Here is a 493,699-nt window from a genome sequence, read left to right on the forward strand (position 1 = left end):
GACACAAGCATCTCACAAAAGAGCTCATTTCCAGCAAAAACACTGCTTTGCTGTACAGCACAATGAACAAGTCTTCCATGTAATGGTTTGTTTAATGAGCTGACTCCTTTCAATTTCTCCATCAAGGGTAACTCGGTAGAGCTTGTCTGTTTGAATGTGCTACATGAGCATGGGGGGCGGAGCTACTGTGTTAAAGCCCTTCATTAAAAACACAAGGCCTGGCACTCTAGTGTTCCTGTGTTTGTCCCTAGAGGATGCCTGACCACCCCCCCCACCCCCACCCCAAGCTCAACACGATCAATCCAACGAAGCAGCGTAAAGAAAGATGGATGGATGTGAAGAGTAGAAACTGGAGGATGGATGGCACAGGGATTGAAAGGGGGGAAGAGGAGGTGGGGAGGCAGCCGGGGACTGAAGCATGGCAAACAGGATTGATGACAGAGTACTGCGCAAGCAAAGAAATCCCTTCATACTGTCAACAAGCAAGCCTCCGGTCGGCCGCTGGGAGGAGTTTATCGGGGGAGGTGAACTGGCGAGAACACTCGACACGTATGGTGCAGAGGCAGCCATGTTGCGAGAATGACCCAAGTCACTCACGCTCGGCTGTTGGTACCCTCACCTCCGAATGAACCTCATTAAGTCCAAGGTTGCGCTAATAATTCATGCGCCACAGCGTAGGCGGAAAGCATGTTTTGTCTGAGCTCTTCATTGTCATTGGCGTTGGAATTAAAGAGCAATCACAGCAAATTCAAAACGCTCACATTTTTTTCTTCACATTCTGTACCTCAAATGTCTTTCCCAGTGAAATAAATAGAGATGCCAATTCTTTTTTCTTCTTTTTTGCAAGAATAAAGGCCTGTGAGTATTATGGTCATTAAGGTCATACCAGATTTGATTTTTCATTACACTTAGGTTTTGGGTTTTTTTTTTTGGTTTTGTTGGCTTTTTAAATGTAGTACCGGTAGTTTTAATTTGTTTGTAGACCAGGTTTGTTCGTTATGATGTATGGAGTATTTTTCAAAGGCAAGATTAAAAAAAAAAAGTGGTCACTATGGATTATGTCAAACAGTAAATTGCAATTCTCAAACTCCTGACCTTCTTCTGTACGGGCACACAGCAATAGAGAATTCAGTTTAATTGAAATGAAGACCAAAGGCTCTTGCATGTTAATTGACAAAGATGAAAATGAAGGCACGTTCATTCCTAATTATAGTTAGTTTTACTTTGTTTTAAAAATAAATTGTTAACATGATTATTAGTGATGAAATACTACTTAATTCATATGAGAAATAAAACAGAGTGCACTTATTGGATGCAGAGCAGAGAAGCTGTTGATTTCCTCCTCTACATTGGTGACCTCTCTCAGCTCCTCAGTACAGAATCAAAATTGTTTGTTTTTCATTCATTCATTCATTCATTCATTCATTCATCTTCCGAGCCGCTTGATCCTCACTAGGGTCGCGGGGGGTGCTGGAGCCTATCCCAGCTGTCTCCGGGCAGTAGGCGGGGGACACCCTGAATCGGTTGCCAGCCAATCACAGGGCACAAAGAGACGAACAACCATTCACGCTCACACTCACACCAAGGGACAATTTAGAGTGTTCAATCAGACTGCCATGCATATTTTTGGAATGTGGGAGGAAACCGGAGCACCCGGAGAAAACCCACGCAGACCTGGGGAGAACATGCAAACTCCACACAGGGAGGCCGGAGCTGGAATCGAACCCGGTACCTCTGCACTGTGAAGCCAACGTGCTAACCACTGGACTACCGGGCCGCCCTTGGTTGTTTTTCACAGAGGATAAAACATATATGAATGATAGTATTCTTATCTGGTGCGTATACTGCATCGTTTGCATTTATCTCTTTCTTTCTCTCTCAGTATGGTGATTAAAAAAAAAAGTTTAATAGGACAAGTACTTTGTGATTCAAGAGATTAAAAACAGGTGAAATACTGCAAGTTTTGTCCACTGAAGCTCTTGTGGCACATTAGTGTAACTCTCCTCATAAACACCCCGACACCATGTAACCGACAGAGGCCCATTAAGCACTCATTACATTGCCACTCATACAGCAGCAGCACATTGTGGCAGAATAAATTGGGCCCGAGCTGGCATGGCGGAGTGCTTGAGCAACCTAATGGAAACACGCTGAGAGGAAATGAACATTTTAATGTAGATGTCTCAACCCACACAGCAGAACCTACTTAATGGGGCAGAGTGGCCTTTCAGAGATAACGTAAGAGGGCGATCTGGATGTTTGTATACTGTATGTAGCTAGAGCACGTTGGAAACCACACTCCCCAAAACAACAAAAATGACAACAACAAAAAAAACCCAAAAAAGCCATCTTTGCCAGCTGGGATTTTGTTTTACATCATTTTTCATTTCAATGAGTGATGTCCTGAGGTGAGTCTGATGGAATGGATTTTGGCTCCACAGAACAATGGCTTTTCCTGGATTTCATGGAAGATACAGCTGGACTGAGAAAACTTATGATCCACATTAAGGTAAACTACACACAACAATGACACACTGAAAGAAGTCCCTCGTTCACATGCAGGATTTCCAGAAACAAAAGCTAAGTAACTCAGTGGTTTAGTGAATATGACACTCTAGAACTGCAAACCTTTCAATATACTGAGCACAAGACACAAGACATGGAGCACGATGTAGACCCGGAGAACAATTTTTTCAATCACCGAGGAACTACATTATCCAATTGATAAGAATGACAAACGATCAATGATACATATTAAGAGACCGTAGGTGTCTGTAATAGGTTATTATGGTTAATGAAATGGCATCCTGACGGAGCTACAGGTAGATCACTATTCTGATTTCTTGGATGTAGGATTTTAAATGTTCTGTATCGACTGCACGACTGTCCGTGTTTTATGTTATGTGTTGTGTTTATTATTTTACTTTATGTTAACTGTTTTGTAAAGCGCTTTGTTACAGCTGCCGCTGTTGTGAAAGCGCTATATAAATCAGCATGTATTGTATTGTGTTTTGGTACAGCTGCAGCTTTCGTGAAGGCTCAATATCAATAAAGCTGTATTGCATTGTATTCCCTTTCGCGTAGCTTCATCTTGTGGATGCATAACTTAACCGCAGCCATTATTCTTTTCTATGCGCCTTACAATGCAGTGCACCCTATACTGTATACGAAAACACTTTTGGCCATTCATTGAAGGTGCGCTTTATAATCCAAAGCATGCAGAAAATACAGTACCTAAAATATCTGATAGTATAACCACTTTTTAAGGAATGCAGTAAAGTCCAAACAATTAAAAATAACGACAAAACAGTAGAACTATAAACATTTCAGAGGTTGAGTTTTTGGAACACAAAATTATCAGCTTGTTCTGAACCAAGAGGAATACGTCGTGCATGGACCCTGTTTACATGTTGACCGATAGATGGCATGTTGGCTCTGTGTGCTTAGCTGAAAATTAAGTGAATGAAAAAGAAATCTTGATGAGCGCAAGCACCTAATTAAGCAATAATCGAGAATGCGGTTGAGATCAGAAAAGAGGGAAAACTTGGGCGTTTCAAGAGAGATTTCACGGTACGGTAATATGGATCATTTCCTGTACTTGCAGGTCAGAGCGTGAACATAGAAAGTAATTACAAAGATGTCATTACATTTGAAGGCAGGAGGAAGGAAGCAGGAAGGTAGGTCGGAAGACGGCAAAGACAGTACGCTCCAACTTGGCCGCATTGTAAATTTCCCCAGCGTGGGACAAATAATAATCTTATCTTATCTTATAGTTGGTATGTGTGACGGGAAGGGAAGGATATTTGTGAGACAATAGAGTTCTTAACTGGAAGTGAGTCAGCACTGTTGCCACGCTGTAGAAGAAAGTGTTGAGGATAGGCAGGCCGCCAGTCCGACACCATCAGCCATCAGACAAGGACGCAGGTAAGTGTCACCGGATCCCTTCTTTAAAGCACAAACAACTTTAAGAGCAGCTTTAGCTTTGAATAGTGGAGATGTGCTCTCTATGTATCTCCTTTCCATGACATGGATATCCATTAGCTTTAATTGACACGATTACGATTCTTCCTGGAGTCCATGTTCACCATTGATCGTTATGTAATGCATGACAGCTTGCGCTAAGTGTAAGTTCGTAAATATCTCACTCCTCGAAAGCTTTCAAAGAAGGTGTTGGCGCAGATTTGGCAGCTTGCGGTTTTAGCTCAGTGGTTAGCACCCTCGATTTCTGCGGCGCAGTTCTGCAGCAAGGTGTGGCTGAACGGCACAGGAATCGGTTAAGGTGGTGTCGTAACCCGGTTTGAGAGTGAGGTTTTCGTGGGGTGAACGGATACTAGCTTGTGGTGGGCAAGTGTACGTTATCAAAAATTCTCTACTTGAAGCTTTCAGAGAGTGTGCTAGCCTGTGAGTTGGCGACCCGAGCTTTTAGCGCAGCGGTCGTCATGCTTGAGTCCCAAGCGTGTGATGCAGTTAGATTTATATTTGCCTTTAAATAAATGCACAACGTGAATTTATTTAATGAGTGAAAACATTGCATTTCCAAAATCACCACTTGTCAGGAAATCAATAAAACTGCATGTTTGATGAGCCATTGTTAACATTGCATTGGCAAAGACAGCAAACCAGTCCTACATTTAATATTGGTCAACAATTTGGAAAAAAAAGGACCATTTGGACAAGTGAATAAGTGTTCCAAATTATATTTTTCTCCGATTGTCTGAACGTGTTGATGCACGCGACAAGCGCACAAGTTTCAACCCATCAACTATTCGAGAAGTGGTCACAAACTTTGAAATGATTGTGTGTCGTTCGCAGACCATTTGGGAAATCCACAGAAAAACAACAGTTGCAAAAACATTGGGAAAGCATCTTGCTTTGAATTTATGGCAAGATATGAAAATGAGCAAATTTTGACAATTGGGGGTGGGGTTGAGGGAGGGGCGGGGGGGTATCCTCGCGATCGAGCCTTAATTGTATTTTGTTTGTGATGCGTATGGTGCAAAGTGATAAAAATCTGTAAAAAGTGACAGAAATTAGCTGTGGTGGTGCTTCAAGATGCAAGTTTGATTTGAACCACTCTTCTCTCAAATCATTTGTTCCCATTAAATTGAATTGAACCTACTGGTGGAAAAGCATCTTTTTTTGTTGTTTGTTTTTTTGCCACTTCCCTGAGGAAAAGTGAAAAAGATTAGTAACCCATCACCAAGTGATCTGTTTCTGTCTGCAATTGCATCTCTCTTTGCCTGCGACAACACACTTTACTCTGTGACATCAAGTGTGACAACAGCGCTGACAGCCTTGCTGCCGGTTTAAGTGATTTCAAATGACGCTTTTCTTTCTCCTCGCTCGCAGAAGCGAACACCTAAAGCGATAGAGCCGCGTTCAAAGAAGAGTGACATTCTCGACAGCAGCAGACAACTGCTGCTGACAGCTGTTGTCATATGAAATTGTTTTTTTTTTTTTAATCTGCAGGGAATGAAAACCACAGTGTTCCTTTTTCTGCCCATTTGCTTTAATGTTTTAAAATGAGTGCAGAGTTTAAAAAATAAAAAATTACACACGCGGCAAGTATTCCGCTTGTTGAGAGATGTGAGGTTCGCTTCCTTATTGCAGAAATGGGCCGCACACGTTTGGTTCCTGAATTCGTGTCTGCGAACAATAGCTGGATGGATCTGTGGCAGCGCTGCCTTTATTGATGTTGGCATGCGGCTGCTTTTCCATTCGGGTCGTTTTACATTCAACACCGCCACTGTTCCTCAACTAGCCTTGTCCCAGTTGTTAAGCCCTCCCCTTCCCTCCAGCAAAGCTGTTGCTTGGAATCTTCCGATTTTAAGTCTTCCAGACAAAATACATTGAATACGGTGTTAGTGGCTGGTAAACCACAGTGGAATTTAGAAAAGATGAAGAAGAAAGTAGTTTAGTTTGCACACAAACAATTTTTCAGACGATTTCCATGAAAACGAGATCTGAAACCGCATAAATGTTGAGCAACTGGGTCAGACCTCTGCCAAGGCCAAACAGTAATGGCAGAGAGTGGTTGCATAGTGTTGTCATGCATAGAAATATCAGCAATGGTATATACAGTAATGGTTTCAAACACGCTCTTAGAAAATTACTTAACACCACTACATTTCTGTAGGTAGCACTAATGTGCTACCTAGAGAACATTCTCATAGAAAAATATATTTCAGTGGACCGGCATTAAACAGGTATTAAATACAATCCACATACAACCTTAAAATTATTCTCATAGTCTGAGACCCAGACCCAAGGGGACACATGAATTATTGCCTTGATGGTTGGCCTCAATTGGAGCCGCCACTCTCGTGCAGAGCGGTTGAGCCAGTTAACAGCTAGGCAACCCCACATTCTCATCGGCTCACTTTCACATCACTCAACAGACCAGACCCGCCTTTTGAAGTCACACACGCAATCAATGTCACGGTTACTACAGTGTCGAATGTGAGAATGGCAGCCCCAAGTGGACAAAAATAATACCTGCGTCATGTGTATAATTTGGTAGTGTATCCCTGAAGCATTAAAATAGATTTAAATCTCCGGGAATTAACCCCCGCGGTAAACGAGGGATGAATGCCGTCCGTTACACCGCAAGACTTTAAATCTGACACTTTCTCTGGCAGTATAATGTACAAGACCTTTGTGTACGGAGCTTAATATGTGTGTTTTGACATAGTGTTTATGTTAATGAGTCCACCTGACTAACCGAATACACAGTGCAACAATTGGTGAAACGTCCTTAGCACCATTAGGGCTGCATGGAGGCCACCCTGTTGTATAGTCCTTCAACTTGTGCGTTAGCCCGAACAGACAATGCTATCGGTTTTTATTTTTAATGGTTTAGCTATGACAGAGGCAACTGACTTTAGATAAATGTCGCTTGACGAGTAAATACAAAGATTCTATCTATATCGACACTAAATTGGCACAGGCACTTGAGATGTAAATCCCGTCCTCATTGAGGGGTTTTAACCTAAATATACAGTGATTGATGAGAAGCTACCGAGAAGTAAATATTGTCCAGAACATGGATTTTACCCCGAGTTCATTTACAAATGAAAATGTGTACACAGGGGAACTATTAGAAGGAAAGTACTTTCCTGTAGAACACAATCAATTCTCAATACAGAGAACAGGAAATGTGCTTCCTTGCCATTGTGTTGTAGGTTTTTTGCTGCCACCGGGCTGAACACCAGAGCCTATTTAGATGACCAGAATCCACATGTCAAGAGTATGAACTTGTACGCCAGCCAATGACTGTTATCCTCAAGTGTTACAAAGGATGTTATTGTCAATTTGCTGCGCTATGCAGTAGAACTGATTTACTGCAAACACATGGCAGATGAAGAAGCAATCATTTGTAAAAGCCTGATTAATAAAAATAACGCAACAAATGTGCTTCTCTGAATGCTACTAATTAGGACAATAACGTCTTTTACAATCAAACAAATGATCCCCTTGTTGAGGGTCTGGCAATGAAAATCTGCGAGCACTTGCTTGAAGTAGATGTCTGGACGGAGGCCATTTGAACCACTTTTAATCATCCGATCTTAAAGTAGCTTTTAGAACCTAGAATTTCATCTGGAGGTCCTGCCAAAAATAAAGATTTGGGTAGAGTAATGTAGCAAGAAGACAGGAGGCAGTTTGCAACGGGTGATTCAAAGATCACAAGGTTAGGGGAGCAGGTAAGTTTTGGGGCAAGGGTACAGATGATAAGGGGGCATTTGGTCGAGGAGGCAGTGTTGGGGCGTTCACATTTTAACATTCAAAAATCAGGCATGCAATCACACACACACACACACGCACACACACACACACACACACACGCACACGCACACGCACACACACATTGTAGCAACTTAGCTTTACAATGTGCATAGCAAAAACCTACGTCTCTCTCTTTGCGATTAAAAAATGACAAAGATATTATCTGATCACCTGTAATGTTTCCTAGCTTGAAAAAAAAAAGTTAACTCTTACGTAACAACTTAACAGGTGACTTAAGGTTAAATGCAGCAGAAATTAGGCCTGGTAATGATAATCACATGTTGATATGGAGAGGTAGAATTGAGGAAATCGGCCAGATATCCTTGTTTAAGTAAGGTCGGTGTGACAGGAAGACACGCTAGTGTGGCTCAGTCAACAAGAGGGAGTGGGTTGGATGGAACAAAATATTTTTGAGGCAAAAGTGGGAGTGCTGTTTCTTTTTTGGTTTGTTTCTACCAAGTACTGTTAACTTTGAACACACCCATAGCTTTACAAAAAGGACATACAGTAAATAATATTTGGGGGATGCTTGCATTAACTTGAGGGGTTGCTTCAGCACTTCCGAAAATGGGCTAGACGCGGCCTCTGGTGAACAAGAAAAACACAAAATGCTAGTGCGACAACAAAATACAAAGACAGTGAGGATGGACATTAGACTCCATCATTCACGATAGGTCATAGGTGTTAACCTCAAAGCCCGGGGGGCCTTATCTGGCCCGCCACATCATTTTATGTGGCCGGTGAAAGAAAATCAAAGGTGGCTACTTTCATGATGCTTCCTCAAATCTCTACCAAAATTTCAACGTCTCATTTGTAATAAATAAGAGTGATAGTGTAAGCATTTTCTTATAACCAAACCTCTCATGACAGTAACTTAAGCAATATGAGAATACTGTAACCGGTTATTCTCAACTTCTTTGTGGTTTCCCTCATAACGGCCCTCCAAGGAAAACAGTAACTAAAATGTGGCTCGCGACAAAAATGAGTTTGACACCACTGCTATCGGTGAAATTAAGTCCTTAAAGTTCCTCTCTGCCTCCAAGGGCGAGGCTCAAGGATTGAAAATTCAGCTGTCCTTTGTGAAGTTTGTATTTTCTCCTTATGCTTTAGGTTAGGGGTTTTTGTATTAGGTTCATTCAAGACTCCAATCGTCCATAGGTGTGAATGTTTAGGTAAATGCTTGTCTGTCTGTATGTGCCTTGCGATTGACGAGTGACCAGTTCAGGGTGCACTACGACTCTTGCACAACGTCAGCTGTAGTTGGCGCGTGTTCAATGGAGAACTCGAATGATGACAAGTGGCATAGAAAGTTGATGGACGGGAGAATGGCAGCACAAAACTCAAGTTATGTTGTAGTCAACGGGAGCCAAGCCAGCACGAAGTGTACCTGAACCTCCGGAATTTAGTATGAACCCAAACCCCCACCCACAGAGGATACGCTGTCATTGCAACTTGACTTGATGCTTGAAAATTGCCTCAATGAATTCCTTTGATTTGCATTTGACATGAACTTCCACCATAATTAAGCCGATCTCTCCATGACGACGACTTCCTCTGCCAAGACATTGCACACATATCAAGCGACTATCTCATTCTGATCCTTCCCTTCAAAGTCGCTGCCAGCTGTGACACAGCTGCTCTCTGATCACAATTATGTTGTTACATTCTTCGAAAAGCCCCAGCACATGCTGCGGATAAATGGTGCGATTGATGTGTGACAAAACCGCAGATGGAGATGCACAATGCCCTCCATGTTAACGTGGAAGCTGAGGGTCTAATTACTGATACAGTGAAGCTTTGTTTCTACCAACTCTATTGACCACTTGGAACACCCCTCTGAAGTCTCTTAATCCCTTAGTTTAAATCTAAAAACGGTGCGAGAGGGGCAGCTCATTTCAGATTTTGGTGGCTGCAACATTAAGAGCCAGTGGAGATACACCATTATAGGTGAGAAGTGCTCCAGATAAAAGTCAAGCAGCGGTGTTCTGGACTAATTATGGAGGGTGGGAAGCCTGGCTGCCACCTACAGATAGGACATTACACGATTCCATTCAAGTGGAGACGAAAGCTTTCAAAATCATGAAATGAAACAAAAGGCTCGACCTTCGATGAAATTGTCATTTGAAAAGAGATGGATTTCATCTCCAAAATGATCCATTTTAAAATCAGCGTCAGTTTTTACACGCAAATTAGTAACGGTGTTTTTGATATAGGGAGGTAGGGAACCTAAGTCAAGAGGGCCATCAGGGGTACCACTGAGTCCATATATTATTACCGTACTTTGGTTTTACTTGCACTGAAATAAAAAAAAAGGTTCAGAGCCATCCCAGCGTCAATGTCCTTCAGACACTCTAACAAGGCGCCACACAATGTAGGGACATTTGGTGACAGTTAGATTCATGTGTCATCTGCATAAAAGTGAAATTGGATTGGATAAACTTTATTGTCAAATGTACTGTATGTGTAACATATAGCACAGATGACATTTCTTCCCTCTCAACATAAAACAAGAGGAGCCGCTGCGGGTGTCCGCGCCGCTATCAAAGGAAGTCTTACTTATGGTCCCAAAGGGGAACAGATACAGAGAAAAGAGGAAAGGACCAAGTATGGAACCTTGGGGGTCTCCGTTTGCAGGCGGTGCAGCGGATGAATGATATTTACCAATACTCAAGGTATACGCAAGTATGGGAAAGTATGGCATTTGATTTAATAAATTTCCAAGCCTAAACAAGTATTGAAAATGGAAACTATTGTATGGAAAATATTCATGACCAGTCCATCTGACATTATTTTCTCATGTGCTTTTCCATAAAGTGAACATTTTTAAACTGGGTTGGAGTTTTTTAATACATATTCTCCCTTTTGAATTGTATTTATTAATCAAAATCTATTGAGAGTAAACGATAAAAGCAACATATGTACAATATACAACTCCAAATGCAGCAACATTGTTAGATTAATATATTTCTAATGGTGCAATAGAATCGAGCATCAAAATATTTGTATTGGATCTCGAGGACAGCCGCTGAAGCATTTTTTTTAATTCTCTCCAAATTAAAAAGAAGACTTAGCAAGGTCTGTGGCCAAGTCGTCAGGTCTTAGTGTGATCCTAAAATAAACGGCATATACTATTTCTGTTTGGCCTAAATCTGTGATTGACTTCCCTCCAATTCCAGCTCATGCTACATTAGCTATGGCGTTTTGGGGGATGGGTGGAGCCTGTTGTGTTTAGGACAGCCGCAAATCATCTGGGTCTGCTCCATGATACCAATATGATACCCGATTGTGCAGGGGTAACAATGCTAAGCTAGCATTGGCATTGTAAACAAGCCAATGTTAGTCACGGATGCTGAATTGGTATGACTCATGCCTAATAAGAGTCGTACTAAATGTTAGCGGGTTGAAGTTTTGTTTTTTTTTGGAATGTAAAATCAATTCAAAATCAAAAAAATATGATGAACCTATCAGTTGAGCAAAAATGATGCTAATTCTGCGTTGCTTGTGATTAATTTCGGCTGCTTAAGGTCTATTTCCCTCTGCTTCTGTTTGCTAGTATTGTCGGCAAATGAGGGTGAGGCATTTTTTAATTCTTTTAAAAGTGGATATTCCAAATTAGTCTGAATAAGCGCACAAGACCAAGCCAACAGGTCAGACTGGAAATGCGGGGGTATGCCGGTGACCAGAGTGGCCTTAAACTAAGATTAAAGAAATACTTTGAAATGAAGAGAATGGACTGCTGGGGCAAAATTAATCCAATATCAAGAAAAATATTAGAATTAAGGTTATGGATGTAGGTTTGTGATTCCCAAACTGAATACACTCTATAACTGGTTGCAGACGTATCTTTGTAGACCTCAAGGTCACAGCTTCTTTCGTTGTCCTGGAAGTTCATCTTCCTCTCATTCATTCATCTTCCGTACCGCTTGATCCTCACTAGGGTCGCGGGGGGTGCTGGAGCCCATCCCAGCCGTCTCCGGGCAGTAGGCGGGGGACACCCTGAATCGGTTGCCAGCCAATCGCAGGGCACACATAGACGAACAACCATCCACGCTCACACTCACACCTAGGGACAATTTAGTGTTCAATCAGCCTGCCACGCATATTTTTGGAATGTGGGAGGAAACCGGAGCACCCGGAGAAAACCCACGCAGGCCCGGGGAGAACATGCAAACTCCACACAGGGAGGCCGGAGCTGGAATCGAACCCGGTACCTCTGCACTGTGAAGCCGACGTGCTAACCACTGGACTACCGGTCCGCCTGTCCTGGAAGTCTGAAATGAAAATCCTTGGATGACACGAAGGTTTTCCACAAGCGTCTTGCTAACAATAAGCATGGGAAGAAAGGGAGTGGGCCTTCACATTATTAGTCAGTGTCATCCCTCACCGGGACCAACCGTGTCTCACCCGACCTCACCATTAAGAGGTGGGACTGTGACCGTAGGATTAGTGTCAACATTTATTTAACCGTTTTCAAACTTCAGCAGTTTAGCAGACCTGCAGTAAATCCCACTAAAGCCACAGATAATACTCAGCATTACGGGTAATCTGGTCCCCGAAGCAATTACATTTCCAGGATAAAAGTTGACATGCCCTGTAAACTTAACTGCAACACTGCAAGCCAAGTAAGGTGTGGGAAGTGACAATGTATTTGCACACTAGCGTGGAATGTGGAAGTGCACACATGGGTGGAATGTGGAAGTGCACACATGGTATTGGAAAAAAAAAAGTTTGGATTCACCTCTTGAGTTTGAACACAGGAAATAAAGAAAACGGGGTCAAACTGGAGCCATCTTAGAACGTTTGAGTGTACGAGCTATTTTGAACAGTCTCTCCATCCATCCATTGTCCGATCCGCTTTATCCTCATAAGGGTCGCGGGTAGTGCTGGAACCTATCCCAACTGTCTCTGGGCAGTAGGCGGGGGACACCCTGAACCAGTTGCCAGCCAATCGCAGGGCACAAAGAGACGAACAACCATCCGCGCTCATTCTCACACCTTGGGACAATTTGAAGTGTTCAATCAGCCTGCCATGCATGTTTTTGGAATGTGGGAGGAAACCGGAGTAGCCGGAGAAAACCCACGCATGCCCGGGAGAATATGCAAACTCCACACAGGGAGGCTAAAGCCGGAATTGTACCTCTGCACTGTGAGGTTGACGTGCTAACCACTGGACCACCGGGCCACCCACAAGATTATCAATACATGTCAATATTGTCAAAACGCACTTGTCATCGCCACGGATATACTGTTTCGCCCCACTCATTGAATCTCCTGAAGTAAATTGAGTTTGAAACTCCTGCAGAGGGAGCCCTTGACCAAGAATGACCTCCCACTGAACATTCGGCAAGCCTCCTCGCTGCCCAGCTTCAAAGCCCTCCTCAAAACTCACTGGTATTCTTTTGCATTCGACTCAGCATGACTTAGATTTGTTCTTGATTTTACTGTTTGGTGCTTTCTACCGCCTTTACTAGCGATTTGTCTTACTGTTTATTGTGCATGTTAAATTGCTCCATGTACAGCACTTTGTATGCAGCGATGGCTGTTTGAAAGTGCTCTATAAATACTCTTGACTTGACTTCACTTGACTTGTTGAATTTAACAATCAGCAGTCTTCATTGTAAACCGGCCGAAATGGACTATTGCAATGTATCCAAGGCTTTCACACAAAGTGCCTTTTGATTTTAACTGTTACTGCCCCATCAAAAATGATCTGAAAATGCTGACTTTCTCACACACATCCACCGCTTTCGCCACAGCGTTACTCATCATCCAGAACACTTAATGTGATAAACTCTGTTTGTGTTTCTTCAAGATTGATGAATCATTAACATGGTGAACTCCGGGAACTGTGTGCCGCAGCATTGATTTTAACTGTTACTGCCCCATCAAAAATGATCTGAAAATGCTGACTTTCTCACACACATCCACCACTTTCGCCACAGCGTTACTCATCGTCCAGAACACTTAATGTGATAAACTGTTTGTGTTTCTTCAAGATTGATGAATCATTAACATGGAGAACTCCGGGAACTCTGTGCCGCAGCATGAAGAAACTGAAAGCAAAAGGTCTCCGCCCCTCTGCCACCTTCTTAATATCAGTTCTATTCCCTGGTGCGGACAAAGGATGAAATTCACAAGCCTGCTCTTTGTGTGCTTTCTAACCGAATTGACTCTTGCAACACAAGGTAGGCATCTATCTTTGTCCTAATTGATTGTGATGCTGTCTCGAGCTAGCAGTTCACTCACAGGAGTTGTTTTGCGTGATAGGGATTAGCATTTGACGACCGGTAGGTACATTGCCTTGAGAGGCTATAAATGTGCTGTTATTGTTGAAATATATATAGTGTTACAATAATGAATAAACTACAATCGATGGGTGATAAAAGCTATTTTCCTGCCGGTGTTTTATGCTTTGCACATTAGCCCGCAGCTGACAAATGAGTTAGCCCAGGCATGTCCAAAGTCCGGCCCGGGGGCCAAATCCGGCCCGCGGTCGAATTTCATCCGGCCCTCGGCCTCTGTCATAAAATCAGTGCCGTCTGGCCCGCAGGTTGAGCGCAATGGAACACGTGTTGCATTGACTGAGGTCTCGTAGACTGGTGAGTGATGTTTCATAGAGTACTGCTTCCCTCTAGTGGCTAAAGGAGTAATAGCATTCACTAAATGAGTAATAGCATTTAGACACTAGAGGGCATCACTCACGAGTTAACAAGACATCACTCCGTGTTTATATTGACTGATACGTCATATTTCAAATGATCCTTGCAGTTGTGGATGTGTATTGCTTGTTCATTTCCCTGTTGTTCGAGTCAAAGGTTTTGTGATTATTGAAAAGTCATGGTGATACATTTTATGTTTCAAATCAATCAATTTGCACTCAGGAGACTTCTGTTTAAGAAAAAGTCAAGTGAATAAGCAGTTGCATGTGATATACCTGTTTCAAATGAACCAAAAGAAATTCTTAAGATTGTTGAAATTAAAATAAAAATGGAAATGTGAAACAGACTGGCTTAATAAAATTTGTTGAACAATATTGTTGTTCAATGTAAAGAATGTCAGCCAAGGTCGGCCTCCCGACATTTTACCACATAAAATCTGGCCCCCTTGGCAAAAAGTTTGGACACCCCTGAGTTAGCCGAATCATGCCGCTCTCGCTGGGCAATATCATCTGAAAATATTTTTTTTCAGATTTTAATCAAATTAAAATTCTACTACCCATGGGATCACCACCTGTGGGAGGGGACAAGAGGGTCGATGCCAAGAGGGCTGGGTGATCCCAAAAGGCAGTTAAAGCCGGTTATAGGGACTAAGATTGACACTGTAAGACAGAATTCGATGATCAAATTTATTGTCATCTCGTTGGACCTGGTGGTGTGTTGGCTCAGATGGTGCGGAAAGATGTCTCGTGAGGGTCTGCCAGGAACCTTGCGGCGGTCGACCGGAGCTGTGACCGTAAAATGTTGGTGTCTGTTGTGGTGCGACCTTCAAACCTGTTAGTGTGGACACCAGCAGTTGAGGGATGGTTTAAATAAGAGTTCTATCGGGCCGTTTTGGCCTGTAGGACTCTGAGGACAGATGATAGGTGGCGGCTAGCCAAACGCAACAAAGCTTTGTTGGTTACAGCGGCAAAATATCTATATAAAATTGCTAGAGCAGTGTCTGGTAATTTGACAATAGGCTCCCCTCTTTTTGTCAAAGGCCAGCAGCAAGTGTTATGATAAATGTATGAATTGTCAATGTATTGTCTGTGCATCTGTTTGCAGGGCTGGTGAGCGTCAGCAATGTTACAGCCGAGTGTGGCAAGTCGGTGGCAATACACTGCAACGTGTCAGAACAGAGGGACGGGCTCTCAGTCAAACACATGGAGTGGTTCCAAAACCGCAAGCTTTTATGTCAAGTGAACAGTGGGGGAGAATTGAAGCACAGCAAAAATACCAAAAGCGACTTCCGCTGCGAGTATCAAAAAGGCCAGCTGTCGCTCATCTTTGAAAAAGTGCTGCCGGAGGATAGCGGCGCTTCAAACCGCTACATGTGCAAACTGCGTTCCAACTGGGGAATTTCACATGCATACAGCTGGATAAAACTGCAAGGTCAGTCCATAAGAGCATCAGCAACACCAGCACGAGATTCTCTCGCCATTTAAAGCATTCAAAAAACAGAGCGTATTATTCACACTGAACTCACACAGAATGACCACCTTACTGCCTTGGTCTCCATCGTAATTACATGTTATGAGATTGGAAATCCAAATTGGCCAAGCTCCCATACTAAATATACATGCAAAGAGCAAAATACATACGTGAGCTTGTTGACAGGGTGGACAATTACTTTTTTAAAATTAAATTAACGTGATGATTGAAGGCTTAATTGGGTTAAAATTATCCCCTTTCGGTGTATTTTAGATGCAACAGAACAAACGGCTCGATGGATGTTTTTAGAGTGCATGTGTTAAAAAAAAATGTTTGGCTTCTTCTGAGATAGCCTCAGTCTCTTTATTCTGCTACATTTACATTATTCTGCAAAAGCGATTGAGAGTGATATTGACCCATTTGCCACCCTGGGATCCTTTTGAGAGAAAGTAGCTTCTTGAATCAATGCGTTGTTACAAGATTTGTCCAAGTGTAAACATCGTTTCCAACCTGATGGTGTGCTCTACAGAGTGTTGCGGGGCGGTCAAAGGCGTTTTGACGAAGGAGGGCCCTGTCTGCACGTTCAGCGGTGTCTACCCGGATGCAGAAGTGCTGTGGTCTCAAAGCCAACCGGAGACACCTGGAAGGCAGAGCACTTTTAAAAGTGTGGAGGAGGGCGGCTGGGTAACCATTCGTAGCCAGTGGGAAGGGAATTCCAACGGGGCCTTCAACTGTACCTTGAGGAGCATCGACTCTGGAAGACAAATTGTTTGCAATTCATCTGAGGATGCCCAAATCGTTGACGGGTATGGACTGAAACCTCAGGGGTTCACGAAGAGTACTGTGAATGGTTCCGAAGCTCTTGACCCTTTGATGAAAATTCTGTTGATATCAATCCTAGTTGTTGTCATGCAGAAATGAAGGTTTTGCTTCAAGAATTCCAGAGAACTGAGTGCGATTAGACTCTCTTCACGATTAATGTGCTCCCCCTGGTCTCAATCCTCCGCCACCATGGGATTCACTCACTGCCATGCAAATGACACACGACACACTGCCATGCAGAATCAGAATCAGAATCAGAATCATCTTTATTGGCCAAGTATGTAGAACACACAAGGAATTTGTCTCCGGTATAACACGCTGCACTGGTATCATCGTAAACAACAAAATCATTGAACCATTTTAGAGTATACCAGTAGTTTTGTTGTACCATTTTGTGGTGCAAGAAGAGTGACTATGTCAGTGACTGTTTAAGGAGTTAATGGCGAGAGGGAAGAAGGTCTTTAAGTGTCTACTGGATTTGGTGCGCATGGATCTGTAGCGTCTGCCTGAGGGGAGTGGCTGAAAAAGGTGGTGGGCAGGGTGCGGGGGATCCAGGAGGATTTTCCGTGCCCTTGTCTTGATTCTTGCTGTGTGCAAGTCCTCAAGAGTGGGTAGGGCGGTGCCAACGATTTTTTCTGCCGTCCTAACTGTCCATTGAAGTCGGATTTTGTCCTTTTTTGTGGCGGCCCCAAACCAAACCGTGATGGAAGAACACAGGATTGATTCGATGACTGCCGTGTAGAACTGTCGTAGCACCTCCTGTGGCAGGCCATGCTTCCTCACAGCCTCAGGAAGTACATCCGCTGCCGGGCCCTTTTCAGGATGGAGATGGTGTTGACTTCCCACTTCATGTCCTGGGAGACTGTGATTCCCAGGAACTTGAAGGTCTCGACGGTTGACACAGGGCAGTTGGATAGTGTGAGGGGCAACTGAGGAGAAGAATGTTTCCTGAAGTCCACGATCATCTCTACAGTCTTGAGCGTGTTCAGCCCGAGGTTGTGTCGGCTGCACCAGAGCTCCAGCTGCTCCACTTGTTGGCGGTACGCAGACTCGTCGCCGTCTTTGATGAGACCGATGACCGTGGTGTCGTCTGCGAACTTTATGAGTTTGACAGCTGGATCTGTTGAGGTGCAAATGACAACGTCTCCTCCAATCCCGCTCCTACCTTTTCCCTAACCATGAGCTGTGCTTTTGTTGACTTTCTTTCTTTCTTTGACTTTTTTTCTTGTGTGCCTTTGTTCAGGTTTTGCTCATGAGGTTTTAGTTTCCACCTTTTGTCGTCAGCCGGTGTCACGTTGCACCTGAAGCGACAGAATGATTGCTTCGTGCACAACAATAACTGGAAGTGGATCCCCGAAATAGCAGACAGAAAAAATGTTTGTCAGAGAAAAAAGGAGATTTAATACAAACACAAAATACCCGTCCAGGCTAACAACAGAAGGCGCTGGTCAAAATAAGGACCAGGACTAAATAAGGAGACAACAGAAAACACTTGCGGAAAAAATAGCAAGGAGAATATTATGGTGAACGATATAATCTCACACGAGAGGGTATAAAGGCGCGCAATAACAGCCACAAGGCTTTAAGGCAATGAATAAATCGAGAAGGAATGGGCGAGAGTATTGGCACGGCGTGGAATACTCCGGCAGTGAGTCGAATGCCAGAGCACCCAAATAAAGCCTGTGTAATTATCTACAAATGGTGGCAGGTGTGCAGGCGGCAAGCAGGAAGCCTGCCCCCTGCTGACAAACTCGGGACGTGACAGCCGGGTCTCTTGTGTCTCCCAATCAGCTCCCTCAGCTTACTTATGTCTTGTCCAGGTGTTCCTCGTTGTCTCATCAGTTTGCTTGGATTCATGTTGCATTCGAGGAAGGGGAGAAGTGACATTTATCCCGCTTGGATCATCCCGGTTCAGGCCTCAACGTGTTTGAGACGAATGTAAACAACAAAGAAGGCTGATTCAGAACAATTGTTTGTTGCTCTCGTTCATCACAACCCATTTTGAGCTCAAGCAAACCTTCATAATTTCATTCCAAGTAACTTCATGCAGGGTGAAATTGACGTATCATTGCGCAGTCAGTCTGAATCACATTGTGTTTTGTGAAGTTCTGTCAAATAATTGAAAGAATTTAAGAAAAATGTATAATGCTAACTCGGATCTCCCAGTTCAAAGGAGTTTTCTAGTGCACTTTTCCTGATCGGAAGTCATAAAATTCTGACTTGCCACCTTCCTTGAATGCACCATAAATTCCCACTTTTCTTTCCATCTTTGCTGGTTCACTTATTTGTTGCTGTCACATGTTAAATAATAATAATTAAAAATAATAATAAAGACTTTGTTAGTTTGGTGTTTTGTTTCATCCCAGTACCTTGTTTGAGTTTTTGTTTTTTGTCAAATAAATATTTTTTTTAGATTCCGGCTGCTCGCCGGTCTCGCCTTCCTGCTTCCCCGCACTTGGGTCCTCACAAATCCTAACATTATGATCTGAATGAATAAAAACGTGCTCACGCTAAATCGCAAAAAAAAAAAACGAGTCACTGTTCATCATCTCAAGATGCACCCTCTCCAAGTCAAACTCACTCCTGCTCCACCAATCATGGTGGGTACCCTTTTTCTGTTGTACTTTTTAACCCATATTTTGTCAGATGGCCTCGGGTGTCATGAAAGGTGCATCTAAATAAATTTATCTCTTGTGTGGTTTCGGAACAATGAAATACTGCCTCGTTAACAAAGTGCGACTGGCGCGGTCCAAAGGTTTATGATTGTGTTTTCACTTCCTGATTTGATGTGAACAAGGAATTCACACACGGTTGAGTGGTGATAACAAGGGAGCGGCTTACCATCATTGCCAAAACAAATGGCATATCTCCTGAAACTGGGTCAAATATAATATGGACAAAATACAGCTTGGCATAACTTTACTGCGTTGAAAAGGTCAGTATACCGAAGTCATAAGGCTTAAGTAACAAGTAAATGTCAGGAGTATAGTTGTGTTAGGGTTTGGATGTGACCCCAATAGCACAACAACAGGCAGGTATCGTGGAAGCCAACACTTGGCATAGTCTATTTAAGAGTCTTCACAAACTCACTCAGGGAGAAGCATGAGTAGTCCACAAGGAAATGTTCGCACAAGGAACAAGAAGCTCCAGGAGACGGCAACAGAGTCCACTGGTGTGGTGACGGCACGAACTTGCACTGGGGATTGGGGAATGGTCTGTGAGTCAATTTGTACCAGTCCAAACGAGCAGATAGGCAACAGGTGGGTGATGAGCTACTGAGTCTCAGGTGTGAGGTGCAGCGCACCCCGGCTGAGGAGGCTGCCTGGCTGGCCCCTCCCTAACAAGTCGATTATATAGATGGTACATTGAAAAGAGTTCCTCGGTCCAGTATGAGGAAGATCAACTATATCTTCAGACTATTTTTACCACATAATTTTAAAATATACTGTATGTTCCAATCTATATACACTGTATTCATCCACCATTATCAAACTGCTTATGCTCACGCACGTCTAATTTCTGTGTAATAATGCCAAATTTATATATATTAACGTACAGTATAATATTCCTGAAATGCACAGATCTCTCAAATGTACAGATAATGAACCAAACGTCATACGAGGGGAAATACTGTAATTTACAAGTTGGTTGTTGATGTACCTAATAGCTGTTTGAATGCATGGTGGACACCGGAAACGGAACAAAATGCTTTTTGTTCGAAAAAGTAAGCTTCCACAATAGTGTTGATAAGCTGTATAGAAGACGACTGGATAAAAGTCTCCAAGTCGACTTTAAAGTGAATTTTCAAAAGCTGAAAGCAGAAAAGTGTTTTATGGGCATATGCTGCTCCCTGTCGCACTACTCGGGAACTGCAGCCAGGCAGAACATAAACACGAAATTAGTTTGTTTTCATGTCGCGTATATTATCTCAATTTAACTTGATCATGAGCCTCAAAGGTCTGCACATTTCGACTGGTCCATTCCGATTATTTTCAGCTCCATGTTTGTGTCTTCTCGGGATTCAAAGCTTTCTCCTTTTTTTTTTTTTTTTTTTGCTTCAGTGCATCCAATTCATAAGAGTAGACAGGTGAGAGCATTTTCAAGTCACTGGCTTGACTCGAGAGAGAGAAGCGGAGCTTTTAGCATGACAGCGAATTTACCAGTGCCACTGTGTCACGTCGACCTGACAAGTGACAACACGCGCACGCGCATAACCCACGTTTGCTGAAATCCTCCAAGTGGCATCAAACATGTGATGCTGGGAGCGCGGTGATCTTCATGCTTCATGCCAGAGATGTGTTCCTCGAGCCGGTCCTCGGACACAATGAGGGATTACAGCCACGAATCCCTTGCATAAGGACCGCAAAAATCACGAAAGAATCGAATAAATTCCACCGAAGGAAACCCATACTGATGGATTGAGTGTCGCAACGTGTAAAGAGCGGCATCACAGTTAGTTTCAATCACGGTTTGTTGCGTTCGCGACCGGCAGTTTAAATAGCGTGTAAGCCTTTCTGTAACAGTGGTGTCTTTTATTTAGTTATTTTTGCACAGTCGTCACGTCTGTGCGGTCGCACTAGAATGTTTGTTTGAAGTGTCCGTGTTTTATGTTGTGTGTTGTGTTTATTATTTTACTTTATGTTAACTCTTTTGCTAAGCGCTTTGTAACAGCTGCCGCTGTTGTTGAAAGCGCTATATAAATCAGCATTTATTGTATTGTATTGTATTGCATTGTAACCAAGTAATTTGCGTTACAGCTGGAGTCAATAATGTCGGCACTTCACTTCTGGGTTTGGCCGTTGGGATTTGGAGTCCTTTTGCTCGATTCCAGTTATGTTTACTGAATGCTTTCTCACGTTTGGAATAATGAATATTGAAAATATATAGTTTAAAAATCATGGTTGATTTAAACATTCAGTCATCTTCCGAACCGCTTGATCCTCACTAGGGTCGCTCGGGGTGCTGGAGCCTATCCCAGCCGTCTTCGGGAAGTAGGCTGGGGACACCCTGAATCGGTTGCCAGCCAATCACAGGGCACACAGAGACGAACAACCATTCACGCTCACACTCACACATAGGGACAATTTTAGAGTGTTCAATCAGCCTGCCACGCATGTTTTTGGAATCTGGGAGGAAACCGGAGCACCCGTAGAAAACCCACGCAGGCCCGGGGAGAACATGCAATCTCCACACAGGTAGGCCGGAGCTGGAATCGAACCCGGTACCTCTGTGAAGCACTGTGAAGCCGACGTTCTAACACTGGACTACCGGGCCGCCATGGTTGACTTAATTATTATTATTATTATATAATTAATTATTATTATTGTGAAGTTGAAGGTATTAAATATGTGTTAAATTCTTTCGTCAAATTGATCGTAGATTACACATGCATCGTCTTGGGAAGAGGATGTCAAGCCACATCAATACTTACCTGTATTAATGATTATCAGTCAATCTTTGCAATGTGAGATTTCGAAAAAAAATACTCTGATGATGCCACATGAGTACACCAGTTTTTGATCCATTTATTTTTTGGAATAAACCTTATTTACTACATTATACTTTTGAGTTTGGGATTTCTTGATTATCAATATCAGTCAAAATAGAAAAATGGGTTCCCATGATGAACGTTTACGGAACCCAACATTTGTAATCGTGGTTTCCCATTGGGTAATCCGACGGAACCGAAAAACGGTTACCATGAATTTCCGAAATCCTCAGGCCTGCTCCTGAATTATTTAAATTTTTGCAGCATTTGTTTATCATTGTATGTATATGTTGTTGTTTGTGTTATTATCATATGCAATTGAATAAGTTGACCGTTTCAGAATTCGAAATTTGGGACTCTCTCAAATCCATAATGGCACTCGTACTTTTCTGATCAGCGAGTCCCAGGGACTCGCTGCCGGTAAACTGTAAAATTATCACTGAGAGATTACCGCTTTTTCTGCAGTCAGTGATTGACTTCTATGCAAAGTCATTTCTGAACTTGTGTTCCGTGCCACGTCATGCCTGTTGAGTGTTGATTTACTTCATATTAAGAAACTACTGCACTAAAACATTCATTCATAAATGTATACCATATGATTTTATTTTTCTCAGTATAAATAACACGTACCCTGACTGTTCTACTCTTTCAATAAAAAACACTTCATTCAAGCGTTAGGGAGTGCAAAGGGTTATGATGGAAGGGTGTTGCAAATCATGAAGACCTGCCAAGTGGTATGATAGCATTGTTGTATACATGTCCTCAGCTAGGATTAGTTTCAAAATCAGTCCTTGGTCCTTGGCCTTGGCCTCGGGTTGCCGGTCCTTGGACACAGCACTGCTTCACGGTCAGAAATATCAGGTGCAAAAAAATTATGAAACACATTTTCTCAAAATTCCTATTTTTGTGCAGAACTCGCCCACTTTAATGTTCACGATATCGGACAACTACTGTGTGATCCATGTCAACATGAAATGTTTAAACCATTGAGCATTTCACTCTGGATGTAGAGTTCTAAACTCTGAAGTAGTAGAATCAAATGTCACTTGACGAATTGAACGACTGAAATTAATTGTTTCCCCGCACACTATTTTAATTTACTGAGACGCACCGATACAAGTATCACCAGATGGAGGCGCAAGTGGCAAACAAATCGCCAGTCCGCTGGCGCATGTGAAACTGACTTCATTGTTTGGACAGAGGCGAAATAGTTTTAAATTGACTTGCTTATACACATGGGGGTGGGGGGGTCTTTGCTTCCTTTAAGACAATGGCCCTAAATATTCGCAGCTTAGCACCATTCGTGGATTTTTGTTTTCTTTTGTTTTTGTGGGGGTTTTAGCCTCCGTTGAAAATGTATGTTGAAGGGTTTTCAGTGTTTTTTTTAGACTTTTGGAGGGTAAAAAGCGGTGTTCCACTGTATAATTTTATCTTCAGGTATAATAATAATACATCACATTTGTAAGCACCTTTCATAACACTCAAGGACACTGTACAACCAGGAGCAATATCACCATTCATCAGTTAGATGGCACACATGGCTTGGTTGCACTCACACCGGATCTTGCAAATTGTGTTGGTCGAATATACTGTATACTGCTCAAAAAAATAAAGGGTACACTTTTTGTTGCAAAATCCGAATGCCATGTAACGTTGACATTTTTGAGCGAGTTGATTTTAGTGGGAAAAAAAAATCCACAAAAATTGAGTTCTTGCTCTTAATGTTGCTTTTGCTCTTCAGCAGTTTTGTGCCGTCCTTGAATTGTAATTTTGTATGCATGGAAGCCCTTTGACCTAGGGGGAAAAATATCACAGTATGGTTATTTAGTTGTTTGCATCAAAGCCTTTGTTGTTGAAAAGGAATCTTTTCCACATGCTTTGAGAAATGTTTTATGAAAACTGAAATATATTAAGAGCACGTATTTTATCAATCCTGTATTAAATATAACTTTTGTTACACATCTGATTAGGATGTGTGTGGTATAATGTGCCCCCTTCCCAGTAGCACTGATGAAAAATTGTGGCCCCCCTCATCATCATTTAAGTTGCCCATCCCTGAGTGAAAAGAGTATGCTGACGTGAACCCAGCTTACTCAGATAATGAACAGCAATTATTGAAAATTGTCTGTCACGTCAGTCACCTCCCAGTGACAACGCTCTCTCTTATAGACCTGCAATTTCAACTGGAATCAAAAAGATTATTCATTCATTCATTCATCTTCCGAACCGCTTGATCCTCACTAGGGTCGCGGGGGGTGCTGGAGCCGATCCCAGCTGTCTCCGGGCAGTAGGCGGGGGACACCCTGAATCGGTCGCCAGCCAATCGCAGGGCACACAGAGACGAACAACCATCCACGCTCACACCCACACCTAGGGACAATTTAGAGTGTTCAATCAGCCTGCCACGCATGTTTTTTTGGAATGTGGGAGGAAACCGGAGCACCCGGAGAAAACCCACGCAGACCCGGGGAGAACATGCAAACTCCACACAGGGAGGCCAGAGCTGGAATCGAACCCGGTACCTCAGCACTGTGAAGCCAACGTGCTAACCACTGGACTACCGGGCCGCCAAAAGATTATATGGATCCATTTTCGATTTTCTTCTTACATCACTTCTCCATGTTCAAACTGTCTCACCTGGTCAAAGTACACAATGGTAGTTTCTCATTCATTTAACCCCATGTGTGCGCGCGTGTGTGCGTGTTTGCTTCAGGTTAAAGTTCCCATGGCAACACAAGTGTCTCGCTGTGTGCCCCCGGCCTGGTGTGTTTGTATGCCTGGACAATTATCGGTGGGGGGTTGGAGGGTGGCTGTTATCTTCTCTCCGAGAGGGTTACATTATCTCCCCGGCAGCCTGGTGGTCGCGGGTCAGGTGAGCATCCTCTCTCAGGTTGTTACATCACACACACACACACACACACACACACACACACACACACACACACACACACACACACACACACACACACACACACACACACACACACACACACACACACACACACACACACACACACACACACACACACACACACACACACACACACACAAGTGAAAGTAGAAGAGGCCAGATAAGGCAAGAAAAGAAGGATGAACGGAGGAGATAATCGACACTTTCTATCAGCAAACACAGGCAGATTGATGTGAGACACCGATTGGCCGTTTCTCAGCATATACCGGTCTGGAAATAAATTATGCAAGCGGTTACAATGAAGTTCTCATGTAAGGCCACGGCAGTTTGTGTAGACTTGTCACTGACTCCTCACCTCTTGCCGCTCTGGTCTTTTAAAACAAGTGCTGCAAAAGGGACCACCGAAATCTAATTGAAAATGCAAAACGCACAAGTGTGACGGTTCGCTGAAAGGAGCAGCGCCGTAAATTCGGATGCTCAGACAACACAAACGCGCGTGCACCTGTGCAATGCACCCAGTCATGCGACAGCGCTTCGAGCTATAAAATAAATTTGCATATTCGCTGACAGACACATACGAGCCAAAGCTACATGACCTTTGCTAATATGTTGCTGCACGACGGTGCTTCATCACACAACACCCACGCATGACACACCTACACGTGATAATATCGGTATGTCAATGTATGATAATTAAACATACACGGTCCCGCACTTACAAATACATCTTAAGTCTCAGATCATATCAGTGTTGGACTAAATAACGGTGGATGGAGCTTAATGTTCAAACAGTGTGATAGAAGTGGTCAAAACTTCAATTTTATGTGAACAAAGGGCCGTAGAGCCACGGAAGCACATCCAGAATATTGAGGGGCCCTGAAAATGGCAATGTCGATGTTGGTTCTAAGGTTGCTAGGCTGAGTCATGCTGAGTCGAAGCCAAAGAATACAAGTGAGTTTTGAGGAGGGTTTTGAAGATGGGCAGCGAGGAGGCTTGCCGAATGTTCAGTGGGAGGTCGTTCTAGAAAGAGGGACCAGCAACAGAAACGGCTCGATCCCCTCTGAGCCTCAGTTTAGTTCTTGGTACGTCTAATAAAGTATAAGTATGGTCAGAGATTTGAAAACAAAGAAGAGGATCTTGAAAATAACTCTAAAATGAATGAGGAGCCAGTGAAGGGAAAGTAGGGAGTAGGGCGCCCCGGACCAAGATGGCGCCGGGTAATGGCGACATGGTGCTACGCTGTGCATTAATTTGGCTTTTATTTTCTGTTATCTGGACTAAATCGTGTCAGTGTTTTCACTATACTAGGGAGGATTTACTCAAGCATCGATACAGTTCTGGTGAGTTGCCTCACTTTGCCCTAGAAGCTCGTATTTTGATCGAGGAAATCCTGTCCGAGTCTCCAGAACCCAGCCAGTCTACTCGTAGAATACGACCCGTTAGCCGGCGAGGCGGGGATCGAGAGGGGGTGCGCTGGTGAAACTCAGGAAACGTAATTCCCGTGCCCCTCTACCGACCGAGCATCATGCTGGCAAACGTGCAATCGCTGCGGTACAAGATGGACGAGCTAATCAGCCTCATGGACTCGCGACAGGACTTCAGAACATGTAACGTTTTTTGTATCACCGAAACCTGGTTAGAGTCAAAGATACCCGACGCCGCTGTTACACCCCCCGGATTCGCCTTGTTCAGATTCGATCGTGAATTTGACCAGGTCAACAAAAGCAAGGCCGGTGGTGTGTGCTTTTTGATCAACGAGTCCTGGTGCACCGATACAAAGCTTATTTCTAGGTCGTGTACTCCGGAACTTGAATGCCTCACCATTCGCTGCCGTCCCTTCTATTTACCACGAGAGTTCCCTTCAATTCTACTGACAGTTGTCTACAGCGAACCCAAAGCCGACACCAAGAAGGCAATGAACCAGCTCGCTGACGTCATCGCGAACAATGAGACCGCGAATCCAGGGGCTATTTCTATCATTGCCGGCGACTTTAATCAAGGTAATCTCCGTAAAACTCTTCCAAAGTTCTACCAGCACGTGACTTGCCCAACTCGGGGGCCGAATACCCTCGATCACTGCTACACCACGATAAAGGACGCCTATCAGTCACTGCGACGTGCCCCCCTCGGTACCTCTGACCATGCCTGTGTCCACCTCATCCCGACGTACAAATCTCAATTCAAGCGTGAGAAACCATTCAAGAGGACAGTCCGGCAGTGGACGTCCGATGCCATTGATCGACTCCGTGGATGTTTTGAATGCACGGACTGGGATGTGTTCCTAGAAAATGCGACCCTGGATGAGTGTACCGAGGCGGTGACTGATTACGTCACATTCTGCGAGGATTTATGCGTCCCCATCAAGGAAGTGACCGCTTATCCGAATCAGAAACCCTGGTTTGGCGGTGCCCTCAGGCGCGAATCACGTGCTCGTCAAACAGCCTTTCAGTCTGGAGATGCGGCCGCGTACAAAGCATCAAACTATCGGTTCAAGTCCGCCGTCAAAACCGCCAAACGCGACTACGCCAGGAAACTCGAGGATTCCCTCGAGTCTACAAATAGTCGCGACCTCTGGCGGGGAGTGCGGAAAATAGCGCCGTACAAGTCTGGCGGCAACAAGAACTCTGATCCTGACGACCCAACTCTACCTGATGAGCTGAACAGGTTCTACAGCCGGTTTGAAAAGTCAATGCCAAAGCCTAATACCAGCGATGAACCCGAAGATCCTGATCGTCTGAAGATTTCTACTACTGACACCGTGAAGCAGTTTAAACGCGCAAACGTCCATAAAGCGACGGGTCCCGACAAAGTCTCGAACCGTCTCCTCAAGATGTGAGCACAGCAACTCGGTGGAATCTACACAGAAATCTTCAACTGGTCACTTCGTCTTTGCAAAGTTCCTGCACTTTTCGAAGCATCTGTCATCATTCCCGTACCAAAACGCTCGCCGATAACTACTCTAAACGACTTCCGCCCAGTGGCTCTGACTTCAAATGTCATGAAGTCTTTCGAACGCCTAGTGAAGGATGTTCTCCAGTCGTTACTACCTCGTTCTATGGACCCGTACCAGTTTGCCTACAAGGTGAACCGGTCAGTAGATGACGCTGTGTCTATAGCGGTTGAGAAAGTGTACCGACATCTTGACAAGAGTACTCTGACCTACTGCCGACTTCTTTTCATAGACTTTAGTTCCGCCTTCAACACAATTCTTCCGTCCAAGCTTTTTACAAAACTTCTAAATTTAGGACTTCCGCTGAACTTGTGTCACTGGATTTATGACTTTCTTTGTCTGAGACCGCAGGTTGTTAAAGTCGGCTCCTCAGTGTCCAGTGAACTAATTCTGAGTACAGGCGCTCCACAGGGATGCTGCCTGTCTCCCCTTCTGTATTCCCTGATGACACATGATTGCGTGGCCTCATTTACTGATTGTCACTTCTTTAAATTTGCCGACGACATCACCGTTGCTGGGTTCATTGTGGCCAGTGAGCGCGACTACCGCCGCCAGGTCGACGAACTGGTGATGTGGTGCACCGAGAACAATCTCGAGCTCAATGTCTCGAAGACGAAGGAAGTAATCGTCGACTTCCGTCAGGACAATCCGAAGAAACCCTTGGCTCCTCTGGAGCCGATGGTTATCAACGGCACGGACGTCGAAATCGTTGAAACCTTCAAGTTCCTGGGGATTCACATCTCTAGTGACTTGACCTGGTCGGCGCATGTCGGCCACTGTGTAGCAAAAGCTCAGCAACGCATGTTCTTTCTGCGACGCTTGAGGAGCTTCGGGGTCGGCCAGCGCATTCTGACCAAATTCTACCGGGCGGTGATCGAGAGCGTTTTATCGCTCTCGATCACGGTCTGGTTTGGTCGTGCAACGATCGACGACCGGCGCTTGCTCGAGCGAGTCGTTAAAACCGCTTCCAGAATTATCGGTCATGATGTAACGTCTTTGGACGAGATTTATGTTCAGCGCTCACTGCGGAGAGCTCATTCAATCACACAAGATGACTCTCATCCTGCTAACAATTTTTTTGAAGAACTTCCATCCGGTAGAAGATACAGATCGATACTTGGTAAAACTAGTCGCCATCGCGAAAGTTTTTTCCCTAATGCAGTCCGTCTTCTGAACAAAGATTTAAGCACAGAGTGTTTTAAGCATTTTAAGCATTGACTAGTCCAGTAATGTAATGTTTGATCCTAGCAATTTATGCATGCGTCCGCACCTGTTGAATTCTGTTATGTGTATACATATATAGCTAATAAATGATGATGATGATGATGATGAAGGGATGCCAGAGAAGGAGTTATATGCTCCCTATTACGAGTACCAGTCAAGAGGGGAGCAGCGGCATTCTGGACCAGCTGAAGGCGCTTAATGGAGGACCGGCTGACTCCAAAGTAAAGGGCATTGCAGTAATCGAGCCGGGATGTGACAAAGGCATGAATTACTGTCTCAAAGTGTTCATGTGAGAGGAGAGGTTTTATTTTGGCCAGCTGTCTAAGGTGAAAGAAGCTGGATTTAACAACGGCACCAATTTGCCGATCGAGTTTGAAATCACTGTCCAGTTTAAGGCCCAAGTTCGAGACTGTTGACTTAAGATAAGGAGACAGGGGGCCCAAGTCTACAGGATGGAATGTACAAGGGCCACTGGGACCAAACAATATCACCTCTGTCTTCTTTTCGTTGAATTTCCAGAAATTTGTGGTGGCAAAAACGGTGATCGGATAAGTCTGCATCGTATGAGACAAAAGCAACGCAAACACTGAGTGTCAACATTCTATTTGGAATGAAGATTGGCCAGAATGTGGAGCACGGCGGCAAAGGTAACATGAGGATAAATGGTTGTCTTTGGCTGGGGTTTGTATTCACACTTGTTGTTGTAGTTAAGCTAACAAACTGAAGCAAAGTCTGGCACATTTTGGTATCCGTATGATCATCACCATTTTCAGGATTATTATGCTTTTTCGAGGCAGCATGGTGACCGAGAGCGTTGCACATATACAATACAATACATGCTGATTCATATAGCGTTTCACAATAGCGGCAGCTGTAACAAAGCGCTTAACAAAACAGTTAACATAAAGTAAAATAATAAACACAACACATAACATAAAACACGGACAGTCGTATGCCTCAAATGGATGTTGGGTTTTTGAAGCGGAACTTCCTGCGTGGATTTTGCACGCTCTCCACACGCTTATGGGGGTTTTCCCCGGGTACTCTGACTTATATTCCAAAAAGAGGCATATTTGGTTCATTGAAGAAAAGAAATCATCCATAGAGATCCCTTTATCCCAGGTCTGCTGCTCTGGCATCGGGTAACCGACAGACCCTTTTTTTCTCAGTTTGGTTACACATTCCCAATCTTTATCTTGGTGTCATGTTGAACTTTTTTTTTAATGTAAACTCACCTTTTGTACATACAACTTCACGCACCTGGAAAACAAGTCACCTGCATTCCCCCCCACAACGACACAAACGCCCCCTTCGACCTGCGCCTGAGACCACAAGCCTCCCTCTGCGCTGACTTTCAAGGGAATGAGGGGAGCCCCTTCCATTGGATGACAAACAAGTCGGCTGTGTTCCCTCCCACAACATGCAGATCATGGATGTCCACTTGCAGCAATTAGACGGTTAAATCATACCGTAAACATATGAATTGTGCTTTTCTTCATCTAAGGTACTTGGACGACTTCATGGGAACATGCCCTGAGGGAACACCCATCGGGCAGCTGTATAGCATAAAGGCATCTCAAGTATGTGTCATACACCTCAACTTTGGCAGGTGTTCTGAAATTAAAAAAAAAAAAGGAGGAAATGAAAATGTCAATTAAACCTGCGAAGGCGCCTCCAGCATCATCATACGCAAATGTCATCGAGTGCATTTGGCATCAAGCTTATTATATTCTATGTGCACTGTAAAATTAATGTCCCTTTGCTCACTATAGACCGTCGCCACATCTTGCCTTACTGTTTTCAAAGTGATCTGATCCATGCCACTAAAACCAAGGTATGACCCCGAACTGTGATTTTTGTCAACCGCCAGTGGAGAGACTTCAATTGATCAAGATGGAGGAGCCTGCCAAACTGTTTAGAATGCCGATTGTAATTCGCAGACGAAAGCACTCTCGTCAATACGGCACACATACAAGAAAAAAAAAAGGCCTGTACAAAAACAAACAAACAAACAAAACCAAACAAAAAACCCACACAAGACACTTGCATATGGTGCTCAGCACATCGCGTATCTTCACACCTCATCATATTCTCACTAGGAGCAGCAGGAAATTTGCATGTGGCAATAATTTTTTTGTAATCTCATTTCATTCATACAGCATATTTTTGGGGAACTATTTGCAGTGTTGGGTGCGCACACACACACTACGCACACACACACAGATATAAAAGCAGTGACACACAGACGCAAAATGATAATAAAAGAGTCAAACAGCGTCTTTGGAACAATCAGTGTTTCCGACGTGCTGTGCCTGGAATGACAATGAGATAAAAGTACCCCCCCTTTGTCTTCTTGGAAAATAACATTTGCGCAAGTAGGTCATCAGGCTGAGGAATGCACTGAGAGCTCAGTCGCATCCCGTTGACAGATTGTGACTCACTGCTTTCAGCGCCACGACACACACACACAAAATAATTCACATTATTTTGGGGCTCAAAAAATGTTAAGCTGTACATCTTGTCAAGCAGCATTTGTGTGGCAAACCACTGGCGCGGATTCCTTTTCACATGCCGACTTGTCTTCATACTCAGTTCTATTCTTTGGCTTTTGACTCAGCAAGAGGCTTGGTTTTTAGTTTAACTGTTTTTTTTTGTCCTTTCTACCGTCTTTGTTGTTAGTGTATTGTTTAATTGTTTATTGTTGTATGAACTATTTTTGCTGAGCATGTATGCAGCGGTGTTTGTTTTAAAGTGCTCTCAAAGTACAGTTGAGTTGCATGGATTAAGGCTCTATCCTCAGGGGGAAAGTAGGCACAGAAAATGATTATTTAAAATAAAATTTTAAAAAGTGCAACGGGTTTCTCCGGAGTGCTGAAGAACCTAAATATCACACCCTGGTGTACACACACTCCAGAATACCACTCTTTGACATTTGATATTTACATTTGATTGATGTTTGAGGACGTGGATTGTCCCATTCTTCATGGTTTAGCTCAACTTGCTTTAGTCGCATTTGAAATTACAGGTGCATCTCAACAATTTAGAATGCGAGGGAAATATTCCTTTGAGTCAATATCGGTTCCTTTGGTGTCATCATAAGAATCACTTCATGTCATTGTGACACTGCTGCTCAACTCGAGTTACGGTGGATTTAGCATCTGGTAGCACGTATGAATCACTCCCTGGTGAACGAACAGAATAAAATGCTCTAAAAAAAACCCAAAAACTGGGGCATAGAATCAGGCGTCACCGTGTGACACAAAGTCGAAAGCAGCGCTCCGGGACAGCATGTGGTAGAGAGCTCAAATGATCCGTCAGTGAGAAGAAACAAAAGTGGTAAAGGAAGGAAAGGAAGGTGATCCAAAGTTGTCATTTTGTAAAAGGATATTTCTAACAGGAAAAGATTTCCTATCGACTGTTTATTTTTTCCTCCCTGTCTTTAAAACAGATCTGTGCTTTCTTCACCTTATTTAATTTAATTTTTTATGTACTTTTATTATGACTTCAAGAAGGCCCCGCGTGAGTGGCTGCCTTTACGGCAGCTCCTATACTTTTTGTTCTTCTGCTTTCTTCCTTTCATTACTTTGCTGATATAAATTGGGAATTTCTCTATTGTGAGACAAATACAGTTTTTTTTTATTCTTATTCTTTGTCAAAAATAGAATCATTACTTTAGAATACACAGCACACTTGGCTTCTGTAAAGTTAGCGGCACGCTTACAAACGCCAATAGTACAGATTATAATTTTGGGACTTGCTCAGAAGGCTCAAGTACAGGGCGGGGGGCACAGCCATGTGAATAATAAGATATCAAAGTGTGTTTTTTGTTTGGCTTGTTTAAGAGTTAAGGCCAATCTATTTTCTTAATATGCTCGTATTTTGTCAGCATTTGTGCCGCACTTGAAATGTGATGTGCATTTGTTGAAAGACGAATAATAGCATTAGCTGGGGGGGTTGGAACACAAACTAGACTGATAACTTTTGGTGTTTTTTTTGTCAAATAAAACCATCACAACATTGGAACGACTAAAATGTGCGTATAATATGTATTTTCAGCCAAATCATTGAAATTAAGACAGTTGCCAGAAACAACACCGATTATTAGCATATTGCTACCTCTCGTCATCGGGTTTGGAATACATTTTTTAAAAATTGACCGAGACAAATTTCACGATCATCTTGATTTTCTATTTTGATTTTTTTTTTGTCTTGCCTTTTCCCCCCCATGACAAAATCTGACAAATAAATAAATAAACAAATGTTCCCGGCAGCATCACCCTGTCCTACTTAAAATCCCATTTAACATGATGGCATAACTCACAGCGTAAACGTTTCATCCCCATGACAAGCATGTCGAAAGGTAAAGATGCAATTAACGTGGCAGCTTTAATTAGTCACTATCCGCTCACAGGGATTACCTTCATCCCCCCCCCCCCCCCCCCGAGACTCCCATTTCCATCATATAGCAAAGGGAGGTGTGTGGGGGGGGAGCAATTTTGTTGGGTGAGATCACACACATTCATCGTAAAAAGAGAAAGTGTCATCGACATTTTCCGAGTCGTCACACACACGTGGAAAGTTTTTGTTTTTATTTATTGGTGGTGGGTAGGGGGGCGGCTCACACCCGAGACAACATGGAGGATTGCTCCATCACAGTGTCAGATCAGGTGCTAGGACCAAGATAGCGTGGCGCTCCGTGGTCCCGGTGTTGTGAGTGTTTTTTTTTTTTTTTTGGCGGGGGCTCAGGGGAGTTTATTACTAATGTACTTGAGCATGACGGCAACAACCTTGGAGTTGAAATCCAGAAGACAGGGAAGGCCTCTACGCAAGCAGGTTTAGGAGATTTTGGGTGGGATCAAAGCCAAAGTGTGGACAACAGATAGAGAGAGAGAAAAAAAAAGGTAGGAGTGGAGGAAGTTAAGATCAACTTATTAGGTGGATAATAAACATCTTACACTTCCTGCAGGTGCACTTTCCATTCATCCTGTCTTGAGTTTTAATTTTTGGATGGGCAAAATTTACAGGTGACATTTTCTGGCAGAGTGACATTTTAATTGCTTTCTCGGGGGTCTCTACTCAACCAACATATGTGAAATTTGACCACCATTTTGTTGTTGTTGTTGTAAACTGAAATGTGTCCTTGGCGTTCATGTAAAATCGACCCATTTTGAAATTGGATTAAATGTACTCTGCTGGTGTCAGAGCTCCAGAATAATCCAGAGAAGACGGAGATACGGTTCTGACATCCATCCATCCTATTTTTTTTAATCCACGCTCACACCTGTGGGCAATTTAGAGTGTTCCATCAACCTGCCATGCATGTTTATGGAATGTGGGAGAATATTGCAGTGTGCAAATGTGCATTGCACATACAGTACTGAACATCCACCCCAGTTACAAAAAATAAAAATAAAAAAATCACGATTGTATTGCTATTCCATAAATGTTTGATTGCATGTATTTTGTGCATTTCGATGTGCGCGTGTGTGTGTGTCTGTTCCCAGGGAGTAATTACAGCATTTGTCACACATGTAGTACAGCAGCCAAAAAGAATTGCCAACGTTAACATTTTAAGCGGATTGCAAAACTGGTTCATCTTGAGGAGGCAATGGCTGTTTCCGTAGCCTAGAGATCAGAACATATCTCTGCAGTCCCGAATGCTTTACGCTGGCTCACAGTCCACCCACACGTGCACTGAATCATAGTATGGGTTATTGACCCAAAAATATATATATTTATATATATATATATATACTGTATATGACATTTACCAAATTGTTGCATGAGAGCTTTCGGGCCAACAAAAATCTTTATTTTGTTCTAAATGAGTCATGTTGACGAGATGTGTTGTGATGTTTTAAATAGAAAAGCCCCAAACTTTTGTTTTCTCATCTCAAACTCTGTGAGAGCATCGACAATATTTATGTAGACACATGTCCGATTAAATATGTCTGCTTTGGAACTTGATTGAATCGTTCACTCGGCCAAACCAACGTGCGTCAGCCACACTCGGAGAACAAAAAAGTGGCAAACACAAAGAATGTTGGCTGACTCAACTGTAACAGTCTCATCCTTTGACATCTCGTTCACACCCATTAATTTCATTAAGAAATTCTTAGAGTACTGTAAATGTTGCTCAACGTCCCCCCCGCATTTTGTCGGGGGGGATAACTTCAAATCATCACACAATCAACATGTCAAGCTTCTCGTGCTCTTCCGCGTCCTCGGGCGGACACGGATGCTTTTGGCTTGAGATGTTTGACAGTTTTTACGCAAGCAAACGTGACTCGCTCGCACATGGATGGCCACAAGGAAAGTTCACTCTGCTATTGCTTTCGCTGCCTTCCACAGCTCATGTGTGATCAGAGATACTTGTCCGTATTCATAAAAAAAAGCTAAAATAAATTGAATTCTTGACCCACAACACTCAACTGTGAAAGGATAAACTCAAATGAAACCATCTTGAGCTGACTCGCTACGCTTCTGTACGATATTTTTTGGTGTACCTGTAGAATTGTATTTATTCTTACATCCTTTTCGAATAAATCTCATTCACTGACAGCATTTTTTTTCTCCAAAACTTTTTCAACACAAAAAGGATGTTGAAAATCAGGAGTGGCTAACCTTTTTTGACATTTTGTCGATCAACCAACCTGAAAAGCAAATCACTGCCTACCTTAGTAGAGACCTGACGCGGAGGCATGGGGCGGCACTTTTTTGCAGCGTGTTCACGATCGTAGTTCACGTGACCCGTTTGAAATTGCTTCTCCCGGCACTCCATGATTTCCATTCTTTGTCCGTATCCTCGGTGAATGGTCCATGAAACAAACTCTGAATGAGAACAAAAATAACAATAAAAGAGCGCAACATCTCTGATCGCAAACTGCCATTGCAACTCACAACTTCCGGTGATGCAGGTCACGTGCCACCGCAGGTTAAAGATGACCTGCTTTTTTACTTTTTTTTTTTTAAATACTTTTTGTGAAAGTGGGAATGATACACAGACGCACAACTGTTTTGGTTTGGGTCCGCCCCACCCACTACCACTTTCGCGATCGACTTGGGACCAAGCCGCGAGCTACCAATCGATCGTGATCGACTTATTGGGCACCCCTGTTGTAGATCAATCGTTATATACTCCAAACTCCCTAATTAAAGACTAGACTCTCCTTACAAGAGGAAAAAAATGTCTGATCTGTCTTTTTCTGTTCTTTTATATTCAGCAGTACAATCAAGATAGGTTGCACAAAACGCAGCAGTTTCTCCCAAGTGGACTCACAAACTGTGCCGATGTGATGTCTAAAACGGGGCATCAATGCCATTTACTCGCGGATGTGCCTCAATGAAGCCGTTTCCAAGTTGGAAATAAGGTTTGGCCACAACATTAGGCTCTGTTATACAGATTTTTAAAACCCTATTTATTTATAACCCCTCCCTCACCGGACTAATATTTGACACTTTTCATTCCTGTTTTCCATTTTATGTTTATTTTTCTCACCAATTTTGCCCTTGTGCGATGTCATCATACAAAAAAAAAAGCCAAAGAGACAGCCATGCCACCAATTTGGGGTGGATCTAGTGATGATTATTGCAGTTTTGTTGACAGTTAAGCCTTGGCAGAGGACCCGGGCTTTTTGTTTGGTTATCGGCATCGCTCAATTCCATTATCCCGGCCAGAGGATTAGAACATCGGCCACAGACAATAATGTACACAAATCCGCTTCCCTGATGTGTTTGACAGGAACAGGAACAAGAAAGTGCTCCATTTATCTTCCAATCAGTACACACACACTGCCTTTCAGGACATGGCTGAGTATGTGCGTGTTGACCTCCAACACAATGACACACATCCCTTCCATCCGGAAGATGTTCACAGTGTTTGTACAGTGAGCTACTCCCCCAGAACAGGGAAATCACCCACCCCTGATTCAGGAATATGGTAATTGACTCCTCTCTAAAATTATAATTACCTATAATTATGTTTAATCGCATCAACATGTTCCGTGAACAGCACATTGTTTGTAATTTGCTAAAAAGTTTTGGGTTTTTTTTTTTCCGGCTGGTAACATTTTATTTTATGCGGGGAAATTTTTAAATAACCTAGAGAATAAGTTTCAGGATATTTTGATGTGCTTCAGTGCTAATGGACCGTCTTTAAATATGAGCTAAAGCCAATTTATGATTTTGAGTCAAAGAAATAAAATGAAACAAATCAATGATGTGAACGGAACTTCAAACTCATCACACAACATTATCCTTCAAAATAAATGGCTTATAGATGATTTGACCCCCCCCCCTCCTCAAATTACACCACAAAATATCAAAAGGACTACTTTCCTATCATCCAGTTTATTTTCCAAAACAAAAACTTCTTTCAGATTCCAAAATAAATAAAAAGGAAGTAATGTAAATTATTTATTCTTTCTGTGCGGCCCGGTACTAAATGACCCACGGACTATTACCGGTCCGCGGCCTGGCGGTTGGGGACCCCAGATCTATATAGTTGGGAGTCGCGATGAGGAACGGCAAGTATGAGTCGGCAGTTGTTGCACAAGATTAATTTCTTCAAGTATAAAGATGTCGTTTTCATGGCGGCGTATGATTTTCATTTAAAATTGCCGAATGACAACAACGCAAACCTTATTGACATGCGTAGCGTTTTTGTTTTTGAAACGACAATATGTTTTTGCTAACAACATTTGAAATAGTATCGACAATGATGAGGTTAGCGTGTTGTCTTGGCCCTCTGCACGCATTCCAGTTTCTCATGTGTCCCCTTTGCAAAAAGAATTGCACGACTTAGGAGCTACTTGGGGGTGGACAGCCCATTGTTTTGACTCACCATATCAAAACGAAGTTAGAGTGTTGTTGAATGCTAAGCTGAGTGCTCACAAAACATGATCAGCTCCTCTGCTGCCTTGCATCACTGTACTTGTATGCATGACAAAGGAAGAAAACACGTCTGTGCTCTTAAAAAAAAAAAAAGCGCAAGCACGGCTAGTCCACAAAAATGAACAAACCAGAAAAGTAGGAAATCTGGGGTTGGCGTGGCAACGGCATGGATTCTACTTTTCCTCTTACTACTCATTGGAGCATCCCTGATTTTGATGCTGCTACTCGGAGGCAAATGTGCGACTCGAATAAAGTCTTCTGAAGGACTGAACGCTCACGGCTGAGGACCACAGACAGTCAGGAGGTCAGAATGTACCGCGAGACGAAACAAAAACAAAAGCCAAATTAAATGTTCTAGTTCTCGGTGTGCTCACTTTTGCCCGAGTGCCCTTGCAGTGAATAGAGAGAAACAGATTGAATTCCTTGAGCCATGACGCTTGATTGCAACAGAGGGCAACATTTTCTATTTGGCATGTGTCACATTGGAACACCGTCATTTCGTGGCAGCGCCTTGATGTGACATGACAGCATGTTTGTGCGTGTCGGTACGTGCGCAGATGATCTGACCAGAAGGCAAAATAGCACATCCTCAAAGCCTTCCCTTCATAATAACAACCTCAGTGGTCCAAATTTCAATTTCATATTTTTTCACAAATTAATACTATTGGTCAGTACCCATGCGGGTCTGTTATTTTTCAAATTACTGACAAGTGTAAAGGGTTGAAAATGACTCGGTGAAATGGTTTTGGAAATGTGAAGATTCCACCCAACGCCAGCAATGTGCAACTTACGACACAGAGATGCCTTGTGATACAAATCTAATTTATACCCCGACCATGCTCGCAACTCAAATCACGGCTTTCTCTGAAATCATCTTTAAACGGGGATAAGCCTCTAGTTGGCTACCCAAAAATAAAAATGGAAAAAGGTTAATTGTGGGAAGGAAAAAAAGAAAAAGCCAAACGGTGAGTTTGGGTTCCACTGTAACCCGTTCTGGCCTTCCCCTTCAAAGTAAAAAAGAAAAACAACAATTGTTGTAACATGCATTTTAAAGAGGATTTTTAAATAGGATTCATCGTAACGTCTCAACTGCTCTCTGAGCTCATCAGTACAGCACTAATTAATGCCCAACATGCAGTTGCTGAACCATTTGTGATCAGACCACTGCAAAAAAAGGGTTAAATCACAGCAACATAGATGCTAATTAAGGATTAAGACACTGTCTTAATTAATTAAGGATTAAGACACTGTCTTAATCCTTAATTGGCCTTTCTTTAGAAAGTTATTTTAACAAGAGAAATATACAAGGTGTATTTCCTCTTTGTTTAAGATAAGATAAGATAAGATAAGAAAACCTTTATTAGTCTCGCAACAATATGTAGTTTGTCACTCGACCTTTACTGGGGTTGGCATTAAACAGTCTTTGTTGATAAATTGTTCAATATTTGCCAAACTGCCGCTTATGGTAAAGTCTGCTGAGTTGAATTCACTGGTAAATAAATATGGTAATTAAACAGATACAGTGCTTGTGTCTCAAGTCCGGGTTCAAGACAAAGAGGCAGGAAGCTGAAAGGTAATCACTGTAAGACCAAAAAGCAGCAACTTGCAACGGAAGGAACAGAACAGAGAGTCGTGCGCGCGCACACACACACACGCACACGCACACGCACACGCACACGCACACGCACACACAGACAAGCGAGAGTGTTATGACAGGTCAGTGAGACACAGCAACCTGTTGAACAGGCTTTGTAACCTGAAACGCAGACAGCATTAAAAGGTGTGACAAGGGTCCATCCCAATTGGCTGTCATGTAATATGGATTTATGAAGGCCTTAAATAAATCATCAAGCATCTATTTCATTAGCTCGCCGTCTTCTCTCGGGAATTAGGAATCACTCTTACTTTCTAGGTTCAAATTTCTCTTCCAGAGGCACTGGCACTGCGAAGAAAAGAGCAAACTAGACGTTTGCCGTATCAGCTCGAATAGTGGCCTCCACTCTCATGTACGCCGTGACTTAATAAATTGTCATCCATTTAATTTGTAAGTCATACTGCTGACCTTTACTATGATCAATAGCACTGTGCGAGGCATTAGATGTGTTTACGACACACAACGTGTGCACAGTCGGAAAGTTATCTCCAAAGTTGCAATTTATAATGGTCTATAAAGTGCTGCTGTGCTCCAGAACAAAAAATACTTTAGTGGCACCTAAAAAATATAAAACAAAACGGAAAAAATGAAAGGGATTTCCACACATATGACCAAAACTACCCAACTTTGCCATATCAAAGTCCATAAGCTTAATGCTAACACACGATACAAAACACCATGCACGGGCTAACGAGACTAGCATTAATGTTGCAGTAGCGCGAAGCCTTATAAAACTAAACAAATCAGAACGATAGCAACTCATGCATACAACAATACTAACACACAGGTATATCTTGTTCATCCTCTGCGAAAAAACAATATCACCGCAGCTTAGTTGCCACCTCAATGCCTGTACGTGAGATGCTAAACCCTGGTGGCTAAGGGATGCGCATCGGAAGCATGCCGAATTGAATTAAAACATGAAATGATCATACTCAAGCCGCAGTTATAGTGCTGTAGAAGGGGAAGTGCGGCATCTTCTACCTGCAGAGTTGGCGGAGTTGTTGTGGCAACTCATTTCATTGGATTTCGTGATTTGGAGTGACACTGATGGTTTGGTAAACTTGTTTGCATGTTTTGTTTTGTTTTGTTTTAAAAGCTGTAGTTATCTGAATAACTCTTAATATGTTACATGAACATACCAGGCATGTTCTCAACTCGTTTTCTTATGCGTCATGTAACGTTAGCATATCGTACACTTGTTCAGGTTGTTGTTCTCGATTTTTATTTTTATTTGCAATTGCCTTTCAAGATGACATGTTTGTTCTTGGTGTTAAATATTATCAAATAAATTTCCCTCAAAAATGTCTCTTATACTCCAGTGTGACTTATATGGTTTTTTTTTTCCTTTATTATGCATTTTATGGCTGGTGCGACTGCAACTCCGGAGTGACTTATAATCCAGAAAATATGGTAATAATAATGACATAATAATAATAATAATAATAATAATAATATAGAAAATGACTCATTTTACGTGAGCATTTGAAAAAGATTGATGGACCACCACCCCGAAATTGAATTTCAGCAAAGTAATCAAACATCTTTTGCTGGTTCATGTTGAGTACGACGGTGGAAGTATGCACACTGCTAACAAAATTAGTTTCAGTCCAGTACATGGGACCATCTGGCCATTATGCTGCCGGAACATCATAAAGCACAAAAGGATCTGGGAAATGAGACCTAGTGATACGTGGTTAGTACTCTACGAAGTGATACCCTCGATTCTGACCTCTCGATAATGTTCATTGTATTATTTTTGTCGGGAAAGGTATGCATGCTCCAAATAACATGAACAATAGAGAGTAGTAGTCTATTCTATCCACTTGTTCCAGTGAGTTATTACAAATGACAGTGTGGTCATGAGTCATCGCGCACTATGCAGGACACTCAAAACGGAAGCACTTTCAAGCATTTTTGTCATTGTTTGCCGTATTTTACACCTTGTACAATAGGCTGCTCTAAAAGGCCCGCTACTGATAGCCACTATGCATTACTGACACGGTCACGCTTATGCAAATTGTAAATAAATTGTCATTGAGAGCGAGCCGACGTTAAATTAAACCTGAAAGAATCAGGATTATTTAGAACAGTGTGGGATTTTTCGTGACAGTTACCCTAGTTTTTTTCTCCGCTCTGTTTTAGCTTAATTTTCAAGCAAGTTTGTTCGTTTTTTTTGTTTTGGGGAAAATGCTTCATTTCAGTTTCATTTTTATTATTTTTAGTATTAGTCTTATTTTTTTAAATACAACAAGATTATTAAAAAAAAGGTTGCCAAGTATTGTGCAAAAAAATAAACTAAAATCCACCAAAATCTCACCTCCCTTCTGTCGCTACATGGAAACAAGTTTTTGTTGAATTTGCTTGATTATTTTGGCAAGTGGTTGCACAGATTAAATGTATGTATAAATGTAAAAAAAATAATAATAATAAAAGTACGTGAAAAACTATTGTAAATCGCACAGCCACGTTATCTATATCTATATTTATATTGCACTTAATTGAACTGTCGACATTTATTTTTTGAATGCAAACACGTTGTTTTTCTTCTTCCTACCCCCCAACTTTGCCGCTGTAGACTGTAAATTTCCCCAGTGTGGGACAAATAAAGGATATTTTACTTCTTCGAATCCAGGAAATTTTTTTGAGTAGACTGTACATCTAGTACTGTATACATCTGGATGCAGATTATTTTATTGTGTGTCACCACTTGATGAAATAAAGTTGAGTCAATCCAACACCATGTTTTGTGTGTGTGCGCATGTATAATAAGAGAGAAATAAATACATTTCAAGTCATAGCTCGAACTCAATAGCTCAAGTATGATATTGACAAATATGAAAATGAAAGAAATTTTCCCAATAATTATTGCTATATTTTTTACAAACATAAGATGCATTATGCTTCGTTTTTGTTTTTTTCTGGTGTACTTTCATTTTTAATATTACTTTGCGAACAAAATTAGTTTTCTTTTCTCAATTTTACTTGAATTATTAATTCATTCATTACTTCTTTCATTTTCATTCACTATGACCACCTTGGAGACAATGTGCTGTGCTATTCCGGTAGTGCCAAACAGTTGAACCCCGCGAGTCGCGGTGCGCTTATTAGCCATAAAAGGCTCTCGGAAGCATGATTCTCTTCATTGATGAGAAAGATCATTGTAAGGCCAACTCCAGCATTACAGCACAATGTCATTATGATATGCAGGACAAGGCTGTCACCATTTTGCAGTGTTCTCATCAAGAAACCACTGCACGGTGGGATCATAAAAGCTAAATATAGCAAGCATTCACTGATAACGGTGATGATGGATTTGTGTGTGCGCTTGGCTTTTCTTTTTTCAAACTGGGCATTGACAATCCCAGTCATAGTTTACTGTTAAATGAAAAAAAGAGTGGCATGTGCATTGAGTTAAGCCACACCACTTTGCCTTGTGAAAGTCAGCTAGCTTAATGTTAGTATATGAAGTCATCCGAAACGACAGAGAAGGGCTAACAAAATTAGCGTAGTAGCTACAGTAGAACCAATGATTTTCAGTCAGACTTGAGGGTGAGATTTTTAGGGCGGTTCAGTCAGAGTTTTTTGGAGATTTTTTTTTTTTTGTTGAGTGTGAGTTTTACAGAAAGTGGAAGGTTCTTTTGCGAGAGGATTATTTTTCCATAAGGAGAGTTTTTTTAGGGGGTCAGGTGTTTAGTCAGAGTGAGTTTTGGGGTGCGTGTGAGTGTAGTTTGGTTTAGTTTTTTGTTTTTTTTTTTGAAGATTTGCGATGCATCTGAGAGGCTTTTAGATGCGAGTGAGAAGATTTTTGTGAGAGTGGGAGAAAACAGAGGTGTTTTGGTTCAATGAGTGTTTTTTTTTTGGGTGTTAAGACTTTTTTTTGTTGAATGCGAGTTTTGTGGTGACTACGTTTTTTTTCCTGTGAGAGCATTTTTGCAAAGGCCAGAATTTTTTAAAAATATTTTGTGGTGAGTGGATTTTTGGATTTGTGCGAATGTGAGAGTTTGCGATGCAAGTAAGATGTTTTTGATCATTTTGAGAGGGGGTTTCTTTCGGGGAAAGGTTTGTTGGTGAGTGTGGGAGAATTTATTGCAACTGAGAGATTGTTTGGGATGTCGGTGAAAGGGTTATGAGTGACCCTTAACAGGGTTTTTTTTTTGGTACAAGTTAGTATTTAGTTTTTGGGGGGGGGGGGTTGGGTGGCTTGTGAGCGTTGTTTTTTTTTTTTTTCCGGTATGAGAGGTAAATGCTGGTTTTGGCTTGTATGCAGCATGGAGTTTGAACTCCTCAGTACACCTTAGTAGGCATGTTTGTGTCAAGCAGTGGGAGGAAGAGGTCACCCTGTTGTTCACGGGACAGACACACAAAAACACTCGAGCGCTGATCACGAGGCACATCTGCCGTGAGTGTTTATGGGATGGGGCGAGGAGAGGGAGGAGGGGCTTAACGCGGCGTTCCCCTGGGCTTGTTTTGGTTCCACGTCATTGCGAAGCCCAGAACACGGCGGCGACAATGACTGTCTCCCAGGAAATCTGGAAGGTGCAAAGACGGGCTCGGTGCTCAGGAACAAAGTCGCTTTCATTACTGCGCCATTTAGAATCGATACATCAGAGCTAATGAAGCAGCAAAAAATCAGGGAGGTGACTGAAACGTAGCCACACCTGTGCTAAATGATCCATAATGTGCTGTGTACTAGGTTCATTTCACAATTTTGGGATGCACACTCATTAATGACAATGACAGAGGATAAATTGGTCGAATTAAGAGGAAGTTATTGGCACCAGCACACTTCGCAACATCCAACAACTATTCATTCACATTGGTTTCCTCGCGGTGGAAAGAAAATTAGTCGGTGGCAGTATCGCGCCGTGACGTTCGTTTGCAAGATGCCAACATAACCCACAGAAGCACGATGGGGAAGGACATATACATTCTGCAGTTATTCGGATTTGCCGTGGAGCATGGAGTTAGTTCAGTCTTACCATCTCTTGTCCATGCTCCTTGCGAGTGTTTCCATTTTGTGGTTTTCACTTCACGGTGGCAGTATGGCTGAATCCCTACCAGATCTTGAATCTTGGCTGCACTAAAAAAAAAAAAAAACATTTGGTTCCATTGGATCCACTTTATTCGGGGATGTACAAGTTAAGTTTTGTTTTCTTGAGTGTGGCAGGCAAAAAAACAACACCCCCCCCCAAAAAAAAACATATTGATCACTAGTTTTGTTCAGACCATGATGTCATCAACTCGTAGTTATGGGAGTTATCTGGGCTTGCGCAAAGACTCCACTGACCTGTTTTCCGGGCTTGGTCACGAGACGGTCGGTTTAACAAGTAAAGATGTGACATTATTTCGGCCGACATCAGTGAATGATATTGCCCAACATGGCCGCACCCAATCTCTGAAAATTGATGAATCATTCTGTCTAATTCTTATTTTGAACGCAGTAAAATTGTAAAAATACTGTGTTTTGACTAAGTGCACACGTACATGAAAAACCTTTTATGTGTGCATGTGTGGGGGTTGCGGCATAATCCCCTTTGAGAGTTTACTATTGTCAAATATGTATTGCATGCAGTGACTCCCAAACATGTGCGCAGCGGCACATGACTCTGCAGTTTCAAAATGATGAGGTGTGCTGCGGGAAATGTTCCATTTCAATTTAAGTGATCCCAAAATTATCAACTGACGACTTAAAAAAAAACAATGCGTCTTTGTTTTTTCCTATGCAAATGACGTGCAGTGACAGGCAGAACAAGAAAATGCTCTTTGACAAGATGGCAGATGATCAAATTAATCTGTTCTCACCCGTTGCCGTTCATGCCAGAGAATAATAGCTGTGTTCTGTAACTACAATCAACAGGCACAATTCACACTGGCAAAGAACATTCTGAGAGGATAATAGAACGAGATTTTCATGACTTTAGGTGAAGAAAAGCAAGTTTATTTGTCTTCATGCCTATGTAAATGGGGCGGGGGGCTGGACTCAAACAAAGAGTGAGACTCGGGTGCCCCAAAAAAAGCATGATCAGGACATCTCGAGTGTTTGTGTAAAATTAAAGGAATATTTTGTACCTCTAAGTGTTCTTGGGTAACTTCTTATGTTGTAGTTCACAAGATTTAGTCGATTTAGGCAATTGTTTTTGATTGTTTCCGAAATGTATGAATATTTAGGAAAATCGATAACCAGTTTGACGGTTTTAAAAAGTCAAGGTTTAAATCATCGTTAATACTGGTTATTAAGTAACGGAGCTTTTCCTTTCTTTTTTTAATGCACAACTAAACAGCTCAACTCAACTGTACTTATAGACCACTTTAAAACAAACACCGCTGCATACAAAGTGCTGTACATGGAGCAGATATCATACATACAACAATAAACAATAAAACAATACATTCACAGCAAAGACAGTAGAAAACACAAAAGCTGTGAAACTAAGAAATCAAGTCTGAGTCACGCTGAGTCAAACACGGTATACTGTAATATAATTGGCTGCTTGCAGAGTTGAGTACCGGTACATGAGCTGCTTCTTTGAACTTAATTACCTTACCGGTATGTTTTTTCTTCCTTCTTGGAGAGCAGATATACACGGAGGAAAGGAGGAAGGGAGCAAGACAAAACAAACACCGCAAAGATGGATACCCTTTTGCTCTGTTAACATGTATTGTCCTTAAAAAAAAATTAAGGGGGTACATGTTAGCCCCAAGGACAACATGAGAAGCCCACAAGTTGGTTATAAATTTAGCTCACCAGTGATGGGACATTGTAACTCATGAAGAAGAATTAAAACAGAAGAATTTTAAGTTAACATGCTACATGTTTCTTCTTCGTCAAGTATTCTATATTTTGTTTAAAAATATCTTGTGTTCAATGGAGAGCTTTCGATTGACCCAAATATTCTCCAAAATATTTTAAAGCTGTCATTTTAATACCATAATACAGCATTTAAGAACGTTTTCGGGATTGTTGGAGAACATGTAGGAGTATTAGATTACATTTAGGAGTACTTCAGCAGATTTAAGAGTGTTTAGGTAATTTAGTGGGAATATACCAGTCAACTTAAAGAAATATAAAGCAATATTGGAATGCATACAGAGGTGTTTGGGTCACATTGTACATGAACAGCGACTACGCCACTATAAACTGTAAGCTGATGCTTGTTGTGAAATGTCCTGCCAGTACAAAAAAAAAAAAAAAAAGAAAGTCGAGTCACTTGATACCATCCAGGTGCCACCAAGACTCAATTACAGTTTGCGAAACACTGAATCAGAGAGTCCTTTCCCCTTGTTGGACTTACCTCACTGCGCGAAACCTCTTCCACTCCTCTGCTTCTGAGCTGAGCCCTCATTTGCATGCCTTGCCTTCATTGGGCGCCTTCCAGCAGCCTTCCAAGTGCCCATTGGCTGCGAGTGCAGGGACGGCGTGCTCACTCTCCAAAACAAGCATAAAAAGGCGGGCGTACATCTTCACAGAGGCGACAGAACAGAGACACGAGCTGAGTAAAGTTAAGTTGACTTCCAGCGGACAAGTACAGGGAGCCATTGTCCGTCCAGTACCTTTTTAGTCAGGCGTCCAACATGTCACTGGAGGTGAAGGGGAAGACCCACGTGCGTCTCGTGTTCCTGGGGGCGGCCGGGGTGGGCAAGACGGCCCTGATCCGCCGCTTCCTGCAGGACACGTTTGAGGCGAAACACCGGCGCACGGTGGAGGAGCTCCACAGCCGGGAGTACGACGTAAGCGGCGTCAAGATCACCGTGGAGATCCTGGACACCAGCGGGAGCTACTCCTTCCCGGCCATGCGCAAGCTCTCCATCCAGAACAGCGACGCCTTCGCACTGGTCTACGCCGTGGATGACCCCGAGTCGCTGGAGACGGTCAAGAGATTGCGGGAAGAGATCCTGGAGATCAAGGAGGACAAGTACACCCCCATGGTGGTGGTGGGCAACAAGACGGACCGCGTGGGCGAGAGGCGGGTGTCCGGAGACGAGGTGCTGTCCACCGTGGAGATGGACTGGAACAGCAGTTACCTGGAGGCTTCGGCCAAGGACAACGACAACGTGGTGGAGGTGTTCAAGGAACTCCTGCAGCAGGCCAACCTGCCCAGCCGCCTCAGCCCGGCTCTTCGCCGACGCAGGGAGACCTTCCCCAAACACGCCCACTTCAGGCCCCCCATGAATAAGACCAACAGCTGCACCGTGTCCTAAGGGCAGGGACAAAAGAGGACATGTTCAAAAGTGGGCGGCAAGTGAAGAGCGGTCTCCTCCAGGCTTGGAGACCCTCAAGTGAAGGACACCAGAGAAGGGACTCATCATGATAGAAAAAAAAAAACCAAACAAATTAATTATTCCTCTCTTGATGTAGTGCGTACTTGCAGCTGTTAAGATCAATGTCAAACCTAAAAGGCTGTCTTAACTGTTATACTTACAAATGCATACATGTCGGAACTCATCAGTTACATTTTAGTACGGTACATCTTTTTGTAATTGTGCACAAGAGCCATTACTTTTTTGTTTGTTTGTTTGTTTATGAAAATGTGTAAATACACTGCTCTTTTTAAAAAAATTAAGTTTATTCATGATTATTGAAGTTGTTTTGTATTGATGTATTTTTTTATCATGTCACACTGTATTGTTGTACAATTTTGTTTATTGAAACAAATGTATTGTGGGGTTAAATATGCATCATAAAAAACAAAGATCCATACAAAATGTGGGTTGAGTCAACATGAATGTCAACTGGTCAACAAAGCTTCTTTCTTTGCATTTCAGATTTTTTAAAAATCTGAACATGTGAACTATATCTATATTAGCATTCATCCAATAAAACAGAATTCAGAAACTTCCTTTTTCATATTATACAATTGAATATCGCAATGCAAAAACTAGATATTTTTCAAACAGAAAATAAGTGCTTTTTATTATTCATTAAATGAATAAATCCTGATTTTTCTAACCCCAAAACAAAAGGCACTCAATATTTTCTTTGCATTGATAGATGCTTTTTCTAATATATATATATATATATATATATATATCACACACACACACAGTATATACGTACATAGTTTTTTTTTACTATAAAATTTCATTGAGAGGTTTGATCATATAATTCATCAAACATCAAGGTATGTTTGAATTTTAGCTATTGAATCCTACATTTCGTATATACACGCAAGAAACTATGATTAGTTAAATTAGTTTCGATTTATTGTCTTACTCATGCAGTGACAAACGAACTAAATGCTCAAGTGAACAAGTTAATTGGCAACATCAGTAAAAATGATGGCAAGCACAAAACAGACAAAGGATATACGAACTAAGGCTCATGAACAACTTGACGGTGCTTGTTTAGAAAGATTCCATTTGAGCGTCCATTTAACGGGCTGCCTAGTATTCAAAGTTCAAACTCAACATGTTTCGAAAGGAGATGTTCACACCAACTCACAACCCACTTGAGACAGGAAATCCATGACTGTCATGTCGCTTAAGCCTGAAATTGTCTAATACAACTAATGTTGAAAAATCCTTCAATGTGTACATGTTTCCACACGTGGTGTTAATCGAGAAGATATTTAGCGTTCAATCAAGCTGAAAGGCATTTGAGGGTTGAGGTTAAAAAATATGGCTGGGGCATCACCAGTGGCACACGGGCTCCCTCTGCTGTTAGATGAAAGAATGACTACCCGAGTACAGTTCTGTCGTTTATAACTTTTTAGTTTAATACGATGGCATGACATTTCAAAGAAGTGTTTGTCTTTAAACATTTATGAGGGCATATTTTTCATGGGATTTTTTAAATGCGCAATATATTTTACTTGCATCCAATTTAACAGTTACTCCCCACGCACACATTTTTTGACATTTAAGTGCGGCGTTACTGTTCCAACTGCATAACGAAGCGCACACATAATTATTGTTTTAGGTGTCGCTTGTCTGTACCCTGACTTGTTCATTCTAATTAAGCAAAACACGCTGTCAGGTCTTTCCGCGGCTTATCTTTGGCTGACATCTGTTGGTGAATAAGACGCATTACACGCAGTTAACTGGCCACAACGTTCGGTACAATATATTGAATGACTTCCTGTCGATGAAAAATCTCACTAAATGATACACACTTAGGTGTGTGGAGAGAGAGAGAGAGAGAGAGAGAGAGAGAGAGAGAGAGAGAGAGAGAGAGAGAAAGAAATGCTCCCGGTAGTTGACTGGAGAATTTTATTATTCAGTGAATTAAGGTCTCATTTTCCTGGCAAACGCAGCACAGGCAAATTTATACTCTTTATACACACACGCTTTTTTAAAAATTCAACTATACATTGTGAGTTTACCCACCGCCCTCTCTTTTGAAGTATTTAATAAAGGCTAAAATACAGTATAGACACCACTGAAATATAAAGCTTATAGCCAAACAATGAGGTGCATTTTCACCATCAAGAGCGACATTAATCCTTTCATGCACCCTGCAACCCGAGAACACGATAAACCAGGGGTGTCAAACCCATTTTTATTGCGGGCTATATTTTAGTTACCATTTCCCTAGGAAGGCCATTATGACTGAAATCATATCAAGAATATCGGTTTATTCAACTATTGTTTATGGTACTCTCATGGGGTGTTTGGCAACAAGAAAATGTTTACAATACCTCTCTTATTATTTCATATTACATATGAGAATTTGACATTTTGGTACATATTTTAGCAAGCATCACAAAAGTAGCCATGTTTGATTTGCTTTCGCGGTCCACGTAAAATGGTGTGGCGGGCCAGATCTGGCCCCTGGGGCCTTGACTTTGACACCTGTGAGATAACTGTAGTAACTGTTGTTCCTGAAAGGGTTAAAACATTGAGCTATGAATTATTTTTTTCTTGTCTGCAAGTGTTTTGTTGTGCTACATTTTTTTGGGGGGGGGGGGCGGCAAAAACTTGATTTGAAATCTTGTACGTATCCCCATGTACAATGATTCTTTGTACAGTACTTACTGTACACGAGAATTCGATGTAGATCGGCTCAGGGAGATCATGTGGCTGGGGAGTCCATTTTGACCTCAATGAGCAAATCGAGTTCCCCGTCTTCGAAAAAGTCTCCATTTGTATCATTTACACGGAAACAAGAAGAATGAAGCAACAAGTCAAAACAAAACCCGAGTTGGCCCTTGAGCATTGCGTCATTTGAATAAGAAACGACTCAGTGGTGGAACAGGTTTGAAAGTGGGACCGTTTGAGTGGTTCCTGAAGCAGATGTTCCCCTTTAACCATGACCCTGCTCAAGTTTAACTCACCCTACCGGCTCGCGCTATAGACCCAAACGAGTTTCCTGTTTTATTTTGAGGAAACGGACGGGTAAACGTTGATCTTGCAGTTCCTCTTTCGCTCCACTTTTAAAACGTTCTTCAGCGCGCAGCTTCACAGGTGTTTTGTCTTCTTCCCAGCCGGGGCCACCTCCACTTTTGGACCTCTGCCTGTTTTAGTAAGATGTTTTTCTTTTTCCCTCCATTTTGTTCTCGAGTGGCCCCGTGGTCAGATTGGGATTCGGTCTTCGCCCCTGGACTTGGTCAAAGCTCCTCAGCTGAGTAAAGAGGCTCTGAGGCGTTTGGAACAAGTTCAAGGTCCTGGAAGCAAAACTTCGCAATCATTGGAAATGTAATCATTGCATTTGCATAGACGCATCGAGTCTAAAGATGTCTGCGCACTCATTTTCTTCCTATTGCAGAATAAAAAAAGAATTTTTAAAAAAGGAGTAAAATGAGTGCATTTGCTTTGGAGTCAGATGTGACATATTGTGAGTAATTGACTCTCCTATGACTATCCCATTTAAAAGGTAATGAGATGCAGTTCTAAAGCCTGCAATAACGTTAAATATCTCAGTGACTCATTTCCCGTGCTAGAAACTCTCTTTTTGATGTTTAATGAGGCGCGGAAGCCAATTTCCCGTTTTGATCTCACACACACACACCACATGTCAAATAAGTAAATGTTGAATAGACAGTCGGTATCATAATCCTGGGTTTCATACACAAAAGCGGTGAGTGTCAAAGTAACTAGAGAAGCTAAAGAAACTAAACTATAAATTCTGTTCAAGTCTAAGATGTCTTTTCTTCCGTTAAAAAAAAAAAAGTACCAGGATGGATGTACCAAACCAGAGTTAAGGATTCTGCATATCCCAAAAAATCTGTGCGCTTCAACATATTAATTTTATAAATGCATTTACAAAACTAAACATTTCTAACTGCACTGGTCAACTTTTTTTCTTTTTCTGAGATGACTTACCTACAAATAACTGTGATGCAAATTTCAAATATCCCTTTACTTTAAAAAAAATTATAAATCTTTCACACATCTGGTTTTGGAGCTCTTTCGATTTTTTCACTTTGAAATTTGACCTATAAACGCTTGTGCAATACACAGATTTTGCTATACGTTGCAATTTGTAGCTGTGACGTTTCGGCAGAAAAACAAATTCCAGCTGTTGCTGAACCTAACTCTTAATTCATAAATATGACTATTATATTTTATGTTATTGTGATTATTATTATCTTTAAAAAATGATGTGCTATAAAAAAAACTAGGGCAGTTTTGGAATCAGTGCAAGAAAAATTATTATTAATTATTAAAAATATTTAAAATTATGTTTCATTAAAATTTTGTATAAAGAATGTGTTGAGCAGTGTAACAAACATTTATCTTATTTGTCTATTTCATTATTTTCAATTGTGAAATAAATATAGTAATACTAACGACTGAACTTATTTGAACATCCAAGATTTCCAGATTTTTACAGACCCCACAAAATGACATGAGCAAACCGCATATGGCATGTGTGCCTTAAGTTTGACATTAAGTCATAATTCAGTCTCCAAAATATTCAAACAAAGACAACTTTTGTCAATCGCATAATATGCTATCCACTAAAACTAAAATAAAACTACTCTTGAGAATTTTTGCAGGTATTACTGATCATACTCGATATTAATATTTTGCAGTGCAGCTGGACAATTTCAGGCCACATCAAATTCCATTCATGGTTTTATGGTTAGCATCACACTTTCCTCTGCCATTTTACGACACTTTTACATTTAATAGTCATGTACGTACACATACTTCACAGATTCAATTCCTCGTGCACACACGCACACACGCAACCACAGATGTTTCACGATGGGTAAAAGTTTGTTTCCCGTTAACTGTTTCAATCACGGTCCACAACAATGCTCGGCCCCAAAAGTATGCTTTTATTTGCCAGATGGCAAGAAGCCACATGCGATACATCACGTCTGTGTAAGAGCAAAACGCTCATCGTCAAATTTGGTTGCCACAATTTGGCACAAGACACGTTTCTGGGCGAGCAAGTGTCATTTGGTGTGTGTTGCCTCAGTCGTCCACGGCGATGTTCCGGAACAGGTAGGCCATGGACTCCCCGTTGTGGATGCGGCGGATGGCCTCGGCCAGGATCATGCTCACGTCTACCGTCTTGATTTTTGGGCACTGCAGCTTCTGCACCTCGTGGGGCACCGTGTTGGTCACCACCACCTAAATGGGGAGAGAGGACGCAAAGTAGCACACTTTTAGCTTCTCAAGAGCTTCAGTCCAGTGAGCCGCCACGGTTTTCGCTTTCAGTGTCACACCACATGACACGGCAACTCACCGAGCAGCGCTGAGCTCCAGTGGATGCAGCTGCAGCATAATTAAGTGCGGGGAGAAGAGGCTGAGGCAGCCCTCGTCTCAATTCGAGTCATGTGGGTAATGTTTGCTCTGTTTGGATGTGTGCATAAAAATAAGTTGCACTTATTTAAAGGCTTGAAATTTATAGAACTTGTATGCTAATTTCTGTTAGCCCGTTTATGGCGTTTCGCATAATCGGTTAGCATTAAGCTAGCAAGTATACATAATATGAAATTAAATGGTTTTCAGAAGTTCACCAACCTTTTTGAAGCTGATTAGTGGGAAGGGCGCCGGTTTTGACACACACTTCGGAAACAACAAATTTGATCATAATTATATATTATTTTTTAGGGTTAGGGGGGGGTCGTCGAACTAGGCAAAGCAAACAACAAAAATCGATCGACACGAACATTTCTGCTTCGAAAACAAAGCAGAGGCGGGGCAATTACCCCGGTAAAGTAGAATTCACTCTAAAAAGATTCACTGTCATTGATTAATGATCATGTTTCGGATTTCTTCGGATAATTACTAAATAACGACCAACATGCAACACTCCTTCCCCCCATAAATCTTTTCCATTGTTTACATTTTCAAACGATCACTTATGCAACAAGCCGAGAAAATGACAATACCCCATCATTGATGAGCTAATTTTTTGGAAACAAGCCCCTGGGCCTCTTATGTGGTCCTTGGGTACAACGTGGTGCCCGCTGCATGTTCGTGACCCCTGATTTAGTTGAAATTTTGTTGTTCAAATATACACCGTTTCACTTTCTTTACCCGCTGTATCTCTTAGCATGTGTCGCTCTTCCGTATGTTCAATGTTTATGATCACCTGTGCTAATTTGGTTAGTCCAACAATGGTGTTTTGCATACAAGTTAGCCTAAGCTTTAGGCTAACTTGTATGAAATGGAAAATACCGTGTGGTCATTGCATTGCTAATTACAGCTAATTTAAATGCCGATTCATGTCATGATTTGCATCTCTTTACATATGCATGCAAATACGTTTTTTTTACATATTTATTTTTTTACCTCGTCAATAGCAGATTCTTCAATGAGCCTGGGCGCCTCAGCAGACAGCAGGCCGTGCGTGGCCATGATGAAGATCTTGTAGGCGCCTCGCTCCTTCAGGATCTCTGCGGCAGCGACAAACTCCTCCACGTCGTCGATGATGTCATCCTAAGACACATTCAAGGTCGCCGTCATCCACTTTCGGAAAGGATTTTCAAGCTGGGACTAACTCAAAGCTTATTTAAAATTACCTCTTTTAACCTTGGTGTGGGTTTATTTCCACTTTTTTATCCAAAATGAAAGGGACAGTCAAAGATTCGCTAATCAGCTCTCCTAACATGATTGCAAAGGGGCTTTGTTTCATGATTCTTTCATGAATTAAACATCATAAGCTTGAATTGGCCATCACGATGCTCAAATGAGCTTGTCGAGAAAAATTGTCCTCTTGGGCGATTTTTACAAAATGTTACACTAAACGTCTTCTTTGTAGATAAAATTGAAATGCAGTGCGCAAAAGGCATTACATAATAGAGAAAATTGTATCATTTCGAAACGTCATAATAGATTACATGCTACTATTACACATTTATCCTAAGCTAGCTTTCCGAGTAGTGGTGACACAAGTCGGAGAAGCAAATCCGATGGCGGTTTTACGGTCTTACAACAATGATGGCGATTCTTCCTCCCACATCTCCGACAACAGTGATCGGTGGCTTCTCCTTTGCCATCATCACTTAAAAAGACACAAAAAGGCAAAGTTACGCAAAAAGCGAAGGCAGAGGCTTCCAAGTGCAATCGGGTGCAGATTCCTCCAGACAATGGAGATTTGATGAGAAGAAATTTGGTGGAGACCTGCAAAAGGCATGCAAGACTTGATTAGCCTAGCGGTTTGCACAGGGCATTTGCCGTATTTTCCGCACTATAAGGCACTCCAGAGTATAAGGCGCACTTTCAATGAATGGACTACTTTAAAAGTGTATTCTTATGTAAGGCGCACTGCATTATAAGGTGCATAGAATATCAGCTACAATAGTGGCTGCGGTTGTGTTACATATCCACTAGGTGGAGCTATGCTAAATGGAATATCATACAATACAGCTTGATTTATATAAAGCTTTAACAACCGTTTGCAGCTGTAATAAAACGCTTTACAGAACATTTAAAATACTACATCCAAGAAATCTGAATATTGATCTATATAATAGGTGCATCGGATTATAAGGGGTACTGTCGGCTTCTGAGAAAATGGAATTTTTTTAGCTGCACCTTATAGTGCGGAAAATACGACAATTGGACATGCGCTCATCTTTTGTCCATCGTAACATTGTGTCATGATTTAAATGCTTAGTGGGTCTCCTGAAACAGAGTCGATCATTACTTGGTTTCCAAAGCAGCATTTGTAGGATTTGTTCGGATGCAAACGTCACATCCCTGAAATTGAAGGGAATGATTCTGATTCAAGTCCATGAAGGAATACCAAATAATCACTGAGCCAAGATAGAACCCTCCACACCTGACTTGCAGTGCCTCCACCTGTACGCAGCAGCACTGACCACCAACCAGGCACCTTCGCAGACTTACTGTGCACTCACTTTGGGGATTAAACATGGTCAAAATGAAATCTCCTAAAAGGACCTGTGGTGAAAACCTTCTCTAAATATAATGGGCTGGTTTATTTGAATTAGTATTTAATGATTTTGCAGGACTAACAGGTCACCAACATTTCAACTAGCTTTCTTGCTAGACCTTTGCAGCGCCTCAGCCATTAAAATGAAACCAAACACTGAATTTAAGCCCAAAGGCAAGGAAGCAAGAAAACAAATTCCTCAGTAAAAATTCCATTCCATGCAGGGAAGCATCCCAAAACAAACGGAAGGGAGAAACTGAGTCATTCATTCACTGGGCTCATACTTGGAAGCTCAATCCCAGGGAACGCTGCACGAGATCTGCTGCTGCCTGCGTTGGCAAAAAAACACGTTGTGAACATATTTAGTGAGGCAAAAGCAGGATGAACCCCCTCCCTCCAAAAAACAAAAGAAATAGATAAACAGGATGTATTTCAGGTTTTATGAAGTCCTCCAAGGCAGCGGTCCCCAACCCCACGGCAGCGGACCGGTACCGGTCCGTGGGTCAATTGGTACCGGGCAGCAGAGAAACAATAAATAACTTTTTCCGTTACATTTCGGAATCTGAAAGATGTTTTATTTTGAAAAATTGCCGGATTCAATGTTATATCCGTCTACAGTACTGTATGTAACTCTTGACGCAGGTCAAGGCGCGCTACCCGGTTACGTGAGAGGTTACCGCTAAAATGAAACCAGGGAGCTAGCAAAATGAGTGAAAATCAAACATCTTTGGAAAGTTTCTTTGAGAAGGGGAAAAGGCCCAGCCAGGAGATAGAAGAGAAGCCAACGACTTTCAAGAAAAAGATGGCAACATTTAATAGACACTATTAGGAGTCCTACTTAAAATACAGATTTAACCCACTCCGTATAATATGCGGCAATGGTGAGTCGTATTTTTCATGCACTTTGTATTTGTGATGTATCTTATTTTGAAGGCACGTTTAAACGTTACCATAGTCAAGTCAAGTCAGCTTTTATTGTCAAATATGCTCCGTGTGTAACATGCAGCAGAGATGAAATTACTTTCCTCTCTCAACAACAGTGCAAACATGCAGTGCATTGAACACACATAGCTAAAATACGTTCAATACAAATAGCGACCAGAGAGTGTTGCGGCCAGATCGAATTTTCATTGCATCGTGATTCGTGTTGCCCATGCCCTGCGGTTGAGTTACAATTTGTCAAGTGCAGTCAGCAAACTTTTTTTCAGGTATGTATGAGCGGGGGCCGTCTTACAAGGTAACTCCAGGCCAGTGTGTCCCGCGCTGGTGCGGGTTGGCGGGGGTGAATACAGCCCGTCGGTCGCGTTGGACTCGAGATTGGGAGCAGTGCCGTGCAGGACGGCCAAACCGAGCCGCAGCCTCTCGGCGTAGGACTGAGCCCTGAGACACAATGACCCAAAAAAGAGAGACGTGTTTGCGCAAGAGAAATGGAAACATCCACAATGACGGCATGAGAAAAGGATGCAGAGACAAAGTTTGCAAAAAAGTGGATGACATGAGCATGGCAGATGGTCTCGTTACCTCTTGGCAGACGATGGAGACTTTGCAACAATGATCGCATTCCTGTAGTCTGGGATCTGAGAGGCGTGGGAAGAGACCAGAACATTATTAAGCTACGGCTAATCTTACATATTGGATCATATCACAGCCGTAGAAAAGCAACAGTCCTTGGAGCGTGTGAAGTTGAGGTGGGAATTGTGACATACTGTATAACAAGACAGCGATTGGCGTAATTGATGCACTCGCCAGCAGTGGTCCGCGACCCGGTAAAGTCACGTACTGCTCTAAAAAAATGGATGTGTGCTTTAATTTAAAAAAAAAAAAAAAAAAAACTTCAATACGCCATTGATATGTCATTGATGTCTCAGTTTGAGAGCGCGGTGTCATTTCGCGTCACCTCTTCTTGGATGTACTGGATAAGGAAAGGGGAAGCTCTCAAGTTGTCAACTGGGAAGCTGAAGAAACCTTGGATTTCCTTCTGATGAAGGTCCATGGTGATGATGTGAGTCAGTCCTGCCAAATCAACAGGATGAGATTCAGTGAACTCCAATAAGATTCAGTTCAGAGTCAGGCATCATGTTCATTTTTGTGTTTTTAATTTGCAGTGTCGCACCGAACTGAGTCCTGTTTTTTAATTAGGAGGTTACCGTCTATTGCAAAATGATAACGGAGTCTCTTTGGTGGAGAAAAAGTGGCAGAATTCTTGGGAGTGCACGTACCGGCTTTGGCCAACATGGCGGCCAGTAGTTTGCAAACGATGGAGCCCCTCTTCCTCATCTTGCATTGCTTGCTGTAAGGGAAGTAAGGGATGACTCCGATGATGTTCTTGGCGCAGGACGTTTTCAGAGCATACGCCATAATCAGCAGCTCCATAATGGCCGTGTTGACGTCCCTACACATCAACGCATAAAGTTACAACCAAAAACACAAATGTACAGTGGCTCGAAGAAGCCTACACGCCCATTCCTGTCGAAATAGAAACTCTTTTCAAGATGACAAGGCATGACCAAAATAAATCATTGGTCACAATGATTTTATTATGTGTAGGTGGCAGTCAGAGGATCGAGCAGTTACATTACCGCGCACCAGATCATTCCTGTCTTTTACGCGTGACTCAGCAATTTTTTTTAACCTAAATTCAAGCCCTCTTTTTTTCTGTTGAAAAGGATCAGAAAGACATCTCACCTGGGAATTGTCTGAATGATGAAGATGTCTTGTCCGCGGACAGACTCCTTTACCTCGACTCTGGTCTCTATGCACAAGTGAGATCAAGGTGGGCTCAAGCGAACAAAGACGATGGTTGAACATGGAAGGGAGCGCCCACGGAGCTCTTTTGTCACCTTACCCGCATTTCCCTCTTGGTATACCACCGACTTGCCCAACTCTACACCCAGGCGTCTAGGAAGAAAAAAAAAAGTACGGTCGGTTGAACATCACAACATCACAACATAAATCTAACAACAACAACGAGAAGGAAGCCAATTCATGTTGGATGCAGATCAAAAGCTTTTAAGCCCCTTCCGCACAAACTGTAAAAGCTCTGATGCACCAAATTGGTGTGAAATTTACAGATGGTGTGAAATTTACACGGGTAGGCAGTAGTATGAAGTGGACCAAACAAATACTGTACAGCCAGCATGTGTACTGTCTTTACTTTTTGAAGTAGTGACCTCTGTTCTGGGAGGTTGTTGCTGCCTTGCTTTTGTGGTGCAATGTTGGACTCACTTGACGGTAGAATTCTGATATTTCTTGCCTATGGCAACATTCAAATGCTCATCAAACGCTCACCATACATTTCTTTTGCTGCTGCTGCTGCTGAAGATGCAAATAAAACTGGTTAATATAGGCTGCCATCCAGAGTGAGCCCATAAATTTTAAGTTTCACCTCGGGATTTTTCAAATGACATTTGCATGAAGCACACAACATTCTGAGCAAGCCCAGACTTTATGGCGCACCTCGTGGTGCGTAATAAAAACACACTACTCATTAAAAGATGCAACCGTCACGTGATAATGAGCGTGCTGCAGATGAGGGAAGGCTTGGCCTACAACTGGAAACCTCGCCCAATTCAACTCACTCAACCGCAGTCTTGATCGAGTCGTCAATGCAAGGGATCAGCAAGGTGCTTTTCCTGTCATGGCACGACCGTGGAAAACACAATTCACTTCGCAGTCAAATGATCATGCCGTTTGTTTTGTTGTGACAAATTAAATCCTGACAAAATAAGGAATCCCTCAGGGGCCACTGACTGGTTGGCTCGTTGTGACTTTAAAGACTTTCTGCATGGATCTAGAAGACGTTTTGACAGTTTTCCACTGGGTAGCAAGGACAGGAGCAATCATCTAAAGTTTATCTTGAAGAGGGAAGGATAAGTAGTTTCAATGTGACACCAAAGGCAAACATAACATTGGACATTCATGCCAATACGTGGGCGAAGGGCCTCGAGAAAAAAAACTTGAATTTGAATTGAAAAAATGCTCTGTTATGTAAGCCTCATAAAAAATCCTATTCAAAGATACAGTTGATGAACCATGGTCTTGTTTTGGGGCACACCAACAACTTCCATTCGTGGTGCGCATGCGTACTTGTGACCGAGGGACGATTGGGAATCTTAAAACACACACATACACACACAGCCTCGTGCCAACTGCACTTTCGTGTCAACAACCAAGCTAGCAAAAAGCAACAAATAGCGGTGTCGTTTACTTACTCAGTAATCTTCTTGGCCAGCTCGGTACAGGCGCTGCTGGAGTTGGCTGAGAAAACACGGTATCCACTTTTTGACACGTTCATTTTCGAGAAACCATACGAGAGCTTGGGCGTTTCAAAGCGTTTGACCAGAGACCTGTGACCGCCGAAACGCCTTACCGGCATGTTGTTTAACACCCCAGAAACTTCAATTCCCCCTCCCTCTGTCTTTGAAAAACTTGAGAACGACAACAAACTTGCCTAAGATTAAGTGTAAAAAAATGAAACACACGGCAAAACTATGCGAACTTTTCGCGATTGGAGGTCTACCACACTTATGTTAAAAGCAACTCCAAATACTCAAGTGCTCCTCCTGTGCGAGTGAGCCACTAACTTTAACACACTTTGAATTTTCCACACAAACCGTACTATTTGTGTATAAAGTATCACAACTAAAATTCGACTGATGTTGAATATATGCAGCACCGACTGTCTAAGTGACTCGAGGGTGGTGGGGAACGGACACTCCGCCTAGCCAATCATAGGCCAAATAGAGCCGAGTGGGCCTGTAAAAAACGTTATTGCCCAATCCGAGTGTGACTTACCCTAGGCGTCATCTTAAAGCGCGAGTAACTAGTATCAGGCAAAAGTATGCTTTCGTTTTTTTTCTGAGTAATTCCAATCGTAGTGCAATCAGTGTTTACATTTTAACTCTCGTTATTAATTAACCCATACTGTGTCCTACTTTTTCTACATTTGATTATCGGGCGCAACCCTACCAGTGCAGTAAAAACTGCACAAGGACCTCACGTCTACATTAACTGCCACGCGTTTTGCGTAGCAATCAAACGTAGGAACGGAACTCCGTCGTAAACCGATGACCCCATGTAGCGTGCAGAGTACAGAACACAAATAAGATACACAAAGTCTACAAAAGATAATTGGGGAAACAATTGTAATTTTTTAACAAACATTCACAGATTGTACATAAAAACGGAGGGAGTCATTAAAAGTTTTAAATTGCACTTACTAAAATAAAATACATAATGCACATTAACAAACATCTTGAATATGCAAAGGTGCTTCATAAAATTTCACTGACAGTAATATGTCCTAGATAAATACATCCATCCATTTTCCAAACCGCTTAATCCTCACTAGGTTCGCGGTGGGTGCTGGAGCCTATCCCAGCCGTCTTCGGGCAGTAGGCAGGGGACACCCTGAACCGGTTGCCAGCCAATGGCAGGGCACACAGAGACGAACAACCATGCACACTCACACTCACACCTAGGGATAATTTTTAGCGTGTTCAATCAGCCTGCCGCGCACGTTTTTGGAACGTGGGAGGAAACCGGAGTACCCAGAAAAACCCACGCAGGCTTGGGGAGAACATGCAAACTCCACACAGGGAGGCCGGAGCTGGAATTGAACCCGGTACCTCTGCACTGTGAAGTCGACGTGCTAATCACTGGACTACCGGGCCGCCCTGATAAATACATTAAAAGGCATAACATAGCTTAATTAATTCTACGGCATCTTTACTGTTAATATAAGCAGTGTTCCGCTCATTTACATATTTCAGTCCAATATAAGGGCACAGATTACGGCACAATTGACAGTAGTAAAATCTACAGGATTTTGCAGCGAGGATCACCATGCCCTAAAGTCACTGCTCCTCACCCATTCTGCATTCTATTCATGTCATAAATGAGTCTTTGATTTGATCACTTAATCTCATGATGCCTTCTTTTGTGAAACACGGTAATGGCGAAGCCATTGTTGTCTCTATTTATTGAATTATTTATTTTTAATTTAGCTCAATAATTTCTCAGTTTCAGCTCCCTCCAGCTCAAATAGTCTTTCCCGTTCCTTTCTGTCCGCTTCCAAGCGCTCCCTTTCCAAAGTAATCCTACCTGAGAATAAAACCATCAGACAACTTATTATTATAACTTATATTAATTATTTTGTATAGTCTAATGTTGATGTGAAACCAAAAGGGAAAGTCAACTCAAAAATATTAGGGGGCAGCATGTCTCAGTGATGTAGTGGTCATTTCGCCACACGGATGTTGATGGTTCAATTCCCGGCCATCATGTTGACGTGCCCTTGAGCAAGATATTGAACCCCTCCCCAGGTACTCCTGATGCTGCGTCATTTGACAATAAAGTTGTATCCAATCCAATCAGCAGGTGACTGAGGTAACGGTGCAAAGCGCATTGAATACCCTGGCGAGAAAAGCGCTAAATAAGTGACAGCCCATTTACCATTCAATATGTTCGATGTGACCCCACTAATCTGAAATTTAAAATATTGACTCTGACTTGATGCTATACTAGAAAAAAATACTATTTGGGTTCTACAAAATAAGAAAAAACCCACTAAACAAACCATTATAAATTTAATAATCATTCTCGCTAAGTTCCATATCCACAAATACAGATGGAATAATTCAAAACCTCGTTTCTTAATTTTTGAAGCAGAAACAAAGCAGTACCTGAGCTCTATTATAGATTCCCAAAACAAAAAAGCTGTTAAGACTCTGGCTATATGCTCCTTATTTGAAATGTTTGTCTAAAAATACCCTGGCTTCCTTTTTCTTCTTCTTTTTTGTTTAAACGTGCTTAATATGTGTATGTATTGGTAGCACGTTCGTTTTGTTTTCTGTTTGCTGAGAATTGTATTCTGACTTGTTCAATAAAGATTAAAAAAAATCTCAATTTGGCCACAAGAGAGCGCAAAAGAAATGTTTATCCAGTCAAAGACTGAATTGAAAAGGCTGGGGCAAAAAAAAAAACAAAACAAAAAACAAAAAAAACCCGATGTCTGTACTGTGTATGCAAATTAGTTCATGGTAAAATTCAAGTAAAAGAAAAAGTCAATACATGCATATATACACATTGTACAGGTATATCATATAGAAGCAAGACATCACAATTTTTCCAAAGGCATAATTTTGGTTACAGCTCTTGTGTTGGCTGTTAACTCTATATTGCTTTTTGTGGATGGTGGATATTCAATAAAGACGTGTAATGAGGTAGGAAATAAATAATATTTAGTGATCCTACTTGAATATAAATATAAAATAAACTAGCCTCAGGATCTGTGGACAGATGCACATCCTCACTGATTTGTTTCTATTTTGGTAAGCAGAGACCCATTTTCATGATGTCGCAGGAAAAGCAAAACAGAGATAAGCGGCCTGGCAACCTGCTGCATTGCAAGCAGCTGATTACTTGCTTTCGTCTCCATGGAGCACAGAGTTACTTTTAGTTAAAGGAGGAAAACATCACCATGGTTATGCAGATGGTAAAAATGAAAAAAAAAGGGGCTTTCTGCATCAGTGCACATGCACTCCAATTCATGAAATTATCCAGTATTGGCAAAACATTATTTGTCCTTTCGTCCTTGCGGATGCACTTTATATGTTGTTATGCATAGCACTCTTTAGATCACCACACTAATATTCAATAGGATTTAGGTCTGGGCGCTGGCTCAACCCGGGGTGGACCAACTTGTGTGCGCAACAGCTGCATTTGATTTTTTACGGCCAAATGGGTCAGTGATTCTTAAGATTTGATATGAGTCCCAATAACGGTAGGTGAGCCTTCCCTAGTGGTATGCAAAAAAGAAAAAAAGGCTACATTAAATGTTCAAAGTGGGCATAATTTTGCAGTGGCTTAAATGTACTGACATTTAACCTGATGTAGTGACATTTAACCTGTCTTGAAAAAGCATTGAAACTTGGTGCTAACTTCAGGTCTTTTGGCAGCTTATTCAATTTGCATGCAGCACAACAGCTACCCGCCGATGCACCAAATAGTTTGGAATCCGGCCAGGCCATACTAATTGAACAGAGTCCATGCAAACTATGAACTGTATCATGTTGCAGTGGCTAACATTAAATGTACTTTTTGTATGTGCCCTGTCTCATTTTTTATGACCACTTGGGTTATAAAAAGCTACTACTATATTTTTACTCTGTTCTTTATGGTAGTACTTGGAGAGCCAAGTTTTTGATACAGTCAGTACTGTAGGACTTCAATTGAAAGTACTCAGTGGGCTGGATTAAAGAAGAGAGAAGGCCCACCATCTCTGGACCATTTAAAAACTTTCATTGTCCTCTGGTAAAGTCACTTTTTTAGGGTTTGGGTTTTTTTTGGTCTTGATCAGTTTTGATATGATTTATTAATAACATGTTGACTTTTTAGATCCAATAGTCCTCCTCTTGATTGCATCATCAATGTCCTAAAAATAACCCAATTAAACAAGTTAACCTCGATGTGATGGTCACCATAGAAAACCAAGCACCTCTCGTTGGCGACCTTGAGATGCAAGCCAAGGTGAACATGTTGCATGGAGGATGGCGTGCTTCGAATGGCAGCTCTGACCAGCCCCTTGTAGTGTTCTCTAGGAGATGTCCTGGTGGGCCAGATGACTCATAATAAGGACTCGAGCAAGCTTGCCGTCAGCCACTGCAACGTGTGGTGCGGCAAAGCCACGCCTACAAAAAGTAAAGCGATGGGTTCAAATTATTTTTTTTATTGTGGGGTGGCAGGAATTCTTCCATCATAGGTTACCTTATAAGGCAAAAAACAGACAAAACCCGATTAGTTAATGCCAAGTTAGATGAGGAGGGAATATACTGAACCTGAACAAAATCCTGGCTACATAAAATGATGCATACACAATGAATTTGCAATTGAAAATGCTCTTTACAACTCTTGATTTTGTTGTCATCGCGCATACATGATAACCTCACGGTCTCATTGTAAATGTATGAAGGGATGTATGCGGTTGCTATGGAGACTATTCTTCTCAGCAACACAGATGTGGTCAAGACTTTGATTGGTCAGATGATCCGAGAACCTTACGCAACCACCCGTTCATTCAAACCATAGACAGCAATCTATCATATTAACTCTGGATATTATTGCGAATGGATGTACGGTGTACTGATGTTGTACCATCTGTGTTACCATCCGGCTGTAGATACCCTGCCACTAAAAAGAAGAAACAAAAAAAAAAAAGAAAAAAGGAGGAGCGCAACATTTAAGTATGAACGTTCAGCTTTTTATTGAACAGTTCCAACACAGAAATACAAAATGAAAACACCCGCAAGGAGTATGGAGGAGACGCTGACACGGAACTAATCGTATGGTAAACAGCTAATCAGAGTCTGAGGTCCTGATGTAAATCACTTGGCCAAGTCTCTTAAAGGACAGTGTGTGAAACTTTTGGCTTAAACAGACTTCAGAAAACCACATTAAGTTTTTACATTTTGTTTTATAATGTTTTTATATTTATATATTTTACATTACAATGCTATTTTTCTGATTTAAAATGTAACCCCCCCAAAAAACAAAACTTTTTTTTTAGGGGTGGGGGGGGCGGTGCTATAAACTATTAATGGTATTTCAATGAGGAAAGTGATTGCATGTACAGTTGTACCTGACTTACCTGTGACCCTGCTTGCCCAAAAAACAAACAAACAAAAACAGGTGAGCGGTGACGGTCATTACCATCCATATTTTTATAAATATAAAAAAGAAAAACAATTAGTAATATATCATCTTGTCATATTTTAATTGTTTAATAAAAACTTGCCTCAGGTCCCTGCGATTAACCTGCAAACAAAGAGATCCACAAATTGGGAAAGTTTGTCCTCAAATTATGCCACTAATTCGCAAACCTGGAACAGATAAACAGCAGTTCCATTCATTCCAATGGGGAAATATGTTTTGAGTTGGTGATGAATGTCACTCTAGTTAATGTTGATGCTCCTTGAAAACTGAACAACCGAAATGCTGCATACTGTCTAAAGCGAGACGCTCGTAGCTCCATTTTAGTCTTGGTTCGATAATAAATGTGTGCTACACTTTTTCAAAACATGAGACAAATGGCAGATTTTAGTAATGACGGCGGGGGCGTGAGGCACATGGGTGAGATGAATTAGGAAATATCTTATCTGTGAGCGAGACTCGATCTTAAGCTACATAACGGAGCAAGTGCTGCCACAGCATTCCTTCAGCAGGGCGAAGCCCGTTTTGGTGAGAGGAGATGACTTCTGCTGAGCCCTGGTTGCTGGTCGCCTGCTCAGAACTACCGTAGAAAAAGACACACAGCATTTGCTCAAACAGTTTAGCAGAAAACTGGCAATTTCACATCCTGAGAAAGCCATACCTTTTTTCTGTCTCTGGAATTTGGACTTCAGGAAATCTGCCATTTCTTTATCTTCTTCTTTCTCCCTGCAGGTGAAAGCTCTTAAACACATGCTAAACCCCCCTTGAGTTATTATTAAAAGTCAGCTTGCCCAAAAGTAGTTGGTCTGTCTTTGCAATTGCTGTGTTTAGCCCTTTCAGGTACAGCGGTTACAGCTTCATCATAATATCAAGTTACAGTGTGCATGGAAGGGTTAATTTATCCGTAATGTACTGTACATTGATTATGAAACAGTACAGTTCCATCAATGGCAACGTGTTCACGTTAAAAGGTCAATAAAATGACTCCCGGAGCAAGATTCTGATTAACATAGACAAGATGGCCTTTCACCAAATCCACATTTTATAACGCTGTCATTCGTGGTGTTCTGCTTCCGACCTCTCACCTTTGCCGTGACTCGTACTGCAGGCAAACAATGCTCAACATTTGTCTCAGGACGCATTCAAAACACGTATTAGATTCCACATCATCTCCTCTCAGGCCCCTCGCTGCAGTTGAATGACGGCCCTGACCTTTTCTCAATGCGCAATAAAATGACTCACCCGGAATATTAGGCTCTCGCTCTCGCGCTCGCTTCCTCTCTCTCTGGCTCATCTATCTCTCGATTGATGTAAAAAGCTCACCTGAGTCTTTCGAACTCCACGTCATCCACCAGGAAGTCTCTGGTTTCCACCAGTTTATGGATTTGCTGTAGAAGTTCTTCCTCCCTTTGTCGATCCTCATCCGACTTGTCGTTGTCTACATTAGGAAGAGTATAGAAAAGAGCGACATTGTTTGTTTGCATTTGTTTAGGTTTTGTGTGGCTTCTTCATTTTCACATGGATGGTAAGATGCACTCATACAAGTCGTTCTTGGTAGACTGTAAAGAATCTATTCCTGTGAGAATTACTACATAGGCTGTCAATGTGTTTGCTCCACCGTTTGTGTTCAAACATCTATTGCTTAAAGAATTACAACACTGCAGCAATAATGCTCAGTGTTAACGCGTGTATGGCACTTGTTTGTCCGCATTAAGATGAGCAGTCTTTCATAAAGCAAAGCCATATACGTAGGTGTTTTAAAACCACATGTAGTTCTCTTTGTTTTATGTTCCAGTGGAGATCAGGTCTTTTCGCAGATTGTGGAAATATGTATATGATTGAAGACCAACGAAACACATTGAAAATATAATAATAATACATTCATTCATTCATCTTCCTAACCGCTTGATCCTCACTAGGGTCGCGGGGGGTGCTGGAGCCTATCCCAGCCGTCTCCGGGCAGTAGGCGGGGGACACCCTCCATCGGTTGCCAGCCAATCGCAGGGCACACAGAGACGAACAACCATCCACGCTCACACTCACACCTAGGGACAATTTAGAGCGTCCAATCAGCCTGCCATGCATATTTTTGGAATGTGGGAGGAAACCGGAGCACCCGGAGAAAACCCACGCAGGCCCGGGGAGAACATGCAAACTCCACACAGGGAGGCCGGAGCTGGAATCGAACCCGGTACCTCTGTACTGTGAAGCCGACGTGCTAACCACTGGACTACCGGGCCGCCCTAATAATAATACATTTTAAATGAAAACAAAACAAACTTCGCTGAGTACCATATGACGAGGGAATTTATCCAAATTAGCCCTAACCTGAAGCAGACAGCTAAATGGCTAAAGTTAAATTGTGACGTTTTCTTTTGCCCACGCCACCTTTTGTGCCAAAGCGTCAAAGTACTGTATGATCAATTTGAGGATTCATATTCAATTGAAAGTAAGCAAAATAAGATTAGATGATTTATATCACGTGTGGTCTGATCAATATCTCCTGTCAAGGTGACGCTTCTAACCTGGTAGTGACACAAATTTTTGCAGCTCCTTCTTCAGCCGAGTGATCTCCTTGCACAGCTGAATGTCATCCATCCTGCAAAAGACAGAGAAAAACTTACTATGTATTCGTGTCAAACCAGCTATCGCTTAGTAAATACAATGATAATAATAATAATAATAAAGCATTTCTATAACTGTACTTGGCCACCTTACATGTATCTGAGTTCTGACTCCCTCCGAACCAGAATGTCTCTGATGCGGTTGATTTTGAAGAGCTCACCCTCGATATCGTCCACGGTGATGCTGGAGTCCGCCATGGACACCACGTCGCCCTCTGGAATAAAATAGAGGACTATACATTTATACAAAAAAATTGACTCTCAGTTTGTTGTAACAAAAACAATTACTTTTGAGCCAAATAAAGTACAGAACGTTGTAATGTGCAAAACCAAATATTTGACGCTCGTTAGCGTGAGTTTTAAACTCACAACTCGGCAAAGCAAAAGAACACACAAATGCGGCCATAACACTCTCACTTTCGCCAACAGGTTAACTTTGGCTCCTTCACCAAATCAGATGCCTTCAAATAACGAAGACGGCACACTTGACATGGATAACATCTCACTTCAATATTTATGAACAAAATTCTGGAAGACATCTAATGTCTCCACAAGGAGGTGCAAATTCCCCATAATTATTTTTCTTTTCACCCAGCACAACCACACAAATTGCACATACCAGAAACATAATACGAGGGGTCAATGTTTGACATTTCATGACCGTGATGTGGGAAGTTTATGAGTCAATTTAATGTTTTTTTTTCTTCAAAAATCAATACGAATGGTCATTCCCTGAAGTGCTCTGTTGTAACGGTCTTAGAATTGTCACATAACGTAACTTCACTCCATAACTCTGCGGGAGCCTCGCTGTATTGTTACCTCAAAAATCAAGGCATATATGTCTTCAAGACAGTAGAGGGTATATACGCCTGTTTTGTTAAAAGTCGATAGCTGTCGATAGTTGGCTGCAGAAGGGAGCTCGTCAGCTTTGAAGGTAAGCTTCACTCATCAATATTGTTGTCTTTTCCTTAGTTAGGGGTTCTGTGCAAGCACAGACGCTGTTGGGCGTGGCTGGCAGTGCCGCCGTGTCTACCATTTTAATAAATTACAGCAGAAAATAATGTACATATATATATATTTTTGTGACTGCTGACTCCTCCCTCGAAAAGTAATAATTTTGGAGGACTAAAATTCTGCCAGACAGCAACTCTATGCATCAACCTGCCAACAAACACAAACACTTCATCACATACTCACACACTCACTGGAAGAAGAGACACCTGTGGAAGGCTGACATGAATGCAGTTGAGGTTGAAAAATAGTTCTTATGTGCTTTAAGACCAAAGGATCGACTGAACATTATACAACACAAGAAAACAAAAGACAAGAGGCCTGATCTGTCGGCACAACATTGACAGAGCGTGCATTTTAAATGAGAACACTGCAGTAGTACATTGGCTCACCTGCTTTGTGGCTGCCTGTGCTCCGCGGTGCACGCTCCAGCGATCCATATAGATGGAAAGACTCTCTCTTCTCCCCCATCATTCCAGCTTCTTCTCCTTTCTGCGGGATTCACATGCAGCATCAACCACAACAAAGGAAAAAAATGAAATCATGAAAAGTGTGTTGCTGTATTTTGCCCGTGACTCACTGTCTGCCCAAGTCACCGACCTGCAGAGGTACGAGATGCTCCCCACATGCTCGGTTAGACGAGTGCGCGCAGCGGATTGAGAACGCCCCGTCAATCAAGCTGGTCGCGACACAGGGGCCACAACGCCCCCTGGCGGTCTTCTTGTGACACACGGCAGGCAAACGAGCCAGTCAACTCCACCATGGCAATCATGAAGAGGGACTCGTAGAAAATCTTATTTATTTACATATTTACATTTTCGATTTACATGCCGTAGCATTGTCAACATTTACACGCACATACAAGAGACTGCATTCGTGTGGATAGCGCGTTGGGTTTCGGAGCTATACGAAGCGCAGGAGGCTTGTGAACAGATGCAATCACATTTTGCCATGAATAGCGAGTGTCAGCTCTTCAACAGGCCCTCGACAATGAATGACTCTGTGATGATGTGCAATCACAACACACACACACATATACGCAGCTGCTCTCTAATCCTGCCCGCAGTTTTGGCCTAAACACATTTAGCATGAACAAAAAAGTGACAACCAGACACTGAGGCTGCGATGGTTGCAGGTGTCCAATGGACAATTTCATTCCCTTTGGTCTTTTCATAAATAAAACTTGTACAACAGAATCTGGGCTAGACAGTGGAAACGCCGAAGTCAAACATCCCTAAAGGTGGTATTTTCCGGCTAAATTTTGGATCAAACGGCGACTTCAGTGTGTGGGCAACCTTTTCTTGAAATTTAAGATGACTGTTTCAGCTTTTCCATCCACGTGTTGCGCATGCGTCTTAATGCAGAGGTCAGTTGATGATGCCAGCAAACGTGTTGACGGGTAGAGAGAGTCCTTTGCTCATGTATTTGCTCAGTCCGCCGTCGTCGTCCTGGCCCAGGTTCAATTTGGACATCATGTTTCTTTGGACGCAGTAACCAGGGTCAAGGCAGGGGACGATTTCAATGCTGCGGCACATTAGGAGAAGAAACATTTGTACATGCATTGGCAATATGCCGGAAGAAAAAAACACACAAAAAAGGCTGAATGTAGATGTATCGCTGAAGCGATGTGAGTCCTTTCAATATTTCTTGAACAGGCCTAGTGGGCTTACGTCCACATTGAGGTACTGCAACCAAAATAGAGCCATTGGTTTCGGACGAAGATGTGGTCAAGTCGTTTATCGGCCAAAATTATAGTCTCTTTTGAATCTATAATTGGAGAGGGACAATCTTAGTGTGCTTTTTTGAAAAGCCATTGTGCTTTGTCAGCCGAGGCATAGAGACTATAACAAACCTTCCCCTGCCCTAGGAGAGGCCTGGTTACTTGAGACTTCTTTTTTTTGATTTTCGCTTTGTCTTGAGTCATATTCAGCTACATGAGTCAAGAACTCCTTTAAATCCAAAAAGCCGCAGCAGGTTATGTTTAACTCGGCTCCATGTGATCTGGCTGAAAGCAGCACTGGCACCCCACCAGGGGTGTGTCAATTAAAATTTTCTGCTGTTCACGGTGTAGACAACTTACTGTTTCAGTTCCGAGCCACACAAATAAAAAGCAAAATTTGATCAGTTCCACCCACAAATCCACAGGACCTTTTCAAGCAAATCACTATAAAACAGGAACCAGCCATTTTATTAGATAGTGCTCATGCGTTGAAATACTGTGTGTTCTTCTGAATTCGTAGATGAGATATACAGTAGGCGTCCCTACCTGTGGGCTGGCATTCATGAACGGATGAATGCATGTTTGTGAAACAGTGACAGGATGGGTTCAGGCTCGGGGAGTAACGGAATATGAGCGTTACATATTCAAAAAAAAAAAAAAAGAAACTATTCCGTAACATACGTTGTCTTTCAGATGTCCAGCTCGAAGGGCCGCCCCGACTAGGCCCCCGCCCCACCCACACACACACAGGGTGAGTTCGAAAGCAACATGGATATAATAGCTGATGATTTTGTCCCTATTTACATGTAACATAATCCGCGTTTTACCTCTCCACATCATTGTAGATCCTTTGACAGTCTCTGTCTAAAGTAACTCTGAGCGGGGACTGACTCTCCAGTGAACACATCTTGATGTTGTTGCTTCTGATTAGGAACTCCTAGAAATTTAAAACAACCAGTTACTAATATTAAATAGAAAATTCCAGTTGAAGAAAAAAAGTGCAAACAAAATAAAAAGACATACCGCGTTGCCGTTTTTAGCTTTGGTGGGCCATTCTTTCAGAGTGAGTGTCAAACAGTTGAGATCTAAAAGTTCAGAGACAGAACGAAACACAATTTTTCTGACATCAAGCCGGAACATTTAATCAGAAAAACGGAGAAAGGAGCAAACCTTCTTTTGCGCTTGAGGGAATAGCACTGATGTGAGCGCCTGTGGTCCTCATGGGGAAGCCTCTGTCAGTGTCACGGCCACTTGGTGTCACCTACACACACGTAATACACGCAACTGATGAAGCCAGTGGGTATTATATTAAATCGATGTTACATTTACAAAAATTAAGATTTTTTTTGGTGGTCATTTAAAAGAAAAAAAATGCATACTTTTTTGTAACTGATGCAGACAAGAGCTCCACATACATCTGCCACACTCTTCTTCTGTTTTTCTGTTTGAGGAATGGTTATTGCTGTCAATCATCGTTACCGTTTGTCAATATGTAGGAATAGTTCAGTGCGACGGCCGCCTTAAATCACCTCTCATTGGCGCTGGAGAGTGTCTGGAGTCAGGAATGGCCACCTCTAAATGTGTGAAGAAGACATCCTCCACTGGTTCCTTGGTCATGCTTGTAAACGTAATCTAATTTAAACAAAACACACACACATCAAGACCCAGCGATTATTGTATTCAGGAGCAATCTAAGCATCTGCCACACCCAAAGAAAGTGTAGAAACTTTGTTTCTAGATTTTTAAAAATTCTTTATGAATTAGCCAAAGATCATGGCGCATTAAAAAAAAACATTAAAAACTTAAAACATATTGTATGAACATTGTATATCGTTATCATACCTCACATTTCTAAATTGACCTGATAAACTTGTAACATCATGGAATATATGAGGGGGGGGGGGGGGGCTTGACATAAAATGAATGTTGGAGAATACCTTCACCAAGTAGATGTTGAAGTAGACGGGCTGTTGGCCCATTCGCACATAGTAGGCCATGACGTCACACACAAAGGGATCTTTTGGCCGGGATGGGCTTGTTCGTTGCTGCAAAATAACAAAAGTCCTCACTTGATCAAGTCAACCGTTATTTTTTGTATTTTTGAAACGTCCGCTCGCTGACAGTGTTTTTTTTAAAAGAGAAACGCATCATTTGGGATTTCACTTGATTTTGTACCCAATGTTGTCACTGGTGATTGCAAAAGTGTCCACACATGACGTTCCTTGAGGTAACTGCAGTGCTTTTTCTCCTTTTACATAGAAAAAGTTATTGAGTATGTTGTGCAAGTTTCTGCGGTGCCATGCCTACAGCGTGTGATGACATCTATAAGCCAATACATACACTGTGTACGCGTGACATGTGGCGATTGTATTTGACTTTTTTTTTTACCATTGTAGCTAGTTTGGGAATCATGCAGCCCAAACTGCTGATGTTGCAGTTGTACCACGGGTCCACTTTGCTCAAATAGGACCCAAGAGTGCATGGACTCTGCTTGGACTGATGGCTTTCCTATTAGAGAAGACAAATTAGTCCAACTGATGACGGTAATAGTTCAACTGTCCAAACACACACTACTGTTACAGTGGAGAATGTTTCGTCAGTCAGGCAGGCGGTGCGCTGACTAGGGGACGTTGCCTCACCTTGTTTGAGGAGGTTGTGGTTGGCGCTGGGCAAACAGGGACGTAGTAAAACTGCAAGTTTACTTTCATGGTAAGAAAAATTCGCCGTGCTTCCCTTTTCCTGTAATGGAGGGCAAGACGGATGAGAAACGGAACCAATGTCCATGCCAGATGATGACGCTCTTGACAGAGGCCATTAAACAGCATTTTTAGTGTTCTGATGACTTGTGGACAAAATTATCAACAGGCCACGACTGACATGTCAAGGTTGCAAAATAAAATGTTTTATTTTGCTTATTAATCTTGGTACATACAATAATGTCATCTACACAAAAGATTCTTTTTGTTTTTTGTTAAATTGGCACATTTTTTTTTTGATTTTTCACTTTTGTTGATATTATTTTGATTTGGTTACATTTACTTCCATTTGTTTATTAATATTATTATTTTTTCTGTCATTTTCTTGTCCCAAGTAAATTTAGAGTTAATTTCAATGACAACTCCAAGCAATTAGACATTGGTGGAAAATTGTATTCCGCTACCATTCTCATCGGATAAAACAAAAACAATACAATACAGTTCACTGAGCATGAGCACCTTTGTCAAAGCAGAATTTTTGATACATCTCTTGTATTGAACCAGTTGAGTCACTTTACTGCCCTTTGTCACACATCACAAGCGACTCTATGTGACCGCTCACCTTAAGCAGTAGTAGGCTTTAGCTAGGCGGCCCACGACGCTGTCACCACCCATGACGACAATCCTGGCGGTAAAGAGCCTCTGCTGTCTGGGGAAAGGGGTCCGTGCGGCATTGCTTCCTGCTCGCCTCTGCAACGTGACCTCTCTTCCTCCTCCCCTGCTCCCGAGTCCTCCCCCGTTCCCCTCCAAGGTGTCCTGCATCAACGCCAGGCTGTCCTTCACGGACGGTTTCACCTTCATGCCTCCACGACGGGACAACTTCACTGACTCTTGCTCGCTGTGTGTACTGGGGAAAAAAAAAAGTACAATCAGCCTTTTTCCTTTCCAAGCATTACGGTTCCGTTCAGTGACGTGCACTCCGCTCGGCCCTTTTCAAAATTTCATCAATTAAATTTAGGCAAATGCGCATCCCTAGTTTCCGGCCAGATTAGTGCATAGCGGTTTTCATGACTAGGGCGGTGCTTTAAACCTGCAGCTGTCTCATAATTGATTGACAGGACATGTAAAAACATTTGGACTGGAACAAGAGGTTCACGACGCGTTCAACAGTGACAACATATCTACACACCAGGGTCGTCACATTATCTAGTTCAAATTGATGTTTTGTCACTTTGACGGTTTATTTGGTAACGTGTCTTTTTCACGACATGGTGTCGGTTTGCATTGTCTTTCCCTGCCAAACAGTGAATTCTCCCACTGTGGGTCTCATCGATGGAATTCTTTCACCTCTTGCAGGGTTCCCATGATGCAGTCACACCGCCTGAATCGAGCAACGCCACCAGTGACGTATCCCCACCATGGGGCAGGTCTCTTTCGATGCCGCTGTCGTTGGACATGACAGAGAAGCGGCTCTTGTCGGGTGGCATCGGGTCACGAGGAGAGTCGCCCAGCTCAGGATCCTCATGTTCCGGGCTGAGGGAGATCTGCTCTGATGAAGAGCTGGATCGCAGCCACCTGGCCACCTCCCACCCTGTGGATTTTCATACAGTCACTAAAGAGTACGGAGAGGATGGTACGGGTTTCCTTTTTCTCAAAGGAGGACGCGCAGCACAGTGAACAATTTCATTCGCCCATCTGCATCACGCTTTTGAGGTCCTGAGTTCAAGTCTCTCAAATCTCCCGTTTCATATTGTTGAGTTGATTCAAGAATACACTAGGATAGAGAAAATGTAACGTGAATACAACTCATAACTAGAGTGGCTTTATGTGTAACATTCATCATCTCTGAGAGGAAATAAATATTCACTTTTAGGCAGTGGCTCCACATGTGACCCTCAGCCTCTGAATCTTGTTTGTCGTTTTACAATGTTTGATCACACAAATGATCATATGCACAACACATCATACCGGTGGCAATGTGATATAAAAAACAAAGCAAAACAAAACATGACCATCTTGGACCCGGTGCACTTCAGAAATTATGCCTGAGGGTTTAAAGATGACGTGTCATTTCAGTGTTGAAAACAGAACTGACTTTAGACGGCTAACTGTGCCTAACGTAGGGAAAACATGCCATGGGTTGTTGCTTCAACACTTTCAGTTCCATCAGTCCTCTCATAATGACAGGCAGAATGCATTTGGAGTGGACATGGATATGCGACACTATGGGGGGAAAAAAACAACAAGGCTGATAGAAGTCTTGAAATACAAGTACAAAACTAAATATATATCAATATTTATCATGATTATGACTTTCCTCCTCTGTGATTTTAACCTCTTAAGAGGGGCAAAATGTCAGTTTTTAATGAAAAAAATAAAATAAATATAAATAAATGATCAAAAACAGAGGGCAACCAGAGGAAATGTTGGAACCTATTTTGACCCTTGTTGAACTGTTTGTTAATTCCCATCAGCTGACTGGTCTGAACAACTTCCTGTAGACCACCCACAGTAAGTAGGGCCACTCACAGATATCCAGTTCCTCTGTCCACAGGTGGAAGCTCATCTCAGGGTTAGGAAGAGGGCAGTGAAAAAGCGGTCCAACGGACGCAGCCTCTACACAGAGAAACACACACATTCGGGGGAAGAGGAAGAGACCAAAAGTGTCACAATGACACTCAAAACAAAACATCCTCGTTTCCTCAGAGCCGAGACGAGACAGCAGTTTAATCAGATGGCTCAGCAGTGGAAATAGATTTCCGGGGAAACATTTTTAAAAAGTTTGATACATGAGGCCCATGGTCAAATGTTTGATGTCAGCAGGACTGCACATCAGAGATTTTGACAACAACTGAAAACATGTCAATCAACAACCGTTTCACAATATCCTGAACAACTGAAGCTACAATGGACATACTGTATTCACAGTGCAGCAATCACAGACTTGGGGATCGGGGGGTGGGGGTGGGGGGGAGACATCGCCGCCGTGATTAGCTGAAAATCTTGTTTATTTGCTGTTATTGTGGTCAGGCCAAAGCAATCAAATTACTATCCCTAGTTTGCAAGGGATAGTAAGATTTTGTGGAATCTTGGTTTTGATGTCAAGTTTAATTAAAGTGTTTTTCGACTACATTTGAGATGCCCTGTTTTGTTGTCGCTCCTTGAATGCCCCATGTGTGCGTGAAAATATGTGTCTACTTTGCTGTTACAATTTGAACGTATTTCGTAACGCTGCATGTTATTGAGGCTAGTATGCTGGCTAATTGATGAGCCTGTCATGAAAGGTGGTCTGTTTGAGTTGAAACATTTTATTAAATACGGTTGTCTAACATAGGCTCATGATTGGGTATACAAAACAAACTGTATTGAGCATATAACACCCACATCGGAGAGGGACTAGGAGCCCCTACGAACGTACAACTGAGTGTTTATCTCACTTGATCCATCATTTTTGCAGGCACAAATAAGTTCCCCAGAGCTCTTTTTTGGGTCCCTTCTTAATCATGTCCACAAAGTGAACTCAGTCTGAATTCCAAAATATATTACACTAATTATGCACAGGCAGAAAAATTGACCAATAATTTTTTTTGTGTGTGGAATTGACTGTGTATAAATGGTATCTTGAAGCAGAAGGTAAAATAGAAAGCACAGCTTCGCTGCAACTAGAATACCTGCTGATTCAATTTCAACTAATTGTCTAATGGTCTCCCATCCATTTAAAAATATACTGTATTCATTGTTGGTTAGTTTTCTTGAGCAAGGAAATCTGATTGAGTGCCCAACCTGAGCAAAGATCACACTTACAAGAGACCCCTGATTAAAACCCTATACCTCATGCCTGCGTGCACAGAATTTGTTGCAAACCCAGAGCGGACAAATTGCGCTGTTGTGCTCTTTTGTATTTCCAACCTGATTTCACGCCTGCGACAATGTCGCTGTGCAGTTGCTGAAAATGGCCCTTCAGTGCAGCTCCCGCCCTGCTGCAACCATCTTCCACACACCGCTGCGTGGTCGCCATCACATCCTGAAAATGAGGCTCAACGTCTATATCCTGTCCAAAACACAAAAACACACGCAGGTGAGCACACACAGGAAGATAAATATATCCAGGCTAGGTATTAATAGCAAAGAGGGTAAAGGTCTCAAGTGGGTGTGTATGTCTAAACCCTGCATGTTGTGTATGCGCGTGTTCTGATAAAGTGTTATATTAGGCCCAGCGCCAATGGAGAGCAGAGACCTTTCATTGAGGATGTTTTATTTGATACGTACTGTAGACACTAGAGAATTTCTATTTTTTTTTTCTCCATCTAGAAGTGAAACTTTTTACCCCAAATCTAGTAAGTACAATCATTGACTCCGGAGACAAATACATAAACGTAAGTCAGTAGAGGAGAATACACAAGTAAAGATTACAGTTGTTGCACTGACTTTTAAGGTCTTTGCCAAGACAGGTCCAAGACACTGTTCTCCTAAAGCAGCCTGGATGGAGTGTTGGACCACACTGCGCATGTGATCTACTGGGCTTGAAGCAGATCCTGCCTCAATGTCAGCCAACACCACTTGTGCCAGAGAGCCAGTAAAGATCTCTGGATCAGCCAGAACAAAAATCCTACAATAAATAAACCCAAAGATCTCGTGTTACATATCACGTCGCATGCAAGGAGTTATAATTTATACAATACCTCTCCTGAAAGGGATAATGCTCATTCTTTAGTCTCTGCTCCGCCACCACCATCCTCTGATACAGCAGACCTGCGTGATACATTCGAATTCATTTACAGTATCCAGAAGCGCAACTGCGTGGGATCTTAAGACTAAAAGCTTTGGCCGACTTCTGCGACTGGAAAAGTGATAAATACCTGGAACAGAGCGTTGGGTTTTTATTCTCTTGGTGTAGCTGAGGCCAACGGTGCAGTAGGGCTGAGGGTAGGTCAGCAGTCGCTTGCAGAAGTCATAAACACGCTTATATAACTCGTCTGGGATGTAGGCTGTCTGGGATATAGATGAACACATTGTTCTTGTTAATTGGCTGGGGGCAATCAACTTGTTCTCCTGCTGCATAGTTGTGTCCAAATCCAAGTTAGCGATCATCGTGTGGCCTGTCTCCCAAAGGGCGATGCAATGTGCCGTCAGTTCATTCGAACATATTTTTATCTCCTCTACAATTTATTTGGGTAAAGTATTAATATGGTAAATAAAGAGTAATTTGTAGGTTGCGTAAGTAGGTGGTCTCCAACCACCAAACTACAGTCCACTGGTTACCGGGCTGGACAGAGACAGTCTCCATACCCTAGTGATGAAGTGGAAAGCATGAAAATAAGAGTAGGGGTTTTGCACAGCCTGCCCACATAAACATTCGTAACTTAGAAGATAATAAATGGGTGGACAAAAGCGGCAATAAATCAACCGCGTCAACTTTTGATCAAGAGCATTTGCGAGTAGCACTGATGCTAATGCCGTATCACAACTTTAAAATGACCATATTTTCAGCATTATCAGGCGCTTCGGAGCGGAGTATCAGGCGCACCTTCAATGGATGGCCCATTTTAAAGCTGTCTTTCCATATAAGGCGCATAGCATAGAAGCTAAAGTAGTGGCTGCGGTTGCATTATGAATCCACTAGATGGAGCTATGCGAAAGGGAATACAATACAATGCAGCTTTATACACACACACACACACACACACACACACTCACAGTTAATATTCTCTAGTACGGACTCGTGTTTGCGCTGTCCAATTTGTCCGGATAACAGAAATTCCTCATTTGGGAAATGAGCATGGTACATGTCCTTTATGAACCTGCAAGTATGTTGACAAAATGCATGTGTAACAACACAGTCAATAAAATACAAAAATATACTGTCAAAAAATTGTTTATATAACAAAAACTGCAATGCAGGTGTATCCCCAAAAAATCGCAACAGTAAAATACATACAGTATTTTAATGTTTATTTTTTTTCTGTCTTGGGGGAAAAAAAGTGCATTTTGGATTGTTTTGTTTGATGCATTCTTTGGTTTATGACCATGTTTGCCTGCGTGTCATACAGTTTTCTTGCTAGTTGCAAGTAACTGTCCCGTTGATCACCAATGTCTGGTAATTCTTGTGCATACTGAAGGATTTTTGTTGCCATTTACATTGCTTCCTTGCTGGATGGTGGCTTGTCATCAGGAGTTGAATCGATGCCTTATTTTTTAAAGTTTCGTAAATTTGCGTCTTTACGACTCCAAGTGTCTGCTGGATCATTTTAACTTTGTTTCCAGCCTGCTCAAACGGATGCATTTCACTCGCTCCGCTCCAGTCGTTACAGTTCTTCTACGTTTCGATGCGATGATCTACACGACGTAAGTGAATAAAGTTAAAATCTTTCGCAATTACAGTAAAACGCACGGCAATAAAAACTCACTTACATGTCGTCGTTTAGAATCTGATGATCGAAAAACGCGAAGGGAAAACTTATTATTTACACCTTATAGTGCAGAAAATATGGTACTCTGTTTATTTATATTTTAAGGCGTATGCCTTATTCCTGAGGTGTCCGTTTTTAGTAGTTTACTGTTACTTTATATTGCGCTACGTGTTTAAAATGCATGACAAACAAAATGGAAGCTAATAAAATGTTGAATTACTCTATCATTATCTCTGTTGTTAGAACCAATGTTTTGAAACTGGCAATTTAGGAGCCATGTATGGTCGATTCTAATAGCCCGAACCGCCACCCCCGCGGTCGATGAATGGTTGACGGGCCACCAAAAGCATGTACTTGTCGAAACCAGTCCGTGACGCAAAAAAGGTTGGGGACCACTGGCCTAATTGACGGATAAGGAATATCCGAAGAATGAAAATGTGACTTTTTCATAAACGTCATACCTGAATGATGGCATACATGAGCGTGTGGAGCAAAGGGATGATGTATTCAAGATTGTCCAATTTCTCCGCCTGAAGAGAAACACACTCATCTTCAGAATCACAATCAGAATCATCTTTACCGGCTGACCGAGTTTGTTCAAAGCACCCATTTTAAAAGAAATCCAACGAGAGTTTTACATTGCAAAAAGTTTCGGGAGAGAGGAAAGCGTAGTCATCAATCACCTTCTCCAACTCTTTTATCAGAACCCAGAGCAGAGACAAGCTGTTGGCGGGATTGTTCTGAACCTTCTTGTGTAACGTCCATCTTAACATTCCTGCACAGACACATACAGTTAAACATAGTAACTTGTGAAATGCGTCATAATCGTTCGTGTATGGCTGTGTTAAGTTCTAATCAACTGGCTGACTCACAGCAGAACACGCTGCTGATGCTGAAGTGGCAGAAACCACGTCACCTGAATATCCAGCGTGAAGTTTGATTTCTCGACACATTGCGAAAGTCAGAATGAATAGTACCTTTGTTGAGACAGTCTGGGGACTGACGAATGTCTGTTTCTCTCGGCAACAAAGCATGGACGTTGCGGTACAGTTCTCGCTCCGGAACAGTTGGGAAGCAGCCGGCTGGTGATAAAATGCCGGGATTAGACGATTTGCAATTTATGACGATAAACTTTGCTCAAGCCCTCAGCATTCTTTGTTTGACTAAACGTGAGCCACAGTAGCCCGTTTCAACCAACTGTATTCAACCAACATGTAACTCTGAGCATTTGAATTCAAATTGGAATATCGTATCGCTACGTGGGCGCCGCTGTTAACAAAATACGCCTCAAAAATTGTACAATATCGAGTACGTCATCACATGTTGCAAGATCTCAGTGTGACAAATGAACATTAATGGCATGAAGTCAGTGCGCAATGCGATGCACATTCTAGTATGTGCGATCAGACATGACACGCATATCACACGACGAAAACATGGAACACCCGTCTAAGCCGCAATAATATCGTGCGTTTTTTGGCAGAAGGGAAAGAAGGGCCGTGAGTACGAATTTGTACATGCTCTGTCTAGTCTACCTGAGTTGCTATGATGTGCGTTCAAATAATCCGTACACCAGTGGTCCTCAACTAGAAATGCTGTCGGTCCACTTTTTTTTTTTTTTTTATAAGACCAAGGTCCCATGCACGGTGGTCACGGGGAGCAGGGCTATATGCCCATTTAGTATGGTCAAGCCAAGCTGATACAAATCCTCACTCCTCACAACCAACCAATAATGGGGTGCATGAAAATAACAATTATTCACTTTGCCAGTACACAGCACATAATGAGAGGTATTGTGTTGAGGCAGAGGAACTCTTTTATTTTGTTAAGTTGTGCCTGCTTAATAATAGAAATAGCCCTTTTAGGGAAATAAGACATTTTTTACTTTAACTTTGTTAAACAGTAGTTGTCTTTTTTCCCTTAATTTAACAAAAGCCAAATAAAATATTCATTTTACCAAATACTAAAAATGAAAACAAAAATATTATTTTCATTTGTACAATTCCCACTTTCACATCCCCTCTAAAATCATTGACAAATATATCAGAAGAGGAGTTAAGAACCATTTTAAATACTGACACAAGGGAGCACAGGAATGTGCAGTGCTGTTCTTCCACTGAAGGTGAATACAATGTCTGAGGCATGCAAATATTATTTGAGGACGCCATTGGGATGTTCATTTAACATGTTGCGGTGTTCTGCTGTTAAACAGCTGCAAAGATCCCCGAGTAGACGGGAGCAAAACTGCACACAATCGAAACCTCCCGCGATTCGTCTTGTCTAATTGTCTGTGTGCGGCTCTCCTGGGCTGAAGCTGTGACCACACCGTGGTGTCGCGCATGCGTCTGTTTCCTGACACAATCGTCCATTTTGAATGCGTGACGCTGATGTATGGGCACACCTTAAGTTCAGAGGAGCCAATCAGCGCATCGTTATCGCCGACATGCCCCTGTCTCCAGTTGGTCAAACATACACACACAGAGTCGCGCTGCTGCGTCCTCTGCAATACATCTGTTCGTGCACGCAAATAATACAACGGATAATTTTAACAAGCGATCGCGGTAATGCGCAGATTATAGTCCAAAAATAGAAAATGTATAACGTAAAAATCACTTTATAATTTATTATTTTATACAATTTGCAGAGGGCCCGGACAGAGGAGGTCGGCGGTCCGGACAGAGCAGGTCGGCGGTCCGGTCGTGGATCGCGGTCCGCCAGTTGAGGGAGAGGGCCGTACACTGTTTATAGTTTTTCTAACTACCGTGACATTAATCTTTGTTTTATTATCCCATCTATGGTGTTGTGTCGGTTGCGTGAGTATTAGGCTTGCAAAGGTAATGTCGTTAGTTATCGTAACGCAAAGGGAATGTGACATTTGTGTTTGTTTAGTTTGAAAAGAAAACTTGAAGCTAGCACTTATACATTTAGCATTCATAATCGCACATTTTTGCCTGCACGTGAAAGCTCCAAAACAAAACCAACCAAACAAACAAAAACACTGATGGCTGCTGTCTCGAGGTACCACAGGATTTACAAACTTTTTATCAAGTTCGTATTTGTTTCCCCACTTCCAAATCTGTGTGTGACTTACCTTTCGACTCCATGTTGAACACCCTGCCTGTGTTATCCCAAAGCGCCTGGCAGGTCATGGCTGACATTCATGATGTTTCTGGAAAGAACCATCACAAAGATGATACAGACAGGAAGTCCCACAAATATGGTGACAAATTCAATGTCAAACAGAAAGTGAACAAACAGAAACTTACAGCAGCTGACAGCGAGCGTGTGAAGGCGTGAAATCGTTTCAGTAATTTCTGGATGATGACCCATTTGTGACAGCGCTTCATAAACTTCATGTGTCCAGTATTGTCAACTTTGTTTATTTTTCCATACACTCCCAAAAAGCTACCAAATGTTTGTATGAACATAGATTAAAAAAAATATCTTATTGAGTTGATTACAGAGGCATTGTCAGTTAGGTTTTCAAAATTTATTCGTTGTTAAAATTATTAGCAAACTATATATATCGGTGATTTTTTTTTTTCCGGTTTGTTTATGACGCTCGCCTAAAATTCAGAGGAGCGATTCTGCTTCAAACATTTTTCCAGGATGGCATTTTCTGACAAATGCTCGGAGTATTTTTGAGAGACAAATGATTAACGCTAGATTAGACCATTGAAGAACAAGCACTGGCATCCCCCTTAATGAAAACATTATTGTAACGCTGTAATGGTGAGGCGTATATTTACAGTCATCATTTTTATTTGGCTGTCAATCAATCTCTCCTTTTGGTGTTTCTACGTTCATTCTCGGTTTTCGAGCTATGTCAGGAATTTGGATGGGAAAAGGCATAGATGAAGTGCGGGTGGCATGAGAAAGGACGTATGTGCGGACAGGAGAGGTAAAAATTACGCACTTACCACGCCGATGTCACGCGGCCCTGCAGGTCCACACACTCCCTCAGCATGAGAAAATGGTTCGAGTCAACTTGTGTATGACAGAGCTGGGGGGTGGAGTGGAGGGGGCGGTAGAGAGAGATGTGTTGAGGTCATCAGAGTTCACATACACACATGTGGAGGAGTTTGTCATGTTGGTATTGTCAACTCCAACCACTTTGTGTCTACTACCCAAATTGTGATTATTATTTTTTGTGTGCTTACTTTATAAGATGTAGTTTTAGTTCATATTTTGTCTAATTTTCCCGTGTCCTTTTTTCACGCCCATTCCTTGTGTTAGACAATCAGCTCCCTCCATCACTTGTGTGGTGTGCAGGCGTGACTTGTTGTCTCATGTTTTATTTCTTCCTTTTTTTTTCCGGTCTGTGTCAGGCCACGTCGCGTCACATCGCCCGTTTCCTTATCATAGTGCGTCTGTTCCGTGTGTTTCTTTCTATTTTGATTTTGTTGTGCCTATCTTCAAAGAAATATATGTTTGAGTATATCCTGCACTCCTGCGTTGCCCACCCTGCGCTTGGGGACTTCCACAAAAACCATCTGTGAAACAGTGATCAAACTGCCTCCCCCTCGTCAGGTTTCAGGAAAGGTCCGACAGTATTTCCAGTAATCGGGCACTACTCATAACACACTTTCCAGTGCCAATGCCCACAGGTCTTGTCAGTTCACGGCCATGGTATGAGCGTCGCAGGGGTTTAGTGTGCTAGATTTAGCCTTGATCCCAGGAAGAAAAGCAGCGGTGAATTGCCAACGCTGCCTCAGCACCTCAGCGCTGACCACAAGCTTCCGCCTGCATTCAAAGTCTCCCATTGTGACGCGTGTTCAGCCTCGCAGCGCGCTTTCTGTTCACGACTTCCTGCAATACACCTGATGTCGGCATTGCAAGTTTTGTCAAAATGCAAGAAGAAATCCTAATTTGTTTTTGAATACATAAAAAAAGCTGTGATTTCGATAACAAATTCGCAATTCGACATGAACAAAGTTGGGTTTTTTATAAAAAGTCAGTTTTACAAAAAATAAAAAAATAACCGAAGTCAGAGTAAAACAACGAAATGAATAATGGCCGAATTTTACAAGAATAGAGTTGCGAAATCGCTAGAAAAAAATGTAACTTCAGAAAAGTGAAGTCCTATTCTTATTCAGATAAAGTTGAAATTTAACAAGAATAAAGTTCGCACAGTCCGTGAAAAAAATGTGAAGAAATAAATCATAATATGCAGATGAAAATTCTATGAAAGGCGGTGTTGTTTTAACATTAATAAGTCCAACTCTTGTGATCATAAAGTCGTTTTAAGAGGTTCGTAAACTTAATCTACAAATAATACATTTGCAATTATGAGACTAAAGATGTAAAATCATGGTAATAAAGCTTAACTTCAACAAGATTAAAGTCAATATTGGACCAGGGTGGCGTAACATGAATCACAGAATAACATTTTTAAAGTGAGTAGTCAGTCATGAGACAATTTTGTTCTCCTACTGAATGTATTTATTTTCACGGTGTCCTAAATATTTTTTTCCATATTCTTTGAATGCAATAAATACGTAAGCAAAACATACGGCTGTAAAAACACGCCTTCCGGTGCACATTTTCACACAGGCTTCCAGTCTGTAAATTACAGGCATGTGAAGGAGGCGTGTGTGCGCACGGCTGCAGTCAAACCACTAACACAACGAGAAAACTCAACGGCATGCGCGGCGCCGAAGCTGACGCAAATACAACACTTCCTCTGTCTGAATGAGTGGGGAGATGACGAGTGGGATGAGGAGAAGGAGGAAAAATATCTATAAATAGATTTTCACAGAAGATGGTAAGCTCCACCAAATGAGCTAATACCGTGCTAAATAACTAAAGCAAGATGGCAAAGGCTACAAGGAAATATTAAACAACTCAGATTTTGCACCATGTTGAAAAGCAGCTGCAGATCTCTTTGTGGAGTGAAATCCTGGAATCGTTTATTACTGGACAGAAAGTAAAAGTGTTGGCCATTTACAAACACCGCTCAAGAACGAAAAATATGGATCGTTATTAAGTCTTGGGTTCTTTTTGTTTTTTTGGGTAAGATGCTTTTGGATTTAGATGTCTCTGTGTAACCTGCGATTGGCTGGCAACTAGTTCAGGGTGTCCCCCGCCTACTGCCCGAAGACGGCTGGCATAGGCTCCAGCAACCCCCGCGACCCTTGTGAGGATTCCATCCATCCATCATCTACCGCTTATCCGGGGCCGGGTCGTGGGGGCAACAGCTTTAGCAGGGAAGCCCAGACTTCTCTCTCCCTAGCTACTTCTTCCAGCTCTCCCCGGGGGATCCCGAGTCGTTCCCAGGCAAGCTGGGTGGCATAGTCTCTCCAGCGTGTCCTGGGTCTTCCTCGCGGTCTCCTCCCGGTGGGACATGACCTGAACACCTCACCGGGGAGGCGCTCAGGAGGCATCCGAATCAGATGCCCAAGCCACCTCATCTGGCTCCTCTCGATGTGGAGGAGAAGCGGCTCGACTCTGAGCCCCTCCTGGATGACTGAGCTTCTCACCTTATCTCTAAGGGAGAGCCCGGACACCCTGCGGAGAAAACTCATTTCAGCCGCTTGTATCCGGGATCTCGTTCTTTCGGTCATGACCCATAGCTCGTGACCATAGGTGAGGGTTGGGACGTAGATCGACCGGTAAATTGAGAGCTTCGCCTTTTGGCTCAGCTCCTTCTTCACCACGACAGACCGATACGACGTCCGCATCACAGCAGACGCTGCACCGATCCGCCTATCGATCTCCCGCTCCCTCCTACCCCCCTTGTGAGGATTGTTGTTTTATTTTTTGTGATAACATTTACAATATTAGAATGCTAGAGGGCAGTGTTGCCTTGAGGAAGGGGGTATATAGCACGGGTTTTGGGTAATGTGGAAGTTGTTCCTTCTGTGGGTGAAGGTGGACGGTCGCAAAAATAAAGAGTTCTACAACCATCATACAAGTGGAGTTATTATTCGGTTTAACAAGGGTAAGCAGATCAGAAAATGGATGGATGGATTTAGATGTTTGGGTCTGATTCGAATGTCTAATTAGCCTGTCCAGGTAAAAATACCAGCAATGTCATTTTTCGATTGAATTGGAGAGAATGTAGCTTTTCAATCAGCTACAAGTTGTCGATATGTTTTGAACTGTTTGATTTTAATTTCATGTTGATGGAAATAAAAGAAACCAAGAAAATAACCTACGATAGCAATTTGCCTAGGCGTTACCCTAAATATTTGGGGGTTCCCTGTCACAACCTTAAAGTATAACCAAAATCCATTAAGAAATGTTTCTTCTTCCAATTTGTTCATATTTTTGCCAATTGTAAATGACTGTGGTTCAGATAACAGACGGATGAATAGAAACAACACATTCAGGGTCCAACTTTAATGGTGACCCCATTAAGCTTTAAGTCTCCATGTGGCATATAGACACTGCCCCGACTGTGGCTAGGAGAAATAATTCGATGAAATCATGACATTCTTTCTTTTTTACATGCAAAATAACTAACAACACAGAAGTAATATCTTCACACAGTATAAAGACGGTAAAAATGAAATTATCATTGAAGGGGCGCAGATAATCAATCCCTCGTTTCTCATTCAAACATTCCAGGCTTGTGACCATTTAAAAAATGTATATGAACTCTGCCTAGCAACAGGCCAACACGCAACATCACCAGGGGAATGCCAATCGGTTCATATCAATTTCTGTTATTGACAAATGCTACAATTATTTGGCGTAAATATCAATATTAGGAGAACTCAAATACTTGAGTTCTCCTAATATTGAGTCGACTACAAGTTTGTGCCCCCGCTCATTTTCTTCTGTTACCGGACTATTTACATTTTAGTGATTCAGTTCCCGGTCCGTCTGTAATGGCGCTTGCCCGACGCCGCTGACCGTCGCCGTACGTGTGGCGACTGTCGAATAGGACCGGGAACAATGCGGGGCCCACCGCAAAACAGGAGCGCTCATTTCCTTTCTGGCGCGCTTAAGAGGCCTCGGAAAACAGGAAGGAACTGACAGCAATGCGTGGAAGTGCGCTCGCAGAGCAAAAGAGCGCATTTGCTTGAGTGGAAATCCCCAACCGAGGATTGCCTTGGAAAGGTTCCTCTTACTGTACATCAAAACCTGCACTGTACTGTCAAAATTAGATTTGGTGGGAAAAAAATGTTGTTTTTTTTAAACAGACGATTTTATGTTTTGTGTGGTATTTTTAGTGGTAAATTATTGACACAAATTACTGCAACCTTTTATAATATTTTTGTTTTCTGGAAAAACAAACAACCCAAAAAACAAACAAACCCCAAAACAACTTTTTTTGCAGCAGCAGCAGCAAAATGATTTACAGCTAAATGATGCTTTTATCTTCACAACCTTTTGTGGCAAAATCAAGATTTTGTGGCAAAACCAGAGCTCTTTGCAGCAAAAATATTTACTTGCTGTGGCAAATTTATTTTGAGGCACATGCATGTCCACCATGTTTGTTAGAGGTTATCTGTGTAATTTTCGATGTGCGTCAGCGGAGGGTGGCTGTGCAGGCACAGTGACGCTTATGCTGCTGGTAATTGAGCATAATAAACTTTTGGTATGATTTTCTGCTCAGTTCTTGCGTAAGGCAAATCAGAAAAGTGATAGAGTTGCCATGGTTACTCGTGATAAAGTACAGCTCGGGCCTGAGGTACAAATTTGTGGATAAGAAACTAAGTACGGTTTATTGGTACGATGCTTGTTCAAGACAAAAGGTCACAGATGGCGCCGACTCACACAAAATACATAAAAACAGTTTGTATGATAAGTAAATAAAAAGGCTGTAAACCAAGATGCTGAGAGTTACGGTTAACATTTAATGTTCGACATGAATGGATGGGGAGGGAGGGACGAATGTATGGACGGGTAATTGACGGGTAAAATAGTGGCTAGGGAGAGGGAAGTCTGGGCTTCCCTGCTAAAGGTGGTGCCCACGTGACCATAAGCGGTAGAAGATGGATGGATGGATGGATGGATGCGCATCCAAGACTGAGGACTCTTTTTAGAAAGGTCACAATCAGGATGTTATTCAAACAGAGTTGCGCCTTCACACCATTTGTCTTGGTCCTGTCAAATAAGCAAATAGTCATAGTAGTGCCAGTGCGGCCTAATGCTGTGCCACATGGGTACAATTTTGTACCCCTTACTCTCCAAGCGTGACCAATTAACCTTCGCTTGAGCAGAAATCTGAGGTTCACATCTTAACACCTTGTCCGTGTGAGTTACAGGTACCGTTGACGGCACTCTTCATATGGTTTCCCTTTCTGCCTTTGGTCAGTAAGGGAAATCAATGGTCAGATTTGTATCCAGATTTGAAAGACAGCTTCTAACAGCGAGAGTCTTTATTTAGCCAAGGGTTTCAGTGAAGGATCGTTGGCAAATAAACAACACCATGCCCCTTATAGCCAACAGGAAGCTGGACAATAAAACGAGGAAGCAAGAGGAAATACTGCTGTGGTTTTAGATTTTAAGAGACACAACAGAGCACAGAGGGTGTGGGGTCTCAATCACATCTGGCACTCTTATCAAAACGCCTTTATTATCTCAGAAGGGAAATGTACAAACAAGCATCGCTTGGGTCTTCCTGTATAATATCGGGTTGCGGATGCAGGACTTTCAAATCCTTTTTCACCCCCCACGACCAACATTGGAGATTTTGCTCCTCTCTGGAATGCATTTATATGAGCTGGAGCCTATCGCACCTGGCATCCAGTGAAAGGCTGACACCACCGTGGGCTGGTCCCCATTCAATCGAAGGTGCACAAAGAGCGACAGATTTCACACTCATATTCATACCATCACAAAATGGGAGTTGAATGAACCCACTCAAACTTGAATCAATTGATACACTAAAACCAAATGTACAGTTATACATTGTTTTTCTATATGAGTGTGCTTTTTTTAAAACTGCGACGCAGCAGAATTCTGACAAAGGTGATAAGTAGGTTTTGGATTTCTGCTGCTTTCGTTTGAACGTCAAAGAAAAAAATAATAAATCAGCCAAACAATGGCTTGTTTATCGAAAAACTATATCAAGACATCACTGTATTAATGTTAGTAGTACTTTAGTTGTTTTCAGGGGATTTATAAACCCCAACTTTTTCGACACCTATACTTTTTAGGCTACCTCTCCTCTAGCAAACACATTTAAAAAAAATGCAACTGTAAATACATGTACAGCATTGTGGGCCATGTCTATAATATGTCACAGGCTGTAAAAATGCAAGCAATATTGACTGGTTAATCAAAAAAATGTTCCACAACAGCTTTCTGTCAAAGGTGATAAGGCAAATTGTTCAGGGTTTCTTAACATTTTGGATTGTCCTATGGCCCCGTATCCCACTCGACTAGATCCATTCCTGCACTGAACAGCAGCTGAATTCCATCTCCACATTAAGAATCAAAAAGGATTATTAATGCGTTGTACCCTTTTTTATTGAACGAGCTCTGTGGGCCGTGTCAGATTTTTGTACATGCTGCGAGTCACTGAAAAATTGATGGTGGGCCACAAATGGTCCAGGGCCGTAGTTTAGACACCCATTTCTGAAGCCCCCCCCAAAAAACATCGTGTTAAGGTTCATTAATGTTTTTGATATGCCACAGTAGCATCATGACTTTTTGTTCGTATTTTTTTTCCCTTTATCCCCAGTTTAGGCCGCTCTAAAATACTCAGCAACGTCATAATATTAAGTTAATGACCATTAAAACTCAATAAAAAGATCACAGTCACACATAGAAATCTTTGAAATAATACAACTCATGACGGATATTCTTTGCATAAAACCTGTTTAAAAACGGAGACGTGGTTTCAAGTAGCAGTACTATAAAAATACTTGACTTGTGTTACACTCATGACACACTCAAGCCGACCGCGCATGGAGTGAGTGATTTACCACCTGCCACTCTGACTCATTCAAACTTTTCCAGAGTAGAAAGACCAAAATTAACACATACACATACAAACACACATGTCTCCAAACATGAAAAATGTACCCAATTTTAAATAAAACTTACCCTGACAGTAGCGCAGACGACGACGGTCACCAAATGTGACTTTGCGACTACATTTTCCTCAGCAGGAGTGTGGAAATTTTGCCACGCCGATCAGAACTGCCGACCAATGGAGAGGCCGATAGAAATCACAAACCACCGCCACCAATGAGATGGCTTGTCAAAGTCAAAGGGTGACTGTTGAACAATTCAAGATTAGAATTTTAATATTCAATACGTATTAAAAAAAACAATCCATAAAATGAATCGATAAACTTTTTTTTACATAGTTACAAAACATGTTCTCATCTTAAAAGTACCATACACACATCTATCGACAGATAGATAGATAAATACAATAGGAGCTGGACATTTTACTCTAACAGGAAGAAACAAGCCTAATATAGATACGTTTTCTGTCACATGGAAAGTGCAAATTCAAATAAACGTGTCAAAATTACTCAAATGCGCATTAAAAGTACGATTTTAAAAATGTTAAAAAGGACAAATTTATATTTACACAATAAAAAAAATAACTGTACAGTATCACCACTTCTGGACGATTGGCTCAACCAAAACCCAAATTTGTGACAACATTGCCCTCTGTTGCTCATTTTGATAAACAGTTTATGAATTCCTCGCTACCGGCTGGGAGAAATTCTGCCACCCAAGCCGACAGGAGATACTGTGATACAAAATATCGATGTGGCATTATCTTAATGGAACACCCAATTTATAAATTAATTTCCCAGCTTTATCTCTGCTGAGCTGTTACTTTAGAAGAAAATTCAGAACTCAGTCTTAAGATTTCATTTTGTGTTGATGTTGACTTTTTTTTTTCTTCCAAGCCTCTGAAAGCAGAGCTCATCAGGGTCAGGGTAGTACTCCGCTGAAAGTGACAATGGGCAGACAAAGGAGGGAGCAGAAAGTCGGGTGCAGCGGCTGAATTTGGGCCGACATCTCAGCGTGCCGCTGCCTCCAGTCTGAGGAGCCGTTGGGTTTGGAACACACGGAGGCCTCGCACCTTTAGAGCAGACAGGGCAGACAGACATGTTAGCGACTAGTAGAAACATTTTTGTCATTTTCAGTCAGATTTACCTGATTTTTCCTCAATATGTCTATATTTCAGTTCAGGTGTGTACGTCTTACCTGATGACACTCTGTAGTACTTTCTTCTCATCCTGGTCCAGGCATACTGCAAAGGTTGTGTCTGCAGCACCGCTGACCACTACTTTGTCCACCTTCACCTCGGTCAAGCTCAGGTGCTATTAAAAAAGACAAGACAGCCTTGCAATTCAATGACAGGAACTTATTCATATGCCCTCTGGAATGGACTGCCGATTAAATCGGTGTGCATGTGCCCCCGCCAAATTTAGCTAGGATAGGTTGCAGCTCAGGGATGCACCATAAAAAAACGGGACTAATCCACTTGTGTAAGAGGAGATGAAAAAGGAATATTTTTGAATTTTGCTCTAAAACACAGGCATGTCTATTCTTCAAGAATTTGACTATGTTCAACTCTCCGAGCGAACATCTCTGACACCAACAGACTCAGGAAGAGATTGTCTTTTCTGCCGGCAAGAGGCGCAGTTTTCTACGAAGCCAACTTCACTTCTTCTTAACTGACACCTGACCTCTGCAGTCTCTCCCGGCTTTTTATTGATTGTGTATGCAAATTACAAATGATACATCAGAAAAACACTCCCTTCGTGCATGCAAATTACAAGTGATATATCAGAAAAACACTCCCTTCTTCATTTACATGTCACGCCTCTCAGCCCAGCCCACCGATACGCCCCTCAGAGGCCAAAACATCTCTCGGTACAAACAATGGATACATTGTTAATTCAATGAGTATATTTTGCATGAACTGAGACACTGGAACAAACTCAAGGACATCTTAACGTGCTGCCCACCAGTTAACAAGGCCTCAGTTTCATTCATCCCAAATTGACCCTTTTTTCTGTGTGCTGTAAACACACACGTTTGAGGTCAATCTAGCATACAACAAAATAAAACTTTTAAACATGACAACTTTTGAGTTTGTCTATACTCTGTCACTCGGAAAAGCTTTGGTTATTGTGTCAAATGTTTGAAAGTGAATAAAATAAGATGCACTGTGATGAATTAACTAATGAATTAAGCTCACCATGTTGTAGCTCTTCTTGTTTTTCCCATTCTGTCTCTTTAAAACCTCTGTCAAGCTGAGCTGTAGGCACTCCAACTGTGAGTCTGACAGTGATAAAAACAAATTCAGGCATTTAGAAATTTTTGTTTAAATTTCCATGGTTGTCTTTAAAACGATCAAATAACTGTCTCAAGTATACCCAATTCTCACCAGAACCCACCTAGCTCTTCAGGATTCTTGCAGGCTTTGGTCAAGTTGACAGAAGTGCACATTTTTGATTCGCTTTTGCACTGGCTCCTTCCACTAATCACCACCTGAGTAGCAAAAAAAAAAAACAGCAATATATTAACTTTTGGAGTAAACCAATCATATTTAGTGATGATGAATGATGACACAGATAAGTTTTTAAGATCATGGGTGGGTTGATAGACAAGAGAGGCTTACCCTATTATACATGATGTCCAGCTGAAGGGGCACAGCTTCTCTGTCACCGTCGATGCCAAACCGTTTGCTTGCGGTGCCTACACGACATAAATAGAAATTACAAAGGAGTGTACATTATTATGAGTTGAATTTGTGTTTACAAATACTTGTATCTCAGATCATCTTTCCCCATTGATATGAATGGAAATGCCATTAATCTGTTCCACCGCCCCCCCCCCAAAAACAAAACACAAATGTGTTATAGTGAAGAAAAATAGCACCATAGTCTGTACTTAAAATAAAAACAGACAGCAATAGTAAATTAAAAACAATGAAGGGAAAGAATGAAACGCTTGGTGCATCCTGCTTCAATCCAATTCATTGTGCTGCTCCTTCTGTTATGTCCACTTTCGCAGTTTAACCCCAAGCAGACATAAATGATGCACAATAGTACTTTTTCTACTGCAAATACCAAGAGACTCCATAGATGATGTCATGTTAACAATTTTTTGTAGATGATAAAGAAAATATGCCTGAGTATTGTTTTATTATATGTCCACATGTCTTACTCCATTGTTTGCGTTCAAATATCCATTGTTCCCAAAAGCACCACTATCAATGCTAATCCTAGCATGTCGATGCCATTTTGTATGGTTTGTTAACTTAAGCGGACTTTCCTGATGCACAGCTAACTGGTTGTTTCAAATACAGTACACCAGGAATAATTTTCTTTGTTTTATGTTTGGTTTGACAACAAACCTCAAGTGAGAGTGGCATTAAACAGCTTAAAGCCTCTTTTTGAATGAAATGCTCGCTTTTCGTCAAGGCGCTGCTTGTTGTGACGCGAGTTGAATTGAGTTCACTGCCATCTGATGAGGATGACTCATGAAACAAACCAAAAACAAATTCCGTTTTAACATATCAACTCAAGCTAGTTTTACTTCTGCAAGGAAATCAGAAGCGGCAACTGTGGTTACAAACACAAGTAGAAAAATTGAACTAAATCATGATATCTTGTTAATATGTTTGATGTTCCTCTATTGTAAATGGAGTCACGTTTGCACAAGGGAACAAACAACCAGTCATGTATTACACAGCATGGAAACGATGGACTCTGTCATTGTCGTCTGCTCACCCATAGCCTTGATGGCTCTAGTGCCTGCAGTGTGTCCCAACTCGAGGGAATGGACGAACACCTCCCTCCGTCTCTCGCCACTAGCTAACGTCAACTACAACACAACATACAAACAACAAAATGAAGATGGTCGTTCAGATGCCAGAGCAGACACCTTCAAGTTGTTTCATTTTTCTCTTATGCTAATGTTTTAATTTAGGGTATTCTCAGTTAATATGTACTAAAGTGGAACATATTCTTCACAATAATGAATTCTATGCCTCCCTACTACTCTCAACATGGCATGCTGATCAATAATACGTTTGTGGAATATGAGTGAAGCAGTAAAATGCACCCGTTTTTGTCCATCTCACGGGTCGCCCACTTTGTCACTAGCTATCGACTAAAAATGACACTGCAGTTGCTCAGGTCTCAGGTAACAACCAATCATGTCTCAGTGTCAGAAAACAGGTGAGCTGTGATTGGTCATTACCTGAGCCCTGAGCAACTGTGATGTCATTTTTAGTTGACAGAAAGTATTTATCAAAATGCAGTGTTTGGATTCGTGGAGGCGAAGAGAACATGTTTCTGGAAAGAACATTTTTGGTCTGCCTTTCCCTTGAAGCAATAAATGAAGTGCTGTATGGATGATAAATAAATAAATAAAATGTAAATGAACAACAATACTAATAAAATATGAATAACACGTTGAATATTGTTTAAGGCTCCTTTGGCATTTGCATTTGGTCCATATGTGTTCTAATCAGTGGCATTTTTGAGGAGAATAGTACAGTACTGAGCTCCTTTCAGTTTATTAAATCTGCATGCGTGTGCGTGTGTGTGCATGTCAAACCTCAGCTTGATAGAGTTGGATCAGCGCAGGCCGTGCAGCATAACGACAATAGTAGAGAATAAGATCGGCTAGAATGGGGAGCCGCTGTTCATATGAACTGTCGTACGACTCTGACTCGGTCTTGGATGTTTGCTGGAGGACAAGAGAGTCGTTTTTTTTTCATGACTCAATCATTATAAAATAGAAAGACACCGGAATAGGTTAGTGGAATAGGAAGTGGTTTGTACCTGACAGATGATATTGGTGGGAAACTTCAGCAGGCTGAGAGTGTTTCTTTCGTACCAGGGATCCAGCATTCCAAGGAGATGTGCAATGTCATTTGTGCTGTCTTCTGCTCCATTAAGGACCCCCTGTTAGGTGGGGGAACATCCATAATCTGTCAGTATGCCATTTGTTGCAACTTTGCCCCCAAAAAGCAAAAATTGTCATTTGTATTTTAACTCATTCAGTACCAGCCAATTCTGGACCAAGTCTGAAAAGACGTTCAAAAACGTCTTTGGGAGTGAGTGAGTTAATGAGCAATGAGCGTCAATATATAAATAAAGCTGGATTTTATAAGGGGGTAGGTGAGCTGGTTGCCTCAAGCTATGGCCAATCTGCGTGTGAGTGTCTGGGTGTGAGCTGTAGAAGATAACAGCGATATTTGTTGGAAGCATTTTATACTCTTCTCCCAGCATTCCACAAGCCGCTGAAAAATGAAGAGTGACGGTGGTTCTGCTTTTCCACGTGCAAGGGCGTGACAGATTTCCATGATAAGTCAGTATTTGAACCGCGATAAAGCAGGGAAATGATCCAACCATACAGTGATGCATTGCAAGCAGTGTAAGAGAGTAGCTATACTTACATTAATTCCTTTAGAACCGGGGGAGCTGAGACAAGCTCGTCCCACTGCCGAGTCTCTCTTCACAGGCATAAAGTAGAACTGAATTTTGAAGGCCTGGCTGAGACGAGGACAAGCGCTCTCTTTTTGCCTCAGGTTGCTGTAGGCCCTCGCGACCTTGCCGGCGACCTGGTCGGCGCCAAACACCACCACTCTCAGCGTGGTGCTTTTCTCGTCCTCGTCGCTACTCAGGATGGGCCGCCTTCTGAAGCAAACCTGCCGAACGGTCTCATTCGGTGGAACCTGGAATGAGGAGGGCTCGGGACCGCGTAGTTGCACGTGGTGGGGCAGCGAGTTAGAACGGATCTCCCGCACCACCGACAAGTCTTTGGATTCTGTGTGTCCCAAACTTTTGGCGCGGTTTATCGTCCTCTTGGGCTTCCGAAGGAGGCGGTACAAGTGCTGGCTGAGCCGAGCCGAAGATTTGGCAGGCTTTGGTGAGCTGATGGAGTCGTCTGAGTCTTCGAAAAAGTCACTGTCTGCTCCAGAGTTGAACGAGGACGCGTAAGACTCCGACACGATGGACAAGGTGTCATGGCCCTCGTCGTCCTCTATGTCCACCTCGTCCTCGTCCTCCTTAGGATGCTCCTGAGTTGACAAGCTTTGTGGCTCGTCCTCCAGAAGGGTGTTAAGGACATCTGTGAATATCAAAAGAGTCTTGGTACAGGTACAGCCTGGACCAGATGCTAGCCAATCGCAGGGCACATGTAGACAAACAACCATTCACACCTCTGGACAATTTAAAACCGTCAGGGAAAAACCCATGTACAAAATTTACATCCAACAACATTGTAGCTCCGCCTAGTTTTTGGCTACATTTTCCGCTCTCAAAGAAATTCACTTTACCAAAGTTGTCTTTTTCCCAGTGGAACATGCGACACTTGGCTGTTGGGATTGGGAATGTCTGTAGCATTCCTGTTGGCGGGGAAAACGTAAATAACAGCCACATAAAAAAATAGACAGTAATATTGGCAATTTATTTTTGAATTGTTGTCGTTTTACCATCAGACTTGTTTCCATTGGATGCAGGAATGCTCAGCCTCTCCCTCAGTCCTTCCAGTTCCTGGATCACATGACCACGTCCCTCCAGGGGTTCACTCATGGCTGCAGCCGTCTCTAACACTCCACTGACCGTGGAGAATATCTCCCTCAATTCATCTGCTGGTTTTGCCTGCACAAGTTATTATCAATATTGCATAATTTACGTCTTTGGTGAAAACAATGACGCATAAAGAACACTCCAACAAATTCTTTTAATAGATAAAGAATGTGTATTCGCAGGATTATTGGTTTAGGATTGATCATTTTCTATTAACGTTACATTTACTATTACATGGGATCTAAATGTACATTTTTCTTTGCAAGAGGATGTTTTATGTGCCCCCACAAGTCTAAACACAGCACTCGAAATAATACTGCATTTAAGAAATAAGATTAAGTAGAAGAAGCGATCAGTTTTTGGGCAGCCATTTTGGCCAATACTGCCCAATGCTGTCAACTGAAGTTGATGTCACAACTGCCCTTGGCCAACATTACGTTAGCCCAGAAAAAAAGGTGAGCTGTGACATTCGCAATGCCAGTCTGAAGGCACTTTGACGTCAATTTCAGTCGATAGAGGGTGGTATTGACCATCTTTGTAAGAGGTTTCAAATTTATTTCACGTAACCCCAGCGAACATGCAAAGTATGACTAACATTTTGAATGAGTTTGCATTGCTTGTAAATTCTTAATAAACAGCATACACACAAGGAAGCAAAGCAGAGAGTGAGGATCTGCTTGAATTTCTTTAGTGTCTATTTCCATTTGTCCGTATGAAACATACTTGCAAGGTGGAATGGATGCCGCAGAGTGGATACTTGGTGCCAAGCGTTGACTGGAAGGCATGTTTGATGAGAGTGATGTAGGTGTCTTTCTCCGAGTGCTGAACACAACTGAGCTGCTCGGCCACAGACATGAAGTCAGCGGGCAACTCGCTCGGGTTCATCAGCAGCACCGTCCTGCAACCGTTAAGAAAGGTAACGTCAGTGAATAGACAGTACAGGGAAATAGAGAATAGGGAACATGACTGAGTCCAGGGGCAGGAGAGTATTGTCACGTGAACCGCCGGGAGGGGGGCTAGCGACTGACCCACCTAAAAGTGATTATATTTTCTATAGTGTTTTATTTTATAATTATAAATGTACCACAAACCATGATCCCCAAAAACTTGGCAAACAGCACAAAGATTTTGCCGTTTTTACTTGTACTGAATTGTGTGAATAGGTGAGATTATTTTTTTCATTTTTTGCAAATAACAGGGAAAGGTTTCCTCTTTAAAAAAAAAAAAAAAAACTTTGAGGAGGTTCATTTGCAGAAAGCTCAATGTAATCGAATGAAGAGTGCCATTGGTCAAAGAGTAATGTTTAAGTGAATTTAACTTACAAACCTACCTCAAACAGAAGACTAACAAAATCATGTTGGGAAAGGATGACACTGTGCGAGGGATATGAGTGTTCAAATAACAGTTTGATTAGAAATGAAATAATACTCAACCAAAAAAATAAATAAATAAAAACAAGAAAATTTCGAGAAAGATGTAAATAATGTGAGACAGTGTGACTGATCATATGCACTTGAAAAACATTAAGTACAAATAACAAAAAATATCATTGAATATCCAATTCAAATTTAAAATAAACATCAAACTACAGAACAATTTCAGTCTGCGAATACTCATGCAAATAACGTGCAAGGGAGAGATATGATTGGTCAGAGAGAAATTAGAATTAAATGTCTGATTCAAAACATAAACAAAATATGACCTAAAAATGTCCTTACATTTTTTTCATTGATAATCCATAATGTGCATCAATCAAAGGTCAAAGAAAATACAGAATGAATTCAACGGTCGTTTACGATCAGACATGCATCTCTCTCCCTGCTGTTTTTCTTCACCAAATTGGTGTCATTCATTCAAAAATGTGTCAATGACAGAGGCAACACAACATCGTCAATAAAGTCTTACGTACATGGTCTTGGAGAAGTGACAGCTGGTGTTCAGGTCCTGCTCTTCCCTCACTAGTCTCTGAAAGGAAATCCCTTTTGAGGAAGAGAAAGCAACATCAGCTGACAACATCTCAGGAATAGACCGGCTGACGACTGCAGCATTTAAAGCACAGAACAGACCCGGAGCCTTGATCTCCAGATGGAGGGTGGAGAGCAGGTTTCGACAGACGCTGTAGTACGGCTCGGGCCACGTGATGAAGGCACTGAACACCTCCATGGCGCTCTCGAGTAGCTCCATGTCGGGAGGGCAGTAGGGTGTCTGGAAAGAAGAAGGAAAAAAACATTTGGGGTGGAAGCGTATCTTATCCAGGGGAACCAAGACAACGAAAGTCTTTGTTACAACGATGAGATTGATTTCGGTCATGCATCATTTACAGATCTGTGACGGAGCGACCCCCCCCCCATGCAGCACATCTCTTATACCATTTTTTTTTCTTCTTGGAAGGGGTTAAAGTCTGACGCACAACCTTGCACAGCAATGAACTCACATAGTAACGCTTACAGATAGCGGGATGTGTGATAGAAGTTGTGGTGGTTCTTAACCTTGTCACAGGCACCGAACTCAACCGGCACATATGCACATTCACAAGTGAAAAATAAAAAGGATGATTACAAAATTCAAGACATAAAAAAATTGCATTGATTAAAAACAGAAAAAATGTAAACACAATTGGTATACCGGTAATTGTCAAATTTGGACTACAAGCACCCTGAACTTTTTCTTGCAATTTTAAATGAAAGATTTTTCAATGATTAAAATAATAATAATAATTGGAACATCTGAAACGTTGTTCAGTCAACATACGCTGAGAGTTAAGATTTGCAGTCGGTATTTTCCTTTTACTGAAAAGCGGCTCAAAATATCAGTTTTCGGCCTCCTTGACACCTAATCATCGCTAGCGGCCCTGAAAAAAAAAACACGAAAACATATCGGTCTATCTCAAGTCTAAATGTGCAATGAACAGTACATAAGGATGAAAAGGGGGATGATGTGGTGGAGGATTTATACCTGGAGAAGTGTAGAGGTGAACATGATGGCAAGCGGCGCCACCAGCTCATACTGACAATTCTCCTGTACCTGGACACAATGACATACAGCACGCTCACGATTCATCCACCTATTTGTGTGTGTGTGTGTGTGTGTGTGTTCCGTTTGACCTCACCTCTTTGGTCTTCCTCAGGATCTGCTGCAAGAGGATGATGAAGTTGTCGGGGTCCCTCTTGACCAGCTCCTCGAGGCTCCAGCGGTTCATTGACTGGCTCACAGAGCACATCAGTACTGGAACAAAAGACGAACTTCATTGGAGCCAGATTCATTTGCATCCGAAGCGTGGTTGAGGAGACCCGTTTCTTCAGAAGCGGCCTCGTATGAAATGTTAGCGTTTACGGATAAAATATGAATAGTGACCCAAGAAACGGTTGGTGACTCCTGAATGTTTATAAGACTAGGATTTGGTGCAAATTCAAATCCGTTGTATTGTAACGGACTGTTTAATAGGTGCCAAATTAAGTAATCCTTAAATATACCCCACAAGGAGAATTCAGTGATTTGTTTCTAAATGCATTCTAAAAGTGCCAATTTTCACTTTTTAAAAATCTTTATTCCTAAAAAAACAACAACACAATTTTATTATATTGTCTTCTTCATCTTAAACTTTTTATTTGACTGTCGTACAGTTCAACCCTTTCGCCTTTAATGTTATCGGGTTGCAGGTTCTCATTATTGGTGCATCAAAGTAATAAACTACATTTATTTATTCTACTTTTTTTAAGTGGCTACAGCATCATTACATAAATCTTTTAGCTGAATGCATAGGTCAGATTTTCACACAAAATCAATGGTTCCGCATCATGTTATAAGACAGACTTTTATAGTCTGGTGCAGTGAAGAAGAAAAAAAAACATCAAATCAAAACACTGCAGTTATTCCTTGCTGGTTACGTAAAAGATAAAATGATGTTATCTGTTATCTGCACACATCAACAAGAAAAAAAAATGGATGCAGTCAGCGGATTATCGGGGTAAGCAGAAGAGCTGGTAGTCACAACTGAAGAATTTGAGCTCGGTGACATACTAGATGCGACTATTACTAGAAAAATTCAGGTGACCTTGAAAGCCCAGTTGACACGCATCATATTTGACACTCGCTCACTCTCTCTCACACACACACACACACGCACACACACGCACACACACACACGCACACACACACACACACACACACACACACGCCCACGCCCACGCACAAATTTCTTGTCAGTGCCGCCACTTCCTCCCAGACGTCAAGCCACACAACTTCCTCCAACGCCCACTGACACATTTCAAGCTCAAGCGATAATGCTGTCACGCTTACAACCCATACACTAAATTCAGGCATGTCCGAAGTCCGGCCCGGGGGCCAAATCCGGCCCGCGGTCGAATTTCATCCGGCCCTCGGGCCCTGTCATAAAATCTGTGCCGTCCGGCCCGCAGGTTGGGCGCAATGGAACACGTGTTGCATTGACTGAGGTCTCGTAGACTGGTGAGTGATGTTTCATAGAGTACTGCTTCCCTCTAGTGGCTAAATGAGTAATAGCATTCACTAAATGAGTAATAGCATTTAGACACTAGAGGGCATCACTCACGAGTTAACAAGACATCACTCCGTGTTTATATTGACTGATATGTCATATTTCAAATGATCCTTGCAGTTGTGGATATGTGTATTGCTTGTTCATTTCCCTGTTGTTCGAGTCAAAGGTTTTGTGACTATTGAAAAGTCATGGTGATACATTTTATGTTTCAAATCAATCAATTTGCACTCAGGAGACTTCTGTTTAAGAAAAAGTCAAGTGAATAAGCAGTTGCATGTGATATACCTGTTTCAAATGAACCAAAAGAAATTCTTAAGATTGTTGAAATTAAAATAAATATGGAAATGTGAAACAGACTGGCTTACTAAAATGTGTTGAACAATATTGTTGTTGAATGTACAGAATGTCAGCCAAGGTCGGCCCCCCGACATTTTACCACACAAAATCTGGCCCCCTTGGCAAAAAGTTTGGACACCCCTGCACTAAATTGAATCCCAGAACCCCTAACAAGTGAGTAAATACTATTCTTGCTTGTTGCCTATCTGCGCAGAGCAATACGCCACTTACAGTGATCGACAGTCACTTAAAACGTATCATGAGCATTCCTCATTTTTATGGATTTAATCGGAGCTCGCAAACTATTTTTTCTAGTTAGGAAATGCTTCAGCCGGTTACAGACACCACCACAAACCTATTTTTGAATAAAGCCAAGGTCCTACGGACAGGCTAACTAAGTGGATTCCATTCACCACAAGGGGGAAAAAGGATGGATGGATGGATTTGAACTTCTTTTAGGATAGAGAGAAAGGGACGAGCAACGAGAAGAATTTGCATGTTTGTATTCAAAGCACAAAAGTCTTTTTTTTTGTTTATGTGTCTTAGAAGTGGCGCATTGCATTTCATATAAAAATCTCCAAAATAATTCCAAGGTTGGCTGGTTCAGTAAAAAAAAAAAAAAAGCAAATTGTCTTCCAGATGAATTAGTCGGGTTAAAATATATTTAATTTATCCGATCCAGTCCTCTTTTGCTGGAGCTTAACATCCGCCATCAGATTTTTAAGTTTAATCAGACGTTTCCAAAAAGTGTTATGCTAGTCTTGTATGTATAAGGGAATGAAATTGCGTTGCAGCCCAATCCTCTGATCCTGAGTCTAAACAGCGGCGGTGAGGCGGAAGTTCGAAACAGTGGCGTGGGATTGTCAAACGACATATCTTGCAGGGATTCACTTCTTTTTACACTTGTATTACATGTTAAAAGAAAATGGCACACGTGATGCAACCCACCTCCAGCTGCTGCTGAACCTAACTCTTAACATTTTTGTAAATACATTATTGTAATTCATGTATTATTATTATTAATATACAAATTTGACGTGCTGAAGAAAAAAAATCAGGGTAGATTCCGAATCAGTGAAAAAACAAAATGGTTTTATTTTGGCAAGTTTACTTGCATCAAATTGTTAAGCCGTGTAATTATCATCATCATCATTTTCTTATTCTTGAGCAGCACATGAAATTACACCATTAAGAATACCAAAAGTAACATGTTTATGTTTTGCATTTGAATTTTTAGGTGAATAAAATAACCAAACATATATTTTAAAATGCTACCCTATTTTAAATGTTCCATTTCAACATTTTAAGGAGCTGATTCATGAATGTCATTTCAAGTCTATAAATTATGAAATGCATTTTAAAATCACCTTTTTTTTTTTTAGTTGTGGGTATGCCCTTCTACAAAATTTGGTAGCATCCTAAACTTTGAGTCCATTGTGTAGATCAAACTATGAACTGCGTGTCCTTTTCCAATGCTGCTAAGCTACGGGCCCCTAAAAAGGACCCAGATTTTCTTATAATTTAACTTTTCAACACACATACAGGAACACACACCCCAATATTGCAACGTGATTCTCATTTGAAGATGTGGTGATGAGTGAGGTCTTACCATCCCAGCGGTGCGTGGCTGTGGGACTGTGTCTCAGCCCATCCAGACATCGGTCCAGAGCATGCTGGATCCTGTCCTCCGTGCAAGAGGTGTACTGCATGTTGCCTCACGTTCTGTTCACAAGGATGACCGTGATTAGGCGATATGATCAACATACTCTACCGAGCCATTCATCTCTTCTGTGGAAGACGTGCCACTTCCTCACATGACACGCAGCAAACAATTGGATTGCCTGTTAAAGACAGAAAAAGGGGATGTTTTCTTTTTGAATCACACGGTAGTGCGTCTGCTGCTGTTTTGTTGCTATAGTTCCTAAAAATAAATAAATTAATTAAAAACCCATGCACTTTGGTTCAGCAGTGTCAGAGATAGTTTGACAAAACAAACTTAATGGGGAAGTCAACAAAAAAAAAAAATCATCACGGCGATGTTCTATGCACCCCCATTTTTCTAAACGCAGCATTCTGATTAATATTGTGTTTGTTTAATATGAGTTAAGCAAGGTGCCATCTCCGGGGGGGGGGGGGGGGGGCATTTTGCCACTTTCCGTCAACCTGTTTCCGTCACCTGTTTTCTGAAGCTGAGCCAGGATTGGTTAATAGTTAGCCTGGAGCACTATGGAGTCATTTTCAGTCTACAGCCGGTCAATTTCATCAAGGCGTGTTTATTAGTTTGTAATCTTGGAGCCTTTGAGCACAAGGCTGCAGCATTCTGGACCAGCTGGAGACACTTAATGGAGGATCGGCTGACTCTAAAGCAGGGGTGTCAAACTCAGATCCTGGAGGGCCGCTGTCCCGCATGTTTTCCAAGTCTCCTTGTTGCAACACACCTGATTCAAATGATCAGATCATCAGCAAACTCTGTGGGAGCCTGACATTGAACCTGTTCACTTTACTTTAGACTCAATATTTTAGAGTCTAAGGTAGGGGTGTCCAAAGTCCGTCCTCAAGGGCCGCTGTCCTGCCTGTTTTCCAGCTCTCCCATGAGCAACACACCCGATTCAAATCATCAGGATTCTTCTAATGCTGCCTCAGAGCTGGCTGATGAGCTGATCATCTGAATCAGTTTCATCCAGGAGAGATGGAAAACAGGCAGGACAGTGGCCCTCTCCAGGCCCAGAGCTGGACATGCCTTGTCTAAAGTAAAGTGCATTGCAATAATCGAGCCGGGATGTGACGGAGGCATGAATTACTGTCTCAAGGTGTTGATGAGAAAGGAGAGGTTTTACTTTAGCCAGTTGTCTAAGATGAAAGAAGCTGGATTTAACAATGACACCAATTTGCCGGTCAAGTTTAAAATCACTGTCCAGTTTAAGACCCAAGTTTGAGACTGTTGACTTAAGGTAAGGAGACAGGGGGCCCAAGTCTAGAGGATTGGATGTACAAGGGCCACTGGGACGTGGTAGTAGTCGTGATAGTATAAAATGTGCACTTTTGGATTTTCCACCGAAATACAATACATGTACCATATGTACATTCAGTCTAATCGAAATTGAGAAGCACCAAGTACTTCCTTTGTAGCAAAGAGGATATTGCTTTTCTAAGATGTTCCATTTTAGAACCGATGAACAGCTGGGTACTTCTGAGGTTGCAACACAAGAAAATGACTGCCTTTTTTTCTCCATTTTAAAAAGACAGGTAGTGGGCACAAACTTGGCACATTTACTTTAAATGAAGTGAAACCTCCAACATGTAAGATGCTCTACTTGAACGTATTTCAAGAGATCTCCAACAGATTGGTTTCAGAATGAGGTCAGCCAACAGTTCACAGAGTGAGCGACTATATTGAGGTTTACATCTGGTTTTCGAATCTCCCTTGAGTGTAAACAAAACAAATCCCCAATGCAACATAGAAGAAAAAAAAAATAACGTGTTCCTGACGTACTAATTTTTATGAAAAAAGTCACAAAATCCAAGTGTCAGCCATTTTGATTAAATTTAAATTACAGTCTAGTCTAAAGAAACACACACACAGTTGCAAAAATTATCAAGTATATTATTATACTTGATGAATAATTATTGATGATTTATAATTATATTAATTATAGTGTAATACAATTACAAAGTATTCTTTCCAATTACATTTCAATTATGTCATCTTGAAGCCTGGACCTTTTTTATTATTTCACATTATATTGTTAAAATGAATGACTTTACTCAGCTGGATTTAAAATTTTTAATTTTTTAACACATTTGAACAAGAGACAAAGTGACATTCAAACACCACCTCCCAAAAAAATGCCTCAGATTTTCCTCTCTGTTTGAAAGTTAAACAAATACAACTACTAAAAGTTCAGCGTTAAAGGGGACAAAAAAGATGTGTTGTCATTCACTCCATTTTTAAAAAAATTAATCGGACAGTTGATTGTGATCGGAATTTTACGCTTCCAAATCTGGGAATTGTCATTCCCCTATAAATAAATAAATCCTTATTGTCCTGGCTACATATATTTTTTTCCCCACATAACACACACTTGCTAGTTTCTGACTGGGGAAAAATGACAAATGACATGACATGTGGAAGAACAAATAAAAATGTTGCTTTGTCCCAACCAACCCACTGAAACTAAGCCTAAAAACTTCCATACACCCTCCAAAATGTCATCACACTTGTTTTATTCTTTGTAGAATGTTGCAACTGTGCGATGACTGAGAGCATTTCATAAGAGGATGTTGTCCATCGGTGTCAACAGGGTCACTTCCACATTTTATTATTTTTCTTAAACAAATGATACGTATGATACATGTACATTTGCTAACAAAGCCACAAAACAGGGATTGCGCTCGTGGAAATTATATATTGTGCAAAACGTGTATGAAATATCTCAGATTGTAATTGTATTGACTAATCCATCCATGTATTCATTTTTTTTATTGCACTTCTTCATCTTAGTTTTTATTTGTATTTTATTTTGGGAAACGCCTGACTGTGGATGGTATGATAAACAATGACTTCTCCGCCACATTTATTGTTTACTAACATGTGACACGAAAGGTTTGGGTTAATACTCACTACAATAATATATTATTTCACTTTTATATGAAATTATTATTTTATATTCGGCAGCCCGTTAGTCCAGTGGTTAGCACGTCGGCTTCACAGTGCAGAGGCACCGGGTTCGATTCCAGCTCCGGCCTCCCTGTGTGGAGTTTGCATGTTCTCCCCGGGCCTGCGTGGGTTTTCTCCGGGTGCTCCGGTTTCCTCCCACATTCCAAAAACATGCGTGGCAGGCTGATTGAGCACTCTAAATTGTCCCTAGGTGTGAGTGTGAGTGCGAATGGTCGTTCGTTTCTGTGTGCCCTGCGATTGGCTGGCAACCGATTCAGGGTGTCCCCGCCTACTGCCCGAAGACAGCTGGGATAGGCTCCAGCACCCCCTGCGACCCTAGTGAGGATCAAGCGGCTCGGAAGATGAATGAATGAATGAATATTTTATATTCTTTGTGCAGATTAGTAGCATTAACTCTCATTTAGATTGCTGGTCAGTCTACATTAAATGCTTACTTAAACTTAAATGCTTGAGGGGCCACATTTTGTTATCAGTGCTACTGGAGTGCCACATAGGACTGCACACTTCCTAACCAGATGTATGACAAAAATTTAAATATAGACCAAATATTTTTTCATTTATTCATTCATTTTCCGAACCGCTTTATCCTCACTAGGGCCACGGGGGGTGCTGGAGCCTATCCCAGCTGTCTACGGGCAGTAGGCGGGGGACACCCTGAATCGGTTGCCAGCCAATCGCAGGGCACACAGAAACAAACAACCATTTGCACTCACACTCACACCTAGGGACAATTTAGAGTGTCCAATCAACCTGCCATGCATGTTTTTGGAGTGTGGGAGGAAACCGGAGGACCCGAAGAAAACACATGCAAGCACGGGGAGAACATGCAAACTCCATACGGGAAGGCCGGAGCTAAAATTGAACCCGGTACCTCTGCACTGTGAAGCCGACATTAAGTGCAAGGGCACATTCTGCACATTTTTGTTTCCTTCACAAAAACCAACTCCCTCAAAATTGTAACATTATTGAGATACTACGTTTGTCCTGCAAATCACTCCAAAGCAACAACAACAAATAAATATTAGGCCTACTCATATTGTAGTAAAGGGCAGTATAAGACCCAGTATGAGTGCAAAACGTGGGGGTGGTCAGTGGAGAGCAGCCCAGGGTGTTGAACTCATTTTTACCCTCTCATTGTATCACACCCACCTGGATGGCACCTTCACCTGGTTATCTTTCTCATGCCGCCCCCCTGCCCCCAAGGGCTTCCTCCTCCATCTCCTTACATCTGACGATCCCATTACCAACTGTTTCCTGATGGGAAGCGCCACTTCCCATGTTAAGGCGAGGAAGCAGGTGCCTCCCTATTGTTGTGGTGTGATCTGACTCTCAGGTTTACTCCCACAGACTAAAGGAGGAGAGGGAGGGAAGAACAGCCACACTCTGGATTTGTGAATGGGATTGTGGAAGTACAGTACATGTGCCCCCACCCTTCATCCATACGTCACATTGATTGATTGGGTCTGATAGCCATTCATTTTCTGCATTCCATTCATTGGAACTGATGCATGGGAGGAGGGTCTCTTGTGGCTCAGGGAGAAGTTCCCTGTGATTGAAAGACTTTAAGTTACATGTATGATGAATGGAGTCCAGTGAACAGTATCTCTCTGGGGCGACAATGGAAACTTTTTAACCGATTTATCCCTTTCAATGTCAAACTGTCAGCAACTGTGTTCATATTGCATTTAATTGAAAGATGTTTGTTGTTTTTTTTCTCTTTCTTCTTTCTTCTTTCTACATACATTCTTGCTGCTGGAGGCTGTAAATTTCCCCAGTGTGGGACGAATAAAGGATATCTTATCTTATCTTATCTTATCAAACTGTAGCAGGGTACAGTGATCCCTCGCTATTTCGCGGTTCGTTTATTGCGGCTTTGGTGCATTGCGGATTCTTTCAAACATTCATTCATTCAAACATTCATTAAAAAAATATACTGTATATCTCGTGGGTTACTTTTTGATCTTTTATCAGTTTCTACGTGGTGTTTACGATGCTGCTACTGTGTACGTGCCTGCGCGCGTATGTGTGTGTGTGTGTGTGTGTGTGTGTGTGTGTGTGCATGCACGCTTGTGTTACTGCCTCTGCTCAAGCGCAAAGGCCCACGTGGGGCATTTTTTTTAATGTATATGTTAATTGGTGGCTACTTCGCGGATTTCCGTTTATCGCGAGTGCTTTTGGTCCCCATTAACCGCGATAAACGAGGGATTACTGTATTTGTCTCTGTGTGAACCACAACATGACCAATCCACATAATGCTCCTATTCACCCTTTCGGGGACAGTGGTTACTATAGTGGACAGTTGATCAGGTCATCATTATTATTAGTGCATGAAAGGGTTAATGAATAAAAACCACAAAACAATGAATTCACCCCAAACGATGTGTATGTGAGGTGAGTCTCTTCACATTTAGCCTAATATCCTTCCTCACATTCCTTGTCTTACTTTGACCTCATTTGAAATATGAATATCAAGCAAAAATCGAAATGTCTTCAACGTTTATCCACACGTGTGCCCATTGCACAAACGTTGTCCTCTACTACTATCAGCCACTGATGTATGTCTCAACAACTTGTGTAGAAGATGGAGCAATTTCTACGAAAAATTGATGATTCCCTTCCTGCGGTCGGACGGGAAGAGTCTGTCGTCATGGGGCAACCACCGCCGTGCGCATGCGCCCGCCACCAAAGCCTTTAAAGGGCTGCTGACTGAGCAGTGATCCTCACTGCAGGATGACTGTCATTCGAACACCGAGAGGAGTTCTTATGTATAGAATGATCAATTGATGAAGTCATATTTCTTTGCAGGATGTCAGTCCTACTGTCGACTCATGTTATGAAAGTCAGTAATCAATAAAACCAATTGTATTGACCACAGGGAGGCATTCTAATACAGCGCAGTCATGCAGACCCAAAGAAAGACCAATAGTACTCCTCCTATTTAAGTGGCTCCAAAAAAAAAACCCTGCTAATTTGGAAACAATATCTCCCTGGGGCAACAATGGAAACTTTTTAACCGATTCATCCTTTTCAAGGTCAAACTGTCAACAAACTGTAACGGGGTATTTGTCTCTGTGTGAACCACAACATGACCAGTGCACTGAGAGGAGTTCTTATGTATAGATGATACTCCTCCTACTAAGTGGCTCAATGAAAGAAAAAAATTAAAAAAGTTAGTTTAGCATTTTTGAAGAAGATAAAGAATATATACCCATGAGTAGTGTTAAAATATCTGCCTACATGTGTTGCTCTACCTTGTGTGGTCAGATATTCATTGTTTCTAAAACTGTTTTTCGACAGGTAACCTCACACATTCCCAAAACACGGCTGTTACGTTTCTTGAAGATTCTAAATTGTCCACAGAAGAACAGATGCGATGGCGAATAACTGTTTTTCAATATGTGCCCTGTGATTGGCCGGCGACCAATCCATGGTGTATCCATGTGTACACATGTTTGCCTTTTTGGTCTTAAAGTTAATCATTCATGCTTCCAAGTTACCAAACAACAGACATCTATCTACACAGGTGCATGCAAGTCGGGGGCAACAGACCCAACCCCTTTCGGTAAATATATGGATTTTTGTGTTCAGTGTTTTTTGTTTGTTTCCAGGAATGCTTAAGAGATCATCAGAAAGAAATTTGATCCAACACCTAAATTGACAAAATAATAACAAACACATCAAGGAAAACATTAATACATAAATATCATTTTAAAAAGGGCATCAAAACTAGCTTTTCACCCCAGACATTAAGTGTGCTTCGCACACAACTGCATATATAGGAAGGTAGTTAACCAAGAAAGGGGTTGTTTTGCCTTGATAGAGGTTTGTGTTCTACCGTGTGCTCGCCGAATAGAGTTATTTAGCATTTAGCATTGAAGCTTATTAGATTGCGCAGGTGTATCTAATTTCACGCCTACAGGGAGCATTCTAAACCAGAATGAAAATGTTCCAAGTTGAAAATAAACTGTCCATAGTACACACAGGCTGGTGCCAATGGAAATAAAACACCCCATTCCTTTGTTCCAGCATCTTACCTGCAATCTAGTGTCCGGCATCCATCGCGTGCGAGTGTCTCAGAAGAGTGCCAAATCCTCCGAGTCGGGAAGGGTCTCCAGCTCAGTTCCATCCAGTGGCCTGAGTGACAGACGAACGCGCGCCCGACTGGCTGCTAGCTGCTTCACCAAGTACACTGAACTCACAAACAGGAAGCATATGAGCGAGGTGCATGTGAGTACAATGAGGAAGACTGCCTCTGTTGCGGCTGTGAGTGTGCGTGTGTGTTGCATGCGGATTTTGAAGGGATGTTGGTCCCTGACAGGAAGTCATCTGTTTGACATGTTTGTTTTCACGCTATTCCCACACACCTAATTGTTTGGCTCAGTTCACTATTTCACTAAAAGGCTGAATGAGAAGTTATTGTAACTTTTGTGGACAACACCGTAACACAATTGCATGGTAGGACAACGCGGTCACCCACCTGGAATGGGCAAATGACGCCTACACTCTGAATGGCCCCTTAAATAATAATAATTTATAATAAAAAAAAGTTTAAAAAAATAACTGTGTAAAAATGTACAATTAAACGATCATCTTTCAACATTAAGGTCAGTTCAAAATTTCAAATGACGTCACAACTTTAGAAAATCGTTTTTTGACATCTTCAGCACTGTTACTAACACACACAATGTACGAGATTGCAACAGGTGTGCCTAATAAAACGGCCCCTGGGCGGATTCCTCATTTGCTCGGTGCAGCTTCCTGCCTTCTCTCGGGAAACGACTGTGACCTTTACTTCCCCCTGCACCCCGGCCCCAGCATCCTCCTCCTTTGCAGCTCATTTGCATTTCCCACAGCATCGTGCGATTATGAATTCCCCTTCTTTGAAACACGCGCTCAACAATGACAACAGGCCGGGTAACAGTCATCCTGCTACTGAATGCATGAAACGTCTGTTCACAAAAATGCCGCATTATTAGTCACTATAAATAAAATGAAACGATTAGACACACAAGACGAATAGACGGATCGATAGCAGTCTCGTCCTGTTATTTGACCAATTGGCCACGAGATGTCGCTGCTGCTTCTCCTACAGCGATAAGCAAAAGGTCTCCGGCAAGCTACGCGGCACTTCACGCACAAGCCATCTTACCCCCGCACTAAGGCTGCTGACTTTGCATTTGCTGTATTTTATGTGCATGGTTTTTAATGTGTGATATATCCATCCATCCATTTTCTGACCCGCTTAATCCTCACAAGGGTCGCGGGGGGTTCTGGAGCCTATCCCAGCCGATTTTGGGCAGTAGGCGGGGGACACCCTGAACCGGTTGCCAGCCAATCGCAGGGCACACAGAGACGAACAACCATCTGCGCTCACACTCACACCTAGGGACAATTTTTGAGTGTTCAATCAGCCTGCCATGCATGTTTTTGGAATGTGGGAGGAAACCGGAGTACCCGTAGAAAACCCACGCGGGCCCGGGGAGAACATGCAAACTCCACACAGGGAGGCCGGAGCTGGAATTGAACCCGGAACCTCTGCACTGTGGGGTCGACGCGCTAACCACTGGCCGCCCGTGTGAGATACTCTCTGGAAATAAAATAAGAACTGTATCATCCCAAAAAGTGCCTCCATGACAAAAGAGCAAGATAAAATATTTTCCATCAGAGAAAAAGACGTTTATTTTGTAATGCCAACAGACAAAAAATATTAAATAAAACACAATTTTGATGACAAAAAAATCCGAATTATATACAATAAATTCATTTGAAATCTCTTCTTTACAAAGAAAATCATTTATGAATACTCATGACCAAAACTAATCACACGTTTTCACTCCATGACAAAACCAAAGAGCATTCGTTATTTTACAGTGTCTCATGACCAAAGACGAATCCGTCATTTTCTCGGTTGTACATTAAGAATAATTGTCTGAAGTAATCACAAATATAATGAAAGGAGGGAAAACTCACTGTTGGAATCAGCAGATCATCAATAAAGACTTGGTGCAAGTGCAGCCCTCTCCCAACAAACTTTCTCTCGTTGCCTCTCTCCTTGCGTTTCTCTCTCTCTCTCTCTCTCTCTCTCTCTCTCTCTCTCTCTCTCTCCCTCCCCCTCTCCCTCCCTCCTCCTGTCCTCCTCCTCCTCCTCCTCCTCCTCCAGCAGCAGCAGTACCGACACTTTCGGACCCGACACTCACCGAACATGTTCCGGGCTCTGGACGCTGCGCTCGCCGTGCTGCTGGCCGCCTCTCTGCGGAGCACCGCGGGCGGCTACGGCGCGGGCGGCGGGGGCTCGGCTCTCTTCTCCGCTCAAACCTCGGCCCCGGACCCGTGCTACGACGAGCACGGTACCCCGCGCCGCTGCATCCCGGACTTCGTCAACTCGGCGTTCGGCAAGGAGGTGAAGGTGTCCAGCACCTGCGGCCACCGGAGCGCGAGCCGCTACTGCGTGCTCAGCTCGGCGGACAAGGCGGACGAGAGGAGCCGAAGCTGCCACACGTGCGACGCGGCGGACCCCAAGCGGAACCGTCCCCCGGCGTACCTCACCGACCTAAACAACCCGCACAACCTGACGTGCTGGCAGTCGGAGAACTTCGTCCAGTACCCGCAGAACGTAACGCTCACGCTCTCCCTGGGCAAGAAGTTCGAGGTGACCTACGTCAGCCTCCAGTTCTGCTCGCCGAGACCCGAGTCCATGGTGATCTCCAAGTCCATGGACTACGGCAAGACGTGGGTGCCCTTCCAGTTCTACTCGAGCCAGTGCCGCAAGATGTACAACAAGCCCAATCGGGCCGCCATCACTAAGCAGAACGAGCAGGAGGCCATCTGCACCGACTCGCACACGGACATGTTCCCGCTGAACGGAGGTCTGATCGCCTTCAGCACGCTGGACGGCCGGCCCTCGGCGCACGACTTCGACAACTCGCCCGTGCTGCAGGACTGGGTGACGGCCACCGACATCCGCGTCACCTTCGGCCGGCTGCACACGTTCGGCGACGAGAACGAGGACGACTCGGAGCTGGCGCGGGACTCGTACTTCTACGCCGTGTCCGACCTGCAGGTGGGCGGCCGCTGCAAGTGCAACGGCCACGCGTCGCGCTGCGTCAAGGACCGCGACGGCGAGCTGGTGTGCGAGTGCAAGCACAACGCCGCCGGCCCGGAGTGTGACAGGTGCAAGCCCTTCCACTACGACCGGCCGTGGCAGAGGGCCACGGCCCGGGAGGCCAACGAGTGCGTCGGTGAGTGCGTGCCCTTTTTCTCCCCTCTGCCGCTCTTTCTCTCTGTAAATGGCAACTTGATTTCACTCGTTCGCCGGCCTCAACTCAACTCTAATTGATGATAACGATGAGGATGATGATTAGTTCCACTATAGATAAAGGGGTATAGTCATAGTCGTAATCGTTTATACATTCGACATAGTTCTACAGGTTTCCCATATTACATGAATGTTCATTGGGACGATGATGAAAAGGTCTCCATGCACCTTAAACATGCTGGTGAAAAGAATAGGTCGGACCCACTACTTGGGTCAATTTGACCCAACTTTGGACTGTTATGTAAGTTTGTTACATCTGCCTTCGTTTGAATCAGATGTGATGGAGGAGCGAAACATCGAAATCCAAGGACTGGATTTCGGCACTGCTGGTCTAGTATAGTCCAATGCATACCGTAATAGGACCATGAAAATCATGATTATTATTCCGTTCTGAAAAAAATACCACTGTATTAATATTTTAATGAGTGCAGTTTATTATTTTGCTGGTCTCCTCATCGCTCTATTTTTCATACCGTTAACACTTATGCTGTTTACGATTGTGAGGATCCCGGAGCCTGTGATTTTTGATATTATCATGAATATTGAACCTCGTTTTGAATCCGTAAAGCACGCAACACAAAAGCGTAATTGAATTGAATTTGATGCAGGCTAACTACGAAAGTGCTTTTGTAGTGATACTTCGTGATGGCTTGAGTACATTGACAATTACAAAACAAAGAGAATTCTATTCGTAATCAATCCTTTACAATAGAACCACATGCGGGTACAACAATAATAATCAAAAGAATAATTAGAAAAATTACATTCGTCTCCAGAATGTTCTAGAGGATTAAAATATTACTAACTTCAGCTTTGTATTTGATTGTTGAATGTTTTACCAGGGGAATGAAAAAAGGTCATTGCTAGCAATTATTGACAAGAGCTCACCATTCTCATATTCCAATGTCATTCATCTGCTTCATTTCTTACATCCATTCAATTGCAGTTCTTATATATGTGCAACTCAGCCTGATACATTTATAACAAAATAATAACAATAACGACTGTGGTTGTTTGTAATGAACCGCCTATTTCCCCCAAACCAACAACTGCTGTATTTAACTATTTGTGCTGCACTCTGCAGAAAAAAAAAAGTTGAAGTGAGTAAATATTGTTTGACAGTTGCCGGCCACGTTGACACATGGCAGGTGTTTCAGAGCTTTCCGTTTGTTGACTGTGGCCTTTGCGAAAGCTCACAGATATCCACCGTGAACATGCTGCTCCATCATCACAAAGTGTTTTAACTTAAACTCGACAATGGGTTTGACTCTCGAGGTCAGCGCATGCTTTTTCAAATACATAGTGATACATGTGCAAAGGTAAAAGTCAAATTTAATACAGTATCTATAGTCATTTGAAAGATAATAAATAGATAAATAGATAAAAAGATAAGATAATCATTTCATCCTCATGAGGACTGTTCGACGACATTAACACATATTTGTGCGTTTAGCAACTGCAGAAGTGATCTATTTTTAATTGGAAGTATGAAAAAAAAAAGTAATTTTACGCATTTCTGGATGTTTTCCGGCCTTACAAAAATCTCAGTGTCTAATCTACAGGAGACTCCCGGAACAGTTATAGATTCGCCAGTAATAAAAAGAACAGTTGCTTCATTTTGAAATGAAAATAAAACAAGATGCACATTGACTATTTTGGGGTTGAGAGTCTTGCTCAAGGGCACGCTGATACTGCACAAAGCACAAAATTGAACAAAATGTTTCCATATTTGGATTGATGGTGTACACCCTGCATTATTTTTTAATTTTCGGGGTAGCAGGAGAACGTGAAAACACCACACTTGAAGCCCAGACACAAATCCACAAACCTCTGACCTGTGAGGTGGACGTGCTAACCACTCTACCGTTGTGCCACTCGTCAAGTCATTCAGTTTTCTTTTCACGATACATTTCAAACTCTTCAAATTCTGTTCCTGTAATACACGAGGACACCATTCACCATCCCCCAAATAAACAAGCTACGAGGGGCGGGTGGAAGATGTGTCAGCGCCTCTTTATTTCGAGTGCACTTTACTGATTACATCCATAAGGATCATGAAGGACCCTCATGCACCAACCTCATCCCCCCCCCACGCAACCATCACCTCTCTTCTTTTTTTTTTTTTTTTACCATTTGGGTTATTGAATCTGTGAGCACACACACACACACACACACACACACACACACATATATATATATAAAACACACACACATTTGTTTTTAATGAATACTTACGCCTATCAACTACACTACTGCATTTTAATGTTCGTCGTGATGGTCGTACTTTGAAAGCCAAATCATTTTCAAATTGTTGTGGCACTTGATGTGTACAAAGTTTGAGAACCGCTGGGTTTAATCATTGATTAAAAGCGGTGTGTCAAGGCTTACTTGATTCACACAGTACGTCGGAGCTCCACGATGCCAACAGCTGCTTTCTTTGGCTCGACCGTTCTAATCATTTCCCCAGCAGAATTAGCAGAAAGCCGCATAACGGGCGTCTCTCAAATTGCCTCACGTTCATATAAATGCTAATGTTGACAGCGTAAAAAGCCTCCTGATCGTTCCTGTTGGTCTGTTTGTTTCGGTCTCTTTTTGCTACACCGCAGTTGATGCGATACCGCGCCAGCAACGTTGCTGGCTCACGGTTCGTCTTTCCGTCAGCTGCGGGGGGAGATAAAACAGACGCTGCAAAGGCCGAGCTGATCGTCTGAACGGAAAATAGCATCGGTTTATAAAAGGAGTCGTAAACACAGATAAGAGCGGACAGAGGAAGGATGTTTTCCCCTTGTTGGGAGCTGCAGTGGATTTAAAAAGTGTACACACCCCAATTCAAATGAAGCCAAGATAAATCATTTCAATTTGACCTCCAATATAAGCAGTAAAACTCAACTGGATATCAGTGATTTTTTTTTTCTGGGATAGTGGAAGTTCAAAATTAATCACTCAGAAACATATGACTGCGTTCACCAATCGAATTTGAACTCATGTGCAAAACTCAACACCTGCCATCTTTGAAAGAGCCTCTGATTGACCCCAAACAGAAAGTTTAGATCAGGGGTGCCCATTAGCTAGATCCTGATCTACCGGTAGATCTAAGGCAGGTCCCAAGTAGATCCGAGGAGTGTCGAGAAGAAAAAAAACAAACAACCATTTGTGTGTCTTTGTACATGTTTGTAATATATTTTTTGTGTTAATATACACTGCACACTAATCATCTTATCAGTCTCATTTTCACTAAAAAATATTTAAAAAATAAAATAAAGCAGGTAAATCTTAAATTTGTGTGTGTGTGCCTGCGCGCGCCAGTAAGGGTAGATCCCGTGAGGTTAGTTGATCGAAAAGTAGATCTTCGATCCAAAAAGTTTGGGCACCCCTGGTTTCGATAGTCTACTATGCCATGTTCCAACATGCAAATATGTCCGTTCGTAACTGGCAAATACGTTCAACTCGTATTTGACAGTGAAAAATGTTCACGCCACCTTGGCAGTTCCGTGCTTCTGTACTTGTATATGCTAATTTGAATCGACTTATTTAAAGCTTTCATGACGGGGAAAATTTGTTCGTGGAGTGGATAATATTAAACAATTTTTATGATTTCCTTCGGAAATAATTGCCTCAAAATCCAAGCAAATTGGTAGCTGACCAACGGCTCACAATGGCTTGCGTTTAACCTTAGAATTGTATGCGTATATTTTTCATCAGTTTCTCATTAAAACAAACAAAAAGAAAACAGACTGTATTTTGGCATTTGGCTAAAACAGCTTAAAAAAACGACTGATGATTGAGAACTGCAAAGTTGCGTGATCAAAATCATTTAGCATGAAATAAAAGCGATGCATGTTACAAATGGTTGCTTTTGTGGATGTCTGCAGAATCTTGAAGCAATTAATGTCAGCGTGTTGGCAGGCGCTCTCACCAGCAGGAATTTTGGAGCTGCTCTTCGCTTGTCAGGACGCTCGTTCCAGAAGCAATTGGGTTTTGATTCAATGGCAGTTTTGTACAGAGGATCAATCTGAGTGAGCAACGCTTTGAAGAGGAGGACTAAGTTAATGTTGTATACAGTGCAGAGAACAAAAGCTTTGAGCTTAATTTATGTTCATATATTATTACTCCATCTTTTTAAAGCTTCTCATCGCTATTGACAAATGTTAAAGATTGGTCCAAAAAGTCACCCCCGCCCAAAACAAAAAAAACACATTGAACTCCGCCAACTCGAACATCTATTCAATTCAATGTTGCCTTTGAGATGAAAGGAGACGTATTGTGAGTTTTCTTCACAATTTTAAACAGTTTCCTGGTGTCTTGGAAACGTGTCTTTGACAGGGTTTCATCAAAATACCCCAGGGATCAAAATCTGTATTACACTTTACACCCCCTATTTTTTGTGTTGCTGAAATTAACCTGTTTGAGAGGGACCTTTAAACTGCTGCGTCAATTGCAAGTACGGATGTCATTATCATGATGATCAGGGGTGCAGCTATGTCAGTCTTTGGCTGTTCTGTAAATTAGCCCCCCTTGTATAACACAAGTACAAAATGGCTCTCCCACAGGCCTTTTTAGAAACCAACATTTTTTTTTTCCGACCGGTAAAGAATTTTCTAGAGGTGTTTAATTTCACACTTCATTGGGCAGCCAAGCAACTGCTTGTATACAAACATTAAAAAGCCAGTTTTCCATTTTACATCCTCCTTAAAATTTTTTTTAAGTGTTTACCTATAACACACAATGCGGTGCAGAAGTCAAAGTGTGATTCTGTGTGTCCGCGTGTGTGTGTGTTTGTGTGTTTCAGCAATGGACCCTTGCTCTTGTTGTTGGGAAACAGTTTGGTCGGGAGCCATGCGGCCACTGAAGGAGGCATGTTCCGTGTCGGCTCTTGGCATGTTCCCACTTCCACTTGTCTCCTTGTGTCCGCGCTTGAACTCAACGTTTACGAAGGCCAGAGCAATGTTCTAACCCAAGTTTTGTTTTTGTAAAGACACGTTTTTACAATGAGGTCATTTCACCTTTGGAAGATGCCGAGGATAATTGCTCTCTTCTTTGGCTCTGTTTCCAGTCTTCTTGACATAAAACTGTTGCAATAGTCTGCATTTCGAAAGACATTAAGGTTCAAGCTTGATCGACATTGTCATTCATGAGACGCTTTGTTGACACATTGTGAAGAAGGAACAGGAAATGGCTCGTTGTCATGCTAGCCATTCGTCCTATGCTAGGCTATATTCCGCTACATGCCATTTCCGTTTTACATTAGCTTGGCAAAACTAATTTGTGTACGAAATTAGTAGAAAAGAAAGAACACATACGTGTGAATATTGGCAGATTGTTTTTCATTTGACATACTTATGTGGTTTGGCAAATAAGAGTTCCAAATTTTGTTTAACTTTGGAGGCATATTTGTGTGACGCATATAGTCCAAATTGTACCACATTTCATGCGTTTGAATTTAGAGGTTCCATGCAATGTTTGGGTTTTTCTACATTTTTAATAATTAAAAAAATACATTTTGTTCAGTATCTCAGCCAGTATCAATCACAAAAATGGCATCATGATCACTGTAGGGCGGATATTTTACATGCATCTTTTGTCATTACATATTTTTCTCATATAAGCTGTCTGTGTGTTATGACATTTCTGACGTGCACAAATACCCAAACAAGTAAACTAGCCTAATTGTTGCAAGCTGTGACATCCAAGGTGTTTCACGGACACAAGGCACATACACACATACACGCACACACTGCTCTTTTGAAATTATATCGTTAAACATGCGTCATGAATAAATTGGCTGAACGAGGTGGTTTGGCGGGTGATGCGCGCATCCTGTGATTTGGCACAAAATGACTGCGGGAGTGCCAAGCATTTGTGTGTAATCAATTCAAAGCGCCAGAAAACAAGTCGATGTGGTCACACTTAACACTCACAAGTAACTTTCACTCATTATCTCCATTAGGGACCTTGGCTGGCATGAATGGACAGAATGGCCACATTTAAAGCTAAAATAGAGGAGGGCTTTTTCCTCCAGAGTTAACTTCAAAGAAACCGTGATGAATACGAGGCTAATAATTGTGCTTGGTCACAAACACATGGTGAGTACCTCAAGAAGCCAATGAATGTACTTGTTCACCACTTACAAACCTTGTGTTATAACGCCTTGAATCGTTTCAATCTGAACAAGAATCTTAGCAGAGATATGAGTGCTAACATGACATGAGTGGTGTGCTAACAGTCCATTTTCGAAAGCACTCATACTCAGGCTTGTGGGTGAGATGAAGCGCATCCTTGCCTCAAAAGTGAAGCTGTTTATCTTCTGTCTTGTGTTATATATTTTTATTTTTCCATATTTTTTTAACTCTACCGCAGTCCCACATTGTTGTTGCTTGAAAAAGTAAAAATGCTGACTAATACTTTATCGCATTGAGATGCAGGACGGGGAGTTGCTTTAAACATATGGAAACATTGGTCACATAATAAGCGCGGCAATATCATGACGTCACTGTTGGGATTGAGTCTCTGAGGTGGTTAGCAACCATTACGTTGTCACATCTTGAAGCACAGTCTGAATGTGATACTAAACATGATGGCTGCATTACAATTAGGGATGGGCAAATTGGAATTGAAACAGTCTCCATCAAAAGCGCTTCAAAAAGAGAGACATATTGGTGGTGGTTAACTCATTCAGTACCAGCTAATTCTAGACCATGTCTGAAAAGACGTTTAAAAACGTCTTTGGGAGTGAATGAGTTAAGGGTGGAACGAAAACCGGTTTGCTTCGGAAAATCTTCATGAAACATATAGTACTGACAAAATTCAATCGCCAGATATAAAACGTTTTTGCCACATTGTGTGTTTCAATTCTATTGGACATTGTGCTGGTCTTTCTGGTGTGCAAGCCAAAGCCACTTGGGGGCAGTATAATACTGGAGACACACACTCAGAAGGGTTTGAAATCAGTCAGCTCATTTCATGCAGTGATAAAGAATATATGCCTGTCTCTGCCCTGGTACCAGTCCAAAATACCACATATATATATATATATATATATATATATATATATATATATATATATATATGTGTGTGTGTGTGTGTGTGTGTGTGTAAATAAATAAAGAATTTCATGCAAGGTCAGAGCTGCTGTCTAACATCTACCTGGCAACAGTCGCTGACAGGACCACCAAATGTGAGCGAAAGCTCATCAAGGCCCACAGGGCTGCTGCTGCACGTGGCGACGTGTGATTAATAGCCTGATGGAGTTACAGACGGTGTCGGCGGCGGCGGCGGGAGCACATATGAGCGACAGCTCACTGTTGCTTTAGCTTAACGCTCTTCTTGTCATTTTAAAAGACAGGCAAGAACACACGGAGACATGCTGGAAACGTTTTCTCTTTGGGTTCGTGTAACCATATCACACTCACATCAAATTAACGTGTCAAATGTTTTTAACGTGTGTTACGAAACGAAACAAAAAGAGTAACACTCTCTAATATTGTATTTAATAAAAACATAAATGAATGACATAATTCAATGGAATATAAAGAATGAAACTTTGACCCCATTTTTCGCTTGAATTCAATTGACAGTGCTCCCCCTCCTGGTGTGAACACCATAGGCAGCTGGGGGAAGTTTGATACAGACACAAGGTTATGCATGGAGACGAGAAATGTTAGAACTCCTTAGCAGCAATATTAGTCATTTGTTGCAGAGAATAACAAATATTTGCCCGTGAACATTGTTTTATCATCTGTCTACATGTGCTGCTCCATCTTTTGGGCTCAAATATCTCACTTAAAGCGTAACGGCATCATGGAACTGATGCTATTTCTTAGCCCATCTGTGTCTTTTTGCATTGTTAACATGAAGGTAAAATAACTTATCTAAAGGTAAATTGTTCGGTTTTTTAAATACACAATGTGTTATGGTTTGTTTTATGTTTAGTTAAACATAAAATAGCAGCGGCAAGAAAGAAAAAATGTTTACGAATTGCTAAACATCTGCTTGTTATTAATTGAGTTGATTTGAGTTCACTTCCACCATATAGCGTTCGTATGAAACATTTTTGCTCGCAAGTCGGAGCAAAACTTTGGCCAAATCACAGCTCGTATCTCGAAAAAACGCTTTGCTGACTGTGAGCATCAGAAATACAAGAACACACACATACACAAATAGAGCATAAAACAAATGTACCTGCGACATATCAAACTTTCATTTCGCGTCAAACAAGCTGACTGGAAAAAAAACAGTCACTGGAATTCCTTGTGTGTGATGGTGAATAGCTCAGGCTAATTTATGACCAATGCCTTTGTCTTTCCCATATAAGTCACGGCTTGGGTTGTGTACGTGTGTGGGTGCGTGCATGCGTGTGTGTGTGTGTGTGTCATCAGGTCATGAGGGGCTTTTTAACTCCACTCGTCATGGGTGCCTTCCAGTCTTGCTGGTGTTTGTGTGTCATCCATGGAATATGCTTTCACCTCGTTTGCTTTTCATTGTTGCCGTTGTTACGCTTGCACAAAGAGATCTCAGACAGCAGAGGTCAGCACCGGATGCACTGCAGTCATCTTCAGCGGTGCACACTATGCATGGATATGAACATTGTTGCATCAGTTTGGCTGAAGTGGAATGGAAGATTTTGTTTTTGTTTTTTTGGGGGGTTGGAGGCGAAAGTTTGCAAGGTCATTTCAATTTGCTAGGGGTGAGCACAGGTTAATCCATCACTCATTAGCTCGCACAGATAACACACATGGTGGGGGTGAAGGAGTGGGAGGTCCTCAGGGTTGCAAACCCCCTCCCACTCAGGCTGTCTTTGTCCCTCTCTTTCTTTGCTTTTTTTAGCTCGGTAATGAAGGCGCATGGCAAATGATGCGCAACCTACGGTCCGTGGGCTTGATACAGTCCAGGAATGCATTTGAGAGCGACCGCCATCCGATTCTAAAACCAAATAAAACCTCAGAGGATATCTTGCCCACAGGAGCTACACTTACAAAAGCAAACCGTTAATTTTGGATGGTAGCATCAGAACACTTAACTATGTGAAATCATCCTGCCTGGCACCGGCGAATAGGACGCAGCACGTACATGGAATCTGTGTGAAAGACGCTCTCGAGCATAGAAGGAAGGCGTCTTCCTTTTCCCAACTCTTTCCCTTTTCATTATCTCTCCCCGACCCAAAGCCTCCGCACGCCCCCCCCCCCCACCCCCCCTTCCACTTTCGGCACAAAAGAGACTATTAATTAGGCTCAGTGTCCAACAGAGAGCAACATAGGAGTTTACAAATTGCTGGCTTCAGCTGATTGAGCTTCTGCATAGGGCTGGTGGGGAGACGGGCCGAGAAGAGAGGGAAAGTGAGGCAGGGTGGGGGAGACGTAGCGACGAAAGAGAGGCACTTGACTCAGCGTGCTACCACCGAGCGTAATTTAAATAACTCGCCGTAGTGCTTCTGCGTGTGCGCGGGGTTATGTGTGATTTAAATTGAAATTTCCCAGATGAGTTCCCTCCCTGCTTGTAATAACAGGCTAATAGGGTCCACGGCGGAGGATGACAAAGCAAACAAAGGAAACCTAATTATATAGGGGGGCCGATAAGGAAATTATAAGGAAATTGAGTCATTCAAGGTAATATTTGTGTTATGAGATGATGGTGAAGATTCATTACCAAAATGGAGGGGGTGAGCAGGGAGTGTCGAAAACGAGGCAGAAACTTGGCTCTGGCTCTGTTGAATTGCCTGCGAGATGGATGTGGGGATGAGATCTCTGTCGTTCTCCAACAGAAATCTACCAGGTGGGCTTTCTGACATTCTGGCTTCTGTTATTGTTCTGATACCGCCCATGGTGGGATATTGCCCTCTTATTCCACCATGGTGGCTTAACAACCCACCAATGCTGATGCAATTGACACACACTCAAAGGTACGATGTCAAGCCAGTAGCTGGCCGTGCAACGCACACATTCAACAATCCGCAATTAACTTCAAGTAAAATGAGGCCAAACTGAATCATTTTGGCTGTACTTGTAAGAAAGTCTAGGTTATGGGTTTTTTGTTGAACAGTTGTAGTTTTAAACTAGACAGACAATATCAGGTTTCTGCGCAAGGTTTCCAATGCAGTGTGCGGGAAATGAAATGAACCCAGAGCGCCAATAACAAAGTCAGAAAGTCAGAAAAAAAATTGACTGGAGCGATGGCAAACAAAGAAAGAAGGAAAAGAATAACAGTGGCCAGTGGGCGATGCCCTCCTCGAAAATGACACCCCTTGCTGCAATATTCTCGATTTTCATATTTCACAGAGACAACAACGTGCAGCATGTCGGATAGAAATGTATGAAGCAATGGAGGTGAAAAATAAGTGTCAGTATGTCAATGCATTTTTTTTCTGATCATATGTTTCAGTGGCCTATTTAAGAAATGCTGAAAATGTTTTTGGCCACTATTGAAAATATGTGCAGGTTGATTTTACATAGTCACTTCCTATTCACTGCCTGATAACGCTGCTCACAGTTATTGAACGTATTTTCAACTTTTGACATTTTTATTAACCTATGGATACTATAAGCTGTTTTTAAAAAAAATGTAAAATTAAATTGGTTTTGTTTTTAATTCTAAGACAAATTCAATTGGAAGCGGCAATTATGGAATCACTGCTTTTAAGATGTCTACAGCTGTGTTTCGTGATACAGTATAAGTGACACACAAGCCAATATGGGTCTAAAACATGCGTTAAAAAAAAAACCTAATGTCCGACGAGTTGATTACTTTTTATAAACAAATGCATTAATTCAATTATACCGTGTGCATTCATTTCTTAACTGCTGATGGAGTGCGGGTGTTCTGGATGATAGAGAAAACCTTTAATTAGACAAATGTATGGATGTATCAACACTGGACACAAATCATTGTTAAAGAATGACATATCACATAATATAATTTTTTTTATACTGCGTAGGAACAGACAAGACCCCACACTTCCAAGTCCAAATATGCAGTTATTGCACAGTGCATGTTTGCATATCATGGCACAAATGGTACAAATTGAGGGAGTGACACTGCACGTGTGCTCCTTGATTGAAAGAAAGGAGGCTTCTACTTGAAGGACAGTACTGTTGTCAGTGCGCTATTTTAGGAAATACGGTATTTATTTTGTGGGTACCTCACATATTTAAAAATCAATTCGTCCATCCAGGTTCCTGGGTGAGGCTGGAACCTAGCCTGGCTTGCTTTAGGGGAAATTCATCATTCTATTTGGCAAAAAACAAAAAAAACCCAAAACAAAACCCAAAAACAATAAAAGTCGGTTAAAATAACATTTGGAATTTTGCCGCCACCAAAGTAAATATAGAAATGAAGCTATTTGAGCATTTACTGGCGTGACAAATCTACATTATTGCAAAACTCTACATTTCCTCCCTCGTGCTGAAGCCGTTTGTTGACTCTGGCAAAGAGCAGGCGCCCTTTCACTAATTGCCATCTTGCGATGACTAAATCACAATGAGGTTTTGGGTTTCCCCAAATCAGAGGGGTTTTCATTTTCCTTCCTCGACTGTATCCTTCCTGTGCGAGTTGCAAGTGTCACATCGCGTTATGGGGGACGGAAAATACGACAGTCTCCTACTATTTCGACGAAGGGCTACTGTTCCAACCTTGCGCAGTGAGCAGAGGTCGTACACTGTGTGCCTTGATTTTTGCTGGCAATTGTTAAAATGTTACTGGGCGAAGAGAAATGGACTAAGTATTATTGTGGAGCCAAAATCTCTCCGCTCCATCAGTGTCAGAAACAATCCATATGAAGGCAAACCAGCTGCGTCCTGCCAAGGAACCTAGAAGGGTTTCTCTCCTCTCGGACCGATGGCTTTTCTTTCGTAAAGCGATGAATGCTGAGGAATTCGGGGGGGAGGGGGGTTATAAGTCAGATTCGAGAACAATATGAAAGGGGGAAAAGTAAAAGCGATAAATGCGTCGCAGCAGAAAGTGTTTGAGATTTATGGCCCCTGTGGCAGCTTCCTGCTCACGCCTACCCATCTCTACATAAGCTTGACTTTGTGGCAAACATTCAACAATGTACAGCTCACACACACACACACCCTCAGATTAGCTCTTACTCCATGAAATAAGATTGTAAAATATGATTCATCATTGCGGGAACAGATTTGTCTTGGAGAACTGGGCAAAGCTCTTATCGCACCTGAGTGCAAGTAGAACTTTCTGTCCAGCCCGTTGAAATCAGCTGTCAGCTAAGGTCGCGGTGCGAGCCAGCTGGTGGAATTTCAAATCATTAGAACATTAATCAGTCGGATTTATTTCTCTTCCGTTCCATTTCAAAGAACGCCGCTTCACAAAGATTTACAGAGCGACTCGGCTCAGTTGCCAAGGTACCACTCTCAAGTGACATCTTCAGTGGGGAAGGCCCAACTGGCCCCTGGTGGAAATGAGAAAATATGATACAGTCAACTAAAACTTGAGTTTTGGTACCTTTTTTGGGGGGGGGGGGGGGGTAAGGGGGGTCTTTCCTGGTATCAAAATAACTGCTATCTCTTGCTCAAAGCGGGACAGGACTTTTGCATTTCATTTCAAAAAGCTGGATCAGAATTCAATGTTGTGACCTGAGTCCAACTGAATTGTACCACTGAGGGGAACTGTGCCCTAAGGTAGGTCCTGGGTTATTTCAGAAGCTGAGAAATATGATCTGAACGAAGAAGTCTCGGTTGTCTAAATGAATGAAGAGTGACAGGTTTACTCAATTTTGCATAAAATGTTGAAACTGGTGCCCAGTGGGCACTACTTAGTTTTAGGGAGTTAGGTTGGTGACCTTTAACCCTTTCAGGGACAGGGGTTACTACAGTGGACAGCTTCTCATGTTATCAGGTTACAGGGTGCATGAAAGAGTTGAAATACTTTCACTTTCATCTGGGTGCATACGATTCATTTTTATAGAAAAAAAAAAGGATTCCAAGAAGACCTTCCCACTCGCCCCAATGACGAACAAAGAAAGCAAGCAAAGCTAATGAAGAGATTTGGGTATCTTTCAGAAGTCCACATGTGTCGTAATATATCACGCGTACGAGATGCTTTGTCCAAAGTCTATTTTATCAGGGAGTGGAAACCTTGAATGCAGCAGACAGGAGTTTGTCCAATTCCCAGCTCATCCCTCATTCCAGACTCCTCTGTTTATCCTCAAGGATGCCTCAGCCCAACATGGAAGCATTTCCCAAAGTACAGTGGGGAGTGTCACCTTCCCTGAGGACACCCTCACTTCCTGTAGGTAAAGAATAAAAACAAAGAAGGTATTCTGACGACAATGAAGTGTCTTCCCTTTCCTTCTTTCCAAGGGATCTACATTAATCTGATCTCCATAGGTAGCAAAAAATGCGACTGTCAAACCTTGCTGGTGGCTTACGCTTTTTCTGAATCAATTCTGAATTCTGATATTAGGTAATGTGAGTTCTTAGGTTTTCAGGTGAGATGATATCACTTTGGGCTTAGCCTCCAGTAGGACAGAAAATCCTGGAGATTCTCATGCTGGGGAGTATCTTCATGCATCCAAGTCTTTTGGTTCTCGGCGCATTGAAGCGAGCGCAACTGTACCGTTCTGGTTGCCCTCAAAGATGCTGAACGGGTGCAGGAGTAAGCAAAGCCTTGTTGCATGAACTGATGAAGACTGCTCAGAGGAGAGGCGAAACGTCTTCTAAGACAATCAGAACAGTCCAGCTGAAGTATCGAGTCAATGCCCTGAGAATGAAATGAATGACCTGGACGAATAAGAAAATTCACAAGCATGTTTTCCATGTTAAACAACCAAGAATAAGTCTGCGTTATGGATGTGGGTGACTTGAATGATTTGGAAAATCTCCACAAAGTACCTCACTCTGGTTTTAAATCATACATTGCAGGTTATTTGAAGGGGGTTGGATTCCAAAGAAACTGTCCATAGGCGTCAATGTGAGCATGGATGGTTATTTGGTGACCGTGTCCAGTGGTTGGGTAGCAAACAGTCCAGGGTGTATCCAGCCTCCCGCTTCAAGTCAACTGGAATCGGCTCCAGGGATCGAAAAAAGATGGCGAAATTAATACGCCATTGGGAATGCGAGAAGGTTTCGAATATCGAAATTTCAAGCGAACACAGTCTGCAGTCTTGGACCAATTGTTTGCTGGGTTGGCATGCCAAAATACCAGCATCCATTCTACCCCGTCAAGTGTCAAGACTTCCAAAAATCTTTTGTCAAGGATCCGGGACCAGTGGCGGATTTGATTGGCCCGGCCTCTGGGATTAGCGTGAATCACCGTTAATGAAGTGTGTGAATGAGGCCATCTCACCGTCTCCCGGTGACAGCATCGGCCCATCCCCGACAAGCCCTCTGGGGCCAAGAGACGCATTTAGAGGACCTGCCAGGAGATATTTGAACCCACAACACTATGATCCGCTTGTGTCGTGGAAACCAAACCCAGAGCGTAAACAGACTGGAGGTGATTTAGAGATTTGGATCGATGTCTCGCTTGTCTGTTTTGCTCGTGCGTTTTGTAGAGGTGGAGCACAGAGGTGACAGGGTGAGCTAATGGCTGGATGTCAAACAATTAGAGTGGAGGAAGCGGCAGAAGTGACTACACTATTCCACAAGGAGGAAGCCTGCAATGATCCCCGCTGTGATTAGCAGATCAGGCACTCAATAAGCAGCCGAGTGCTCTCCTGTAAAGGAGCAGTGGTTCTTGCTCTCTCCTGCCACGGGAACGGCAAATCCACTTAGGAAGGATTCTCCGTGATGCGGCGACATCCGTTTTCTCACATCGGGTTCCTGAGCATCAAGGTGTCACGACGTCTGCCAAAGCACTCGCGGGCTCAGCCTCACGTGGAAACGTACACGACGCGTTCGCCGGCTGTCCGACCCGATTAGCTCGTATTATGTTATCACACAGCGGAGCGTTGTCTCCGGCTTCGGGTGCCGTCAAAGCTGTCAGTCCTCACGCTATTAAGACAGCTGCTCTCTGCAGGCCATTGTTCGCTGGGGGGACCCGATGGGTGCTGAAGAATCTTTATTCAGCCTCGAGGGGGCCGCCGTCCTGAATGGGAGCTGCCAGTGTCATCCTCCAGCCATGGCATTTTTATGGCATAGCCGCCATACGCGCAACGCCCTCCAGCCGAGCCTCCGCCGTATGGGGGTGGGGTGGGATGGTGGGGGGGGTTGTGCTTTCGCTGTCGCTTTCCCCTTCGACGCATTATAAATTACCTGAAAGGGGATACTTGAGTAAAAGTTCCTCAGAAAATAGAAAATAACTGTTGGGAGAAGTTAAAGACGCTTTGGTGAATATTCAGGTAGAAGACAAAGTATATGACTTTCACCGAAATAAGGTCAGTTAACTGAATTCAACGGGTTGCTCTGGAATTTTTGAATGCGGAGATTTCTGTCACTTAGTAGGAAGAGGAATGTTAAAGAATGTTGTAGGTTGTTTGAAGAATCTTTCACTTCAATGTGGGAGAACAATTGGTTCAAATCGGTAACATTCGACCACCTTGGAGGTGAGTGGCACAGACATCAGCTGCCACTTCCATCTTAAATTTGACTCATCTTAATATCACCCACTGAAGGCACCGAGGCAGATCCACCCCCCCGCATCCCCCTCCATTCCACTAAAGTACAGTGACAAAGTCCTTCTACTCCTTCCCATGATGAGGCCGCACACGCTTCATGGCGGAATTCATCACCCCCGGTGGACGAAAAAGCGGATGGGCAAGACAGAGACTCTTGGCCTGCTTTAACCTGTCACACCTTGACGCTATTGTACACAAAAAAGGTGCGATTAATCAGCAAGAGGTTGCACCGCTGATCACAGGCAGGACGATTATGCCACTCTGAGTGGGGTGGAAGTGGGCCCGAGGCTTTGTGGACGTGTGCGCGTGTATGTGTGTGCACGCTCCCATGCCGCGCCGCCTAACGAGAGGGCAGGTCAGCCATTAAATGGGCACTAATGCGGGAAATTGGGGGCCATTAGGCCCTCCTTTGTTGTGGTGCCTCTGTGTGGCTTTGGCTGGAGACAAGAAGACCTGATTAGCTCACCACATGGCGACAGAGCCCTTCAGGGAGAAATATGCGGACCATTTCATGCACGCTGTGCACGGCGTTGGCTTATTGTGGAGAGGGCATCAAAATAATGTGCCCGGCGTTAATAGTAGAGTTAATTCAGCTGGCATAGTCTCCTAATGATTGACATGATGATTTGCAGGTTGCCTTTGAATAATAAAGGCAAACAAGCCCAGAGTGACATTTTCCCACAAATGTGATGAGCTTGTGGCTTTGTGTCGAATAGGTGTGACAAAATATAGGTTTGAATTTTAGCACATGATAGGAAAATAAAACAAAACTGAACATAAAAATTACATTGTTATTTGTATTTTACATAAAAGTTGCACACAATTGAGCTGTACTTAAAAATATACTGTACTGGATTAAAAAACCCAGTACAGCTTGCTACAACCATCCATCGAATACATTCAATTATATTGTTAATGTCATCAATTGAATTTCAGTCATGTTTTCATGCACCACTAGAATATATTTTTATATATTTTGTAAAAGCTGATTTGTTGACGCTTGTGTAAATTGTAACTGTTTATGAATACTTTGTAACTGTGTTATAAGATAGCTATTTAAAAAACACAATGCAACTCATTTATGTGTGTATTTATTTATAATTAAAAATGATAATTGAACTGAAAATTAAAATAGGAAAAATAAAATCATTGTATGCGCTTGAAAAAGGCAATTATATAGTTGCCAAGTAAGCAAATCACACCATGAAGTGAATGTTGTATCATTTGAATTACATCCTAATTAGTGCAGAGCTCAGTGAAAATGGCATGTTGATTTGGAATGCTGAATATGAAGAAATGCCTCCAAGACGAGGTGCTTATCGTGAATTATGCGACTAATTATTCACAGCATAATGATGGTCATGTTTGCAGGGTTGTAACGACCCCACACAACAATGAGCTCCCGGAAAACCGCAATTCTTTGTTTGATGATTCGTGGCAATCTTTTTTACACGAGTCTTTATTTGCATGCCTCTCATCACCATCAGACTACTTTTTTTTTTTTTTAATCGCCCACTGACAAAATGATTGCTTCAACCTCAGTCAACATGAGGGCCTTCAATTATGAAATGAAAAATGAGAACAAAATAAACTTGTCGGCAAAGATGCTTTGCTAACAGGGCCAAGTTGATGAATATTTGTTGATGAGTTGATTAAATAATCTAGTTCCACCCCAAATTCTTATGACTATGAGGTCATATTTAAAATTAGGTATTTAAAAATGCATGTGAATGCGAGCTAAACAACAGAAAAGTGCATTGCTTTTTTTCCCAATGGTAATATAAATAAAAATTACACTCTATAATCTGTACACTATTTTCTTGTCTAAACTTGTGGTGCAAAAATCTGTGCTTCATGTTTGCCAAAAAAAAGGACCCGTACTACCTGCAGCAAAAAAAAAAAAGGTTTCAGTTGTGTAGAAAGTTCCAGCTGGGGTAAGAATGCACATGGTTGAACTATTTAAAGCAGGGGTGTTCAACTCATTTTTGTCGCGGGCCTGATTTTAATGAGAGTTTCCCTTGGAGGGCTGTTATGATTGAAACCATATAAAGAAGTTAAGAATAACAGTTTATTCACTTATTGTTTAAGTTACTGTAATGAGGAGTTTGGTAACAAGAACATGCTTACAGTGTCACTCTTACTAATTACAAATGAGAATTTGAAATTTTAGTCGAGATTTTCGCAAGCATCCTGAAAGTTGACATCTTTGATTTGCTTTCGCGGGCCACATAAAAAGGCGTGGCGCGCCAGATCAGGCCCCTGGACCTTGGGTTTAACACGTGATTTAAAGAAAAAAAAGAAAAACAGTGCGTTGCCATATCATACCTTCCTTCACTAATAAGATAAGAAAACCTTTATATCTCGCACAATGGAGGAATTCCCAATTTACAGCAGCACAATTATGAAAGGGAGAAAGTAGAACAAAAAGTATATAAATAAATGTAAATATAAAATATAAATTAAGCAATTAAAAATGGGTGAGTGGGGGTGAGTTCAGGTTTTCAGGTCCATCTATTCAATAATACGTGTATTGGGAAGTATACACGATCCAGTTACCATGTCAACCCAATTCAATGTCATTTACAATCAACAGGATGTGTTCATATGAATTCAAAATGCATTCAAAAAGGAAACATACTCCCGTCACATACAGGAAATATTGGAACAGCCAGCAAACCTCTCATGTTGCGTTAGCAGTCGCCTCTTCACTGACTTACTCTTTAAAATGCCTTTTTTCTTTCTTTTTTTTCTTTCTAAATCATCCCAAAGACAACAAATGGCCTGTTAGTTTACATATTTGAGTGAAGCCAGTTTGCGGACATGCAGTCAGAATGTCAATTTGTGTCTTTAGAACAATTTGCGGCTGCGACCAAAGTCGCTGAATTAGCGATGTTATCGCGGGTGTGATGAGCTTAACCTCAACCTCCGCTTCTGCGCCTTGAACGCGCCTCTAATTACCAGAGAGGCAAGGCCAATCCAAGGCTGAGGTCACTCCGCGGAGGCTGGGAAAGACACTCATTAGCCAGCTTTTTCCCGGCAAAAACATGTTTCCTGAGAACTCGCGGCAAAAAGAAACTACTCGATCAACATCTCGCTATCCCGTAAAATTTGCCACTTGGCAGCGAAAAATTGCACCGGGTTTTTGTTTGTTTGCTTTGTCTTTTGCAGTCCTTTCAATTAGTTGCAGAGTGCATTGAAGGAGCTGTTGAGCTCATTCAAATTTAAAGTCTGCTAACAGAATCGGAGCTGGCTGCATGTTGATCAGTGGTGCCCAACCACCGGGTCGCGGACCACCCTGGACCGGGCCGCCTCGAACCGCACAGATTAAGGAAAAAAAAAATAAAATAAAATAAAAGAGAAAAGGAAAAAAATATATTTTATTAATTTAGAGTGATTGAACACTCTAAATTGTCCCTAGGTGTGAGTGTGAGTGCGAATGGTTGTTCGTTTCTGTGTGCACTGCGATTGGCTGGCAACCGATTCAGGGTGTCCCCCGCCTACTGCCCGAAGACAGCTGGGATAGGCTCCAGCACCCCCCGCGACCCTAGTGAGGATCAAGCGGCTCGGAAGATGAATGAATGAATAATTTGTTTTTACATCCAAACATGCGATGCACATATTGCCAAGATGCTACATGTCACAGTCACGTAATGCAAATATTAAGAGGGAGAGAGAGGAAAAAACCCAGCACACATATTCTCATTTCCAAAATACAATTAAATCAAGTTCAACTAAATTACCTTGAATTCTAATCAAATACCACCTGACACAACATGACATGTATGAGAGGCTTTTTTTTTCAGGCAACCGAATAAGTGGATCTCCCGCCGTCCTACCGATGAAGACATAATTGAATGTATTTTATATGCTGCGTTGACGTAATGTCTCCAAGTGGTTGGAACACTTAATACACCTTTGTTCATGCCAAAGATAACAATGTCTCTGTGAAGACAACCTCTCTCTGAATGCCACCAATGGGTGGAGCTAGACACACACTCCAGCCTTTCGATTGGTCAACAGAAAATTGTCTCTTTTATGTAACAATGGAAAACATGACATGCAAGACAACTTGTAGTCCATCCCAGTGGACAAAAGGCAGACGAGACCCCTGACTGGTTGACAGTCAATTGCAGGACACATGGAGACAGACACGCATTAATAGTCACATCTGTGGTCACTTCGTGCACTCAGAATTTTTTTGCGGCCAATTCATGAAATGTATTTCGATTGCACAAAAAATTTGAATGACTTAAATTTGAACACAAACAGGCCAATTTTCCATGCTGTACATTTGCCTGTCAAGTGTAAATTAGCCGATCGAGTATAAAAAAATGATAACCGATCATGGATCCGATCACACGATGGACTAATCTATCCAACGTATACAACTTGATGAGAAACGTTCGATTATTAATGATGGCAGCATAGAAAGGCGCTGAGGTGGATAAGATTGTATTTGCTGTAATGTCTTATTCTTGCGGATCCGATCAGTAATGTACGTCATTGCTCGATCACTGATCACTAATTTTGCATAAAATTAGGTAAAGTCTAAAGGTAAATGAAACAAAGAGGTATTTCAAAATATTTAACATATCCGATGTTTTTTGAAGCATTAATGACATTCGTTCTGCATTGCACATATGTGACGTCGCAGCAAAAATTAACTCTGAACAAATGCAACTTGACATGCTGGGGAAAAAAAGTCCTTCTTGTTGTCATTTTCAAATAGTGTTAACAAACAGGTTGAATAAATGACTGGTCGCTATTGGAAATATTCCTGCAAAGCTAACGCAAAGCAATTTCACACCTTTTAACTAATGGGTCTTGGTAAATGCACAGCCTCTGACGTTTAAATGATATTCATACGTTTTAACCATTTAGTTTTGAAATTCACAGTTTGATGCCAATTTTGAGAAATCCCCCCTGAATTCTAAAATTGTGTGATTTAGATCAAATTAAATAGCTGAAAATAAACTTGGCCATCATCCATTTTGGCAATCACATCCACATCGACCGAGGGAAGGTCAGCAGTGAGGCCCTGTAAGGAATTGCCAAACAACCCAGGGCTGTCGTCCCGTGGTCAAAAACGAATAAATGAGCTACTGAAAGCCATCAGGCGGTTCTTCTTCACAAGAAGCAACACGTCTCCCAGGCCGAGCGTGTCATCCTCACCGATGATGTGATGGCGTGAAATAGTGTTGCAACAAAGGCATGTCTGTGGCTACGAGTCTGATCCTTGCACAGTGATCACCTGCAGACAGGTTTGGCGCTGATTTTGGCCAGCTGCGTCTTACAGAGGGAACGGGGGCCATCTTGGATGTTCAATTCTTTTCAACACTGTGTCACAGATTATCTCAAAGATGTCCAAACATGAGGCCTGTGTTGTCTCAGGGCCTGCGCGGATTAGGCTTGTCTTGTTCGAGTCCAAAAAGTGACTGAATGAAGGTCTTGTAGTTTCGTGTTGCAACACAAGCTATTGTCTCGTGTTTATATACCACAAATGCTGCTTATGGAAACATTTGTCGAAAAGGGGACATGTAATGGTAAATTTACCAATGGCATTTTGCGTTGTGGCTCAAAATTTGACTGACAAAAAAAAAATCCCGAAACTAACTCGGAAAACCCCCCGAAACAGTTCATTTTTGGAAAACCGCACAAGTCAGATTTTATGGCAAGTATGCAGCAACATGAGAAGTTCATTTAATATTCGAGAAGGTACAGTATGTTTTTTAGATGATGTTTTAACCAAGTAGGGTCTTTGAACACTGCATCGAGTGATGCAAATCGACTGAAGCGCCAATATCACTATTCTAAGTGTAGCTACATGAAGGCGGTGCTCATAATGAAATTTGTGTTCATTTCTTTTTTTTGTTTCTCAATCGGCTGGCAACCACTCCAGAGTTTTTGTTCATTTGTGTGTCTATTTCATCCTCTGTTCCGTTGCAGGTGTTTTGGTTGCCTTTTTAAAATGTTGATTGATATGGTTTGAACATGGGTTGCAAAAACTGTTAAATTAAGTGATTTCATGTTATGTTTATGGTTCAGCTGCAGAAAACAGTTGAGCTGCAATCGGTCGTGAGCACTCAGCAACAGCGATGTCATTTTCAGGCAACAAAAAGTGGCAAAATGGCCACTCCCTGAGAAAGCTACAAATGGCAAGATTTTGCTGCTTAACTCAAATTCCACAATCGCAATATGAATCAGAATGCGATGTTCAGACAAGTGAAGGTGCATAGAACATATTATTGTCAAGAACATTTAGGGGTTCACTTCCCCCTTTAAGCAACTGTACCTGTTAAGTTTCTTGACAGTCACAAATGGCTTTTTTTCTTTTGCTTCCGCAGCCTGTAACTGCAACCTGCACGCCCGCCGCTGCCGCTTCAACATGGAGCTGTACAAGCTGTCGGGGAGGAAGAGTGGAGGCGTGTGCCTTAACTGCCGCCACAACACGGCTGGACGCCATTGCCACTACTGCAAGGAGGGCTACTACCGGGACATGTCCAAACCCATCTCGCACAGGAAAGCCTGCAAGGGTACACCGTCCCACTTTATTGCCAAAACACAAGTTCTCAGAAAGCGTATTTTCACTCTGAACTCCACAGGAGTTTCCCCCCCCAACTATTGTTTAAACGAGGAAAAAAAAAAATCTGAAAGCACACCATAACACAAAAAAAGTCACAAAAATGGATATGGAGGTTAATTTTCCTCCCTGCCACGATCAATCACCTTGCATAGACTGCCGAACAAAGATACAGTGGTGTCGTTAGATACAAGTGTCCTGACTCACCTAACCACAAGTGGCAGCTTGGCAGCTATAATTAGTATTAATTCTTCAAAAATGAGGACTCAAGCTGCCACTATCAGCTGAAGGTTACTGTCAAACATAAAACCATGGGAATTAAAACGAGATTTAGAATAAGAGAATTGGATCTTTTGTATTTAAAGCGACCACATAATCTCTGTAACATAAACGTTAGCATACAGTGGGACATTCCAAAGACACATAGGCTAACAATGAGCATCTACGTGGCATAGAATTTAAGTAACGGATATCTGAACACAAATAGTGCAGCAACACATGTAGGCAAACCATATCACCATACTCACAGGCACACTGATTATTCTTTATTCTCTGTGAATAAATCCGATTACTGACGCAATGAGAAGCTCGAGAGAAGAGCTGAGCCTACAGTTCCGTATATCCGTATGCCGTCTTAGACTGCACTCTGATGGCAGCAGCACAGTGGCCATTCACTTGATAGAAAAAATGACTAATTCTTTTCTTTAATATTTCTTTATGTAATTACAATATGTTCGTAGGAAGTAAAATATCATTGAGTGCTATATTTCTCATTCAAAAACATATTTTGTTCCTGTTGGTTTGGGTTTTTTTTGGGGGGGGGGCCCGGTTGATTGGCATTTCCATTCATTTCAAATGCAAAAGTGACTTTCAAGCATGATCAAACAGCGAATTCAACTTCCTTTCAAAGGCAAGTAACTGGTAATATGAAATAAATTACATTTTGGAAGTAACTTGCCCAACACTGCTCTTTTGATCGAAATAAGTCATTGCGGAATTGTAGTTACTTACTTACGTTACTTATTGTGACCTTGGATTGCGATCTTGCACTCAACAAATACATCACACACAGTATTTTTGGGGAAAAAAACTAAAACCTAAAAACTAATAGAACTAAACCAAAATGAAGCATTAAAAAACCTAATACAAACTAATGAACTTGCTCTCAAAACTGCTTCAACTAAATGATTTTTTTTTATTTAGGAAAAACAAAATCAAAACAAAAATGAAAACTATATTGGAAAATTCCTAATTATGACAACCTGGCTCCATACCACATGTCTGACGGACCGGTCCTGGTCCGCGACCGGCCGTTTGGGGACCACTGCTCTGGAGTTGTAGATTAATGACAGGAAATGGGGGAGGAAGCGCGGCGTCGCAACATTCCTGAGCCTTGTCTCGCCCCCATCTTCCTCTGTCAGCGGAGATGAGTTGGAGGTCTGCGGGGATGGCGGAGCGAGGGCGGTGGAGTGGGTGTTCCCTTTTTTGACACTGAGTTATTTGGCTTAATTCGAGGGAAGGTGTGGGGATGACAGGACAACCAAAGCAAACAGAGGAGAGGTGTGAAGTGATCGGCATAGCAAGCGGGAGGTCAGTCGTGAGGGTGAAAGATAGGAAGGAATGGAAGGCGGCGGAGGTGGCGTGAACACGCCCCCGCGCAGGTGCGCTCGCCGCCTAATGCCTTCTAACCCTCAGCTGAGCTAATAAAGGTCAAAGTGAGTTTTCGCACCTTTCCTGTAGCTCCAGGTAAAAATAACAGCAGAATAATCCCTGCGCAAACAAGCCAAGCGCTCCAAAAACTGAGGCTCACGCACCCGAGGGACAGGCCCGCGTGGAAATATCAGCCGCGCACCGACAGCTTAAGCCCACGTTTTCCCATATCACTCGACAGGAAGCGAGTAAATAAAACAAGTCGACAGTGACAGACCTCAGACAGGCCTCTGTGGAAAGCTTGGCGTGAAAGTTCAGACTCAAGCCGCCGTTGACGCATGGAGATGTTTTGTGTTCTTTTGTGCTTCGATGTCAATTCCACACAACTATTCCGTGGCGTTGCGCAGTGTTCGGAATTTCTGCGAATAGTTTTCATGAGTTGCCATAGTTTGGCTGCGAGGTGATGGGTTCTATATTCGTTGACATTGATGTGTTGACACGAGCCTCCAAGCACTTGTTTGGGAATTCGGTTCTTCTCTCTTCATCATGCTGGGCATTTTGTTTTCCCAAGGGTGTTTAGTTTTACACGGCTCCAGGGCACCGGAGTATTTGGTGGCTGTAAGTAGACTAAAATATAGGTCAACTGAAATCATGTCGAGATATTCGCAAAGAGAGCGTAAAGCGATTTGAAAAAATAAAAATCACGGTAAGTACTGTGGTGTAAAACGTTCAAAAAACTGTTATTTTAAACAGACCTGAGACAAACGACATCGAAATCGTCTAAACTAAAAATAAGATGTTCTCGCTTTCCATCCCTTGTTTGCCAAGTTGTCAACTTCTCAAGTGTATTTGAATTCCTGTTGAGAAGTATGAATAAAAAAAAAAAAAAGTATACATTTAAAATTAACCACAAAGGCTCATGAATTAAATTAACGGCCAAAGACAAAAAACAAAACAAAAAAGAACATCCGCGCTTTACTTACACCGATTATTTGTTAGTTTTGCAAATATAAGATATAGTTTTTTTGCAGGGGGTGGGGAGGTAAGCATTTTCATTTATATTTATTTCATTAACACAAGATGTTCTTTTAATTTTAGTTTTATTTTGTTAATGTTTGTTAAGTAAAATAGCTAGCTAGCTAGCTAGCGAGATATTTGTATTCTTTTTCATCAGTTTGACAGCAACGGACAATAGAAATCGAGTACATGCCGTCCATTCTCGGGCGGCAAAGGTGAAAACTTTCAATGGTAATACATGGGACTGTTTCAAAATAAAGTGGATTTTTGGAAGCAAAATCACGTGTAAATTCATTAAAAAAATATACTTTTACATTCGGCGAATGACTGATTTTTATGAATGTATTATTGCTTGCCTGATCGATATGATTTTGGTTTGCCTTACTCTTTTTTTTTATAACTAGAGTCATAATATTCTAAAAGAACTTCAGTACAATTTGTTGTTACTCTACCCAACTCTATCGGTCAGTAGAATCACACAATTTCTCCCAGCTGATCAGTAAAGAAAGGTAATTAGAACCTTAACTTGGATGATAAATAATGAGGACAAATGCCCCAAATCCAACTGTTATTTTGAAATCCTTTTTCAATGTTCACTGGTCTAAGCATGCCTGAGGTCTATCAGGTGGATTTATTTGTAAATGTATTCAAAAAAGTGAGAAAAATGACTCTGCAAATTCTAAATTCCAGTCACTTTTTAAAATGTGACCGTTGATACAGTATTAGATGTCTGCAATGCATTTTCCCACCTCATACATATAAAGACAAAAAAAAGTCATGACACCAAGCTCGCCAAGATGTTTTCAGCTGTTACCCCTCCTTGTCGCTCCTAGTCTAGAGAGTGAAAGCTCGCCACGTTTTTATTTTTGTGTAATTTCTGGAGATCCTCTTGGAGGTTTCTCCCAATCAAGAACAGTGCTAATCATCTTAGCGTTCGAGTCTGATCGCTTTGCCTCTGTTAGGGAAGCTAGACAGGCCGCCGTTTTTGGCCTCATATCTGCCTAATCCAACTGGAGTGGCCATGAAGCTGAGCACACAGCCACTTAAGCGCTAAGTGGACACGCACTTAAAGCAGAAAGGCTCGCTCAACGTCCCCCAAGTATGTCGGTCGTTTGTCCAAGAAGTGCCTGCCAGAGAGTCATTCAATTTGTCATGCACCCGCAACACGTCCATCTGGGGAAGTGGACTTTGGCCTCAACCGGACCGAGGTTCTTTATTTCCTTGTCTTCGGCCTGACATTTGAATTTACGGGCCTGAAGGCATGCTGGAAGGCCATCCACGCTGCTTGCAAAATAAAGTGCGTGTGTGCGCGTGTTGTTCCTCCTCTTGCAAAGATGGACTCAATGATGGCAGTGACAGATTGGCCTGATAAAAACGCTAATAGGTGCAAAGCAGACTTAAGAAGTTGATAAGACGTGTGAACAGAACAAGTAGTCACACAGGGGTGGAGATAAGATTGGTTACAGGAGCTGAATCACAGGAAACACTCCAGATAAATGCACTACAGATAAAAGTGAGGGGCAGGGGTTGGGGGGGTCTGTTGGGTGAGATCTCTCTTTCCAACTGGTGGATTGTTTGCTTCATTTGTCAAACGAGCTTTAGCAACAGCAAATAACCATGTTGAATAGCAGCAAATGCGGCGAGATAGAACTGGGAAAGAATTGTGAGAAATTCTTTGGAAATGAACAAATGAAAATTACAGATGGGCAATTTTTCTGTGTGCCACATGCATGATAAGCCAAATGGATAAAATGTGCTTTCATGTAACTGCCTGGGAGACACAAATGGCACCAATTTGGTTGACTAGGCCACATAAGCATTACAAAATAATAAGTGATTCCTCTGTTTGATACATTTGATTTATCTAAGGGGAACCAATACATTTACTTTGTTATTTATAAGCTTATGCAGGCTAAAATGACAACCCAGAGCTATGTAGTTGTTGGGTACGTGCGTGACTTCTGTCATCTAAAAACGACAGTATTGATTTAAGACCTCGTAAACGCAACCAGTGGGGAACAGGCCTGCTTGTCACTAAATCATTTACACTCGTTAAACTTCTCTTTGAAGTGATGTCATTTGGACGTGTCACCGTTGCTCACCTGTCTGTCGCACTCTCGGCTTTCTCAACTCTATGACCATGTTGTTTAGCGAGGAGGCTTCTTCATGTCAGGCAAGGCAGACTTATTTTGGAGCATATTTCGGCTTGTTTCTTCCTCCAAACAAAGCGTGAAGACAAATCTACCGCTCTGTCTCTGCCTGCAAGATACATGTGCGCAGCAGAGGAGACATATCTGTGGGTGTGTGCATGTCCCATTAAGTGCATCACGACTACTTAAAAAATAAAAAAATGACATAGCTTTGTGATGCATAAAACAAAGCTACTATTGTTCTATTTGCCAAGATATTTGCACATTTGGATTGTTTGGTAGCTTCGTGGATTTTAAAAAAACATTTACCCACCCAAATAATGCAAAATGCAGCCAGTTACACAAAGAACCTTTCTCAGTCTCTCTCACTGTGACACACGACAAAAAAAAAAAAAAACTATCCATGCAACAGTCTACCAACTTGATTCAAATGAATCTTTGTGCCAGATTAGTGCAACATTCTGTCAGATAAATCTCATTGTATTATTTACATAACCCACACCTCCCTCCACTGACCAAAAACAAACAAACAATATTACACCTTTAGTCCAACACTTTTAATTGTCAAAATATATTATTTTTTTCATATAATATTTATAATAAAAAGAAGAAGAAGAAAAAAAGGAAGAAGTAGATTAGAAGAAGATTCTTACCTTACACGTGTGGCTGACTGTATGCTAATGCTAAAAGTTTGTTTTCTAGCATCGGCACTTGTAAGCAATATTCCTTCCAGTCGACTTATTCTTTGAAGGTAAACTTCATCATGTCAAGAATATTTGACATTTTCAAAGCTGTCTGACCCACGGTTGCTGATGTAAGCGAAAAGAGTTCCCGAACCATTTGCTATACTTTCAGGGATCATTATTATTATTCCTCACATCAGTGACACCATGTTGACAAAATGGCCGCGGTTCCGTTTTCCGCCATGTAGTTGAGTGCACTTTTCTGCTGCGTGCATCCCTCCACCTGTCCCACCGCCCACCCCCTCTCCCCATCAGCCAAGTTCACTTTCTCGTCATGTTATCTCTGTCGTGTGTGCGACCACTCACTGTGCCTCTCCTTTTCTTCCTGTGTTCCTCACAGCATGCGATTGCCATCCCGTGGGTGCCGCCGGCAAAACCTGTAACCAAACCACAGGACAATGTCCCTGTAAAGACGGCGTGACCGGTATCACGTGCAACCGCTGCGCTAAAGGCTACCAGCAGAGCCGCTCGCCCATTGCCCCCTGCATAAGTACGTGCAAACAGTCTTTATTACCACATTCATTTGTGTTCTTGGCAGGGGAGCGCTAGGGCAGAAAATGCAGATTCGAATGCGAGGTGACTGGGAAACAGGAAATGCACACTTTCGTTCTCGTTCACGTTTCGATGTTGGAAATCTACCCAGGAGGAATTAGTGCCACAACGGAAATAAAAATAGCGAGGGGGGAGAGACAGATGGATATGGGAATTAAGATGTCATATTAGGAAAATCGAATTTAAAGCACTCGTTTAAAAATATATATTACTGTTCCTTCTAATCGTGACAAATCAATCGTGACAAAAATACATGAAAAAACAATCTTGAAGCATTTACAGCATTATTCTCTCCTTTCTCTGTGATCTTTTTTTCCTCTGATCATTTAATATGTTACATACAATTTAATATAGTTGTCTGGAATGTTTATAAACAAATCATTTATTCCTGTAAAATTACAATTGCTTGACCAGAAAGACATTTAAAATACCGGTAATCATTATTCTTGTAAAATTACAGATTATTAAAATATATGGATATGACTTGTATGTATTATATCACATCTCCATCAATGCCTCCACTTTTATTCTATTTGTTTTAACTTCTGGAAAAATGCAATCTTTACTCACTACCAGAACTGATTTTATTTCAAGACTTAGAATTAAAAAATTGAATTTTCTTCCGCATTATGATAACTTTTTATTTACCTTTTTTTTTAATCCTTTCATGCACCAATAATGATCACCAGTAACCTGAAAACATGGTAAACTGTCCACTGTAATAACCGCTGTCCCCGAAAGGGTTAAAATGCCATTTCTTTACCAATCATGTCTGGAAATATTTGTTTTCTCACTTTGGAAAATATAGAGTGTTGACTTATAAATACATAGAACAAAAATGAAATTTAAAATTTAAATTTTGCCTTGGCTTCCAATATTATGAATTTATTTGAATAAAAACCAAAACCAAAAAAAGCTTTCCTTCCTGTGCAAAAAAGCCCGTTTGCAGCAGAAATTCAAAATTATTGAGGTTTTTGTAAAAAAAAAAAAAAAAAAAAAAAAGACAAATGGCTAAACATTGTTTTTGGTGAGACTTTGTCCCTGGAAAAAAAACGACAACAAAAAAACACTCCAACACTTTAATGTACAACTGTAACTTTGTTCCCTCGAAATAACTTTTCCTCTAAATCAACCTAAAAACATTTTTAAATCAATTAATCAACTGGAAAATATGTTGGAGAGAAGCCCTCATGTCGAACAGATGAATCACCGCATTCATGTCTGATAAAAATCGAGGCTGTGTTCACCAGCGCACAGCTGCTTTGCTACTCTTTCTCTTCCTCCGCACTTTGATGGCTGCGGTTTCACAGCTTCGTTCTTTTCTCCCCACTTCTATCTTCTTCAGCATCCAGCTCCTTTGCAGATAAGAAGGCCGTGTTTCACGCCTGCTTCCTCCCCCTGTAAGGCAAAACGTAACCGCAAGCACCAATGGAAATTTGAACATTTGATGACTCTGTATGTCTTAAAAATGAAGGGCTCCGTTTTCACAACCGGTATAAATCCCATCAAAGTGCACGGCAGTGGATTAGACCCGATGTTTCACAGATGAACAAAGTGCGGCAGATCCGCAGCAGGGAGGGCTGCGCCACTGAAGGAGTGGTCACAACCACCTCAAGCAACTCCGACCACGGGCGTGCAGTTCAGATCGACTTGACTACCGCCAAATCATCCAACATTCTCCACCGTCAAATGTGCCCTTGAAATTTGAATTACTGTGCATAAATCGTCGGCAATTCCTCAATGAGAAACGCCATACATCGTGGCAAAAGTCAGGTAGGACCAAATTAGCTGTGTATGGCTGTCGAGAACTGATTAGAGTATGTTAAGTTCATATAGAGGGAAAGAGAGAAAATAGACAAACAGCTTATCCGGGGAGAAAGAGCACTTTTGCAATCTGTTGTGTACTTGTTATTCACACAGCATGAGGGCACTGATCCTTGTGTTTGCCTTTGTGTTTGTGTGTATGTGTGGGTGTGTGTGTGTGTGTGTGTGTGCGCGCGCGCTTGGTGGTGGGGAGCAGAGATTCCAGTCACACCGCCTACGACAGCAGCCAGCAGCACAGAAGAGCCCTCAGGTGAGGCATACTGTAAACTATTGACATGCCACACATGGACTGTAATACAACCTGCAGCCAGAAAATCAACTGCCGCTATGTTTTCTTTTGCAGTAGTTGCATTGTTGTACAATTTGTAGAATGTGTTGCTGCATTATTGTCATCGTCAAAAACAACCTAACCTCTAGCACTATTTTTTTAAAGCAGAGGGTTATCTGGATGAATGGAACGTGTCATTTTTCATTTGATCTGAAGGTCATTTTTGTAGTTTTTCAATTTTACATGCTTTGCACTGCGCGTGTACCTTGCTGAATATTTTTAAAGCAATTTTATTTCACTGAAATGAATACTACATCTCTGTTTTTAAAGATTTGGGACATCTTTTAATATACTTTTCTTGTTTTGACATAAGCCAACCGAATTTCTCATAATAATTTTATTTTGTATGTTTTTTTTTAAAGCATTTGAAAAAAATATTTGATAGTTCAAATGACCACATGGTTTATAGTATATATACTAAAATAATAGCACACAAGAGTTGCATTCGCCAGCTTTCAACATTATTTTCACTGGGGATATTAATTCTTTTAAAGCACACAAGAGTCGCATTGGCCAGCTTTCAACATTATTTTCACTGGGGATATTAATTCTTTTAACGATAATGTTTTTTTTTTTCAAATAACGTTTTAGCATTAGGCACCTTCAAACATGATTCTTCCTGGAAAAAAACATTTACGAACATTTTATTTTCAACTGTATTGAAAGATTTGTGGACATGTTGAAATGATATGTTTCACTAAAATGGAAACAGTTGCATCCGCCAACTTAAAACAACTTCATCCACAATGATATCCAAATGTTATTATAATCTGTGCATTATTCATTGAGGAGAAATGTTCAGAAAGCTTTCAAATGTTGGTGCAGATTTATGAAAATTAATGACACAGTGCACAAACGCAAGTGGACAATTCAAAATAATGTCGAATGAAAAATTTGGGTTAGCGATTGTGTAAAACGGGTGATTCATACATGCAGTTGCAGGCACACCCAAAGTGTGCTGTTGGTCTGGCAACCTCCTCTTGGGACAGCTTTGATTGACAGCACAGTCACTGCCTAACCCCCCTCCCACCACCCCCTTCTCCACCCACGTTTCCCTTCCGCCCTCCTCCACTTCTTTTCTTTCCCGTTTTCTTTTTTTTCCATCTTCCATCTCCTTCTGTTTCATGCTTTGTCCTTGACATGGCAAAATGTGTGCGCGTTCATGTGCGCGTACATGTGCGTGTGTGTTTTGCCGAGAGGGAATATATCTGGAGTTCCTCCATTGCCCCCCTTTGTCACAACGCCATGCGCCTTTGGAATTGTTGCAAGGAATTTTCCGCACCTCAGCAAGGGCCATGTGGTTTAAAAACCATTGTTTGTGGTTACTTTTTCTTAAATGCCAAGAAAAAAAAACATACAACAAATAATGGGAAACTTGAAAATAATTTTTCATCAGCTGGCTCTGGTAGAGGGAAGCAGGGCGCTTTCATATTCAAATCCGTGTTTGCGCAAAGTTTTCGACGTATTGCTTGAAAGGAGAGGGGGGGGGTTGACAGGAAAAGCCTGCTAGAACAGCTTAAGTTTATTTGGGTTTAATCAGGGGTATCTTAAATGGTAGCAGGTGTGTGCCGACTCCCATTTGGCATGAGTTTCAATGTGATTGGTTCCGAACACAACTGCATCGCCAGTTTGAAGAGGGTGTGCACATTTATGCAAACGCAGTTTGCTTCACTACGTCGCCTCTCAAAATGATTTCGATTAATGTGGAAATTATTTATTTTCGTCTTATTTTGTTTTTTTTTAATATCACAAAAAAGAGGGCAGGGGTGTGTACACTATTTATATCCACCGGACAGTCAGCTGGCAGTAGCAGATTCCGCTCTAAGTGTGTCATTTTCCACTGTGGATCTGTTGATGAGAAGTGTCATATAAATGAGTGGTGTGCAGGAGACTTTTTTTTTTTTTAATAACGTTGGATGGCGTAGTTAGAGATCATCTAATGATGGCGAGGAAATGCTGGGCTTTCCTCCTCAAAGTTTCTGTTTGATTTTGAGCAGATGGCAAAGCTGACATGTCATGACGTGCCAGGGCTGCCGGTCCAGCTCATCTATTTATACTTTCACCCCCCCGAAAGAGTCGAAAAGTTGACTGCATTTTGAGCAGCTCTGATATCATTTGACGAAGAACGATAAATCGAGCAAAATTTTGATTTATATGCGCTGGGTTGCATGTCAGTATTCAGTACAAGTAAATACTGTGTGTGTGTCTGCGTGTGCGCGTGTGTGTATTGGTTTTTTTCTTTTCGAAACATAAGACAAAGTACTTTTAGAAAGTCTTTTTTTGGGGGGGGCACAGATCAGTCATATCTTTCAATGCAGTGAACGATGTTCTAAATGAGTCCTACACTTGTAATGTAGGCTCTTTTTTCAGTTCAATCAGTCAAAATTCAGAATCTTGTGAGTGAAAAAAATATTCATTTTGATTTTTATGATTTCATCTTACAATGCGCATAATTAATAGTCCAGAAAAAAAAATCATTCGGAATCATTTTGTTTAATTGCTTTAGAGTTTTATTTTGGGGGGGGATTTTTTTTCAATGCAGTCTCCTTCAAAAGTTATCACTGTCGAAACTGATTTTAGAAAACGTAGTTGGCATGGATTAACAGTTCGAGAGGGCAAAAAATGTGAAATAAAAAAAAAAAATACAGAGAGAGTAATATGTGGTCATAATCCAAGCAGCTATTTTGTGGATTTTCCAAGGCTTTGCAATGAGCAACGAAGGGGTTAAGACATCAGCAGTTGCTGTGACTAAGATGGTGAACTTTGAAATTTTGTTAAATCCAAGGTAAAGACAAAAAAAGGTCAATCCTACAAACTTGGGGTGTTGATTGTGAAATCAATGTCAGAATTTCAAATGATATTTTTGCGCATGCAAGTGCACGTTGGAGCCAAGCGTAATTTGGTGTGACAGTTATTTGGCAGGTGCCTGCATGCGCCTCAGCTGGAGATGGAGAAGGTAAAGGCGCGTATTTAGTTGAGCCAACGGGAGGCCCAAACGGAATGGATATTAATTTGTCCCCCCGCCTGTCCCCCTCCTCACGCCTCCTCCCAACCCCACCGTCGACCACACGAAGAGAGCTGGAATGCATGGAGAATAAGCTCCGAGGGCGCAGCCCAGACAAAACACACAACTCCAGGCTCGCTGGAGGTCGCCACTCCCACAGGTCGTGACAGAGACGTCTGCGCGCCAAACCGAATGTGCAGTCGATTAAATGCCGCTGCCCTGCGCACAATGTGAAAGTCAATGAGAAGGCGGAGGAGGGGATTCGAGAAGGAATAGACGCAAGGCTCGAAATAACTTTTTTTTTCTTTGAGGAATAGCTTTGCAAATGAATGACTTCGTTTGAGAAGTATTTCCCCCCCCCCCCCACCAGTTAATCCGGGAAGCAATGATTTTATTAAACAATAAAAATACAATACATTGGGGGAGATGAATGTAGGGCTGCAGGGAATGAATATTTGAGTAGCCTACAGAAAAAGTACTTAGATGATGTATATTTTTGCTTGGGGGGGTCCTTTTTCTGTTTTTCTGTTCATGGTGGGTTTAAAAAAAAAACTCTGAATCCGTGAATTTGTGCAAGTTGAAACACAAATATTCAGGATACCACTGTACTTTGGGCATATGTTATTCAGCATAATACAGTCATACCTCGGTTTTCGACCAAAATCCGTTCCAGAAGGCTGTCGAAAACCGATTTGTTCAAAAACCAAACCCACGCTCTTTAAAAAAAAATTGTTATTGAACACGTCTGTTTGCAATGGAACGCTACACGAGGAAGCATCACTTCCTCGTGTAAGGAAGGCAAGAGGAGTCAAGCGGCGCATTCAAGTGTGCTCAGTTTGGTCGAGAACCGATTTTCGGTCGTAATCCGAGGCATAAAAAAAAAAAATCGAAATTTTGGGTCAAAAACCGATTTGGTCGAGAACAGAGACGTTCGAAAACCGAGGTTTGACTGTGTTGCGAAATTAAAATTGCAATACTGTAACTATCATTATAATGATGATGATGAAGAATGAGAAGGCCCAAATGAGGAGAAGCATGACAGAAAATGGATGGATTGGAACCCTTGGAATTCTTGCATGCACAGGTCCATAAATCTCAGTTCAACCTGACTATTGGACGTAAGTTTCATTCAAACAAGATCCACTTTCTTTCCTTCTCGCTAAACTCCCTCCCGTGTTGTGCGGATGCCGTCCAAATGCAGTGGCAACAGTGCAAATCAGAGAAGCTCGAAGCCGGGCAGCACACTGGGCTCCCTTAATCTAATGACGCGCTTTATTTGCCACACTTTGTTTTCCCCATCAGTGTGCTCGGAGGGAGAAAGGCCTCCTCCTGGGCTCTCGGTCACACCACCTTGCATTCACACCGCCGAGTCAACTTAACATGCATCTCCTTACTCTATAGGCACATGAGATACATTTAAGTACTTGGTTGCTGTTTGCGAAAGCAGCAGGAAGAAACAAACGACGGCTCTGCGGCTCCCCCTAAAGGTGTAATGCGAATAACTGATGAATGATGCGACAAATGGCAAAAGGTTATGTGTTAAGTGAAGCTATATCACACATCGCGAACACAAACACAATCCCAACTGCATCAAAAGGTGAAGCAATTTGAGAATTTTCCTGGCTGGTTCGCCAATATCACGAGAGTAGGAAAAACAATGATGCAGTTCTCACAACCGAGTGTGCCATCCCATTGACAACGAAATTGTTGTTTTAAGGCCCATTTGCTTCATTTGGATTCTTTAACTGGCAGTGGATATCGCTGGGCTTTCGTACATATAAAATTTGGAGGCGACCATCTGCGCCGAATGAAAACTTTTCTGAGTCGGTTTTAACTTCAAAAAATGATGTGCAGCAGTTTCAGTATTTCAGATTTTTGATAGCATATTAACACTTCATTGTGAGACGAAGCCAGTCGTATTACGCGGACGATACCTGCACAAGGACCGTATCCGAGCTAGCCTAAGGACAAATAGGCCGACACTTCGAAAGCAGTCATTAGGTTGTATTTGAACTGTCGCCTTGCACCCAAGTTTTAATTCAATTGTTTCTCATTAACTTCAAAGTGTGTCCTCAAGTAATTTTCCCTTTACAAGAACCAGGAAGTAGCTAACTGCTAACAAAGCAGATGGATAAACAAATACGCACAATGCCAAAAATTATAATTTCTTTTTGATTTGTTATCTCACAATGGACACGTTCTCTAAAAACACGAATATTACGATCCCCCCCATTATCTTATGTTACACTTTGCGAGCCAGAAAGTAGTCGTCACTCAAATGCCACTTCACAATGTATTCATTTTAATTTGTGTAATTGTGCTTGCGCGTATCATTCATACAAGGTCATTTGATTCTTAGGGGATTGAATTAAACGAGACTGGACTGTTCGGTTTCGCCTCTCATCAGGACTGGATTCATTAGTTCACGCCACAAGATTTAGTTCTTTCATCATTCACCATGAACCAGGAAGTGGCTAGCTAACACATGAAGAACACACCAATACATTGTTTTGAAGCCTACAATAGTGTTAGCGGTTTTTAACAATGCACACGACCCATTTGAGTGTGTAGCACAGCAGTGTTACGGTCGGGGCCGGAGGCCCAGATCTCCGTTTGGGTGCTCGACAGGAAGCAAACAAAGCAGCGTAGTAACGACATCACCACAACTGCTCCCGCTTCCCCTTGTCTGTAACGTGCACACAAAGGCAACACTTGTCCTCCCGGTAGGAGACTGCCTGCTCCCAAATGGGGGACTTGGGGATCCTCACGGCCAGTGGGATGCAGCCGGGGTACATTAATAGGGTAGGAAAGGCTATCAAAGGGTAGTATCATGATGCTTTTCAAAGGGGGGGGGGGGGTTTATGAGAAAACAAAGCTTACTTGCCACAGCTCCAGCTTCTAAACATTTAAATGGTAATCTGGCGCCAGCTCGGATAGACTGTTGCATTTGTCGCTATTCTTGGTTACTAGTGAAGATACCGGACTTGATCGATTCTTGTCACAAACTTCTCTCTTCTCCTTCTTTGTGACACCCCCCCCACCCCCACCTTATTCCTCTTGTTTTGTGTAGGTGAGTGCAGGGGGGGAAGAGGGGGCATTTTTTTTCTCCTTCTGGTGTTACCTTGGCAACCTCATTGAAAAAGAACATAAAAGGGGAGTGAAGGCACGGAGCAAAGATCTGCTGGCCCAACAATGAAGTTTGTTCATATTCAAGCTTCTGGCACTGCATCCAGTATTTGCAGCACTCTCTTCTGCTAAATGAGGCCGTGCCTTTTCCTCGTGCTGCACTCGCCGCAAACCGAGTCCGAACTCTGGATTCGATTTTCAGGAGCAGAGAAAAATACATCTGAAGATTTGCTTTCAGGCCGTGTTATTGTTGGAAGAGAGTGGAAGTGGATGACAGATTAGCAACCTAGCATTGGGGCAATGACGGCGCACGCCGTCTTGCTAAGAAGTGGAGGGCGGAGGTGGTGTTCTATATTTCGCTTATAAAGCCGGTACTGTATATTCAAACGGTGGAACATCGTTCAGATCCGGACCAAGTGGCCTTTTGGATTGTTAGCATTGAATAGCAAGAACCTCAAAAGTTCTAGCGATCAAAATATGTGTTCTATGTGGTCGCCCGGCCATAACAGACATCACAGCAAGCACACATTTGATGTTTTGTCTCATCATCCTTGTTTTCAAGGCTTTGTTGTTTGTTGTTTTAGAATCGTTTGGGTGATGGCTGTGTCCGCATGAGGTATTGATTTGTTCAGAGTGGACACACTCGCCCGATGAACGGTGTCTTCTGCACCTAACTCTTCTTCACGGATGGCTAATTTTTCCTTCCTGACCTCCCTTTGTGTGGCAATGACCCCTTTCATACCACCCCCCAGCTTCCACACCCTGGAATAGCGACTCGCCCGCCCCCAATGCTCTTTCTCCGAATGTCCACGCTGCAATGAATGCCAACGTTTGACACGGCCCTTCGGTGGGGCCTTGATCCCAGGGCGACGTTTTTTTTCGGGGGGTCGAGGTGAGATTTGGAGGGAGGCGATGGAGGGGGTTGCGGGGTGGAGGTCCAAGGGGCGTCGGGAGGGTGGCTGAATGATTCCCAGGCTTTGACAGGGAATAAGTGTCTATTGGCTTGTAATTTGTAACGCCGCAAACCTGCTGATGGTACCATTAGTTCTCGACAGGGGCCCACACAAGACAGCTTGGGGAGGGTGGGGGTGGAAAATTCTTTCCACGCCACCTATTGCACATCCTCATTGATATGTTGAGAAAAGAATGCAAGTAAAAGCAATACATGTTTCACGACCTTTTTGGTGGTATCGATGATCAGGTCAGAAAGGTTAGAAACATACTGTAATGTAGAAAAATGTATGTTTGTTGGATTGGTATTTCATGGTATGGAATGGGGAGTAACTATCCAGCCAAATGTACTCTTGCTGAATTGGGGTATTTTTTTTCTCACGACTTAAATAATGCTAAATAAGAAATAATTTAGACATGAGCATGTTGAGGGTTTGATTGTAATTTACAAAAGAAAATTTTAAAAGGGCATTCAGGAGTTAGGTGCTGTTGATCTCAAAAATAATGTCACTCAAAAGGCTTATCGTCAGTTGACTCAGTTAGCTTGCGGTAATTCGAATGCCAGGATCTGATAATCAATTTAAAACCTTTAAAAATCGAAAAATATGTTTTTACATATTTATTTTATATTTATTTATTCTTGCAGAATTATAAAACAAAAATGAAGGAGTCAAAATTCCAGTATGTGTTTATTTCCTTGGGACTCCTTAAACTGTTCGTGTCAGTAATCAACATTTTCCCTAACTGCATTTTGGTCTTGTTCTGCTTGCAGACTGTGACTCTTACTGCAAAGCGTCAAAAGGCAAACTGAAAATCAACATGAAGAAGTACTGCAAGAAGGATTACGGTGAGTCAACGGTGAACGGAGATTAACATTCATTTAAAGGGGGCGAGGGGAAGGTGGGGGGAAAAAGTTCCAAATTAAAGCAGCACTGTTGAGATGGTGGAAAAAATATCTATTTGCATTGTATGGACGACAAACCAATTTCAGCTCAATTTTCCCTTTTTCCATATAAACCCGGTCAGTTTGAGATGCAAACTCAAACCTTTGACATTCAGCTCCACCTCCAAAGCCCTCCTGATCGTTCCATGTGCACATGCTTGATCCCCTGTCTGCAGTAAATCCTAAAGACCAGAGACATTTTCCATCCCATCCATCTCAGCTCCACATGTTACAGTTCACAGGGGAGAATCTTCACTGATGGCATACCGAACCGTGTAAAGATTCAACGTACTACATCTGCCGCGACGAATGCGGCAACACGAGAGCTCCTCATTAAGGAATCTGTGCCCCCCCCCACTACCCCCACTCTTCCGCCCCACCCCAAACACTGTTCTCCTTCCCGCCGCATTCCTGCGAGCGTCCGTCTGCCATTCGAGGTGTGGATAAGACGTATGACCTCTCCCCCTTTTTCTCTCCTCGCCGATTGAAGTGCTCAACCGAGCATCCCGCGGAAAACTTGACGGGCGGGCCGATCGGGGGTTTGTTCCACAGGGATTTGCGGTTGCTAGGGCTGCATTTTAGAGGCGCCTCCAACCCGCCGACGGCCCACAATGTCGTGAGAGTAGCCTTATCGCTCACATCGGCATTCAACAGCAACAACGCCAATGAGTTTCATCAATGTCGGCGTATACGTACACCGTTCCCTGTAGAAAGCATCAGTCATCACAGCACAGGGCGCCCGCATGTGCTGCGTTGCATGAAATGGCTGAGATGTGCTGGTATCCAGGGATGACCCCAGTGGCATCCAAGCAAATGCAAGTAAACACAATGTGGTTATTTCCTTGATTTTTGGGAACAGGGAGACTGTGTGTTGGCAAGCGAGGTTTACACGCCATAGTTGGGAATAGGGAGAGGTTCCCTCGGCTGTCATACATAATGACCCTGTCAACTCAACTCAACTTTTTATTGATAGAGCACTTTAAAGCAACCATCGCTGTTTTCAAAGTACTGTACATGGAGCAAAAAATAAGTTGCACAAAATAATAATACATTTAAAAAAACAATAAAAAATCCCATGTGGTCTAAAAATGGGTTTCCTGCCCCCCCCCCACAACCCCCCCCCCAAAAAAAAATATATATATATATATATATATATATATATATATATATATATATATATATATGAGAGAGAGACTTTTATTTAAGCATAAGCCTAACATGTATGACAAAAACATTTACATAAAATAAATCTTTTTGATTGCCCCCCCCCCCAAAAAAAAAACTCTCACCAAAGCCATCAGACTATACTGTCCGCAGATCCACAACAGACCAAAGATAATATCCCATGTCACTATTCAAGCACACCACAGGACAGAGAGCGAGTCTGGGCTTTGTTTTGAAAAGATCAGCAGGAGAGCTGGGCGGCATGCTGCGCCGCAAAATGATGCTACAAGCCTCTTGGGGAGACATGTCCAAAGAATCACTAAGGGGGTCCTAAAAATGAGAGGAGGGGTACAGCCGGTGACCATGTTCAGCGGCATTGTAATGATGATGGTACGGAACAGCATGCTGCGTGGCAACAGGTCAGTGCAAGGTGGTGCAGGGGTCCATAGAACACCGGCTGACTGTCAACAGAATGGCCTCACGGAGGAACACGTGGTAGCAATGGTCTATTCAGTTGCTCTCCGGGACACTCGGTTAATTCCACAATGAAGGGAAAAAAAAATCTTGCTTCACAGCGCTCCACTTCTATGGCAATGTAAATACAGCGGAAGCATAATAGGAGCTAATAGCAATTCGTTCAATATCATTCATACGATACCGGATATTTTTTGCCGGGGGGTTTGCTTAGCTTAATGGTCAGAAACATTGCAAAATATTGTTGAGATGCTCACGGTTAGCATCAATAGGTGTGATTTTACAATCAATGACCATACACGGAGGTTCAAAACATGCAGAAAGGTAACATGACAATACTCAAAGACATACATTTTTATATTTATATATATATATATATATATATATATATATTTACTAGCTGGTTCGCCGCCCTCTGGGCGGCTCATCAGCTAGTTCCTGCGGAAGGCTGGTAAGGTGGGCTTTCGGCCCACAAAAGTGTTGTTGCTTGGTTCAACTTTTTGTTCATCTTCATTGCTTATCGCGAAAATAAAGAGATGTTTAGCTCTAGTAAATAACTAACAATTTTATTGCAATGCTTGTGGGTAGACAACATTTTTTCGCTAAGATGCCCGCGCGATCGTAGTGAACCACTGCCTGAGCGGCGCAGTGGCGGCACGCAGCGGCGCGGTGAAGTAGGTACGTTTTGAAAAGGGACAGACGGAAGGACAGACCGCGTGCAGGACGACACGCAATATATATATATATATATATATATAGATATAAAATAGTCTTCTTCATTTGTCTGCATGACTGTATTACGCTGCCTCCTGGTGGCCACGGCTGGCACACCAGAACAAACGGCACAATTAATTGCAGCATTAAGACCGTATCTCACTCGAGTGTTAACGAACGAGCAAACGTTTTTTGTTTTGTTTTGTTTTGGGGGTTTTTTGGAGTGGGGGGCATCGTTCATTAACGGTTGCAAAAGATGGCAAATATGATTTCCATTCTGCCACCAGATTGTCACTCTGCGAGCTGCATCTCCGAATGCACTCAATGATTCAGTTAGCGTTGTATTATGAAGCGTTGATATACTTTTCCAGTCGATGTACTGAAGTAGCAACACGGTTCACGATTACTCACTCCCCTGGTGTCTGCAGCTGTCCAGGTGCACATTCTGAAGGCGGACAAGGCCGGCGAGTGGTGGAAGTTCACCGTCAACGTCATTTCTGTCTACAAGCAAGGCGAGAGCCGCATCCGCCGGGGGGACCAGTTCCTGTGGGTACGCGCCAAAGACGTAGCCTGCAAGTGTCCCAAGATCAAGCCCGGCAAGAAGTACCTGCTGCTGGGCAACGACGAGGACTCTCCTGGTCAGAGCGGCGGCGTGGTAGCGGACAAAGGAAGCCTGGTAATCCAATGGAGGGACACGTGGGCGCGCAGGCTGCGGAAGTTCCAACAGCGTGAGAAGAAAGCAAAGTGCAAGAAGCCATAGATGGGGAAAAGACGCAGTGGGAGTGGGATTCCAGAGGAAAGCTTAAAATTGTTTTTTGTTTTTTATGAATGAAACAGAGACAGACAGAAGACTACCGTCGAAAGAGACTGTTGACGTTGCTGCTTTTTGGTTTTTCGTTAAGTAGCATGAAAAGAATCATTTAGGAATTCTTCTCTAGAGAACTTTGGTTGAAGGAGCTCACCTCGCAGATTTGGTTTGACCCTTTCTTTGACACCCATCTCTTGCGGAATTGCCCGTTTTGCACCCAATACCAGTATGTCACCAATATATACTGTATATGGCCACTTGTTGGTTTTACAGTCAGTATATCATTTTTGTGTGTTTCTATCCTATTGGCTTGTTCAAAAAGCCACTAATCACCAGGGAAGATTCTCCTCTGCATGGTTTTGTTTTTGGATGGTTGGCCGACAGGACAACTTATTTCATGGTGAAATGCAAATGCAAATGGTTTCAGGTCAACACGAACTATTTGGGGATTCAAATGTTGAACACTTAACCTGGTTGTGCTTTACGTTACAATGAAATGCATTGCCCTGATTCCGTTACAACGTTCTTAGATCCAGACTTCCCAAGACCAGGCCGAGAGACTGATTCGGAACCATGTTACAAGTTCTGTCACCGTTTATGAAAGACAATTAGGCTCTTGTGGAACATAGATGAAAAGGGCCGTCCTGCATCTTTTCGATGTTTCCGACCGCCAACACACCCGATTCGGCTCCGAGGACCGGATTCGGACACCCCAAGGGTAAAAGGTATATATTAATGTCACACTTGATATCCAGGATTTTGTAATGTTTCTTGACAAAAATATATTGGTTTACACCACTATATGTACAAAAATGTATATGTCATTATATAAGGCAAAGGAAAGCAATATTCTTTCACTTGACTTAAGAACTCTAGAGGTAGTGACTGATCACGACCTAAATAGCTAGTTAGACTTTCAACGTGCAGATAGGTATGTATTTAATTCAGTTTAATCAATGGAAAAAAATGGAAAAAATAAGAAAGAAAAATTACAGGGGGGAAAAACATATTTTTGTTTATTGGAAAAATTCTGTAGATTTCATCCAAGAAAACAAAGGAAACAAATCAGTAAGGTAACCTGCTATTCTTTAACTAAATACTCATTAAATGATCAAAAATCAACACTGATTTGGATTTTCTCCATTCAACATCTACAAATGTTCTCATTCCTGTGAAAACACACAATGCCTCACCTTCGTTCCCAACGCATGCTGCAACCTGGCAACGGGTGACATGCGGCATTATGTTGCTCTTTGAACATTTATTTGATTGCATTTGAAATTGGATTTAGCCACCACAAACAAATATTTACCAGATTGTACATGAGTACGTTTCGTAAAGAAAAGCTTTACTGTAAACTACATGATACGAGTGAGGTCCCCTTTCTCTGAATGCCAGTAATATGATCCAAATCTTACATCAAATCTGTCAAACTAAACACAGGGGCTCTGATATATGATAAAAAAAAAGAGTAGAACAACTTTTCTAGTCCAAGTATGACTCAGTATTTTAGGTGTAGTGTTTGATCATGAGCCATTTTCCTCCGTGCAATGATTCATTACTCTACTTTTTTTTTTAACCGACTGCCGCAAACACAATACATGAACATGTTTCTTTCATGGTTTCTCTTGCAACATCGTGTCAAACGACAGCATTGGCCCACCATGTAACCTTCCACATTTTCATACCACCCAGAGAGCTTGCCATCAAAAGTGTTGCTTTGTGTTCATACTATGAATTGTAAATGCTGTTTAGTTGTCACATTTAAAGCCCTTTTTTTTCTTTTCTCTTTGTTTTTACAATGTGTACTAATATATTATGGTTATTATATATAAATATATTTAATTACACAAGCCATTGTGGATTTCTTTTTTTCCCCACCTTTTTTTTCTTAAATGTGTCGTCATTGGTGAGACTGTTGCCATTAATTCAAGAAGGAAAATTATAACTACTGAATATACCAACCCGGTAGAAAGGCAGATTTTCAAATAAACTCTTGTTACACTGAAAAAAATGTGGCCTTTCGGTGTCTTTAATTATAGATTTATATGCGCTTCTTCGGATAAATCAAACAATAGTCCATTAAGATACACTTGGCAAACACAAAATCTTAATATATAATCACAAAATATATCATCACAAAATTAAAATACAATCAGCTAGGAAAAGTGGCGTTGTGAAGTGTAAATGTCATTAAAAAAAAATACATGACCTGAATAGCTTTGGATGGGATCTCCATGAACAAAGTGACAACATTGCTGAGGGGAAAAAAAGGGAAACTTGGATTTATTCGTGGTTAATGAATACCGAGAAACCCCAATGAGGTTAAGGATTCTAAATAAAATCAACCTCGAAGAGAGAACGTCTTCATCTGCGTTTGCATCCTACCATTCCCTCATCCACAAGTCATCCAAGCATGTCGGCATCCACGCTGGCTACAGCGGCCACGCAGCCACCACGACAATCGCAATGAGAAGCAACACAATCACCACCAGCATCCCTGAGGAGGGGGAAGAAAAAAAAGAGGGAATTAACTCAGAAGACGCATTTTAAAGGTTGACGGAATAAATGCGCACAACTTCAGAAAATTACCCAACAGGTGTGGCCTAAAGTCACAAGTCAGATGACGTAATAACTTTATCAATAATTAAAATACACCACAGTTGGAATTGCGGGGGAGGAAAAGGGCAGGCGTCTGACATACTGCAAGTCTGTATTTAAACAATGCCCCCCCCCCCCACCACCATTAGTATAAATTAATTTTAGGGTCTGCGTGCCCCCCTCCCACCCCCCAACCTCCCGAGAAACCCCAAGTGGTCTGTGAGTAATCCATTCAATTCAAGTCATGTGTGCGCAGTGAGACGTTATCCAAGTAACTGTTGTGATTCATAAAACCTCCTCCAAGGACACGAGCATTAACCAGATGCCTCCCCTTTATTATTTTCCCATTAGAATGGCCTGAGTGAAGATTCCAAACAACTGCGTCTTGGGCTGGGCCGAAACGCTGTCGAGAGTCCCGTTACGGACTCAAGACGTCCGCTGTTATTAAAGCATGCGGCTGGTATTTTGCCCGGGCTTTTCACTTTAAGTTTACATTTCTCTCATTCTTTGGCCTGTCGTGCCTTCGTTCCCACCCGGCAGCCTAATTAGTCGTCTTTCCCCAAAGGGGGAAATACAGGGTGAGTTGGTTTGAAGGCATTCTTGGAGAAAACGGCGCTTGTGGTAATTGCGGTGGTCTGATTAAATGTATCATTGCTTGATTTGGCAGCTTTCAAAAAAAAAAAAAGTTGAGAATCCAGTTTGTTTTTGATCAGAATGGCCAAGCACGGCGCATACTTGCATACATTATAACTTCACTTTTCTATACATACATTAACAATGATTGATCCAACATCTGTCGGCAATCCCAGTGACGACAAAAGAATTATGATGGCTGAGGTGTGTACCATAGGCATGTGTTGCATTTCCACAATTCTCACACTGTAATACAAGCCAGACTTTGAGCCACATGACACGCACACACACGCACACGCACATGCACACGCACACAGAGTGACCCGCCTCCTCGTCTCCTTCGACCATTATTGCCCATCTCCGACTAAACAAGCCCCTCTGGAGACTAAAAATGTGCTCACCAAATAGATTCCGAGTCTTCCGCGACAGTGATGCCTGAAGGAGATGCTCTGTGTTTGTGGATGGATCGACCACCCAAGAGGTCCAGCGGCCCATCTTAGCAATTTTCAGACGCATCAATAAGACGAATCGCAGAGAAGCAACAAATAATTGGTGTGAGTGTCAGACAGGCGCAGGCAAACCCTCAACCGCCCACACTAGTCACTCCGTGCCCTCCGCTTGTGGTTCAAAGACCTTCTCGGATCACAAAAAGGATCCGATGACCCCAAAAGAAAAGGGGCACATTTTATGGAAATAAAGTTATCCTGACACACCAGCACATCGACAGCTTTCTGAACAGTTTCTGGATTAAACAAATGAAACCGATAACATCAAGATAATGTCGGGATAAATTACACTTCAGAACCACCGCCCTGACATTGCAGAACACCCTTAGACAGAGACTTCCCTCATCTGTTATGGTTCTGATGCTACCAAGGCAGAAAATTCCCAGTTGATTTTGTCCCCTCATTCTACTTTGGGGCTGGTAAAAAAACAGAGCTGAGGAAAAAAAATGGCAGATTTTACCGACACTACTTTTGTTTTAAGTTTCCGACAGTAGTAAGTACATAACGACATCAAACACCAAATCAAACAAGTCTTGAGCTAATTTACATAAATGACTCTTAAAGGTATCGTCAGTATAGATTATTTGCCAAGTATTTCACCAATACAGTAGTTTGCTTCCAGTCCCACGAGCACAAGTTGACTTTAAGTCGAGTTTAGGATTACTGGGCTATCACAAATGGTACGTCACCAAATGTGGATTAGTTCTGAAGAGAAGGGAAGTGCTTAAGCGTTAATGATGTTGCCTGGTAGTGATGTCTTAAGCTCCACAGAAACTCATACCACCTTCCAAAGGATTTGTTGCTCCAATAGCCTAATGGATTCAAAAAGGGATTCAACGAATACCGGTACTCGAAAAGTACTCCGATACTTGTTTCCAATACAGTACCATCTTTTTTTTTTTTTTTAAGTATCGGTATTTGTAGGAGTGACAGTGACAGACCTGGCTGCACACACCACTTAGCATCTGCACGGCGCTGTTTCATGCCAGAAGTAAAAAATTAGCAGAACCTTTCTCACTCAGATGAACTGTCCAAACAATAAGTCATGGGGTGGGAAAAAAAAAGAGACAAAAATGTTTGCTGATGTTTTTTTACATTCGGTGATAAATTGGCTTTCTTCTGTGAAACAATTTTTAAATGTTGAACAAGACAAATCTCAGTAGGTGCGAGATATTATTTGGGTTTTAAAATGCTAACTTATTAAATAACATTTAATAACCGAGATTCTGCCAGTTGTTTCTTTTAGTATTAATAATTTCCATTAACACTCTGCAATCCCGAAAATTGTTCTCAACTCATAAGAAAAATAACAACAAAATTTGAAATTCAAAATTTTGACATTTACTTCACTGCTCTAAAGATATTATTTGTAGACAGTTGTTGATACCCCAAAAATCTATATTCTAGTCAGCCAAAAGCTGTTTCTCCGCTTCATACAAAGACAGGCGCCAAACAACTGCAGAGACAAAGAATGAAAGAAAAAAAAAAGAATGATGTTGAGGAGTGGAAGGGAACATTTTTCCATTCGCATCGAGGCCAAACGCACAGCAATATACAGTGAGGAAGCATGTATGCACAAGGACGCTCTTTTGCATGCCTTCAAGTACATTGGGGAATTGACACACCCTGAAAAAGGAATGATGTAGATGTATTAAAATGTATTACACACTGCGGTGAATGTAGTGATGAAGGAGAGGGGTGCAGTGGCGGCTCTGGGATCGACAAATAAGCTCACACTCGGGCACCATGGGGACACGGCCAACAGAGTCAAGCATTTCAGGGGCGAGACCTCCGTAGTGTCTGCCCTGCTTCTGTTTCGCCGCTTTGACTGCTAACAGACTCTCATCCCACAATAAAGCGCGATTTTCTTAAGCAATACTGCCCGAGTTCAACGGGCAAACGGAGGTCAGCTCACGCATTCCACAGATTGGCTCGAGCCAGCTGCAGTGATTCCCCCTCCGAGAAGCTGTTGACCAACATTTTTTGGAAAGGCCGCTGAAAGCGTTAAACAACAATCGAAGCGGATCTGGGTTAATGACGAGCACGAGTGACACATTGAAGTAATTAACTCATCAAAACCAATCAAAATTGAAGACATCGGGCCACAGTTAAATCCCAATCCTCGACCCATGAAGTAGGTGTCTCATTAGAATGTGTTCCCGTATTTTCCGCACTATAAGGTGCACATAAAGGCATTCAATTTTCTCATAAGTCGACAGTGTGACCTATAATCCGATGCGCCTTATATAGTGTGTCACAGTGTCTTTATATTCCCCATTGAGTCATTTGCCTGTTAGTGTGTTCCTATGCCATCTAGTGGTGAACGAATTGTAACCTAAATGGGTTCTACCCGACACTAATTGACACGTACAGTCACCAACACGCACTCAAACAAACTACTGTGAGCTCTGCACAGCGATTATGAAACAAAGATAATACCAAAGCATAGTTAACTAGTGACTAAACGAAGGAAGAAGGCGACAACCAAGACTTCTAAGGATATTTTGCCCCTTGTGTATGTGAGCCCACGAGATTTGTGTGCCTTTTTGTTGAATCCATTGTCTGCATAACTTTTGTCTTTCATTTATTGTTTTGTAAGCCCATTTATAGTTATGTTTCATTTCCGTGTTTGTTTCTAATGGCTTTGTTACAGCTGCAGCGGTTGTGACGGCTCTATCTAAATAAACCTGTATTGTATGATATTCCTTGAGCATAGCTCCATCTAGTGGATGCAAAGTGCAATCGCAGCTACTATTGTAGCTTCTATTCTGTATGCCTTATAATGCGGTGCGCCCTCTTTATGAAAACAGTTTTAAAATAGGCCATTCATTGAATGTGCGCCTTATAATCCAAAGTGCCTTATAGTACAGAAAATACAGTACTTGCTATCCTTTGTAAAAAAGCTGGACTGAATGTCGGATCTTGTGTTCTCATATATTGCTCCATCTGTATTCTGCTCGACAGTTGACCATACCAAAGACTTCAAACGAATGAGTGAGACCGATAAATGTTGGAATGTTCTTGAGGTGATTTATCGACCCCTGGCCTGACTTGAAAATAACGATTGAGAGCAATAAATGTGATGAAGACGCTTACTGAAAAAAAATAAATCAAGTCAAGGTGATCATCAGCACAGTTGCCCTCTGCTGACTATTTGAAGGAAACATTCGCGGCACTTTTCCATGACATAGTCACATTTTTAACACTGAGCAATTGCTCTAAAATTGACTTTGGCGTTAATGTATCAGACGTTTTGAAGCCAATTGTCAAGTTTTACATCATAAAGTGAAGAATGCAACTCACCACAGGAGGCAGACTTTTTCTCCACCAGCTGCACTCGTCGTGTCTCATTGCGAATGCGGCCGTCCGTCTTATCCACGAGATGCGAAAGGTCATCGATGATTTCTAAAAAAAAAAAAAAGGGACATTTGGTCAAGACAATTTGCCTATTCGTTGAAAACTAAGTATTATTGAGTTCACATCAACATTTTTTATTTTCTTAACGCTGCAATTTAAGGCATTAGCAGAATAAACACTGAACAAATTACATTGGTCCAAAATATTTTGAGAGCTTGTTTTCAAGTAAACCTTTCCAAAAGTTTTCCCTCTCTCACAAATCAGTTTTTCATAAAAAGAATAATGTAATAAAAATAATATGTCACGCAGTGATATGTGTATTGAGTCACATTTATGAATTAAGGTTAAGCAAAAGGTTAAAAAAAATCCTGAAACATCAAAAAAACAAAAAAGGATAAAATCTCTCTCTCTATATTTTTTTTTAATCAGCTTCAGGAATAAGTCTCGGAACTCCTAATGCCAGCTTTGAATACAATTAGCTGTTGCCCAGTATTACTAGCTTTAACTCATGTTTGTCACGGGCCACATTGTTGTTACCCTTGGAGGGCCCTTATGAATTTTAGGAAACCATATAGATGTTAAATCCCCTCCACATTTTACATACACAGCGCACAACAAATTTATGAATAACTACTTGTCAGAATCAAAAGTCAAGAATAATGACCGTTATTGTGGATTACATGTGACAATTTGAAATTTTGGTTCAGACTTTAGCAAGCATCATTGAACTTGACATGCTTGATTTGCTTTCGCGGGCCACCTAAAATGATATGGCAGATATGGCCCCCGGGCCTTTACTTTGACACCTGTGCTTTAATAGATTCATTTTAAGTTTCAATACAGAGTTTTTATAAGGGCAGAATTCAGTTGTTAATACAAGACATTTGTCTCTGGAGATCTCTGGATAACACAACAATCCCGTGAAGTGATGTGCCGGCCCATTTCAAGGAGAAGCCGGCTTGCCACATGTAGGCCCTGATATATTTGCCCTGCGTGCCACTGCAATTAGTCATCAGAGTTTCAGCTTGCCAGCTTTTTAATTTTGGCTTTGCAATGGCATTTAAATCTACTGGGGGGGATTCACAACCATGCCAAGATGCTGAAGTGACAGAACAAAACTTTTAAGTACAAAACCAGTACAGTACATCCCTTCAGTGCAGCACTGTTGGCAAGTCAGGTTTGTAAAAATAGAATTTCTTATTGTAACCTTTGCTTCCATGTGTGACAGCTATTTGCCCTGGCTTGGATCTGAGGGACCACAAAGGGGCCCGGTTTCACGCAAGGTTTGTTTATTTAAAATGCGATTGCACTGGGTAAACCTCCAAAGCCACAACGTGTTGGAGCGCGGCGTGAGCATGTTAAGTATACCCAGCGTTCGCAAGCGTGAAACTATCACACATTCAATAGTGTATACGTCAGACCACGAGGAGCAGCTACAGTCCCTTCTAAAAAGTATTGGAACGTCAGGGTTCATTCCTTTGTTATTGTTTTATATTGAAGCCGTTTCTTGTTTCACATCAAAAGATGAATATCAGACAAATGTTCAGAATTCCAGCTTTGTATTTTGGACCAGATTGTAAGTAAAGAGATGAGTCACAAAAGTTCTGGAGCAAAGTTTTATGGACTGATGAGACAGAGTAACTTCTACCAACGTGATGGAAAGGCCAAAATATGGAGAAAGAAAGGATCTGCTTATGATCCAAAACCCCCAAGCTCATCTGTGAAGCATGGCGGAGGTAATGTCATGGATTGGCCTTGCATGGCTGCCTCTGGGACAGCCTTCACTCGTCTTTAATGATGATGTAACTCGTGATGGTTGCTGCAGAATGAATACTGAAGTCCACAAAACCATTTAAAGTAAAATGCATCCAAACTAATCGGGAGAAGCTTCAAAAACAGAGTGACGTGAAACACACTGCCAACACAACAAAGGACTTTGTCAGGGAGAAAAAAAGGGAAGGTCTTAAGACTGGCCAAGTCAATCACTGGACCTTAACCCAATCGAGCATGCATTTTACCTCTGAAAGAGGAGACTGAGAGGAAAAAGCTCCACAAACAAACAAGAACTGAAAGAGGCTATAGCAAAGGCCTGGAAAAGCATTTCAAATGAAGAATGCAATCATCTGGTGAAGTCAATGAGTCACAAGTTTGTTGCAATTACTGCAATTCAGGGTTATGCCACCAAATATTATGTTATTCACTTTAATAATGTCTATTCCAATATTTTTGGAGGGGATGATATTTCCGAGGACTGCCATTTGTATTGTCTGTGAAAACGAATGAGCAAACAGATGCAACAAATGAAGATGATGCAACCAAAAGAAAATGATTCATTTCAGTCTCTCTCATCACTCTGTACACAAAACAAAACCGATAACATTTAGTGCTGCAGGAACACACCATCACAAATAAATAATGCGACCAACGTAGCGGCCGTGGCCACATTGTCTTGCTTACAAATTGTAAGCAAGCCAATGTGTATTGTAAGTTACAATACACAATAGCGAGGGGTGTGGCTTTGGTCAATGACTTGAGAGGGGGATAGAGTATTGAAGTAAGACTGAATTTAAATCTTGCGAGCAGTCCGGAAAACTTTCCTTTAACTACTTTTGGCTGAAATTTCAACACAGTGAAATTCTCTCTTTTTTCAATTAAAGTCCCTGTAAAAAAATAATTCCAGACCCACATACCGAGAATTCTGCCACCCCGGTCACAGCCTTCTGAGACAGCGTATCCACCCTTGACCAGAACAGATGAAACCATGAAATCCATTCACACTGATCAGTGCCTAAGCAAGGAAAAATGGCATACATGCGTGCCGTAATTAAATTCAGCCTCATGTAGTACGTCTTCTTAGCTAGCGCCGCATCTTTTATGTCTTTCTGACCACGTGCGTGAAATGGGCTGCTGTGTTTCACGTTGTCACAGGCGCACACAAATCAGCCCTTCCAACATCTGGCCTTGTGAAGAGCTTGGTCGGACACATGTGGTGAGATTAGTCTCACTGTTGGAAATCAAACCCCTGCCACACTGACAGCCTCCCAGAGCCAACAGGCTTGGGGAGGTCTTTGAATGCATCACTGAATTTATTCCTCTGGGGGAGCAGTTTCGCCGAGTGACGATGAACGTCTTGTTTATTTGTGTTACGACGCAATATAGTCATGCCACCAAGCAATACACTCATGGCAAGGTCAATCGACGGTCGACACAACTGTACTGCATCTCAGTGCTTCAGAAAACATTTTAATATTATTCCATCAAAATCAAAGGTGGAGTTATCGCTGTTCTCTATCGAAGCTTTTGCTTGAAAGAAACAGGCCAACATAGGCAGCACTGACTTACATGTCGCTGTAGAATAGCCTTTCCTTCGCCCCGTTGCAGGCTGTTTGAAACTGAAACCGTCTGTGTGTATGTGTGTGTGTGAAGAGTTTCACCTACGTTCACCCCAGGGTCTGCCAATGCACGTGACAGACACCACACCGAACAGCCGGTTGATGGACGACTTAGTGAAAGTTGAACCTTTCTTTGGCTTGCAAGACACATCAAAGAAGAGCCCAAAGAAATCTTGACAATGCTCACATTGGTTCCCATACATTGACTGTTGGGTTGATGCTTCAAAAAGAAGGATTGTTTGATGTATTGTAATAACGGCTAAAAATTACGTGAATGGCAAATTATGCTTTTTATTTATTTTTTCTAATCCTTTGATTGAAATCTTTTCCCATATAGTGAAGCCACGTTATATATGCTATAATGAAATTCATAAATATTTAGCGGCAATTGAATGAATATTGTAAAATATATCAAGTAGATCTTAGTTTTTACAGACAGACAAACATGTGATCTGCATTGATATCAAAGAAGGAAAGAAAAAGTGTTACTACGTTAAAGTTTTGGCAAGGACCATTATCTGCCGATTTCATTTTTTGTCTTTCATCCTATGTAGCCAGATGCCACCAAACAATGTAAGCGTGATAAGCATGAGGGTGGCAGTGGCGGAGCAGGAGGGGGTGGACCACCCTGTCACTGGCACAAGCACCAACGCCAGCTGCCTTTGCACTTCATCAATACCAGCACACTTCATTAGCGACGACACCCAGGAGAAGGTGATGTATTGAGAAGGAAGTTTAAAAAAAATTGTTTGGACTTGTTATCATCTTATCAATCAGAAGGATTGTTATCAGTTTGAACATCCAGCAATGATGGCAAAATGCTTAGCTCACTTAAAAAAAAAGCAATCTCAGTCACCAACAGACTTTCAGAGATTATGTTTGGTCATAGAAAAAAGGAATATGTGGTCGCACACAGTCATGGAACTGGCGATTTGACCGTATTCCAAATTAACGGTTGCTTGATCCACATCAAGATTTGACTTCAGTCCTCAAGCCAAACAAACTACGAGAAGGGGCTTTCTATACAAACTGTAGTAAGCAGATGAGTAAATGCCACCTCTGGACTTAATATTAGCAAAAGGAATATTCTAGGTATTAAAACACTCACCACCTAGTGCATGTTAAGTCATGCATATTATTTTGACCCAGTGAATCCACAGAGCCAGGGATCCAGAAAAAGCAGGTTTTACAGCATGCTTACCCACGACACACATTTGAACTGGATTATGAGTTTAATAAAGAAACAAGTAGGGAGCACTTAAAATTCCAGGGTGGCACATGAGGTGCACGTAATTGCTGAAAATCTCAGTGAGTATTTGTGGATAATTACGCTCAACCTGCGAAGGGCCAGAATAAATGTTTAGCCAACAGCACGGCTGAAACAACTTCCCATCCCAAGTGGAAACAGTCCTTGTACATTTGCTTGTGGACAACTAGGAGAGGTGTAGGGCTCGAGGAAAATCGCAGAAATATGATGTAATAAGACCGCTACACTTCACTGGGAGCTACCAAACCGTAGCAATTCATCAACAACCACAGTTATAATTCTGTAAATACGTCGCTCTACCCAAGGGAGAAATATTGCAACTAAACAAATCCTGGTTAGGAAGTAGAACTAAATTTCCTTCATGGACGATGTGTGTGTATGTAGGGGTGAGGCGGGGGATAACAGTTGATTAATGGAGAGGTTTTGTTTTGTTTTTTTAAGTACTGTAGTACTTTAAATGGAATTACTGGCTCCCTCTGAATGTTCAGAATTCCTGTTGCTACAACAATGACGTATTTAATACATACTACAGCCCAAGAGACAAAAAAATCGCCAGTTTCTAAAATCTTGTAGAATTGCGTTAAATTTGGTCATATTTTTATCAATGTTGGTCTATGTCCCCTCCTCACTAAAACTGGCAGCCGTAACCCCCATCATCTAAAAACCCAGACTCAACCCTGACATCATGAGCAACTTTCGACCCATCTCCAACCTCCCCTTTCTGTCCAAAGTCATAGAACGTGCCGTCACATCTCAATTTAAAACCTAAACAACAACCAACTTTTTGAACAATTTCAATCTGGATTCCGCACACAACACAGCACTGAAACAACCCTCCTTAAAATCACCAATGACCTCCTCCTCGCCTCTGACTCCGGCTTACTCTCCATCCTCATCCTTCTTGACCTTACAGCTGCCTTTGACACCATCAAACATTCCATCCTACTCTCTCGCCTACAATCCCTAAACATCACCGACAAAGTCCTTACCTGGCTACAGTCATATCTCACAGACGGGAAACAATTTATACACATAAACAACTGCTCTTCTACACTGCCCCACTGTCCCAAGGTGTCCCACAGGGTTCTGTGCTTGGTCCTCTTCTCTTCATTCTCTATCTTTTACCCCTCGGCCAAATCATACGTCATCATGGTCTCCTGTTCCACTGCTACGCTGATGATGTCCAATTGTACATATCCACCAAATCATTCACCCCATCAACCCACTCCACCCTGTCTAACTGTCTTTCAGATGTCAAATCCTGGTTGCAAACAAACTTTCTCACTCTTAACTGTACTAAATCTCAACTGCTTATAATTGGTCTTCTGTCCTTCACCCAAACAACCACCAACTTTACCCTCACTATAGATAACTTCACCCTGTTCCCCTCCTCTCACTGTCGCAACCTCGGTGTCCTTTTTGATAATAACTTCTCTTTCGATCAACACATCACCCAAATCACCAAAACTGCTTTCTTCCACCTCAAAAACATTTCTCGTCTCCGCCCATCACTTTCTTTCAACGCTGCTCAAACCCTCATCCACGCCTTCATCACCTCCTGCCTTGACTACTGCAATAGCATTCACTATGGTACAACCTCCAAACTCCTCAATAAACTACAGTACATCCAGAATGCCACTGCCCGCCTACTCACCCACACCCGCACTCGTGATCACATCACCCCCGTCCTTAAAAACCTCCACTGGCTCCCCGTTTCCCAGCGTATTCATTTTAAACTGCTCCTTCTCACCTATAAAGCCCTTCACAATCAGGCCCCCTCCTATCTTTCCAACCTTCTTTACCAATACACTCCATCCTGCAATCTCCACTCCTCAAACACAAACCTCCTCGCCATCCCCGTGACCAAGCTCAAAACCTGGGGGGACAGAGCCTTCTCTGTCGCCGCCCCCACCCCATGGAACGCTCTACCACAACACATCCGCAACTTTACTGACCTCCAATCCTTCAAATCATCCCTTAAAACTCACCTGTTCCGCAATGCTTTTAATACATTTTAATCTCTTTTACCCATTTTTCTTTTGTTCATCTAAATGTGCTTTTGTAAATTATGTATGCTTGTTTTAAATGCACATTTTCATCCTGTGTTTTAAGCTCTTGTAAAGTGTCTGAGTGTGATGAAAAGCGCTTTCAAATAAAAATTAATTATTATTATTATTATATCCAGCGACGGATTTCCCCACTTTCAGTACACATGAAAGCCATAAAACCAAAGAAGGAACGAGATTGATGTGTTTGTTCAGACCTCTGGTGCCCACTAGAGGACACATTGATGTACTGAATCAGGAGAACAAATTGACCTTGATTTTAAAACGTAACCCAGTGATTTCCTCTTTATAACAGGACATGGACAACTGGTGATAAAGTTTATAAGGAAGCATTTATATTTGCCGGGCGGCTCGCGAGATCTGCTGTCAAACCGAGCAACCTGAACAGAATAAACTTGACGGTGCCGAGTTTGAGCATCGTATCAGACTAGACACGTGCAACGTTATCAGATCGCGAATGAAAGCGTCAGCCACTTTTACGTCCCTAAAAGCATGACACATTGTTACATGTGTGTGGCATGATTAAAGTCTCGCTGCGGTATCAGCTGGGGGAAATGCGTCGCTTTGAAGGCTTGCTGATTTGGATCGGCTAAGTACCCACTGCAGAAAAACATCGCTCAGATGCGGGGACAATGGGCTCTGTATGTTATGTCTAGGTGCAGAGGTGTCGATGTGCAATACATAATAAAACAACGCAATGACTAAACTTGAGATTGATTAAACTAAACTAAAATGTGTACTTCATTAACACTGAATGTTAAATGCCCTACCGAATTGAATGCACTTAATTTCTCATTAAAAGTCAGTTGGATTGACTCACTATATCTGTGTCATATCTCATGTGTGAATAGGACTGTGTTGTGGCCAAATTCAAAAAGAGAATTCAACATTTTGTTTTAAATATTTCTCAAGGAACCTCTGAAAATATTTGTGCATGACATTAGCAGGTTAAAGTCCCAATAAATTCTAATGGCAACCAGCTCAAATGTTTTTGAGAGAGAATCAATCCCCTATAGACGATGAAGCTCTAGATGATGTAACAAATATTTAAAAGCGAAAACATTTACAAATCTTTTTCTAATAATTGCAGTGAACCAAGATTATTGAGTCAGCTTTTATTTTTTTATGTTCATAAGTGTCGCTTTCCCTCCTCAAATGTGTTACACCAGTTGACTTTCCCGTGTTCCAACTGTGTCATTTTGACCCCATTTAGTAAGTCGCCGTCTGTGGATTGTTTCGTCCCTCTGCAAAGTGATCTAAAGCTCCCCTAGAGATGGCTGAATTCATTTCACATTTGCGTGACAGTCTTCAGCCTGCTGGAGTGATTTTCTGATGGTCTCAGATTTAAGACATCAGCATTTGGCTGAGTCGCACGGTCATTTTCACACTGATAGTAAGAGTCAATGGAAAAGTTCTCATCCATTGTATATTGCTTTCACAGGAATATTTTTTATACTCAATTTCTGTACGACCGAGTTACCAAATCTCATTTAAAAAACATTCCCTGACTACATCGGAATGGAAAATGAATACAGTAGCTTTTAATATATGACAAAATGATTCGACCAGAGCAGACTAACCTAAAATCGGCGTGCACAAAGTTAAAGTGACCTTTTTACTTTTTGTCAATGATTCGAGTCAGATTCTAGTTTTGATATGACAATGGAACGTATTTCTGAGATGAACTAGGGTTACAAAAAAAGCAGAGCACGGAGCACGTAAATGAGCCCGTTCTCACGACCGTAAAGCTAACCCACAACGACGCTACGCTAAAGTAAACGCTGGAAAACGTGCCGTGGAGGCTCCAGCACACCTGCGACCCGAGTGAAGATAAGCAGAGGACTTACTGGCTCATGTCCCAATTTCTCATGAGAATACATTTTATAACAGAGATGGAATAGTCCCATCTGAATGGTTCAGTAGAGTCAGTCACAGTTCTTCAAACATGATACCGTAAAACATGAAGAAACTTGTTATGGAAAAATATCGGGAGCTGCGCGTCAAATTTAAGCTGTTAATGATTAAACAACGATAGAAGGCATGCAAGCAAGACATAATCATATGGGTGTGAAAATGATTCAATAAGTGCATATCTGGCACAGCAGTATCTGCAGTCACGGTATTAGCGTTCCAGCAAAACCCACAAAGCCAGTTTCAACGCTCCTTATTGTCCACTAAAACGGAATAAAAAGCAGATTATTTCAACACATGGTGCTTTGAGCGAAACCCATCAAAGGAACGCACGTTATGTTTGTCTCCGGTCTTGTTTAATCCTCTTGGCTATAGGCATAGCGATGGGAAAGAAAGAAACTGTGGAATTCTCCCACGCTTTTTTTCTATTTTTTTTATAATTAGGCTTTTTTTTTTTCAATGCCAAGTTGATAGTTTGTGAAAAAGCTTGGGAGTGCCCGGCATGGTGGCTGGACAAGATGGATGAAGGAGAGAGCAGCAGGGAAACTGCCTCACCCACACAACTGTTGGCGGACATCTGGATGTGATTCTGCCTTGAAGATGAGCGCCACAGGATGGAACACACCTTTATTATTAATCATATGGTTTATTGAAGGGATGTTTCGACCAGGGTTTGAACCTGCCGACACTGATCATCTATGAATGTGATCAGCAGAGACCGATAATGTGTATGATCAATTTTAGAACCACAACTGTGTTTAGTTTTTTTAATAATCAATTAATCGGTTGATTTTTTTTTCTCATTTGATTGACTAATCAGATTTTTTAAAACATTTGTGAGATTTCTATGACTTCGGTATTCAAGACAGGACATTGCGTCAAATAGACATTGCAGAAAATGCACGAAAATTATGCTTCAGTGACTATGTTGGTCTGTAACATGTCAGAAAATAGGGGAAAATGTAGATAATTATTTTCTTCAAGTAAAAGCAGATTTTTGCAAATGTCCGATGCGGATCAAACACACGAAGAATATTCCACATTGACATAGAGCCTTGTATTGCAATTAGATTGAAGCCAAATTACCAATTGGAATGACATTTTATTTGGGTTCAAAGTGGTGGCATATTCATGTTGCCAATGCTGCTGTACTTGTTTGAAATTCATAATTTAGTCTTTCATTTCATTTAATTCAAGTATAATTAACAGTTGTGGAAGTAAATGAGTAACGCCTGCAACTTGGAAGTCAGGGCATTCATTATTTGGATGAACTGTATAAAGTATAAAAGACTGATGAAATGAGAAGATCATAATTGTTCCACTCAGCTGAAAGAGTTTCTTTCTTTCTGGTTCTTCAAAGTACCGTCACGATTCAGTTCACTGGTCTCAGTTTTCATCAAAGTAAAGATATATAGAAGTCGTACCTCCAGTGGTAATAAAACACAATGGCAAAAACACATCTGTTTCCGATAGATTAAGACCAATCAAAACCATGACCCAGCATCAACTCAATGGCCAATGGGATGACAAACGTACCGAAAAAATATATACATATCTGAGGACGTTAAAAAAAAAAGTATAACTGATATCCATTTAGATCGTTAAGTCATTCAGGTCACACAGTCCCAAAAGGTCCAGTTACCTTGAATTCAACCTTCATGAGGTCTACAATTTACAGGAATTTTACGATTACTTTAACCACACTGGTACTAAATGACACATTTTTCAAAGAAGGTGCAAGTGTGTGATGTTAAAGGGTTGTTGGAACCGAGCCACTTTGTTGGCAAGCCACATCAGGAAACATTCAGACAGGCCTTTTGTGTGTGTGTGTGTGTGTGTGTGTGTGTGTGTGTGTATGCGTGTATTTACATATACACACACGTACATACAGATAGATATTTTTTCCCCACAATCAGCCTTTGATCAAATACGTGACTTTAAAGAATTTTTACAGACAAGAATTCCTCCGTGATAATGTCTCCACGTCCACAAATTCTTACCTTCAGCAACATCTAAAACTCCTATAGGATGCATTTGAAAAGTGTCAACAACGCTACTTAAATACACACTCATCAAGTGACAAAAGGTGCGTGGGTTGGGAGGAGGTTTACGAAAGAGAAACAGGAGGCGTGATTGATGAAATGTTTTCAGATGTTGTTCTTTGGAGTCCAAAAATGTTAATTTCCTCGCTTGGGTCATGAGCACAAACGGCTCATGTCACCCAAGACGTTCTTGCCATTGTTAGGATCTTCCCGACACCGACGGTCCCTAGACAGAGATGGATGCTGCTATGGATGGACAGATAAATAAAGACATCAGGACTCATGATTGATTGTAATCCGGTTAGAATGCAGAGTCTGGTGGTCAGTCGATGAAGTAACTGAGCAAATCTTTGTGGTCACTATTGCAACAATGAGGCATAGAATTCGGGTAGGCGCTAGAACTAAGCATGTGATTCTGAAAACCCAGTCTGTCTATTTCAACTGAATATAAACCAAATCAAAGAACCCTGGATCGCAGCAATACCCCACTAAACAGGGCTACAGAAGATTTATTTTAAACTTATAGTTGGCCTTCACTTATGAAAACCAACAAATACCAATGTGCGGGTGTCCCACATTATCCCCTCAACACATTTAACAGCTTCAATAATTCATGAAGTCACGCAGTCAGCCAATCCAATGGCCACACAAGAAAGGCGAGGTTCGTTTTTTTTTCTTTTTTTTTCACTGCGCACTCCAAGTTTGACGTCCCTCTAATGACAACACTCTTTTGAACATCACAGCGTGGGTCTCTGCGTTTTCATAGTCTGGAAAACACGACTGACTACGGTCAGCCTGATGTGTCAAACAAACAGTAAATTAATCTTTGATGCTTTTCTGTCAATTCTGCCACCAAAATAATCTCTTGAGTAGACTACTAAAAAAAAGTGAGCTTTCTGACAAGACAAAACTTTCTTCTGGTTATGATATGCGGTGGATTTAAGAACGCGTTTGTTTTTCTTCAGCGGCGGTAACACGGTAATCCGCCCACGGTTGCAGTACACGTTGGCGGCATTTGCCCAAGGTTACTCAAGAAGTGGCGGGACCACGTCATCATCTCAGGAAAGATGCTGATTGGATAAGTGAATGGAGTAAAGAGCTTTATCGAGTGGACAAATAGCGCAGGGGCATCAATGTTTGCAACACTTAATAGCATTTACTGTTTCATGAGAGATTAAAAATATCGCTGCGTTTCACGGACAAAACGTGGGGCGGATTATGAATATTTTGAAAAGGGCTCAAATCGGGCCAACATACAAGTCACATTAGCTCTACAAGTGACAAAGACTGATTTTTGTTGTTGCTGTTGTTATTTATGGAATCAAACTAAATAACAATAAAAATAGAATGTCCTCCATGCCCGTGTGGGTTTTCTTCGGGTGCTCCGGTTTCCTCCCACATTCCCAAAACATGCATGGCAGGTTGATTGGACACTCTAAATTGCCCCTAGGTGTGAATGTGAGCACGGATGGTTGTTCGTTTCTGTGTGCCCTTTCGATTGGCTGGCAACCGGTTCAGGGTGTCCCCTGCCTACTGCCCGAAGACAGCTGGGATAGGCTCCAGCACCCCCTGCCACCCTTGTGAGGATAAATTGGATCGGAAAATAAATGAATGAATAAAATGCAATTCATCATGACTTTATTTTTGGAGTCCAAGCTCTAAGTTGGGGTCTCTGAGTTCATCTCGCAACCTCTCAAAAAGTGTCAGCTTGCTTATTGACCTGAGCCGGAAATATTTCTCCAAAAGGAAATGGCTGCAACCTTCACTGCACTTGGGTCATGGGCTGGACTCCAGAAGAAGACTACAAAGCGCTTAATCTATTTATAGAAAAACACTGCATTCACAGTACAGTGATCATGGAGGAACAGAAGCAGGGAAGAAAGTTCGATGTGCCAAATAGCAAGATCAACTTGGGGAGTCTTTTCTCCAATTACTTTTTATTTGCCTTTTCGGTCAAATTAAACTCGAGTTTGAAAGTCCGTTTTGACATTTATTAGATGTTATGGTGGGGCTGCCACAAAAGTGTCAAAATCAATCAGCGAGGTGATGATATTTCCATACAGAGTGCGTGTAGTTATTGATAAACACAAGATACAGATTCTTTTAGTCCAGTGTTGCCCAAACTATGGCCTGGGGGGACATTTGTGGCCTGCCGTCCATTTTTCAGCATCCTGTAGCATATGATAAAATAACATTAGACAGCGATGCACGTTTAAAAAAAATAGTAAAAGGTGGAGTTGGGGAGCATGAGAAAAGTTAGGAGAGGGGTGGTGTTGCGACATCTACGTCAACTAATAAAGTGGTTTTATGCATTGCAGATCTTTTTAGATATGCAGAGACATACAAAAGACAACTAAAATACTCACCAAATTTATTTTCATAAAAAGATCATTCATTTTTCAAAGCAAATATGGTTAACGGCACACTTTCTGCTCCGAAATTCTTGAAAAATGCTCAACTATCAGACTTTAGACAGAAAGCTGTGACATCGCAGTTTCTCAAAAAAATCTATTCAATATCAAATTGCTTGATTCATAGATTTAGTGTGTTTAACAAATTAGGGATCAAGAATTTCAAAGTGGCCTACGCAACTCTGAGGCCCCAAGAAAAAAAGGTTGGACACGCCTGAGTCTAATCCATATTAATAAAAATACACACAAAAAAACCCATCGGAAATGATGCAAGCTTAAATACTCTTGGTGGGTCCTGATGGAAAAAAGTAGATCATCTTTAGACTTTGAAAATATGAACCGCAGGAAGGCAAAAACTAAGCATTTGCTAGGGTCGTGTCCATGACATCTTTCAAATGTTATTGTGTTCACGCTTGTGAAATTTTCACCGTGAGGTTCCAAGCTGCTAGTAAAGTGAAGCGCCCATCTAAAAACATCGCACAGTTCATCATGCTGAAGGAAAGCCAGACACAACACTGTCCAAATGTTCGCTGAATGTAAATGGGATTTGTAATAACAGTCAAGGATTGTCACTGGCATTTAACACATCTCCAACACTGCATTTGATTCACCAAATAAATTTGCAGTGATGCATTCCAAAATGCGAGAGAGCCTTGTCGTGACATTCTCCAGAAACATGATTTAAAAACACAAAGCGAATTTAAACTGTCAATCATTTGACTGGCTTGAACAAACACTGACCTGATGCTAACATCATAAGGAGTTTAAAAAGGCTTGTCGCAGAGATGACAAACAACTATCGTATTTTCCGGACTTTAAGGCGCACCTAAACGCATTCAATTTTCTCAAAAGCCGACAGTGGCCCTTACGATCCGATGTGCCTTACATATGGATTCATATTCGAATTTCTTGAATGCAGTCTTTTAAATGTTTTGTAAAGCTCTTTGTTACAGCTGCAGCGGTTGTGCAAGCTCTACATTAATAAAGTTATATTGTGTATTCCCTTTAGCATAGCTCCATTTAGTGGTTGCATAATGCAACCGGAGCTGCTATTCTATGCGCCCTTATAATGCAGTGTGCCCTATATGTAAAAACAATTTTAAAATAGGCCATTCAATGAAGGTGCGCCTTGTACTCCAAAGCGCCTTATAGTGCAGAAAATACGGTACTTTGGATTACTTTCATATTTTGTATTGGTTATGATACAGCGGGGGAACGCGAAGGTACCGGGGCTTTCAAAATGTTCAGCCTTTGGGCTTTTACTGATGGAAGTGTTTAAAATCCTTGCAGGTGGCACATGTTTTTGATCTTCAGAGAAATAATAACTTTCACGCCATCAATTTATATTCAAGGGGTAATGTGGCCTCCATTACACGGAGCCGGTGACGAGCCATTGTTTCTGCGGCCAAAATAATTAGCCTTCGCGCATTCTTGCACTAGAATGGGTGTAAGACCGCTCTCCCGCAATTCGGGCTCATATAATTGGAAACAGTGACATCAAGCTGAAAAAATGAGAAGGGAAAACGCGCCAGTTGGAGTCACCGAAGGCAACGAAAAAGGAGAGCAGGCTAAAACAATCATCTCTCGTTTCTCACTTTCCTCGCTAGCCCGTCACTGTCGGACAAAATGCGCCAAACATCTGCCATTCTTTCCCAGCAAGAGGGGAAGGTTGATAGTTTCCCTGCTGAAGACATTTCAGCTCTTCGGCCTCCGTTTGAGTGCTTGGACGAGATATTAACACGATAGTTTGACGCCTTCTCTTTCCTCACTGGAAGCGAGTCGGTGAGGGATGATGAGTGCTTTTATTAAGACAACTGTGGGTACATGAGCTTCGGCAAAGCTAATCAATCATGGAAATTACAAGCCATAAAAAGGGCTTTGGTTTTGGCACAGCTTCAGATCTCTATATTGCAAAGTGAGGTCGATGCTTTTGAAAATATGCTGTCCAACGGCAGGACCTCTGAATGCCCTGACATCCGGGCTTCCATTCCAAATGCTGCATTGAGGAGAATAATCATCCTGGAGTTGTATCTTAGCAGACAGAGGTCTGTGAATCGTGTATGTCGTTCAACTGCACAATGCTGATTTGGCATTGTATGACGGTTTAACAAGGGTTGAAAAAGTCAAGGTTTCAATCACCGGTAATGAGCTCTTCTTTCCTTATTTTGAGGGGTCTAAGCGGGCCACAATATGATTGGTTGCTTGCAGAGTTGAGTAAATAAGCCACCTGTAACTGCCTGCATTTAAGGTTTATTTTTTTTGTCCTTCTCAGCGCATAGCGGGGGAGGAGGAAGGGAGCAAGACAAGCTACTGACAAACACAGATGTCCTTTTTGCTCTGATTAATGTGCATCGTCATAAAAAATACAGATACAAAAAGAGAAATAGTGCCAGCCGGTACAAGTTAGCCCCAAGGACAACATGAGTAGCCCACCGGTCTGTTCTACAAATAGCTCACGAGTGATAGGAAACTGAATTACTAAGAATTAAAGCAGAAGAAGAAGGTAAACATTTATTTATTCATTTAAACTTAACATGGGACACATTTCTTCTGTGCTAAATATTATATATTTTGTTTTAAAATAGACTATTCAATGGGGAAAAATGTTTTTATTTCCCCAAACATATCAAAAAGGTCATTTTAGAGCCGCCATTTTAATACCATGATACCACACTATTTTTTTCTCACAGTTATCATACGTCATATACGTATCATATGTCAGAATCTAGTATATGCCCATTCCTCATGCTTACAAGATGTCATTCTTCAGACAGCAAACTGGAGAGTAAACCAACAGCGCTGCCGCAGCCAAGCACCGCACTGCACTTTGTCTCAATTGTGTCAAAATGATTGATCAACAATCAATTCCACACAATCGACCAAATTTGTAACGGTCGATTTATCGACAATTACGTCCATCTGTGTTCGCAACACATAGAGTCCTCAGAGAACCACAAATTAAGAAGCTAATTGCTCAGCGGTCATGTTAATGATCATCCCCAAACAGAATGGCAGTTAAGAATCAATTTCACGGTCCATTTGTAATAGGAGCCATTCACAGAACTCAAAAAGGAGCAGTGTATGCGAACACAGAACCACAGCTCTGTATTTGTGTCGAATTTTGAAGATTATAATGATGCCACTTTACCGTTCTGTTCATCCAGCTCATTGCCAATCTCCTGTCCCATTATCTTCTGCCGGGTAATGACTGCCGCAAGGGCATCTAGTCCTGCATCCTGGACTGAAACCACAAAGAAGAAGGGGGATTTAAACTGGAGCCGGGGAAGCAGGTGGGATGGTGAACAATAAATACATGATGAAATTGCCTTCATGGGGGACGGGAAGTGTGGGACAGATCAGCCCAGAATTTCACATGCGAGTCATTTGTCAGCCTCATTTAAACTACCGGTATTACAACTGTAGCAGTCCGAGGTGGGGTGGAAAACAATGACGGCTGAGAAGAATAGAAAAGACTTGGCCCACTTTCTGATCACGAGTTTAATGCACTGTCTATCACGTGATTTTTTTTTCTTTTTCTTTATGAGCACACTTTTAGCTCCACCATAAACCCCTCAAGGCACTGGATACCTCTAAGATCTTTGGGTTTCACTGTCGTAAAACGAATCCCAAATTGAAATTAACCAGAGTCATAGAGTAGGCATTGCAATGAAGTGTCACATGGAGGGTTCTTGGTGATCGTGCGTGTGGCTGTTCAAGTCATGTCCAAGCCATTTGGGGAAAAGGGAGAAAACAGGCGATGGGTTTTATAGCATATCTTCTTGATGTGGGTAGTCATGCCCACCTTTCATGTGTTGGCATGCACACATACAGATGGCCAATAGAGAGTAAAGCCAACCTTTTTCGTGTGTCATATTTTGATCTATTAATTCGCCTCGCCGTGCTCACTTAACTGTGTGTTTTACTATCTCTTACTGGAAATAGCCCTGTACTGTAGTTGTGTTACAGTGACGAGAGTGGTTCCATATGGGTACGATGGTGGTTAAAGCCTCTATTTGTGCGAGGCGGACAAATTCAAACGTGAGCGACGTGTGATGCGGGACACCTGAAAGATGATTGTCACATGACCTGAGTTTACCTTCTATGATTCGTTGCTGCTGCTGTTTAATCTCTCCAAAAGTCAACCCCCTGGTTTCTTCTGATTCATTAATGAGCCACGGGTTGGCTGAGACTCCGTCGCTTGCTCCCGCTCCTCCTGCCATCAAGGCGGACCTTTCAGATAGTGATAACAACAAGACAGTGATGTTTATGTTCGTGTTTGGTTGCTTGCTTTTCTTTGCTAGTTTGTTAGCATGTACGATAGTTTCACATTTGTGGAAATTTACCTTAAGATATTTTCTTACTTTGTGGCTTGTGTTTTATTAGACACAGACAGCTTCTTTTTTTTTTAACTCAGGAAAGAAAATAATGTGATGTTATGACTGGTACTATGACATCTGACACCTCCATGTGTTGTGTTTGACCTCATTACTCCAACACACAATGCTGGAGCCGAGCAGCACGTTGAAACTTGGTGCTTTTCGAACGGCTTTGTGATAGGAGCATGGCTGCCGCCCGCAGAGTTGATTATCCATTTTGAAGAGACTTGTTTTCAGTTACCAGGGTCTGACATTAAGCCTTTTTGGGTGGTAACCAAGTTGTGGTGGCCATGCTATAACCGGTACCTGCCCCGATTTAAAACTCTACTTAACCAAATTCATCATATACAGTATACGTAGGCATACCTGGGGATGAAAGAGTGAAGCATGTAGTCTCAGTGGCCAAAATGCATGCAAGTACGAGGATCAAGGCAGGGCCGCTTCATAAAATGTCCACACGCTCCACACCCAAATATATACTGTAAGTCTTGGGATTTAAAACAATACTTAAATTTATAATTACATATGTGAGCCTGCCTTTGGATGAAATAGTGCAAAGTGCAGACTCCGTGGCCAAAATACACAGGAGTCCCACACACTATCAACAAATGAGGCGATCGGATGGGCACAGTGCGGGTAAAAAAAAGGACAGATGATTGATCAATGATATCATAAAGAGAAGAAAGAACGTGTTTTCGTCTATTGATGTAATTTATATTGGTGCGCCGTTCGGTCCAACATCAATTAACATTGGAGGCCCGATACACATTACATTGTGGCCCTGGGCCATTAGGCCACTGTTAATGTCGGAGCCTGGTCATCTATATCGACACGGCTGACACGGCTCCCTTCCGAAGTGTCAGGCTGGTCATGTGGTATCATTGTGTAGTATCAGAGCATTTTTAGTACCGAGTACTGTGCAAACATGTAATATCTGTAGAATAAGGTATTGGTGCATCTCTAATAGAAACCAAATGTCCAGTCAAGGCATATCTTCATAGTCCCCACAGAATCCACATTAGCACAAGGCACATTTATATTCTCAATAAAGTGCTTGTTCATGTTGAAAAAAAAAGGGGGGGGGGTGCATCCAGCTATCAATCACAAAAATCATGACAGCATCTATTTAGTCATTTGGCGGTAAAAAAATAAAATAAATACAATAATAGATGGGTTGGCTGGTGCAGCCTTTGAGCGCATGTTAATCTGTCACAGGACCGCGGAATGCTCGGCAACACAGCGACAGCCCAGAGAGCAGTGTGCTGTACCGCATTGTGGTCTGAAAGCTATTCCTCCGCTGATTGCTTAAAGCTGTCGCTGGAAGTCTTGTGGTGACAGGTCACCGTGTGAGGCCGACTCCAGCCCAGTTTGCTCAGATCAAGCCGCCAGCTGGTGAAGCCGGCGAGCCACATGCAAGCCAATCGACGGGCGAGGAAATATTATGAGAAAACGGATGGTTTTATAATTTTTGAAATTGGTCACGGGCCACACATGACGTTTATCACATTCCTTAATGCGATGATTATTTCAAGCTGCTTCTGATGTGGTCAGTAACCCAGTCGATGAGGTATTGGGTCTAACCTCTCTGACATGTTTGATTACTATGAGACTGTGTGCAGGCCCGCCACTCCTTCCCTGCAAGTGCCCAGAGTGTGAAAATCCAATTAGCCAGTCAGCGGGGAGCTCAAAAGCCAGTCAGGCACATCTATGGAGAGGAAGAGACTGCCAGCACTAAGACTTGAGCGCCCACCACCTAAATGAGCGACTTGGAAAGCAGAGACTTAACTAATTCCGATTATTTCCAGTGCGATCAAGCACAAAGGAAAGGTGAGTGAATAATTGCGGAAAGGTGGCTCCTTGGGGCCAAGGGGTGAAGCGAGACTGCGAATGGAGGCGCCACATCCTTCTTTTGCTCAGTCTGAAATGGAGATGCCCCGATTGTATTGTCTCAGAGATAGATTAAAGACACCTCAGCAAGCCCCCCCCCATCAAGTTGCCTAATAAACTAACACCTCAAAATCTCAGGAGAAAAACTGTTTTAGATTAGCCAAGCGTGGCAATCAACCCCTCCTCCTCCCACCCCATGTTCTGTTCTCAAAGACCACACAGTGGGATTGGGTTCTTGCCACAAATTCCAATGACCCCACCATATATCATGTTAAAAATTCAATCTCACTGAGCAAACTGAAAAGCACATAACCACATGATAAGAGGACAGTTATTAGCGAGTGTGTTTTTTTTCACCCGCAAAGTCCTTTTAAATGATTGGATGTGTGGTCTGGAAAAAAGATAAGTCAGTGCCAATCACTGCTAAGTAACACAATGCCAAAATCAAACCTTGAGAGATTTCAGAGAAGAAATCCAGGTTTATATGATGTCCTGAGTGGCCAATCTGTGTTGTAGCAGGCAGGAAGCCACTTCACAACGAGAATGCAACCTTATACATTCAAAGTTTGCATTTATTAAATACAGCGCATGGTCTCCATCATCCTGCCAAGAGCATTTACACTAAAACAAGTATGACTACAGTTGTTGGGCATATCACCCTTAACTGTGAGTAAACTGTTGTGACACTTGCCTGACAGTTAAAAATGTTTAGCCACAACTTTTGCTTCCCAAAACATTTAGACGCATCTACCACCAAAGGCTGAATACACAATTAACTAATTTTAAGTTTCTCTTACTGTATACAGCCGGTTACAATAGCAAGGGTTTATGAGTCTTGGGTCAGATTCATTAATTTTGCATTAATTTCTGTAAAACTATTCAAATTTTGATTAACTTGAAGTGCACCAGCATCACAGAATTTATTTTTTTTTCCCAAACTGTACAAGGAGTGACTCTCACTAAAGGAAACCAATATTGTGTGATTAGCATCAATATTATTGACTGCTATTATCACACAAATAGTGCTTGAGTGAAATCAAGGCAATGACAAATTACAACTTACAAACACACACAAAGGACAAGAGGAAGTGACCCACATGATATCATTTCCTCTTCCTGTAAACAAATATCACCTAGATATTGCGAGGTCATTTGGCGTTACACCAGGGGTGGCCAACCAGAGCCACAGTTTGTTTGTTTTTTAACTGCGTTACGCTAAAGAGCCACAACACACAAGCATTACAACAACTTGTTCCAAGCAAGTTGGTACAAGTGCTTCAAAAAGTTTTCATCCTGACAATTTCAAAGTGAGCAACTAGCACTTGGAAAGTTTAGTCCCCTTTGTAAATTGTTTGCATGCAGTGAACTGGAGTGTTGTTGAAGATTTGAAGCCTTGAAATGCTCTAATTATGTCTAACGTATGTAAACAGGCCCGGATTGTACGTTCTGCTGAATTACCACCAGGCCGAAATGCAATCACTCCACGAGATCATTGATCAATCAACAAATTATGACATGACAACCACTGGCAAGTCGATTTTGCTTAAAATGCAAAATATCTGCTGAATCCGATTCAACTAATCAGATCAGTGTAAAGTCTAATGGCCATGCCTCAACAAAGTTATGAGTGGAAAAATCATTCATCAAGACCAAATCACATTTGCAAATTCAGCTCTGTCAATTTCTGGGTGCGGAATATGTGACTGTCATGATGACATAAAACGTATATTAAAAATTCAGATTAACCAATAGTGAAATGACAGAAAATCCATTTTCAGAACTGAATTAATGGCAAGCAGACAGATTTTCTTCCAAATGATAGCATCGTGAGGGGTGCTGGTACACGGGTCAAACCCGAGTTCACACTGTGCACAGACTTGCGGAAAGTTAGTGACCAGTGACAACATCATCAAAGGCCAGCTCAGAGCCTTTGACCCCTCTGGTCAAGGACATGGGCAAGAGAATGAGGATTCATTATTTTTAATTGGACACCCAACCTCAATTTTTTTTCAAACACAAAATGGGGCCTTCCAACAGGTTGTCCCCCACCCAGGAAGCTTCATGGACGGATGTTTGTTTTTGACTGATGAAAAGAAACAGTGTGTGTCATGAAATAAAAACTTTCAAAAATACAAACCATGTTTCAAGATTTTTTTTAAATAATTCTGTTGAATCACAATTCAAAACTATTTTATTTATTCTTCATTTTGTCATATTCAAGCTATTTTTGTGATTACTGTGTGTTTTTCTTTCATGAACATAGGGGTGCCAACAATTTTATCTGTGCACGCCGAGAAGGTTTTGGACTGACGCGAGCAAATTATGTCACTGATATTTAAGTAATTGTACATATTGTACAAGGACTATAAATCATTCACTTTGAATTGACCTGTAAATTGGTCAGAGGTGATCCGGAGCCTAATCCCACCTGATTTAGGGTGAGAGGTGGGATATACCTTGAACTAGTCACCAGCTAGTTGCAATTTAGAGTCTTCATTGAATTTAGCAGCCATGTTTTCAGAATGTGGGAGGAAGTCAAGAGAAAAAAACACATGCAAGCACAGGGAGATTTAGCTAACTCCGCGGAGGAAGACCGTAGCCAACGTATGAACCCTAAACCTCAGAACTGCGATGTGGAAGAGTTGGCCTTAAAGTCAAGTGGAAGTCGATTAATATTGCATTTGTGGAGTATAGATTAAGCAGCAAAATCCACCTGTTTTTATCCATCTCAAGGGGCGGCCATTGCTCCATGCCTTCGACTGAAAATGAGTCTCACAGTGCCTTGGGCACTCTGATGTCATTTTCAGTCAACAGCAAGTGGCCAAAGGGCCTCGCCACGAGATGGATAAAAATGAGAGTATTTTGCTGCTTTCTTCTGATTCCAACGCAATATTAACCAAAATGTGTAGACAAGTGGGGTCACACACAACATATTGTGTTTTTTTTTTTTTTACTTGACTTCCCCTTGAGATCCTAGTAAAGACAATGCCAGCCACCTAGCAGTGTTATTTAAATTTGGTGACAGTACATTCTCAGTTATTAGTTGGACCAATCTAGTGAAGAAATGTATTTTTAAAAACTGCCTTACATACCGGAATGGAGCCGGTTCTGTGATGTCGCCTTTAAAAGTGGCATTGAGCTGTTTCTCCCTGGTCAGCAGGTCATCAATGAGATTCTGCCGCCTGTCTGCTTCTGACTGCATTCTGATGATGTCAAATTAAGAAACAATTTTGGGTTTGCCTGTTTTATACTTTCGCGTTTCCATGCACAAACCTTTTTGGCTTGAAGCTGTGTTGTCTATAAGGTGTGTGCAATGCTGTTTTATGTATTTGAGAGATATTGGAAGGACCACTGAATTACCAAAAGGGAACTGCTGTTGTCTTGTTTGTTGGGTTCAGTCAGTGTAAACACAGAAATATCAATGTGTCACTTGAATTTTTTTCTGGAAGTAGACGGTGTAAAAACATCCGATACAGGCATTAAAGCGCAATTTGGGGCCTTGGATGTGACATCGCAGACACTTTTGACAACATTTTTCAAAGCAATTTGCTGCCCTCTACTGTCCAACTGAGGTGACTCCAAACTCCGTAGCCAGTCCGCTTGTCTCATGACTTCTATTTGGGAAAGGATACATGCGACGTGACGAAGAAGCTCTCAGCAAACTGTCTTTAAGCTGGCCAATACTTTGTTTGAGCTTCTGAAGAGATGCCCGAAGTGCCATGTTTATCTAAATACAAACGAAAAAGGAAATGTCACGGGAGAAATCGAAAAATGCAGTATCGTAGTTGGCAAAGTAAACATTTAATCACCTTCGCTGGGTTGCCCCCTGTTTTTTGCTCTCTGTTGCGTTCGTGGATGTTTTCAGCAATTTCTTGTGCCAGCCGACAAGTGGCATCGTAATTCTGCAACCTACAGAGCAAGGAGGACAACATAAACGTCTGAGTTGGACCATTAAATATCCTCCATTGTGTTTTAAATGAAGATTAAAAGCATGTGTTTTACAAATGCATAAACGAACGGACTCAGTATAGAATTTGGCCAACTGACAATAATGTGACATTGGGTTTGCGCCTTACCCTCCTTTGCTTTCCTGTACAGCAAACCGTGTAAAATATGAATTAACATACAAATACATCAAGTTGGAATGGGTATACTCCGCCTGGGAAGCCAACAAAAACGAGCGAGGTAAATCTTAACCACGTCACAGAATTTCAACGATTCCTGAAAATGAGATCAATCAAGAAATGAAGTCATTGTTTACCAGGTATCCTGAGACATTTTTGGGGTGAAACAGGGAGTTTGAGATGGAAATCCAGTCTGCTGGAATCACCCGGTAGTGAAATGTTTCCTGTTTGGGTGTGACGTTATCACAATGCACGATGAGGGACAAACTTCTTGTTAGCATCATGTGTGCGGTAATTCTACCTCTACAAAAGTGACGAAGCTGTCATTTCAAAACCTAAAAAAATTAATACATTGCTTATAAATAAACATTTAAATCTTCCCCGCTGTCATCAAAAGTTAAAAGAAGTTGTCATTTCAAAACCTAAACAAATAAACACATTGCTTATAAATTCACATCTAAATCTTCCCTGCTGTCTTCAAAAGTTAAAAGAAATGCGTGCTAATTTAAAATGTTACTTATGTTCTCACAATTTGGGATGACCCAATGTGTGCTGCTGTTCTGCGTCTCTCAATCTGTAACTCAATACAGAAATCCAGCGTGTTCATCAACATGCTAATGCAATAATACCACACTCTCGCATGAACTCTGGAGAATGCAGTGGCAAAACTAGTCTTTGGGGGACATGTATTTTCATATATTAATGTTTTTAAGAATTCAAGTGACGTTTTCTAAAATTTTGCAGCAATGGCTATGGTTATATCTGGTATGTTTTGTAGTTAATTGGTAATTTAAACTAGAAAAATAATATTGTTAATATTTGGTATTGGTCTTTTAAAGTCAATTCAAAGTACACGCAAATTAAAACGTAAAGATTATTAAATTTTAAGATAATTTCAGCGCTCTTGCACCTATAAAGTGTTATCACCATTTAGCATAAATATGATCCGTATTTTATCTATAGAATCTGCTGTCAGTAAAATTATATATGAATGCAAAAAAATATTCCCCTGTGCTGTTAGATAATTTGTTTTTCACCATCAGTGTAGGAGCCCACATGTGAGATAAGCACTCGTAGAGGTTGAATGTGTCATTGCCAAACAGTGGTTGTGTTTAGATCAAAACACACACCTGTTGTGTTGAATAATAACTTTTTGAAGATTTCTCGGAATAGTCCAAGTTGGCATTTTGATTCAGAAGAAGTTCAGGGAAGCAGCAGTACCTGCCAAAAATTCCAAATGACCTTATTTTGGACACGTTTAAGTAGGTTAAACACAGGTTTGTCAAATGCAAAATAAAATAGTTTAAATATGGATGCAAATGTACTGTATGCCAATTCATCAAAATTAGTTACAGAACCACATTTAATGTAGAGGACTCGGGGTTCGCTGATGTACGTATTACAAGAGTATTTTAATATGTTAATGTTATTTATATGGATATAATTTGCATTTGAGTCCAGATAATATTAACACGGTGCTTTCTGTCTTTATTGCTGAATCCATTCCTCTGAGAAGGAGAAACTAGATATTGCCAGATTTAATGCAGAAACGTAAGTGGAACCTTTCCGGCCCAAAGCATTAAGTCACCACAAACAAGCCTCGCCCCTATGCTCCCCCACATGCAGGCTCATATAAGGTCCTGCATCCACGAACGTGCAGCACATCCCACCCACCACATTGAATATCTGGGAAGACTTGATTCATATCTCGAGATTGCTGGATTTTTTTTCAGCTGTGGAAGCGTCAATTCCAACGAGAGCACAATGACGGGAGGCAGAAGCAGGCAGAGATCTCACTCTTATTACAACCCCGAGGACTGCAAGACCTATGGAATACAGACACAGACTAAAGAGACCTATCAAAGACCTCGTTCAAGGTAGGAGTTCTATTCTGGAGTCAACTGAATAGTCATGATATGACAATTACTGCGTGATCATGCTTTCCAGGTCTTTTTACAGTTATGAAACATCAGAACATGAGTCTGACAATGATTTGGGGCATCTATCCATGTCCATTCCACTGATACAAAAATTGACCACTCCACCCCAGCATCCTGTGAACAAAAATGAAAAGTCCAAATCCAAAGTGAACAAGCACTCACTGTCAAGAGACCAAAACGGTAAGTGCATTTTGTATGTTACTGCAGAGTTTCACAACCCTCATGAAATGCTGCACACATGTGTTTAGGCAGCAGAGGCAATCTTAAGTGTGTGTCCATGATCACCATCTCTGAATCGGACAACTGGGAGATCTGCTCCAGCTCTGGCATGAAATACGGCCAGTTTGTGGACTGGGAGAAGATCGATCCGGAAGCTTCAGAACGGTACCAGAAGATACTGGAAAGCGAGCACCAGCGGCTGAAAGCCATGGGAAGAGAAGGATTCTGGGCTACGCCTCATACACTGAGGGCAAAGGCTTACTATCACATCATCCACGGCATCCATTCCAGGTTAGCACTACTCAGGTTAAGACAGGAAAGCTAAAAGACGCTGCGGCAGAAGTGGAAAGTACTGTAAGCTCTTACTGATGTGTTGTGGCATTGCGCAGATACCATCCAAATATGTCGTAGAAATGACTACAAAACATACTAAGTCGACATACTAAGTAAGACATACAAATTAGCTTTTACCATGGTCAAGGACCAAACAGAGATTGTGGGACCGGGGGGTGATGGAATCCGTCTTCGGGCAGTAGGCGGGGGACACCCTGAACCGGTTGCCAGCCAATCACAGGGCACACAGTGATGAACAACCAATCGCTTTCACACTCACACCTAGGGACACTTGGAGTATTCAGTCAGCCTGCCATGCATATTTTTGGAATGTGTGTGTGGGGGGGGGGATTGGAGTACCCGGAGAAAACCCACGCAGACATGGGGAGAATATGTAAACTCAACACAGGAAGGCCAGAGCGGGATCGAACCCATGACCTCTGCACTGTGAGGTTGAGGCGCTAACCACTCGCCTACCGGGCCGCGTAGCCCTTGAGGTGTATTATTTTGAAATAATACACAGCTCCATGTCATTATACTTAACAGTGCAAGTTTCAATTAGAGAACCCAAACTGACGCTGGGTACTGTTCACTCTGCTGTAGGTGCGTCAGTCCAGAAAGAGACGTGTATTACGAACTCAGCAGGAAGCTCTTTGGAGAACAAAAGCTCAGCACGCACCCCGTTCCAGAGTACATGGAAGCAGGAGAAATACCAAGGTACAATTCGACGACATTTATTGCATTCTATATATCCCTGTGGCTGGCACTACATTTTGACAATTCACGAAACATATTTCCAGTGATGACATGGTATTGAAAATGATCGTTGATCTTTTCATAGGCACTGCCTCAATAAGGCGGGTGTAAATTCCGTGAAGAAGATTCTTCTCTGTCTGGGGAAGTACTTCCCAGAAATGAACTTTTGCCCCATCCTCCCAGCTTTGGTGTCGCTCATTTTACACTTCAGCCAGGACGAAGCAGAATGTTTCTACAGCGTTTCCAGACTGATTTGCTACAACGACCCAAATAAGCGTTACATTGACCAGACCTTCCTCACATACCGAGCCTCGTGCATGACCTTCGGAGACCTTGCAAACAGGTGTTGCCGGGGCATCCGGAAATTGATAGCCAGCTCACACCAGAACCTTTTTGAGTTTTACTCCGACTGGATCATGTGGATCTTTGCTGATCTTCCATTCACGTATGCCATTAGAGTGCTGGATGTCTATCTCCTCGAGGGCTACAAGGTTCTATACAGGTTCGCAATGATTTTTTTTCTGCATTCATACCCCCTCTCAAAAGCTTAGAAAAACAACAAAATCACATACCTATATCATTCGTAGGGTGGCATTGGCTTTGCTGAGCCTCTACAAAGTGTCCGTGTCATCCAGAGTTGCAGATGTGGAAGATTTCCGTACAGACATGAAAAGGTTTGTGCAGAATGTGGCTCGCCACTGCACGGCTGAGAATCTTTTGGAAAGAGCCTTCCTGGTTCCGATTGCCACGAGGAGAGAACTCAACCTTCTCTTCAAAGCTAACAAGGTCTCCCTCATGCAAAAAGGGGTCAGCATCCACCAGAAGAGGTGAGGCAGCGAGAACAATTTAGCATTTCATATACGAGAAAATAGTTACCGGTCATCAAAAAAATAAAAATAAAAAAAAGACCATTATGTAACTACATATTACGATGTACTTTGAATATAGTGGTTCTTCAATGTCATGGTCTCCCCACGGGTATTTTCATCCTATAGGCAGTCGGTGGATACAGTGGACTTTAACAATCTTAGCTCCAGTGTTGTGACAGGAACAGAGATGAGAGTGGTCTGGGCCTGGATACCGGAACGCTTTGCCCTTTTCAGTCCCATTAAGCTGTTCAGTACAACAGAACATGGAGAAAGTCTCGCCTCGTAAGTCGACACTTTACTCCATTGCAAGCATGTGGAATTTAGGAGCTGATCACTCAAATTCCTTTTCAACTTTCAATGGATAATGAGTGATTGGCATCCAGTTCAGGGTTTACACTGCTTCTCACACAAAGTCAGCTTAGACAGGCTCCAGCTCACCTGTAGCCCAAATGAGGACATGCAATCCAGTACGACCTCACGCATGTTTCATCCATCACGATTTTGCTATTTCCCGGATTTGTTTTGGTGCTTTTTTTTATACATTGCATTGTGTTCTACATCCTGATTGACTAATGGACTGTAGACTAATGTCAACAGCCTCATCGCTGTGCAGCTTGCCAAATTTTCTCCATGACAAAACCTACAAATATTTTGTAGAACAATAACAATAATAAAACAAGAAAAAATCACCCTCCCCGAAAAGGCTAGACAGCAATACAAAATTTGGTTGAACTCCCTACTTTAGCACGAGCACCAATGTACCACTAGGTCTTTTTCTTTCTTCTTTTATGGGCAATTTGATCATTCATATTGACCCATTTCTTTCATGAAGATTCTATTATCACGTGGAGGGCCACGAACCTGCAGTGTTGATCATCAAAACAGTGGATGAAGAGGTACGTAATATTGCCAACCTGACTACAGCGACAGGGCATGTACACAGTACGGAGAAGACATATTTTGCCTTGAATTAAGCTGTTTTTTTATTTCATAGGTTTTTGGTGCCTTTATTTCATCAGATATGGCAGAGAGGCACAAGTACGACACAGATAAAGCCACATTTTTTGGAACATGTGAATGTTTTGTTTTCACGGTGAGCCATCCTGCTTTGCGTGACAATTGTATCGGAATGGCCACCAATGTCAAGAAATATGATTGCTCTTCCAGCTTCGTCCCAGCATGGAGCGCTACCAACGAGCCATGGTCAACATCATGACCAGGAAAGTCTCCCCTCAGCAGGCCCAGTTCAGCTTCCAGACTGCCTCCAACACAACTCTGACGTGCCCGGCTGGAACGCCACAAGATCCCAGCTACTTGACCATCCCCTTCACTGCCCCCTCACAGGAACAGTTTAATGCCAAGGAGCCGAAGAGATCCAAGGAACAAGACGCTTCCAAATTCATTGCCGGCAGTGATGAACGTTTCATTATTGGTAGGTCATTCGCATACTGTGAGGTCATATAGATGCATTATAGATGCTGACAGGCAGCTGAATGGATGAGCATGTTTTATAAGGTAGGAAGCAAACGCCATGAATTGAGCAAATTGTCCTGTTATAATTCCCATGGTTATGTTATGCCAGGTTTGCATATGGTGTCATGTGGGATGGCCAAGACCAAACAGGGGCACAATATTCTGCTGCATGCTCTGTTGGGTTGAGGTTAGGCCATTGACTTAGCCAATGACATATATTCACTGTCTTGCCTTCAATAAGGTTTATATATTTTTTTTCAGTAAGACATCTACACTGACCAACTATTCTCCTTGGTGAATGAAAAGAAAACTTAATAGCTTCAATAGCAATCTGGGGAAGGTTGGCGTGTTCTTCTTAATATCTACAAAAAAGGAGATGCCTTTTTGGATGTAACGTAAAGTGTGTATATACAGATTGTTTAAACCAGGTGCTAAAGGCACATACATAAAATTGTCACTGTACAAATTACTCGTGACCGACATTCCAGACTCATGACAATGACGTACATTACGCACAAGGTGTCAAATTCATTCTGCCTTCTTTCAGGTGGGAACGGAGGCCACGCGCTCTGCTTTCAACAAAACCTCGAGGCAGGCTACACGGAGCCCTGTGACACATTCAAGAGCCCGCTGCTTTGCAAAAGACATTTCAAGATCCAGTCAATGGAAGTGTGGGGAATCCAGAACTCGATTTGCTTTTCTCAGCCTTTTCCCTCCCAGCAAAATATATAGTTCTATAGTGTCATCCACATTGCCTTTGGTTTTATAGTTTTTTAAATATACATTTTAGAATACTTAAAGTGATTTTACTGCAAAACATTTACAACATTTTACAAACATTGGAATCCACAGTTTCGAATGTGGCTGTGAGTGTGGTCTCCAGTTGCCCATCCATGACTAGGTCAAACGTACTGGGATTGAATTAAAATTTTCCACTGTTTACAGAGCCATTTATTTGTTGTTTTCCATGAGGAATTTTAAATAGGGGCGGCCCGGTAGTCCAGTGGTTAGCACGTCGGCTTCACAGTGCAGAGGTACCGGGTTCGATTCCAGCTCCGGCCTACCTGTGTGGAGTTTGCATGTTCTCCCCGGGCCTGCGTAGGTTTTCTCCGGGTGCTCCGGTTTCCTCCCACATTCCAAAAATATGCATGGCAGGCTGATTGAACACTCTAAATTGTCCCTAGGTGTGAGTGTGAGTGCGAATGGTTGTTCGTCTCTGTGTGCCCTGCGATTGGCTGGCAACCGATTCAGGGTGTCCCCCGCCTACTGCCCCGAGACAGCTGGGATAGGCTCCAGCACCCCCCGCGACCCTAGTGAGGATCAAGCGGTTAGGAAGATGAATGAGTGAATGAATTTTAAATAGAATAGAAAAATGTGATTAACAGTGAAAAATATCTTATTACAGTATTACTGTATTATTATTTATTATTCTTCCATATATTTTCTAATCTTATCCTCACAGGGGTCGCAGGTGTGCTGGAGCACATCCCAGCTGTCTGGGCATTAGGCAGGGTACACCCTGAACTGGTTGCCAGCCAATCGCAGGGCACACATAGACGAACAACCATCCGCACTCATAATCACAATCAATTTGGAATGTTCCATTAACCTTCCATCCATGTTTTTGGAATGTGGGAGGACCTGGAGAAAAACCATCCAGGCACAAGGAGAACATACAAACTCCATACACGAAGGCCCAAGCCGAAATCGAACCCTGCACCTCTGCACATTATTATTTTTATTATTAATATTATTATTATTAGTAGTAGTAGTAGTAGTAGGAGTAGTATTTAGAAAACAATTAGTCACTGCTTGGGCCCTAAATATGCGTATGAATGGAAAAATATATGATATCTATTGCTTTAATTTTTTGTTTTCAATAAAGTTTCTTTTGGGAAAAAAAAGTTGTGCACTACGATTGGTATTCATCACTGGACTTATGGGGGCAGTGATGCGCTAAACGTGCCGCAAATCAAAACGAAGAAGAAGAAGTTGAGCAACGGCAGCGTCGGCCTATTTCACTTTAGCTAAGGCCGGTTTAAAATGTGGTAACCTTTGTATTGTTACATCAGTATAGAGGTAAGTGTTCTTTTGTTTTGCTCGCTGTGATCTTAACGATGTAGCGTCAGTGATGTTTGTGTGTTCGTTTATTCGTTTCAACGCAGCTAATGCTAACAACATTGCTCCCTTACGTTGCCGAGCGTTTTTTTAAATACAAAAGGACAAACTCTGCTCACACCCTAGCCATCATTACCATATGACGAGGCAGCCTAGCGTCAAGTCTTAATTCCAAAACACACGCTTTGGGTTTTAAAATGTGTTAGGGTGCATTGCTTACGTGCTGAGATTGGTTCGAAGTGGTTTTCATAAACGCTGCTTCACAATTGTTTTTTGTTGGCAGTTAAGCTTTAAGTCGCCAAAATACGTTCAAGTCTTAACGGCAAGGTTCACCGTAAAACACCTCGAATGTCGTCATGTGATGGCCGTACCATTAAACATCGTTATGTGCATTTCTAATTGATTAAATATGGAATGGCCGCCATGTAATCAATAAGGCTGCGATCAATTGATTTTAAACGATTTCCAACCAGATTTTAAACGATTTCCAACGAGACCAGCATTCTCGGGTAGATCTGTGAAAGACGATAACAGCAATATGTTATTTTCCCAACACTTTGCTGAATAATATATGTTTATTTAAAAAAAAAAGGAACAATGGAAATCGAGCTAAACACAGAAACGGGAAGAATAATCCGTCCGTCTGTCCGTCCATCCAGCCATCCAGCCATTCTCTAATCCCCTTATCCTCACGAGGGTCGCGGGCGTGTTGGAGCCTATCCCAGCTGTCTTGCAGCAGTAGGCGAGGTACACCCCCTGAGCTGGTTGCCAGCCAATCGCAGGGCGCACATAGACAAACAGCCATTCACAATCACACCGTTCAGTTAACCTGCCATGCATGTTTTTGGAATGTGGGAGGAAACCGTAGTACGTGGAGAAAACCCACGCAGGCACGGGGACGACATGAAAACTCCACACATCATTGTGAGGCAACAATGTACTGTACATAAGAATGATAGAAATCTTTTGCACATACCTGTCAACTTTTCGGAGCGCCAACCCGTATAAAGTACCAAAAAATCCTTATAACATACCAAAGCATTTTATATGTCAAAATAACGGCAGAAAAAAAACCCACGAAATTTTCAATGATATTTATTGTAGATCTCCAAAATACAATGTCTGGTTAATGTCTAATCATCATTCTACTTAGTGGCATTACTGTGTTCAGAGTTGTATTCCTGCGTTACTTTTTTCACCAACTCCAAATACTGACCCATCAGCTCGAAGTTACAGCATCCATTCATATTTACTTTGCACTGCAATAATGCTGTCAGTGTTTCTGGTGCAAGCGATTTTCGAAAATCTGTGTGAAGAGAAAGTTACTGGAACTAGCATTCGAGTAGACTCGCACCATTCTGGGCAAAAGCAAACGGAACTACCTGTTAGGGGGGGAAAAACCCCGGAAATGTTCGGTATCCGTATGATTTGTACGATACGTCCATATATGTAAGATTCACCACAAAATCCGTATGAACTATGGCTAAACCGTATGAGTTGATAGGTATACTTGCACATGACGGTCAGGTGCTATGGTGAGGTTCCTCACTTAGTAGGGCTCTGCGATAAGGCTAAAATGTAAAATCTCTATTTTTGCCAGATATCTCAATAACGATATTACAATGGATTCAGTGAAAACTATACATTTTTCTTAATTGAGAAAACAAAATATCAATCCAATGTGTGCTGCTGTTTTGTAAGGCTCTAGCCATGGAGGAAGACAATTCATCTGTGACAGATCACTCCTCGGACGAAAGTAAGTCTTGACACTTCTTTTTATTTTTGAAATTGCCATAACAGTACCCACAGGCTCGAAAAAGTGCTTTGTCCACCTCCCGATGTGAATACCATGAAATAAAAGCTGGAATTCTGAACTTTTCTCACATGTTCAATTTTTGGGGTTTGAAACCCAAATGTCTCCAGTATACAACACAAAACCATGGAATTGACCTTGACATTCCCTTACTTTTGCGGAGGACTGTCAATGACTTAGACATGTGATTCCAATTCAAATTCTTTGATGTGCTTGGTCACCAGGTGCAAAACCCTTCGACATTGAGTACATCGTCGAATCTGATCCCGACGATGACTCTGAGCCAGAGGATGACAAAAATCCCAAGAAAAAGTCACGCACTGGCCACCCTTGCACCGTTTGCAACAAAATATTTGACAGGCTTTCCAAGCTAACCAGGCACGCGACTGTACACACAAGGCCAAGGACCTTAAAGACTCGCTATCAGTGCATGCATTGCGAGAAGACTTTCACAGAAGAGGAGAAGATGTTACGACACCAAGATAATCACAACCGGACAAAGGAGCACCCGTGCCCCGACTGCGGGAAAGTGTTCGGTAAACCTTCCAGGTTAGAGCGGCATCGACGCATCCACGCCAGGAAACCGAAGGTTCCCCACCAGTGCTCCTTCTGCGCCAAGACGTTCGATAAACTTTACAGGCTCATTCGCCATGAGCGAATGCACACCGGCGAGAGACCTTTCACCTGCTCCTTCTGCGGCAAGGGATTTGCCGAGATGGGTCACTGCAAAGCTCACGAGAAGATCCACCAGGAGAATCCGGAGAAGCCTCACCGCTGCCCCGACTGCGACATGTCCTTCTTCAAGGCCTCGGAACTCGGTCGGCACCAGCGCTCGCATACCGGGGAGAAACCGTTTCAGTGCAGCGAATGCGACAGCACCTTTGCCCGATCCGAGAGTCTGAAGAGACACATGAGGAGCCACACGGGGGAGCGGCCGTACGTCTGCTTGACTTGCGGCAAGGGATTTTACTCCCGTCAGGATTTAAACATTCACTTACTGATTCACTCGGGGGAGAAGCCCCACGTTTGTCCCATTTGTGGCAAAGGCTTTTCGCAGCTGGGCAACATGAAAGAGCACGAGAAGAACGTCCACGTCAGGTCGGAGAAGTATGACTGCAACGAATGTGGGGCCACTTTCACTCGCTACAAGTCGCTGAACCTGCACCAGCGGGTGCACACTGGAGAGAGGCCGTACCTGTGCCTGCCGTGTGGGCGTACCTTTTCCTGGAGCCACTGCCTGAGCAGACACCGCAGGACTCACGCTCACAAGCAGATGTTGAGAGATGCGGCTAAAGGCCTCCAAGATTTTCCAAACCTTGCTCAGGATCAGTGCAGTTGAACACTTGGCAGCTACTAGCCTTGCTATACTGCTGCCATACACGCATTAATTTTTTTGCTGGCTTCACTCACGATACGAGGTTCAGGGGCGGTGACTGTTCAACTGCCATATTATGTCAAGATGTCAGGGCAATTTAGTCGCATCTTTTTTTGCAAACACACACACGGAAACTTCGGGACCTTCTTTCGGTGATGTCCGAACTTGTGTTCGGAACTGAGCGCCGAGTTCCTTTGTGAAATCACACAGTAAAAACAATCAGCAGTTGGATGGAGACCCCTGTGATTCCCTCCAATCATACCAATCAAGGCCATTCGGGAAGCTTTATGTGGGACGGGTTCCAGCATTACAGCGCCACTGTGCACAGTGCAAGTCGGGATTGAAATTTGACTGTTGTACGCGTTACCTGAGACACGTTGCCTAATGTGAGCATGACCCTACATATACTTTTGAAATTCATTTTGATTGCATAAAACGATTCAGGAAGTGTTTTCTCCACATTACAGTAGATCTGAGCGGCACCGCATGATCGCCTTTAGTTGAAACACACAGCCTAGCAAATCGGGATATCGCTGCAACTGTGTCGCTTTTACACAACAAGTCAGGCATTGCGATGTGGCACATCAGAGTCCGGCCTGACGTATGAAATACTTTTAGAACTTCGACAGTTGTTTTCAACACAGAGGGGCGGGAGAAGTTAGTCAAGTGTTTCTGCAAAGAAATGTCGTTCTTAATGGGTCGTTAAAAGATCCTGTAGAGTGAAATCAGATTTGTTTTCTCAATACATTATACACATTTAAAGATAATTGCCGGAAACATGCAAAGACGACAAACTGTCCATCTGTCCATTGATTCTCTCGACCACTTATCACTACGCTATTCAGCCCTGAATTGTGGAGATAGTGTGAAACTGTTCGACACTCATTCAGCTTTTTGGATTTTGGGCTTGGTTATCCGTCTAGAGCCCCCTCCCTCACCTCCACTGGACAAGAACTTGGTGCCCTGGTTAGCACCAGTGGTTATCCAGCATCATTACAAGTTTTTACCAAGCCAATTTCTACCCCTCCAGCATTCAGTCATAAGATAAGATAACCTTTATTTGTCCCACACTGTGGAAATTTGCAGTCGACAGCAGCAAAATCGGAGGGAAGAAAAAAGTTAGCTAGCTAACCAACCCCCCCCCCCCCCCGAAAAAAAATCTTAATGGACACCGCTGTTTACAGAACAGCTCAATATTGTAAGTGAAATGCTCAAGTGAGGTGGAGGAGATGTGGAGGCCCGTTAGCTTGTTAGCTTGCTAATAAGCTGGTGGGTAGCACCTGTCTGAACCAACCACCAGTGGATTTATGAGGTTATATTTTAACCTGGCGGGATGTGAGGCATTAGAAAGATGCCAAGGGGGATAGGATCCATTTCCCAATGGTGCATTTATATTATTTTTTCCCCCCTTTGAATTTGGCAAGGTTCCTCTCTCCGGTGTGTCAATTTTAGAACAGAACTTTTTTTTTCACTTTACAAGGACTTCTAAGTCGGAACCTGAGACTCGAAGACTGAGAAGCAATGATGAACCACTAAGCTGTCGTTAAATGTCGTCCCAGAACACCGTGTGCTTGGGTGCTACAGTTCACTTTTCCCTGAAGTCTGGATGACGTTAGAGCGGCGAATAACCAACAATGAACAGCAAATTGTGTCTAGACAAGAGAGAGATGATAACAGACACACAGCACAGTCTGAAAATTGGAATTGAATCAATAATTTGTTGCATATGTCAAGACAACTGGACTGGCCTCTAAGGATAAAAGTATATGAATATGTAGTATGTTAAATATTTTAGATATTAGCAATGTTATTTCTTTGTTTGAACAGTAGAGGGCAGAGTTTAGCTATTGACTTTTGAAAGCAACACAACGTTCTCAAAATATTTTACTTTTTATCAATTTAGCTTTGCTTGAAAGACCAGAAGTACGGGATTCCAATTATAACATTTTAACACTGCCATTGCTGTGAAGGTAATCAATTTAAATTGGGACGAGTTTTATGCTACATTGCCTCAGCTTACATTCCTTGCTCTAAATATATTGTTTAACCACTTGTACAGCACTTTGTATGCAGCGATGGCTGTTTGAAAGTGCTCTATAAATACTGTTGACTTGACTTGACTTGACTTCAATCTATCAAGACATCAAGATACTTGAGTAACTCGTCTAAAATATCAATAAATCTGGTATTTCTGGTCATGTCATTTTCAAAAAATAAAACGGTCACGACATCATTGGATATTAGAATAGCATCATGCAGATACATTGTATTGAATAAATCAAATGGGGGGGGGGGGGGGGAATCAGCTGTAAGAATTTTGTCACTTGAAACTTCAAAGAGAAAAATGAGAAGAAAAGCTCACCCTCCACTCAAATTATGAGCAATATACAAAAGATGGATGGATGGATGTCTGCATTAGCATGACAATGGCATGTATGAAATAGATGAAAACTGCAAATTAAACATGCAAAAATATATGCATCAGAAGATAGTTTTTTTTTTGGTCCCTTAAATTTTTTTTTTAACTACCTAATGTTCGGTACCCTTCATCAAACTTGGGGTACACGTCAGGGCATCACATCTCTAGTGCTAGCCTTTCAAAATAAGTTGATTTTGAACAGTAGTCCAAGCTTTGATGTACATATCTCTTCATTTGTGTTTTTTGTTGTGGTTTCTGTGTTGTCCTTAACGAACCAGCTGAGAACCGTTGTTCGAGCCACATCCATCAAATGCGTACACAGTTGAGGGAATGCAGAGATGAGTAACACTAACGCTGCAAGCTATTTCCCAACTTCGGTTAGCTCACTACAGGAAATATAAACAAAGCCCTACCACCAATTACGAAAAACCATGGGTAAGTGACATTGCATTAAAGAAGGTTTATAATTCCCAGTCTCATAGTAACTTCTCCCCTGACTTCATACCAAAAATGGTGCCAAAGCTCTACTTTTCTATTGGGAGTTTGACACCATCTTGTGATGTTTCAGAATGTTTTTCAGCTAATTAAGGAAGATGAGTTTTAAAAAAATCTGATGGCAAATCGGATGGGAAAATTTTACAGTACGTTAGACTGAATGTTTTGAAGTCCTGTTTCCGTTCCACTTTTATCTCATAAATCCGGAAAGGAATTCTGCCATAATGGAGCTCTGCGGATGTGTCATGCTACGTCTGATCGCAAACTGCTACAGATTGAGTCAAAGGAAAATGCTCTTAGTCGCAAACTCCATTTTGAGTGGGTTTCTGCTAGATGCGATGAATCAACAATTTTCCATGATATTGTAGACACGCCCCAGTAGTTTATTGCATATGATGTAATGTTAAGCCAAACTGCAATCTATTAGTAACGGATCGTGAAGACATTTTCTACTTCTTGCATGCTTTGCCGTGAAAATGAATGACCTGCTGTTGTTCCTCGTGAGTTGTGTTAAAATAAATCCTTTTTGTCTTACTATGGTCACACTCAGTTCACTCATTGTCCCTTCAAACTTAGTGTTGTTTTGTGTTTTGTTTGCCAGGGTGGCGCTGTTTTAAAACTATGACACTACGGGGTGTTGCATCTTGAGAATTCGTTACCTCCTTTATGTAGGAACAGGTAGTAAACCAAGAACGCTCTGCAGTCTATACACGAGGCCCGATCGATTTAAAAAAACAATCCAATTGTGAAAATATCAAAAGGTGAATCAAAATAACGTTAGAGCGAATGGGAAGGCTTGAAGGGGAGAGGGCGGGACGAAAGCATCATCTGTTGCTAGGCGACGTTTGTTAGTGGTTAGCGCCCTTTCTGTTTAGAAAAAAGTTATCTTTTGAGAGAATATCAAATTATTAAGTACTTTCCGTCTTGTCGGCCTTCACTTGTAATACACGCTTTTGATAACGGTGAATTTTATAACAACGTCGCACTTCTAACAGTAAGTAACCGTTTGTGCATGTTCGATAGATAGTGTTCAAATTTTTGGGCTATTCATCTGCAATATTAAAAACTAGTAGGCATATATGATGGTAAACGACTGTTTCAAACAGCCACGTGGCCAAGGGCACACAAGACTATATAATAAGGGTAGATTAATAATTTAACGATGTTTATTATTGTGTTTGAATTGGAGAATTTGTATACGTTTGTTTTTCAGTGTTTTTGTTACGTCATTTAGCGACAGGAGAGGGCCAAAGTGTTGCATTTTAATATCATTAGTGTAAAAGTGGTCTTCAAAAGACACGTTACATCACCGATTAGCAGTAGCTCTTTTTATTTAGGCGTCAATGACGCCTGGTGTTTCATGCCCTCGCTGTTTATTAGTCTTGGTGTGAGTGACGTTCCACGGAGCGAGTAGAACAAAAACGGCAATTGGTAAAGTAGACCGTTGCCACTTGTGTGTAGATTTTTTAAGTCGTTTTAATGGCATAAATGTTTATTACTTGTTATATATATTTTTTTAAACTAATTTTCTACAGCCATTGTACAGTGGCCTTTCAGCATCATGGATCAGACACCAAAAGAAGTTCCTCAGCTTGAACTGGCGGCGGTTTCCGGCTTCAACGGTAAATTCTCAGAGAAAACTATCAAATGTGAGACGTTGTTGTGTTTTGTTCGAACCATACAAGGAAAAATGTTGTTGTTTGAGTCGCCTCATCCCAGACGAGAATCCCATTCTCGTGTAAATATGTCATTACCCTGTGCCAGTTGTACAATCAACTAAATGAATTTACTTGACATTATTTCAAATGGGCGCGGTGAGGGAGGAGGGGAGGGGCGGGGTGATCTGAAATTATATCAAATTGGAAGTCAGTCGGTCATTTCACCTTGTGTTTTCAGGTCAAGTGCATTTTGGCATGAGGCTTCATCCGGACAAAGAGCACCTCATCTATCCTCTGGGATGCACCGTTGTCCTGACACGGATAAAAGACAACATGAGGCACTTCCTGCATGGTCACACCAGCGACATATCTTGCCTGTCCATGTCTAAAAGTGGAGTGTATATTGCCTCTGGACAAATCAATTACAATGACTTTGAGGTAGCCTTCAGTGACAAAAGTTGCCGTCGCCCAACACCACCATATCATTTCAATGTCATCATAGACAGTGGATGTGTAGTCTCCACACCCATGTTCCAATGCTTATCATTTTCAAACTTAAAATAGAAATATTTTCACAAGGGGTATATAGTGTAATATCACCCAAAAATTGACACTCGAACAGGTTTGTGTAGACTGTATATCCACTGGATTACTTAATTTTTTTAAAAAGTACTTTTTAATTCCCATTTTCGACATGCGTATGATGTTTCCCCTAGGCTGAGATAATCGTCTGGGAGTATGCGAAGCGATGCATATACACACGGTTTGTGATCCACGAATCCAAAGTGGAGGCGTTGGCCTTTTCTCCCAACGACAAGTATCTGGTGTCCCTCGGGGGACAAGACGATGGAAGGCAAATCTCATGCTTGTTTGGTATAACAGGAAATGTGGGGGCTGTCTAATATTCAAGTGTGCATGCAATCATCATGAACATCTTTCCAGGAGAACCTCCTAATATCTAACAATTAATTTGAATTTGAATTAAGTGCTGCAAAAAAGGAAACATTTTGAGCAACTTAAGAAGCTTATGTTTTCATGAAAAAAACGTTTTCAATTCCTAATTGTATGACCTTAGGTTTGTTCAACCTTAGATGTTCCGCAGTATGTAACAAAAATGTCTCAATTTGGTATTTCTGAGTTGGGAGAATATGTCTGCCACAAGATATTTTACCCCTTCTATGTTATTTTCTCAGAATACTCTTATGGAGCATTACAACCAAGCAGGCCATTTGTTCGGCTCCGGCACTCCCCTTGAGTTTATGTCACCGCCTTACCGTCAAGTACTCCAACACCAATGACAATATTTTCGTCTCTGCTGGCAGGTTGGTGAATAATGTCAATCTTCTTAATGTATTTGTTCCAAATGTTGGAAATTTATCCGGATAATAACATCCAAAACATTCTGAATTCATCAATGCATCAATGAAGAAAGTGTTCAGATATGGCTTCAGTCTTCCCATCAACGTAGATTTCTAGGTGGCGCTCGAGCAGTCATAATTTTCTACTAATACTCAAATTTAAAGGGCCTGTCTTTAACCCTCGTGAAGAACAAATAATGAATATACTATCTGTGCAGGAAATTGCCATTTTACCCCGGTTATTGTGGCTGTGTGGCAGCTAGTCTGGATCCCGGTAAACAAACGAACAAAAAAGGATTTTGTGATCTTTGCAGGTCAACCTTGCAGATCTGGGAGCTGGATGAATTCAACAAGATTAAACCTACAGACTGTAAACTGAACAAGCTGAAGAGGACAGTGCGATGCATAGAGGTGGGTATAAAACCATATTTTTGGAGGCAAGTAAATCACAAGTCCAAGGACAAAAGCGGATGAGTGCCATTTAGACAAAAATAATAATAAAGCCACGCCGACGAGCAGAGTACCTCACGGCATCGTTTGATGTTGCATTTCCGACCCTTGCAAAACTGAATTACTCGTCGGGGAAATTCATTGATTTTTTTTTTTTTTTCAGAAAGTGATTGCAGATAGTTTCATTCACAGTGACGCCAATCAAAAGTCCATCTTGTTTAAATCCAAGGAATACGATTAAGGGTTAATCTAAATTCAGGGTAATGGTTGGTTCAAGAGACTGCATTACTACTGAACTCACCTGCTCCTAATTGAGCTCTTCTTCTCAGAGAGGGCAGGGGTGAGCAGTTGCACACAACCGGAAGGAGAAAAGGAGAGATATTGGCAAGAGCATAACAAATGCATTTTAGCTATGTCGGATGGATGTGCATTGTCCTAAAAAAAAATTTGGTGCCAGCGATACTAGTTAGCCTCAAGGACAACATGAGCAACCAAAGGCCTGTCTAAAATAGCTCACTAGTGATGGGATGCTGTGATTTATTAATAAGAATTAAACCTGAAGAATCTGTCTGTCTTTCATTCTTTGATTGGAGAGTAGACCACACACGCTGGCATTTTCTTCCCACAGTTTGCACCGGACGATGAGTATATTTTCTGTGGTACTACCAGTGGAGACATCTTGAAAATTCACACCAAAACGAAGTATCTGAGCGACTACGGTCCCATTAAAACTAAACACAGCTTGGTGAGTAGGCCTGGTAGTATTCCTCTTTGGGCGTCTTTTTTTTTTTTTTTTTTTGAGGGGTTTTCGTTGTCTCTCATGCACAGGGAGCCAATGTCCTCAAGGCGTTAAGTACTGGCGAACTACTTGTTGGTTCTGGATTTGGCACCTTGACACTGTGCTCCTCGACCACCTTCAAAGCTCTCAAGTGAGTCCACGGCCTAATTCATCAAAATAAAGTTTTATTTGTTCAAGTGGTATGCCACACCAGTGTGTCCCAGACTTTATTGAGAAAAAAGTCGGTACATATTTGACAGAAAACTCTTACAGTTTAACCCTTTAAACCAGAAGATAAATTATTTAACATTCATCAGAAAGAAATTGTGGTATTGGTATTCTGGGTGAAATCTCAGGATGAGCCAAAAAGACTGTGTCAAAGCAACATTTACAACAGATGTGATGAAAATTCCCAAGGACATCATCCACTTCTGCACCTTTCTGTGACTCTTCCAGTCTCGCTGTTGGAACCGGCTGATGTCATTTTGTGGCGAGGCTTCGTGTGATTGAAACGCTGTATCCCACGTTACATTGCATTCACGTTATTTTCCTTATACTTAGAAGCTAAATGAATCTAGTCTCCTCACCTCTATAATGTCACAAGATGGCATCAAAACACAATTTTTGTATTAGACATGGGTTTGGCCAGAACACAAAAATGTGTTCAGTTTTTCAGTGAATAAAGGAAGTTATGCCTGCCCCCCCCAAAAAAATGTAAATCTGCAGAATGCGGAACTGCAAATATGTGTGGAATAAGTCTTTATAATTTAAATTGTATGGATGGCAAAGGAGGCGCCCCGGTAGTCCAGTGGTTAGCACGTCGGCTTCACAGTGCAGCGGTACCGGGTTCGATTCCAGCTCCGGCCTCCCTGTGTGGAGTTTGCATGTTCTCCCCGGGCCTGCGTGGGTTTTCTCCGGGTGCTCCGGTTTCCTCCCACATTCCAAAAACATGCGTGGCAGGCTGATTGAACACTCTAAATTGTCCCTAGGTGTGAGTGTGAGTGCGAATGGTTGTTCGTTTCAGAGTGCCCTGCGATTGGCTGGCAACCGATTCAGGGTGTCCCCCGCCTACTGCCCGAAGACAGCTGGGATAGGCTCCAGCACCCCCCGCGACCCTAGTGAGGATCAAGCGGAAGATGAATGAATGAATGAATGAATGAATGGATGGCAAAGGGTGGCTCCGCAGGTTAAATGTACCTTCGAGATTTTAGTGGAAAAGGCTTTTATAGTTATGTCCATACTCACCATACTTAATGTTACTGCTATACAGGGAGATAAATGAATGAAGATTCATATTTTGATCAAAATCATCATTTTCAAACCAATGAAGTGATGCATTCCCTGTTTGGGAATGAATGTGTAAGACTGACTCCTTCCCCCTTGTTTTCCTTCCATATTAGACATGTGCAGATGAGCAACGGGGTGACCTCTATTGCTCTCAAAGATGACGGCCGCCACTTTTTTGCTGGCACAGACGCGTCCGAGATCTACTGCCTTGATCTGCAGGACTTCAAAGCCGAGCTCGTCTCCACCAGTCACCACGGCGCAGTCAAGGACGTCTCCATCGCTTTGTCAGTAGTGGGGTCACAAATACAAAGCCAATGACTATGCACATGCACACACACACACGCACACACACGCGCGCACACACACACACAGAAAGTACAGAAAGTAGAAAACCAGTCTGTAGCTCCTGTCTGGTGAGAATGAAAACAAACCTGTTCTCAAAAATGTCACGTATTGAATTTAGGACCCACTAACCACACTAGAGAGCAGTATAAGCACACTTTTCTTATCTAATGATTCAACGAGCTACAGTAGCACCACATTTATAGTATACAGTAATACCGGTATATCAATACTAATATATTAATTTAATTAGATTATTATCATGGCGGCCCGGTAGTCCAGTGGTTAGCACGTGGGCTTCACAGTGCAGAGGTACCGGGTTCGATTCCAGCTCCGACCTCCCTGTGTGGAGTTTGCATGTTCTCCCCGGGCCTGCGTGGGTTTTCTCCGGGTGCTCCGGTTTCCTCCCACATTCCAAAAATATGCATGGCAGGCTGGTTGAACACTCTAAATTGTCCCTAGGTGTGAGTGTGAGTGCGAATGGTTGTTCGTCTCTGTGTGCCCTGCGATTGGCTGGCAACTGATTCAGGGTGTCCCCCGCCTACTGCCCGGAGACAGCTGGGATAGGCTCCAGCACCCCCCGCGACCCTAGTGAGGATCAAGCGGTTAGGAAGATGAATGAATGAATGAATGAATATTATTATCATTATTGTATTTGTGGTCATTTTATTAACAAATGTGTAATTATTAATCTTAGAAGTTATGTACTTGGATTGATTTCAATTGAGGATGGATGTTAATATTTAATTCCTTTACATTTCATTAAAAGGATCTTTTTTTTAACAACAAATGAATACATACTTGTAAAATGATCAATGATTAGCAATATATAAAGTTTATGTCATACTACACATAATGATATCGATTCATAGAGTAACTGTTTATTATACTTCAGACTCAGCGCATCTTGTTTGACTTTGTTTATTAGAATGGACTTTAATAATGATATAATGCAACACTCTTATTAACTAGGATAAGACCACTAGTATACCACGTTTCCTGACTGTTGCTGTATTGTTTTAGAACGAGTGTGTAAACCAAACAAATGCACATCAATGTCATCAATCGCGCCAACGCATGATTGGAACTTCGCAACTATGAACCTTACCCAGACCGAATACTTTTCGCACATCTCACATTTTCTTGTTGCCACATTGCCAACTACAGACGTTGATATCTACATTTTGTTGCTTTTTGTCATGTGTCGTCAGCGGCTCCTCAGAGTTGTTTGTCACCGGCTCGGAGGAGGACATCAGAGCGTGGCATATAGACAACGCTAAAGAGCTCCTGAGGATCCCACAACCTTGCCTTACCTGTAACGCTGTGCACCTGATGATTGACGGACACAGCATTGTCACTGGTAGGAATTAATGCAAGCAACCCTCTGTATAGATGTTTAGTCAAATAATGAGGTGTGGTTCGGTCTACTAGTGCGCTGAGTTGTCTCTCTGGTAAGGACAAAGAGCGCACTAGCACGTCGTCCCCTAAGCTAGCTTTGTGGAAAGCGCTCTGAGCGATTATTTGCAAATAAAACCGGTAACGGAAGAAGACACGCCCAGGTTCTCAGTTAATTCCTCGATTGAACAACCTTGAGCAGAAATAAGAAATCAATCTGATCACACCCTTTTCGCCGCAGCTCTCCTTTCTCAATGTTTCATTGCACTTGAGAAAGCTTGGGTAAATGTATCTATCCTTAATGTGAGCGCAAGGACCCGTTTCACTTTCATTTAGAGCCGAAGTCATTTATAGGATTCTATATGGCAGATGGGATGGGATTAACGGTTAATTTATGGAAAATTAATGAGGGAAGTCTTAAATCTTAAATAAGGATGACAAAAATAGTGAGTTCCCTTGGACTGGCTGGCGAGTCGTCCAGGCTGGATTTCATCATGTTGTTATTATTTTTCTTTACAGGATGGGACGACGGGAAGATCCGCGTATTCGCACCTCAGAGCGGCCGCCTCATGCTCATTATTCACAACGCACACCGAAATGGCGTGTCGGCCATCAAGGGCTCCACGGACTGCAAGAAGATCGTGAGCGGGGGGCAGGAGGGAACGGTCAGTTTTGAATGATGCTTATATGGCCTCAATTCTAAAAAGGCTTGGTTTCACCACACACTGGGTTCTGACCAAAAGGGGGAGAAATTATTTTGATTATTATTAGTTTGACAAAAGATTTAATTCCAGATATATACAATAGGTACTGTATGACACTTCACAAGTGATGCTGTCTCATCACAAAGATCGAGTTCTCACTGGCTTTCTTACATGATGTTCGTCACTCACTCCATGAACTGTGACATTTCTTCTCATGATTACTACACACACTTTCTACGACCTACATCATGAAAACATGTTTTCAAAAATACATTGCATTCAGTGGCAGATACCTATACTATACATATGCATACCTTTTTCAAGTGTGCCTAAACTTTTCTGACTTGCAACATTTTGGCATATCCCTCTCATAATAGACGTGACAAGCCGAGATTCACCCCGAGTGATTTATTACCTAAGTAAGCGCGTTTGCTGAATCCAACGCAGGTGTGTGTTTGGGAGCTGCTGAAGCACGGCCACCGACGGCTTGCGTTCTTGACGGAGCACAAATCCACCGTCAGGTGCGTCCAGATCAAGAGCGATGACAAGGAAGCTGTCACTGCCAGCATGGACGGCACCTGCATCCTCTGGGACATTGTGTGAGTTGCCTCGCAACCAAACCATACTTGGGAACTACTCACAGATCCTGTGGGATATTCGGCTTTTGGTCTAAGATTCTAGATGAATCTTAAATGTGCTGCCATGGTGCCATGATATATGAATGAACTAATGTGTGAGGTTTCAATGCTCACAGGCACATTTTCGGTTATCCACTGTGAAAAAAAACGAATACAGTATTACTGCAGCTGACTGAGCTTCGTTGTGAATGACACCGTGTACATCCGTATGTATGTTTATACTCCCCCTGGGTGGCCACGCTCACCAGAAAGAGCAGTACAGTGTCCTTTGAAATGAAGCAACAAATGTTAAAAAAAATAAAAAACATTTTTTTTCACATTCTGTTTAATGATATCATTTTATATATTTTTAAGTGCCATCTTTCTTTTGATAGGAAATTTGTGCGAATTCGGAAGATAATAAGCAAAAACTCATCCTTCAAGACTGTGTGCTACCACCCTGAAGAGCACCAGATTCTCACCAGCGGCACCGACAGGAAGGTTGGTTTCGCCGACGTTATTTCCATTGCCCCTCTCAGTGTAGGGCAGTGGACTGTTTCCATCTTGAAATTTCTCAATTTTCAGCCAAAAAATGTCACGTTAAGACACAGAACTAAATCAGCGGTAAACACGGCGGCTAATCTAAATGTCCCATTATTGCATCATAATATTTTCCCCTTGCTGAGCCGGGCAGAAGCGAGAATCCTGCTGCTGTGCTACGATTAGCCCGGCCTCCCACGGCGACCACTTGCACAACACACACGCACACATTCGCAGCTTTATATTTGCAAAGCCTGTCGCGTCATTCTCGGCTCGTCATAATTAGGCTGGCTCTGTCCTTGTTCCCCGAATGTGTGTGCATTTCATCCACACCCCCCACCCTCAGCATCGCTCGTCTCATCAGACATGCCGAGAGACACAGAAGACACAATAGTACAGACTCTAAAATTGACAAAAGTAACAATTCATTTTTACTTTCAATTATACTGTCACATTGTTGTTTTAGAGATCGCTAGCATTGGCTCTGGTTTTATGCTATCAAAACAATGAGCGTCCTTAGATTTGAAGTAATGTGAGTAAAAAAACAAAAAGCAAATTAGCAAGCACTAAAAAAAATCTGAATTCCTTACTTGCATGTTTTGCTTGATTACACAGAGAATTTCTGAACCCCAGCGGTTGGTTGTTTTTAGGCACAAGTCAAATGATTGAGCGCTTGCAGCTGACAACATCAAATAATGTTCAGGACATGGATGCGGCGATGCTGTCCTCATTTTTCTCCTTCCTTATAGGACCGCAAGATGTCAAATTAATCATGATCCCGACTGCAGTTGACCTTACTCCCCTTTGTTTAGGCAAGGGAAGGCAGTTTTATTTATGTAGCTAGCACATTTCATACACAAGGCAACTCAGTGTGCTTCACACAAGCAAAGCCATAACACCGAAAGCGTATACAAACACAACAGTTCACGGCGTTAAAAACCAAAGCAGAGAAAACAAAAGTAGCTTACAAAAATGATCAAAACCCACATTGACACCATTTAAACATGTTAACTAAAAACATTTCAAAGTAAAGTCATTCATTCATTTTCCAAACCGCTTAATCCTCACTCGGGTCATGGGGGGTGCTGGAGCCTATCCCAGCTGTCTTCGGGCAGTAGGCGGGGGACACCCTGAACCGGTTGCCGGCCAATCGCAGTCAAAGTAAAGTCAAGAAATAAAAAAAGGTTTCTAAATAAAAAATAAAAAAAAACGATTTAAAATTGTTTAGAATACCGGTACCTTCATCAGAGGTGTAAGGGCGCAAAGGCAAAGTTTTTAACTAGGATTTGAAAACATATACACTGAGGACTGATTTCACTTCTGGTTTGGTCATGTGATGTTCAAAAGCTCAGCCCAGAGGTACTGTGATGTCATTTTCGGTGGACAGCAAGTGACAGTACAGGGCAAAATGGCCGCCACTTCAAATGGACAAAAAAACCTGTTGGCTTTTGCGCCTTAGTTCATCTTCCACAAACGCAATAGTAATCTGCATGCCGTGTTTAGACTAGTGGGGGCGCGTAGAACATATTGTGAAGATAATTTTTGACTTAACCTCCCCTTTTACTAATCACATTCAAGAATTAATCATATTCAATTTCATATGAAATGGCAGCCATCACATACCTGCCACTATTTAAAGTGCCTCTGGTTAACTCCATATAAACTTTAGTTTATTCTCGTGGACTTTTCCTGATGTTTTATCTTCAACCATCTTGTGGCATCATTGGGCATGTGTAAAACCTTTGGAGTGGGGATTCATCTACTCACACATTTTTTGCTATTTATGGCAGGACTCAGTCCCTATGCCTTACATGTACAGTAATAACACTGGCAAAAGAAAAAGTGATCAGAAAAGGTAATAATCATGTACGGATATTTGAATAATCGATTGTAGCACAGTGACGATGTATTTGAATTTCATTACTTCTCACCCCTGCTGAAAGGTGAAGATAAGTTGCTCTGATTAGCACAACTGTGAAAAAGGATGGATGCAGGGCATCGCTCGTGCCTTCCTGCGTGCGGATGTGCCAACGCCAGCCTAGCGCCAGCCAAATCCACCATCTGCTCATCCCAGGACACAGGCACTCTGTCTGCAGGCGGATGACTACGCCCATATCGGCCCGCTTCGGGCAGCACTTTAGAAATGTACTCAAGAGATTTAAGATCTGTCCAATCGATTATCGCAGTATGATTGATTTATGCCCAAAACTGAACTCATTAGAGATCGTGACACATCAGATTCACTGCCTTAGAGCTAGACGGTTGTCCTGAGCATCCATCCGTCCATTTTGCTATAGTGCTTGCCCTCGTTAGGGTCGCGAGCGAGTTGGAGGTGATGCCAGCTGACTTTTGGGCAAGAGGCACGGTCCACACTGGAGTGGTCGATAGTCGATCACAGCGCACTCGTAGATAAAGAATTCACACTCCGATTCACAACTATGAACATTTTTGAGTCTTCAATGAACCTAAGATGCGTGAAAGCTAGGATACATCGGGAGAACATGCAAACACCACACAAGCAGGTCGGAATCAAGATTTAAACCCAGAACCTCAGACCTGGGAAGCAGCTGTCATTCCCACTAGTACACTGTACCGTGGTCATGCTTAATCTATGCCCTATTCATGAACGAAATGATATAACACTGGTTTTACATTTGTCGGGTTCGAATCCATTAAGTGGACAAAAATAGAAAAAGTGACTCCCAACCTTTCGGTCTTTATAAATGCGAAACGGCGCAGTTCATCCTCGGCTCGGCTTTGGACTGTGGCCCAGTTTCCCTCCCTTCTCGAGAACACAGATGGGCCAGGAAAAGTCGCACAGGCGGCGTCGCTAATAAGCTGCTCAAAATGAGATGAGGCAGGAAGAGGTCGTGACTGGAAAGTGCCATGAGAATGAGGAAAACACAAGACACAATGTTTGAGGGTGACTTGAGGAACTTTACACTTGTTTGTTTGCTGTTGTTTTTAAAAATAATAATAATAATGTCAGTATGTTTCCTTTGCCGTGTTTTGTGCGCGGAATCCAGAGCAATCATATACAAAGCTCGGGCTGTCACAATCAGATCTTTGTAGAATCAATTATCCTTTTGTTTTTCGCATTGAATAAGCCAAAAAAATTGGGTCAATTATTTTGCATTGATATATTTTTGTGGTTGACGATTTTAAATCCTGCAACTCTACATAACATTGGATTCTATTTCATACCATGGGGACGAACATTCTGTCTGACTGATTAGAACGATAGGGGGCGCCACACACTTTTCACCGTAGATGAATGAAATCCTTTTTGCATGATGACATTTTGTTTGCCGAGATACAGCGTTGCGAGAGTTCTGGCTTTGTTTTTCAAGATATGAGCTATTGCTCGACCTTATTCTTAATGTTAAACTCGTTCACTCCCATTGACGAGTCAAACTTGTCGATTACATTTTTTTTTGGTCAACTGGGGTGGGAGAGCATCTGACGCTTCTCCACATTATATTTCAAACCTGGAAATGACTTTACTGCTCCAGAAGATTACATTGATACCCCATTTTGTGAGTCTACTGAGAGAAACAGGTGCATTTTGTGCAACCTAACTTTTTTCTACAACTGATGACGAAAGTGCAGAAATAGGCAGAATCAACCTTTTTTTCCCTCCTTGTTGGAAAGGAAAGTCTTCTTTCATTTGATAGATTTCGTGTATGTATAACCATTTAACAAAATATCCGGTGGGTCTTGAAATTGTCAAAATGCTGCAAAATGGCTGGCAGTCAACACATTTCACAATAAGCTGGAGTTTAACAGGTAATTCTGTAAAAGTAGCTGCTTGCTATATTGAGTGACTTTTGCAACCACTGGAGTAACAAGCAACATGTCAAATGACTTTTTGTGGCGTTATTGCAGACTTCTGGAGACTCTTGCGAATCCCTCCACAGCAGGTGTTCACCCTTTCGTGTCAGACTGCCAATGAGTTTTGCGTGCGCAAAGCCATCGCTGGCTAATTTAACCAATGAAAACAATGTGATAATGCGGCACACATAGGCAGACAATATATCAGTACTCGATTATATATTCTTTATCGTTTGAGTATAATGACTAATATTAGTGGCGTACTGACAGGCTGAGAGAGGAGCTGAGACGCATCATTGAACATAATACCCAACTCTCTGCAGGTCGTCATTACGGCCACAAAATACCCTTGCACAATATGTATTTTTTGGGCGGGGGGGACGAATGGCATTTCCATTCATTTCAGCGAGAAAATATGATGCGAGTTACAAGTGTGGTTACACTCAAATGAAACTCGTATCTCAAGGTACCATTATACTTGGTTATTTTGAATAATTTTACAATAAATGCATGGTCAGGCCCTGCAAAGATACATCAATTTGCATCCCAACAATTAAAAACTAAATTCCCGCTTTTTGAATGATTGATGCTTGAACAATAACAGACTGATCCTTACGGGTCTTTAATTTTTTTGTGGTCTCTTTCATTTGTATAATCAGATTTGCTCTAAATAATAATTTAAAAAAGGGATGCGTCAGTGTGCACTGTTTTTCTTACCTGTGCTATAAATAACCACAGACAGCAATTTTTTTTTTGGGTCATACTTTTATACTTTAACAGCTGCAAATACTCAGGGACGATTAATGTTGGCTTCTATTTAGCAGGCATAATTTCATTATCGATTGGGTGATGTGTGTGTGTGTGTGTATATATATGTATATATATATATATATATATATATTCTATGTGTGTGTGTATAAATAAAGTATCAAGTACAATTTTATTGTCAAATATGCTGTATGTGTAACATACAGCACATATATACAGTGTGTGTGTTTGTCATTGGGAAAATAATCAGATTTTTAAAACAAGCACAAAGTAATAGTACCGTACTCTCTTTAAAAACACACACACACAGACAGCCTTAAAGGACAAATAAATTTTGGTCTTGGTCTTTATTGCAGCTGTCAAATAAGTAACTGTCGACTACCTGTTCAGATCGTCTACTGGGATGTGCATGACGGGACAGCAATCAGAGAGCTTCAGGACGCGCAGACGTTGGCCATCAACTGCATGCACATCTCCCATGACGGCAGATACTTTGTGACAGGTAATGGACCATTAAGCAGCTGCTCCTCACCGCATCGTCCCTGTGCTACACTTTCAACCACATGACGCACAGTGATTGAAAATCCTGGCAGTAAGAACGTCTACCTGTTTTTTTTTCCCCCCGCATGGTTTCACCAAGGAGGCTCTGTTGATTCACTAGTGTGGATTTGACTGTTTTGGGGCATATTCATGCCTATGGTTTTGACATTTTGCATGTTGTAACAACCACTGGAGATGATACTCCAAAAATTTATAGCCAATTATTTTAAATTCAGTACAATGGAATCATGTCATCAATAATTCAAAACAATAATTTCAGTTTTGGTTTCTTTTGTTTTTTGAAGGGGGAACATTGGAACGCCTTCATGATATACTGAATAATGGATGTTTTGAGTTATGAGCATAAAAGGAACATATTAAACTCTTATCTCATGGCACCGAGACTATTTTTTATGTTGTTTCTTTTAATAATCAGTAAAAATAGAATACAATGTGGGAGCATGGCTCAGTGATAGAGTGGTCGTTTCCCAACCCAGGGGTTGGTCGTTCGATCCCGGCCATTGCGGCTGTGTCTGTATTGTATATGGTTTATTGCACAATTTTAGGGGTTAAATTTAGCGCTGCTTTGCAACTGACTTGAGGTTGAATGAAAGCAAATGAATATTTGAGGAAGTTTCTCCGACAGGTGGCGATGATAAGCTGGTGAGGGTGTGGGACTACATGGACGGTATGGTCACCCACGTTGGAAGAGCTCACGGCGGAGCCATCACCAGCGTGGAGATCTGCTGCAACAACAGCACCCTCATCACCACCAGCGCGGACGGAGCCGTCATGCGATGGAAGTTTCCTCACCCCGTCGTGGAGTGATGGAATATGTCGGGTTGGACAAATAACATTTGCTCCACTGCAGTGAGGCATATTTATATATAACTTGTTTTTCAACAATTTGATCAATCATGTGAAAAGACACTTAAAAAAAAAGTCTAAGGCAAAGGAACCTAAAATATTACGTTAGAACAATAATTGGTCTTGGAAAACATCAGGGGCGTTCGACTTTAGAGGTTGCCCTGCTCATTTTCCCGAAAATGCAACCGAATAAACTTCTGTAAAAGTTTTCTGAGCAGATTTGGTACATTCGCCCTTTATTATGTACTGCCTTTTACGCATTTTCCAACAATAGCAGAGTAAGAGCATTATGGAAATTACGGAAATGTCAGCTCTGACTATCTGTTCCAATAAATCAGCATATCTGGCCCACTAAATTCAATCTTGGGCAGCGGTGAGCTGTGAAATTAAGGCTCGAATGATTAGAATCGGAGTAGAACGAGGCAGATGCTGGTTTTCCCGTCGACAAACCCAAAGTGCACAAAAGCTCCCATTTATGTATTTGCTGGAGTTTTTCATCGGCAGCACCCTCAATGTGAGTGAAGCTATTTATAGGCTCCCTTGTCTACTGTGTTTTAGACAAGGTGTTTCACACTGACAATAGCGCGGAAGGAGATGGTGCATCAAACTGACCATCTGTGTTGAGACAGCACCATCTGTAACGCACATCTGCTAGCCTATTAAACATTAAAACATGCTTTTTAAAAAACAAATATGCAGTGGATATAAAAAGTATACACACCCCTGTTTTAATCCCAGTTTTTTGTGATAAAATTGTTGGGGGGACCAACATACCAATTCCAATGAAGTTGGTACTTTGTGTGAAATGTAAATAAAAACAATACAAGGATGACCAAATCCTTTCCAACCCATCTTCAATTGAAAACACTCCAAAAACAAGAGATTTAATGTTTTTGATTAACATTATTGGCCATTTGTCCCGAGAGAGAAAAAAAAATCCTGGAGCCTTCCCTGCCAAAATGGCACCAATGCTCTATTAAATTACATTACATTGCATGAGAACAGGGTTCACCAACGTTTTTGAAACTGAAACCTACTTTGTGAGTTCTGATCATGCAAAATGCTATGGCCACCGATTTCATACACACCTGAAAAAACAAATTCACTCAAATTATTTTGGGGGAAATATTCTCATCGTGATTGTGCCAGCTAACTTCTCTCCACAAACGCTATGGTTTGTTTATGCACCACAGTACTGACCTTTGGGCTATACAGTACAAAATCTATACTTTTTAAATCATTGTTTACCAATTTACACCAATAGAATGTTCCCAAGACTACTGAAGTGGTCCTAGGGGGACACCTAGTGCCGGTGGGCACCCGGATTAGAATATCAGGCAGACCTTTTTCTTCAGACAAAAAATAGTGAATAGATGAGTTTTCCAACAAATAACTGAGGATAGACTTTTAATCCATATCTGTAATGACATTTCCAATGCTTTCAATACGAAAAGTGTTCTAAGATCCACGCGCGGTAGCGGAAAGACTCCAACACGCATCTCGGGGCGGCACGACTCCCATTGCACGTCAATGGCAGGTGGACCTAATGAAGTGGTCGGTGCGTGTTTATTTTTCTTCCCGGGTGCGTTGTGAGGGGCGGGGATTGCTCTCACTATCGGGGCGGGAGGAGGCAACGTTAGCTTCGGGAGTAGTCATGTAGGACCACGAGTGGTACAGAGGATGAGGAGGCCACGACATCGATAGAAGCTACGAGTTCATCACATGCTTTCCCAGTGCCGGTTCAGTGCCACTTTGGCGGCGGCGATGTTTGCGGAAAGGCGGGAGGAGCTCAAGGAGGAAGAGGAGGAGGAAGACTAGACTGTCTGGCGGACAGGTGCGCCTCCGCCTCCTCCTCCACCACAGAAGAGAGAGTGTTCCTCCTGTCAGGTGCAGGCAGCAGCAGCAGCAACAGCAGCCATGGATTCCCACAAGAAGACGCGCAAACCCACGAAAGCCAAAACGACTAACCGGAAAGAGAAGAAGCACCGGAGCGGCATGTTCACCCGGCGAAGGTCTCTTCGTTCTCTCAGTCAATTCATGGGCAGGATTCTGAAAACTTTGAGCACTTTGGCGCACTTCGGCGAGGGACGGCCGCCGGAGCCCGGGGAGGAAGACGATGACGGCGGCTTCGGTCGAAGCGACACCGGCGGCTTTAAAGACGAAGACGCTGCGGGTGTTTCGAAAGAGGGTGCCGTGAAGAAGAGCTCCACGCTGTCGTCCCACGGCTCGGTCAAGGAACGACTGTCATGGTGCTACGGCGATAAGACCCCCGGCGCTCTGGGGCTCAAAAACCACGGAAACACCTGTTTCATGAACGCCGTGGTGCAGTGCCTCAGCAACACCGATCTGCTGGCCGAGTACCTAGGGCTGGAGAAGTATAAAACGGACGCTTTGGCCCGGCGGGTGAACGGCGAGGCCGCCAGGGGGGAGGTGACCGAGCAGCTGGCGTCGCTTGTTCGAGCCCTGTGGACGCTGGAGTACACGCCGCAGCTCTCTGTGGACTTCAAGGTGAGACTAGTGTGTCATTAATTCTTTAAACATATTTGAACATTTCACACAACGGTAGTATGCCTTGTGTTAGTTTGACTGTCTTTCTATTGTCCACCGTCTTCAGTGTAGTAGTCACAAGACGCCACAGGTGCGTCGCGATGGCAGGCGAGTGTGAAATGGGCGTGGTCAAAGCAGGTCGTCGCCGGCTGTACCTTAAACTTGTGCTGCATTCCAGGAAAGCGGGGAAGTCGGATTTTTTCATGTCGTGTTGAGAGGAAGTTCTTGGGGTTATCTATAGACGATGAACAATGGCAGAGTACAAGCAGTGCTTGCTTTTTCCCAAATAAACCTTATATTCCACAAGAGATAAATCCTGATAATGACTCCAAATCTTGTTGTGATAAAAGGCCTGAAATTATTTTTTGGGAAGAGTTACTGCGAATTACTCGTAATATACTGACTCAATATGAGAAAATGTGGATATTTATTTTGTAAGCTAATTTATCGACTGAAAGATTCTGCTTTTGCCTCTACAATTTTAATTTAGGGCTGACTGTGCTTCTAGAGGAGAGGAAAATTGTCTGATGCCCTGCGTTATGTAAATACATCTCTTTTGAATGATTAACTGTTTCTTCTCCGTTGACCTCAAACAATTCTTTCCCTGTCCAAAAGCATGCAGAAGTGATCCAAAGCTCTAATAGTCCAATAGAGTTGCAAAAGTGCTACACACTATTGTACACCTTAAGGTACAAAAGTGCACTATACCACAAGAAATACGTCTGCTATTAGGAATTATTCCCCACCAGATTGCTATATGTGCAAATGTTGACACTGTAGTGCTTATACTTCAAAATTAATTGGAATCAGTTATCAGGGCACTCAATGATTCGCGCAAAGCAGGGCCAGAGGCTGTAAAAAACTTGCCTACATTGTGTCATTAACTTGCCATTAAGTGATAAATTGGCCATTTGATGTGCACATGCAAGCCAAAGCCAGTCAAATGAAAACAGTGGGCCTCAAGGCAGCTAAGCAAGTGTGTCACGATGTAACGTCGAGTCGGTGCAATAGTGCATTAAATGATTGTTGCTCCTCTTTGAGGTATTTTATTGAACAGTATTTTATTATGTGGGTGCGGCTGGGAGGATGCTTATTCACTCAGATACTTTTGCAATTTTCTCAACCAATGGTACGATTTGTCGGGTGAAATTTGAGTCTAAAACAAAATAAAAGGACTCTTACTGAGAAAAGCAAAGAAGTTGCTAGAATGGAGGCCGATTGGTTGCTTCTCAAAACATGAACATGGATGCAAACAATATTATATCGCTTCACTGACATTGACAGGTCCGGGCTCCGACAAATTCCATCAATATGATAAAATCAGCACATTGTAATATTCAACATTTTGACTTTTATCCACTTGATCAGTGATCAATGAATCTTTTACCATGTGGCACACATCTTCTTGTTAAATCCTTCCACAAGGAATGTCTTGAACAAGGCATAAGGCCCAGAAAGTATCAAATGTTAAATATACAGAACACCTTAACTATATCATACAAAACAAGGAACTACATAACAGTAAAATCTTCTTAAAGGCTTAATTAGTACATTATAAAGATGCTAATTGTGAAACTATCATTGAAATTTCTTGTATCATGTCATGAATATAGAGTGCCGGACAGGGGCACCACAACATTGTCACCTGAAAAGGCTTTTAATGTGGGACCCACTCCACAATTCATCGGACTGCTCACTTGCTTTGTTAGGTGCTGCCGTTTTTGTTAGCAGCAGACTTCCAAAGAGATTACTACAGTGTCTATGTACTGAGACAATTACTGTTATAGCACCTTTTTTTCGGATCGAGGGAGAAAGGGTTGCAGCTAATTGGGGCCCGACGTCTATTCGAGGGATGGCCACTACTTGAGGAAAGAGGCAGGAGGACCATTAGGGACCAAAAAAACATCGGCCGCCCTGTAGGTTACTTCCTCTATGGACAGAGAATGAGGCAGTGGTAATCTTAAAGTTACTGTTGATGGCAGCTCCCCAGTTAACCACACCAAAAAGAAAAATCTCTACCTAAGCAAAAAAGCCCTAATTGGCTGTGACGTGACAAAACTGTGTGTTTAAAGGCACTGCAGGGATACATTCTGCTGACAAAATATCCATCCATCAATTGTTTTCCATAGCACGTGTCCTCGTTAGTGTTGCAGGGCAGTTGGAGCCTAATCAAGGCTGACCTTATAGGTGATCGGCAGGATACTCCCTCGACTGGTCACCTGTTAGTCACAGGGCATCTAGACAACTATCCACACTAACATTCTCACCTATGGACAATGTAGAGTCAAATAAAAGTGGCAATTTAAATATTGAATAGACATCCATTGTCAATATGTTGCACATGTAGCACATTGGACAATAAAGTTGACTTGACTTGACATAATGTGCTTAGTAGCGCTACGCATTGAACTTTTTTTGCCTGTTTGAAAAAAAAAACAATTACATTGATTAAAGATTAAAAAAAATAATAAAGCACAACTATGAAGAGGAAAAATACCATTCATATCTGGTGTGCTCCAAATTTACTCTTTGGTGCTTGTATAATTGTGGCAAAAGTCTAATGTCTTATTGTTGCCGCAGAGGCCACAACCTGCATAATTACGATGTTTGCTTCCTTATTATTATTATTTTTGAATCGATATTATATTGAGTGCAATTTCTATTTATATTGAATCCTTACCCAGCCCTTCTGCAGGTCAAAGTGTTGAGTAAGATAACAAATTTAAGTAGATTGTGCATGGTGTCTCTCATAGTCGGTTTGCTTTCATTTTAGCATAGGCCTAACCTAAGACCCCAAAGCATTTATGGAAAATACATTTGAGATTGGGATGGAGAAAGTGGGGGGTGAACCCAGAGTACTTGGAGAAAAGCCTCACGAGCATGGCGAGAACACCCAAATCTCACTCAGGAGGGCTTGTTCCGTGATTCGAACTCCCCAACCTTCAGAACCGAGAGACAGGCATGCTAACCACTATTGACACTTGTAATGAAGGTTTGTTTTGATTGTCAATTTCCTCTGTCCCGTTTCCTTGTTCAGAAGTACAGTACACAGGTCATGTTACGATGGCGGGGCTTGGTCACGTGATGTCGTTCACATGAGGTTTTATGACTGAACTAGTTTGCATTGCTGTGACTGATTTACACACCGGCTATGTCGTTTCGGCCTGACTCACCTGCGCGACCGACCGGCACGTCGAGGTGGTTAGGCTGCATTCCGCGGCAGTCGTTTGGAGGGAGAGGAGACTCTCACTGATCAACTCCGATTCGCCAGCCTGCTCAAGCACAAAACACAAAACGTGATCTTTTGAAACTCAAGGCCATTTAAGAAGTGGTCAACAAGCGCTTGTCTTGCTGTGAAACTGCCCCTCCTGGGCTTATTGGATGACGGCAAAACAGTTCTCAGACAAGCTGCTGTGAGCCATAACAGACTTGCATAAGCTCAGGTGTGGGAAAAAAAAGAATATGTCGGATACATGCTGGACACCCCCCCCCCCCGCCCCCCTATTGTACATAATACGAGATCTAGATGTTCTCTGGATTTTGAATAAGAAAAGAAAGGGGGTGTTCCAGGGTCAAATTTTCACCACCATACAAATAAAACCTTTCTTTGTTTTCTTTTTTTTAACATAAAATGATAAAGCATGAAATCAAGGCAACACGTTTTTAGCAACTTATCATACTGATACACTGTGTGTAAAAATATTTGGCTACTCATGATAAGAACTCAGTTTAGTTTGTCGTGAGACTGACCCAGTTGTTTCCATGTCCGAAAAAATTGGAGGTCGACCAGAAGCGATTGTGTTGGACTTCGGAGGTTCCGTTGTCTAATGAGGAAGGGTGATGATCAGTGTCGTGAGCGTGTTCATGTCTTTGTTCTTTACCTTATCGCCTCGGTGCATCTCATTTAAGGCACTGTGACAAAATGGTGGTTACTGTGAGTTGGTTCTATTGCCTCCTGCTCTTAATGCCTGAATAGGGGGGTGGCACCCACTTGATCTTCTCATTACCGCAGGCTACAATAAAGAATGATCAAGGATGTGGGAAATTTCCCAGATGGAATTGTCGCCTTCTTCGAAGGAGAAAGAGATTATTTCATTTGAGCTGAACGGTTTGCGGTGCACGAGCCATGTCTTGTCCCGCACCAAGATGGATATTTTGGCTCGATCACCGGTGCACCCGCTGGGCCTCTCCTCTGCATCGCAAAGGAAAATATCTCCTTCATTTCCCCTTTCACGGACACACTGATGTGTGTGTGTGTGTTACTGTAGCAAGTGCATTCGGCCTGGAAGCTGAGGACAAGGATGAGGAAGGAAGGAGGAGGAGGCCCCATGCTGAGATGTCTCCAGCGGTGTGTACTAAGAGAGGAGAGGAGGGGGGGCTGAGCTTATAAATAAGACCATGGCCCTCCCTGTCCTGTCTCCATAGTAAAGAAAGGACAGGAATCCGTGAAAGCTGCTTGTTGCCACAACATTCCTCCCTAATTCCTCAAGTGTGAAATTTATGTTCCTCAACTCCTCTTGATTTGGAGGCCATACGGCTCAAGAATTCCTGAGCCTCTTGCTTGATGAGTTCCTTTTGCTATCCAGTCGCGCTTTTTTTCATATGTCAAAGTTCACCAAGTCACACTTTTGGTGGGACAATTTCCTTATTGCGTTGCACTTGAACAGTGTATGAAATAAATGTAAAGCGACTTGGTTTTACTAAGTTTTTGTCGAGGAGGCGGTAGGTTTGTGGTATCAACAACATATGTTACAGTGTGCAAATACTCAAAGACTGCAACTTTAAATCCACCCATGCCTTACTCAATGTTTACACACCAGAGAAGGGGAAAAAAAGTGTTTAGCGAGGCCACTATAACAAGCTGCTCCATCTCTATCTGCCATAGTCTGGAGACTAATGAGCAGGTCGTCTTATAATTTCAATTCAACAAAGCAAACAAATTTGTTTTTTCATTCTGAGACCCGTTCATTACAAAGAGACAAACTTTTTTTAAAACAAAAATTAAAACGTCTCCTATATAGGCTGCCTAAACTGAGGCTCTGAGCTAAAGTTCATGTTCAAATTCCGAAAGCAAATTGAAACGAAATGATTGCAGCCTTTGATTAAGTTCTTGTTGAGAAATGTGTCAGTATTCTCGAGTTGTGAGACGCCAACAGTCTTGTGTTCTAGTACAGAACTTAGCAGAAAGTGGTATTGGCATGTTCATTTTGGTATTAAGCTAACTCTACATTTATTGTTTTTCTGACAAATTTTCACAGCTGGCATTTTGGCATAATGAAACAGTTAATGGAAGCGCTATGCAAACTGAAGACTGCCTCGTGGGTCAAAGAAGGACGATTACATTTTGGTGAAGATAGGGAAAAAATACTAACCCGTAGCGCGTACCTCCTCGAGGGTGCATGCTAATTGGCCCAAATAGTCTACATGTGCTTAGTGGACTTGCAGGGGGATTTGGGCTGTAAGTCGGAATCGTTTCCACTGAGGGTTTCCTCCGCAGAGTGTCCAGGCGCTCCCTTAGAGAGAGGGTGAAAAGCTTGTGCATCCAGGCGACACTCGGAGTCAAGCCGCTGCTCCTCCACATTGAGAGGAGCCAGATCAAGTGGATATCTGGTTAGATTGCCTCCTGAATGCCTCTCTGCTGACGAATGCTGAATGTATCCGGCAGAATCTCCAGGGGATGACCCAGAACTCGCTGGAGAGACTTTGTCTCCCGGCTGACTTGGGATCTCCCGAGGTGAGTTGCAAGAAATGGCTGGGGAGAGGGAAGTCTTCCCTGCACAAAGCAGCTGCCCCTGTGACCCAATCCCGGATAAGCGGTAGAAAATGGATGGATGGATCCTGATTTGTCACAACAGCGCCATCTACCTCATATTCCAAATTGAGCACTCCAACAAGCTCTTTAACTATTAATAATAATATAATAATACATCACATTTGTAAGCGCCTTTCACAACACTCAAGGACATTGTTTATTTTTGACCGGTTGGCTTTTCCTGAGGTCGTTGCGCTGTTGAATGACAATGTAGAATTCATCCAGAATCTTCCTCGAATGCTGCTTTTTTTGATTTATACAGTATCATTCAGGTTTTTAGCCAGTTACATAAATCAGGCCTCCGGCTGGCTAGGCGTGTCATTTAGTAAAATTCATTGAAACAACACTGACTTACTATGTGTCAAAATCACAGCGTATTTGTGGATATTGTCATTTCATTCTCGGGGCATTCAATTGATTGCAACTGGACTGTTATATTTGTCGTAGATGTGTGCCTTAACTAGTTAGACTTGGTAAGGACTGCACCAGCCTCATTTGGTGTGGCAAACCCAAATATTTGTGCCCCACGTTGGAGGCACGTGCCAACTATCAACGGTGACATTCATTTGGAATGCGAAATGACAATTGTTAAGATGCCTTACAAAGAGGCTTTTGTCTGTCAATATGTCGCCGGGTAAAATTATTCATTAATATTCCATTCAGCCGAAAAAAAACATTGTTGGGTTTGCAACACCAACTTATGATCGTCCTTTCTCGCGTGAACTGAAGAAGCCTCCTGGGGTGAGAGGCGAAACATCTTCAAAGACAAGAGCAGTCCAGTTGCACTTGATTCAAGCCTGAGAGTTAAAACAGACATGAGGATTTATCTCAAGATCCGAAATGTTCAGTTTTGACATTGATTCACTGCTTGTTTGATGCTGATTGCATCTGGAGGGATGACATGTAGTTTTATTGGACCAAGTGTGCATAAATAAATGTATGCCACAGTGTTGGCATACATTCATAGGACTTGAAAACACAGCTCACGGTTGAACACCGGCGGCCCCAAAGGGTTTTTAACAACACAGGCACTTCATGTGCGGGTTGCTTCGGCGAAAGGGGTGCAGATTCATCTTTTTCACGCTTGAAGAGCCGCGGCTCCGTGAGGCTCAAGGAGCTCAGGCGAGGAGATGGAGAGAGGTGTTTGACGTTTGGGGGGTGCATAGGAGCATCGGAGGTGTGTGAGAGTGATGCAGGCCAACATTGATGGAGTGTTTGTCTCATCCTGCCTCCCCTTTCCTTCAAAGACCTCTCATGACTGAGGATGTTTACAATGTTTGCACACACTAATCTTCGTGGTGGATATGTGCCACCTGGACTGTGATGAGTCTTTTTTTTTCTGAATGGAACAGATGGTGCTGTGAGAATTTTTTGCAGTATACCGGTAATGACTTATCTTTTTATGAGTAAACAACAATTAGTATACTGTACTCCATGTTGCATCAGATTAATGCTGGAGGCACATTTAATGTGATGAGATCTAATACAAGAGATGCGTTGAAAATAATCAAGTATCACAACGCTACAGTGTATTAGGTAGCACGGAGCTCTTGCAGTGATCAGGTCTGCCTCAAAGTAGGGAGGTGTTGGGTTCAAATCTCTGTTCATTGCTGTGTGGCTCTTCTCAGGGCATGCTAGCTTCCTCCCACATTCCCCAAAAATTCATATTATGTTAATTCAAGTCTAAATTACCCATAGCTGTGAATGTGTCGATACAATGGACCTCTGTATACTCCTTTTCTAGTCCAATTTTTTACATTTTTATTTCAGTTTTTAAACTGTATTGGGTTTTTTTTGGGCTCCTAAACTCCTGCAGACACAGACATTTTTCATGGAAAAACAGATCTTTTGAAGAAGATAATCCTCGCACCTCCATGATACATTTCAATGGACATCAATTGTACGCAGATTTTCATTGTTCTCAGCTGTCCCAATGTTACGCAAATATCAGTGGTCCACTGTATTGCCCTGCGATTGACTGGTGACGAGCTAACCCGCTCCAGTTCACCTTCAATGCAAATAAGCGCTATTGAAAATGGATGTACGAATGGACGCATGGACCGGATGGATGGGTACGGTATGTTATGCTTTCACAATCACCTAATTGTTAGCTACGTATAATTACCAGTGGGTGCCATCCTGGATTTGATGATTCATGATTAAATAGATAGTTAAAAATGTTGCCAGATTGTTAATAGCAACTGAGGCAAAATGAAGTGAAGCATGATCAGCAGGAGCGCTCAACTACCTTACTGGCAAAAGATAACAATTAGGCATTACCAAAGGGATTTTGAGCTCTCTGGCACTTTCTTGGGGAAGCATTATTCTGTTTATCATCATTGAAACAGAAGTTGAGCACATCTGTGGAAAAAATCTTCTATTTAACCCAAAAATATATTTTTTAAAAAGGATAATTTTCTGCCAAGTCCAAATTCCACTCCACCTTGCGTAATAAGCTCAGTTCACACAGGCAATTGTTCATTTATAATGAAATGGGAAAAAGAAAAAAATGATTTTGCAAGGTCAAGTTGTGTTAGTGAGTGATTGCTGCCTCCGGACACACCTGTACAAGTGAAGCTTGGTTAAAAAATAATGTGTCTGAAAATGGTCCTCATGTTTCACTGCCTGTCACACTGGAATCAATCCAATCCTGTTAGGCGGGATGCACAGTGATGAGGAGAGGCTCACTTGGTATGTGATGGATGTGACCGCCTAATTCCAGTCCTGTTTGAGCTCTGATGTGTATTGTTTAAAGACGAGAGTGATGGTGCTGGCAATTTGGGAGGGCAGAGGAAGCAAAGGTTGTGCAAATCAAACACCCGTTGTTGTCTTCACATTTAATCATTTACATCATACTATGTGTGCCCTTGGCTGTTGTCAAGATTAACATGTTCAGTTTGCCAGAGTGAAATATCAATTGATATTTAAAAAAAAAGTATTACAATGGTAATATCGGAGTCGGAGTCGACTGGCATGTGAAGTTTGACACTCAGCCCTCACCTCTCCCGCTTTGTGTTGAAAGCGACGTTGAGATACGATTCTTATTTTGTTGGAGTTGCAGTTGTCACCCATGTAATCATCTCCGCATTGCCATGTCGTTGCGTAAAATTGTGTTTCCGTTGTAACGAGTGGGGGAAAAAAAGAAACATCAGACCCGACACATCCCGCCATTAAATATGTCTTCGTTGGTGTTCATTATGCATGTTAAAGATGCCAGTTGTGAACTCCAAATGAACCACGGACCAAATTACAAGTGAGGAAAAATAATGAGGGCACTAAACAGAAGTCCCCGCCTCTCCCGGCACACCGATAATCGTGCCCTCATCGAAGTGTGTTCCCCTTGGGTTTGTATTAATTTGACGAAAGACCATTCCGTCTTCCATCTGTTTCGTCAGTTTTCAATACGGCAAATAAAACTCACATGGTGTTCTATCACAGGCACAGCAGATGGTCTCACTTAGCCTGGCAGCAGCTGCGACTAAACACAAGCGCCGCACCCTGCAACACACGAAAACCCGTTTAGTTTGGTGCTTTAGTTTGTCCGACCGGTGACCACACAAACTGTGAATTTAAAGCACAAGAGTCATATCGCTGCTGGCTTGATCATTAAAAAAAAACTCTCTTCAAAGAGAATGCAAGCGTGACTTTGTACCTGGTAGACAGCCGTGTTGTCATGAGTTGCAAATGTTAAAGCAGTTACACGTCGCTTTCAGTGTAAATTGCCCAGTGATGAAATCAAAGGACGGAATGTTCCTCCACTTTTGTTTGACATGTCATGCCCCTAATTATGGAACCAGCATGTTGTCGACAATCATAGGCTGGGGTGGTATAACTTTGTATCGAACGCGACATGACCCTGTAGATCGCAGATGTCAGTCATGGCCTGTGGTCCAGATCTGGCCCGACACATCATTTTATGTGGCCCGCGAAAGCAAATCATGTTAAGTTCCATGATGCTTGCGAAAGTCTGAACCAAAATTTCAAATTGTCACATGTAATCCACAATAAGTCATTTTTCTTGACTTCTGATTTTAAAACTACTTATTCGTCCATTTGTTGTGCGCTGTGGATGTAATATGTCGAGAGGATTAAACATTTACTGTATATGGTTTCCCAAAATTCATAATGGCCCCCTCAAGGGAAACCGGAACTACAATGTGGCCCGCGACAAAAATGAATTGGACACCCTAGATTGTCGTTGCTGGACAGTCCCGGGGCGCTTGTGTCTTGCGCCTGTAATGGGCAGCATTTTTCACAGCCCCGCTTTGTTCAGCGGAGAGATCGGTGCTGTTGAACGGTCTGCGGCTGGATGGATGGAGGTCTTGAGGAGCCGACGATGAGAAGAAAGGAGCGTTGGCGCGGAGTGCCGATGCGGATTTGGAGCTGGGAGTCGCGGCTTGGAGTTTGAAGCGGATTATGTGGGACAGGAGAAGTGAACTAATCTCTTTTCGTCAATGGACGCTACAGCTTCGTGTTTGCTTTCAAAACTTAGCTTGTAGCAGACGTGTGCACATTTTCAGCATGATGTCTCTGATCCAATGGTGAAAGGACACTTTGATCCTCTCCTCTTTCATCTATAACTGCTTCAGACAACAAAGTGTATGCAGAAAAGTGGTGAAGATTGCACGACTGTCTCTGTCCTATGTGTTGTCTTGTGTTATTTTTGTTATTTTTGACTTCAAAATGGCGCCGCGAGAGTGGCTGCCTTTCCAGCAGCTCCTATTTTTTTTGTTGTTCTACTTCTTCCTTTCATAACTTTGCTGCTGTGAATCTGGAATTTCTCCATTGCGAGACTAATAAAGGTTTTCTTAATCTTAATCTTAGATGCAGATGGTTCAGATCAATGTTAAGTTCTGGTAATTTAAAACCATTTGGCTTACTCAGTGAAGTTGGCTCAATCTTCCCAAATTCGCAACAAGAATTTATGGTTTAGATGACCACACTGATTCCAAGACTTTTTCACAGCCCTGTGTTGGTCTCTACTCTGTTATGAAACAACAAATATACCAACATTTATTGAACTGGCGATGATGTCCTTTTTTTTCCAGAGCATTGTAGCCAAATATGGCTCTCAGTTTCGGGGCAACTCGCAACACGACGCCCTGGAGTTTCTCCTCTGGCTTTTGGACAGAGTTCACGAAGATGCTAAAAACCCAAACAACAACAACAGTAGCAGCAGCAGCAGTAGCAAAAACACCAAAGCCACCAAGGTGAGTAAAAATCGACCGGCTTCACTTGCTTCTTCCATCCACTGAGTGTAGTTTGAAACTACAATTTACACCCATCTCTGGCGCATCATCCGATAATTTGAATTTTATGTATATTTTGTGATCAGCTGTACCATCACATTTTGCCTGATTCTATCAATCGTCGCTCGTTTTTGTGTAATATTACATCTGTAGTATTTCCCACATATACATTTATCCGTGGAACGCCGCCACAAATGAATTTTGGCTGCCCCTTATCATATACATTTTGTGGCTATCTGTAATCGTATGAACTTTCTTTTGTACTTGTGTGTGTTTGCCAGTCGATACTACCGCTATCCTTTCTGGTACTATACCGCCAGTAACACAAATGAAACTGAAGTATGAAAAGTATCATGGTTTAAATTTGAGATTCGATTTTCATCTTGTCGGAGGCATTGACAGGTTCAATCCCTGTGCCTCTTCAGCAGCCATAATGTTCCATCTCATCACAATGTGCTTGGTGCTCTTTTTGCTGTCTGTGTCTATTTTTGCTTGGAAACACTACTCCCGATCATCGGAGTACGGTACAAAAAGATTCTTCTTGAATGTTTTGAAAGCAGCTACATTGTTAACATGGAGCATCACAAAGATCGATAAGTATTGGCAAAAAAGCCGAAGAATACTTCTGTTGATCCCTAGTAAACAGTACACAAGTACATACGGTAAATAAACAAGGCATGAAAGGCTTTTGTGAGAGGATCAAAGCCGAAACTTGTTCTGTTGTTTCCCTTTAGGCTGGCAGTGGCTGCGGAATTTCCATCTCTTCACCCTGATCATTTTAGAGTAGCTCAACTAAATGCCGCAAATGAGCAAGGCAGACACATCATGACTTTGTTTGACACCTTTGTCACGACATGAGCCGATTGACAATAATATTTATCTTTGTGGTACCGCACTGGCAATTGGAGAACAGGTCAATGCAAATTTGTGAGGGTGTTGTAAAATTAGACTTGGGGCACCATGAAACAGTTGACAAGCATGGCATTTCTTCAATACAGGGTCTTCTTTTTCATATTCATGGCATCCCTTCTCCCTGATAGCATTCTTTATGCCAAATAAACATCTTAAGGCGGCGGCTCTCATTAGGCTGCCAGTGCTATAATAAAGCCAGCTTTCCTCTTCTGAATCTACCAGGCAGAGACTGGCTTTTCATAGTCGGGATCATCTCTGAATTTTTTTTTCTCAATGTTGATCCGCTTTATAAACAGATTTCCTTGTATCATACAATGGTGTCATTGTCCGTATTCGGCTGATAATCTGACAATGCCGGCACTTCAGCTTTGGACCCTCATGCTCGCTCAGTGCTGTGTGTACACATTAGCTGTGTGCCCGTATCCTTGACATGCTGAACAGTTACACTAAAAATGGGCATTTGAATCAATTACCCGTTTGTGTTTTTAAATATCATGAGCCGGGAAACAACCTATAATATTTGAGTGCAACCTCCACTAGATCTAGTTCCTGCTTGTTCTTAGAGTATGTTCCCTTCATTTTCATCTTGGGTAAGTTAAATAAATGTTCAGTCAGATTTAGGTTAAGTGACCGACTTAACCATTGCATAAAATTACACTTTGTTGCTTTTGCAGTCTGCGTCGGGTCACCGTCCACTGTGAAGCGCTATCCAATGAGTTCTTGAAGCTGAATGTGAGCAGATACTTTTCCCGCTGTGGTACACGAGGTAGCAGTGTTTTTCATCACACAAGCGATTTATTATTTTAGTCTTTTTGCATAATTTTGTGATATATTTCCCAACCCCCACCACCCCAAGAAAAAAAAAGAATGTTGAAAAAAATTCTCTTACATATGTGACAATGATTGAAATTTCATCATTGCAATGGAGCAAACAGGAGGCAAGTAAACAGATTCCCAATGACTTTGCTCATCACCTCTAGGTAGTCAGGCAGGGAGGCTAATAGATGTCATCCTTATTCTCTCCTCCAGTCCTGCACCTCATTCTCAATCATCTATTGAAGACAATGCATCATGATGACGACGATAATGCCACTTATCTGTGTCTTTTTAAGGAACCATCCATTCATACATTTTCTAGAAACATTTACGAAATGCCACATGGGCGAAGGAGCTCTGAGAGGTAAAATGTGTTGAAATAATTTAGAATAATGTCAAAAAGAATTCTAAAATGTACAGGGAGCCGTTGAATCGATGCCTGAGCAGGAGTTATGCGCTCCATCTTACGAGTACCGGTCAAGAGGCTAACAGCAGCATTTTGGCCTAACTGGAGACGCTACATGGAGGATTGGCTAACTCCAAAATGAAGGGGATTACAGCAGAGATGTGACAAAGGCATGAATTACTTTTTCAGAATGATAAGAAAGGAGCGGCTAGCTGCCTAAGATGAAAAAAGGCCGGGCAGCACCAATTTTCCGGTCTGATTTAAAATCGGTTCGAGAATACTACTTATTCTAAATATTATTAAAACAATGAAAAGTGGAGGATTGGTTGTAGTTCTGAAGGTTAAAATTTAGAATTTGGTTGAGTTGCCTGATGCAGGAAAGAGTATAAAGTTTTTTGTTTTTTTTTTTAAAGAAAAAAGTTGATAAGTCATTGAATCAGTGAAAACACTTGTCACATTCTGCTGTGAAATGCAAACAGTTTCGCTTGGACTGGAAAAAATTGAATCAATTCCATTCTCTCTGTATTCTTCTCGGGACGTGAAGGAATGATTGTTTTTTTAATTTCCCTAGTTGATCAAAAGCCATTAAATTATGCTGGCGTGCAAGTGTGGGTACCGACGTGTTTATCTACATCCCATCGATGGGTGACCAGTCTGGGCTGGCGGTATGCGACCTTTGTGCTAACCCCCCCCCCCCCCCCCCCCCCCGAGCCTGAACGTGACGAGCCGTTTGGCGAAAGATGGATGGGGATATCTCCAATGATTTATTTGAAGTGACTCAGAAGGGCTGCGACTGTGGTGTTGATCTCTCTCTCTCTCTAATTTTCTAATATTGTCACGGCTCACTGTCGTCATTTTAATTCACTCACGCTATCATCACCCATCAAAGATGTACTATCAAACGTGATGACAGAGAGGAGGATATAATACTGAGCCGCTATTTTACATGTTAAGCCCCGTGACTGATGTGTGGCTTTGTTCCTTCAGTGCTGGATTGCACTGGGCTAGACACACATTTCATGTATTGCACCTGGTAACGGGAGCAAGTGCCACCAGTTTCACTGCTTGGCCCCAGCAATATTATGTCACAAACACAAAGACGGCTCAGTAAGGTTGATGTGCCTTCCAACGAGATCTTGCTAAACCTGCTCAGTTTCCCTCCCCTTGTTTGCCTGGCACCGCATTTGTAGCATTCTTCAGCGAGCTCAAGTCAGACGGCAACACAGTCACAGCTTGGTGCACACTTTGTAGCTTGTGTCAGTCTCGACATTGGAAATGCTTGGCTCAATGAATATCAAGTGATTTCTGGCAAGGAAAAAAAAAATCAAGTATTGGAGTTTCTTGACAATACCATTTACAGCGGTGTTTTTTTCCAAGTGCAGTTTAATTTCATAGGTCAGGTTGTATAAAAAGCCCTGTCTGGGAGATAGTTTGTAAACTGGATGCGGTGTTAAAAAAAGTTTGTTTTAAACAAAGTTAGCCCGTCGTTTGTGACGACCAAAAAAAAACACTTGTCTGTTTTCAGTCAGTCGGCTCAACAAAATACCCTCTGCGTCATAAAATTGACTATTGCGCAGCCAGGTTCTGATCAATTCCTACTTGGTGACCGTCCGTGTAAATGACCGTCTCTTTGTGCGCTGTGATTGACTGGCGACCAATGCGGAATGTAGCCCTCCTCTTGCCGGGATAGATTGGTGCTTCCTCATGACGCTGAACATAAAGAACGTTTGATAAACAGTGAATAGATAAAGAGGCTGAAGGGCAAAAAAATGGTCTATTTGTAACATGGTTGTACTTGCGATGTTGTTGTGGCTTCATGGTGGAGACGCTACATCAGTACAAGGTTGTCAAAGGGATAATAATGAACATGCAAAATGGAAAAATTAGTTGTGCTCCTCTTACTCCCCCCCCCCACCCACCCACACACACACACACACACACAAACACACCATTGCATCATTCAACAGCGGTGCCATTTATTGTTTGACATTTGCATAACGAAGCGCGTACACGCCGGCGTGTACAGCTCATGCACCCGCTGAGGAAAAAAAGCAGACGTCATATTGTTCTTTGATTGTACTGTAATAATTTTTTTTCTTTTTAAATCCCTGATTGCTCGAGGTGAGGAGGTATGTTTTGATTGCTGTTAAGTCCGAGGTGTTCTCAGTATTTTTCCCCAGTTAGAACTGGGGGTTTTGACAAGTGGAGGGAAGTATGAACAGTTTGTGGTTGAGAGGAAAGAAATTTCATCTTCGCTGTATGTTATACATAGAGCATTTTTGACAATAAAGCTGACTTGACTTGAAGTAGCAAGCAGAGTTTGCGCAATCAACAGGCGGCATCCCCAAGAAAAAAAAATCCACAAGCAGGGGGAGGACATTCTCCTATCAGTGCTTAATTTTATTTTCAGAATATTCCATGTGGCAATGAAAATGTTCTGCAAGTGGCCCCCAGGTCAGACTTTGAGCGCCCCTGCATTAAGTGGCTGGTTGGCAGGGTAACGCAAAAAATACATAACCATTTTCATTTTAATTTTTTACAGGGTGGTGCAAAGGCCCAAGAAGGTCCTTTTTATTATTATTTGCTGCATTTAACCGCGCCATGAAAAAATTACATTTTGTAATGTGCAAGACCACCACCTATTGGATTGGAGTAGTATAGCAGTTTTGTCAGGATGTTTTAATCAAACGAGTGTGACATGTCTAGGATTGTTTGGCCTTGACGTCTGCTTTGGACTGCGTGTCATTCCTGTTTAAGAATTACATTTGGCACAAGTGCAGCCTTCTTCTACCTTGAAAGCCTAGAACTATATATTTTAAACAGGTGGAAGAAATCATGGCAGAAATATTCTCACAATTTAAAAAAAAAAATTTTTGAGAGCAGAGCAGGAAACGTTTGCTTTTGTTTGACAGCGCCATAGATCTCCACAGAGCGCCCACAAAGTGAGCACAGAGAAGAGTTGCTTTCAGCCTCAGGTCCACCGTGAGTTCTATTTCAAGTCAGTGCATTTAAGCACTGCTCCATTTCATCCCGCCGACAGCTCGGTGGTTTGCCAGTGCAACACCACACTAGTGTCCAGGCATTATGTATGCATTATTCCGTTTTAAATGTCGACAGTGCTATGGCCCTTTTATGCCGCAGGGGGGGTTAACTGTGACGGGATTGAGTGTGTGTGTGTGGGGGGGGGGGGCGCTGGCCCCCGCAGCCAACTGCGGATACTTTGAAATCGGGGTCAGTGAAAAACGCGGTAGAAGCAGCCAGCGAGGCCTCTTATCGACATGGACAGAAATAGTGAGTTTGATAGTTCTCCATGAGAGTTTGGCCTGGGTTTTCTCCTGGGGAGGGCAAATGGCGATGAATGAAACAAGTCAGCTGACAAGCAGCAGTGTTGCTTGCTGGTAGCTGCTGGATGTTTACAAGCTGTAAACGCATCGGTTTGCTGACTGAAGACTGGCTACGGTTATGCAGTTTCAAGAAAGGATGGTTTATGGCCGATTGTGTTTCAGTCGTTGATTAGCGGCAGGAGGAAGCGTTGGTTGAATATGCAATGTGTCACCAACTTCAGGCTAAGGACAATTAAGCAAATATGTTTGCTTAATTTGAACAGAATTGTGTTTCTAATATGACGTTGCCCGTTAATTGTAGCGCGTGGCACAATCTGTGCAAAACGTTCAATATTGTTGTGATTTAGGCTTAGTAGGGTTGTGCCACAGTCCACAGGTGTCTTTATTACAAGCCAGTGTACCATGAACACGATTTTGCCTGCTGATGATTCTGTTGCATTCCAGCTCTGGCCTCCCTGTGTGGAGTTTGCATGTTCTCCTCGTGCCTGTGCGGGTTTTCTCCGGGTACTCCGGTATCCTCCCACATTCCAAAAACATGCATGGCAGGCTGATTAAACACTCCAAATTGTCCCTAGGTATGAGTGTGAGCGTGGATGGTTGATCGTCTCTGTGTGCCCTGTGATTGGCTGGTAACCAGTTTAGGGTGTCCCCCGCCTACTGCCCGAAGACAGCTGGGATAGGCTCCAGCATGCCCCGCGACCCTTGTGAGGATAAAGTGGATCAGAAAATGGATGGATGGATGATTCTGTTGCTTTAAAGTGCTCCACTGATCAAGCGAGGTAATGCCCACCCATGAATTTCTTCGACAGGTTAAGTCAAAGGACCATGATTCTGTCTCACTTGGCCAGTGACTTGATTTTAACAGCGTGTGGCATTTCTGAGATGCCACAAATTCCTGCAGATAGAGATGGAGAGTGCGAAGACTTGAAAGAGACAAGCCCCCCGCCCCCACCTCTGAAAGAGTCCCTTGCCGTTATAATGAAAGAATATTTAAAAGTGGCATTCATATTTATAACATGAATGACACGGAAGAGTGATAAGGCCAATGTTTCAAAGGTTATCGTGGACCCGTTTTATCATGGTGAAACGGTGTCTGGCTGGAAATGGACAGGTCACGTAATTCCCCTCCCCAGTGCCCTCTTCGCCTCTTAAGGGATTAAACCAGGACAAGTCTGAAAGCGACTTTCAAATGTGAGCTTTGTGAAATCATTCTCAGCATACATTTCTGCTTTCATCCAGGATTCACTTAGCCTATTCAAGTATCTTTTTTTTAAAAAACCTCTTTCCTGGTGGAATGTCTCGACTTATCAGCCAGCGAGGGATGAATGACTGAGTGCTTCTCCTCTGACCATTGCTGCTTGCAACTTTGATGCTTGCGGCGGTTCGAGATGGAAGCAAATGTGGGGTTTGCATGAGTGTTATTTGCGGTTTGGTTCAAGGAATGAACACGAGAGATGCATTTATTGGACAGTGGGTTGCTGCTGCTGAAGCATTGACCCTTGTATCCAGAAGGAATACAAACCTGTGATGCTGTTTGATGCGATTATCAGCAACCCAAAAATGAAAGCATTTCCTCAAATGTGTTGGCCTCACTATGAGCGGTGTGTGTGTGGTGTCTTATTTGGCTAAATGAACGTCAGTGGTGCTTCTAATTACCTTTACCGGGATTGTTCCAACAGTGTGTCACAGTACACTCATTATTTTACCACAAGAACTGTAAAGCTGAAATTCATTGTGTGGAAGTTGAAAGAAGGAAGTCTTGACATATGTGATATTGAGCAAAAATGAAAACCATTAAATAAAAAATCACCGTCAAAAATACATTACGGGAGATAGCCAGCCATATTTGACTAAAATTTGCTTTTGACCACATCAATCTCAGTTACGATATATCAACTGTTTTGGTGGACTTCCCCTTGAAAGCACAAAATAAGCTTCATTTATCATCACTGACTGGTGTAATGGCCAATGGGCTGCATTATTTAATTGCTCTCGCGCCTCAGTTTTCTGTTCAATTAACAAGATAATCTCTCTGGCAGGATTTGTTGTTGAACTGCTGAAGTCGTTTTTCAAAGTTAATTAAGTTAGACAAATTTCTCTCCCCGGGAAACGATTAAATGATTCATTAAAGAGAGCATTTAATTGGCAACATGCTGCCGGTAGAATAACGTATGAAGATATGGCATCTTTGTGTCAATCAAAAGTGAGTAATACTGTAAATTGTTTGTTCAAACTGAATTGTTGAAAAGCCTCTTGTTAAATTGGTGACCAAGGCCTTTAAACGCCTTGTAAAGTTCGGAAAGCTTTGGACATTTTGGTTGTTTTGAACCCGGTGTCATTGAATTTAAGCACAATCATTGGATTTGGCTTTATCAATCAACGCAGATTATTGAGAGCTGTCATAAAGAGGAGTGACCTTAATCTGCATTTGAACCTAAATCTCTTGGGTTGAAAAACCTGCTAACTCACATGACCTCAAAGAGCGAGTCCGTGCAACCCTTAGCTTAGTAGATTCCCACTTGCTAACCGGTAGGTCACTGTACCTCTCCCCTCTGAAGGCAGGGCCTTTCTCCCACTCATTCAAGTGCTTCAGTTGTATCACGGGCTAAATTATACAGGGTTCAACTCTCCTAAACCTCTTTCCAACTGGCACCACCACAGCTAACCATCCACTTTTTTTTTTTAACTCTCCAGTATTCAGACTACATCCACAACCCTCTTTCATAAGAAACCCCCCAAAACACATTGAAGACACCTAGCCCAATGAAAAAAGGAGATTTTGCTACATACCACAAAACAGGAAAATTACCACTCGCAATATGAGAGCAGTTTGAGCTCTCATCAACAAAGTCAGTCAGCTGTGACATAACTTTTGTTTCCCTGCAAACGTTGAGTTTCCGAGGGCTTTTAACTGCCTTGCAGCATCCGCTCTTGGGAAGACTTTCCACAAGATGTTGGGCGTGTGTCTTTTTGAAAATGTGTGAGTCCATTCCACAATTTATTCTACACAAAATTTATCAAAACCTCTTTTCGCCAAATGTTCCTCCGAAGTCGAAAATACAAAATTCTTCAACATGACTTTCAGATTCAGGGGCCACGAAAGGGTCGAGAAGGCATGTCTCAAGATTTCTAGTCCTCATACTAGCGTATAATGGACCTACAGGTACTTGTACCTTCCAAGTGAAGTCTAAAGAGTACAATGGCAGTTTTTTTGTGCCCTTTCAGGAAAATTGTGTCCTATTTTTAATTTTTTTTCTGAACCAGCTTCCTTGTATCAACCTTATCGTCCGTGCGTGTGTGGTTGCACTGTCCTGCTCTTTTCCTGGGTTATTCTCTACACATGCATGTATGCATGTGACCCCGTTAGAGTGGCCACTGTTAAGAGTGGGCATCATTGACATGCCACTGCCAAATAGCTTTTACCCAAAAAGGCTTTTAATGGATGATCCAAAATTCTGGAAGGAAATGTTTAATTCAGGAAATTGGTATTTCTTTAAATAGACATTGGAAAGATGAGCTTGTGTGTCCTCAACAGAGAGCGACGAGACAGACGTGATTGAAAGGAAATGAATTAGTACTGTGGTCCTTCACACACACACACACACACACACACACACACACACACACACACACGCACACGCACACGCACACACTCACACTCCTTTCCCTTTTTTAAGACATTTTAGGGCTCACAATGAATTACAAAAGCATAACAGACAAGACAAAATAGTAAGAAATGAAGTATTTTTAGGTACTACTCAGCTGCAGAGGTGGTATTACAGTGAGTATATCCAAAAGTACATTCCACCATTTTTCTGCTCACTGACGTTACTTTTGGGTCTACCTTCATCCCGGAAGGAAGGCAAACACGCATTCTGGGTGAAGGATCTGATGTAATACTCTCACTGAAGACATTTCCATTTATTCCGTATCATCTTCGTGGTAGTCGAATCATCTTTGTGGAATGTGAGTTATTTTTACACGACATATTTTTCTGTGGACGGTAGGGTGAATGACTGGTTATCGTAGCCACCTCACAGGTTTCAATATGAAAGCTTTGTCCTTCCTGTGGTAGTTGTTCTCGGCGTGTTTGTATGGGTTTTACTCCGACGTTCCAAAATAATTTGTTAGTTTCATTGAAGACAATAAATGAGGCATGGTTATTTTGTCAAGAGCCCCACAATCCAATTTGGTTTTGGTTCTTACCGATGTGATTCAGTTCAGATGAAAAATCCACAAATCCAAAGTGGCATTTTTCTCAAGTCTTCCCCCACTCATTGCTGTCAGTCATAGCAGAACTAGTCCTGCTGGTGTGCTGACTAACTGCTTCCAAAATGCAGGCTGGTTTTCGTGTTTTGTTTACTGTTTATTCTCTCTTGCCACACCCGCATTTCCAGGTTTGTTTTCTTCCAATGATTGTGATTTTCTAATGCTTGTGGACAGGTAGAACAGGATAGTGACATGCAGTCGAATAGATATCTTACGCTACAGTTCAAAAGACTGTAAAACATTGAGTCATTGATTTGTATGCCAAGTGCCTCTCCAACCTCTCTGGGAACCTTTTAAGAGCTGTAGCTAACTAGCCCAGTGCTAACTCCTAACTGGCACGCCAAGCTTCACCTACTGTACCTCATGCGCAACAGTTTCAAATTGGCACGGGACAATTACCGATTTGATAGTTTACCGCGGTTTTAAAAAGTGCTCTCTATTCTTTTCGCACAATAAAGGTCAGCGCAAATCGCACACTTGAGTTAGATGGATACTCTCGAGAGGCTAATCAATCCATTGACTCGTCACAACTAAAGTCATCAGTTTGTTTGGTCCTGAATCACTGTCGCTGGCTGCCACTGAGCCCTTCCACACTGGGCCGACGCTGGTACGCCTGAGCCCTGCCAGCGACTCTTGTCTGAGGCTGTTTCATTTCTCTTCTTGCCTCTTGTTTTTGACCAGACATCTCCATGACAACCGCCAGAGTGGCAAATCTCACTGCACTCCGCTCTGAAATGAAACTGGCAGCAGATTTTAACCAAGGAACGGCACCGAAGAGGAGATATGCACCGCGGGGCTATTTGCCATTGGTCTCAACATGTGCGGTCTATAAATATCGTGAGATATTGTGCGACGGACCAGTAGAAAAAAAAAAGCAGGTCGGAGGGTTGAGCGGGGTTTCAAATGCCTGTGCTTTTCATCATTATCTCACAGGCCATCTTGTTCCTGTATGACCTTCATGAATAGACCGAATTAACAGCGGCCTTCCACAATTGAAAGGATTGTTGTGAGTCAGCCACTTTACTGCCCCGACAGCGTTTTGTTTAAATGGCCGGAGACCGACCTATGACGCCCCGTAAGCCAACCACACTGGCCCACCTCCCCTTTTCTTTTTGACTCACCGTCTGTGCAACAGTCTCATCTCGCAGCGGTTTCTCTTTGCCTCTCCTTGTTTACAAATTATTAAGCATTACTTAACATACTAAACAACTTAATTCCTAAATCTATAGGATTTGACTTTTATTATTGCATAAGCCAAATATTTTCTTGCCAGTGCATTAAGTCATGTCATAATATAAATATCAATACAATATCAATTTTGGTAGTGCAGGACATGTATGTATGAGAGCTGCAGGCCAGTGCTGAAGTGTCCTGTGGGTGTGATAAAGGAGTTTAGAGTGGCGATGGGACTGCATCAGGGATCCGGTCTGAGCCCCTTCCTGTTTGCAAAAGTGAAGGATAGTATGACAAATGCGTTTCGACTGGAAATCCCCATGGACCGTGATGTTTGCAGATCACATTGTGATCTGCAGCGAGAGCAAGGAATTAGGTAGAGCAGGGGTGCCCAAGTCCGGCCCTTGAGAGCCCCTATCCACCCTGTTTAAATTTCTTCCTCCTCCAACACGCCCGATTCAAATGACCAGGATCGTTATCAGGCTTCTGCAAAGCTTGTTGATGAGCTGAGGTGGAAGAGTGAGGCTATGAGGAGAAGAAATAGCGAGGGGAGAGGACTTCACATAAATACTCAACGGTCCATAACAGTGTGGTAAATTGAAGAAACCAAGCAGGTCGGAACAGCTGGAAGAATAGAACTATGTGATAGAAGAGTCTCTGCTTGTATGAAGGGGAATGTTGAGAAGACAGCGGTGAGGCCAGCCCGATTGTGCAATTTGGAGACAGTGGCACTGAAGAGACGGCAGGAGGCAGAGGTGGGGGGGTGTCGGAAATGAAGATGTCGACATTCATTTCGGGAGTGATCACGTTAGATGGGATGAGAGATGAGTTCCATAGAGGGACCTCCGATATTAGCTGCTTTGGAGACAAAGGTCGAGAAATGTCATAGACATGAGAGATGGTGAGTATATTTGTAAAAGGATGATCAAAACGAAACTGCCAGGCAAGAGCGCTCGAGCAAAGCCTAAGCGAAGGTGGATAGGTGTAGTGAGAACCGCGTACGGGACAAGCAGAAAGGCAAAGAAGAAAACCATTTGAGGTGGTACCAATGTGACGATGGGAATTCTCATAGGAGATGCCAAAGAATGTTGGAACTTGAAAAATGTTCTGCATTCTTCTTTCCAACTAGTGGTACAGAATTCCTGTTGGGAACCATAATACAGACTGCTTCAAAAGTCTGTTTGACTATAACATTTGTTGCCGGAGGGCTTCGTTTTGGTCTATTTCCAGGCCAGTGCGCCTGTTGTGCATTTATGTTGTGCCACATATAGACATCTCCAAATACGCATCCTGACTGCTCGCCAAACGCCCACGCACTCACCAGCGAGCTGCATAGGCACACCGACGAGTGTCCCCAAATGAGCGCCCGCCACAGGGAATCAGCTGGGATTTGATAACGACATATGTTCTTGTGCTCGGGAGAAGAGTGCCGACATCTCCAGAGGGTAGCGATCTCTCCGCCAGTGCTTCCCAAAACTCTTGTCGAGACAGACAAGTCCATGCAGTCGATGCTTTGTTGGTGTCAGTGGATTTATGTACGGATCGCAGCAAAGTGAAAATAGCTGGATGAGCAGTGTTTCATGCGATATTCTAAATGTACTGTAGAGAATTGAAGAGCACTTCAATCATTACTTTATAGAGAAATAGTCAGTGGCCTGGTATAACAGTGCCGATTTACATCGTGCTAAACACTTTTGCACTGCTTGCAAGTGTTTTAGCCATGGCATTTTTGGACCGAGAAAATGTGGACTTGTTCTTGTTTGTGCGCCTTTGAATCAGCAGCCTGTTTACAACCGCTCCATTTACATTATCATCTCATTGTACTTTCTGCCAAATATTCTTTTTGCGTCAGACCAAACCATTGACACAACTACCGTGATGTTATTAATTTCGTGAAAAAACATCTGCGCATTAGGTTGTTGTCATTATGTGTGTTACCCACTAATTAATGGCAATAAGAATAGCACCGTTGTTTGTTTACATACAAACTTCAGCTTGTAGCAAATGCAAAGCTAACGAAGGCCATCTACAATGCCAGGGTATCTGCTTAACAGGGAAGATTCTTTTCGTTTTTCAAGATGGTTATCAACTCCCAAGTATGACTCCTCTCCCGAAACTGTCTCAGCTGAGAAGACACTTTCCGAATTGGCTTCCACACCTAAAAGATTGAAATAACTCAGAAAAGTAGTGACCTAAATAAAAAGTGACACATGGCGTGACACTAGACAGTGTGTGCTCTAGCAGGTTGGGAATTTTGGCCTACAATGTGTTTGGGGCGTGATTCGCGTCCGTCATATCGGCTCGGTCGTCACTGGAGATGTCCTGGAACAGTCATGGAAAATCAACTCTGGATCCGACTACCTTGGCCAAAACACATGCTTGGATGTTAAAAACTAAAAAAATACGGTCTTCGGTGTTTCAGTTGTCGTTCATCTACTTCATTTCGACAGCAAACAAACGGAGAAAGATGACGCAAACCATTGAAGATGAGGAAGACAACACAAAGGTGAAGACGTAAAGTGAACCGTGACGATGATGATCTCAGACGCATATTAATATTGCGTTATTTTTTACTGATATCTGTACTTTTCATCTAATCTTTTTTTTTTTTTTTGCCTGCTTTGATTTTTAACATAATTGTGTATTTTTCGAAGTGTCTCTATACTTCTTGTAGCTATTGTATATATAATATATTTCTTGTCAAATATTCGTAAAGGTAATAAATTGCTTCGGCTATCATGAGTATGTGAGTAAGTGTATTTTGTATTTTACTGTACCCTTCTGTTTTTTTTTGTGTGTGTGATATACGAATTACCCCAATGATCGTGGTCAATTCAATTCCGTGATGCGGTCAGAATGAAGTCTCGTGAATAAAGTTGAGCGCTTGCCTGACATCATCTGTGAACGTGATTCCAAACAGCGACTTAAAAATGTTCTGCCCCACAAATAGCAGTCCAATTCAAATTTGTACGAAATCTAGAGGTTCAAACTATTAACCATCTGCTTTCCCTGATGTCTCCAGGGGCCCAGCTCACTGGAGGACCTGACCAGCATGCAGCAGCCCAGAGGGCGCCACAGTTTTGTCCAGGAACACTTCCAGGCCCAGTACAGGTGAACATCTGGATATTTTGTTTGAAATCCTTTTGGGTTCTTAAACTGTTGCTAATTAGCAACTCTGTTGTCCAAACGTTGGCCAGCAGAAGTCATAACTCAGGGACTGGAAGAGAAATAGTCGCATGAAAATGATTCGAACGTAATTCATAATTACGCATTCTGAAAATGAGTATGAATTGCCGGATGCGTCCAAGTATTGCTTCTGATTTTGGTCCGTTTACAATCGTCTTAGTTTTAATGATTTAAAATTTTAATGTTTTAAACTCGCAGAGCTTTTGAGCAGCTTTTTATCATATAAATACGTACGTGCACAGATGAACTTGACAGCGTGGCGCATGTCATGGGGTGAGATGGTATTTGTGCCTGCTGTAACTCACGGAGGCACGGTGCGGTCCTGTGCACATGGTTTGAGAACACATCTTGTAAACAGAAGAAAATCTCGTTGTCTCTCACTTCCCCGCGGCGGCGCCACTGGCTGTTCTTACGGCAGGTAACATTTGCTGACTGAATATTTTCATAGATGAAGTTGGAATGTTACAGTGACGGGACTTTACTGTATTACATGTTCATGTTTTTACATCTATAAATGTTCATACTGGATTATACGTTGTCGTTGGCGGACATTTTTGTTGAAAACATCTCTTTAGTTCTTGATTGTAAAACGACCACAAGAGGGCGGTCGACACCGGTATCGGATGCTATTGTGAGTGCCAACACTGTGAAATAAGGCCGAGCATCGGGCCACTCCATGCCTGCGATACTTGCTCATCCTGACACAAAAGTGACACACAGGCAAGTTTTTCAACAAATAAGGGGTGCATCTTTCAAAAACAGTCAGCAAACAGAATAATTTGTTTCTATACAGGGTTCCAAGGTTTCACATTCACTGATGTGATTAAATATTTTAAATACCAATGGTTAATTACTTTCAAGGACAACGTGATCAATTATGATGTTCACCATTTTGATACAAACTGATTCTGTTGCCCTCTATTGGAGGCAAAAGCCACATTGCCCTGAGTGGCACGCCAAAAAAATGAAATAAAAGTCACATCTGAGCCAGGGAACGAAATCCTCCTGATTATGTTCAATACCTTGTAAGCGTGAAATCATCAGATAAAGGAGCAACACACACACACACAGTGGGTTTGTAATTACTTGTTTGATTGACAGCTTGTGTTAAGTCCACAGCAGTGGTGAGCTGGTGCTCAAACAGTTGGACGTTGTCTCACTGATTAGCTGCCTATGCGTCAAAGCTCACAAGCTTATCGTGTAACTGCAAGACGAACAAAATTGAGGAACACTGAGGAATAAGATATTTTTTCCCGCCCCTACTTGACGTGTATTCACTTTCAATTTACTTTTCACTCAAACTATAGCAGTGTCGTGGGCCTCTTTGGGCTTAATCCACAAAAATGTTTAATCGTCTCATTGCATCAAAATAAAACGAAAGGATCGACACTTGTCTATGTTGACAAAAAGCCATGAATTAAAACAAGATCAGTGGATAAGACAACCTCACTAATCTTCATGTTGCCGAGCAGCTGAAAACTTGGCATCCATCCACCCATCCATCAAATTTTCCCTACTGCGTATCCTCACTAGGGTCCCTTGATTTTCATTTTGTCTCAAATCATTTGTTGTCAATATACAGTAGCTCACTTCTGTGATCGTCAGTCACAGTTGGCAGTTTGTGACAACAAAGCAATTTCATATACTGGGTTTTGTTTGTGCCGTAACCGTCGACCCGCGACTATCTTTCAAGTCTCTTCCTTCTTGTTCAATTGGTCTCCCTTCTTTTCATCTTCCTTCCCCGTTCTTTTCAAATCTTCTATAGACGCTCCTTAGAGGGAGACAGCGGAGTTCTCTGATCTGAATAAATGTTTGCGATTAGAGCTCGTGCTGTCTTGTGCATTGGGCTGCCGACGTGGGAGTCTGCGCTCGCCCGTGTCGCCGACGCTTGGGTTTGAATGCATTTTTGTCGAGGCCTCGCTCCTCCTCACTGTCTGTCACTCTGACTTTGTGGTGTCTATTTTTATTGGCCTGTTGTCTCCAAGACATCGTCTAGGTCGAAACAAGTTTATGTAATGTGACGAATGGGCTTATATAATGCATGTTGGATGAGAGGAGCTTGTACATAGAGTATGACAAAATCTTCTCCAACGTTGAATTGTGCTGCTCTATGTTTTTTGTGATTTTTTTGTTTTTGTCATAGTATATAATTGTGATATTTTCTCAGTGCACTTTTGGATTTACTGTCCAACTGGGCTCATGGAAGGCCACTTCAGAATCGTTTCTTTTGCTCTTAGCCATTCTGCGGCGTTTTTCGTGCTGTTTGTTTTTGGGTCTGTTTCCTATTTCAAGACTCATGACTATGAGATCAAGCTTTCCGACACGTCGACGCATTTCTCTCCAGAGTGTCTGAATTGTCTTAAATTCATTGCATACTGCACAGATTCAAGACACCCAGTGCCAGATGGAGTAGAGCAGCCCCGGAACACAAATGTACTTTTAAATTGCTTGTATTCAAATAGTTCTCTGGAGTGCCTGTCTATCAAGTGTGAAATCAAACAACCAGCTAAATATTTTGTTTTAAATGTGTATGAATGAGCCGTTAATAACCCCACGCCGAGTTTCTCTGCTTTTGACATTTTTAGCTGTGTGAAGATGTGCCAGAATCTGAAGGTATTTGTATTTGGGGGGGTGGGGGGGATGTCCACATGGATCCGCTACAGTCATGAACAAAATATAATGTGGCTGCTTCATTCATTGGCTGATTGCCTTATGGTGACTCCTCTAGAGTCTCCAAGTCAGGATTTTCATCTTGGCACCTTGATTTTGGAGATTACATTTTAGTTATAATCAAAAATTTCCATTTGTAATGAACTCGCAGTGATTTATTCAGTAAGTTTACCATCACTGATTGCTGTGGGTCTTTTTAATTAAACTTAGATGATGTTAATGATGGCGTGTGTGCGCGTGTGTGTGTGTGTGTGCGCGCTTGCTTCACACGGGTGGAAAGAGCTTGACTGATGCTGTCAGTTTTTGTGCTTTTCTCTTTGCTCTCTCTTTTGTCAACTCGGCTGTCCCGTGCCCAACCCTGTGTTCATATTTAATGCATCGAGCCCCCACTACCCCCATGCTGAGGCCCCCTTTGTTGTCGCTCCCGTTGTCTCTTGGCTCACTCGCTTTTGTTTTCCTATCGATCTCAGATGCTTCTGCCGCCCTCATCATCCAGAGATGATAGTCTGGCCTTGTTTTTGTTCCGTGCTCAAGATCAGAACAGCAGAACCCCCCCCCTTTTTTTTTGTCCCTTAACTGCACATCCAGATGGCCTAATTCAAGGCTTCTCCTCCACGCTTGTGGTGTGCATGCAAATTACGAACGTGTATCTTTTGCGCTGACGCCTTACTTAAGAGGATTTTGTGTCTGTGCTGATACTTTGTATCGCTCGGTCCATCGGGCCAACACTACTATGGCAATTTCGACTCTCTAATCGACACTTCTATGCAAGATTTAAAACCTACGAGCCTTGCGACAGTGGACTCGTATGCATTGGAAAAAAAGGGCAATACAGTCCAGTAATGGCAAAATGATGTCATGGAAAATACAAATTCGAAATTTAGGATTTCCTCAAAAAGCGGTCAACACTATAATAGATGGCGTGTCCCAATTACTCGCTGGGTGAGTCATCCACCTACGATAAATAAATGCCTCTGTTGTAGCAATATTTTTAGTGTTTTATCACTGTAATAAACACTGCGAGTTGTCTTTCTGGTTATTTCCTTGCAAGAAAGAGAAGCGGTGGTACTGGGCAGTCTCAAGCTGTCTCGAACACAACAGCTGCTGTCCCACTTATACTAAACGCTGATTTGCCTTGCAATCTCAAACATACGATTGTTGACTGTTTCTTGGAGCAGAGCATGTTGGAAAAAAAAGCCTTGGCTAATGAGCCACATGCCACGTCGCCACATCTGAAGACAAAAGCCAAAAACACATAGCATCCCAGTTTGAATCATTTTCATTTCGATTCCTTTTTCCCCATCAGGAGAAAACCGTAGCAACTAATTGCCTCAGATCACGAACACTATTGTTGGAGAGTTAACGGTAGAGACCAACCAAACCAGCATTACAGAAAGCCGGAGATAAAGTACGGAAACTTATACAATGTTTTAAATGAGATGTCCCTATATATTGTCCGATTGCTGATTTTAAAATACGGTAAATTAAAAAAACATAACATCAATAGACGCCCAAATTGAGAAAATTAATGCCACAACCACCATTTGACAAAATACGATTTATTATTATTACTAATTAAAAAAAAAAACCCATAGGTGGTTGACTGGTTAGCGCATCGGCCTCACAGTGCAGAGGTGCGGGGTTCGATTCCAGCTCTGGCCTTCCTGTGTAGAGTTTGCATGTTCTCCCCGTGCTTGCGTGGGTTTTCTCCGGGTACTACAGTTTCCGCCCACATTCCGAAAACATGCATGGAAGGTTAATGGAACACTCTAAATTGTCCTTAGGTGTGATTGTGAGCATGAAGATTCAGGATGTCACCCTTGTGCAGATCACTAGATCAGGAAAATAGAAAATATACCGTCGTTTAATCATGGTTGTTACGTTTTTAAAATGGGGCCCTCTTTTAAGCCATTACACTCGAACCCCCTCCCCCGCTATATGGTTCCCATCCTTCTAAACACTTGTTACACTTAATAAATCTAACATTTCAAATGAAAAATGAAAACTTAATACCGGCAGGTGATAAGCTGTCTAATGTTTATGGTAATTGATTTTTGTAAAACAAAGTTCCACTCAAATCAAAGCAGAATCTCCTCCAGATCAACCCTAGGAAAACTAAGGAGTTGGTTGTGGATTTCTGCAGGAAAAAGTCCTCACCAGCACCGATGAACATCCAGGGTATGGACATAGAGAGGGTGACCTCCTACAAGTACCTTGGTGTTCTTCTGAACGACAAACTGGACTGGTCTACAAACACGGACACCCTGATTAGGAAAGGACAGAGTTTCCTACTCAGGAAACTGAGGTCTTTTGGAGTTCAGGGGTCACTCCTTAAGACGTTCTATAACTCGGTGGTGGCCTCGGCCATCCATTATGGCATTGTCTGCTGGTCAGGCAGCATCTCAGCCCGGGACAGAAAGAGACTGGAGCGACTGGTCAGGAAGGCCAGTTCTGTCCTGGGTTGCTCCCTTGACACTCTGGAGGAGGTGGGCAACAGAAGGATGCTAACTAAGCTAAAAGCTATGATGGCCAGTCCCTACCACCCCCTCCAGCCCGCCCTGACAGCACTTGGTAGCTCCTTCAGCCAGAGACTGTTACACCCGCGCTGCAAGAAGGAGAGATACCGACGCTCGTTCCTACCGACTGCTGTCAGGCTGATGAATAAAAAATAACAATCATAATAATGATAATAATTAAATGATGTGAAGGAAAATTGTAAATAGTACTGTGATTTATCCATTTGTGTTCCTATTGTATTTAATTGAAAGATGTTTGTTGTTTTTTTTTTCTCTTTCTCCTTTCTTCTTTCTACATACATTCTTGCTGCTGGAGGCTGTAAATTTCCCCAGTGTGGGACGAATAAAGGATATCTTATCTTATCTTTTAAATAATCGACTTTTTTTTTGACCGATGTGACTTAAAAGGAAGAAAAAAAGCAAGCAAAACTCCAATTGATAAAGCTATGGCCACAAAGAAAAACTCACGATCGAGTGAAGCCGCAATAACCCAATAAGGGAACACTCTATACAATGAGGATAAAATGCTTTTACCTTTTCTTGTCCTTCCTTTCTCCCCAGGTCATCTCTGACTTGCCCTCATTGCCTTAAGCAGAGCAACACCTTTGACCCCTTTTTATGCATCTCCCTGCCCATCCCTCTGCGACAAACCAGGTAAAGTATGGAAACACAGAATTCCAAATCCAGCAGCCACTGTCAGTCCAAACTGCAGCCAACACAAATTATGTTAATATGATACATTAAAAGCATGTCTATTCTGTAATCAGCAAAATAATTGATGATGGCGGCCAGTGAGGAAATGGTCATAACAAGCCAACTAAACCATCCACTTACATTTAATTTTTAAATATGTGTTTACTTATTATTGTGTAATTTCGTGTCATCATTTGAAATGCACCTACAAATAAACACATTTCATTTGGATTTGGGAGCTTGGACCTGCAGTGTAAATCGACTCTAAGACCTGGACTCATCTTCCTCATCTGCAGTATATAATTTTGTCCAATTCCTGCTTTAGTAGGTCTGTGTAGATCAGGGGTGTCAAACTCATATTTGTCACGGGCCACATTTTAGTTCCCGTTTCCCTTGGTGGGCCGTAATGAATTTTGGAAAACCATATAACTGTTTAATCACCTCCACATATTACCGTACATGCACGGCGCACAACAAATTGATGCGTAACTTGTTTTGGAATCAGAAGTCAAGAATAAGGACTGTTATTGTGGATTACATATGACAATTTGACATTTTGGTTCAGACTTGAGCAAGCATCATGGAACTTGACATGTTTGATTTGCTTTCGCGGCCCACATAAAATGATATGTCGGGCCAGATCTGGCCCCCGGGCCTTGATTTTGACACGTGTGATGTAGATGATTCAAGAGATTCATTTTCACTGACTCTGACCGGCAGCGTCAACAGAAAACCCGTACAGCTAACCAATATGCTGTTACATTTTGTTTTATTTTTACATTCACGCCGGAATAAATCTGTTCTTGTTTCACACCTCATGCTGGCGGACCACAGTGGGACTGGCAGAATTGTATTCTCTGACATGTGGTCTCTTTTATTACACAAACACAGCTAGCTCACACAGTCGCTGGTGGGAGTCCATGCTCCTGCTGCAGCGGTATTTAAGTCGAAGGCATGCTGAGTCTGAGGTCCCGAAAGCATGAGCAGGCTAGCAGCAGGACGCGATGCCTGTGTGCTGCAGATAATACCAATAATGCAATTTAAAAATACTCAAACACAACTGTACAGCTTAGTGGAAATAGGGGCTGTGGATATCGTAGCAAAGAAAATCCTGTCCAAATATCGACAAATAGCACACTTAAAAAAAACAAACATGAATTCATCTATACTGAGGAGCTTTTAGACGGGCAAAAACTTTGCTGTACAAGTGGCTGCATGTACTATGAATGTAAACATTTGAGGCGAGTTCATGAATACATCATGTGATGAATTCAAAATGAGTCCTCCAGCACAAAGCTATAACATGACATAAGTTATTCAAAGATGGCATTTCCCAATTCCTGTTGCTCTCAACAGTCATCCTGCACTCACATCCCCTTGTGTTTCTCATTCAGCAGCATCCGACATTATTAACACCACAGCACCTAATATTCTCCCTCCTAACATATTCCCAAGTTGAATTGTGAAGAGATGTGAGACAAATCCAATTAAATATGAAGTCACACTCAGACAAATTATATTATCCATGCCGGTGAAATTGGATTTTCTACAACAGCACCACAAATCAACAATTTCCCCTCTCCCAAAAATGTGCAACTTATCAAAACATATTAAAATATACAACAGGGCACATCTTCCTAATTCTTCGGAATCTTTTCTTTTGTTGTATTTTCAATGATGTAATCAAGTTAAATGTCTGTTTTGTGCAAAAACAAAATACCAAAATGATTGATGCCACCTGTGGTATCCTCCAGGGCCTCAAAATCAAATTAATGCGCAACAATACTGTTATATCGCATCTCCTCAAAAAAAAAAAACGTCCATCCCTCCGATGGAAGATGAAGTTGAGACCCAAATTTAAGGAAAGTACTGGCTTCATTCAAATCTCCAGAGTGGAGTCATTTCAGTTTCACCGCTGACTACACCTGCGAGGGAGTGGAAACTGTCGACAGGAATTTTACTGTGCTTGCAACATGTCTCATACCTTAAAGGAAACACAATGAAAATGACCAATTCTCCTCGCTGTTCGCAGGCCAATGTGTGTGACGTTGGTATTCAGTACAAAGACTCAGCGGTATCTTCGAGTGGGTCTTGCTGTGCCACTCTTCGGTTCATTGTCCACCTTGAGAGCCATGGTAGCAGAGGAAGGGGGCATCTCTGCAGACCAGGTACACATTTTATTTATCTAACTACCTACCTCCCTCCCTAAACCTACCTATATCTACCTACCTATTTATACAGAACATTTTGGTTGAACTCCCAATTGTGTCACTGACTCTTGACTCCACCGTAACTCAGCTTTCCAGCTTTGTGGTCATTGTTGATAGCAGACAATCTTATCGCAACCAACTTGAACTAACTCAACCTCTACCAAGGCGCACCGACTCTAGCAGTCTATGATTACGGTGGACCAGCCAAAGACGAAAAGTGTGGCCCTTCACTGGTCTCACGATCCAACTTGATTACCGCAATTAGCAATTTGATTCCATGAGTTGTTGCGTCACAACATTTTTCTATTTAAAAATAATGAAAGTACATTTTTGAGAATAAATCGGAACAGAACTAAGGAAAATCCGACTTAACAGTGCGAACATGGCCAAGTTGAATCAACAAAACATACTGCGGTGCTACATTAAAGTAGGATAGAATTGTAAGATGCCCGATTCCGGTTTGAAATGCTCAAATTAAGAGTTGAAGAATTAACACATGATTTTGTTAAGTATTATCATTGTGGCCCTCCGGTTGCAGGTCATCCTGGCCGAGTTGTACTCGACAGGATTCCAGCGGTCCTTCTCAGATGACGACGACCTGACAGCCATCGCTGATAGTGATGTCATCTACGCCTTTCAAGCGCCGCCTTTGCATGGTCGTGGAGGCTCCACGCCGCACTCAGGTATAAATTATAACAGGATCATCAATCGGTCGTCATCACTCTGGCCCAGACTTTTACCTTCATCATCCAAATGGTTCTTCTGTTGTGTGTGTCTCTCTCTCTTTCTCATTTTCATTGACTTGCCTTCCCACAAACGCACTCGGATGCATGAAAAGCCCGCCTCGTCTTCTGTGTCGGAATTCTGAATAAGACATTAGCAGGGAGACTGAGGAGCATGACGACCCTGTAGTTGAAATAACCTTCTTAAAATGAAAATTTTAAAAAACGGACCGACACTCGAGTTTGCCAATCTATAGAGAGGCATCAATATCCGCCAGTATTACGGAGGCGTGTCAACCAGCCCCGCAACATCAAGAGCCTTTAAGAGCAAATCTCATCCACCCTCGGGGACATGCGACCAAGGAGCTTTTTTTAATTAACCACTCCGGCGACTTCAACCTCAGAGAAATGATAGGCCGCTTCGAAGTCCCCAGACTCTGCCTCGCCCTACAAAGGTGTGTCAGTGGAACTCAGGAGGTCTTGAGTATTCTCCCCACCTTCTATGGTCGATTAGATGTGAAAATACAGTCATCGAAAACTCATCTAATGATAGCAAGAAAAGTGGCATCTGTCAGAAGGGAATATGGTGGAATTAATTTTCTTATAAGCACTTAAAGGCTTACAACATTGGCCGGGGGATTCATTTTATGCTGCGTTCAAAAAGAAAAACAATCAAAGTAAAGCTCAATAAATTGTAACATATTAACATCAACATTCTTACGATAAACACTCAGATAAAAGATGCCCACGGCTGATGACAAAATCACCTTTATACAATTGTGCATTGATGTCCTCATTTTAGGTGGCTAAAAGTGATGCCCCACGCCGATATGTTTGTATGGAGGATTGGGAAATGACACAAAAAGGGACAGCGAGATTGCCACATCTGGCTTCTTTCTTTGACTGAAACTCTTTCTTCACAGTCAGCAGAGAGCTCAGGTGGTCTGTGGCCACTGATGCTTGTTTACAGTCATGACCTCTGATTCATGCGAGTTTAAGCTCACAACCCTCTGCGTATTTTTAGTCAGCGTGCACATTGTTAGTGACTGGGGTCACTCGCTTGTTATTGAAGCACATCATACCAGAAGTCTTGCTTGGGATTTTCTCTTCCATTTATTTGTGGTTGTCACACGTTAACACACATTTCTCCTTAAAAGTTCGAAGCATGGATAGATGAGTTGTTGGGCTGGTGGATGGATGGATGTTTCAATGAAAGGTGGGGAGTCGGTCACGTGTTGCAAATCATTCTCAGATTGTGACCGTCAAGTTTTAAGCAAATCCCACAAGTTATTGTGAAAAACGATCAATCTCCTCGAGTGCGCCCAAAAATTTCAAGCGAGTCAAGTCATTACTTGGTTGAACAGGCCAAGCCAGTCGCCGTTTTTACTGGAGTGATAAAATATTGTTTCCATCCTTATAAAAGTTTTAAATACCAAAGTCAGATGAGTCGAGTCTTCCATCACTTTAAGACATGCAAGTCCCAAGTCTTAAAATTGCGGACTCGGTTCTGAGAAGTCATTTCACTCAAGTTGCCCCACCTTGCTGCTTGCTCCTCATCAAGACTGGAAATAAATGGTCGGAAAATAGTTGTGTCCTTCCTTCTTCTGAGAGAAGGCGCAACACGCGGGCTCTTGTGCTCCAGTGAGAATGACCTTATCTTCACCTCCTACAAGCAGAAAGAGGAGGTGAGAATTGGCAGGTGTCTGGCACAAGTGACTTGGTTCTTCCCCGTCATGCACAATATATTCCTTTTGAACATCCCGTTTCAGGACTGGACATAGGTGTTAGAAATGCATTTTGCAATATAAATAACACATCACGGTTCTTTGCAAGTTCTTCCACACCAAACTCATCCAGGGCTGTCTATATGTGCATAAAGGTCATTTATTCATTATCCATTTGTCCGACTTTAGTTTTTTAAAAAATGGTGTGTATTTTTGCTGCAGTTTTGCTCAACAATTTTTCAGACTGAAACTTAATGAAGGACTTAATTTAAAGTGGGTGCATTCAATATGGTTGAACGTACTGACCTGGTTTCCTGCGTGTCAAAATGTGTGTGTTAAGATTTGCTGTGAACTTGATCGGTCAAGAGGGCTTAAACAAGCGCTGTATAATGAAATCATCCACTAAAGTCCAAAGTTGTGTTTCTCAGAAAACAAGACATTTGGCCTTTTGCATCTCCTCAAGCGATTAACCAATTTTCATCGCTGTGCGTGTGAGGTGCATGTAAGTGTCTGTCGTAACAAATGTTCCTGTTCCAGAGAGTGGAAATACAAGTAGCAATTTTGCAGTGGCTACTCGTGCGTAACTGAGAAGCTTTACACAATTTACACCTGACAGTCTGGATTCTTCATTCGGTGCACTTGCGCAGTCCAGGTGCCCTCACAAGGATACTGCCAGACCCATATTTATGTATTGTAGAGCTCGGGCTATCGCCCCATAATTTATGTATTTATTATGCAAGTGAACCTAATGACTCATCCTATTACCGGTATACTGTTGCATCCTTAAATTTGTCCTCCTCTGCTCTTCTATCCTCAAGGGTATCACCACAGCCTCCCCAATTCCCCGTACAGCTCTTCGGCTGCGAGGTTGCCATCATCCGGCACGTTATCCACCGAATACCTGAACCAGGGCGGCTCCTCCAAGGTTCTGCTTCTCATCTGCAACACGTCCGGATGTGCTCAGCAGGCAGTCAGGTGAGCTTTGGAAAGCAACTTTCTCGGTTCGCCATGACAATAAAGCAGTAGTATATTGGGCTTTTGAAGGGAATGGCAGAGATGTCACTCTTGAAATGCCCAGCAATAATTTAGAAGTTAATGACGAGCCCTTTGCTCATTGCAGAACTCATCGAAATGAAATGGTCCTCCTCTGGAAAACACTCAGTCATTGAAATGGGGTTCTATGTCTTTGAATTCAAATGGCCAAAAAAAAAAAAGCCAAAGTACTGTATACCTTTATTTCAGTTGTAAGCCAAGACATATATGAGGATGGATTGTGTACACTTTACTGTGCAATTGCCCCTTCAGGCCCATTATTCTATTTTCCTTTTCGATTGTGGATGATGGATTTAACTGGGTGTCACCTTCACTCACTCTGCTCACCGGAATTGTTTGTGATTATGTGCTAGGCATTCCATTTTTCCTTGATAATGTTTACTCAATGCAGCATCGACTCTCCTGGCTGCTGACTTTACTTGTCGGGTCATGTCATTAATCACCAGGTGTGTGGGTTAGAGGTCCACAGTTTTTTGCTTTGACGTAACTTCTGTATTCCTCGGGGTGATTTTTATGTACTTCCCCCCCACCCCCTGCTTTTGTAAGGTTCGGTCCGCCATTTCTCATGTTGGAAGACAGGACCATCTCTTGGGAGCAGCTACAGCAGAGGATCCTCACCAAGCTCTATTATCTGATGCTGAACAGATCTCAGGCTCAGGTAAATGCCATCAGCTCCAGTAGATACTGATCCACGAGGCTCACTGAAGCCAGAAAACAAGTGTGATGGAGTTTCATTTACAGTGGACTATCCCCGAACTTGAATGCAAATGCCCGACTTTGATTTGTTCACATTAAGAAAAATAGAATCACGAGAGAGGAATGCGTCTGAGCTGGCTGGCTGACAAAAAAAAATTAAGTCAACACAAATATCCACACTTAATCTTGTAAGAGTTCAGGTCAGGGATCAGATTAAGAATGGACTACATGTATTTAGTCCAAGACAAAGTATGGGATGAGGACCGACAATTAAGCAGTGTTCATGTGAAGGGATACATCTCCCAAACAGCAATGTCTGTGCACTTTTCATTGTAGCCATCACACCTCATCGAAGGTTAAATGTGATCACGGTAAAGAATTACTTTTTACAACTGTGCGACAGAATATTATTCTGAATATTAAAATGTGATTTAAAGCAATGCTTGTACTGTTATGAGGTTTTCGGATGGCGACAGTTTGACCCTGTAAGGACTCATTATTTTTACACTATTTCTTATAGGAACTGTTTTTAATCAAATTTAATCTGCAGTCAATTTTTGAAATGACTGGTGTAGCATTGTAGCATATTTGTCCTATGAATGCATTAGAAAGTTACTATTAACTTCATTTTAACACTGCGTTAAAATTAAAAAACTTTGTTCAATTGTCCACAGTAGTTATACATTCTATTTTCACATTTAGAATCTCTGGTGAAGTATTTTTTTTTAATTCATTTTCTCAATTTTATAAATGAGTCAACATACGAATCTCCTGAACCATAATTTACCACACACTGTGTGAATTATTGCACTGTTGACTTGTGAGTCCCTCTAATTCTTGGCCTGTGGTCAGGGTGACTAATGGCTACTGTCATTAAGGTCCTTTTTTATTCATTATGTCTTCTCTTCTCGTAAAATCAACAAAAATGAACCTGGCGTTTTAACTACCCCTCCTCCCCCAAGCACATAATCACACCAAAGTCAAATGAATGTGTGGTTTTATACATCACCATATAAACTACTCAGGTACCATGTTGTGGCTTTGGCTCGTCGCAACAGGGGTTGTCACAATGAGTCACTTAAATGATTTGTTTGGCACAGGACAATGTCATTTGTTACTTATTGTAGTGCATTGTTGACTATATATTAGCACGATTAAATCCAATTTTAGGATTGAAGCCATAAAGAATAAGACTCCCCTTCCTAGTAGCCTTGCCAGACGTGTTTGTTTCCTCAACTGCAGAGAGTACCAAGTACTGGTATATCTTGATAATTTAGCAACACCATCAAATAAGTGGCATTTGTACAAACGAAGCGACAATAAGACACAATCGTTGCGTTAGATTTACACTTAAGCATTAATGGACGCTTAGCAATAGTCCAATAAGCACTGACATGCATCTGATCTGCCTTCTTTTGTGATCTTTTATCTGTCCAAAAGAAACACTTTTGCCTTCCTTAATCCTCTTTCTGAAAGCAACCCCAGGTTCTCAGGTTGCTTGCTGTGATACAGATGGGGACAAACATCTCGTGGTGGGAAGTGGGGGAGAGGGGGGAGATGCTGTCGTCACACTGCTAACAAACATTTCACTTGGTTTTTTTCCCCCCTCTGGTACAGTCCGAAATTGTTGAAGTGACTCCGGCATGGCTTATTCTTGTATATAAGGTGTTGTGGTACCACCCAGAGGTTTCTTGTGGTGTTACAACTTTGGGTTTTGGTTTGCCTTTGAGAACCCTCAAGACATAACAGACTACAGACAGTACAGGTACTTGCAATGATGGGCGCGTTCCATCTTTTTTTCTAAATACTACTACTACAAAAATATTTTACAGTAATTATCATCAGAGCTTGAGAGACGTTTTATTTTGAAAATCAAGCGCATCTGCCTGTGACTTGAACTGTTCACCTTGGTCATGCTATATGAGGAAAAAGTAAGTCCATAAACTAGCAAAAAGGGGTTGGAAAGAAAATCATGCATTTAGAGCGCAACTTCCAAAAGCGGAACAAGCCAAATAGTCAGACAGAAAAGGAGTCGGCAACCACCAATCAAAACAAAGCAATATTTAAGAGACAATGAGGGCAGTCCTGGACTCCTGCTAAGGGTTTGTTGCTAAACCCAATCGCTCTACGTATTATGTTGCAACAGGTTCTCTTTTGCCATATTTTTTTATCACTATTATTTTGAAATATATTAATTATTGTTTTGTTTTGGATTGATATGAAAAATTGTGCATATTTTCCCCATAATTGCCCAGTCCAATGGGCCAGTGTGCAATTGATTAAAAGTGATGTCAAGACAAATTCAGATAAACTAAGTAATGTGTTCTATCTTTCTGCTCCTCATCAGTCGATGGGCAATGGAATTGCTTCTTGTATTTATTTATCTATTTATTTTAGTAAGCCCAAAAAGGAGAGTGTGACAGTAATCAATATGCTCGGAGATAAGTGTGCACTGAAGCACGTCTGTGCTTTCTTAAGAGACAGAAAGAATGGTGCTGAAAAGAATATTGTGATTCACTGTTACAAAGATGCAATTAGACGAGGACAGAGACTTTTCTTAAGCCCACATTTATTGGAACATTTTCAAAAACTTGGAGAAGTGCTGTCTTGGTCCTGTCTGAAAGCCAAGATAGAAATGTTTTGTGCAAATCATTGATACCCAACTCAGATAATCATGTAACTGGTTTAAAGCAGTCTTCTCTCAATTCGTACTTTAAAAAATGTCAATTCGGCGCTTGTCTGTGATTTGTCAGCTCTGTGATGTTTCAATGATTACTTTTCAGAGGGGGCCTGACAATGGCCATCCTAACTGTCCATGTAAAGACCCCTGCCTCACAAGAACATTTTCAATGGCTAGGATCTCCTTTTCTTTGATTATTTTGTTTATCTGTACTCTAGTTGCAACCAAACTTGAAATTCAATCAAACACGCAAAGCTAATACTCGTTTTTTGAAGGACCCTAAATTATGGTTACAGTTATGTATGTAATGTAACTAAAAATGTATTAATCTCAACAGGGAGCGTACACCTCAATCTAAACTAGACATGTATAAAATTGTGATTTACTTTTTGTGCATACGTGAGCTCTACCCCCTGTTAACATCTGCTCACATACAACAACGAATTCAAGTAACCACGTATAAGCACACTGATCCACTCAAAATAATCCACCCAAACCAGCACAAATGAGGCAACCCCGGATATGAAATGTCTGAAGATATTTCAGTCGCACTAATGACTATGTCTCCAATTGCAGAACACCAGGGCGCTGTTTAAGATCAGAGTGGTTGGAGGCTCGGCATCTTATAGCTATCTTTCACCACAGGACAGCAGACCGCTGCACCACCCTGCTGTTGAGAGGTAGGAATCGCACCACTTGTAGATGGAGCCATCCATACGATGCAACAATGACAAAAATGCTTTTGTCCCCAAAATGGATCACTGAGAGTCATCAATTAACCTAACATGCATGTTTTTATTTAAAAAAAAAATACAGCCTAAAAAAGACAAATTGTGGTTTTCACGTCTGCATTTTCGTTTGAAAAGCTCTTTTGGTTTTTAACAAGGTTAAAAAATAGCAGCAGCTCCAAGAAAATATTTCAGTTAAAATGTTCAATTGTCTGAAAAATGTTCAATAACTGAGCTATGATGTCAAATTTGGTCGAAATTTGATTTGATTGAGAAAGATACAAAAATAATTTTCTGAAATAATCTCCCGTGGATAGTATTATTTCATTGAAATATGAAAACAATTTTTAGTTCTTCCAAGTCGTAACTTGGGTATTTTTGTGACCTTAATTTCATGTGTGTGCGTATGTGCGTGCCTGCTTGCTCAAAAATGATTACCGGTACTCTTCCTGCTCTCTTTTGTGAAGTCGGGACAACGAGAGGCATCTATTTGAATAGGATAGCACATTGACTACTGTATGATGGCATATAAGTCACAGTGCTTCCGTACGATAATCAGCAACTCATCGAGAGTAGATTTGAAGGGTTTACTCGGACCATTTGCCACTGAGCTGCAGGCAAGGTCATGCTTTTGGGTGGTGCTGAGATATAAGACGAAATGTCAGTGTTTGCAAGATTCAGCAAGCATGTTGAGCTTGTTTTTTCTTCTCCTTTTGGCACTGAGGCATGAAAGGACATTCTTAAGTGAACCTACAAGCAGGAGAGTTTGTTTTAAAGAGAATCCAATGTGTCGCAGTCAAAAAAACAAAAAAAAACCACTTTGGACTGAGCCAATTTACCGGCAGACCGAGAAACACTCTTAATACCAGCTCGCGGGGAGTAAGTGCCTCCGTGATGGGCTCATCAGGCTCTCAAGACTTTTGTGCCCAGGCAGGTCTCCTAATTTAATATATTAACCTAAATGTGGCATTACCTTGTCAGCTGAATTATCCTTTTTATAGATGTGTTTTCGTGTTTTAAATTCTCAATCAACCTGCCATCGATACAAAATCCCATGAGGCCCTGAGGCGTATTGCATACAACCTTAAGAGCAAGGTTTTTCTTCGCCGGCAAAATGCCGACGTAATTTTGAGAAAATGGCAATCATAAACAGTTTAGCGATGTAATGATGATGATTAGACGCTCCAAGGATCTAATTCGAAGCTATAGTTTTTAATATCCCCAAAAGTTCCGTTTTGTACCTTCAGATGAAACAAGTTCAGCATTCCTGTCACCTGAAGACTAGCTGTTGCTGTAAACATTCAGCCAGGGATCTCATGGGACGTCAAGCACAATTGAACAAGATGAGCAAATATTTGGGACGACTGATAGTCTGCTCGAAGTTGAAATGCTGCTGAATTCTGACACGGTGTATTCTCTACCTGACATCAAAACTCACTCGCCGTACTCTGTAAATGTGACACCCATTATCACGACCCATCATCAGACTGTTGGAAACTTAGTTTATTCACAACGTTAAAACAGAAGTCTTTTTTAGTCTTGTGAATGAAACTTTCATTTGGAACCGCAGTGCAAGGACGTGCTCCTTAGTAACAGGCACGACAAGCATAAGATGATGTGTGTTATTCATGTACAATGGTTGAACACAATGTAGGCCGCGATGCGAGTCTGACCATTTTACTGTAGTAGAATTACCGAATCAAATATTCTAAATCCTTTGTTTAACCGAATGAGATTGGGAGAGAGAGTGTTGAATGACACAAATCATCTATTAGGACTTAATAGTCTTTTAAGAGTTAAGATAACCTTTGTTATATTCCGCAATATCAACCATCTCCGTCCCTCTCTCACTCCTCACACCACTGCTATCCATGTTCACAGTCTCGTCACCTCCCGTATCGACGGTTGAAATTCACTTCTTTTCGGTGTCCATCACAAATTCCTCCATAAACGTCAACTTGTTCAGAATTCAGCAGCCCGGATCATCACGAGAACCCCCTCCTTCCATCACATCACCCCGCAGCTCCACTGGCTCCCTGTCAAACTTGGAATCCATTTCAAAATACTTCTCTATATATTCAAAGCCATCCATAACCTTGCCCCCCCCCGCCCCCCGTATCTGTCAGATCTTCTTCAACTTTCCATTCCCTCTCGCTCACTCAGGTTCTCATCCTCCCTCCACCTCTCTCTGCCCTCTGCCCGTCTCAGCACAATGGGGTGCAGAGCCTTCAGCCGCTCTGCCCCCAAACTCTGGAACTAACTTCCACCCAATATTCGTAATATTGACTCTCCTTCCACATTTGCGCTATATAAATCAGCATGTATTGTATTGTATTCAAAACCCAGCTCAAAACCCACCTATTCAGACTTGCATATTCAACTTAAATCTTCTTTTATTTATAATTTTATCTGTGGTTTTATTGTTTGCTCTTGGTTGTAAAGTGTCTTGGTGTTGAGTGCTGTGAAAGGCGCTTACAAATAAAATGTATTATTATTATTATTATTCATCCACCCGTCAATATTCTACTGCGAATGTTCATCCTCACATTCACATTGTTGAATAGTTAAGTCTTCAATGGAGCTTGACATGCACGATTTTACTATGTGGGAAGGAGCAGGAGATATCGGAGGAAACTCACGCAAGCATGGGCAAAAAATAGGAGTCATGAATCATGACTCCGGCTAATCATAACCGGAGTCATGATTGGCCAGTGAGGAATTCATAACAGAGAAAGAAACCCCAATTTTCCAACTCCTCAACCCCTCCCATCTCTAAAAACAGCACTGACACACACACACACACACACACACACACACACACACATATTCAATTCATTCATTCAGTCATGCATTTTCCGAACCGCTTTTATCCTCACTAGGGTGGTGCTGGAGCCTATCCCAGCTGTCTTTGGGCAGTAGGTGGGGGATACCCTGAACCGGTTGCCAGCCAATCGCAGGGCACACAGAGACGAACAACCATCCGCGCTCACACTCACACCTAGGCACGATTTTGAGTGGTCAAACAGCCTGCCGTGCATGTCTTTGGAATGTGGGAGGAAACCGGAGTACCCGTAGAAAACCCACGCAGGCCCGGGGAGAACATGCAAACTCCACACAGGGAGGTCGACGCGCTAACCACTGGACCACCAGGCCGCCCCACTTTCAATTAAATTCAATATTCAATCGCATTCAAATTAAAATAGCAATACGTTTGTTGCCTTCAAATTTGGCTGTGCCTGTGTTTTAACTTGATGCTATTTGCACTCTGTTGCCATTTTAGAGCACTGAAATGTTGTGGCCCCGGGGGACCTCCACATGTGAAGGTTGTCATCGAGTGGGATTACAAGCTTAAAGACTGGTAAGCGGCATGAGCGTAAAGTAGAGTGGGATGCATAACCCCCCCCCCCCCACACCCCACCCATACCTAGTGTCCGCCTACGTTTTGACAACGATTTATGTCTTTGGCTGCCTGAGAGCCAAAATTACAAGGTTGACAACACAACTCGTCTCCTCCAGTCTGTTTGGCAACATCCAGGAGGAAGTTGTTCAAGATGCCGAAAGCGTGCGGAACCAGCAGCAGCAGCACCTTCAGCAACATAGCTGCACTCTGGATCAGTGTTTCCAGCTGTATACCAAAGAAGAGCAGGTGAGCTCAAACACGTTCAACAAAACGATTTGCTTCATTTTCAGTGCGCTTTGCTTCCCTGATGAAAACAAGCACGTCATTGTTTTGACGGCTTTTGCCCATTTCTTGCTTTTTTCGGCCTCTCTTAACCATCAGATGGGAGAGTCTTGCAGGTGTAGTCTTTGTTGCAGCAAAAAAGTTGCATTTGGTGACTCACACCCACCCCACGCACAAAGCAACTAAGCACTGCACGTCGACCAATGCCCGGAAGAAAAACTGCAACCCTGTGTAAGGTTCTGAGTCTACGTATACAGGACAGCTTTTGTTTGTTTGTTTGGTTTTTTTTTGAACCACAAACACATTGCGCAATTCTCAAGGAAATAGGGCTGCAAATACCAAATATTCAAATAATCGCCTCATCCGGGTTCTTATTTTGTTGATGAATCGGGAAAAAATATGACGAAACAGGGCAGGCAATGCCCAAATTAGTTTCCGCAATTGCGGATTTCAAAGCTCTCTGCGTAATTGAAAGCAATCGGCAGCAATAAGGTTTGAGGTGCAGAATATGACATGTCGTTTTCATCCTGGCGGCTAGACGTCAATGTCGGACAAGCTACGTTCACGCTGCGGCGTGCGACGCTCATTTTGTTTGTTAACTCCGCTCTTTTGATGTTCTCGTTCACATTACAAAAAAACGAATGCGTCCTCCAATGGTAACTGTACGCGTTGGTGAAGTAACACACATTAATCGGTTATCAAAATAATGATTGATTAATTCGATAATTGATTAGTTGTCGATGGACGAATCTTTGCACCTCGACAAGGATAAAGTGGATTGCCAGAGAGAGCTTTTGGATGATGGGTGGCTGTTTCAGAGAGGCTGTTGGCGATGATCGCCTGCCCCATTCAATGAGTGAACCTGCGAAATTCGGTGGCAGAGACACTCCACGATTTGCTTTCTGCTCACAGGTACACATTAAATTAGAAATATGATGACATATTGTTTTAAAACACAATGTAGAGTCCTGTACATAAATGCATCTAAGTGCTGGATCTCGCTTGCGCCCTTCTTGTGCATTTTCGTTTTATTCACAACGTTGCAACACTTATTCAACAGCGATCCAAACGTTGTTGTAGTTTTGTCATTGCCGAGAGTGGGGCATTTAGTTTCACTTTATCTGCTGAATCTTTTTCCTCTTCTCGTGCTCTTGACCTTGCCGAGGCCTTTCCTTCCTTTGGAAGTCAGAGTTGTTGAAAAGAAAAACCCTACCGGTGCGAATTAATTACAGTATATTCCATTGTGTTTATTATAAGATAAGACTGTATTTGACCTTGAACCAAAATCAGAACGGTTAATTTGTTTAGCTCATTAATTTTTTTGCCTCTTTCACCACAGCTCTCTCCGAATTTTCTTGAACTTGAACATTTATTTTATGTTTCTGACATTACGATTTGTGACAGATGCACAACACTCTTCCAAATAATGAACATTTGAGGGCAATAATGCACTGCCATTAAATTATGCAAACTGGTCAGTGCTGGAAGCATCGACTGCGTCACCATATGGTGCTGAATTAACGTTTCGTGGTTCATCAGAACGTTGCCATTTTTTTTTCTTGAATAAAAAGTTCAAATTAATACCCAAGGGCATTCAGCAAAAGCAACAGTATGGCTGAAGCCTCTATAACAGCTCCATAATTATACTTTTGTCCATCTTGTGTTGGCTTTTTAGCTGCGTGTAAGATCTAGATGTACATGATTGATTGTGGTGATGTCATAGCTTGGATAAAATAAATCAAATTCACTCGTCTTCTGGGTTGAATAGAGGTAAAGTCTTTTGTAATACCCCTCATTTTTATTCCACTCTGGAGCACAATGGAAATAATTTGATGTAATCATGTCAGCTTGTTTCTGAGAAAGTAAAAAAATTCATTACACGGAACAAAGTGAGGCAAAAACTGAATTTTTCTCCCGCGCAGCTTAAAGTGTGTGCGTGATGCGGGCCGTACGTTTCCCTTGGAGATCCAATGAGAATGACAAGTGCTGACAGCAAACGTGTTTGAACACGGCAGACCGCCATCCAGTCACTTTTCAGGGACTAATGATGACACCAGTCATGAATTTCCCCTACAACGACCATAAATGTCTGTTGGTGACTTATTTTTGTGGAAACAGCAGTGTCTTGCTTGCCAGATATGGTTTATGGTCTTCAAGCACTTTTGAGCTGGAGTCTCACTTTTGAAGAACAAATTGAAAGTGGAGATAAAACGGCCATTTTGTTGGTTTCATCTAAAAATCTACTGTGGTGGTGTATAAAATGCTAAAATCGCTGTCCAATTCCTTCTGGGCCCAACTGTCTTTGGAAAACATGAAAACATTGAAGGCTCATTGAACTGATTTCAGCTGGCCCCAGATGACGCCTGGAAGTGCCCCCATTGCAAGCAACTGCAGCAAGGCATGGTCAAGATGAGCTTGTGGACGCTGCCTGACATCCTCATCCTTCACCTCAAGCGCTTCCGACAGGTACGCAAGATGCAAGCGGCACAGCGATTCCATTTTATTCCACATATTTTGAAGCCTCACAAGGTAACGAGCAGCTCGACACATTTCCTGGAAACACACGAAAGAGGTTCCGGATTCAACCTCTTTGTAGGTTGAGAACCATATTTAATGATAAAATATGTAATGATTTCCTGTTGCTGGTCCCTCTCTCTGGAATGACCTCCCACTGAACATTCGGCAAGCCTCATCGCTGCCCATCTTCAAAGCCCTCCTCAAAACTCACTTGTATTCTTTGGCATTCGACTCAGCACGACTTAGATTTGTTCTTGGTTTTACTGTTTGGTGCTTTCTACCGCCTTTATTACCGATTGGTCTTACTGTTTATTGTGCATGTTAAATTGCTCCATGTACAGCACTTTGTATGCAGCGATGGCTGTTTGAAAGTGCTCTATAAATACTCTTGACTTGATAATATTAGCAATACATCGCATTCTATATCGTAAGATAAGATATCCTTTATTTGTCCCACACTGGGAAAATTTACAATGTATGTACGGAATAATAAACAGCATTGTGGTGGGACTGAATAGAAGCATTCTTTATTGTCCACTATGATGGGAAACTGTCAGGTGACAGACGGCACTAAAGTGTTGTCAGCCATCAAACTGAGGCAAGATTTCATAAGATTGCGAATAAAAGTAGAGGTAAAATAAGTAGAGCTGTTCATGTCATAAGAGTGTATTGCACATTTTGTCAAATTCAGGATCAGAAGGGCATTTGTGATCACAGCTTTATTCAAAGTACTTTTGGCCAGAGGTCCTCTTTCTCACACTTCAGAAGCTCAAGTTGACAAGACTGAGGAAGAAAAAAATACATCTGCCAGAATTTTTCTGAGCTTTCCACCCCATCCTGTCACCGTAAATGTGGACAAGAGGCTTTCAGCTTTGACCAAGTCATCAAACCATGGACAAGTCTCTACATGTGCAGAATACACAAGATCTTAAATGATTGCCCGAGTGATGCACAAGTATAGCTCAAATATTTTCACCAAGTCACTGTAAGCATTTCTGATACACACACACACACACACATCCATCCATTCATTATCTAAGCCGCCGCTTATCCTCGCAAGGGCATGCTGGAGCTTATCCCAGCCATCTTTGGGCAGTAGGCGGGGTACATACACCCTGAACCGGTCGCCAGTCGATCGCTGGGCACACATAGACGAACAACCATCCGCGCTCACACTCACACACGGGAAGAATTTGGAGTGTTCCATGAACCTGCCATGCATGTTTTTGGTATGTGGGAGGAAACCGGAGTACCCGGAGAAAACCCACACGGCACAGAACTCCACATAGGAAGGCTGAGGCGTAGAATCTAAGCCAGGACCTCTGCACTGTGTGGCAGATGTGCTCAACAGTTTATCCACAGTGCCACTGGTCATTAAACAATGTGTTTAAATTATCGCGACTGGCCTTTGCATTGCTGTACAACTGTATTGTGTCATTCGCAGGTACAGTCATGAGGTATTTTTGCCAACAGGTAGGCGAGCGCAGGAACAAGCTTTCATCACTGGTGCATTTCCCGCTAACTGCCTTGGACATGGCCCCCCATGTTGTTAAGAGAAGCCAGAGTATGCGTAACCTGAATAGTGGGCCGTGGCCCGCGGCCTGGCCAAAACCCGCAGGCCAACACCACTCGCCTGCAGACATGACCCTGCCACATGAGTACCTGTATGATCTCTATGCCGTGTGCAATCACCATGGAGGAATGCACGGGGGACACTACACTGGTATGAATGTATGCTTGTCTAACGGGGTCTCGGGGGCGGGGGTGTTACGCTAAGTGCATATATATTCACCGAACGAGGGGGTCGCCATAAAAGAATCTTACCTAGGGCGCCACATCAGCTGGGACCGGCTGCGTAGATTGTTTTGATAGATTGAGGCCAAATCACCAATTTTATTCGGCATGTTTTTCCATTCATTCAGTTCACCCGCCTGTGGCTGAGGCCAGCTTCTTGCATGCAAATATTTCACATCAGGAGTTCAAGGAAATTCTCCTCATTTATTTACTCCCAAACAATCTTTGACAATTGTAGCATTGACACACGGTGGAAATATTTGTCACCAGCCTATTGCCGGAACTCAGTGGACGGTGTGTGGTACAGCTACGATGACAGCAGTGTGGACCTGGTCCCTGAGGAGGAAATCTGCACCAGAGGGGCCTATATTCTCTTCTACCAAAGACGCAACATCATTCCTCCGTGGTCAGCCAGCAGCTCCTTCAGAGGTATGCTTCCAAATACCATGGACAGTCAAAATAAATAAATAAATATTATTAAATAAATAATATTTAATAGTATATAAACGCGCAAAGGGAAGAGCATATTAATCCTTTCAGGGACAGCGTTTATTACAGTGAACATGTTATCACGTTACAGGGTGCATGAAAGGGTTATGGTTATGTGAAGAAATATTGAAATTAGGGCAGGGGAATAAAACATGTTGAGCAGAAAAATAACAACTGTGACAATTTTGTAGGTATCAAGAGCCCAGGTTAGTTTTACACCATTGATGATGTCCTGCAATAGTAGTTCTCCATTTTGCAGACTGAATGGAGTGCCAATCATGTAATCATGAATACTGAGCTATTAATTTGTGGTGTGGATGACTCTTAAAATTGCATGTGAGTAATTAGAGGTGTGAATTAATGACACATTTCAATGGAATAACAATATTTGGCCAAAATGTAACCTGCTTATGTCAGCAAATCCAGATTTAGATGAAATTAACATTTAAAATAAACTTTTTTTTTTTTTTTTTTGCATCAGGTAAGAATGTGAGCAAAACCGACAGGAATATCGTTTGATCTGACAATATTCTGAATTTCTGCATTCAATTTGGCTGTATATGTATTCAAGCGTTCAAGGCTTCTTTGTCAACTCAAAAGTTACTATTTGCAATATTGACCTTGACATTCTTTGTGGCTATTCACTTTTAACTTTGTCATGTGTGAGGAGTCGACATAAAATCGATCTCTATTTCTCATTATGAAGTATTCGCCAGTATTCTGGTTTCTCTCTGAGTTGCTAAGATATTGGTTTCTCGCTATGCGTCAAAGCAAATCAAAGCCGCCACAAACTAAAAGACACATTTGGCCTAGCTCAGAGCCATGCAACTTAGTTTGATACAAACAAAATGCTGAAAAATGAATACTTTAGTCAATTAAAGGTTCCCCTGGATGCAAGCATTTCTTTGAATGAATTTTCCTAAATGGGAGCGTTAAATTTTCCCAAATAATGAATGCAGTCTTGTAAGGTTCAATTTACGATTGTGAACAAGACAGCTCTCTCTCAATTCTCAATTGCATTAAAGAGCACTTTAAAACAACCACCGCTGTTTACAAAGTGCTGTATATGGAGCAAATATATACACAACAATAAACCATAAAACAAAATAACGAGGACATTAGAAAGCACAAAAAAAGAAAAACTAAGATCAAGTCTGAGTCATGCTGACTCAAAAGCCAAAGAATACAAATGCGTTTTGAGACAAGTTTTAAAAATGGGCACTGGGGGGGGTACGTGCGGAATGTTCAGTTGGAGGTCATTCCAGAGAGAGGCACCGGCAACGCAAAAGGTATGATTCCCCTCTGAGCCTCCGCTTGGTTCTTCGTACCTCTAATAATGTCTGGTCTGCATACCTCAGGCGCCGGGCAGGTGTGTAGCTCAGAGAGGTAAGGTGGAGCGATGCCATTTAAAGATTTGATGAACAAATATGAGGATCTTAAAAAGAAGTCAAAAATGTAAAGGAAGCCAGTGAAGTAGGTGTTACGTGCTCCCTCTTACGAGTACCAGTCAACAGGCATCCAGCGGCGTTCTGGACCAACAGGAGATGCCTAATGGAGGATTGGCTGACTCCAAAGTCAAGTGCATTACAATAATCCAGCCGGGATGTGACAAAGGCATCAAATGCTGTTTCCAATTGGATGAGAAAGAAACGCAAGACCTTTTCTTATATTAAAATATCCAAACATTAACTTTAGTCAATTCAACTCTTGCGTGTTCAGGCATCCTGATCACGGTTGGACATTTTCCCCGGAAAATGAGACAATAGCCAGCGGCGGAAAGGCAACGCTCTGTATACTGAAGCATTTGGTCTTTTGAATAACAGCTTGAATAAATTTTAAAACACGGTGCAAGCATTTGACTCTCAGAGCATTTGATCTCAATAACTCCATATCTGGCACAGAGGCTCTCGTGAACCTGATGTCGTAACACTTTTAAGTTCCTGCTCACTTTTCCAAAAGTCTCATTCCAAGTGCATAGTGTTCCAGCAAGTGTTTTACATAATGAATGGGTCGCACTTTCCTCCCCCGCTGCCGTTTGTCCCCCTCAGGCTCGACAAGTTCTTCAGTATCAGACCACTGGTTGATGCGCCTGACAGGAGAGAGCAAAAGAGGCAGCGTGGTGTCGCGCACCTCGACCACATGCCCGTCTTCCGTTCCCGACCCCCCCGACTCTCCCGTATTCTTGGAAAATAAAGGGAAAGGAGGTGAGAGTGCCTGGGGTCAGTGAGTGTCTGCAGTGAGGCTGCTTTTGGGATTGACAACGAACTATTTCGCAATTGGGGCTGTGGAATGCTCGGGGTTGCAGCATCACTTTCTCAACTCGCTGTGCGGATGCCATGTTGGCTCTGGATACGTTGTGCGCTGTTACAACCGCTACTCGTGGTGCTAGCAGTCATAATCAATGTCATTATAAAGTGCCAGAGACACCGCCTGTTGCATTTGTCTTTTCCTGAAGAAGGCATCTATTTGAACTGCCACGTGCACAGTATATTTAAGTGATGAGTCACGGCCAGCAAGTCGAGCATGGCATCTCTGAGGAAATATAATGAGCATCGGCAGATGTCATAACGGCAACCAATAATTGTCCATGAAGGGGGATGTCAATTTATCAGGGAAAGCGGTAACTATAGTTACAGGGTGCATGAAAGGGTTATTAAAATGCAGCTCTCGACATATTTACTGTTGAGGGGAAAAATATGTAAGAACAGTATTTTTGAGGCTGTTCATTAATGGGGAGGGTGGCATTGAAAGTGTGTGTGCTGAAAAATGGGGGGGATTGCAATATCCTCCAAACAACGACGACCTGGTGGAGTAATTAAAACCAGAAAATAGGCACAGAGCAAACCGTGTCACTTTAAGGCTGTTGTCTATGAAAATGATCGATTGCTCTTGTTAAGAACAAGAAAAGAAAAATGACGATTTTTGATAAGATACTCCAACCTTGTGTGTGTCTGTGTGTGTTTTAAGAGACAAAATAACCTATTAGGACAAAGTAATCACTTTGCTCTATCGGCCAAACGCGAAAATATGAGGCTGACAATTCTCAAAAGAACGCAAAGGCACATTAAAAAGAAATGTAATTTTGCAATAGCAAATAATCAATATTACTGGGATGGTAACATTTTGCCCAAATGAACTGGATTGAAGTACCGGTAAATTAACTTCAAAGTAACAATCCCTTAGTGATGTTGCAAAACAAAAAATTCTTATCAAAAACTTTTAATGAAATGTCTACTCAGAGATAATTGAGACATTGCAGTCTCAGCTTTTGAAGAATAAATCCCAATAAATTGTGTAAAAAACGTAATGTTGATTTCAATTCAAATCTGGTTTGATGGAAAGGAAAAACGGCGCTACGCGCATTGCAAACAGCATTTAGGCATTGGACCGCAGCTGCAGCAGACCCTGCATGATATATTTTTTCAATGATTTTGCATATTGCACACCTGCCACCCAACCGATTTCCATGAAAGACTTGAGTGTTGAGTGTATCAGCTTTTTTGGAAGACTTTTTGGTGTGGAGATAAAAAAGTAACCCCCAGTGCATTTCAATGGCCATCAAAGCTACGCGCACGTTCAGTATTCATGCGCTCGCGCGGTCCCTATCCCTCCCATCCGCCGCAAATAACTTGGGTCCACTGGACTGCAAATCATAAATGAAGCCTTGAATTGGTGCTCTTACTCAAATACTGTCCTCTCTCTTGTCATTTTTAAGGAGGCTTCGAGAGTAGACCTTTTGTGAGGGGACTGCAAGGGCGTAGTGTCAGCATGAGGGCACCCAACAAGACCAAGGACACCCTCAACAAGGTGCTACCCCTGCGTTGGTCGCTTGGTTCTAGAGACAGACGAAAACCCGAACCGACACCTCCGGACCTTCAAGATCCTGCAGAGCTGGTCCAATATCTGGAGTCGGGCCGACGTCCTCGCTGCACCAAGGATCCGATAGAGTCGTTAATGAACGAACCTCGAAGCGCTAAGGAAACGAACGGAGGCCGGCCTGTAAGATCCTCCAGTGCCGGGAGGATCAGTTGCTTGGCTAAAGCGGGAGACGAATCCAAACAAGTGCCAGAGGGCCAGAGGCGGCCATCGGATCAAACGTCCACCCTAAGACGCCAGAAAGAGAGCCCGCCAAGTGAGGAAGGCAATAGTAACACTCTAAGCAGGAGAAGAGACTCTCAGAGGCAGAGCTCCTCCAAAAGCCAGCAGGAGATGAAACAAGCATCCAGTTCGAGTGTTCAAAGCGGCTCGAGCATTCTCGCCGGCACTCTCAGAAGACAGAAAGACGAGCGGACTGACGGGGAATGTCGTGTCGCAAATGAGGGAGGTCTCAAGCCCAAGAGCCACGAGGGACTGATGTCTATCCTTAAAGGCAACTTCCTGAAGAGGGAAAAGGACTCCCGGAGATTGAAGGACGGCACGGACGAGGATGGCGGAAGAAGGACTCTGTCCAGGCCGTCGTTGTCGAACGGAGCGGCCGGAGGTGAGCAGAGGAAGTCTCACGGTAAAGAACTCTCAAACGGGAGAGCGGGGCGGAGCTCGTTGGACATCAAGCGCTCGCAGAGCTCGTCCAGCCTTCCCGCCAGGCCGGATCAGAGCGCGCGTAGGACGGCGTCGCTGCATCGCAACGGCACGTCCACGCCCTCGGCGGAGATCCGCAGGCCGACCACGGAAAAGACGTCTTACGGGAGCCTGCCGAGGCCGCGCTACAGCACCTCGTCTCTGGGACGCAAAAAGAACGTTCCAGAGTCCAGCTTCTGACGAGGACGCCGCGAAGGGATCGCCTGCCCGTCAAGTCAAAGCAATAGAGCACAACTGAAGCCCTAATGAAGCTTCAACGCTTGGATGCAAAGAGCCAAATGACATTTTGTGTCCTCTCGGGACTACAGAGACTTCAAACAAGTGCCTGAGCAACTTCTATGCAGTTTAGACAATGTGTTGGTTTGGTCTTTAACCTTTTTGAGCACTGGAAGCACACGACACTGATGACAGATACACACCTACCTAGCACATTTTTGTCTTATTATTCAGGTTTTTTTTTTTCAGTCCACTTCATCCTTAATCTTTACAAGTGTAGTTTGCTAACAATCACGACGCACTGATTGTGTTCAATGAAAGGGAATGTAAAATGGCTTTAATGCTGCTAATTCATCTCAACTATTTCACTTGTCCATTTCTCAAAAGCTTTCATTCTCAAGTCGGTACACATTCCATTCCCGACCAAATTAGAGTTGACGAACATGTGGGCTTTTTCCGTAATTGTGTGTTTGTGTCTTCAAGGGCAACAGTATTTTTCCTCAACCCTAACCCTCAGCTTTTTTTGTATACTTCTAAACAGTATAAGTCCTTCTTTGTCGAATCGGACCTAACTTTATAAATTGGAATCTCCAATGACGACCATGAATCCATTCCGGGAAAACTAGTTCTGATTTGAAAACCATTTCTCCCGTCGGATATGATGACAATAGAAATTGTTCCGGACGAAAAAGTGTCCGCCAATCGTAAAACTTGATTGTTAAAGCAACGGTTGTCCAGGAAATGTTTCAAGAGGAGACATATGCAATATTGCACTATTTTAAAAAGAAGTTCCAAGTTGTTTTATTTCTTGACTCGTTGAAATTTGACCAGTTGAGAGGGACGGAGTGAGCGGCTTCATGCAGCGCCACTGGTGAGTCTGGCTTTTCTTACAATGAGGATGACTTTCTGACCATCGAGGGTTGGACTGGCGATAGCAGAACCCTAATTTTGGGGCGTAGGAGGATCCGGATGCGTGTGAAACGACCACCCATGAAGACAATCAAATAGTTTCATACACTGTGTGGTTGTGACGCATGGCTACACGGCGACACCTTTCCAGAAAGAGGCAGATAACGCAAGATTTAGTTGCTTAATTTCAATCTGAGCAGGTAGTCAAGTGCCCAAACATGAAAGAGTCCATTTTCCAAATATGAACAGCCAACAAAGTAACCACTAATTTAAACTGTGAAAACAATTTACCGCAACTTTTCACATGCAGCAGCTAGCCGATGACAGCTGGCGCACGCAGCTAATGTTAACTGTGAACAACAAATAATACCCCCACATTTGAAGTCTCTCATTGTTTCCTTTTTCTTGCTGCCATCATTCAAGACTTAAAGTGGTTGTTTGGTTCCATTGGAAGCAGATTGGTGTCGTTAGCATTCGTCTCTCAAAGTAGCAACTATGTTTTCATTGACTTGACTTGACATTGTGAGAAAAGCATTCGTTGTCACACGCTAGTCGAAATGTAAAGCACCCAAAAGTAACTAATGACCGGCCGCATAGACTGAATGCCAATTGTTTTTGCTTTCCCCCTTTGAACCGCTCGTTAGGCTGTCTAACTCGGTCGGAGAGCATATCAAAGCTTGACTCACTCATGCCCTATTTTAGCTCACCTTCAAAGAACAACAACACACCAGAAGCAGCAGCACAATGTTCATTGAAACATGGCAACAACAAAAAAAATGTTTTTTATTACACTGGTCAACATTTTTTTAAAAATCAGAGATTCAAGTTAACTTTTCTAAGTGAATGTTTTGCGCTAATTCCGAATCTGCCTTTGTTTTTTTTTTCTAACAGTTTGCTATCCATCCATCCATTATCCGAACCCCTTCCTAACAATTATCATATGATTTAAATGCACTGTAGTGTAGTAAAAAATATGTTTTAGTGTTTATGAATTTGGGGTTTGGTTCAGCAACTGATTTTTTTTTCTGCAACGTCACAGCTATAAATAACATGGTAAAATCCGTGCTGCGCAAGCTTTTGTAGGTCCAACTTAATCACAACATTCATATCTTCAAAAAAATTATCTGCCAGAAGAAGTGAAGACATTTTCGAAATCAGCACTGAAAATATGTTTAGGGACATATAAAGCCAGCTCTGATTAAAATGTTCTCCTGCCTATTATTTACATTCAATTATATTCTGTTTTTATACATTTACAATATTATATAGCACTAATGTATTTTAGCTTGCCATTTTTCTAAAACACTTTACATACATTTTTGTTGGGATGTGTTGGACGGCTAAAACTGATTAATAGCATTTCAATTGAAAATGATTTGAGATATCCTGGGTTCGATTCCAGCTCCGGCCTTGTGTGGAGTTTGCATGTTCTCCCTGTGCCTGTGTGGATTTTCTCTGGGTTGCCCCTCCTCCCCCTCCCCCCCCACACACACACAAAATTATATTATATAAAATTAATCCCTCTGCTGCAAATCTGCTGGTGTTAATGTGAACACCAAGGGTGTTCAATTTAACACTGGTCAAGTGTTGATATGCATTCACAATACCTGGTGTTGAAGTAACACTTTCTAAAATGTTAAATGTTCAACATCTAATGGTGTGTTACAGCAACAAAATGTACTGTTGACAGTGCAGTTAATGACACTTCGGAATGATAATGCAAACGCAAGATGGGCGTGGTGGGCGGGGGGCACTCGCTACCTTCAATATAATACCGATTTATTTTTATTTTTTTTATTCCTTTTGTGAACTCCATTTCAGACACAGCATTGTCATGAAGATGTTAATTTCTCTGAAAGTAAGGGATTCATTTGCAGTACACACACATACTAACATTCCGTTCTGGAATTCACTTTCATCCTTTTTCACCCAGGGGCTAGCGGCAACACTAGCCATTATATATTTGACAACAACCCAACACCTGGTCCAGGTTGTGTAGAATCTCTGTGCACGAATGGCCAAATGAGAAAACCCAATGGGTTTGTGCAACTCACTACTCACTTGTTGGTGAGGCCTCGCCTTCCAGAATGGAATGATGCTCATTCGACTGAATCGAGTCAGATGGGCGACCCGCCGCGGCACACACAGCTCGGCCAGTTTGAGTGCAGTGTCAGTGTTACGTCTTCGACGACACAGGCAAATTGATGACTGAATGCAACACTGACATTCTGTTTTGTACACTGTGACCGAATTCAAACCACTGACCAATTTGTAATGTGTTGCCCACTATACTGTATTCAATTTTGTGAAGTTCTCATTCTTTCCCCTTAATTCCTCAAAAGTGTCACAAATTCCAATGGAAAGTTTACTTTGAAACAACTCTATGGATTGATCATCTAAACTTCTATCCCCCAGTTAAACGTTGTCCACTTTACATTCTTTGAAGCTGAGCACTTGTTTTATAACACAAGCATTTATAATATGCAAGATTTCTACATTGGAGTCATACCGATCTGCAGTCTGTGTGCGGGAGGGATGGAATGAAACGCGCGCGTGTGTTTTGAAGTGCGACATGTCTAGCCTGCTGTTCACATCTTTTAGAAACACTCAGATATGTCCTTGAATGTGTGAGAATCACATTGAGTTGTATAACTTTATTTTTCCAAGACCATGAATAAAAATGATACATATATATTTTTTTTCCTATGGTATGATTAAAAAAAAAAACATTTTTAGTCTGCTTATTTTTTCTTGCTCTTTATCACGCTGCTTCTACATCCATTTAAGATCAATTCTGCCCAGTCTAAATTTAGAATCCTGTTGATTAATGTCAAAGGTTTGTCAAACCACTAGCCCTGGTGTGTTTATTTGATATATACAGTGTATATATATATCAAATACACACGTGCACACACACAACTTAATGTTGCAGGAGCATGACTGATGGTTTTGAGAGATTTTAACGTTTTATACTGTGGCTGTTCCAGACGAGGACAGAGTTCCCATGCCACGGGATAAAGGTATGTACTAAATGTTAACAGTCAACAAAACAAAATTGCAATAAATTCAAGCACCTGCTGTGTTATTCTTAAGCTTTTAGTCAAGTTAAATCGTCCAGTCTGAAATTTAATTTTTTTTTTCTGTTTTTTTCTTTGCCTGTTTTGAATCACTGATCTGAAGCTTTCCATCTGATGCATTTCGAAAAACAAATCAAACCTCAGAGGTTCTGTCATCAAAAGGTCACAAGCTATTTTTGCATGAGGATTTTTTTTCATAAATGTAATTTGGATTTGCACATCAGGCAGCATTAATATCAAGGTGGTCTACATAAGCTCAATAGTCAAACAGCCTCCTGACATTAATGCCAGACTTAATTTGATATCTTTTTTTGGCCACCCCCACCCCCCAACAATGTTATTTATTTTATTTTTTTTTCGTTTCAGGGCCATCAAAAGGAATTTGAGGCAGCAGTTAAGTCAAAGCTTTTCCACTATCAAACTTCTAAAAGGCTTTTCAACCATCAAAATATTTTTTTTTCTCAGAAAAAAAAGAGAAAAGTTTCCATGTGTAGGTAACGGTGGCAGGCAATGCATTTTGAGCAAGGTATTCACTTGGGATTTCAGTGACGTAATCCACCGCTTAATTTTGTACCACTGACCACATTGCAGTTTTGCAAAATAATAATAATAATATACACAGGTATCTAAAATAATGTGTTGCATTACAGATTGGGAGACACGCGTCACAAATTTGAGGATGAACTACACCAGAGTTTCCACTCTTCCACTTGCTTTTTATTTTTGGACCTTGTAAGGGCTTTTAAGGGCTAATGTAGCAATTTTAAGGACTTTTTCTCCATTCAGCAGGGGTTTCACAGTGAATTTAATGAGCAGAAAGCCACATATCACTGAGCTATTGTTCAAATCATTGCTGCCAAAGGAAGGGCACATCTTTATTTTTAGGGGCAAAGCAAACTCTTTATTTGACATACTGTCTGCCAAATTCGCCTGAAATGGATTGGATTGGATCCAACTTTATTGTCAAATAATTTCTTCCCTCTCAAGACAACATCCCGAAGTGATCACGCGATCATCATCAGAACTCATCGGAGACGCCGGGAAAAGCAGAGCAGGAATCAGGAAGGCATGTAGCTCAACAGCGGGGCTTGTGGGGAAGGGCACCAGGTGCATTTTTCTGACAAAATTATGAATTGGAAAGGTGGGGGAAATGACACACACAAATGAACACCACAGGTTATTCTTTAAGGATTTTATTGATTTTAGAAGCTTTCCTTGAAAATTAAGAACATAATTTTACAACTTCTTTTTTATTGATTTTTATGAACTTTAAGGACCCGTGAGAACCCTGTACAATGTAAATACAGCAAAGCAATGCAGTTTTATTTGTTTTGCACATTTCACATACAAGGACACAACACATACAAGATACATTCCTCTACATACAAACATTAAAAGCAGCTTTTCCATTAACTATCCCGTATATGTAAAGCCTTGCGCGGCTGGGAAGAAAGACGACGGGGCTCCTGTTGTCAACATGCCCATATTTGGAAGTGATACCGGAGCAACATACCAGGAAGTAAATACGGTTTTGGGACTTGTTGCTGATTTAACGATAAATAGACCTCACCTTGACAAGATGTATCTTGGATTGCAGTAAAAGAAAGCCCTGGCTGTGCTCATTTTAAGAAGGAATACGCCCGGCCACTCTTCCCAGCAATTCTCCATTCCGCGGTGCGTGCTCCTCACGGTGTCACGTTCCGTATTTGACAGCAGGGGGCAGGTGTTCTCGCTTGTCGCCTGCACACCCGCCACCCATTTATGTTTATATATTTATATATTATACTATATTTAGGCGCTCCGGCAGTCGATTCACTGCCGGAGTATTCCACGCCGTGCCATTGCTATTGCATATTCCTTCTCGGTTGAACACTGCCTTAAAGACTATTGATAATTGTTGCGTTCCTAGACATCCTCTCGTGTGTAATTATAGTATTTTGCCTAAACTTTCTCCTTGCCGTTTTTTCGCAAGCGTTTTCTGTTGCCTCGTTATAACTATTTCCTGGTTCTCTTTTTGACCAGCGTTTTCTATTATCCGTTTATACGGGGGGTTTTGTGTTGTAATAAATATCATTTTCGTGACAAAGTTACTTTCTGTGCCTGCTATTTCCGTGATCCACTTATCCCCAGTTTGTTGCGCACGAAGCAATTACTGTGTCGCTTCGAGCTCAATGTGACACGTTTGTGTGGACCCGTTGTGGGTTGTTTTCAGGGTTTTGGCCACAGCATTCGTCGAAAGAGAAGGATCTGTGCTTGAAGGTTGTGCCTTCTTGGCAGCGTGTGTGTACCAGCACAGATTTTAATGGGGGCGGAATGCCGGCACTATTTGACTGTCGCCGCTTGACATTCCCTCAGGGCGCTTGTCTTCTTTTGTGCCTGTAATGTTCAGTGTTTTTCTCAGTCCTGTTTTGTTCAGCGCGGATGTAGGCGCTGTTGGAAAGTCTGCGTTAGTGCGGCTGGAAGGATGGCTGTTGGAGCCGAGGATGAGGAGAGAGGAGCGTCGGCGTGGAGCGCAGATGCGTATTTGGAACTGAGAGTCACGGCGTGGAATTGGAGCCAAACTAAAATTGATCGTTTTCTTCGGCGGAGATGTAGGCTCTGTTGGACAGTAATCCAGATTTAATTTTTGTTCAAAAAGCAAAAGGAAAGCACGTTTGCTTCACTGTGGCTCTACGCTTGATGGTATCTCCCTTGCCGCTGGCTCCAGGTGAGCGCCTTCGGGGACCATCCTCATGCACACACTGTCGCCCTCTGTGGTGTTGGAATGGACGTTTAACTTCCTGTTGGCCGGCCGCACAGCCTTGACGAACTGTTTCTTGAAGGTCTCGCTAAGTACGATGTAGAGGAAGGGGTTGATGCAGCTGTTGGCGTAGCCCATGCTAATGGCGATGTTGTAGGCGTAGGAGAAGGCCATACTGGGGTTCTGCACGCCCAGGTGAACCAGCTGCAGGATGTAATAGGGGGCCCAGCAAATGAAAAAAGCCAAGCAGATGGCCACCGCCATTCGCGTTACATTCCTGACGCGCACCCTCAGGCTCCTTTGGGGTAGCGGGGCCACACTGGTGGACATGTGCTGCAGGATCTTAAAGAACACTCTGCAGATGATCGCAAGGGGGATGGCGAAGGCCAAGAAGAACTGGTACAGTGTGAACCAGTACATGTTGGTGACCGGGTCGGGCAGGAGCAATGCACAGGCCACCAGTCCGCCAGGAAGGGGCATGAGGTCGGCGTACATCCACACGGGGATGATGGTGATCAGAGACAGCGCCCAGACGACAGCGATGACAAAGGAGGCCACGCACGGCGTGCGGATGTAGTTGAAGCGGATGGGGTGCACCGTGGCCACGTAGCGGTCCAGCGTCATGGCCGTGAGGATGTACGTGCTCACGATCTGACTGTTGGAGTCCAGCACCGTGATGACCGTGCACATGGCGGCACCAAACCGCCATGTGCCGTTGCCTAGCAACTGGTGGATCAGGAAGGGCATTCCGAGCAGGAAGAGGACGTCGACAATGGACAAATTGAGGATGAAGACGTCCGGGACGGTTTGTTTGGCGCGACACTTTGTTTTCTTCATGATGGTGTAGATGACGATGCTGTTGCCCAGGATGCCAAACAGGAAGATGACGCCAAAGATGACCAGCAGGACGGTATTGTAGTGAGGTGGACTGTCGGCAGCTGGAGATACAACAAAGCAGCGAAAAAGGACACATGCAGTCATGGGTGAGGAAATTTTAGATCGGAAGGTAGGGCTGGACACTGAAATCGCATTGAAATCGGATTTGTGGTATTTAAATCTACATTATAGCAAAGTACGGTACGTTTAACCTTTTTTAAGGCCCATGATGTGAAATCTATGGAATTTATCAAGATGGAGTTCATTCGTCTGTTTAGCACAGTCGTGGTTTTTTAAACACGTTTAAAGCAACAGCTTGATTAAAACAATTTACAAGTTAAAAAAAAAGTTCTCCCGTGACAAACGAGATCCGGTAAGACGCTCCCATTTTCAAGTACGTAAACGATGATGTCACTACGCATGTACGTCAAGACTGAGCATATGCACCCCGAACTATGATGTAGTTATTTCTCTGCGACTGAAAGTTTACAAGATGCCAAAGGCTGGACTGCTACGTGTAAAGACTCCATTTGTGTGGATTCCATAAATGTCGATGCATTTTCGGCACCGTCAGCAATAGCCAATGTTTTTGGTGCTTGCGCCCCCTCGTGGTATGATACATAGTAACTCAGGCTACATATTTGTGACTCTTGTTCCAAATGTGTGACTGGTTACCAATTTGTGACTCTGGTCACACCTTTGCAAATGATAATTGCCCCCCAAAACGTAATATCACAAACAAGCAAGCAAGCCACCCGCAGGCCCCGCCACTAAACACACCACACATGCACCCACAGACGCGCAGCTGCTGCACACCTGATTCGCGCACAAATATATACCTTATATATTATAATAACAAAAATAATAATATAATAAAAATTATAACAAAACCTTTGTTCTACAGAGAGTGTCTTCTTTTTTAACTACAAGCTTTGGGTCTCAATGGTTTCACTTTGCTTTATTTTGGGAGAAATATTGTTGGGGGCGGGGGGTTGTTTTGAATTCACTGAAGACAAATTGCCCGCCCACCAGCAAACACACATTGGACTTCAAGCAGTGCAATAAAGGGAGGATTTTAATACAGTAGTTTATATAGTAGTTTCCACACAGAACCTGGGGAAAAAAACGTTCGTTTTCCGGTGATCGCAATTTGTTTATTTAACCCTTTCATGCACAAATAATGATAACCTGTAACCTGATAACCTGATAACCTGATAACCTGATAAGCTGTCCTTGATTGGGTTAAGAAAAGAATCCAGACATAAGAAACTCAATAAAAGGTAGTATTTTCTATTGTCCAAGAAATTTTCTTCCAAATAAGTCCTGGCTTTTAACTATTTTATCATATAAAAAATGATTTTAAATTTAGCAATTCAATTAAACAAAATGATTAAAAAGTCGACAATACCGAGAAAGGGCACAATAGCCTTAAATCTGAAGAGATGGAGATTAAATTCAGTTGGTAGCGAAATGAGTTATTATAAAATGAGGTGGGTGGAAGTAAAAAAATGTATTGATATCATTCTGATTTGCAATGTTCCGAGAGAGTGAGTCACAGCTGTGGAGAAAGGGCAAAAGTTGTTTTGTTTTTTTCCTTTAACAATGGTGTGACAGGCTTGCAGTTTCTACCGAACAGTTCCAGTGATATGAAGCAGATGAACAAATGGCGTTTATAAAAGGAAGGCAGCGAGGAAAAGGAAGGTGTGGGTTGTGGGAAGTGGATGAGTTCAGTAATTACAGAGGAATCAGGCAGTTGAACACAGACAAAGAGACGGTGCGCGATTGCAGACAATAGCGTGCACAAGATGCGCATGAGTCCCATGACTGAAGAAAAACTTACCAAATGAAAACAAAAACACAGCTTCGAGCGATGTTGCAAAAGATGTGATATGGATTGGGATGTTTCCCTCTTATAGGAGGGAAGTTGCGATGCAGCTGTGGGGAATGAAAGCATGTTTCGTTATTTTTATTTCATTTTTATTGGAAAATATAACCAAAAAACAACAACAAACACTTAATATAACACACACCGATGTCTCGCTATTCACCCACCTAATGATGCATTGATGTATCCGAGGGAGAAATTGGACTCGTTGAGGAAGTCCATCATCGCCGCGATCCCAAGTATGGGCAAGTTACACCAAGTCAAATGAAGTGAAAATGCCAAAGAAAAGTGCTCTTTATACACGGGAGCTCTTGCACATAGTTGATACACGAAGAGCTTAGTTGGAATAGCTGTGAGCATTGATAGGATGAGACTACTCAGTGTTCACACACGCAGGAGTAGTCCGTTTCTCCCCCCCCTCCCCCCCTTCCCGCGCCTCCCTCACCCTGTCCCTCTCCCTCGACAGGGACTCGCCATCATTATTCTCCACCTATTACACATGTGGAAAAAGAAACATCTCTTTCCAGAATGCAATACACTCCAAATTGTCCCGGAAATGAGTGAAAATGTTTCAACAGTATCCAGGCACTCTGTGTCACTCGCTGTCACGTTCCGTATTTGACAGCAGGGGGCAGGCGTTCTCGCTTGCCGCCTGCACACCCGCCACCCATTTATCGGTGATTGCATCTGCTATATTTAGGCGCTCCGGCAGTCAACTCACTGCCGGAGTATTGCCTATTCCTTCTCGGTTGAACACTGCCTTAAAGACTATTGACTATTGTTACGTTCCTAGATATCCTCTCGTGAGTGATCATCGTATTTTGCCTAAACTTTCTCCTAGCCATTTTTTTCCGCAAGCGTTTTCTGTTGCCTCGTTACCATTATTTCCTGGTTCTCTTTTTGACCAGCGTTTTCTGTTGTCCGTTTAGACGGGGATTTTGTGTTGTAATAAATATCATTTTTGTGACAAAGTTCCTTTCTGTGTCTGCTATTTCGGTGATCCGATTATCTCCAGTTTGTTGCGCACGAAGCGATTACTCTGTCGCTTCGGGCACAACGTGACACTCGCAGCCACCCAGAAGTGCTTTTGACTAGGCATGAGCATGTCTGATGAGAGCCCAAGGCATGGTAATAATCAGCAAAGAATCTAAGGAAGACTGTTTTCTCCAATTAAAATAAGTAAAAATAATAACCTACTCGGGCGAGAATGCTATTTCCACCAGAAAAAAATAAATACATTCATGAACAGTAAAATAAATTTCTCGTGTGCAGCCTAAGATGGCTCAGAATTTCTGAAATTTCAATAAAGGGAAAACGGAAGTTATGATATTCGGTCCCAATGGGCCCCCACAGCAGTCTCAAACTTTAAATTGGAACCTGGGCCCAATTAAAAGAGAATTTTTTGACTTCCCAAAGTGATTACATCCTGGAGAGTTTGCATCACTTTTATTCAAAATATACCCTTCACCCACACCCCAAAAGAAGTGGCTCTGCTGCACTTCCACTTTTCTTCCCACTAATTTCCTTGTCTGCTTTTAATCTGTACTTAGAATTTCAACATTTGACATTGACATTTGTGGTGTGTAATCCAAGTTTTTTCATTCTCTTTATCAGCAGATCTCTTTGTTCTCCCTGTCCCCTAATGAATGAAAAACTGTCACTATCTTATTTTAAGTCTAGCTCTGATTTATGATTCCCATGATACCCCCCACCCCCACACCCGTCACCACGTGGCTCTGCCCCTGCTTCAGATGCTACAACACTGAGACAATCCACATCAAAATCACAAACAATCTCCTTACGGAGGACTTTTCTGTCCCATCTTTTTCACCATCTCTCTTTTTCTGTTGACAGTATCTCATCCTATTGTCCTCAATAACATGTATACTGTGAGTACCTCTGCCTCCACATCCACTCCAGCTTCAGTGTGTCAAGGCGTACCGCAAGGTTCTGTACTTAGACCGCTCTGTTTCTATATGTACCTATACCGGTTAAAAATGTTTTCTTGTAAGATAGTTTCTTTCGTGGAAAACAAAACTGAAAATTGCATTTGTAAAACCACAAATAAATGTCATGAACGGGAAAACGAAATGTAAAAGTAGGAGAACCTCATTCCATTCAGGCTAAAAAGCACACCGACTTGATGCTTGCTGTGAACTAAAAGCCCTCTTGTGTCATAAGCAATATGGATCTCTGTTGTCTCATGATGCAGTATTGATGCAACAGCAAGAAGTACCTTTTGTTGTTATTCTTAATATGAAGTCGATCTCAGCGTTCATCTGGATATGTTGTACTCCTGAACCTGCAGGACTCCTTCTGGTATGATTGCAGGCATTAGTCGGCATGATTATGAGCTTGTTGTTTGCAGGCTGTCCTCAACCCACGTCTTTTTAAGGTTACAAACAGCATGATTGCAATCATCCAGAAGAGGTGATGCTCACTTACTGGTGTTCTGAGTATTTTTCATTCGGTTGTTATATATATTCATCGCCGAGAAGAGTCAAGTCTGTTTCAGAGTCAAAGCATAGTCTCATAGAAACTATTACATGTATTTTCAGATCTTGCTTTGCTCACCTGCATTGCTTGTTTAAAAAAACAAAAACAAAAACAAAAACAAAAATAAGATGCGCTTTGTTTTGAAAGACAGGTTCATAAATCTTATCAAAAGATGTCAATCTATATATTTAAGGATACAAGGTTCTGGTATAGATTTGCATGCAATGAATAATGAGATCCTCGTTATGGGTGTAAAATTGCTATAAATACAATTGGAAACCATTGTCAACTTGGCCGATTATTTTGGCTTTTGTTTTTTTAAGCGTTATAATCGGCCGATTTAATCGTGTAGGCCCTGAAAATAATAATAAAAAATGCCAATATCCGGGTATGGTGAGGTCCACCGTCATGAAAACTCGAATAACACATAGCGAGGTTATTCACACTTCGGACAGTTGTGGGTGAGGCGGTCATGACAGTTATAGTGTCACTTATTTGCCGACAGTCATTGAACGCATCGGCAACGAGATGTTGTTTTGCTTGAATAGGAGCGCCAACATGGCGGCAAGCGGCGATTCACTCGAGTCCTGGCTAAGTAAGTACACTTCAAAAGTCAATTTCAACCATATAAAATTCCCCTAAAAGAGAAAATGTGTCTGTTGTCAAAGCTGCTTCGGTAGCTGAGAGCGAAATGTATGTTAAGCTTGTGTTTGAATAGTTTCGTGTTGACAGAAAAAGTCGCTCTGACACAGCTGTTGACGATTCGCCCGTTTGTCACTCGCACTGAGGGGAAGTAACTTTTTCTTGTGGTTGAGCTTCAAAAGTTCTTGACCTGACCAACTCCATTAATTAATTCTCCCGCTGTCACTCCACGTTAATACCTTCAGCCCCAGTCGCCTGTCGGCTTTAACGTTTTACGGCAAAGAAGCAGCAACAGCCTTACCCTTGTGTGGACAATTTTATTTTGAAACAAAATATTGAATATTTGGTCTATTAAGAAATGTATGCCACGTTCAGTTATAGGTTCACAACTACACGGGGAACAGTGGATTCTGTGAACAAACCGCATCAGTGATCAGGGGAGTAGTTCCAGTCCCGAAAAATGACCCACTTACTGATGAAAACCGCAATGCGATGACCACCATATTTAAAAATGTAGCCAGCATAACAACCCCGAAACTTTTAACGCCGCTACTCCCCATCACTCTTCTTAAAACTGCGTTTATTACATTATGTTGTGCATGCATCATTACACCACCTCACACGTTGACCTCCTTCCCCCATCCAGACAAGGCCACCGATCCTTCCAACAGACAAGAAGACTGGGACTTTATTGCGGGATTCTGCGACCAAATCAATAAGGAGCTCGAGGGGTAAGATCACGTTGATACAATCGGTGCAAACATTTCCCACAATGACCAAGCACACCCATACAATGCGGCTACTCAGTTTTTGCTCGTTGTTCTTGACAAAGTGAATTGTCAGCTCTCTATGATGTGAACGGTATGATAAATGTATTGTTGTGCCGCAAATTCCCAGACCGCAAATAGCTGCAAGACTCTTGGTACACAAGGTCCATTCACCACAGGAATGGGAGGCTCTACAAGCCTTGATGGTATGTCATCTTTATGTACAGTGCAATTTCTTGAGTCAAAATAATTTTCTTTGGGGCTGGGGGGTGCTTTACATTCATTTTATTTGGTGCTGGGGCCTTCAGTGAAAGTTTAGCCAACTTAATCAACCTCTTAATACTGGCTCTATTCCTTTGCAGTGATAGAAGCCATCAACACAACACAATATGACAGCATGCAACTGTACCACACAAGTCACAAATTGATATTTGTAAGGGTAGTCTCACAGGGGGGTGGCACAATTAATTAAAAAGGCCATAAAAATGGTGATGAACTTACCTATTGAGCAAAAATGTTGCTAATTGGCCGTCAGCTTTGAAACTTCTCAGCTGCCTGTGACCTCCATATCTGAAAGGCAACTTTCGACATCATTATTATTATTATTTAGTTAATTTGTTGATTTTCACCAAACAGGTACTGGAAGCTTGCATGAAGAATTGCGGCCAGAGGTTTCAGAACGAAGTGGGGAAATTCCGCTTTCTAAATGAGCTCATTAAAGTGATCTCACCCAAAGTGAGTGACACCAAAAGTGACGAGCAATTTTTACTTTGGATTTTGCATCATCCGGAGCTTTTTGCCCCTTTCAGTATCTAGGAGACAAAGTGTCTGTCAAGTTGAAGTCAAAAGTGATTGAGATGATTTACGGCTGGACCGTAAATCTACCCGAGGAAACCAAAATCTGTGAGGCTTACCAGATGTTGAAGAGTCAAGGTAAGTAAGAGTACAATGGAATGTTACTTAGATTATAATTACAGTAATCCCTCGTCACTTTGCGCTTCACCTTTTGCGGAGTTGTGGATTTACCCCGTCAGTTGATTGGCTGTGCATCATTACAAAAAGGGAAGGTGCTGTGTGAGGACACAGCACCTTCTCTTTTTGTGCCTTGCATACTCTAGCTTAGTGTTCTCGATTACTTTTTTTTTTAGTTAAAGCACAAACTTTTTTGGAATAGTTAAGCTGCACTCCAACCCCTTGCCGGTGTTTCATTGTCCCCATTAAGAATACACAAGGTCCTCCCTTTTTGATTCCCCCTGGGATCTCCCCCAAGACACTCTCACTGTGGGTTAGAGTTTAACCGTGAAAAACAAGGAATTACTGTACATGCTATTATGAGTGTAAATTTATGAGGTAGTTTGACGTTGTCAAATAATGTGCATTCACATTTTCAGGCATCGTGTTAGCCGACCCAAAGATCTCTCTGGATGCAAAATTCGTGCCGACATCTCCGCCTGCGCAGCCAAAGAGTCCTGTGTTTGATGATGAGCACAAAAGCAGAGTAAGAACAACCGTTTTGAATAATTTCACACCTGTTTAAACATGGCATCTCAGAACCTAGCTGACCCTCCTCCTCAGTCTCCTTTTATCCTTAAATTGTCTTCTAATCGCTTTTTTTTTTTTTTTTACACGTTAGTGTGTGGCTGTTTATGATTAATTGTGTGTACACAGTTTCCAGTGCGTGCGTGAGCAAGTCAGACTGTCAGAAATTGTGCAAGCTGATTTTCACAGATACTGACTGCCATGGGATGTTTATTTACTCATCTGCAGATCAAGGAGGCATTTATTTGTTTAAAGGCGTTTCGGGACTCATATAAAAGATGGAATTTCATTTTGTAAAATAAAGAATGTTCTTTTTTTAATTCTGAGGTAGTTTGAAAGGGTCACATAAATGGTCGCTTTGTACTCTTCATCTTATTCTTATCTTGTTTGCACTCTTGACGATAATTGATGGCACACCGAAATGTTTTTCCCCATTTGATTTATGGCAAAAATCTAGGCCTTTTCTGTTTTGTGTTCGTGCGTATGTGTGTGTGTGTGAGTGAGTGTTGGGGTGGGCGGTGTTTTTAGCAGAGATGCAACATTGGACAGTTCCCAGAATGTCTTTTCAAAAAAAAAAAAAAAATTACCATTGCAGCAGTTGGCAGAGCTGCTCAAGAGCAAAAAGCCTGCAGATTTGCAGGCAGCCAATCGCCTCATCAAGAACATGGTCAAGGAGGTAAATCAGTCGCCCTCAAAATCAAGCCGATCGGGGCGTCAAACGGTGATGGTAGTTTTAATGAGCTCCGTTTAACTCCTCATTGGTTGCAGGATGAAGTGAAAACACAGAAAATGGCGAAGCAGAAAAGCACCCTGGAGGCGGCCAATAACAGTGTCAAACTCCTTAATGAGATGCTGGCTTACTTCAGCCCTGAAGACTCCACGGATGCTGACAGAGAGCTCATCGGGGTTTGTTATCCACACACGTTTTAACAGCCGGTCATGAAAATCTTTGACAAACTTTGAACCCATTATTTGTACTTCAACCTCATTACTAGCAACATTATATTTTACAGGAGTTGTTCTCCGACTGTGACAAGCTGAGACAAACGGTGTGTCAGCTTGCTACTGAGACTGATGATAACGACGCCAACTTGGGTGAGAAGTATTTTAAGCTGAGCGTGATGCTGTGCTTTTGCTTGCCCGTAGGTTTTGTGGAAGACAAGGCAACCACATCCTACCTTATTCGGGGGGGTCTTTGTTTTACAGTGCGGTTGTGTTTCAATCGCACACGGGTACAGTCAATGTGCTACGTGATTCATATTACCGAAAGACTTTTCAAAACAAAGAACAAAAAAATAAAAGACAGTAGACCAAAAACAGAACGTACAGTCCATCCATCCATCTTCTACCGCTTATCCGGGGCCGGGTCGCGGGGGCAACAGCTTTAGCAGGGAAGCCCAGACTTCCCTCTCCCTAGCTACTTCTTCCAGCTCTCCCCGGGGGATCCCGAGGCGTTCCCAGGCCAGCTGGGTGACATAGTCTCTCCAGCGTGTCCTGGGTCTTCCTCGGGGTCTCCTCCCAGTGGGACATGCCCGGAACACCTCACCAGGGAGGCGTTCAGGAGGCATCCGAATCAGATGCCCAAGCCACCTCATCTGGCTCCTCTCGATGTGGAGGAGAAGCGGCTCGACTCCGAGCCCCTCCCGGATGACCGAGCTTCTCACCTTATCTCTAAGGGAGAGCCCGGACACCCTGCGGAGAAAACTCATTTCGGCCGCTTGTATCCGGGATCTCGTTCTTTCGGTCACGACCCATAGCTCGTGACCATAGATTAGGGTTGGAACGTAGATCGACCGGTAAATTGAGAGCTTCGCCCTTTGGCTCAGCTCCTTCTTCACCACGACAGACCGATACAACGTCCGCATCACAGCAGACGCTGCACCGATCCGCCTGTCGATCTCTCGCTCCCGCCTGTCGATCTCTCGCTCCCGCCTGTCGATCTCTCGCTCCCGCCTGTCGATCTCTCGCTCCCTCACTCGTGAACAAGACCCCAAGATACTTAAACTCCTCCACTTGGGGCAAGATCTCCCCCCCGACCTGGAGGGGGCACTCCACCCTTTTCCGACTGAGGACCATGGTTTCAGATTTGGAGGTGCTGATTTTCATCCCAACCGCTTCACACTCGGCTGCGAAACGCTCCAGTGAGAGTTGGAGAGCCCTGTTTGAAGGAGCCAACAGCACCACATCATCTGCAAAAAGCAGGGATGCAATACTGAGGCCACCAAAACGGACCCCCTCAACGCTTCGGCTGCGCCTAGAGATTCTGTCCATGAAGGTTATGAACAGAATCGGTGACAAAGGGCAGCCTTGGCGGAGTCCTACCCTCACTGGAAACGATTCCGACTTACTGCCGGCAATGCGGACCAAACTCTGACATCGGTGGTATAGTGACCGAACAGCCCGTATCAGGGGGTTCGGTACTCCATACCCACGAAGCACCCCCCACAGAACTCCCCGAGGGACACGGTCAAACGCCTTCTCCAAGTCCACAAAACACATGTAGACTGGTTGGGCGAATTCCCACATACCCTTGAGAACCCTGCTAAGGGTGTAGAGCTGGTCCACTGTTCCACGGCCGGGACGAAAACCACACTGCTCCTCCTCAATCTGAGGCTCGACTTCCTGACGGACCCTCCTCTCCAGCACCCCTGAATAGACCTTACCAGGGAGGCTGAGGAGTGTGATCCCTCTGTAGTTGGAACACACCCTCCGGTCCCCCTTTTTAAAAAGAGGGACTACCACCCCGGTCTGCCAATCCAGAGGCACTCTCCCCGTTGACCACGCGATGTTGCAGAGGCGTGTCAACCAGGACAGCCCCACAACATCCAGAACCTTGAGGAACTCTGGGCGGATCTCATCCACCCCTGGGGCCTTGCCACCGAGGAGCTTTTTAACCACATCGGTGACTTCAACCACAGAGATAGGAGAGCCCACCTCAGAGTCCCCAGGCTCTGCTTCCTCCAAGGAAGGCATGTTGGTGGAGTTGAGGAGGTCTTCGAAGTACTCTGCCCACCGGTTCACAACGTCCCGAGTCGAAGTCAGCAGCGTCCCATCCCCACTGTACACAGTGTTCATGGTGCACTGCTTCCCCTTCCTGAGACGTCGGATGGTGGACCAGAATTTCCTCGAAGCCGTCCGGAAGTCGGCTTCCATGGCCTCACCGAACTCTTCCCATGCTCGGGTTTTTGCCTCGGCGACCACCGAAGCTGCGTTCCGCTTGGCCAATCGGTACCCGTCAGCTGCCTCTGGGGTCCCACAGGCCATAAAGGCTCGATAGGACTCCTTCTTCAGCTTGACGGCATCCCTTACTGCTGGTGTCCACCAGCGAGTACGAGGGTTGCCGCCACGACAGGCACCAACCACCTTACGGCCACAACTCAGATTGGCCGCCTCAACAATAGAGGCACGGAACATGGTCCACTCGGACTCAATGTCCCCCGTCTCCCCCGGAACATGGGAAAAGCTCTGTCGGAGGTGGGAGTTGAAACTCCTTCTGACGTACAGAACGTACAGTGCCACACAAAACATTTTCGCAGCGACGCAGAGTTAAGGGTCTCGCCGGCGGCCCACCTGCAACACATTTTGCTGGTGTCTCGTGTCTCGGCTCCCCTCGGCTACATTTGCAGCCGAGGGGAGCCGTCGGAGTCAATCGTTGTGTCTGTTCCCTTGACATGGAATTGAGGCGAGCCTGATATTCTATGTGCGCAATATCGCGGTGGCGGATTTCAAATGCAATGTTCAATTTCTGCGTGTTGGGATTTAACAGTGACATAAGGTTCATGCCAATCTCTCCACTCTCATATCAACCAGGCGACATCTTGCAGGCCAACGATGACCTCAGCAGTATAATTAATTCTTGCAAGGGAATTGTGGAAAGCCAATCCATAAATGGAGTGACTAAAACAACATCAACAGTCAAACGAGGTATAGTTAATAATATTAATGTGTATCTGTATTGATGAGAATTTTATCAGGCCTGTAAAATTAGTGGTTTCCCTCCCAACTTCATAGTAAACATTATTGGCTCTTATCCACCAAGACTCGAGAGAAGCAGAGAATTCTAGTGGTTTGCACGTCTGCCTCACAGTTCTGAGGTTTGGGATTCAGAACTCGGCTCCTGTGTCGAGTTTGCGTGTTTTCCCCGCACTTCCCGTGGATTTACTCTGCTTACTTCGGCTTCCTCCTCCGTCCCAAATGCATGCGTGACTGTTTGCGGTTCAGGGCTCTAACTTGTCCTTGGTCACAAAATGGCGAGGGAAAGTGGCGCTCTTTCCCTCGCGCGTTCGTTGAATTTCGGACGAGGAGGATATTGGTTATTCAAATACGGGCTGGAGTCGATGAACAGTACCTTCGAAGGGTTTATTCGCAGCATATTGAGGGCACCCGCGGTTTACAGACAATGGCTGCGGCGGTCACGAATGCAAACAAGGAAGGGATTCACATCATATTTATACTATCAGAAGGGCGGTACCAAAACTCATGGTGAGGCATCAGTACTTTCGTTTGTCCTAAACTGATTCTTAGCTTGTATCAACTAGACGCGTTCCTATGTCTGTGCGTCTCTACAAGGTCTCCAGTCAGGAGTGTTTAAATTTTAAGTGATGACGCAGAGTCTCGCTGCGAGCATGTAAAAGTTATTCATCATAACTAAATATGAGCAGAATACACACTTCAGTTGCTTGTCTATAGCTGTGTCCAAATTCATAGGCTGGGTCCTCTGACGGACCCTTGTGCCTTGCGTTTTACAACAGCACTTAACCACATTTACAATTTCAAGGGGAGAGTGACATTCAACTATGATTTACGTTTTAGATTTGTAGTAAAGATGCGCAATATACCCTCACATTGCTTTAGTCCATTGCTCTTCACTCAGGCTTATAACATGGAAAGATAATCGGTTCCCCGGGCTCTGTAATAATTCTGTAGCCCGGACAACATGCCGCACTCTCCACATTCTTGCTGTCAGAGGTCAGGCAAAAGATGCCGTGTGTGATGCAAATGCCACTGGTGATAAAATAAAGCAATTACTAATATGAGCCATGATATGACTTTTGACTTTTTTTTTTGTAACTAGCATTTTTATTATTTCAACCACACATAGGACCATACAAATCTGAACATATGAATACCGAGGACGTCGTTCATTTCCACCCGTGTTCAGTTTCCATTACAACGTCCATGCATGGCTGTAACGGCCCTTTAACATAGGGACCAACAAATGACATACAAAACTATTTGGAGGAAAAAAAGAAAAACCAAAAAAAAACCACACACACAAAAAAAGACAAAACAAAACAAAACCCTACAACTAAAAATAGTAGAATGTTGTGATCAACAGTGACAGGTGTCCCTTATGTTGGATTTATATCCGGAGTCTATAGTGACCTATCCCGATTTGTGGTGTCATTCCCTCATTCATTTATTTTTGTACTCCTCCCATTTTTCCCATCTCGTTTTAAACTTACCTACTTGGACCCTTAATATGTATGTGAATCTTTCCAACTCAAATATTTCTCCCACTATTTCAACCACAGGTTCTTTGTTGGCGGGTCAGTTTTCAACCATGTTCTTGTTATGGCCTTCTTGCTGGCTACCAGCAACACCTTTACCAAGTACTCGTCTCTCGGTAGTACATTACCTTGATTTATATCGCCCAGATACATCACTAAGCCGGTCTTTGGTATTTCATAACCGATTATCTTTTTCAGTTCTCTCCAAACCTCTTCCCAATAGCCTTTCAGCCTTTGACATTTCCAAAATATGTGTGCATGATCTACCGATCTGTCCTGTCCACATAACCGCCAGCACTCATTCTGCCCTTGTTTGTATTTCCCGGTCATCCCTGGGGTTATAAAAAACCTCATAATATTTTTCCAACCAAACTCCGACTTTTGACTTTTGACTTATGTGAACTGACCTTTTGATAATGCAAGTTATCACTCCTTTTTCTCCTCGCAATAGGCACCAGCTGCACACCCCGAACAGAGAGTCTGATTGATTTGGCAACAGACGTGGACATCCCAGCTTTCTCCCAACTAGGAGAGAAAGATTCGACATCGAATGCGATTTCTCATGTTGATCTTCTATGCGGAACCGCTGTTGCTGTACCATCCCCTGCGAGCTCTGACAAGGTGCCCGCATCGTTTTCTCTCCTGGATGAAGAGCTGCTGACTTTAGGTACCATTCACCTCAGCGTTTGTCAGTGTTCAATGCCAGAGGGAGGCGATTGAGTCATACTGCTGTCAGTGAGTGACAAGAAAAATATGAGCCCTCTGCCCGAGACAACAGAAATGTTCTGCGTGCTCCTCCATGAGAATCATGTGGGTTGGTATTTGATCAAAATGTTTCACCAGCTTTTGTGAATCAATGTTTTGATGAAGTCCTCCAAGGACCTTACTGAATTGATGAAAACACATGTTGGCAGAATCAAAATTAATCAGATTAAAATTGAATGAAAGAAAGGGCATCACAGTCGTAGTTCGTGTGTGTGCGCACCCAAAATCACGGAGGATAGGCTCTAGTGCTCCTGCAACCCTAATGAGGACAAGCGCAATAGAAAATAGAGGAATACCGGCAATATAACATTTCAGTATGTGGCCATGGGCATATCCATTATTCCACTCAACACGTTGCGCACTGACAAGAATGAGGTAGTAATTTGTTTCCCCTCAAAATATTTCTTTTAACAAAGATGAATGCTCACTCAGTTTTCAGTGGCATACCTTCCAATTATGACAACCCGAATAATTCATGTATTGTTGAATTAGTCAATGAATCTCTCATTTTGTCAGGTCAAAATTGAGCGCTGATCAAATGTGCAGGCATACATCGCGGTGTGGCCGGTGATTTTTAAATTCTGTTCCCCTCTGATAAGGGTCTCCCAAAAGCACAAGAAGCTTGTTAATTTAAAATCCGCTGGCTTTGCTGGGATGAAAGATTGATGTGGCAGAGCTGACCTTTGGTAATCTTTGCTAATCCCCCGCCCACCGACAACAAACTACTCACTGCTTCAGATCGAGTTGACTGATATTTAAAAATGTATGGATTTTTTTTTTTTACACGTATGTTCTTCACAGAATCTCCAGGATTTGTTGCCACTGAATCCGTTCTACCCACAAGTAGAAGCAAATCCCCACAGCCCTTCCAGGTACATTGAACACATTTAACGATCTGTCCTAATATTTTTTGCCAGTATGTCTCATTGTTTCCTTTCTTGATTCAGAATTATAATCAGGGCATGGATCTTTTAGACACCACCGCAAAAGTTAGACCCGCAGACCCCATGTCAAACCTTCCCTTGGGGTTCGCCACACCACTCTCATCCTCGTCCACTCTCCAGGCACTAATCGGTCCAGTCCTGAGCGCACCGCTCCCAGTGGATTCGTTACTGTCAGCAACCGCCGATGCCGAGCTTTCCCCATTGGCGGCATCTTCACTGGATAAAAGTCAGCAAGACCTAGCCCTGCTCGATTTAGGCGGTAATAAAAGGTGAATCGCAGGGGGTATTTTAAACACGGTTGCCGATTTTTGTGTATTCGACACTAAAGTGATGCAAGTCGAGTTGAGTCATATTCTTGATCACGCCATTGATCTTTTTTCAAATGTCAGCAAGCAGAAGCTCCCCGTTGGCCTCATTTGCACAGGCCCCAGGCCAGATTTTGGAACTGTGCACACACGCACACACACCCTTGTCATCCTAGTCATATTTCCAAGAACGTTGTTGTACTGTGCACACAGATCCTTCTGCTATCAAAACACATAGTCTGTGAATTCTATAAATACATGTTCCCTGTTTGGATATACGCTTCAGATTATCCGACTGCAAATTATCCTTGAGGGCCACCGTGCTCCACCATGAGAATTAAGTCCTACCTCCCCACTGTAAACATTTGGGAAACAGAGGTTATTTTAAATCTAAAATGGTGCGCTCCTACCATCGCCTGTGAATTTTGTGTCATTGGCACTCCCTGAGCATGTCGGGGGGGGAAAAAAAGGGGGCGTTTGGGTGAATGAGAAAGCTCATTCTTGGCCCTTGAATGTTTAGAAACTGTCTCCAATTGTTCTCTGCATTTAATGAGTTAAGCGGAGCATAAATGATTAATTATGATGACGCTTTTGTCGCCTCTTTGAATGATTATCTGCTGCCAGAGCAGTATAAATCTGAAGGTCTATGTGATTCTGCCCACAGAATCCCCGCGGTGCTCTTTGACAACGCGAAAGCCAAGCGTGGCAGTTTGTGTTCTCCTGCCAATCTCCTACACCAAGAAGCCATTCCAGTCACACTTAGCTGCTCCCCGGCTCGAAGTCTATCCAACAATAATCAGATCTCTTTAAACGTGCAAGATCAGACGTCTCTCACTGATCTCTTTGTTCCTTTGGATGCTGTCAAACCAAGTGAGTAAGTTTAGTTTGCTTGTGTTGAGTTTTGTGTCAAACTACGTGACTTTTTTGTTGTTCACGATGGCCGTGCTGTCAGACTACCAGATAAATATCATTCTGTTTTGGACTGAGTGTGATTTTCACACTATAAGTCTGTCACTGTACAAACCCTGGGGCCATTATGTGCATGTGTGTTGTTTCTATGCTCAGAAAAGGCTAAAAAAAAAAAAGAGAGCGTTTGTACTCATTCCTGGATGGTGGGGAAAGGACTGTTTAGAGCTAGTGAGTAAACTACGGCCCGCGGGCCAGATCTGGCCCGTTGGTCTTTTTAATCCGGCCCGCCGAAGGTCGGTACACAATTAAGGTTCGATATGAATGATTGCATTCATTTCATTTGGACTTGTAATGACGGGCATTTCAACGCCAGGTGGCGCATTGACTCGAAGTTGCAGAGCACGGGTGGGGGGTGGAGATCTTATCTACCACCAACGTACCTCTGTATCGTTCTGCAGCAATGCACTGGCTAAATTAGGCGATCAACAAAACTGTTCTCGAATTCAGTTTTTATTTTTTTAATGTACCATAGCTTGTGCCCTTCTGTCAATTTTTAAAAGTCGAGCCAAAAAGTTTGCCCACCCCTGGTTTAGACTGTCTATTCTCCATAAAGAATTTGAGGTAACAAATATGTTCAATGACACCTCGTTTGGTAATCAGTGACTAGCTTTGCAGTTAGCAAGCCTAGCATGAGTTCAAATGCTACGTATGCTTTCCAGTATTTCCCCTGTTGTTCAAGTCACTTTTTAAACACTGTACCACATGTTGTGATTATGTTTGCCACGTCCAGTCTCTTGTCAATGCCGAAAAAAACAATCGAAGGGCGAGGTAGGACATGTCGCACTATGCGGCAAGACGAACAAAAATCTCTTACATGCCGGACTTTCGTCGTCGTGGTCGTATTGAGTACGTCACACTTGATGGGCTACGACACGTCAAGATGAGTCAAAAGCGGCTACGAGGCACTACGCTTGCTGTCGGCTCAAAATTCAGCTACATTCGTGTAGCCTGACGTCAGCATTAGTGGGTGGGTAGAACACATGATTTAATCTAAGAATGAACGTTTCTCAACCTTTATTGAAACAAGGCACACTGGAGTAACTGAAATAACGATTTTGTCTCAGTTGACTTATAAATGCATTTACCAGTGTGTGCATGCAATGACTTATTCTGTTGTATGAATGGCAACAGGTGGCCACAGAAGACGTATATTCTGCCAGCTCAAAAAAAAAAGACAAATTATTGTGATATCATCTGCAGCATGTGGAATATGCCGTGTACAAAGTTAATACAAGTAAATGAATGAACTCGCTTTAAACTAATGATGATCTGCCTCATTTTTAGGTAAAATGTGTCCGGTCACAGCATACGACAGACGTGGCGTTCGTCTACTTTTGCATTTCGCCAGTGACTGTCCACCCGGCAGGTCTGACGTGTTGATAATTGTGGCCTCCATGCTGAATACATCCCCGCTTCTTGTGAAGGACATAGCACTGCAGGCTGCAGTTCCCAAGGTAAAACCTCCTTAATTGAATTGATGTTGGACAGCTGCACACTGTGTTCCACTACTTTGACATCCTGTCTAAAAAGCTAACATATGCTCTGGTTTTACCCTGTAATGAGTTGTAAAACGTCGCCATACCAAGAACTATCTCATATTTTCCACGCCTTTTTTAGAATGTCCAAATATAGCAAAAAATGTCTGAGCATGACTCATGCCCTGGATGAAAGAGTGCCCACTTTTTTTCTTTTCATCAATATTAAAAAAAAAAGACCATGGAATGTATTTTTCCAAACTTGTGAACGCTTGTGCATTTGATAAATAATTGTATTTTTAACAGTTGTTTTTTAGAGTTTGTATTTCAAATTTTTTAACCTGCAAAACTGTGTGAGGAGATGCCCAACTAGTTTTCATTTTTAACGTAACAATGACATTCAAGTTCTATTTTACTCTACACGAGTCCAAAATATGCTGAACAGCATGATACCATCGCAAATTACAACCGCAATGAAAAGACATATTGTGAAGCCAACGGAAGGCAGCTTTATTTAAAGAGCATAGAGTAATCCCTCGTTTATCGCGGTTAATGGGGACCAAAACCACCCGCAATAAACGAAAATCCGCGAAGTAGCGAACAATTTATGTATCTATATATATATTGCGCGTCGTCCCGCACGCGGTCTGTCCTTCCGTCTGTCCCTTTTCAAAACGTACCTACTTCACCGCGCCGCCACTGCGCCGCTCAGGCAGTGGCTCACTACGATCGCGCGGGCATCTTAGCGAAAAAATGTTGTCTACCCACAAGCATTGCAATGAAATTGTTAGTTATTTAGTAGAGCTAAACATCTCTTTATTTTCGCGATAAGCAATGAAGATGAACAAAAAGTTGAAACAAGCAACACTTTTGTGGGCCGAAGGCCCACCTTACCAGCACTTCCGCAGGAACTAGCTGATGAGCCGCCCGGAGGGCGGCGAACCACCACCTTACCAGCCTTCCGCAGGAACTAGCTGATGAGCCGCCCGGAGGGCGGCGAACCAGCTAGTACTGTATATACAGTATACAGCTGTATATGTAAATTGCCCCATGTGGCCCTTTGCGCTTGAGCAGAGCGCACTAACACACACACACACACACACACCGAAGCTGCGATAATGGAACCGCGAAATAGCGAGGGATCACTGTATTTCATACACTAGGCGAGTCAATTTCCTTGAGAGAAATATATTCTCCCAAACAGTTCAATCAGAAAAGAGCATTAGTACCTTAGTAAAGACGGATTATGTAATATGGCTCTGTGGCACTCGTTATTTTTTGCAAGTGGTCAAAATGCATGCCGCGATCGATTGTGAGTATAAATGAGAAAAATTGAATACTTAAAAAAAAGTAGCAGGACAAATCAATTCATTTAAAAAAATTTTATGTCTCGTATTGTTTTTCTTCTGAAGTTCAAGAGATTGAAAAAGCAAGTTATAAACAAACCCACAAAAATTTGGCTATAGTTTGGGGAAGATAAATCGGAACAAGACATCACTTCATAGCAGCATCGCTCTGGCAGCATCATTCAAAACTGTGCATTGATCAATTTGGATAAATGTGAGTGCAGCTGCCTGTTTACTCTGGTTGTGCTGGATGCGCGCGCGCGCGTGTGTGTGTGTGTGTGGGGGGGGGGGGCTCCCGTCTAGACCATGAAAGTGAAATTGCAGCCGCCTTCTGGGACACATCTAGCTCCTTTCAACCCCATCCTGCCTCCCGCTGTCATCACTCAGGTCGTGCTGCTTGCCAATCCTCACAAGGTAGTATTTAGCCCGAGGCTGTTTCTTCCCCCCACCGGCTTCATACATTTGTTTTGCTCATTAATATAAGATTTCTGTTTTGCGCTTGTACACACCCGTGTGTTTGTGTGTACGTGATTGGCAGGAAAAGGTTCGGATGAGGTACAAGCTGACATTCACGCTGGATGAGCAGCCCTACACAGACGTCGGGGAAGTGAACGAATTTCCACTTCCTGACAGATTGGGAGGGGACCTGTGACTCCAAATTACACTGCCTCCTGGATTATTTAAAAAAAATTGATTTATTTACCAGTGCAGTCCATGACAAAGGAACAGTTGTCGGGAATATGTCACACTCACCAATACTGCATTTCTCATTCCTGCTCAGAGGGCGGCCATTTTGCCACTTGGTGTTGACTGGTGATGACCAATCACAGCTGACCTAGTTTCTGAGTTTAATCAACATACAAGTACTTAAAGAGTCCTGCATTTCTGGCGTGTATGTATCTTAAAATGAACACCGCAGCAATAACCGACTCATATCCAACTTAAGATATGACAAAATGTGCTCCTGAAGAGTACTGAACTAAACTGTAAACAGAATTATTTTTCCCAACAAAGATCTCCTGTTCAAAGTGTGGTAAAAACAGTACGGTTTACCATACTTTTATATAACATGTACTTCTAACATTGCTCAGCTTTAAACCTCATTTAATGTAAACAAATGGACCTTCGAGTTGAAGGTGTGCCGGAATAGACCTCTTGATGCAGTGTTTGCCATTGTTCAAGTTTAACATTCACGACGGTACACAGAGCCCACATTGTGATCACATATCATACATCATTCATTGTGTCTAATTGCTCTCATATCGTGTTTGACTTTCCATCAAGTCAAAATGTTTGCGCGTTTTGTTAAGGTAGAAAAAAAGCTCCACATTTGTTTGTGAAAATGAACACTTTTTTGTTGTTGTTTATCAGTCTGCGACGAATCATTCCTTTTGGCCAAGGAAGGCAGGAGCCCGACTTGCAAAAAATACAAAATTGCTTTTTATTCGTCCACTTGTGTTGTACTTAATTATTTATTGATATACACGCTATTTATTATTATTTATGGTGGCTGTAAGGGTTACGTTTTTTACTTGCGTGTGTACGGGGACATACTGTACAAAGTATGTGAGTGAAGGTCCTCATGCACAAGAAGAAACACTACTTCCTGCATCATGAAGACAGTTGGCTTATTACTAGGTGATCGTCTTTTTTTTCTTCGAAGGCACAAAGCAATCAGTCTCTTCTTTTACTCTGTTAATGGTCTTAGTTTACTTTGCCTGTATTTGGTTTCCTACTGTATGTGAAAAGGATATTTAGAGATAAAATACTTCTGACAATCAAGTGTTTTTTGTTGTTGTTTTGGTGGGGAAACGTGCTTCCTTCTGGGATATTGACTACACTTTTATTTGTATGATTTGTAAATGACTCAAAGAATATTTATTTTTCAGGTTATGACAAATGTGAGTAAAATCTTTGGAATTCCAACTTTTTTTTGTGTCTTTTTTTGTGGACAATAACAGGTTTCTCAGAGCAATTATGTTTTGGAAACGACCTAAATAATCATGTATTTACTCCCAAAGAAGTAACAAAACTAGAGACTCTCAGTTCAAGAGCGTTCCTGTAGCGACAGGTAACAGTCGTCTTACTTGGCCATGTTTCACTCAGCGTTTTATATTTTCTACATTGCGCGACAACAGAGGCAGACGAAGTGTGAATGAAGAAAATCTAATATAAATTGAGCTCTATTAAAATACTGTACATGTGTACAGCGAGCAGAGCTTCGGTTTTTCATGCAATATTTAGATCGCGCCACCTGGGCCAGTCAACCTGGCTGCGGCATTGCCGTGGGGGGGGCTACCATGAACTTTGGCTTCTCACCAACCCATCAGCAGCTCATTAGTCTGTCAGCCATATCGCATCGTGTTGATTTACTTCCAACATCCAAGTGAGTATCAGTGTTGTGAACTACATAAACAAGTTATTTTTAATGGCTCTTTTTGGGGTGAATACAATACAATACAATACATGCTGATTTATATAGCGCTTTCACAACAGCGGCAGCTGTAACAAAGCGCTTTACAAAACAGTGAATGATAAGAATCGATTTGCACTTTAGTGTATGTTGTTATGACTTGACTCGCACTGTAACAGATTTTGAGCAATTGTGGAAAATCATTTCAAGAGGAGTGGAAACCCTGCCTTAGTTTCTGTGTGTGTTTATGTGACTGTTTGTCCCCGTTTCATTATTCAAATAGCATTTTCCCCTGTTTTTTAATTTTTAATTAAAAGAACAAATATACATATTAAGAGCCACACAGCAAATTACATTAAATATCAAAGACAGACAATAAAATGACAAAATAAATATACTTTGAATTATGAGGTAAATTCCGCCTCTCAAGCAGTAAAACAATTTCAACGGCTATTTTTTATTCTTCCCAATTTTCAAAGACCTACACCACAGTAAAAACTAATGTTTACAATGATTTTGAATAAATCAATGGCCCAAGAAATTCAGTACATTTATAACCAAATTTTTAATAATGTTTGTCACGCAAAACACCAAAGGAACGTTGCAGATAAGGAGTAGGAAATGTTGCTCATTGTAAGTGGGTAAAAGTCTGTATTACAAAAAGGTTACATAAGAAAATGTAACGGAGTAAATCTATTTCGTTACTTAACACCTCGGGGAATGTTGTTCCATGTTGTGTCCCCAGCACGTTAGGTGGCGCTAACGTTCCGTCACTTGGGGTGTGGGAGGGGAGAATCCCCCAAGCGAAGAAAACAAGCTGCAGAGCGGCAGACAAGACAACACAGCAACCATGGCAGATGAGAAGCCCAAGGTAGACGGCTCACATGGACGCCTTTATACCTGCGTTGTGTTTACATTAATCACCACAGATATCAGACGAAACAATACCATCGGAGCCGTAGCAAATAATTCGACAAAAAACCTTTTAGCTGCAAGAGCCGGCGCAAACGCACAATCGAGATAGCGGCATAATTAGCATGGCAAGCTTGAAATGGAATTCGGAATTACTACCGTAATGTAAACCCTGACGTAAATCGTCGCGCGGGAGCTTGCTCTTGTTATAGTGGGGGTGTTCTAAGCGTTAAACACGCTGAAGGCCGGAATTCATGTTTTGAATAGGTCAATGACTGCTTTCCTAATACTGTGTAATGCTTTCGGTGAAGGGGCCAAACTGTGTCCCGCGGGCCGCATGTAGGGGCACTTGTTAACTCCGTTGTTTGTGTGTGTCTGCTAGGAGGGACTGAAAACGGAGAACAACGAGCACATCAACCTGAAGGTGGCAGGACAGGACGGTTCGGTGGTGCAGTTCAAGATCAAGAGGCACACTCCACTCAACAAACTGATGAAAGCGTATTGTGAACGGCAGGTGAGATACATCACCTGTATTTCCAACCTTGACATCAACGGTCCGGTCCCCAACCATTTTTGCACCAAGGACCAGTTCCATGTGAAGACATACAGTATTTTGACAGACCAGCATTGATAAAAATAAACAAATGCTAAGTATACAACTTGCCTTTACGATTCATGTACATACCTGTCCATAGATATTGGGGCATTCATACAATGACCTCAATGGCTCTAAGGTCCTTTTAGTCCTTCATTATCCCATTTACAAGGAGCAGATAAAAGGTCTAGAGCAGGGGTGCCGAATGTTTTTTTTGACCAAAGATCTACTCAAGCAACCAGTCTCCCGTGATCGACCCATTGCCGCACATGCATGGCAATGAGCTTGTACAGCCTTCTTCATCGCACACACCAATGCAGCCTTTGGAAACCTGTTTGATATGCACTGGAAGTAGCTTCATGGAGTTGCTGTCCACCGGGATACCGCTTGTTGTCCGTGCCTGTGATAGCGGGATTTGGTAGCCAAACAAATTACAGATAAATGGGCGTTTTTGCCCTCTTAAGAATAATAAGAAAAAGAAAACCTTTATTTGTCTCTCAATGGAGAAATTCTCATTCATAGGCTCCTTATACAGCTGTGCGCCACTATGCACATAAACTTTCGCATCACAACGCCCCTCCCTCATGCATGCACTTTCCAACCACATATAGCTATTGAATATTCAGTAAGATGAGGACACGTTCACATGGTCCACTGTGACGTGTTCGGACAATGACCAAATCAGCAATGAGCAGCTTCAGTAAAAATTCAGAAATAAATAGCGTCACGTTAAAAACCACAACATGTAGGAAAAAATAACGACTTGTATTCCGGAAAATACAGTATTTAATTACGACTGTTCTACTCAATGTCACTATCAGTAAACTATCCATCATTAGGCTGAAAAAAGCAAAACCATCAGCGAGTGTAAAAGACTTTGGCCAAATTTCTTACAGAGCATGTATTTTGTTCTGGAAATCGCAGATGTCACGATCCAGCGATGAAAATTCACTTGCCGATCACCAGATTTCACCGCTTACAATATTTCAAACATACTGCTGAGATAAAATGAGCAAATTGAGGTTTGTGTCGTGAATGTATTTTGAGTAGTGAAAAAAATCACCATGGTTCCTCTTCCTGCCATGTCATTAAGAGCCCCCCGCTCCTTCCTAAAATGCATAAGTTTCAAAAATAGTTACGAATAAACTGACAGAATGGCAATGCAACGCAATCCTGTTTAGTCCCAAGATGTCCCATCGTGTTGCCAGAAAAAAAAACATCTTCTGTTCGTTTCTCTCTCTGTCCACGAGGTGGCTCCCATGAGTTACGAATGCATTGTATACTTCCATTACACTTCAGTAAATTGAGCTGGAAATTCAATGGGTTGACTATATTGAGATTTTTTTAGGATACACCTGTATACAATAAGTACACAAATTATTTACAATAATATTAAGCACAGGTTTTATAGTAATTTCATTAAAATTATGTAACAAGACACTAACCCCCCAAAAAACACCTTATATTGTACCTTTTACATTTGCCTCTGTATTCATTTGTACTTTTTATTGACTCTGAAAAAATTTGTTTAGAGAGAGAGTGAGATAATATCACACAATTTTTGCATCATGTTTCATTGGAATTGTTGTTCAAATCACAATAGCATGTTAAGAATTAGTTATATAATTATGTATAGTTCCATAATTTCTTTATCCTTTTCCACAGGGATTATCAATGAGGCAAATACGATTTCGGTTTGATGGCCAGCCGATCAATGAAACGGACACGCCATCACAGGTACGAACAACTTGACTCTCCTCTCTGAATCGATGTTTTTGAGTAATATTGATGCCCCATGGTGGAAAACTTATATTAACCCCTAAAATAAGAGTTTGGGAGCTTTTTAGAGCTACAAACAAGAACGGATCCCTGCCAAGATGAGTGACTTATTCATCCTCAGACCATTACATACAATTGTAATATTTGTAATATTCAAAACTTCTACTGGAAATCCTATGTGGATGATGAGCCGTAGTCTGTTGTGCAACAACGATTTTTTTTTCCTGCGGTGGGCCATATATTCATCCTTTGTTGTGCATGAAAACAATGTCCATATATATTTACGTTTTTTAGGGCTGGGGAGGGAAAAAAAGTCGAACGCATAACTCAGTCTTTTCCGGAACCATGTATGCCATCAACACAGACATTTTTACTCTACAGAAATATCGATTACTGGCATTCCAGCACAACGCAGTGGTCCCGAGTAGGACTTAACCTTTTTGGACAATGTGATTAATTTTATTTTTTATTCAATATTGCAATTTCATGGACAATAATTTTCTCATGGTCTGTTTTGTCATAGGTGTATATTTTTTAACAAACACAAGCAACTGGGGATGAATACCTTTTCACCTTTGAATCGATATGGTACAGGTTCCTGATATCTGGAAATTGATCCCAGTACTCAATGGTACCAATTTTCAGTATTTGGTGTGATTATGATCATTGTTGATAAAATAATCAATTCTTTAAAAAAATTAATAAAAAAATGACAGTGACCAGAGCCCTAATATATATGACCTGGTTGTACTCCTTAATAAGGACGTGCGTGGCATCCATTTTGTCTTCAGTAACCAAACATGGTTCTTTGTCCTGTGAAGAGCTGCGGTGACATTGTGAAAGTTCTGCAATTATTTCCTGCTGATCATTTTATTCTTAAATTTGTCAAACATTGTGAAATCTGTCTTCGCAACACGAATGCTAAGTTTGGGATATTCATTTAAGTATTGTGTGTATTATAGTGATTGTCGTTTTCCGTGGTGTAGTCCTGTTTGGCATTGTTAGCTTTTGGCGCAGCATGATGGAAGAGTGCCTCACGTGTCCGCCTCACAGAGAGGTACTGGTTTCCCTCTCGTCTCATGCCTTCCTGTTTTGGTTTTCTCCAGAGCTGGTACTCCTGCCTCCTCCATCTCACATTCAGAAACATGATTGGGAGGTTCTTTGAAGACTTGAAAATGTCCAACGACATGATTAGTATGAATGGTTGTTTATGTTTATGCACCCTGTCATCGATAGGCGCCCATTCCAGGGTGTACCCTGTCAGCTAGGGTAGACTATAGAAATGGATGGATGAATATTTGCCACCCATTCTGATTGGAGTGCGGGTCTTGAACCTCTCACCTGACGTCCAAAATTTGTTTTCAGCTGGAAATGGAAGACGAAGATACGATCGACGTGTTCCAGCAGCAAACCGGAGGATGTTCTCCTTAAAGACTTTCCTGTGTACATCTCTACCTCCCCTTTCCATGTCCTTGAGCGTCTTCATTATGCCCCAGTTTTCGTCATATATATGCTATCAGCCATTGGAACGCGTCATGCCGCACGCAAGCAGCCGCACAGTTGTTGTAACTCTTTACACACAGTCACTCACTCATGTCAACTTGTTTGTTCTCTCAGCAGTTGTGGGGTGGGCGGATTTACAGTTCCTTAGTTTTTATACCGCTATCATTGATGGTTTCAGGTGGAGCTTTTGTTCTTTATCAACCAGCCCTGCATTTTAAATTCTTTCTGTTATGAAAATGTATTGGAATAAATTGAGCCTTTTGTTTTTAGCCCGTGCCTGTTTTTAAGTAATACGAAATTAAACAAAGGATGGGATGATTCAAATTCAAAGCACATATCCATCCTATTTCCTATGCTGCACAGACTGTTCAAGGCCACAGGTGAGCAGTAGAGTGGTGGCCAGACAATTGCAGAGACGGCGTACCATGCACGCTCACGTGTGGCACATCATCATCACTGACTTAAAAACTATAGATTCCTTATTAAATTGTGCTATTTTATTTGAATTAATTGGGACTGACAAAACGTTTGCTCAAAACAATTGTTTCATTAACTGGTGAAATAACACCAGACAGTGTAGTGTAGTAAGGAAAATGGGTATACAATCGACCCTCGTTAACGGGGGCCAATAGGGAGTGGGCCAAACTGCAAATAGTGAGGGTAAAAACTCTTAAAATATGCTGATAAACCGCCAATAAGCTATGAAAACCAGAAAGTTTAAAAATATACATTATTCAAAGAATATTAAAAACATCGACGTCCTAGAAATGTTGTACTGTATTCTATGTACCTTAACCCCACTCCCCCCCAAAAAAGTCTAAAGGTGAAACGTTTTGTGTTCTATATACTTAGCCAGGCATGTCCAAAGTCCGGCCCGGGGGCCAAATCCGGCCCGCGGTCGAATTTCATCCGGCCCTCGGCCCCTGTCATAAAATCAGTGCCGTCTGGCCCGCAGGTTGGGCGCAATGGAACACGTGTTGCATTGACTGAGGTCTCGTAGACTGGTGAGTGATGTTTCATAGAGTACTGCTTCCCTCTAGTGGCTAAATGAGTAATAGCATTCACTAAATGAGTAATAGCATTTAGACACTAGAGGGCATCACTCACGAGTTAACAAGACATCACTCCGTGTTTATATTTGTAAGCTTTTGTTAAATTGTTAATTATTATCATTTTATATTCATGCATTATATTATTTTATGTTAGTTACCTTAATTATACTCTGTTTAATACGTCCTGAAATATTCTTAGGTTGCTTACATGTGATTGGAGAAGAAAAACAGGAAGGCGGGTCGTTACCGGAAGGGGGAGTGTTGGTTGGAGCGTTAGCGGGGAGCGGTTGAGGAGAGAAAAATAAAAAAAGAGAAAGAGTTGTGTTCAAACGAAGTCGTCCTCTCCTTTTTGCCCATTCTAAACGTAGAGCAATCCATTTAAAACCTGCGAACCCTTCAACTTACATATTGACTGATATGTCATATTTCAAATGATCCTTGCAGTTGTGGATATGTGTATTGCTTGTTCATTTCCCTGTTGTTCGAGTCAAAGGTTTTGTGACTATTGAAAAGTCATGGTGATACATTTTATGTTTCAAATCAATCAATTTGCACTCAGGAGACTTCTGTTTAAGAAAAAGTCAAGTGAATAAGCAGTTGCATGTGATATACCTGTTTCAAATGAACCAAAAGAAATTCTTAAGATTGTTGAAATTAAAATAAAAATGGAAACGTGAAACAGACTGGCTTACTAAAATTTGTTGAACAATATTGTTGTTCAATGTAAAGAATGTCAGCCAAGGTCGGCCCCCCGACATTTTACCACATAAAATCTGGCCCCCCTAGCAAAAAGTTTGGACACCCCTGCTCTAAACTGTCCCTAGGTGTGAGTGTGAGTGCAAGTAGTTGTTTGTTTCTGTGTGCCCTGCGATTGGCTGGCAACCGATTCAGGGTGTCCCCCGCCTACTGCCCGGAGACAGCTGGGATAGGATCCAGCAACCCCCGCGACCCTAGTGAGGATCAAGCGGCTCGGAAGATGAATGAATGAATAATTTACAACCAACAAATTCAATACATGAAAAATGTTAACTGCTTGCAAAATTGATCATTTTGTCAAGGTCTATTCCTTTTTTTCACAATAAAAAAAATACGAATTACACGGATCAACAGAATAATTTAATCAGAGATGACTTTGTCACTAAATGTGTTTTTGACGCCGATTTAAAAAATGCATTCACTTTTTTCTCAAAAATGTATTTTTAATATTTTCATGTTTTGCATTTTCAATTTGAAGAAAACATAAGTGGGGCGGATTAAAAATCAGTATAAAAAATTCTGACAGAAAAGTTAACTTGCATCTATGATGACAAAAACATTTAAATTTGTTGACCAGCATTATTAAATGGGGTACAGGAATGACAAAAAAACATTTTGGGAAAATAAAACTTGCAGAATGAACATGATGTGGTAGAACTCTTCGAAATGAATCATGTAACTAAAAACGGTGTTGGACTTGTATCCGCCTCCAGAAAGCACAGCTGTAAGGCCTGCTGGGGAGCAGTGTTCGAGCATATTGTGAGAAAACGTAATGTTAAATGAAATATGCAACGTTTTTTTTGAAAGGAATTAATGTTTCCCCCAAGTGAATGAAGACAAGCAGCCATGGTCTGAATTGATATTTAATGTCAATTATCCTCTTGTGCCATTTCTTCAATTCAATTTGTCTGCAAGCGACTTTAACATCCAGCATGAGGACAAAAAAGTAACCCAAAAAAAAGTACAGGATGCCACATATGAGTAGTTGTAATGACGGTAGGATGTCACACAAAATTCTGGCTGTTTGGAGTCTCTTTTGCCCATTAATGTAGTGAGATAATGCACATCTAGAGAAGAAACAAAGGCTGAGCTGTGTCATAAGGTCACTTGTCAAATGTAGGACGGGTTGTTTAACATTAGGCCCAACAACATTCTGCTGGCTTGCAATGTAACGCAAGGACGCGGCTGTTGCTGCTCTACACACGAGCAGACAATCCAACTTTGACTGAGTTTTGAAACGTAAACGACGCACACATCGCTTCAGAGTGTGACTACGAGCGGTAAAACATCGGCGGTGAGCCAATACAATACAAAAAGCCGGGATTCGGAATACTGGCGAACAGTGTTGTCCTCATGTTTTTTGTTTTTTTTTGTAAGTACTATAACCAGTAAAAAGATTCAAATTCCATGCAGTCACAATACAACATGTTTCTATCACAAAATAGATGAAAAAAAAGACTTCACAGAGAGAGTTTTTCATCAACTGTGATTCTGATTGAGGACCAAACAGGCACACGGGGATGACTCAAATTAGAAAATAAACTCTCAAGTGAAAGCTTTCTGTTGATGTTTGTATCGTCGCCTGCATTTTGTGCCGTGTCATTAGAAAGAAACGTGGGGTGAAGTTACCGTACGGTGACGAGTTCCCTTGCGGCCTCTGCGGGGTGAAGATAAGGACCAAACGGGCTGACTTTGAAAGACATAAAGTGCTTCTGTCAAAATAAATAACAGTACAAAAATGGTTCCGACAAGGAGGTATCAAAACAATGCACTTGAAATGCGGAGGAGGACTGGCACTGGAGAGACATCAGAGAGGAGGTCCCAGGTACCGTTACAAGGTAGTTGAGGGTGGGAGGGTGGGTGGGGGTCCCCACATTGAGATGTGAGGAGGAAAAGACAAAGCAAGGATGGGTGGTGGTGGTGGTCTCGATTGGCACCGATTTAACCCAGTATGAGGCTGGACTTTCCTCCGGGGGGATTCCTCCGTCCGGAGGGTGGTCCAGTTGCCGGGTCCTCAGCTGGAGGGGCGTCGTCTTGACGCTCGGGAGCAGCTGCCGACTCAGCAGGGTCACCGCCTGGACACACACACACACACATTGCAATTACGATTATTTTTCAAAAGCATTCCACCTTCGCCAATTTTATTGTTACCAGGCAGAAACATGACAATGTGTATGCAGCAGGCAAAGCCAGTTTGTTTTTATGATAAAGCAACAGGGTCAAAAAATAACTCACCTTTGTCACATGCAGGCGTGTCTCCATCCTAGAAGGAAGAAGGACATTCTGTTATCAAAGAGCAGAATGGAAATTCTTCCTTGAACTATATTGTCACAAGGCTAATAGTATCTTTTGTCTCGTCAATGACTGCTCCATTTGGTCATTGTTTCTTCTTTTGGCAAAAAAATAAAAATAAAAAAGGAGCTCACTCTTCATTGTTGAAATGGAATCACCATGCGGATGGAAAAAGATTTATTTTTGCAATGTGACATGAATGATCTGACTCAATCACAAACGCTCCCACCATTTTCTTGCCTGTACTCTTGGCAAGGGCGCAAATGTAAACAAACGGAAATTTAGTGAAGCAGAAGCTTGTGGATTTCACTTCCTGTTTGAATGTTTCTATCCGTGAATTTATTGCAAGCGTGCTCAAGGAGACAATATACAGATGGGTACATCCCTGCAGAGATCTGTTCTTCCCACCATTTAAATAATCATCTTGAGACTAAAAGCTAGCATCCAAAGATTGTGTAAACAGGATAAAAAGCGAGAGGGAAGTACTTGTGTACTTCCGCTTTTGAACCGGCTCAGTCTGCATGTCGCGCTTCTCTGTGCACATCATGACCAGGCAACTTATCTTTACCGATGAGGAGTTGTCTGCTGAGTTCACGGCATTGGCGGTGCCTCTCCGAAGGGGCGCTGACGACTCACCGCACAGGACGCCCGTCGGCTTCCCACCTGGAAACAGAGGACATGAAGCAGTGTGACACACTTAGCGGAGCGAGAGACTTGTGACACGAGTAACGTGTCTGTTGCGAGTTTGATGCAAGCATTTAGGAGGAAACCGGGAGTACACTCTGCATAATACACACGCTTTCAGGAGGTTGACAGCTCACAATTACAGCATGGCTAATTCACACATGACACAATACGGTGCTTCACCCGCTATATCGTAGTTCATCGTTTTGATGTTGAACATTTCATCTGTGAACGCTCTATTCTTTTTGTGTTAATTAAGGGGGGTGAAGAAGAGTAGAGTACCTGGCGGATTATTTCTTCGATTAGCGTAGGGGTCTTCCGGCTCGGCAAAAACGCTGGAGGCCATCTTGTCTTTGCGGGCGGGAGGTTTGTCCTCATCTGCGCCGAATGAAATGTTGGAGGCGCCGCCGGGAGGACGCAAAACCCTGCGGGGGAACGATGTTGTTGTACCAGGTCAATTGGAGGGCAGTGAATGTTTTCCTATCTTATAGCTAGCTACAAGTTACGCACGTATGATATTGCATCGTAATGACATTGTGGAATATCGGGAAATGGTTTGAATAGGGTGCATGTCACTTCTGAAAGCGACAGCCGGCACTATTTTACAACACTGCTCCTGCCAACATTTCTGCGAGGAATGAACAGGAGAAGAGAGAGAAGTCATGCTAACCAGAACGCTATCATACGCTGCAGTCCCAAAACACCAGAATAAATGTTAGGTACTGCGCTACACTTTTTACAGAAGTTGTACGGTTGTCTGAAAAGCGGAAATGAAGCAGTATGTTAGTGCACGTAGATGAAGGAAGAAGAGTCAAAATGCCAAAAATATATTAATATATAGTAGGGCCCGTCTGATGTTTTTTTTTACACTGGGCAGAAAAAAATAGCATAATAGCTGCATTATGATGCTATAAAAATAACATTCGATGTATGGTAAGTTGCTTTGGTATTTCCACTCGTATTACTGCATTTACCCAAATAAAGAGCTGGGAGTGGTTAGTCAATCAATAGCAAAGAGCACCTTTTTTGAAGGAGGCTTCTGTTTGCGACTGCCTGAAGGAGACAAGTGTGAAAGCTTTGGCTAAATTACTGTAGTCACATACGATGTCGTTTGTGTGAGCTGCACTGAAACACGTCTATCCAGGTGTGCACATGCTGCAAGGTTAGCTGTATATTTTTTATATATATATATATATATATATATATATATATATATATATATATATATATATATATATATATATGTCATATGGCTGTCAAAACTCCAACTTTATGCGCTTTTTTTCTGGCCAGTCACACTCTGTAAGAATTTCATGCAGGTATCCGAAGAGTGTAGTAAATGCAAACAGTACCATCTTGTGGAAATATAAAGTGTATTACAGCTAGAGTCAAACCATTTGTCATTAGGAGTGTCTATTTAGGGAATGGGGGTTGTTTGTTTTCCAAGTACAAGATCCAAACTGCAACAGCTTTCAGGAAAGGTTTGTTTGGTTTCTTCTCAAACCATTGACACCAATGAAAAATAACTTTCCAAGGAGCCACAACAGTAAGAAATCGGTGCATCTTCACCAGTTTTAAGGATTCATATTGTAAATATTCATCACACACCAGTGACATTTTCCATCACTGAAAGCGTATCTCAAATATGCGTCTAACGCCGTTACATGAATTATTAATCTTTGATTTTTTTTTACACGCGCACCTAATATCATGTAATGTATATGTATTCATGTCAATTGTACACACAAATAATAGATATTCAAAAACGAAATGGAATGAATAAACTGATGGTTTAATTTGTCATAATGTTCGTTTCAGCTTCCAAATTGGACAGTATGCTCTTTGTTGCCTCTCGAGTGATGGGGAAGCCCACACGAGTGGCCCCACCCTACTGGAACACATCCCACGCACCGAATCAGGCAATTTGGCTATTTTTGTTTGTATGTTTCGGATTTAATGGGAACGGACAGAACGGTAAATCGGTCGGACGGATGGATGAATGATGTCGTCGAAATATGCTGATCTATTTCATCAACGGCTAGCTGACTGCAAGGTGTACAAAGGGACATGTGCTTGCTACGTTAACAAAAAATTGGCGCGTTTAATGGGGCCTTTATATCAACAGCAGGACTACGTTCATAATTTCCATGTGATTAAAAACATTCTGGCAAAGGGTTCAAAATAAGAGGCCGTTCAACTGATGCTAGTCTGGCTGGTTAACCGCATAATGGTGGCTAACCTAGGGATGAAAGCACGCAGATGTCTTTTTTTTTACCTGGAGCTGTTTTTAGCACCGGGCTCCATCCCTTGATATGTCGTCGTGGTCGTCATTTTCACAGTAGTCGGAATAAAAACAGGACGGAATGAATATACGCGAGTTCAATGCCTTGTATTTCACCGCCTCATCTTCGTTCGTCCAAAGGGCTGCTTCTTCAACAACCTGCCTTCGATCTACGCGTGTTCTGATGACAAGTTTGTGGAAGAGAATATGTCACTTCCGGTGTTACCTCGAAAATAAAGGTAGGCGCATTGGTCATGAAACGGACCACTTCCGACCATTACTTGTCCACGCTCGTACATCTTTTGTCCATTATGGCAAGTCATTTTGCAACATTTTTTTTACACTAGGCATCATTATAAGTTCTATATTAGCTAAGTACAGGGGTGTCCAAACTTTTTGCCAAGGGGGCCAGATTTTATGTGGTAAAATGTCGGGGGGCCGACCTTGGCTGACATTCTTTACATTGAACAACAATATTGTTCAACAAATTTTAGTAAGCCAGTCTGTTTCACATTTCCATTTTTATTTTAATTTCAACAATCTTAAGAATTTCTTTTGGTTCATTTGAAACAGGAATTTGAAATATGACATATCAGTCAATATAAACACGGAGTGATGTCTTGTTAACTCGTGAGTGATGCCCTCTAGTGTCTAAATGATATTACCGTACTCATTTAGTGAATGCTATTACTCATTTAGCCACTAGAGGGAAGCAGTACTCTATGAAACATCACTCACCAGTCTACGAGACCTCAGTCAATGCAACACGTGTTCCATTGCGCCCAACCTGCGGGCCAGACGCCACTGATTTTATGACAGGGGCCGAGGGCCGGATGAAATTCGACCGCGGGCCGGATTTGGCCCGCGGGCCGGACTTTGGACATGCCTGCGCTAAATAGTCGACCACCGTGGCGCCGTTAAATGAAACGATGATATGTAAAAACACGGACTGCAATTTTCAAGCACTGAAATTGTCGAGACATTGTACAAGAAACTAAATATTTTTAAAAAAGTAAATAAATCAATCCTACCGGCCGACCGAAGTGGATCTTTTTTTTTTTTCCTTCAAAATGACAGCCTTTGTGATTCAGACATGGCCTTTTACGACATTGCTACGGTGATTCTATTGGGATTCCTAGTTCGGCCCAAAAATAAAGTCACGTGAACAAAGTTTCGGGAGGAAGTTAGCAAGTTAGCTCATGTTGTAATCACGGAGAGAATTTCCCCCTCTCATTCCGTACGAGTTCAAGCACGCTTCAAACTTTGGTTAGGTTGTGTCACATTTAATTATTAACAGTGAAATCCCGAGTGCTGCAGCCCACAAGAACCTGAAATACACCCACGGGCTTAAATTGGGGTGATTCTTTCCGTCTTGGGTTAGCTTTCATTTTATATTCTGAGTTAGTCCAGTTGACACTCCAAGGTTTGGACTTGCCTTCAAGGTTTAATCCCAGGATTTGGATCATGTGACACTATATTTTGGTTGTACTCTGAGTTAAGAGTTAATGGAAGAAGAAGACGACTATATCAATCCCAGAGTAGGGAAAATCTCTCTTGTTAAATCTGGTTTACATCCCCAGGTTAGGTTCTATTCAGGGTTTGTCGAGTTTACTTTCCCAGGATAAAATTTCTCCAACAATGTTTGGGTTGGGGAGTATTCTGTCCTGTCCAGTGTCCATCCTGGGTTAGCGTATGTTTTTTCAGTTTGTCCAATTTACTTTTGAAGGTATTGGAGTGGGAAGTAGTTCAGTCCCATTTCCTGTCTGTGGTTTGATGTAATTCATTTATTCTGGATATGTATTTTCTCCATTTAGTCCAATTTACATCTCAAAATGTTGTTATATTCTCAATAGCATGATTTTCTTATTGTTTCAGGAGATCGGGCTCCTCAACCTGGAGCAGATCCAGAGCAAGGTGAGCCTGTGCAGGTGTGACTCTTGAAGTCAAGGGGGGCGCAACTCTGGTCCTCAAGGTCAATGTCATGCGCGATTTAGATTTTTTTTTTCACATCGGATTCAAATGATCAGGATTGTTGATCGGGTTTCATCGGAGTTTTGCTGATGCGCTAATCATTTCAATGCTTTTAAGTAAAACACTTTCGCTTATTCTAACGTGTTCCTCATGTTCCTCCGTAAAGGTAGTCCACAGCATCAACTTCTGGTGAGCCCTGAATACCAAGAGACCAACGTGTCAGGTATTTATCGCACATAAACGTCGACATCATCACTAGCTTGGCAAGGATGACATATTTCATGCATATATCTCTTTTTGTTAGGAGATGCCGCGTAGCTTGTCTCCACTGACCTACCGCCAGAAATCACGAGTCATCATTCCTTCGCCACCATGGCTGCTGTTTGCACTCAATGAGTTGTGCAGGGTGAAAGTGATTTTTCAGCTCAGCTGCGACTTATCAAATCACTGCATGAATTATAAGCTACCGATACTTTAAATTGCGGCTGGATGGGTAAAAGACAAAAAGGATGCAACGTAAGCAATCTGTGGCTTGTACAGCTAAATTGTAAGGCCGAATGCTTTTGAAAAATAAACTGTGATTTTTAATTTTTTTTAACAACCAACCCTGCTTTAGATGTTTCAAATGTCACCCAAACACAAATGCCAAGGCAATGGACAAGCACATTGGAGAAAAAAAAATAGTCACGGACCAACTGTGATGTTTTTAGTCCTGCTGTTGTAAATTCGTTCTGAGCATTAGGACGTGCGGCGTCCACCTGATCCTGTGATACACTCTTTTTCATAATTAAAACACTCACCACTATGCTCCTTTGTTGACTCAATGCCAGTGGAATGATTGTTTATCCACACACAGAGAGTAGCAAACATACTCTGGCTGATGAGTAAGTTAGAAACTTTCAACCTAACTCCGGAAATGGGGAGTATTTTCCCTGACTGTGATGAATCAATATACATGACACGCAGGCAGCTGGTGTAGCACCCTTGTTCAACTATTTGTTGTTCAGTAGCAGGCATGAAATGTGTGTGTGTGTGTGTGTGTGTGTGTGTGTGTGTGTGTGTGTGTGTGTGTGTGTGTGTGTGTGTGTGTGTTTTCGAGCATGTGTGATTTGAATTCCCTTTCACTTTCTAGATTACTGTCGCACCAGATGCTACACAGACGAAAAAGAAAGCTCCTTTCAAACACTATTGATTCCTTCTTTACGACCATTTTGTTGGGAATCAAAGCTTGGCATTTTATGACTCTATTTTAGATGGAGCACAATTCGGAAAGCAAGCAAAGTAAACGGCTGCAAGTGTCGGGGTCCAATCTGCATTCAAGACCACTCAAGGGGTCAAGAATTTCCATGATCCTGATTGTATTTCAGTGTTTTATTAATTCTCACAGCAAAAGCACCACCAACATATGGCGCCCATTTGCAGGAAAACAAACCAATCTTGTTGTAGCTCCATTTCCATTTTTTTACATTTTTTTTTTTTAAATTGAAGCCTTCACGTTGACTCTCGTCATATCTTGTGCAACATTCACAGCTTTTATTCAGCATGTACAAAAGTAGACAATTCAACTGCAGGACAAAATGGTTAATCATTAAAGTCACATATAACACCGGAGTTTCCCTGTATCGTTTTGTTTGTATGGCATTTTATTTTTTTTTCACCTGTTTTTTTTCGCATCATGTTTATTTGTTCCTATGTTTTTTTTGTTGATTTTATATGCACAATTCAATGCAAATTATATAATAAATGGAAAATGCGGCTGTTTTCTGTTCATTCATTCATTCGCTTGATCCTCACGAGGGTCGCGGGGGGTGCTGGAGCCGATCCCAGCTGTCTCCGGGCAGTAGGCGGGGGACACCCTGAAACGGTTGCCAGCCAATCGCAGGGCACACAGAGACGAACAACCATTCGCACTCACACTCACACCTAGGGACAATTTAGAGTGTTCAATCAGCCTGCCATGCATGTTTTTGGAATTTGGGAGGAAACCGGAGCACCCGGAGAAAACCCACGCAGGCCCAGGGAGAACATGCAAACTCCACACAGGGAGGCTGGAGCTGGAATCGAACCCGGTACCTCTGCACTGTGAAGCCGACGTGCTAACCACTGGACTACCGGGCCGCCCTGTTTTCTGTTTTTTAGTGGGAAATGTGTTAGGGAGGGGCCAGCCAGGCAGCCTCCTCGGCCAGGGTGCTCTGCACCTCACACCTGAGACTCATCAGCTCATCACCCACCTGTTGCCTATCTGCTCGTTTGGACTGGTACAAATTGACTCACAGACCATTCCCCAATCCCCAGTGCAAGTTCGTGCCGTCACCACACCAGTGGACGCTGTTGCCGTCTTCTGCAGCTTCTTGCTCCTTGTGCGAAAATTTCCTTGTGAACTCCTCGTGCTTCTCCCTGAGTGAGTTTGTGAAGACTCTTAAATAAACTACGCCAAGTGTTGGCTTCCACGATACCTGCCTGTTGTCGTGCTATTGGGGTCACATCCAAGCCCTAACAAAATGTAATGCATGCATGGAATGAAAATGTTAAGCTAACCATTAAAAAAATACTGTGATGATTGTGTGTTAAAATGTTCATGCCATATCACGTCAATGATTAACATCGGACGAGTTGACGATCTGGGTTTTTTTTTAATCCAGCAACTCGAGAGTGCCATCTAGTGCACAATTACCACAATATAATGTCGTGATATTGAAAACGAAAGGCAGCTAAACAAAATGAAGTCGGTGTACTGTAAAATGTAATTTAAACAAAACCTGCCAACTGTACAATTTATGATGTTAAAAGCAAACTGCAATGTAAATCAGTTGTGGGTTTCTAGAAGTTTCAGTGAAGTGACCAAGGTGCGCAAAATCGATGTACTGTATTGCCCAGTTGTAGTCTGTTCCGATTAACACAATTCACAGTCGATTTACGTCTTGTCAAAATCAGCTCACACCACCACATGCGACAGAATGCGTGGAACTGCCAATGTGGAGCAAATATTATTGACTGGGATATGTCGTTCGAACGTAATAAAACGTTAAATGCTAAAAACATTTTCCCCACAATCGCACAGGGTATTGTCCTGCGCATGCGCACAAATGAAACGTTCTCAGTACAGTACTGAGTGGTCCTGTTAATTGTGAGTTCACGTTCTCTTCCTCGCGGCCAAACCATTGACGTGTGTTCTCACCCGGGATGAAGATGAATCTTAATGAAATCAAGGTGAAGTTAATTCTGTTTTTTTATTTAGATGGCAAGAGCCAATGATTGCACTGAAAATACTTGCCACAGTATTTTAATTTTTTTACCCCCCCAAGTATTTCAAGTCCTTTCTCTCTCTTCTGGCTGTCCAACGCCATGAACGCTGCTAAGTGTAAGGTAAAAAATTGTCAAGTCTCGATGGGCCAGCAGGGAGTAGTAGTGTGCAGCAAAAGGACATCAAACGGGGTTGGGGGTGAAACGTGTCCGACAAAAATACGAACCTGCTTCACAAAATGTTTCCGGTGTCGTCGGAAGTCGCATACTGGGTAAGAATCCAATTTTATTCGTATGTTGTTCAGTCATCCATTCGGACTGAAGCCGTTATTTCAACACCAAAAGCCCACATGACAAATTTATATTCAACTCGGATTCCCGCATAAAACCCCCCTCCTGTTTGATTGGTTTTTCCGCCCTCTTTTCCAGAAAACTTCAAATGTGATATGATGCCATATTTTTTTCATTTGCTGCCTCAGTTCAAATGATGTGAAAAAGATAGAGTATACCAATAAACATTTCATGCAATTGCATGATACTGAGCCCTTTTTTGCGTGGCAATGATATGCTTCTCAAGAGAATCGCTCACTAGCACATACATGTATTTCAGAAAGAGGCCGATAAGGCCAAAAAAAATACTTGATAATTTCAAACTTGATGGGTGGACAGTCACCCCTGAGATGAAGTTTAAGTGGTGCCTTTAGATGCTAAACTCAACTCAGCTGTGTTTCAAGCACTTTAAAACAAAGTGCTGTATGTATATGGAATTAAATAAAGTCATAAAACAATATATATACTTAGTGACTCGACCCAGTGCATATTTTGAAAAAGTCGAATTTAAATACATACAATTAATTATTTGGTTTGCCTTGCAAATGCAGACTTGACGTATGATTACTGTGAGGCGGCGGTGAATACAACACTTCACAAAAAGTAGAAGTTTGGCAAAGAGTGAACATTTTTTCATAAAACGTTTTTTGAAGTTTACTTTCAACCTAAACAAAAGTGGAAGAATTACACTCTGTGTATTTAAAGCAATATCTTAGCCTTTCGGTCTCCTAGCTTAATGCTAATGCTAAATCTCATTATGTTTTGCTCGGATTAAGCACACGGTGCAGTAAAACATGTAGACAGAAAATATAGCAGTCAGCCATTTGTTCTTTATCCTCTGCAAAGAACAACTATTATTATTATTATTATTATTATTATTATTATTATTATTAATGTCCTGATAGGTTGAGGCATCTCAGTGAACATGTCAATGATAAAAGATTATTTTCGATACAAATGCTTTCAGTTATGATGAAACTTGTATCTCAAATCAGAGCTGTATTCGTATATTGAATTGAATTGAATACAACTTTATTGTCAAATGTGCTGTAACATACAGCACAGATGAAATTCCTTCCTTCTTATAAGTCCCTTAACAAACAAATTAATGAGCATACTGTACGATCAGGTCACCAAATAATTATCACTGTAGTCTACTGCAGCTTTTCAGAACGAAAGTCTTCCTCTAACACCTCCTATGTGTGCGTCATTGGGGGAGGGGAGGGGATTCCCCCCACCCCCTCCCTTTTAAAGGCGCGTGATGTCTTGCATCTCAGCATCCTCACTACGCAGCCAATCACGCCACGCATCCTTTCCAGTGTGCCGCACGGAGTCGCACTCCAATTACACGGGAAAGTGAGCAAGATTTATCCCTCTGCTTAACACGTGCAAGAGAACACAGGCAGCATGAAGAAAACTCCAAATCCAGGTAAGGACATTTGCAACTGACCTGCAGTCTTTGTGATGATTGAGGTTTTTCTCTTTTCCAATAGCAGATTGTGGTCTATAATAAAGCCTCTGAGAAGTTTGTTTCAGTCAGCGTATCTCTTTTGGGACAGTTTTGGAGCACAGTTGTGCATCAAGCACCCTAGGGTGCACCTCTAGGTCCTCTGGCTTTTAAAGTCAGATGTTCATCTCAGATGACCTTTTTTTCTCGCTGTGGATGCACTGGCCCCTTGGGGCTCTGTCCCCATTGTGCTCTCACAGTGTTCTGCTATTTTGCATGGCAGTTTTTGGACTGTGTGTCATATAGGCAATCATAATAATCAAGGACACATGCACACACTAACACAGCATTTATGGCAAAAGATTTCAAAGTTTACCTGGTCTAATCAACTTTAAATGTGTCTTATATCATGTGAAAAACAGTATTTCTGCATAGGCTAATTCTTTTTTGTTTTGTAGTCATCATTGGCTTTGAATGTAGCATTTCCTTCAAATCCTCGGCTGTTTCAAATTTCAAAAGCTAAATCATTATACTGCGAGTAGTTTAGGTATTCTTACGAATTTGTAAGTAAGACAATAGAGTTTAGTAACATTATCTACCCCCCCCCCCCCAAAAAAAAAGCTTTTGTGGGCAGAGCATATTGACAAAAATGATCAAATCCAGTACAGTGGTGCCATGAGATTAGAGTGAGTCTAATTGGGTGTTTTTTGAGTGCCGTCATTTTTCTTTCATTCATTCTCCAAACTGCTTATCCTCACCTGTGTGTATTTTTTGTTTTTATTTTGATGCTCTGATTTGTGAGCACACCCTTGTTATTTGAGTGTGGTGTATGTGGCACTGGACTCAACATGCTTTACAATAATTTTCAGCATGAAAATTGCAATGAAACTATTGTATCCCTGATCCACTAGTGAAAAACCACTTTGATCCTCTCCTCTTTCATCTATAACTACTTCATACAACAAAGGGGATGCAGAAAAGTGGTTAAGATTGCACAACTGTCTGTGTCTTATGTGTTGTGTTGTATTATTTTGTTATTTTTACTTCAAGCTGGCGCCGTGAGAGTGGCTGCCTTTCCAGCAGTTCATAACTTTGCTGCTGTGAATTAGGAATTGTTTTCCATTGTGAGACGAATAAAGGTTTTCTTATCTTAAGCAGCGCTCTGGCAAGTAGTAAGCAATTGCTCCCAAAAAGAAGCAATTGCTCCAAAAAAGAGGCTCAAGAACAATCACCACCGAAATCTACCTAATATATGTGCAGATGCATTATTTTGACCTGCAGGGGGGGGGGGTGTTTTTTTATCACTGTAAGTTTGACCAAGCCAAACAACATAAATTGCGAACGTCAAGTGATTTAACATTAATTTGTCAGCTCCTGTGTATGTGTGCGCATGTTCCACAACAACCTCTCTTCTGGTCCCATCTGCATGTACACGTTTCCAACATTTGGGAACAACACAAGAGAGACTCCTGGGAGTGGGGGCGGGGGGAATAAACGGCATCGCTCCGGATGAAACGGGCACAAGCAGATTCTGTGACGCAAAGAGGACACAGTGAAATCCAGGCCCAGAGAATATTGCTCAGTCATTCATGCACGTTTGGTGGTTAGTCACATGCAAATAGACGGCAGCAGCGCGGCGCCGCAAGGAATCCGCTCTTGACCTTTTTAGGGGGAAAAAGAATGTCAGAGAGGTGGTGAGTTTTGGGATTCCTTTTAGGAGACGTATCACTAGCTGTCGGCTGGAAGGAGAAGAAGCGAAAATAGTGTTTGAGTTAACTTCGATGTGCACTTTGATCGTTTGTATCACACGCTTGATTGTGGCAAAGAGGAAGCATGAGACCAGAGGTTAGAAGCGCACTGTGAAGTCCTCTGAGGAGGTTGCACGCACCTCATCTTCACCGGAAGGTGTCAAATATTCTTTCAAGATAAGTCTTAAAGAGCACAACTTGGTTCTTCTTTAGATATAGGCACTCAATTTACTCGACTTATGAAGTCCAAATCGAGATGCCTTTTAAAAGTTTTATAAACATTTGTTTTGTTAAATTTCTTAGAGGTGAAGTCAAGTAACAAAAATCAAACCTTTTAGATATGTTCTATGCAACCCAATAGTCTAAACATGTTTTGAAAATGATTTTTTAAAATTAATATTGCATTTGTGGAAGATAAATTAAGCAATAAAATCCACCTGTTTTTATCCATCTCAGGGGGTGGCCATTTTGACATCACAGTGTACTTTATTTTGGCTGGAATGTGTTTCCGTTGTTTTGAAAGGCAAGGGAAAAAATATGTATTCTTGTTGTTTTGAAAGCCAATTTTCAAACTTTAAAAACTAAATGAATATACATGTCAGTTGAGTTAGTTTAATTAATCTTATTTTAATCTCAAACTTTTTTAACGTAAATTGAGTGTGATTTGAAAAGACCTACATTTTTAAATTCTGTTGTTTTTCTCAAAGTTTTCATTCTGCTTTCATAAATGCATGAAATATAATTAACTGCATTTATTCATAAATCTGTTGGGTTTTTTTTCCAGAAAATAAATGTGAAAATAAATGCTTTTATTATTTTTTGGAGTAATTTGTGACTTGCAGGATCATTTGTTGCTAGGCATACATCAAGGAAGGATGTAAACCAAAAAACTAAATGTGAGGATCAAACAAGTGTCCTTTCAACACATGGATAAATTGTATTCTCCTCTTTTTAGAAATTAAAAATCTCCCTAAATCTTACCGGTACTTGCTTCCCTCAACCACTAATGAAACGATGCCATGATGTGTTTTCGGAGAGGATGTTGACGGCGGGACCTGGTTTGACTTGATGAACCTAATGGACTCGTGTTATTCTCCACTTTCAATTGCAGCGACCCTGAATAAACAAGGAGACTTGTCGACTGAATGCACCGCGTTTCTTTTGCTTTTTTGATTCCCCCTTTACAACTTCCTACGCATGAGAGATCACGGTCCACTGTTATATCTTCTCATGGCCTGTCCTCAGCTTTCAATACACTCCTTTGTGTTGGACTTTTGCCCAGGGGAGCATGTTATGTGGATTTATTCCACTTTTCAGGGGGAGTGTTCTTGATATTGACCTGCAGGTTCAAATGAACACTGGAGCAAAATAATGTGGTGACAGTGAAAAGAGATTTGGATGGAAAATCAACTCGGTTCGCTGTACTGCTGTGTGACTTTGGCTCAGGTAATATAATGTTGATGTCATGTAATGTAATATAATATTGTAAGATTGTCACGTTCTGTCCGAAGCGATAGCTATCGCTTCGTGCAGAACAAATGAAATAAAGGTTGGATCCCCGGAGAACAGACAACGAAAAAATCTTGTCAACGAAAAAAGTGTCTTTAATGACAAAAGAACAGAAAGAGCCCGACAGGGAAAAACGGTAACACAAAACGCTGGTCAAATAAGGACCAGGAAATAACAAGAAGGGTACTCTAACAGAAAACGCTCGCGGAAAACAACACGACGCGAGGAGGACCTGAATTTGGCGGAAATAAGAGCAATACAAAGTCTAGGAGCAAAACGCGAATAACGGCCGTAAGGCAAAAAGGCAACTGGTCAATTGACAATAGCGAGATCGAGCGCGGGAGCAATATGGCACGGCATGGAATTCTCCGGCAGTGAGATGACTGCCGGAGTCGCTTAATAAAGGCAGGTGATCAGCCCGAAATTAACAACAGGTGTGCAGTCGGGGAAAAGAAAGCCCGCCCCCTGCAGGCAGGCACGGAACGTGACAAAGATAACGGCCACTGGAGTGGTTAGTGCGTCAACCTCATAGTGTAGAGGTACCGGGTTCAATTCCACCTCCGGCCTCCCTGTGTGGAGTTTGCATGTTCTCCCTGGGCCTGCGTAGGTTTTCTCCGGGTACTCCGGTTTCCTCCCGCATTCCAAAAACATGCAAACTCCACACAGGAAGGCCAAAGCCGGAATAGAACCCTGCATCTCGGGGCCGTGAGGCCGACGTGCTAACCTGTTGCCCACCATGCCGCCGTTCAATTTAACCGTGATATGTCAAATAAAAATGTAATTAGAGATAATACTGTTTGTGTATAATTATAAAAAGTTGAAATTATAGTTGTGTCAGTTCACAGACACTGTAAACACGCAGGCACATTAAATAATTGACCAGCCCCTTTGAACTCTTTTGCTAGCCAACACAGCAGCACCACAGCGCCTCGATACTCAGAGGAATAAATGTAGAAATCAACAACCGTGAGGAAAAAGGACATGCAAATTCAAGAAAGCCCTCCAACACACTCCCACAAAGCAGTAGCAGACGAGGGGGAGTCAATACAGCTCTTTATTTCTCTTCCACAATGTCTGCATTCTCATGAGTGTGACTCACTCATTGGCCGTAGGTTGCCACCACACGAAAATTGCACTCCCTGCAATTTAATTCATAATCTTGAGTCCAGCTGCCAAACCTTTTTGCGGGTCCTGTCATTTTTCTTATCACCTTAACCTCCCGTGCTTGAGCTCATCTGCTGGGATTAAACTGCTTTTATCATTCAGTTTGAGTAGGGGGCGAGTTCAAAAAGCTCATTGTGTTCGCAACTCATAGGAGGCCCGCTGGAGATTCTTGACTTTACATCCCAGCAAAAAGTTGAATTCATACCCACTTGATAACCTTTTGCTCAGCTATTATCTCAATCCTCTCCGGCACACTGCAGGAAACGCCACATTGTATTTGCTCAAGCCCTTATTAAGATAATATGATTAATGCTGGGCTATGAATCATCCATTTTCTATTGTGCTTTCCCTCACTGAGCTGGAGCCTATCCCAGCTGATGTTGAGAAGTGGGGCTATACCCTGGATTGGTCACCAGTACCGTATTTTTCGGATTATGTCGCTCCCGATTATAAATTGTACAAGCCAAAAAGTGCATAATTAAGAAGGAAAAAAAAACATACGTGTATATATATATATATATATATATATATATATATAATGTATAAGTCGCATTTTTGACATACGTGTCATCTTGAAAGGCAATAAAAAAAATGGAGAACAACAGGCTGAATAAGTGTACGGCAGGGGTGTCCAAACTTTTTGCCAAGGGGGCCAGATTTTATGTGGTAAAATGTCGGGGGGCCGACCTTGGCTGACATTCTTTACATTGAACAACACTATTGTTCAACAAATTTTAGTAAGCCAGTCTGTTTCACATTTCCATTTTTATTTTAATTTCAACAATCTTAAGAATTTCTTTTGGTTCATTTGAAACAGGTATATCACATGCAACTGCTTATTCACTTGACTTTTTCTTAAACAGAAGTCTCCTGAGTGCAAATTGATTGATTTGAAACATAAAATGTATCACCGTGACTTTTCAATAGTCACAAAACCTTTGACTCGAACAATAGGGAAATGAACAAGCAATACACATATCCACAACTGCAAGGATCATTTGAAATATGACATATCAGTCAATATAAACACGGAGTGATGTCTTGTTAACTCGTGAGTGATGCCCTCTAGTGTCTAAATGCTATTACTCATTTAGTGAATGCTATTACTCATTTAGCCACTAGAGGGAAGCAGTACTCTATGAAACATCACTCATCAGTCTACGAGACCTCAGTCAATGCAACACGTGTTCCATTGCGCCCAAACTGCGGGCCAGACGGCACTGATTTTATGACAGGGGCCGAGGGCCGGATGAAATTCGACCGCGGGCCAAATCCGGCCCGCGGGCCGGACTTTGGACACGCCTGGTGTACGGTATACTAACATTACATGACTGACATGCCTGGTAATGTCAGTAACGACGTAACATATTAAGAGTTAGTCAGATAACTCTAGCATAAAGAACATGCGAACAATTTTACCAAACTATCAGTTTCACTCCAAATCACTAAATCCAATGAAATCTACATCCTCAGTGTCAATTTTAAACAACTCACCTAACTCGGGAGGTAGACGATACGCCGCTTCCTCTTCTACGTCGCTTACGTCAGACTCATCGTCAATTTATCAACACTGGCCGAGAGCGCCCTCTTGTGGTTTAATGTGAAATGACATAATCATGTGTTAATAATTTCACACATAAATCACTCCAGAGTATAAATCGCACCCCCGGCCTAACTATGAAAAAAACTGTGTTTTATAGTCCGGAAAATACGGTAAATTGCCAGGCACTAGACAAACGCTTCACACTCACATTCACACCTATAAATGAGTCTTCAATGAACCAAAGTTGCATGTTTTCCACACAAGCATGACAACATGCAAATTCCACACTGGGGAAGATTGGAACAAAGATTCAAACCACGAACATCTGAACAGCGAGGCAGATGTGCTGACTGCTATTTGAAACACTCCACGCATTGGAAAATCCCTCTCAATCCGTGATGAAAAGTCTCGCATATCTTTCCGGATGAGTGCGCTTGCGTGAAAATGTGAGGATGACTTCATGCGTCATCATGCCTAAAAATAGAGTGGGTGGACAATGGCGGTTCAGCGTTTAAAAAAAAGCGTCCGCGTAAATAACATAAGGATGTAAACGGGGGCAACGTCGCTGCTGCTTAACGTGACGAGCAGCCGGCCAGTCGTGAAGGACTTTGCTCATTAGACAAAACACCTGATGTTACACGCAGATGCCATTAAAACGAGAGCGTCCTTGTTACTCTGCGTTTTAGTTTTTGCCCCAATTAACATCATCTGAAATGCAGGCTGTACGGAGTTGTGAGCATCACAACATCTCACCCTTTCAGTTGGTGTGTTTGTCTTCTTCCGGGCTTCTTCCGTATAAACGCCTTGGGGGATCGAAGGGCTCTGCACAAATTTGTATCTTTTGCATCACGTGCAGTTGTCCGGACAGAAACTTCAGATCAGACAGTGGACTTGCAGTTTAGTGTGTCCCACGGGCAAATACGGAAAAGGAGGCACTAAGCGAGGATGTCAGCAGCAGCCAAATTCCTCTCGAGAAGACAAAGGCAAGAGGCAAACAATCGACAAGAAGGTCGAAGAATGAAGTGTAGAATATATGGCTGTTGAAAAGAATAAGGTCATGAGTTCATCTCTGGGAATCATGAAAAAAAAACTGCACACGTGACTAAAAACAGTCTCATGAAGATTAAGATAAGCACATACATTCAGATACGGTGGATCCGAACATTCATTGGAAATATCGTGATCCGTCTTTGGCAAGCTCGTAATGCCGGATTTGAAACTGACATAAATTTGTACTGTTTCTCAGAGGTATTCAAGTTGATCCACATTAGTGGCAACAAGAAATTTAGCCTTATTATTTCGAAATCGGAAAAAAAAACCAAGGACATCAATCACTATACCAGGAAAACCACATCACTTTTTCTCAATGTCATTCTTTTTTCATTGCATTTCAAATTCTGTTCCAGCAATGATGCTACAGATCACACATATACATAAGTAAACAGCAAAAAAGTATTATGAAAATCTAAGTTGTTGACTTAAAAAAAACACAAAAGAAATTTGTGAAAAATCATCCCACCTTGTACTTCTAATTCCATTTTTAAGAAACACACAATTTTACCAGGATACACACGTTTACTAAAATTGCAGAGCTTGTGGTTTGTTGAAAAAAAAAAAAAACCTCTGATAACCATGATTCCAAGAGAGCCTTTTTTTTTTTTTACAAGCATGACAGGCAGGACCAATTGTCACCCCTTCATAAAAACCTGGTAGTCCAAAAGCCAAAGGTGCTTGAGAAAGAACACCTGACATGAAAATGCTGGCATGCAAACAGACATCGTGGTGGTCCGGAAACAAAGCCATTATCGGGAACACAAAAAAAAAATCACTCCCTCAGGCTTAAAAAAGCAATTAAACTAGATTTCGCTGAGCTGTGACCCTCGAACTAGGCAGTGCAGGAGAAACATCTGTCCAGAAACCCAACACCTAGTGTCTTACTGTGACATTTGCATATATTTCGAATGCGTCATACACATTGGACTATCCCCCCCTGCTCATCTTCTCACCCCACACCCACCCCCCAATTCTCCCTCACATATTCAGTTGGGTTCCGATGCGGTCTCTGCCAAGGTCGCAGCATTTCATTCGCTTCCTTGTCACGCTCATCAAACCATCCATTTTGGACGTGCTCCACAGCCAAACTCCACATGAGCAGGGATCACTGCACGTGTGTGTGTGTGAGAGAGAGAAAGAGAGGGTGTTCCAGGCACGTGTGTCGAACTGCAGTTTTTGTGTGTGCGTCTGTGTGTGTTTTTGCATGTGTGTAGATTGTCCACTTGCAACCCACAAGTGGTGGATTTGGACATCAGGAGCTTGGCATGCTAATTATAGAGCACCGAAGTCATGAGTAACCGCAGGAACTCTCTCTTTCTTCCTTTTCTTTTTCCAACTTCATCCCTCCTTCACTTTTGGGCACATTTGCAGAGCTGGAGGTGAAGGCGGTGTGGCCTCGTGCTGATGTGGCAATTTTTGGGGCACAAGCAAGACTTTGGAGTTGGGCTCACAAAATAGTCGGCGTGGATGGGCTTTTAATTACAAATGGGTCGCCTCTTTGCCATTGTGATGTGCTCATGATTACGCATAATCTCCTCTGCACAAATTGGGAAATATTGTTTCAATTACTGTTCATTGGATAGTTTATTGTCTGAGAAATTATGCAACTGATGTTCACGAGACTTGGGCGTCCCGTGTGACAAGCAAGGATCCAGTTTTAAATTTGGTGAGCATCATGATGAAGGGGCAGTTATGAATACAGATGTTCACTTTTTCATGTTACAGTCGACTTGCATTGGGGCCCAAGTGTGGACAGTGAGCAATCGAATCCATCGGGATGACATGCACCAACAGGGCTGGAATGGAAGAATAGACCTTGCGCTTGTAAACAAGTTCCTAACCAGTGTGCCTTGACAAAATCATCAGCCGGGCCTCGGGAAATTGTCCAATTTCACTTGATTGGTTCAAAAAAACATTTGTTGACTATAAATAATGAAGCTTTAGTTAATTAGCTATGCTAGCAACATAATAGCGACAGGCAGAACAGTTACACTGGATGGCAGTTTTTTGTGGTGTGCAATAAGAATTTTTCCAATGAGAAATATGTGTGCCTTGATTCAAGAAAGGTTGCGAACACTGCTTTAAAATCCTGAAACTTGGGAATGATTTGCTGGATTGCTAGCATTACCATTCAAGGCTAAAAAGTTGTTTTTTTCCTTTATTAAATGCTCATTGACCTTTTGACCTTAGCTTCCTTAAGTGTTTTGGTTCAACTATCTTGGAAAGTCATTAGGATTGTTGTTTTCAGGGATAAAAAAAGTCTGACAATGATTTCAACCAGGCATTGCCTGTTTTTTGGAAGGTGGGAAGTGGGGGTGGGCTAAAGCCACACATGACGGCAATCAGCAATCATTGCGAACCAACGCAAACTGGGCTTGTGACTACGTCCACAATGGTGCCGGCCTATTTTTCAATAATAAACCTCCTCAATCTCATAAGTGATGTTTGATGAAACCCCATTTTGTGCAGTCTTCTGCCAGCTGCATTTCATGTCTAATGGTTACCGTATGGAGCGAAAGAAATATATGTCAATTGAAGCACGGCCATACTGTGATGAACCGATGCTCTGGCTTGACGGTCCAACTGACCTCATAGCGGGATTTCAGTTGTCAGCAAAGTGGAAGAAAGGAGCCTATAGTGGCTCAAAAAGATGCCATTTTTTTCCCCCAACTGGATTTGATTAGGTGCGCTGTGTGAGCGTACATGGCCTGTGTGTGTGTGTGTGTGTGTGTGTGTGTGTGTGTAACAAGTTACAGGGTCATGAGTTGGTTCTAATTTTGTATGTTTCCCAGCATTGGTTCATTGGCCTTCGGCGTAGACTGGACACGGTGCCAGCTGCTGACTCAACATGAACAACGATGTGGCCTTTCTTCGCCCTGCTGACTTTGTGAGCCCTCGAAACGTCTTCACTTGTTCGGAATCTGCGAAAAGGCTGCTTTTGATTATCTTGCGTTCTGCTTCAGCATTTACACAAAGGATGTTGCCCATGAGGAACATATATTTGTCATATTGTTATAATATTGAAGACTTGTTGCCTAATATGTGGCTCGAGTCTACACTAAGGCCTGGCGTAGGATGATCGCGGCGCCTGAAATGAAAACAACTGTCACAGGGTGCGTGGGGTTGAGCAGATTGTTTTTATGAGTGGCTGACGTTTGGTTGGTTCAAAATTTGGACTGAGAGTGAGTGACAGATGGAACAGCCAACACAAAAATGCAAATATGTGTCCGCGTTTTAAGTGTAAAGGAGACCGGCTGCAAAGTTGCACTAATACTACCGTATTGGCCCGAATATAAGACGGCGTTTTACCCATTCAGGACGCTCGATGGCGCCAGATATCATTGAAGCGAATGCTGAACTTGACTCCCCAGGCCCAAGTGAACCCCTGTCACGAAGAATAAAAATAAAGAGCTGTAGCACGAACAAGAAAAAAAATAGCGGTAAGAAAGAAAACAGAAGAATATAATAGAAGAGATAACAGAAAATGGAGAAACGTAGTGACAATCTGGAGCAAAGTGGGACGAAGATCGGCCAGGTAAACCGGCAGCTAGGGAGAAGTTATGATGTAATTTACATTGCAAACACCAGAAGCCATTCAATTATGAAATGATTGCACATAAGTTTACATATTAAAATGTTCAGATATTAGGCAAAATAACATGCTTTTTATCTCAAATATATTGTTAGAATCATTTGTTTCAGATGTACTGTAATTATTTTCTGTATAAAAATTAATTTGGTGTTCAAAAAGTCTTTTTTAAAACTTGACTCTTGAAAAAGAGGGGGTCGTCTTATCATCAGGGTCGTCTGATATTTGGGCCAATACGGTATTGTTTTGTTGTTTATTGTGTTTTACAATAATACTTGACCATATTTATAACTTTGAATGTACCGTTGGCAATGATGCAGTGTGGAGAGTCTTCTTTACTGTCTGCTTTATTTGTGTGTGGTGTGTGTGTGTGTTTCCATTGCAAAAGGTTCTGTATCTGTCACAGAACGATGGTATGGCACAATGGGATGCAACTTGAGACACTGTCAGACAGTTGCCACTCTTTTTGAAGCTAGCAAAATTGTTTCCCAGTGTGACTGAGTTTTGGTTCGAACGGTCATCCGTTTCATGTGTGGCTCTTTGTGCTGGGGTGGGTTGATTATTTTTGGAGGGGGCGGGGGGATCTTTCTGCTAAGTGAGCCAACCTAGGTTTAGACCCAAGATGTAGCATTATGCATCTGTCATCAGTCAGGTGGAACTTCTGATTGGAAAATAGTGACACAATCAGACCTCATTATCCTTGATTGCGCAGATGATGTGCGCTTGGTTTCTGAATTGCGTTTGGGCTTACATTTAATGGTACGTCATGTTCAATTAGGAAAATGTCTCATCAAAATGAATTCCAGATTTTGTATAAATCTGCCACAATGGCACCAAAAAAAGAAGGATTGTGGAGCCAATAAACAACACGCAGGACGTCTATTTCCTCATGGAAACAGTCATGAGCGTACAGAGATCAGCTTCTAAATTTGGCTTTTGGAGGATGAGTGATGTGAGGAGTTTTGTCGTCCTCTGTACATGCCCCAGGTTGGATGGGGAGCAAACGAGTAGGACAGCGCCTGCCGACCCCCCCCCCCCCCTTTCGTGCTCTCTTTCTCTTGGCAGCACATGCGTGGCGGTGTATGACGATGACGCGCAAGAGGGATGTGGGGGGGGGGGGATGAGTGCCGCGTAGCGCTCTGGTGAGGTCATCCGACAGTGGCTGGCTGCACCGCATCGCACTACTCACACTACTGTTTTATTCCTCATCAGATCCCAGAAAAGTCTGGTTCTTAACCCTGGAGAACCCAAGAACCCTTTTCTTTTTTGGAAAATGATGAATTATACATTAAATGACTGCTATATGTTCACTGAACACCAAAATATATGTTTTTTCAAATATTCAATGCTTTAATCCTAATTTAGGATTAGGGCCAAATTTGACCCTTTGGGATTTAAGGGTAGCATTTGAGTACCAGAATTTATAGGGGCCAAATATGACCCAGGCTTAAGGCTGTTCTGATCAAACGGCCTGTAGCAGAAACATGCATTGTCCGTCGAGGTCGAAAACATTTCATCTTATCTTGCTTGCTAACAAACGAAATGACACAGCAATTGAAACTGTTCCTTTTGGTCAAGTTTTTAACTGTTCAGTGAGGCTGGGATTTGTATTCAAGTGCATAGTCATTTTAAAAAAATCTTGTGGTGATGGGTATAAAACTGACACAGAACTAAAAGTGTCTCTCAATTCAAGGCCGAAATATCCAAATTCGGATCAGCATATTAATGGACCTCCACCAAGATTTGATTTGGAGTACCGGTATGTAGCTTTTCTCAACAGTAAAAAGCCTCTTTTAAGCAATAAATGTCGGCCACGGCAAGGAGACATTTTATCACTTCCTCTGGAAACGTCATAAACCAAATGTATGCTTAAATTGGAACACGGCACAGACTATCACTAAGTCTACTGCAGTCAATGACGGATGTCCTGAGCTTTTGCAAAAGTATCAATAGAATTGCTATGACAAACCAAGTTGCTTCCTTGCAGAGAGTTTATGGCTCCTCGTCTTCCATCAGTCAATTTACTTCCAACTAGCGGCCATCGCCGGACTATAACGCTAGGTGGAGCAGTGAAATTTCAATTTCAACCAACAAGGCAACACCGTCTTTATATGTCTACGCAAGTCAGAGAGTAAGAAAATATAGCAGGTATCGGATGAAAATTCAGTCGACACCCCGCTGTTTGCGGGCGACAGGACTGGGCCGGCCAGCGAATAGCCAAAATCTGCAGGTACTTGACGGCCATTGAAATGCATTGGAGTGTAAGTGCGACAGAAAATGGATGGATGATTGGCACACAGTCCTCTATGATTGTATAGATCCTTTTTTTTACACATCTTACCCCCGCCGCCATGTCACGAGGATCAAATACTTTGTCAACCCTCCACAAAGGTCCTTCAAGACTTCCCATACTCGCTTTGCCTGGCTGCCTCTCCGCCTAATCTCTTACCCTCTTCCCACTCTTCATTGTACATCAGTCGCTGGCAGGCATCCCTTAAGTGTGTGCTGGCGTGCTGGTGACTTTTTTTTTTATTATTATGCTCCACTCTTACATAACTAAATATAGCACGTTGGAGTCACGCGTTGGGCTGTAGGTTGTGCTCTGAAGTGACGGCTTACATGAATGTGCAGCCCGCGGCCCACCATCCACTTTTAGTCAGTGTGTGGGACGTAGACCCTTTTTAGGGGGAAGGGGTGGACTGGGGTCTATGTGTGTGTTTGCATGATTGAACAAGCGCACGTGACTGTCTGTGCCTCATGACCATCTGCCTCAGTGACTGCAAATATAGGCTTACATCTTTAGCGTATGTGCTGCAAAGCGCATTCATAATAGTGTGTGTGTGTGTGTGTGTGTTCAGAAGGTGCGCTGTCATCCATGAAACATAACTTGTCAAGTCATGTGAGTTGAACATACAGTATATGTGAGTGTCAGTGGGTGTTCATTCCAGAGTCCGTAGCCATTCCATTCCTCCGTGCGGGTCTCAAGTGGGAGGGTCGGCTTTTATCTGGCGGCGATGATGGAAGTGTACAGGTGATGAAAGGTATGTGTGAGGGAGTAAAAAAAAAATATGTCGTTTGCAAGGGCGAGCAACCTTATTTCATTGTTTCTTGAAGTGGGATGATTGCAGCGTTAAAAAATGTTAGCAGGATTTGAAATTTATCCTCACTCACTTTACAGAGTCTAACCAAAGTTACGGCCCTCGCTTATGTGTGATAAGCGAGTAGAATTCGGAAACAGGACCTTTCATCATGTCATGCAATTGTGCAAGGGCATAGTAATGATAAATAGTCACGAAGAACACATGACCAGCTTTGACAAACTACAGCAGCTGTGCTAGCAATACTTAGCTAGCATTAACACCGTCAAAAAGTTGACGTTAGCTCTAGCTGCTACATTGGTAGCATGACTTCAATGTCATGAAGCGTCATTAAATGTTGATGGTGTGAAGTGAGATTTTTTTTGGAATGCACAATCAATCAAAAACAAAAAACAGAGCTAATACAACTTCCTGTTAATTATGTTAATCTTCTCATGCTAGTTTGCTAGTCTGATGCCCAGTTGTTGGCAAATGAGGCATGGGCCTTTTTTGTAAGCTTTTATGACGGTGGATAGCCCACCATAGTTGTAGCAAAAGCTTCTGAAGTCCAAGGTAACAGGTTCGTGCGAGGCCGCGATGGCGTGCCTGCGGTAATGGTGCCCCCGAGTGTGCGATGAATGATTGACACATCAACTGTCACGCCTTCTGTCGCTGATTGGTGTTTTTTTTTTCCTCAAACATGGTGGGTTCTTGCAAATCAACTTCAAGACACCAGATGGGAGCAAAGAGGGCTATTATTTTCCTATGCACTTCTGTCTCATACTGGCAGTTGGAACAAAAAGTCAAAATGTGTTTTTTGGGGGGTTTTCATACTGCAAACTCCCTTTTTAAAATGCTCAGAATTATTAGACTTTGGACAGTAAAGGCAGAAAGTTACCAAGCGTTCAACCAGATGGCTCCTAGTGGCCATTTAAAGACCCACAAGAGCAAAAAAACAAAAAAAAACAAATAATTGAATAAATTGAACAATAAAGTTCATACAATCCAAAAGTTTTCTGGAGGATGGGAATCTCGGAAAAATGTCTGTTTACTTCGATTTATTTATTCATTTATTCAAAAAGAATTAATGTGTCTTAATAACACATTCTTTGCCCATTTTTTAATAGACCCTTTTATTGAATTACATGAATACACAGATGAGCATTGATGGACAAATCCTCTCTATCTCTCTTTGTTCAAGTTCAACCATGATCACATCATCACCGAATAGACTGATTAGCCACACTTGCATGTCCTTGCCCAAGACAATGCCAACTTTCAGTCATGTCACAAACAGACACACGTGCAGAAATTGAACAATGGTTTTGTTGTCATTGTATGCAATGACACTCAAACGACAGTATCTGCAAAAGACCATTGAACGGCTGTCTCCGCTCTCATCATCCGGGTTGACAAGACACGCATGCACACGCATGCTCATGCTTTAAAAAAAAAAAAAAACAACTTAATCTTCTTCCTTTGCTCTGTCTCACATCGCTGAGCTGATGTCTGAACGAGCAGCAGGATTTAAGAGGGTGGGAGTAGGTTTGTTTGAAGGTTGAAATCGCTCTTGATCTTCTCCATTTGTCTTCATGCCATTTAACTTTGGGAGATTCACTCTTAAACTCACTTGTTAGGAGGGAGAGTTGTGCAGTTGAAAACACATGTTGACATTCATGTTCCCTGAAAGAAAGAGGAAGCAGGCTCCTGTGTCTTTTTCTTCGATAGCCTGTGTTTCCGACTGAGAACGAGGCTGCCCGATTGGCCCTTGACGCCTTCCAACTGGTCGTTGCGGGTCAGAGAGCGATTCTAAGCGTGATCTCTGCACTAATGTTCACTGCAGATATACTCAGACAACGCTGCAAATTTGGACTTTGTTTTTGACTCTCCGTGCGAGGCCAAAGTTTAAAAAGTGCGGATGTAGTCACTTTTTAATTTGCTGTGTGTACATAAAGAGTCTCCCGAGTGGTCATTTTGCAATATGGGCAACATCTGCTGCATGGGATCCAACAAAAGACAGTAATAAAAATGTTGCTTTTTCATGTGAACAGAGTATTGACTCAATTCAATTTCTCTTCATATTTGAACCAAAAAAAAGGAAAGCACTGTTTCCTTAGCGTTGCATTGTGGGCTGAGTTAAATGACAAAAGCAGGGGCGCCGTTCGAGCCAAAACCACATGCAAGCCCGTCATCCGGTGGCTATTTATTTTCGTTGCCTGCTGTTCGATGATGTTGTTTTTATGCGACACACTTTAAGAAGACGACACTCCCACTATAACTTTTTATTTTCTCTTCTTCCGTGCGGTAATATCAAAATAAATACATTTTAACGCAACCCCAAAGGCTCATGCATTAAATTAATTGCCCAAAATGAAAACAAACACATTTTTGCTATATAGTTACTTTTATCAATGTGAAATGTAGTTACGGTTTTTCATTTTTATTAAATGTCATTATTGAAATTTTTTTTTTTCAATTTTAGTTTCAATTAGTTTTCGGTTACTAAAATAACCTTGATTTGGACCTTGGCGATTTTATTTCGCGCAACCCCTTGACGAAATGAAATTGAGCAAAGCACTGTTATTTTATTTTTTTTCCCCAGTCCATTTCTACCACTGCAGAGAGTTAGCTAGCGGCTTAACTATGTCTGCATGCTGCGCTTTACAGAGCAGCTTGGTGTAAATTCGCCAATGAGGAGATGATGCTGCATTCAAGCCCAACCATAAACCAGCTAGCTCACTAGCTGGTGGACTATCACTTCTCTTTGTGGTGTTGGAAGTATGCAAACTTCACATAGGAAGGCCCGAGCCAAGATTCAAACCTTGAACCTCCTAAGTGTGAGCCTGTCGTTCCGACCACTTGCTCACTGTACAGACCGTTAATTTCTAGTTCTGTATAAACAGCCACTGTTGTCAATCAACAACTCCCCATAACCCAGTGACACCCATACATGAGGATAATAAATCCCAGTTTGGATTTTCTTCAAGGTAAGCCGGACGCCATTTTGGTGTTTAGCATACAGGAAAAAGAAAGCAACAAAGGGACTCCATGTGAATCGCACATGGCCCGCCGCCGACATCAGTTGTTACCCTGACAGACTGAAGACATTAAAAGTTGGAGGAAGTCAAAGCGAAGGAGGGAGGGCGGGAGGGAGGGAGGGAGGAGAGAGGGGAGGGTTGAGCGCAAGGGGGACACGGTGACGGGGCGTCAGGAGTCAGTCGGTCGGGGCATGAAAAGGGGAAGTTGTTCAAGAAGAAGGAGAGAGGGAAGGAGGGAGAGTTAGTGACAAAAAGTGGTTGTTTGAGGTGGAATTATGGAGCGAGCCAGAATAGCCAGTAAGTGCAGTCCATTTCTTTACTGTTTGCATGACAGGAGGCAACTCTGTCAGTCGTCCTAATTTGCTTTTGATTGGCCTGATCTTTTTTTTTTGCTGAAGTTTCCCCTCTCAGATCTGAAGAAGCGCATGCACACTGTCTCTGAATAACTAGCTTATGTGAAGCAGCACTAAGTAAATATCCAGTGATGGGCTGTCACAAGCCCGCTTTTAGTCTTCTTGTGCGGAGTAGTGGCCTCTGTGCTTGTCAATATATGAACAGCGTTAAGTCCGCGTGCCTCCATAGGAGCTTAATTGTGACAGATGCAGATGGTTTATTTTAAGATGCAAAAGAGGCTGGATGGAGGGGTCGATGTCAGCTGATTTGATTGAGGATCCATCAAACTGTTAACTACTGAATTTGTTGTGCTCGTTCACTTCAATGGGACGGCGGCTCGACTTCAGTGAGAGCGAATCTATTGAAGCCTGATTAAATCTGGGCGTCAAAATGAGTGACGCCGCGCGAATTGCTTTTTAAATCCATGAGAACGTTCCAACTCACTGGCCCAGACAAGAACTCATGTACAGTATGCAATGTGTGTGCAAACTATCCACATGGTGTCAGTGTTGTAGTATTCACCGTCATTTATTGCTCTGAAATGTTCCTTGTGGGTGATTCATATTTTGCCTTTTTTTGGGGGGGGGGGTACATTTCTGTCCAGGCGTTACTTCCTATGATACGTTTCACTCGGGCTGGGCTCCTTCCTGAAATCTCAACCTTTGTGCTGCTCTGGCTACTCCACTGTTTGTACCTGTTGTCATGACAATGCCCCTGCAGTTTCAGAGGCTTTGTAAAAACACTTGCAAAATATTCACTTTATGGTGACTCTAGATAACCATTATAGTCTGAAATGTATTTTCAAAACGGCTAATTCACAGATGAATGGATGGTTACTCATGAGACCAGATATGTGTAGAGCTATATTGCATGAGAAGGACGGTCGTTGCTTTTAACTCATTCACTCCCAAAGACGTTTTTAAACGTCTTTTCAGACTTGGTCCAGAATTGGCTGGTACTGAATGAGCTAATATGGTGGCACGGTCCATATAAGCCTCTCATAAACAGTCACAATCCCAGTGTGAAGGAAATCAAGGAAGTTCAGCGTGTTCCATAAAAGAGGTGTAGAGGATATCCTTTTCGAGTGAACGCCTCACCGTTGTGCTTTCCGCCCTCTCGCTCCGTCATATTCATTTATTTCGGAGCTCATTACTGAAGCATTGTGAGTCGTGAGGCCTTCAAGAAACTCGTGCGCGTGACAGGTGACGTTATTCAGCGTCGTGATTTAAGCTGACCACGGTGGTACTTAAAGGTGGGAGAAGAAAATAAGGTCGAAAAACACAATTGCAGCCAATCCGTGAAAAATTTCCTTCCATATCGTTTGTGTCGGAGTGCGTATTTAAGTTGATGCACGAAACGCCAATTCAAATTCATCCGCAACTCCTTTGAATTGAATCGATTTGAAACATGCTAATATACCGAATACATTTGAAGATAATGTCATGATAAACCTTTCGATTTTATTTTTTGTATTAAAAGGCAACTGTGACCCTTGAAAATATACAATATGCTGGTTCATACACCGATACAAGATTTTGTTGAATTTACTCAATCGTTGCACGAAATCATATCATCTTGGATACTGATCTATATTTTTGCAAGTACACTATACATTCATTTAAAAATGATCTGGAGCCGCAAGATTATCTTTTGTGCAACCACTTGACAAAACGAAACGGAGTAAATTCAACCCACCATTTCTTCGCAAAACTTCAAGTCCAACTCTGGTGTCATTCCTTCGCACGGACAAATGATGCCAAGTCGTTTTGGTTTGGCCGATTCTCTCATCAGGCACTTGAACACGACGGCAGCATGCGCATGCACACGTGCTTTCCCAGATGTTTTGGAATCGTTCCTCATTCTGTCGCTCAGCACCGCCTTGCAGCCACTACTGTGTGCCCATGTTTACACAAACACACTGGCTGTGCTAAAGTGTGTATTTCTCACACTGTCTTTTCTTTTGGGACCCGGGTGGGGGGGTTAATAGTCTACTCCAAAACTTTGCGGTGCAGCTTTTACAACACGACTCACTTTGAGTTGGCATTGCTGCTGATGGACCACACACATTGACACATCGAAATACAGTGTGTATTTATAGACTTATATTTACGTACACTATGTTGTCTACTATGTTTTTTCACTAGCACGTGTAGTACAAGCGGCTCAAAGTTATAAATGTGCATGCGCAGCTGCAGGATCTGTGATGTGTGTTACGTGCACCCCAATTTAAAAAAAAAAGAAAAAAAGAGCAAAATGTCAAGAATTTTCATGGACAGATGTTCTCCCGTGGTTAACTTCCCTCCGGATCATCTAAAATAGTCCTCTCCTACCCTGCGTCTCTTTCTGTTACTCACCCCGTGACACCTCAGCAGCGACTGCGCCGTAAACGCACAATGTTTCACTGTGTTGCCATTGACCGGCCGGCTTTGGTGTGTTATTGGAGTCCACTAGAATGACGCTATTGGCTCAAATAGGTTCTTGCGCGCTGTTACAAGCACCAGCTGTGACTGCTTGCATGTTTGCCACAGAAACACTGTTGTGATTTCTAATCAATGATGATTAGATATAGCAGTCTGGGAGTGGAGAGGCCTGCTTCCTGTGCTGGGGGTTGTTGATTTCCTTTGAGAGTTGACTTCCCTTTTATGATTTTATATGTAAGTACAATACTCGTGTTCAATCAATAGCTTTTTTTTCTTATCCCCCCCCCCCCCCCGAATAACAACCATAGAGCAGCGGAAGGTGTCAAATACAAGGTTGCTGTTGATTTCTCAACACAGCAAAGGTGTAAATGTACCTTAAGGTCGCAGATCCATTGCATGTGTGAATTGTCTTGATGCTTTACTGGCTTGTCGTTAGGGTGAGAGAATTTCCGTCTTTGCAAAGGCAACCAGAACATCAACTTCAATGGTCTGTTGGTGGAGCAGCCGGGACACTGGTTGTGTTAGCATAGCGTCAATACAAACGAAAATATTCAAAGCTGAGTGTTGTGTTGAGCTAATTTTGACACGCAATAAAATCACGGTTGGCACTGGGTCATGAATCGTCTTCCCTAATGTGGCTAAAGAGTTTAAGAAAATCGCCTAGCCATACTTGAGTGGAGTTAGCCACAACATCCGGGTCTTATTTTCATGCCGAGCGCAAGTTTAGCGCAAAGCGCCCTCTAACTGTGCGCATGGGTGGAGTTTTCTATTTTGATCTTTTTTATTTAGCTTCGCACAGGTAGAATTGAGTATTAGGGGGAATTTGCGCCTTTATGCGCCGTTGTGGGATGCAAGTAATCTTTTCCCAGCCAATCCTAGCGACATCCCTCATTGACATCAAAATCAAGACAGCCAACAATTCTTACGATTCTTCCCAAATTCGAAATGAGAGAACGTTCATAAAATGTCATTTAAATCATTTTATCATCATCACGTCAAAAATGGCGGTGTTTAAGGCTTCTCCAGTAAAATTCTATTTCACTTCCACAACTCCAATTTTCAACCTTATATGAGCCTGACCTGTTGGGATGTGGCCCTCAAGCCCACCATTTTCATTTCCTCTGATAACACGCTGTTCCAGAAGGTGGGTTAGGTGCTGGAATCTCACTGATTGCCCCGAGGCGCCGTCCTGGTTTCCTAATGTCAGCTTTCCCCAGGAAGCTAACTCTGTATTTTTTTTCTGTCACACACAAGAAAGTGGCGACTGCTGAATTGAGCGCACTTTAATTAACATGCCAGCTGGCTTAAGGGGGACGCTTGCCCAAACATGACAGTCTACATTGAACTATACATTTCAGTTACTTGAAGGGCTTATCTGTAAGAGAGGAGATCTTGGCTGTTTATAGTTGTATAAGACTTAATTTACACTACAGTACCCGATTGAATGTCCTTAATGGTGCAGTGAGTCAGTCCCATGATTTACAGGGCCCTTTTTTGGTGCTTAGTGCAAGTCTAGCACAAAGCGCAGTCTAACTTGTACGCATGAGTGACGTTTACTTTCTTTTGGTAATTTTCTAGCTTTCAGATAGATTTGGGTGTACTGGGGTGTATGCATCTTTGCGGGCCGATGTCGGATGGAAAGTAGCCGAGTCCCGGCCAATCGTCATACCTCATTTGTATCAAAATCACGGCGGTTGGGGGGCAGTATGCCATGCTTGACATTGCGGAGGCAGAAATAGACTTGCTAGTTCATGCATGACACCGGTGTACGGAAAGTGCAGTCCAACTGCAAGATATCCCCTTGTGGATATACACATAATATCACATAAAATCATAATTGGTCACCTGCAGTGTAGATCCTGCTGTACTTGCACGCGCATGTTTGTCTGTGTGTGTGTGTGTGTGTGTGTGTGTGTGTGTGTGTGTGCGTGCGTGTGTGTGCGTGTGTGTGTGTGTGTGTGTGTGTGTAGTTGTGGGGTTGGGGGGGGGGACACTAAGGAAAACACCCACACCCACAGGACATGAAGGGAATAGAGGGGAGTATGTCTTCTATAGGGAGGGGAGAAGAAAGAAGGAGGAGGAGGCATGCACGTTCAATCTCCCAAATTTGCAAGTAGTTTTATTGCACAACTTTGTGGCCAGTCCCACAAAGTTAAAGAGAGTTGTGGGCGTGTGACACCAACTGCTACCATTCGGATACTCGCAACCACCACTACAAATATGTCGGATTCTGGAGTCAATCCACACTTGGAGGGAATCATTTCAGATTTTGAAGGTCTGTGTTCTTTCGTAATTGACATGATATGAAAATGATTTGTGTGTATGTGACGAGGTACAAACGGTCTTAACACTATCATGTCATAACACTAAAGAGAATACCCTGAAATGTATTGCGGTTTCGATGAATGTGCATCATACCGTTTGCGTTGTGGAGGTAACAAGGATTCCACCCAATATTAATTTTTCGTCAGACCCCAAAAACAGCATGTTTGTTGAACCATTGACCTTGCATCGTCATAGATGGTAAGCTATTTTCAAAATGGAAAATCATTAAATAATTTGTAAAAATAACACCAATCCTTTTGTGAATAAAAAATTGAAATTTGCCAAATTGTGACCGGCGGTTTCTGATGCCAGCAATCTGGTCCTAAAATTATAAGAGGGCTTCTAATTCTTTTATCCCATTAAAAATACCATATCTCCATTAAAAGAGAGATTTTAAAGTTTTCAAGATTTTGTCTGTCGAGATTAACAATGAGAAGTTCCTTCTTGTATTTTGTTAAGCATGTACTATTAACATATTTTGCAAGAATTGGGCGAGCATTGCTTGATTGTTTATGGCCGCAACTTTTCTCAAATTAACTCCAATCTTATTGACTGGAACTTCGATTCATATTTTGTTCAGATTTTGAATTTACAATTAGAAAAACTATTTTTTCTTCCGAAGCTACATGAGATTGATAGAGGTGGCACTGTATTGCGCAAAAACACACTGTACTTAAGGAATCAGCATTTTGACACATGTATAATCAGTAAGAAAGTTAAAATATCACATGGACAGTCACTAAATGTTGTATGAAAGTTTGACTCTGGAAGTCATATTCCTCCCTATGAAAAAGTCCTTTCAAAATCAACCAGTGCCCAAGAATGTATTGGTCCTAGAAGTTCCATTGTCCACAGGAATCCTTTTAGACTGTATCGAAATTTAATTTAATATATTTAATTTTTTATAAGAAATTTAATTTTTTATATGAACCAAACATTTTCTTGATTGTTTTTTTTTATTTTACTGCTAGACAGTTTTAATGTGGTGTTTTCCTGATCATTTCTTTATTGATGCTCCAATGTCTTGAAAAATTTGGTACATGTTGAACTGAATACTTTCTCATGGCAGTATTTTCACCTTAAGCCAGATAATAACAGTACACTTTTATCCCCTCATATGTGGTGTGCCTCAGGGTGTGGTTCGCTTACCTTTAACAAATCTGGCTGCAGTCAAGACTGAGACAGTTTACAACTGCATCCATTGTTGTCACGTTTGGCTCCTAATGAGGAGGTCAACCTTTGATAAAAGAAGCACCCACAATAAGTCTGTCAGTGCAAGTAAGTAAGCGGAAATAATACAACATGTACAAAGTAATGGCTCAGTTTAACATCCAAGAGAAGAACGAGCCGCCAAATATAACTTCTGAAGCATTAAGAACAAGAAAAAACAAAGACGTGTACAAATAGTCACAACATATGTCTCCTTTGTTTGTGGAACCGACATGGTTTCCTTCTGCCATTGTTTTTTTTTTTCCTTTCTCCCTCTTCTGCTGTTTTCCTTTTCCTCCTCCGGCCATGCTTGCTTCCTCCAGCTGGTCTCAACCCTCACAGTCACTCATTCATGTTTTCATCAATGGAAGGGCTCACTTTTAGACTTGCATAGTTATTTTGACAGTTTATCAGTGGAAATGTGCCGTGCTTAAAAAACAAACAAACAAACAAACAAAAAAAAACATTGGAGCACAAGGGATAGAAACAAAAACACGCACACATTTTGTTGTGAACACTTGGATGAACTGTTTTACAAAATGATTTTGTAAAAGTAATAAAACGGCCAAATATAAACTTGCAAGGTGATTGGACAAACCTCATAAAGTCGCTTAACTGCTTCGGTTAATTTCTCACTGTGATAGCAAACCAAAACTACAATCCAATCTCCCTATTGAGTCAATGTGTAGAGACTAACCGGCTGTCACTCTAATGTTCCAAGCACGCTCCCTGAGCCGGCCGGTACTGAAGATGAGGTTACATCCCAGTTGTGTATCAATCTGCTCCGACAATGTTGTGCTTTTCCATTTTGATGCCCGTCTTTACTTCAAATGAGGTTCCTACTCTGAAAATTGTCCACCCTGTGCTGCCTTGTTTTGTTTTTTACGATTTGCAATACAGCAATTCTTATTTTCGTATCATTATTTGGGGATCAGTGATTTTGCAATCGATCTGCAGTTGAGTAAACAAACATCTCCGGAGGGAGTGCAGTATATCCCTTCATTCATCCATATTCTATTCTAAACTGCTCAATGCTCATCCTGTTCACGGTTGCAGAAAGACGGACGCCAGTCACTCACAGGTCACATATAGAAACAGACAGACAGCTTTTCAAACTCAGATTCCCACGGTCACTGAGTGAGAACTGAACCAAATTCACATGTATAGAAGAGCCTAGTGTTAATATTGAAACCTTGAGGTAGAAATGGTGTTAAGTGGACTTCAATCACTGTCCTCATGCTCGGCTGTCAACTGATGTAAATCAAAGTGTCTGTGAGGTTGCCCATTAAGTAGAGCAGAACCAGGCATTACCTGTCAAAGGTGGTTGCCTGTAGCCAAGCACCACTTAACAGCTGGCTGGATTACCTTGTTACTGCGTGTAAAAATTCCGGCAGTGATGATATTGCCCCTCAGTGATTCAAACTTTCCGGTTCAACATCTGCTCCTGCAACATAGCCGCAAACATTGGAGGGACTTGACCCACGATCTGCACGCAACTCACCTCACATGTCATCCATCTTCACCGGGAACATGCGCAGAATTCCTTTTTTGAGGTTCGACGGAATCCGACAAATCTTTTCGTGTGGTTTGTCTGCATCAATGAGCGGTTCGCACGGGAGTGTGTGGTTTGATGGTATCGCGTTAAGGTTTCGTCTGACAACGCGAAATACTTTCGATAGCCTGCCCTTGGATTGCCAACTACAGTTTGTTTTTGCTGGTTTTCACCACATGGACCATTCATCTGCCCATTCTTTTGTACATAAACTTCCTTTAAGGCAGCAGGAAGGGTGTGATTGTTGTCTAGAATTTCATGGGGGGATGTTGATCAAAATCATCATTCATTATTCACCCTAATTTCCAACTTCTACGTTCTTTCTACGTTGGGATTTTTAGGCCAAATAATAATCTGGCTTTTTGAGAGCTTTCCATGACTACAAAAAAAGCATCCCTCTCGGACAAAATTTACACAGTCATGCTTCCTGGATTTTTTTTTTCAACGTTTCATTTTGGTTGTCACAATAGAAAGAACAATCTTTTTCTTTAGTGCTTATCAAGTCTTGGATGACTTGGTTGACTTTGAGTAAGAGACAGGGCACACCCTGGACAGGTCACCAATCAGTCACAGGGCAAATAAAGACAAACAAGCATTCACACTCATAGTCTCACCTATTGACACTTTCAAGTCTTCGCTATGCGGGAGGAAACTTTTGTACCCACGTGATCAAACCAAGAAAACTGATGAGCCGTGACATTTACAGTGCAAGCCCGAGCGCACTTGAGCAAATGACAGCCCCATTGTTTAGGCTAGTTGGGGCACAGAGAACATCTTATTGCAAAGAGAAAAAAAAAACTAGTGGCCGACGGTAGGCCACGCCAAAGAACTACCTTTTGGCAAATGTCAGCTGGGATAGGCTCTGGCTCCCCATAACAGAATGGAATGGACCGTGGCTGAGATGATACCGCATGCTTGTGTTCGCCAGTCGAGACATACCAGAGAGGACACAATGACACTGATAATAAATAGGTGCTCTATCCTCACACCTGGGCTGTATTATGACAAATAATTGTGAAGTAAAGTGAAAGTACAGCTGCCTCCATCTTTATTTTTGAACTACCGCTTAACCTTAGCGTTATTGTGTGTGCTGCCTTCTTCCCCGATTTGAGGCACTGTCAATTCATGATAGGTAGTCCAACACAGTGTTGTGAATGAGCTTCCTCCATGGACCGGACTACTCCATTCCAGCTCATAGTCTTGGAATGCCATTTTAGTGGGAACAATACTCCTTCATCTGATCTGTCATTTCCACACTTGTGTACTTGTAATATTCATGCTTGCATGATTGGAAACCTATTTCCATGTTTATCTAGTTGACCGCATTGAAAAACCCTTGGGGAAAACATACTGCCAGAATTGAATGATCGCCTTGGACATTCCCTGTGTTCTTTTTTTTTCCCATTCCTCTACATTCTCAAACATGAAAGCGTGCACAGCTTCTAGTTCACTTCTGCTTTTGAATCATGTGCACTTCACTGCACACTCTCTAAATACAAACTCAAGCACTCAAGTCGTATGCTTTATTCTCGTGCCTGAGGCCGTATAATCACAAAGTAACCAAGAACACAAATAGTCATTGGAACAGGTTCAGCTGCTTTTCCATGACAAACCATGTGAAAATACATACAAACCTTCTACCCCTTCTATCAGTGCAACGGCAATAGATGAAGTTAAAAAAAAGTGTCGAAAGGCTTTCAAGTGATCTTAAATTGTTGCTGTGAAAGTGTGTTAAACCTTCCTTCTGCTTGTGTAATCTGCAGATTAATATTGGCAGACTAACATACTTTGGCTGGATTCAAAAGAGCCACAACCTTGGATGGCATTCCTTTCAACATTTGGAAAATAAAAGGAAAGCCGGGGTGTGGAGGGCATGGGCAAATGAATTAGCACAGTTCTTTTGAATAAATATTCACTTGAAGGCGTTAAAAGCTGTTTTATGATGTTGGAGTGAATGACAAACTGTGTTCCTCTGAATTACTTTAATGACTAGTTCATCAAGCAAATGGGAGAAAGAGAGGGAGTGGTTTTTGCTTTTCGCTAACACTACAATGTTTTGTGAAAGCTCCACTTATCTTAAGGCTATAATAATGCATATTTTTATTGTAATAAGACCAGACATTTAGTTCCCTTGTTCAGCGTTAGCGTTGGTATCAACATTGCTAACTGTTTAGCATTCTCATGGACGTAACGTATAAAAATTTGACAATTACTTCAAGACACAATGTTCTAACACCAAATGTCATTTGCCGTTTGTGGTGTGACGATACATCCAATTGGTTTTCATTCAAATTTAGGTTACAAATGTGTTGGCATGTTGTATTGTTAAAGTTGGTGTTACAGTTGACTAGATGGTGATATTTAGTAAGACAATGTCACACCCAAATGCCATTTCAGGTTAGCTATATACTAGTGGAATCCATTTGTTTCCATTCAGATGTACGTTACTAGAAATTTAGCATAACATTTATGCTAACGCATGTTGTGTTCCTCTTGTAAAATGTTGATGTTGATTGAAGATATTTTTTTAAACTCAGATGTGACGACCGTGTTAACATTTTAACGCGAGGGTTGATGCTTCAAAGCACTTTTTTTTTGCGAGGGTTCTGTGCAACACGATTACAAATGTTTCCAATTGATCATCGTGTTTATTTCATGATATGATTTTCTTATTTTAGCTGTCATATCACAAATACATTACTCGATACAATACATCTGTTATTCATTTGGCGGAAGTGTCCTTGTTTTTGTCAAAGGATGAATTGTATCAAATGTCCACCGAGTTGGATTGAAGCATCTTAAAGCAATCAAATAGATTAGTGGTTCACGTTGTGCAAAGGGTATATGAGAAGGTGCAAGTTCCGTTCCCTTTTGAGTGTAGTGGCTTAAAAATGAACACAAATGCATTTTCGTATTTTCGAAACGCACATAACATGAGTTCGTGTCGTTTCAGAGGAAGGCACGCACTCATGCACGGAATCACCAGAGGCCGCAAACTGATAAAATAACAACATTTTGGATGGAAGCTGCTGCTTTTAAGGGAGACGACTTAGCTTGTGCGTCATTATGTCGGCAGCTCCTGGGCACTGGCATGGCACGTCATTCATTCTCTGCTCGCGTACTCAACCCAAGGGGGAGTCCCATCCCTCGCTATCATCATCTTGTACAGTGCATGTATTTGCTCCTGTCACGACTAACCTCGAGGAAGGATGCGCGCTCATAAATTCTGGGCAAGTGAGCAACTCTTGTATGCAAACACAAAATGTCTGAAATGCCCTTGCATAAAACTCCATATTTTAATGTGTTACAGTAGATGTAGCATTGAGGTCACGACAAAACAACTCATACATTTCCTGAAACAAAGTACTGGGGCTGATGGGAGACATCCCACAATTAAACTGCAGGGCGTTTTTAGACTTGATCTGAACTTTTTAATGAGTTAGTTTTATGACCTTCTGTGCTTGTGCCCATTAATACAGACTGTATAAACTTGTGCCTAAAGTGGTACCTGGAAGGTCAACCAAAGTCCATTGACTCCGTTCCACTTTGTTTAAATTCAGATTTGCTCGATTTTTTGAAATGGATGTTGCACTTTCTCCAAATTGTAGAACATTCAGGGTGTTCTAACTTCAAGGCATGACAGTATGTGAGTAATGTGTCATCTTTGTCCTGTATTTGCAGCTCTAAAGAGGTCCTTCGAGGTGGAGGACGTTGACACTTCAGCTCATTCTTCTCCCGGCTCGAGACGCACAACCAACTCCCCCCACCGCAACGCCATGTCTCCCACCAGCATCTACTACCGCGACCTGGGCACAGCCGCCTCGGTTACGAACAACAACAACCTCAACTACACCCAACCTCGCTCCATCATGGGCGGAGGAGGCTCCAAGACACCCGAGCCCGTGTCACGCCGCTCAGAGCTGTCCATCGATATCTGCTCCACGCCCAGTAAGCAGCTGGATGCCACAAGCCCCGCATCCATACGCTTTGCAACCAACAGCGCCCTGAAGCGCCCCGAGGTCCTTGGTCACTCCAGGACGCCAGAAATGAGTCACAAGAGGGAGGTCACTTTTGCCAAGACGGACTCCCCCGGGACACGCCGTAACGAAGGCAGCAGTCACACCAACGGGACTAGTCGCACCCCTGAAGCAAGTCACACCCGCAAATTGGAGCCCCCCAGTCCCGGGGACATTCGCAAACCTGAAATCAGCATCACCAGAGCTCCGGCGGAGAACAACGGCCACCACCCGGCGGTGCACCACCCGCACCATCCCAATCCTCACCACAACACCATCGTCACCACCTTCCGATGCTCCTCACCAAACCACGCTGGACGCAAATCGCCCAATCCTGACCGTAAGTTCTGATCTTTTATTTTACAATGATATTTTACGCCACAGTGCATTGTTCGCTTCCCATAACCACCACGCTGCGTTCTTTCGTCTTTTGGGATGTGTGTCTTAATCACTTGAAAGACCGCACAAAAAAACGATACGTTTGATATACGCCGCTCACCAAACGTTGCGAATATTCGGTTCTTGAAAACCAAATATCCCCCAACTTTTTGGTGAGTTGTGTCTGTATGAAGCAACTCTTGACCCCATGCGATACGATATGACAGGTTTGCATGCTGTACTTTATAGTAGCACAATTGCATGGGTCTTGTCAAAAATGCCTTCTTGATGAATTCAAAATGTAGGCAAACGTAGTGCTGTTCTTGGACGCATAGCTCTGCTTTTCTTACTTTTAGCATGACGGGCTCTGGTTACTCTCAAAATTTTCCTGATATGACTGAGACTTGCGAGAGGCTCTTCAGAGTCACATTGACAAAGCTGGAGTTTATCCCGGCTGACTTTTCCCCGTCCCTAATGGCCGTGTTTCCACCCTTTTGGCTGCCCAAGTGATTTGTAAATCATGCGATGCTATAGTGGTGCAACAAAGTGTAGCCCACCAATAAATTTTAACGACCGAAACAATTTGGCCAATCAAGGGACTGCGGTGCAGTTTGTCAATTTTCACCCTATCGCTGTTGGACTTTACAGCATTACCACACAATTGAAAAGTCCTCTTAAGTTTTAAGGCAGCAACATTTGTTAATGCTGCAAGTAATATTGAACGCATTTATCTACAAAGGACTTTTCTTCCAGACTTTTCATAGTCTATAGGCCGTATTGTTCCCCTCTAAGCCGTGAAGTGCGGCTCCACCTCCTTGATCCGGTTTTGCAAGGTGACTATAAGAGCAGAAAGTGAAAATAAAGTGACTCTATCACCGCTTTTCATTGGATATTCGCCAAATGTAATGTTCTCGAGCTTTGCCAAAACCTCATAAACTTTTGTAATGTCACTTTTGTAATTGTTGGTTTTACTGTCGCAACCCAAAAACAAGGACGTCTTGCCCCCTGTGATTACAGCAAGTCAACCAAACAGTAGAAAGCCGAAAGACACTTTTTTTTTGTCTGATGAGTAGAAATGTGGGCGGCCCCGGCGGTACACTGGTTAGCGCGTCAACCTCACAGTGCAGATTTCGTGGGTTCGATCCCGGCTTCGGCCTTCCTGTGTGGAGTTTGCATGTTCTCCCCGTGCCTGCGTGGGTACTCCGGTTTCCTCCCACATTCCAAAAACATGCATGGCAGGCTGACTGAACATTCAAAATTGTCCCCAAGTGTGAGCGCGGATGGTTGTTCGTCTATGTGTGCCCTGCGTTTGGCTGGCAACCGGTTCAGGGTGTCCCCTGCATACTGCCCGAACGCAGCTGAGATAGACTCCAGCACCCCCTGCCACCCTTGTGAGGATAAAGCAGATCGGAAAATGGATGAATGGATGGAGTAGAAAAATTTTTCTTCCTGGCCTTTAAGGAAAGTTTTCATCCCACTGGATAAAAACTATTCTCCAATTTTCCATTTGGATTATCTGTCTTTTTTTTCACTTCTTCTTACTTCTTTTCCACTCACTCTCTCACCACAGCATCACATTACCGACCCAAAAAAGCTGGCAACAGCCTATGTTAAATGCGATGGCTGCATAGCCCTCAGCAACACAAACAAGCGTGTCTTTTTCCCCGCAGGCCCGTCTGGCATTTATGGTAATCCATGAACTCTTCTGAGATTTTATGAAATCTTAACCTTGGCCATTAGTATTAGTTACACTTTAAATGCTGTCGTAAGGCCTTGATAAATGCCGGTGTTGTCATGCTACTATTAGCTGCGCTGCCAAGTATTTTATAATTAGCTGTTGCCTTACGGTGAAGATGATGACGACGGTCGTTTGCCTGTTTATTCCCATTATGGATTGAGTAACAGGGAATGTGAAAAAGGGCCCCACAATTCCCAGAATGCACAGGGGCTCATTGCCTTCCAACATCACATCCAAGCTTCAGAATTGTCATTAGTAACTGTTGCTATTGACACGACAACTTGACATATGTTGCTCATTTGAAGAGAATACCCTCCTCATAAAGACGCGTATCTGTTTGAAGCACGTCTTGCTTTCATTTCTCAAAGCTCCTCTGGTTGGGGTTTAGTGGTTTGAGCTTGTTAAAGGATGCCGAGATACCGCTTTCCAATGTCAGATGCTTGAAACCGCAAACATCAGCCTGTGCTGTTAGTGATACCCTTTTCTTCGGCGAAGCCGTTATTTATCTGGATTCACTTAGCTCGGCCCAGAAATTTAAAGAACACCGTCGTCTTACTCTGAAAAACAACTTTTAATCCCCTCTCGGAAGAAAATATCTCCCACCCAATATGACTCAATCGTGCAACTTTGCTACTTCTTGGACAAAGTTTTGGTTGGAAGTTTTGATCGTCCCGCCACATCGTTTTAGCTGGCCTGCGAAAAATAAACATTTTGCATCAATTTCATGTTTTTTGGTAAAATACCACAATTGCAATTTATCGTCAATATTGAAAACGTTGAGCGATTGCAATCATTTTTGTGACCAATTTCCCTTTTAAAATAAATGCGATTCATATTTGAACAGTTTTTATTGGCCTGTGATAAAAATGAGTTTGGTGCCACTGATTTAAAAGGGGAACTCGGCGTGCTTAGCTTTTTATTTGGCTTTTTTGACAGACATTCATACCCGTATATATTCCCACTCTACCTGTAAATGTTGCAATATCGTTCTACAAACAATTTCGCTAGCGAGTCAGTAGTTTTAATGTATTTTAGTTTGGTCATACTGTATACCTATAGCTGTTAAGAAGGGTAAAATATTACTTTCAACATTTCTGTATTATTAATAAAAGCACAACAGCTGTGAATTATTATTATTTTTTTTTTTTTTGGAAAGCTGATATGGGATCATTGAGTGGATGTTTGCTATCCCAAACCTAATAAGCAAAGACAAGATTTTTCTTAACATACCGTATGTTTATTTTTCTGACCTCAGGTTATCTCCTCTTCTGACCATTTAATTTGCGCAAGAGGAAATGACATCACGTGTCCCTGAAACACACGCACACAAACGCGCGCGCTTCCCTCCTTCCGGGTTACGTCAACCTGATTGTTTCCCAACCCGCGCGAGCACTTCCTCTTTCTCTCTCGACGGTTTTGTGATCCAAGTTAGTCACCTTCCCGGCGAGATCTCATCAAAGCGTCGCAAAAGGAACGCTGGGAAATGCGTGACGGCGAAGTTCAACGTGAAACGTTCACGATGTTCCATCATAGGGATTCGGGATGCCGGATTTTGACACATTTGACATTTTGACAATACAGGTTGTCATCATTCATCTTAGAATCGCAAAGTCACCATCACAAACTGTACAAAAACTGATTCCATGATTTGGATGCATTGCAAAGGACATAAACGTTGCGTCGACCAGCACGAGGATGCCTTGAGACGACAGACGCTGATGACGATCGGCTCTTCTCGTGTATATTGGATGTCTTATCTTGACAGACATGCCTGCAGACAGTCCATCAAACAGCGATTTATCTTCTCCGGAAACATCTCCGCTGACGTGCGGCTGTGCTGTAAAAAGCTCCTCCTGATAACAATTGTGATAATCGGAACAAACGGCTGCGTTTCCTTGTTTTCTTTTCGTCAAATATTTTGTAGGATTTCATGTGTGATTGCAATTAGAGTCCTGTAATTAGTAGAAAGTTGATATGTTTTGGGGTACATCAATATTATAAAAATGGCATGAGACAGATATAAATTACTCTAAAACATTTTAGATCATGACTGACGTGTAACCTGTACAAAACATATGAAAATAAAATGGACGTGTTTTCAAGAGGGGCAACAAAAATAAACAATGAAGGTAATTTGCTTGCACAAGTGTGCACGCCCTCTTTGAAATGGGGATGTGTCTGTGCTTAGAATGAATCAGTCGCATTCAAACGCACCCAATTACTTCATGACCTGATGAATCAATGTTCAATTTCGTACGATTACAGTCTGATTAATGTGTTGTTGACAAAATCTGAAACATTTGTGAAACAATGATACATGAGATGTAGTGGGAGTCAAATTAATGAATGTACCTCATTTCATTCAGCTGATGTGTTTCACATACAAAATACATTTAACCCGGCTCATATGTCGACCTGAAGTCTTGCGCAAATAAACACATTATCCTTTGCTGCATTTATTTCCCTAATTGTGGAGTCATCACGACGGCAACAAATGGAGCCATTTGTCTCCTCTTTGCCTTGACCTTTTGAAAGTGAAGAGTCGATTATTATTTTTTTTTGCTTACCCGAAGATCATGAAGGGGCAATTGTGCGCGCGCACACACATGCACTTTCTGGCTTTGAGAATCGGTTTAGCTCTGCTTGATTGCTTTTATTGAGGGACACACACACACACACACACACACACACAGGAGCATGCGGCCTTGAGCACAGTGCCACTGGAGGTCACGGCGGTCTGTAATGACTCGACTTGTTTTCAACTAGTGAGCACAATAATGCAGCGGGAGCTTTCTCACAGCTCAAGTTGAGACACAATCTCGGGAGGTTCTACCGGAAGTCTTGGAAATGAACGTGCAACATTTCGACAACATTTAGAAGGCCTTAATTTCAAAGTGTGGTATTCTTACCATTAGCGGTACGTTGGCTCCTTCGAGGGTCAAGAGTCACTACGCAAATACAGTTCAGTTGTGTTTAACTTTTTAAGTTCAATACAGCCATTAAACGATTTGTGAACATTTAGGTTCAAATTGATTCTTGATGTGAAGTATATTTGTGTTTGATTCATTATTTAAGTGAGGTTTTATATTTTCCATTATTTAAGCACAATGTTAATGTTTAGTCGGTGCAAAATGATAAAGCCTTTTCAAACTTAACTTGGTTTTCTTGGTGTACAACGCGGCCAGGAGCAACGTGCAAAGATTGCAGCGTCGTGGAGCAAGTTTGCTCATATTTTACGGTGCTTGCGTAGCAGCCAACCAAAAAGTAACTCACCTTTATAGAGCACTTTATCTTGTTGCTGCTACTTTTTGAGTGTAAGTGTTGCCAAAAATCTAAAGTCAAACCTAAACCAGGGTTAACCTCTGCTAAGGTCTCACATGACATCATGAAGCAACTTTAGTGACTAATTCAAAATAAATAAATAAATAAAAATTGTGGCATATACACAATATTAACACGTATCTTAGTTGTCAATTATTTCTATCATCATTCAAACACAGCTTATGAGGCAATTAGAATAGTTTTTATCCCTGCTTGTAAATGTCAATGCCCATTGGATTAGGCTACATTTATTTAATGGAAGATGATGCTTTTATAATAACCCCAACGAAAAATACATTTCAGGTTACGAGATGTCCTCCATCATGTCTATTAAATGCATCGAAGCTGCCGTGGGGGCTTGTTGCATCAAATGAATTAAGAGTGATGGTAAAGGATGACTTTTTTTCTTATTTTTTTCTTGCTTGTCTTGGCTGCCTTATTCAAAATGAATACAGAGTGAGCAAGAAGACCGTTAACATCTGTCTTTTGAGGTCAAACAAAGGCGAGTCTGTAACAAGTGGCAGCTGTCACAAGTCGAGTGTGCTTTGCAAACGCGCCACCAGGCGGCAGTGTGACACAGGTGAAGCTGAGCACCCGGCATGCATTGCCAAGCCTTTCGATTTGTGTGTCGTAGAATTGATTTGCACTATTTCAGCAAGAGAGCAAACATATACTCAAGGAAAAACAAAGAGGCTCGAAGTATCCTTAGCAGGGATGTTACATGATATATTATGAGAAGATTTTCAATTAGAGATTTATATCAATCGAGGCGCACAGACACAAAGACGCATACAAGTACGTCCGCTCAGGGCCTCGTACTCTAAGGGCTTTCCTCTTGCCCAGATGAGGCGTTCGGAAGTTGAAGTTTACATTGAGCATCTGGGGGAAGTCAAAGGTTGAAGAAGTTTCCCACCACTGCTGCACGACCTTTGTCTTTTTAAGACATTTTGCCAAATCCCAGAACCACAGTTAAACCCCACCACTCTCCCTATTCCCACTTTCTTGTATTTTCTCCTGCCTGCCACATTTCAGATTCACACACACACACTACATGCAAAAATCCATGTGTTGTCCAGGCAGATGAAAATGCCACAATTTGTCAGTCAATCATGATTTTTTTCTCTCGGAAAAGATTTTTCACTGCCATTAGCCTTTCTCATCTTAAGGGAAAAAAATGTAGGCTATGGCTCATCAGAGTTTCATTCAGCAAAAAATGGCTCCATTTACTCTCATTGGATTTTTTTCTTTATCCAGGCAGGAAAAGGAAAGACGATAACAAATGGGCATTCCCATGTCACAATTAAATTAGAATGTGAACAAGGTATAAAATTGACAATTCACTTGGAAAGTTCAAGTCAGACTCTCTGTTAATGATGTTTGGCTTGATAGATGACATGCTGGAGGGACAATAATTGCCGTGTGTACGTGCGTGTGTGTGTGTGTTGTGGAAAGGCAGGCAGATGGTCAGTTGCACCACAGTGCGGCCATCTGTTGACTTGTGCCCACATGAAGGGGCAGCTCGGGGATTCGTTTGTGTGTGTGTGTGTGCGCGTTCATGCATATACATGTGAAGTGAACATATGCTAAAATAACCAAATGAGATGACGTGTGTGTCCCTATCATGAGTGGGTATTCACCAGCTACTCGGCAGGGTGCAGACAGTAAAACGTTATCTTGATAGGAAATAATGTAAAGTGAATTAATTTGTTCCAGGCTCTTACTGTCGTCATCATAAAGCCAGTATTTATGAACTGCATGTTATAAGTAACATTTACACACATTTGAGAAATGTCAACCGCTGTGAAGGAAAACTGAAAAAAAGTATATGATTCACCCTTTTCAGCGCATACAAAGAAAGTTCTTTAGTCATTTTCATGCTAGTCATTAGCATAAAATGAATTACATGTGCTTACCCTACGAAGCAGCCAGATGCTTTCTTTTGAGGCAGTAACTTCAATTTTTCATTCATCGTTCATCATCATTCTCTTTCTCGTTGAAATCAGCCATTTTGAGATCACAAGTGTAGCCTCACTATATTTGTGATCCTCTTGTGTAGCGCTTGTGAAGATAAGTGTGGTCAACAACCCTGCTGGAGATGAATTATTATTATTTTTTTAATTGTCACGTTAATAAAAACATGAAACCTCAAGCCATTGTTTCCACTCTCAAAAACAGCCGAATACGCCAAAAGCACCCCCCACCCCTGCTCAACTGTGAGTCAAACACCTTCCATCCCATATTTTGGAGCTGTAAAAATATATCAGCTCAAAGCCTCCGGTGGCTGGAATATACAGTATCCCACAGGGTCCTCACAGGGTTGTCGATAGCCAGCTAGAGTTAACCGGGGCTCTTCTGGACCGACCAACAGGCAGCGGACTGGTCTGCGGCATCAAAACCAGATTTTTTTGGATTAGTTCTCTTAACCTAGTATTGAGCCTGCGTCTACTAGGCCTAAAAATCCGTGAATCACCCATGACAGAGGTCCTATTCCAATCATCAAAGACCTTTGAGGTCAGCGCTCAAATGTCACCTTTCCCAATGGCCTTCCCATATTGGCACAGCATTGATCCCAATTCTTAACTGTTTTTTGGCGGTTGGAAAACCCCTCTATATTGAACATGACACCAAAAAGCTCTTTGGCACGTTAGTCGCAATGCAGACATGATTATAGTAATTGCACACTCCGGCACATAACCTCCCATTCCAGAAGAGAGCCCCGTTTCCCACAGTTGACCCACTCCGAACGTGAACGTAGCTCACCCTTCTGCGGGATCACTCAAACAGGGTCACCTACATCCTTGGAATTGGGCATACAAATAATTTCACATCTTCATACGTATGCCCGAGTATTAGATCGAAAATCCTACACTGCCGAAAGAACCAAAGAACCATACTCTTTCGCAAGGCACTAAAACCGTGTACAATAATCTTCACAACCCAACTAAACCGAACTGTACGACTCTTGGAAGAGTTGCTCTGGGGTCAACTGGAGGAACATGACCGATGAGATGACCTCTCTTGTCTTTGGACATGGAAGCTTTTGTGCATCAGAAGTGGGTCACCGGGGATGGTCCGAGAAGGCGTGCAGACTTCCGCTTCTCTGTTGTTCGTCGCAACTAATCCAGGAAGGGGCCACGGATTCCCCAGAAGGCCGATCCCCTGGAGTCGCCGTGTTTACTCTTCATCAGGGAAGGAATTCACTGCAGAACGTCAGAAATAGTGAGGACACGGTGGCGTAGGCGCATCGGTGGCAGCCCAGTCAGCAGCTGTCGTGAAGATATCAGGAGGTCTGATCAGATTTGTGACTTTGGTTCAAGACAAGTGGAAGCGCAATGGAGACGGTGGAGGCGGCTTCTTCTTGCAGCGAGACACACAGCAATAATGAAATAGAAACCCTGTGTGAGTACCTGTTTATCTGTGAGAAAGTGAATATGATGTTTTTTTGGGAAGGGGGTGGGAGGGTTGAGAAAATCTGCTCATGTGGATTAGATAAGTACACACGCACTCTGTGTCTTGGTATGGCCTTGGCACTCCCTCTCACTATGCAGGACGGTCCAGCTGGGAAAGCTTTGCCGGGTTAAAGTGAATATAAGGGAAACGCTGAGGGTGAACACTTCCTTAAAAACAAACAGTCGTGCCCCGTAGTCTGCTTGCTTTATCCTCTTTGAGGTCATCATTATAGAAAGGTACATTTTCTTCTCTGTTAGCGCAGCAAAATAAGGTGAGACGGCAACAGTACAAGTACCTGAGTTGTTGTCGCCTTGGGGTCACAAATTTGCCATGCTCATATTCCACTGCCACTTGTGAAGGATACCAAAAATAGAAATGTATGTAATGCAGTTGATTATTACCGGTAGTTTTTTTTTTTTTTTTTTTGCAGCTCTCAATGTAATGTTGCCGAAAAAAGCTGAATGGGGTTATTCTGATACCCATCACATGATGACAACTTTGAGAACAAAAGCAAAATGTTTGGTGAATACACTAACATCTTGTTAGAAGTCAAGAGATACGAACACGAACAACCTCTTTTATTGAGTTTCTCCAAATGTGCCACATCGGAGTTCTGACATTTGTATAATATTGCCGCAACAGTGTTTGTAACTTTTGTCTTGAGTGTTAAAAATTCATTGTCCTGTCTTCAGACTATTTGCCTTGGCACATATAGACAAAAAAAACATTGTCTCACGTTGATTTCAACTGACAGTTAAGTCTTTAATTAAGCTAAAGTGGATTTTTGGGAGTGTGTGAGGAAGACAAAGAGAATCCCACTGAAGTATGAGGAGAACTCAGAACAGAGACACAGAAAAAAAAAGTTTCATCGGTTGTGAGAAAGGGGCTCACTGTATGTTTGCCGCCTTATTCTTCGTTGAGATCATTGCCAAGTTACCTTGCGTGACATCATCCGTACTAATATGAAAGGAAATGGCGGAAATCCGGAATCAGGGTGTGATGTATAACAACCGACGTTCACCTATCCCACCGTGTTGTGAACAAAAGCAATTGTCGCTGTCCGTCGTTTGACGTCACAGCAAAGGGTAGGGATGTCCGCTTCAAAGTTGAGAGATTCTCAATTTGGATCTTGGCCTCGCTGTGCGGTCCAACGTTCCAGAACCATGCATGTCAGTTTGACTGTTTTCTGAATTCTGTCCGTAGGTGTGAATGCGACCGTGGATGGGAGGTTGTTTATAGGCAGAGAGTGATGAAGCCTCTTTGGAGTGTTGAGATATGAACCATCCTCACTCCTCACACACATGCTGTCTCCATTTGCGCCACAGGGGAGCACCACAGCCTCGGCGAAAAAGACACACAACAGGAAGTCTCTGACAGATTTTGCTCTCTTCCCTGGAGATATGCACGGCGAGCCAGATGTTTCTCCTCTTTGCTCCATCTCCATTTCAGCGCCTCACACCCTTCCAAGCTTTCCCAGCGGTTCCGGCTACCTCTCTCTTTTTTTTTTCTTTTTTCCCAACCCCTGACCTCTCACGCAGGAAGTGTTACCGTGTCGCTCAAGCGGCTGTGTCATCGAAGCGATTCGTGTTAATCACCTCCACGTGCGCCGCGCTCCGATCGGTTTTTCAGCGCTCGGCCAATCACGGTGCTTCTACCGCATCGAAAAGCACATTCGTCTTTCTGCGAGAAAATATTTCTTATGTTGTGGAGCAAGGAGAGAGCAGATTGCTTCCTTTTCCAAACATTTGACTCCTGGTTGACGTTTGTCAATGGAAAATGGAGATCCATCGCTCCTTGCCATCTGCGAGCGCTTTTCCCACTCACGAGGTTAACCACCGTGCCTGTATTCCAATTCAATGTACTTACCATAAATTAGTTCAGAGCTATGCTTTTTAGCCTCGTACCAGCACTTCATAAAATAACTCTGACACGTTTGATCTTTAGTTCCCACAAAGAAATAGTAAGGTCAAACATCACTGGTCATGAGTTTCATACTAATAATTGTTTCCTGAAAGCTTCAATGGAAAATATCAACTTTGTTGAAAAAGAGATGGACTGTGGGAATGTCATATTTGAACGCCACAACTCAAAAGGTTCAGTCTTGCCGGAAATTCACATGTTCACTGTCTTGCTGGCTCAGTAGGCACAGTTATGTCCAGAAGTATTTGGACACTGGCCGACAGTTCTTATGGCCTTTATGATCCATAATGGATTTCAAATGATGCGATAAAGTGAAGAGAGACATTTTATTTCCGGTACCTTCATTTTCAGGGCTCCAAAAGTCATTCAATTTTGTTCTTCAGCGAACCGCGTTGCTCGAGAGCAGGGGGGGTCAAACTCATTTTGGAGTTACGTCTTCCCTCAGATGGCCATTAGGACAGTGAAACCACAAAATAATGATTTGTACACAACAAATTAATAGATTATTAGTTTTGAAATCAGTCAAGCCAATTATAATAGTTTGTTCAATTATTGTTCAAGTGAGTCTAAACAAGATTAACAAAATTATTTCCAAATCTCAACGTTATTTATTACACATGACAATTTGACATTTCGGTACAGATTCTAACACACAAAATTTGCTCTCGAGGGCCACATAAAATCACTTGGCGGGCCGGATTTGGCCCCCCGGGCCTTGTGTTTGACACCAGTGCTCAAGAGGTTTAGCTTTTGAGATACATTCAATCTGCCTTCGTATAGTCTTGAGTTGCCTTTGCAGTTTGGGTTTTTATCCATCTGCCCTGTGACCTTATCTTTTTTTTGTTGGTGTTTGCAGAATATAACCTTAAAGTGCTTTGTTCAAGCAAACACAGCACAAGAGATGCTTGCTAATAATACAGACCACTGAAGTAGGTCATCAAACAGAATGCTTTGATAAGGATTTTAACTTGACACAGCCCTCCACAACACACACACACACACACACACACTCACAAATAAATAAACATGATGAAAAGCAGCTACTGTAGTCTTGTGGCTGCAAGTTTCTTTAGTGCGCTTGTAGATGCACATAATGTATACTCAATCACACAGAAACCACAACCAAGTGTGAACAAGATTCAGGGCAACGCTAACAGGAAGGAAACATTTGTGCTGAATGTTGTGAAAACTGCTCACAATTGTGTTTTGGAGCAAATGGGGCTGGGGCGGAGCTTACCCACTGAGACAAAATAATCAAATATCAAAATTTTGCTTTACTTGTATTTAATCTTTTAGTAAGTATCTGACAAATGTTTGCCATGAAGTCATGTTTGCATTTTGGGGTGAACAACCACACAGGAAGAAGAGCTGACCAATGGAGATTAAGGGTTTGGAAACACTACTTAATGTTTCCTGTTGGTTTTGACTCTAAAGAAGCTTTAATCCTTTACATTTCGACATGTCCTTCATGTTCTCTCTCTCACACACACACACACACACGCACACGCACACACACACACACACACACACACACACACACACACACACACACACACACACACAGTCTACTGGGGGAAAGAAACTGTTTTCAGTTCTCTCATCTCACGGGATGAATATATCTTTTGTGTATCGTGGCGTCCATTTGTCAAAATACCCCAAAGAATCAAGACTTGTACACAAAGTTTTACAACACATTTCTTGCTGTGATGAAAAATCTTGTTTTAGGGACAGAGTCTTTACTTTACTTGGTTGTTGAATTTCAAACCAGATGGATGGGCAGGAGCCCCGGAGATCCTACTTCTGGTATACAAACATTAAATAAGTCAAATTTACATAACAAATATGGTTGTGTCACTTAAAGCGTGTTTTGAAAGGAAACGTCTTCAGAGATTTGACTTTCCGACTCGTGATGACGCCCTGGCGGAAGTCTCTGACAGACCAAAACATACAGTAGATCGCGCACGCAATAATAGATGATTAAAAGCTAAAATTTCGATTCTTGGAGGAATTGGATGTGAATGCTGAAATAGTGCGTGAAAAATATATAGGTGGAATGATCCTAAATGTTATGGAATAATGAGGAATGACAACGATGAACAGTGTGCGATATGTTGGTAAGAAGCAAGAAACTATTTTGAAACGTCTCAATTGGAATGTTGCTCGACGTAACGGAGGAAAAGTACATTTTCTTCTGGCAAAACTAACTAATTTATCCCCAAAAAACGAACTCTTACTGTAAAAACTGTAACTAACTAATTTATCCCCAAAAATTATTGAAGTAAATGTAGCACGTTACGACCCACCTTTGCATTTTTCCAATATAAAATATGTCTTAGCTTCTTCTTGTGTTCGAACCTCAAAACCAAATCGTAAAAACAGACGCGCACAAGTTTGAGATAGACACACACACAACAGTAACGGCAAGTCAAACATCTACCATTGTCCTGAATAAATAAGCACACTCTTGGCGTCCTGTCTTGTGATTAATGTAAAACGTACACATATGATTTGAGTCCCACACTGTTCTCCATTCACCTTCGCTTGAATGAGGGGGCGGGGTGCTTGTGTGGAGCGTGCAAACTTTTCCCGGCCACTGCTTGGAATGGAGGTCACGTGACTGCGGGTGGGCGGGGCTTGTCGCCGCGACACTGCAGGCTCACCAGCTGGAGCTTGTGATTGAGGAGTGTGTGCACCACAGAGTGGGAGAGAAGAAGAACAAGAAAGAGGAGAAGGGGCTTGGGTGAGTTGAAGTCGTTCATGTCTCACCTTGTGCTTTTCCGTCTTTCAAGCTTGTGGGGGGGTTCTATGAATAAGATGGAGGAAGAAAGAGAAACGGAGTGTAGTTGATTGTTTGCTTTGAGGTGTTCCAGTGGGCATGTCAGGTCTCTACTATGGTGGTGAAGCTGAGCTTGTATTGGCAGGACATCAGTAAAACTAAAAGTCTCATGTTTCGCCTTGCTCGCCAGCCCATTGTGTGTGTGCGTGTGCGTGAGAAAGAAAGATGTTTGAGGGGGGGTCATCACTACCAGCACTCTTCCCACACACTCTCTACCCCATTTCCCCACCCCCTCCTTTATCGCTCCCTCCTATTGTGTCTTGCACATGCATGGGTAATCAATGTTTTTCCCTGGAATTAACACTGTTTCTTCTCGGGCTCCACGGTTGTGCTGGGGTCCAAAGTTTGATCCTTGTAAGTGATGGAACCACATGCAAAGGCTGCTTTTCTCCTCTGGTAGATGGTGGCAAAGTTAGGGAAGAGTTGACTGGTTCAAACTGTGTTGCGCAGCGGGAACTCCTCCCACCAGTTGCTTGTTCCTAATAGAACTCCATTAGGTTGCTGTTATTCTCTTTTAAGTTTTGAGCTCATCCAGCGTCGTGTGTTGCCACATTCGTCCTTGTTTTGTGCGCTCATGGTCAAGCAACAATTGAAAGTGAAAATTGGGAATATTGTGGATGTGGGGGCTCAACTCACGTGTGCGCTTTACACGAATCACAAGACAGGACAGGAAGCTTGCTCTTTTTTTCCACAGCACAAGAGCTGGTTTTGTTTTTGACTTGTGTACTGACAAAATAAATGACTTAAACTGTCCCTGCGGCCTCCAAGCCACATGCATTTCTGTTTGGCATCAATTTCTCATTGCAGTGTGTTCAAGCCAATCGGCCACTGTTTTGCATTGTGGTCATCGGATCAGCTCACTGTTTGTAAATAACTTGACACCTAATTCATTAGGGTCGTTTGAAACCCGCATGCGTTTAACCGTGTTTACGGCTTTGGTGAAAGGGCGTATATTATGACACAGATCTTAGTCTCGGCGCATAATGAGCAAAATAAGCCCACATGCTAAAATTAGCCTACCTCGTTGCTTTGGAGATGACAGGATTCTACTCCACAGTCTCCAGTTTACTTCAGCAGTCTGTTAACTTGCTGCCCTCAGTCTCCTGTAAAGCAAATGGGGGCAATATTGCTTCATTTTAAGGATACAAAGTAAGACTTGACCAAACGATGATCATGGCAACTCCAAGAGACTTTGGAATCGCTCCTCTTTCATCTATAACCGCTTCAAACAACAAAGTGTATGTACAAAGGAGGGGAGAAGGAATGTTGGTTTGTTATAAGATAAGAAATCCTTTATTAGTCTCGCGATGAAGAAATTCTCAATTCACAGCAGCAAAGTTACGAAAGGGAAAGAAGAACAACAAAATATAGGAGCTGCTGGAAAGGCAGCCACCAAGCACAGAGTCTCCTCCTTGATGAATGTCGTGGCCAAAATATACTGAAATGATCGAAATATTGTTATAGTCCCCTCCCTCTTGTCAGCTGATTCCTTAGTCTGACAAGTTCGCAGGTGTGGATGGAAAGTAGGTGTGTTAAATTTGGTGTTGCCGCCTTCATGCTCTCTCATACCTGTTACCGCAAGTTCATTTTATCAGTTTCTGAACGGATATTAAACTCACTATTTATTCATTTTTTATCGTGGCTAAAGTGGTCAGAAAAGTAGCAAAATTGCTAATTTGCCGACATTGAAAAAATTATCTATATAATTGGTGTCCAGTGAAATGCATTGGGGGGGGGGGGGGGGACAATTAAACACTCAAAATTCTCCCAAAAATACTGATAAACATTCAATACGTTCAAGAATTAATACGGGTGATCGATTCTTGTAGGAGAAAAGTGTCAAAGAAACATCTGTTCCTCCTCAGACTTGCAGTTTGAACGCATTTGGTGGAAATGCGTAATTTGAGGTGATTTTCATTTGCCATTAACTACTTTGGCCAGGCTACTGCATATATTGAAATCATTCCTCCAACTCCTGAGGCAGTTTCCCACTCACTAAACCTTACGACCCCTCATTTATTATCCTCAGAGCCATAAAGGAACCCAGTAGATCAATGCGAGCATGCATCCAGCCGTTTTCTACGGCGCTCATCCTCATTAGGGGCTTGGGTAACTGGAGCCTAACGCAAGTCAAACACAGGTCGTTGCGAATAACACACTGCCATCAAGTCTGCAGTCTTGGCCCAACTTTTTTTTCTTCTGCATTTTCGATTTGGATTTGCAGATAGTATTTTCCAACACTGATGACAGCTGTGAGGTGAAAGGACATCCCGAGAGTCACACCTGTCTTTTGTGAGTCACCTTGGGGAAAAATGCGGCGCGTGATAATGGGGCCAGGTTGGATATCTTGAAAGGAATGAGCACTTTGCGCAAAACGCCGACATTTGTGAAAGGAATACTTTGTGTACATCCTCACCATGGTGCCTTGTTTTGTTTTTGAAAGAGGAGTTGGATTTTGAAGCTATTTCTTAAATGACTACATATTATTTCATTGTAATGGCTACCGTAAGATCTTTAGGAACTGTACAAGCAATATTTTAAGTAACACTTAACACTGTTAATCGTTCAAAAGAACTGATCCAATATTATGAGCAAAACAAAACAAAAGTTGTGGGGTGGGGGTGCTGGAGCCTATCCCAGCTGTCTTCGGGCAGTAGGCGGGGGACACCCTGAACCGGTTGCCAGCCAATCGCAGGGCACACACAGACGAACAATCATCCACGCTCACACACACACCTAGGGACAATTTAGAGTTTTCAATCAGCCTGTCATGCATGTTTTTGGAATGTGGGAGGAAACCGGAATAGCTGGAGAAAACCCACAGGCCCGGGGAGAACATGCAAACTCCACGCAGGGAGAGCGAAGCTGGGATTAAACCCGGTACCTCTGCCCCGTGAGGTCGACGCACTAACCACTGGTTCACCGGGCCGCCCTCAGCAAAACACAAACATGATAAAAGTGTCAACTTTGCCATTGCTTTAGTGACGAAGGATGACTGAGCGGGAATGTGGGTCTTTTCTCCTGCTCCTCCCCGTATCAGCACTTTGAAAGTTCCGACTGTGCATAAATAGTGTCAACTAAGTGTCAAAATAAATTCCCACTGAAAACTGTAAAATGGCACCTCGAGTCAAGGCTAGTCACTCCCTTCGAGTAAGTCCACAAAAGGTAATCCTTTTGATGCTTGCAAACATGAGCAAGGCTGATATTTTTTTTCATGAGCTGTCATACATGACAGTGGTTCAAAGTTCAGAGTTTGTTGCACATTTGTAATCCATCTTCTGCTTGCAAAATTTACTTTACAGCAATGGCATTTGACTTCAGAGGTTCCACTGTAAATTTCTTGCAATGTTTAAAAAAAAAAGGCTTCCCAAGGCTGCAAAAATACAATTGATTGCCTATGCGGTTATTTTGAATTGACATCCATTTGAAGCCCGGTTGTGCGCGGGTTCCGTTATGATGAAGACTAACCTCCTCCAAGCCCTGACAGCTTTTTCTACTTTACACTTGATGTTTATGTGATTTAATGTGCACTACTGCTGCGTTAGGTCTCTGCTATTTGTCATTTAGTCATTCCGCTTCTGGCTGTACCCAGTGACTCCCCTTTCCATGTGTCTCCCATATGGATAGCCGTCGTCAAGAGAGTCTCCATCACCGCACCACTGAGACGTCCCGGCGACGTTGGTCTTCGCTTTGTCCGTCTCTCAGGGGCCGTTTACATGAATAATGGGAAAACCCAATGTTGTTTAGTTCATTTGTTTGTGAATCACCAATGTATGGACGGAAATGCATATTTGAGAATGCCTCTAAAAGGTTTGATTTACACTACAAAGTGTGGAACCAATTTTTTTTTTTTGCACTGTTGAGCACAATTTCGATATGCGAAATCGCACCGTGAGCTTACATTATGCGGCTGAATCTGGTTTAGAGGCCCAAATTCTGAGTGCATCTTGCCACGGTTCTGCCGCTTCGGGTACGACACAACGTCGCGTCTTGATGAACGCAAGTTTCAGTTTCAATGCTGTAGTTTTACGTGCATTGAATAACAATGATGGTGAAATAAGTATAAGTTCATAAGTACAGTACAAGATATCCTTTATTTGTCCCACACTGGGGAAATTTACAGTCTATAGCAGTGACAAATAATGCGGTTGGATTGACTTTAAATCAATGGGAAGCGAACCCCAAACCCCGGATTTTCTATTGCTTCATAGTTATTTGTTATTGTTTGCTTTTGTGTTCTTACTGCTTGGTGTTGATACATGTGGAGCAATTCATATGCACGTTGCAGGGGTCTCCTCGAAATAGACGTGGAAACTGGACACGGGCATCAAATCGGAGGTTCTTGGACATACAGATTGACAGCCAAAATGCAAGTTTTAAAAAATGACATGGTATCGTTATCGCTAGAATCAGTCTTTGGAAAATAGATGAAATAAACATCACATCAGACTTTGTTTTTGCATAAACAGCATCTGTATACAGTACAAACGTCCGTTCATTCAGGGGTTATTTTAGGCTTTTATTGTACGTCGTCATCCTATGTCCTTTGTGGACACCTCCATCGACAGCTACCCGACTGAACTTTTGCGACGGGTCATTAGCTGCGCTCTCTCTGGGAGAAAAGCCCAATTGCAACACCCCGTCAGGCCATCCGCTTTGTTCAACGTCACTCCCAGAGGGGTGAAACCTCTCGGTGGGCCAGCACGTTGCTGAAAGATGAAAAGGGTCAGGAGCATTCTTCAGAGCTTTTCTGAAGCGCTGATGTCTGTCTGCGGCAGCTGTGGCTGTCATCAACAGGGCCCCATCTTAGCTAGCGTGGTATTGAGGAACGCCTCAGGATTTTAAGTAGCATGTTCTTGTGCATTTGATAGCACAGATTTGGATTTGAGCCACATCGTGGCTGTGCTTTAGAACCACGCATCTGTGAGGGTGCACAGGCTACTGCTTAATTTGAGCATTCACCCTGACACCCCGCTGATAATTTTGCCAAAGCCCAATTGTCAAAAGATTCCATTTCCCCTTTCATGATCTGCTTGAATAACACTCGGATCCACAATCGGACAACCTGTTCAACGTTCCGATTGTAAATCTTTGTGGGTGTGGTCAACAGCGTTGGGCCGAGCCCGAGACTCTGTGATTGTGACATGAAAGGGAAAGAAAGCCAATTAGGAAGTGAACTGAAACTCAACACTGTTGCCAGACACAAATAAAGGAGTAACTGGTTATGTTGTTTGTTTATACATATCTCAGAGCAATAAAAATGACATGGAGAAGAGTTTGCTACTGCAACGTCCCGACCAGATAAGCTAACTGTTTGCTATTTTTTGCCGCGAGCATCTTCTATTTCTTCTCCTGCTCTTGTTCTTTAGATTTTCCAGCATTCTGGATGCCTTTTACAACAGGTCAGTTATGGTACTCTGAGGGATGGAGAGTCTCTGTGTTATGTCAAAAACACTTTTGTTTGTGGTTGTATTTATTTATTTTTTTCAAAACACTTTGATAGCTGTTTAAGATGTGTTCCGTGCTTTCGCTCGGCAGGAATTAGGCAGTTGGTCTCAGAGTGCATGGCGACCCGGCATTCCTATTAAAACCATTTTACAAGACATTCAGTTCCAACATGCAAGCCAGTCACTCTCAGATTTAAGAGTGATTCCTTCCAAATTGTACGTGACCCCCCAAAAATGTAGGTCCCTTCCTGCAAGAAGTGACTCTGACTGGAAAATATTTAAAGATTTTTGGATGGTTCACGACCGCTTTCGTGTCAGCAAGTTTGGCCACTTTTCCAAAGCAGCCCATTATGTTTTGTTAAAGACTTTCACCAATCTTTGGCCAAGGTGAATACGCCGTAAATTATCTCAAGTCTTGAGCGGTCTTTCTTTGAAAAAATATGCAGAGTAATACTCTCATGGCCATCTGACAAAGGTCTGCTGTCTTTCTTGTGTGGCTCTTTGGCATGTCTTCACATTGAAAAAAACATAAAAATGGGCATTAAATCTATTTGCACACCTGCTTCGTTTTTTATTTGCAATTAAAAATAACATTCTTTCCTGACAACGTTCGGGAAAATACTCCATAAAACTTTGGAGAGCACTCATTTGTGCATGTTTGAATCCTGTGCTCATATGCAACGGCACATGTTCTCATTAGAATTGAGTGGAAACAAAAAGTTGAACTGTTCTGTTTTTGTGTCTTTGTGTACCAATTTTAATTATTTGTCGTACTAATTTTAGTCACATTTTAATATAAAATGCATTTTATGTATTTATTTTTATAATATATTTAGAGATGGGCTAGTATACCAATACCAGCCTTATTTTAAGGTATCAGAGTTGATGGAGGCTACCGATACCACCCACCGATACTGAAGGCAAACAAAATCTGACATGAAATCATCCTCTGCTGCATCCTCTGCTGTACTTGCTATCTTGTGGCAGTTTGAGATATTGGCGAGTCATCATCTTTATCAGAAAGAAAGTTTATGTTCACATTCTGTTTAAAAATGCCTTTTACGTAACATAACACTGTGTGTGTGTGTGTGTCTGTGTGTGTTTACTAAGCACCAGGGCTCATTTTATTTCTGCATTTTCCCCTTTCTTTCTGGTCCATCCATCTTTTTTCCTGACCAAGCAGTCAGTAGAATGATCCCACCCACTTCTTACAGTTCCACCAATTGGCCAATATTGTAAAAGAAAGTTTGGGGAAATATGTGAGGGCAGACCAAGATAAATACAGTACATGTGCACCTACAGGAAAGCAGGAAATTCAGTCAAGGTGAACCCGGGCAAAAATCCAGGGGTTTCCTCTCATGAGAACCATGCTTTTCTTTTTCTTTTTTTTTTAATTCTAAAAAGCAGACGCTTATATGGGCAGACGGTGTTTAAGGGCTGTCAGTAATCATTAGAGTGGAAGAGCAGAATAAGCAAACCTGCAGGGAGACACTGAAAGTGGGGGAAGCATCGTTTTCGCCACACTATATGAGAAATCCCATTTGAGCAAGAAACATGTCTAACGTGACAAAAATGAATCCGCCGTGTGTTATTAAACCGTTTAAATGCTGTCGAACAGTCCAAGTCACTCCATCATTTGCTCTTCTGTTGTCTGCGATGATCTACACGCCATTGTGCAGGAAGAGGGGGATTCAAAGTTATCGGTGCAATTTTGTCATCGCAATCGCATCATGCTGAGTCACCACAGCAAACATTCGTCTTCGTGACAGAACTGTATAAATCATTTAGCGTCAAGGCATTGGGTTTTACTGGCTAATAAGTTTTGGAGCGCGGGCCCCTAAAGCCATTTGTGTCCCGTCCCCTTCCTGGTTCACGGCGACACTCGAGCCGTACCATTTGTGATTGAGGGGTGAGGTTAATGATTCTGTTGTAAATCGGACGGAAGGATGAATTCAGTTGCTCTAAAATGGGTCGTGACTATCTCACTTCCTTTTGAGCCCATTTGCACAAAAAAAAAACATTGCTACCCGATCACTTAGGGTTTTTTTTTTTTTGCTCAGTAACCCAGGTGAAAGAATGGTACTGGCTGTACAAAGTACTTGCGTGAGCATCGCAACGACTTGGAAGCCTCAAGTAGCATTTGTTTTCAGCTGCTCAACTTGACCTCAATGTTATTGTGGCTATTAAAAACTATTTTGGAACGTGATCGCAACAATTTTCAAAAATAAGCCTGAAAAATATTTTGCTCATTCATCTTCATGTTCCAGTGTCCAGTACTCGTCCACGACCACAAGAAGCAGTTACATCATTTGGGTTAATGTTGTATCTTCCATGAGTCATTTTTCCTATTTTTCTCTGCTGCTGCTTTTCCTCCCTGAAGGATTTTTGTATTTAAAACTAATGCGTGGGATAAAGATAAGCAGTACAATATATACTTTATGATTTTCTGATAGATGATATTAAGTATGTATATTCGGATCTGCCAAAACCTAACCCAAGTTCCATTTTATTAGGGACGAGGGAATGGAATTGTCTTTGATGGGATCTGTCCACTCATGCACAAATTAGAGCTGAAACTCGTCTCCAGCCATCAAACGGAGCCGGAGCCTCGGCTAAGCCGCTTTTAAAGTCACAAGGTGAAGACAAAAATCATCTGATATGGTGCTTTTATTGGAAGAAAGCTGTCATGGTCGGAACATCTGCTTTCAGTTGACGCTGTTTTCATTTAGGCGGTGGCGCAAATATTTTCGGGTGTTTTATTGCGTGGGGTCAGGTGTTGATGATACAGTGGGCTGGAAAGGAAGTCGTGGAAATAAGATTAATCTGAGCCAGAGTCAAACTGCTTCCATTCGAAAGAAAAAGGACCTCTGTAGACGAAAACTTGAAATTGATGGCAGTGTCAAACATGCTTGGGGAGACTTGATGTGTGTTTCTGGGAGATGAATCGCGTCAACACCAAAAGCAGCTGGCTTTGCCATGTAGACAGTGGATAGAAAAAGTCTGCACACCCTGCACAAAAACTATTGTTTTTGTGATCCAGAAAAACATGACCAAGATAAAGCACTACAACACTTTTAAACTCATCGCAGCACACACATTCCACCAATTACCGGTAAATTGCCTAGGATTAAAATATATGGTCCCCCCCCACACACACACACACACTTTGAGTACAACAAGGTTTTGTGCTCACACTGCTGTACCGAAGGCAGTAATTGTACATCATGTTTTTCCCCCCTCTCGTTTAAAAATAAATAAATAATTGATTTGTAGTTGCACCGTAGTCTCCAAAGTTTCAGATTTGCATGTCGCGCAGTCGTGGTGATATGAGTCACACATAACGTCTCTGCTCATTTGTCGCACGCTTACTCATCTGGAAAGGCCGCGTGTGTGGCAAAGGTCATTGACGCCGTCGTCTTTGTGTCGCATTAGAACGCTCTAATTAAGACGTGACTCAACGCCCCTGCAGCCTTGACCCTTCGCAAATACGTTAGGCAGCGGAGGGGTGGTGATAATCGCCAGCTCATTGTCGCCCCCTCCAAGATGAAAATAGTCTTGGCTTTTAGGCGGCAAGAGAGTTGAAATAAAGCAGGTCATGCTTGCTTTCACTGCATGTGTCCATGGTTCTTGTTGTTGTTGATCCATTTGTCCCTGCCAGAGTGTTTGCTCTATTCTTAGAAGCACAAATCTATGACTACAGATGGTCACGGTGTCCAGGAGGCTGCTTGGCCGCGGACCTGAAGCGTATCCGTTCAGCTAATTTGCAGCCTCAAGCTCGCTTACGACACTGGGAGGAAAAGTCCAGTGAAGGAGTCAGCGAAAATGATCGTGTTGGATAACCCATCACGTTCGCTAAAGATAAGTGGATGTCATCCTGTCATATCGGACCGTCTACGTTCCTCAGCAAGGTGGCCTTGAGGACAGCGACGTGACTCGAAATCAGTTCCGGCCCACCATTCAGAGGATTCATGTTACAGGATGGATTAATCTGCATTCCTGAGTGTCAGGGTTGCCCTTTTACTCATGGCTTCAATGCCCTCCCTGACCTGGTCCATTGAAAGATCTTTACCTTCACAAGGCAATTTGTTAGCGGCAGTAACGATAGTGTCATTTTGGCCGTTTGTTTACATAGCAGTGGTCTTTTTTTTGGAGCATGAAAAGAGAGCAATGCCTCTCAAAGTGCTTTTTGAAGATCTGTCGGCGTGAACTTAGTTCTAGTCAACAGTGAAATCAACATGGCTACAGTTATTAAATGTATTAATATCAATGATCCTCGGAGTATCTGGTCAATTTATGAAGTCATCAGGAAAACAATGATTTTTGCATTATGAAAGAGTAGTACCAATGCAAAATATGCACGTGAGGTGTAGGTATTATTTTTATTTTCCCCACCTTGGGACACTATCCTCATGCTCTACACTGTAGTAACTGTGACGTTAAATGTGTGTGACTTTAAAATGTAGTGCCTGGTAAGGTGAATGACATGTGTGTGTGTGTTGTTTCGCCTTAGTTAGTTCTGCATTGCAGTTGGCACATTGCACTTTATATTCTGTGAGAATTTTTCCAAAGGTTTGCTATTTCAGCTCTGTCATTTCCTGCACTTTTTCCTTCGAGCTCTCTGCCGTTGTTCTAATGTACTTCCTCACAAATTGGTAAGTAGGTCTGCAGTAAGATTTACATTTATTCATTTTTTTGGTGACTTGGTTTGGCCTTAAATCTAATTTTGTGAAAGTTTTAGTATTGCGCATGTCATGTTTTAAATAAACAGGGATGTCCAACGCAATTTTGGTGCGACATTTTAGTTTATTATGACTGAAACCATTCAAAGATGTCAAGAATAAATGTTGATTGAACTATTGTTGAAGTTACTATCATCAGGGGTTTGGTAACAATAAAATGCTTAGACTATATCTCTCATTTATTACATTTGATAATTTAAAATTTTGGAAATTTTTAGAAAGGCTAATGGAAGTTGACATGTTTGAGCTGCTTTCGCGGGCCACATAAAATGATGTGGTGGGCCAGATCTAGCCCCCTGGTCCTTGAGTTTGACACCTGTATTTTAACACTTTCATGCAAGTGCAGAGTGAAGATAACCAGTCGAGAAAAAATTTCCAAACACCGTTTTTATTCCATTGGATCTCTTCTATTCTGGTATAAATGTGGTCATCATGTTGCGGCTCGTCTGTGTTTGCTGAGATTTTGGCTAAAGCACAGTGAGGACATTGATGTGGTCAAATCCAGTGGGAGTCGCGAGATGAACAGCGTTGAAAGATACCACGGAGGCTGCACGTAGGTGTGGCGCACCCCTCGTGCATGGTGCGAAACTACAGCTCTTTTGTCTTTTTATTGGAGGAGTAGCTCACGGGGATTGAGTGGAGGGAACCTGAGAACAGCTTTGCGCTGTCTAAGCCTGCACACGGGTGCAGCAAGAGATTTTTGGGGCCTCAACGAAAACGCTATTTGATACGACACTAGAATGTTCTTTTGCGGACTCGATGCGGGGGCCCCTCAAATCACTTCGTCAGCAGCCACCAAGACTGCAAATCGGTGCTGTTGCCACGGGCGTCAAACGCTACGAACCCTTCATTTGGTACATCTGCACAATTGAATGAAATTCAAGATCTGTCTTTTTAAAGGCTTTTAAAGGATAATACTGCTCACTTTTGATTGCCACTGTGAGAGAGTTCTTGATTTAACAATATGTTTATTATTGTAGCGGTCGTTTGCAGTCGAACTGCACCGTGTCTCAATGACAGCCGTTTCTCATTCCGCTTCTTGGAAAGCCAGTTTATTTCCATTTCAGATCATGCCCCGTTTGCAAGAACAATGCACTTTGTGGGATGGGTGCTCATATAAAACGTTCTGAATGTTCACTGCCCCAATAGCAACCAGCCTTTTCTGCTGTTGCGCTTGACTTTTGTGTGGTGCGCGTAGCTAAATTGGATGATTGAAGGCTTACAAGTAACAGTAAAATTGAATACGATACAATACGCCCTTATTTATACAGCACTTTCCCAACAGCTGCACTCACCAGAATGTTTAACATCTGAATAACAATAATGCAGCAAAGAACATTGTATAACATAGAAATAATACAATCGGAACAACTATTCCAACATAGGCCTTGTTAAAAGTGACTCTCGTGTTTTAACAGGTTTAAAACGTAATGTTTTGGGGGGGTTTTTTTGCTTTATAAGACTGTTGAATGGCGGAACGCAGGCACTTTTTTTACAGAGATGACGAAAGTAATCACACTTGGAACCGAAGTAGAAGTACGGGACTGTTAAAAAGTAGAAGTACTGAGTCACCTCCTTCGCTGGAGTCGAAAGAGAGACTCTAGGGGTGTTCACACGGCAAGATTTGGTCCGGTGCTATGCCGGGGCTGCCCCAGTAGAGCGTTCACACGTACAAATTAGCTCCGGCGGAGCCCCGGAAAACGGCTTACACCGGACCAAATTTGATCCACTTCAGGGAGGTGGTTTAAAAATTTGCTCTGGAGCAAATGCTCGTTTGCAAAGCAGCACCGATGTAAATTTGCACGTGTGAACGCAACTGGGTTAAATTTGCTCCAGAGCAAATGCTTGTGAAGCTGACGCACGGCGAAAATGTGTTTGTTTAATAACGACACAAGACTTAGCTGGTAACATCTTTCATTTTGTAGGAGACTGGACTGTCTCGGAGTTGTTTGTTCCTTTGTAGTTTGTTCACAACCCCCCGAACCCCATAGAATTTATTTTGTGATTTCCTCTCTTGATTTTCTGTTTTATTAGTGCTAGTTATTAGCATTAGTGTTTGCTTTTCTGAGTGTCATTGAAGTCATCGTTGATTTACGTTTTCACCGACGCTGTGCCGGTGCTGGCACGCTCAGCGGCTTTGTACGTGTGAACGCTCCACACAATTTGCTGCGGGGCAAAATATATCGCAACAAACTACATCGGTGCAGCGCCGCAGCAAATGTGTGCCGTGTGAACACCCCTTCTGAAATGTCCTTGTTTGTGGCTCTTTTGCACAATTAATTTGAAGACAAATTGTATTTACAAATAGCATGTCGTCGGTTGTAAGCGGGCTAGTTTTGGTGTCGTTTTTATGCTATGGAGACACTCTACTGTATATTCAGTCAATTTGTTCAGTAGGTCACAAGACAAAATGCAGAGGAAGCTAATGATCTCTATATTTTTTTTTAAAATCCCACCTGTGAGTTTTTAGATTCGAAGTGGCAGATTTTTTTGGTTGCCGTGAGTCATAATTCTCTTAAATGCTTCCATGAATGGGGAATATATTGCATCTATGAATCTGTTGAGTTGCCGTCAAGAGCACCATGAGGCCCGTGTCAACCGCAGTTGACTACCTTTTTTTTTTTTCTTCAATGTCACATCATCATCATCATCCACAGTAGATGAAAAAACTGACAAACCTACCAAGTGTAGAAAGTGTATGCGTTTTCAAATGTAGGGAATAAAAAGTCACCAGAAAAAGAAATACTCAAGTTTTTAACTTTTATTTATTTCTTTATTTCATTGGGACAGTGCACATTAATCAACACAAGAATAAGCAGTGTAAATGGGCCTGGCTGAGCATAAATGCTAGTTTTCAGCCGTAGTCTAAAATAGCACAGTGAGAACTTTAAGACCACAATGACAGAAATAGGTCGTGAAAGAAACAATACAAAGCAATGTTGATACCTCCAATATATACTTAGATACAGCAATAAAATATTTATACTTCCCACCATTGCGTTTTGGTGATCAAAGGACTTGTTGCGGTGGCAGTACGTGACAACGCCTTATTCAAATTTTTTTAAACATATATATTGTAATATTGTGGGTTTTGCATTCATTTGAATGCATAAAACTCAAGTGTAATACTGCATACTATTACTGTATATGTTTTATGTTCAATAAACAAACAAACAAACAAACAATCTGTGTGCTGGTGTCCTTTCAACTTCAGGTGTACCATGCATGCCAGTTTTATTTATGCCTGCGTTTGCACTCGTAGACAACTCTGCGGCTTTTCTGCCATTGCACAGGAAGCGTTGGCTCCTCCCACAGACAGTTGCGTGTGTTACATACCAGTCGATTTGGCACAGTTTTGCATATTTCACTTGGCCTGTCTCGCAACAGTGGTCGGGCACTTGCTGCATGCAGCGTTTCTCTTGCTACAGCCCCCCCCCCCCCCCCCCCCCACTCAATAGCGAGGTAAGGCGTCATTTGTAGTTTGCAGCATCCGCTTGTTGAGCTTTCATGAATGTTAAATGGAGCACACCTGGCACAGGTGGCTTTGGCTGCTGTGTGAATAATTGTGTTAATTGTGTGGGGATAATTTAGTCAAAGGAAAGCAGACTGGATTGAGGTTGTGAGGTAATAACACAAAAATGAAACCGTCTCGCTTGTAGTTAGGTATGTAAACGTGAGATAACCATCTCTGGTATGAAAGGCTGCTACTCATCAAATCAATCGTCTCTCCATACTTCCTTTAGGGTCAGAAGTCAGTCTGAGCCACAGCAACATGTCCGACTACACCAAGCCGCACCATCCCAACCCGCCGCACGGCAAAGGGGACAAGGGCCACCACGCCGGCGACTTCGGCTACGTCGGCATCGACGCCATCCTGGAGCAGATGAGGAGGAAGGCCATGAAGCAAGGCTTTGAGCTCAACATCATGGTTGTGGGTGAGTCGAGCGGACACCTTAACACCGCGGTTAGAAATTGAATCATCATTTTAGCTTTGAGAACGGTGGGCAAGTGGTTAGCACATCTTGCCTCACGCTTCTGAGGTTTGAGGTTCCGGCATGCTGTTTTCGGGGTTTCCCCGTGCTTGTGTGGGGGTTCTTGCCTGTATTCTGGCTTCTTCTTAAATTAACGGAAGACTCTAAATTGTCCTTACATATGAATGTCGGTTGGCTGACGGCCAGTCCAGGGTGCACGTTAGCTTGGGTAGACTCCAGCTCACGTAGCAAAAACCTTGTTAGGATAATCGGTATGGAAGATGGATGGATGGATTTTAGCATCGTGACTGATGCCTTAAGACTGTTACGTGCCTGACCTCCAACTGGACATGTTTCATCATTTGCTGAAGCTAACTTACACATTTTAGGAAGTCGTCACTTGAATCGTACCCGACGACTCCAAATAAAAGTCAAAGCAATCCATCACACAAGTTCTAAACATCCAGTCATGTTCGAGCGACGGGCTACACTCCGGAACGCTCACCAGGCACTTGCATGATTTGTGTTATAAAAGTTCTCGTTTCACAAACGACGCATTACAAAGAAGAAAAGAAAACTCTGGAGTATGACACACTTTCCCAGCCCTTCATACCCTCCTGGATGCATTCCAGGATCCTCGGCATCTCCATCCTCACAGCCATCTTGATGTTGCCCACATCTGTTAAATGAGTCCTCTTGATGACTCTTTTTTTAATGCTTGGAAAAGAAGAAAGAAATGAAACTGAGCCAGGTTGTGTGGGTAAGAAGTTCACTCTTGCAAGGCACTCTTCTTCTCTGCCAGGAAGTGTCAGATGCTCTGGGCATTGTGTGCAGGCGCATTGTGAAGCGGTCGCGTGTTGTCCAGCCGTAAGTCTCATCTCATCTCATCTCATCTCATCGCATCTTCTGCACTGAATGAAATTTATACCACAGGATCTTTTTGCGGATCTGCTGATCTTTGATCTTTTGGCCCACATTGAACGGGAAAGCACGTTTGAAATACCTGCATATCTTTTGTGACACCATTCCTGGAACCTTTTTCACATGCCTCTTATAATTAACCATTTACACTTGCGCCTACGTATAATTTGGGCTCTTCAATGAATCTATCAGGTATGATCGAGGGTGAAGACGGCGGTTTGTTTGACTGCGGCATATTTCCCATCCATCCAGTTTTTCCAGAAAATGTTGGTGAAATTCCAAATCGTCAATTCAGCACGTTACATATAAACAAGATGATAAAAAGCCTTGAGTCTTTGCAATGTTACAGGATGAAAAATGCTGATTCATGGAATTCGCTCATGTTGGTGCCGTTTGATTTACTGTAAACCGTTTGCTGCACTGTGCTATGCCCCCTTGCATTTGCACACATTCATTTCGGTGTCACATCAGGAAGCACGGCGGTGGCGCTGGTTCAGTCAGAAGTAAGTGTTATAGTCACGCTGCACCACTTGTCTGGCTCAGCATTTTCTGCTTTAGCGTCCTCTGACCATAACTCATCGAGTTCACCGGCCTTGTTTCTTGGTTATGCTTTTGTTGGCGAGAGCCGATATTTATCGTAAAAATAATTCAAGATGACTTTAACTGCTCTCCTGACTCCACAAAACACATGTGCTCATTGCAAAAGCCATGCTCACTCTCAAATAAACCACTTACCTTTCAAGCCATCCTGTCCTGTAGCTCCACAAATGGTTGCTTCATTTTTTTTTTTCATTCTTTGAAACAGCCGCAGATGTTTCCAATCAACCCCAAAGCTGTAAAAGTTTTTTTTTACGTGTTTACACCAGTTATTGACTAAGCACTCGGTTCAATAAAAACAATCACATGTTATTCATTAGGAATAGTTTGGGGTTTTGGCTGCCTCATGCCAAAATGTGGAACAAAGCACTTCTTTTTATGGATGAAATTCAGTCCGTAATAACTATCATGCAGTGCCTAACTCTGCACGGAACGAGCAATGTGGTCATAAAGATAAGTGGTGAATTTGTCATGTTAAGAAATATACCTTTAATTTGGGGTAAGATGCATCGGCTTCAGCTCGCACTTTGCGATGGAGCGCTGTGCTTGCAATTGTACTTCAATTTCAACATTTGCTTTTGCAAAGTGATAAGAGAATCAACGAACACAATGATATTCTGTTTAAAGTGTTATTTAATTTTGGGTCTGTCCAGACGTTTTTTGTGTATTCGGCACCCTAAATGTCTGTGCGCACGATGTCGGGTCGTCTCGGGCAGAGGGCTCTTTGAAGTCCACAGGGAATCGCCTTACCGCAAGGGTGTGAAGAGCTATTGGGCTGTTTGCATACAAATGAAAGGATGCAGGCTCAGCTAGAGAGTAAACGTGTTGGGAACTGGTCGCGGCCCAGGAAAACATTTGTCATCTGCAATGCCTGCAAATTCTTTGTTCATGGAAGGCCAGACATGAAGGTGTCAAGAGTATCTGGGGTTTAAAGCTTGACAAAAGTTAATCAGATGTCCTGCCAAAGGGCCGGACTGGGGGCGTGGTATGCAAATATAGGGGTCAGTTTTTTTTCTTGTATGGTACTTGTAATTTGCATATGTAATCGATAAAAGTTCGACAGGGAGCACAGAGAGCTTGGAGTGCGATTTGCGAAGCAAATACCGTTGGTTGCTTTGAGGAATCGCGCCTCCTGTCAACAGTAAAGATAATACTCCCCGAGTTCGAGTCTTTTGTTCAGAATTGTCTGGGTGACAAAAAGAGAGCTCAGAAGACCAGATTCTCCACTCCACCCCCCCCCCACCCCCACCCCCACCCCTAAGCAAGACTCCCGTGTGGCCCAATCCTTATGGAAGTGCAAAAAAGCACAGGGGGGATTGTGTGCGTAGATGACAGCATAGAGCGACTGTCTACTTCTTCCTTTCATAACTTTGCTGCTGTGAATCGGGAATTTCTCCATTGCAAGACTAATAAAGGTTTTCTTATCTTATCTTTTCTTATCTTATTATAAGCACATTTGTGAGTAAAAAGAAAAAAGACAATTCATGCAAACATACACCCAAACAAAACATCAAATCAAAGAAACCCAATGGAAAGTAAAAATAGCGGTCAACCCAATTGGTGGTCACATACCCTCTTTTACATCAAGTAAATGTTCGAAAATTAGAAAGAGTTTTAAAAAAATCATTCCGGTGTTAATCTTGCATCATCAATAAATCAATAGTTGCGTATAATGTTGGGTGAATTCAAATCAAAAAGGTTTGGACATTATACGTGGTGTCCCCCAGAGGTCAGTGTTGGGACCAAAATGATTGATATTACATAGTTTTTTTGCAACGTGTCTCACTCATGTGTGCTTTTGCATTAGCGAGCATAGGCTAATTTCTTTTTACAGCTGTATCACAGTTCAAATGTTATGCTCCTTAAGAGTTGATAAAGGGTGAAATGATGGTGACAGTTTGAGCCTGAAACACATTACCGCTATTTCTACGTGGATTGTTGAAATCTGGAAAGATGCCACTGTTGACCCTCAGAACACGTTACGTTTGTTATTGTAAAATGAAGCTCATGTATGAGCATACATTTGCATGCATGATGTCAAGCCTATCATTGTAAATCATGGATGGAATGTCTCATTTCACCTGATTTGAATTTTTTATTCCTGCTACGCATCGATGCCTTGATTTCACTCCTTACAAGGTTATCCTTGCATTTACAAAACCACAAGGTAGCAACACATCTGCATTCCCGTTGCACGACAGCAGTAATTTTTGCACGTCAAAGTGTACGGTTCAAGGCAGTTGGACTGAGCTTGAGATACAATTTCGCACTGTGAATGAACCTCGGTGCGAACGTGATGCATTTTAATCATTGTTGCGGGCCAACTCGCAGATTTGAAGCCGACGTGTCAGCTTGCTTTATCACAATGAGTGCGAATGAAACCTGTGCTATGATGATAAATCACTGTGATGTTCAATCACACTTTTTTTTTTACTCTCCACCGGTGTACCAAACAATGCAAGTGTGCTCTAGGAAAATACTCATTTGAAATTCATTTTTGCGTTGCGGTACTATTGCAATGATTTGCGATCGGCATGGTGTTCTTTGGTGGCCATAATACTACACTTGGAGAGTGTGACGGAACTTCAAACCGTTGTGCATTATATTATCGATATCGATGAAACAGGAAAAAATGAGTTAATTGGTTAAAAAAAAGTGTGGGGGGTGTCCACACATCTGTCCTCTTAACCTCCATAAATTCTTCAAATGACCCTGCAGCTGTCCTGCTACACTCATGCTCTATTAAGGAGCACACACACACGTGCATATGCTCACTCATGCACACGCACAGGCACAAGCGTATTGGGATACAGTACTGGGCATGATGGTTGCACCGAGGAAGCAAGGACAAGATCTTGGCGTTTCTTGTTCATCCAGATGAACATTTGTGTTATTTCACTGATGTTCTTTCATTCAAGCTCATCTGAGTATGCCTCAAAAAAAAAAAAGAAAAAAAGTAGTCTAGAGAATCTTTTTTTGCCACCGGGTAAAAAAAATGGGCCTTCACCAAACTGTCCCAAATGTCTTGATAAGACTAAAAAATAAGAGTCAGGGGGTCAATTGCACCCGCTAATTATTAATTAGCCTTACCCAAGACAATGTCCATGTAATTGATGTCCGAAGAGATTTCACTCTAGTAGTGTGAGAGAATATGCTTTTGTTTGGCTTTCTTGAAGGTCTTTGTCTTCAGGTTTGGCACTGTGGGTCAAAACGTGTATTAAGGATGAAGGAAGTAAAAAAAAAAAAAATTACCACTCAGGTCATCAAATGCAATAAAAAATACCATCGAGTACACTTCTTCAAAGACGCCTGCAGCACCTCCTCTGTGTCTTAGACTAAATTGTCGATAGTTTATATTAATAAATGCTGCCACTTGCTCACTTCAATTACTGTAAAATGGCTCATACTTATTTTGCAGTATATTAAAAATACTATCACGAAATGTATTTGAGTATCACCCATTGTCTTAAAGTAACCTTAAAAAGTCTAATGTGACTTCATTAAACCTTCTTCTAAGTCTCTCGTGTTTGTGCGCGCACGCTTGTGTTCATGGTCAACAGGGCAAAGTGGCTTGGGCAAGTCCACTCTGATGAACACGCTGTTCAAATCAAAGGTGAGCCGCAAGTCGGTCGAGCCCAACGCTGAGGACAGGATCCCAAAGACCGTAGAGATCAAGTCCATCAGTCACGGTGGGTCCTCGCTTGTCTCCTTCCGCGCACACCCGTGGACTGCTCGCCAGTTAATCGCAGGAAGTGTCTGCGCAAAAAGCCATTCGCACCTCGAGACAAATCAGTCGACCTCTCATGCCCGCTTTCTGTGTGCAGATATTGAGGAGAAAGGTGTGAGGATGAAGCTGACGGTCATCGACACGCCAGGCTTTGGGGATCAGATCAACAATGAGAACTGGTGAGGCCTCACTAATTGCAAAATCGCATCGTCTTCAGTCTGCCGTCTCATTTGCAAAATGCAACTAACTCACAGCAAAGGACGTGTGCAGTGATAATTTTACAGTTTGAGCCTTGCGAGTCCCAGGGACTCGCTGATGAGAAAAGTATGAGTCCCATTATGCGTTTAGAGAGTAATTATGCGTCAGGGACGCAAAGGTAACGAGATGTCTGCATGTGAGATCCTTGCGCAACTGTCCAGATTGATCTACAATCGGCAAAAGTCGAGATGAGTTATAAACAGTAAAATGATAATGTAGTGCACATACTATTTACCAATTGCACTAAACACTTCTGGACCTTTGGAACTGGGCAAATTCAATGACGGTCAATTAGTGTCAGGCAGGCCCCCTTTAGGTTATGATTGGTTCCTGCTAATAATCGCCATTAGATGCCATAGGAACACTAACAGGGAAACAACTCAATGGGAAATATAAAGAGACTGTGATACCATATATAAGGCGCATCGGATTATAGGCCGCACTGTTGGCTTTTGAGAAAATGGAATGCTCTTAGGTATAACTTCTTCTTTTCTTAATCGGGCACACGGATGTTGACAATTTTTTTTTTCCCCACATTCTCCTCAGCTGGAAGCCCATCATGAAGTTCATCAACGACCAGTACGAAGCCTACCTGCAGGAAGAGATCAACATTGACAGGAAGAAGAGAATCCCCGACTCCAGGGTGCACTGCTGCATATACTTCATCCCGCCCACTGGCCACTGGTGAGCGCACACAAAGACGACAACATGCCTGAGGCTAGCTAGCATGTTGCTAACGACACACTTTGACCGCACTCGTGTCTCCCACTGCTGCCAAAGAGAAGCAGGCCCTACCGGGGATTTTCCCCAAATCCTTCAGTTGTACCGCAGCCCGCTCTCTTGTGACCACACGTGGAAGTCATTACCTCCTCAGAGACACTCGAGTAAGACTTTGGAGAGTCAAATTTCCCCAAGTAACTGAACTCTTTCGCGCTCACGCTTGCCTTTGCTCGCATTTGATCAGATTGCTGTGTCACATTGACAGGCCAACAGGTTTCCATTCTATTTATTGGAATTAAAAGATCTACAGTGTTGCCGTACACATCCATCCATCCACACACACAATTAGCACCACATTGCAAGTAAAAAGCTGAACATCTGGAACCAGAAATCTGACCATTTATCGTTTGACTCTGTCCAAACGACTGCTTTGAAGTAGGAATGGTGGTTCAATTCTTTTGCACAGTCCAGTGCTCCTCTTTCCACCCGTTGACGTGACATTTCCCTTTTTAATGCCCAACCTCATAAAAAAGGAGGAGATTTAATACTTTTGCATCGCACACAAACATGCCTATAAACACACATCGCGTACAAACTGCAAGCACAAAACATGACCTTGTGACCTCCCAGTGTTGTCTTCATTCACGACTGCCTCATTTTTTCGAGGCACAGCTTTGTCCCGTTAAACGATTCCCTCGAGAGGAGCCATTGAGTTTGTGTGTGTTTGACAGCCTCACTCATCGTGTGATCATGTCGCCACAGCTGTTACTTCTGGAATGTGTGTGTGTGTGTGTGCTATGTTACGTGGACGCCTCGGATTTGCTCCACGAGGCACACGGCGACAACTAAACCGCTTTACCGTCCATATTGTTTGATTGCACATAGACACGATTGTTACGAGTGACTGCTGTGTTTGAACAAGAACCATCTGTCAGCATCTTGGCACTCTCCCTGCCTGTCAGGAGTCGCAGGCGGGAAAACGACGAGGTTTAGCCAAGCACAAAGCTGACTTGGATTGAAATGGATGTTGTAGACGCAGGAATCGGAGCGGCAGAATGAATGAAGGCTTAGAATGCACGGTATGGAGGCGCAGAGCGCATTTTCGTGAAGATTGTCCTCTTCTGTCGGGTCTGTCATGATAATGTGAGTGGGGGTCATTGTGACAGCCAACATACATTATGATGTGGATGTATAATCGCGAAAGGTGTCAAAGTGCGCCAAAAATCAGTCTCTAACTTGATTGTAAGGTTGAAACGGATTTAATCACGTTTAAAAGAACTGTCACTGTCAGTTGTAACTAACAGATGACGGTGATGGCTCCATAATATTGTGTTGATTATTTGTGCGTTCGCGGGGCCAAGAAGCAAAAGCCCTTCATGCAATTTCGAGTCTTGCTGTGTTTATCTGAGGGAGACTTGCGTATATCATCTTGCTCTAATTTTCATTGCATGTCACTGATGTCCTTTTATTTGGTTTTAGGGCTTTTGGATAGCTGAACAGTGGCTCCAGAAGCAGGGCGCTGTCATGCAACAGCAACCATTACTGATAATGGCCAAGCCTATTCTACTTTTTTTTTCTTTTTTCAGGTTATTACCTCATTCTGCAAGCCTTCTCGATGGGAAATTCTAGCGTATGATCCGTTACATCAAATACAGTGGTTTGCATTGGAGCCGCTAGTTTTCCCATTCACCTGTTTTTGTTTTGTTTGACCTTTTTTTTGAGGGGGCGGGAGAGAGACACATCAATAGCTTTATTCTGTATGCAACAGATGGGGCGCATCTGCTGATGCCTCTGTCTTTACCACATATGCAGCAGGAAAACATGAAATATATTTGCATGTCTACTCGTGTATATCTCACATGACATCTGCTTGACTGCACGTCTTCCTGTTGTCACATTTGTCGCTTTGTCACTCCTTTTCCCACGAATACTCTTTGGCGTAATTTCGTTTTTATTTATTTATTTTATCCTGTCAAGCGCCCGGCAGGCTTGTTCTCTTTTCCGGGATGACCCAGGCTGGATCTTTGAACCGGATTCGCCTTGGCTGAAGCTAATTGAACAGCACAGCCAAGAGTAGTCGTATGGCAAAAGAAGCAGAAATTAAGTCAAAGTGCAAAAAAAAAAGTGACAAGTTCAAAAAGTAGTGCGTCACATATGAGTACTTTTTTGCAGCTAGCGTGAGCTTGTTGTATGGAGATGAAAGCTGGGATGAGCACAAAAGAAACATTGCCTAAGACCTAAATGATACAATATGGAGTTCACTCAAACCGATGTGGGAAAATAAATAGGCTTTAAAAGACAAAAGTTGCAGTCTAAACTCCCACCATGTGTGGGATGTGAGCAAATCTCAGAGAGATTAATCTAAAAGATTAACTCCACACGCGTTTTGCTTTTTATTCGGCTTTCTTTGCCACGACATTACAGCAGGAGGGAAGCAAAGAAGGAAGAGGGAAAATGTGATGATTATCCAAGACCGGGAAATGGAATTTATTGCATTTTAGCTGCTTCATAAAATACGAGAAATGCAATTCAGTGTTCAAAAAAAGATGCGGGTAACTCCCATCTTAGTTTGGAAGATTGCAGTCAATTAAACATCAACGGTGTTGATTGCACATGTACAATACAATACAATACATGCTGATTTATATAGCGCTTTCACAACAGCGGCATAGGGCAGCATCAAGCAATTGTGCTTAGCGTGTCTGCCTCACAGTTCTGAGGTTAAGGATTCGACTCTTGGACGGACCTTCTGCTGTGGAGTTTGCACTTTCCCCTTCATCTGAGGTTAATTCATGACTCTAAATCGGAATCATTGGTGCCAATGTGAATGTGAGTGGTCGTGATCAGTCCAGGGTGTGCACCGCCTCTGCTACAATGAAGTCATGTGCTATAAAAAATGTCTGGATTGCTTGATATGAATCATTTTCATGTAATTTGATCAATGAGGACATATGTAATTATATATTTCTTTTGTAATTTAGCATTTTGTGTAATTGTCTCTCATGCGGAAAGAGCCATGTTTTCAAAAAGGTTTTGAAGGTTTCACGTTTTATGCCATGATAGCGATGAAGAGGAAAAAATAAACTAATTTGAAAATGCCTACTTGTCAGCCCAGACTCAATAAAATAGCACATGGCTGTCATCTAGTGGTTGCTTTTGACTCATTGCAGTCAACTCTTGGGGCATTTGTGCATGTGTGAAACAAGTTGCATATGCTACCCGTTTATGATGTGGCTTCACGTCAACAATGGTAGCGGAGTGGACAACTGGACATTCGGGCATGTTGGTCTCTTTGAAATTAGAAGCATTTCTTTTCCGTTCTCTCCTGCAGTTTGAGGCCTCTTGATGTGGAGTTCATGAAGCGTCTCAGCAAGGTGGTGAACATCGTGCCCGTCATCGCCAAGGCCGACACGCTCACGCTGGAGGAGAGGGGCTACTTCAAGCAGACGGTGAGCCAGTTTGGTGGCCACAAAATGAGCCCGATCGGGCCCCGTTCCACTTTTTGACTCGTTCAATCTCATTTCAATGCTTGCAATCTGCTGTTTTGCGCAGATAAGGGAAGAGCTGCGAGCCAACGACATCGATGTCTACCCTCAGAAAGAGTTCGACGAGGATGCAGAGGACAGGATGATTAATGATAAAATCAGGGTAAAGTCAGAAACGACAAAAAAAATAGCCGCAGTGAAGCCATCAATGAAACAAATGAAGCATTTCCGTGTGTGTGTGTGTGTGTGTGTGTGTGTGTGTGTGTGTGTGTGTGTGTGTTCACGCGCGTGTGCGTGTTATCTACAGGAAATGATCCCCTTTGCCGTGGTGGGAAGTGACCAGGAGTACCAGGAGAACGGGAAGAGGATTCTGGGAAGGAGAACAAAATGGGGCACCATTGAGGGTAATACACACGTGATATGAACTAACGTGGACATTTTTGCAGCTGTCAAAAGCTTTATTTATTCCTGTAGTTCGGTTGAGGTGAAACTTTACTCTGGTGATTTGTTGGTTTTGGAATTGCATGGCGAATGGTCTGATGTGCGTATGTCTCACATGGCCGGATGTACCCTTGAGTTCAAGCGTATAGTTTTGGCAAAACAGCTTACGGATTCACTCAACGTCTCTAATCAGCATCTCTAACCCCAAGATGACATTCCGCTCTCTCAAAGGGAATTTAATTTAGTTTCCATTTGCACTCTTTACATAATCTAGAATTCAAACACGTGTTAGCACTACACTTTTGGCACCCGTCGCTTGTCAGAGCAAACAAGTCACTAAAAGTCCCCTTCAGTCAAAGTAAAAGCGAGTGAATTCAAGGAAAGTGCAAATGGCCAATCGCCTGCCTCAGCTCACTTTGAGAGAAAAGATCCTGCATTCGATCCGGTGAGCAACACCGCCACCCTGTGGTGAATAGATGACTCGCAGGCAGGATGGAGCCGAGTGAATTTATGAGCTCATATAATTTCTCATTATATCGTTGGGGGTAATGGCTTGCTTGTTTTGCCCGTGGGTGCCGAGTTCCATGAGAGTCCATCAGGAAAAGAATTGATGAAATAATTAACCTCCATACGTGTCTGCTTTGTTTTGCAGTGGAGAACATTGCACACTGTGAGTTCGCTTACCTGCGAGACCTCCTGATCAGGTACACTCCAATACCGACCGAATTTTATTATATGTACTGTAAATTATGTCTCTTATTGAATACAAGGTTTTTGCTCTTGTACAAGAAAGCCTGAACCTTCACATCGTGGCGATATTGGATTATAGTAAATTATATTAGCGCGGCCCGGTAGTCCAGTGGTTAGCACGTCGACTTCACAGTGCGGAGGTACCGGGTTCAATTCCAGCTCTGGCCTCCCTTTGTGGAGTTTTCATGTTCTCCCCAGGCCTGCGTGGGTTTTCTCCGGGTACTCCGGTTTCCTCCCACATTCCAAAAACATGCGTGGCAGGTTGATTTGAACTCTCTAAAATTGTCCCTAGGTGTGATTGTGAGCTGGTTGTTGTGTGATGGTTGTTCGTCTCAGTGTGCCATGTGATTGGCTGGCAACCGATTCAGGGTGTCCCCCGCCTACTGCCTGAAGACGGCTGGGATAGGCTCCAGCACCCCCCGCGATCCCTAGTGAGAATCAAGCGGTTCGGAAAATGGATGGATGGATTGATAAATTATATTACTGTATTCAAAAATCACGTGAAAGCGTAAAAAGTACCAATTGGTTGTTTTAAACCAATTTTAATATCACAGAGACTATCCAAGGAAATATAAAATGCAGTTTGTAAATGCCAATTTAATATATTAAGCCACAAAAAAAATAAACATCCCAAACTACCGGTACCCGTCCCTATGTGGAAAAAGGTATATTTCTTATGTTGTATATTATATATACATATTTTGTTTGTTCAATTCATGGACTAATGTTTGAATGTGTCATGGAAAACTATATAATATGGCCAGAATTGAAAAATAAAATCTTGAAATAATTAATAGTCTACTCATTGAATGTATACGGTGTACTACAGCAGTAAAATATGGTTTCAAAACATTTTTATAGATACAGTAAAAATATTGAAAATAACAATAAAGTGGTCTGTGGTGCTCAAGGACGCATTTGTTTTTCCTCTGTTACAGGACGCACATGCAGAACATCAAGGACATCACGGGCAGCATCCATTACGAGACGTACCGCGTGCGCCGGCTAAACGAGTCCAACAGTCACTTGAGCTCTCACCCGCCCGAGCGTCCACCTGTTCAGCCCAAGGCCAACGGTCAGCCCGAACTGCTTCCGGGCGGCGTCGTGCAAGCCAACGGAGTGGCAATCCAACATCAAGTTCTCACTCATGAAATGTAGACACGCATCTGTACGCCCGCTCCGTTTACATGAACAGGCCCATTGACACGTGTGTTCTCGGAGTGCGAATCTCTTTTCCAAATGGGACTCGTTATCATTTACATACAGTCGAGTTTGGTGTCATGATACAACAGGTGTTGGGGTCTGGTAGCCAATGAGAGCATTTGATCCCGCCCTCTAACCATTCACAATTTGTAGATGGCTCATGCGAATTAGGATGTTGGGTGCGCTGGAATGAGCATGCCCGCTGACTATGAGCGTGACGCAGGGGATTCGTTCGCCCCCGCTAAGCCAATCGCAGCGCAAATGTAAATAAACTAGCATTCGCATTCACCCGTAAGGACAATTTAGAGTTTAACTTCACATTCAAAGCACGTTTTTGGAATGCAGGAGGAAACAAACATCTGCACAGGGACAGCATGCAAACCCTACACAGGAGGGCCGGAGCCAAGATTTGAACCCCCAACCTCGGAACGATGAGGCGGCAATGCTAACCACTTGAGAGGGCGGGGGGAGACGCCACAGGAACTGCAGTCTAAAAATCCCACAAACTAAAACCGCAAATGTTCAATATTCTCCTACATAAAATTTAGGACGTTGTTTCAAAGACCTGTGAGAGCTCCACCGTAAAGGAAAAAAGCGAGCAAGAATAATTGTGAAAGTAAGATTAAATAAGGGTGCAGCAAAAGTCAAGAAAAAGTTTTGAGGGGCCAAAAATTGTAAGTTGTCGGGACTAAAGATGAAAATCATAATATTACGGGATTAAAGTTAAAATCTAAAGAAGTACTTTTCTGAAAAAAAATTGAAACTTTAATCCTTTGGCATTATGCGATTTTTTTATTTTTGAAAACTCCCACTTTTTTAAACAAACCCCCGCCCCCGAACTTTATTCTTGTAACATGCTATTTTTAAATAAAATATAAATGACTTCATTCTCACAAGATTTTTCTCCAACTTTTGTCAATCAACTTTTGTAAAGCAAAATACCACTTTGATCTTGCATTATGACTCTTTTCTTGGGGGGGGGGGGTATTTTCAAGAACATACAGCTTTTTCCCTTCTAAAAAAGAAAAACCCACCCCCCAATCTTCTAACTGTGGCCCTGTGTTAGGCCCGCAAAAGGTGATAAACAAGCACAGGGCGTACGCTCACATGGCATTTAAACATCACTTACGGTGAAAATAAACCCACGTTTTGTACTCTAGATTAGCTCTGCTACGTGCCAGCCGTCTGGTTTTATTTTGTGTTGTCATCCACGTACCGGTAGTTTTATTGTGTCAGGATCGTTGAAGTAGCGTCTTCGTATCAAGCAGGAAGTCCAGACCAAATGCGGCACTTCCAAACTGCAAATCGACAAAAGGGAGCAAGAGTGGGAGCAGCTCTTGGTTTAAACTTTAGGGTTTGTCATATTTTTTTCCCTTGGTGTGATGCTTTAAAAAAAAAAAAATTATCGCCTCACTGTCTTGTCTCAGATAGAAAGCAGTCACCTTGTACTTTACGGTGTTGATTTACTTGTGTCTATGTATTCATCTTGCTCTAACGTTATTGTACGCAAACACGTGCCATCCTTTTTTCCCTTTCTTTGGCCTGTAAAGCGTTATTAAAGTCCCTTTTTTTTCGTATGATAAGGAATGAGTATATGTTTAATGAAGCCCATTCTTCCAACAACCGGGAGTACAACTGTTGAATTCAACAGGTGTGTGGGAGAGTACATAGCAACAAGGTGTCAGGCTGCGCTTTAAGCGTGAAAGGACCTACTCGTGTGGTGCATGTGTGTCTTCATCTTTCGTAAAGTCTAAGTCATTTGTGACATTAGAAAGCGTGCCAATTACATTGCAAGCCAAAATAGTTTAGTTCGAGTCGCATGTTTTGCTGTCGTTCAGAAATGTGTGCCATGATACTTCCTTAAAACCACATCAGAAACGGCTTTCATTTTTTTCCCGTTTCATTTTTATTAAACACGGTCAAGGGACATCTTTTTGCATTTCCGTAATTGTCGTCCAATCAGCTGATCAAATGCCCACACGGAAGTTATCTTATCGCTGCTTTATTATGAACCAAGGGAGTACAATTCCATGTCCAGAAGTCCGGAAGTTATTGGTTACTCTTTGTTTACTGTTGTATAATTCATTGTTATTTGTGACCGTATACTCGAGTTAAGGTTTTGTCTTTGATATGTTATGCTCGAACAATAAAGGTGGATTTTTTTTTTTGTTTAACATTGGTTGTCTTCATTGCTAAGTGGGCATGCTTTTGATGAATTCCGTAATAAATGAACATAGTACACTTTTATCATGGATTTTTTATTTGCCATAGCGAAGGTAAGGGAATTATCCATCCAACCATTTTCTGCCGTTTGTCCTCATTTTGGGTTGCGGGACTAGCCGGAAAAGCCTGTCCCAACTGACTTTGGATCAGAGGTCGCATATACACCCTGGACTGGTCGCGATCCGATCTCTGGACACGTGCAGTTTAGACAACCAGTCACACTTAGGCTCACTCCCAAGTGCAATTTAGAGCCTTTAATGAACTTAAAATGGATGTTTTTGGAATGTGGGAGGAGGCAGGCGAGAAGACCGAGGCAGGCACAGATACCACAATAGGATAGCCTAAAATGAGATTTGAACCCAAATCCTCCAGACTACCAGGTAAACATGGTGACTGCAAGATAAATTTGTAAATGTGAGTGTGTGTGTGTAAAGCTAAATGTCTTTTTGGGACATTTGATTTTAACGAGATTGTTTAAAACTATTTGAATGTGTACTTTTCACAGGACTGGCGGTACACGGGAGTTAACTGGGGTGAGGCTATAGCTCCATCAGATGTTTGTGTTTAAGTATTGAAACATGCATAAATTATTTTCTCAGTCCCCCCACGTATCGGTCAAGCCAGCCTTAAACCCCAGGTAAGAAAAAACATATTCATGACTTTTGATAAAGGTAAAAACTCCCCAATTATGCTACTTATGTTGTAATCTTCATCAGCTTAAAAAGGCTGGTTCATGCATCCATTTTGTGATCTGCTTATCGTCACTAGGGTCGTTTCGGGCAGTAACCGGGCTACACTCTGAAGTGGTTGCGCACATAGACAAACAACCGCTCGCACCGACACTCACACTAAGGGACAATTTCGGTGCCAATGTCGATCGCGATCGACTGGTAGTTCGCGGACTGGGGGATGAAGAGGGGGGAAAAACATGACCCAACCCAAAACAATTGTGTGTCTGTGATATTAATATGATATATTTTTTTGTGCTAGCACACAATGCAACCATACCATCCTATCATTCCCACTTTCACAAAAAGTATTAAAAAAAATAAAAAGTAACTCACCGGCGCGCGACCTCCATCACCGGAAGTTGTTAGTGATCAACAGTCTGCAGTTGCAGCTTGCGATTCGAGCTGTTGCGCTATCTCTTTTATTGCTCTTATTATTCTTGTTAAGAGTATGTTTCATGTACAATGTGCCTAGGGCACGGGCAAAGAATAGGAATCTGGAGTGCCGGGAGAAGCACATTAAAACGGAACATGTGAGCTACGATCAAATGCGTCCCATGACTCCGCGTCAGGTCTCTTCTAAGGTAAGTAGACAGTGATTTGCTTTTCACAAACTTTTGTTTCCGATTTATTTTTATGTTTAATTCATCTTCGGAGCCATTATGGATATTGCTCACCAGATCATGCGTGCGTATGTGCGCTTGTGCGGAAGCGGGTTGATCGAAAAGTAGATAAAAAAAAGTTTGGGGAACCCTTCTTTAGAGATATACAAAGTTAATGTGTCATTTTCCCCCCTGCTCATACATTGATCCGACATACGAGCCAATGCGACTCAAGCCCCCTCACGAAGCGCACTCAATGAGTACATGATTGATCGACTCTTTCCTGACTCTGGGGAAAATGTTTAAACTGTCTTTCATCTTTAAATGAGCTGTTCAGTAAAATATCTCATCCTTCGTGTTCCCTTCACATTGACTCGTACTGGACAGCAGCTCCAACATTCACTAATTGCCCTTCTTCCTTTCATCATTTTGCATGAGAGGTGTCGGATAATGATGCCGGCAGTACTTTTAGGCAGTGAGGAAACTCGACATTACGGTCCTCTTCAAACCCGTTTCGTACTGTTGCACAGTTTGACACAGCCGAGATCCATGTTGCAACACACTCTGAACAGTCGGGAAGACTTTTCATTAGCCTCCAGTACTTTTCAAACTACTACTGCATTACTGGGAATACCGATAAAGCACCTGTCTTCAAAGCATCATGCTAAAATTTCAACTGTTTGCTTATTAATGTTCAGGAAGAAAGAAACCCTTCTACGGTAGTACTCGCACTAAATGAAAACAAGATGTAAAGGTTTCTGCCAAATCTAACAGCAGGTACCTTACGAGTCTCAGCTTCATCATATCTTGAATATTTAATGTCGCAACCAAGCCGAAGAGTGGTGTTCTTTTTCGGTAATGTGACAGGTCTTGGTGGTTGTTCTTTTAAAACAATCCCAAAAGATTATGAGCAGATTTTAGAAGAAAAAAAAAAAGATTGAGAGATGCCCCGGGTGGTCGTAAACGCCTCCACTGGCTCGCCAGCGTCATCGTTACCAGGTGGGTTTCTGTCTGATCAGACAGCCAATGAGCGCAGGGGTGGCCAGACACCCAACTCGAATGATCTGCTCTATTTATTTACACTCATACGGTTCAGCATCTGGATTGTGAGCCAGTAGTGAGAGAGCCAACGCCTGTCTGCAGCAGCCCTGCTGGACGCGCTGTCTGGCTGCTGTGCAAATAGCAGATCACATACGTGTGTACAATCCCCGCTGAATGAAGTCGACATTGGAACGGCGAGGTGAATTCCTTTGTTTCTATTGAATACTTCACGTCTCTGGGTTTCGGATGAAAAGTTGAATATGAGGCAAAAGGTCAAAATTTATCTCCAGCTCCCAAACTTTTGTGGTTTATCCCTGTGATTTTTTTTTTTGTTGTAAAATCCAATCTCACCTTCTGATTCTTTTTGTACATTTTTTCTCAGTCTTTTTCAAACAGTGGAGTGTGGTATCTTCATCCCTGCCCTGAGGTTGGCGGTTTGTTATCAAGTACTGATGATACTCTTGGCAGATTTGTTTGTTGTCTGTTGCTCAGTCCACCCGGAGTCATATTGGTTCTGCCTAATGTTTGAGCACGAGCCATGATTGATGTTCCCCTCTTGACTGAGCTTCAAAATGGTCTTTCCTCCGATAGACAGCTGTCCGGGTCTTTGTGATTTACATAACAGCAAATGCAGTTTTACAAGTGAAATACAAAGCCAAAAACAAGCGCTCTCTTATGTTTACGCAGTCAATCTAAAAGGCAAGACCCGAGCAAGAAATGCCCATCAGTCATATTTGTCGCGTCCGAATTACATTTACGACGTCTTTATGTCTACGTGCTGAACACAATGACTGAAATCAACTTTTTTAAAATTTAGCGGGCACCGACCGCACTTGCTTCATTTTTGCTCAACTCAATTGAACAAAATAAATTGCGCACCGTCTCATGACTGGTGCTGTGGCCGTTCACAATTAACCAACCACATGCAAACTCATGTTAAATGGGAGTCCGCACACACCTTCCACCATTTAAAAAGCCGATCATTAAGCCTTTCATGGACCCCGTAACCCGATAACATGATAAGCTGTCCACTGTAGTGACCGCTGTCCCTGAAAGGGTTAAACCCACATTTCTTCAAACTGTCACAATAGGCTTTCCCTGTTGTGTTTTGCGCTAAGCAGACTGTAACTTGGTATTAAAGCCCCTCAAATTATTCAATCTTGGTTTCAAAATTTTGCACTTGCAATCCACCAAATGCACGTAAGAAGACAAAAAAAAAAAAAAGATTTTTTTTTCATGCCCCATCGTCCATGAAGTCTTATTTCTAATCTTCTACCCGGACCCAATGGCAAGTCAACCTCTGACACAAGGCACGATGACATCACTATTTGTTGTTACGATATGCTAATTGAACAATCCACCCCCCCCTCCTAATTTGCACTTTTCTTGTCATCAGCCATGTTCCCGCCCATTCAAGTCCACCATCTCCTCCCTTTACCCCTAATCAAACCTCATCTCATTTGTCCACCTCGTCTGTCTCGTCTCGACCACCTCTGTGCCTCTGACACAAGCTCCCCTTTGGTGCTGGGCGGGAGCGCGGGCAATGAGAGGTGTGACCCACCATCCCCTTCCTGTCCGCATGCAAATTGGCCTTGATTAAAACTCTGCGACATATTTCATTGAAGTGATCAACGGCGGTGGGAGTCGATGAGGACGACGTAGCATCTCCTGGGAGGTCGAGGTTGTTAAGCAGGAGTGAGCCGAGCCGCAGAAAGAAAAAGTGATATCCTGGGACTGTTTTGGAGATGCAAAGATAGTTTGGCCTTGCATTGAGGGAGAGCGTGAGTGGCCGACAAAAAGGTCCGATGATGCAATAATCGGGGACTTGGGTAGGACCTGTCCCCTGCTCTCGTAACGCAGAAGCGCACGTGAGTTCACGCCAAACAAGTTGAAACGAATGCTACGATTTAACAGTTTTTCAAAAGAACTCAAATGAACCCTGGTTTCAAAGTGGTGCGTGCATTCTTTGATTGTGTATGGATGCAGTTTTCACTCGACAGCCCATATTTTGTGTGCTCGTTTATGAAAGTTTATAGCCATCCTGCCATTTATTTTGGACATCTTGTAGCTGGTCCTTTTTGCCAGCTGGGCAAAACGAAGGAGGCAATCGATAGGTTAACACCCCTCTGAGGTCAGAAGGTTGCCGTGTGAAGGATAAGGGTGGGGTTGTTGGCATGCAGCCAGCTTGGGGTGGAATTCAAAGACACAGGGGGGGGGCAACGGGAGGATGGCGCGGCGCACGCTCTGCATAATCAATCGGAGGCGGCGGCCGACGAGATTGAGCGGTTCTGCCTTTCTAGGCGAGCCTTGATTGTATTTATGCAGGAATGGAAGCGAAGGGGGGGGGCTAGTAAGACGTGGGCAGGTGCAGGACCGCCATAATGGGTCGACCCCCCCCCCCCTCCCACCACCACCACAAAGTCAAGGACATACAGCCAAGAGGAACTGATTGAATGCCACGGCAATAAAAAAAAGCCGTTTCATGCGCCATCGACTGAGTTGGCATCCTCACAGTTGCTCTGTGATGAAACCTCTTCCGAGGTCACCATCACGCGAATCACGTTTTTGTTCTTTTAAGTGTACCCTTGGATGTGATTGTTGCGTTTCTATTCCATCCGCGGCTTGCTTTTGATATTTTCTTGGCGCGCGGAGAGACGGGCATAATAATTTTTGAGTGTTTGTTTGGGCCTGAATCAAAAGATCAAATTCCCGAGCCACAATCGGCAAGCAACAATAATCTGATTTGAGCCAGCAGCGCGTACACGGCTCCAAAAGATTGCGCTTTCATTCTCTCTGCCGGTAGCGCCGCGTGTCCCGGAGCCAGCTAATAGAATGCTCGTCTTGTATCTGCTCAGCCATGAACTTTCTTCTGTCACAATTACATTCAGTTTGGATGTCTTGTTCTCCTCGTAGCCAAATGCGCAGCATTCGGCGGGATAAAGCCTGCGGACGCGTTTGTTCAGCTTCCTATATCCGCGCACCGTGAAAAACATGTTTTCACTGGTAGTTCTCATTATTTTGTGTCAAGATATCACCAACCAAGGTATATGCTGGTAAAAATCACGAGGTGTAAAAGTCCCAAATTGTGTACATTTCGAGCCTGTTTTCATCGCCGGTTATGGGAGCGTGGATGGATTTTGATACTTAGCCATGCCTCGTTTCAGCATCATATCATATTACTGCTTTAAAGTCGAAACCTGGGAAGTGAAGTGATGGTCTGGTTAAATCGAGTCGAAACAAAATTCTTTCACTCTGGATGCTTTCATTGATGTCAATTTTGATGCTTCCTGCAGTATAAATAAAGATCACTCGGCTCTTTGTTGGCAAGAGATTGGTGAATGTTGTGGTCTACGCCGTTTTGTCATATTGGAACACTTGCTACCTGAGCACTCGTGGAGGGAAAAAAAAATCTTTCAAAATGAATTCTTTTTACACTTGTACACATTCACAATCTTCAGACAAAAATATTCAGTTGACTAACTCGTGCAAAAGACCTAAGGTACATCGGAATGTAACTGAATGCTGAACAATGGTCGTCATTTACATAGCGATGCATTGGAAGCACGGGAGACACCAACAAATGATCAGCAAAAAAAAATCTGTAATGCCTGCAGCCGAACCGTGCGCCTTTCGTACAAAAACGTGGATGCTAAATCGGTTTGGGTACAAATTAGAGACACTATTAAAATCAAAATGGAGAACAGAACTCTCACTGTAAGGTGATCATAGTACAAAATAGCTCAAGCTAAAATTGGAGAAAAACATTTTCATTAACGAGCTAAAATAAAAATGGTTTACAAAACAATCATTTTCGTTCATTTTTGTCTTTTTCAATTCGTATCAGCTTTTGAGGTTTATTTAAAATGTATTTATTTGAACTATTTTATTTTATGAAACCATATAATCTGCGATAATGTCAAAGTTACCCTTGTAATAATGATTTGTATTGAACTGCATTGAAACTAACTGTAGAAAGCAGGAACTGCACTACTGCCCCCTGCTGTTCACCAACAGCAGCACCAGCTCCGGCTCCTGCCAACATGTCCAAATAAATAAATCCAACTCTGTCAGTGGTGACATTAATGCATCTCCTGATCCACAAGGCCCCTCCGAGACCTCCGCACTCCATCCACATCTCCTCGCGTGCACGTTCTCTCGACGCGATATCAGATCGCTGTTTTCTCAAGGAAAATTTACGCTAAGCTCACCTTATTTACATTTATATGATCAGATTTTCTACCCTATAGACGCTATGCAAATGTGCCCTTTTTGTGTGTGTTAGTCACTATGGGTAGATTTGTAGCAGGTGATGGAAGAAGGTTATAAAAAAAAAAAAGGGAGTAATGGTATTGCCCTCTAGGAGAAAAAGACCTGATGTACGATTTCTGGACCTCATGAATTTTGTAATGATCAATTTTGTTGGCTGTCGGCCCTTCTAGACGTATCAGGACATTTTGAGCTACCGGGATATACAACATGAGATTGATGTACACATGAAATATCCATCCATCTTTCTTTCCTCAAATGTACAAACCGTACCTACCGCTGGATTCCTTTTCCCTTCATTTTGTTGGCCTCTAAATTTCACCATCATGTTGTTTTGATGATGTGAGGAGAGGATGTGCTGCATGTGCGTCCTGAGCGTGGCGGAAGGGGAAATGCACTTCCCAGGGCAAATTGCATTCTGTCAGCATATTTGCAAGGGGCCAGTCTTTATTCTTCAAGATGGGGAGGCACGTTTTCGGCAATTACAGCCTACGATTCAGGCTTCCATCTCCAGCTTGGACAAACCCATTCTGCTCGTAAGTTGAGGAGTACCTGTATACGACAAGGCTAACATGACATCAAATTCCAGAGTCACCCTAGTTTGTGAAACTATTTTCCTTCATCGAAATGACTGTGGTGTACTCCCTCCTGGTGGCCAAAGTGGGTACCACAGAAGGCTCAGCCCAATACTGTATATAAATAGTTAAAGCATTAGCATTAGCTTTTCACCTTCGGGTTGGCTCATTTCTTGAAACAATAACGATAAGCTCAAATAACACGGACAAATCGTCAAAACACCATGTAATTGTTCACAACAGAATGGATTTTTTTTCTCATTCATTTCATCCAATTGCAAATGTCGTCTCTCAAGTGTCACAGTGCATCTTTGCAAATGGTTTTGTACAAGTATCTAGAGTTAGCTCAATGAGCCCACATTTAACACATTCGCTTCATAAATCGAGCTCGCTGGTTGGTCTAAACGTATTAGTTGACTGTCAAACTAATGAGTCTACACTCCAAAAACGTTTCACCATGATTTCATTTGCAAAATTGTCTGTTCAATTGTCATAATTAGACAAGAACATAATACAATGAACACCATATACAAATTCCTTGGAACACGTGATAAATTCATGAGCGTAATTGATAGTCAGCTGATATTGGAACCTGACTAACGAAGGAGGATGTTTGCGTTGTGGAGGAAAATCTATGGCCCAACAAAGTGCAGCACATCTCGGGCCTGGAGGAGGATGAGGATGTAGGGCGGGAGAGGGAGGGGTGACGATAGCAACCAGTGAAAGTCTTACTTTGGTTGTGAAACTTTATTTACAAGACTAGTGTATGCTTTTTAAATATAATTTATTTGTGTGTGTTTGTTTATATTTTGAGCTTGTGCAGGACACTGTATTGAAAACTGGACTGAATTTTCAATGATGTATAGAAATTCCTTTTTGTGCGAAAATAAAAATGGCTTCAACATCCTTGGCATGAGTGCTGTGTATGTAATGTGCAACTTTTTTTGTTTGTTTTCAGCGTTATCCATCCTTGTATTCTGTTAGGTTGACCTTGGCCATAGCAGCAAAACATCTATGAATTTGTCTTGCAGTGCTAACACAGCGGCAAAGGAATCCTGATGATATTGTTGATGCGACTGACTCCTTAGACAGGGAGGGAGTCTAGTTTTGAAGCATTTGGGGAGAGAGACGAGTTTTTGCTCGTGAGCTGTATTGATGTGCAGAAGTGCAAGTCTGTTTGGCCCAACGACCTCATAATTTTACTATTTATCGAGTGCTAGTTTCCTTTGCATATTTTTCATCTATGCTGTATGTTGTACATAGAGTACCGTACTATATATTGGACAAGAAAGATGACCTGAACCTTTTTGTTTTTTTTCAATGTGTGAAGATGATTACAGCTGCAAGGCTATGTGTTAAATTTGACGTTAAACTATGACTAAAGGTAATTGTTTCCGTGCACCTCATAGCCCACCCCGCCCCCTCCTCATTGCCAGTGTTCATCCTGACGCTAATCAGGAGGCAGGAGTCCATCGCCGTCAATGTTTTGGACTTGTATTGTTTCCCGAGCTCCCCTCCTCCTCGACCTCTTCCCAGACTGTCTTCGTCGGCCTCTGATGTGGAGACATCATTAACCCTCCCCCATAAACACACACTCGCGCTCGCTGTACGTGCCACAGCCTCCGTGGCCCTGCTTGCTCTTGCCTGGCATAGCCATCCATCTCTCTGCACCCACCCGGCCGTTGCTCTCGCCTCCCCCACGCATCACACGCGCACAAATGTATCCCCCCCCACCCTTCATTGCGTCTTCTACCTGAGCACATTTGTCATCCCGTTGCTCTGTGAGCTACGGCCGATGGGCAAGAAAAAAAAAAAGCTCTCTGAGGCAATATGCAAACATGCAAAAAGGCAGGTTGCCCTGGCAACAGCTCGGAGGTTATTTCCAAGCTCTGATGGAAATCAATGTCATGTGCCAGGCAGGCAGGCACCTCCATCCTCGGGTAAATTAGAAATGGATGGGAGGGGGAGAATCGAGAGCTTGGAAGGACAAAGAAAAATGCAGAGAAAAGAAATGCGAACATGAAGGCCTCTTGACTTTTATTCGAATGCGCCATAGGCGCGTATAGGTATCATGTGGCCACAGCCATGGGTCATTTTCATTCTCATCGGCTTTTTTTTCCCTCACCTTGGCATTCACCTGCCTTTCCTGCCTTGTTAATTCACATAAATGGAAAACCAAACTCCCCGGCGTGTGAGGCAAGCGAATGGGAAAGAAAAATAGCAGCAGAGGAGGAAGCGACGTGCTATTAGTGTTGCCTTTTTGTCCAGCATTATGGTTTCAATGTCAAGAAACCATGTCACCCGGGAGCAGATATCGTGATTTTCTTTCATCTAGAGCCTTGCCTAAACCTTTTTTTTTTTAAATATCTGCATGCATCACATTATGTTTTGTAGTCTGTAAACAGAAAGCGTATTCGGTTTGATCACAGGCATAAGGCTTTCCTCTCTCTTGACATATTAAAAAAAAAGACAAAAAAATTACTAACATAAATCCCACGCCCGTCCACATTCATGTCGCAAAGAGCAACTATTGTTACAATGTATAGCCAACAACATTGCGAGCATGATGTGAGCGTAATGATGACTGATGGCTGTGGACCGATGCTAGCAGGCTAATGTGGCTAACTGACACACAAACATACGGACTAACATCACTGCGGTATGATATGATTTGAAAGAATTATGCTCCTGCTTCATTTGTGGGACGAACGGAATTAATCTTACGAGGTTGGAATCAAGTAAAATTAGGGCTTAAACCTAATGCAGACACCACGTGGCTGCATCTGACAAGCCTTCATACGGGCTGCATTATACACAGAGCGTTCAAGCCAAGCCTGTAGTTCGGCATCCTCATTTGCATATTAACACGTTGTTCACACTCCAGTTGGCACGTCGGCAGCCCACCACTTATCCCATTACACAGTGTCACCGATTGCGGCAATGTGGGGTGGTCAGCTCATCTCTCGCTGTAATGTAGTGTGAGTGTTTGGAGTTTTGGCTCTACTTTACAAAGCATGCATATGTAAAATCTCAATGCATGTGCATATCTTTACCGTACCCATAAGACTGAATGAGAGTTGTGTGTGTGGTGTGTGTGTGAGCGAAAGAGAGAGAGCCAAGGACGCCATGAGCAGCCCGCCAGTCTGTTCTAAAATTAAACGGGGGGGGGGGGGGGGGGAGCTTACCAGTGATGGGACATTGTTTTTTGGGGGGGGGGGGGGGGGGGTTGGATTTTTTTTTTTTTAGGAATGTTGTAGAAATGCTAATCAGAATAAGAAAAGCTTTATTCATCTGGCAATGGAGAAATCCCCAATTTACAGCAGCAAAGTTATGAAAGGAAGAAAGTTGAAAAACAAAAAGCATAGGAGCTGCTGTAAAGGCAACCCCTCTCGCGGCTCCATCTTGAACATGACTGTAAATATGTGCAGAGATGAATACTGATATGAACTCATTCCGAACTTTTTATTCATTCATTTCATTCATTCATTCATTTTCCTAACCGCTTGATCCTCACTAGGGTCGCCGGGGGTGCTGGAGCCTATCCCAGCTGTCTTCGGGCAGTAGGCGGGGGACACCCTGAATCGGTTGCCAGCCAATCACAGGGTACACAGAGACGAACAACCATCACACAACAACCAGCTCACAATCACACCTAGGGACAATTTTAGAGAGTTCAATCAACCTGCCACGCATGTTTTTTTTGAAATGTGGGAGGAAACCGGAGCACCCGGAGAAAACCCACGCAGGCCCGTGGAGAACATGCAAAGTCCACACAGGGAGGCGGGAGCTGGAATCGAACCCGGTACCTCTGCACTGTGAAGCCGACGTGCTAACCACTGGACTACCGGGCCGCCCCTAACTTTTTAATTGTTGATAATTATTGTGATATTTATTTGTTAGAAGTACCCAGCGAGTAGCCGGTCACCCCTCATATCGAGCCATTGACGTATAAATCACCTCTCTGCAGGAGATATGAAGAGAATTGCATCGTTGACATGATTTCTACCTCACCAAACTTCTAAGGGCAACATGGTGTAATCCCATTTGTGCGATGTTTGCCCTGGAACCGATAAAGACGAACACATCTGTACCGAAGCCCTCAAAGTTCCGTGTTTTGACAACCGAGGGGTCTCACCATCTCTCCCGTAAAACGTTTTGTGACATTTCTGTCATCAAATTGCCGCCATCAGAAGATTATCCCGCAAATGAAAACCGGATGAACTTTTATGTGAGCTTAGATTCTGCCCGGATCAGCGCAGTGGCTGAACGTTGAGTCTCACACTCGGCGTTCGTCTGATAAGATGGCTCGCTTCGGCACATCTCGTTTTGATGCCTTCTCTGTGTGTTGGCGCCGTACACAAAACATGAATATTCATGTGTGTGCCTCTATATGTATTATGATGATTTCCATTGCTGTCATCAAGTTATGCAAATCACCTCCTTTACATCTCCATAGGCTCACACGCAGGGCTCCGCTTTCTCCTTAATTAATAGCCTCGAGAAAATCGTTTTTTTTCTTCTGAGGAAAAATCACAAGACGGAAGTGTTGTGGATTTTAATTGGACGCGATAACTCGTATTTATTATGAACGGATGCCGTGATAGAACAAAATGTAAGATGCTGATTAAAACAACTGGACCGTTGCGCTTACTTTGTTTTTCTCCAATTGTTTTCAAATCGTTCTATGCGGACGCCGTACTGTCATGATTTGTGTGCTTGTTGACTTTTTTTACAAGATTAGATTTTCGTTTGTTTTGCCGTCTTTTCTCTCTTTCCCTTTTTCCATGTCACCTGTTCTCACCAGCCTCGTTCCTCGCGTCTACCAATCAGCTCCTTCCACCCACTCGTGTCGTGGCCAGGTGTGGCTCGTTGTGTCGTCAGTTTACTTTTGTATTTAAGCTGCATTCTCACTTTAAAAAAAAAAAAATTGAATACCGTATTTTCCGCACAAAAAGGCGCGACTAAAGCCTTCCATTGTCTTAAAAGCTCCCAGCACGCCTTAAAATCCGGTGAGCCTTGTGTATGGTCATTACGGTAATATGTCGACCCCAAAACGGCTCCTTGCTGGAGACATGATATAGGGACATGGAAGTAGTATAGCGGCAAGAGAGTTCAACGTTAACGTGTCAATGTTATAACTTTTATAAGTTTTTGTTGCAGCTCCAAAAAAGGACATCTGTGGTGTTTTGTTTGTTTGTTTTTTGTTTTTTTACAACGCACACTTTATTTATGGGTTTCACAGTCTCAAAAAATACGGGTACGTCTTTGTCTGTCTCCGTGACTTCTCCTCTCCCGTTCGACTCGAGAGACGTTCATGACCGCCTCGGAAAAACGTAAATTAACTATTCCTTCAATGAAACTACGAAAATTGAAAATAATGCATCAAAACAGAAAATCGGGCGAGGAAATCACAAAATAATTTCTGTAGCCCCCCGGCAGAATTTATTTTGTGATTTCCTTGTTTGTGAATACACAACAAAGGAATAAATAACAAACACTTTTGAGACAGTCCATTCTCCTACATTTTACTGACATCTGATCCTTCTGTTTTCATTTCCTTGAGCGTGGCTCCATTTAGTGGATGCATTATAGATTGTGTCTTATAACCCGGTGCCTCCAATATATGAAAAAAAATTACAAAGTAGGCCATTCATTGAAGGTGCGCCTCACAATCCAGTGCGCCTTTTATTGTGGAAAGTACGGTCATGACAACTCAGCCCAACTTTGACTTGCAAAGTCTGATGGATTTTTCTCAAGCACAAAGAGATAAAAAAAACTACAACGCGAATGCGATTCTTCTTTGTTAAAGAAGCTGCTTTTAATGCTCCAGCTGAGTACGACGATATCAAACCGCCTATGGAAGCCGACAAATTCCGACATGTTTATTCACGTACGTTCTGAGGAAATGGTTGCACATCTTAGGTCACGTGTGCTTTTGTTGGGAGATATTCACAAGTATTTACATTTGTTTGCGCTAGCAACATGCATCACGTACTTAAAAGAACTTTTTGTTGTTGTTGTTTTTTTCGATAGCGGGTGTGGCCTACGCTGCGTAAATGAATTAGCACCAAAATCACATTTGAGTTGGAAAGCGTTTACTCAGTATCATGCAATTTTTAACAAATGCTTCTTTCTCCCTCTCCCAGCAGCTTATTTGAAATGAGCCGTGCAAATTTTCCATGCATTTTTGATTCTGTTCCTTTCAGATGATAATTAATACCCTGTATCCAATTTCTCTGCGTATTAATGCGTTCCGAAGGTCTCCTACAGCCAAATCACACAGCATAATCGTTTTTTTTCTTGTTTTTTTTTTAACACACATTATCGGCTCCGTATTTGACAATGACCCAAGCCGAAATAGTCCAGTTGCGTGAACAAAAGTACAAAAGGCGCTCTCCTCCACCTTACGCAGTCTTATAGATGAAATAAAACAGATCGCGGGAAGGTGTGCTGAATTATAAGTTGCGCTCATTTCATCTCCCCCGCGGTAAATCAGGTGATGATTTTCCTCTTTATCTTCACAGATGATAAGAAGAGATGAGGAGAGGCGAGGAGAAGTCGCGAGGAAGAGGAGGAGAGTCGAAGGGCAAGTTCAATTGAGGTGAGGATAAATGGTAAAGCTGACATCCGGGTCAAGTGCTGATCTGGCATTCCCATTTGAGAACGAGAATATGCTCACATGAAGAGCCTGACAGAGTCTGCGCGTCTTCACATCTGGATATGTAGACCCGGATCGTCACAATTTCATTTGGAAAGTTCATTGTTGGAAGGTCTCAACAATTCGACAAATTCAATCAGTTGGTTGATGGAGCAACTGCAGTTCCAAACTGTGGCATAAGCAGCAGAGGCATTTTTAGCGCCGAAGCACCCCTAACACAAATCCAACATTTATTTACTCTCTCCTTTTTGAACAAGCTAGAAATGTGTTCAAACCAGACAGTATACTTGGTAGAAGCAACAATTTCTGCTCCGTTTAATCATAGGTCACCGTTTATGTCGTTTGGTAGACTTTTTTTTTTTTTCATCACGGTGGCTCATTTTTCATCGTTTCTAATCCCTCGCACTCCTCCGTCGTTGCGACTGATCCGTTCAATGCAAGTTGGTTTTTGTGGTTTCTCGTCCCTTGCTCTCGATGATTGTTTTCTCACTCATGCATTCAATGAAACTCGTTTAGTTTTCTTGCAGTTTTTCAATTGCAGATCTCATCCTTTGCCATTTTTGTGTTCAATTCAGCTTTTTTAGTTTTTTTTTGTTTTGCAGTTTCTTATTTTCTCCATTGTTATTATTCTGAAAGATGTATTCTGTGCACTTCACTCTTCTCACTTTCCTGTCCGTTGTTCCTCCTCTATTGTTCTTCTTCTGACTGATGCATTCGGTGCAACTTGCTTATCACAGCACTCCTTGGTCATTCGTGTAGCTATTTCAAAGCAGAAAACCGTCGGCCCGAAATTGAAGGCAAGTAGATTTGCGCTCAGCTGGCGATGGTTCAATCATGAGAAAATCCAGATGATGTCTTGACACGTACATTTTCAGATTTTGAGGCACAAGAGGGAATCTATCGACCCCGCGCACACTGGCACGCTACAAATAAACCGTTTTAAAATCATGGTGGTCGACGTAAAACCTTATGTTTGTCGTTTCAGTTAGAAGGGAGAGGAGAGGGGCCGGGGGGGGGGGGGGGTCAATCCACGATGAAGCGAGTATCTCACTGACCGACCACATCGCCATGCTCGGTTCATTGCTGTCATTCCTTACATCTTTTGACATTTTCAATTACGTCTTTCGCACATCGATAGGCACTTGTCCCCCCCCCCCCCCCCAACACTCTCCTCCTCCTCCTCCTCTGCTTTTCTAATACTCTACCCCTCCCCCTTACTTCCATTTATTTTTTTAAGTGGCTCCCGCCCTCCTTTCTTTGCTAGAGTGGCCTTTTTCATAAATGGGGGGTCAGATAGCCCAGAGATCCCATTACTGCCCCACACCCAAGAAAGAGGACGGCAGGGTGAGGGAAGGAAAGGCCAGTCAAGGAGCGAGGCGAGGATGCTGTCAGATCTGTCAGGGACTCCCGCTCGATTTACCCGCTAGTTTTGAGAGGAGGTGTCAACAGACTTTGAGGAGAGGTCAAATCCTCCGTGGTACCCAAAATGAGAAAATAGGGATAATTGAAAGTGATTGGTGTGCTGTTCTGTGCTGTGATTTTGATCATCCATCCATCAATCCAATTCCCAAACGCAACATGACTTCTAAGACGGCACCGCCGCCGCCTATCTGATGTCACTGTGCAACAACGTGCTTATCGGAAGATCGTGCTTTGAGCAAATGCTAATCTCGGCGGGATATATTTCCGCTTTAGATTTATAAGTACAAGCTTTGCACCTGCCGTTGAATTTCTCTCGGTGACAATGTTTCAGAGAGTGTAGTCTGGCAGCAAGATTCCGCTCGTCACTTGATCGTGGACCTTCGCCCAGCCTCGCTGATCAGGTCATGGGCGAGAAACTTAGTTTGGGGGCTTTTATCATGTAAATTAGCACCCCGGTTATGTGAGAGTGAGGCAAAATGCCGAAAGGCTCGCTCACTCGTTCTCAGAAACATGTGCGGGGCAGATTTCCTCTTTCACTTCATACTTCTTGGTTTAGCAGGCACTCCAGAAAAAGAATATGCATATATTGATCAGCTGATGCACGAATTGATCATCACGGTTTTCCCCTCGTCAGGCGGCCGCGATGTCATGATCAGGTTGAACGACTTCAGCATAATCACCACCATTATGAAGCAAGCGCTCGACTCTCAAGTGCCCTTCATCATCCTCATCAGAGCGCGGCATTCTCCTCCTTCGCACCTCTCCTTCTTCACAAAGTCAGCCAGACGTTACGGCGCCAAATCACACGGCAACAAAGCTTTGTTTGGTGATCACCACCGCATGCCTGGTGGAACAGCCGCCACTTTTGCGCTGGCATTCCCGGATCGTGCGGGCAGTTTCATCTGGGTGGCAGTCAAGGAGGCGCAAGGCCAAATTGCTATTTTTTATTTTTATTTTTTTTGTTCCAGGATGATCTTGAAAGCCTCTGTTGTCCACTCTGTCTGCTGTTCACTCTCACCTTTGACCCCGTGCAAGGGGTTCCTCCTTTTGGCAAGGAATAGTGAGCGGTCAACGGTGAAAAGCTGAACAAGAGACATGAGACATGGGGAGTAGTTGCGGTCAAGGATTGATTAATGAGCTTTTAATTTAATCAGCGATTCCCATCTCGCCAAGGCCTCTGCTCCTGGCTCTGTAGCAGCTTATTATTTTTTAACAAGTCTGTGATTCCACCCCACACCCCCTTCTTTTTTTTTCCTTGGCTACTCTCCCCATCTCAGTCTGTTCCAGGTTCACAGCCAGCTTTTATCTGTGCCAGTGATTAATGGCGATTTAATTCCGATGCGGGATGCCTAATCTTGCCTCACCTACACAATACTGGCCTCTCTAAATAGAATTCCTCAGGACAGGGAAGGTATTGTGAAGAAAGCGGTTACAATGAAGAATCCCCTGAGATGACAAAGGAGATAATTATATATTAAGATCAGAGAAGTGGTGCAAAATTCAGAAGAAAACCAGTACAACTGCTCTAATCCTCTTGGATTTTGCCAATGGAATTATTTTTCATTCCTCCGTGACATCATCACGGAGCCGGAGTGCAAACCGAATCAAATCGGTCCACTTTGAAATCGAATCGTCTTTGATTCATATCTCACCCCATATATCGGGATACGTACCAATTGTTTTTTCTCGACGACTAGTCGTCACGGTCTTACATTCGTGATCTTGTGTGAAGAATTAGTGACGTACCGATGAGCAATGAGGAGTCAAGACATCTCAATGAACAGTAAACTCCTACATTAAGTCCCTTCTCAATGCTTAGGTCCCATTTTTACGAGCATAAAAGATGCGGAAGAAATGAACGTACCTTTCCAGGACAATGCCAGATGAAAAAAAAAAAGCTGGCATTAGAAAGGCACAGAGTGGGAATGGGATGAAAGGAGCTCTTTAATTCTGTCTGATTGCTAAGTGGCTCAGTCTATTATCTTTACACTGTGAAGAGCTGAACACCATAAAGGTAAAATGCGACTCATCCATCCCGACTGGTTATCGCTTTAAATGCCTTATGTGAGCTGCAGCTCCTATGCCGCCGCCCCCAAACCCCCAACACCACCTTTCATCCATCTCCATACAGAGCGACGCCGTGTCTATTGAACATAGCACCTTCGCGAAGTGCTTTTAGATTGTTCACACGCAGGATCTGTTTTTATATTTATCTTTATCTTTTAAACTATCCGCGAGACATCTGCGTGCATCTCTGTGTTTAAAGTTTTGTATTTATTTATTTATTTATTTATTTATTTTGCATGGATGTCATTCTGCATCCGCAGTCCCTTTGTCAGGTCATTTCTCATGTGGTATTCACTCAATCTGAGACAAGAGGAGGAGTACGAAGGTCCTCCCTGCTATATCCCCTTGCCCGACTCCAAGAGGTATTGCCTCTCTTATTGCTACTGAAGAGCCCCATCAGTGCTGGGCGCACTGATTTATGTCCCTGATCCCCTTCCACCTCAGGCTCCTTTCCATTAGTCTATACAATTTTGTCCCCATTGTTCAGCTCCTGACGTTATCAGCCCTGCGCAGGCCTGTCGGCGGGACTTGTCCCTCGCACAATCGCACCACAAGCTTTGGCGGCGGGAGGGGGGGGGGGGGGTGAAGGTTGATAAGGGGAAGAGATGGAAGGGGTGGGTTAGGACGAGCGCAGATGAAGAGAAGGCGAGAGAGGTATGAGGTAGAGGAGGGAGACGGTGGGAGGAGGAAGGTGAGCTGCGGGGCAGCATGTCGGCACAGATTGGAGATGTCCATCGACGCTTTTGGTTTTATTGCTTTGGAAAAGGGCAGCGAGGGTGAAGAATGACGTTTGCGGGGTCGACGCTAATGGTGATTGGAGGAGATGCTATTTGCTTGCATGGACTTTTCACTTATTGTGTGTCCATTACCATCTCGCTTTTATTGCTTCAGAATGGCCGGGCTGTTCGGCGAGGTGTTTGTCGAGATCAAGCTTGCCACTGAAGCTCCTCATTGTTTCTTTATTACCTTGACGGAAGGGAAGCTTGAAGCGTAAATAGCCAGATCCTCCACTGGAAATAAAGATCAAGGGAATTGCAGGCTGATCAGCGCAGGTTGCAGGGTGATACAAAAATGACCATCCAGCAGACAAATATATTTAGGATTGTTCGACTCTGGTGAGCTATGAAGCATCCCGAGTGCCAGCCAGGAAGGAATTATGTTAAAACAGAGCATTTTGAGAGCAAAATAAATGCATTATTAGCTCAAAACGAACACAGAAATTCTCAAACTGGGGTCTTGAGAACACGACAGGGTTCAGCAACAAACCAGATTGAATGCGTTGCATCAATTTAAAAAAAACATGCTAAACCGATTACCGTACTGTACTCCATAGCTGAGATTTGGGCAAATTAAAATCCCTTATGTTTCTGCGTGAATAAATTAGTTTTTGGGGTTTGTTATTGTTGGTATTTTTGGGGGGGTTTCTTTTGCAAAAGGCACATTATTAACAGTCACATTTTATAATCCCATTTTGAGAAGATAAAGATGTGATTTTCAGGATAAGACATTAATTTTGAGAATAAATTTGCTTGGAAAAAAAAACGTTTGAAAACTTTGACTTTAATATATTTTGTCATGTGATTATCCAGGAAAAATGCAACTTTCTTGCCAGATTATAAATTTCCAGTGCAACGAAATACACCTTTGCTCTCCTCAAGAACAATGACGCTTTTCTTTTTCTTGAAAAATGTAACACCTTCTTTTTATCAATAAAAAATTTAAATTGTATCACACCGACAGCTCGGCTTTGCACCCAAACTCTCAATTCACTATACGTGTTGACAGTTAAGAATGAAGTCATTGCACTCTTCTACCCGCCCCACACCCAAAACAAACACAAAAATTCCAATTTTCATAAGAGTAAATGCTCGATGGAGAGCAGTTATAAAGCGCTTTATCAAGACTTTACATTCACAAAGGTATTCAACCGGAAAGTACAGATTTTGATGCACCACCCAACATCCTCTGAACGCTGGTTGCTGCTCCTTTAAACTCTGGAAAGGTTGTTCTCTTTTGTTTTAAATAGCTTACTTTAACCAGGATCCCATTCGGCATTGTGGCCAATGATAGAATAAATAACTAACACTCATTGTTGACCAGCTACATCCTATAGCTATAGCTATAGTTATAGCTACCTATAGCTATAGCTTCTTAACTGTCGACACGTATCGCGAATTGAGAGTTTGGGTGCTCCCGGGTAGCTATAGCTAGCTACCTGGGAGGCAATCTCTCTTGGGCTGAAGTGGGCTAACTCTGCCATGCGCGATGGAACATGTTGCAGAGGTTAACTGTGCTCAATGCATTGTTACACAGATCAAGCCTGCAGGAGAAGCATTTGATGACGACTCATCCCTGTCACTTTTATTGCCTTGAAGAAAGGTTGGATGAAGCGGGGAGCGGGTCTGCAGCGCTCTCTGTTAAAAGCACGTGGGCAGACATTTATCACACGTACAACAGTCGTTAAATGGTCTACAGCCGATGCTTGAAAGGCTGCCCGCACGAAGGGCAGACAGAGGGCCACATGAGCAGAATGTGAATGTGTGAGGACCGTTTAAAGAGATTCAGGATCGATACTCACTTGGCTGGTTGTGCTGAAAGTAACAGTTCTTTGTGAGTATAAACTCACAAAGAACTGGGACCTGTGCGTCCACTTGTGTGAACATGACGTCTTTGGCTTTCAAGACTATAATGTTAAATTTTGGACTATAAGGGCCTGGCGCCCACTTACGAGGACGTTTCATCAAGTAAAAAGATAATTCTTTGTTTTCTTTGTCAAATAATATGACAATTGAATTGAGGTTCTAATTTAGGGAAGCACGGTGAAGTGATTTCTACTGTGCTCTTCTAGATATTGCTATGCAAAGCATTTCACAATTTTAACTAATTCGCTGAATGTACGTGGACAGTACAGTCGTGCAAGAGTTTGGGGTCTTAGGAGGTTAACCTACTATACTCAGCCGGTTATTTATCGCAAACACCCTGACGTGTGTTAGATATCCATCTACTCTTCTTCTTAGTTGTGAAGATGGTCTTAAAGTGTCAAAGGAGTTTGTCTTTCATTTCGGCTGAAATGAGGTCTAGTGAGGTGCAGGCGCTATCAGTTAGCATGGTACGCCGATGTCACGCGCTAGCTAAGTGAGTCTTTCTTCCTGAAAGTTTTGGTGGAACTGCAAATATTGACAAGGATTTTGGTTTCGGGTCTTAGCCAAAGTCAGCAGGGATTGTCTCCAGCTCACCTGTGACCCGCATTGAGGGCAAGCGTGATGGAAAATGAGTAGATGGCTAGGCTTTAGAGTACTCAAGTTCTTCTGTATGTCTTTGACTGTTAATGGTGCAAAGAGTCACAATACTGTCATAAATTTCAAATTAAAGTGAGAAAAAAGCCTCTTTGTAAACAGATGCAGCCTTGACTTACAGCCCTGCTTTCTCACCGGAACTGAAGTCAATTGCTCACAAATGACATTTTTTAGGGGTTGGGTGGGGGGTGTCCTCGCCGCTGCATTTGCTTACAACAGGGGACTTTCAAATGAATGACAAATCTTGGCCCATTTGAAATGCAAGAAGTTCTCCTCCTCCTCAATTCTAAAGTATCCTTGTGAGCTATACCTTTTTAACAAGGTGAAGATGAGAAATTGGGTTGAAAAGGGGGAAGGAGGGGATGAGAGAGAGAGTGAGAGAGAAGGTGTGGGCTGAGGAAGGTTGCGGATAAGCTCGCCTGCTTTCAACTGTGGAGAAGTTTTTAATATCTCTAAATCAGAGGCTGGATATTGAAAGTGTCATCTAATTGAAAATGATTTAGGACACGGAGCCTGTCAGGCAATCACGTATAAATTCACTCCTGACACCGACTCCAAAGTCTCTCTATTTCCACGTTATGAGTCATTTGCATGGTTGGGGCCTGGGAGAGTATAAAGCATGCAAATGATCTGGAGTGCTGCGCAAGGGGATGTGCCACCTCCTCCTCCATCTCTCCCATTCCCCCTCTTAGCCCCAGGAGAAATTCTTTCTGCTTTGCAGCTGCCTTTTGTCCAGAAAGTCATTTATTTCTCCTGTTGTTGGCTCGTTTGCTATTTTACAGCCTGCCGCATAGGTTAGCAAAGAGACGGCTCCTCTCGCCCCGGCCCCCCTTGTCGGATGAATAACTGTCATTTCCCATTTTCTGGCTCCTGCCGAACGTGGAAGTCATTGCCTTATTTTGTGAAAAGGTGGCTGCAGATTGCACACGAGAAATGCTGGCTTGTATTCCTCGAGTGTCCGCGCAAAATAGTCAATATACTTGCGCGGGCTTTAGTAGTGACACTGAAAGCTGAAAGTATGAAGTACGACCTATATTGTAAATTTCCCCAGTGTGGGACGAATAAAGGATATCTTATCATATCTATAGGAGGATAAATGAAAGTCGTTTGCACAATAATCTAGCGGGATCTGGCACAAAAGTAACACTCGCTTTAAAAACTGATTTTTTTTACGTGAATAGATTAATATTATAGATTAAAATGCGAATGCTAAAAATTGACTTTTTTCACCATTATGAACTTCAAAGAATTTTCCCCAAAATTCCCCAAGAGAATGTTGCATGAAATCAACAATTCATTTTGAGGTGGTGACGCTGTTTTCTCACACCTTTACCCGCCTACCCAACTGTCAGATAAATCCCAAAGAAAGTCTTCCACCAAACACAGTCTTACGCTGTTTTGTCGAAACAAAGTGAGAGGGAAAGGGAAAGTGCTCTTTCTGTTTTTTTTTTTCCTTTTTTCCCCAACGTGGGCTCTTTCCTCTCCATCGGAGTTGTGCGATCCGCATGAGGAAACATCCGAGTATTCACATCTGACCAAATTAGCATCCGGCACCTTGCGGCTTTTCGTTGTGGAAACGAGGCTGAGTTATCCCTCAGGGTGTAATTTGTGTACAAACGTGTGCTTCCCATCCCCTTTGGACTTGTTTTTTTTTTTGGTTCAATTTACAAACAAGAACAACGATGTACTATAATCATCTCCGTATGAATCCGGGCATATTAATGCTCCCCGTGCTTTACAAATACAACCACTGAGAATGTGTGCATCTTAATTGATGTCCATACTTGTATACTGTATGTAAATGTGTAATCTATGCGCATGTTGATGAGTGACTGACTTCAGCACTCTCAAGTGTTACCCAGGGAGCTCTCACATACGCCGGCATTCTTGTTTGTCTACCGCTGCTGCTCCCCGCGGGCTCAGGCACCACAGAGAATGACAATGAGAGAAAAAGCCTCTGAAAAGGAGAGAAAAGACTCTGCTCAATTACACACACACACACACACAATTACCACTCATACAGGAGTTACAAACATCACACAGTCGCTTTGAAAATGAGTGCCAAAAAAACCCCCAAAACGTAATTAGATACCTGTTCAAGGCCGACGCAACACACACGAGCGCGGCCATCGCGTTTGAGTCAGTGACACTTAATCCAGCGGCGGCAACGAGTCTCTCGGCGCCGAGTGGCGATAAACCTACTTGTCAATACGTTTTGTCCGCGAGGTCAATTTTCCACAACTCGCAACAGCCTTGAGAAAATGAACGTTGCATCAACAGTCAAAGTATGCGGTTTGTTTGACATTTATGGAACAGAACCTCTGCTCGCGGTTGTTTGAAAGTTTGGGGGAAAAACCCCCCGACGAGCTCACTCGCTTGATCTCAGGGTCGTAGTTTCGAGCCCCATGTTGGATGATGGACTTTTTCGATGGATGATATTTAATGAGATGGCCCAGTGGTCCAATGGTTAGCACGTCGACTTCACAGTGCAGAGGTACCGTGTTCGATTCCAGCTTCAGCCTTCCTGTGTGGAGTTTGCATGCTCTCTCTGTGCCCGCATGGGTTTTCTCCGGGTACTCCAGTTTCCTCCTACAGTCCAAAACATGCATGGCAGGCTCATTGAACACTTCCCTAGGTGTGAGTATGAGCGCCGATGGTTGTTCGTCTCTGTGTGCCCTGCGATTGGCTGCCCGAAGCCAGCTGGGATAGGTTCCAGCACCCCCCCGCGATCCTTGTGAGGATAAAGCGGATCAGAAATGATGATATGATACACCGGATATCCAAATAAACTATGTCTGCATGTATGTATGCAGTTTTATAAGGTACAGGTTATCTACAAAGGTTGAATTGAGGTCAATGGGATCTTCTTGAACGGCCGTGAACCGTTCCAGACACACTGCTGCGATATCCTTAAAAGGCACGGATACCTCAAACTGCTCCGCGGGCAGGATACTTCTTTCATCGTGGCTTGGCCTTCCTGTTTTGAGGGATTTTCTTCCTCCCACATGCCAACATCGTAAGGCAAAATCGTAAGCCACTTGAAGACGAAATGTCACTTTGCCTTGTTTTTCTCGCACAAGTTTGATCGCAGTTGATGCAAACGTCGCTGCTTCATTTGCTCCGCACCACAACAGAGAAGCGGAGGAGCTTCTCCTTCTCCTCTGACAGGAAAAAAAATGTTTGAACATCATGAGTGAATCAGGCAATGGCTTATTTTGGTACACATTTTAACAGCTATAAACCCGAAAGGACACTGAACAGGATTGCCAACTCCCCCTTTTTAGCCAGTAGAGGAAGCTAGCTGTGGTGTACAAGTCCCCATTCCCACAGACCACAATTATTTTTGGGGCGGGGCGGTACAATTCTTCGCAATAGACTAAAACACGGATAACCCTGACTGGCTTGACTGGCTCTTATCTTTTTTTTTCTTTCTCTGCTTTCTGAAACGTAATTGCTTTGAACTTACTCGGTGCAGGGGACAAATTGAGCGGTAGCTGCGCATAGCGACTGGCCGTCCGATTATTTGGCGTAGAAAGCATGAACATCCGAAAACCGCAGTGTCTTGTCTCTTTAAGCGCAATCGGCAAGTGTAGGCCACCTTCCTTTTGTATCTCTCTGCACCTCTACACCATTAGCAGGGGAGTTGGGGTTTTTTATACATGTGTGTGTGTGTGTGTTGTGTTTGGGGCCCCATGACAGTCATAGTAGTGTATGACGAGTTTAATAGACTGCAGACACAAGTGGATTAGCACAAATGAGGACAGGCAATACCTGATGATGGATGGCAGCACTCACACCGGGCTCCTTTGCTTTCTAGCTTGAAGTGTACTCAACATGCTCGTGTGCTTGTTCCACTGTTTGTCTTGCAGGTCCATTATTGCCTCCAAGCCTTTGTGTTATTATTTTTTTGTAAAAGAAAAGAAGATGGGAGGCGGTCCGGAGAGTGTAAATTTCGCACCACTGCGGCATCAAAGCTCAAACGTCAATATTAATGTTTATTTTTCCGCTCTTTAAAAAGCTATTGAGTAGAGAAAAAAAATGAAGGGGATATTGTCCAACAGGATACCAGTGTTCCCTCAGTATAGTTAACTCATTCACTTGGCAAACAATAGCGCCTAAAGCGAGGAGGCATGCAAGTGGCGGCTGCTTGGATAGTCAATGGGGGCCCTTTTACAAGCTATTTAAGGGGATAAAAGCGGGTCCTTTCAGCATCAAAAGGCTGTCGGTGTGTTTCAAAAGGTGCTGCTAGGCCATTTAGGAGTGGCGGACGAGCCGGGCGCTTTGATTAAAGTTCCGTCGTGCCGAGCGGCGGCGACACTCAAGTGACTTTTAATGCCGCTTTTCCACTGCGCGATAACCTACACAGCTCCATTCAGTGGTAGCTTTTCCACTTTAAAACAAAACAGGATTCACCAGAAACTGAAAAAAGGAGTTTCTGGAACACCATGCTTCAATCTGAGTGTTCCGGTGAGAAGTTGGGCTAATGTGGTCATTTGCAAATGAACGTCTTCAAATATTGCAGCCTTTTTTTTTTCCTCCAACCCCTTTTTACAGTAACTTGAATTATTCACCTCTGCACTGTGAGGCAGACATGCTAACCAGTCGACCACCGTGCCGCCCACAATACAATACGACACGTGTTTATTTATATTGTGCTTTCACAACGGCTACGGCTTGACGTCATGCATGCTGTGATCATGACGTCTTGGAACCAGTGGTTGAAGGAGACTCTTTATTCTCCCGTCTTATGTACAATCATGACCTCAGCGACTTAGGATTGTATAAACGAGACATTTAAATGCAATTGCGATTGTTTAGTATTATATATTTTTTGTATTTATGATGTATTTGTAGTTTGTGTTCCACAGAAATGAGCTTTTACACAGCACTGTGAGCTTTTTTTTTTTTTATAATATTGCCAACCTCCCCACAATGTGGTGATTGTTATCGTATCGTCACGTTCAAATTGTGATGTTGCATCGTGACCTTTGGATATTTGATCGATATTCCTAGTATTACGTTGTAAAGAGAGATAGACAGACAGACAGACAATGTTTTATTAATTATGCTGTGTCTCAACAACCATAATAGAGGAGAGTAGATGATCAAATTTCATTCTCCTATCACCATTTAAACAATTCTCTCACTTATCTGTGTCACGACCACGGAAGGTAAGTGGATGATAACATGATGGGCCATGTGGAATGACATTAACTGCTCAAGAGTCACATTTTGCTTGTGTTTGTTTAAAAAAAAAAGCACGCATGGGAATCACATCTTGGAAAAATAATTGCCTTTTAAATCTCAATCACGGGCGGCCCGGTAGTCCAGTGGTTAGCACGTCGGCTTCACAGTGCAGAGGTACCGGGTTCGATTCCAGCTCCGGCCTCCCTGTGTGGAGTTTGCATGTTCTCCCCGGGCCTGCGTGGGTTTTCTCCGGGTGCTCCGGTTTCCTCCCACATTCCAAAAATATGCATGGCAGGCTGATTGAACACTCTAAATTGTCCCTAGGTGTGAGTGTGAGTGCGTATGGTTGTTCGTCTCTGTGTGCCCTGCGATTGGCTGGCAACCGATTCAGGGTGTCCCCCGCCTACTGCCCGAAGACAGCTGGGATAGGCTCCAGCACCCCCCGCGACCCTAGTGAGGATCAAGCGGTTAGGAAGATGAATGAATGAATGAAAACGAGACCCTTGAGCGTACAACAGAGACCTCTGTAACTATTCTGTGAACTACACCAACATTTTCTTTGGCTCTGCTCGGTAAATATTTAGCTATGGCTCAATATATTCTCACATGGAGCAGAGGCACAATGTAATGCATGCAACCCAACCCGTGATAAATGACAAAAGATAAAATACATTTATTTTATGCCAACGAAACAGGAAAGCACAACATATGGACCCGCCCCTCCCCCCCCAAAATAACCCCACATATGAACATGCCCTGGCCAACAGGTGAGCTCATTTGCATCTTCGCTTTGTTATATGCCACCCACGTGCAAATGGATACTTCCCACCGTCCAGAGTGCAGTAATTAACCCAACACAACAACGTCGTCATCTGGTAATTGACCTAATTGTTGGGCTTGTCAGCTTCTGTTCCACGTGTTAAGCAATAAATATGCAGGGCGTCATTAATCAAATCACTCACAGGGGGAGCAAAGGCACTATGTCTTGTTTGGCTCTCTGTTCCAAAGGGTCCACCAGGGCTTGTATAAGACCACATTTCTCCTTGTCTTTTAATCTCCATATCCGCTTTAACAGGCTGTATGCTTTTAAAAGCTTGTTAAAGTGCTTTGTTTTTACAGCCCCAACAACGGCACATCAAATTAGCCTATAAGGTTTAGTGGGTATTTGTTTTGAATCAGAATTTCCTACAGTCCGGCTTTCGCCTCAGCGTCCTGTGTGGCCATGGCTAGCTAGTCATTCCTTCTGTGTTTCTATAGGCGGTCAGGGAGTGCGTACGCGTAGTTGAGCCTATATTCACAAACGGGAAGACGATTCACTGCTTTCAAGTATGTATTTAGACACGGAATGCCTCCAAGCTGCTGTAAAATGATGTTGCATGCGCACCTTTACTGCATGCTTTAAATGATGATGACCTCCATTATGTCGCTTATGGTTCCCCGCACACAGATTACTCACTTATTCATCTCTGGTCAGGTTTTTTTTTTTAATTCACTATATATACTTCGCAAATGAGGAGCTTCCATTATATGCACCATACACACACACACACACACACACACATACACAGTGTCAATGCATTAATAATAATAACAATAAAGAAGTAATCAAATCTGTAAAAACAATGTGTACTTAATGTTGACCCCGAATGAAGTGCTAAAAGCCCACCTCATCAAACTGCATATTAGTCTCACCCATAACTTTACTGCGGTCCTGCCTGCCCGGAGACGACCGGCCATAAATAATTCCACTTGCGCCGTCTCTGAAATCGCCCAGATTTCATTTCAGCAAATGGAACGCGTGCGTGCGCGCGTGCGTTTGTTTGCCGTGTGCTGATGCTGGGATGCGCGTCGGCCCTTGAGGCCATCTAGTTGCTTGTATGGGTATTTATTATATCTGAAATCACACACACACGTTAATGCTGGTGTCGTCGTCTCATTGACGGAACGTTTGCCCCCACGTCGTAGCCTGATCAAGTCCACAGCCAGATCCATCACTAAGATGGCACGCTGACCCTCTCAAGTCCGACCACCGGGTGAGAGAAACATGTAAATAGAAAATAATCACCATGAATGACATCTGACTTTGTGTGAATTAGGTGTTTGGAGAAGGTGAATAAGAGTTTGAATTCACGTAATTCACAGCAGATTGATTTTCCTGTATTGAACCCCACTCATCCAATTTTACATTTTACATTTCTATTCATTCAACCGCTGGTCATCTTTCCTCCATCTCTGTCTTTCCTCTTCCCGTGTTCATTACCCATCCATTTGTCTGAATCATTTGTTTATCTATTGCAGTGTTTTTCAACCAGCATCCCCCTAGAGGCACATGAGCACATTGCAAGGGATACGAGGAAACGTTTAGGAATTTATTTCTAAGACAAGTAAATATTGTCAGTCATTTCATAAACCCGCCAAAATATGTTGGATGTGGACTCTAATTGTTTCCCTGGGGAGACACTAACCAGTGGCACAGTCAGGAGAAACCTCACAACAGTGTCTCATTAAAGGGGAAGTCAAATCAAAAATGTTCTTTCCAAAAGGTTTTTGCACCCCACTAGTCTAAACACAGTGTTTTGTTACGTACTGCGTTTGTGAAATATGAATTAAGAAGCAGAATCCACCTATTTTTAGCCATCTCAGAAGGTAGCCATTTTGCCACTTGTTGGCAACTGATAATGACATCGCAGGGCACTGCTTGCAAAAGTCACATGACCAAACCCAGGAAACGATGTTGTTACGCACATCCAGCCATCCATTTTTATTTCATATCGTATAATGTGTCCATCATTTCACCCATCTTTCCTTTCGCTCTCTATTTACACCATTTCACTCATCCATACTCAAAATGTCTCTTCAGTTACATATAAGTACAATTAGCCGTTAGACAATAAAACTAACTTGAGTACTGAATGGTGCTATGTTCGTATAAGGGGAATGTAATTCTACTCTGGCCAGAAAACAATCGCATAAAACCATCATTCCGTTCCAATGTTCTATTTTACAAGTGAGTGAGTTCATTTCCCTAAATCCCCTAAATTCGGGTGCTCGCGTCCTAAAAGCGCGGCCATTCCAAATCACGGCGCAGACAGCCGCGTGTCTGCTGCCTGTGTAAATGTCATCACTCTGCCTGTCCCATACATCTTCATTAGCACTGCACTGGGAGGCACCGAGGGAAATTTCCCCCAGTTTGATGGAAATACTCAAGTCACAGGCTGCATGTAGGGCACAGCAGAGGATTTGCATGCATAGCATGTGCAGAATTAATCTATTAGTGGCATTTAGATTTCACTACCAGGAAGTCTCCCCTGTATAATTTGTCAACTTGTCTCCGTGCGTTTGTCTTTTCAATAAATGTAAACCAGAGAGTTGAGCATGGAGCGAGATGGTGAGGTAACGAAGGCGGCTGCATTCGATGACATCTTGTTTACAAGAAATAGTGAATCCCAACAGGTTCAGTGGCGGTCAAGGGAGAGCTCAGGTTTGTAAATGAAGTACGGACCAAAAACATATAGACAACATATAAAAAGACTGTACCCCCCCCCCCCCCCCTTAATTCTTATCACTATGAATGACACAGAGACACATGTACATGAATAATCATGGTAGATGTTCCCACGTGGTAGGACTGAGCTATTTATGAACGCAGACAATTGCGTCAACATGCTGTTTTGTTCTAATGGGGAAAAGAGAGTTGTTGAGATGAAGGAGGCCTTGCACTCGATGCACTCGGTACAGCATCTACTCAAGGATTCAACACTATTTGAGGAAACGCAGTATTCTTCGTGAAGGCTGGGCATTGGGTTTTTTCCCCCCCACTCAAAACGGTTTTTATGGACATTGTAAGAATATTGGATTCTCAGAATGATTGTGTTTTGGGACATTTAGACCCATCTGTGTGTATGTGGCATAAGTGATGTAACAACACCGCAATATCGGGAGTAATATTGGCAGTCTTCAAAAGGGCTGGAGTGTGAAAGATCCACGGGGAGTTTACTCGTCTTGTCCTTATAATTGTGAGTGCTAGTGTGTTTGTGTGTGTGTGTGTGTGTGTGTGTGTGTGTGTGTGTGTCACGGAGCAGCAGACTCCCAATCGGTTCCACCAAGCTGACATTTGTCCTGCCTCGTCTGATGCCAGCCCCCCCCCCTCTCCCCTCCCCCTTGCCTCGTGGCTCAGTGAGTCGTGGCACGGATGCAGTGGCGCGGGTGATAAGGCCAATATTACTTGGGGATAAAAGCGGAATTAGCTTCCTGCTGGGAAAAATGGGCACCACAAGCTGTGATTGAAAGCCAAAGGGGGTCCAACGGGGAGGACGGGAGAGGCGCCGAGCTTCGGAATAAAGGGTGGGTGACAGAAGGGAGGGGTATGCGTGTTTGGGAAGGAGGGGGTGGTTGTTCCGTCTGATAATATTGGAGTGCTGCGAGATGAATGAGCGTCTAGCCTCCCTTCCGTTTGCCCTCATCCACTCCTCGCTCCCGACCATCACAGCTGCATTTATTTCCTCTGGTGATGTGCAACAGTCCTTGTTAACTTTTAATCATGTCTATTTCTGGCTTTTACATCACACCCGTAATCTCGTTTAAGTTATTGCTGAGCTCTGGCAAAATTGGTCTTATGGTTCTAGTCTCACTCAATTTGGGTTGTAGTGAAATCAATAAGACTGCATCTACAACTGCAGTGTTGAGTAACACAAATGGCAACACTTTGTCCATCCAACTTTTATACGGTTTGTTTCCTGTCCACATTTAAGGGAACCAATCATCCGTCAACCAGTCAATCACAGTCAAGGAAGCGATGCGATGCCAGCTACTGTATGTCAAATATTGCAGTAGCCACACATTGACCTTCAAAATGTTATTAATTACCATGTGCCTAAAAAGATATCCAAGGCAGTATTCAATAAGAAAGCGATTGTCACAATGTGGTAACTCCGCACACAAAGAACATAAATTGGGAAATCCCTACTCATTCAAAAAGCACAATCCCCCAAAAGATTTTTGGGGCTCTATTTTGTTTTCAGGTCTACTTCATTTTTTTTTAATCTCTCGTGAATATTAAGGGCAAAATGACAAGATGGGATGGCATTTTACTACCTTTTTTTATAAGATGTCTTTTATCAACGCCATTCACAAGACAAACATTTAAATGATAAATTACAATTATGTTGGACATTTTGTGACCTCGCACTGCATTTTGGCTCCGTTTTAATCAAGGTTGATCAAGTCCCTGTTCAGTGAACACCTCACTGAGGTATGACTGACCCCATTTTGTTAAACGACACTTTGCCTGAAGGGGTTGCGAAGCCGAGCTGTGACGTGGCCTATCATTGAGCAGATAAGGGTAAATACAGTACAAAAGGAAGGAAGTGAAATATTAATAAGGAAGTGACATGGAGCCCTGTGGCTCTGTAACCTAGCTAGCACAAGGTGCTTCATCATCATGGGCTGTAATTGAGCGCTGGCAGAGGAATAGAGCAATGCCTCCAGGGCAGCTTACAGGAAGCCGAAGCTGTTCTTCTCAACCCCAGGACCTCCCATGATGCCTCGCAGGTTAACAACGGAGTTCAAGGGAATCTGGCTTCCCGTTCTTGTGTCAAATGGACCCCGTTTGTCCTCCAAATAGTCTTCAATCCAACTGAGACATAGTGCAACGTATCATTTCATCAAATAGAATGCGTTCCTCCTCCTTTGTTTATACCAGGGGCCGACAACCCAAAATGTTGAAAGAGCCATATTGGACTAAAAAAAAAAAAAAAACGTCTAGAGCCGCAAAAAAATTACAAGCCTTATATAAGCCTTATAATGAAGGCAAAACATTTTGTATGTGCTATATTCATACCTGTCAACTCATACGGTTTAGCCATAGTTCATACGGATTTTGTGGTGAATCTTACATATATGGCCGTATCGCACAAATCTCATATATATATATATATAATAATCATTCTGAAAATTCCAGTTTTTTATCTCCCCCCCGACAGGTAGTTCCGTTTGCTTTTGCTCAGAACGGTGCTCATCTACCCGAATGCTTTCATTTCCAGAATACAACTCGGAACACAGTTGATGCCACGAAGTAGAATGATGATTAGACATTAACCAGACATTATATTATGGAGATCTACAATACATATAATTGAAAATTTCGTGGTCTTTTTTTTCCTGTGCCGTTATTTGAACATAAAATGCTTTGGTATGTTATAAGGATTTGTTGCTCTTTACAAGGATTGTTTTGGTAATTTATACAGGTTGGCGCTCCGAAAAGTTGATAGGTATGTATATTAACCTACTGTCAAAATAACCATGTTGGCTACAAATACACAATGAGCCTTCACGATTAAATGTTTTTCCCATCTGCAGTGCATCCTATAGAGCTAGGGTGCCCAACCTTTTTTTGACAGAAGATCTACATGTACTTTTCGATGAACAACCATCCCGTAATCGACCCAGTACCACACACACACGTGCTCACGCAGACCCTTACACACACCTTCCATAATAAGCAACAGCCACAATGCCCCCGAAGATGAACAAGGCATCAGACACACCCTCGATGAAATGTACCAGAAAAGCTGGGTTTTTTAAATGTTTTTTTTACAACAGCCAGTTGGCTGGCATCCCGCCCTACTCATAGAAACGTGTGTCGCAGTCTCTGACGCAATTCCTCGTTGACAGAAATGTTGAAATTTAAAATATTTTCTACATGTTTTTACAGCATTGTAAAACTCTGATCTATTGCACCAATATAAAATGATACCAGGACACATCTGGCACCTCTCTTTTTTTGGGGGGTGGGGGGGGTCAAACACTTTCAACCGCTCTCAATTAGCATCTGCACTCCCTGTGGAGTGGCCCTTAGTAATGCCTGGGCTGTGAAAGGCACAGCCTTCCCTCTGCCAGCCAGCCATGTGGGGCACGGTGGCTTGCCAGTTGGCACGGCAGCAAAACCTAAATCAAGGAAGTCTGTGTTTGCGAGTAGAGGAGGAGACGTCGGACTTTCCCTGGACTGTTCCCACATCGATGGATGCATACATTTGCTCTGAGAGAAATTTCGAAGGTTTTCAAAGCGTTCCCAGATGTCTTGATAAAAGGTGTGTGACATTCTTGTGTTCTGTCTCATGCAAATGCAGATTTTGTGGCCTTCGTATCAATGATAGGGAGGGAATACTCGGTGTTGCCAACTTGAAAACTTTGTTGCTATATTTAGCAAGATTTGCGAAGCTCACTCCTGTCATTTATTTATTGATTTTCTGAAAATTGACTAGCAAACAAATCTAGCCACTTATTGTGGCATTGCTGCAGGCTTGTGGAGAGTCTGCGACTCCCTCCAGAGCAGAGGTTCGTGACGCCACATCAAACTCTAAATGAATCACTCTTTTGCCAAACCACACATCTCCTCGGGTCAGTTCATTTCAACCAAATAATTTGCATATATGCAAATAAACTCAAATTTAAGGTCTGGTTCCGTCAGCGAGCCTTCCTCTCCACCTCTGTAAATGCACCACAGATGACTTACCAAGGTTATTCTAGTTAAAGGATACTAACGTAACCACTTAAACTGAAACTAAAAAATCATTTTCGTTCATAAAATAAAATAAAAAAGGGGAATTCTTAAAGGGGAAGTCAACTCCCAGATTTTCTTTAAAATCATGTTCTATGTGCCTTCACGAGACGAAACACGTCATTCTGGTTACCATTGTGAGTTAATCAGCAAAATCCACCTATTTTTAGTCATCTTGAAGGGGGGGGCATATTGCCATTTTTTGTCAACTGAAAATGACATCACAGCTACAGTTATGACCAATCAAGGCTCACCTAGTTGCTAAAGCTGAGCCATGATTGAGCGTTATCTGATCCCTGAACAACTTGTCATTTTCAGTCAACAACTAACAAATGGAATTCCATTTTTACCTACGGGCAAAAATAACTTTAAAATGCCAACAAATCGAATTTAATCAACGAAACGAAGGACTTGTGTTCAGCCTTTTAGTTACTACTCTTCGAAGGGAGCTTTTTACTGACACTCCAAATATTGCATACTTTTTTGCAGGTTTTCCACATCGGCCTCCCACTCAAATCACTTCATTAGCACCATCTTGATGAAAGGAGACTGATGAAAATATTACCATGAAACGACTTGGGCTTTCTACAGAATGATGACTCACATTACCGTGAATCTCATTTTGCAGAAAACCTTGGCGTGTGTGAATACATTGCATGTTGCATAATTACGTATATGATTAGGGCGGGAACGGTTTGATTATGAATATGCATAGGTGAGGGGCGCCGTCGTGTGAAACAAGCGTGGAAGGTGTAAGTGGGAATATATGTTGTTTTGCATAAGTCCCTCATAATTTTGAGCCTACTTGTCAGCGATTGCTTCGTTTATTAGAGGTTGGAGGAAAATGAACTCCTTAACGTCTATGCAGTCGTGAGGAATGCGTAGCACGCGGCTAAGCTCGTTAACGTAATGTTTTTGTTTTTAAATATAAGTGAAGTGATGAGGCCTGAATCAGTCTGGCTGTGAGTGTCAAAGTGAGCATTTTTGTCACCCAGCGGTGTGCCAAAATCGCACTCATGCTCGAGCCACATGAGGTACGATTGCAAGCTTTTTAGTATGCCATTGTGTTTGCCAAGTGGTACCGTAATCACTTTTCGGGGGGTTGTTTTTGTTTTGCATATTTTCTTTAATGGACAAAAACCCCGCCTTGTTTACTTGCAATGTGCGCATGAAGAATGATTCGTTCTGTCTGTAAAGTGCTGCGCAAACAGCAGCATAGAAGTCGAATGAAATCAATAAGGAGTGATCAGTGGCAAATGTCCTTGTTATGAATTCGTAGCAAATGAAGCCATGAATGAATATAGTTGTTTTTTTTAGTTTTTTTTAACCATTTTCAGGCTCAAGAGCTGGGAACCATTTCCTTAAAACCATTTTCGACAATTCAGTGAAATGCTTTTTAGATTTTCCCCTCACAGGAAAAAAAAAATGGATATAGAATGAATCCATTCCAGGGTCTCAGCATTTAATCAAAACACATCGAGAAACATAGTACTTAGATGTTTCAATGTTTCATGTGTGAAAAGTATATGGTTTGGAATGTTGGGGGAAACCAAAGTACCCGGAGAAAAGCCACGCAGGCACGGGAAGAACATGCAAACTCCACACAGGAGTGCCAAAGCCGGAATCGAACCCTGCGCTGCTCGGTGAGGCGGATGTGCTATCCGGTCGACCACGTGCTGCCCCTATAGTATATATATTTCATTATTGTATTATTTCTTGGCAGTACCTTTATCTGTATTCAAAACGGCGGGTTTCTTCTCACCAAAAAGACACACAATGAACTCTTCCTTTAATACAAAATGCTACATGTCACGCATTCAATCTTCTCTGTGTCTGTCGTCTCTCTCCACAACTCGCTAGAGTGGGGTTTATTGACTACCCAATGACCTTCGGCTGTCTCTTACTGCGTCTCCACTTCTCCTCTTTGTGTTGTCCTCTAAAAATAGGAAACGGCCGTACAGCGCTTCGTCAGGGCCAATGGGCACAAGCTTTGGCAGTGGGGTGCCAGGGATGAGCCTAATTAACTCTTTGTGGTAGTGAGTGGAGGAGTGAATAACGACAGAGAGATGTGGGGGGGGGGGGGATATGGAGTGGCACGAACCAGAAGTGAGAGAAAGGAGGCGGTAATGAGAAGAAGGGGTCAGAGAGGGAGAGGCAAAGTAAGGTCTCAGGGGTGAGGATCTTGTCGTGAGCCTGCCGAGAGCAGAATGATGGAGAAGAGCGTTAATTAGACCAAGGAGCAAATCTTCCCCCCCAAAATCCCCCCCCCCCCCCCCACTTTACATGGTGGTAGAAGGAGTCTGCCGGGATAGAGATGGATTCGTCGGGCGGCTGCAGCGGCGAGATATGAAAGGAAAATGTGTCATCTTCAATAAAGAAAGCGAGACAGAGAGAGAGATGGGGGGTGGGGGGAGCCTTTGCCATTGGTGCCAAGCTGGTCAAGTCAATTAACTGAGGACAGTAAAACAAACTGCTCTTCGTCGGCTCTGTAACACACTCAGGCTTGCTGCTTCCTGAGGGAAGGAGCAGGAAATGAAGACCGTGAGATGGACACGCCCATGTACGGGGGCACTTGCGGTTTGCTTGTCTGCCTCACAGTTCTGAGACTTCAGGTCCAAATCTCTGCCCTTTTCTGTGGATTTGTCATGTTCTGCCAGTTCTTCTGTCCATTTTTTCCCCAAAACACGCATTCTAGGATCATTGAGGATTCAAAGTTGTCCATTGGTGTGAATATCTGTAGTGGATGTGCCCTGACGATTTATTGGTGGCCACTCCAAGGTGGATGAGGGGGCGGATGCTTGGCCACCCACTGTCTCTGTTCTTGGTTCGAAGTAGATGACAGCGTTTCCTGTTCAACATAATGTCTTCCCTTGAGGAGAAAGACCTTCTTTTGTCTTGCAATCCCAATGTGTCTAAAAAAATGCCAAAAGTGTTTACACAGTTGTAGTATAGTTAATATTGTAAAACACAATTTTTATATACTGTATAAACTGACTTGGCTTGGCAACAGCCATTCGGAGCCCTTCCACATACGTTTCTGTTGTGACGTGGTATATTTTTGTGCACCTGTGCTTCAAAATTCTAATCGCAACAAAACTTGTGGTGGACTGTTGAACAAGAAGATCTTGTTGCTAGATAACAATTGTGCAGGTGTGATGTAAGCTATAACCTTTTCCCAGTTTTGCCAATTTCCAAGACTTGGGACTGCACCAACTCAGCCAGACGTGCGGCACACAAATCCTGCCTGCCCTGTGGATTTAGGTGCAATGGCCCCTGGTGGGTGTGCTAATCCCAGCTGTAATTACCAAACAGGAGAGGCGAGTAGACTAATTAACATGACCAACAGAGGCTTACAAGCCGCTGTTAGCCAAGAAGGGCCGACAGTTCCCTCAAACAAGGCTCTGAGAATTGTACCCCCCCCCCCCCCCATCTGTCACCATATGCTGGCATGCACCTGTGCGTATGCCTGCTTCCAAGTATTAGACCGGGTCCTCACCTTCAGGACAGGGTACATGAGTCCTGGCGTCCATTTATCACATGTTCCCGTGCCCCCATTATGAACACACGCCTGGCTTCAGCCTCTGAATACGGCAGATCTACTTAGATGACTTACTCAGCTTGCGTAACACAGAATTATGTTTTTTTTTATCCCTACCCCCCATTCCTGGGTGTCAATCGCACTGGCTTCACCTCTCCCTCGGGTTCTTATAAGAGAGAAACTTTTTTGTCACCGAACTCTGAGGAGGAGAACCCTCGACCTGGATTCAAACAAGGGTCTGTTTGCTTGTCAATCATCTTACAACAGGGGCATCAAACTGCCCTGCATGATTTAGATGATTCCCTCTTCCATCCCTCTTGTGCGGATTAACACATTACAACATGGAACAAAGTTAATGACATTCTAACATTGCCCCCCTAACCCTGAAAAAAATATTTTTTTCCAATTTTTCTCTTTGTATTGTATTGTATTTTCTCCAGTATTGCATATTTTTATTGTTGCAAATTCTTCATTTTCAATTTTCTTTTCACTGAATTGGTCATCAGAATTTTATTCTGCCAAATATTGGAATCTGCCTCAAAATCTTAAATGGAGGCAAGTAAACTCCTATGAGCAACTGGCTGTCAGCTTTGTATTTCATCGCTTGGCTGTGTGCAGTCTTCTGATCAGGGCACCTAATAAACCATAATGGGCAACATTTAGCAGAAATCTAAATTAACATTGACACAGGGAATAGCATAGATGACTTGAGGTTAGCTCAACTTCATGTTGCTGGCGTGAAAACTTGCTGAATTTTGTGCTGATTTGTCTGAGTGTCTCGTGAATTTAATGAGCTTGCTTCTTTTTGCTGTCAAGCCCTTTCACATGTCACTCATCCAAACAAGGCTGCTGCATTCCTTCTTCCATTGTCAAGGCGACAGCACGCACGCACGTAGCCGGTGTTCTGCCAGTGTGTGTGTTTTGTCGATTCTATTTTTATTTGACTCGAGCTTTTCGAAAAAAAAAAAAAAAAAGTTCTCTGCAGAGTAAAGTTGGTGTCAGCTTGGCAGCAGCGTAGGCGTGATTAATCGCTGGGCCACTGCGTCTGACTGATAAAATTGGGTGCATGTGGAGCTGTGTACTGATGATTACCGTATTTTCACGACTATAAGGCGCCATTAAAAGTCTTAAATTTTCTCCAAAATGGACAGGACGCCTTGTTATGCGGAGCGTCTTGTGTATGCGCTGAATTCCAAAACCTGACTGACAGCCGACACGCTGTTTATATAGAGAAAAGGCGGAAGTGACTGTGGACAGGCATGCGGCAAAGAAGTCGGCCAATCGGTGAAGGGTGGGCGTGTATATATACATATATGGAGAGAGAGAGAGCAACGGCAGACGTGAGTGAGGACAGGCATGCGGCGAAGAAGTCCGGCAATGAGTGAAGGGTGGGCGTGTAAGTGGACGCTAAAGGGACGCTCCAAGCAGGTACCAACACCTGTATAGAGTGTGGCAATGTGCATTGTTGCAAAACAACTCCGGTTTTGGTTTCTAAGAACCCCCGAAAATAAATTTGACAAAGAGACACGCCTACGAAGCTTAGTTCAAACTTCAAGCCATCGGTTATCTCACAGCAGCGGTGAAAAACCAAGTCAAGCAAATGAACTCTTGAGCTTGCCGTTATTCCCGGAGGCTTGACTAAAGAACTCCAACCACTGGACATCGGCATCGACCGGGCGTTCAAAGTAAAGTTGCGAACGGCATGGGAACAATGGATGAATGATGGCAAACACAACTTTACAAAGAGTGAGAGGCAGCGCTGGGCCAGTTACGCCACAATTTGCGAATGGATTGTGGCTGCTAGGACGAACGTGTCTGCTTGCACTGTTGTTCGAGTTTTTGGCAAAGCCGGCATCATTTCTGTGGAGCCACATGGCAATGAGAGTGACTCTGACAACGAGAGGAAACACGTCGTTTTTGATGGATTACCGGTACTTGCACAATTTTTCAATTCTGATACAGACAATGAAGACTTTAATGGATTCCTGGGTGATGATTGATCGAAAAACGTGAGTACATTGTACGATGGCTAAATAAAATACAACGGAACTCAGTTTTGCTTCCGTTGCCTTTTTAAAATCTTGTTTTTAGCTTTGTATCTGTATGTCTTGGCATGCTACCATATGCCTCAAGCTAACGTGTTTTTAGCGTGCTCGCATGCATGCCGTATGTTATACCACTTTAAAACTGCGGCAAATAATACAGTGTGTTTTGTCTATGTGTAAAATACAGAAATAGCACCCATTAATGAGACCATTAATACGGTGCGCCGAATGGTCCCAAAAATACGGTATATAAATAGAATACAGTGGAGCCCCCTTCATCAAGAAGGATACTTTCACATCCATCCCTATGATAGAAAAGGCTCTGATATTGTGTAGAGAGACTATGCACATAGACATAAAATATTCAGTTGATCTCCCACACATTTTGGACACATTTAAATGTTAAAACACACTCCGGTATACAAAGTAATTAAACACAACTTTTCAAAGACAGTAAATGTATTTCAGCTAGAGCTGTCAAACGATTAAAATATTTAATCTAATTAAAAATGCAACTGTCATAATGAACTCAAATGAACAAAAAAATTAATCCTGATTACTCACACATTTTTTTATCGTTTCTGAATTTCCTTTTACATTTGTTGTCCTATTTTTCCCCATTTTATTGCTCTCATCAACTTGGAATCATGAATCAGTTTTCAATGTGCCAAATGCAAATATTTACTGAAATAACAATTTCAATTTTCAATTTTACATGAACATTTTTCACTTGGAGCAGTTGTTCACACATAATCTCTCACACAATATTACTGTCCATCAACAACGGTGAAAAAAAATATTTTGTCACACAACAGCTGCTTTAATAGCTTTTTTAATGAAATCAAAACAGAGCAATATAACATTATAAAGTGCACATCTAAGGTAAACTCGTACTCCGCCTATAGTGGATTTAAACTATGGTTGCATACTTCGTTTTTCTCAAGTTTGCTTTGAACACAGCAGTCTGTTTCTGTATGTTTGTTGGAGAATAACGAGACCCCAGACACCAGTGTTCTTTATGTGCCGCTGTATTCAAAACTGCCGGCCGTACAAACAAGCGCAAGCACTTCCCCCGTGCTGCTGGGGCAAACCATTCTGAAAGAGGGGGGTTTCACTCCCCCTAACACAGTCAGGCTATGTTGATTATGTCGGTCCTTCTTGCGCGGAAGTCTCTCTACGGTTTTTGTGTCTACCTCATTTCAGATGACTACACTTGGTTCGATGGCAACACTGGAGACGTTTAATTTTCTCTAGGTCGCTACAACAGCAGCGCACTGTCACTGTCAGTTGAACACAGAGAAGCTCCACCCGCTCTATTTATATGGACACTGAACGCTGTAACCTTCCACACAAAATAGTTCCAAACAAGTAACAATCGCGTCAGTGGCATACATCGTATACCTATATGATACACAGAGAGACAAGAACAGGTAACTTTGGTCTTGTCAGTGGAGCAATCTGGCAACTTTTTAAAAGTAAACTTTCCATTCATAAACTCTTTATGCGTTTTCGGTGTCTCGCGCTGCCATAGCTGGCAAAACAGACCTGGGCGTGGACTTCTGCAGCGCGCTTGTTGTTTTGTTTCTGGTGTATTTATAGAGCACCGTAACATCCGCTTGTGACGTGTGCCGCGTTAATCTCACGAGAAAAAATGTAATCCCGCTAAAATTCATTTAAATTAATGCCAATAAAACCGCGCTAAACTGGCAGCTCTAATTTCAGCATACAAAAAAAATGCAAGCATAAAATGTATAGTTAGCGACCCCTGAGGTGTAATTCCACAATTGAACACTAGATGGTGTCACACTTAGTTTGAGCCAGTGTAAATTTGAAAAAAAGAATGAAACGTTTCAGTCGAGCCAAGTTTTTCCTTAAAAATGATTGAATGCCATCTGCCGTAATCCTGCTTTTTAGGCCTATAGAAAGTGACATCTGTAGGTTCTTTTTTATGTACATTTTTGGCCATGATTATTGATGTATATTGTGAAATGAAGTTTGAGCAATTAATACACTGTTAAATCCCACCCTCACCTGTAGACCCAAATGTTTCAGTGACATCAAAAATAAACTTTTGCCTGGGTACGCCACTGAACAGTACTGTAAAAACCCATTTTTTAAAAATCACTCAAAAATCCACAATAGAGCAGTGCCGTGAAAGATGAACTGAAAAATCGCAGGGATTGGGACTGTCGTGAAAAAAAATTTAGGCACATGCAGTAAGGAGGTGGACAGTTTCGTCTTACTGAAGGCCTGCAAAAGCTTGGGTGTCATTCTTGCCGCGCCTTGGTGTGTGTGTGTGTGTGTGTGTGTGTGTGTGTGTGTGTGTTTGTGGGTGGGTTTGGGTGTGTGTGTGTGTGTGTGTGTTGTGTTATGCAAGGTCACCCTCTGCTTCCTATCTGATTGGTTGGATTGCCCTTCGAAAGGAATACAAAGCTCATCCCACACCTCCTCTATCTTCTAAAGTGTGGTGAATAATCTTTTCTCCCTCCCCTACAGCACTCTCAATCGTATTCATCAGTACGCGTATTTGCATTTTCAATTAATTGCCAACATCAAGCGCAGCGACTGCAAAAGCAGCCACAGCTTTGTGTGCGACCTTTAATTGCAACCATTACGCCGGGAACCCGCCTTTGAGTGTTCAATTGTACACCGCCTTTAATTATGGAAAAGCGGTTAGAAGCATTAGTCAACAGCCTAATGGAGCCGATACTGGAGCAGGTCTCTGCGAAAGTGAACGTTTCATTGCCGCACTGGTAATTTTTTCACACACGCCGTCACTGATTTGCTCCTTATACATTGTTTAACACAGGCATATTAGAAAATACACTAATGGTGTTTAAGGAATATTGCAACAATTTGCCTAATGGCTGTTACTGAGCATTCAATAAGATGGATATCTGTTCAATCACTGTGCATGGAGTCCGTGGAATCGTTTACCACTGTTCCTGTGTTGGAAGGGTGGCACTCAAGCCATTCTATGCTCGATACTGGGAATAGATAGATATGTATTTTCAAATATTCAGATTTTGGTGTCATCCGATACTAAAATTATCGGACCGATATTGCCGATACAATTTTCTTAATCTCAATTACCTATTTGTTTTTAAGCTCACTGGGAGCAATTTAGGGTTCAGTGTCGAGCCAGGGACACTCCAACAGCAGACAGTCAGATTACACCAATTGTCCCTTTAGTCCAGGGGTGTCAAACTCATTTTTGTCGCGGGCCAGATTTTAGTCAGTTTGCCTTGGAGGGCCATTATGACGTATAAAAAATTCAAGAATAACGGTTTATACACCTATTAAGTGGCTGGAATGAGGGGTTTGGTTACAAAGAAATCTTTGTCTCCTATTTATTACATATGAGAATTTTAGATGTTGGTAGGGATTTTAGCAAGCATCATGGAAATTGACATCTTTGATTTGCTTTCGCGGGCCACATAAAATGATGTTGAGTTGTTGATGTTGATGCGTTGAGTTTGACACCTGTGCTTTAGTCAGTGGATGACCAGCAGTACCAACTGAGCCTCAGCTGCTAAGCAAGACCATCAAAAGCTGTTGCTCTGTTGATAGTTAGTGATACCTGGTGTCACCAGTGTTCAAATATCTATTGCTGTTGATGTTAATTGTTAGCATTAGCATGTTTTCCCATGATGTTAGCGTTAAGATGGCCGGTCATCCTTAAGCCAACATTGTTTCCTCGTTTGAAACGCATCAAGTCAAGTCAAGTCAAGAGTATTTATAGAGCACTTTCAAACAGCCATCGCTGCATCCAAAGTGCTGTACATGGAGTGATTTAACATACACAATAAACAGTAAGACGAATCAGTAATAAAGGCGGTAGAAAGCACCAAGCAGTAAAATCAAGAACAAATCTAAGTCATGCTGAGTCGAATGCCGAACAATACAATTGAGTTTTGAGGAGTGCTTTAAAGATGGGCAGCGAGGAGGCTTGCCGACTGTTCAGTGGGAGGTCATTCCAGAGAGAGGGACTAGCAACAGAAAAGGCTCGATCCCCTTCTGAGCCTCAGTTTAGTTCTAGGTACTTCTAACAAAGACTGGACACATAGTGTGTAATCGTCTTTACTTTAGGTTTAGTTTGACAATAAACTTCAACTAGGAGTGACAATAAAGAACTTGAAGCCTACTTCTTGATTAAATGGTCACAGATTTGGGCATAATTTATTAGAATATACAGACAAGTGTAATGGAACCTAGCAATAGTCTAGTGATAAACCCAAGTTCCAACCGTTTTCCCCCAAAGAAATTGAAATGATAGCACATTAATTTTTCACGGAACAATGCGCACTGAACACACACGCAACAGACCAACAGAACACATAATCGTATTATGTTTAAACTTGAATGTCTTCTCACATTCATACAGGCGCACGCAGAAAGTAAAACAGGCACAGTTATTTGTTCATATGCATGCGGATGCGATCCTCCCACTTGCAAATGGATTTAAAGAATTACACGTAAGCGATTAGTAACAAGAGCAGGCGCAATGCATGGGGACGGTGACCAGAGAAGAAGAAAAAAAACAATTATTGTGTGAGGAGCACTGCACAAGGTATGGAGTGAATAAGTCATTCGTAAGAGGGTTTGGGTGCAGATGCGAAAACCTATTAGACACAAGTGCAGACTCCCATGAGCGTGTACAGGCACACAAATTCAATCTCGCATCTCAGGAGCAATCTGGAACCCACACATGCACACACACTCCCACAATGCTATGCCGCAGCCTCTCACTCATATGTAACCACTGTGCCGGCGTAATGAAGCTCTGCGTGTTGCTTTCACGCCTGGACACTGAGCCAATATCGCAAAGGCGGCGCCAGAGAAATTCCCTCTCTGCTCTCCGATCCTGACCCGCCACCCTCCTCCACCTTTTCCGCTTGTGCTTCCCGTTTTCTCCTTTGCTTTCGCTTTGCGCAGCCCTGATAAGAAAGGGAGGCTTCAGGCACGTGAAACGGGCGGCCCGCAATTTGACTTGAGAGAGACAGAATGCAAAGGAAGACAGCGAGAAGAGGGCGGCAATTGTGTGCTTGTCGGTGTACAAGCGCAGCCTCCGATATAAATCTTAATATCCTATTTAAGGCTTTTCGTCATCGTCGCGGGCCTCTGATTTATTAGCAGGGCTTCCCATTTCAATTTATCAGAATAAACCATGAGCCGAGAAATGCAAATTAGAGCAAACAGTGGACTGAGACGGAGAGAGACAAAAGGTTTGCCTCGGAGGTACAATTATCATCCAGTAAACACCCTCCATTGCCCGCGTTACTTTTCCACAAGAAGTGAAATGACCCAGTCGGCCTGTTTTTATAGTATTTACGACACTTAATTCTTTAAGGTTTTTAAACGCACTTTTAAATGAATACAAAACATGTACGGGCCTCACGTCAAGAGAATGTTTACTGTATGCAGTGATGGCTGTTTGAAAGTGCTCTATAAATACTGTTGACTTGACTTGACTTGTTAAGTGGAGGAAAACTAACAGTTTCATAAGGAGTTTACCTGTCTTCGTCGCGCATATGCTACCAGAGTAATTGAGCAACTTAAGTACCATATAAAACAGAGCTACTTAAAAGCCTTCATCCACTGGAAGATTCTTCATTTGGTCATTTTTGTGAATAAAGCAAATCTTCCTTCTGTTAAACGTGTTTCACGTTTCTTTGTTGTTTTTGTTGTTCTCAACGTCTAGGTCACAGCATATTTCACTACCCTGTTGTGATGATGACTCAATTTTGATGAATAATTCCCCTCTGAGCCTCAATGATATTTTTTTTCTGTCAACAGAGAATCTCTCCCAATAAGATGAACAAATACACTGACTTAATACAATCCCACACAAAGCAGAAATGTTTCTCTTGACTCAAGGAATTATTTGCAGGACTACTTTTTCCTTTTGCTTCTTGTCCCATTATTCTAAAGTCACAGTACTCTTACTTGAATACGTATTTTGTCTTACTCTACCCACCTTAGCACAAGAGTGGTTTTCCTTTGTGCACTTGCTGGAGGACTGTGTCACTGTCGATGGACGTTTGCACAAGGAAGCTCCCGACAAATCGATCGGCTTTACTTGCATGAGCAGCCTCCTGGCTTCTCTCAATAGCCCTGAGGAAGGAATGGCTGTGTTTTTTTTTTCTTTTTGAACAGACACAAGGCTGCGTGTATGCTCGTATCAGCTATGATTTCCCTGCGGACGGCCCTTGGCTATCGACTTAACCTACTGCTCGGTCAGTTGCGCTCCTTGACCACTAATCGTGATCGTTATAGTCCAATAGTGAAAAGGCCAGATGGGGTCATAGACCTTGTCACTTTTGACCTTGCTCCTATGACCTTCGGGTGTTGTCCCAAGGGAGTCTGGCATTGGGGATGCCTGGTGAATCGATAGCTTGCGGGGAGGAGGGGGGGCAGCGTGTAATAAAACGAGTGCTCCCATGAGATAGATCCAAGCGATGGCTAGACTGTGCAAGTGTGCATCATGTGTGTCGTGTCTCGGTTTTTACAAGCTTGTTTGTTTTTATGAGATGTGACAGATGAAGGATTTGTACACAGAGGGGAGGAGCCATTTGGCTGCAAGAGTGAAGTCATCAATGGTTGTGTGCATGTGCTGTCTGATGAAGATGATGGAGTGGATGCACATAAGAAGTTGACTTGTGCAGTCAACGTTACTTGGGCTCGCAGCAAAACATCTCAGCAAACATTTGAAGGATTTCATGTAAATCTTTTCACCAGTTGCCACTCAATTACATTTTTTTCTTAACATGTACAGAGAGAGCCAAAAGTAGCTGTGGGCCACTTTATTTGTGTATTTTTTTCCCCCACTCTAAATCTGATGATACACAACTGAACTGCTCAAAATTTGTATGGGGCCCATCTCATTTATTTAATATTTTAATGATCACAATTTTGAAAAGCAGGTTGTTCCCTTTCATTGATCATTCCACCTTAAATACCTGATATTCCCCAGATTCCTCCTGATTAAACCTGGGTTCCAACCACCCATCTCATCCTGTGAGAGGAAGAGCAGGATGAGATGGGTTTCATCTGTCTTTTATTCCGTCCATCAAGGTGGCAGTTGGGCCCTGCTTTTGACTTCCTAATGAGCCTCAGGCCCATGGGGGGGTCATCTTGTTATGGTGATGAGGCGATCCAGGTCGGTCGAAAGGTGACAGACCTCCCTAATAGGCGTCCCCTTTCATGTTCCACTTTCTGCTTTCTCTCTCCCTGTCTTTCTTTAAGTTGATTGCCTGTGAATGAAAAGTATAATGAAGAAACTTGTGTGCTAAACAAGGTTAGGGATCAGTCTTTCCCTTCATCTTCTCAGCACTTGGTCATTGGAAGCTTTAACCGTGGATGTTTACTTGGCTCCACCATCTTCCAAACCAGTTGTGGATAGTTTTGGTCTCCATACCATCACCAGTTAATTCATTCAGTATCAGCCAATTCTGGACCAAGTCTGAAAAGACGTTTAAAAACGTCTTTGGGAGTGAAGGAGTTAAGGAATTTCCTCATAGACAGCTTTTCCCCCTTTAAAATGCAGCCAGAGCCAAGCAATTCTCCATTTTTGTTTCTTATTTGGTGTACCTCACAAAGTTCCCCCAATGGTCATACAGTATATTGTACACACATTTCCCTTTTTGTCTTCCTCTTTCAGTTTCTTTCTTGATGTCCAAATCTGCTTTCAAGTTGATGTACAAATACATCCCGAACACCCATGTTTGACTATATTCAAACATACTGTAGATCTCATAACTTGCACTAACCAAGGTTTTACTGTTACCTGAGTCAATTTTAATAGTTTCCCAGTTCACTGCAAAAACTTGTTTTTTAATTATTTTTTTAAAATTCATTACATTAAGTCGGTCCCTATATGTTATGTTATTAGAAATTCATGACAGGGTGGACAAGTTAGCATTTATAAGCACACGGTGGACCTTCTCTTAGTAACAGGATTCGGCTAGCATGCTAACAGTGTACTGTTTAACAAAATATAATTTATTTTGAAAGGTTTTTTATATCAACTGATAGTGCACAATGACAGCTTTGTAAATATTTACTCAGCAACAAGCCCTTGTTTCAGCCTCCATTGAAGACCGACAGAATGCTTGTCATCATGAAACTAAAAACATTGTGCGATTTACATGACAAAAATCAAATGTTTTGTTAAAACATAAAATAACATAAGATGAACCATGATTTAAAACCATGTCGACACATACACTGTAGTTAGCAGAGCAGTGCATGGAACATGCCAAAATCACATGCATCTAATTGAGGAGCCCAAAATATATATTTCTAAATTGAACAAAAAGTTCACACTCCACATTGGAGTCACCATTTCCCTTGGAGGGCCATTATGACTGTCAAACCATGTGAAGAAGTCAAGAATAATGGTTTATTCAACGATTATTGAAGTGGCTGTAAGGAGGACTTTGGCACAAGAAAATGCTTACAATATATGTTATTTATTAAATATGACAATTTGAAAGATTTTAGCACGCATCAATCATGGAAGTTGACATGTTTGATTTGCTTTCGCGGGCCACATAAAATGATGTGGTGGGCCTGATCTGGCCCCCAGGCCTTCGGTTTGACACCCGAGTTCTAGACAGAAAGAAATTCACAGAGATTCATAATTGTACTATGTGTGCACATGTTTGGCCATTCACAGTTTCATTACTTTGCTGCCTTTTCACAGTGACACCAAAGCATCTTATAGTAATACTGGCTGACCACATCGGTCTACAAGAATAATTTTGGGAATGAACCACATGCTGCTTCACCAAATGCAGCAGCCTCCATTAACTTTCGATAAATACAGGTATGTGCCTGTGACTGTTTCATATCGAGCGCTGTAGCCTCGGCGACTCCGTGGGGGTGGTGTTCAAAAAGTCGCGGCATGACCCCGTCATTTTCATTGGGTAGCAGCTCATTAAAAGAGAAAAGATGGGTTCCAGAAAGACGCCTCGTTAGGACTCTCTTCAACATTTGATCTTGTGAGGTTCTTGGGTGGGATGTAATCTGTTCTGCCAGTTCACAGCTTGGCTGGGTGCTTTCGATTGCCCGCACGCATGAAGTGATTAAATGGGGGCTCATTCATTGGTTGGATCGGTTGATATGCAGACTATATGTGCCCTGCTGTGAAAGTGCCTGGCGAGGGAAATGCTTCTTTTCCACATGCTGTCAATTTTTTCACGTTTTTTTTTTCCTTCTAAAGGTGAGACTGTGAATGGTTGTCAAAAATTAGCAACAAAATTATGCCATTTCCAAGCCTTAACCACTCACATTTGCACGCCACGCCCATAACACGTATTCGGACCAATGTCTTTTCGAATACTCGACTCGGTGCATATTCGGCTTGGGAATGTGAATTATATGTGTGATGTGTCTCTCCTTAGCGTTGCACTGAAGTCCCGATTAGGTCGGTAACATTTCTAAGAAATGTCTTTTTCCAACAACGATCCCACTAAAAAGTTAAATTACACCGAAGATGGTGGGTCAACTGACAGGAATGTGCGAGAGAGGCCCCCTATCGAGCGGAAGGCAAACCACACCCTAAACCCCGGTCACCAGTCACTCACAGGGCACATTAACCCTTTCATGTACCCTGTAACCTGATAACATGATAAGCTGTCCACTGCAGTAACCGCTGTCCCTGAAAGCTTTAAAAGCATGGACAACAATTCATACCATCATCGAATGAAAAGTGTACACTTGCTAATGTGCCACTTGAGCAAAAGTGACCTCGCCCGGAATACTCTTAAGTGTATCCAAAAGATGAGCTGTATAATAGGAACGACAGCTGGTTGGACGCTTTTTGAGTGTTTTTAGGCATTGCCGGCAATATTTTCTCTGCGTTTTGACTTAGATATGATTGTTGAGAAACATTTGAATGCGGTGAATGTTTCTGTTGTCAAAAGAAACATCTCATATTTGATTTCAATTCAAATCCATTGCGCGACGGTGTTGCTGCTGGATATAAAAGAGCTCGTGAACACTTTAGAGTCTATTCAAGAGTCAAACCAAAGGCCTCTCACTGACACTTGTTCAAATATTGGAGACAATTTATTGAACGTTATTCATAAAATGCTCCACTCTCCGGTAATTGTGTGATTGCGACACCCGGGGGGTTAGCGCCTCATGGGATATTTCGTGTCATAGCTGAGCTCGCCATGTGAAGTGGTCCCGGCGATTAGCCTCTGTTAGCGTTGGGTCTCATCTACCTTTCTGTGTTATTCCCGTAGCATTAGTCTAATGGCTCAGGAAACCCAGATAATGACTTGCCACGCAGATTAGCATCTGCCATTTCCGCCTCACACTCATACACGAGTGTCACACTGTGCGCACGGAGGCCATTAGCTTGTCAGTGCACGCGGATGCTAATGTACAAATAGGCTAAAATCGCATGCGTGCTTTGGCAAAGGGAAACAAATGTTTATGTTCCGCTCAGATTTGATGTTGAGTATTTTCATCATCTGTTAAACCTCATTTGATAACATCATTATTCCTCGTTTGAGTGTAAATGTTGGTCTGTTTTCCTCTAACACGTGACACTGTAACTTGAAGTTAGACAACCAAACCTGTGTTTGATACCCGAATATGAAACTCAAGTCTGGAATACTAATCTTTGCATCCAAATCTACTTTTGAAATAATAATCCGGGAATCTAATTTCAAACCGTAATTTACTATCCAGGCAATATTTTACTGAATATCACAAGCTGTGCAGCAAGGGGAAAGTGAGAGATACATACAAAGGAGACACATGTTCCATAGTCCAATTAAAAGATTTTGAACATTGAACAATATTCAGTGACTAACAAAACAAAATATGGAGACATCATAACATTTGGTGTTCGTGGTGGAATTGACACCTCCAATGTTGACCCTTTTATATCATGCATACATCCTTGCACTTCTCTAAATTAACAAACACTGGTGCTACTGCTGACGTGCTGCAGTTCTGCGTCGACTCAAATAGAGTGTGTGTGTGTGTGCGCGTGCGTGCATGAGGGCTTGGAGGAGGCCCAAGGCTTTTGCTATGATGTTTTCAGAAAGAGGAGAGATGTGTGGGATGCAATGCAAATGAGCATATCCCTGTGTTTCTCTGCCAGTGTGCATGCATGAGTGTTGACGTCAAGGGGGGCGATATGATGGAGGCATGCTTGTGTGTGTGTGTGTGTGTGTGTGTGTGTGTGTGTGTGTGTGTGTGTGTGTTTGTATGGCTATACTTGTGAGGACCACTGTGATTATAAGACCAACGTAGTGAGGACATTTTTGACAAGTGAGGACATTTAGGCCAGTCCTCACAAGTTTTTCATTCTAAAGGCCTCTAGAGGGTTTATATAGGCATCTCTCAAAGTTTCAGAGAGGTCCTCACAAATATACCAAAAATGATTTTTTGTGTGTATTTTCATTTAAATTCAATACACACACTTTTTACTCACTACCGCCACCTATTGATTTCTGAAATATTTTTGTTCCAACAAAACTGAAACTATAGAAAACAGTCTCATGGGCTTATTAGAAAGTAAAACAATGATGTATTTTTTATTATATATAATATTTGTCTAAGTTTAACTTTTTTAACAAACATCTTGTTATGAAATATAACTTGTTATGCAAACCCAAATCTGGAATATGGCCTCAGACCCACCCGAAATTACACCTTAAATCAAACCACTAAATAAAAAACCTAAAATAATTTAGTGAAGTACACACTTATTCCATTTGTGACATATTGAGGTTTTAGTTGTCATTTCATAGCTCCACATTTGTAATTTGAAGTGCACATTTCTAACATTAAGCAAAGCTCTCTGTGAGTATTTTTACTGAGTAATGTTTTATATTCTATTGTATACTACTGATGGAACTATTATTTACTATTATATTTAGGGCATCAGTCTCATCTTTTCCATAAGGACACAAGGACAGAGGTGGCAGAATAAATGTGCACTCAATTGTATTAGTGTTACTTTTGAAAAATATGACATGTAAAAAAAAAGAGTCCTTGAATAAGAATAAATATGTACGTAGTGGGGCAGCCCGGTAGTCCAGTGGTTAGCACGTCGGCTTCACAGTGCAGAGGTACTGGGTTCGATTCCAGCTCCAGCCTCCCTGTGTGGAGTTTGCATGTTCTCCCGGGCGTGGGTTTTCTCCGGGTGCTCCGGTTCCCTCCCACATTCCAAAAACATGCGTAGCAGGCTGATTGAACACTCTAAATTGTCCCTAGGTGTGAGTGTGAGTGCGAATGGTTGAACGTTTCTGTGTGCCCTGCGATTGGCTGGCAACCGATTCAGGGTGTCCCCCGCCTACTGCCCGAAGACAGCTGGGATAGGCTCCAGCACCCCCGCGACCCTAGTGAGGATCAAGCGGCTCGAAAGATGAATGAATGAATGAATGTACGTAGTGAAAGAATCACAAGTACTGAGTAATTGGTGAGGAACTTCTTATTTATATTTTCAAACTACCACGTTAAATAGAAATAGGAAAGTGCAATTAAATTAAAAAAGTTAAAGCTGTAAGCATATTTACGCCCTCAGGCATGTCGGAGTTCTCATTGTAACATACATTGTCATTTTCCGATCCGTTTTATCCTCACAAGGGTCACGGGGGGTGCTGGAGCCTATCCCAGCCGTCTTCGGTCAGTAGGCAGGGGACACCCTGAACCGGTTGCCAGCCAATCGCAGGGCACACACAGACAAACAACCATCCGCGCTCACACTCACCACCGAGGGACAATTTGGATTGTTCAATTAGCCTGCCATGCATGTTTTTGGAATGTGGGATCTGGAGAGAACCCACACAGACCTGGGGAGAACATGCAAACTTCACACAGGGTGGCCGGAGCTGAAATTGAACCTGGTACCTCTGCACTGTGAGGTCAACACGCGGACCACTAGTTCACCAGGCCGCTCCCCAGAAAATCCATCCATCCATCCATCATCTACCGCTTATCCGGGGCCGGGTCGCGGGGCAACAGCTTTAGCAGGGAAGCCCAGACTTCTCTCTCCCTAGCTACTTCTTCCAGCTCTCTCCGGGGGATCCCGAGTCGTTCCCAGGCAAGCTGGGTGACATAGTCTCTCCAGCGTGTCCTGGGTCTTCCTCTGGGTCTCCACCCGGTGGGACATGACCGGAACACCTCACCGGTGAGGCGCTCAAGAGGCATCCGAATCAGATGCCCAAGCCACCTCATCTGGCTCCTCTCGATGTGGAGGAGAAGCGGCTCGACTCTGAACCCCTCCCGGATGACTGAGCTTCTCACCTTATCTCTAAGGGACAGCCCGGACACCCTCCGGAGAAAACTAATTTCGGCCGCTTGTATCCGGGATCTCGTTCTTTCGGTCACGACCCATAGCTCGTGACCATAGGTGAGGGTTGGGACGTAGATCGACCGGTAAATTGAGAGCTTCGCCCTTTGGCTCAGCTCCTTCTTCACCACGACAGACCGATACAACGTCCGCATCACAGCAGACGCTGCACCGATCCGCCTGTCGATCTCCCGCTCCCTCCTACCCCCACTCGTGAACAAGACCCCAAGATACTTGAACTCCTCCACTTGGGGTAAGATCTCTTCCCCGACCCGGAGGGGGCACTCCACCCTTTTCCGACCGAGGACCATGGTTTCAGATTTGGAGGTGCTGATTCTCATCCCAACCGCTTCACACTCGGCTGCGAAACGCTCCAGTGAGAGTTGGAGAGCCCCGTTTGAAGGAGCCAACAGCACCACATCATCTGCAAAAAGCAGGGATGCAATACTGAGGCCCCCAAAACGGACCCCCTCAACGCTTCGGCTGCGCCTAGAAATTCTGTCCATAAAGGTTATGAACAGAATCAGCGACAAACGGCAGCCTTGGCGGAGTCCTACCCCCACTGGAAACGATTCCGACTTACTGCTGGCAATGCGAACCAAACTCTGACATCGGTGGTATAGTGACCGAACAGCCCGTATCAGGGGGTTCGGTACCCCATACCCACGAAGCACCCCCCACAGAACTCCCCGAGGGACACGGTCAAACGCCTTCTCCAAGTCCACAAAACACATGTAGACTGGTTGGGCGAATTCCCACATACCCTCAAGGACCCTGCTAAGGGTGTAGAGCTGGTCCACTGTTCCACGGCCGGGACGAAAACCACACTGCTCCTCCTCAATTGGCGGCTCGACTTCCTGACGGACCCTCCTCTCCAGCACCCCTGAATAGACCTTATCAGGGAGGCTGAGGAGTGTGATCCCTCTGTAGTTGGAACACACCCTCCGGTCCCCCTTTTTAAAAAGAGGGACTACCACCCCGGTCTGCCAATCCAGAGGCACTCTCCCTGTTGACCATGCGATGTTGCAGAGGCGTGTCAACCAGGACAGCCCCACAACATCCAGAACCTTGAGGAACTCCGGGCGGATCTCATCCACCCCTGGGGCCCTACCACCGAGGAGCTTTTTAACCACATCGGTGACTTCAACCACAGAGATAGGAGAGCCCACCTCAGAGTCCCCAGGCTCTGCTTCCTCCAAGGAAGGCGTGTTGGTGGAGTTGAGGAGGTCTTCGAAGTACTCTGCCCACCGGTTCACAACGTCCCGAGTCGAAGTCAGCAGCGCCCCATCCCCGCTGTACACAGTGTTAGTGGTGCACTGCTTCCCCCTCCTGAGACGTCGGATGGTTGACCAGAATTTCCTCGAAGCCGTCCGGAAGTCGGCTTCCATGGCCTCGCCGAACTCTTCCCACGCTCGGGTTTTTGCCTCGGCGACCACCGAAGCCGCGGTCCGCTTGGCCAGTCGATACCCATCAGCTGCCTCTGGGGTCCCACAGGCCATAAAGGCTCGATAGGACTCCTTCTTCAGCTTGACGGCATCCCTTACTGCTGGTGTCCACCAGCGAGTACGGGGGTTGCCGCCACGACAGGCACCAACCACCTTACGGCCACAACTCAGATTGGCCGCCTCAACAATAGAGGCACGGAACATGGGACTCGGACTCAATGTCCCCCCCGTCTCCCCCGGAACATGGGAAAAGCTCTGTCGGAGGTGGGAGTTGAAACTCCTTCTGACAGGGGATTCCGCCAGACGCTCCCAACAAACCCTCACTATACGTTTGGGTCTGCCAGGACGAACCGGCATCTTCCCCCACCATCGGAGCCTACTCACCACCAGGTGGTGATCAGTTGACAGCTCCGCCCCTCTCTTCACCCGAGTGTCCAGAACATGCGGCCGCAAATCCGATGATACAACTACAAAGTCGATCATCGAACTGCGGCCTAGGGTGTCCTGGTGCCAAGTGCACATATGGACACCCTTATGCTTTAACAAGGTGTTCGTTATGGACAATCCGTGACGAGCACAGAAGTCCAATAACAAAACACCACTCGGGTTCTGATCGGGGGGGCCGTTCCTCCCAATCACGCCCCTCCAGGTATCACTGTCATTCCCCACGTGAGCATTGAAGTCCCCCAGCAGAACAAGGGAGTCCCCAGCAGGAGTACTCTCCAGCACACCCTCCAAGGACTCCAAAAAGGGTGGGTATGCTGAGCTGCTGTTTGGTGCATATGCACAAACATCAGTCAGGACCCGTCCACCCACCCGAAGGCGGAGGGAGGCAACCCTCTCGTCTACCGGTGTGAACCCCAATGTACAGGCACTGATCCGGGGGGCAATGAGTATGCCCACACCTGCTCTGCGCCTCTCACCATGAGCAACTCCAGAGTGGAAGAGAGTCCAACCCCTCTCGAGAGAACTGGCACCAGAACACAGGCTGTGTGTGGAGGCAAGTCCGACTATATTCAGTCGGAAATTCTCTGCCTCACACACCAGCTCGGGCTCCTTCCCTGCCAGAGAGGTGACATTCCATGTCCCAAGAGCTAGCTTCTGCAGCCGAGGATCGGACCGCCAGGGTCCCCGCCTTTGGCTGCCGCCCAGCTCACATTGCACCCGACCCATTTGGTCCCTCTCATGGGTGGTGAGCCCATGGGAAGGGGGACCCACGTTGCCTCTTCGGGCTGTGCCCGGCCGGGCCCCATGGGTGTAGGCCCGGCCACCAGGCGCCTGCCAACGAGCCCCACCTCCAGGCCTGGCTCCAGAAGGGGGCCCCGGTGACCCGCGTCCGGGCAAGGGAAACCTAGATCAATTTATTGTATTCATCATTGGGGTCTTTGAGCCGTGCTTTGTCTGGCCCCTCACCTAGAACCTGTTTGCCATGGGTGACCCTGCCAGGGGCATAAAGCCCCAGACAACTTAGCTTCTAGGATCATTGGGACACACAAACCCCTCCACCACGGTAAGGTGACGACTCACGGAGGGCCCCAGAAAATCCAATTCATTTTATTCTGCTTTGGACATTGAAACTGGAAATATGACTTGCATTCAATAAGTAAAGAATTCCAATTCCAAGAAACCAAGAAACGATTAAATTCCATATTAGAGTTTGGAATTATGTTGCTTTAAAAACAATTGTAAATTTTTAAGTCAGTTTAAATATACTGTGTGTGCGGTTGTGTTTGTGAACATATATATAATTTTATTTGCTGTAATTATTTTAGGAGTATGTGACATTGGTGATCCTCGTTACTCAAATACTGTATGTAGATGTTGCTCAAAATTTATCATGCTCTCCTTCACATCAGACCTCAAAGTTCACAAAGGCTGTGGGAACTTTGATAATTGACTTAATCATTGGCCATGAAGGGGAGCGGCTGTTACCTGCTCCAAAACGAAGTTTTTGCAGCACCCCTCCCCCCAGACATGAGTTTGTTTACATTTCATTTAGCAGAGCTGCGCAGAAACCAGCCACAACGCTTTGCAAGAAAAAAATGAGTTAGGTACTGTATTGCAGAAGTGTCCCCAGCATATCCAATTTATTTCATTCAGCTTTGGACATTGAAACTGGAAAATATGACTTGCATTCAATAAGTAAATAATTGTTTCATTTGGAATTATGTTGCTTTAAAAACAATTGTAAAATTGTAAGTCAGTTTAAATATACTGTGTGTGCGCGGAGTATGTGACATTGGTGAGCCTAGTTACTCAAATACTGTATGTAGATGTTGCTCAAAATTTATCATGCTCGCCTTCACAGCAGACCTCAGAGTTCAAAAAGGCTATGGCAATTTTGATAATTGACTTAGTCATTGGCCATGAAGAGGAGCGGCTGTTACCTGCTCCAAAACGAAGTTTTTGCTGCACCCCTCCCCCCAGACATGAGTTTGTTTACATTTCAATTAGCAGAGCTGCGCAGAAGCCAGCCACAACGCTTTGCAAGAAAAAATGAGTTAGGTACTGTATTGCAGAAGTGTCCCCAGCATATCCAATTTGTTTCATTCTGCTTTGGACATTTCAACTGGATCATTATGATTTGCATCCAATAAGTAACAACAGTAAGTATTCTTTAGTAAGAAATCATGTTTGCGTTGCTCAATCAGTCTTGATAACAGAATTTCCTTATGTGGGACATGACTACGGTACACGTCCTTTATGAACATGCAAGTGTGTTAACAAAATACATGTGTAAGAACACAAGCAGTAAAATGCAAAAATATATGCCCCAACAACACAAATAACACAAAAACGGCAGTATACAGTACAGGTATATGAACAAAATACATTATAACAAGAGTAGTCACAAAATGAGGGCTCTTTGCGACCTTTGAGACCTATAACAGCTGGTGGCTTTTCTTTCCAATCACTCACTATCTCGAACTTGACCTCCCCTCGATCACCACCCAAGACAGCGTTGCTCAGCTGATGTTGTGCAACAAATGTCTGAAGGCATCCACGGGACCCTTCAAAGTCCTCCATGCCCATAGCGCGATGGAACTCGCCTTCTCTCTGATTAGCGCTCCAGTTAGCGCAAATTGTTTTCAAATCTCTAAATGACCTTTTCAAATCTCTAAATTACCTCGTGCCACCTTACCTCGCTGACCTCATCTGGTCTGCGGACCAGACATTATTAGAAGGACCAAGAACTAAACTGAGGCTCAGAGGGGATGGAGCCTTTTCTGTTGCTGGTCCCTCTCTCTGGAATGACCTCCCACTGAACATTCGTCAAGCCTCCTCGCTGCCCATCTTCAAAACGCGCCTCAAAACTCACTTGTATTCTTTGGCATTTGACTCACCATGACTTAGATTTGTTCTTGGTTTTGCTGTTCGGTGCTTTCTACCGTATTTATTACAGACTGCGTTACTGTTTGTTGTATATGTTAAATTGCTCCATGTAAAGCACTTTGTATGCAGCGATGGCTGTTTGAAAGTGCTCTATAAATAATGTTGAGTTGAGTTAGCATGATAGCAGGTCAAGCATTCCAGGAAACGTTCATTTACTCTACAGTCCATCGAGCCACAAGCAACTTGCTTTGAGCATCTAATCGGATGCATTCCATGTTCTCTTCCACAGTCATTACCATTCCTTTGTTTGGATGCAACGATTGACAGGACGTAAATGTAAATGAATGGAATAGAAAGTCGTTCACGATTCCAGTAAACTCATGCTAATAGAGAGATTCTGCTGTTTTTGTGCCAAAAAGAGTAAAAACTGGTGCAGACAGTTATTCCGCGGTATCGAACGGGACTTGCTTGAGTTTGCTCTAATTCGAGCTTCCGTATGGCTTCCAGGTTCCATTTATCGGAACGTTCGTCCGTTGTTATGAATCGATCACTAATGTAATATCCATCCATCCATATTCCACCGCTTATCCAAGGTCGGGTCACAGGGGCAGCAGCTTTAGCAGGGAAGCCCAGACTTCCCTCTCCCCAGCCACTTCTCCTAGCTCTTCCCGGGGATTCTGAAACGTTCCCAGGCCAGCTGAGTGACACAGTCTCTCCAGCGTGTCTTGGGTTGTCCCCGGGGCCTCCTGCCGGTGGGACATGCCCGGAACACCTTTAAAACTCATTTCGGCCGCTTGTATCTGGGATCTCATTCTTTCGGTCACAACTCATTGCTCATGACAGTAGATGAGGGTTGGAACGTAGATCAACCGATCAAATTGAGAGCTTCGCCCTTTGGCTCAGCTCCTTCTTCACCACGACTGACCGATACAAAGCGCGCAGAGCAAGCAGCAGCCGCTTCACCGCTGCGCCTGTCGATCTCCCATTCCCTCCTGCCCTCACTTGCAAACAAGACCCCAAAATACTTAAACTCCTCCACTTGGGACAAGATCTCCTCCCCGACCCGGAGAGAGAACTCCACCCTTTTCCGACTGATTTTCATCCCAACCACTTCATACTCAGCTGCGAAACGCTCAAGTGAGAGTTGAAGGGCCCTGCTTGAAAGAGCCAACAGTCCCACATCATCTGCAATATGCAGAGATGTAATACTGAGGCCACCAAAATGGACCCCCATCAACACTTACACTGCGCCTAGAAATTGCCGATGTCCGTAAAGTTTATGAACAGAATCGATGACAAAGGGCAGCCTTGGCGGAGTCCATCCCTCACTGGAAACGATTCTGACTTACTGCCGGTAATGTGAACCAAATTCTGACATCTGTGGTGGAGGGACCAAAGTGCCCGCATCAGGGGATTCGGTACCTCATACTCCTGAAGCAATCATATAATGTAATATCGTAATCAAATGTGTAATGCATAGATTTTTATTCTGGGTGAGGGAATTTTCGTTTGACAGAAGTCCATAGATGGCAATACTTACTGTAATTATGTTTCATTGAACAATTATAATATTTAAGTCTGGTTTAAAAAATATGAACAGGTATATACATTTGTGTTATTACAGTTGCTGAAACATATAGATGTTGCTTGAAATTTATCATGCTCCCCTCAAAACAGACCGCAGAGTAAAATAAAAGTTAAAGGCTGAGCAATTTTAGTTTATCGTTGGCCATGAAGGGGGGGGGGGCTGTTCCCAGCTCCAAACCCTCGCAGTTGCACTGTTTGAACCTAGTTTATTCAGCTCCCCTCCCCCACACTAGTTTGAGCACGTGATCAATTAGGAGCGCGGTTCATACAGCAGCAACAAAGCTTTGCAAGAAGAGTTGAGTGTTGCAGTCGTGTCCCCAGAAAATCTAATTCGTTTTATTCTGCTTTGGACATCGAAACTGTATAATACGAATTGCATCCAATAAGTAAATAATAATGATGTTTCATCACAATTCCATATTAGCATTTGGGAATAATGTTGCTTTCAGAACAATTACAATATTTTAAGTCGTTTTTAAAATATGTGTGTGTGTATATACTGTATATATATACAGTATGTATACACACACACATGTATATATGCTGTGCTCATTTTAGGAGTACATGACATTGGTGTAAACAAGATTTCATAAAATATGTTGATATTGCTTGACATTTACTATGCCCCACTTCAAAACGGACCTCAGAGGAAAAGTGAAGGAGTTTTGGTTATGAAGGGGCGGGGCTGTTTTCACACCCCAAAACGTCACAGTTACGTTGCAGGAAACGAGTTTCTACAGCTACCCTCCCCCACATCACACTCGCTGACCATCAATTAGGAAACGCGCGCTTTGCTACCTGCACAAAAGGAAGGCGTTGAGAAGAGTGAGCGTACGAGTCAGCATCATCGAGAAAACCCCAGAAAGTGACAAATACTTCAGAATTAAAGCAGGTAAGACACTCAAGTTTTGAATATTTTCTTACAAGTTAGTTATTATAAGTAATTCGGGCAGGCTCAAAGGTTCGTGTTATATCAGCATTAGAGTGAAACCAACTATATGAATAACTCTACTATGCTGTACCTAAGGAGTTGTCACCAAGATAGAAAGTTTCCTCTCAAACAATAAACTTTCAATAGGCCGTCAGACACACAATACAGCGCCACAGAATAGGCCGTTGGTGTGGTAAAATCAAGTTTTAACACCCCCCCGCCCCCGCCGCCGTCGTCTCGCCGTCGTCGCCATTTTAGTTGAGCAGAAAATTAGTTGCAAATGACCCAGCGTCTTTCGCCGCCGCCGCCATCTTAGTTGAGCAGAGAATTAGTTGCAAATGGAACCAGTGTCTTTCCATATACAGAAAGTAACTGCAAAAAGACGATGTAAAATACCAAGCAATTTACATATAAGCAATTTAAATATTATACTGTGAACCATTATCAACACAAAAGTTAAAATAAAATAATAAATAAATAAAAAATAATAATAAAGGTTAAATGTGTGGATCACCAAAACCTATGCATTTTGGGCTGAAAACCCCCCCACTTATATGAGGAGAGATGCATATTTTCTATGTTTGTTAAGCTTTCTACTATTTTATGGGGACATTTTGATGATTTTTTTTGTGGCAACATACATTGTCACTGTCATCAACCTTTGCGATTTGTAACCACACTCGCTCATCGTTTATTGATCCCAAATATCCTTATTGGCAAAGCCGAATTAGTGGTGATTGAAACTTTGACTTTTCAAACGTCAAACCAGTTATTGGCCCAGGTTTATAAAAACACACTAGTGATGCATTCTCAGCATGAATCTTAACCTTATCATACTCATATCAACTTAGTGATTAGACGTTAATCGGCAAATTAGTGGATGAATGTTGATGTAATTCAAGGAGAAAAAAATGCTCTGGCGTGCAGAGATTTAGTGAATATGCGTTCATTTTAGTCGCCACATACTAAGAGAAATTTCCTCTTCTGGGAATATAATAGGATGAACGTGGAAGGAATTCAAACAAATTTGATTAAAAAGTACACATGATGCGTTCAAAGAATTAATGTAAATATTGTAATTATATACAGAAATTGCATCTTAATAGGTGTATGAAAAGATTGACCTGGGTACAGCTCACGTGGAAAATTGTTCTCTCCGCACTCTGTGTCGGCCATCATTGTTATTGGATTGCCAAATACTTGGAAATAAGCCTCTCTTTGTGACGCAGATGATTCGCCAAATGTGTAGTGGCAACTAGTACAGTATTAAATTTACATTTATTAAGTTTTTAATTTTCTGAAATATCGATTGCTGGTATTGGCAGCCTCCACGATAACCTTAAAATAATGCCGGTATCAGCCTGATACCATTATTTGGTTTCGGCACTTACCTATCTTTGCCAAGCACTGGAAATGAGTGATATAGACATTTTTAAAAATTATAATAAGTCGACTTTTAATTGATTACCCGGTCAGTTTCAAATGCTTTATTTGCCCATATTAAACAAAATAAGTTATTTCTATAAGGTATTTCTGTTTTGCCATGTTAATGTGTTCGATTAATATTTTATCCCACAGAACTATCTTGTCATGTAAGCCTGAATTATCAGTACTATTCTCTAACATCATTAATTGCAATGGTATTTTCTGATCTTTTTTTTTTTTAATAACAGATGGACAATCCCACTGAAGATGGTGATTATTCTGACTCAAGTCTTTTTGGATCAGATGAGGAATACAAACCAACTAAGACATCCTCTGAGTCGAGTGATGACGAGGAGATATTCCATCCAAAGGTAGAAAAATTGTTCTCTTATGATACATCCAGTGAAGACTCTAGAAGTCATCAGACATATGAAGCAGAGGAGCACAGTCATGTCTGCAATTCGTAAAGAAGGTAACCCATTAACCTATGTAAAAACAAAAGATGAGCAAAGAAGATCCTTCTTTAACCATAAAAGCATTTACAAAAAGGGAAGGCAAACGGGTTTGGCACAGAAGTCATTATTGCTTCTACTGTGGCCAATCAAATTTAAAGATGGCAAGGCAATTGGAAAGGAAACATAAGGAATCACAAAATAAATTCTGTGGGGGGGTTTGTGAACACATAACAAAGGAACAAACTACACAATCAACTCTGAGACGGTCCAGTCTCCTACAAAAGGAAAGATGACAGAAGTACAAACGAGCACGAAAGCAACACATTCTACCCGTATGTAATCAACTCTTTTCACGCGTAGCAAGTCTACTCCTGTAGCGTTCACACGTCCCATTTTATATCGGTGCTGCCCCGCATACTAGCATTTACTCCAGAGTAAATGTTTAAACCACCTCCTGAGCAGGGTGACATTTGCTCCGTTTTAAGCTGTTTTCAGGGGCTACACTAGTGTAACTTTGTACGTGGCAACGCTCGACATGGGGGCAGTCGGCTTTTGGGGTGGGGGGGGGGGGGCAGAACGGATGAATGGACATGTCAAGAGTTTTAATTTCTCCATATTTTGTTCCGGTCAGTTGTCACGCAGTATGAGGAACATATATAAATTATATTTAATCCTTGTGTATTTTTAGCCGTTATAAATCAAATGTTTCTTGGGGGAAATAATGCGGCGTGAATTCACTCTAGCACCTAAAGCACTATGAAATGACATACAACAAAAATTTCTACTGTACAATATTACACGATCGATTACAGCATTGTTTTGGGTATTTTTGTATTTAGATTCATGTTCTTACCATTTCATTTATCAAATGCATTGCCCACACTGGACAATGTAATCTATCAATATAAAAGTTGTTTTTCGAAACCCCTGCTATTCGCGTTCAATAGAGACCAGGCTCGTTCACTGGCTGCCACTGGAATGCACTTGAAGGGGGAAGATAATTTATGGATGATGGTTATTTTGAATCAGGAATCAGTATTTTATTTCTGCCAAATATTTGCATTGGTCTAACAAAATTTAATTATGTCGGTTGGTTCACACTGACTAGCATGAAATCATACAAGATGTTCTTGTAACATACCTTTCAAATGTTATATGTTGCCCAGTAAATCTTCTCTATTCTAAATGGAAGCACGAACTTGTATTTAATACATAATACAATGATTTGCATGTCATGTTCAACCTCTATTTAATTGGCTACACTACTATGTTGGAATTGATGGCTGCAACACGTTCCAAACAAGCTGGGACAAGGTGGTTTTGGATGCAGTGCTCTCTGATAGGTCGAAGGTCATGGCCTTTGAATGTTATCTGTTTTTGGCCTTGCCGCTTACATGCACTGATTGGTCCAGATTCTCTGAACCTTTTGATATTATGGACCAAAGATGACGTAATCCCTCAATTCCTTGCAATTATACGTTGTGAAACTCTGTCCTTCAACGATTCAACTTGTGGTGACCCTCACCCAATCTTTGCTTGTGAATTCAGGATAGCTACTTTTTGACCCAATCATGGCACCCACCCATTCACAGTTAGCCTGTTCACCGGTGGGATGTGACAAACAGGGGTTTGATGAGCATTTCTCAACATTATTTTTTTTGCTAGCTGTTCCATCTTTTATGGAACGCATTACAGCCATTAAATTCTAAGTTAAATATTATTGGAAAAAATTAAATGTACCAATTTGAACATTGAATGTTGTCTTTGTAATGCTTCACTTAAATATAGGTTGGACATGATTTGCAAATCATTGTATTCTGTTTTGATTGATGAGCATAATGTCCCAATTTCACTGGAATTGGGTTACTAAATGAATGCCTTGATAGCATATTTTTGTTCAACACTGATTTAGTAAAATGTGTCACTTTGTTCTCCTTTTCATGTGGTGGTATCGACCTTTAGCCCCAAAAAGGGAAAAGCATCTCTCCAAAAGAGGGAAGACTGAATTGGATGGTAAGCTTTGGATGAGGAACTATATCTCTTTTTTAATAATTTAACCAGTTAAAATGCATGCAACGTATTTGACAATGAGTGTCAAATCGGGGATGTCCCATTTCATTGCAGATTCAAGTCCAGGCGGGGACCCTGGCGGTCCGATCCTTGGCTGCAGAAGCTAGCTCTTGGGACATGGAATGTCACCTCTCTGGCAGGGAAGGAGCCCGAGCTGGTGTGTGAGGCAGAGAATTTCCGACTGGATATAGTCGGACTTGCCTCCACACACAGCCTGGGTTCTGGTACCAGTTCTCTCGAGAGGGGTTGGACTCTCTTCCACTCTGGAGTTGCTCACGGTGAGAGGCGCAGAGCAGGTGTGGGCATACTCATTGCCCCCCGCCTCAGTGCCTGTACATTGGGGTTCACACCGGTAGACGAGAGGGTTGCCTCCCTCCGCCTTCGGGTGGGTGGACGGGTCCTGACTGTTGTTTGTGCATATGCACCAAACAGCAGCTCAGCATACCCACCCTTTTTGGAGTCCTTGGAGGGTGTGCTGGAGAGTACTCCTGCTGGGGACTCCATTGTTCTGCTGGGGGACTTCAATGCTCACGTGGGCAATGACAGTGATACCTGGAGGGGCGTGATTGGGAGGAACGGCCCCCCCGATCAAAACCCGAGTGGTGTTTTGTTATTGGACTTCTGTGCTCGTCACGGATTGTCCATGACGAACACCTTGTTCAAACATAAGGGTGTCCATATGTGCACTTGGCACCAGGACACCCTAGGCCGCAGTTCGATGATCGACTTTGTAGTTGTATCATCGGATTTGCGGCCGCATGTTCTGGACACTCGGGTGAAGAGAGGGGCGGAGCTGTCAACTGATCACCACCTGGTGGTGAGTAGGCTCCAATGGTGGGGGAAGATGCCGGTCCATCCTGGCAGACCCAAACGTATAGTGAGGGTTTGTTGGGAGCGTCTGGCGGAATTCCCTGTCAGAAGGAGTTTCAACTCCCACCTCCGACAGAGCTTTTTCCATGTTCCGGGGGAGACGGGGGACATTGAGTCCGAGTGGACCATGTTCCGTGCCTCTATTGTTGAGGCGGCCAATCTGAGTTGTGGCCGTAAGGTGGTTGGTGCCTGTCGTGGCGGCAATCCCCGTACTCGCTGGTGGACACCAGCAGTAAGGGATGCCGTCAAGCTGAAGGAGTCCTATCGAGCCTTTATGGCCTGTGGGACCCCAGAGGCAGCTGACGGGTATCGACTGGCCAAGCGGACCGCGGCTTCGGTGGTCGCCGAGGCAAAAACCCGAGCGTGGGAAGAGTTCGGTGAGGCCATGGAAGCGGACTTCCGGACGGCTTCGAGGAAATTCTGGTCCACCATCCGACGTCTCAGGAGGGGGAAGCAGTGCACCACTAACACTGTGTACAGTGGGGATGGGGCGCTGCTGACTTCGACTCGGGACGTTGTGAACCGGTGGGCAGAGTACTTCGAAGACCTCCTCAACTCCACCAACACGCCTTCCTTGGAGGAAGCAGAGCCTTGGGACTCTGAGGTGGGCTCTCCTATCTCTGTGGTTGAAGTCACCGAGGTGGTTAAAAAGCTCCTCGGTGGCAAGGCCCCAGGGGTGGATGAGATCCGCCCGGAGTTCCTCAAGGCTCTGGATGTTGTGGGGCTGTCCTGGTTGACACGCCTCTGCAACATCGCGTGGTCAACAGGGAGAGTGCCTCTGGATTGGCAGACCGGGGTGGTAGTCCCTCTTTTTAAAAAGGGGGACCGGAGGGTGTGTTCCAACTACAGAGGGATCACACTCCTCAGCCTCCCTGGTAAGGTCTATTCAGGGGTGCTGGAGAGGAGGGTCTGTCAGGAAGTCGAGGAGGAGCAGTGTGGTTTTCGTCCCGGCCGTGGAACAGTGGACCAGCTCTACACCCTTAGCAGGGTCCTTGAGGGTATGTGGGAATTCGCCCAACCAGTCTACATGTGTTTTGTGGACTTGGAGAAGGCGTTTGACCGTGTCCCTCGGGGAGTTCTGTGGGGGGTGCTTCGTGGGTATGGGGTACCGAACCCCCTGATACGGGCTGTTCGGTCACTATACGACCGATGTCAGAGTTTGGTTCGCATTGCCAGCAGTAAGTCGGAATCGTTTCCAGTGGGGGTAGGACTCCGCCAAGGCTGCCCTTTGTCGCCGATTCTGTTCATAACCTTTATGGACAGAATTTCTAGGCGCAGCCGAAGCGTTGAGGGGGTCAGTTTTGGGGGCCTCAGTATTACATCCCTGCTTTTTGCAGATGATGTGGTGCTGTTGGCTCCTTCAAACGGGGCTCTCCAACTCTCACTGGAGCGTTTCGCAGCCGAGTGTGAAGCGGTTGGGATGGAAATCAGCACCTCCAAATCTGAAACCATGGTCCTCGGTCGGAAAAGGGTGGAGTGCCCCCTCCGGGTCGGGGAGGAGATCTTACCCCAAGTGGAGGAGTTCAAATATCTTGGGGTCTTGTTCACGAGTGGGGGTAGGAGGGAGCGGGAGATCGACAGGCGGATCGGGGCAGCGTCTGCTGTGATGCGGACGTTGTATCGGTCTGTCGTGGTGAAGAAGTAGCTGAGCCAAAGGGCGAAGCTCTCAATTTACCGGTCGATCTACGTCCCAACCCTCACCTATGTTCACGAGCTATGGGTCGTGACCGAAAGAACGAGATCCCGGATACAAGCGGCTGAAATGAGTTTTCTCCGCAGGGTGTCCGGGCTCTCCCTTAGAGATAAGGTGAGAAGCTCAGTCATCCGGGAGGGGTTCAGAGTCGAGCCGCTTCTCCTCCACATCGAGAGGAGCCAGATGAGGTGGCTTGGGCATCTGATTCGGATGCCTCTTGAGCGCCTCACCGGTGAGGTGTTCCGGTCATGTCCCACCGGGAGGAGACCCAGAGGAAGACCCAGGACACGCTGGAGAGACTATGTCACCCAGCTTGCCTGGGAACGACTCGGGATCCCCCGGGGAGAGCTGGAAGAAGTAGCTAGGGAGAGGGAAGTCTGGGCTTCCCTGCTAAAGCTGTTGCCCCCGCGACCCGGCCCCGGATAAGCGGTAGATGATGGATGGATGGAAAAAACCTTACACCCAAAGAGCAGGCAAAATCTAATTTGGAGGAAAAAGACAAGTACTTTTATTTTTTTTTACGTATAAAATCCACATTGTAAAGCTATCACAAGGTGGTCTTTGTGAGTATCATTAAATTGCAATTGTCATCATATTTAGGGTCTCCCAGAGCAAATTTGAGGAGACCATGGAATGAAGAAGAAAAGGCTGCTGTGGAAAAACACCTGGGGAGACTTACAAAAGGGTGTCAAGCAAGAACAATGCACTGACTGCAAAATGAAAGAGCCGCAGGCCTTGGCTCAAAGAACCTGTAAAGACGTAAAGAACTTCAAGAAAAGATCTGCTTCTCGAGTTCTTCATTTTTAAATTTAAATTTTCTTGCTGGAGTATTTTTTTTTCAATTCTTTTCTACTCTTCCTGAGCAGTGTTGTTAAAAATGTTCTACTTGAGGTGAGATTTAATGTTGACATGTACTTATAAAGTTTTACAATATATTTGATTTAGTTCCGTAAATTAATTGGCCAAAGCATGGGTCACTTTTATTGTAGTAGTAATTGTACAGCAATCAATCGGTTCAAGTTGTGATTGATATATAATGTATAAATGAGGAACTCTGCTCATCTTAAGTTGAAACTATCAAATTATTCATAAAACAGACTACTCACACTTTTTAAAATTAAAATACAAAATGTCTGCTGTGTAATTGCAGGTTAATACGAGAGGAAAAACTCTGAAGTCCATACCAAAAGTTGATTTGTATGCTTAACTGCAACAAAACCAAAAAAGATTTTAACCAAAGTCACAACAGGAGTGAGGACTTTGAATGTGCCCATTCAGAGTCCTCACTCCTGCTATGATTTCAGTTTCAAGTCTACTTTTTATTGCTCTGTTTTTTAAAGAAGTTGAAGTGGGGAAAGTAGTTGGGGTGACATCTAGTGTACAAATCTAAGACTAGTTCCTCTCTAAACCTATCAGAAAGGGTGGTCCTCACTCCCTATCTGGAGTTACCCGGACCTCACAAATATAGTCGTACAGGAATGTGTGTGTGTGCGTGTGTGTGAGTGTGTGTGTGTGTGTGTGTGTGTACGTGCATGTGTGTATACTTGTGGACACATGGGAATCCCCCCACTACCCCCTGCAGGGCGATGAAGTGGACCAGAGGGAGGGCAATTTTCCTGCTCCGTCTGAAGTCTAGCCGTCTACAAGGAGGCCTCCCGTGCACATGCACACACACATCGCATGGTGGTCGCTCATGCTGCAGTGACAGCCAATCTGGCATCTATGTTGATAAAGCATTCACCTCCGAGTGTGTGTGCGTGCGTGTGCGTGTCTCTCTCTCTCTCTCTCTCTCTCTGTCCACCCAGGCCCCTCTTGCTCAAACATCAAAATCCCGTTTTGTGTCACAGGTCAGCAAATGGCATTACTGCTGTGTGATTGCATGTGCGCATCTATGAGGGTGGACAGCACAAACCTTGAATGTACAGAATAACTGTCATTATTTATGAACGCCATAATGACCTTTTAGAAGGAGCTTGGTACCCTCTTCTCTAATGATACTGGAGTCCATTCGTGGCTCCTCTTGACTTCTTGCTCTTAGTGATTCACTTTGCGGATTGAGGTCTTTACTTTGCTCAAGTTTGCTTCTCTTTTTTTCCCATTCAATGAAAGGCACACACACACACACGGCCCCAAATTAGACTTGTTTCCAGGGCAGAATAGACTAAGACAGTTGGGCTTGTGAGAATTGAACGCAATCCATTCAGGGATTGCTGGTTGGCCTGTGATTTGTCAGTGCAAACAGTACCTCGGCCCACAGTCACCTCGATAAAATAATGTCGTTATTTTACTGATAACTTTGAAAATTAGCCAACCAACTTGGTCAACTCTCCTCCACTTTGTGTTTTCAAGTGCGATGGAAAATTGATGGACGGGCAGAAGAACACTCTTAGCAGAAAGGCATAATGCAAAGGTGATACGGATCGAAGATGTGCCCCGTGGGGATTTTAATGTTTTGAAAGTCTTCATTTAGAAATAATGTAACGTAATAAAAATGATAATCGCCGATCATGAATTTTGGTAAGTGACAATTTGAACGGTAAAATATTGCAATGCTTTCTCCTGCATTCTACTTCATTTTACTGCTTCCTTTGGAAAAAATAAATGAATAAAATTGAAAAAGGTCAATGAAAAAGGACAACATGGAGTCTAATGAGGTGAATAAAAATTCATTCAAATTCAATTCAATTGAAAGAAGGAGAATATTTTGGGAATATGGCAAGAAATGAACAAGCCAAGAGAGAACATAGAAATAAATGAGTTTTGAACCCAGATCCACTGAATGTGAGACAGACATGCAAACCACCATCACACCGCATTATCAGTCTCTTGTATGCTTTGTTCAAAGTGATCGAAGATTGTTGGTGGGGCGTATCGGATGATTTTGACGTTTTACTCAATTATCGGCCAGTCATTTTCCGTCTCATTATCCTCAGCAATTAATCTCCATCATCCTATAGTTTTTTATCATCTACAACTCTTCCCCTTACAGTTTGTAGATCATTGTATTCCGGTCTAACGAAAAGCAGCGCCCCCCTCCCCCACATCGTAAACCCTTTGAGACGACAACACAGACAGACACCACACAGGGGGCGGGTGTTTGTCAACCTGTGTGTGTGACAGTCAGAGGCCATCGCCACCCCCATCCGGGTTGATCCAGAGGGATCCTGGAGCAACTTGAATGAGCTTTTACTCACACTGAACAAACACATCCTGCAGGATCAGGCGCAGTGCAAACTTCCCCATAGTCAGCGTCTGCACAATGGTGAACAATCCGCTCGGCGTGAACGTAGTGTCTCCGCCAACCTCAGGCATCATAATCTGTAAACGATATCAGCATTTGTTGAACAGGTGTTTTTACAGTTTCGAATGCTACCAAAAGCAGCAAAACACTGCAAGATGTTTGGCCCGATTTTCATAGACAGCCCCCGTACACTTGGGATAAAAACGGTCTCGTCTTTGTTTTAGTGACGGGGGAAGTTCCATGCAGGGGTTTGGATAATTTTGAGCCTGGACAGTGTCGGATCGCATCCTCACCTGTTTAGCGTAGCATTATTGAGTTGTATGTCTTATTGAGTTATTATTTCTATTCTGAAAGGTGGAGGTTATCGAAAATAGCTAACGAGAGTAACAATAGCATCAATAGCTGCTAACCAACAATGTTAATTAATCTTCACATCCTATTTAATGATTTCCAGTATTGCTGTAATTTTTATCCATTTTTTTGCTTCAGAATATTCCTTGGAAAAGTCTCCATAAACTTCAGCTTTAAAGAAGCCATGTTAGTTGGCTCGCATGTCTACCTACGGTCAGCCATCCGTAATCGTTTTAGTAGTAGAAGATGAGCCATGGTGGCAAATGGAGCAGGGTTCATTGTTTTAGGAAATATGTTTCGAACTGTGTCCTCCACAAAGCAGGAAGACTCTTGCAATTTTATTTTCTCTTCCCCCCCCCCCCCCCCCCCACACACACACACACACAAATTCCGCCATCTGAGTAATGACAAGCACACCAAAAACAGTCTTATCCTCTCTGCATGGTCCTCAAGCTCCAGCATGTGTTCTGCCTCAAATGTGACATAATTGCTGATGGAAGGCACTTGATGTCATTTGAGCTGAGGCAAAAGAATGGGCTTTGAAAATACCACATCTCTATTTAAGAAAGCTCTCTGTCTCTGCTTTTTGTACGCCTGATATTTTCAGGCTCACCTTTTTGGGAGACGAAATGCCAAATGAACAAAAAAGACGTCGAGCTGAAATGTTGTACGTAACTGATAATCATAATGGTGGAGGAGTAGGATGCATTTGCTGAAGTGGTTCATGCTGCCTGCCATGGAGCGGTTTGAACTCTTTCACTTTTAATGGTAAAAAGAAAAGTGTGGAATGTTCTATGCAAGTTTCGACAACATTTTGTCTGCCGGTGGACCTTGTCTGCCTTATGACTATTGTGTGGTCGTTTTGTCCATTTCAACTATTGATGTTCTCAAACTTGCTCAAATAAACAACGATAATGATCTTATCAGCAAACTCAATTGTACTTTTGTTTTTGATACACAAATCAATAGATCACCATACGGCCTAGATCTATTCCAAACATTTAAAAAATGAGTTAAAAACATCAACAACAGCTACGTCTCCTCATTTTGCAGAAAGAACCGTCTAAAGGCGACACGCAAATACTCTGTGTATTCTTTTGAAACAAGACAACTTTTATTTTTATCACAGCGTAATTAGCGAGATGAAATATGTCGCTTTTTGCGACGTGATGTCAGCGAGAGGCTGTTTTGTTTTGTCCCGCGAGTGTGATTGCTGCCGTCTTTAATTAAAGCCTCGGCTGTAATTGCTGTCACAAGTGCTGCAAATACTCTGTGTGATTGTGCTGAACCAGTGAAAGTGACATTAATACAACAAAGCAGTTGATTCAGTGGATCTATTTGTGCGAGAGGAGGGAAAACATTTCAGACTGGAGGGAAAAAAACAAGCTCTCTGTGACACCAGTTAAGGTTTTAAAACTAATTATCAGTGTGATAAAGTACAACTTCTGCCATTGAACTGTTTAAATAAAAACAAAAAGCAGTTGGATGAACTCCAAACAATTCAGACGGATAAATTCAGAACAAACAGTATTTATGCTAACAGCAACCGTTAGAGCTAACTAAGTGGAGCTACGGTACATTCACAAAAATGTTTTCCTTGTTTTTGTTAATATATTTCCTTATTTTTCGTGTCATAACTTGAACATTTCTTATGAAAAGAGGTTTGGAAGTAGACGTACCACTGTAGTGCGAGAGAAAGACTAAGTTGTAGGATGTGCAGCTGTAACTGGTTGTTGAAGTTCACTGAGTCTCACCCTCATAGAGATCATCTATGTAAACACAACACGGCGTTCAAAAAGGTGCACTCTTGCTAATATTTGCATAATACTTTTAAAATTGTTATTGTAAAGTGTCCTTGTGTGTCGTGAAAAGGCGCTTATAAATAAAATGTATTATTATTATTATTATTATTAATACACACATCCACACCATCATGCTGCCGATCCCATTGCATCACACGGCAATTATCAGGCCATCATAGTGGTGATAAAAAGGCTCCCTAATGCGCTGCGCCCTCAGCGGGGTTGCACCGTCTCCCTGTCTGCCGTCCCTACCTGCTCACTCCTTCCCTCAGGCCCGACTAGTCACACGCACGCTGTAATTGGATTAACCGTGACAGTAATGCACTGCTGGAGTCCCGGAAGCACAAACACATACTAATAAATTGCCAGGGAGAGAATTAAGGCTTTCTCTATCATTTACAGGAGATTATGAGTGGCAGAATTAAGTAAGTGTGGGAGCTCATTGATGCTTTGCTGACCTTGGAGCTATTGGAGTAATAACATCACACCCGGACAGTGCCACACGGTAATTAGCCTGCGCGCCAGCAGACAGCCTTATAATATCGCCGTTGCTATTAATAATGAGAGTGATAAAGACACATGTAATTATAGCGCTCATAATCATTATGATATAAATCAGGATCCGCGTGAGCAAGCCAAGTGTGTGCATGTAAATAACATGAATGTGATTAATTATTTCGGGCAAATGTTTATGATTTGATGTCATGAGAGCTTTGGATTATGATTTATCGAACAGTGGGGTTTTGTTTTTTGGCAGGGTGAGGGGAGGGGGGGTGTTAACTCAGCAAAGCACAAAAGCCAGAGAGAGGCATTATTTTATTCTGATTCAGTAGTGAGGTTACACAAAAGCTACGTGTCACGTTACGAGTTGGTGTATTAATGAAATACAGAGAAAACTAAATCCAAAACAAAGTCCAAAAACAAAACGAAGCCAAAGTATCAAACAAAACCCAGGCTGTAGCTAAAACTAACAGTCAACAAAACATGATCGAGAACATGACCGACAAATATGACTGCTACAGCAAGCAAACAGGCAGGCAAGCAAGCAAACAAACAAATAAACAATGAACCGACAATGAGTGGTCGGGAGGGAGTCCTTTTATACCACTCATAACGTAACGACCAACAGGTGTGCAGCTGCAGGGGGAGCCCTACAGTACCACCTGTTGGTCACAAACAGAATCATGACACTACACCATTTCCCATCAAACCTTTTGGAAGGCTAATGTGTGCTGAGGAAGAACCCATTAAATGTTTGTGCCCAAAAATGCAAATTACGATTTTTCTGGGGGTGGAGGGGTTCTTTTCTGTAGGAGAGCAAATACACGAGGCTTGGTTAAATGGAAGTTTGCGCTTTTACGACTCACTTCACGACTTTGACAAAAGCCACGCCCCTCACTTGCGAGCACTTACATGGACCGTAAGTAGCATGTACATGTAAACGTGCCGATGGCTTCTGTATCGGTCGCATAATTTACAGTACAATGTAATGTGGTGTCACTAAATGCTGATTGGTTCGTGTTTGCTGTTATTCTGCCCATTTGTTAGCAAATGAGGGAAGGGTCATTTTTGTACTTTTCAGAGGTGTGTAGTCAATGAACGTTACTGGAGTTAACAGGTGAGTGTGAGGTGCAGTGAGTTCTTAAAAATCAGAGGGACAACATAAGAGGGATTTTTTTTTTCAACAGATAATTTTGCTGGTGTAGTACTATCAGATTTAGACTGACAGTTCTGACAACACATAAATAAATCATGAACTCTCCATTGAGGTGTTTACCTGGTAACTCCAATGCGGTTTTGTCTGTCATTTTTATTGTGTTGAATACGGTCTGTACAAACACAACGCAACCAGTTGTCCTTCTACTCGATTGGAACTTCTGGTGGATTCCTCCTCATCTGTCATTTTGTTTCACATCACAAGTTTGAAATTCATGGCCTGGCCCAAGTCAAGAAGAAAAATCACTCTTAGAATCAGGAAAATTTCTCTCGAGACGACAGAATCAGGACTTTAATCGGAGTGGGAGTTTAGTTTTAAATTAAATCAGATTATTGGTATGTGTGTACCCGATTTAAAAAAAAAAAGACAGACAAACAAACCCGAATACTGTATAATGCTTCAGGATTTTGCCCTTTTGTTAACGGGGAAATATTTGCCGCTGGAGTCACAAGTTGAGGCTCTCACATAGAATTCAAAATTGAACTTTGTTGCGAACCAAACCAGCAGCATATATTATTCCAGAAGACTCTGACATGACATAACACTTTTCGACAACATTTTGTTTGGGGAGCTATTACGCCACTTATTTGCTGCACCCGATCTGCTTCGATTCTTGCCTTTTCGCCACCTTTCTCTGTAATATCCTGAAGAGTCGCTACCGCACGACATCAATTCTAATACACCAATAATACTGGGGAGTAGTATTCACAATAAAATGCCCCCTGTGAGTGCACCATGCAGTTTAGTAAAGGCAGTAAATGGCTCTTGTCACGCGGTTATTCCAAAGTGACTCCTTTCCGAGGCTTTCATTCTTTGTAACTGGCACAGAGACACAGCTGGCTTGATCAATGACATAAAAGTTGGAGAAAAGAAAAAAAATGCTGCTCCTGCTTGCAGAAGTAGAGCACCACATGACAGCTTCGCACTTTAATTGCAACCCTGCAATCAAGTCCTCATCAACTCGGGTGCTATTTCAATCAGGTGTTGGGCAATTTTGCTTCAGCAGAGGTCAGGGAACGCAATGTTGCCGCCATCATTTTATTCACATCCAACTCATTATGCTCTCCGCCCCCTCCCCGTGCTGCGAGGCGACCTTTCCATACGCCCCCCCCCCCCCCCCCCCACTCTTCGTAGCTTTGCCTTGACCTTCTTTTTTTTTTTGCCAGTTGTCATTTCTGCTTTGGCCATTTGTTTTCACCCGCAAGGTGACGTCTCACATTTGCGCCAGTGATTTATTTATTGCTTATAGCTTGCGGGCAACAGCACGGAAACAAGTGCAGATGAAGCACAATTTCATTCCTTTCATTTGGGAATGTACTTTTTGTTTTTGTTCCTCTTGTAATGAAGCGCCAAACGTTTTTTTTAAACGCTCAAGACTGCATATTCTATCACAGGAACATACATCGACTAAGTCTGACCTCTTCTACTTAAACGCCGTAATCCTGCCGGATGGGTTGGTGGAATTTGACAATTATGAGGATTTTAAGTGGAACGACCTACTAAATAGTGATTCTCCCAATTTCACCTCGCTCAAACTCTATTTTCCTTCTAATCCAGCGATTCACACTTCTGTTTTGACTGAAGGACGGGAAGCCTAAGTGGCGTATGATTGAGGTTTATTGCAGCCGATTGGGGAAGCTCTGTTCCTATTTGCCAGAGGCTCTTTTCCTGCCTAGTTGAATTCATTACCGTACGCGCCGTAGGTGGCGGCAACTCTCAAACCCGTAATGCTACTATGACCGCTCTTCTTCCCAAGTGGAAGTTTGCCTCGGGCCACGGTTCAAGCCAAGACTTTCTTCACTTTGATAACCGAGAGTCGATTTGTTCTCCTGTTGAGCCAAGCTCAAGGCTGCACTGCAATCTCTCACTAACCTTTAGCCGAAATTATGTAAAATAGTCATTTTACGCAACAGCAGGTTAGAATTTGAAAAAATAACAGCGACAAAATCCCATTGATGGTGACACTGACTTGTACTAAAAGAGAATAGCATGCATTTCAAACCCTGTATCGCCTACTTAATTGCTCTGTAATATTGGTGGACCAGCCAGCACACCTCTCACAAATTTTGTTTTGTTTAGTTGCTCTTATCAAATCAGCAGTCGAAACAAAATCCACATACACATCAAACAAACACCAAAAGATGTAGACTGAATCCAAAGCTTATATTATAGCACATGTGTGTCAAAGTCAAGGCCCGGGGGCCAGATCTGGCCCGCCACCCCATTTTATGTGGCCCGTGACAGCAAATCAAGCACGTCAAGTTCCATGATGCTTGCTAAAGCCTGAACCAAAATTTTAAATTGTCATCTGTAATTCATAATAACATCGTTATTATTCTTGACTTTTGATTGTAAAACTACTTATTGATCAATTGGTTGTGCACTGTTGTGTAATATGTGGAGGGGATTAAACATTTATACGGTTTCCCAAAATACATGACGACGGCCCAAGGGAAACTGTAACTACAATGTAGCCCGTGACAAAAAAAACTAGTTTGACAGCCCTGGCTTATAGCATCTATTCACATATCAAACTATGAGAGTATCACAATTTTGTAAATACACATACAATATACATTCTGTACATACATATGCACATAGCTACAATTATTACTCTATACACTGGGAAAAAAATGCAAGGAAGGTTGATCGCTCTAAATTGTCCCTCGGTGTGATTGACAGCGCAAATGGTTGTTTGTCAATGTGTCCCCTGAGATTGGCTGGCAAACAGTTCAGGGGTGTACCCCAACTGCTGCGCAAAGACAGCTGGGAGAGGCTCCAATATGCCTGCGACCCTCGTGAGAATAAGCAGATCAGATAATGGTTGATGAATATCCACCCACTTCAAAAATCATGACAGATTAGCTCCTGATTTTTGCAATGAAACTAAAGTAAGTAAAGTAGCAAGTAAATGTTTCTAGATTTTTCATTTTTATTAAATTTTTTTGGGGGGCACAGATTCCCAATCAGCCGTCATTTTTTTTTCCCTCTCATAAATCTGGTTTTCATAGTAATATTTTCAGACTAACATATGTAATATAGCACTGTTTAGTGATGTAAACAAATCAAGGGTTGCATTGTTAGCACTACAGTACCCATGAGCCACAGGGTTTCATCCACCCGATTAGCTCCAAATGTTCCTGTCAGCCAATTACGCTGCAATAATCATCCCACTAGATTACCCTCACCCCCACCTCCACACTTGTATCCACACCCAAATATGGGCATACGCATTCAAACACGTACACAAAACCACTGTCCTATGTCTGTTACTTTGTCTGTGTGTGTGTGTGTGTGTGAGAGAGAGAGAGATGAATTCGCCATCTGCCAAAAGCAAGCGTGAATCCCAAATGAAGACGAGAGACTGCGCCTGTAAATTGTAACGGAATGGGTATTTGAATTGAAGGGCGTTGCGTTTGTGTCTGCGGGCTTACCCCGAAGCCGTGGTCTATGTACTCAAGAAAGCTGCTGCGCCTCACACTCACATGAATAAAGAAACCACCATCACCATCACCTTCCAATTACTTCTTCGGTTTAATCCCCCCAATTTCGTGTGTTCCTCGCTTTGAAGAGGACAAGATGGGAAGTGGGTCAGCAGAGAACGACGTCAGCTCTTTGCGGTGGGTGGAATGTGTGTGAGTGTGTGTGCTGCAGAAGGAGATTTTCATTGTGTTTGATGTGAGTAAAGCACATGCCAATGTTCATTAACGTTTTCTCTCTCCCAGTCTTCCTGATCAGATGCAAATGACGGCCCTGGCCCTCATAATAAGTACTTGATGGCAAGTGAAGCACTTGTAACTATGCAAGATATTATATACTAAAACTGAACAACAATAAAAAGACACTTTTTTTCTCTACCCTCTTTGCACTGTACCGATGAATCATTTAATTATAAAGCCCCCACCCACCCCCTGTCTAGCGAAAGGGTAATTACCGTATTTTGCATATATGTGAGGAACTGGTGCCCCGCATTGTTCTATGATAAGCTTTTTTTTTTCACTGAAATATGGTTTAATTCACTTTAGTCATACGTGCAATGCTTTGTGATGTCTGTTAGAGTTGACCCATGCAATTACAATTAGTCTTTGCACAGTACTGCGCAGTGTCCATTCCCCCAAGTCTGCCTCTTTATGTCCTTGAAGGGAAATTATGCATTTGTGGGCCATTGTAGAAGTGAAATGCAGTTGAATTCACTCGAAATGTCACCGGAATGTTTTGTGACGACAGGTTCGATCAGTACAATTGGTGTTTTTTTTTGCACTCATAAAGTGTTGGTCACACAGTAATCCCTCATTTATCGCAGTTAATGCGATAAATGAAACCACCCGCGATAAACGAAAATCCGCAAAGTAGCAACCAATAAACACATACAGGTAAAAAAAAAGTCCGCCAAAAGTCCGCAAACGGTCCGCGAGAAGCTGCAAAACAACAGCGAGTCACATAGACACATACAGTACACATACAGTACTGTACTCCATGTATATGAGAATTTATTTTTGTTTTTATTTTTTTTATGAATATGTTTGAAAAAATCCGTGATGCACTGAAGCCGCGATAAACAAACCGCGACATATCGAGGGATCACTGTATTAGTAAACATTGTATCCTTGTTTTGAAAGCAGTGCTGCCAGCTACTTTGAAATGAGTACAGTTGTCTACTACTCATTACTCGTTCACCAAGTAACTTAGTTGACCGATTAAATGACTTTAAAATGGTACAGAGTTAGATTGCGCATGAACTATGATGCATACATTTTATCAGGCACGAAGGTGCATGGAAACAATAACACAACACTAACCCTATTTTCTGACATTATTTTTAGCGCTAAGCTAACGCATCATCGAACTTAGCATGCGTTCATCGTGGCCGCATTTTCAATTACTGCCTATGTAGATTGAACAAAAATATAAGATCAGCGCTTTTGGTTTTGTTCTCGTTTTTCACAAGCTGGACTGAAAGACTCTTTCTATGCACAAAAACCATCTTTCAAATGGCATTCAGAAATCTTTTGAAATCTGCGTCGGTGAGCACTTCTCCTTTGCCAAGATGATCCATTCACCTCCCAGGCGTGGCATATCAAGATGCTAATTTGACAGCATAATTATTGCACTGCTGTGTCTTCAAAGGCCACTCTAAAATGTGCTCCTTTACTGTATAAGGGACCTGGGGGGATCCGAAAACCAGTCAGTATCAGGTGTGATTACAATTAGCCTCAGTTCAGAAAGATCGGAGCAAAACAAGTGTTACCTTTTTTTTTCCTAGTATATGTGCTCATTTTGCAAATGAAGTCGTGCATCCTGTCCATGAGCCAGTGTGTGGGTGCTGAGAAGCTCCACATGAGTCCCCCCCAGACACAAAGAGGCTAATATATGTATGTGTCGCAGTCTTATGGAAATACAGTCCGGCTCCATGTCGCCATGCTCTCCGCTAATGCATGCTGCTCAAGCCCCGAATGGACCATTATGCATCTGCAGGAGAGGGAGGGTCAAGAGACCTCCGATGGAAATGTGCATTGAGGGTTGGAAGGGGGTGTGGGGGACCATGGGTACCCATGAAACGATGCATTAATTCAACTTAGGTATGGTGAGCCACTCAAATCCCATGGGCTCATTCCACAAAGCATGCACACAAACACACACCTATGACTATATTTACCCCAAAAGTCTGTGCACATGTGCATGCATGATGACCTCTGCATTGAAATGTACACACGCACACATAAAAGTACATTTGCACAACAGTGTAGTAACTGTAGTTGTCAGGTGAGTGAACGACGACACAATCTTCTTTGCATTTCAAGCCCCCAAAAACATTGTGATTTGAAAAAAAAAAACAATACAGTACATCACTTGTGCTAACGGGCTGATGTCTTTGACCCCGAAATCCCAAAATACCCCAAACCCCATCCCATTATCTCCTCTGCCCGCACACTTTTGCCGATCAATGCTACCATTAGACGAGAATGTCTCTTGTCTTTCTCCCTCTTTGCTCGCCTGCGCCACCTCATCGCTGCCACTTAAGTTAGAGGCAGACCGTCTGCAGCTCAAGGTTGTGGGCGAGAGAGATTGGTTGCTTAGGGGAAAGCCAGAGAGAGAAACGAGTAATGAACAGGAGCATCAGGATGAAAAAAAAATGTTATAATGGATGTGCAGCAGTATTCTCTGTCAGCACCTCTGCGTTTTCATCCTGTGCGATACTGTAACACCATTGCACCTCACAACCTACCACCCACCTCCCCCTTCATAATCCTCTGTAACCTTGTGCTATCTTTGTCCGTCAAACTCCTCATGTCTATGCCCTCCAATGTTTTTCAAAATGTGCTTACCGCCCCCCCTCCCCATGACAAATGATTCTTCCTTGTTTTTAAGATCCTTCTTTTTCCACATCTACATGCAGCATCTCCAGCGTGCATTAATTGACATTTTGCATTCCAACCCCCCATCCGCTGCCAGCAAGCATCACCAAGGCAACAGCGGTTGCCCGACCCCCCCCCACCCGCCCTGTCTATGCGCGCTGAGGGGGGTTAGGGTGGTGGTCTGATTCTCCACTGCTTCTTCTTTAACACGTGCCCAGCAATCTTTTGACCTGACAGGACCCTGAGCGGCCCTCTAAGGGATATCGATTATAAGCAAAAGAAATAATCATGAAGGTGGTCTTCAATAAAGGGCGTTTAAGCTAATTTAAGGAATTAATGAACATTTTATGATTCCCCCCGAGGGCAGAAAAGGCTTTACCATGACGACAATGTGCTCTATGAAGACGTACGCGCATGCCCCGCACTATACTGCGTCCATATGGCTTTTGATATGGAAAGCAATTAAATGACAAAAGCCATGTGGGCTGGTGGTACGCTCTGCCCCCATGTAGAGAGACAACAGAATATTTTTCATCTCGCAATGCTCTCATTTTTCGCTCTCAGTTGCTACTCTTTCCATTTGCTTTCTTTTCCGCGTCCCAATTTCTTTTTGTCATGGTTGTGCCACAATTTGGAAGACTTGTGCCTGAATAGTAAAAAAAATATGTACTCAACTTTTGATAGCAGTCTGGACAAATGTGTGGTACGGTTTTTCTTTTGTTCTAATGATAAGCATGTGCTGTTTCCCAAAGGAGGCATGTTTGTTGATGTAACGCGTGGAGCCGCACAAGTCGGCGAATTGAAGATGATTGGCATAAATTGTATGTTGAATGGGGGCAGGAAAATGAGATGGAAAAATAAATCAATGCCAGACATAAGTGTAAAAAGTTTGTTTTAATCGATGACAAAATGATTTTGCTTACAACATTCATTCATGTTCTCGTTCTTAAAGAGGTTCTCGGCAATGATGCCAGACAGCCTTGAAGTGGTGCCAAAAGTGATGGCAGACAAACCAGAGGGAGGCTGAAGCTCTGAAGCTATCTAAGCTCCAAACATGTTACCGTACGTTTGTGGTGATGTGTGCGTATGGGAGTCTCGTAATGAGGATGCGGGAGCTGTCATGCTTCTCTCAAGTTCAATAGTGGATCTCCTTTTACGTTCCAAGGCGCCACGTGTTGAACATGGATAAATTGAGGCCAATGCATTTGTTTAAAGAACTATGTGGAACTGGAACAGGAATTTGACACTGTGATAGGAAGAAGATTCACTACAACATCTTGTAGAAATGTTTTCCCACTTCCTATCAGTGTAATAGACTTGTGTGCGCAATACTTTTGTCGATTTACTCATCTTATTGGGTTGATTGCGAGCACATTTTCTATTGCAATGGCGCAAGTCCAAATTTGTCTCTTAACATATTCTAACGCTGCTGTACAAACTAGTTCATTGCACACCTCAAAATCTTGGAATTCAGGACCAATGCACAGACCTTATTATGTACAGCTGTACATAAAATATGTGCTTGTTTCATGAACTATAATTTGCTCTACAACTCTGTTCCGGAACCAAAAGGGTCACAAATCCTCATATTTTTTTCATAAATCTGGAGAGTCATGCTCAAGACCTAAACAGAAGTTGAAATATTAGCTCATTGCTGATTCGAGGCACCTGGGTGAGCAGAGTTTTGCGGGCGTGCTGGAGACCAGCCCATCTGTCTTCGGGCAGTAGGTTGCCATGGTATGGTTGCCAGCCAATCGCAGGGCACACATAGATGAACAACCACCCGTGCTCACAATCACACGTTAGAGTGTTCCATTAACCTGCCATACATGTTTTTTCGGAAGGTGAGGGGAAACCGTAGTACCCGGAGAAAACCCATAGGGGCACGAGGAGAACATGCAAATCCCACACGGGAACGCCAGAGCCGGAATCGAAACCTGCAATTCTGCACTGTGAGGCGGACGTGCTAACCAGTCGTCCACCGTGCCGCCAACAGGTAAAACAATATCGCTGAATTATGACATTGTCATATTTTAAGTTAACCTTTTACAATATAAAATACTTAATTGTTCCTTTGTTTACCGAACTGAGGCCTCATGTGGTAGTCGACGTTCTCACGTGATGCTTAAATGTCACAAGTTGTTCAAACTCCCAGATTTAGTGCAACTGTGGATTTTTTTGTTCCTCAAAACTCTTCCCTTCCCCCCCCTCCTCCTCTCAGTCTATCTTTCACCGTCTCATTTACACTGCGTCAGTTCTCAGAGTGCGTCACATGGTATGCGAGAGGGGCGGAGCTGACAAAATAGACAATCAAGGGCATCCGGAAAACAACTCCTTGTAAACGCAGATGGCAAATTGAAGAACGCTGCAATTTCCGTCAGGGGTGGGAATTAATACCGCAAGCGGGCAAGATCTCAGGCTGTGATTATAGAGGGGATGTATGAGATATGCTTGGCCGCACACGGTACATGCACACAGTTAGATCAGACTCATCACACACGCGCGCGCACACACACATATCCCGGCTCATCGGCTGTTAAAAATGCATCTATTTTGTCCTTATAAACATGCAGCAACGGTGGCAATACACATTAAAATACACAGGGAAAAAAAACTTTCATCCGAACTCATTTGTTTGCTTTTTCTTTCTATTCATGTCTTGAGTTTCAGTACTAAGTCCTATTCATTAGTCAATTTCAAATGTATTTTTCCCTATTCTTGACTTTACGAGAGGAAGAACACGAGAAGGAGAAGATGCATCGAAGTCAGATTTCAGCCTCTGTATGTTGCATTTCATCAACAGCCATCAGAATCAGAAGAGCTGGACCATCAAACTTAAATTTTGCAAACTGACTGTATTATTGTAATATTCTTTTTTTTTTTTTAACTCAATTAAGAATTCGAATTTGACTCAGAGGGCTGTCGATAACATCAGCATTTTTCCATGGTCTAATTGATTGGCTAGAGCAAGGCTAGTTTAACCAGCATGTCTCGAGCGATCTGCGCACATTAATAGCTTTAATCAATTGCATATTTGGTGAATATTGTGATGGTTATGTTTTTTGTCATGTGCAATGCGCTACATTGTGTACATGCCACAGTTGCCTATTATGTTAGCGTTTGGATCATGAAGTCCCCACTGATGGCTCGCGTACCAGGTGCCGGAAATTGGTCGAAAGGTTTCCACTGTATTTGTTAAAAATAATACAAAAGAAGCTTATTTTTAGCCATGTTCTTCTCTCCCTCGGGTGCCACCTCAATTATTCCAATTAACGTGTCACCTGTTAGTCGAGCAGCTTCAGGTGATGTTTTATAATGTTGAGCCAATATCAGTCACGACTGAAAGCGGAATTCTTTTCAATCATCTCGACCGTCCTCCGACGGAGCCGGGGACCAAGACCATCCCCGAGCTCTCCCACAAACCCGAACGCGCATACACACCTTACTTCAAACACCGCCCCCTCCTTCTCCCTCCCTCTCGTGTCCCCTCACTTTAATTAGCTCCCGATTAAATTAAAAGCTATATGTTGGCGTTAATTGATTTATCTTGCAGGGTTTATAATTACAGGCTCTCAATGGAGAGATCGACTAAGCCGCCCCCTCCCCTCCCTCTCCCTCAACCAGCCCTCTCTTTGTCTCGCTACGTGTTTGCGTGCACGCCTGATCGCCAGCCTAAGCATAATAAGCATTGTTTGAGCCAGTCGGAGGTTAGCGGAGCAGCCGCCGCTCGACGAGACGATGCAAATCGCCGTCCTCTCTCGCCATAATGAAACACAATTACAGCTTTATGAGAAGATGTAATTATTTTGTTAGAGCGCCTCAATTTGTCCTTGTTGTGGGTCGTTTAAGCCATTACGCAGTGTACATGCTCATCCATACTTGACCTGCTTTGTAATCTGCGACGCTCTTGTTCAATTATTATTATTGTGCGGCGTTGTCTTCATGGCGAGAAAGCGGCAGGTAGGCTGGGCTGGCTGTGAAGTCCAATCAGAGCGAACACAAGTGGAACAGTTGCTTTGTTTGTAGCATCAAAGCTAATGTTGACTGAGTCAGAAATGGAAAAGAATAATAAAGCCACTGGTTAATTTGAATGCACGTCGCAATGTTAGGAACGGATCTGACGTCAAGTCATTGAATGGGCCATCCCTTTCACCCACCTGTCGCTATTTAGCGATACGGCAGATCGCTTGCCAATTGATGTAAATCTATTTTCTTTTTTTTCTTATAGATTTTTTTTTGCCTGGTATTTGACCCGAATAAACCGCCGTAGAAAAGGTCTTCCCATACTTTAAAACAACAACAACAACAAAAGTCCATTGCCAGGAATTTCTGCACAAGGTTCAATACAATTCAAGCAAATTTTAAAGTGGAACGCTTCGGTCCGATTCGATTACAACAAACGATCAACAACATAAAACCCCCTCAAACGTAAGCCAGCGCTGCCCAAACCAGTCAATTGCAATCGACCGGTAGCCCACGGACTCCAGCGGATTCCAGCACAGTTTGACACCACTACAAACATAATCATCTTCGTTATGGCAAAAGTTTTGATCCAGATCTTGTCTTGCATCTCTTTATATTCTGAAGGTGTATCTAATGTGGGCATCCACTCTTGCTTTTCCTCCTGCTCTTCTTCCCAGTCCACCGCATGCATCCTGATGCGGAGCACTGGTTCTCTATCCACTGTGACATGACAGTCTAGCCTGCCTGGCAGTGTGGAATCAGTCCGGCGGGGGAGCTGAGCACGTGTCAAGCAGGGTCAGACATCAGGGTTAGTGTTGGGGGGTGGGGGGGGGGGGATAATATTTAACATTGTGAGAGGAGAGAACAAAAGGATGAAACGGGAAAGAAGATGAACTCATGTGGAGAATAAGGCAGAGGAAGATGAATGGCGGCTATAAGATGGAAAGAGACATGGCTCATCTGCTTTTGCTCTTTGGCGGCTGCGAGATTGCAGGATTTCCTAGATCAGCCAAGTGTGGAAGTGAATTTTTCCATTGCTTGTCTCCCCTCCCGCCCTCCTTCCACCCGTTCACCTCTGTAGTGCACTCTCTCCTTTGCCGTCTTTGTTCCCCTGCCTTGCTCCCTTGTCACATAGCCATGGATTAACTTTCTATTTTATATCAGATTTCACATTATGCTCCTTTATCCTTTCTGTGGATTCTTTGGTACATGGGTCTCCAATGTCTGTGATGTTAGAGGATTTGGGGGGGGGAGGAATTAGACCATGGTATCCTTAAAGGGGGATGGAAGATTGCCTAAGGCAATGAAATACAGTACATCTACTCTTATTGCACACTGTCGTAAACCCACGTAATGTATTTCATGAATTGACCACTGCCAACACGCTGTCCTCAAATCTTGAGTACAGTATATTTTTTCCTTATTAGCTATATTTCTCTATAACACTCACAGACACAAATCGAATGAAAAAGTTGGTTTCAAATTGCTGGTATAACGCACATGCAGAGAAACTCTCTGCATGTGCGTTATACCATCTTACCATTCATCTTTGCCACCAATTGTTGTCAGCTAACTGTATTGAGTGTTCCACTCCAGTATAATCACCCACATTGTTCAGCTCGCCAGGTATGCTGATGATGATGAGAAGGAGGAGGAGATAAGCAACGTGCACACATTACGTGTCATGCAAAAACTCAGCCCAGACAAAGACAATTACCCCTTTTCCACCCTAAAAAAACAAAACAAAACAAAACAAAAAAATAACAACTTGATGCTTGTTTGGCACCAGGGTCAGTGTTGTGCTTAGCTAGCTAGTGCTGAACAAACGGCAAAGACCCAAGTAGGAGATACGTCATGACATCATTGGAGAGCATCCGAACGTCACTGTACTTACATCGACGTTGACATAAGACTGCCTGCGCTATTAATAATAATAATAATAATAACGTGCTGTTAGCATCTGCTAGGCAACTTAGCATAGCATCGATTATACTTGTATGTAGTATATAACAGTCGGGGATGTGCAACCAGCAAACGCCTATACAGTAATCCCTCGTTTATCGCAGTTAATGTGGACCAAAACAACCCTCGATAAACGAAAATCCGCAAAGTACCGAATTCCCCCCCCCCGTCCCGTCCCGTATAGGTACATGTACAGGTGTAGGAGTTTAAACAATATTTATAAGGCCAGATTTAATGGTATACATGCATGTAAGAAGTAAATTTTGTAGTAATTAACATTACTTAATGCTGTATACTAATAGATTTAAACATGTATAAGTTAGGTTAGTGTATAAATAATAAAATCCAGTAAACATATACATGTAGTACTGTATATGTTGCTCTAGGTGACTTGCTGTTGTTTTGCTGACTTTCACTGCTTCTCGCGGACCGTTTGCGGACTTAAAATAAAAAAAATATGCTATGCACTGAAGCCGCGAGAAACGAACCGCGAGGGATCACTGTATTCTTCTTCATCAGTGTAGATGATCACGACGCTGGCTCTGAATCGGAGCTCGCATGCGAGATGGTCACATCCGCGATCGCTCTTCTGGTCGGACAACAGTTTATGCAAAACTTCCGTGTGTCCACGGGGTCAATCCTCCTGCATATGCGATCATCACGATGTGGTTCAATTGTGCCCTGCGATTTGGCTGGGTCAGATTAGATCGTCACCAGCTCCCTGCAACCCGAATAAGCTCAAGCGCTGTTGAAAAGGGCCGAATGGATTAAAACCTTTTTATCTTGAAATTGCAAAGGCCGACAATTAGTGTCTGCACGTTATTGAGCTCATCGCCATTATCCACATGAGACTCCGCTCCCATCACCATGTGGGAGTCTTCCAACTCTGAATATTGGCAAAGAATCAATGCGGTTAACTGACAACCGTGATGGTTGCCCAGGCACATGCATTTTTCGTAGAGATTCTCACTGCATGCGGGGCAAAGTACTGTCAGTGGCAGGCAGTTATATGTTTTTTGCATCCCGATTGAAGTGAACACCATCCTGCGTGAAATCCATCAGCTAAGCTCCATTAGGAGGCGCAGCCTAATGAAAGTCTCTCCAAAACGCTCCAATTTTCCCAGCCACTGAGTGCTTCAGACCAAAATGACAATAAGCAGCTTTCTCTTTTGACGCGCCAGTAGACTTGTCTGCAAATATTCGGCGAGGTGATACTCTTTTTTAATGGATTTTTAACCCTTGAGAATAATTTACCATTTGAGTGTTCAGTGCCGAAAGTTCCCAAATTAGTGACTGTGGGGAAAAGGATATTTGGCTTTGCAAGTAGAGAACCATTTTTTTCCATTGTTTAAATCCACATTCAGAAAGAGAATAAATGGGGGGAAAACTGAAACTAATACTGAAACCAAGAAACCAACCTGCTCTAAAAACTACTTAAGAAACAGAAGTTTAAAAAAAACAACTAGAATAAAAAGTCCAAAGCTATCATGATTGTGACTGAGACTTTCAAATGTCACAATGTTTCTGCTTATCATCATTATTTTCATGATGATTATATTTTTTTCAAAACTCATCCAAATCATTCCACTCGACTGATGTTCCATTTTACTACCATCCAAGTGAGTCTTTGCCTTTGAAAAACGTTTATAGCCAATGGACCTGGCTCGCATAGCAGCATGTTCCGCAACATCATTTGTTAAGTGACCTATGATTAATTGCACGTTATTAACCGAAGTGAGATTGTTCTCCAGATACATGGCCGTCGATAATCTGAGACTCCTTTCCTAATGGCCCGCTAGTCATAATGTGTCGTTTTACCCTGATCCCTCGCTCTAATGTATTCCTGCTTTGGGAAAATTCCTTTAATCTGGAGCTAGTGAAGGAAATGCCCCCAAAAAGCCCACAGGATGTTTCTTTGAGGGTTGAAAAAAAATCTGTTTGTTCATTTGTGAAAACAAATTTTAAGGAACGCTCATCCATCCTTTAGTTAGTGAGGTCGCGCTTTTGTTGGTATTAAGCCTTTCAGGAACAGCGGTTACGACAGTGGACAGATTACCATGTTATCAGGTTACAGGTTAATTAAAAGAAAGATTCAATACTTATCCGGATATACAATTCAAGGATGGTTTATTTGAAAGTGGAACAATTTCGTTCAAAATGATGTGTTCCAACTCAGTTAGGGAGGTCTCCAATTTACCACGTCACACACAAGGACAACTGCATCATCCAGAAGGGGAAGTATTATAGTTGACGTTCCAATGTCATGCACAAACTCCAGCGAGTGTAATTTCTGTTTCCACATGTCAGGCACAGCGTCCTCGACCGTGCGCTCTGCCGTGCGCTGATTTTGATGCAAATTAAGAATGCAGCGAGGATTTGCCGGGGGGGGACTACGTTCCGTCTCACAAAGGCACAAAAGCCCTGTTAAACCAAATTCTATCGGCGCAAAGACTAGCAAAATATCAAAAGAATGAAAACTCCACCCATGTGGACTGTTAAACTGCGCTTTGTGCTAGACGTGCGCTCGGAATGAAAATAGGGCCCGACGTCATTGAATAATTCCCCTCATTGATTCGTGCTAATTATTAACATTCCCCAGAGGTATTATTAAGTTCCCGTGTTAATGCATTCTGGTATTAGCCTAAATGGCAAGCTTGCACACAAACACTGGCAGCCTCGTCGGGAAACCTCATCCATTACTCTTCCCTGTGTGGCGAATGTCTCCATGACTCCTTTCTGTGTGCACGCTTGCGACTATATCGTCTGTCCCTGCAAACAAAGGTGGCATTCTCGTCGCTGTCGTCGTCTCTACACTGCAGTATGACTCCCCCCTCCCCCCCAAAAAACAATAACAACAACAAAAACACAGTAAATACAAAGGCGCCCAGGTACCTGCCTGTGTAAACCTCACTGCATTCAACGATGAACACAAAGAGAAGGCTTACTGTTGCAGAGACACCAGCGCGCTTGTTTCTCTAGCAACCGTGCCGAAGCTGATCATTTCTACCGGTTCACATTAGCCGTCGTCGCAGCAGGCGGCCGTTGTTATAATGCTGTGTTGACATTAGCCCAGGTGGCAGCGTGTCAGCCTGGCATCACTACATTCTAATTGCGAGCACTATCGTCGTATAATTAATGTTTAATTAGGAAGCGTGCTTCAGTAGTGCTTGGGTCGTTAAGGGCAGCACACACACACAGGCGCGTGCGTGGGTTAAACAAATGTTATCTTTGCAAAGGTAAATCAAGGTGTCATTGTCGGGGGGGGGGGGGGGACTCCTCACCGCGCCACAGAGCGGGCACATATCAGGGCCACTGCGGGCGTCTAATTTTCAGTTTTTCGGCCTTCTGCTACACACAAATCACAGCGAACCCCCCAACAATTCACAATTCACCAAATGCACTTTTTTTTTTTTTTGTTGAATCGGACAAGGCTATTGACACCTATCTGCATATTTGTGTGTTCTTTTTCTACGACGAAGAGATTTTGGTAAATATTTCAACATTATGCAGAGAACCATCTGGTTTGTATTTCGCAATAGTGGAGGTTAACGGAGGTGAATGAAAATTGAGAGCATCTCTGGATCGCTGTGTCAAAAAGCATAATATAATGGCTATTAGGAAATTAGTTATTAGTATGTCTAAGGGTTGCATTACCTAGATAAATTGTCACACTTTTTTCCCCCCCATTTTGGAATCGCACAGTAGGTACTGTATGTTTAATACTTTACAATAGAGTGCCGTTCAAACATCCCTACCCAATAATCGGCCAAATGCTAACAATTTTTCTCTCTCTTGCCATATGAAACAAATACTAAACTATTGCAAAACAGTTTAGTGTCCTGTCAGTAATTCATATCTTTATTGTTGGGAACATAAAAAGGAACCAAAACAACAACAACAACAACAACAAAAATGATTTGAATGGAATTGTGGAATTGCCAATGTGAAATAAACATTTTTTGATAGACAAATATATCTATAACGTATATTCAGATGCATTTGCAAATGCGTTTGAACGTACTTGCAAATACATTTGAACTTAACTTTGAGGCAATTTCTTTAGCATTTACTCAACTTTTTGATGTGTTTTTATAATGTAGGCCAAATGCAAAATTAAATTTGCTTTATTATTATTATTTTTTTACTTGCGCATGCATGAGTACGTTTTTAGCATTTAGCCTACAAGTACGTCCGTCGTATGTGCAACTATGCCCAAATGTATCTGCAACTTGCAAATACATTTGAACGCACTTTTCAGTCCAAAATGTTTACTCCACATTGGCAGTTCCACACTTCTGCAGATATGTGCCTTTTTGGCATCCCCTATTTTTCCCAAATATAGCTTCGTTTAAAATGTTCTCTCGTTTGTTTTTTGAAGACAGATCTCTTTTTTCCCCCTGCATTGTCAGATATCAGCCAATGGAGGTGTGGAGGTGTGAGGTTACTGCCGACTGTGTGTGTGTGTGCGTGTGTGTGCGCGCGTGCGCGTAGGGCATATAGAGCAGTTGGGGGAAGAGATGCAGAGAGAAGGGAGTCTGCAGCTGGAAGAAGCAGAAATGTGCACAGGCGTGAAATTGGCACTGTACCCTCCACCACCCAGAGCCCCCGTTCTCATCACAGCATCCCCAGCCCCCGCCTCCCTTCCCCCCGGCCAACCACTACTTTCTTATCCCCTCCGCTCGGTTCCACACAGGAAAACTGCGCCTCTGCTCTGACTGTAGCAGTGCTTGTGTGGCTACCCTTGCGTGCAAAGTGTGGCGCTTGTACTTGCTATGGCCAAGTGATGCATTGTCACACCGCTCATATACGTGTCATTAACACACACGCATACACCCACACGCACGCAACACCCATTTCTGCTTCTTGTATGGTGTGGTCATAACTCACCTTAATTGTATTTGGTAGGTGGTGCTCAGACACAGTGTGCATGATGAAATGTAGTCAGATAGCCGAGTGAGGGCAAGACACTGGATGGAGGGAAACAGTCCACCTATTGGGCCCCTGCAAAACACACTTTATGCATTTATGGTGCATTCAAACTCACCCTTGGCTCAGATAAAACACACTCATAAAAATATATGTGAGTAATGAGAATGGCACTTAAATACAGAAATTAAAGACTCGCAGTCGCTGCATGCGTGATTACTTTGGCCGTCTGCATGTACACACATTTTATCACATCTGCATGGATGCAAATGTACAGAAAAGAGGCAACGACTTTCTGTATGATGCAATGCTGCTGCTGTTCACCACTTCAAACGACAACCAACATCATTATCAGATTTTTTTTTTCTCATCACAATTTTACATGAACATTTTTTAAACTACATTCCTGTCCTGAGGATCGCGTTTTTTGGATCGTGTCATCTTAGCAAATTTTGTGGCAAAACCATTTGTAATATGTAAGAAGGGGAAAGTGTTGCTGATCTTATCCAAACCTTGTTTTTCTGGGTGACTCAAAATGCTTTCCTCACAGAGACTTCGCCCTATTCACCGGTATTCAACTGTACTTGTCTCAGTTCAACAGTGCTCTAGGATAATTAGCGGCCGATCACATTACAGCTAAGTTGCTAACCAAAACAGCAGCACCTCTGCAACATGAAGTAAAATAATAGATACCGTATTGTCTGGGGTCTTGCTGGTAGGTCATCACTCAGCATGCATCTGTACTTTTTAAGTGAAAAGCTACCAACATTTAATATTGAATCATCATATTCCAGTGAAATGAGTACACTCGCGCAACTACAAGCACCTATAATGAGGGCAGCATTTTTTTTTAAATACATGCCTGTCAGTGCCACAAAAACGTGGAGATTATTTACATTCTTGTCAGGGGTTTTGTTTGAATGTGCAGGAGTAACTAATGAGTTATCTGATGATTGTACAGGCACATTGTCAATACCACCTTTGCTCCTCACAAACATGTACTGTATAATCATGATTTCCGACTCCTGCACAAATGTAGTCGCACACTTGGCATATGTCTGTATGCACACACACACACGCTTGTGTGTTTCTCCCTGGACAGCTTTGTTAATCAGTGTCGTAGTAAATCAGGGGCCTGGGGTGCAGTAGTGGGTGGCATAATAAGCTCCACTGACTGGTGCAAGTGTTTGTGTGCCGATGTGTTGACAAGACTAGGTGTGGATAATTAAAGGAGGAACCATCGCAGCGCTGACCATGTGAGTCCTCCCTTTTCTGTGTAATTTATGCGTGGGGTTTCAAAGCTAATATTGTAAAAGGCGGTGAAGGATGAAATCATCAAATAAAAGTACAAAAATGTAAAATTGCATTTGTTGAGGTGTGATAATCATTCACCAAGGGTATTGACAAATCCTGCCAACAATAAGGAGAGATGGGTTGATATTAAAGCTGCACTAATTACATTTTCCCTATCTTATACCTGTGCTTCTTTTAGCTCTGTTTTGCTCTGATTCCCTGCTCACTCATTAAGTCCGAAAGTTCTCTTGACTCTGTCTTGTTTTTTTTCCTTCCATAGACCGTCATACAATGACTTACAAGGGTTTTTTTTTTCAACTGCAGCGAGATATATATATATATATATAATTTCCCCAAGCAAATCAAAATGGATTGTGTTCAGCCTTCTCTTGGTATACGGTTCTATTGGGTTAATAAACTGTCTTTGGCTCAAACACACCTTTGGCTGTATCTGCACCGGTCATGTGAATAAATAATTCTGTTTAGAGAGTTTAAAGGACAAATTTGCTATAGGGAGCAAGCGCGTTGTGGTTTCCACATCAATATAGTGAGTTCTAGTTTTAAAAAAAAAAATCCAATTGACTTTCCGCCGCAGTCCCATGCAAGCAAGAAGAAATGCAACAAACCACTCTGCATTGTTATCTCTTGCTCCGCCTTCCGTCAGGAGCGAAAAAAGCTGAAAGTAATTCTAATGGGGTCCTACTTCACACCTCCAATTTGTCTTTTAGCGCTCCATCCATCCCTCCCTCCTTTCCTTCTCTTCTATCTATCCCTACTGCCACCTTCTCCTTTTTTCACTCTGCAACCATGGTGCAAGGTGATTACGTTGTGTGTGCGTGCGTGTGTGTGTGTGTGTGTTTGTGTGTGCGTGTGCGTGTGCGTGTGCGTGTGTGTGTGTGTCTGCATGTGAGCGTAGGGGGGAGCAACACGCCTCAGGGATTATACAGCCCTCTCGCATGAAAGATTCATGATGCACGAAAGCGTGTGTGTGCTCATCAGGCATGGCTGCAAAGGGAAACAGAGACAGTGGGGCAAAGAGGAAGAAAGTGGGGGTATAGTAGATACAGAGTGTGAGACAAATAGGTTGAGCGCAGCAGGGCTTACTCTCCAGGTTGTGATTAGCATACACACACACACACACACACACACACACACACACACACACACACACACACACACACGTCAGCTTTTTTTCCCCAGAAAGTGTTCAAGAAAATACAAAATGTACAAAATTACAAAATACAAATAAATACAAAATTTGGTTGTCTGAGACTGGGAAGTGTGATTGCCTCATAGTTCCAGGTTTCAAATCTGGCCACACACCTTCCTGTGTAGAGTTTGTATGATCTTTCCACGATTAAGGGGTATTCTAAATGCTATAATGTACAGGATGTCCTCAAATAACTAATCCCTAATTTGTCTCTCACAAACATATGCCAACACAATAGTGAATTCAAAATCATATAAATATAGCACTTCTAGGCCATAAATCGAAAGCAATCAAATGAGTAAACCACAAATGACTTCATTGCACGTTTCCTTCAGTAGTACCTTGAAAGTCATGTGACGGTAAGGTTGTACATCGAGGAACCCTTATGTATTACTTCTCCTGGTTACAGTCTCAAACATCCCCGATTGAAACTAGGCATGTCTTTTCAGTTGAAAACTTGATGATGACTGACATTTCAACACAATGTTAATCTCTGTGTTCTCCCTTATGCAACGTCAGTACGAGTAATGGAATCCTTCTTTTATGATGCCGGATCTTTAAGGTCACTCATTTTATTTGGTTTTGAAGCTGCATCAAGACAAAAGCTGGCTGTCGGTCCAAAAAAAAAAAAACACATATAAATATATATACATATATATATATTAGAGCTGTCAGTTTAGCGCGTTTTTATTGGCATTAATTTAAATGAATTTTAACGGGATTAAATTTGTTCTCGCGAGATTAACGTGGCCCACGTCACAAGCGGATGTTACGTTGCTCTATAAATACACCAGAAACAAAACAACAAGCGCGCTGCAGAAGTCCACGCCCATGTCTGTTTTGCCAGCCACGGCAGCGCGAGACACTGAAAAGGGATACTTAGAGTTTATGAATGGGAAGTTTACTTTTAAATAGTTGCCATATTGATCCACTGACAAGACCAAAGTTATCTGTTCTTCTCTCTCTCTCTCTCATCATACAGGTATACGATGTATGCCACTGACGCGATTGTTACTTGTTTGGAACTATTTTGTGTGGAAGGTTACAGTGGTCTGTGTCCATATAAATAGAGCGGGTGGAGCTTCTCTGTGTTCGTCTGACAGCGACAGTGCGCTACGGTGGTAGCGACCTAGCGAAAGTAAAACGTCTCCAGTTTTGTCATCGAACCAAGTATAGTCATTCGAAATGAGGTCTACACAAAACCGTAGAGAGACTTCCGCGCAAGAAGGACCAACACAATCAACATAGCCTGACTGTGTTAGGGGGAGTGAACCCCCCCACCCCCTTCCAGAATGGTTTGCCCCTGCAGCACGGGAGAAGTGCGTGTGCTTGTTTGTACGGCCGGCAGTTTCGAATACAGCGGCACATAATAAACACTGGTGTCCGGTGTCTCGTTATTCTTTAACAAACATACAGAAACAGACTGCTGTGTTCACAGTAAACTTGAGAAAAACGAAGTATGTAACCATGGTTTAAATCTACTACAGGCTGTGTACTAGTTTATTTATATTGCTCTGTTTTGATTTTATAGAAAAAGCTGTTAAAGCAGCTATTGTGTGACAAAATATTGTTTTCACTGTTGTTGATGGACAGTAATATTGTGTGAGAGATTATGTGTGAATAACTGCTCCAACTGATAAATGTTCATGTAAAATTGAAAATCTAAATTATTTCAGTAAATATTTGCATTTGGCGCATAGAAAACTGATTCATGATTCCATGTTGATGAGAGCATTAAAATGGGGACAAAATAGGACAAAAAATGTAAACGGAAATTCAAAGAAACGATAAAAATGTGTGAGTAATCACGATTAATTTTTTAGTTCGAGTTAATTATGACAGTTGCATTTTTAATTAGATTAAATATTTTCATCGTTTGACAGCTCTAATATATATATATAATATATTATGATTTGTATTTGTAACACCGAACAAATTACTAATTCTCATAATACACGGATTATTTGGGAATCGGCTTCTTCCATTCAAACCTTTGTGCTGTGAAACAAGCTGTTCGCTCATTTTGACAGCATGGTTTGGAGCGCAAAATAAAACCTGTGCATTAAGAATGCTGCAAAGTGGTTCGCCAGACTCTATTAACAGTTGGCATTCATAAAACAATCACTTCTCCCCTGACCCGCCCTCGCTTTCTCTACCGAGTGCATGCCAAGAATGGCTGTCTGGCAAAATGAGCAGCCTTCTGAGGAAGCGCGCCATTGTGCCAAAAGTCTGTTTGTCCAGGACAACTAAATTCATGAGTCAGCGAACAGATGGAGGAGAGGAAGTGTGGCAGTGAGGTGTTTAATGTGTATGTGTTTATCCAAACCTTCAGCAGGTGACCCTAATGGCACCTTGCAGGCCTGCCCCCCACCCCCACCCCCTACCCCCGCTCTCTTCAGTATCCTCAAACTTCTTTTTATTACAGGTCCTTTGATTGCATTTCAGACCAGAAAGGTAGGCAGCGGGCTCGAACGTCGACTAGACTGAAGGAGATGGATGAGAGTGAGCGATAGCCAACCCCGGAAGTGTGCAAGGGCAGCTGAAGGAGAGACAGACAGAGCTTTTAAATGAGAGATGTACAGAAAAAAAGAGGGTGGGGTGGTGGTGGGGGTGGGGAAGGCGGTCTGGGGAAGCATATTATTTGGACGCCTCCTTTCCAAACCCCTTCCTCCCTATGGCTCAACAGCAAATGGGAGAGGCAGAATACCCACTCGTCTTGTGACCTTGCAGGTCAGCTGCGGGGAGGCAACATTAATCAAATTGACGTCCAGGCTGAGGTGGCTGACAGCAACACACACACACAAACACACTCGCACACACACACATATACATATACACAAACCACACACACACACACACACACCACATACATATCCATACATTGGTGAACAGTTTTCTGTTTCGCCATCCTACTCCAAACTGTCACCATCATAAAAGCTTTGTTAAATGTACAGACAATGTTTCTTTTGGTATTTTCAAAGACTGGAGCTGTAAGAAATGAGCATTTGTGCCGTTGTGGACATGAACAAAGTTATTAAGTGAGTCAACTTCATCGTCACTCCCTGTAGATATTGTTATTCTTCTTTTAACACCATAATTCTTTTTTAAAAAAGTGTCACAAAAAGCCAAGAGGAGAAACAATGCTAAGTGTAAAATCACCCAGCATCAAATCATCATGTTGACACAACTCCAAAAATACAACTTTTGGAGTTATATTTTCATACCTTGCATCTCTCTCTTGCCTCCATCTCTTGGCATTGCCACAAAGCCTCTGTGGAGCGCGCAGTGAATTAACCCGTCAGTGGATCTTTTTAATGGACTTCTAAATATCAACTCTTGCCTCTGGTTATGCCAGCAACATTTACATCGAATTGAAATAGTTGCCTTCGGGCCACGCGCAGACAGCGAGACATTGATTTGCTTGTTTGTTTGCGTGTGTGTGAATCTGGGATACGGCGAGGGATTTGAAAACTGACATGTTGTGTTAGATAACTGATATTGACCTTTCTTTGTTTCCTCCACTGTGCCCTTTTACCTTAATGGAAAACATACATACACTGTATAGTATGCATATGAAACTGGAGAAACCCCTTTTTTTTAAATCACTGTGGATTTCACTAGATTGCCATTTGCTAGCTTAATGCCAACATACAATTCAAGCTCACAGTCAAGCTCGACAAGTGAACGAATATCATCGATTGTCTGTGTTATAACACTTTAAACAATGGATATTTGAACAAAAATGGTGCAGTTACACATTATCTATTCAAAACACCCACAGATGCTTTAGATGGGTTAACAAATCGCATCAATGTCTTAATAGTCTTATAAAACGATTAATCGTGCATATTTGAAACACAAATGGTGCATCATATAATACAAGGACAAATAATATAATGACATTCACAGAAACGTTTTTTTTCTTCAGTGGCAATGCAGAATGTTAAAAACGGAATTGTCTTTGTCATTTGTTATTCAAGTGAAAAGTCGGTATTTTGTTGTTTTAAATGATTTGTACCAGGTACCTTCTTTAATATTTTCAAATTGTTTTTGACCTTAAAGGAGGTTCTATGGTTAAAAAATATATAATTATAATAATAATGATGCAGATTTCATGCCATGGCATGACTGAAGCATCAGTGCTCTTTTTCATCAGATTGCTCTGATTTCATTCCCTGTAGCCGACTGCTCAGCCCCCACAGAGGTCACAAATTCAAGGTAGCTAGTCATATGTATATGATATGATGCACTGTGTGATATATTATATTAGTCACCAGTATTGCGCTCCATCTATTTTTTTAATTTGTCATTCCGGCAGCATCTTTCAACATTTACGTGTACTTTCTAAGGCGGTTGCAATTCTTGCTATTATAACAGAGCAGTGACAGCATGCAATCCCAGCCTGGCAGTTAGAAATAAAGTCAACAAAGTGGAACATGGTGACGGTCGCGTGTGCACGAGTCAGTCAATATCGAGCAATCAATACGAGTAACAGACGTGCTCACGAGATTGTGTGTGTTTGTGTGTGTGCGTGTGCGTGTGTGCGTGTGTGTGTGTGTGTGTGTATGTGCGGCGCGCATGTTTTTATTGAGCATGTGATGTAGAATGGAAGACAGACGAGTGTGTTTGTGTGGCTTGGTAGTGGTGGTCTAGGTGTAGTTTAGGAGGCTGAGTAAATTGTGGCCGCTTGTGTGCGCTGATGATAGTATTGATCTGGTGAAGATCACCTGAAGGTCGGGATATATTGTCTCTGTTTGCACAGCGATGCTTTCATGGTGGCTTTCCAAACACAATGGCTTATACCAGTATACTCCCCCCCCAAATCTATAAAAGCTAACATTAGTATCTGTGACGGATTTCATCCATGCACGCATTTTGCACATCACTTTTGAATGAACAAGATTTTCTGATATGACCCTTTTTTGTGATTGACAGTTGAGCTACCGTTCTTCTCCATAGGTCATTAGCCCATGGATGAAACAGATAGTAGACTTGTTAGCTCTTAATTAGTCATTTGAATCCATAAAGGCAATCAATTAAGCTTAAGTGGGCATTAAATCTGATTAAGCGGTCAGTTCCCAAAACACTGTCGAATCCATGCAGGTCTTTGAGCATGATAATGAGTTTGTAAATGGAAGTGGCTATGGAAAGGCAAGGGTTAATAAGCAATAAACACAAACACAAAACCCACAAAATATGATCTAAGAACCACAAGGATGTTTTTTTCTGCCTTCTTTGGGCGCTAATTCCAAATATGACATCTTTGGGGAGGAGGATAAGTGGGACTTAATATACAATATGCTAATATTAAATTGAAACAATAAAGTCATCGCGAAGAGGTGGACTCGTAATTAATACACGACCGCATGACAAAAAGTATGTAGGTTCGGTATGCTCGGAAACGCTAAAATAAGAAGATAAGATGATTGGAAGATAAACAAATGGTAACATTACTGCTGAGCTGTTTTTTTTTGTTTCTTTTTGTGTTGATGCGTGTTGGCCTTTTTGGGTGAAAACGCCACTGTATCATACCTCATTATTCTCTGACACCCTCCCTCCATCCTCCGCTCTCTCCCTCGCTGGCCTTTACCTACTTGCTTGTCTCAGGGGAAATCACCATATCTCCAAATCGCTGTCCTACACTGCGCTGCACACACTCGTATGCACAAGCAACCACACGCACACGTTGACAATACCAGCATACACGCACACATGCAGTTGCTGTGTGTTTCCCACCCTTACTCTGGCGATGCTGTTTACTCTATATTGTGCCTCCCATCACCCGGCCGACTTTTCATATAATATGTAGCATTTGGAGACACAGTATTACACGAAGGGATGAGAAAGATTTACACCGCATTTGTGTGAAGGTCATAATCTAATACTAATGTATTGCATTTTGATGAACAACACAACAGTTATTGCGTGTATCGTGTACATCGGCAGGAGACATATTGGCTCCTCTCTGTGGTGGGCTAATACCGTATTTATTCTGTATGCGAGTAAATGAGAAGTATCCTTGCAGTATTCAGGGCAGCACACGTAACTTGCTTTGCAGCTGAGCATATTGTTTTTCATCTGTGTTTCTTAATGGATGGGATTGATTAATTAATCATTAATGACTGTCTTTATTATGCGAAATTGGTAGTTGATAAACACCAAAGACATTGAGTAAACATTCAGACATTGACATCACAATCTCTCAACCACACTGTGCAGTTATTTCATTTGTAATCCTGCGGGATTGAACGTTAACACCACTGCAACCTGCATCACTTGAAAAGTTGAATGCCTGTGTCTTGGCGCAAAATATACTTTCTTTCTTTTTGCAGTTACTTGGCTATTACTCCTGCCGAACTGAAATATACTGTCCTTTTCTATAGTTGTCATTTTGGGGCTTTTTTGTTTTTTTTTTTAATTGCTATGTACAATGCCCAGTCCTGCTTTCCTTAGGTATTTATCTTCCGTTACTTAAAATTGTTCAGGACATTCTGAGATTCTCCGATCCCATTGAAAATATACATTTCAAATTATGCAAATTTCTGCAACTTTTTAAAATCAAATCAAACACCCATCCCTTCTCTTAAAGCATATGCACTTCTGTTCTGTTGCTCATGCTCAGCTTCACCCATCTCGAAAACGGTAGACTGTAGTCCCTTTTTTGCATATGTCAAGTCCAGCCTGCGGAAATGTCACTTTGAGCCAAGCGGCAGTAGCTCGGCGTCTGCATTTTGATTGCTCACATGCATGAAGGACGGTCTCCCAAGAAAGCTTGTGTATTCACAATCAATAAATACTAAGATACAGCCGCGTCCAACTCATCAGTCCTTGACAAAAACAAACGAGACACATTCTGCAACGCTCCATCCTGGGAGGCAGGATTTCAAAGATCTGCTGTTGGGCCGGCATCAAATGTTTGTCAACCTTTTAGATGAGCTGTTATGATTCAAGATTAAATGCTCAAATGATTATTTTAGAGTGGGCCTATGCTCTAGGGAGTTAAGTGGAATTCTTGAAATATGCATTTGGAGTCATTGTCTTTGTCTCTTTGTGGGATTTTTGGTTCTACCACCCTTGAAAGTTATGAGTTATGGCAAAGAGGGATCGTGGGATGATAACTGTAAAACTGCAAATGGAGCTTATTCCGATGTTGCAGCAGATTAATGGCAATATCATTGGATGCATCTCTAGCTTCGCTGCTCAGTACAATAAGGTGAAACTGATTATATGTTTATCATACCAGAACTCATAGTTCTGGTATGATAAATATAGTCGGCTGTGTTGCACCTTGATGTGAAGAGACACACACGAATCCTCCCTTCATTTGAGTCAATTATGAGTACAGCATTTATCATTTGGAATTTAATGTCGCTTTTCTGTCTTAATGTCTTCTTTTTACACTTGCGAGAAAAATAAGAAAACTGGCATCTTGTGGACTCGTCTTCAGAAATCCTCCCTCTCCAGTTACTTGTACATAAATGTGATTAGTTTCCATCCACAATGGTTAACTTCTTCTTACACTTGAATGGAAGTTACACATTTAAAAGCTTTACTCGAACCGTTGCATGTACAGGCCAAAAATGATTGCTGGTTATTTTAGATTGTGTCCTTCCTTTCAGAACTTAAGCTGGCCTTTTGTGAAAAATGATTTGACTCAAACAAAAGTGGAGGCTCCCGGGATTTTTTTGGTGCAATTTTCCTGGTAATGTTTTATGAATGCGAGTGATTATTAATGTTTGTGGGTAGAGATACTTCCTCCTGTGGGAAATGTGTTTAAATGACAAAATGTAGCCACAGAGCACATGCATTAAATATGCATGTAACCATGGAAGACATAGCTGAGGGTGTGCATCTGCAGTATGGGATCAAAATGATAGATAGATATATAGATAGATACCATATTCATCCACGACGGTAAATGTGTGTGCGGTGTGGAACTCTGCGGTTTTGTGGAAGCACGCGCATGCTCGTGAAAGTGCGTGCAGACTGTGGCGACTGACTTGGAATAAAAAGAAAGGACGGGAGGGCAATCTTGAAGAAAACAGAGCAAGGTCTTTGTCTGAGAGGGGAAGACGTGAACGATTGCTTCTGCTGCAACTTGTGTCTGTTTTCTCTTATCAGATTGTCTGGCAGATATTTTCCCATTGGCTTGCCTCTGTCAGCAAGCTGCCTAAATGTGCAAGCAGTTATCCAAACTGAAGGAGTCAAAGAAACATTTGCGAGTCACGTAAATGAATAAATGGGATTGGATGGAAAGAGAATGGGGGAACGCGATGTACATCCTAAAACAGGCACACCGTCCCCAAGAGCAAAAAGCACAATCGAGTTAATAAGATTGAACATTAAATAGCTTTTCTTTGTGATATACCCAATTGAATATACGTAGTTTGAAAATGATCGGTGAATCATTGTCTTGTATTTTTATTTACATTTGACACATGTCTCAACTTGATTGGAATTGGGCTTCCTATATTATAATCGATTCCCAGGAATTGTTTTTCCAAGTGGCTTCCATCTTCACTCACTGAGTCACGGTAAGGTGATGTAAAAAAACAATTAATTGAGGTACTAGTGCACTCACCGTGTAATGCATTGCTCAATGACGCTTGCAACTTTCAAGTGCTTCTGAGAGCTTATTCACATGACACTGTATTTAAGTGGTCTGTACAAGCCCCAAAATAAACTCCTGCACTGACTGACATAGTTCACAATCTACCCTGAAATACATGTGCCTCAAGGCGCCCCCCCACCCCCACCCACCGATGACATTCCACTCTGCTCTCACCCTTCTTAACCCCGAGCGTGGAACATCTGCTTTCTCCATTCTATTGGCGCTTTCAGTCTCAAAAGCTTTGGGCATCTTGCCCTGAAATGTAGAAGAAAAAAAACTTTTGGCCAGGGCCCCTGGCTTTCTCATTAGTAGTCTCTACGAGTGATGTGTAAGAGCCTTCAGCATTTCTAAGCAAGTTCTCACTGGTCAGCCATCCCCTTTGTAATGCGGAGTCTTGACCTGTTCCCACTGCACTTTGTGTGGCTGTGTGTGCGCGTAGTCTGTACGCCGAGCATTCATTTCCATGAGAAAGGAGCGTAGAGAATGGACAGGGGCCACGTTTTCTTTTTAAAGGATGTGTGCAGATGCGATTGTGGGGGCAGAAGGGCGACCTCATCCATCATGTCGTGAATAGGCAGGAATTATGGCCCCGTGTCTCTGTACAGCACCTGATCAAGACCTTCTTGACAAAGGTCGGTTTGGGTTGAGGAACTGTATGAAAAAGTGGTTGAATCTGATAAGCTAAATTGTGGATGAAACAGCCAACCTGCTGCTATTTAGAATAGTTTCACAAGAAACGCCACAAGAGTGGTCATCCGTAATGAGTCTCCAAGTGCCTCCCTCAAACAGACACTTTTCTTATTCGAAAACGAAACTGGTAATAAGTCTCATTTCCTAGACGCTGTTCTTCATAAATAAATCGCCAAGAACTCAGTTGCTAACCAAAACGGAATCATCTCCTGAAGAATGGAGTTGGCATCTTGAACTGCTCTGGATTCATTTTTCTAGCTTTACAGTTTGTTGTGATGATAAATGAGGGATAATCAAGACAACAAAGACGCTAGGTGTAAAACCAGTGTTAGCACTAAGATATGGCATTTTCATAACGCGAGAAGGATCTCAGAAAATATAACAGGTTTGACTGTATCTGATGAAATACAAGCCAATATTTCATTGGTATTCTTTTTATCTAAGCTTTGACACCTTGCCACCATTTCATGCAAATGAAAATAAATGTGAGATTGACTGTGCAGATGCATAAGGGGGACGTTTGGGACATAATCCAGGATTAGCTCTAACTCTATTTAAAAGCTCTTATACAAACTACTGAAATGTGCTCGTGCATACAATACCCAAAGGCTCTCACACACATTAGTCAAACACTCTCTCACACACATAACGCAGGATTTGCTCTCACATGCACTAGTCAAATGCTCTTAAGGAAAATAACGGGAGTAAATGCACTTTATTACTCGTAGCATTTGAGAATGATTTGAATTAATGTGACTTTAGATGTATGAAAAATGAAT

General features: G+C 42.5%; 17 protein-coding genes and 4 long non-coding RNA genes across 38 annotated transcripts; 11 read left to right on the top strand and 10 right to left on the bottom strand.

Annotated features, from left to right (window-relative positions):
• Positions 1–13,745: 13,745 nt before the first annotated feature.
• On the top strand, positions 13,746–16,989 carry LOC127613186 (uncharacterized). Its single transcript, XM_052084127.1, has 3 exons — positions 13,746–13,967; positions 15,546–15,872; positions 16,441–16,989. The coding sequence occupies exons 1-3, from the start codon at positions 13,796–13,798 to the stop codon at positions 16,830–16,832; spliced, it is 891 nt and encodes a 296-aa protein (XP_051940087.1). The 5' UTR covers positions 13,746–13,795; the 3' UTR covers positions 16,833–16,989.
• Positions 16,990–47,427: 30,438 nt separating this feature from the next.
• On the top strand, positions 47,428–48,680 carry LOC127613191 (GTP-binding protein Rhes-like). The gene has a single exon (XM_052084132.1). The coding sequence runs from the start codon at positions 47,428–47,430 to the stop codon at positions 48,052–48,054; it is 627 nt and encodes a 208-aa protein (XP_051940092.1). The 3' UTR covers positions 48,055–48,680.
• Positions 48,681–53,059: 4,379 nt separating this feature from the next.
• LOC127613177 (phosphoribosyl pyrophosphate synthase-associated protein 1-like) lies at positions 53,060–60,841 on the bottom strand. 3 transcript variants are annotated; one of them, XM_052084113.1, is made up of 11 exons: positions 60,358–60,841; positions 58,992–59,044; positions 58,832–58,898; positions 58,366–58,538; positions 58,044–58,159; positions 57,668–57,723; positions 57,381–57,526; positions 56,431–56,475; positions 55,182–55,252; positions 54,541–54,687; positions 53,060–53,373 (listed from the first exon to the last, which is right to left on the bottom strand). In XM_052084113.1, exons 1-11 carry the CDS (start codon positions 60,519–60,521, stop codon positions 53,215–53,217), a joined length of 1,197 nt encoding a protein of 398 aa, XP_051940073.1. In that variant the 5' UTR covers positions 60,522–60,841; the 3' UTR covers positions 53,060–53,214. The 3 variants fall into 3 exon arrangements, with proteins under 3 accessions (XP_051940073.1, XP_051940074.1, XP_051940075.1); XM_052084114.1 differs by lacking the exon at positions 56,431–56,475; XM_052084115.1 differs by lacking the exons at positions 53,060–53,373; positions 54,541–54,687 and having other exon boundaries at positions 55,236–55,371.
• A 4,301-nt stretch (positions 60,842–65,142) lies between these two features.
• On the bottom strand, positions 65,143–70,204 carry LOC127613192 (bMERB domain-containing protein 1-like). 2 transcript variants are annotated; one of them, XM_052084133.1, is made up of 7 exons: positions 70,090–70,204; positions 69,882–69,981; positions 68,573–68,693; positions 68,380–68,453; positions 67,178–67,292; positions 66,516–66,580; positions 65,143–66,434 (listed from the first exon to the last, which is right to left on the bottom strand). In XM_052084133.1, exons 2-7 carry the CDS (start codon positions 69,961–69,963, stop codon positions 66,325–66,327), a joined length of 567 nt encoding a protein of 188 aa, XP_051940093.1. In that variant the 5' UTR covers positions 69,964–69,981; positions 70,090–70,204; the 3' UTR covers positions 65,143–66,324. The 2 variants fall into 2 exon arrangements, with proteins under 2 accessions (XP_051940093.1, XP_051940094.1); XM_052084134.1 differs by having other exon boundaries at positions 70,070–70,168.
• Positions 70,205–70,271: 67 nt separating this feature from the next.
• Positions 70,272–83,547, bottom strand: LOC127613158 (phosphoinositide 3-kinase regulatory subunit 6). The gene is made up of 20 exons (XM_052084082.1): positions 83,407–83,547; positions 81,293–81,397; positions 80,999–81,090; positions 80,777–80,845; positions 78,765–78,897; positions 78,588–78,657; positions 78,334–78,514; positions 77,815–77,956; positions 76,435–76,521; positions 75,253–75,496; positions 74,528–74,812; positions 73,849–73,948; positions 73,598–73,717; positions 73,147–73,254; positions 72,739–72,841; positions 72,589–72,650; positions 72,380–72,470; positions 72,233–72,294; positions 72,037–72,146; positions 70,272–71,013 (listed from the first exon to the last, which is right to left on the bottom strand). Exons 1-20 carry the CDS (start codon positions 83,471–83,473, stop codon positions 70,857–70,859), a joined length of 2,388 nt encoding a protein of 795 aa, XP_051940042.1. The 5' UTR covers positions 83,474–83,547; the 3' UTR covers positions 70,272–70,856.
• Positions 83,548–91,493: 7,946 nt separating this feature from the next.
• On the bottom strand, positions 91,494–111,570 carry pik3r5 (phosphoinositide-3-kinase, regulatory subunit 5). The gene is made up of 18 exons (XM_052084077.1): positions 111,357–111,570; positions 104,254–104,366; positions 100,899–101,014; positions 100,745–100,813; positions 99,856–99,994; positions 99,699–99,768; positions 98,513–98,687; positions 97,693–97,861; positions 97,537–97,605; positions 96,655–97,328; positions 96,038–96,160; positions 95,811–95,942; positions 94,979–95,072; positions 93,865–93,941; positions 93,641–93,734; positions 93,442–93,524; positions 92,442–92,557; positions 91,494–92,316 (listed from the first exon to the last, which is right to left on the bottom strand). Exons 2-18 carry the CDS (start codon positions 104,351–104,353, stop codon positions 92,166–92,168), a joined length of 2,451 nt encoding a protein of 816 aa, XP_051940037.1. The 5' UTR covers positions 104,354–104,366; positions 111,357–111,570; the 3' UTR covers positions 91,494–92,165.
• Positions 111,571–113,436: 1,866 nt separating this feature from the next.
• Positions 113,437–158,348, top strand: ntn1a (netrin 1a). Of its 2 annotated transcripts, XM_052084098.1 has the most exons (6): positions 113,440–114,560; positions 136,544–136,732; positions 142,680–142,829; positions 144,912–144,965; positions 152,897–152,971; positions 155,848–158,348. In XM_052084098.1, exons 1-6 carry the CDS (start codon positions 113,525–113,527, stop codon positions 156,177–156,179), a joined length of 1,836 nt encoding a protein of 611 aa, XP_051940058.1. In that variant the 5' UTR covers positions 113,440–113,524; the 3' UTR covers positions 156,180–158,348. The 2 variants fall into 2 exon arrangements, with proteins under 2 accessions (XP_051940059.1, XP_051940058.1); XM_052084099.1 differs by lacking the exon at positions 142,680–142,829 and having other exon boundaries at positions 113,437–114,560.
• LOC127613200 (uncharacterized) lies at positions 136,704–145,380 on the bottom strand. 2 transcript variants are annotated; one of them, XR_007966098.1, is made up of 4 exons: positions 144,139–145,380; positions 142,646–142,716; positions 141,549–141,705; positions 136,704–139,045 (listed from the first exon to the last, which is right to left on the bottom strand). It is a non-coding gene; the product is annotated as an uncharacterized LOC127613200 (long non-coding RNA). The 2 variants fall into 2 exon arrangements; XR_007966100.1 differs by having other exon boundaries at positions 136,704–138,283; positions 144,139–145,378.
• Positions 158,242–187,065, bottom strand: stx8 (syntaxin 8). 2 transcript variants are annotated; one of them, XR_007966093.1, is made up of 9 exons: positions 186,938–187,065; positions 186,486–186,585; positions 186,309–186,403; positions 185,769–185,879; positions 180,510–180,643; positions 179,562–179,654; positions 163,271–163,372; positions 158,577–158,727; positions 158,242–158,485 (listed from the first exon to the last, which is right to left on the bottom strand). XR_007966093.1 is itself a non-coding variant. In XM_052084131.1 (9 exons), exons 1-8 carry the CDS (start codon positions 186,952–186,954, stop codon positions 158,663–158,665), a joined length of 717 nt encoding a protein of 238 aa, XP_051940091.1. In that variant the 5' UTR covers positions 186,955–187,065; the 3' UTR covers positions 158,242–158,485; positions 158,616–158,662. The 2 variants fall into 2 exon arrangements, 1 of the variants encoding a protein (XP_051940091.1); XM_052084131.1 differs by having other exon boundaries at positions 158,616–158,727.
• A 926-nt stretch (positions 187,066–187,991) lies between these two features.
• Positions 187,992–194,294, top strand: LOC127613160 (TBC1 domain family member 24-like). Its single transcript, XM_052084083.1, has 11 exons — positions 187,992–188,677; positions 188,748–188,920; positions 188,989–189,250; positions 189,896–190,009; positions 190,134–190,550; positions 190,636–190,875; positions 191,044–191,199; positions 191,750–191,813; positions 191,912–192,010; positions 192,085–192,349; positions 192,938–194,294. The coding sequence occupies exons 1-11, from the start codon at positions 188,409–188,411 to the stop codon at positions 193,120–193,122; spliced, it is 2,244 nt and encodes a 747-aa protein (XP_051940043.1). The 5' UTR covers positions 187,992–188,408; the 3' UTR covers positions 193,123–194,294.
• A 38-nt stretch (positions 194,295–194,332) lies between these two features.
• Positions 194,333–199,987, top strand: LOC127613178 (zinc finger protein 239-like). The gene is made up of 3 exons (XM_052084116.1): positions 194,333–194,469; positions 196,210–196,264; positions 196,546–199,987. Exons 2-3 carry the CDS (start codon positions 196,219–196,221, stop codon positions 197,658–197,660), a joined length of 1,161 nt encoding a protein of 386 aa, XP_051940076.1. The 5' UTR covers positions 194,333–194,469; positions 196,210–196,218; the 3' UTR covers positions 197,661–199,987.
• A 1,432-nt stretch (positions 199,988–201,419) lies between these two features.
• cfap52 (cilia and flagella associated protein 52) lies at positions 201,420–216,582 on the top strand. Of its 3 annotated transcripts, none has more exons than XM_052084095.1 (15): positions 201,420–201,604; positions 202,146–202,232; positions 202,507–202,706; positions 202,985–203,121; positions 203,462–203,590; positions 203,941–204,037; positions 204,705–204,821; positions 204,905–205,005; positions 206,255–206,425; positions 207,695–207,843; positions 208,398–208,543; positions 209,030–209,181; positions 209,595–209,700; positions 214,729–214,840; positions 215,513–216,582. In XM_052084095.1, exons 2-15 carry the CDS (start codon positions 202,172–202,174, stop codon positions 215,704–215,706), a joined length of 1,872 nt encoding a protein of 623 aa, XP_051940055.1. In that variant the 5' UTR covers positions 201,420–201,604; positions 202,146–202,171; the 3' UTR covers positions 215,707–216,582. The 3 variants fall into 3 exon arrangements, with proteins under 3 accessions (XP_051940055.1, XP_051940057.1, XP_051940056.1); XM_052084097.1 differs by having other exon boundaries at positions 201,424–201,604; positions 215,525–216,582; XM_052084096.1 differs by lacking the exon at positions 201,420–201,604 and adding an exon at positions 201,705–202,041.
• Positions 216,583–217,296: 714 nt separating this feature from the next.
• On the top strand, positions 217,297–276,029 carry usp43a (ubiquitin specific peptidase 43a). The gene is made up of 16 exons (XM_052084067.1): positions 217,297–218,253; positions 229,153–229,314; positions 243,296–243,384; positions 249,207–249,299; positions 251,371–251,506; positions 252,087–252,231; positions 254,813–254,969; positions 255,594–255,705; positions 259,000–259,103; positions 262,432–262,509; positions 262,668–262,797; positions 265,180–265,299; positions 266,824–267,073; positions 267,415–267,573; positions 269,682–269,837; positions 271,349–276,029. The coding sequence occupies exons 1-16, from the start codon at positions 217,663–217,665 to the stop codon at positions 272,389–272,391; spliced, it is 3,525 nt and encodes a 1,174-aa protein (XP_051940027.1). The 5' UTR covers positions 217,297–217,662; the 3' UTR covers positions 272,392–276,029.
• LOC127613199 (uncharacterized) lies at positions 253,359–257,286 on the bottom strand. The gene is made up of 2 exons (XR_007966097.1): positions 257,138–257,286; positions 253,359–253,936 (listed from the first exon to the last, which is right to left on the bottom strand). It is a non-coding gene; the product is annotated as an uncharacterized LOC127613199 (long non-coding RNA).
• A 2,999-nt stretch (positions 276,030–279,028) lies between the features above and the next one.
• mchr1a (melanin-concentrating hormone receptor 1a) lies at positions 279,029–282,297 on the bottom strand. 2 transcript variants are annotated; one of them, XR_007966090.1, is made up of 3 exons: positions 282,082–282,297; positions 281,870–281,964; positions 280,046–280,091 (listed from the first exon to the last, which is right to left on the bottom strand). XR_007966090.1 is itself a non-coding variant. In XM_052084112.1 (2 exons), the coding sequence occupies exons 1-2, from the start codon at positions 282,272–282,274 to the stop codon at positions 279,073–279,075; spliced, it is 1,212 nt and encodes a 403-aa protein (XP_051940072.1). In that variant the 5' UTR covers positions 282,275–282,297; the 3' UTR covers positions 279,029–279,072. The 2 variants fall into 2 exon arrangements, 1 of the variants encoding a protein (XP_051940072.1); XM_052084112.1 differs by lacking the exon at positions 281,870–281,964 and having other exon boundaries at positions 279,029–280,091.
• Positions 281,022–281,317, bottom strand: LOC127613202 (uncharacterized). The gene is made up of 2 exons (XR_007966102.1): positions 281,249–281,317; positions 281,022–281,217 (listed from the first exon to the last, which is right to left on the bottom strand). It is a non-coding gene; the product is annotated as an uncharacterized LOC127613202 (long non-coding RNA).
• Positions 282,298–284,845: 2,548 nt separating the features above from the next.
• On the top strand, positions 284,846–300,454 carry gga3a (golgi associated, gamma adaptin ear containing, ARF binding protein 3a). 2 transcript variants are annotated; one of them, XM_052084084.1, is made up of 17 exons: positions 284,846–285,005; positions 285,699–285,783; positions 285,950–286,025; positions 286,456–286,554; positions 286,629–286,752; positions 287,211–287,317; positions 287,954–288,034; positions 288,127–288,264; positions 288,372–288,453; positions 291,169–291,282; positions 293,320–293,535; positions 294,435–294,505; positions 294,581–294,846; positions 295,547–295,752; positions 297,136–297,305; positions 298,976–299,086; positions 299,211–300,454. In XM_052084084.1, exons 1-17 carry the CDS (start codon positions 284,939–284,941, stop codon positions 299,322–299,324), a joined length of 2,127 nt encoding a protein of 708 aa, XP_051940044.1. In that variant the 5' UTR covers positions 284,846–284,938; the 3' UTR covers positions 299,325–300,454. The 2 variants fall into 2 exon arrangements, with proteins under 2 accessions (XP_051940044.1, XP_051940045.1); XM_052084085.1 differs by lacking the exon at positions 285,950–286,025.
• A 1,333-nt stretch (positions 300,455–301,787) lies between these two features.
• sumo2a (small ubiquitin like modifier 2a) lies at positions 301,788–306,143 on the top strand. 3 transcript variants are annotated; one of them, XM_052084138.1, is made up of 4 exons: positions 301,789–301,956; positions 302,380–302,511; positions 304,258–304,329; positions 305,737–306,143. In XM_052084138.1, exons 1-4 carry the CDS (start codon positions 301,936–301,938, stop codon positions 305,800–305,802), a joined length of 291 nt encoding a protein of 96 aa, XP_051940098.1. In that variant the 5' UTR covers positions 301,789–301,935; the 3' UTR covers positions 305,803–306,143. The 3 variants fall into 3 exon arrangements, with proteins under 3 accessions (XP_051940097.1, XP_051940098.1, XP_051940099.1); XM_052084137.1 differs by lacking the exons at positions 304,258–304,329; positions 305,737–306,143 and adding an exon at positions 302,817–303,029 and having other exon boundaries at positions 301,788–301,956; XM_052084139.1 differs by lacking the exon at positions 304,258–304,329.
• Positions 306,144–308,527: 2,384 nt separating this feature from the next.
• On the bottom strand, positions 308,528–313,135 carry jpt1a (Jupiter microtubule associated homolog 1a). The gene is made up of 5 exons (XM_052084136.1): positions 312,934–313,135; positions 310,941–311,083; positions 310,543–310,637; positions 309,918–309,945; positions 308,528–309,757 (listed from the first exon to the last, which is right to left on the bottom strand). Exons 1-5 carry the CDS (start codon positions 312,987–312,989, stop codon positions 309,624–309,626), a joined length of 456 nt encoding a protein of 151 aa, XP_051940096.1. The 5' UTR covers positions 312,990–313,135; the 3' UTR covers positions 308,528–309,623.
• A 1,555-nt stretch (positions 313,136–314,690) lies between these two features.
• On the top strand, positions 314,691–315,720 carry LOC127613197 (uncharacterized). The gene is made up of 3 exons (XR_007966095.1): positions 314,691–314,853; positions 315,077–315,133; positions 315,215–315,720. It is a non-coding gene; the product is annotated as an uncharacterized LOC127613197 (long non-coding RNA).
• Positions 315,721–319,753: 4,033 nt separating this feature from the next.
• On the top strand, positions 319,754–390,642 carry septin9b (septin 9b). Of its 6 annotated transcripts, none has more exons than XM_052084088.1 (11): positions 319,754–319,912; positions 348,232–348,906; positions 376,139–376,330; positions 381,445–381,573; positions 381,709–381,790; positions 382,416–382,553; positions 385,921–386,038; positions 386,142–386,237; positions 386,382–386,478; positions 387,168–387,219; positions 388,204–390,642. In XM_052084088.1, the coding sequence occupies exons 1-11, from the start codon at positions 319,891–319,893 to the stop codon at positions 388,421–388,423; spliced, it is 1,821 nt and encodes a 606-aa protein (XP_051940048.1). In that variant the 5' UTR covers positions 319,754–319,890; the 3' UTR covers positions 388,424–390,642. The 6 variants fall into 6 exon arrangements, with proteins under 6 accessions (XP_051940048.1, XP_051940047.1, XP_051940046.1 ...); XM_052084087.1 differs by lacking the exon at positions 319,754–319,912 and adding an exon at positions 336,800–336,948; XM_052084086.1 differs by lacking the exon at positions 319,754–319,912 and adding an exon at positions 341,527–341,739.
• Positions 390,643–493,699: the final 103,057 nt, after the last annotated feature.

The sequence above is a fragment of the Hippocampus zosterae genome, chromosome 13 (assembly GCF_025434085.1).
Source record: "Hippocampus zosterae strain Florida chromosome 13, ASM2543408v3, whole genome shotgun sequence".
NCBI lineage: Eukaryota > Metazoa > Chordata > Actinopteri > Syngnathiformes > Syngnathidae > Hippocampus > Hippocampus zosterae.

Coding starts and splice junctions, on each gene's coding strand:
- cfap52 (XM_052084095.1), top strand. CDS start 202,172: ATGGATCAGACACCAAAAGAAGTTCCTCAGCTTGAACTGGCGGCGGTT. Junction 205,006..206,254: donor ACCACCTTCAAAGCTCTCAA/GTGAGTCCACGG, acceptor CTTCCATATTAG/ACATGTGCAGATGAGCAACG. Junction 209,701..214,728: donor CCAGCGGCACCGACAGGAAG/GTTGGTTTCGCC, acceptor CTACCTGTTCAG/ATCGTCTACTGGGATGTGCA.
- ntn1a (XM_052084098.1), top strand. CDS start 113,525: ATGTTCCGGGCTCTGGACGCTGCGCTCGCCGTGCTGCTGGCCGCCTCT. Junction 142,830..144,911: donor GCCCATTGCCCCCTGCATAA/GTACGTGCAAAC, acceptor GGTGGGGAGCAG/AGATTCCAGTCACACCGCCT. Junction 144,966..152,896: donor CAGCACAGAAGAGCCCTCAG/GTGAGGCATACT, acceptor TTCTGCTTGCAG/ACTGTGACTCTTACTGCAAA.
- mchr1a (XM_052084112.1), bottom strand. CDS start 282,274: ATGCTCACAGCTATTCCAACTAAGCTCTTCGTGTATCAACTATGTGCA. Junction 280,092..282,081: donor ATACATCAATGCATCATTAG/GTGGGTGAATAG, acceptor TTGTATCTCCAG/CTGCCGACAGTCCACCTCAC.
- gga3a (XM_052084084.1), top strand. CDS start 284,939: ATGTTGTTTTGCTTGAATAGGAGCGCCAACATGGCGGCAAGCGGCGAT. Junction 288,035..288,126: donor TCAAGAACATGGTCAAGGAG/GTAAATCAGTCG, acceptor CATTGGTTGCAG/GATGAAGTGAAAACACAGAA. Junction 288,454..291,168: donor TGATAACGACGCCAACTTGG/GTGAGAAGTATT, acceptor CATATCAACCAG/GCGACATCTTGCAGGCCAAC.
- septin9b (XM_052084086.1), top strand. CDS start 341,550: ATGCACGTTCAATCTCCCAAATTTGCAAGTAGTTTTATTGCACAACTT. Junction 381,791..382,415: donor CAGATCAACAATGAGAACTG/GTGAGGCCTCAC, acceptor CATTCTCCTCAG/CTGGAAGCCCATCATGAAGT. Junction 386,238..386,381: donor TGATTAATGATAAAATCAGG/GTAAAGTCAGAA, acceptor TGTTATCTACAG/GAAATGATCCCCTTTGCCGT.
- usp43a (XM_052084067.1), top strand. CDS start 217,663: ATGGATTCCCACAAGAAGACGCGCAAACCCACGAAAGCCAAAACGACT. Junction 251,507..252,086: donor GGGGCATCTCTGCAGACCAG/GTACACATTTTA, acceptor CTCCGGTTGCAG/GTCATCCTGGCCGAGTTGTA. Junction 262,510..262,667: donor GATTACAAGCTTAAAGACTG/GTAAGCGGCATG, acceptor CGTCTCCTCCAG/TCTGTTTGGCAACATCCAGG.
- LOC127613191 (XM_052084132.1), top strand. CDS start 47,428: ATGTCACTGGAGGTGAAGGGGAAGACCCACGTGCGTCTCGTGTTCCTG.
- stx8 (XM_052084131.1), bottom strand. Junction 180,644..185,768: donor ACAGAACCGGCTCCATTCCG/GTATGTAAGGCA, acceptor ACTATCTGAAAG/GTCCGCCTTGATGGCAGGAG. Junction 179,655..180,509: donor GCAGCAACGAATCATAGAAG/GTAAACTCAGGT, acceptor TTGTGGTTTCAG/TCCAGGATGCAGGACTAGAT.
- LOC127613160 (XM_052084083.1), top strand. CDS start 188,409: ATGCTCCCCCACATGCAGGCTCATATAAGGTCCTGCATCCACGAACGT. Junction 188,678..188,747: donor TATCAAAGACCTCGTTCAAG/GTAGGAGTTCTA, acceptor CATGCTTTCCAG/GTCTTTTTACAGTTATGAAA. Junction 191,814..191,911: donor TCAAAACAGTGGATGAAGAG/GTACGTAATATT, acceptor TTTATTTCATAG/GTTTTTGGTGCCTTTATTTC.
- LOC127613192 (XM_052084133.1), bottom strand. CDS start 69,963: ATGATGGGGGAGAAGAGAGAGTCTTTCCATCTATATGGATCGCTGGAG. Junction 67,293..68,379: donor AAAATTTGTGTCACTACCAG/GTTAGAAGCGTC, acceptor TTCCTAATGTAG/ACAACGACAAGTCGGATGAG. Junction 66,581..67,177: donor GTGGAGTTCGAAAGACTCAG/GTGAGCTTTTTA, acceptor TTTCACCTGCAG/GGAGAAAGAAGAAGATAAAG.
- LOC127613158 (XM_052084082.1), bottom strand. CDS start 83,473: ATGTCAGCCATGACCTGCCAGGCGCTTTGGGATAACACAGGCAGGGTG. Junction 78,515..78,587: donor CATTATCCCTTTCAGGAGAG/GTATTGTATAAA, acceptor TATTTATTGTAG/GATTTTTGTTCTGGCTGATC. Junction 72,147..72,232: donor AAGCTAAAAACGGCAACGCG/GTATGTCTTTTT, acceptor TTAAATTTCTAG/GAGTTCCTAATCAGAAGCAA.
- LOC127613177 (XM_052084113.1), bottom strand. CDS start 60,521: ATGCCGGTAAGGCGTTTCGGCGGTCACAGGTCTCTGGTCAAACGCTTT. Junction 57,724..58,043: donor TCCAGTACATCCAAGAAGAG/GTGACGCGAAAT, acceptor CACGCCTCTCAG/ATCCCAGACTACAGGAATGC. Junction 53,374..54,540: donor AAGAATCTGCTATTGACGAG/GTAAAAAAATAA, acceptor CTCCCCATTTAG/GTGGTGGTGACCAACACGGT.
- pik3r5 (XM_052084077.1), bottom strand. CDS start 104,353: ATGCAGTACACCTCTTGCACGGAGGACAGGATCCAGCATGCTCTGGAC. Junction 97,606..97,692: donor CAATGGAAACAAGTCTGATG/GTAAAACGACAA, acceptor CCCCGCCAACAG/GAATGCTACAGACATTCCCA. Junction 95,943..96,037: donor CCACCAATATCATCTGTCAG/GTACAAACCACT, acceptor CTTGTCCTCCAG/CAAACATCCAAGACCGAGTC.
- LOC127613178 (XM_052084116.1), top strand. CDS start 196,219: ATGGAGGAAGACAATTCATCTGTGACAGATCACTCCTCGGACGAAA. Junction 196,265..196,545: donor AGATCACTCCTCGGACGAAA/GTAAGTCTTGAC, acceptor CTTGGTCACCAG/GTGCAAAACCCTTCGACATT.
- jpt1a (XM_052084136.1), bottom strand. CDS start 312,989: ATGACGACCACGACGACATATCAAGGGATGGAGCCCGGTGCTAAAAAC. Junction 311,084..312,933: donor GGTGCTAAAAACAGCTCCAG/GTAAAAAAAAAG, acceptor GTTCCCCCGCAG/GGTTTTGCGTCCTCCCGGCG. Junction 309,946..310,542: donor CAGCAGACAACTCCTCATCG/GTAAAGATAAGT, acceptor TCTTCCTTCTAG/GATGGAGACACGCCTGCATG.
- sumo2a (XM_052084137.1), top strand. CDS start 301,936: ATGGCAGATGAGAAGCCCAAG. Junction 301,957..302,379: donor TGGCAGATGAGAAGCCCAAG/GTAGACGGCTCA, acceptor TGTGTCTGCTAG/GAGGGACTGAAAACGGAGAA. Junction 302,512..302,816: donor AAGCGTATTGTGAACGGCAG/GTGAGATACATC, acceptor TTTTGACCAAAG/ATCTACTCAAGCAACCAGTC.
- LOC127613186 (XM_052084127.1), top strand. CDS start 13,796: ATGGAGAACTCCGGGAACTCTGTGCCGCAGCATGAAGAAACTGAAAGC. Junction 13,968..15,545: donor ATTGACTCTTGCAACACAAG/GTAGGCATCTAT, acceptor ATCTGTTTGCAG/GGCTGGTGAGCGTCAGCAAT. Junction 15,873..16,440: donor CAGCTGGATAAAACTGCAAG/GTCAGTCCATAA, acceptor TGTGCTCTACAG/AGTGTTGCGGGGCGGTCAAA.